This window comes from Tenrec ecaudatus, chromosome 7, assembly GCF_050624435.1.
Source record: "Tenrec ecaudatus isolate mTenEca1 chromosome 7, mTenEca1.hap1, whole genome shotgun sequence".
In the NCBI taxonomy this organism is placed as follows: Eukaryota; Metazoa; Chordata; class Mammalia; order Afrosoricida; family Tenrecidae; genus Tenrec; species Tenrec ecaudatus.
The window spans coordinates 114,145,366-114,722,081 of record NC_134536.1 but is presented as its reverse complement, the minus strand read 5'-3'; the positions used below and the strand labels follow the sequence as shown (position 1 = coordinate 114,722,081).

General features: G+C 42.7%; 2 protein-coding genes, 1 non-coding gene and 4 pseudogenes across 16 annotated transcripts; 5 read left to right on the top strand and 2 right to left on the bottom strand.

Annotated features, from left to right (window-relative positions):
- Positions 1-93,778: 93,778 nt before the first annotated feature.
- On the bottom strand, positions 93,779-544,589 carry DST (dystonin). Of its 14 annotated transcripts, none has more exons than XM_075554951.1 (100): positions 544,461-544,589; positions 491,381-491,588; positions 379,866-379,927; positions 345,564-345,653; positions 343,269-343,346; positions 341,087-341,179; positions 309,753-309,919; positions 284,842-284,954; positions 284,636-284,742; positions 280,909-281,028; positions 277,716-277,811; positions 277,497-277,624; positions 272,198-272,291; positions 271,773-271,927; positions 270,772-271,234; positions 270,555-270,683; positions 270,326-270,403; positions 270,079-270,240; positions 269,884-269,988; positions 266,639-266,734; positions 265,946-266,071; positions 265,209-265,361; positions 264,840-264,994; positions 264,386-264,512; positions 263,791-263,974; positions 262,853-263,010; positions 262,008-262,186; positions 260,447-260,585; positions 259,519-259,712; positions 258,404-258,566; positions 257,705-257,788; positions 256,923-257,030; positions 256,520-256,618; positions 245,664-245,792; positions 243,205-243,293; positions 241,916-242,051; positions 235,439-240,805; positions 235,158-235,307; positions 234,797-235,012; positions 234,476-234,622; positions 232,995-233,228; positions 231,700-231,852; positions 230,113-230,346; positions 229,368-229,634; positions 226,796-227,341; positions 222,570-222,746; positions 218,416-218,539; positions 213,953-214,161; positions 212,970-213,287; positions 210,555-210,721; positions 208,905-209,061; positions 207,727-207,853; positions 205,679-205,741; positions 204,665-204,906; positions 203,656-203,785; positions 200,555-200,754; positions 198,596-199,091; positions 195,303-196,774; positions 179,535-179,696; positions 177,784-177,954; positions 174,713-174,879; positions 172,449-172,608; positions 171,921-172,247; positions 171,269-171,353; positions 169,658-169,899; positions 168,382-168,588; positions 158,264-158,383; positions 158,010-158,117; positions 155,670-155,888; positions 151,296-151,499; positions 148,041-148,272; positions 146,900-147,126; positions 145,549-145,671; positions 145,287-145,388; positions 142,929-143,030; positions 140,779-140,952; positions 140,300-140,455; positions 137,744-137,941; positions 137,296-137,424; positions 134,149-134,319; positions 132,776-132,931; positions 132,360-132,566; positions 128,027-128,146; positions 122,639-122,808; positions 120,249-120,408; positions 117,810-118,004; positions 116,948-117,076; positions 114,173-114,316; positions 113,136-113,324; positions 111,541-111,670; positions 107,830-107,993; positions 106,873-107,035; positions 105,952-106,106; positions 105,732-105,806; positions 104,624-104,641; positions 101,782-101,899; positions 99,286-99,485; positions 98,067-98,177; positions 96,265-96,388; positions 93,779-95,053 (listed from the first exon to the last, which is right to left on the bottom strand). In XM_075554951.1, exons 2-100 carry the CDS (start codon positions 491,556-491,558, stop codon positions 94,791-94,793), a joined length of 22,710 nt encoding a protein of 7,569 aa, XP_075411066.1. In that variant the 5' UTR covers positions 491,559-491,588; positions 544,461-544,589; the 3' UTR covers positions 93,779-94,790. The 14 variants fall into 14 exon arrangements, with proteins under 14 accessions (XP_075411066.1, XP_075411065.1, XP_075411076.1 ...); XM_075554950.1 differs by lacking the exon at positions 544,461-544,589 and adding an exon at positions 491,750-492,729; XM_075554961.1 differs by lacking the exons at positions 491,381-491,588; positions 544,461-544,589 and adding exons at positions 100,412-100,483; positions 484,006-484,635.
- On the top strand, positions 299,058-299,995 carry LOC142452889 (uncharacterized; annotated as a pseudogene).
- Positions 334,785-334,847, top strand: LOC142453983 (U7 small nuclear RNA). Its single transcript, XR_012785526.1, has one exon. It is a non-coding gene; the product is annotated as a U7 small nuclear RNA (small nuclear RNA).
- Positions 421,552-424,621, top strand: LOC142453539 (acireductone dioxygenase-like). Its single transcript, XM_075554947.1, has one exon. The coding sequence runs from the start codon at positions 421,588-421,590 to the stop codon at positions 422,005-422,007; it is 420 nt and encodes a 139-aa protein (XP_075411062.1). The 5' UTR covers positions 421,552-421,587; the 3' UTR covers positions 422,008-424,621.
- LOC142452467 (small ribosomal subunit protein uS5 pseudogene) lies at positions 492,637-507,392 on the top strand (annotated as a pseudogene).
- LOC142452466 (cell division cycle protein 20 homolog pseudogene) lies at positions 542,160-543,331 on the bottom strand (annotated as a pseudogene).
- A 23,275-nt stretch (positions 544,590-567,864) lies between the features above and the next one.
- On the top strand, positions 567,865-568,723 carry LOC142452465 (KATNB1-like protein 1 pseudogene; annotated as a pseudogene).
- The last annotated feature ends 7,993 nt before the right edge of the window (positions 568,724-576,716 follow it).

Genomic DNA, 576,716 nt, shown 5'->3' with positions numbered 1-576,716 from the left:
CCCAGGACAAGCTGCTAAGTGTCTGCTTGGGCTCAGGACATGTCTCAGAAGCTGAGTATCAGCAGTGAGCATGGGTAACTCCCATTTAAAAAGAAGCATGTTTTTTAAAGCCACGTCCAAATGTACAACCGAGCAGGGCCCAGAAAGCAACAAGAAAGATGCCGTGTCAAGCCCTATTTCACCCTCTCGCTTGCAAGCAATTTATTTTGGGGAGCTCTGCCGCACTGTCAGGTTGCAAACAAAGAGGGGATTCTTCACTTGTAAGCATGTGGCAGCAGCAATTAGGTTGATGGGGTTTGGTTTGAACTCCAGGCCAGTACCTCTTCACAAGACAAATGCGTGTTTCTTTCCAAGGCGCATTTCCACCGCTCCATCCAGGAGTGGGAAATTGCTGCCTGGTCAGAGAAAAAGTACAACAGGTTTGCCACTGATGAGGCCATCGCTTGTAGGACGGCTCACTTCTCCCTGGGCCATCTGTACACTTGGAGGTGAACTGGTCAGCCATGGAAGAATACAGGCATTTTTAAGAATTTAGGATGTCTTTGTACATTAATACACACCCACACATACACCTGTACACACACTGGCTTCATTTACTTAACAAGAAATATATCTTCGCTGGTAAACAACAGGATAAAAAAAATATATATATCTTCAAAGGGAAGCCTGAATTATCACAAGAACATTTTTTAAAAATACCTAAGGTCTCGCTCATCTAACAAATAAAAATTTTAATGACACGTCAGAAAGGTGTGAAGTTCGTAGCTTTCTGTTTTGTTTTAAATCAACCTTACGATATTTAGAATGAGCTAAAAATGTCATTATCATGGACTGCCCAACATGTGTGACAGTGTCAAGTCCCTCTCCTGGGAGGGTTGCGGATCCCCTGTCCTCCGGCTGGTAAAACCTGCAGTGGCTTCTTCACATGTCCCCGATGTGACTCGGAACAATGAACCCTCATCAAGCTGGACCCACTCCGGTGGTGGTATTGATACATTTAGCAGTGGGTTCTTGACCCAGACCTGATCAATGATACATGAGGAGAAGGGAAGACTTCTGGGAACTTCCGGGGAAGAGGGAAGGAAAAGTATCTCCCGCTCAAAAAAAGAGGACAATGGGAAAATTGGGTCATTCTGTGCCCGGATTTTATATTCTGAGGAAACAAGAGTAGAGAGCCAATACTTCCCAATAGCCTGAGAAAAGCAGAGCAGAGGAAGAGGCTAGTCATGAAATCAACCTGCTAAGGAACCTCTCCCCCTACTTATTTTTCTCACTGCCATTGAGTCGATTCTGACTCAGTGACCTGTTTACGTGGGGTAGACTGCCCCTGTGAGTTTGCGAGGCTATAACTCTTACAGCAGTAGGAAGCCTCATCTTTCTCCAGTGCAGCAGACGGTGGGTTTGACCTGTTTGCCTTGTGGAATACAGCCCAACACATGATCATTATGCCACTTAATTGAGAGGAAAATAAATATCCTTATTGCTTAAGCCCATTCGTCCCAAATTGCTATTACTTGCATTCAAAATAATTTGTTAACAGTGCATCATATTCCACTGAAACAAATATTTGAGGTCAGTTCTTTATTTAAACAACTATGCAAGGGAACCAAGCCTTTTAATATATACCACTGAACTCTAACCAAGAATTGCTCAGTCATCTTTCCTTTGACTCGATAAGGAATGTGTATCTGTGGAGTATTAGTATTTTTAATGACTCATAATTTAAGGAATTATCGTTGAAGAATCTTGAATGTTTAAGTAATTCCTTCTGTTGTTGATGGATCTATGTGGACCTTAAAGGTAGATTCTTTATGTGTGTGGATGAATCAAAATGAGATAAAATGGCATTTTGGGAAGTAATTTTATATGGATAACAAAATGCAAAATGGCATGCCTTGCAGTGAATGGGGAAAATACTAATTGGTTTGATTTACATATCCCAGACCCATGGGTGTTGAGTTGACTCCAACCTAGCCAGCCTACAGGAAGGAAGAGAACTGCATCATGGGGATTCTGAAACTGCCCATCTTATGGGAGTGCATAGACTCCTCGTTCTGGACGGTCTTAACAGTCCATCGATTAGCCCTCTGTGCTACCAGGAATCCAATTGGTGTATGGAATGTTATCAGAGCTATAAGAGCCCCCAGTAAAATGATATTTTTAAAAAGAACTCTGATTTGTCTGAAAGGGAGAGGAAATCGTGGTTAAAAGCACAGAGATGGAAGCATAGGGCAGTAGTCGCTTTATGGATGCATTAAAATTTCAGTTGTTCACAACAGGGATCAGATCCTTGCTCTCCTCCCCACCTCCATTAAGATTCATTTGTACTTCCCTTAGTTTGGGAATTATCTGTCTTCGGCTGCCAGGGAAAGTTTGTTTATATTTCTTGAGAGTAAAGCTTCAAGGTCACTTCCTACCATTAATTCCCTGTCAGTGCATGTCACTTGGGGCACTTCCTGTTCCTGTTCGCAATAGTGCTGAGAAGAGAAATTCTCCAGAGTTCCTAACTTTTAATCCTCCAGAGAGATCTTCAAATTGTGCACATTTCATTTAATCATGAGTAATTTGGTAGAGAAATGTAGTTTCTCTCACGTAGGTCTAGTGAGTCCCCTTCTGATTCTACCTGTAGAATGGGCAGCACCAAATTTTTTTTCCATCTTTGGAAGTAAGCTGAGCACAGATTGTATGGAAATGAATGAAAATGGGCCCAATAATTAAATCCAGACTATCTGCTGCAAAAATGGAATGTCAACAAACAATTGCTTTGTCATCTTTATGAACTGAAGCCAATAGTCCATTTGATTCAATTGAAAGCATTCAAGTAAGTTTTAAAATCTTTTAAAAATTTTTTACACTCAATAACTGTGAAGAAAGAATTATTTGTGAGCTAAACTATTTCTTTCACTTTCGGACTGAAGTCACCAACAATATAAGTTTAGTGCAAATTTCCAGAAAACTGTCTAAGTTGTTATACCGAAAACCTACTGCCCTTGAGTTGATGTGGCTGTTGGATACTATAGGATAGAGTTGAAATGCTCCTTTGGGTTCCCAAGACTGCAGGTCTTGAGGAGATCTTCCAACTAGCCTCATCTTTCTCCTGAGGACCTGGTGGTAGACTTGAGCTGCTGATCTGTTTCAGACCTTGTGGTAAGCAGCCCAACATGTAACGCACTACACCACCAGGCCTCCTGTAAATTATTATAGAGATTTCTAAATATCTGAGTTTTGATACTTTTTAAATTATTGATTTGGTATTACCCAGATAGATATCTTTCTGCTATAGAGGTTCATAAATGGCCTGTTTGGGAATGAAAAATTATTAATGTACTGATTTTGGTCCAAAAGTTCATTTAAAAAAACAAAATACTAAATTCATCTATGTAATTAACAAACTACCATTAGGACTCGTGACAAAAACTGTAAGGCACCAAGAAATTAAAGATAACCTAAGTAAATAGAGGAAAATGTTGCTAGAGGGGAAACTTTTCTGGAACAACATTCACAAAATGATTCTAAAACTTATTAGAAAAACCATACTGTCCAAGAAAATTCTGAAATAACGAATTAAAGGAGGACTTGCCTTAATAGACAGAACAAACATGGGTGAGAAGTCTCTTATCTTGAGGCACAGAAATGTTTCCAATCAGCAAATGAAATAATATTGAAAAAGACTATGTAAGAATGTAAAACATCCTACGTTAAAAGAGGCAACCACCTGTGAAAACGCATTGCAGTGTGTGATTGGAAAGCACACACGCGCACAATGTGTTTAATCGAGAGGGATGGTTCAAAGCAATTCTTGTTGGTGTCAGGTTCTAACTCATAGGGACCCTGTGTGCAGCAGAACGAGAGCCGGCCCCACCCTGCACCGTCCTCACAATCGTTGCTATTCATTAGGTTTCCACCGACCCATTTATCTGCCAGAAGTACGTGGCCCTGTCCTTCTTGCTAGTCTGCCTTAGTCTGCAAGCTCTGCTGAAACCGCCCTGGGTGGTGTAGCTTCCAGCATCACAGTAACTCTCAAACCGCTACAGCACAGCAAACCGACAGGTGAGCGGTGGTGAAATCAATTAGGATGAATTAAATGGCCCGTGTTAGTCCGGGTAGACTAGAGAAACAAATTCATCAACACACCTATGTGTACAAGGAAGAGGTTCATATGCAAGAGCAGTTGGATATTGAGGAAACATCCCAGCCCAGTCCAGATCAAGTTCTTAAGTCTGAAAATTAGCCCATATGTCTGATCCCAATCTATAAAGTCCTCTTCTGACTCATGAAACACATGCAATGATGCTGAATGCAAGCAGAGCGCAGGCTAGAGGGTGGGAAGTCTTGTGGGTCCAGTGGCATTGTAAACATCTCAGCACTGGCAGGGGTGTCCATGTGGCTCCTCCAGTTCCCAGGGCACAGGGTCTATCAGCATAGTGCCATGTGTCCTGTCAGTTAGAGCATCATCTCAGGGAGGGATGGAGAGTCTCCTGCCTCCAAAGGAGGAAAAACTGGATTTCCCGGAATTCTGAGGAGAAGGCCATGCCCACATAGAGACCTCATTGGCTATGATCCTATTGACAGACTAGACTCCATCCCTTCATTCTTAATCCTCTCAAATCCCAATGTGAACAAAGAAAATAGGCAAAAACAAGAAGAAATAACCGTGAAGTCTGTCAGGCAAGAATTCATCAGGAGGCGTGTTTCCCAATGTGGGCTAGCCTGCTCCCTGAGGGGCATGGGAACCACCGTAGAGGCCGCAAGCAGACACCTACACTTTATTGCGATGATAGCCTATGGTGCAAACTTCTTAGTTACAAGGGGACTGCTGCGTCATTCCCCCCACCCCTACCCCACCCCCGAAAAGTAGGCAGTAGGCCAAGTCAGATTGGGAACCTGTGAGCAAAACTGCTTTATTTTTCCAGGTCTCATGAGCTTTCTGCCTTCCACAGGGCGCAGGCTCCTCGCTCTTCCATTGCCCTCATTTAGTGGAAATATTTGAGTTTTCCTCTGCCATCATACAAGTTCCAACTTCCACAAGGTTTACTTGTGGAATACTATGTATTCCCAAAACAAACCAACAACTCCCTGCTCGCTAGTTGATTCCAACTCAGACGGAACCTACAAAACATGGCGCGGCTGCTTCGGAGGGTTCCTGAGGCTGTCCGTGTTCACGGAAGCAGACTGCCTCTTCTCTCTCCAAACGGTGCCTGGCAGGCTTGATCCGCTGACCTTGAAGCTGGCAGCCAGGTACTTGAAGTGACAGTGCCATGATGGCTTGTTCCCACTGTGCATATGGAAATCAAACCAAGCCTGCTGTCATTGAGTAGATGCTGGCCCATAGTGACCCTACAGGGCAGGCTACAACTGCCCCTGTGAGTGTCCGAGACTCTAACTCTTAATGGGAGTGGAAAGTCACATTTTTCTCTCTTTGAAAAGCTGCTGTTTCGAACTGCTGACTTGCAGATCACAGCCTAGCATGTAACCACTTACCGCCTTCAGGACACAAGGCTGTAAATACATGTGTGTTGGGAGGGGAAGGGGTATGTGTGTGCGACCACAATATAAATTTAGACAAAACTACTATTCATAAGGGTCTTGCAGCTGTAAAATGGAATCCTACCCAGCCACAGCACTTGTTCCCTTCGAATTAAAAGCCAAGGAAATGCTCACGCTACATTTTTAATTGAAAAAGTATATTATACAACTGTGGTGAATTGTGGTGAGTGTTTGCAATTACTGTTAAGATACTTGTGTGTGACTATGTGCATAAGAAAAAAAAGACCTGCCTGTTATAGGATAGTTATCTTCGGAGGGTGGGGATATTATTCAGCTATTTTGCCTTTTTTTAAAGCTTCTTGTGTTTGTTTCATTTTATTAACCATAAAGCACAAACACTAAATGCCCCTTTTGGAGGCTCTGATTTCAGACGCTGCCTTGTGAACATTCTTCTCCCAGCAGCGGCCACTTGAGGAAAACAGCTTCTGCCCCTGAGTGGCTTGATCTTAATTTTTTTTTAAAAAGTGTCTGTTTTCAACCTTCCTCACCGAGTTCGACTTCTACTGGCTCCGTGTCCCTCCCGGAGTGCATACAGTGAGAACTAATCAGAGCCTTTCTATAAAATGTGAGATTTGTCAAATATACGAACACCAAGCAGTAAAATCTGACACACCAGTTAAATATAGGCAGTGTGAACAGCCCGTTTAAAATAACCCGGGTCTCTAGGACGGGGCCATGTGCACGATTCGCACAGAACCTAACCCAATGGCTGATGTTATTGCTGCATTTTTCAAATGCCTGTCGTTGGACCTTTTCAAAATAAACGGTAGGATTGGGCTTCATGCGCTTATATGGCAAGGTTGTGCTCTGCGATACAGTCCCAAGGCTAAAGCATAAAAATCAAGTTAAGAGCTCCTGCCAAAACATAAATCAGTCGCAGCATAATATTCTGAACCCTGTTCTTCTTTCCATTCTCTAATATTTCTTCACATCGCAGCCCAAATGATCGCTCATAATTACACTGATTGGGGGAGCAGGCCCTGGCAGGAAATGTGCTTGGCCAGGAGCCGATGGCTCTTCATTGTCTTTGATGCCGAAAAATGACATCAGTTCCTTCCATTCCCAAGAAAGAACGGATTCTGCAGAGCAACAGAGGAAAATAAGGGGAAGGAGGAGGCTTATTTACATACGCCTAATCAAGTGAATGTACAATCTTTTATGGGGAAAGGACGTGCCTTGAAGAATAACATGATTATTTTTAAAACCTGCTTTCGCTTCCGCTCTAGGACTTACACCACCTGCTGAGCGCCACTTCGCTCATGCCTGCTGAAAAAAAAAAAACAGTTCAAAGGAAATGTCCACCCACCCAGGTGATATATTCCAGAGTCTGGAAGCTTCAAGAAAAGCTAAATGTCATCCAGGTTGTTTGACACGTTAAAAAAATGTAGCATCACTCGGTTCTGTATCCCCTGCTATTTACTCTGTAGCTTGGCTGCAAATCTTAATGTAAAAGAGGATTTAGGGTCTAAAGTTACACTTTTTGAGAGCGAAGGTAAGAGAAGAAATGGCTTATGAATCGTTTGGCTTCAACACTGCTGAATGATAGAGCACTGTGAGGAAATATTCTATATTCTGAAGCCAAAACTTCATCCACATAAGGGCCTATCAGGAAGGTCAGTAGTCTTATCCCTCTCAGGGATGCTAAAGAGAAGGGATATCTATCTGCAACCTCGGTTTTCCCCCATCCACATTGGCCACCCCAAACCTTCTCTCTTCTACCCATTTTCCAGCTCATGGCAATCTGGAATTGGTATTAAAGTTTTCTGTGAAAGCACCATTTGGAAGGGGGAGGGACCAGGTCTCCCAACTGCAAGAACTGCTACGGACATGCAGAATCTGAAGGTAACTAACTTCCCCGGGGCAGCAGATGAGAGAATCATGCTGTTCACAGCATGGTCTCAACTGTTCAGAAGTCATGAAAACGTTAGACTTCACCTTCATCCCTTCCTCGAGCTCCTTGAAGGTTCACTTGCTTCTCCTGGGCCAGTCTCCTCCGCTCCCCCAGGGGCTATCAGAGGAGAGAGATGACCGGACCATCTGGAAGGATCCACGCACCAGCCCACTTGCCTAACTCCCAGGGGTCCTGCAGACAGAGAGACCTGTGAATTTAAAGGGCGGGTTGGGGGTGGGAAGGAGAGGAAATCCACCATGAGAAGAACTGCGTGAAACCAGAGGGACACCAAGGGTACCAAAACTATGAGACAAAGATCTTGCCTGGAGAAGACTAGAGAGAAAGCCTTCTCTTAGATTACATGACCTGGATTCAAACTTCTGGACTCCTGAGCCATGATCAAATACCTCTCTGTTATTGAAAACCATGCTGTTCGTGTTATCGTAGCCCTAGGAGACTAAGACAGGGAACAGACATGCCAGTTCTTAGAGTGGAAAGAATAAATTCCAACTTTTGTGCTTAAAAACAATTCCTGTAGAAATCCACGAGTGTTCAAATTCACAGCCATCGAGTTGATTCTGCCTCAGAGTGACCCTACAGTCAGGGTCGAGCTGCTCCTATGGCTTTCTGAGAGGAGAACGCCTGAGGGGAGTGAAAGCCCTGCTTCTCTCCCTCGGAGCAGCTGTTGGTTCCAGACTGCTGACCGTGCAGTTCTTAGCCCAGCATGTGACCTGCGATGCCACCAGGGATTCTCCACAAATGTGAAAGACAGTAAAAATGGACACCTTGACCCTGCATTAGACACAGAGCATGGCTCTCTCTCTCATGTGCTCGTCAAGTCAGAATCTTCTTTCAAGGAACAAAAGGAGAGAGGCTGGGAATTTGATGTGGGGGAAACTTTGCACAGGAATAGGCAGAGGCTAGCCAAGCTGTACAGACAAGGTCGGTTGGCAGACACTGCGGTGCCCCCTCTTTAACCAGACTTGCCCACGTATCAATCAGCATACTGAGAGTGTTCAGGAAGCACGGCAGCGAGCCGCAGTAGGAAATGCCCAAGTAAAGAACGCTGGAATAGGATTTCAACACTAATAACGAAAGCAGCGCCATATAAGGCAGGAGTGTCTTGTTTACAAGTGACAGAAGCTCAACTCCAAAAGAGGTTTGTAACATAAGCCAAAAATGGAATTTATCGGCTTACATAAATAGTCCGGTGTTGCATAAAATAAAATGAAAGACTTGAAGCCTTTACATGCAAAAGATTGAACAATATCCCTTGTGCTTCTCCACCTCCCCATTTTGAAGCCCCCCAGGCCCGCTTTTCTAGGCTGGCTTAATCCGACTCTTCCTGTGATAGGGAGGATGGTTGTGGTCAGGATATCGGTCACTCCTTGGGTGCGCAGCAACGGAACCTCTTCTCTCTGTTCAGGGAATTCCCCACCTAGTAAATCTTAGCGGGGCACATGCGTCCCCTTATAAAAGCTGGAACTGCCAGATGCTTTATTTCCCAAACGCCTTTGCAGCTGGAACCCAGGCATGTAACTCAAACCAAACCATACTGTCACCGAGTCGGTCCCGAATCATAGTGACCCTACAGGACACAGTAAAACTACTCTTTAGAGTTTCCTATGGTGCAAATCCTGACGGGTATAGATAGACAGCCTTGGCTTGCAAATTTAGAACAAGAGGCAAAAAGAAGCAGGACCTGGAGACCTTTCTTGCCCTTGACAGGATCGTGCTTCTGGGGTGGCGGCCGCAGCAGCAACACTGGTGTGATCACTAGTGTCCAGAGCTCATGGAATCATTCTGTGGGGTGGGAGGACTCTATGCTCAGCCATGCATGTCATAGTGTCCTCACTGTACCCCATCTTGAGACATACTTTGGGTCCATTCTACTTGTGCACAACATACTACTTATTCGGTAAACATTCCAGGAATTCACTCTACGAATCAGTAACATTTTAATCTTAATGTATTTTCTACTCAAATCATCCAAATTTCTATGACTTGCAAGTAGGACAACTGAAACGAGTTGCCCAGGTTCAAACCCTCTCAGCTCAGCAACCCAGCCTAAAAAGGAACTTCACCCTTCTAAGGGTGAATATCAACCCAGGCAAGTATTAATTACGGTTGTTGGGTGGGCATATGCCAAGGCCCTGTCTCAATCATGTTGTTAGAACAGGGTTTTGTGAATGGCCCAAGTTTGCGAAATGTTTGCGTCTATGGTCATCAGCCTTGGGACTTATAAACGACAATCTCCTTTTATGGGAAGAAGGAGATGGCATTCCTCAAAGGAAATAAGGCTGTCAGATGTCCATTGAGATAGTTTATTGTGTCAACCTGGCCGATAAACACATGTGGGGTTAATTGAAGGGCGAAGAGTTAAGTGGCTTAGTGAGTCTGGCCTTTCTAGTTCTCGGGTCTCTTGCTTTCTGATGGTCGGACCAGGGTACAGCTGCCTTAGCCCTGCCTAGACTGGCTAGGCTCACTTCCTGCAAGACATCCCCAAGGAGAAGCCACATGGACCTACCCTGATGCAGCCCTGGGTGCTGGAGCAGCCATGTGGAGACCCCTGCCAGAGCGGAGATGTTTACATGCTCACTGATTCGGCTTTCCTCCTGCAGTAGGCATCATTGTGTGTGTTTTGTGAGATGGAGGAGGACTTTGTGGATTGATGTCAGACATATGGGCTAATGTTGGACTTGTGGGCTTGGGCAGCACTAGGTTGGGGTGTTTTCTTGATGTGCACTTACCCTTTATATAATACTCTCTCTTACACATATGAGTTTCTGTGGATTTGTTTCCCTAATGTACCCAAACTAACACATTCATGATGACACACATCACATGAGCATGTTGACCTTAAGTTTTTCTTAAATATTCAACAGTATTTTGAAACTTTAAAAACCACACTTTAAAGAATTGAGAGAGGGAGTCCTGCTTTCTAGGCCCACCGTGAGAGGGATGGGGTGAAGGGCGCGGGTGGTGGTAGTGTTGTTGCAGGTGATGTTAGGTGCCATCAAGTGCATTTCAACTCATAGCTACCCTAGACCTAACAGAGTGAAACATGCCTGGTCCTGCGCCATCCTCACATCTGTTCTTAGGTTTGAGTCCATTGTTGCAGCCACAGTGTCCATCCATTTCACAAAGGCCCTTCCTCTTTATCATTGTCCCTGTATTTTCTAAGCATGATGTTCTTCATCATGGACTGGTCTCTCCGGATAAAATTCTTAACCTATAAGGAGCCTTCTAGCCATACTTCTTCAAAGACAGGTTTGTTTATTATTTTGGCAGTGCATACCTCTTTCAATATTATTTGCCAACACCACAATTCAAACACATCAATTCTTGTTTTGTCTTCTTTATTCGGTGTCCCACTTTCATATGATTATGAGCAACTGAAAATACATTGACATTAAGATCAATGGCTCGGGTCAGGGGCACTATAGTCCTAAAATTAACCTCCCTGCTTTTCAACACTCTAAAGAGGTCTGCCTTACATAGCAGATTCACCCAATGCAGTGTGTCCTTTAAATTCTTGACTACTGCTTCCATGAGTATTGATGGTGGATACAAGCAAAACAAAATTCTTGACAACTTTAATCTTTTCTCCATTCATTGTGAGGTTACCTAGTGGTCCAATTGTGGGCTTTGGGTCTTCTTTACTTTGAATTGTAATCCTTGATCTTCCTCAGCAAGTGCTTCCGGTCCTCCTCACTGTCAGCAAGCTAGGTTGTGTCATCTGAATATCCCAGGTGGTTAATAACCCTTCCTCTAATTCTAATGTTGTACTCTGAAATGTAAATAGTGGAAAGTCCTCTGATGTGAGATTTCTCAAAAATAAGATCTATTATGTTTTCTTGTCTCCAAACCTTGGAAAGTTTGTGGAACAGGTTTGCAGAACCTGGCAATGTTAGGAACATCCTTTCTTTCAAACCAAAGCCCCCCATCCCACGCCCTTCCAATTATTCACCGGTTTCTGGTCACCTAGAAGTTGGTGACATTCTTTAAAAGCTGAGGGGAAGGTGATTCTCCTGGCAGTTTTCCAGCAAACAAGCTTTGGCTGACAAAAATAGCTCATGCATCACACCATGCCCCTGTGCCCAGATGAGAGGAACCCATGCCATGCCATGCCACGGCAGTCTTGCCACTTGGTGCCTCAAATCCGTGGCCGGTGTAGAGGAAGGTGAGAGGAAGCCAGAGCCCAAAGAAAGAGGTAGAAAGAACATGAAACCGTGTGAAGGGAACATCTTCAAGACGGCGTCGAGGTCCATAAAACCTAGAGTCCATAATAACAACTGTGTGGTGCATTCCTGCTGATGGAGTCTGTGCTCCACATTTTGTTCTGGCCCTTGGAGCTCATCCCCACTCTTCTCCACGTGGCTCCAGACCGGGAGCCCTGACCATACGATCTGTGTCAACAGGCACCCTGCCGACTGGCTTTCAGTTCAGTTTAGACATTGGGAGGCCCCACACGGAGAGAAGAGGAGGAGGAGAGTTGTTATTGAAGGAGACCAGGAGGCTTTTAAGCTTACCAACCCCAAGTGAAAGGACAGCAGCTCCCCAAAAGGTTTCCTTGGGTTTACTTGTTTATTACTGTTTAACCTCATAGTTCTGCACTTAGCCATTCAGACACATGCTGACTCATCATGGCACGCCCCTCCATGTATACCTCCCGGATCCCACATCCTCCCTGTGCTTCCTGGTTCGGTTCCTCCTTGTTTCCTAAGCCCCCGCACTTGGCCCTTGAATAAATGCTGCCCTTTTCATCTGAAATGCTTGATCATTCTACGGAAGTGAGCTCAGTCCCACACCTGCCTCGTTAGGGCTGTAATCTTGGGGCGCTCACCAGTGTCTATCTGGCCAGCATGTTTGTTCTCTGATGACACTGAGTGACATGTCATCTTTTCCTCCACCCAATCCAGGACCTTCTAATGTGGTCCCTTTGACAGCAGGTGGTAGTGGTAGCCAAGCATCATTGCGTTATTCTGGGCTCAGGGTTGTAACCCACGAGTGCTTGTATGGCCCCTTTGTCTGTTGGACTAATTGTTTCTACATCTGTTGATTTTCTTCACTCGTCTTGGATAGAAAGAGCACAGTAGATGGCGGCTCACAAGTGTTGAAGACCAAAGTCACTGCTCACCAAATGAGGGTGTGGAGCACTGGAATGTTGACTTGGGGTCTCCCCAGACGATGGCTCTCTCCTGCAGGCCCAGCAACGGGTTCCCTCCACGAGCTTGTTTATATCTGAGCGTGTCTCATCCCTATCTGCTTTAACACATTCATGGCTGTAGTTGCAGCACAAGTAAACAAAGACCAAGAGCCTCCATCAACCATATCTGCACTCACTAGTATATTTCTACTCTTCCTCTCCCACTCGTCAGCGTGCGTGTCTATGCACATTTCCACAGGTAGATCCCGACTGCTGCAGTATTGTGTGAAGAACAGTGTTTGCCTCTGTGGCCTTGAACGCTTGCAAACCTCCCAGGATCTCCCCCTTCCTCCTTCACATTTCGTAATCCCCCTTTTATTGTGTATTGCCTTCTCTTCCAAGCTAATAACACTTGGCCAATTTCTAGGCCAGGACGTCCCCTCCCTCCCTGCCCTCTCACCCCTAATAACTGTCAAAGAATGGTTTGTTTGTTTTTTTATGGGAAAACTTATTTTCGACTTCTCTCATGCAATAGTCATCCTCTGTGCTGGACTAATCCAGTCAGCATCATGTCCTCCAGGTTCATCTTTAAGGAAGCAGATCACCTGGTTCAAACAAACAGCCAACCCTGTGGTTAACGTAGAGCACTGAGAGTCCCCTCCGGTGCCTTCCTTCCTACATCACGGTTCCATGAGGCAGCCCTTCCATAGAGTCCCCTCCGGTGCCTTCCTTCCTACCACATCATGGTTCCATGAGGCAGCCCTTCCATAGAGTCCCCTCCCCGGTTCTGGCACTGTCCCATCTTGTATCCTTAAGAACGGACCATTAAGTACTTTTTGCTATTCTAACCCCCGTGCATTGCACCATTTCTTGTTGTTCTCCCTAAATCCTGTTCCCTTTGTAAAAAAGTCCCTGATCCCCAAATTCCTTTTGCAGTTGGATCAGTGGCTTTTCCCACGCCTTACTTACAGCATTTGTGTCATGCCCTCTCTTGTTAGGACCATGATTTTGAAAACCTTAATGATTGGCCCGATGAGGCTTGAGGTGGGCACGCTGACCTCCAAGTGGATAAAATCCAATACAGATCCAGAGCAAGTCGAATGGAGTGAGGAAGGCAGAAAGGTGACAATTAAACTCAGAGGTGTCTGGTGGGCGTTTCCTATGTGGTACTCAAGTGAAGCTGTTGTGCATTGGAGTGGATAAGAGTCATGAACATAAATGCGGATGATAAAGCTTAAAAAGCAGATAAAGTTGCTTAGGAGCCACAATAAAGGAAGAAAATCCAAGGAAAGAACCTTAGTCTTAAATGGATGAAAGAGAAAATGGCAACAGAGAAGGCGCACTCCAGGGAGAACGACACCGAGAGGGATTACCTAAGCCATCAGAGGGGAGAGCCCCAAGAAGGAGGACTTGGCTGGTGAGCAGGGAAAATCCAAGTATTATTTCTTAAGGAGTGAAGTGTCCACCGGCTCAGCGAATGAGGAGACATTCATAAGCTTTGTCAGAGCAATCCCTGGGGAACAGGACTGCGGACACCGGTTTAGAATGACTCTCAAAGAAGAGGAGAGGGGGCAGATGGAAGTAAGATGTCGAGACATGCTTTCAGAAACCCTGGTTGGAAAAATTAAAAAGATAAGGTAGTAATTATAGGGTGGAAATGGTAGAAGAAAATGTTTTAAATAGTACTGCATATTTAGTGAAGATTAACCAAGCAGCTTAGATCACCATTCAAAAATTTCTACACAAGTTGTTCAATGACACTGGTTACATTCACATTCTCTTTTCTGGCTGTTCCATCTCCTATTCTTCAGTCCATTCTGATTTTATCCTAATCTAGTTCCCATTCTTACTTTCTGCTAAAGTGTTGGCTCTTTGGTCTCGTAATGGTGTTTTGGGGTTTTTTTTGTTTTGTTTTGGTTTTTTTTATTATCATTTGTTTTTTCTTGTAGGGAACACAATACTTACATGTGATTTTTTTAATTGTTGTTGTTTACCTTTTTTTTTTTTTTAAGCTACAAGGTAGCCTCAGGGAATAGAAGATTTGAATAGTGTATGTCAGAGAAGTAGTCTTAGTCAAAGCACTAGGTCTGGTGTGTTGTTCTTTTTTTAGGAATTTGAAGTTCTGTTCCATAAATTTTTCTCATTCAATCAGGATTAGGGATAAGAAAAACTGGTTGAACAGATTTTGAAGTCCTGTAAGGTCTCTCTCTCCGGGCTAGATTCCAACCTCGGTCCTTGGCTCCGCACGAGAAAGATTTCACGCTGAAGCCAGGCTCGTGATCCAAGTGAATTTAATGAAAGTTCAAAGAAGCATCAGGTTTTACGCGGCACCCATAGGATTTCTTTGACCATGCGGCCTGGCAGAGACTGTTCCAGGTCACGCAAGGATCTCTCTCCTCCCACGAAGAGGACCAGGACCACCCAAGCAAGGCAAGACAAGACAAGGTAAGACAAGACCCCCTCTCCCTCTAGGTCCCTGCCTTTTCAAGGGTTCCCAGGTCGATCCCATTGGCTGAATTGCAGTCACCTGGCCCAGGTGGACTGCTCCAGGTGTAATGCCCATCTGGGCCCACCCGCGGGAAAATCCAGCTTTTGTCCTTTGCTGGCTCTCCTGGGCATGTGTAAATGGACTTCCCAATTCCATAGGCTAAGCTACCTAACAGTCCTATTAAATGAACGACAACAGAAACACAGACCTAGTAAGATTGTTGAGGCTGGAGTGCTTCCTGGGACTATGTCTTAGACTCAGTAGCAGTGAGCTTGGTTTTTGGCATGATCAGGATTTAGCCCACAGTCTCCTGAGAGTTCTCAGTCAGTTGCCATAATATGGTTCAGACAGGTATATTCTCCATCCTCGTTTGATATTGGTGTCTGTAATCTTAAAAAGTTGCAAGTGGTCATCTAAGACACAATTCTAGATCTCTACTCGCCCAGAACGAAAAAGGAAGAAGAAAATGAAAGACAAATGTGAAACACCTTAGATGCAGAGGAAAATAAGTTAGCAGAGAAGGATAACTTCATCCCACAAGAGGCTGGTAGGCAGCCTCTCCTGCAGAGAAAGATGGGACTAGGAACCACATTCTTCAAGTATAAGGGGGGCATGCAAGAGTAGACAAATCTCTTGGATAGGAGATGAGCTAAGACCGTTTGTATCTGTAGCCTCATTAAGTTAAAAAACATGGAAATTTAATGGTAAGCATTGAAGAAGGATGATCTTAAGAAAATTTTAATTAGTAAGAGAAAGAAAAAACATGGGATGCTTGGAAATACTCTGAAGCTTTTCTACAATGTGGGACTATTCAGGAACTAGACTTGTTATCACTGAAGATCCAGAAAAAATAATTTTGAAGTTACCACGGACAGGAGAGAGAATATAGTCATTTCCCTTTCACCCAAGTTAATATCTATCTCAAGGATAAGTGAGTTTATATTTCCTATTGCATTATTTTGTACTCCCACAGGCAAAGTACAAGCATATCTATTTTCTCTTGCCCTCTTCAATATATTTTATCCAACTTATTATTTTCAGCAATTAAAAAATAGCATCATGATGCAACTTGAACTTGCATTCTTTGTATCAGTGTGATAAGAACTTTGAGAACGTTTTCATGTTTAAGAGCAGTATGTGTTCCCTGTTCTGAGAATGATCAATTCATCACCTTTACCCCTGTTTCTAAAGTGTGAATGGCCTTTTCTGTATGATCTTTATAAATTCTTCAGTTTGAATATTAGACCCTTGTGATATCAGTTACAACGATATCACCTAATTATTTTTACAAGAATATTTTTATGTAGTCACAGTTGTAATTTTATATTTTAAAATGACCTCTGGTCACTGTGGCTTAGTTAAAAGGGGGAAACTGAATGAGTTCAATATGCACCTGAGTTCATCTGGTGCGTGAGGTCTTCTGACAAAGGAACCGCCTCTCTCTCAATTCACTCTAATAAGATCCACTTAGCGGTTAGGGAAAAGGAGAGATTACATGTCAGTTACTTCAAAAGAAGAACACCTAGATTCCCAGGGTACTGTTTCATTTATGAGGAATTTATTTGGGATTGGGTGATCTTGTGTCCTTTGACTCAGTTACCAAAAATGCATGAAAAACATATCCTTCTATTTCTACAAAATCTGCAGTAGGAATATTGTTGTAATCTGGGTGCCGCATAAAACTCCACCCTCCAAAAGCCACACATGCCCATTTGGGTGATCGTCATGCCACTTGCCCTTTAATGTGATTTAACTGGGATCAACCCCAAAAGAATGAAGATGCATTTCCTAGTGAACTGAGGAGTCCTTTGTCAGTTATCAGTTCACACAGCCCACAGTGCGCTTCAATGAAGCTGAAAGTGCCAACTGACCCCAAACTGGAATCACACTTCCAGCACCTCAGCTTGTCCACCCTCAGGGAATGCCTGGTTTTCAGACTCTGAGAGGAGCACCTTTACACATTGGCACCGTGCAAAAACTTTCCCCTGCTCACAATTCTCTTCACCAGCAACTGGACTTCCATAGCAGATACAAATCTATGACCTACATGCAAATGACTCCTAAGGGCGTGAAACCTGGCCGGGGAAAGGAAAACAAAGAAAGGCATGGCATTTGTCAGGCATTCTGTTTTGTCACTTCTAGGGTACTAAGTGGGTCAGACCTGTCTGCGATGGTGAGCTCCAGTAAGTATAATCTGCACACCAGCACACTGAGCTTTGGGTACTTAATCATTAATCCCACATTTGTGAATTTTCCTGTGAAAGCATCACTGTTGAATTGATTTCAACTCATGGTGGCAGACTAGTACTCCCGGTGAAGGCGGGCTGCAGTCTTCACAGCCGATTGCCACATCTGAATCCTGCAGACACACCACCGACCTTGGCTTTAGCGGCTGAGTGTGTAACTCACTACATTGGCAGGCTTGAGTTTAGTGCCCTAGAAGTGTTAGGTAGCTAGATCCAGGGGCAGGGAGGTTGTCCCTCCCATACCTGCAAAGTCCCCCCATCAAGGAGGTTGGGAAGAACGCAGGTGACCATTAGATGCCTATGGAGATCCACAAACTGAGTCTGCTCAAATTCCAAGCCCCAGAGCCAGGTGGGAGGCACACCTGGGCAGTCCAAACTAGGCCCAGGCTCATGACATCATCCAGGTGGGCTCAACCCAGTCAATGGGGACAACCATTACCTTCAACCCTGCCTTCCCACAGCCAGGAGGTGGGTAGGATAAAGGCAGGAAGCATCCTTTGGCATTATCTCTTGTGGCCTGCTCTCTTGGCTCCTGTCCTCTAGCCCTGCACTGTGGCTTCTTTGGCGCCTTGCCCTTTCTCCTCAACCCCTTGATCCCTGGGATTCCCCCACACCCCCCCCCCAGTTCACCACACATAGGTGCTCTCTTCCATGTGGTTGTTCATGTCCAGTTGTGAACTCCATGTACACGCTTTCCTTAAATGGCGTGTACCCTTTCCAGACTGGAAAACCTTCCACTTGCCCTGTCCTTCATACAAATCCACTTGAACTACAACCCAAGAACCGAGGGATTGCCCACTTGAGAATCCTTACAAAAGCGTAGGTCTTCCTCTCTACTTCATCATTGGCTATTTCAAAATATTTGTCTTTCATATGACACAAAAGCAGTCCTTACATGCACATTATTCTCTTTTTCAGAAAATTGTCAGGGGATTGGATTTTGCTGCTGCTGTTGTTTTTCACAGGAACAACCTTCTGAGGAAGGGGGTTCTACCAGATGAGAAGTTTGGAAATATATTTTTGTTCTCTTTCTGCCTCTCCTTAGCTTCAGGGGCCGGCTGCTTCCCCCATCTTGGTTCTGAACAGCCTGTGTGCAATGTGTCTTAAAGAGCCAACAAACATACCCACCACAGTCTTAGTCTTCCCCGGAACCTCTCCCTCCCCTGACTCAGTCAATAGCTCTCCGCTCTGGCCACCAGTGCTCTTGGAGCACCGTTCTCTTCCATGACTGAGTGATCGGATCCACTACTTCCTGCTACAGGGTCCATGTCTGATTATTATTTCATGGTCACAGGCAGTTCTATTCCATTTCCTCAAATGACCAATAAACACGGGGAGCTGACAGCACAGCTGGTCTCCTAAAACAAGTCCAGGCTTCCCCGCTAGGTTTTAACAATGGCAGAATCGACCTGACAACCCTGGGCCTATCTCACAGGACCCGGGCCAAGAGGAACACCCACCAAAAGGTCAGCCCGAGGGAACACAATGTAGCTTCATCACAACTTTCTCCAATGCTACTGGGAAATGACCCAGATCTTGTCAGCTTCCTACTTAACCTTTCCATCATATTCCGTTGTGTCTGTCAGTGCCTTTATTATTTTATTTCTAATTTTAACTGAAAATTTGATAACATCAGACACTGAAGCAGGTTGGTAGAAAATATATCCAAGCCAAGGGGATCTTTTCCACCACCCATTTTACATTACATATTTACATATTGATGCTTTTACTTCATTCATTCATATTTGAATGAACATTGGTCTTCATATTTAAGTGAATTTGAGTCTTCACAAATTCTAAGGTATAAAAATTTATTCATTTGATTTTTGTTCAATTAAATACAACTCATAGTTCTTCCCCCCTAATGTATGGGGCAACTGCCCCTACAAAGCCCCTTCTCACCATATAGCCACACCAGAATTCAATATATTGGGCCATGTGTGCAAATTTGGGGAGAACTGAAATTATTGGTGTCTCCTGGCTCTCCTAAATTCTCCACCAGCCAAGCATAGGGTACTTCACTGAGTGAGCATCCTTCTGCTTCTGTGCCTATAGCCATGTACTGTATGTGCTCATGGTTCACCTCTCTCCGCCTGTTGACATCAACTTAACTGCAACACATGCCTGTCCCACATGTATCAGAGAAGTACTGTGCTCAGTTGGGTTTGGGTGACTATTTCCTTGGAGGTAGATCACCAAGCCTTTCTTGGGAGGCACCTCTGGGTGCGCTTGAACCTCCAGTCATTAGGGTAGAATCCACGTGTGTCAACCATTTACACAATTCCTTGGGTCTTGACCACAGAACCAGCACTGGATTCTCTTTCTCCTCCTACCAAGCCCAAATATGGATACATCTTGGATGTCTACTTTTAGACTAAGGAAAATTTTTCCCTTCTCTGTTTGTCCTGAAGAAGAGCTTAGGATAAATTTGTCAAAGCCATTGTTTTAGAAAAGCAAAGTTAGGAAGAGAAATGTATTATCAACAACTGCTCTAAGTCCAATAACGGAAACGCCCTCTAATTTGAATAAAACACCTAAGGACTTGGTTGTTTCTGTGGATAAAGGGAAAAGGGACATAAAGGAAGAATTTTTTTTCTTCAATTACCCTGGCCGACAAACAATAGGCCCTGACCAGACATACTTATTATATATAATTACAAGGAAATGTGTTCTTAGCTAAATACAACTAAGCAAGTAAGGGCATCAGCCTGAGAAGAAAACTCACTCCCAGCTCAGCTGCTAATTCCCTGTAAGTCACTAGATCCACTCTGGACATCAATTTTGTCTGTTTATTCAACATACTCTTAGAGAGCATTCCTCTTTGCAGGAACATGCTGGGTTCTTGTGTGCGAAAGACAGGCCTTGGCCCCTGGGAGCACATGTTAAGCACATCAACCAGAGGACGAAATCACAAGACTAGAGATACTGAAGATATGACAGCAATAGCATCAAGGAAGGAAACTTCATATCACCTGGAAAGGGGTCAGCCAGGGCTGTTTTATAGAAGCATACAGTAGCCAGGTCAACAGTGAGTGAAGGACAGGAGGTGTACTGGACAAAGAGGTGTACTGGACAAAGCTCCTACAGAAATCATCGGGTACCAAATTTTGCAAGGCTAATGGACTTGTATTGATTCCTAATGGCCACAGAGTGTCCTGAAATCTTGAAACAGCCTTGGTGGGGACAAAGGTAGAGGAAGGCCTATATGGTGAAATTTGTCTTTTAAATGACTGATATCCTATGAAGGGTGAAGTTGAAGAGAAAGCAAAAGAAAATTGGAAAACTGCTTTTTCCAGAGTAAGGCTAGTAAAGCTAATGCAGGGTCAGCAGGAAAAGGGAAGCTAAATGGAGAACTTAGAAAATAACATTGTTAGAATTGGAGGAACCATCTGAATGTGAACATGAGTGAAAGGGAGAAGTCGAAGCTTCCTCAATCCCATTTCTCATCTTTAACATGGAAGGGCTGGGCCAGGTGACCTAGAGTGGCTTCCCAGCACTAATACTCTCAGAGTAACATTGTCTGGTAAATATCAAAGGGGTTTAGCAGGTGGAATTTACTCAGAGATCAGTAAAACTTATGTTGCATACATATATTAGCTGCTTCTACAGATATACAAGGCATTACCAAAAGAATGAAGAAATCCGTCAGAAAAAATACAACCAGAATTGCTCCTTAGCAGCAAGACTCTCCATTGCTTACTCTGGACAAATAATCAAGAAAACCCAATGACCAGAAAAGGACAGCATGTGGGTCAAGGTAAGGGCAGTGAAAATGAGGGGACACGATAGCCACAGCAATGGGCTCAAATATCCCAGGGATTACAAAGATGGTACTGTGCTCTGTAAAGTGTCAGGATGCTATGAGGGAGCTGATTTGATGGCAATGGATACCCTCCTCATTAACGAGTCACTTGAGACCAGGCAAAATTTCAATTGAAACACAGCATAGGGTTGACTAATATAGCCCCTAAGTATATAAGGCCTGTTATTCTATCAAAATGACCATCTAGATTCAAATGGAAAATATGTCTCAAATACATCTGTGCAGTGGAAATATGTCAATGACTCAGTTTCCAATGGACTACATTGCTATACAACTAGAAATAAATAAAAGAGCGTGGACTAAAATGAAATGCATGGAAACAGAATAGCACTTTCTTCAAAGCTACTGGGTAATGTTGTTAGGTGTCATTCAGTTGGTTCCCACTCACAGAGACTGTATGCAAAACAGAACGACATGCTGCCCAGTCCTGCCCTGTCCTCACACCTCTTGGGGTGTGTGCGCTCATTGTGGCAGCCATTGTGTCGGTCCATCTGGCCGGGGTCTTCTCGTTTTCACTGACCTTCTACTTGATTAGTCAAGTAGCATGAGGTCATAATGCAAACCCAACCCAAATCCCAACAACATTCTTTTAAAAAATGGAAAAACAAACTTTATATGGAAAGGAAACCCCCCAAACCACAAATTGACAGCCATTGAGCTAATTCTAACTCAGAGCAATCCTATAGAACAGGGAACTGCCCCTGTGTGTTTGAGAATAACTCTTTAGAGCAGTGGTTCTCAACCTTTCTAATGCTGTGACCCTTTCATACAGTTCCTCATGTTGTAGTGACCCCCCCCCAAACATAAAATTATTTTAGCTACCACTTCATAACTGTAATTTTGCTACTGTTATGAATTGGGTGACCCCTGCGAAAGGGTCGTTTGACCCACAAAGGGGTTGCAACCCACAAGTTGAGAACCACTGGTTGAGAGAGTAGAGAGCCTCATCTTTCTCTAGTGGTTTCAAACTTCAGACCTTGTAGTTAGCAAGTGGTTACCAACTTGTAACCACTGTATCTGTGTACCACCATGGTTCCCCAATAACTAAACCATTACTTAGGAAGGACAAAGTAAGAGGTTTCACAATTTCTGATCTTAGAATTCACTGTGTAGTCATGGTAATCAAAACATGATACAGTAACAGGCATTTGGAATGATGGAGCAGAATTGAAATTCCAGAAGGAAATCCATACAGCTATGGACAGCTGATTTTCAACATAGCAACCATGAAGGGGAAGAGAAAAATTTTAATATTAAGGAGGCAGGAAAATGGAAGGATTTTGTCCTTCATAAGCTACTTTCATAAAACACCTTTCATTTTCTCAAGTCTTTTTCTTTCATTCATTCATAATTATTTATCATTTCTTCTTCCTACCTCAGTCATCTCAGATGCACACATTCCATTCAACCATTGAAATGAATTATCATTCTACCAAGTTATTTATATCCTCTCAGTCTTTCTCTTAGTAAGCTAGAAGACATTCTTTTTCCTTCCCATAGAACACAACCTGACCATGAACTTGTTGACTCCAGAGGGTTGATGGAGAGGTCACAAGAGAAATGGAAAGGCTGCGCTGTGGGGTCCACGAGGAGAGGAATTAGTGGAAGGTGTTCCCATGACCTGGTTTTCCTTAGCTGCAAGTTTTTGACCCTAATGGGCCTTCCTCATATGGAAGCCTTCCTCTATTTCTGAACCAATCCTATAAGGGAAAATTAACTTCAAGAACACTCGATTTCCCTTTCTTCCTACCGCATTAGTACTCTAGTTCTAAAAGGTCCTTCTTTGTCTCAAGCAAGACTATTTGGTTCTTAAGTCTATTCTGTCTGATGTTTTATAGATGTTCCAGTTGTTTTCCAGGTACAGTTTTCTGGTGTAGCTTCTTCCATCCTTTCATCTTCAACCTATTTTTACCTTTGGATTTAAAAGTAAACAGCAAGTAATTGGATCTGAGTTTCATTGAGACTAGCAATTTCTGCTGCTTGATTGGATTATTTTATTCCTTTGCATTTAATGTTATTATTGGTGCACTTGGATTTACATCCCTTTTCATATCTATTGTGTATGCTTTTCATCTCCTTTTTGTTCTTTTATTGTACTCTGTTGTAGTGAGTGGATATTTTCCAGTACACAGTTTTAAATCCTTAAAGAGTTTTAAAAATTATATTTTTGAGTTATTTTACTAGAATTTGCTCCAGAGGTTTCTGTCTATGCTTCAACTTATTAGAATCTACTTCAGATTTACACTAGCTCAATTCCAGTAAGATATAGACATTCTGCTCCAAAATAGTTCCATTCCCATTTTTGTGCTATTATCGTCATATATTAAAGCTATGTATTGTACAGACAACAATAAAGTGCTACAATTTTTGTTTTATGTAACCTTAAATCCATTACGGAAGCCAGAAAGCCCAAAAGATGTGTTCATAGAGTGTCTTATGTTAACTTTCTCATCTACCACTGCTGGCTCCCTTCTTTTCTTCTTCCAGATTAGCACTGACCTCTGATTCCATTTCCTTATTCCAGACTACTTTCACCCTCTGCTCCTCTGCACTACTATTGTCATGCACATTGCATTACTACATGTTCCAAGCAAATAAATGGACAATTTTTAGATATTGCTTTATGTGTTTTAAAAATAAATTATGAAAGGAGAGTGAATGTGTAAATAATACATCCATTTATAATTACCTATATCACTACCTTTGCTAACACTCTGCATGCTAACTTGAGTTAATATTACCTTCAGACACTGTGGATGGTGCAAACAATTATGCATTTGATCACTAGCTGAAAGTTTGTCACTTCAAATCCACTCCCAGATGCCTCAGAGGATAGGCCTAGTGAAAGATCTGCTTCTGAAAGATCACAGTTGACAACCCTGCTCTGCATATATATGTTCACCAATAAAAGAACAAAAAGGAGGTGAAATTCATACAAAATAGAAATGAAATGGGGCATACATTCTAGGGTGCCAACAATCACATTAAACGTGAATCCACTTGAAAGCAACTAACAACAACAACGTCATGCAATACAATTTTATTTGGTACAGAATATGTATCAAATGTATACTTCCCACCAATGCAAAACACAAAGGGCATGCAATAGAACAGCAAGGAGAACATAGCAACAAAGTCCCCAGGGAATACCAAAAATAGACTTTGGGGACAGGGCTTGGTACCCCATCAGAATCAACCGGGAAACATTTCTAAAGGCCAACTAACAGTCCTTCAGCTAACTAGAGGCTATTCTTTTTTTTGTTGTTGCTGTTAATTTTTTTTTCCGTTGCCTTTTTGTTGTTGTTTCGTTTTGTTGCTTTGTTTCTCTCTGTCTTGTTTTTGTGCATTTTATTTTATCTGCGGGTGTGTCTAAATAAGATAGGATGGATGAACAATCTGGAGGAGAAAACAATTGGACCAACAGTTCCAGGGGCACATGAGAGAGGTGGGGGGAAAGGAAGTGGTATTAACAAATCCAGTGATAAGGAATAACAAGTGATCCAAATCGGTGGTGAGGAGGGTGTAGGAGGCCTGGTAGGGCATGAGCAAGGGTAATGTAGCTAAAAAGAATTACTGAAACCTAAAGGAAGGTTTAACATGATAGTAGAACAAGAGGAAAGTAAAAGAAAACAGAGGAAAGAGCTAGGAGGCAAAGGGCATTTATAGAGGTCTAAATAAAGGCATGTACATATGTAAATATATTTATATATGAGGATATGGAAATATATTTATAGGTTTAGTATTAAGGTAGAAGATGGACATTGTTCCTCCATTCAAGTACTCCCTCAGTGCAAGAATACTTTGTTCTATTAAACTGGAATTTCATGTTGCTCACCTTCCCGACACAATCGCTGAAAAAAAGGGGGTGCATAAGCAAATGCTATCAAAAGATATAGCATCTGGGGTCTTAAAGGCTTGAAGATAAACAAGCAGCCATCTAGCTGAGAAGAAACAAAGCCCACATGGAAGAAGCACACCAGCCTGTATGATCAAGAGGTGTTGAACGGATCAGGTATCAGGCATCAAAGAACAAAAAAATCATAACATTGTGAATGAGGGGGAGTGTGGAGTAGGGACCCAAAGCTCATCTGCAGGCAACGGGATATCCCTTTACAGAAGGGTCACGGCGAGGAGAAGAGCCAGTCAGCATGCAGTGTAGCAACTTTGAAACATACAACTTTCCTCCACTTCCTAAATGCTTCCTCCCCACCACCCCACACTATTATGATCCCAATTCTACCTTACAAACCTGGCTAGACCAGAGGATGCACACTGGTACAGATAGGACCTGGAAACACAGGGACTCCAGGACAGATGATCCCTTCAGGACCAGTGGTGAGAGTGAACATACCGGGAAGGCGGAGGGAGTGTGGGGTAGAAAGAGGGAACTGATTACAAGGATCTACATATAACTTTCTCCCTGAGAGATGGACAACAGAAAAGTGGGTGGAGACAGTGTAAGATATGAGAAAATAATAATTTATAAATTATCAAGGGTTTATGAGGGAAGGGGAGTGGGGTCAGAGGGGCAAAAATGAGAAGCTGATGTCAAGGGCTTAAGTGGAGAGCAAATGTTTTGAGAATGATGAAGGCAACGAATGTACAAATATGATTTACACAATTGATGTACGTATGTATTGTGATAGGACTTGTATAAGCCCCAATACAATTATTTTTAATAAAAAAGAAAGAAAAAGATAATACTTTCACTGGCTCTCTTATGTAGAAAAATAAAACAGGGGCCCTGCCTTCAATTGTCCAGCCATCGATTAGTTAAGTACATTGATTCAAGGATGGAAAATTGAATTAAAGCATCCCTAGTTTTAGACCCTAGATTAATTATTTAATAATGTGAAAACTTCAACTGGTTATTTAATATCTTTAATCTTCCAATTCTTGGTAAATAATTTTCAAAGCCACAACCTCACTGGGTTTTGTGGAAATTAAGTAAAATAATTTTCAAAAAGGCAAAGATATCCAAACCTAGAATGACTATGAGACCCAGAGATTTTTAGCCCATTAAAGAGGAAGTCAGGGGACTTCCAGGAACATAGCGACTGAGTAACAAGTACCAGAGGGACTCCACAGAAATGAGCACAGGAGAGTTACTAAGAGGGAAAATGAGCACTGCCTGATTGCAGGAGGAACATCATAATGATAAATAGACACAGATCCACAAGGGTTTGAGGGGCTGTGGGCTTTTGGCTTACCACAATGGAGGCCAGCTAGGGCTTGACCTTAGCCCCGCCACTGTCTGGGCCGGAACTGGGACCATTTGGAGTCACTACAGGATCTTAATCTCAACACAGCCACAGCTTGCCACCACCTGCCTTGGGGCAGGGATTAAACCCAAGCAGCCCAAAGTTCAGGGATCAGGCCTAAATTATGTTGTTACTTTTATGTCCTTCTCTTCTTTCTATCCCCTCAGTCTCAGTGGGCTTAGTTTTGCTTTCTCTCCTCTTTGTCTCTTCCCTGCTCTCTCACACTCCACGGCCGAACTCCAGACCACTCCCATTAGCCTAAGGCATTTATGCATGCAACCCACCAAGTTCGGTGTGCTCCACTCTGTGCAGTGTAGCCCAAGACAGGGGAAAGCCTGGCCTACCTCCACCAGGGGATAGTCCACACAATTTCTTACTGGGGAATTCCTGCCTCTGTGGCTGGGGGAGCTCCTACTTTCCTCTGTTGTCCCATGTGACTGGGGGAACTTCCTCCTGCCTACCTTGGTGCCTCACACGGTCTAAGACAGCTCAGCTAACACTCGTCAATGTTCCAAGCAGCTGCAGGAACCTCCACCCAACTTCCACAGTGATCTACCTTGCCAAGGAAATTCCACCGATAATTTGTGGTGTTCTACACCAAAGCAGGCAAACCACCAGCCTTCTGGGGCACTCCCCGAGAAGAAGTCACAGGAGGATAAAGTGGTAGGCTGGTTCCATAGTGAAATGAGCTGTAGGCAGTTCAAAGAAGCATTCCTGCAAGTCTCAGAGAGAGAGCCAGTGCTCTTAGACTCCCTAGAAAATGGCAACTGTCTCCTCTAAAACAATGCAATACAAACAGCCATCAGCCCAAACAACCTCAATGAAAAAACAGGAGAAACAAAAGGCAATGGAAGATGTCACGAACATAACGACATGCAAAGAAGAAGCAGACATTGAGCTACCACAGAAAGAAAATTTCAGAATGCAGCTTGTAGTCATACAGGATGTGAAGGAAACAATACAGAAAAATAATGAAATGATAGAGGAGATAACAAAAACCAGTAGCAGACACATGGACCTTGAGAAGTGACTGGAGGGAGCAGAGAACCGCACCAGTGACTTGGAGGACAGACAAGCAAACTTTAACAAACGCAAACAAAAATCTAATAAGATCATCAGAGAAGTTGAAGAAAACCTTTGTTTGATGTTATGGAGAGGAACAACATTAGAATTACTGGATTACCGGAGGAAGACCAAGCAAAGAAGTCATCTGCAACAATAGTGAGAGAATTTGTGGAGGAAAGATTCCCCGGCTTAATGAATGAAAACCAGGCAACCATTCAGGAGGCTGAAAGAACACCAGCTAGACTGAATCCCAAGAAGTCACCAAGGCACATAATAGTTAAACTATCCAACTTTGATGAAAAGAAGAAAATCATGAGAGCAGCTAGGGAAAAACAAGCAATCACATATAAAGATTTCCAAATAAGAATATGCTCAGACCTATCAGCAGAAACTGTAAAGAAGAGGAGAGACTGGAATAACATATTCCAAAATTTGAAGAAAAAGGATGCAAATCCAAGAACGCTCTGCCCAGTCAAATTATCCATCTAGAAAGATGGAGATGAGTTTTCCCAGACAAGGAAAAACTCAATGAATATGTTAGAAGAAACCCAGCCCTACGAAAGATCCTTGCCAACCCAGTATGGGCAGAAGAACAACACTCACCAAGCATAAATAAGAGACCACCCCATAGAACAACCTCACCCAGAGGGCAACAAAGAGAAAACAGACCCCAAGAAAGCATTGGCTTAAGGATGGAAAGAAGTCAAGAATAATACACACACACACGCACAACACACTAATAGGAAAGGAAGGTAGGAAAACAATCAACAAAAAAGGAACTCTCATCCACTGCTGGTGGACCTGTAGGTATGTACAGCCACTATGGAAATCGATCTGGTGATATCTAAAACAGATGGAAATTGAGTTACCATACGACCAAGCAATCTCCCTACTGGGCATATACCCAGAAGAGGCAAGAAACAAACCACGGCCAGACATCTGTGTTCCAATAGTCATTGTGGCACAGTTCACAATTGCAAGGAGTTGGAAACAACCCAAATTTCCATTAACTGATGAGTGGATTAAAAAAAACTGTGGTACATACATACAATGGAGTACTATGCATCACTAAAAAACAGTGATAGAAGTATGAAGCACATCGCTGCATGGGAAGAACTGGAGGAAATCATGCTAAGCGAAGTAAGCCAAGCACAAAAAGACAAGCACAACATGAGTCCACTGAGGTAAGCTTTTTAAAAAAAAATTCAAAAGGGACAAAATCTACTATATACAAACATTCCGGGGGTGACGACCAGGTAGTATGGCAGGGGCTAGTCCAAATCTAGGGATACATGTGGCAGGCAACTAAAAAGGGGTGAGGAAAGGAAAAAAGAAATGGGTAGCAGGGGCACAGGGCACGAACCCACCCAAGGAGAGGGTACTGTTTATATCCCCACAGGGAAAGAGAGACCAGACTTCAACCGAATGCTCCAAGATGTGAATACAATATGCCGACATGGAGTAGGGAACCACTGGAGAGGTCTGAGGGGCCGACCCCAATCCCAACTACGTGGACGCCTGCCACAATAATGTATTTCAGAGGACAGCACTGAATCTGCTGCTCCGGGAGAGGGACATATCTAATCAGAGAACACAGGAGAAAATCAAGGAGGAGGAAGAGAGAGTAGAGCACATCCTGGCCCACAAAGCCTTAACAAAGAGATTTGAAATCAAAGCAGTCAATCCACAGAGAAGACCATATGGTCCGCCTCACTATAAGACGCGCCATCACTCACTGACCCATAGCTCTACAGGAGACAACACTGGAGACACTGGGAATTCTGCCTGATCTGATCCCACCTCACGGAGGCAAAACACTATGGGCATGGAGTAGAACAGCAAGGGGAACAGAGCAACAAAGTCCCCAGGGAATACCAAAATCAGACTTTGGGGTCAGGGCTTGCACCTCAACAGACTCTACTGGAAAACACTCCTAATGACCAACAAATAATCCTTGAACTAACTACAATCTTTTCTTTCTTGTTGTTTTGTTTTGTTGTCATTGGCTTCTTGTTGTTGCTGTTGTTTTGTTTTGCCCTGTTTTTGTGCATGTTATTATCTCTGCAGGTCTGTCTAAACAAGATAGTCTGGATGAACAATCTGGAGGAGAAAACAATGGGACCAACAGTTCCAGGGGCATATGGGAGAGGGGGCAGTGGGGGAAAAGGAAGTGGTGTTAACAAACCCAGAGACAAGGGAATAACAAGTGATCCAAATCAGTGGTGAGGAAGGTGTAGGAGGCCTGGTAGGGCATGACCAAGGGTAATATAACCGAGAGGAATTACTGAAACCCAAATGATGGCTGAACATGATAGTGGGACAATAGGAAGGTAAAAGGAAATAGAGCGAAGAGCTAGGAAGCAAAGGGCATTTATTAACGTCTAAATAAGGGAATGTACATATGTAAATATATTTATATATGAGGATATGGAAATAGATCTATGTGCATATATGTATAGGTTTAGTATTAAGGTAGCTGATAGACATTGGGCCTCCACTCAAGTACTCCCTCAATGTAAGAATATTTTGTTCTATTAAACTGGCATTCCATGATGCTCACCTTCCTGACACAACCACTGAAGACAAAGTGGGTGTATAAGCTAATGTGGTGAGGAAAGCTGATGGTGTCCGGCCATCAACAGATATCGCATCAGGGGTCTTAAAGGCTTGAAGGTAAACAAATGGCCATCTAGCTGAGAAGCAACAAAGCCCACATGGGATAAGCACACCAACCTGTGTGATCACGAGGTGTTGAAGGGATCAATTATCAGGCATCAGAACAAAAAAAATCATATCGTTTTGAAAGAGGGGGCGTGTGGAGTGGAGACCCAAAGCTCATATGTAGGCAATTGGACATTCCCTTACGGAAGGGTCGTGGGGAGGAGATGAGCTGGTCAGGGTGCAGTGTAGTAACGATGAAATATACAACTTTCCTCTAGTTCCTGAATGCTTCCTACCCCTCCCTCCCCCACACCACTATCATGATCCCAATTCTACCTTATAAATCTGGCTAGAACAAGGGATGTACACTGGTACAGATAGGAACTGGAAACACAGGGAATCCAGGGCAGATGATCCCTTCAAGACCAATCGTAAGTAATGTGAAGGAAGGGTGGGATGGAGAGGAGGAACCGATTATAAGGATCTACATATAGATTCCTCCCTGGGGGATGGACAACAAAAAGTGGGTGAATGGAGACAGTATATGATATTACAAAATAATAATTTATAAATTATCAAGGGTTCATGAGGGTAGGGGAACCGAGGAGGGAGGGGGGAAATGAGGAGCTGTTGCCAGGGACTTAAGTGGAGAGCAAATGTTTTGAGAATGATGAGGGCAATGAATGTACAAATGTGCTTTACACAACTGATGTATGTATGGTGTATGTATGTATGTATTGTGACAAGGGTTGTATGAGTCCCTAATAAAATGATTTAATAAAAAACAAACAAAAATGAATCAAGTATAAAACAAACTTCCATTCATTCAGAAAAAAAAGAGGAAATCAGGATGGAAAAGCTGATTAAAAGAATATGGTCTATCTAGTCAGTAAAAGAAAGAAGAAAGTGTTAGAACAAGACTGCTGAATTATTTACAAAACTGGTTAGAGCAATAAACTTAACATTTAGGGTTATCAGTTCTATAAAAATTACTTACCTCTTCATAATCCAAAAATGACTGAAGTATATCTAGGTGCTGTAAATTAGTACTTAATTTTATAGACTCTGGTACAAAAATAATTTCTATTAGAAGGAACAGACCAAGACTGGTTCTTATTAAGTTGGAGTTAATGGTGTCTGAAATCTCCAACATTTCCAAATTGCCGTACCACTCTTATCATCTCTGATATCGACTCCTAACTCCTCTCAGTATTCTTCATACTTGTGTTAGTCTGGGTAGACTTGAGAAATTCATAGATACTTATATTTGTGTAAGAGAGAACTTTGTATCAAAGAGCAATTGTATATTAAGAAACATCCCAGCCCAGTCCAGATCAAGTTCCTAAGTCCAATGTTAGCCCTTATGTCTGATACTGGTTCAACGATTCCTCTTTAAACTCACGCAGCCATGCAATGAGGCCAAATGCAGGGAGATCGCAGACAAGAGTTTAGAAAGCCTCATAGACCCGGTGGCAGTGGAAGCATCTCAGTGTGGCATGGGTCTCCACGTGGCTCATTTCAGGGCTCTGGCTCCGTAAGTGTGTCTCCCGTGGCTTGTCATCAGGAATGTACAGCAGAAAGAGTATCTGGCCTCCAGTGAGCTATTTATTTTCTTCATGCTTCTCAATGAGGTCATCAGCTACGACCTGATTGACAGGCTATCCTCCACCTTTTTGTAAGTTGAGAGGAGATTATGTAACTGCCACAATATTGTAGGTTTTAGTGATTCACTACAACATCTCACAAGGCTAACAAACAATCAAAGAAATGGCTCATGTGGTTACGAAGGCTGGTCAAGTTCTAAACCCATAATTCAAGCGTCAGTGAGGATTCTCCTCATTCCTGTGGTGACAGGGCTGCGTGACCCCAAATTGGCAGGTCAGACCATAGGCTCACAAGGCTGGTCAATCAGGTAGGCTTTGGCATTTGACTCAAGTTCCAAGAACTGGAGGTCACATAGGCACTAGCCAGATGCCGGATCTATAGCCAGAGAGTGAACTTTGCCAAAGTGATATCATGTCTTCCAGATCTTGCTTGGCCCAGATACAGAGATATTAAATGAGTGAAAGTGAAGAAGCTCCTGTGTGATTGACCCCATTCCTTAGGCTGAAGGTCTTTTCTTGGCGTTTCCTAGTGTGGTAACAGGTGTCTGACCGGTCTTGGTTAGGATGATTCAGCACAAGAACTAGTCTTCTGAACATCCTCAGTCAGGAAAAAGGGTCACAAAGACAGGACTTGGTCTACATCTGGAGCATTGATGGAGGTGTGTTTTCAGCTTCATGACATCAAAAAGTCATTGTGAAGGGCACGTTGGTGTGCACAGGTCAGGTGTGCCAGCTTTAGTCTCCGCAAGTTCTGCAACCCCAGGCTCTTGTTTTTCTTAATGAAGTATGAAGCTGATGACTTGTCTAATAACAAAACCGCTTAAAACAGGAAGTTAGTTCTTGTTTAAGATAGCTATCAAAGATGGTGGCTAATTTGTAGTTCTCAAAAATCATTCCTGGATATTGGATGCAGACCACATACCCAAAGAAACTAAGGGTGGTAACTTGAGTCACACTTTCTAGCAAGGTAGGGACTCAAGCTACATCCCCCAGTAGTCCATTAACATAGCAGACAACTCACTCCAAATGGAGGCCTGTGGCTAGAAGTAACTCACTGCACTATGAGCCACTCCTAGCTCTTCTAACCATTGGCCTCTTTGTACTTGGAGTTGTTAGGTGCCATCCAGTCCGTTCTGACCCACAGTGAAACCTTGAACAACACTGTTGGGCCTGCACCATCCTCACAATTGTTTCCATACTCCAGCCCATCATTGCTGTCACGTGTCCATCCATCTTGTTGGGTCTTCCTCTTTTTGAAATGCTCCACTGTTTTACCAAGTATGATGTATTTCCCAGGGACTAAGCGCTCCTGAAAACATGTTTAAAGTATATAAGATGAAGTCTCGTTACTTACACTTCTAAGAAACAGTCTGGCCATACTTTTTCCAAGACAGATTTGTCTATCCTTTTGGCAGTCCATGATATTTCGGTGTTCTTCTCCAGCACCACAGTGCAAATGTATCAATTCTTCTCCAGTTTTATCCAGTGTCCAACTTTCATATGCATATGAGGCAACTGAAAATACCATACGTTAGGTTGCGTGGTCCTCAAAATGACATTGTTGCTTTCAGAACTTTAAAGAGGTCTTGTGCAGCAGATTTAGCCAATGCAACCCATCGTCTGGTCCCTGGACTATTGCTTCCAGGAACATAGATTGTGGATCCAAGCAAGACAAAATCCTTGACAACTTCCTTCTTTTCTCTGTTTATCATGATGTTACCTATTGGTCCAGTTGTCAGCATATAGGTCTCCTTAAATTGAGTTGTAATCCATATTGAAGACCGCAATCCTTGAACTCCATCGGCAAGTGTTTCAAGTACTTCTCTCTGTCAGCAAGCAAGGTGGTGTCATCTGCATATCACAGGTTGTTAATAAGCCTTCATCCAATCTTGATGCCACATTTTTCTTTATGTAATCCAGCTTCTCTGATTATTTTCTCACATACAGAATGAATAAGTATGGTGAGAAGCTACTACCCTGCGATACACACATAGAAAGCTGTATGTGTGTATCTATAGATATATACACACAGAGAGCTATATCTGTAGATATGGGTACATATGTATGTAAGTGCTACATATATATTTATTTATGTAATAAAGGACATATGGGAAACAGTTACAAGTACATTCTTGACATAACCAAACATGGAATAAGATTATTCACTGGTTTGAAGGCTTGAGATCATAGACTCGTGGAACATCTCAGTCAATTAATATAACCTAGTCCACAAAGTTTATGTTCTACATCCTAGTCTGATGAGTCATGTTTGGAGCCTTAAAAGTGTGTAAGTCACTATCTGAAATACAGCTGTCGGTCTCTACTCAGCTGGGGAGGGGATTAGGGAAGGAAACTAAAGACTCAAGTGACAAATGAGTCTATAGGATCTCCTGAGGCCAGAACTAGACAGTGCCCTTGTATGAGAGGGATGGATGTGCTTCACATGCTTAACAAAACACATCTTACCAGAGACACACAATACATAGAGGCTTCAGAATGTTCACCAAATATTTCCATTATCTTGCAATTCCAGTTCTCCAAACACTTTTTTTGTCCTGCACAGAATGCAAGACAATGTAAGACAGAACATAAATTCTGAGAAAAAGTCAGATTTATCGGGCCAATAGGGAGTAGAGCAACCCCTGGAAATATTGTACCGAGATTCCCTTTAAACTTTACTAAAACCAGTTCCAGAGGTTCCTTTTCAACTAAATAAGTGATTGGTTCACAAAGTATACAATACCATCTGAGTTGTAATCAACTGATATGGCCCTTCTAGATATAATTCCTTATATGATGCAGTATAATTACAGACTCTGTGCCTGTGGCTATTATCCCATTTTGGAAGGAGTTCTAGACGATCCTGATGCATAACATTAGGCTGGTAGTAAGACCCGACTTCAGTAGAGGGTGTGAACCAAGTCACACCCCTAGTTTCCTCGGGAGACTCTTCAGAGCAATGGTTCTCAACCTTGCTAATACCATGATCTTTTAATACAGTTCCTCATGTTGCGGTGACCCCCAACCACAAAATTACTTTCGTTGCTACTTCATAAGTTTAATTTTGCTACTGTTAAGAATCATAATGTAAATATCTAATATGCAGGATGTATTTTCATTGTTACAAATTGAACATAATTAAAGCATAGTGATTAAAACATGAATTAAAGTATTTACCCAGTAATTATAATTCATGAAGTGTCGTTTTACCCCCAATACTGCTTTCAACATAGCAGCTGCTTTCTACACGGTAGCTGCTCTCTACACATGTGTGACTAGTCTGCATACGTAGATTATGGCACCAACCCTGTCACATACACCTGTATTTGTTGGCATGATGATGTCTTCACACTAGGTACTTGTACGTGAGCGTATCTGCATGTGGGAGGACCCACCTGGAGACGGATAAAGGAGCGGTGTCTCAGTTCCTAAGACCACTGGAAAAATGTGTTTTTGGATGGTCTTAGGTGACCCCTGTGAAAGGGTTGTTCGACACCCCCAACCCCCGCAAGGAGTCACGGCCCACAGGTTGAGAACCGCTGCTTCACAGTCTACCTTAGTAGAGGGTATGACAGAAGACACTACTCTTTGTTTTCCTTGGGAGTATGATTGGCTGAAAGATGAAAACAACACCTCCCTCAAAGCCGTACCTCTTTTCCTAACTGAATTTGGTAGAACCAAGAAGCCTTGCTTTAGCTTTCAGACGTTTTTTGGGTTCTGGCTCTGGACCCTCAATCTGGCGGACCTCTGCCTAGCTTTTGCACTGGGGAATGGATAGCACCCACAATTGCATAAGACATTGCCTACAACTTTCATGGGTTTCTGTGGGATGTTGCAGTGAATCATAAAGCCCAGTGATGGGAGGAGAGGGGATGGAGTGGGGAGGAATAGGGACATTTGGAACATCTTTAATCTTCAATTCCTTTGGATCAGGCTGGTATTAATTCTTCTAAAAGAATTTTTTACCATGCCACCCAGAAGAACAAAAAAAACATTTATACTAAAGGAATAATGAAAGGTAAAGAGAACAGGGAAGCTAGATTTAAAGGAATGCGAACCAAAAGAAGAGAAATAATGACAATGTTGACACCCTGTGTAAAAAGCTAACCAATGTGTTTGCACAACATGTGTAACAATTGTTAGGTGGAAATTTCAACAAAACACAATAAATATTTATGCATATATGTACATATATAAATACAAAGAAGTTTCCAAAGCTACATGGAAATATTTCATGTAACTGAACTTTAAAACACGCCGCATATAAAGCACAGTGTTTGGTACATACTATTGTTTGAGAGGCCATCGAAATGGCCACCTTCTGTATGACGGAAGGAAATACATCCAGTCCTGTTCCATCCTCACCTTTGGTCTTTTTGAGCCCGTTGTTGCAGCTATTTTGTTAAACTATCTCCTTGAGGGCCTTCCTCTTTTTCACTGACCAGCTCCTTTACCAAGCATGATGCTCTCTTCTAAGGACTAGTCTCTCCTGATAACATGTCCAAAGTACATGAAACAAAGTTTCCCTAGCTCACTTCTAACGAATATTCTGGCTGTACTTCTTTCGCAGCAGATTTACTCGTTCCTTGCCAATACCATCATTCAAATACATCAGTCGTCTCTGGTTTCATTTACTGCCCAGCTTTCACATGCTATGAAGTGACTGAAAATACCGTGGCTTGCATAAGGGCGTACCTTCATTTGCAAACGATATCCTTGTAATTCAACACACTCACAAGGTCTCCTGCAGCAGATTCGCCTAATGCAATATGTCATTTGATTACTTGATGCTGATTCCATAAGCATTGGGTGTAGATCCAAGCAACAAGAAATCTTTAATCTTTTCTCCATTTAACATGATGTTGCTTATTAGTTGAGTTGCCGAGACTTCGGTTCTCTCTACATTGAGTTGCCATCTGTACTGAAGAGAAATAAGGTCAGTCCTGGAGCTTTCTTCACGATCAAGTCTTCGAGTCTTCTTCACTTTCAGCCAGCAAGGTTGTGTCCTGTAGCAGGTGGGACTCTGCCTTCATCCAATCCTGAAGCTGCATTCTTCTTCACACAGCGCAGCGTCTCAGACTATGTGCTTAGCATCCAGGTTGAATACGTAGAGTGAGAGTGATTTTCTGATTTTTAAACCACTTGTTCTTTTAGAAAGCGTGCCTGCTGGTCCATGGCAGACTTCTGCACGCACGCAGTGCTGTGTTCTGGACCCCTCATTCTTTCCCATGTTACCCAGTTGTAATTCAGACAGAATGCCTCTGCGTGGTCAATGAAACACAGGTAAAGATTCTTCTGGTGTTCACTGCTTTCAGTCAAGATCTGTCTGACACTAACAATGCTATCCTTTCCTTCAGTCCCCGTCCTTTTCTGAATCTAGCCTGAATTTCTGAAAGCTCTTGATCAATGTGCGGCTGCAACTGTTGTTGAATTATCTTCAGCAAAATTTTAGTTACATGAGATTTTAATGACACTGCATAAAATTCTATTGTGCCACTTTTCTTTGAAAAGGGTACAAATTAGGATGGCTTCCAGTAAGCTGGCCAGGTGGCTTTCTTCCAAATTTCATAGGCAAGTTGGTGCTTCCAGTGCTTCATCAGTCTGTTGAACGATTTCAATTGGTGTTCTGTGAATTCCTGAAGTCTTGCTTTTTACTAATGCCTTCAATGAAACTTAAGCTACTTCCTGCAGTACCATTGGTACTTGATTACATGCTATCTTTTGAAATGGTTGAATACTGATCACTTATTTGGGGGCGAGCAACTCTACGTTTTCCTTCCATTGTCTTTGATGCTTCCTGGATCATTCACTATTTTGTTTAGAGAATCCTTCAGTATTTAAACTGAAGGCTTGATTTTTTGTTGTTGTTGTTATTTCTTTCATTTTGCAATATCCCGAGAGTATGCTTCTATTGGGCTTTCTATCTCCAAGCCTTTGCATATTTCATCATAATGCTTTGTCTTCTCAAACTGCCCTTTGAAGTTTTCTGCTGAACTCTGTCACATCATTTCTTCCATTTGCTTTAGCTGCTCTATATTCAGGAACGTATCTCAAAGTTTTTACTGACATCCAATTCAATGTGCTTGTTTTTTAACAATCTTTGGCTTTTTTTCTGTATGGTGTTCTTCGTGTTTTCCCACAGTCCGTCAGGTCTTCTGTCCTTAGTATTCAATGAGCTAAATCTGATGAGACGATCTCAAAATTCAGATTGAACACAGTCAAGGTTATAAGTTGGTTCTCATGGATTTGCTCTTATTTTCTTCAACTTCACTATGGATATACATAAGAGCAATTGATGGTCTGCCCCATCTTCGGGCCCTGGACTCTTTCACTACTGATCTTTAGCTTTTCCACCATCTCTTCTGAAAGATGTCAATTTGACTCCTGTGTACTCCAGCTGATGAAGTCCATGTGTACAGTCTGTTTATGATGTTGAAAATTGGTATTTGCAATGAAAAATTATTGGTCTTCCAAAATTCTATCATATTATCTCCAGCTTCATCTCTATCACCAAATCCATATTTCCCAACTCCTGTTCCTTCCTTTTTGCTTGCAACTTTTGCATACAATCACCAATAATTATCAATGTACATTGACTGTATGTTGGATCAACTTCAGATTGAAGAAGTTTGTAGAATTCTTTAATTTCTTCATCATTAACTTTAGTAGTTGTATGAATTTGGATAATATTTAGATGAACTGCAATTCCTTATAAGCATATAGATATTATCCTATCACACAGTACTTTCAGATCTTGGGGGAAAAAATTTTATGTGACTGCAACACCATTCCTTTTGATTTGTCATTCCCAGAAGAGTAAACTATATGCTTGTCTGAGTCAAAATAGTCAATACCAGTCCATTCCAGCTCATTAATGCATAGGATAAAACTCTTTACTGTGGAAAGGTTAAAAGGGCTACATCTGACCTCTATCTCCTAAGGCAGACTGCAACAAGGAAGAGGTAAGCTTTGTCTCCATCCTCCAACCTTCCTTATCAATCCTCACACAAGCTGTGCCCAAGCTGGCCCCCAAGCATGCTCTATTCTACTTAACTGAATTCCCTAAGAACTCACACAAATCTTACAGAGGATTTATTTTAAGGTTTATCATTCTCAAGATGTAGTTCAGTTTCTTCTCTCCCATGCCTGCAGGCAGGGTTCTCTGGCACTCGGTGACTTGTCCTGGCCTTTGTCCTGCTCAGGCAATATCACAAAGCTATTTTAAGGGCTTCCAATAAATGCCTAAAAAGGCATTCCACTCCCCTATAATAATCAACAGGAAGGCACTCATTTCCAGCTCCATGGGTGAGCAAACACAACTCCCAGAGGTACAACATTCCCCACTCAGTTCCTGGATCTGAAAGTACTTGGGTTTTACTGGCTCTGTATCCTGGGAAGTCCATTATGCTGTCCCATGCTCTGGTTCCTAGGTCTTCTGCTACTCATCTGGTGTCTGAGCTGTCTCATGAACTAAGGAGGTTCAAGGAGCAGGGATGCTGGGGTTCAAAGGATACACTCCACTCCTGGTTCTTCTCTTGTTAGTGAGATTGCCTGACCACCTTCCAACGTAGCTCATTTTATACCCAGCAGGCTGCCCATTGGAATTAATCCTGTTAACAATCATTGATAGCTAAATCGTATAATCCCATCAGTAATTTCCACCACCTTCTTACCCAGACCCATCAGGAAAACGAAGATCATTTGGTGGGAGTAACAAAGACTTTGGCTTTAAGAGCAATACTAATTCACTATCTGGCATTTATTCATTTCATTGTATTTTTGACAACTTCCAATTTCCCTAGAATTCATACTTTGTACATTCCACTTTCCAACTATTAATGGTTATTTCCAGCTGTCTCTTTCATTTTGAGTTGCGCCCCATCAGCATGTGAAGGCCCCATTGGCTTTACTCCTTACACATGATCGACTCTTCCTCAGTTGTATGTTGAGTGCCTTCCAGCCTGAGGGGCACATCTTCCAGCACAATACCTAACAACCTTCTACTGATATCCGAAGGTTTTTTTGTAACCAATCCCTCAGAAGTGGGCAGTTCCTTCCTTCTCCATAGTCTGATCGTAGCCTGGGGGCTCTGCTGAAAGTTTCCACCAGGGGTGATGCTGCTGGATTTTGAAATACTGGTGACACTGCTTCAGCAGCACAACAACCTCCAAGCCACCACGGTACAACCAACAGACAGACAGGTGGTAGGCACGGCACAGAGTAGTCACTGAATAACTGAAAGCTGACGTTACCCTGCTCGAGTCTGATGCCACACACTACTCAACGTTTTCAATCGATCAGTAAAAAGTAAGGGGTGAATAACCTTCGTACGGATGGTGGAAGGGTGGGCACAGCTGGCCTGAGGACGTCTGAAAGTTTTTACCAGCTTGAACTCAGGCTGAAGAACAAGTTATTTATAGCTCGTCTGGGAAACCAGCTCAGCGCTGCCTTGAACATTATTAAAATGGACATATTCCAGGGTTCTCAAAGCAAAGATAAATTTTATTCTCTTGTTTTTCTGCTTCTTTTCATTGTCCTGACAGAGTAGTAATACGCAAGGCAACACACTTTCACCGGTCGCTGCATGAACTAATGTTGCCAGGCCAGCTCGAGACCTATTCTGTCTATGACAAACCCCTGAGAGATAAAAATGTTAATTATCTTTTACTAAAAACAGATTCCCCCAACATGTTAGACTGCCTTATTGGATGTGGAAATAGAAAGCACATGTCACCACGAACTCAGAATTCCACATAATCATAACACAAATTGCCAAGGAGCGACAGAGATTTTCACAATCTCATTTCCCCCAATATGGAAGGAGCATGTGAATTGTATGCCCCAAACCCCAAACCCCAAACCCACTGTCATCAAGTGCCTTCTGACTCATCAGCCCTACAGGACTGAGTAGAAAAGCCCCACAGAGTGTCCAAGGCTGTACCTCTTTTTATGGAAGTGCCTGCCACATCTCTCTCCCTCCAAGATGCAAGAAGAAAAGGCACAGTCTTTTCTTCCCAGCTACCTAGGCACTGGTGCCTTTGAGGCCAGTGGGTGGGTCACACGGGCATAACAGCATGTCTCTCTGAACACTGGTCTCTTCTTTTTCTTTCTGTGAATCATTTTGTGAAAGACAAAGAATGGGAGTATAAACATCCAGAAAGAGAGAACGCTTGCTTATTTTTCCCAAGAATAACAAATAATGATGACATTAGGCTCCAGGGCAGTTCCCCTGAAGAGGAGCTAGTGAGCAGCCATCAGAAGTTGAGAGTCTCTGTCTCAGGTCCGTTTTCCAGTCTGACAGTGCAGCGTCCATGGACCCACACAGAGCTCAACACGCTCTACAAACGAGCTTCCAATCGTTCAAATCATTCGTGGGAAACGTCGGTATTTTTGAAAGCCATTTCCCCATGGGCTGGTGGGAGCGCCCTCACGTTTTCACAGGAACATGTTTTCTTTAATGGGATATTTCAAGAATGGAATGGGCTACAATGCATTCTATTGGAAACTGGGGGTTTAGGACTCACAGATTTTCACAACCTTTCTAAGACATGATTCATTCTTATTTGTTTATTAAACTATTCATATATACCTTTCCCATCCAATAATAAATGGGGGGTGCCTATCGCTAATGACCAATAGCCAGTATATCAAAAAGCCAAACCAAACCAAACTCACTGCCATCGAGGGGATTCTGATTCGTAGCAACCCTATAGGGCAGGCTACAACTGCCCCTATGGGTTTCTGAGATTATACATCTTTATGGGAGTAGAAAGCCTCATCTTTCTCCCGGGGAAGCAGCTGTGGTTTCAAAGGGCTGACGTTGAATTTAATATAACTATTACACCACCAGGGATGCCTAGTGTAGCAAAAGGAATAACTAAAACTATCCATAATTCTACCCCCAAATATAACCCTATCATCATGTTTTTATTATATGTCCTTCTGATGGTTTGTTTCCTTTTTTTTATGACAGAGAATAAAGATAAAATAATAAATTGAGAGAAAGATACAGATACTGATAACATACAGTTTGTACCCCCCAACAGGTAAGGTTTTATTCTAGCTCTCTAAGTCTGTATAACAAACCACCCCAAAACTTAGTGACTTTAAAAACAACACCAGCATCTGTTTTGCTCACAAATCTGCGATTCACAAAGAGTCTAGCCTTAGCTCCACTCAGCATCAGCCTTGAGAGCTCAAAAGGCCGAGTCTGGCACTGTGTGAAGTCTCCCAACCATGCCCACCTGATGTCTCAGGCAAGAAAGATTCAAACAGTTAGCGGCTGCAACGATAGCATTTTCTCAGTTATTTCTCTCTTGCTATGGGGCAGCAGTTCTTAACCTGTGGGTCACAACCCCTTTGGGGGTTGAACGACCCTTCCACAGGGGTTACGTGATTCATAACAGTAGCAAAATTAGAGTGATGAAGTAGCAACGAAAATAATTTTATGGTTGGGGGGGGGGTCACCAGAACATGAGTAGCTTTATTAAAGGGTCGTGGCATGAGGAAGGTTGAGAGCCACTGCTATAGGATCTCCTTGGGGTCTCACCAGTGTGTCAGCTTCAAGAGGACCAGGTTTCTTAAATATCAGTCTAAACCAACCAAGATGTATGAAGCAGGAGAGGCAGAAACCAGCAAAGGATGTGTCACCTTTTATGACCTGGTCTTGGAAGTTCTCAGCATCACTTCTACTAGTCTACTCATTAGAAGCCGGTCACTAGTCAGTTCATATTCCTAGAGGGAAACCCAGAATGCAACTGGGGGATCACTGTCGGTTGGGGCATCAAAGAACACGTGAGTGTTTCTTCAAAACGCCAGGCAACTTTGCAACAAAATGAATAATTGAATAAATAGATAAGGATATCTTTTGAGGATGGAGGAGAAAATCTTCTAACATGAACCATCACCTATTTCCACTGGGAGACATTCTTAAAACACATCTCTTAAAGAAAATGCACACAATCTGTAGGAATAAATATCCGTTGACTGAGTTTAGCAAGTCGTGGATATTGTTCTATGTCAATTAATATTTTTACTAAGATATTTTAAAGATTGCAATGTGGCAAATGAATAGTTTATTTAACCAATGTCTACTTTCTCATTATTAGATCTTGAGATTGCAAAGACCCAAAATAACCAGTTCACTCACATCCTGCTGATTCCAACTCTAGCAACCCTGTAGAGCTGAGAAGAACTGCCCCAGGGGGTGTCCAAGATTGTAAATCTTCCCCGAGCAGACTGATACATCTCTCTCCGGGGGTGCCCCTTCACTGCATTGCCATCAAGATTCCTAATTACCATCCTCAACTAGAAGTGTCTTTCAATAAATTCTTTCAATAAATTCCTGAGCATAGATTGTCTCATGAAAGCGGTGCATGTTTTTAAGATTTTGAACAACTACTGCCAACATGTCAAAGATTTTTGTGTATCTTGGTTGCCTCCTGCATTATCACTTTGCCTTGTGAGCCTAGATATAAATTTAGGAATGCCACTAAGTCTGAAACCAAAGGTGTGATACAGGGTTATTGCTAAAATATTACATTACATAATAAAAATAAGATGGTCTATGTTTTCAGAGTTTATAGCCATCTTGTTTTATTAAGGGAAGAAAAAATAGAACTAGGAATGAAGGTTATACAAAAACAGGAAAGTCCTATTTTTTTTCACATTAGGGACTCATGCAACTCTTATCACAATCCATACATATACATATATCAATTGTATAAAGCACATCTGTACATTCTTTGCCCTCATCATTTTCAAAGCATTTGCTCTCCACTTAAGCCCTTTGCATCAAGTCCTCTTTTTTCCCCTCCCTCCCCGCTCCCCACTCCCTCACGAGCCCTTGATAATTTATAAATATTATTTTGTCATATCTTGCCCTATCCGGCGTCTCCCTTCACCCCCTTTTCTGTTGTCCATCCTCTAGGGAGGAACTCACATGTAGATCCTTGCAATCTGTTCCCCCTTTCCAACCCACTCACCCTCTACCCTCCCAGTATCACTCCTCACACCCCTGGTCCTAAAGGTATCATCCACCCTGAATTCCCTGTGCCTCTAGTTCCTATCTGCACCAGTGTACAACCTCTGCTCTACACAGTCTTGAAAGGTAGAATTCGGATCATGGTAGTGGGGGGTGGGAGGGGAGGAAGCATTTAGGAACTGGAGGAAAGCTGTATTTTTCATCAGTGCTACGTTGCACCCTGACTGACTCATCTCCTCCTCTAGACCCCTCTGTGAGGGGATCTCCAGCGGCCAACAAATGGACTTTGGGTCTCCAATCTGCAATTCCTCCTTCATTCACTATGGTAAGATTTCTTTTTCTGATGATGCCTTATACCTGATCTCTTCGACACCTCGTGATCGCATAGGCTGCTGTGCTGCTTCCGGTGGGCTTTGTTGCCCACATGTGAGCTACATGGCCGCTTGTTCACCTTCAAGCCTTTAAGACCCCAGATGCTATCTCTTTTGATAGCCAGGCACCATCAGCTTTCTTCACATTTGCTTATGCACCCGGTTGTCCTCAGCGATTGTATCATGGAGGTGTGCACCCAATGATATGATTTTTTTGTTCTTTGATGCCTGATAACTGATCCCTTCGGGACCACGTGATCACAAAGACTGGTGTGTTCTTCCATGTGGGCTTTGTTGCTTCTGAGCTAGATGGCCGCTTGTTTATCTTCAAGCCTTTAAGACCCCCAGACGCTATCTCTTTTGATAGCCGGGCACCATCAGCTTTCTTCACCACATTTGCTTGTTCACCCACTTTGGCTTCAGCAGTTGTGTCGGGAGGGTGAGCATCATAGAATGCCAATTTAATAGAAGAAAGTATTCATGTATTGAGGGAGTACTTGAGTAGAGGCCCAAGGTCCTTCCGCCACCTTAATACTAAACCTATAAATATAGGCACATAGATCTATTTCCCCATCCTCATATATATATTTGCATATGTACATGTCTTTGTCTAGACCTCTATAAATACCCTTTGCCTCCTAGCTCTTTCCTCCATTTCCCTTGACTTTCCTCCTGCCCCACTATCATGCTCCTTCTCCACCTGGGTTACAGCAATACCTCTTTGTTACCTTACCCTTGATCACTCCCTACCAGGCCTGCCACTCCCACCTCACCACCAAACTGGATTCCTTGTTGTTCCCTTGTCCCTGGTTTGTTAACACCGCTTCCTTACCCCCTACTTCCCCTATCCCATGTCCATCTTGTTTTCAATGGCTACTGTTTCAGAAGTAGATCACTAGGCTCTCTGTGAACTCAAGCCTCCAAACTTGTGTCTAGCAGTCGAGTGCATTAATCATTTGCCTCACCAGGGACTCCATTAACTATATCAACCAAACTCGCTACCATCGAGTCAGTGCTGACCAACAGCAACCCCCTGTGGGCTTTGGAGATGGTGACTGACTGTTTATTGGAGTAGAAAGCCCAGTCTTCTCTCCTGAGGAGCCGCTGGTGTTTTGGAGCTGCTGACCATGGGGGGTCACAGGCCAACTTGTAAGCATTACACCGCCAAGGCCCCATGCAATATATAGAATATGCTAAAGCATAAAACCTATCATGAAACCCATGACTCCATACATATAACAGGAGTAATTTTAAATCTGTCTATATGATTTCAATTCCTCATCTAGGAAACCATTAATATTTTCATCATTCATTTATATTTGCTTGGACCATGATTTCAAACTGACATGACATGTAAAGACTGCTGAACATGTAGTTAAAAATAACCTAGAGACACAGAGCCATGTCAAAGTGGTGTTTGTTCTGACCGCATTTATTAGCAGGGTACTTCTCGATCTAGTATTATTTCATCCTTTTCATATTAATGGCTTTGCTCCTCCTAATTATAAAAAAGTCTCTTACATTTTCATGGTACCAAATATATAGGATTTTTAGCCCATAGTTCTTCATTTTGTGACCAGTCTTTGGAAGGAATGCCTTTCCATTGCTCTAGTCCTGATTTTGTTTAAAATTATGGCCCATTCTTAATATGCAGTGGAAATGGCTTTTTGCTGGAACTTTCCTCCAGCTCTGCTTTTAATTACAGCTCCATTTCACCCCACTGTTGGCCACATTATGAGATATGGAAAATCTAATTTGCATATACTGAAACATTAGAAGCACACCAGGGCCACTTTGTAGTTATTTCATTCTAAATGGATTCCCTTATCCCACATCTGGTGGAATCATGTAATGTTCACTCTTCCTTAACCTGTGAAATTCCTCTGTGAGCTATTAGCATCAGATGAACTCATCTTCAAAGGCTCTGAGAAGAACTTTATCAAACAATTGTACCTCAAACCTACTTCCGTGCTTTTTATGTGTATATGAAAAGTACAAATCCACATACACATTTTTGCTTTATTTATTACTAAAAGTACAACAGCATCATATGTGTATTTAAGAAAATAAGCAATACCAACGATTTCTCCAGAATTCATTCTCATTCTCTCTCTCTCTCTCTCTCTCTCTCTCTCTCTCTCTCTCTCTCTCTCTCTCTCTCACCGCCCCCCCTCTCACCCAATGTCTTTTGTATATACTGGGTCAAGAAGCCTTACTCTATTCCCAACCCATTTTCACCCAAGAAATCTGCAATACAGAAGCCCTGCTTGCGATTGATTATGCATTTGATTTTGAATTAATTTTTAGTGGTTGCAAGTTTGGCAACCTTTTACTGTTGCCAAATCTGTTGCCATCCCACGTCCAGTGGGGTCACAACTACAGTTGAAGAACCTTCGTGCTAGATACTGACTGTGATCCCTGTGGTTTGTGTAGCACAGGCTCAACTCAAAGTAGTTTAAACAAAAGAGCATGTCGTGAACCTTCACCTAACTAATATCACCAAGATTCCAGAGAGAATAGGTGTTGGGTTATATAACCAAAACCTCCAAGGGTGGATTTTCTGGCACAGTAACATCGTCTTGTTTGTTTCCTCTCTCTCTCTCTCTTCCTTCCTTCTTACACAAAAAATATTTACTACACTTTCTGAGGTAGATACCATCATATCCAACAATCAGTGGCCACCAAGACAATTCTGATTTGTGTATTCCCACTGGACATTCAATGACTGATATGGGGAAATGGATTATATCTTTCTTCAAGTCACTTCTAGGTAGACTTAAACCTCCAACCTGTTTGCACCCACCAGGATTCTAATAATCATGAGTTAACATGTAATGAGCAGAAACAATATGATCAGAGGTGGTTGTGGATCAGCATGGGGCAGGATAGCCCCAGCATGCTTAATCTTACAGTCTATCAGCTCAGTAACCATGGTGAAGAAAATCAGTCACAAACAAAACCCTGGACTAGGTCAACTGCTTGATCTAGACCAGATGCCCCATCCCTGATCCAAGCACTGTGGCCTGCCCATTGAACCTGTCTATTTAGAGGCCGGGGCTAAGGAACCCTGGTGGCATAGTGGTCACACATCGGACTGCTAATGGCAAGGTAAGCAGTTTGAAACAACCTGTCACTCCTCAGAAAAAAATGAAGTTTTCTTCTCCCATAAAGAGTTACAGTCTTAGTAACTGAATTGATGGTTTCTTAGGGATATATCAGGGAAGGCTTGGGGGACATGGGGAGATAATAACAAAAGGTATAAGGAAGAAAATGTTCTAAAAATGATTATGGTTATGATTGTACAACTCTTCTTGATATGATTGAACTAGTGAATTATATGACATGTGGATTATGTCTAAATAAAACTGTTTTTAAAAAGTTTCCCCTGCTGCTCCGGGAGGAGGGGCAGTTATAGTCTTGGATCGTCACAGGGACAGTTCTACCCTGTTCTATAGATTATCAGTTGAAATTGACTTGGTGGCAGTGAGCTTGGCTTTTATTCAAAGGCAAGGTCACATGCATCCCTAGATCCAAGAACAAGGTCAGGCACACTGTAAACATGTAGACAAAGAACCGGGGTATTGTTGGGGGAGTATTTCCCAATAGAAAAAATAATCCTATTGCCAAAAATGGTGAGGTATTCTGAACAGACAAATATAGTACATGTCCCCATACCTCTTTTCTGGATAGTTTAGGAAGTCCAGTCTTTCTCTTACTCAAATCTGACACTTTGCCTTCTCACTCACTCCCTTTACTCACTCTCTCACTCACTGTGCTTCATAAGCCAATTGACTCAGTCAGCAAGTATTTTCTGGGGAAAACAGTTGAGAACTGGTACTACAAGGAAATATATAGACTCAAGCCTTTCTCTCTTCAGACAGTCACACTGTAATCTCCCAAGGTCCTGCCGAGCACTGCTCCCCGGTGTTTAAAGCAGAGATGAGGTCAGTGCCGGTGAAAAAAGAAGGGCCCATCATTCCAGTTATAAGAAAACACACGTATTCACGTCCCAAGGGCCCACTAAAATAATAGTCAGCCGGGGGTGGGGTGGGGAAGGAACGTAAAAATAAGTCCAGTAGCACAGTGATCTTGGAAGCTGGGAAGACCTGGGGTGCTGGAGACCTGGGGGGACAGCACAACGCTGGCGTGGCAGTGGTTGGGAGGAGGAAGGAAACTCTCAGATGAAGCTCAGGGGAGGCTGAGAACTAGGGCTGCTTAAAAGTTAGGAGGAGGACCACCGTGGACTTCTGCTCCGCCTCCAAAGCCACAGCAGCCTGGGGACTGGCCTCCAACACTCTGGCAGAGGACCAGAGGACTGGTTTCAGGACAGGGGGCATTGTGGGCTTTCTGGGAGAATACCAGGCAGAGCGGAACGTAGAAATGCAGTTCTGGAAACACCTCGGCCCTAACGGGGGTGGAGGGTGGGGTTGTACTGAAAGAGGCCCAACATGCCCAAGAATTCAAGAATTCTGTAGTTGAATCTGGTTCTCAAGGAGCTCTGGGGACACTGCCTGGCAAGTATAAGGCTGCTAATGCTAAGGTCAACTGTGTATCTGTGCTTGTGAAGATTTATAGTTACAGAAACTCTATGTAGGTTCACTATGAGTCAGAATCAACTTAATGGCAGTGGATTTGATGGGTTTTTTTTGGGGGGTGCTCCTAAGTTATGATGAAGTTGTCATTGACAAGGTAGTAGGCTCAATAAGTTTTTTTCCTAAATTACCACTGGCAAGATGGATACTTTAGCAGTTTTGTTAGCTTCACAGATAACTTTTAAGGGTAGACATGTCTTGGGTAGGCTTTCATTTCTACTCTTGAACTCAGCAAGCAGAGTTCAAACAAACTGAGAAGAGAAGCAAGTGCTGAGGAATGTAGAAAACATGTTAAGTCTTTTGAGAAGTTGTAACTTTACTCTGGGGTTGGTGGGTGGAGGACAGGCAGGTAGGCTGATCAGTGACCTCTTTGAGAATCTGAGGCAAATTAAGGTCTCTCTCCTGAAAAATCTGAAGTCCAAAATAGTATTCCAGACTTCCTGAAGCCCATTCATCCATCCTCTACACATCCACCTATCACAGTGTTATATTCCTCGTTTTAGAGAATATTGTAAATATGCAGACAAAATGTCCGTCCCTTGAATGAGCCACATGAAAAGGTTACTTCGCCTGCCTGAGTGGCATTCATAAAATTGGCTCTGGTCACATGGCAAGAAGTGAGCCTTCGTTTAACCCAGGTCCACCAACCTAAATCAGAACCAAGTTCTCCGCCCTCCAGTCAATGCTGACTCACGACAACCCTCTAGGGCAGGAAGAACTGACCCTGTGGTTTTCTGAGACTGTACCTCAATGTGGGAGTAGAAAGTCCCATCTTTTTTTTCCCCAGGGACTGCCTGGTGCTTTTGATCTGCAGACATTGTGGGTCTCAGCCCAACACATAACCACTACACCACTATTCTAAATAGGTCACTAATGAAGCCAGACGATCAGCTTCTGAAATTATTTCCCAGTTTTGCTGCTTCAAGACTAGCGGACAGCGTTTCACTCGTTTTCAGTAGCTCTTTCTAAGCAAGAGTGAAGGCAAGGCCAGTGTGACCATCTGCCTGCAATGCATTGCCGCGCGGCTCCAGTCCCCGGGCAGGCGGTGCTCAGTGGGGAAAGCGTAGGTGATCGGTTTCATCTTCTGGACCCAATTTGGCCATAAAAGATTAAAGAAAGCAAAACCAGATTCTTTTCACATTAAAAAAATGATGAAGGCCCCATGGAATTTGGTATATGAGGGTTTGCAGCTAGCTTAAAAGCCATCAAAACATGACTGAGACAAACCAGAAGTGGCCAGGAAAGCATATTCTCCAGATTTTGAGTCATTTGTGGGGGTCCAGTTTGAGGTTTTAAGACATATTATACAAGAAATGCATGGGAGGGGGACATATTAAGAAACCTTGAATAAAGTACCAGTTTGGAGTGCCTCTGAAAAAGCGAGTTTTTACAGTTGTACAATGACTAGCTGTTGAGTAAAACTTCACACCAATCACTCTTCTTAGTCATCTGTAATTCCCATACAGCCTCTGCCAGAGGAAAAGGAGGCCACAGAATGAGTTACAAAATGCAGGAGAAAACTGAAGTCTCTTTTTTTCGTGTTGGCAGGCTTTCCTACCTGAAAGAAAGAAGTAAGGTTTTGCCAGACGCCAGACAACTACACGAAAGAAAAGAAACTCCATTTATTTTCCAGCCTTTTCAGCATTAGTCAAATGCAAAACTAACTCAAACCCCAATTTTTTTTAAATATAAAAAAACTACCGCAGAGTTTGAATTTTCCATATTTGGGCTTGTAATTAATTGAGTTTTCACCATGGCCTTCTCAATTCCACTGCCCTTTCCAAAAGAGGTCCTTGAGCACAGGAATACTATATGAAATTATATTTCATGATAAGTTGAGAGGCTTCCCTGCTCAGTTATCTCACCCTGAAGAAAATAAAACCAAGGATATCCAAAGAATTGAAAAATAAAAATTAAGAATAAAATCTGAAAAAGTGCTATGTCAATTTTGTTCAATAAGTGGTCGGGATATAAAAAGAAAAACTCACTGCCAGAGGCAACTGCAACTCATTGTGATCCTCCCGGCAACTCTGTGTATCATTGAGAGAGCAGACAGCCTCTCTTCTTCCTTCTCCCCAGAGCCACGGCGGGTTCCAAGTCCTGAGCTTGCCTTTAGCAACCTGCTCTGCCACCAGAACTCCTAGGGACATAGCAAAAGAAGTGCCAAATGGTTCTGCATGTGAAAGGTGCCTGGATACCTGGAGACCGAGGAAAGGACTTCTCCAATTCCAATCACCTGTACTCACCTTGAACTTCAGATGCAGCCCTTCCATCCACCTAGATAGCTTTTAAATTAGAGGTCAAACTGATAGAAGTCCAATTTTAAACTCTATCTTTTTAACTGACCTACCACATTCTGGACCATGGTTATTTACAAGTGGGTTTTTGATACTATTTTTTTAAAATAAGAACTGAAAAAAGGAGAAATAGAGGAATCTGTCTTTTAACTCATAATTCTATCTGCAGCAATGTCTTTAGAGTAGCTTCCCACCAAAACCTTTTCCCTAAGGGATATTTTGGTTTGTTAACTCTAAGATGGATTTTTAAAGAAAAATATTTTTTTTCCAAAGAGTAGAACTGGGCTCCGAGGGTTTCATTGTCTATTCTTTCGACTGCTTTTCGGAGGCACTGTGGGTGGACTGAACCCTCCATCCTACTGCTCAGCGCCTTAACCATTTGCACCCCCAAGGACTCCCCTACAATGGATGCTGCTAGGCGTCAAATTGGTTCCAATTCACAGCAATCACAGGACCACAGAATACTGCCCGGTCCCGAGTCAGGGTCACAATTGTCGTTAGTTTGAGCCCGTTGTTGCGGCTGCTGTGCCAACCCTCTGGTGAAGGGTCTTCCCTTTCCACTGACCCGCAACTTTACCCAGATGACGTCCTTTTCCAGGCTGCTCTCTCCTGAGAGGAGCCTTGGTGATATAGTTGGTTCCACTTTGGACTGACAACAACAAGGTTAGCAGTTTGCAAACACTACCTGCTCTGCAGAAGAAAGATGAGGCTTTCTACTCCGTGGATCCCCATTCTGCAGCAGATGGAACAGCTGCTATCATCTGGCTCCAGGAGTGTCACTGCGCAGGGATCTGGGGTCCAGGGGATGTGCTCCACGCCTGCCTCTTGCTAAGGTTCTTATTTTGTTCTCAGTGTATGTCTATGGGTTCACAAGGCACAAAGCAGATGTTCGAATAATTGACAGAAAGGGTGCAAGGGCAGCGAATTATTTAATGTGGCTCTTCTGGCTGAAGTCTTCCACTCCCACCGACCGTCCTTTCCCTGCACGGGTGTGGTGAGAAGTCAGGGAACGATACTGATGGGATTCACCTCTGAGGGCTTGCAAACCAGACTCCCTGGAGTACCATCCTGCTGTGTATCAGATGAGCCCTCTGAAAAGCAGAAGGAGGGATAGAGAGACCCTAGATATGGTTTCCAAGGCTGCAAATCTTTACAGGGGCAGATATCCTCTTTTTGCTTTGGAGGAGTAACCAGTGGATTTGAACCGGTAACCTTTAAGTAGCAGTCCAAAGCTGACCTGACAGTGTCACTAGGGAATGCTATACATCCCTGATAATGAGGTCAATGCACAGAGGTCAAGGGATTGCAGAGAAGCCAAGTGAGCTCCCAACAGACTATGCTTGGAACCTACCCGCTCAACCCTAAGACTCCTTGTCGTGTAGAATTATGAATCCTCTTAGTGGGTTTCGGCTTTCTGATGCTTTCAGTCTTCGAGCAGCCTGGTACTCATATATTCTGAGAGCAAACAATTCCTAGGAGCTTCAGTTAGAGGATGTTCCTCCTTGGTGTCTGCCCTGTTTTTTACTAGCATTTTATAATCACTAACCCAAGGATGTGGCAGAGATGGGGCTCTTTCCTCTTGTAAAGATGGAACATCCCCCTTGGACATCCACGGGGTAGTTCTTCTCTGTTCTACCAAGTTACGAAGCAGCGAGTTTGGTTTGCTTTAAACCAAGAGTGTTTACAAGTAGTCAAGTGAAACAAAGCAAAAAGGACCCATAGGCTAGAACACTCATAAAACTTCCCATATATAATCCATATTGGGGAAATTTCATGAAATTTGAAAAAGTTTACTAGTAGAATAGCACTCCCACCACATGAGCTTGTAGGCAATAAGAACTCGATCAATTCTAATTCTTTCCACCCACTTTGGGCATTTAAAGGAAAACAGAGAAAAGTCTGCAAAAGAGAAACAGCCACGATTCAGAAGTGAAGTAATAAGGATGGAACCAAACCAAAACCCGAACTCCACGTCATGCAGTTGATTCCAACTCCCGTCAGCCCCACGGGAGAGGAGAGAACTGCCTGTGTGGGTTTCTAAGGCTTAAGTCTTTGTAGAAGTAGAAAGGCTCATCTTTATCCTGTGGAGCAGCTGGTGGTTTGGAACTGCTCATCTTGTCCAGTGTGTGATCACTATGCTACCAAGATTCCTTTCAAGGATAGGTCAGAAGGTTATAAATTCCAAATTCTTAAAGCTGTATTTGAAGCAAAGGCAACTATAACACAAAGCTCTTCCCAACCAATGGACTTTAGTAGAGCTGGCCTGAGAAATTTCACTTGAAAATGAAACCTATTTTAAAAGCATCAATTTGTAAGAGTAATAAACATCTTGATCATTAACTATATACCATTATCACGGAAATCTCAAAGTGATACTCCATTAGGTGGCCTAGTGGACATGATAGAGTGTCTTCAAATTCACACTGAATTTGCTAGAGTGTTTCCAATTCACACTGAAAACATGTTTTTAAAAATAAACTAAACATGCAGGAGGGGCCCCATAGTCAGCGGCAGTACCTGGCCATCATGGACCATAGCTAGATGCTGAATAACCACCACCCCACCCCATAGCCCAAGTGCCAGTTCGGAACAGAGACCAATGATCTATGCAGCTCTCTTCACTTGCCTGAAACATCTGGTGGATGTCATTCTGCTTTCTTTCAAACACACAAAATTGACTCCTCAGATGGAACTGATGGAAAGTGAAAGACTAAAGTCTAATGTGGTAAAAAGCTATTAAAAGATCTGTATTGGGTTTTGGTGGAAAAACAATTACATGGAATTACAAACGCATCTGGTCCACACTCATCAAACGATCAGAGAAGCCAGATATTCCTCACATTGGACCTTTCTTGGACACTTTGCAGTTTCAAAGACACAGAGCTCAAGTTACTGCTTACATGCATGTTCTTTAAGTAAACTCAGAGACAACCTTAGAAGGCTCGTTATTGTTTCCTCCACAATATAACCTTTTAAAATTCTTACCACTTACCCAGCAGGAAATAAAAGCAAAACCCCCATTTCTGCAGTGCTGTACGTGATTTCATGATTTGTTCATGGCATTTCTATGCTAAATAATAGTCAATAATTCATTGAATAAATAACAACAGACTTAGCCAACTTCTTGTAGCTTTGCTTAGAACAAGTCTACAAAGCCCCCTACATTTATCCATTCAACACATATTTTTGTCCACTTTGTGCCTGGCACTATTCAACCTCTGGAAACAACAGTGAAAAAAACATAATGGGTAAAATCTCAGTCTTCGTGGTGTTTACATCTTAAGTATGGAGGGAGATTTAAAAACTCACTTAAAGGAGCAAGACCCAAAATATAACCAAATGGTATAGGTTAATCATCTGGGGGAAAAGTTACTTATTCATGATTTAAAATATCATGTTCCTTTAAATAGTTATCATGTAAGAGTAGTTTCCATTCACCCATAAATCTAGTAAAGAACCAACATCACTGGATTTCCTAGACATGTTTTTTCACATGCAGATTAATTACATACAGGGCACGTTGCATTTTGTTTTCACTTGAGCACTCCCCTCAATTTTCAGAGGTTAATAAAATCATGCAAAATGTGCAGATATTCTCTCTCTCTCTCTCTCTCTCACACACACACACACACACACACACACACACACAGTAATAAGCTTGATGTCTAGGCTTTGCCCTCTTTGGCCCCAGACCCAGGTTTTCAATTCCACATGTGATCTCTGAGGCCCATGACTCACATAGACTTACACTTCTCATTATGTAGAAACAGCCAAAAAACTACGTCCTTTCTCACTGAACTTCCCGTACCTTCCTACACGGTCTGGGCCATCGGTGTTCGTGTGATACCTCTTCTGACGGCAAGGACTCCCCCTCGTATTTCTCTCAGAACGGAGACCCAGCCTGTGGTGGCCCGGCCTTGTTTGCTGCTGATCACGTGACGTGCATGGTGATTAGAGCAGTGGACTCTGCTGTTCATCTTCCCTCATCAAAGGGGAGCTGAGGAAACAGAAATCATGTCGTCATTATTATCGTTAGTGAGCCCCTGCTGCCTCTCGGGACCGTTCCCGGTGTTTCCTATGTACGATGAAGATCAGGGTTGAGGCTGCATTATCAGTGACCCAGTGTGTCCGCTCCGGAACCGGTTGTCTTGGTTGGCTGACCAGTCCTGCCACCTGCTAGCTGAATGGCCGCGGGCAAGTATTTACCTTCCACCGTTTCTTCGTGTCAGAAACTTAGGGCGGTGCTTTATTAAGTTAATAAAGCAAGCACTAAACTATCGATGAGACGGCGAACTCGAGAAACAAGATTAGAGTGGGTGGCCCAGCACTCACTCATACAGAAAGTCCACTTGATACTTTAGAAATGAGAAGATCTGGTTCTGAAAATATTGGGTGCCGGATACCCCTCTATAGGGGACGGGACGAGGGTACAGTGGCAGAACGAAAGGAAGGGGCCCACGGACGGACGAGGAAACAAGCTAAAAATACATACCATCTAGGTCTGCTTTGTCGTTTGCCCAGGGTGGTGACTCTTTTAACTGGCCCGACATTTTCCCTGGGTGGCATGGAGGTGACACCTTGACCGAGCGCCTTGACCGAGGCAAGAACAGTCTCGCGTGAAAACCCCGCTGCTTCCTAAGGGCTACTGGGCTGTCCTCTCTGCGCATGCGCAGTTAAAACTGTGGACTCATGGAGTCTTCCCTGCGCATGTGCAGTTGACCCACGTGCCCAATGCTTTCTCTGCGCATGCGCAGTAGACCCCGGTGTAGCCCACTGGTCTCTCTGCGCATGCGCAGTTAACCCGGTGTAGCGTCATGGGTTGTCCTCTCTGCGCATGCACAGTTAACCCTGTGTGGCGCAGCTGTCTTTGAGAGGACCTTGGACGCAATAACAGCGGAGGGAGATGAGTCCTCGGTTCCAGAGGAAAAACTTGCTCCTATCTATGTCAATTTAATTAACAATTTTAGAAATCAAATCATTTGCTTTAGCACTCTACTCACCTCAACAACGCAAACACTTCTGTCAGCCTCACGGATCTTCTAAGGTCTCCTTCTTCCTAGCGCTGTAATTCGTAGAGCGTGTAACCCATGGTGGTAACATCGGGTCTGCTAGCAAATAAGGCCACTGCTTCTTTAGCCAGCGCTACTAGATAGAGCATGGGCGCAAACCGTCCGTGCTACGTTTTGGTTTGACTGCGGCATGGATCTCTCGGAGGCTCCCTGATAGGGTTTTCCTGGAAGGCCTTGAGAGCGAGCATGCTGGTTTGCATTTGCGGAAGTTCCGCAGGCTACAATCATTCCCTTCAAAAAGGCCTGCTGGGACAAGGCTTTCCGGTTCATGGCTAGCTCAGAGTGGTCGATCAAAATGATCAGTGAGTTAGTTAAAGTATATTGAGACAACCTGGCCAATAAACACATATGGGGTTAATTGAAGGGCGGAAGGATAAATGGTTCTGTGAGCCTCGCCTTTCTAGTTCTCAGGTCTCTTGCTTTGTGATGGTCAGACCAGGGTGCAGCTGCCTTAGCCAGTTCCCTGCTTCAACTGGCAAGGCGGACTTCCTGCAAGACATCCCCAAGGAGAAGCCACATGGACCTACCCCGATGCAGCCCTGGGTGCTGGAGCAGTCATGTGGAGACCCTGCCAGCACTGACATGTTTACACGCTCACTGATTCGGCTTTCCTCCTGCAGTCGGCATCATTGCATCTGTTTCGTGAGATGGAGGAGGACTTTGTGGACTGGTGTTGAACATATGGGCTAATGTTGAACTTGTGGACTTGGGCAGCACTGAGTTGGGATGTTTTCTTGATGTGCACTTAACCTTTATATAAAACTCTCTTATACATGAGTTTCTGTGGATTTGTTTCTCTAATGTACCCAGACTAACATAATCAGTAACCAGTCAGAGAACTCTGGTCCCTTCTCTGGGCCTTGGGCCTGTCAGAACTCCACCTTACCGGAGTTTTGGAGCATCCTCTTCAGCCTCCTAAAGGCTCACAGCTGGGTTATTCTTATAAAGGCCCAGGTGATTCTTATGCCTACCCATGCTGTTAACCCCAAACAAGGTCAGCAGTTCAAAACCACCAACCACTCCACAGGAAAAAAATGAGGCTCTCTACTCCTGTGAAGAATTACAGTCTTAGAAACCCACAGTTCTGAGGAATAGACCCCCCCCCCCCCTGGCAGTGTGAGAGAGAGAGAGAGAGAGAGAGAATGAATTCTTTCAGTCTATCTGGGTGACAATTCAAATCCCAGAATCAGGGTGACACCAGAATGAGCCAAGCCATCTCCCTGCCTTGTCCCACATCTCTGGCCTGTAGACTCTTTTCAACTGCACATGAAACCTGGAACACAAGATAAGCTGTGGCTTATTTACAAAACCCAAGGGATACTAGGAAGCCAAGTATGTGTGCTAAGCAGCTCTGACCTGCAGTATTCATCGAGGTTGCAATTGCTGTCCTTATAGTTTTAGAAAGGCGCCCCTCAACTCTTCCAAAAAGCATCATCTAGTGCCCGAGGAGCAGTCATTAACTTGGTCTAGCAGGTTAATGCTAAGAGAAGATTGACATGATATCTTAGTCTATCACTTTCCAAATGGACAATGCTGAGCATAGTTTAAATGATAAAAGTATGTGCACGAATGTAAGGGAATACCTTACCCTCTGTCTATAACTCCATCCACAAGGCCAAGATGGCCGTTGCTATAGTGAGATGATTGTGTCTGCCTACTGACTCTTTGCGGGCATGAGGTGACAGATGAGTCAAAGTTTCCTCAGGAACTATTTCCCCCAAGCAGCCTGGAGTCCGAGAATAACCGGGCTATGTGAGGTAATCTTGGCAAAGACAGAGAAGTCACGCTTAACGTGCAGTTCAAGAGGAGGCCAAGAGCTGTACAGCAGAGCACACACTACACATCACAACCTATGCTGAAAAGCATAGTGTCGGCACTGGATTACTCAATAAGCAAGGTAAGCACTAGTCGACTGGTGCTTACTGTGTAATCTGTAGTGAACAATTTCACCATTTTCAGCAATGTCAGCCCATGCTTACCTTGCTTATAGAATAATCTGGCCCTGCATATTTTTATTAAAGGATAGCTGTATGCTGAAGGGGACTGAGTTGGCAGTCTGGCATTTAAAGAATAAAGTACAAGGGGAAACCTTACAAATAACTGTCTGGAGGGGAGACATGCTGAAGTGACAGACAGAAAGCAACTCTGTGTAATGTTTACTTAGGTTAAAATGCCGAAGATGACAGAAAAGTCCCCAAACTTTCTTAGACAAGCCCTGAAAAAGGACCTCGTTCTAGCAAATCATTAATTTTGCAGCCGACCACAAAGTTACCCAGTAAGGTATGAAATGGTGTCCGGAGGCAAACTATGGCCAAGCCTGAGAAGACACTTCATCATTCTGTGGAATGGCTTCAAAAATTAAAAATAGGAAAGATGGTTCATTATAAACTAGAGACTCCGCTGCCAGACAAGCCTAAGTGAACAAAGAAAACAGCACTGCTTAAGTTCCTATTCTGTTAAAAACAAGAGTTGTTAACAACCGAAATACTAATTATCTTTTTTTCCTAATTATCTCTTGTGTGTGTGTGTGTGTGTGTGTGTGTGTGTGTGTGTGTGTGTGTGTGTGAACTGGGTGAAGGTTTACAGAGAAAAGCAATTTCCCTTCAACAATTGATTTACATTTTGTTTCCTGCCCTTGCACTGCCCATGATGTAATATCGCATGTCCCATCTCCACCCTGTCTTTCCCTTTGCTATTCTTCTTCCTTCCTCACCCTTCGGGCCTCTATCCTTGAGTAAAGGCTGAGTTCAGACTTCATTGGTGTGGCTGTTCTGAGAAGAATCTCCAAAGAGAAAGTAGTGATGGAGACCTTCTCCCTCATGTTTTGGACTGTGCTGTGGGGCAGCAGGGACTGGGTAAATGGCCCAAGCATCTCGAGGTTGTGTTTCTGCACCTCGCCGTCCAGATAAGAAGGATTAGCATCGGCAGTGAGAGCATTATCCCTGCTTCCTGACAGCGTCCAATCTGAAGACGCTGCTTCCTTGAGCCCTCTCCAAAGTCATCTAAGACGACTGTGATAAAGCCTGTCTAGCTCTCTCTTACTAAGACACCCACGGTTCACTGGAGGGTGGGGGATTGCAATGAATCAGTAAACTCAGATTTTTTTCAACTGCAGGTGTATTCCTGGTGGGCTCTGACTGTAATGGAGAACAAATGTGCACGCACTCCCTTAGCTTCAGCTCCCTGGTCTGTGTGCATACGTATTTCCCCCAGAGCTGGCTGATGTGGGATATTCAATCCAATTTCCCTCCTTGGTGACTCACCCCAAGACGGATGGACGCAGTGAGAGCAACAACGTGCTCAAACTCAAGTACCATTGTCCATTGTACCATTGTCCAGACAGCACAAATCCCTGGGCAGTGTTCTGTTCAATTTTACAGAGGCTGCTATGGCTCAGAACCAACTTATGGTCATCTAACAACCACAGAAAGACTCATTCCTATCCACTGGAGGGAAAATAGTCATTATTGTTGATGTTGGGGCCGCCGAGTCAGTGCCAACTAATAGTGACCCTGTGTACCAAACACAAAACATATCCGGCCCATTGCCATGGAAGGAGGATGTCAGGACAAGGTCAGTAATTCAAACCATCCCGGGCTTCCCTTCTCTGGGCCTTCTCCTCAGGAGGAAGAGGAGGCTTTCCTCGCCCGCCTGTAAGGATTCGACGGGATGGAAATCCAAAGGGCGCACTCGCTCGGCTCTCAAGGAGTCAGAATGGCGAGAGCAGCGAGGGGTATTCTCGGGGTTGATGCAGGGGTGCCAGCCGCAAGGTGAGCAGTGGAGGGCCACGGACCATTCTGCAGGAGCAAGATGAGGCTGGGTGCTCCCAGAGAGACTTGCAGCCTCAGAAAGCCGAACGGTCGGGTCCTTGTGAGTCAGAATCAATTCGATAGCAGTGAGTGATTTTTAGTTTAAGGAGAATTTCAAGGCCCCAAGGGGTACTGAAGGCTTGTTTCCGCTCCGAAGCTAAAGCTCGCTGTTTGAATGGCCCTGGGCTGCTGCAGAAGTAAGGCCCAGAGGTCTGCTCTGTGAAGGTTGTTATTGTCCCCACTACCTGCTGGCAAGTCCGTTCTGACGCAGAGCATCTCTACGTGCGGGTTCGGAGGCTGGGCATCTGCAGGGCAGGGGAAAGCCGCATGTTGCTTCGGTGAGCAGCTGCTGGGTTCACACTGTAACTGGCACCGGGATACCTGTGACGCCAGCAGGCCTCGTTTCAATTGCTTCCCAGGAGCAGAAAGCCTCCTCTTTCTCCAGTGGGTTAGCTCGTGGGTTCAAACCACTGACCTTGCAGCTAGTAGCCCACCGTGGAACCGACTACGCCACCGGGCTCCCTCGAAACAAAACCCCCAAACTCCTCACTGCCATCCAGTGGATTGATTCTGACTTCTAAGCACCCCTCCAGGACAGAATACCGCTGCTCTTGGGGTTTCTTAGGCGGGAACTCATTACAGGAGTAGAAAACCTTGTCTTTCTCTGGAGGAGCAGCGGGTGGTTTAGAACTGCTGACCTTGCAGTTAGCAGCCCAACACGTAACCACCACGGCTCTCCAGTGACATCGGGGCCCTGATTCGTTTCCTGACAAGCCCCGGCGTGAACGAGGACTGTCTGCAAGGATTTATCATTTCAGAAGCAGGACGTCGGGTACCCTCTCAGCTGGAGCTGCCTGGTGAGTTTGAACCGCCAACTCTGACCAACCCTGAACCAGCCTTGCTGCTGGACCCCGCGACACCAGCGCTTCTTCCAGAGGGAATGAAAACCCCAAAATCCACAAACACAGAGTAGATCTGGAGTCGCGGTGACTCTATAGGAAAGCACATGCTACCTCGCTGGGTTCGCAAGACTAAATCTTCCCTGAAGCAGACTGCCTGCCCTGTCTCTCTCCCACACAGGGTGCTTAACCGCTGTGCCACCAGGTCTCTTAACCTGGGTTTCCAAGGAGCCGATGTTGGAGATGATGATTTCAGAGCCAGGAAAGAGAGAGACTTTGGGGTGTGACAGTGTGTGGAGAAATTGGATATGAGCAAAAAAAAAGTTTTAACGTTTTTCGGTGTTTGATGACTGTCCTCACATGGCTCAGCCATCTCCCACTCCCTTTCTTAAGACAAAGACCAACCAGCTTGATCTTTGGGAGATGATGGGGAGACATTTCCATTGATTTTAATTCTTGTGTTCTCACTGCCGGTCCATTTTCCTTCAATGTCACACACACACACGCACACGCAGTAACTGTGTCATGTGACAGCTGAATGTTGTATGAGTGACATTTAGAAACTGGCTCAGGGGTCCTATTGCTTCCTGGGCCACTGCATTTCTGTTCAGGGTGGCGGACACATTGGGAAAGCGATGGGGGTGTTTCTCCAGCCTCCCTATCCGAGCCCAGCTGGCAGCTGGAGTGAATGCTATTAAACTGTATGCAGAAAAGTGGCTCAAACGGCAGATGTTTCATTAACAATATTTTACCACAATAAAATATTTCCTCTAAAGGAAAGAGTGCCTCGTTTTTGTCCATGTCCTAGCCCCTCTCCCACAAAATGTTCATGGCACCAAATGGCTGTGACATTCGCTCTCCCATGGGTTTTATCCCATGGACCCAGCACAGACCCACAACATGCCTGTTGTTGTTGTTTCCCTCTTCATTAAATTAGTGTCATCAGGTCGCTTGCTCCAGCCATCGCCATCTGGGTCTGCCTCTGACAAAGTCTCGTTGAGCTGCCCACATCCTGACAGCCAGAAAACACTGTTGGCCCGTCCCGGCTTCCGAGGGCTCTGGCCACACTCGATCGCTTCTTTTCCAATCCAAGTCCTCTTTTCCAATCAAGGCCATTTACAGAAACACTAAGGAGCCCTGAAAAGTTGGTTTCAATGCACCCGGTGGCCCTGCAGGAGAAATGACTCAGTGGCGTGCTTCCGTAAAGGTGACAGCCCAGAAAACCCTATGCAGTAATTCTTCTCTGTCCCAGGGGTCTCCGTGGGTCAGGATCACCCGACAGTTCCCAGCCACCACCCGGGCCTCACACTCAGCCCTTGTACATTCGTTATTTTGACCAATCCTCCAAACTATTCTGAGAGGTCAGCGTGACTGTGGCCACTTCAAGGTTAGGGAAAGGGAGACCCGGAGAGCATTTGTGACATATCTAAATCCACACCTCAAACCCTCACTCCCTGCCATCGAGTCACTTCTGACTCCTAGCGACCCTGTGAAGCAGGGTACGCCTGCCTCGGTGGGTTTCCTGAGATGAACTCTTCACAGGAGTAGGAAGCTTGGTCCCACACAGGGGTGGTGGTTTTAAACTGCCGACTTCAACGCATAATCACTTCGCCGTCCATCATGACCAAGGGTGAAGCTGGGGCCTACCGCCCAGGTATCACAGGCCTCGCAGGCCTCAGGCTTGTCAGTGTTTATTATGAGGAACAAAGAGACTCTCGGACAAAACCCTTTAGTGGGGTCCTAACCTGTGTCATCAGACTTCCTACCCATCATCCTCCAAGGCAAGCTAAAAGGGCTACTCAGTCTGCCCTCGCGTGGGCATTTCCGCTGCCTCCTCCCAGTGCTCGTCACCTCACCCAGCATCCTGTTCCGGCGAACGTCTCGGAAGGTCCAACTCAAATGTCTGTCTGTCCCAGGGTCACATGTGCTTTTCCCACCTTTTGCTGCCTGTGATCTTTTTTCTTTCGTACATCTCATTTGAACCTCTCTTATAAAGCCTATTACATTCTGCTTTCTCTTACTCTGACACACATCTTTACATTATCCTCATGTACCTTCCGATTGGACATAACAGCAAACACATTAGCACGTCCTACGTAGCTGAGATTGTCTAAGCACTGAGCATACATTCGATGCATTCGTGCAGCCATTGTTAGCTCTCGCCCATACTACCCATCATCTCTGTTTTGCAGATGAGGAAACTGAGGCCCAGCGAAGTTAGAACAGTTGCCTGGGATTATGAAACCAATGTGAATGCCTGAACTCAAATAGGGGTTTTCGATCTGATGGAATACTACACATCCCTGAAAAACAGCGATGAAACTAGGAAATCTCTCACGACATGGAGGGAGCTGGAAAACATTGTACTGAGTGACATTAGTCAATCACAAAAGGGCAAGTTCTTTATGAGTCCACTGCTCTAGGAACAAGTAGAAGAATGGGCTCAGGCTTGCAGGGCATCCAGTCTGCTGGCTGGGGGCAGGAGGTGCTGTCAGACAGCCTCGTAGAGAGCCTAAGCAGGGTCAATGAGCCATCTACCATTTACTGTAAATAATTAGTTTGAAGTTCACTTGGCTGGACAATATCTCTCTTTAGCTGGGATCAGATGGTCAAGGGAGGGGAAGGAACTGTTGTCTACTGATTGGCTGCCATGCAAAGGTATGATGAGGTCCCCTGGATAGGTCAACAGCCCTGCCAGAGGGATGAGGGATACCGATGGGAAAAACAATGCAGGTGCGGGGAGAGGAAGCACACACATCTGGGGGACACAAATGCGTGCCTGTTGGTAGGAAAAGAGGGGGAAAGAATGACTATAAGTGCTTTGGGGGACACTAGGTGGAGGAGTGTCTTTGGTGATATGCACTGAATGGGCCACATTGACTCGGACTTCTGAGTGCATCCTGGGGCCAGGCCAGGTGCCCTGGAACTGGGACATTGGATCCTGGATCTTTGAGGCACTTGGCATCCTCCAGAGGCTGCATCAGTGTAATTCCATGTGGACACTCCACTGGGCGAGCTGAGCTCTACATCTGACACACTTGTCACCGGAGGGCTTAAGTCGGAAAACACATGGTGTCTGAGGAAGCAGCAGATAGCTGAACCAAGATTGGTGAGCTGTCAGTAGGTGGACAAACGAAGGTCTTGCTCCATCAGAGCCCTATGTGCTGGATGAATATGTGTATGGTGCGGCAAACCTGTGACAGACCTTCTGTCTTATTTTGTTTTTGTTTGCTCAGGTCAGGGTGTGTCTCAGAGATGTTGTGTCATTGGGGGTCACTCTCTTGAAACCGTGTTATATGTTTCTCTGATTTTTGGTAAATGAAACCCAGAATTGATGACCTTATAGGGACAGCAAGTAGAATCAAGGTTTTGGGGGCCAATGGGGCAGTGTACAGGGATGTGGGATGCGGGAGACGTTGTCAAGGGGTCCAGGAAGAAAACATATGTTCGGAAACTGATTGTGGAAGCAATTTTACAATTCTACTTGCCACGATTGAACTATGGACCGATATTACATATGAGTTAACCCCCAAGTGATAACGCATTAAAAAAGAAGGAAACAACAAAACACCACAGATCCAGGAATGGGGTCTGGGCTTACTCTACATTCTAGCTCCAATTTAAGAATTCGTTCCTACATCACATCCCTGCTCGATACTCACCCTCAGAAAGGGAACACAGATGATATGGGTGCTCTAGCAAAATGCAACAAAGAAATTAGATGGTGCTCAGCTATCAGATAAAGTAGCGTCTGGGCTCTTAAAGGCTTGTCTCCAAACAAGCAGCTATCTAAGTGAGATGTCAACTAAGTTCACATGGAAGAAGCACAGTAGCATCAGATTGTAAATCATATAATCCCCAGTCAAAGGAGGGATCAGTACCAGATCCTAAATTGTGAGATCTGGTTTGCAGAAGGACAGGGACAATGGTGGGAGCCCAAGATTTATTTGTGGGAACTACATAGGAAACAAGCCTCCAGGGAACTGCCTCTGTCCACCGTTGAAGATGGGAGAAAGGGGGTTTTCAAACAGAGGGCATCGGAGAGTTGAGGAAAGAAGATCCAAAGGCAGAAATTTGACTTGAAGAGTGAAAATTTGTCAGTGATCCCCACTCTGGTGCGTACTGGACCTGATCTGGTTTCCACCATGTTCTGTACTTTTGCTTTATTTAGTTTTTGTTTGTACATATTAGGGTGCATCTCAGAGGTGCTGTGTCAATGGAGATCACCCTCTGGAAGTGGCATTATATGTTTTTCTGTGTTTTGGCTTAAGAAACTCAGGACTGAGGAACCGACAGGGACAGCAAGTCAAATAAGGGTTACTGGGCTACAGGGTGGTGGGAGGAAAAGGGAGTCGATGCCAAGGAGCTCAGGAAGAAAAACAATGTTTGGAAATTGATTGTGGCAGCAATTGTACAATTCTGCTCGACATGCTTGAACTCTGGAATGAAATATTTATTAACTCCCAGTTAATACTTTAAAATAATATTTGTTTTCTGAACAAGGAGCAAGAATGCACAACTGAGTGTATTATAGAATTAACCAAGCCATTTACAATATTTGGCTAACTTGACATCCAGAGGCAACAAATTTATGACATAAGAATTCTTATGAATCCATCGTTCATTTTTTCATACATTGAACAGTTCTTTCATAGAGATTATGTGACAGGCCCCGGACAAGAACCTACATGAATCTGTGGTTTCAAGAGTTCACAGCCATAAATAAATGGGCCCTCATAAACTTTTTAAATGTTTGTGCATCAAAAGACTGAACAAAGAAAGTGGGGAAAAAAACCACAAGAAACAGTTTCCAACTTGGAGAATATATACAAAAATCATATGCCTGATAACAATCTAATGACCAAAATATAGACAAACGTTGACAATGACAACAGAAAGCTATAGAACCTAATCATAAAACGAGCAAAGGAACTGAATAAATATTTCACAAAAGAGGGCATTCAAAGGGCCACCCAGCATACAAACATGCTCCCTGTCATTAGCCATCCGAGATGCAAATCGCAAGGACAATTAGCTATCACTTCACTCCCAACAGGCCGGTCAAAGGAGCACTGTTGGCACGGGACTAAGAACTGCTGTTGGCTCTTCAGACCCCACGGCTGCTCCTGGGGAGGAGGCACACTCAGTTTCCTTACTGCCGTGTCTTACAGACCCGATGGGGCCGTTCTACACTGACCTACGTATGACGTTGCTCGGAGGCAGAATCCACTTGATGGCAATTTTTTTTTAATGTAGGATGGCTAAGAGACCAGCAAAAACAAGCAAATAACAACAACAACAAAGAAAATACAAATAATGGTGAGGATGTGGGGAAATTGGAGGTCTTCTCCATTGCTGGTGGAAATGCAAAAGGTACAGCAACCACTTTGGAATTGAGGGTTTCATGAAAAACTTCGTGTAGTGTTTGGTTTAGATACTATTGAGTTCTTGTCTCACTCACAATGACCTCTTTCTGTGGAACAAAACACTGAGTTCTGAAGCAGCCTCACAATTGCTGTTATGTTTGAGCCCGTTGTTGCAACCAGCCTCCCAGTCCACCTTCTGGAGTCTTTGCTTTATAACCACCTTCTATTTTTGCCAAGCTTGATGCCCTTCTTTCAGCACTGATCCCTCCTAATAACATGTCAAAAGTAAGTAAGATGAAGTGTCCCCATCCTTACTTGGTTTTACAAGTATTTTTATTGGCATATACTTTCCATATCCTACAATTTAATCCTCAGTCATACGGAGAAGAGTTGTGCAATCACCACCACAATCGATTTCAGAACATTTGCTTCTTGTGATCCTTGTTAACTCCCCACTTCCACCTCTCCTCCCCTGCCGTGCCCCTAGGTAATTATTAATCCAGTTACTGTCTATAAGTTTACCTCTCCTGGATTCCTTCTACAGGAAATCACACAAACACAAACAGGAAGAAAAAGAATCCCCCCAGCAATGCCAAGACAAAACAGAAACACCCCACTCCACGAGCAAGCAGAAGACATGAGCAGCCAAAGTAACTTTAACACGGGCCCCAAGGGAGATCAAGTGATGCAGTATTAAATGTTAACCTTAACGTATCTGCCACAATTGAGGCTCTAGTGCTCCTTATCTGATAGTCAGGGTACTCGCACCTCCCTGGACTGTGTGTGGAGGGGAGTCATTGGAGGCTTAGCACATGCAGGGGCCTTGCAAATGGATGTGGGGCTGTCACTGTCACCCACGGCCTTCCACCAACTGCATGGCCACAATTTAAGCTCTGACACCATTCCCTCTTGTCTCATGCAGGCTGCTGTGCTTCTTCCCTGGGCAGTTAGTTGATGCCTCACTGAAACAGCTGCTTGTTTTAAGATACGCCTTTAAGACCCCACACACTCTTCTTTCTGATAGCCAGGCACTCTCTGGTTTCTTCACCCCACTTTGCTATAGCACCCACATCCTCAGTGACTGAGCACGATTTACAAACAAACAAAAAAAAAGAGGGTTGGTGATAGGGCAACATGTTAAAAACCATTCATTCACAAAGTCAGAGTCATGCCTACTTGACTAATACACGTCATAAGAAAACAAGGAGGACATTGAAACAATAAATATACGGTAATCCTGAGCCACCATTTGTTGAACACACCCCCCTTAAAGAAAGAGTCCTGAGCCACAGTCCAAGGACCACCAGTTCCATAAATGTTGGGATAGCAGCCTTCCAGTTATTCCCACACTATGACCGCAGAGCCACCAGCCTAAGGGAGGGTGTCAGTTCCTTAAATAGGTGAGTATGAGGGGAATCGTGTAGCGTACGAAGGATGTTGTAGCGTATGAAGGATGTCGTGTGCCTCACAAGGACAGTGTCTAAAGTTCAAGTAGTCTATAGCATACAACCTGGGTCACTAGGGCTGGATGGAGACTAGGTCAACAGGGTCCAATTGGAAACAATAGTACTGGGTGCATTCCTCCATTGGGTTCTAGATAAGCATCCTTAAACACCTTTTCCCTGCAGTAGGTTGCTCCACCCAGTTTACACACCAACCTAAGTATAAGCACCTTCTCCAAGATCTACATCCCTCCTTCTCCTTCTTGACTCGAATTTCCCATTACTTGTAGGAGTGTCCGTTGATTTGGGGTGAACTTAGCACAATGTTGTACGGCAGCAGCTGAATGGTCTCCCTTTCTCCACATATTGAGAAACTGACCCCACCTGAGGTTAAGTATCCTCTGTTAAAGTGGTTTTTAAGGTGCACATGAAAGAAGACGATAGGTGTATGGTCCATGGGCACTAGGCAGGCTCGGTGCCCCGTTGCTTGGGAAACCGGATTAGAAGATTACTTGACCTGAGAGCAGAAACCTGCCTTCATCTTGGTTTGTATCCTATAGTAGTGAACTCATAAAATACGTGTCCTTCTGTGATTGACTAACGTCGCTCAGCAAAATGGTTTCCAGGTCCCTCCATGTCATGAGTTGTTTCATCGCTATTTTTTAGGGATGCGTAATAATGCACTGTGTGCAAGTGACAGTTTCTCCATCTATTCTGCTGATGGGTGTTCAAAATGCTTCTCGTTTCGTGCTGTTGTGAACTGTGTTGCCATGAATATGGGGAACACGTGTCTGTTAATGTTCTGTCTCTATTTCTTTCGGGCTGTGTTAGAGCAGGTTCTCTAGAGAAACAAAACCAGAATGCTAATATATATATATATATATATATATATATATATATGACATAAGAAATAAACAGTTAATTAAATTATAAAGCAGTACAAATGGCTCAGTGAAACTCACTCCCGTGAAATAGCTGTGAGACACTGGAAATCCTTCAAGTCTTGAGGGCCGCAGGGTAGCCCTCTGTGGAGCAATTCAGGTTATCCAGCCACACGCAGCAAACAGCAAGGCAGGTCACCAACAGTCAGCCAGATGACAGGGTCCGAAAGTCCCCAGCTCAAGAGATGTACATTCCAATAGTGTGGCGAAGCAGGTCTTGAAAGAACGTCAAATTACAGCCACACAGTCGATGGGTTAGGTGTCCCATAGGTAGTGTAGCTTGCAAATTGAGGCACAGAACAAGCAAGGCAGCCGCACGCTGGTCCGATGATCAAAGAGCAAGAGACAAGAGAGGCGAGGCTCACAGAGCCATTTATCTCTCCGCCCTTCAATTAAGCCCACATGTGTTCATTGTCCATGTTGGCACAATAAATGTTAACTATCTCAGGGGCACATGCCCAGCAAAGGTATTACTGGGTGGTATAGTAGTTCTATTCCCAGTTGTTTTAGGTAGCACAATATAGCTTTCCACAAGGGTTGTATAGAACTACAAGTTTCTGTTCTACCTTCTAGCTCATTGTGTATGGGTGCAAGATGACGTTTTTCTGCCCCATGAAGATTCACAGGCTCGGAAACCCACAGGAACCATCCTACACTGTCCGATGGGAGCAGGCTGAGTCAGAATCACCTTAATGGCAGTGAGAGTTCACCGTGCTTTGGGTCTAAAGGAAAGCCTGCCAGCCGCTATCCAAAGCATAGCAATTGCCTTCTGTTCACCTAGAGGAAGAAGAGGCAAGAACAGAAGGGGAACTGAGAATGCCCGACTAGTCAATTAACACCCTGCACAACTGCCTCCTTTGTGGCCAGACCAGAAGAACTGGGGGGGGGGGGAGCCTCTGCTTCCATTAGTGAACATTTTGATCAAAGATATAGTAGAATCCTGCACAGGTGGGGAACAGTGCAGACAGAATTTCAAATTCTTATGGAATCCAAACTTTCTGTAACCCTGGAGGTGATCATGTTTCAAATTGTAACCAAAAATAGTTCCCATGGTTCAGATTAAGGAATTAAAATGTCTGCCTTGAGTATTATGCCCTTTGAAGAACTATCTATTTCAGATCAAATTGAAAACAGAAACTCAGAAGATTCCATAGGAGCATTAAAGGGCGGTGACTCTCTGCTAACAAGGAGGAACAAGCCGGAAAAGAGGGTGAAGAAGGTAGCTCAACGTGAAGAAGGTAGTCACGGTCTGAGATGGACATGCAGAAACCGCTGGACTGCTGCATAGTCTCAACATTAACAACAATTAAAAACGATTTTAAGGAGTTCGTGACTGCATGGTGTAAAATAAATGACAGGCATTTGTCATTTGCATTGAGATTAGTTGGTAGAAGCACGGTATCTGGCACTTGATAACTTCTCTTTCTTCCTGTTATGAATTATGTACGAATGCATCGGTTCTTATTAACCTGTGGTGACCCCTCCTTCTCTGGCGCCTCTGTACTGCTGCTGTCCGGAAACCTTTGCGGGAGTGTGGGTGTCCCTGCCCAGCACCCTACAGTGCGTCCATAGGCTGGCCCTCCCACACACCATTCTACGCCCCCAGTGTCACAAGTGCCAACACGGAGGCACCTCACCCTCATACGCCAGCTAGTCCTTGACCAGCGCAGACCACAAAGCCCCCAATGGGGGTATCTCTTAGGCTTCTTACATAAAAGGCCTATATCAAATTGTGAAAAATAAATTAAACCCCAGCAATAATAAGAAACACAGCCCACATTCCAAAATAAAATCAAGTTGAAACTACTCCTGGAATCTGCCGTCGCCTTTAGCGTGCTAACGTAATTACCGGGAGGTGGGCAAAGACTGTCAGCGGTGCTGCCGTACTGGAAGGAAGAAAATCCAATCTAGCCTCCTCCAGAAATTCACTTAGGGAAATACATTTCCTAATTAGCCATCTTTCAGTGGTACGTGGGTGAAGGTAGTGAGAACCCACGTCACAGAAGACGAACAGGACGTCTAGCCCTGAGGTGGAGGGGCCCTGGACTTGGAAGAGCCCTCTTTGTGTTAGCGGGTAATGGGAGCCCTCCAACCCCTTCATGGAGACCTGGGTCTGTTGACGATAGTGAACTGGCAGGCCAACCCTTTCTCTGGCTCAGTCCCCCAGCATTGGCTGCTCTTGCGTTTTTCAGGATTCCATGAGGGGTCCCTAACAGATTCTGGTGCAAGGGGGCAAGGCATCAAGGTAAGTCTCCACACTTCCTTCCCCCAAACCCCCAAATACACCTCAATCATAATTAGAAATCTAAGTTAAAAGCAACAGAGGTAAATACTGTTACGTACCCTATCTTGCAATAATCATGATCGACTGCCAAAAGAACAAACAAATCTCACTTGTTTGTTCTTTCAAGTATAACCGAATGCTCCTCAGAGGCAAGGATGGAGAGACTTGGTCTCACATACTTTGGACATGCTGTCAGGAGAGCCCAGTCCCGGGAGCAGTCTGCCATGCTTGGTTAGGTGGAGGGACAGCGAGAAAGAGGAAGGTCCGGGACAAGCTGCTGACACGAGCTGCAGCAATGGGCTCCACATACGAAGCATCGGGAGGATGGCGCAGGACTGGGCGGTGTCATCCTTCTGTTGCCAATAGGGCAGTTTGTGTCGGAACCGACCCAATGGCCTCGAACAACAATAACACAGGTAGCTGCATTAATAAACACATAGCCAGACAGGGTGGGGGAGGGAGAGTGGAGTAGATGCAAAAATATATGAAGGTTTATAGACAATATTTGTACCTTGTCTGCAAATGTAGCCATCAGAGTGGTGGAGCGTTTGGGGCAAAGGTTTCAAAATTACTGAGACATAACAAAATACCTTGTGGGAATGAGTCCTTGGACTTGAGGGCGTACGCCAAGGTCAGTTAACATACCATAGTCCATAAAGCCAATGCTGTCCATCTGACACTGGTGACCCTCAACTGTACCATGACCAGCTGCTGTGAAAGGGGTCACCTTGGACCAGTGGTGCTCAACCTGCCTCATGCTTCTACCCTTTAATATGACTCCTCATGGTGTGGTGACCGCCCCCCCCCAACCATACAATTATTTTCGTTGCTACTTCATCACTGTCATTTTGCTACTGTTATGAATCGAGCAACCCCTGTGAAAGGGTCATTCGACCCCCAAAGGGGTTGTGACCCACAGTTTGAGAACCATCGCATCAGAAGGTCCTACATGGAGGAGAAGAAACACGTGGAACAAATTCAAAGTCATAAGAAAGACCCAACTTACCTGGTCCTCACCCCCAAGATGATGGTGCGGACGAACCTTTCGGGTCTGGAAATAAACTTACAGTCATGGCTCAGTGCCAGTCAAAGAGCGCACCTTAGGAGAGTCAGCCATTTGAGACCCACAAGACACATGGGTCACTTATGGTTAGAAGGGCTCCCAGGGAGAAATGGAAACAGGAAACGCAGGGAGGAAGTGAACCGAGTCATGTGACACTGAGGGAAGTGAAATCAATGACACGGAACAAAATGTGTATCAATAGTTGAATGGGAAACGGATTGCCTCTGTAAAACATTCACCCAGTTAACAATAAAATGGGGGGGAAAAGACTACAGTTTAGGAAACACTATGAACAATTCTGTTCAGTCCTACAGGATCACTATGAGTCAGCAATCAATTTAACAGTATCTAATAACAACAGTAACATAATGGGAAGCTACCCCCTGCCTGTCAGTGGGGGCTTGTGTGTTCTGTACTGAACAGATTTCAGCAGCGCTTCCCAGCTCACAGGGACTCGGGAAAAGGCGGAGTGATCTGCTTCCAAATATCAGTCAAGGAAAAGCCTATGCCATCTGGGCATTTTGACAGAAGGAAATATAAACCTTGGTTTAAGCGTCTGCCTGTGTGTATGCCTGCGATTGTGTGTCCACACGTTACTGTGGGTGAACGTGTGTGTCTATGATTGTGTGTCCACACATGTGTCTCTGTGTGTATGCCTGTGATTGTGTGTCCACACACGTGACTGTGGGTGAACGTGTGTGTTTATGATTGTGTCCACACATATGTCTCTGCGTGTGTGGCTATGATTGTGTCTAGGCATGTGTGTCCAGGCATGTGTCCAGGCATGTGTCTATGGCACATAGTATACCTCTGACACGTTCTGTGGTTTAAGTATGTTCTCTAAACATTCTAAGCTTCAGTATCCACATCTAAAGAAATCAGGACAGTGAAGTCACAATACATGCTAATTATTATGAATTATAGGTATGTCAACACAAAATTAGAAGTGGCCCACCTTCAGAAATATACCCGCTTTAACTAAGTCATCATTTATATCTATCGCTATGGCCTGCGGATTAATCTCAAGTTAACTTAGTGGTAAAATCAAGAGAAATCATCATAGAAACTTAGACTCAAAAAAATAAAGAAAAAGAAACTTAGATCCAGTATTTAATTTTTATGAAAATATTTTTGTTAGTATGGAGGAAAGAAAATGTCTGGTGCCCCCATGGGGCTAGGGTGTAGGGGTGAGAGTGTGGGGTAGGAGAAAAATATCTAAATATTTTCTAACATTCAGTGAGATTTCTTTTTTGACCCAGGTGTTAAAGTGTAGTTTTACTTTGGAAACCCAAGTTGTTGTCAGACAGGTGGTGCCATGTTGATTCCCCAATCACCCCATGTAGCGAAGTAGAACTGCCCCTCAGGATGTGATGCCCCAGGACATGGCTGAGTGGGTGAGAACTGCCAACCTTTCCATTAGGAGGCAAGCGTTTAGCAACCAGGCCCCCTTTTTTATTGAGTAAAGTATCTAAATGTAGCTAGGACCCCTGCAGAGTCTCCATGCATCTCTTAGTTTACATGACAAGAAGTAAGCAGTCAATTAGTTTTGTGAGTGCTTGTTCTTGAACTTCACATAGAGATGTTTGTGTGTGTGTCTAAGCTTGCCTGGTTTGCCATTCATCCTCAAGTGTATCTATGCTTCCTTTCAAATTAATATGGGTGGATTAATATGGGTGAACTAATGCCATGGTCAATATTTCCATGCATGTATTAATGTGTAATTTACAAGACACATTAAAATAAAAAGGAGATTCCGGCTTAGGAAACCCCGTGGACAGTTATTGAAAACACTATCGCTTGCTTACTGAGCTGCATGGAGCTTTTGCCATAAGTCCTTGTCTGAGGGTCTGTTTCTGTATTCTCTATTGTGTCCCTTTGGTATCTTTGATTGTCCTATATCATTTACCTACTGATGCAATTAATGTCGTTTTATAGTTTGAAATTTGGTAGTCTATATGTCTCCTCGTGTATTCAATCTTCAAATCATCTTGGGATTCTAGATCTTTGGATTGTCATATAAGTTTATATTTAGATGGTACATTGTTACATACACAAATATTTATTTATTTATTTATATTTATACATAAGTCTGCTACTCAGTAGGTTGGGGGTTCAAACCCACCAGCCACTCCAGGGGAGAAAGAGGCTGACTGCTTCCCTAAGGATTCACTGCCTCAGGCACCCTTGGGAAGAGTTCTCATCGGTCCCATAGACTCACCATGAGTCAGATTAACCCCGTGACAGTGAGTTTGAGGGAATTTAATCAGAATTGCATTAACTCTGCAGATCAATTAAGGAGAATTGGTAGTTAACCCATACTGAATGAACTCCATGAATATGTTGTATGTCTTCATTTATATGCAACTTTCTTAAATTTTCCTCAAAGGTTGCTAAAATGACATTGGTAGCTTTTGGTATAGAAATCTTACATTTGTTTCATTAAGATTTAATCCTAAGTATTTGTTTTTATTTCTTCACTTTGGGATGCCATCATAAAAGGATCTTTGGATAATACATGACCTTGGATACTCCACCACACCATGGTGTACCTATAACATGGGAATAACTTAAACCTGCCTCTCTTTATGTTTTCAAATCTGAGACTAGTTTTCTGAAACTTAAAAATAACAGTATATGAATTATTTGTTTATTCAATAAATATTTGTTGAACACTTATTATGTGTCTAGCCTTATGCTTAGGGCCTTGGAATAGAGTGGTGAAAATGACAGTCATGCTCATGACATTGCAGGAGTCCGAGAAGAAACGTGACCAAGCCAGCACAATGGGAAAGTTCTCTGATCTGAGACAAAACTGGTATGAGCAGGATACACAAGAGATGGTAGATGAGGATAGTACGGTGATGAAGAGGATGTGGTGGAGATGGAGAGGGTGGGTTGGTGGGGATTAGGAACTTAGGAGCTCTCATCATGAGGCAAGTGATTTTCTAGGAACGAGGAACCTGGAGCTATCAGAACATTCTCACTATGAACACAGTTCCCAGTGGATTCCGTATGAGGCTGATGCTCAACCCCAAAGCAAACTGTTCAAACAAAGATTTTTACAGGGACTAATGAGAAAAGCCCCAGATAGTTCTTGCGATTGATAAGTATTGAGTATAGTCAGAATCTAGTGAATGGTAGTAGATTTAGGGATGTTTCTTTTTGATAAAAGAAACCCTAGGAGCAGAGTGGCTAAAATGCAGCATTGCTAGTAAAAGCACGCGTGCTTGTAACCCATCAGCCTTTCCACTGGAGGAAGATGGAGCAAGGTACTGCAGTAAAGAGGTACAGCCTGGGGGGTGTTGTGGCACAGATATGGTCTCTCCTACAGGATTGCCATGGGTCAAAATCAACTCAAAGCAACAAGTTTGCTTCTTTGGTTTATTAATAATCATCATATCTGCACCACTTGCCCCATGCTTGCTCTGTGCCAGACATGACATGAGGAGCATGCAGGCGACCCCACTCTGTCAACCTAAAGGGGTGGATACTTTTTATCCTTTCCATAGACAGGCCCACTGCGCTGTGGATATGTTAACTTGCTCAAGTCCATAGAACTGAACAGAAGTTTCACAGGGGCAGAAATCTGAATGTCAATACACCTATGAGAAAATGCTCATAATCATTAGCCATAAGAGAAATGCAAATTAAAGCAACTAGGAGATACCTCCTAACACCCTCAAAGATAGCACAATTAAAAAAACCAGAAAGTAACAAGTGTTGGAGGGGCTGTGGAGAGATAGGAACTCTCGTCCACTGCTGGTGGACCTGTAAGTATGTACAGCCACTACGGAAATTGATTTGGTGATATCTAAATGGATGGAAACTGAGTTACAATACAACCCAGCAATCCCTCTACTGGGCATATACACAGAAGAGGCAAGAAACAAACCACAGCCAGACATCTGTGCTCCAATGTTGATCGCGGCACAGTTCACAATTGCAAGGAGTTGAAAACAACCCAAATTTCCACTGACAAATGAATGCATTGAAAAACTGTGGTACATCCATACAATGGAGTACTATGCATCCCTAAAAAGCATTGGTGAACGCATGAAGCCCATCACCACATGGGAAGAACTGGAGGAAATTGTATGAATTGGAGGAATTACTAAGTGAAGTAAGCCAAGCACAAAAGGACAAGTACAACATGAGTCCACTGAGGTAAGCTCAAAAATGTAAAAGGGGCATGGGGGAAAGTTACTATATACATACATCCCTGGGTTGAGGTCCAGGTGTATGAAGGCAGGGGCCAGCCCCAATCTAGGGATACATATGGAAGCCAACTAAAAACCAGGGGGAAAGAAAGAAATAAACAAGACATGGGTCGCAGGGGAAGAGGGCAGGAGAGGGAGAGAAGGACCAGAATTTAACCCAGTGCACCCAGACATGAATGCGACAGACCAGCATGGAGCAGGGAACCAGCTATGTGGGACCCCTCCCCCCAGAAGAATGCACTTCAGAGGACGGCACTGAAGCTACAGCTCAGGGAGAGGGGTGCGTCTGATCAGAGCACACGGGAGCAAATGAAAAGGGAAAGACAGAGAATGGAGCACATCCTGGCCCAGCAAGCTCCAAGAACAACATTCCTGCTCAGAGCAGCCAACGCACAGTGGACCATTGGGCTGGCCCCACCATGAGACACAGCCATGACATCCCTGACTGACCCATAGTGCTACGAGAGACATTCTGGAGACACATCATGGGAATTGTGCCTGATCTGACCTCACCACGGGTGTAGGGGTGTGTGGGGTGGGCAATAAGGGCATACAACAGAGCAGCAAGGGGCGCAAAGCAATGAAGTGCCCGGGGGAAAAACAAAAATAGACTGTGAGACCAGGGTGTGGCACCCCATATGACTCCCCCAGAAAACACTCCTGAAGGTCAACAAACAAACTATTTATAGGCTTTTCTTCTTTGGTCATTGCTTGTTGTTGTTGCTATGTTTTCTTTTGTTGTTTAGTTTTGCTCTGTCTTGTTTTTGTGCTTATTATTGTCTCTGCATAGCTATCTAGGTAAGATAGGCAGGATAAACAACCCAGAAGAGAAAACAATGGGACCGATGGTTCCAGGGGTACACAGGAGATGGGGAGGTGGGGGTGGAGGAAGTGACGTGTCAGCAAACCCAGGGACAAGGGAACAACAAGTGCTCTATAATCGATGTTGAGGAGGGCATAGGATGCCTCGTAGAGCTGAAATCAATGGCAATGTAGCCAGGAGGAATTACTGAAACATGAATGAATGCCAAACATGATAGTGGGACAGGAGGAAAGTAAAAGGAAATAGAGGAAAGAACTAGAAGGGAAAGGACATTTATAGAGGTCTAAATACAGGTATGTACATACGTAAATAGATTTATATATAGTGGTAGGGAAATAGATCTATGTGCATATATTTATAGATTTAGTATTAAGGAAGCAGATGGACATTGGGTCTCTACTCAAGTACTCCCTCAATGCAAGAACACTTTGTTCTATTAAACTGGCATTCCATGATGTTCACCTTCCTGACATGATCTCTGAAGACAATGTGGGTGCATAAGCAAATGTGGTGAAGAAAGCTGATGGAGCCCCAGGCTATCAAAAGATATAGCATCTTATGTCTTAAAGGCCTGAAGGTAAACAATCGGCCATCTAGCTCAGAAGCAACAAAGGCCACATGGAAGAAGCACACCAGCCTGTGTGATCAGAAGTGTTGATAGGATCAGGTATCAGACATCAAAGACCCAGAACAAAAAAATGATACCAATTGTGACTGAGGGGTGGGGAAGGTGCAGAGTTGAAACCCAAAGCCCATTTGTAGACAGTTGGACAGCCCCTTACAGAAGGGTCACAAAGAAGAGACAAGTCAGTCAGGGTGCAGTAAAACACCGACAAAACATACAACTTTCCTCTAGTTCTTTCATGCTTCATCCCCCCCACCCCCCTGCCCCACTCTCATGAGCCCAATTCTACTTACAAATCCAGCTAGACCAGAGCATGAACACTGGTAGAGATAAGAGCTTGAAACACAGGGAATCCAGGACAGATAAACCCCTCAAAACCAATAATGAGAGTAGCGATACCAGGAGGATAAGAGGAAGGTGGGAGGAGAAAGGGGGAACCGATCACAATGACCTACATATAACCCCATCCCAGAGGGATGGACAACAGAAAAGTGGGTGAAGGGAGACAGCAGTCGGTGTAAGACATGAAAAAAAAGAGCTAAATTATTAAGCGTTCATGAGGGAGGAAGTGGGTGGGGGGGAATTGATCTGATACCAAGTAGAAAGCAAATGTTTTGAAAATGATGATGGCAACATATGTACAAATGTGCTTGACACAATGGATATATGGATGGATTGTGATAAGAGCTGTAGAAGACCTCAATAAAATGATTGAAACAAAAAAAGAAAAAGGGAAGCACCATGGTATATTTTTTCAACTATGAAGGTGAGAGAAATGGTGGGGAAGAATAGGGGAAAATATAGATCAATGATTTTTATTTGAAAAGTTAAACTATCAAGTTTCTGTGTAAATATCTATTTGAAGTTATTTATACTTTGTTCATTTTTCACTCCGAATGAATATGAAGTAAATGAAACTGTAAATGTACAGGGGGGATGACATTAATTTTTCCCCCTCCCAAGATGTTTTTAGAGCAAGAGTTGTGACTTCTATGACCTTGTGTCTTTATATTTTCACAGCCTACTATTTAGGTTCCCTTCCTGGAATTATCCTTTCATGTGTTCTGAACAACTTTCCATTGACTGGTAGGAGATCGGCTTAATTTGAAGTGGCCACTGGGAGAATTGGGTCCTCGCCAACAAAGGTCACCTGGCTTTTATCTGATGTCATGAAGACGTTAAATGATCCGCGTGCTAGCCCACCAAAAATGTGGGTGGAATTCACAAATGTGATGGGAATCGCATCAGATGCATCCATGGAATTAACATCTGGGTATAGTTATCAGTTGGTTTTCATCTGGAAGAGTCAGTTTTAAAGTTTGCCCGATGCCTCCATCTTATTTTGCAGAAAGTATATATGATCCCAGATATATAAGCAAGTTGCAGCAGGCATCAACTTGGCTGAATTCTTGGAAACGACCCATTACAGAGCAGTCTCTGTGAGCTAAGTCACACCCAAATAATTTGGGAAAATTGCAGGAGGGAGGGAGATCGGGTTGATACTAATTCCCTAGCAAAGGCTTTCTTTATGTAAACCACAAAGGTAAACATTAGATCAGTTCCAGGAATACGCACGGATTTCCATTGAATAGTCTGACTAACAAGCATGATTCATGTGAGGGTGACCAGGACGGTGCTTGTCTTTGGCCAGTAAGGAACCAATGATCCAGACCAGCCATCTCTAAAGTATGTTCTGCAGAGGCTGATGGGAAATGATTGGAGGAAAAAAACCGCAGAAAAGCCCTTCAGGCAATTAGGCTTGGCAAACACGAGGTGAAATCTGCCATAAATGAGATTTTCTACCGACAATGTTTTAGAGCGTTCAATGGTCTATTATGTATTGTGCCTCTCCAAATACATTTGAAGATGGAGCCTGTTTACAGTATCAAATCTTTATCTTTTCCTTGCTCTGTTCCCTAATGTCCTAGAACCTCTGACAGTACTAACCTCTCTGACATAAACACAGGCCTCTCTTTGCTACAAATTCAATAGCTGGTCTAATGATTACCTCTGCCCCTCCTGTTACTTACCCATGTGTGCCTTCAAAAGGTGCATGGGAACATGGAATTAAGAGCTGAAGGAATTCTCCCACGAACACTCTAAAGCCCCCTTATACAAACAGAAACATAGTATTTTCTAAAGTGTGAAATTTGGGGGAAACACAAGATTAAACAATGTTCAACAGATGGCAATGTGTTTAATTTTAGGAGCGCTCTTAGAGCTTTAGTTAGTCTAATGTCCATAACATTAGGAGTTTCTGCGAAGTAAATATAACTTGCAGCACATTTTCCAAATTTATTTTACAGTGGGATTTCTCTTTTTCTAGAGTCTCTATGGGAACCGATGATCTGCCAAGCATGCATTTGGAAAGGCTATTGCATACACCAAAAAAACCAAATCCACTGCCATGAAGTCATATAGGATTGCTATTATATATTGTTGGTAAAAATAAAACTAATACACTGCTAATGACATTGTACAGTTCAAAGAGTACATTCCCATTAATCTCACATTTGTCTTTTGCTATTCATCTATAGTTAAGCCAGGCCCTTGTGAAATGATGGCGACTAAGTATACCAATTGCAACCAGTACAATTATATTATTACAATGTTACAACTTCACAGAAAATAAACATCTTGGGGTTACTATTGCTGGGTATCATAGGGTTCATTCCAATCCATAGGTGTGATAGAATAAAACTGTCCGGAGAATTTTCTTGGCTGTAGTCTTCAGGTCTTTCTCAGGAAGATTCACCGGGTCAACCCACTGACCATTTGGTTTAGCGCTCAGTCACTTAACCACTGGACCACCAGGGCTTGGCAACCAGTCGATTCCACTCCCGGTGCCCCATATATGGCAGAGTAGAACTGTACCCCACAGATAGGGTTTTCAATGACTTATTTAACTAACGTAAACCAGTAGACCTTTCTTCCAGTTCCCATTTGAGACCCAAGAAAATGGAGGACAAAAGATGGCAGGGTCCCAGAAGGGGGCATGGATTGTGGCTAGGAGTTAAGGCAGGGGTGACAGAGTCAGGATGCTGAGCGGCCCTTTTCTCTGTTGTCCAGGCAAGCATGGGGTACCCTAGTGGAAATTGAGGGACTAGAGGTAGCATGATGGTCAGGGGTAGGAGCTGTTAGAGATCACCATCCTGAGGGGCTTGGCCTGGAAGTGGCTGCCAATGGAGGCCTCCACCTGCAGGGAGGATGGGGTAGAACTTCAACTACTGAGCGTCTACTCTCACCTGGCTTGCTGGTGCTGGAGTTCCCCTTAGCCACATGGTCCTTGTGGCCCAGGTGGGGCAATCTGTGTTGATCAAAGAAAAAAAGGGGGGGGGCTCTGAAGCAGAAAGAAAATCTAGAGTAAATTTTCCGAGATTTACTCAAAGTACTAAAAATGTATGAAGTACCTGAATATATTGAATTTTCTGGTTCATTCTCATAAAGTTTTAGTTTAAAATGTGCATAAAATCTATGTGCAAACCTTTCAGACTTTGTCAATTCCCCAAATAAGTATAATTGAAATACATTTTGATCATTTAGGACCCCATCAAATCTGTGATAGACATTCAGGCGGTCTGCTTCCGTAAAGAAACAGACTTGACCACCGTCTGGGGAAGCCATGTTCTCGTGATCGATAGCAGTGGGGATTCATGGGAGTCAGTGGAACAGATGTAGAGACTTCTGGGTTTTTTGCTGTGAATTTGTTGAGATCTCCAACGTATCCTACAAACTTAAAAAATGTTGAAGTTAACAAATGCTTGCTTTCTGCCCTTTTCTGTCATAGCTCAGGGGTTCCGAAATCATAATTATGATCACCACATGCATATATAACTACAAAAACCCTGCAACCTCAACAATCCTTGGAGAAAATAACCCTTTGCACACAGCATCCTGGGGCTTCCCATCCTTCTCCAAAGCTCCAGTCACAGGTGATGGGGCAGGAATGAGAGCTGCTAGAACTAACCGACCAGATTCCTTCTCTTTGGAATTTGGAAGTGGAATCTGAAAGACTGAGTCAATTGGAAAAATGAGTGATGGGTGCCTGAGATTAAAGGCAGTGTTGAGTTGAAGGCTGAAGCCACAAGCTAATGAAAGCAAATGATTCACCCATGAGGATACAGATTCAACTATTGGATTAAAGACAAAAAGTTTTTAATGGCTTAAACAAGATAGAAGCGATTCTCTGTTACAAATAATAATGGGAACATAACCCAGAGCACAAGCAGTCCAGATTTCATATGACAGCTCCACATTGTTACGGACCCAGGTCCCTGCCCCTTATGGCTTAATCATCCTTAGGGCCGCATATTCCCCACGGGGCTCCCCACTGCAGCAGTGCTCCAGGCCAGAGAACGGCGAGAGGAGCAGGAGGCTGCTCTCCTTCCCACAGTCTCTAAATCACAAGCAGCACTTCCACGTGTACCCGGACCTTGGACATGTGGCCACATCTTGCTGCAAGAGAATCCAGGAAACGCAATCTTTAGCTGGGAAGTCATGTGAAGCTAGACACCAAGCTTCTACAAGGGAACTTCTGAAAGCTAGTGGAGAAACAGAACTAAGAGCGACAGCAAGAAAGACAGACTGGGGACGGCGACTACATGGAGGAAGGGGCTGCTCAGAGAAAAGCAGTCGCAAGGAGTCCACATGTGGTAAGAAGTGGAAGGACTGCCATCTCGGTTCAGAGAGCGAGCGAGCCAGAGAATCAAGGAGTCATCGGTTGCCTGTGACTTTTCAGATCCTGCACATTCGCCTGTCTCTTCTTACTGTGACAGGAATTGGGTTCGGTCGAATTCTTCCGGCTCCTTTCAATGATCCCCAGCACTTCTTGAGCTAGATTAAGTCTGTTCACGTTTCATGCAACTGAGATGATGCGTATACTGAGCATGCACTATGTACCAACCATTGGGCCAAACGCTCTATGTTGATAATTTCGGCTAAACCTTATAGCAATTCTCAGACTTCCCGCAGCTGGCTCCATTCCTGTGGGATGGAGGAGAACTGCTCCATAGGGTGTCCCAAGTAGTACATCCGTACAGGAGAAGACAGCCTCATCTTCCTCTGTCAGAGCAGCTGGGGGATTCGCACCGGCGACCTGAGGGGAGCAGCACAGTGCAGTCGCTTTTTACAATCGAGGAACATGAATCTTGGAAATACCTCACAGTTAGCAGATAGGAGAGCACAGTTGGAACCCAAGCCCCAAGACTTGCACCCAAGTGATTTTTAGATGTCCTCGCTGGCCAAGGTCTTATCACTCCCATAAAGGGAGTGACTGTGCACAGCCTTGCAAGTGATTGGCCAGTTTAGTATGCAAATCATGGCGGATAATCCCACCCAAAAGGATTGAGCTCCTTGTGGTCCAGAATTCTAGAAATTAGACTCGAGAGATTTTCAACAAACCTTGAAACTGGTATTGGCTGACCCCGTGGAAGAAAAAGCAGTGCTCTGTTCTTGTAACGGTTTACAGTCTCGAAACCCTACATGGCATTGTTTTGCAGTGGCGGTGAGTTTGGGGTTTATTAAAGAGAAGGGGGGGGGTGGGTGCTAGGGAAAAAGCTGTTTTTCTAGCCTGTTCTTGATAAGCTAGCGAAACAGAGGCATGCTTCTGGTACCGTTGCAATTCGGAAAGCCGTTGCCGTTCGGTCAGAAATGGAGCCTGGGATGCCAACGATCATTAACAGAGGATGGAACCTCTGAGAGCTAACCCTGGTACCTCCCCCAGAGAGAGGGGCTTACCAGGGAAAGGAATGAGTACGATTACTGGATTGTTTCAAACATTTAGGTCGCTGCGCTCAAGCCTGGTTGTACATTAGAATCTCCCGGCTGAGGCAACAAGGTGGAGCAATACAATTTTAAAATCTGGGGGGAACATAGACCTTAGTCATTTTTAAAACTCCCCGGCTGAATCCAATATGCAGTGAAAGTTGAGAGAGATTTGAGAAAGATGAACAAGATCAGCATAGAATTCAGGGGTCCTCAAACTACGGCCCGGCCCGTCGAGAGCACTTATGCGGCCCGCTGGGTGTTTTTGCCGCTGCTGCCTGTCCTACTTCAAAATAAGTTATGTGCAGTGTGCGTAGGAATTTGTTCATAGTTTTTTAAAAAAACTATAGTCTGGCCCTCCAACAGTCTGAGGGACAGTGAACTGGCTCCCTGTTTAAAAAGTTTGAGGACCCCTGAATAATCCCGAGCATGAGTCAGTGAGGCTCAGAGGGTAAGAACTGGTAAGGGTGGAAGTACTGGTTATCTACAAGGGAATGCGTCCAGGATAGGTTGTCTGGGTGAAGGTGCAGGTGAGACACGCAGAGGAGAAACAGCAGGATAATACATGACCTAGGTCTGATCCTGGGTAACCCCTCTAGTCCACAGAGCTTGTGGATAGGTTCTTTGACTTCCACTCTTTCTCACAGGTTCCCAAACCTGTGTATGGCTTACTGGTTTGTTTGTTTTTTTCAGGGAAAAAAAAATTTGAGTGCCACTCTGGAAATTAATTTTTGTGTTGTTTCAGAGCCAGTAATCCAGTGAAGGTATCTGCTTTTGAAGCCCCTTCTCCCATCCCCACCCCACCCCCACCCCCACTGCCGGATAGTTCCACCAAGTGCTCTTGACTCTCAAGCCACAAATCTGGCCACGGGCTTGTTTGTTGAAGGGCAGGGACACTAGACTTGCCAGCCCAGGAACGGCCGCATTTGCCTAGCAGCCCAGGCTGACCAGCCCTACAATTTTAGATGGTACTGATTGTCTTTAAAGATTATATCCATTAGTCATTTAATTTGTAACCCGTTAGCTTCCCTCGCTAACCCTCTAATAATGAGTAATTTCGGTGGGTTTTGTACGATCATTGCAACAGAGTATGGAGCTCAGGAGAGAGGCAGAGGGCTATATGAGGGCCAGCTGGTGTCCCGAACAGGATGAAGAAGGGTGGGGGGGGTACAGGCATGCCTGACTTTTGCTTCCAAGAAAGCGTCCTTGGGCAGATGTGGAGCTGGCCTCCCCGGGCCGTGAGTGTAACCAGAAGTCAGGTGTGGCCTCTCACCATGTCTCCACAGGTCCCAGAAGGCACACCAGAATCAAGGGATGATTATTTTTCCTTAAAATATTTCCACACTGTCATGCAACTCTGATGGTCCTATCGCGGAAACAGTGAACTGCTAACTGTAAGTCTGCTAGTTCAAAACTACCAGCCACTGCTCAGAAGAGAGAGGAGGCTTTGCGCTCCCCTCAAGATATATAGCTTCAGAAATCTTTCGTGGGGTCACTCTGGGGGTTGTAACAATCTATGGGGCTGCCATGAATCAAGTTGATGGCCTTTTTCGTTTTAATTCATAGGAACATATCACATAATACAGGGTTGAGATTTATAATCATAAATACAGGTTTAGAATAGTGTTTCACCTGGCAGCGGGTGAAGGAAAGGGCACGTCACTCTGAAAGATACCGTTCATCGAAGAAAGACTAAAGCAACACCTGAGAAAGAATTAAGAGGCAATCATGACCCACAACCACTGATTCTCAGCACAGCGATGTCCTCCTCCACCCAAACGGAACCATAATTCAGTCTAATTCTAAAGTGTTACTACATTATCCTTTAAAGTCCAGGATTGAGGCAGGGGGGAGGGAGGGGGAAAAAAAAGAGGACCTGATGCAAAGATGCAAAGGGTTTAAGTGGAGAGCAAATGCTTTGAAAATGATTAGGGAAAAGAATGTATGGATGTGCTTTATACAATTGATGTATGTATATGTATGGATTGTGATAAGAGTTGTATGAGCCCCTAATAAAATGTAAAAAAAGAAAAAGAAAATGATTATGGAAATGTATATACAAATATGCTTGAAACAATTGTGATGTATGAAATGTTATGAGCTGCAAGAGCCCCCAATAAAATGATTAAAAAAAAATAAAGTCCAGGATTTCTGCAAAGAGGGGTATAAATCAATTGGGCCCTTTGAATGCTGCTTACCAACTGACTTTTTTTTTTTTAAAGCATAGAGTAGGGTTTTTTATTTATTTTTTTTCAATTTTTTTTATTTTAACAATTTATTGGGACTGATACAATTCTTTTCACAGTTCATACATATACATACATCAATTGTATAAAGCACATCTGTACAGTCTTTGCCCTAATCATTTTTTTCTCTTTTCTTCTTCTACATTTTATTAGGGACTCATACAACTCTTACCACAATCCATACATATACATACATCAATTGTATAAAGCACATCCATACATTCCCTGCCCCAATCATTCTCAAGGCATTTGCTCTCCACTTAAGCCCCTTGCATCAGGTCCTCTTTTTTTTCCCCCTCCCTCCCCATCCCCCCCTCCCTCATATGCCCTTGGTAATTTACACATCGTTATTTTGTCATATCTTGCCCTATCCGGAGTCTCCCTTCCCCCCTTCTCTGCTGTCCCTCTCCCAGGGAAGAGGTCACATGTGGATCCTTGTAATCACCAACTGACGTTTTAAATTCTGTGCCGTCCCACTTTTATTTGTCCTCACAGCTAGCTCTCAGGTAAATACTGCTTGCATAAATTAGGGAAACCCCACTTTTTAAAAATCCCTGCCTTTTTTGTTATCAGGGAAACAGAATATCTAATATCTATTTTTTTCTTTGGCGATAGCACTTTGGGGAACTAGATGGGGCTTTCTACTCCCATTAATAGTCTAGGAAACTCACAGGGCAGTTCTAAAGTCAGTATCGATGTGATGGCAGCGAGTTTGGAGGTTTTTTTTATAACATTCTTAAATTAGGAAAAAAAATAAACAAGAAAAATGGATCAATAAGATGTGAGCCAGATATCTCTCTCTCTCTCCCTCACACACACACACACACACACACACATACACACACACACACACACACACACTAAATTTCAAGCATAAATATCTGCAAAGTAATATAGAACCATAGACTATGAGTTTCAAGTTCAACGTGGACTCTTTTCCTCATTAACTGGTGACTCGAGCAAGTAGCTGTCAGAGCCTCAGTTTCATCAAAGCCCGTACACGCATCGTACTTACATCACAAGATGGATGAGGATGACAACGGAATTTATGACACAGGCAGACCTGCAAGAATCCAATGCCTTTAGCAATACGTGAACAGCCAAACACGTCCAAGTGGCCCGATTTTGTTTTTGTTTCTCTTGAACTAGTAAAAATTAAAAGACAGCTCTGTATAGACATGCTATGAAAAACATCATCTCGGTTGTTTATAGATTGTTAAAAGTCGCTCGCAGGCAGCTGGCTCCCGGCTGCTGCAGAAACGGAGGCCGCTTCATTTCACATCAAGTCTCTTGGCTACACTTCTGGGCAGAGGCCGCAGAACAGTACGCTGCTCTGTTTGGAGGCATTTTGTGTACTTTTATTTTCTAAAGAACACCGTGAAGTCGCTCCTCTGACTAGGAGGAAAGTGATCTCACTGGCACACACCAAATATCAAGCCATGCAGGAACATGTGTCCGACGAGGGAGAGGCCAGGGGGCCCTGTTTTATCTGTTGCCAAACCCTTTCACATGAGCGCACGGATCATTAAAAATGCATCTGCTGCAAACGTGAGAGTCCTTGGAAGAAGATGTGATGCTGACCAGCTAGCTAATGCCGGAGCTCCGGGCCTAGCAGATTTGCTTCCAGGGGCAACAGCAGTGACCGTGGTCGTGAAGTGTCCCTCCCTTGGTGGGCAGATGGAAAGTCTTGGTGAAACAACCTTGAGCCTCCAATGTTACAAACCTCAGCATTGAGGAATGGCAACGCGTAACCAAGCTGGTGCTAGTCGGTAACCAAGCAAACAATTTTCACCCTCTCAGTGTTTCTTATTTTGGAAGACTGCTCAACAAGGTCCTCTCGGTAAGTCCTACTAGGGAGTCGCCTCTGCTCATTTGCCTTCTAACCCTTTGTTGGTCATTTCGAAAGTCAGACCGTCTTTGATTGCCAGTTGGTGTCACTGGCTTGCAAACATAACGTCTTTAGTAAATCGCGGTTTGGAATAAACGTTCACGCTCCAGACTGTTGAAACCCAAATTGATTTTGATGTGCTAGGATTTAAGTCATCAGATGATGGCGTTAAGGAGGACCTCAGAGATTGTACATGCTTTTGATACGTAACAAGCTGAGGATGTAGACGCTGTCTTTCCTGGTGAAGTATAGCTTTAAACATCTTCAAAGAAGACCCTCACTGGTCCCCGTTTCCTGGTTGTCGGGCTTTGTCAGCCTCCACACATGAGTGTGAGCTCGACCCAGAGATGATGCTCATGCTGCTGCATTTCCCAGCTCTGGCTCGGTATCAAGAACTACCTCTCCAGACGTTCTTAAAATGTTAAATAAAATACAAATGATAGTGGTGGTGTGCGTTGTCAAGTTTTACTCCCAGTGCAACACGACAGAGTAGAACTGGCTCATGGGGTTTTCTAGGCTGTCATCTTGAAAGGAGCCACTGCTTTCTGCCAAGGAGATACTGGGTGGACTCAAGGCGAGAACCTTCGTTAGCAAGCTGGTGGGTACTTAAGGCGCACCTCAAAGACTGGCTGGGAACCTCGTGTGTGCTTGTGGTAAGAACTTCAGAAACCAAAACTGACACGAAAATGTATTTTAAAAAATTAATATGTTTTGTCACAAGCAGAAAGATTCCCAGAAAAACAACTCAAAATTCATCTATGATCAGACACGGTACTATTACATCTGAACAACGTTGCTTCAAACCAATTCTATTCTCATAAATATGCTGGCCAATTCAAAAGCAGAGACCTTATAACTAGACTATTGACCAGAACAAGACTCCTTACTGGTTATTTTAGAAACAACTTTTCTCCCCTGGATTATCAAAATCATAGCCGTATGTATTTTAGACCTGGTTGATTTTCTTTTCAGAAGTGCAATGCATAATCTATGGTAATCTATTAAGTCTGCCCACAGCAACATTTAATAAGATGTTGTCAACCTATTGAACTACTGAAGCCTATAACTTGCCCTTTTGAAAATGTAGAACTACACCTCTCTCTCTCTCCCTTAGTCTACTTGTATTGGAAACACGATCCATTGTACCTGAAAAGTAGGCTCCTTCCCTTCTCCTCCACACTAGGGCATGGCTAGCCCTTTCTTCCCGTTGCTTCCTCGACAAGCACAGTAAAAAGCAATGATGGCTTAGAACAGCTGATGCTAGTGTTTAAGCACTGCCGAGGTCACAAAACCACCATTCTTGTCCCCTCCTTAGGTAATGCCCCAAGTATGTCACTCTTTGTCATTCATCTCCTCCTGTGTGCTCATCCACTGTGCTCTGAGCTTCCACCACCTACCAAACTCTCACCCCTATGTGGGCCTTCCTTTGAGTTTCTGTTATGGACTAAATGATGTCCCTTCAAAAGATTTCTCAAAGTCTTTACCCCAATACCTGTGTACATGATTTTTGAAAATGGGTTCTTTGAAGACCGTATCCATTAATATGAGGTCTCACTATCCCTGTTTCTGAGGAGCATTCTGGCTGTACGTCTTGGTAGATAGATGTTTGTTCTTCTGGCAGTCCACAGCACTTTCAACATTCCTGGCTGGTACCGTGATCTTGTGTGTCTTCCTTGGTCAATGACCGAGTTTTACATGCATATGGTGGCAACAGGAGACACCCAGGCTTAGGCCAGGCACACCTTAGACATGCTTGCTTCGCCACGGTAAAAAGGTCTCGTGCAGCAGATCTGCCCAATGCCATTTGCCTCCTTGACTGCTCCCTTTTAATTGTGGATCTAAGCAAGTTGAAATTCTGCATAACTTCAATCTTCTCTCCATGTATTGTGGACTACCTACTTGTCCCGTTGTGAGGATTTTGATTTTCTTTACCGTGGGTTGGAATTCCTAGCAGTATGAATGTCCTTTATCTTCAAGTCTTGCTGGCTATCCACAAGCAGTGGTGTCATTTGGGTATCACAAGTCAATAAGCCTTCCTTCACTCCTGACGCCTCAGTCTTTTTCACAGTCGTTTCTCTGATGATCTGTGCACTGTACACATTGAGAAGCACCCTCGTGGCATAGTGGTTAAGCATTGGGCGGTTAGCCACAAGGTCAGCAGATGGAAACCACCAGTGTCTCCCTGGGAGAAAGATGGCTTTCTACTCCAGTAGAGAGTTCCCGCCTTGGAAACCCTGTCTACTCAGGTCTATCGAGGTGCTGTGGCATGGAACTGAGTCGAGAGCAGTGAAGGTTCTTTGTGGTAGGTACAGATTGGATAAGTATGGTGAAAGGATACGACCCTCATACTCACCTTTCCCGATTTTAAACCAAGCAGCAGTCCCTGGTTTTGTATGCACGACCGCCTCTTGGTCCCTTTACAGATCCCGCATGAGCACAGTGAAGTGTCCCAGAATCTGTTTCTTCAGTGCTCTCCATCATTTGGATCTTGGCTCAGAGCAAAGAATGACAGAACGGGAACATGCAAATACGGTGTAGCGGTCTCTAAGGACCATTAAGAAAGAGGAGCTACAAAGGAGCATGCGTGAGGTCTTAGTGTCCCTGTGCTGAGAGCAGAGGCACCAGCGATCACAGCACGGAGACCTGAGACGGAGGGAACAGCGCCTTTGGGCAGGAGGTTGTCTCGCAGAGAGGGGCGCCTTTGGGATATTTCAGGACTAAAGTCACTTTGTAACTGATACCCAAGCAGAGAAGAGGCCAAAGGGCCACACGGCTGAGTGGCTGAGCACCAGAAAAAGACATGCCTGTCCGCCTGGCTGAGATGCTTGACAGACTAAAAATGCCTTAAGGTTTTTTATTATCCAGACTTGTAACAGTTAAATTTCCCACTCTATTGTCAGTACTGTCTGTGAGCTCTGTGTGGCCATTGAAATGGATTATGGAACCCAACATAGAAAAAGAAGGATAGTTGGTGTCAGATTAAAGGATGCTGGAGAGGAGAGACGTGTCCAATCTCTGCCTCATGAGGCATCGTTCTGGGCAGATGTGGACTTGGAGTCTCCTTCCCCTGGAGGAAGTCAGATGTGGCACCCATGCCATTGCTTCAGAGGCCCTCACACCATGTGCACAGATGGGAGGAGCTAAGAGTTATTGTAGAAAGACAAGTGTGAAGTATCAAGAATCGAAACTAGACTACAACTGTGGTTTGAGGAACGTTGATCTGTCCCCCACCCCCTGCCCTTCCCTGGTCCCCTCCCGATTTTTTTGCGGGGTGTGAGTGTCAGAGATAAAATAAATGGTATTTGGCCATTATTAACTAACCAAGTAACAGTATCTCCACCTCCACCGGAGCTACATACACAGGAGTTTGCCCTGCACAATCAGTACCCCAAGAGACAGGGAGTAAAACTGGACTCAGAATGGACCACACAGGCCTAAAGGTGAAATTCAACCTTGAGGAGATTGAATCAGAGGAGACCGAGGTAACCTGATGTTTGGGGGATGGGTTTTTAGGTAGACCATCAAAGGCACAGTCTATAAAAATAATATAGCTCAATTAAACTTCAATATAATGAAGATGAAGTCAATGAGGACATGGCGGAGACAACAGTCAGAGAAAAGGGCGTTTCATCAGTCCCGTCAGGAGTGAAACCAGGGAGGGGCTCAACGGCCTTGACAGTAATTTGGCCACACAAATTACTGAGAATCTATAAAATGCGGATACACCCACACACATACACACCCTAACATGGTCAAAGGTCAGGCTCACTCTAAGTGAATAATGAGCTTTGGGAAATTAACAATAAAATGACCTAAAATCACATGTTAGCAAAAGCCAATGTGCATCCGCTAAGCATGTTTGCTTACAGAATAGTTAATGCTGGTAATACTCCATGGAAATTTGGGGGAACCACCAATATTGAAATTAAAGTCTAACATTATAGAAGTTAAATTTTGTCATCTTTGCTCTATGGCCATTGTAGCGGTACAGTTAAGATTAATCATGTCCTGAAAGAACACTTTGCTTTTGTTTGGGGATAACTTTCTAAACATCGTAATCTCATATTTTATTACCATTTTCCAGTTTATAATCACCCCTAATGGACTGCAATAAAAGTGTGGGCACACTAAGCTGGACCGTCTATGGACGCGTTTTACATCACATATATTCTTAATTGAGCACACTGGAAGCAGGAGGGAGGAGAAAGCTTCCCATTTTTGTTCGTCCCCCTAACTAGATAGCCCAGATCTCCGTAGAGAGGGGATGTGAATCAGGAAAGTTGCAGATGGCCAGGTTCGGCCCGACATTCTAGGCAGTCATGCACACAGCTGCTTTCGGGTACAGACCCCTGGGCCCTGCTTCTCTTCCCTCCCAGCAGACGGCCCGCCTCTCTAACGTGCCCGAGGCTGCTACAGAAGGCGCGCGTCCTCACCTCCTTGCACACGCCAAGCTTAGCCCACCGCCCGCTAGTCGCGTCATCAGACACCCAGGCACTTCCGAAAGTCCTGACTGGTGGCATTACAGCATTCACGTCGACAAGTGGATACAATTCATAGTACTTGGTTAAAAAGCGTTAGCTATCTGAAACCCGTTATCATTTCCAAGCAGTGAAAGTTTGTATCTGTCACAAAATTTACACCTGGCACAGCAAGGTTTAAGCCACCACAAATGGACCGTTCTCGGTCGCCTTTTTCCCTTCCCGGTTCCGGACAGATCCAGGAAAGGGGAGCACCATCACTCCCCGTGCTCAGGTCCAACATAGGCACTCCATCACCTCAGAAGAGGCGATCAGAACATGACAACGAACCGGTTGGATTTTTAAGATGAAAAAACGTAGTCTACTCCGTGATTAAACTCCTCAAATCCGTAGGAGCCGGTGTTTACATTAAGCTGTCTACAGCTGAGATTCACTCTACTGTGCTATTGTTTAAAGAAAAAAGAGAAAAGACCGTCAGCTGCCACGTAGAAGGCGCTTCGCAAGTGAGAGCGAGCTGCGAGGCTGGCTCCCGGGAAGAGCGAGCACGCGGCTCGGCGCTTTGCAAAGCGCTCCGGCCCCGCTCCTTACAGACCTCCCTGAAATGTGTGCAGCCTCTGTTTCCGAAACGCGAAGTTTAGTAAGAGGTAGTATTCAACGAGATAAACGTCATTCCCTTAATTGGCCTTGGAAGCAGAAACGTGATCATCTGCAAAATACCGTACTAAGCCTCCTCAGCGGACGCACGTCTAGTGAAGTGCGTGGACTGCGGCATTCGCTCTCATCGGTTAGGGTTACCCGTTCCATCAAGGGCTCTCTCACCTGAGGGCCATGCCTTGGAAAAGAGGGCATTTCTGTTGCTTAAAAACAGTATCTCATTTATGTCGGTGGAAACGACAGGCTCCCCAGTCATCGGCCTCGGTGGCAGTTACATAATCTGCTGTCAGCTTGTGAAGAGGTGGAGTCTAGCCTGTCAATCAGGTCGCAGCTTGACGACCTCATTTAGAGGTGTGATGGAGCTGAAGAGCTCACTGGAGGCCAGATACATACAGACTCTCTCTTACCTCCCTGTGAGACATTCCTGCTGACAAGCCACATGGAGCTACGCTGATGGAGCCAGAGCCCTGTCGCTGGAGGAGCCATGTGGAGACCCACGCCAGCGCTGAGATGCTTATTCCACCACTGGATCCACAAGACCTTGCACTCACTGGCCTGTGACCTTCCTGCATTCGGAGTCATTGCATGTTTTGTGTGAATCTGAAGAGGAATTTATAGACTGGTATCGGACACATGGGCTAATATCGGGGTTATGGACTTGATCTGGACTGGGATGTTTTCTTAATGTGCAATTACTCTTTATAGAAAGCTCTTTCTTACACACATATGGGTGTCTATGGATTTGCTTCTCTAGTCTCCCCAGACGAATGCAGCCTCTCCCAAAAAGGCCAACCAGGAAAACACCATTTTGTCCCCTGGCACTTGGAACATCACCACAGCCACCTGCTAAAATAGATCTGCAAAGTTATGCACAGTAGGTCCAGTCATGGCCGGAGTAACACTTTTCCATCTCTTCTAAGTATATTTGATGAATTATATGATGAATCCATTCCAGCTCCTAGCGAGCCTGTAGTAGAGGACATGTAACTCCCCAAAGGGGCTCTGAGGCCTTGATCTTGACAGGAGCAGACTCCCACACCCTCCAGTTAGCAGCCAAGCGCTCCAACACTATGGCACCAGAGCGCCAGCATTCTGATAGCTCCCGGGTCTGATGTGCTCCAAACTCGGCCTGTCGTACCATTAGTGAAAGTATACCATACATGTAACCTATCCTTAAAACAGATAGACAATCAACAAAGAAAAGTTAACTTTAAATAACCAGGTATCCATATGTTCATCAAGTGAATATGTTTTATTAAATGCATACTAATATCTTTCTATATTATGTGAGTATACATAATAAATTAAAATGTATATATATTTATTAAATATAGATATATTACCAGAACATGATTATTTCAGATGAGAAATCAAAATAAACCCATTTAAAGTATCTTTTGGTCTCTCCAAATTGATGTTGCTCATAAAAAAATACACTGATTTTTCCCTGGGGGGGAAAAAATTAATTCCATAGCAATGTAGTTAAGGACATGTTTTATTTCATAGCTTTCTGCAAGCAAAGTTGCTTTGATACAAAATGATTTCAATGATACAGGTGCTAGTCTCCACTCAAGCAAAAGAAAACCTCAACATTTATATGAATGCACTTTATCGTTATATTCTTACAGTAGAATAGGTCTAATCTCCAGGATGCCTCAGGTCTTAATGGAAAGCAATGGCACAGAAACGCTGTACGGTAACTGACTATGGCCAGTCTTAACTTAATGGTAACTTCCTGTGAGCTCTCAAGTCAGGTACTGGTTCCAGAACTTTGTGTGGACGTGTCTGTCTTTCTGCCCTCCCCATCTTTCAGTTTGCATTTAAATAGTCTCAAAATAGATCCCTGCTTGTATGTGTTTTGGCTTTTCAGAGTTTTCATAAAAATAAGAAAATGTCATGAGGTATCCTTCACACGCGAGCTACTCGGGTCGCGATGAGGCTGACAGGGAAGCAGACTTACCTGGACGAACAGTAACTGCTTTTAGTGTGTGCCCCACACGCTGCAGTGCAGAAATGTCAGTTCATGTTCAACTTTTTTCCTCCTCACGTGACTCTGACCCCAGAATAGTTTACAAAACAAACAGAAATTACAGAGAACATAACAGGACAAATACACAAATAAGGCCATCTGCAGTATTTTAAGCTCGCCTCTTACAGTATTTCACAATAATTTCTACATCATATTTTACATCTTTCAAACTTAAATAAATGCTCAAGGAGAAGGGCCTTCGTGGGACAAATTGCACTATCTTTTTGAGGACTTGTCCGATTTGCTGGCCGGCGATTTCCTCTGGGGGGTGGGGATTTTGGAAGGCTTGGCTGTAGATGGCCGAGAACCTGCTCGGGGCGTAGGCCTGTGTGTCTGCGGGACAGTCTCCACGTCTGAGCACACGGACTGGATCTCTGAAATGTCAAAGTCTGATGCATCACTGCCCCGGCGGCTGCTTGCCCTGCTGCCCGCTTTGCTGCCAGCTCGGCTCCCCGGTCTGCTGGGGGTCTTCTTGTAATCTGAAGAGAAAGGGCAAGGATGAGTCCACCCTCATTACTGGGTCTATGTGTAACTGATCCTTTAGACCGTAGGCCCCCCCCCCCCATCCACCTCACTGACTTTTCTGAATATCTAGGCAGCACTTAGAAAGTCCCTGTGGCTTCCGGGGAGGAGGACCCTACCTGGAGACCACACAGAACCCCTTCCTTCCCTGCTCTGGCTTGTCCCCGTTCCACGGATGGAGGTTGTCCCACTCTCAGTAAACACCGTATGTAAAAAGCTACATTTACAAAGAAATGGTAGATCTGGGCCTACCCCACTTACAGTAGGAATCCACTTACTGCAGACAGACACAAGGAATACATCCATCATTTAAGAGTAGGCTTATCAAAGGCTGACAAGTGTACCTTGGGATGCATGCAGTGTGAATGTGGATCTAAATTTTAGTGGCAGTTCAGCCAATGATATGTAACCCAACGCACATACAAATATCCAAGACCGGACGCTTTAGAGGCTCACTAGCCTGTGATGAAAGTCAAGACGTGCTGGTGTAGCTCCCACTAAGTACAAGTGTTTCCAAAGCAAATCCCGGTACAATTTCCATGCAGGTAGAAGAGCCAAGATTTCCCGGCATGTATGGCTAGAGCCCTGTAGGTTTGTTTGCAGTTTGTCTCTCCTTCATCTCTCTAGTTATTGATGTCCATGACCTGTATGTACTGGACTTGTAACTGCAGGTCAGAGGTTCAAATCTACTAGCCGCTGAGAGGAGAGAACAATGAGGCTGTGTGTTCCTGTAACATTTTACAGCCTCTGAAACCCTACGCAGGGTCAGTATGTGTCAGGAATGGCCCAACGGTCGTGAGTCTCTTTTCTATGTTTTAGAGGACGAGGGCTTCATAAGAGTTCTGGTGACAGAGTGTTTGTGCATGGGGCTGCTAACCTCAAGGTCTGAAGTTCAACACCAACAGCCATTCCACAGGAGTAAAACAGGGCTTCCTACTCCTGTGCCGATCTCGTGTCAGAAACTCATAGGGGCAGATCCACCCTGTCCTATACGGTCATTATGCGTCAGCACTGGACTCAAGGGGAGTGAGAGTATTTAGGGCTACCGTAGGCCCTTTTGAGAAAAAAACAAAAAACACACCACTGACCATTAGTAATGTTTCCCCTGGTTAGGCTGAATCGGGACTTTCATCTTTAGGCACTAGTGAAAGAAGTGCACCCCACTCACCGGCAAACTGCATCCGGACCCTGGAAGCTGCGCTTGTGATCAAGCCACTGTCGTCCCCGGAGTGGAAGCCTTTCCCCGACAAATAGCCTGGAAGGCGGAGCTTGCTTCCTTGTATTGGTGTTCCCTGCATTTAATCAGTGAGAAGAAATCTCAGGGGGCTGCTCCCATTGCATCGACATCGCTTGACAAATAGAGGGAACCTTCTACGAGCCCTCTCGGGGAGGGACGAGGGAAGACAAGAATAGTTTTCCATTAAATGAGGCATGGGCTGCTTCTTACTTGCTTTTCTTCCCTAATTTCCTACTCTGAATTCAATGAAAACTTTGGAGAGAAAAATGAGTTTACAGTTAAAGAGAAAACACACACACACACACACACACACAATCAGTATGAGACTGATAGCAAGGGAAAGGGAGGCACGTTCAACTGTGAGTACATTAGTAATTTTCAGACCGTCAGTGGATATTACAGAGATACAGGGTCCTGCATTCAATGTGATCAGCACTGGCACTTCCACAGGAGTAGGGGCCACTGAAAATCTGTCAGAGGATAACTATTCCACCCCTACCAAGGGACAGTAGGGACTACATGGTGCAGACAGCAAATGGGCTCTGGGAAAAAAAAAGAAAAAGATCCTTGAAAGCTAGCTCTGGTGATGCTGTCGGGTAACCATTAGGTTTCTAACTAGCTGTGAGGTCGGTGGTTCAAGCCTACCAGCTACTCCATGGGAGAAAGATGAGGCTGTCAGATCCTACAAAGATGTATAGCCTTGGAAACCTTATAAAAGTGTCACTATGAGACAGAATTGACTTTATGGTAGTGGGTTTTGCTAGGTATACGCTATAAACTATAGTGTTTTCCCTAAATATTGTGATTCTAATCAAATATGAGCTCATCTGAAACTTATGCTTACCAATGCTTCTTAAAACAAACAGAATTGTTTAAAATTCAAGGTAAATTATCTGATCTATTATAAGGCAATCTGCCATCTAAATATATAGAAGCCTAAATGTCCACATATATTAAGCAGTGAATGCTTGCTTGAGTAATGATAGGAACATCTAATAACATTACATCGATTATCTAAGTCCCGTCACCCCCAGAATCTACACTGATAAACCTGAAAGCTTACGTCATAGTCACCTACAGTGAACACTCAACAAGAAGCCTTTCAGTGTAGGCCAGTGGTTCTCAACCTTCCTATTGCTGGGACCCATTAATACAGTTCCTCGTGTTCTGGTGAACCCCCCCCCCCACCAACCATAATTATTTTCATTGCTACTTCATCATTGTAATTTTGCTACTGTTATGAATCGGGAGAACCCTGTGAAAGGGTGGTTTGACCCCCTGACAGGGTGCGACCCAAGGTTGAGAACCGCTGATTTTGGCAATTGTCTTGCAAATGACACTGCCCAAAGTCAAGGTGCTACATTTCTTGCCCAGATTGCTTCTCCTAGCAAAAACCATACCATCTGCCGTATAGGACACTTTACTTCTGTCTGGATACAATGTCTACTTCACTCTCCTGAGAGCAGAGCAGAGTGAAAGGTGAGTCAGAAACGAGCAGAGACAGCACAGAGTGTGCAGGTGTGAGTTTGTTAGGATTGTTAGGCCAACGCCGTGCCCTCCGCTAACGGCCTCCAAGGACCGCTGGGCCGGCCGGCCAGTCCTCAGTGCACAGAGGTCTACAAAAGGAAAGCGCATCGGGAAGGCACGTCTATTGTGGGGACGGTGGTGCAGTGTTAGTGGGGGACTGTTGCCGTGAAAGACACCGTTAGACTGGGATCGGGGCCTTACGGTACCTCTGGAGATGACACGGGAAAGTCGGGGCACTCTGCCGGCTTACAAGGAGTTGACATTTTGCTGTTTGTCAACCATGGTTTACCATAATTGCGTGTTAAAGGATGGAGAATCTGTATGGAACAACGGCAAATCAAGTATAAAGGAGAACTGGTGAAAAAAACGGGGCCACAAAAGATGTGTGCATAGCAAAGAGTCACATTTCACGGTAAGAATGGATATCATTACAAATATGTGGACAGGGTCAATGGCAAATCACACACTCCAAAAAAATAAATAAATAAAGTGAGTGAAGCTCTACAAATTAAATAAATAAATACATAACTATGCATGGCAACCAAAGTCCTTAAATAGGCAATCTTTATATGGCCCAAAAGACAAATGCATATAGTTGAAAAAACTCTCTCACACACACATACACACACACATATAATATGCTTTGTGTCTTGTGGTCCATATAGAGAAGGTGGACGTGGCTGTAGAATTAGCTTCCTCCTTTGTGGCCCTTGCCAGTGTGGGAAATGACAGATACAGCGTCATCACATCCCACGTTATGAGAAGGGATACTAATAATTGGGGAAAGGCAATTAATTCAAGAGGGTCTAAATGGCTCTAAGGTGTTTTAAAGACACTGTCGTAGTCACAGAATCTGGTGTCAATTTGGGACTTGAGAGGATTAGGAGTGAAGGGGTGGAGTCTAGTCTGGCACTCAGATCATAGCCAATGAGGCCTCTGTGTGGGCATGGCCTTCTCCTGAGAATGCTGGGAACTCCTAAATTTCCTCCCTGGAGGCGGGAGACAGACTTTCTCTCCGCTCACTTCCTGCAAGACATCCCTGAGGACAAGACACATGGCACTACGCTGACAGACCCCATCCCCTGGGAAGTGGATTAGCCACGTGGAGACCCCTGCCAGTGCTGAGATGCTTACAACACCACAGGATCCAAAGTCTTTCTACCCACTGGCTTGTGATTGTCCTGCATTCGGCATCATTGCATGTGTTTCATGAGTCTGAAGAGGACTTATAGTTGGTATCAGACATATGAGCTAATATCGGACTTATGGGCTTGGACTGGACTGTGTTGGGATGCTTTCTTAACGTACAATTAACCCTTATCTAAAACTCTCTGTTATACACATAAGAGTGTCTATGGATTTATTGTTCTAGTCTACCTGGACTAACAGACACTGATTGGCTAAAAGGACAGAGAGATCCCCTACCTTGGGTGTGCTGGTGGCAGGCACCTGCGGGGAGGCCGCCTGACCAGCGTGACTGGACATAGAAGTGGATCGGTTGGGCGAAGCTCCTCTCGACGAAGGCCGGGACCGGCGGCCCCTGGGTCGGAAAGCGGCCATGGCCTGGCTGGCCCCGTCTGCCAAGATGAACTTCTCACGTAGCTCCATGTTCGTCCTGCCTTTGGCTGACGGCGCAGACCGAACGCACACAGACAGGGAAGAAGGCACAAAAGAGGCACTGAGTCGCGTGTGTGAAGAATGGCCGCCTGGCGGCAGAGGTCACGTGGAGGACTTCAAGAGCAACTTTTTGCCATGCCAACTCCAACTCAGCATAACAAAAAGCTCAATGCATTCCTTTTCAATGCATTCCTTTGGGGCACAAGTGAGCCCAGAGAAAATAAATAAACAAACAAAAGTGTGCTTATTCTAACACTAGACACCAGCAAGAATAACCACCATTAAAGAAAGATTCAGCATGAAGATGGAAAGCCCATGCTAAAATATTGTTAACCTGCCAGGGGCTGATGCCCACACGGTGTCATTACCCTGTCACCACACTGAGAAGACAAGCCAGTACGGCAGGGACTGTGTCGGTTGCATGTACGAAGGAGAATGCCAGTATTTTAACATCGGGATTAATTAAGCGATAAAAATCACACAGAGTGAGGGATGGCTTGTTAATCTTGAGGACAACATGTAAGAAACTTCCAGATTGGTCACTTCAATGGAGCAGATAGTATTTGAGATTTCTGTCTTTGTCCGTTTGTTTTTTACCAACATGCAATGACAAACACCAGACACAGGGATCCGTGAGGTCAATCGGTGACGCAGCGCTCATACAAACACATATGCACACGGATACCACGCCACAGGACCCAGGTCAGCAACTGTGTTAGCATGTGTTTGATGGCTTCCGTGACACCTGCATTGCGCACACTGGAGGTGCGCCAGATTTTCAGAATTCAAATTTGGAAGCACCAGTCCAGTTGGATATGAGTTAAGCCATGTGCAATGGGTGAAGCGTGTTATTTTAAAACAAAACGAATAAAGCAAGACTGTAAAAGGAGAGAGAGAGGAAAAGTGGGGAGAGGCAAAGAGAGGGGTTGCCAACCTATAGTAGGCTGAGTAGTAGTAATTGAAGAGTTTGATTCCGAACGTAACATTTTACTCCCATGATGATGAACTAGGAAAAAATGACACAGGAGACCAATCACATTAAAGAATACTGGCAGCAGGAGAAGAAACAAAGTACCGGCTGGCGCTGACTGTGCCAAGGGTGTAGGGGCAGCGTCTTTAGCACACGTTTTAGAAGCGCATTGCGTCAGGAAAGAAAGCACTCAGAAGTTTGACTCGATAAAGGAGAGCTATTTGCAAGACTGCCCCAGCAGGTAACTTTCCTAAGCAACCCAAGAGAACACACGATACACACCCCAACAGCCTCTTTTCATCAAGGAGCGTCAACACCCCGGGCTGCAGCGTTTTCGAACCGTACGACAAAACGGGAAAATTTGTTCTTATTTTTCCTTCTCTCACAGGTCTACCTTGGACTCACAGAGAGCGGGGTTACTGCATACGGTCTTAGACAACCCACATCGTCTCGGCAGAAAGGCCTGTTGACTGTACAGATGCGTCTCTGTACTCAGGTGGCCGCACAAAAACCTGTGAGCCCCACCGGGGAAGGCTTTGCCTCTCGCTGTGCAGCCTGCTGGGTGCAAAGGTCTGTTGAGATCTCTGTTTCTACGGTTTAAAAGGAGCTCTATGGCTAAAGGAAAATCTTTATTCTGAATGTTGATTTACTCTTTAGATTAAGAAAAACGGGCCTACTTAGTAAATGGAGCCTAGGAGAAATTGTAAGGGGACGGCTACTCTCAGTCGATTAAGGACCCACAGTTCACGTCAGGATCTGGAAACTAAGGAAGATTCACGAGCCCACCTCGGGGCCTTGGGTTAGTCGATATGAAGCGTTCCCTAGCTGTGTCTAATTTTCTCCTCTGCAATTTCAAGTCCCAGCTCACACTGAATGTTCATTATTACTATTTGTTAATTTTTAAAGTACTGCTTGCCTCATCTCCTCCCCTATCATTAAGAAGCTTTCCGTTTTAAACTCTTGCTAAGCAGTATGTTCAGAATCCACACCTCAATTTTCCTCCTTCTTTTGCTATAAAATGAGAAAAATCAGCAAAGTGGGGCGGGGATTTCATAAAGAAATCCTATGCTACAATGTATCTGCTATGTGGCTCTTTATCTAGAGAAGGAAACAAACAAAACAATGACAAAGAGCATGGCTTTTGTGACTGCCCCAAGTTTGGGGGGAGAGATGAGGGGAACGGGACTTTAGGCTCACGGATCAGTGTGAAACCAACTATCTGGAGCAAATGACCCAAATTATACCAAGGATGTTTTTGATGTTGGAAAATAATTGGCCCAGTGCTGGACAGATTTATTACCAGTGTGATAATCTTGACATAAGCGTCGCCTTACCCCGGCAAGGGTCATTTTTCACTAAGAACTCGTCCAGTGCCATCCATCCGCCGCCAACACGGACCATCACCGTGCTCCGCAGGATCCGCACCAGTCGCAGTTGCTGGGAGTCCCCAAACTGCAGACAAAGCGAGAAAGAGCCTCCAACGGTCAGTAACAACTCTTATTTCGAAGGCGATGAGCAATCTGCAATCGCGTGAGCAATTGGCTTTAATCTCTTGCTTAGTTCACAGCAATTAGTAAAATCTAAGAAAATGGGGTTTGCAATGATTTGCGTTAGACTGCTGGCATGCTAATTTAGCCCAAAGGAAACCATGTAGCAAAAAGATAACGGTTATCAAGTACAGCACTGAAGCTCTGGACTAAAAACAAAAAAAAATCTCCCTGAGGATGCAAACATATTAGTAAGGCAGTAACTGAAAAATACTTCAGAAGTGAATGCAGCCATGAAAACAAGCGCTGGCCTCCTTGCTGAGGGAACCATACAAAATAAGATGATTCCGAAGGAAATATCATAAACTGATCCCTCTTTACTATCCCCTCGAAGTTGCTGCCCACTGACAGTTGTGGCAGACATCTTCACAAATTCATTTCGTTTCTTCTAAGGGCGTTTGGCTTAGGGAGAATACAAAGGGGTCAATGAATGTGACCAACAAACACTTCACCGTCCACTATAATTTCTGCATCGCTCATATTTGGTAAGCCAATTTGTTAAAGGCTGGGTTAAGACGTCACTCTAGCTTAGGTTCATGTTAGAACAGTGACTGACATGCTATCAGCACTGTGACTTTCAACCCAGCAAGGGCTTCTCTCGGGCTCACCGGACCGTCCCTGCTGGCTCTCACGAGCAACCAGCGGATTTCCTATCACCTGAATTTTCTACAGGCCCTGAGCATCCCGAAAACAATTTTGTAGACTACGGGTACTCTCCATAATGTTGATCTGTTTTGAAAGCCCATGAGAAACGATTTTATACTTTCAAATCATTTCTAATAGGTGAATGCCCAACTCCTGAAACCCACCATGCTGAATTTCATGGCTGCCAACCCGCAGCAAATGCCAAAGCAAAACGAACATTAAAAAATGAAACATAACAGCTTCTTGCTTAGGGTAATTGAGATATGATTGTGTCTTAGCTATCTGTCCGAGCTCAGAATGGGTACACAGACACCTTTAAAAAGGGAGCCCTGAAACAAAGTCCACCAAATCCCATCTGTGGCCCTACAACTCAGATGGGTGGGCCTGAAGCGCCCACAAGGCTCCGGCAGGAACTCAGGTGTTTTACTCCAAGCCATTCCTATTGCCGTTTCTAAGTCCAGCTTTAAACCTCGGGCTTAAACTTAAATTAAAATGTGTAACTCAAAATCTCTACTGATTTTGTTAGAAAAAATTTGGTGCTGCTAATAAGCAAAGGGAAAGGGGGGTTGTTAAAGAAAATTACCCTTAAGGAACCAGATAATTTGGGTCCTAGATTATATTCAAAACAAGAGTTTTGCAGATATAAATATTTGAATGGGATGAAATGTCAATTGTAAGAAAGAGGGATGTTTTAGATTATGCTTGGGGAAGGCATGCTCTAAAAGATCAATGTTTTTTCTGTGCTTTCACTGGACATCGCTATCTGAGGCGACTCTCCACCTCCAGAAATGAAGAGACGCCATTCTAATTGCTGACTCGGAAAGTCACAATAATGGAGATGTAATCGCTTGAAGCATTAAACTGAACTGGAGCCCTGGTGGCACAGTGGGCTAATAACCGCAAGGTTGATAGTTTGAAACCACCAACTTCTCCCTGGGAGAAAGAAGAGGCTTTCTATCCCCACTAAAAGTTACAGTCTTGGAAATCTACCTATGGGGACAGTTTTACAGGGTCCTATCGGGTCACCATGAGTCAGAATTGTATTGACCCAATGGCAGTGAATATACTAATGCAAGTTTTAAACTATCTATTCAAGGTAACTGAGTATTTGTTTTAAAAATTACTTCCTTGCAACAAAGAATGAGAATACTTTGAAGCTGGAGCTTTAAAATGGCTTTAAAACAGATAGGTAGAGCCATGTCCCAGATGACAGTGGTCAGCAACTGGGTCTTTCTTAAAGCAAACAAGAAACAGCCCTCCTTTTTCAAGGGCATGTTTGAGTCAAGGCATGGTTCTCTCTTCTTTCCTTCGACGATTCTGGCCGTGGTGTTTCCCCAAGGGACAGTTCACTCTGACCTCAACTGTGAGGTGTCCAGGTGGCATAAAATGTGACTTTCGGACTTCATGAGCTACTAGAGATCATTTCCCTCAAAAAGATGAGCATCCTTTCTATTGAAGGAAGCAAAGGGCTAGGGGAGCATAACCCCATGATTTAGAACCGGCAGACGGCGGCTGCTTCGCGGCCGAGTTCTCAGGAGGATCTTTCACTGCCCTGCTTTCCTGAGCCATCTGCCCCCAATCCTTCTCTACCAACCATTCCCTCAGTATAAGCACCAAGGCAGCTACTCAGAGATAGGTGAAGAGCCAAATTTGTATTCTGATGAACACCTGCATAAAGCATTCTTTGCTAACGGTGCTAATGAACGCTGGAACTGGACATTGCATTTGTAAGGCCATCGCCCAACAAGGCTACAGCTCATTATCTGGTTCGCTTAAAAGTAATCTCCCCATTTAAGACACAGGCGACAAAGGATCCTCCATCAAGGACCCTTCTAGCGCTTACAGAAACACCACGCCAACCAACAATAGGGTAGCTGGGGACAGCAAGGGGAAGACTGGCCATGAGAAGCTTTAATGATTATGAATTTAAAAGTTTAAAATAATAGTAATTGGGAACTTGAGAACACATTCAACTGGTTTATACCTGATTTCCCAGGAAGAACTGACGAAAAAAATGAAAATGGGAGAAAGATAATTAGTTCAGCAGGAAACTCTCCTCGTGACTCTAGAACACACACACTCTCACACACTCTTGCCTTCTGGATGTCTAACTTAGAGAGGTGCAGCCACAGGTCACACCAAATACGGAGAACATTTTCTGTGGCGATGAGCTCCCGTGACGATGGCAGTGAGTCGGGGTTTGTTTGTTTGTTTGGAGGTGGCGAGGGGGATCATGCACTGTGTTCACGTCAAGGGCAGAGAGAGGAAGCTGTCAGTTCTCATAAAGGAGGCGGGAGAGGTGGGGAGCCAAGGCCCATGAGTACAAGGAAGGAGTCAGTCTTCTAAAATGGATCATTGTGCAACTCTGAAATGTGATGGAAACTACTGAGGTCTATGATATGTGAAATGTCTACCAATAAAATGCTTTCAAAAACAGATCTCCACTCTCGGAAACCCGCAGGGGCAGGTATTTTCTGTTCTGTAAGAGCCTAATGAACTGGAATGGACGCCATCCTCCACTGACAGTGTGTTTGGTTTTCTATGTTAGCTTGGAAAAAGCAGGAACACCAAATCTCACCTCTACCCGTAACAAAAAATATATTATAAAGTACTATTAAGCAGCATATCATGCCAGGGGGCTTCCCAAAGTGCAGAGAACAATCAATCCCATCAGCTTGTAAGACCATTTTCCCACAGACTTTTGGAAACCACCTTGTACGAGGGGGGAGTGGTTTTTCCTGTGACTATTTTTCTCCTTACAGAAAATGAGCAAGATCTGTTCTAGTATTTAAAATGTTGGCTTTAGCTGGATATAACTTAAAATTATGAAAACTGGAATTTCACACACGAGGATGCTTTGAAAGGTTTGTAAAAAAAATGTAGAAGGATAAGATAAAGGAATTTTTTTCCAAGATCTTTTGGAAGCTCCCTTGTTCCACTAAACTGTGTTCTGATGTAAAGTAAACACATGGAATTCCTAGAACACAACTCAGGTAAAGTTACGTGCAAAAAATTTAGCTCATAATCTTTTTTCTTTCTTTTCTTTAACTCATATTCTTTTTAAGAACCACTGGGTTGCTTTGCAAACCTACCCTGTATTTGTTATCTCCAATCTGCTCCACTTGAAATCGTTTTGCACATTTACACTTAGCCACCTGCCGTGTCACCTGCCAAAGACAAGGATGAAATATTCACTTCCACGTAAAGGGTACAGAGCAGAATCCAAGTTTATGAAGGAATGACTCGTTCACGATCCTGTATCCTAGCAGGACACCCCATCAATCCCGCAGGTCGTGGAACGGTGAAGAGTACCTCATCTTCAATTTTGTCCGCATCCGTGACGGGTTTATATGCATCCTTGTTCGGGTGGAGGGCTGCTACAAATTCGTAGTAGTCGATGTAGCCGTCGCCGTCTCGGTCAAAGATGTCGGCAACTGCACTCATCTCTAGGCGGCTGGTTGGGAACTCTGAAATCATTTCACCATCGTAGTTAGGAGAGGATAGTAGAGATCGTTTGTTCTGGCTTGAGACACCCAACTGCACATGCTGATCCACGGAGCTCCGTGTGGGCAGAGTGTGTCAGCATGATGATCAAACATAAATGAATCTACAGCATTGTAAACACACGTGGCCCCAACTCATCTCTGACTACAATCTCGGTGAGCCAGAGGAAGTGACTCTTGTGACAGGCTGAGCACTGGTTAACAGCAGTGATCTCAGAGGGCACCACGGCTGTTTTACTGGAGGCCTAGCTTCTGTGAAGTTGCCTTGGTGGGAGCGTGACCTTCAGTAACACCGGCCAGGGAAAGCACACACACACACACTGAAAACAGGACGGTGGCCCATACCTTAGGAATTCTGAGTGTTCATACTGAATTAATGAGATGGTTCTATCAGAATGGTAACTCAAAACATAAAGAAAACAAAGACTCTGGACCAATCATCTATTGGCAAAACGAACTATTTAAGAATCAAACACGATTAACTTGCTTGTACGAAGGCAGGCACAGATGAGCAGGGGGGAGGGCACATGTGCACAGTTACACAATCACCACGTGCTCTTGCCGCCCAAGCCACCCATCTGACCAAGGGCTTCTTCCTTGTTTGTCAAAGGGCAGGGCGACTTACCAGCCAAGGAAAGGCAACGTTTTACTAGCAGCCCAGGCTGACCAGCATACAATTTTAAGCGGTGCTTATTGTCTTTAAAAATTAGTCATCTGTCTTGGAACTTACTTGAGGAAAGAATTCCGTCAATAAACTCTTGCCGGGTTATTTTCCCATCCTGATCTTTATCAATCCTCCTGAAGAAGTCCATCACTCGCGACTTCTTGTGATTCATCCACCGCATGTATTTTTTGCGCCAGATGTCAAAGTCAAAGTTAGCAAATTCCCTCAGCTAAAGGGAACGAGACCAAGAGATATTTTTTGGTTGAATTAATGCTGTGCTCAAATGATGTCTGGTTCTCGACTAGCCAAATAACTTTCAAGGATTCTTCAGGTAAAGCTCACCTATTCCCCACCTCCAAAAAAAAAGGCCTGCACTTGAACAGGGGACTCAGAAACCTTTTTCCATAAACGTTATTACAGAAAAACATGTTTTCCATAAAACATATTACACTACTATCACTCAATTGTCTTTATAAATAAAACAAACACAACAAAAAACAACCCAAAGGGAAGCTTTGGATAATGCTCACATCACCGGGGGTCCTAGCCACAAAGAGCAGCACTCGCGCTCTAGTCACGGGGGATGAGCACACCCTAAAGCCTGTCCCCCCACCCACCCCCGTTCCTGTGAGTCATCTCTTCACTCCTAGACTTCTGGAACTTTTCCACTGCAGGCATCTGAAACGCTCCATGTCCAATCGAGGAGGCGAGTGTGTCACAGCTGCCTCATGCAGGATGGTATTTTCTAGCAAGCACCTATCGAGTTTCACCTTTCCTATCAACTGCCTGGCCTCTGGGTGTGTACCTACCTATTCCCCTGCCCTTTATTGGTTATCTATCCTCAAAAGCTCACAAGTCAGTTCATCACCAAAGACATACAGACTTTCACTATTAGTAGAACATACACCACATAGCAGTGTTTACCTAAGAGGTGTCAGAGAATTCTAAAAAGACAACAATTTGGGCAGTGTGTTATGAGGCACGGGGGCAAGGAGCGCGTGGAGAATGCATGAGTTTTCTCACCTCTTCCAGTCTGTCCAGAGCATCGTTGAGCTTCCGTCTCCTTTCCAGCGCGAGCAGCCACACCTGCTGCCACTTGCTCACCAGGAGGTTCGCCCTGGGGTTCTTGGTCTCTATTGGAGTCTGGGCCCCAGAGGGATACAAGTTGGATGCTGGGAAGCGTTTTCCTGTGAAAACAGAACGTTGGCAGCATGTTCAGAGACCTAGATGACGGGCAGGCTTGGCGTCTGCTCTGCCTTGCTAGGACCGATTCAACTAAATCGTTTAAAACTGCAAGTGGCCAAACAGTCCTTCGACTAACTACAAGCTTTTCTTTCTTGTTGTGTTTTGCTTTGTTTGATTTTGTCATTGGTTTGCTGTTGTTGTTTGGTTGTATATTGTTGCTTGGTTTTGCTCTGTCTTGTTTTTGTGCATGTTATTATCTCCGCAGGTCTAAATAAGATAGGCTGGATGAGCAATCTGGATGACAAAACAATGGGACCGACAGTTCTGGGGGGACATGGGAGAGGGGGAGGTGGGGGGAAAGGAAGTGGTGTTAACAAACCCAGGGACAAAGGAACAAGTGATCCAATTTGGTGGTGAGGTCTGTATAGGAGGCCTGGTTGGACATGATCAAGAGTAATGTAACCAAGAATTGCTGAAACCCTGGTGGGGACTGAGCATGATAGTGGGACAGGAGGAAAGTCAAGGGAAATAGAGGAAAGAGCTGGGAGGCAAAGGCTATTTATAGAGGTCTAGATAAAGGCATGTACAAATGTAAATATATTTATATATGAGGATGGGGAAATAGATCTATGTGCATATATTTATAGGTTTAGCATTAAGGTACAGGACATTGGGCCCCCACTCAAGTACTCCCTCAATGCAAGAATATTTTCTCCTATTAAATTGGCATTCTATGATGCTCACCTTCCAGACACAACCACTGAAGACAAAGCGGGTGCATAAGCAAATGCAGTGAAGAAAGCTGATGGTGCCCAGCTATCAAAAGATATAGGGTCTGGGGTCTTAAAGGCTTGAAGGTAAACACGCGGCCATCTAGCTCATAAGCAACAAAGCCCACATGGAAGAAGCACACCAGCCTGTGTGATCACGAGGTGTCGAAAGGATCAGGTATCAGGCATCATCAGAACAAAAAAATCTTACCAGAGTAATGAGGGGGGGAGTGTGGAGTGGAGACCCAAAGCGCATTTGTAGGCCACTGGACATCCCCTTACAGAAGGGTCTCAGGGAGGAGATGAGCCAATCAGGGTACGATGTATAAAGAATGGAAAATACAACATACCTCTAGTTCCTAAATGCTTCCTCCCCATCCCTGCTCCTACTATCATGATCCCAATTCTACCTTGCAAGTCTGGCTAGACCAGAGGATGTACACTGGGGCAGATAGGAACTGGAAACACAGGGAATCCAGGACGGATGATACCTTCAGGACCAGTGGTGTGAGTGGCAATACTGGGAGAGTAGAGGGTGAGTGGGTTGGAAAGGGGGAACCGATTACACAGATCTTCATGTGACCTCCTCCCTGGGGGATGGACAACAGAAAAGTGGGTAAAGGGAGACATCGGACAGAGAAAGATATGACAAAATAATAATTTATAAATTATCAAGGCTTCATGAGGGAGGGGGGAGTGGGAGGGAGGGGAAAAATGAGGACCTGACTCCAGGGACTTAGGTAAGAGCAAATGTTTTGAGAATGATGAGGGCAATGAATGTACAAATGAGCTTTACACAATTGATGTATGTATGTATTGTGATAAGAGCTGTATGAGCCCCTAATAAAATGATTTTTAAAAATTATGTGGCAATACCCGAATTTTGATGACATGTAATGTCAAGGTCCAAATGTGCTTTTACTAATTAAGGATCACTGTCTGCTCCTAGATGCAGAAATATATCCTAAAAGGGGTATTTCAGTATTACGATGCTCTCTCCCAAAATTCCAGCTGTAAGCGTTTATTAGGTGAGCAGTCCCGCCATTTCAATTATATGGGACTCTGGTGTTGGACCTCTCCCACTAAGAGACGCTTAAAGAACTCCCCTGGGGAGGTGAGGCCTTTGAGATCAAATACAGCTGCCCCCACGTTTAGAGGACCGATTGGAAAGGAGAGGAGGTCATCAGAGTGTCAGCAGGATAGTGTACGAATTCCCAAATACACCCGCAGGACCCCCCAAACATCTCTGCCCTGAGAGCAACAAGCTTCCTGTGCAGCGTCTCATCCCCAAATGCACTACCTTGTAAAGATCTTCTTGCTATTTTTCACAAGTTTCTCTAACCTTGCACCATAACTACCTCAACATATTTCCCTCTTCTAAACGCATGGCTAAATAAGGTGTAGAAAAGTCACTGACCTAAGGCCTAAAGAGAGTGAAGTGTCTAAGATGGAATTTGCCTAGAACTCCCAACTCCCAGAGGAGCTATTTCTAAATAGTAATAGCTAAAATGTACTGACTCTGAGCAATGCCTGGGTAACAAATGAGATCTGCTCCTGGCTGTGCCTTTGAGAATGTGCACGTCAGCTGGAACAGGTGCACGCAGTTCTTATTTACCTGTCGTGCCCCCAAAAGAGAAAGGGAAAGCGTCTCGACGTCTTTTCAATGATTTGAAAGCTGCATGCGCAGCTGTGATGGTGACAGTGGTGAAGAATTTATCGCCGGTAGTGGGTGGTTCAGTTGCTTCAAAGTGAAGGAGAACTTAGGTAATGTTAAAGGGTCAGGACCTGGAAACCAGGACTGCCTCTAATCACTGTATGCCAGGAAGTTTGCTAAGCACTTCCCAGGCATTTCCCATCGAATCCTCACAGAGTCCAAGTAGATTACGGTTGTCCTCTTTCCTAGATTAGGACGCTGACGCTCGGGAGTTTAAGGAGCCCGCCAAGGGCTGTTCCCTTACTGGGACGGGGACAACAGGGATTCTGACTACTGAGTTATTGATCACTTTGTCACCCTGATTTTTGTGTATTGGGTCTGAAATCACTCACAATTTTTTTTAATTAAGCCACCATTCAGAAACATAAACTGTATGATACAAATTTTGCTTTTGCTAAATCTTCTACAAATGATTATTATCCTTAACGTTATTTCTCTGGGTCCAAGTGAAGCCGGGGTGGTGCACTGGTTACAGCACTCAGCTGCCAACTCAAAGCCTCTGGTGTGAACCTACCAGCCTCTCCTTCAGAGAAAGATGCTGGCAGTCTGCTTCCATGAAGATGACAGCCTTGGGGAAAATATATGTATTTGGCAGTTCTACTTTGTCCTATGAGGTTGCTGAGTCAGAATCTACTCAATAAATGGGAGTTGGCTTTTTGTTTGTTTTTCCCCTTTTGGTTTGGGTCAAGGTAGGCAGAAAAGTAGGTAGATGGAGCTTGTCACCCCACTGCTCAAACGTGAGCAAACTGTAAAATGAGATAGTTCAAAAGGGATGGTGATTTCTGCCGTTGCTGATCAAGTTTCCAGGTTCTCCTACCTAATTTAAATGAAACACTTTGAGTAAACAGAGTCACACACAGAGACCTGGGTGTGTTTCTCTTGACAGCCTTTAACCAAGCTGTTGCAATTCTTGGGCCCTGGCATTCCTTCCAGAATGCCTTCTGCGATGCACAGCTCATGTTGAAGCCCCAATTACACCAAGAGTTTAAGCGATCATTTTACATAAAAGAGAACCAGCCCCTTTGCCTAACCATCTTCGCTTTATAGAAATCGGTCGCTGCGTACTTCCTGCGCGCCCCTTGTCCAGGACGGGGATGTGGGACTGTAAGGAGGGAGGGTCTGCTGCTCTCCTCTTATAGGTCTTTGTCACTTTGTCGACATCAGGCTGCTTCCGGGTCATTTCCTCCATGAAGCTCTGAAATGGAAGAGATGCTTTCCGTTAAAAGAAAGTATGTGAGAGAAAACCACCCGGAGCAATGAACGAAGCATCAACGGCTACGGGAACTGAGCTCCTATTTCTGAGAATGGTGGGAAATCATCCAGCAAAATGTTGGAACTGGCAAAGAGAGTCAACTTAAATAAACTATAATAATTGGCTGCGCTCGGATAGACCCGGCATGGAGCAGCTGGGCCGACAACATCGATCATCGGAGTTCTTCTTACATGGGAGCCTTTGTACAGTTAACTAGAGAGAGAGGGGCATAAATGAGAGAGATGGGCATAAATCAACCACATTAGATGTGAGTAGATTCTAAATACATCTATTAACAGAGAAGCTATGCCACAAAGCGTAATGGCAAGGCTCAAGATGACTGGCTATCGAATGAAAGAGTTGAAAGCATCTCATCATTCCTTCCTTCATCTTCTCAGGCTGACCACCATTGGGAGGCTTCCTTAGATCCGGAGCGTGTGGGGAAAGCTGAGGGAAGGCAGAGACTGCAGTGGACGTGACTAAGGAGGCACACCCCTGAAAGGTGAGGTAACCTGCTCTTAGAATACCTGTCACTCAGAGAGCACCGGTCCCTTTAATGCTCCTGATCATAAGGGTCTCAGGGAGAAGACAAGCCAGACAGGGTACGATATAGCAACGATGAAAAATACAACTTTCCTCTAGTTCCTAAATGCTTCATTCCAACCCACCCCACCCCACCCTCCCTCTATCATGATCCCCATTCTACCTTACAAATCTGGCTAGACAAGAGGACGTACACTGGTACAGATAGGAACCAGAAACACAGGGAATCCAGGACGGATGATTCCTTCAGGACCAGGGATGTGAGGGGGTGATACTGGGAACATAGAGGGAGAGTGGGTTGGAAAAGGGGGAACCGATTACAAGGATCTACATGTGACAAGGCAAGATATGACAAAATAATAATTTATAAATTATCAAGGGTTCATGAGGGAAGAGGGAGAGGGGAGGGAGGGGAAAAATGAGGACCTGATGCCAGGGGCTTAAGGGGAGAGCAAATGTTTGGAGAAGGATGAGGACAATGAATGAATAAATGTGCTTTACACAAATGATGTATGTATGGATTGTGATAAGAGTTGTATGAGCCCCTAATAAAACGATTAAAAACAAAAGATGGAACAATAACACAGTGCCAGCTGAAGCCCTGGCCGTGGATGAGACCCCAAAGAGAGGAGGGAGGGAGGGAGGGAGGGAGGGAGAGAGAGAGAGAGAGAAGAGACCATCAAGATTAAGTAACCATAACGAGAGCCGCCCAGGGGAGCAGTAGAGTTAGAAACCCAATTGTAAGGAGTTCTATGTAGCAGGAAGGGAAGCCCAGAGCACCACATGATCTTTCGGGAACTGAGGCTGTCAAAGGAAGCAGAGTCTGAGCAGGCGGCTAACAGGGCTAAGGCTTGGCGCGTCTCACCTGGTGCTCTGCAATGAGGGCTTTCACCTCCTCAATCTCCTGGGGGATGACGTCTTTATCCTTCTCACTGAGTGTGGTTTCAGCCCACTGCAACCAAGCCAGCAGAGCTTCCAACAGCTCCTGCTGAGCTATCAGTCCTGCCAGTGCACTTGCCAATCTCTGCTGATGCTGCTTCGCCCAGGCCAGCACCTGTTGGAGAAACAGAAATGTCCCCGACATCCTTCCAACTTGATGAATCGTTTCAGTGCTTTACGGTGCGCACATTTTAAAATGTCTCTTAGGGTCCTCCTGGGTGTGATTTATGGTTCTCCCAGCCTCTGTAGGTCCTGTCGGAGGCACCGAGGCCCAGCTTGTGGAGGACAGGAGAGCCCTCCAGGACCTCTCAGCTTCAGAAGTCTCGACATGTACACCTCGTCCCCCCAGGCTTCCTTTGATGGTCTCCTCCAAGTTCAAACATGTGTTCTCTGAAGCACCAAGCGGGCAGCACGGAGTGGAAATGAGAACTGCTAAGATCTCAACTACAGAGTTCATTTACCTTTCTGAAACTCTAGTCGGTGCTAGATTATTCTACCACTGCAAAACAGACTGTACAAACATTACACAGCGAGCCAGTGCTGGGCCTTTCGTGTGCCGAGGACGCCGCGGCGGGATCCCTACTACTACTATTATTATTTTTAAGCCAATCACAAACCAAAAACTGAACCCATTATCACTGGGTCAATTCTGACCCATGGTGGGCCCACGGGACCGATGGAACAACCTCAGAGTTTCCCACACTGTCCATCCTCACGGAAGTAGACAATCATTTCCCAGGAGTGCCTGGTGGTGCGGTGAAGTCACCAGCCTTTTGGCTAGCAGCTGAGTGCTTTGTCACGGTGCCACCAGGGACCCGAATGGTCACAAGAAGGGTGTTTCAAAGAGTAGCTTTGTCTCTGGCGTGGCCTCATTTCCCCATTCCCTTGGTGAAGCTTCCCACCCACCCCCTGCCAACTCTCAAAAGAGATGACCCCACTAGAGATTAGCTGAGACATCCTGACCTCCTCAAACCTGGCCCGGATGATGGTTATCCAGTGCTTAATGGTGGTGATGGAGTCCGGGTGGCATATGGCCAAAACAGCATCTCCCATACTGGTGGCTTTATTTAGTTCAGCTCTTTTTGCTTCCAGTTTCTTCATGAATTCCTACAGCAGAAACAAAGACCCGAGTTAGCTGCCTTCCCGGGCTGAAACCAAAACTCCACTGACGCTCATCTGACTGTGAGAGCTAAACAAATCGACAAGAATCATGACTTGTTTCTTCACGGTGGGAAATAATCCAATGACCGGGGAACCGAAGAAGGGAAAGAAAGGAGTCGGAAATTAAATACCGTCTAAGCTCTTTTAAAATCCACGCACAAGATGCTATCTCATGCTTTACAAAACATACCACGCATTATTTTAAAGTAAAACCCACTCTGCTACATTGATATATTATATTTACATCATTAATGAGGATTAGGAATTCAAAAATGTGGGAGAGGCAGCAGATAGCAGTAGAAATGGCTGCCAAAAAGAAAAAACAACGGCTCTAACAAGTAAGAGAAGAAGGCTGTTATTTCAAACAACACAGACTTGGCCAGGAAAGATAGGCACATGTGCTAGAGAGAGAGCTGGGCAAGGAGGTAGAAGATGGTTGCTGGTGTGGGAGGGAGTAGTTCAGAGAGGCCCTGCAGAAAGAGGCCCCGGGGCAGGCCAGCCTGTGTCAGAAATGTCTCTTCAGAAGGCCATGATGCCCCCTCCTCTGCATCCATAAGCCCCTGCCAGTCTCCTGGAGAAGCAGGAGGCACAGCGCCTGCTTTGGATGCGTCACGGGCAGCCTTGCCCGTCGATCTTGTTCGAATGCCTCACCTCCTTCATGGCGCTCTCCACCAGCGCAACAGTTTCCATAGAGAGACATGCCACGGAACCCCCAAAATGCGGTTTCTCAAATGAAGACTTTTCCCCTGAAAAATGTGACAGGCCTCCCAAACCTCCTGGAAAATTTCCCAACGTCCCCGACACTTTAGCAGTCTTGCACTACGAGAACTACTCAACACGTTGACTGGCACAATGTGAGCGTCTCAGCCTGCTTGTTTGCACATGCGCACTGCAGCCATGGTGTGCTCAAAACAGAGGCCGCTGCCATCACTTGGCTTTTCAGAGTGATTTTGTCTTGTTTTTCCCCTTGACTCCTCCATCGACTCCCCACTTCTCGCTGTGTTGAGTGTTACCTCACTGCTTTGTGCTCACGTGGGAACACTTGCCATTTTCAATGATTGGATTAGACTGTGAAGTCCTGGCACTGCGAAATTAAATTAAGTGTTCTGTTTTTCTTCTTCTTAGTGGATGGGAAGTGCAGGAAATGACCAAGAATGACAATGCACAATATCACTACTAAGAAGCTCTTTATAAAATGACATGTAACTTTATGTTCCTTAGACATATTGTTAAGTTGCTTGTAAAGACCACTACCTCTGCGCTGAGTACCTGCTTCCTGGTTTTTCTTGGTTCTACAGGGACCGAGAGAGGGGTGGTGCGAGGTGCGGGATGTCGGTGGGGATGGGGGGGGTGTTGGCACAGCCTTGCCAGCCTTGCTCCTCTCTGCAAGATGGCAGATGCGGTCTCAGGGATGCCTAGCTCATACTTAGCCCTACTCTGAAACTCTAACCTATTAATGTGACTCCAAAATAATGTTGCAGAGGGTCAGTCCACAGCATGTAGTCTGAAGAGTATTCTAACACTGCTGGTGAACCTGGAGGTGATAATCATGTTGACGTCATTTCCCTCTCGGTACACTTGGAGCATCTCATTCCTGCAGTACACTGTACGCTGTTGCCTGTCCGTTATTAGTGAGGCCGTGCTGCCTGGGGACAGGTTCAGCAACCCATCGCCGAGGGACGACACTGATTCAAATCAGCCTCTGGAGATGACATAATCCAGGCTGCACTGGAAACATGCTCCATGTCCAACTTGACCCTGGGAAGAAGGGCTGTTGGGCCGGGCGACATACAAACCTTTGAATGTTAATAGGAATGCTGCCATCAGCAGAACCTTCAGTGTTAGTCTGGCAAATTCCTGACTTATGAGTCAAAGGTTAAAAAACATCTGTTGAGAGGCCTCTGGCCCGCTCTTCTTCAGGGTTTGGCTAAATTCTGTGTATTGTCACAGGAAAGCCCAGTGGCCAGATTTCTACTTGACTACTTATTCAACGGTCATCGATTTGTATTCGTCTGTTTTTTAAGTTGTGAGGTATACTACAGGTTTCTTCTAAAACAGACTTAAGAGGGCTCTTTAGTTAAAAACAGAAGCAGATGAATAAAATTTAAATTCAAAGACTGGTTAGTTATTTGCCTGTCTGGTTTACAAAGGTCAAAATGATTCACTTACAATTCTACTGGCATAATGTTATAAACGCCAAACTGCTCACTAAGGACATTATGTGTTTGAAATTCACATGGAAGTGCAACAATATGGACTAGTTTTGTTCAGATGCCAAACAACTCCTTGGAAAACTCCATCTGCTTCCTAGAGATAGGAAAGAGTGACTAATTTTAGGATAACCTTCCCTATAAAGCCAGCATAAAAAGAAAGCTTTTTATCCACACGGGCAGGTGTACGGGGACGCACGCACACACACAGGGAGAATACAGATGAACCCTCAAGTGTGCCAGGATCTTTTATTACATCTGGAAAGGAAGATGGTCATGCACCTGGTCTTTACAAGCAGGATTCTATCTTCCCTACTTTCTCTAAACTTCTCAAATAGTTTGACTAAGTATTGTTTGTGTGACTCACTCTATGCTGATCGATGAGCGTCCGAAGAGCATCTTCATCATCTGGGAGAACACCATGGAAACGGAGGGTTTGTTCCGCCTCAGCCAGCCACTCCAGGAGGGCATGCACCACCGAGTGGAATTCCTCTGCCTAACAGTATACACACACACACACACACACACACACCAAAAAAGAACCATAAATGCAACTGTTAGCAAAAACTACACAACTGCACAAATAAAAATGGACTAATTGTACATATTAAAACTGAAGCAAAAACTAACAGTTTGACTCCTGTGTTGTAAGGTACAAGTATGCTCATGAGAGTTTTCAGTGGCTATAAACTTTCAGATGTAGACAGGTAGGTATTTCTTCTGTGGATCATCTGGGTGGATTTGAACCACTACCCTCATAGCTTGTCACTGTGAGCTTAATCATTTGGATGGTGCTGGGATGCCATTATACGCATTAACACACACACCCATTAACCTCAGGACCGCACTTTATAACTCTAAGAGAATGTCCAAGGTAGCAAAAGGGCCAACGTGAAGACTGGCTCACCACTTGAATAAGCTGACGTTAGAGGGTGAGGGGTAGCCCGGCATCCTTTCAGGCTGAAAAATTACTCAAGCCGCACTTCTGATGCGACCATCAGAAATCTCCCAGTTTCGGGAGCTGACATTCTTAGGCAGGGAGGACCAAGGCAAGGATGCTAGACCTCAGGGGAATCCTGTTCTCCCCTCCTCCTCCCTCACTGCCCCAGATCAGGAACGAGAGGCTTTCCCATTCCTGACAGCATCAGAGTTCCTGAATACACTAGTCCTTGTTGGGGCCTTGCTACTTTAGGCGCCTGATGCACAGCGACGATTCACGTAATTCTTACCTGGCTCAGGGCTGCTTCCAGGCGGGTTTGCTTCGATATGGACAGTGCACACACAGTCTCCCATCGGGTGCTCAGCTCCTGCATCTGGACCTTGACCCACGAGGAGTCATCGTGACTCCCCTCGATGAGCTCTCGGGCAGAGCGCTTCAGGGCCTGCACGCTGCTGGTCCGCTTGCCCAGCTCCTTCTGGAAGACCTAAGGGGACCGTACTCTCCGGGTGAGTTTTCAACAACACCACCAAGACAGTAACAGGTGTAGCACTGTGCACAGACTTCGAGATGCACCGGGACTGTTTGTGTGCAAACTCTTCAGATGGTCTGAAGCAACGCTATGCTCCTCCTATTTGAGCATCGCCAAGAATATCATCTCGGACCGATTTATAAGGTTTTGTAATATTTTCACGAAGGGCCAAACAATGATAAATTTCCTATTTTAAATGGGAAGTTAGATTGAAATGCTGGTGTGGCCAGCATCCTTTATTTAAATCACACACAAATAAACACATTACACTCCTCTTTGTCTATGACTTTTAGCACGATGCTTGATTTTCTCTCAAATTATTGGTGTGTCTGGGCCATGCTAGCTGCATGGGACTTTTCATCTAAGGCACGGACAGGGGGTGGAGCACTCCTGGAGCATGGCGTGCTGGCTGTGTAAAGATAACAAAAGAGAAGCCCATGGGGCCATGATCCTTTCCCCCATAGCCTACCCTTTGTCTTCCGTAGGCCCCCTGGGTACTATCCCACAGTGTCACACTGAAGGCTCAGCTCCCTGTCTGGTACTTTGGGGGAGAAGCTTCTGCCCTAGGCCCCTTTTCTTCTGTGAGTAAACTTTGAAGTGCTAAGAGTTGAGCTGGTCTCTGTTGCCCACAGACTTAATCCAAAAGCGAGGCCAGGATATTTCATTTCTGATCTCTAAGTCCGTATGTGAAACCAGTTCTTTCAGACAATCCACTGTGAAGAATAAGATTAACTTATTTTTCTAAAAAGCAAAACAAAAAAAAAATCCCCACAAATGAATATTAACTAAGCACATCTACTTTGGGCTGTTTCTACACTGATACTTAAGGAATTTACAAAAGTCAGTCAAACAAAGACCTTCCGAACCTAGTGTGCATGAATTCCCTGACTGATATCATTCGGACAGTACTACATGTCTGCACATACACAAACACCCACACAAGAGACAGCATCGAGATAGTCGCTGTGACTAATCCAATAAGCGGGAGTAGACTTTCCAATGAACTCTGGATACTTAAGCGTCTGCTTGAGCCTTCCAATTGTATTAGTAATGCTGCATGATTAATTCCGTTTTGATGACCTTGAATATATTTTTAAAAATCTGGTGAGTGTCTAGAGTGGTAAATATTTAGACAGTGAACTTATAAAGATGGTATTTATGTAAAAAGAAACATTATACTCATTGAATAAATGCCAAGGAGTTGGAAATGTTTGTATTAATCATGCACAAAAAATTGCTTTCCTGTAAGCACAGTGATTTTTAATTTCAGTGGGCCTGATCAGTGCTCTTTATTGATGCTTTTATTTTGTTACTATCCACACGGTACATGGTCTTCTTTTTTGAAGAAATGAGAATCACAAGAGAATAGAGCTTTAAAATAGATGGGAGACGTGCAACAGGAGACTGAAAAATCAGTAGGATCAAAATAGCACATTCAGAAAAGCATTTTAAAATAAAACACGTTTTCTGAACTCAAAAATTAGAGCAGGGAAACACAGCAGGAATTCCAGGAGGGCACTGGAAAGTACCCCTACCTAAATAGAAACTAACTCTGATCAACTATTTTGCACCATGCTTCATGTTTTTCTCCAAGGTTGTCCTATTACATCATTTGATTGCCATTTAGGACCTTCCACTCAGTGCCAGCATGATGCCTTGAATATTGTTCTTATTTGCCCGACAGTTTAACGTGCATATTAACAGCGGGCCCAGAAACCGGTATTCTTAACAAAAGAAGCGAATGCTCAAAGTCCCCCGAACACCTGCTGCTTTCCCACGAACTGCTACGAACCAGGGACCAGATCCAGACCATTTCCAAAACAGACAAGCTGCGGATCATGGCCCCAGAGCCTGTGAGCACATCCCCCACTTATTTTCTAAGACACTTATTTTAAAATATATTAAGTATTTAAATAAATGGCATGGCATGGTAAAACTCTCTCGAAATAAGTTCCGGAGTAGTAGAGAATGGAATTGCTTTCCAAGTTCTAAAACAAGGCTTTAAGTCTAGTCACTGAAAGTTGAACTATTTCACAAAATGAATTTTCCCTATTATTTTAAAAAGGTTTCTGATTCTGCTCAACTTTACTGTTATGCATTGTTTTGGTTTTGATTTTAAAACTACGAGTTGGTTACGTTTACCTTTCCACTGAGGATAATCAAGTCATAGATAAAACAAAGTGTCCCAAATAACAATACCTTGTGGTTATCGATCAGATTCATCACTAAATCAATGTCTCCATGGACAGGCTGATCTTCGGCCAGCTGGGGTTCAACTCTGTAGAGCCAGTCAATGAGGGCCTGCAGGGCATCAGTGAATTGTCCAGAAAATAACAGGGCTTCTTCCAGCTTGTTTTGTCTGGGGGCCGGGGGGGGGGGGGGGAAGGAGGGGCGAAACGAATGTGAGCATCAAATAGTTGCTTGCACACCCCCCCTAGTATCTAAAATTCATCTGTGGAGGTGGAATAAGGTTCCCAAGGAAAAACAATGTATGGGCAATCACTGCCATGTCTTTGTTTTTCTTTGAAAATAGCAAAACTTAACTTTTCTTAAAATTTCTTCAGTTTTCTCTTCTATTGCTTCCGTATTTGGCATCCATTTAAAAAATACCTTTATAAACACTTCTGTGAATTACTGACTCTTCAGTATCTTTATTGAAGTATGCCTTTTAACTAATAAAAAGTTCTAAATTATTATTATTTTAAAAATTATTACACAGTAAAAGTGAGAGAGTGTTGGCCTCAGGTCTATGGATTTTAAAACATGTGTAGAATCATGTAACCATCATCACAATTGAAGGCCTTTATACCCCCAAATCTCTCTCATGTTATCTCTTTGTAGTCACACATACTAACCCTCTGTCTCCATAGTTCTAACTCCCAGCCATCCGCTAATCTGTTTCGATCATTGTAATTTTGCCTTTTTGAGAATGCCATATAAATGAAATTACTTAGCATGTATCTTTTTGAAATCAGAGAAGTCTTTTTATTTTCCTTAACTGAGTAGTTTCCTAGAACTGAACATAATAATCTACTTAATTTTGATTCTGACAACAGGGATGAGAGCCAGGATAAAGGAAAAATTTGAGAACATAAAGTTTATAAGATACAATCTTGAACTCTTTAAGCTATATATTTATTAATATACTAAAGAAATAAATCCCAGCCATAATTCCTTATGGCATACAATTCTGGGTTTCATACGCCTGTGACTGCAGCCCCATTGGGGAGGACAGTACCTGTTAACAAACCAGGAATGGCTGAGATTGAGACTGACCATAGTAGAGAGTGTGAATTTGACCACGCACTCTTTGTTTAATGGTTACCTTAGTGACTATGACTTCTACTAGATTTAAGGAATGAGATATTACAGCTGAGAGCAGGGAAAGGTGTTTCTGGAGTGGGCTTGGAAGGAAAACCTGGGCTAAGATTAGCAAGGCCAAGGCCTACTGAAAACCTCCGGCCCGAGGTCCCAGGTCTTATGTGCATGAATGAGATACAGTCCACGCGTGGAGAACAGATTACTGGGCTGAAATTTTATTACTCCATGGAACTCCCACCAAACCACCTTTCCTTTCATGGGTTAGCTAAGAAGGTGGGGGGGAGATACTGATAGGATTCACCTGGGAGTAATTGTGAACAGGATTCCCTGCAAGGCCATCCTGCAGCCTAGAAAACGAGCCCCCAGAGAAGCAGGGTGTGTGACCTCATCACCAGCAAGAGCCAGGAGTGGAGCACATCCTTGGGCCCCAGCATCTGGTTCCCCTTGCCTGGCCTTTGGATTTTGGACCGTACAGCACCCCACTGTGTGAGCCCTCTCCGTAGACTCTCCTGCGTTCCGTAGGGAACTGCAGTCACCTCTAGCAGCCAGAAGCAGAAGGGATGTCCTCAAGGACGAGCAGTGGAAAGGGAGCACACTGGCATCTTGCAAGAGTTGGGACCGCTGGGACTTCCTCAATCTCCAACTCCTTGGGAGTGGTTGGTCTTCATTCTTACCCAAGAAATGTTTACTAGCCTCTTCAACTAATACCGTAGTTCTTAAATACTTGAAGTAAATCTTGGGCCTTCCTGGTTGAAGTGTGATGAGAAAGGAGAGGACTAGAAAGGGGTAAACTGAGGCTACAGGGAATCAAGGGCCAGGACAGGAGCACCAGGAGCCAAGTCCAAGGGCTTGTACTTTGCTTCACATCCGCAGCCCAGGAAGTACGAAGCAGGGAAATGACAACATCTCGTTAAGTAGCAAGTGTGAAGGGGGAGAAACGTGGACTTGGGGAGGCCGGTCCCCATCCCCTGGCAGTTGCTGTAGTAAAGGTGAGAGATGACAGAAGTCTCGGGAATGATAATTCTGACTGTAAAGAGTAGTTAAAAATACATTACGGAAAGCTGAGCCTCTCGGAGTGGGGGTGGGGGTGTTGTGAGACTGAAGTCTTAAAGAGGAGCAGTTCTTCAGGCAACGCAGAAGCATTTAAGATGCCCAAAGCAAACCTGGATCCAATAGTACATCTACCGTACACCTGAATTGCCCACAAACAGCCTTGAATTATAACCAACCAAAATTGTAACCATTTGTAACCCTACAGAACACTTTACCTTTCCACAGATTTCCCACATATCGTATCCCATTTATCTCTGAGTTCACTCAGCATGTCATCTAGTTTCAGGTTGTCATCAGCCAGGGAGGTTTTCTCCTTCAAGGAGCGTCCAGTCCGGTGAGTGGTGTCATAGACAGAATGCTTGGCTCCAAGTGATTTCTGAAACTCCTGGGTCATTAACAAGAAAACAGTGTGTATTTCAATGAGGAACTAATGAAGGGTTAGGTAAGGCGCATTTGCGGGAGAAAAGGCATCTCCAACTTAATGCTAAGCGAACACAGTCAATCACCTAAGAACAACTACTTTGTGGTTTCACTTTTATAAGAAGAATAGATACATACAGAGAGAACCACGCTCATTGGTGGCTCACAGGGAGGGGAGGGGTTATCAAGCAGTAGATGGTAGCTCGTTATTGTGGGTGATGGGAAACGGAGTATCGAATGTAGGGGTAGTGAGCACACCGTGACTAAAGTAAACCAGGCCACTAAGAAGTTCTCATGATAAGAGGATGAGTGTATTAAAGAATTCAACATACAAAATTTAGCAGCAAGATCAACTATGGCCCCAAATTGAGTGAATGGTCACAGGTGTATATGTAAAGGTACATAGATACACAGGTAGCTACAAGTTTATGTACACATATGTGTGCACAGATACAAGTATCTACATGTACATACACATAAGAAATGTTTGTGCAGGCACATATGTGCATAGAAAATACATTTATAGATACTTCTTAGATACTAAACATCTGACAAGATTGGTTTTCTAGGGTTGAAGGCATAGGAACCTACTTTCCTGAACAACTTATCTTACTTTGCCGGTATGATGGGGTTCACAACGTTCGTGTTGTGCATCCTAGTGTGGGGAGCAGTGTCTGCGATCTCAAAGGCATGTGAGCAGTGAAAGGTAATAAAAGCCATCTGCTCCAGGGGTGGACTTACACCACTGTCCCTGTGATTAGCTGTCTAATGCCTAGCTGACAGCACCCACTAAGCCATAAATATTGGTCTCTACTCATCAGAAACAAAAGTATGAAGGGAAGCAAAGTCTCAGAGAAGAAATTAGCCTACCAGGCCAACAGTGTACACGAATGAGAGCCCCGTCCATCCGGAGACCAGAAGAACCAGACAGTGTCCAGCTACCACTACCAACCCTTCTGAGCCGGGCCACAGCAGCGGGCCTGAATACAAGGCCCAAATATACAGAACTGAGCTCGAGTTCTGTAGACCATGCCCAGACTTATTGGGTCAGTTAAGGTCAAAAGACCCCATGAGATACTCTTTAAACTTTAAGATCACTCCTTAAGTGAAATGAAAGAATGACACATTAAAACAAAGCATATTGAAATAAAAAGAAAGCTTATCATCTGTAAGTATGGTACTCTCTTGATAAAAACAAAAAACAAAAAAACTGCAGGAAACCACAAGGTCAACGTGAAAGTATAGGGGCAGTGAAATTAGAGTCCTGTAAACAGAACAATTAGAATGCAGTTAAAGGGGCCTATACATTGTGAAGTTTTAATTACTTCCACTGAAGAAGTTAAATAGAAATCATCAAATGGGAACTTAATTTATTATTGTGTAAATCTGCACCAAAAGTATCATTTTCCCCCAAAAAAAGCAACTCTAGCAAATGGAACACCAACAATGGAAGACAGCAGCAAATAATCAGAGTATTTTTTTTCTTTTTCTTAATTAATCATTTCATTGGGAGCTCTTCCATATAACAATCCATAACTCATTTAGATGAAGCTTAATTGTACAGTTTAGAACTGTAGTCTTCTCAGTAACAAGTTAAGACTCTTGAACTAGTGAAAATAAAATGGAATTGCTAATAAACTAGTAAAAACCCAAGGGGATTTTTTTCTTTCTTTCTTTTTTTTAATTTAAATCATTGTATTGGGGGCTCATACAACTCTTATTGGAATCCATCCATCCATCCATTATGCAAAGCACATCTGTACATTTATTGTCCTCCTCATTCTCAAAACATTTGCTTTCGACTTGAGCCCTTGGTATCAGCTCCTCATTTTCCCCTCTATCTCCATCGCCCCGTCCCCCTCATGAACCCTTGGTAATTTATAAATTATTATTATTCTGTTATGTCTTACGCTGACCAACATCTCCCTTCACCCACTTTACTGTTGTCCATTCCCCAGGGAGGAGGCTATATGTAAATCCTTGTAATCGGTTTCCCCCTCTCTACTCTACCTTCCCTCTACCCTCCCAGTATAGCCACTCTCACCACTGGTCCTGAGGGGTTTATCTGTCATGGATTCCCTGTGTTTCCAGTTCCTATCTGTACCAGTGTGCATCCTCTGGTCTAGCCAGGTTTGTAAGGTAGAATTGGGATTATGACAGTGGCGCATTTAAAAGGAAAACGTGATTTGATATTCTCTCAGTCACTATAGGTCCGATGTGACCGCAGGGTGAAGCAATAAAGATTTACTACAGGGCTTTATTCAATAGGTTGGTGGCCACATTTGTATAACCACAATAATGCCGCATGCTTCATAATCTCTAAACCACGATCAGGGCAGTAGAACACACAGAGTCCTCTGCTGGGACCCATTGCTTATGACAGCCACCCAATCTGGAGAACCTATACTTACTTACTTCCATCACTTATGTAAAACCCTACCAACGTCTTTACTGAACTAAAGATTATTTGTCCATTACCAAATAGCTATGCTATTCATGTAAAATCTATGTTTTGCTTTTTACATGGCTGTTGAACTTTTTGTGTGCCCATGTGTGAGTGTGGGGGGGGGGGCAGCGGGAGGATGAATCATATTTGTTCTTTACAACTCAGAGATAAGTTTTTATAAAATAAGTACACAGTCCTCATGGGTAAATTCATGATCATCTTTCACTTGGTAGGCTCTGTCAAGCCAGATCTGACACACAGCAAAACTTTTACTTAGTCTGTGTTTATAATTATTTAATCATCGAAGAATTAGAAGAATGAGGTGACTGCTATTAAATATGAGGGGCCCCAAAAAGTTTGTGGGAAAAGAGAATTAAAAGGGTAATGAAGTTTCTTCTAAATTTAAGAGTTAAAACTATGAAGTTCTTCGAAGAATATGTAGAGGTAAACGTGTATGACCTTGGGTCTGGCACAGCTTTTCCGCTACGGCATGAAAATCACACGCAACACCAGCAGGAGGGGCATGAGGGGCAGCCGCCGCCTCCGTGCCCCTCCAGGAGAGCCTGAGCCGACATTTCACAAAGCTGCCCTGAGGATGCAGGGAGGAAACCTCTCTGGGAGAGCCTGATGGGCTGTAAAACGCTACACAAATGTGTTATTTTCCAGAATAACCTTGAGGTTGCAATTACCTAATACGTTTTCATTGCCTTTAACAGCTGCACACTTCATGGGTTTTAGTGTGACTAAGCTATTCACTTTGTTCTGTGACAGGAGGCAACTACGTCTGGGAAACTTTTGGTAAAAGAATACTAACGTATTAAAAGATCACACTATTGCTGAAGTTTGTTAAATATAATTCTTTTTTTTCCTTTTCAAACAAACAACATTTTTTATTGCGAATTTGACTGGGGGGAGTTTACATTTCAGATAATCATGTTTCTATTCAATAACTTCAAATAATATCACTAGTTTGTTCTATGTCTCACCCCACCCTTTTCCCTTCTCTCTCTTGTAGGAGATGATCTTACCCTTCACCCAAGTTAGCACCCCCAGCTCCTCTTTAGCCTATTCTTTTAAAAATCACCTTATTGGGGGCTCGTACAACTCTTATCACAATCCACACAGACATCCATTGTGTCCAGCACATTTATATTTTCCCTTTTTTTAACCCTTCCTGTTATACCAAATAGAATGCTAGTGTTTACATCACAGTACTGATACTGACTTTGCCCACATAGCCGATCTATAATTATAGCGAATTACAGGGTAGAGGGAGGTTTTTAAAGGGCAGAAATGATGAAAATAAAAACAATTCACAGTAGGAAAAATAATAAAGACTCTTAACAGGTTTCTTCCCATATTTCAATTTCTAGGATTCTTCAGTTTAATGTTCACATTCCAAGCAGTTCTTTCCCCCCCAACCCAGTGGAAGGCTAGTGCGGTTCCCTGTCACTGCACTTCCAACATTGGATGTGACAACGTGCCGGCCACAGATGCCGGCAGAAGAAGGCATTCCTAAGGCCCTCTCTAGCCACGGAGGCAAACTTTCCTTCCCGTCAATCTCTACGGTTAGACGTATGGATGGAGGCCGCCAATCTGTGGAAAGGCCGTGGTTAGAATTTTCACATGATGAGACACCTCACCGTTCCCAATTTTACCCAGCCTTCTAAAGTACCACGTTTCAAGCGATGATTTATTGGATGGAAAACTGTGAAACTGTTTTTTATAGGGACCACTCTCCTTTAACTCACCTTCTCAACCTAGCAGCTGGCTACACAAGACAGACACAAAAGAAAACGAGGAGGGTCAGGGGAGAGAACACAGCGTCCTTTGAGCACCGTGTGCAATGAACATAGAAGGTAAGAGAGATTTTAGACGTGCTTCTCCATCCTTTGCACACACAAGAAACTCCCGGACTACGTGCCTTTGAGAGGCGGGGCGGGATTTCATGCACACACATACACACAAGGGTTACAATGCAGGTAAGGGGACCCATGTGTCCGCTCCACTGTTTAATAAGACATCGTAAACAACAAAAACATCACACTGTCAAAAAAGACATAAGTGACATTATAAAGTGCACAAAAAGTGTGTGCACTTTTTAGTTTTCAAAAGAAATTTCAAGAAATTTTGTCATGAAAATTTGAAATGCCAGTGTTCAAACCACTATTAATCCTTTAGGTCATTTAAGTTTGCAGGGAGCTTCCAGCTTTCATTGTGTGTTTTCTTGTAACCATTACTCTGTAATCATCGATGATACGGCCACTAGAGCTAGAGGCAAGGTTGACACTTGACCATTTGTGGAAAATGGCTAGGTTTTCAAATTAAAATAGGCAGGGCCTAAGTGGATAACCTTTTCCCCTCACTGCCAATGAATCAAATGCCGATTCATAGCAAGCCCCTGTGGGTTTCTGAGACTGTAAATCTCTATGAGAATAGAGATCCCAGTCTTTCTCCCAGAGAGCTGTCGGTGGGTTTGAACTGCCAAGCCCACGGATTGCAGCTCAACGTACAACCACTGCACCAGCAGGATGCCCTCCATGCCTATTCCACACCGCCCTGCCCCCCTTAATAAGGACTAAGTATAAGATCCGACTCTGAAAGTGATCTGGAGAGAAGAAGGGGCCTTAAGAGTTTTGTGGAAGTTCAGTGAAAAGATAAAGGAAATGTCCCACACATTTTTAAGCCCCCTTGCATATGGGGCGTGACAGGTTGCGTTTCACAATTACACACCCACCTTATGCTGTATAAGTTGGGTTTTTATTTTGTCGGGATCGTTGGCAATTTCCAGTTCAGAATCCAGAGACTTTTCTGACTCTTCTAGCCACTCCATAAGTTTACTCCATGCTTCGTGGAACTGTAAAAGAAATTCAGAACTGTATCCATAACGTTTTCAATCATTTTTCCCCTAATGGTTCTTTTGGGGTATAATTTACATATCATACACTTCCATAGTTCAGTCATAGTCTTAAAAGAGTTGCGTATACATCACCACAATCAGTTACAGAACATCCTCCCTCCCCCTGTATTCGTTTTTCTCCCCACTTCCCTCCAACCTCTCCATCCATCCCCCAAAGCCATTACAACAATTACTGTCTCTCTACCTCTGCCCCATCCTGTGCTTCAAATACTGAAAAAAACAACAACAAAAAAAAAAACCCAAAGCAAATAAAATAAAAATAGCGAAGACATTAAAAAACCAATGACAATGTTAAAATAAACCAGAGGAAGATAAATTTGAGGGAAAAAAGGAACAAATCTAAAGTGGGTAAGAGGGAGATCCATTGACCAGACAGATCCCACATTACAGCCTAGTTCCATCTGCCATATTCAAATTTCCAATAATCTTTGTCTGACACGGAGGCTATTCACCACCCTTGATGATGGTCAGAGGGGTCCCCCCAGGGGCTTAATCGATTGAGGGTCATGCAAGTGTAATTTGGGCTCCAATCGCCACCTGTAGCCTTCTGCAGATACTTTTTCCTCCTTTGAATTTGCATTTTGCTATTTGTCATCTTTGGATCACAGCGGCTAGTGTACTTATTCCATGTGGACTTAGTTGATGCCTCACTTAGATGACTGCTTGTTTAAGTATAAGCCTTTAGGACCCCAGACACTATTCTTCTTGATAGCTGGGCACCATCTGCTTTCTTCACGACATTTTGCTGTAGCACCCTTATGTTCACTACATCTGAAATACTAAGTTAATGCTTATGGAAATGTTAAAAATTACTAATGCAGAATTTCTCCTGAAGGTGAAAAACTGTGCTACTGTTTCATGGTCAGATTATGGACTGTCTTGGTAACACCTGGCATCGAGGTGGTGCGCCCTGGTCACTCTAGGGGAATGAGTCCTGCAGGACTTCAGGAGCACCAGGGAGCCCCTCTCCTGTCATTCCCTTGTCAATGATGGGAAATTCACAGGGAATCTTTCTCTTCTTCCTACTGCTATTTCTTTTTTTTTTAAACTTTGCTATTTCTTGATAGATCTGGGTGTAAGTAGGGTGCTTAATGCCTATGCTGAGAAAGAGGCACGATGAAGTCTGTTCATGGGTTTTTTGAAGTAGGAAGAACAAAAAGAGGGAATTGTACTTCTATTACAGATCTACGTAACGTTAGCCGGAATCCCTTTCCTCTTTAGCTTCAAGAACTCATGGTGCTATGTTGGAAACCAAATTGTGAAACTGGTTATAAATTATTCCTCACAATAAATTTAAGTGAATATGGACACACACACAAACTTAAGCAATCAAAACAAAATTTATTTTACAACCAAGCACATTAATAATGAATCACCAAAAGGCCATTGAACAATAAAAGTGTAATAAGGGCACAGAGCCATAGAGCTGCCAGGCCCAGTAGAGGTGATCGCAGGACAATGCTGTGCCCTGCACGTCCCCTCCCACAACTCTCATCAGTCCAAACCCGAGAGCAGAGACCAGGATGGACACATAGATGTCCAGAGTCAGAGGACTATAGTCAACATCTGAGCTAAAACCCCAGAGAGTGTGGTCCTAAGAAGGGCACTAAAGCTGGCTGTCCTATTAGGTGACTTGACTCTAAGTAAAACACAAAGTCCGCCATTAGAAACAAGAGATGCTAAGGCTAGTCTTGCTTCCAAAAATAGTTTCAAGTCATATAAAGATGAAAGGTTTTACATTTGCCCTGAAAACATTAGCAAATACTTGTAAACAGAGTTAAACCCAATGAGAAAATTAAATGGATTAAAATGGAGGAAGGAGGAAGAGGGTGGGTGAATGACTAATGACATCCAAGTGACTTTTGCCACGTATGTGAAGAGAAAAAAAATGTTAGGTTCAGGATTAATTCATTAGAGAGGCATTCAATTCTATTCGTATATCACCGAACCTATCACACTTCCCACTCAAAAAAGGATACCTGGCATGCGATTTTGTAACAATATGAAAGGGCTTCAAAAAGTTCATGGAAAAATTGAATGACAAGATAATGTGTGATCACCTTCCTCACATAAACGCAGAAGACGAAGGTGAGCATAAGCAAGTGTGGTGAAGAAGGCTGATGGTGCCCGACTACTGAGAGATATAGTGTCTGGGGACTTAAAGGCTTGAAAGCAAACAAGTGGCCATTTAGCCCAGAAGCAACCGAGCCCACACGGACGCAGCACACCAACATAGGTGATTGTGAAGGGCAGAGGGGACCAGGTCTCAAACAACAAAGGCGGGGGCTGGTGGGAATCGCATTACCGTAAATGACGGGGAGTGCATGATGGGGACCCAATGCCCATCTGTAGACAGCTGGACATCCCTTGCAGAGGGATAGTGGGGAGGAGATGAGTCACTTAGGGTAGTGTAGCAACAACGAAACTCAAAACCTTCCTCGAGTTCCTGAACGCTTCCTCCCCTCCCAATTATCATGACCCCAATTCTACCTTGCGGACCTGGTTAGATCAGAGGATGTACAGCGGTGCAGTAGGGATCTGGAAACACAGGGAATCTAGGACAGACGAACCCCTCAACACCAGCGGTGGGAGTGGCGACACCAGGAGGGAAGTGAGTGTAGAAAGGGAGAACCGATCTCGGAGATCTATGTGTAACCTCCTCTCTGGGAGATGGGCAGTGGGGAGGCGGGTGAGGGGAGACGCCGGGCAGTGTAAGATAAGATAAAATAATTATTTATAAACTATTAAGGGACCAGGGGGAAGGAGGGGAGTGGGGAGGGAGGGGGAGGGGGGAAAAACAGGGAAACTGAGCTGATTCCAGGAACCCAAGTGGAAGGTGAATTTTGAGAATGACGAGTGCAACGAATGTATAAGGGTGCTTTGCTCAATTGATGTATGTATGGATTGTGATAAGAGTTGTATGAGCCCCAATAAAAAGATTTATTAATTAAAAAAGATAATGGAACGTCTCCAGGATCACTATGAAGATCCCTCATACAATCTATAATTTCTAAACTCTTTAAAATTGATTTCTACAGAAGGGAACATGTGGCTACTCTCACATCTCTTGCATCTTCCAGCAGGGCCGGCCTCCCAGCAAGACCAAAGCTAGAAAATGCATCTGGTTAGGGCAGCAAATTCAGCAGCACTAAGCTAAGCTTAGCTTTCACTGGAAATCAAAGCTGGGTGCCAAGCAAAGTAGGTGCTTCCTCATCTCTGTCTGTTGCCCCGGGGACACAGAGACACAAAAGTGTGCCTCTTGTTTAGAAGAGGCATGTTAGCTAATAAGAGGCTGACTGGGGCGGGGAGAAAGTGAGATTCTCCAAATTTACCAAAAACAAAACTAAGCAAAACCCAACAAAACTCCAAAAAATCTCTTCCTGAAAATCACCAACACTAAAGAAAGAAGCAAAAAAGAAAAACAACAACAGCCACAAAAGATCCAAATAGTTGATTTTACAGTGGGCCGGAGCCCTATGAAAGCTTGGACAGAACAGACTAGCAGCCAGCACTGGCACAGACTAGTCCCGTTCAGAAAGCTTCCATCTGGCAGGACGGATGGCCAGCTCTGGGTTGACAGTTTCTGAAGAAAGTTTAGCTAAGGAATTAAGCAGAAGATAGCAATATTGTAAACCATGACGCCTCACTCTGAGCATGAGACCAGAGGTTGAAAAGATACAGTTTTCAAAATAAAATAAAAACAGCAATAATTATGTTGTTCCTACCCACCCCTTTCTTGGGGGGCCTTAACAGCCATCTGTGAAGTCTAACAAGAACCAGTCTTTTCAAAATTGGTCCCCAAAGCCTGAAACTCCAGGTCAAAAGTGAAGGGACCAGCCTGCAGATATAGACCACGGTCTTTTCAGGGAATAAATCTCCTAGCTGCATGCTGTGATTTCTTACACTTAATGTAGCCAGCGGGGAAGTATTCCAATAACACACACACACACATCACAACATTCTCAATATGTATACATATTTATATACATATAACATGCACAAAGGCTGACACATATTGCAAAAATTAACGTGTATAGAATATATGTAACAAAATCGATAGCAAATTATTATATATATTACATGATGTATATGTAAACAAAGTTCTTGTTCCTTCATTCAGCAGCTGGAATGGACTGACTGTCAGGTTTACCTGCTTAGCCCTCTTCCGTGCATCGTCCAAAGACCTTCCTCTTTCCACTAACCGCTGAACCACCTTTTCCCATCGACTCTGCACGCTGATGAGCAGGTTCTTTATTAGGACAACGTCTTGCTTCTGACTGAAGTATTTCAGGTGGGTTCCAGTTTTGTCCAGCTCTATTATCTGCTCACGGTGGGAATTGACTTCGTTGGCAAAGACCTTTCCCCGAAAAAGAAATCAAAGGGCGCAAACAGAAATAAGTGAAAAATCAACGTGTCGTGTGAATGTCTCCAAGTGTCATAAGCTGAACCCATTTTCAAGGACACAATGACCATTCTCCAACTAGCAAGTTCACGCTTTTTGACATTAAAACTGCCTGGTATCTACAGGCAGGGGAAAGAACTGCATCCATTCCCATCCCCACATACCTTGTGCTCATCGATCTGAAACAAGACTGTGTCTAAGATAAGACTTGGCCGAGAAGCCACATTCAGGGTCTGTTCAGCCTGAGTGAGCCAGTTGATGAAGTCTTGGAGCGAATTGTGAAACTCCATTGCCAAACTGAGGGCCTCTTCCAGTTTAGTCTGCAAACACACATTAGTTAGCAGTTGATGATATTTAAGAGGTTTGTTATTTATGTTCTTCAGTTGAAACACTCTCTGGCAGATTTCCTTCTCATCCCATTTTATTTATGGAGCATCTATATTAACTAAACAGTTTATCGATGTGCGGGCCTGCACTGGGCGCCGGCGAAACAAGGCCGCGTGAGGCTAGTGAAAAGCGGCTCCCTGCAGCATTCGCAGCTGCTAAAATCACGGCTGGGGCAGCGAGCCGCAGTTCCTAAGCAGACACTGTAAAACAGAAAAAGAAAACGCTCCTATCCGTACGATTAATTTTAGGCATCTAAGTGGTATGAAATTCTGTTGTCCTAAGATATCTGTTGAGCTTGGGATGGAAAGCCGCTCCTGGGCGACTCTTTTCAGGGTCGGCTTGGAAAGCAAACAGTTTCACTCATGAAGAATGAGCTCCCTTCAACCATCAAAATTAGACAAGACCAAATGGTCAACATTTGCCCAAAGCCAAGGAGGGACGGGGAAGCTAGAGAAATGGAAACAGAACGGAAGTAAGGAGAATGTTGGCAAACTGCAAAGACTGTGGCCAATGTCATTGAACAAAGTACACAAAAATTGTAGATTGGCAACCCAACGTGCTGCGTCATCTTTCACCTAAAACGCAATACAATACCTGTTGTTTTTAACAGGTTGACACAGTCCCTAAGCTTTACCAGGAAGATGGCAGGGCTGCAGTCGAGCTGCTAACCGACCCTGTTTCTTAGAAAGGAAAGATCACAGAGCCTGTGTTTCTGTGGTTCAGAGAAAGCGACAAGAAGAAAACCATTCACGATGTTCCGCAAATTTTAGTTCTACGTGGAGTTTTGTATAGTCCATGTTTATAAAATATGGAAAATCACTCTTCTTTCCCCCTCTACACAGCTCTTTTCTTAGCACGTCTGGTTAGATAGAATTATTTAATACCCCAGCATCTGATGGTCTATAACATTCAAAAACCTACTGGTCCTTCTACTTAGTCTATCGCTTTATCTGAAGTCTGAAGAGAGTCTTTTTTTTTCTCTTCTATATTGAGACAATATTATTTTTAACAGACTCCATGAAATCTGACTGTATACAAAGAATATTTAAACATGGATCATTAAAAGCCCTACTTCTGGTAGTGCTACTCAGAAATAAGCAAAAGCCATGAGATAACACATTAGTTCTATTCCATTCATCAAAGCACATACTTTCCGTTCACTGAGTTTGGCTTCCACCAGTTCCCATTTTTCTTTCAAGTGATGTACGTCTTGGTCAATATTTGTCTCTGCAGACTTGGGGCACCTTGCAAGCAGCTGCTGGCCCTTGTGCATCAGACTCCTGTACGTTTCTTCCTTAGCATCAAAGGCAGCACAGAGTTCCTAAATGGAGAGAGACCCCGAGTTACACCATTTGTAAAAGAATGAGATCTGAGAGTCATCAGTCGTAACCACATAACTTTCCCATCGCTAAAAGGGCATACAGAACATGCACACATGTCAAGGCTTCATGATATTGAAACAACACCCCAAATCACAGCCATAGCCTGCCTAGGGAGAACTCTTGGAAAGGGGACAACCACCATGAATCTGTTCAGGTAGGCCAGGGTGGTGAAGCTGTATTTTAAATGTTATCTAAGTGGTGGTAGCAGTAACCAATCAGGTGTGTGAGCCTAGACAAGTAATTTAACTTTCCTGAGCCTCAACTAAGGAGCTCAGGTAGGTGGCACAATGGGTGGGTGACGAGTCAGGCTGCACTCGACAAGGGCAGCAGTTCAGAAGCACCATGGGCTCTGTGGGAGAACAATGAGGCTTTCTGCTCCCATGAAGACGGACAGTCTCGGAAGCCCATAAGAGCAGGTCTATTCTTTCCGATGGGCTCATGAAGTGTCTGAATTCACGCGATGGAAGTTGAGGTTCATTGGGTTTGGAACCTCAACTTCCTTCTCCTTAACAAGGGGCTTTCTCCAGGTCTCTCCCAGGAATACAAATGATGGCTCTGTGGATTAAATGTACTTTGATGGTGTCATTTAATCCTGCACTGAGAAAACATTCAATGGACAGAAAATAAAGGCCCAGTAGAGTAGACATTCAAGTTAGTCAGACTTTAGAATTAGGAAAGTCAAATCCTAGTACTCCTGAATATTATTCTCATTTAAACATATGTAACGCTTCTAGCTGAAAAGGCGGTATAAAGAAGAGATGAAAACATTGCTTAAAAAATTCAGAATTTAAGACAAATAAAACAAAAATTAAATTTCAGTTTGAAAAGTTGAGGTCAGTTCTATTCCACTAATTTATTTATAATGTGGGTTTGCAATGAAATAGATATGTTTACATCTCACTAACATTTTATGTTTGCTAATTTATTTTTTTAAATAAAGATATAATTCACATGAGTCCCCATATTTAAAATGTCTAATCCAGTGGGGTTTGTTTTTTTGCATGCTCACAGAGTTGTGTACACACCACCGCTATCTAATTCCAGAATGTTTTCTCTAAGTAAGCCCTTTGTTTTCCAAATTTTCACTTACACAAAAGGCCTTCATGGAAGAATTCCAGTACCTTTTAGTTCCATCCTTTCACAAATTTGTTGAAGGTCGAATAGTCTCACAAATTAATATTTTTAATCCTTATTATGAGGGACTAGCCCCAAGCATCTGTTTTGTCTTGGGGGGTGAGGGGACCCTCACATTTATTATCTCAAAACCTACTATATAGCCACAGTAGTCAAGAGACTGGAGCAATGAAAGCACCTGAACCAATGGAACAAACTAGAGAACCCAAAAGTACCTACCATCCACCAATGGGCAGCCAAACTTTACTAAAAGGCACACGACACAGTCTCTTTAACAGACAGTGCTGGTCTAAAAGGGTCTCTTCAGAAAAACAAACAGAGACCCCATCTGGCATCACATACAAAAATGAACTCAAAATAGTGAAACTTGTAAGTAAGGACATTACGGGCGCCATGGAGGTGCCCCAGGAAGTCAGCAGCCACTGGAAGTCAGCCGGTCTTTGGGGAGAAGAAAGGGCGCCATGCCTAAATTATTCATTTTGTGAGCCACTTTTAGTGTGCCAAACAGATGGGCGTCCAGCGGGACCTTCCCCTCAAAAAGCAAAACAACAACAGCAAAACCTCACCCATATAATTCAATGGTTTTCAGAAGTAAAGAATACAGCTTAAAAGTGCCAAAATAATCTTTATTGGCTTAACAGGACTTATTTTTTAATAGCTCATTGTACTTTTGAAATAAATATATACCATGCTTTATTTCTATACAACACCTTCCATCCATAGCCAAATTCAAAATTATTCTCAAATAATCCAAGTTTCATTAAGCTCTTTTAACATATTAGACATCTATTATACAATGTGGTTTTATTAAGATCTTATAACATTAGGCATCTATTATTACACAATGGCTATTTTTGGAGGGGATCGAGGAACAAATCCTAAGTACTACTCCTACTTTCATTTCTAAATATACATGCAATTACAAATAAATATTTTAAAAGACAAAATATATCTGATGAAAATTACTTGAGTGTTAAAATTCTAGGAATAGTTTTCAAATTTTAAGACAGGCTGTTCTAGAACCATCAAAGCTGAGTGATAATGGGAAAAGAAAAGGAAATGTTAATAAGTCAAAGGGAGCCTAAATTTAATTTGTGAGCCCTCAGTTCTAGTGGAAGAAAGTCAGAATTTCAAAATCCACATACTGTCGTCTCTCATACTTAAGAGTTGATTATGTGGCACCAGCACTTGGATGGGGCTAGCCCATAGGCCCCAATGCTTCACATTGGGAAACCAAACAGAAGCTTCCCCTTGCCTTTCTTTAGTGTACGTATCAATCTGAACACAAAACCCTACCACCACTAAAACAAATGGCTTTCATTTAAAAGCACAAGAATTTGTTTCCTGTCATTCTATGCAATTAGGCGGAATAATCAAACGCTTACTACAATAATTTTAAAGCCAATTTTGATTATTTTAGAGCTATTTTGCCCATTGAAAGAAAAAGTTCATAATTTGCAGTGTTCTATTACTACCTATAAACGTGTATTATTTCTTATGGGGGAAGATCTGATTTTACAAAATATATAAACTTCTGAAGCCTTTCTTCCTATCTCAGCAAACTAATACTTGAAATAAAACACAGGTTCTGACTTGAACAATGTAATGTATGGATAATCTTTGTTTCTTTTTCTTTTTTCTATGGATAATCTTTTTAACTCTATGAAACTGCTCATCTTTCAACCCCCTTTCCTCTGATTTATGTACTACTCAGGATGCACACACAACAAATGGTCCATTTCTGAGTCTCAGGCTGGTGCTGTAGCAAACAATGCACTTACTAGATGAGCGTGTAGCTGCTCCTTGGCTGTTTCCGGTAACCCGCCCACAGGCTTGGATGCCAACTGATGACGCTCTGTATCAGTCAGCCACTGCTGCAGCTCCTCAATCTCACCATGGAACCCTTTGGCCTGGAATGGGAAGGGTTTGAAAGAAAAACTGGGCCATAAAGACAAACAATGCCAGCTTGCTGGGCCTCTGGATGCCTGCGTAGTAACCGACAGGGGTCCCTAGGTTTACCTTGCCTCTCTTGACCAGGGCCGTGTTAGTACGGTAAGCTCAGAGCTGCTGAGCTGCATTCTGTCCTGTTCTGTTTGTTACCATACTCATTTTTACTTCTCTCTTAAAATATTACCCCAAAGCGTACGCAGGGTCAAACTAATGAAAGAACGCGGGCCATACTGCGCTCTTCAACACTACACAGTGTCAGAATCTGTTCTCTTCTCTCACCTGGCGCAAGGCACTGTCCAGCTGCTGCTTCCTTTGTTCTGTTTTTTCCAAAACGTTTTGCCAGCGCTGATTTAAAACCTCCAGCTTGCTCTGAAGGTTGCTTGCTTCTTCTCCTGCACTTGATTCAATTAGATCATTTCCTGCTTTATTAACGGCCTCCACTGTGGACTGATGAGCTAATACGTCATTTTGGAGCACCTGAAAATATTAAGATAGCATCATACTTACCCGTTTGTAACACGTTAAATATTACTTTTAACGCAATTATTTTGTTTTCTAAGGCCTGAAACATACTGAAATGAAAACATCACATACACAGAAGTTTACTACTAGGAAAGGTTTAAATGATGGGATTTGCCCCCACCCCACCCCCCTTTATTGTACAGCTTCCCTGGATATAAAATTAGTCTGTCCGCATCCTCTAAAATTATTATGTGAGAACATTTTGCTTGTATTTCCCATTAGAACACAGGTTTCCATGTTTGTTTGCCCCACTGCTTCCATTTTAGGGGGGGAAATTACTAAGAGCTCCATTGGCAATCATAATTCATAATTCAGGATAAAGTGCTAGGACTCTGCTCTTGCAGCCCCCTGGCTATTCCAGTGCCCACTTCAGGAAACATTGCACTAGAAGACTCTGGTAATCCGTGACATAAAGTATACAGATATGGTAATTAAAAGCTTCTAATAGTTTTCATTTGACCAAAGTTCATTTTCACTGACTGAATTCTAAGGTCTTAAGATATGTTATTTTTACTCCAATATATTCATTTTTCAAATATGGAATTATTACATTTCTTAGCTGTATAGTGCCATATTCTGGAATTAGCATTCTGAAAGGGAGAAAACAGTATTCATAAAATATTCTTTCTTCTCTTATTCACAGGATATTAGAATTAACTTCTAAGCTGACAGAAATCCTAGGGGAACCCAACACTCAAGGAAAAGAATTTTCGTTGTATATCCAATAAACTGTCCCAGCAATGTAATGTTAGCTTTTAAAATAAGAAAACTAAAAACACACAAAAAAATAAAATAAAAAATCTAGAAAACACATTTATAAAATACTTACTACAGATCCCCAGTTAATAATGCCTGGCTTTTATGTACCAGAAACATAAAAATAGTTTAATATAATTTAAATATACTATACTGCGGTCAGAATTCTAAGTGCAAAAAGTAACCCCAGGGCTGAAATGTCAATTTCAGGCTGAAATGAATTACACTTAAGAGAATAAATATATGCTTAGTTAACAGGCTCTTTTCAGGAGGACTATGGTTCCAGTATTAAAAGCCAAAAGAAACTTCTTCTAATCCTGCTAAGAGTCGATCATCATCCTACCCTGACTCACACACTCAGGTTGGCGCTTAGTAGAAAAAGAAAGAAAAATCCATCTGTTGACCCTGTAGAAGGCATCACGCACAGAGAGACAAATCTAGACCAGAAGGACGTTCAGGGAAAAGCAGCCGCCCTCTGACATCACTGTTTCTCTAACATTTCCATTTGTGTTCAGAGACATCTGGTAAGGGAGTACTTATCAGACTATAAAATCAAGTATGAACTTTGATATGTTAATCATAGTAATCACTTTCAAAATGCAAGGGCCACTGAAAGATAATTCTATAAAATGTATTCTTCCAAATAATCCGAGTCCTGCTACCTAAATTAGAGTTCGGGCGCAGGAAGAGGAGGAAGAAGGGGAGGGGCAGAAGCATGCCCTCCCTCGCTCCCTGCCTGCAGAAGTGTGCCGGGAAGTCTATGTCCTCTGACTTCTGATCTCCAGGAGATAGAAGGAAAGGGAAAGGGAGTATTTCTAACAGGGGAAGTCTATGTCCTCTGACTTCTGATCTCCAGGAGATAGAAGGAAAGGGAAAGGGAGTATTTCTAACAGGTCCCCACCCATTCCCAGGCCAGATCAGAGGACAGGGACCAGGGTCAGCCTCCTTTCTCATTTCTACTACCCTAGATCAAGTTCCCTTCACTGGCGAGTGCTGGCTTTCAGGACAAATTGCTAAGGATGGACACCTGCATGTGGCTCCGAACGCAGACTCTGTGGACTCATTTCCCTTTGGTGTGGAGTCAGCCCTAGCAGTCTTGATTGCTTCCAGTGAAGCTATAGTGCAGCTATCAATGAAAGACTAACAGTCTTGGCTAATGGAAGCATTACATAATGGAGGCATGCTTCCAGCTAAACATTAACGATGCAAAATAAGTTCTAATGACTAAATTAAATATGGTTCAAAAGCGACTGTGCTAACAGAACCAGGGATGGTGGAAGAATAATTTTAACTAGGTAATAATTTCCAGGGAAGAGGATGTATAAAAAAAGACTCGTCAAAAACTACATAATAATATCTTAAAGTGCCCCAAACCCCAGTTTTACTGAAAACAATGGTAGCCACATACAATAATTAATCCCTTTCTAGTTGATAGTCAAGAATTTATTTAAGATTGGGATCTAGGACTTTGATGATCCTATTATTAATCTGAATGCCAAGTCTCTACAAACCTGCCGAATGGGCGACTTAACGGAATCAGCAGTAACAAATACATACATGATGTTTGGCAAGTTCAATTTCGATGGCCTTCGGGTCCCCTCCAACAGGTTTCTGTTCACCCAGCAGGCCCTCAGTGTGCGTCAGCCAGGCCAGTAGCTCATCCAGAGCATGTTGGAACTGCCCCAGCGCTAGGAGAGCCCCTTCCAGTTTATGCTGCGGACAAAGTGGGAGAGAAGGAACCCACGAATGAATTCGGCACTTTGAATGACGTAGACAAAAATCGCTGGTGGATCACTGTATATAACCGTAAGCATGTGCCATGAGGTCTAGTCATCACATTCATCCTACAATTTGTGTTTGACTCTTAAGGTGTATTTCAAAAGAAGGGCCAAGGGAGACTTGAAAAGCAAAGAGAGTCCTCTTGAAATCAGGGAATCCGGCGTTTTTAAAAGCTTTATGCACATACTTGTCTGATGTTTACGTGGACGTATAAAATTGGAAATGTGCAGCTTCTTAACAAGGGTATTGGTATTTACCTGTCTGTTGATAATTCTCTCATCCAAGCTGTCCCATATCAATTTCAGCTCCATTAATGGGTCCTGAACAGTATGTTTATCGATCTCTTCTGTCACTTTCTTCAGCAAAAGCTCGGCTTGATGGTTCAGCCGTTCCATCTCTATCTGTTGCTGATAGGCCTCCGACTTAAATTGCTGTATTTTTTTGTAAAGCGATAAAGATGAGAAAGTTGTCACAAATTAGTAACTAAAGACAAGAAGTTAAATGAGCTAGATCCTTATTCTAGTTCATACTTCTAATCCTGGGGAGGGAGATAAAGAGAAATAAAAATCTAAGGAAACTCTTCTAATGAAAGAATAAGAATATTAGAGGAATTTTTTTCTCTTAATGTAGTGTTTTTTGACAGAAGGAGGTTTCTCTTTGTAATTTTGATATTTTGTCTTCAGTCTCTCTTTTTTTTCCCAATTCCCAATGATGTACATTCAGCAAGTGAATTTTAGAATAGATCTAGAAAAAGCTGTGCCTAAAACACAAAACATAAAGTGATATTTCCTGCCCTAAAACATACACACATCTTGAGTCCATTAATTTTATATCTTGTGTTATTATGCTGTAGCTATTAACATTTAGTTATTCCAATGTCCTACTCGCTCTCTATACAAGGTAACAAGCAACATTATTCTCTCTCCGGGTGCTTTCTACATTTCTAAGGCAGCTTTACTGCCTTTACCAAGTAACAGGTTAGAAAATGGTTGCTTGTAATAGGAAACTACTCCTTCATAAAATATTCCATTGACTTGAAATTGCAATAATAAATAATCAATGCCTAAGGAGTCCCTTAAATTTCTCTCAAGCACGTGAAAGTGATCATTAAAACAGAAATGCGCTCAGCACTTGCTAAGCAGGGCACAAGGTACCCTCAGCAAAGTTATAGGGGCAGTATTTTATCCTCAAACTTAAATGAGGGCACCAAACTGAGATCAGTTAGAGAATTTTTCCCAGAGTCACCTGACTAGCAAATGGAAACTCCAGCAGAATCATTAATATCAGAGTGAGCAAGCCTAACCAGCCTAAATGAAAACCATTCATAGATATGCAAATATGCAAGAAATGCAAAATAAAATTTCCTCGATACCCATAACTCTCCATAAAGCATATCATGTGTTTACCCATGGACATATACAGTTAATCTACTGATGGTAGCAATAAAAAGCTCAAAAATGAGTATACAGCAGTACCGGTCTATGTTACATATTGCATATATGCACATATAATGAGTGGAATGTTCTATGTTACACATGTAAAAATAAAAACTTTAAATGCAGATGCTACTTTATATTGTAACAACCCCTGTGAATGCATTGACAAAGGTGTGCTGTGTCGCTTTGTGAATGAAGACTTAAAATAAAGCAGGAAATAGCTGCTGACACTCTGAGAAATGATCATCAGTACAGAGGAATTAAAAGAGGAAGCAGTCCAGCCATTTTCACAGCTGGAGAGCAAGTGCCCAAAAGTAAAAGTTATGGCGGAGGAAAGCAGATGGGAAAACACAGAACATTTGGAAAGCAATCACTCATTCTGGGAATCACCATTAGATCATGTATGTGTCTTTTGCTATTAAATTAAAGGAATTACTCAGAAATTACTGAAGAACATAAAAATTTTACCACGTGTGTACTGAGGAAAATAGTACACTATTGAATACAAAGAAGTCATAAAAATCCTTATAGTATGATCCTGTATTTATAAAGCATCTCATACAAATAGCTATCAAAAGTGTATGTGAGTACACACATGCATATTGCCTCAACATGAGAAGACTTGAAATTTTGAGTGTTGACCTCTAGAGGAATAGCATTTTAGGTGGCTTTAATATTTTTTATTTAATTAAGAGATAATAATTATATTTTTCTTATTTAGCTATCCATATTTTTCTTTAATGAACAGGCTCTTATTTAAGGGGGAAAAGCACTTTATTTCACTTATTTAATAAGCACTTACATACTGCTCATTATTTGTCAGGTTGTATTCTAAATGCTTTACAAATCTTAAACCAGTTTAACAATCAAATCGTAAGTCTTCAGTTCTATAAAAGAAATCCGTTCACGCAAAGACTCCCCAGTGTGAGGAAGCCTTCCTAGAAGAGGTGCCCCTGACCCCTGACTCTTACCTTTAGCTCTGCAATCTGCTGCTTGACAGCCTCAAGATCTGTTCCGATTGGGGACATGGAAGCTAACTTAGTGCCCGCAATATCGACCCAGTCAAACAGCGTCTGAAAAACAGATTCGCAGGGGTCACACACGTAGCACAAGGCACTTTTTCACATTTCAAATGCCATAGAGGAGTACAACCATAAACGGTCAAAAACTTCATGGAACGAGGGCATTTTATAGAAAAGTTGGCTGTTTTACTAAGAAGTGTAGCAACAGTGAAATTATTGTCCAAACGTGAAAAAGACATCTTGCACCCAAGTTTGCAAAGAAAATTCTTTCCTGATAAATATTAAGAACTTTCAAAGACAGATCCACTAAAAAAAAAAAAAAGAAAAAGATATTTGATTGGTCAAAATAAAATTCTCTTTACGCTCTCTTATAGCTGCAGAAAGGCCATGTGAATTTTGAGCTGTGACAGAAAAAGACACAAGCCCATCTGTTGTTATGGAGTTAGCAACCAAGAATTTAATGGTTTAGCACTTGAACAAGCCATTTGGCTCAACAAAACCCTTGCGTGTTAGGTTAGTATCAAAGTCTTGTACATACAAATGATGGATATTATGACCGTTATTCGGAATTCTAACACTGACCTCATAACTTCCTTCTTTTTTCCTTTGTATGTAGTATAAACATTTAAAACAAGAACAACAACTTGAAAGCTCAACTCACATCTTTTCAGGCAATGAATGCAAACCAAATGCAAACCAAATTATTTTACACTTTAAACAAGACTTAAAAGTTACCAGACCAGAGTGTAAGAAAAAACTACATCTTGGAAGGCTGGTGTGTTTAAGTTACCATCAATAACATCTAAGCACGTTAGTAAGTAATATAAGAAATATGATTTATTTCACTTTGCAATCAGACCTTGGAACCTCCCTTCATCTGGTCTTCTGACATCCGGCTACAATGACTCAGTGAACAGAGGATGCTAACAAACTTAACTACCCTAGGATGCTAACAAACTTAACTACCCTAGGATGCTAACAAACTTAACTACCCTAGGATGCTAACAAACTTAACTACCCTAGGATGCTAACAAACCTAACTACCCTAGGATGCTAACAAACTTAACTACCCTAGGATGCTAACAAACTTAACTACCCTATCTGGCTTTTCGGATGGAGGGAAAGAGATTCCACATGCCCAGTGTCTCGTGTGAGGAGCCTGGTGGTGGTACCATCTCTCAGAATTTCAGATGCGTGAAAATCATAATCCAGCCTCACAGACAGAAGCCAGCAAATCATCCTTTTACTTCCAAGAGCAGAGAGCCTCGTCTGCCTCCCTTGGAGTAAGTGGTGCTTTGAACTGCAGTCCTTATGGTTAGCAAGTCTAACACTCGTCCAATAGTGTCACTAGGAAGCCAGTAAATGATCCTTTTGATTAAAAAAGGGAGGGGGGACTGGTGGACGTACTAGAGTTATAGTCAGGTTTTTATTTGCAAGTGATTTTTTTTCATGTAATTCCATAGCTCAAAACACTGTTCAGTGGGCATAAGCCATGGTTTGTAGTATTTCGTTTCACAACTACAGAGAAGTGGGGGTACAGAATCAAAAGGGAAAAGTCGTTCTCATCTGAACTTTAAAAATAATACTCTCTTTGTGTTATGGAAATACTTAGGAAGGCTTTTTCCATACGGCAGGAGAGGTGGCAGAGTAAACTCCTGCCAGCCTCTTAGGAAATGGAACCAGGTTAAGAAAGGTAAGGAATGAAAAATCCCTCAGTGGACAAAATAATTGTTCATATTAGAAGCTAACAAAGCCTTAAAAGTGGTCAAAGAACCCGACGAGGACTCCTAGAGGCATGAAAACAATTATTAAAGAGAATTATATATGTGGAAAATAAAACATTTCTTACAAATCAAATCATGACCTAATAGACTAGAAATCTATTTTAGCACATGGAGAATGCTGGCTCCCAATCAAATTTCCTTACTTTTGACTTCAGTTTAGCTTGGTGATATTTTTAGATAGTGTTTACCCCTTTCATCTTATTCCACTCAATTTTAGAACAGAACTCAGATTCCGTTCTACTTCACTGTCTGGTGCTGGGCCATTTATATGAAAAATATTGTGTGGGAACATTTACTTTCACTTAAAAAAGCACGCATTAAAATATTTATTTTCAAAGTAAATGTCACTGAAAATATACAAATGTGTACATAAACCTATACATACCTAAGAGTCAGAAGTATATGCAAATAGGCAAAACAATTGCTCACAACTACAGTCTTGGGTTAGTGCCAATGTATAAGTTGATAGACATCAATTAGCGTGAGTTCACCTTGCAGCAAAGACACACCGTGGCCCCCTTACCTGTAGTCCATCCTGATAATGAACGGCAGCCTGCATGGCTTCGTCAAGTTTATCAACCCTGTCTCTCCAAGCTTTATTTAGAGAATCCCAGGCGGAATTTAACTACAATATAAATAATAGAACTCTGTTAGTCCTCCTGCATCTATTAAATTTTCAACTACTTCTATGAAATGGAGTTTAGTGGGGAAAATAATCTGATTTAGTTAACAACAGTAAAAAACAAAACCAACGACATTCTGATTGGAGAGTATGCCAGTTGTACCTCATCCATGCTCTTCTTGACAATGGGTTTGTCAGGTTCCCCACACGCGGCGATGAGCTCCGAGCCCAGGTTAATGACCATCTCCAGCTCTTCCTGCAGGCCTTCAACCTCCTCTCGCAGGGACTAGAAAACAGAAAAGAAGAGCCTGGCTGGGGACTGTAAGCAAAATCACCTGGACACTAGAAAAGTGTCCACAAAGACGTGAAGGGTCATTACTTCCCAGAGTAGAATCAGAGCGCATGTCTGTTCCTAAGTTCTTAGATGTTTTTCATCAAGAAAGTACAACAGAATATTAAAAAACAAATAAAACTGCCCTTGAATTGACTCATGAAGACCAGACTTTTACTCCAAAGCCAATAGTTAATGAATAATACCATGTGACAAATACCTGAACAGTTTAAAAACATATATATCAGTAATACTGAGAGGCATAGTACGATATTTTGTTCTTTGCACCAATTTAAGCTGCCAATATATATTTAAAAGACATATAAGTAAACTAGATCTGTTAATAGATTTAAGATAATCTAGTCTTAGATTTGGGTTATTAGGTCATTATCAAAAGGTGATTAAGCTCCTGAAATACTGTACTAGAAACAAAGTATCCTCTCTTTCTATTATCTTCATGTTAAAGCTAAATATATGTATTTATCTCACATGAATCAAGCCCGAAACTAGGCAGGGGACATACCAGGAAAACAGATGTGGTTATTCTTCCTCAAGGAGCTCGGAAGGCTTAAGAAAGATGGGGTTAAGTCATACTACGCGTAGAGTATAGGAACACCATGCGGTGTTTCCTTCTGTTGTGTCTGGGGTCAGGATGCACTGTAACTGTGAGTGGAATCTAGCAACAACAACGTGTAGAGTCCTTGCTAAGAGGAAAGTGTTCTGGAAACTTGGAAGGGGTAACTCTGGCAAGGGAGGTACCCATCCATCTGAACCTCAAAGCTTGAGTAGGAGTTCCCAGTAGCGTGGCCCGAAGAACGTCCTACCCTAACAAAATAAAACCTACGAAAGTACACAGAGCAAGGAGAGTGAAACAGTGTGGGGGAAGGAAGAGGAAAGTATAGGCAGGGATTTTATTTTGAATTACTTTAGAAGCCAAAGAAGAGATAACCAAGTCTTGAAATAAAGCAGAAGCAGTAGGGACGGAGTGAAATATTTAAATACACACTCTCCAAGTGAAATTTATGGGTGCATGCTATTTTAAGACCATGTCACTGTGCCGTCCATTTTTAGAAACAAACACGAATCTTAACAGACCAATTCCCCACGAGTGAAATGGACTCGATAACAGTGGGAACATGGCACTAAGCGCAGAAATCCACTTAGAATGGCGCTGTCCGCTCACCTCTGCTGCTTCCTGCTGTTGCTTGACCACAGAGGGGTCGATCCCAGGATCCTCCAGGTCACGGATGAAATCTTGAGTATCTTTAGTAGTAACCACCAGTGACATGTGATCACACCAAAACTTCTCTGCTAGTTCCATCACATCCAGTAGTTTAGCTTCCCTTTCTTCCACCAGAGTGTGTATGTTCTCCCATATGGAAACCATCCGGTCAAGCTTGTCCTGAACAGCTATGGAGCCAAACAACACCAACAGTTCTGTAAATGAGCGCTACTAGAGCAAGAGTACACGTGTTTACTTCAGACGGTTAATTTGCTGTGCATCTAACACTGGGCCAAATATGGGTTGCTTCCAGTCGAGGGCGTATCACTGCCACCAAACAGCCTATCCCAAACAACGCAACACCTAAGGTCTTCTTTGCCTACTGAACCAAGACGCTCCCTGACAAACGTGGTCGCTCGGTGAGTTCAGAATAGAATCACAAGGTTTTCCATTTGACTGAGACTGGTTTTAATCCCCACCCAAGAGGAAAACCTACCTGACAAAGTTTATTCTTTACTTAAGTTCTCCAAATCAAGACTAACGTTGTCTGTCTGGTCCCAGGAATATAACATTATAGGGTAGGTACAAGGAGATTTCAAAAGGTTGCCGAAGGATATGTTTTAATTTCATTTGTCCAGAAAGATTGTTGAAGCCTCTTCCTATTTTGGTCTTGTTTTATCATAAATCCCATTAATCTATGTACATGGCCCTTCTATGGGTCCCCGGCTCACTCTCTAAGAAGGCTCACTGTGATTCAGGTGGCCATTTCGGTGGTTATGGGATGGGAGATGACACCTGTTTTATGTAATGGGAACCAAAATTCCTAGGTGTGGCCTGATTAGTATGATGCTTGAACCAACTAGTTTAAGAGGCCCTGTTGCCAGTCGGAACACTTCACATTTAACTGATGGATTTCACAAGCACAGGAAGACTTTGACCTGGCATTTATGTACAGTCCTTCAGCCATAAACATCCTATTTGTTAAATTCCTTCTGTAAGAGTTATCACTTTGTTATGTAATTGGGAGTAACAGCATAAAAGTTAGGAATTATTTTTAAAGTAGAGTTCCATTTTCCCCCCTAGTTCCAAAAATACACACTACCTTTGGCAGATAGGTCTTTGTCGGTGCCTCCAGACCGAGCGATCATTTCCTCTCCTCTCTTTTTAAGGGTTTCATACAATGGCTGGAGCTTCTCCATGTCTACTGACACGTTCTTATTCTCACTGATCTGCTCTTTAATTTTCTCCACCTCGGCAGAGATAGACGGGGGTTGCTTCAAGCGCTCCACGATGCGCTCCAGGCTTTCAAGGATCTGGTCTATCTTGTCGTGGAACTGGGAATAAAACACAGGGACTGGTTAGAAGACGAACGACCCATAGGACCTAACGTGAAATGTACATGGGGGGTGGGTGGAACACCTACTAAATTATACAATTAAAATCTTAATCTTATCACTAAAATCTTAGATCCTGGGACAAATGTAACAAGGCATCCAGGTGATAGTATGACGACACAGGTAAAAACCAAGACTTGTATGTACCCCCCTCTCCTTCACCCTGATTTTGTAGCTCAGATTTAGTTTCTTACAAATAATTGATTGCACTCATTAAGAAATGGGATATGAGACCATTAGCACGTACCCACCCATTCACTATCTACCTGGCAAGTGGCAGCCACCAAACCCCTGCTGGCCCGCCCCACCCTCCCCAGTCAACAAGGGCAATCACCTACTCCTACACCACTGGATCAGTATGACAGCGGTGTATTCAGCTACTTCACACAAGCAGTAAACAGAGGGAGACCCACAGTCCACTCCCTGGGGACAGGTGGTGAGCCCCACAGTGTTGCCAAAGTTAGCAATCAGAGTAGTTACTGCATGAACCCTATGAAAACAAAACATCAGTGAGGCTAACAAACGTTCAATCAATATATACAACAATAAAACCTTAATGTCTTGGAGGCAACAGACAATATCAAAGCACACAAAGAAGCAAGGCAAGGCAGCTCAGACAAGTGACCCAAATAAAGGGCCAGAAATCTTCTGTGGAAGAATGGTTACTGAACTATCTGATAAATAGCAAAAAAGACTTTTATTCAGGATCCATCAAAAATATATCAAAGAGGTCAAGAAAAACATAGACAACCATACATACACCATCTAAAAGAATTCACAAAAATTAAGTAGGCAATTGGAAACTTCACAAAGCAGCAATTAGGTATCTGGAAGATTAACAATAAAATTTCAGAAATATATACTTCAATGGAAGTTCTACATAGGAGCAAAACTAGATCAAAGGAAGACAAAATCAACAAAATTGAGGACAACATCCTCTGATTCACAATTTGTTTGAGGAACAGTCAGGGAGAAAAACAAATAAAGATAAAACAAAAGCCTACGAATTATGTGTGACACTATCAAGAAGAACAACCTACGTGTGGTACGAATCCCAGAACAACAGGTGACAAAAGATAAAGCAAAAACTCATGGAGCAAATGTTTGAGATTCGTTAGCAGAAAACATCCCTAATATCGGCTGATGCTAAATGAACTGCCAGCTATAAAAGGGAACTGTGATCTGATTTCTGGGAGAAACTGTTGGCAAAAAGACAGTGGGATGGCATAAATAAGACCCTGAGAGAAATAAAAACTTATATGTTGGTAAAACCAGGCCATTTCTAAATAAACAGAAACTAAAGAGATTTGTAAAAATTAGACCAACCTGACAAAACTATAAAAGGAACTCTAGTACACAGAGAGAAGCAACAATAACCAGAACCTGAGATGAAGACACAAGACAACATCAGCCAGACATGAACCATGGTAAAGAGCCTTCAAAGATAGAACAAAGCTACAAGACTGGAAAGTCAGAGACATCAATCGGGAAATAATAACAACTGCAAAATAAAAAGGGGGACAAGCTGGTATAGCTAAAGAACTCCCACGTGGAGAGGAAGTCAAGGTGATAACAAGATACAGCAGACTGCTTTACACCTAGAAAAACAAAAAGAAAGAAAATCAGGGTAACCACTCAGAAAATAAACCTACCAAAATGAAAAAGAAGAAAATCATACTCAGTAAACACAAAATCAAAAACAACAAATAAAATCCATACACAAAATGAACACAGTACAGAATAAGGAAACCATCAAATATCACTGAAAAAGAAAATTATGGGCCAAGGTCCCTCATGGATGCATGTGCGGAAAAGCAAGCAATCAAAAGAACTAATGAGACTAAAAACTGGCTCCTTGGAAAGATCAATAAAATCGAAAAACCCCTGGCCAAACTGACAAAAGAAGAAGGAAGTACCCCAAGTTAAAAATGAGGTAGGCAGTACTGTAGCGGAACCAATAAGGACCATAACAGAGTATTATGAAAAATTATATTCTAACAAATTTGAAAACCTAGAATAAATGGTCAAATGTCTAGAAACATATCATTTACCCAAAGTAACACATACTGAGGCAGAAAATGTGGACCGATCCATAACAGAAAGAGAAAGTGAAGGGGTCAAAATGTTTTTTAAATCTCCCCTATCCCTCTGATCCCCCCAAAACCTCAGCCCAGATATCTTTACTGAGAATTCCTCCAAGCATTGAGTTGAAAACGAACACTACCCAAACTATTCCAGAACGCAAGGAATGCAGGAATATTCCCAAATCTATTCTGTGAAGCTATAATAAGTTTGATACCAAAGCCAGATGAAGATACCGCTAAATATGAAACCTAAAACCATAAAGATTATGGAAGAAAAACAAGGACAACATTGGGTGAGGCAAACGAAAGCTGAGTCCTCATGTGCCTGTGTATCTCTTGATAAAAAACAAACCTTATAAATGGAAAATCTGTCATTTCAATATTAAATTTCTTGACAATGTTTTCAGAAACTAATAATTTCCAATATTTCGTATATATGCACACACATATATTTTTACTCAGCTTATAATTTAATTTTTCTGCTGATTGCCCTCTTGGGTTTTACTATTATTGATAATTAATTACATGTTCTCTTATCTCTCCTGATGGCAAGTATTATCTTCTACTCAGGATTAACATTTAATTAGAAGTACGGATAATGGTCACAACGGCATGTTTCTCACGTCACCGAAAGTCATTTTTTATTGTATCTGCAAGCAGGCTGAGAGAAGTGAGGTCCGGGGGGGGGGAGGGGGCGGGGAAGCACTACCTTGGAACAAAAACAAACCAACACAACCACTCTGCCTTGAAAGACATATGCTCTCAGAGTTAATTGAATAGATAACCTTCGGTGACACGAAATACGGGAATCTAGGCAAACATCTTCCCATGCTACGCTGTCCGCAGGGCCTCCATCACCTTCCTGGTGTCAAGGATTACCTGAGTAGACTGAGAAATGGCTTCGTCCAAGGCCACAGCTCTCTTTCTGACGTCTTCTTTGATTTGACTGTAAAGGGTGTCCGCTGCCACGTACTTCTCTTGGATGGAAAAGCCTTGCTCTGGGCTCAGTTCCAGCAACTGCGGCCCCGTTTTGTTCATCTTATCTATATGAGGCTTGTGCTCGGCGATCAGCTCTCGCAGTTGCTATAGTAAACCAAGCGGCAGTTCAGTACCTCAGGGTCAGACTTCCATATTACAGTTGTCTACACCCCCAATGCAGCCAGCTGGCAAGAAACCCCAAACACCCTTCCCAACACAGGCATTTAACAAACGATGGCTCTCGCAATGCGGCGACAGGGAGATGGTCCTGACACACAGAGTCGGCAGCAGCCTGGAGGAGGGAAAGTCTCTCTAAGGGCACACACAGCAAGGCTGGCTGAGTGACACCGTGAAAAACCGTTCGTTAGGCGTTTCCTACCCACAGCAGTCTATTTTCTTGAGAGGATGAGCCAAAAGTCATAATCCACAAAAAGGTTTCGCAATCACCATGTCCCCAATCTGCAGTGGCAGAGTCAAACCACTTGGTGTTCCTTGTTCGCACACTCACCCTATTTCCGAAAATGTTCGATGAGAGAAGGAAGGAAAGGGGGCGAGGGAGGGAGCCCACTAAAAGGTACACACATTGTGGAGAGAAAAAAAACTATACATGGAAGTGAAAGCAATATATGCTCACAGGTAATGTATCTCTATCTATGAACTAATATAAAACATGAGCATGTATATGACATGAATTGAGTACTTCTTTATATAGTATGTATGCTGTGTTTGGTTACATGATATGTACTGTACACATACAGATATGTGAATGAATCTATTCTCAAATGTTACAAGGGCGCAAGGGTACTACACACGTGCAATACACAGATCCACCTCGAGTGCTGTTTAGAAGATGCAGGTGGAGCCATGTGACATATGAATCTTCCTTCTAATTCTGTCACCTAATCGAGAACAGCAGCGATATTTATACCAACAGGTCAGTGTGCAATCTAACTAGAGCCCTTCTCCTCCTAATCAATAAACAGAAGCCTGACGAAAGCTGGACTCTCTCTGGTCCATGTATTCTCAGGCCTCCAACGGAGCTGTTAGTGTTCAGTACCAAACCCAACAGCACTCCCAGGGGGAGATCTGCCTTCCCGGAGGGTCTCGGTGGGCTAGCCTCTGCGCAGCACGGAGCCGCCTTCTGTTCAACTGGACAGCCGACTCAGGCCCCTAATCAGCGGTCCCTGTCCTCATCAGAAGGTGAGTCTGCAAACTTGGATCGGTGGGCAGGTGCTGTCAAACTGACGTTGACTCACAGCAACTCCGCGTGACAGAGCAGAACTGCCCCCAGAGGGTTTTCTAGGCTTTTCCAGCAGGACCCCTAGTGGTGCGGCGGTTAAGTACTCAGTACCCCGCTGCTGAGCTGAGAGGTAGGAACCCACACATCGTTCCTCAGGAGGGAGAACGGCAGTCTGTTTCTGTAAAGACTTGGTCTTGGAAAGCCTGTAGGACATTCAGTTCTGCACTGTCCTTCAGGGTAGGCCTCCATGAGGTGGCATCCACCAGAATGGAACTAGGTTTGCTTTTTAAGCTGAATGTTTACGGAAGCAGTGCACCAGGTCTTTCGCCCAGGGTGTGGCTGAGGAGGTTCCAATCACCGAGCTGGAGGTTCACAAGCAAGCGTATAACTGGTGATCCCCAGGGCTCCTTGCTTGCTCTCTAGCTCCTAATAAAAATCACATTAAGAAAAGATATGCCAAGAGACAGGCTACCAATCTTTTCCTATAAATATTTAATTTCCAACATTCACCATTCATCAGTAAGGCTCACCAAGGAAAGCAATCCATGACAAGAAGCAAACTGTATGTGAAATGCTGAAAAGAAAATTAATTTGCTCTATAAAACTTTACCCAATTCACAAGTAAAAGTCAAAACACATCAATAAGAAAGCAGCCACTTTCTAGAGTTTTTGCTGTCAGTGACCAGTAAAATCAGTCATATAAATTCATTTGATAAATTGTGGAGGAAACTGGGTATATTAGAATATTAACGATCTCCCAGGTGATGTGCGAGGTGAACCATTGTGGTGTCGTTGGCTACTCGTTGGGCTGCTAACGGCAAGGTCAGCCATTCAAAGCCACCAGCCACTCAGAGGGAGAAAGACGAGGCTTTCTGCTACTGCTGGGAAGAACTAGTCTTAGAAACCCTCCAAAGCCATCTAGCCTGTCCACGTGGGTCGCTCTGTGGCAGAATCAGCTTGATGGCCATGAGTTGGAGGGTGGTTTTTCTGTTTGTTTTGTTTTTCTTCGTGTGACAGGTTATTTTTTGAAGAGTGAAGGTTGTCTCAAGTTACTTTTGAGAAGGGTAAGTAAAAGTAAATTTTGAAGGGCGTTCTCATGCAAGTCAGCAGAAGAAGGTGGTAAGGTCATGTCTACAACCCAGCCCCTACAGAGTGCTCTGAGTTCTGGTTTCGTAGCTGGGCTCTGCAAACGAAGGCGGTGGCAGTGGTGGTGGCGGCACACTGTCAGCTGCTACATGATTTCATAGAAAAAGAAAGCCGCAGAGGTTACGATGTTCTGGTTTACATATTCTGTAAGACACCCTTGGAAAACAAGTTTGGATTTAGAGCTGTCTAGAAACATTCGACTGAAATAGATCTCTACTGAGACAGATGTCTCGAGTTGCCTAGAATATAGGTCGATGACATCGTGCTGTGCTGTCCACCATGGCTTGAGGAACTGTTTGGTTATGGTCTTATTTTAGACTATTCCATGACAATCAAGAGAACACCTCTTTGGACATGTGTGTGCACAGGGAGGGGATGCCTTTGGCAAATTCTATGACAAAAGGATTCTTGGTGACATGGAGGTTAGGGGTGGGGACAGGTTGGAAATGCTTTAGTCTACAGTAAAAACTATCTGTCACTTGGGTAGCATGATTCTTGGAGCCATTGAACCTCTAGCTCTAGATATGGTGAGCTCTTTCTAAACAGGGTGGGAAAGGATGCTGCAAAGCCTTTAAGAAGAAATGGTATTCTAGAAGATTTCAAATAATCCAAACAGGAGTCTTTTAGTGTCAACAATCATAAATTTGTTTTGAGGACTTGAAGATTATTTAAATAAAAAGTAAACTCAATTTCGATATTAAGTTCAACAATAGATATTGTTTATATTATTTGGTGTTATGTAACATTAATGGAGAGTAGAAGAAATCCATGGAAGATTTTATATTAAAAATTATGTAGTGGGTCAGCATAAGATTTCAGCCAGATGTAAACAAATTTCTATACCAAAATAAACGACAGCTCAACATAGCTTGTAAGTCTTTTTTTTGATGAATGACTTAGCTAGAACTCTATGAAATTTCTATCTTGCATTAAATAGCGTGCTTTCTAATGCTCCCTTCTAAAGAAATTCATTTATAAATATTCTTCAGTGTCAATGGGCAGGACTTTTAAACAAAATAAACAAGGAAGATTACTAAATAATTCACATATTTCAAACAATGATGTAATCCTATAACCCAAGTTAAAACTTCACACACACACACACAAACACACACACACACACACACACACACACACACACACTGATGAGTATCAGGTTACATCTTGTACAAATCTGGAAAAGCAGCTAGGCTCACAAATCCATAGCTAGGAAGCACCCCAAACCTTGGTTCTGAGCTCTCTTTTACCCACAACCCTTGCCAAAGTTTAACCCATGTTAGCATCGAATTGGCTACTGAGACAAGTACTTCTTAAAGCCCTTTTATACATGTTATAAACATGATAGTTTGCAGATGTAAACCACACTAGTTTATGCATCTACTCTAATAGGAGCAAAGGAATTAAAAATGAATTCTATGTAAAGAATAGGGCAAAGGGGAAATAATTTATTTTTACACTTCGGTATTTTTCCTTCACATAGAACTCACTTTCATGAGATTACTATCTGACATAGCAACTACATCGTACATTTTCTCCAAGCTCAAGGGCCTAGCCTGGATGCTATCCTTTCCATATAGTCCTACATCTCAACTGACAGTTGAGATGGCTCTCCACTAAATGTAGGGTGTAAAACTCAGCCAACACCTATACTGAAAACACTTCAAAAGCTGATTCTCTAAAACTTTAAAGTAACATATTTGCTTGCAATTGCTGACGGGACAAAGGAAACCGAGATGTGATTAATAACAACAACGTGGTCTACCCAGTGAACAATTAGCAAGCAACTGTAAACAAAGCACGACAATGATGTAATGATGCAAGGTCCAACAGCACTGGAAACAACATAAAAAGCACAGGGACCAGGACATGATCTATCGCACTGAACTTACCCGATGATCTTCCTGCTGCTGTCTTAGAGTTTCGTATTCAAGAGCTGGCACAGGAAGCTGAGAGATAATTCTTTGTGTTTCTGTCAGCCATGGCCAAAGTTCTTCGTAGGTTTCCCAGAACTGGTTGACCAGGGACTGTGCCCGTTCTAGCTGTAGGTACCGCTCTGAGTTTATCTGACAGATGGTGTCATAGTTCCTCAATACCTTGTCTAGTTTTTTCTAGAAAAATTTGATGATGAGATGGGTGTAATTAGTTAGACCACATAGTACACATTTTCCAAAATGACTTGTCCAGTAGTGGGTGCCTGGCACAAAACAGGCATGCAACAACTGTATATGAAGTCAGTCAATCAATCATTCCTTTGTATGACCTAGACTTTAATTATTTCCACGTATAAAAGTTCATTTATAATTACAGATAGGCCTCAAAAAAAAGCTCTCCAGACACAAGAGGGAGACTTTTCTAGCCCTGCTACAATGCCTTCAATCTTGAAGCCAGAAAACAAAATCTCATGGGGGGTTCTGCCCACATTTACATCAAAATTAAGGACTACCTTTTATAAATAAACTTCTTAGAGGAAAGAAATTATTCACATATACTGGACTTAAAGCAGAACATTATGATATACAGATTTCATAGGGAGACACAATGACATAGACAAGAGTATAAATTTACATAGTAAATTAATAGGAGATATACACCACAGAATCTCAATAAACCAAAGAATGAATACAGTATTTCCCAGTACCTTTTAGGTTTCTCTGGGAGATATTCACTCTTTTTCTTTTTTTCATTAAAAAGTAGCGCTGACTTGCGTGAAAGCTGAAGGTACACTGAGATCAACCTGTAGAAAACCTGCTACCTTCTCTACAGTTTGTGAGGCACAAGCAAAACCAAATTTTCATGTGTTAAAAACCAATTTTAAACCCGTGTTCAATAATATGGGACATTATTATATTGAGGAGCCCTTTACACTCCTGTTCCTGCAAGCAAGGAAAAGTAATATGAAGAGATAGGAAAGCTTCTGATGAGGAGGATGTTGATTAACAGCTACTGAGAATATTATTATTAATATGACTGGGCATTTATAAACTATCAGTTTGCTGAACATTAACTATAATAATAGAATTTTACTAAGCATTAATAAATCATTATTATTAATTATGTCTACGCAGGAGAAAGATGGGGTCTCTACTCCTGGAAGGAGTTGCGGTCTTGGAAGCCCACAGGGACGCTTCTGCCCTGTCCTATGAGGCCCTACAGGGTCACTCTGAGTCAGCATTGACCTGATGACAGTGAGTGATTATGTCTAGATGTGTAATAACAGATTTAACTTTACAACAATCAATGAAGAAAGGGTTATTACTGTATTATTCTCATTTTTTAGAGGAAGAAAATGAGGTCCAAAGAGGTAACAAAAATTGCCCACAATGAGATGGCTAGTGTGGTCGGACCAGGTTTCAAACTCAGGGAATCTGGTTTCAGTCTCTTAGACATTTAATATATTTTTCTCATATCTGACTCCTTGCAAATATAGTAAAGATTCTATTAGAAATTAGTAAATGACCATTTCCTGATTGAGTGTAAATATAAGAAAATCACTAATATATGATGCGTGTGTGTTCTAAAATTCTACCTATGTATACTTCAAAACCAAATACAGAACGTTCTTAAATGTGACCTTAGGAATCCATGTTTGTAAAATTCTCTTGCCCCACAAAGGTTTTCCATTAAAAACATTAATACCGATTACTATCATCGGAGTTCTCAGATGTCTGAGTGTGAACTGACATCAAACCTTCTTACTTGTGGCTTGTTTTCCATCAACTCTTAAGAACTGTTGAAACGACACAAAACTGGGGGCTTCCTTAAGGATTCGGTTCATTGTTTTCCTAAATGCATCTACCATGGCTTTACACAGAATAACCGCAGCATTCGAGAGAACCACACACACCTCTGGCGGTCTGGCCGCAGAGGCCAAATGTTCCTGAAGCGCTGGAACACTTGGCACCAGTCCTAATGATGATTCATTCCGATACTAATGGTAAGAATACAGCTAACATTAATTGAATGCTTACTCTGTGCCAGTTATCCAGTGACTCCAATCTTAATAGCTTTTACACCGCTTCACCACGCTTGTCCTCATGGCGATTCCCTTAAGGAATGTTCCTTTCACAGCTATTCTGTATCCCTCTAAAATGTGACTTATCTAAATAGAATGACTCAGCGACTTAAATCGCAGCTGCCAAGCAAAGGAAAAGTGCTTCACGAGGGCTAAAAGCTCAGCACATGCTGTTTGTTCGGGGCTCTCACCACCAGACACACAGACGAGATGATACCTTCTTTGATTGCTTTTCCTCTTCACTGCACGTGGCTGTGATTTTATCGCCAGATTTAACAAGTTCATCAATAATATCCTTGTGTTTCAAAATTTCCATGGTGAATGCCTGTAATTTACCAAAAGTGTTTTCAAAATAGAGGCTTGTGACGACAACGAAAACAATGACAAGAGTCTTGAAAAGCAAATCAGGCAAGGGCATTTTCTACGTAGCGTGTTCTATCAAATCATTGCAAAGGAAATGGATGTCTTTACCTTTTGAACCTGCAGCTGAGCAGAGGTCTGGTCTTGCTCCAGCCTGATGTCACCCAAAGACATCAACTTCTTTTCTGTTGCAGAAATCCAGGACAACTCAGCATCCGCGGCTTGGTCAAACTAAACAAAAGATAAATACGTGGGTTGGCAAGTTCCCGTAAACGGCGCCAGGGAATTATCTATCGACATTTCTTTTCAGTACCTTCGTTCACAAGTGGAAAATCTGAGCCCGTCTATTCACAGCATACCCATAGAATCTGCAATGACGACTGAAGTTATGAAGAACGCTCCATAGACCCATTAAACATAAGGTTTTACCACGTGTTGCGTTCTTAGCACCACGTTAGTGATGCTGGGACAGCTAGCACGCTTGTTGGATTTCCCAGGGATCTTAAAGATTTTTATCTTAGGAACAGTATCCAATTCTGTCATGTATAAAAGCCGATAGCTGAAGTCCAGGCTTAGTCTTTCAATCATTTCATCCATCGTCTCAACCCACATGATATGCAGGTGTCATTCTGCTATGGAAGCATAAGCTTTCCAGCGAGACTAAGTATTTATCATATTAAACATGTATGTACAAATGTATGTGTGCATACTGGTCTCTAAATAATGCAGAATATACTAGTTCCAAATGACTTCTGTGTAATTTTTTAAACACCCAATTTCACAATGGTAGAAAATATTATTTTCAAGAGCACTCAAAAACTATTTTCAGAGATTGCATTTTCCTGATCACAGCAGCAATTCAAGGGCATGGTAAAATCTCAAAAAGGTAGATAAAAATCTCGAGGAGGAAATAAAGAGTCATCATCATTCTTCCCTCTGGAGCCAATGCTATCAATACTTCAGTGAGTTTCCCCCAGAAGTTGAAACGGTTTGTCAAGGTCTGAGAGAATGCTATTGTATTATCTATTGTATCTTGGGTTTTTTTTTTTTTTTGCATTTACTATGAGCATTCTCAAGTCATAGTCCTATAACAATGATTTTTACATGATTCTACTCTAACAGACCTGGGTATTTTCATTTAGGCACTCTGCATACTTTTGCTATTACAAAAACAGCCCTGTAATGAATATCCATACATCTATCTCTGTTGACATCTCTAATTAGTTCCTTAGTGCAGAATCCTAGAAGATGACTTAAAGTTCAAAGTCAAATGACATGAACATTTTCAAGATCTTGAATCAGATAAACCTAACATTTTCCAAGGCCAAGCACTAATGACAAATGGTCACTAAACAGTAGTCTCTGTTGGGAGAAGTCATGGGAATGCACATTGTGGATCTCTGAAGCAGAGACTGCTAGATCTGTTTTCCAAGAGACCCTGGGCATCTAAAAGCAGAGTCGGAGGTGAAGTTAGTGAAGAAGGGAAGAGAAGGGTAAAAACAACCAAAATCACTGCCATCAACTCGATTTCGACTCACAGCAACTCTACGACAGAGCCGATCTGCCCCCATGGATTCCTAAAGCTGTACATCTTTAAGGGAGCAGCAAGTCTAGTTTCAATCCCTCAGAGTGGCTCGTGGTTTAGAACTGCCAACTTTACAGTTACCAGCCCAATATGTGGAACCCTCAAAGCCACCAGAGCACCTTGAAGAGAAGGACGGAAATGAAAAGTTGGATGATTCGTATGGTGCTGGTGAAGAATGCTGGAAATGCCATGGACCGTCACAGGAACACAGAGATCTCTCTTGGGAGACAACATCAACAGACAGTCCCTTGTAAGTGTGGAGACAGAGGCTCGCATACTTTGGGCATGTTATCAGGAGAGACCAGAGCCTGGGGAAGGACATCCTGCTCCATAAAGCGCAGGGACAGTGGGAAAGAGGAAGGTCCTCGATGGACACAGAGACTGCAGCAATGGGCGTAAAGAGAGCAGCATCGCGAGGATGGGCGGGCCGGGCTGAGGGTTCGTTCTGCTGTCCACAGGGTCACTCTGAGCCTAGCAACGGCCTCTTGGAGACTTCCGGGAAGTGTATTAGATGGACCTGTCCTGGGTTTTGTTAGAATATACCTAAAAAGACTGTACACTCTAAATAAAACAAACATGTTTTAAACACCCAGGAGAGTGGAGAGTAGAAGGCAGAATGATTATGGACCTTGAGCCCAAAGGAACAAGGCAGTGAGCTCCCAGAGGGTTGGTTTTGCCTCAGATATGACAGCATGGACACTGTGAAAAAGAACAACCAGGAAACGCCATGGGTACAAGAAAACCAAATAAGCACAACAAACCACCCCCACTGAAGCCTGCTGTCTTTAATAAAAAAACACCAACAACAACTAACACACTGCCATCAAGTCGATGCTGCCTCATAGCCACCCTATAGGACAGAGTAGATCTGCTCCCATGAGTGTCTGAGGCTGTAACTCTTTACAGAACTAGAAAGCCTCATCTTTCTACCACTGAGCGGCTACCGGTTTTGAACTGCTGAGCTTGCAGTTAGGAGGCCAATTATAAGTGCATAACCACTACGCCACCACCAGGCCTCCTCTCTCTTTAGTCAAGGGACCAGGAAAAGCACAACCTCACAAGGCAGAGCATTTTTAGCTAATAAGACCCATACTCCACGGAACAGCGCAGAAAAATGTGTCTCTTTGCTTCACCTTGCCTATAAAGGCTTACTACGGAGCCTACCCATTACCTTCATTAAGCTGTCATGAGGCACCTCAATATTTCACCCACTGACTTGATGTCGCCAATTAGGAAACAATAACCTTTACCTCCAAGTTTCATAGCTTCATAACCCAAACAGTGAAACCACTAGATGCTGGCAAGTATATCAAGAAACTGTGCCAACTCTAGCCTTGCTGGTGGGAAAGAGAGTACACAATGGGAGGGCTAGTCTCAAAAGCAATTTTGCAGGTTCTTTATAAATGGCATAAACAACCATAGCCCGGCCAAGAGAAATGACTTACGTTCACACAAAAATCTGGAGACGTGAATGATTACTGCACCTTTATGTGAAGAGAAGCTATATGGTTTTCAATAACCTAATGGTTAAACCAGCTGGGTGGCGCCCAACTGTGGAGTACTATTGAGTGTACACAGGAATGAAACTGATACGTGTCCCAATGTGGACAGATCTCCAGAGAATGATGCTGATCAACAACCTCTAATCCCACCAGGCTGCATAAGGTATGTTTCCATTTAGACAAAGCTCTTGAAATGACAAGATTATAGACATAGAAAATGGATTAGTGGTTGCCAGGGAGGCTTTCCAGGTGAGGAGGAAAAGGGTGTGGCTAAGAAGGTTCCTTGAGGTGGTGGAAATGACCTGTCTCCTGATGAGAGTGACATCCTGCTTGAGAAACCGTGCTAAATCCTCACAAGATAGAACCATGGGTACAGGACACTGAGACCGCTCTCCTATCTGAATGGGGATTTATAATCGCCTTCAACAGTTCATTGAAGTAAAACAAAGCACTGTGCAGGTTACTGCTTGCCTCTAAGTCCCCACTTCTGTTTTCTTTTTGCAGAGATAGGAGTATATTGCTAAATTGCCCTTCAGATGGGCTGTGCTAATGTCCACTCCACGAGCAGAGATTTGCCATGCCCTCATCAACAGGGAGTAACATTTCTCTTTTTTGGGGTATAAATCATTTTATTGGGGCTCTTACAGCTGTTATAACAATCCATATATCAGTTGTATCAAGCACATTTCATTTTTAAATAGCACGTGTCAGTTTTGTGACATGGACTATATTTGGTTTAAGAGGAAATAGCCTGGCAGCAATAATCCGACACAAACATTAGCAACAACGATGGCTATTGCTATGGTTATAATCTGAAAAGGCAAGATAAATCAGAGAAAATACATACATTACGAATACTATTAAATTATCTGCATATCATGAATCCAGTTGCTTTCATCTTTACCATGTAATGAATAAACGAATGAGTAAACAAATGAATATCTCAGCTGCTTGTGGTTCAATTTTTTTAAACAATTCTGATAGGAATAAAAAGACAAAACCTTTCTAAATATTATCTAAGTACTAGGCCCAAGCCAGAAATGTAATAGGGAGTAAAAACAATAAGTTTCCATTTTTCTTACAAAGTTCAATTGTATAAGGGCAAGGAAAATAAGACTTAACAGAGCTTTACTGGACCATTCCTAGAAGGGCTTCTTGGCTAAAATCTGAATATAAACTACTATCTGACCATAAACCATGCAAAGCCGGCCGTGCGACGAGCAGGGCAGTGTCTGTAAGTAGAATGAGCGGCACCTGGCACGCGTGCTCCTTGGAGAGCAATGCTTCCAGTAGGGTCACTGACCCCCTACAGTTCCAGACAGAACACGGGGCATTGCCCATTCAGAATGGAATGGCTCCCTTTAGCGCTTCCAAAATGTCTGTGTATAACTTTATACAGTTAAGCAAAATTGCTTTCCTTTATATTTCTCATAACATTATATATAGTACTTTAGAGTGAAGCCATATTTTTTTTAAATTGCTTAGCCAAGAGCCAAATCATTTGCACACGCAGCTTCAATAAAAGTTTGTGTTGGCAGCGTAGACTTCAGAGGAAGCTTAATAAACAAATTGAAAAAGCCTATCTGAAGCTGAGAGTCAATCATTTTTATGACACTGTTTTGCTTCAAATGGAACTTCTCATTAGCAGCTATTGATCAGTGCAGAAGAGAAGAAAAAAAAATTCATAGATGGTTTCAGAAGCTTCCGGGTAGAAAAAGAAATTCTCATGGAAAAAAAAAAGAAAAAAGCAAGAAGAGCCTTCCTTGAAGGAATTGCTAGCCTCGAGCCAAATCACAATAAAGCTTGGGGCAGAACTCGATTCCCATGGATTCACTTAAAGAAGTCCAGACGAAAACTGGTCCTGCCTCGCTACAGGCATGCAAATACTGCATGGTATCTGAACAGAGTGTGACAGCCAGCAATTCTATCCTGCTAGTCTCTGAAATCATAAAGCCGTGGCATCCTCCTGTTTGTGTGCAGATGATTGTTAGTATTTATGTGACAATCTTAAAATAAGCAACTACATCGATAAAACGGGGCTGCTAGTGCTAATTTTAGTTTAACAAGGGGTCTCCTTTCACATAAAAAACTGTCCAGCCAAAAGCAGCCTGATGACACCATCAAAGCCATCCAAAGAGAAGGCTAAACCACAAACAACGCTTCTTTTACCAAGGCAAGGACCTTCTTTACAAAGAGAAAGCAAGACTTCAAGCAGAAAATCTCCTCGTGACTTTTGCGCAATTAAATTACCAGGTATCTATCTATCTGTCTGTCTGTCTATTCCAACAAATGGAACAGCCACTGGGTCGATATTAAGCAATGTAGAGTAAAGCAAGGCATTATAGGTCTATGGCTCACTCAACTGACATGTTAGCAAGTGTGATTTCTAATGAATACTGTGGGGATTTTTTAAAAGCCTCATTTACATTTGAGCAGCATAGCCAGCAATATCATAGCATTTTAATAATGTATTGTCCATAATAACAAAAATTACATGAATATAAATAGGTAATCAGAGCATGTATAACTTCATGACGGGAAATATTTCATAAGTGCTATCGGTGGACTCTGGGAGCTCTGCTGGCCATCATGGTTATGCGATGAGCTGCCAGCCTCAAGTTCATCAATTCGAAACCACCACAGGGGGGAAAATGAGGGCTTTCTGTTCCCATAAAACAGTTATGGTCTCGTAAACCCACAGAGGCAGCTCTACCCTGCCCCAAAGAGGTCGCTAAGAGGCAGAATTGACTCGATGGCAGTGTTGTTCATCAGTGGCCTCTAATGATCAACTTATATTATTATTACTTTTATTAGAGCTGATGGCAACTAACAACCACAAGCCTTTGGGAATTTCCTAAATGGTAGGAAATGATATTTTAAATGGTAATCGATATAGGTGTGAAGCAAAGACTACCTAAGACACAACTAGCCAATAGTCGACTGCACTCAGCATTCTAGACACTTAGCAGGCAGTAGCTCTTTCAAGCCCCAGGACTATACACCTATCACATTGGATATGATGCTTGACTCCACCTACAGTTGAGAAAAGTGAGGCAGAGAGAAAAGTCAACTAATTTATCAAAGATTGCCCAGCTGGTAAATGATGACACTGAGTTTTGACCCCAGGCAGTCTGACCCCAGAGAGGTGATTCCTGCCCACCATGTGACAATGTTTGTGCCTGAATATGGCTTGGCTTTCAGGAGTTCAAAACACTCATGTGGCTCAAATATCATACGAGCATCTTTTAGCTTAATATTTAAAACTTTCTGCAGCCACTTATCCGTTGCTTTCACACTTATCCAGAATGTTTCTCCAATAGAAATGTAAGCTTAAGACAGACAACAAACCCAAGTCAAAACCAACTGCTATCAAATTGGTTCCAACTCATAATGACCTGAGAGCCTCATCTTTTTTCTTGTGGAGATGCTGGAGGCTTGGAACCACTGACCTTGTGGTCAGGAGCCAAACATGTATCCCCCAGGGCCACTGGGGTTAAGTAAGCAGTAAACACACCTCGACCTCAAGGGCATCCTTTCACTCCCTTCCTGCCTTTGGGTTAGCATTTCCTTCTATTTCCCTTCTCGTGATTCATCATGGAACCCACAGTGCCCCCCTCCCTCCCCCCCCCCTCGCCAAACACCTGGAAGGGCTGAACAAACCTCACATCCTACTGGTTCTTTAACAGACGTATGCAGTTGCTATTGAGCTCTGAAGCGTCAATGACGCTTTATTCTAATCAGCCAAGTGCTATTTATTTTAATTGTACCCCAAATCATAAGTCCTGGGTCTTTCTAATATCAGGGTTACTACGGGGCCCACTTACATAAACCAAGCCGCTAAAGCTTGCTGAAGAGTGCCTGGCTTTTCCCAACCCAGTGAGTTACATGCCTTTGACATGGTATGTTTACAAGAGACAGGGGACAATTAACTGTCGAGGCGTAAACAAACAATCACGGTGGTCTGAAGCCCAACTACATGTCTGTACGTTTTTTTAAGCAAGAGTGTCCTTGTATTTATTTTTCACTTCCATGTGGCACATGCGGTTCAGTTTGCAACCAAAGAAAGAGAACGACAAAAGCATGCTGCTCCGGTGTGGGTTTAAAATGTAAGCCCATGTGCAGCTTCTAGGTCAGAGAATGGCATGCACTGTGGGGGCGAAGGCAGGTCTTTGCTGCTGCTTTTTCGAAAGGGCACCATCGCTGTTTATTTATTAAGCTGCCTTGCTCCATTCCCCTCCCGCACGCTGAAAGCAGTGAATGGGCTCAATTATTTTTGAGAAGAATGTCTTCTTTAGAATATCGACAGCTGCCACTCTGTACAGAGTCAGATTGGGGACATAAGGAGTAATTGCACACCATGCACAATGTCCACGACTGACACTTTTCAGCTATGTCCCAAGAGATAAAAATCATCATTCACACTTATAGAGGGCCGTTGTCTTTGTCCACACGCATTCAAAATCCAGTGTGACATCCTTTCAAAACTATTGCTGGGAATATAGTATGAACACGAAATTTAACCATATCAAATCAAAACCTAAAAACAAAATTATACAGGACAGCTGTAACGACTATGCTAATTGCCAGATATCTGTATGCTCCCTTCTTTTCTGCCTTCAAATCTTAATTATCCCCCTTATTTTTTGTGGACACCCACTTCCATTTTAATGGTTTGGAAGTCAATATACCTCTGAGACAGTAGCCTCGTTCACAAAACCGCATTTGTGTGCATTTCAAAAAACAGCTACGAATGAGCTTTGGACATTATAAAGGGAAAGACCTAGGTATAAACCACCATAAAAAAAAAAACAACACACAAATAAACCCAGGATCCAATGCCATCCAGCCAATCACAGCTCAGAATAATGCACCACAGCGTCTCTGAGACGGCACATCTCCACGTGGTTCGTAGCCCAATCCCTAACCCACAAGACTGCCGACGCTCTTTAAACCCTCTTAATACTGAGCAAAATGCCAAGTATCAAAGAACAATCTACATGAAAAACAGAACACTGAAAAGTTAGTCACTCGTGGATAAAAGAATTAACTATAGGAAAATGTCATTTATCAAGAAATGCTGACGGCTCACATCTCGTCACGTGCATGTGCAGCGGAAGGAGAAGGGAGTGGTCTCTGGGGAGGGACACTCACTGATTCACAGAGCGACCCTACAGGGCAGTGAAGAACTGAGCCTGTGGGTTTCCAAGGTGGTAACTGTTTATGGGAGTAGAAAGTCAGGCTGCCTTTCTCCTTCAGTGCAGCTGGTGGTTTCAAACTGCTGGACTTGCAGATCAAAAATGAATCTGTAACCACTATGCTACCCAGGCTCCTAGGGCTGGGAGCTAGGGGGTGGACCATGGAAGGTAAAATAAAAAGCATGTACATGAAGGTGTGTCTTGAAAGGTGGGATGAGGTCAGATCCCCTCCATATTTCAGAAAGAGTGGTAAATAATTGAATAACACAACAAAAAAAGTTTGAAATACAAAAAACCCCCTTCAGTCACATATGTAACCAACCCAAATAGCCATATTCCTGCTTCGAAGCAGTCATTGCTTCCCAGTCAGGTTATTGCACCTCTAGCTTCCTTCAGCTTGCAACTTCCCAATCAGTTGCAAGTACCTTCAGTCCTTGATTTCACTTCACAAATATGCCTCTGTCTCCAAAGAGGGCTTGATTTTACTGATAGCTCCAACTATTTTGGAGGTTGCTGTCCTGGTTCTGCGCTGGGCTGCTGAACCACAAGGCAGGCAGCTGGAAACTACCAGCTGCTCCGTGGGAGGGTGATAAGGATTTCTACCCTCATAGAGAGTCACAGTCAAAATCCAAAGTTTCACCCACCGCTACCGTCTCAGAAATCCACGGGGGCAAGTTCCACCTTGTCCCACAGACTCGCGAGGCGCCACAAATCTACTCAATGGCAGTGAGCTTCGCTTTATCGTCACAGAGTCTACATTCTTACTTGTGGTCAACTTCAACCTGTAACCTCGCCTTCTTATGATCTTTATTTCACTAAACCAGCTCCCTGTAGTCAACTTCACAAGATTTGTCTTGCTCTTTTAAGAAGTCTTTGATGCCAATTCTGAAACGTTCAAATAAATTTTCGGGAGGCGGGGGGGAATTCAGTATTTTTCAGTAGTCTAGTATACTTCACAAATGAACACACTTATTTCTAATAATGTGGTGCCCTGTAAACACTTAGGCAAATACATTCATCGGGCGTGAACGGACTCCTCTGAGAAGATGTGTTCAGGAGGCTGAAAGTTGGTGTCATTGTATTCCATCAGCTTTCTTGATTCCATGAGGAGTGAAACATTGTTTTAAAACTACATAAACTGCCCTTTCAGGGCAACCTTACAAGATTCATTCAGATGCTCCCACAGAATCCGTGAAGAGATATGGGTTCCTGGCTCCTGGCTTGTCTTGGTAAAACCTTGGTCATATACTCTCCAAGCTCCTCTCTGAAATACACTGTAATCACACTAATCCTCCTCACCAAAAAAAAAAAAAAAAAGTGCAATAACTACAAACATCCACAGAGATTGCACTGAAAGCTAATCAAAACACAAACTTCTAGTTCTCGGACCCTGCTCACTGTCCAGAATGTTCTGAGCAACAGTGGCTGAGGGTTGGGTCACTAAACTTTGTCACTGTTCTTGGCCACAAAACTTTGTATGACTCCCAGATAGACTACAGACGACCACGTTCCCCTTTAAGTTGGCTCTGGCAAAAACTCCGTGTTGCCCACGAAATCGTTTCCTTTTCAGAAAGGCACACAAGCCCTCATTGCCAGCGCTGCACAGTTAATACTGACCTACGTGACTTCCAGGTACTCACTCACACTGAGGTTATCAGAGCCGGAGGAAGCCAAGGCATCAAGTTAACGTTAGCCATCAGAATGAACACAGACAGAGAAAAACTGGCTGGCCTGCTCCGCGTCTGTCCTGGTAAGAAGCGAGCTGCAAAGCGGTGACACACACAGCTGCTGACAGGGTGCACTGGCACGCAGACACAGAAGGGACGCGGTCAAATTCCTTCCCAATTCACCCTTCCGTTGTGAAGCACAGCAATGATGGGAAGCACGGTTCAAAGCTCTGACAAGTGGGGCAAACGTTACCGCTGGACAATGGCTCACAGTCCTTACCTGCTGTAACCTCAGAATGGCAGCATCGATCTGCTCCACCTTCTGCGTGACGGCGTCACTGACTAAGCGGTAGCGGTCATTGTCCTCGGCCACCATTTTTTCCAGTCCCTCTCTGGCCCTCCACGGCACCAGCTCCAGTAAAGCCCCGCTGGCTTCATTAAGGGAGTCCAATAAGGTCTTGTTTTTCTTCACTTCCTTCTTCAGCTCCTGAAAGTGGGCAACAGAAAGCAGGCACGCGTTTGGTAAACGATCCAAGCAGCCTTTCCTTGTCATTGCTTCTGGGGGTGAGCACCTTCCGAGGCCAATTCTGTGATTCACAGGCCCCAGAGTGTAAGTTAGGTGAGAGAAACCTTGGCTTTGCAAAGATACTTTGCAAACGGAAAGTGTTTCCTGAGAAATTCCAAAGAATGATTTCAGTACAATTGTCTGTTCTCATGGCGAGCTTTTCTGTCTAAAGTAACATATAAATTACTTAGTAATTTATGAAACAAACCCAAGGAAGTTAGAAGGCACTTTGTTCGCTACCTGGTAATCAGGTAACAGGATATTTTAAAAAGAGAAAAGTCCTCGTCAGAATTAAGTGACCCTCAACACGAGGTCATATTGGCTTTAAGCCTTTCCAGCTGAATCATCATAAGCTCAGCAGGCCCGACCTCCCTTCCACCCACATGTGGCCATACTTCATGGATGACAAAACCAGAGGGCGATAGCTCTGAAAGAAGAATCAGCACAGCAGTGCACTGTCGTTGTGACATAATTACAAAGGCGACACTACGCGACCTTTCAGACAAACGTTATTCCAACCAAACGTATGTGCTAGCGCTGAAAAAAGAAACATTTCCCCTTTGATTTTCTCCTCGTCTCCATTTTGATATACTACCTTCATCTCAGGGGGCCTGAAAGTTCAAGCAGCTAACCAACCGCCTGCCAATTCTCTTTTGGGTCCCCCACCCTCCAAGGCATCCTTTGGGCTGTTAGTACTGACCCAAGATGCACCACTATATTCCTATGAGACTAAGACTCCCTAAGTCAGTGGTTCTCATTCTGTGGGTCGCGGCCCCTTTGGAGGCCAAATGACCCTTTCACAGGGCTCGCCCGATGCACAACAGTAGCAAAATGACAGTGAGGAAGTAGCAACAAAAATTTTATGGTTGGGGTGGGGGGGGGGTCACCACAATATGAGGCACTGTAGAAAAGGGTGGCGGCATTAGGAAGGTGGAAGACCAGTGCCCTGAGGGAAAACAAGCTGATCCCAGATGCATGAATCAGAACATACTTTTTGCCTGGCTTGTGCTTGGCTCATGGCTTCTCCCTTCAGAACCTGAGTCTCAAATGACAGTAATTCCACCTCCACGTTGTCCAGCCACGCAGAGAGCTCCTCATGGGCAGAGTGCAGCTGCGCGGCCAGCTGCAGCGCCTGCTCCAGCGTCTTGGCCACATCAGCGCTCAGTTTGACGATGTCTTTGTACCTGGCTTTAATGGCTTCCAACTTATGTTGAATTATTAACACTTCATCACCTACAAGGCAAAGGTGTGTTATTCCTCATCAAAAGGACGGGTGGGGGGAGGAGTCTCTTTAGACATTATTGCACACTCGGGAAACTTGCTGAAGTTCCCTTCACAGGATTTCATCTTCCCCAGGATTTCTCCAAAATACACACAGCTCGAAAGATACAAATGCCCAAACTGGAAAGGGCCACGGGACCTTTAATTATGTGGGGAAGCCGCACCTTCATAGCTGTCTTCTGGCTGATGCTTTCCGTTTTAAAGGTTTGGGGTTACAAACAGCCTGAGTTCAAATACTGACTTTGTGGCTTACAGGTTGATTTACCTGGGGCAAGACATTTAACCTCTGGATCTATTAATAGAGATTACTCAGAGATATATGTACATATATATTGCATACACACGTATTACATACGTATCATTCCATAGAGAAAACACGAGATCTATGACATACGATTATTATACTGACTCAGTGAATTTGTATTTCAGTGTTTACAACAGTGCCTGGCATGTGTGTCCATGTGTATGTGTATTCACATTTATCTCTGTGTGCATACACAGGTTACATAAGAGGGAGCTTCAAAAAGGAAAACATGGTATTGATGATCATGGAATTTTCCTACCAGCATGTTTGAAGCCCTTTCATACATGCACATGCACCCACAGAGACAGATGTTAAAATTCATAGACCCGCCTGCCTTATTCCAGTGTGTCCTCACTTACACTCTCCTCATTTTCAGATGGAAGCAGAGGCTGTGTCATGGGCTTCAGAATGCTAAATTAAAGCTCTAGGTGCTTTATTGAGTTCCTCCAACCTATGATCAGTGATATTCACCCACACCCCACCCCACATATATGCTGAACTGGAAATAGGTTTGGTGAGACTTTCCAATGAACTAAAGATTCACTCAACAGTTACTCTGAGATCTCCTCATAAAGATATTAGACCAAATATTTGTTTTCTTACTGGGTTCAACCCCAGAGAAATGAAGCACGTCTACAGCCACAGTGTGTCGACACAATGCAAGCTGCTCTAAAAGAAACAGAGCAACAGAGCACGTTGTCTCTAACCTATGTGCTCATCTTGAACAAGTGGAAAACTATCGTAACTCCCTCACGGGCTTCTCAGACCATTTTCTGTGCCAAGGCTCCTGATGTGATGAGGAACACATAAGTACTCCTCCACGAAGAATCCAAGTGAGATCATGAGAAAGAAGGGAGGCCACAGTCTGCGATTCCCCTGGGTTGGTCTTGAAGGCATTCGCCAGAATGAAGGCCTGGATTGGCCCTAACATTGTCGTTGTCTCCCCTAACTCCTGAACCATTTGAAAGCCGGGCAGAATGCTGAGTGCGTGACTATTTAACTTGAAAGGCAGCTCACCTGTGGTTTGTTTAAGTAGTTCTAAACCATTCAGTAATGCCTGGTCTACATTTTGTTTCCTGAGTACAATGTCCTCTTGCAGAACCTGAAAACAGAGGCACCATTTTTGTGTGGGAAGGGAAAAAAAATTAGGTTAGTATTAGCATCGGTTTATCGTAGAAAATTTTTATTAGGTTTCATCAAGGCCTATTTGAGCAAACACCTCACATTTTCAAATCGTTAGTACTGTTCCATGTCACTCACTCACACACACACACACCCCTCCCCTACCCCCGCCACTGTCCATCACCCAACCTCTCAGTCCATGTTTCACTACCATTAGCTCACGGTACCCTCCTCTTGAGAACATACTCGGGGCAAATGGCCTATGTGGAGATATTGAAGTACTAGTAAATTATGGGGATTTGTATACAAGATTAAAGGAGAAAAATGAAAAAACTAGCTAAGTGGAGATATTAAATCTCTTTTTAAAAGTTATTGTAATGACTAATGACCATTATCTATAAACACAGGAAAGTCTTTTTGGGGTCCACGTAGATTCTCTTAAATCGCAACAAACATAAAACAACACAGAAATGAGGTGAAAATAACTGCACCAGAAGTGAAACATAAAATAAAATCATGTAAAATAAAATAAAATAAATCAGAATACCCGCAGTTCAGACTGCTGCTTCCACAGCCCCTCAGTGCTGTAATCCTGGACTGACAGCTTGCTTAGTTTGTCGTGCACTTCATTCAGCCAGTTCATCAGCTCAACTTCATCTTCCCCAAAAATCTTAGCATTACATAAGGCCTGCTGGAGGAGCTCAGACCTGCTGTGACTTTTCTCTTGAATCTCAATGTACCACACTTGAGAAGAGTCTAATTTGCTCTGTACCATATCTTTATCCTCCCTGGAGCTCAAGGCCTTTAAAGACTGGCCAACGCTAACTGCCTGGTGTAAATGTTTACTGCGGTGGGTGATGTCATCTTCTAAGGCCTAAATAAAGTCAAGAGAGAAACAAAAAAAAGAATGGACAAATAAAAAAAAGATGAAAACGCAAATGGAAGGCAGGAATGACACATGAAATGAATTTAGTTTGCAATGAAGTGTCACAATGGTACGTAACTCAAATTTATATCACAAAACCACAAATTAAATGGAGAGCTGAATCTTACTAACGTGTGATTTGTAACTTACTTTGTGCTGTGCAATTTGTTCCTCAAGTTTAAAAGTTTGGGTTCCTATGGGTTCACAGTTCGCAAGTCTCTTCTCTATGGTGGTGAGCCATTCATTCAGTGGTTCTAAGGTTTCGTGAAATTGCTGGGCTACCACCGAGATACCTTCCAGCTGCCGAGTCCTACAAGTGTGCCAAGACAAAGATCATTCAGGGAGGAAGACCACGGGAGAGAGTCAAGGAAAACCACTCAGCTTCCTGCACTTTCTAAACACCTTTTGTAGAGATCACCAAAGGTAGCAGTTTAAATCTGTAACATAGGAAGGACACCGTATATTACTTTTTCTATTAATGAAAATTCGACGGGGCCAAAACAGCTTCAGTGGCCTAGCTCTCAAGCATCTAAAGCAACCTTTGGTAACAATACTTGTGAGTATGTCAGTGGTACTAAAAGCCACAACAACAACACTGTTCTAATAACAATGAAAATGGTAATAGGAGGGGACATTTACTGAGCCCTTGCTGGGTGCTTGCCTCTGTTTTTAAATGTTTACATCTGATCTAAATTCAATCAGAGCACCAGACACTGACAGCTTTGACCAAATGGTCAAAATGGGATTCGCATTTTTAATAAAGATGTACAGCTTTTCCCTCCGGCAGAATTGCAATGTCTACTGTATACTAGTGTATGTGAATTTATAAATGTGTTTTCCAAAAGTAATCATACTTCACAATCTTTTCTGGATTATAGCATCAGGAATAAAGGAAAATATTTCTTTTGACTTCTACCTTCTAATGTGGTTTGAAGTAGTTTCAGAAAACACCCAGTTTCCTTGTTTTTCTTTCTGGGTCAAGTGATTTTGCTGCTCTGTATATGCAGTACCTGAGTCTTTCCTAAATCCTGTACATCATCCCTACTGGGACCAAGAGTTGTTTTTGACATTGACAAATTCATCTCCAGAGAGGAAAAGGGAATGATTGAAAATCGGCACATGTTGCTGAAAATAATTTCTGTACAATTATATGCTATAAATACATATATGTGCAAATTTTTAAGACAAATAACTCTTGGGTTAAATACTTTACAAAAAGATTATATTGTTTTTAACTTCTGGACCATCACTATGGCTCTTTTTCTTTGAAATTAAAATATTCAATCATCTAGAGTCAATAGAAATAATGATTTTGTGAATACATATGGTCTATTAGTATTTAGTTGTGAGTAATAAATTTGCATGTAAAACCATGTGTCCTATAACCATCCCTTAATAAATACACAGTGAGAACACGCTAGGAAAAGAAGCCCCGTGGCATTAGTATAGCAAAGACATGTGGACGTGCCTTGGTCCATTTACATGCCTGGATACCGAGAGCATCTTCCACAGGGACTAGAGCACAATGGCACGGAAGAGTTATGGATCTGCTAACATGTACTGTAGGACTGTATGAGACTTTCAGCTTTCTACCAGCACCTGCTTCTATGGCGCTAAAGTTAGAGCTCACTTTACTCCATGATCCAAGATTTCACAGATCCTCTCCTTACCACTCCTGCTCCCAAAAAAGTTGGGATTTATGGAACTCGCTTCATTCTGCTCAGAGGCTCATCTGTTTTCAACCCAAGCAGTCGGGGTGACTATACTTCCCAGCGACTACTGAAGACTGGTCACTATGGTGACCGTGCGATCATGTTGGTTGAAAGACTGCAATAGAGATAATGTTGTGAGCAAAATCCCACTGGAGTCATCCACTCGGCTTCCTAAATGTGAGGGCCTTCCACCTGCCGCATTTCCCAGCTAACTCCTGATTAGCTGTAATTTCCCTGAACCAAGAAGTGGTCCTTCCTATTACACGCACCCCCGACACCTTATTCGTTTGCCATGAAGCATCGTCCCATGCCCCTCTGCTTTCAATGACTATGAGCCCCACTGCTCTGTACCAAACTCAGGGCGGGGATAAACTGGTCAGGGCAGCTTCCCGTCGCCCAGCATGACCCAATGCCTGGTTCTGTGCCTGGGGCTCAGTGGGCCAGGCATCATTATGTACTAAGCCAATGCCTGTATTGTCTCCAAGGCGAATAGGTTTCTCAAGACACAGATGTGGGACACATCTGGGGACTAAACGCCATGACCACCAGAGTGATGGGAGAGAACCACCCCAGCCCTGGCCACCTCTGTTCATAGACATGACAAACACAGGAAAATCATTTGATGTAACATGTTTACAAAATACAAAATCAGCTGCAAGGTCACTGCTACGCTTTAAAAAGAACAGGGAGCATTTCAGTCACCTTGTTTCTGCTTTATTAAGCAATGCCTCCCATCTACTGTCCAAGAGACTCAGCTGTTTCAAAATCTTCACTTTGTCAGTGGGTTCTGCTGTTGTGGCGATTTTCTCTCCTTCTCGTTTGATTACCTCCACGGTAGATTTGCGGTCATCCAAGAGTCTTTGGAGAAGCTGGGGACACAACATTAAATACCAATCAAGGCAAGGATATGATTGCATCACAGTTAACAGATGTTGGATTCTAAGTACTTCTGATGTCTGACTCCTCTCTCACACACACCCCTGCCCACCCCCCAAAACAAATGTGTCTTGTGCATAGATATATGTATGAAAGTCTATCTGAGCCTTGGAATTTTAAAAATATATATCTCATTTATTTAATGAATTCCAGTTCATTGACACTGTGTCACGGTGGTAGGGACTTTCCATGGTAAGCAAAACAAAGATTCATAAGATCATTAATCTCTTTGTTATTAATTTCTGAAGGTGAAACAACAGGACAGAAGGTTCTTTTTAGACCCACTCCACTGGCTTCAGGTACCAAATCTCCACTACCACAGTGCGATAGAAATGCCTTACCTACTCAAAATCCATAGAGCCTACGGAGAGAAAAATGACTATGATGAGCCCTTTGGGCACAGAGGGTCACGCACTGGTCTGCTTACCACAAGTGCGGCAGTTCAAGACCACCAGCCTCTTCAAGGAAGAACAATGAGGCTTTCTGCTCCTGTAAAGATTTATATCGCACAGGGGCAGTATGGCTCTCTCCTACAGGGCTGCTATTGAGTGGAAATGAACGCAATGGCAGTGCGTACTGTCATCAAAGCCTGTTCTCCCTGTAAATAATCTGCTTTTACACATAAAGAAGTTGATACTTTGAGAGGGTATGCAATCTGCCCAGTTTTGTGAAGCTGGTGAGGCTAAAATGAGTGGCCAGCGCTTCTGTCTCTTGGCTCCTAAAACCCTTTACGAGTTTATGAGGATGAAAACAAACAAACAAAAACGAGTCTTTGAATATCATTTCCGAAAGGAACAGAGGGTGTGTCACTCAGAATTAGCCAATACTGGCTAAATAAGACTAACATTTCAAGACTTAGCAGCAGGAACAAAATTCAATTTAATTTTAATTAATCATTTCAAGAAGCCTAGAGTGGACTAGTTTATAGGCCCAGACAGAACTCAGGATTAACATGCCTAAACCTAATTAAAACAAGTATTTCAAGAGCAAGTGCTTCTAATGGGCAATACAGTGCTCCAGTTATTTCTCCTGGGTGAGGACTTTAAAAAGAAGACTTGTGGGTATAAGACACTAAATACTTAGTTACTTCCTCAGTCTGGTTCTGACTGACAGCTAAAAGACAATTGCCTGATGTAACAAACTATAAGAGCATACTCTCACTTATATAGTGAGACTAAAAACGCCCAAAGCAAAGGCAAGTGGAACTAACTGCTCTTGACAAAGGTAGGGGTCATGACGTAATTGGAGCAGAACAGGTGGTTTATGCAGCAGAGAAGTGCTTAAGTGGATCACTGTCTGATTAACTGACAGCAAAGCCTCAAGAAATAAAGAGAGCAAAATCAACAAACAGGTTCTGTTGGCTAATCAGAGTCCACCAACTCTGAAAGAATGCCTTCTTTTTAAAAGTTCTCACACAACAGAAACAACTTTACCACTCCTCTCTGAGGTCAGCAAGGATCCTTCCCTATGTCATTTCAAGACAGGTATGACAGACAGGATGGGTAGGGCAGGGAGCCCTGGTGGGGTAGTGGTAATTGGTTGGGCTGCTAACCACAAGGTCGGCAGTTTGAAACCACCAGCCAGCTGCTCTTTGGAAGAAAGCGGAGGATCTCTACTCCCATAGAGAGTAGGTCTCAACACCCACAGAAGGGGCCATTCTACTCTCTCCTATAGGGTCACTGTCAATCGGGGGTCACCTCGATGGCAGTGAGGTTGGATCTGGGGTTTTGTAATCGCTAATGTCAGTTGAAAACTTCATAACTGACCACCATCGGGACAGCAGCCAAAGAAATCATACATGACCATCCCTTCAAAGCAGCTGTTCCCAACCTGTGGGCCGCGACCCTTTTGGGGAGGGGAAGGGGTCAAACGACCCTTTCACAGGGGTCGCCCGATTCATAACAGTAGTGAAATGACAGTGATGAAGTAGCAATGAAAATAATTTTATGGCTGGGGGGCTGGGGAGTCACCACAACATGAGGAACGGTGTTAAAGGGCCGTGGCATTAGGAAGGTGGAGAACCAGTGCTTTCAAGAGTGTATCTTCCCAACGTGTGACCCTTTTTACCAGTGTCAAAAACACAGCAGTATATCCCTTCGTATAGCTGGAGCGAACCTGTCACTTCAGTTTAGTTTGCAACAGAAGAAACAACCATATTTCACCTAAATCTCTTAGAGATCCACCCAACACGCTTGTAATAAGACAACATCCAAATATACCCTCAGAAAGGCTTTCTTTGATTATCTTGTTTAAGACACCTCACCACCCTTCCCTCCACTTTAGCACGCCCTGTCTCCCAGTCCCTGCTTCCGTCACTTCCTAATTCTATCCCCACCCCTGCTTTGCTGATCATTTCCTTCATTACTTTATGGTCTCTCTCTCTCTCTCTCTCTCTCTCTCTCTCTCTCTCTCTCTCTCTCTCTCTCTCTCTCTCTCTCTCTCTCTCTCTCTCTCTCTCTCTCTCTCTCTCTCTCTCTCTCTCTCTCTCTCTCTCTCTCTCTCTCTCTCTCTCTCTCTCTCTCTCTCTCTCTCTCTCTCTCACACACACACACACACACACACACACACACACACACACACACACACAACCGGTCCCTCCCTTTTCACTATCACTGGGCTTTAAACTTTTATCTTTTTAAATTCTAGCACCTGGAACAGAGTATGACTCATGGTGTCAGCCCAGTAAATATTTGTTGAATGATTAACAGAACACTGCCTAGGGTGAGGACAGCCAGTTAGCCAGGCTATCCCACTCATGTAAACAGCATCACCAGGTGAAAGTATTTACTCCTCCCAGTATGAAAACTCAGTATGACACACGGCACAAGCCTCATTACCTTTTGCTCTTGTATCTGGGCCTTCACCACTTTGAACTCGGCTGATGGGGGTTTCTGATTGGCCACCAGCTCCTCCGTGTCTGCCATCCAGCTGAGCAGGGACTCCAGAGCATCCTGGAACCTCCCACAGTGCAGCAGGGCCTCCTGCAGCTGGGCTGCCCGCTGGGCCACCTGCAAGGTTCCCCTTGTTACACCGGACTGCGTTGTTTCACAAAATAGGTAAATCTGCCCACTGGCTGCCTTTTGTCACTTGGTTACAATTTTCTTCTTCTTTTTTATTTAAAATTTACCCCAAGAATTGCAATCAGGGAAGCAAAGTTAAAAGGGAATCAGACTATAATCTACGCCATTATTTACCAGCCAAGACTCTAAGGGAGCCTCAACTAGTTTGGTGAGGGGGGGGAAGAGGATGGAATTAGGGAATAATGAAGTTTTTGAAGCTCCCTCATATGTACATGATGGAATCCTTGAGAGTTGAGAAATGCTTGGTAAATTCACGATTAGCTAGGAAAGATGACATTTTTCAGATTGCTGAAAAACACAATACGTTAGTCAGTTTATCGTTATCCCTGGTATTCCAGCATATCAGAAATAACTTTCTGACCCCTCTCTCAGACCACCTGTGTCTCCCTTTTCACGAGGCTTTAAGAAATTACTGGAAGCCTACGGTTTGCTTGTTTTTGTGTGGTTTTTTAATCGACTACAGTAGAGTGAATCAGTATTCTTTTAGTAGGGCAAAATAACCACAAAGTCGCCAATTAAATTGTGTTAGCTCCAAGCTCGAGTCCTTTTTCAACAAAGAGGGAGCTTTGTCTTCTAATAAATGGAGTCCCCGTGTCCCACACAGAGATCTCCTATTGCCCTTCTCGCAGAACTTTCCCTTGCAGACGAAAAAAACAAACTAGTTGGCAAGATATTTTAAGCACTATGGAATATATTTACACCTGGCACTGCATTCTAATTGTGTGTAAAGAGCACAATAATATGAAACAGATTTTAAAGAACAATGATGGTAGTTTTAAGGCTTGGAAACCTCTTAGGACTCTGAAATTGATGGGCAAAAATCACCAGATCAACGCTGCCATCTCCTAACAATATTCTGGTAATTTACACGTCATGTGAACGCCTGCCATTGTGTCTCAGCATTATTTCCTTAAGCTAGCAAAGGGTTTATCCCAGCATGTTCTCTCCCCGAAATTCGGGGATAGGTCGAATCTGCTTCCTAAAAGGAAAAGTAGCATTTGGAGTTAAGAGGCTATACGAGAGACTTACTCCGGGCAGGCAGTGTCTGACTTGGACTGTTCTGACCTATTACACAGCAAGAAATTAGTTGTGAGCACTTACAAATGTAACGTTTTCACAAAGAAGGTGAGATTTCCAGGTACTTTTAAAAGGAAGTAGACTATGTGGCCTGCATTCCTCCACAGCAATGGCTTTGCTAGAACAAAGCAGCTACTGAATGCCTGGAGGCATGTGTGCTGTCTCCGCACAGGCCCTGGCTACTGGGCCACCCGCCACCGCACCTGCCATGAAACAACCTGTCCCTCCCAGTTCACTTCCTGCATTAGCGCTCTCTGTCAAGCTCCTGTTGGCATCTGAGTTTGGGACCTCCAGTGTATAAACCCCCTCAAAATAAAAAAAAGAGTACACCTGCTTAGAGAAGTTCATCTAGCATAAATACACTCCATGATCGCAAAAATGCCCGTGAAGAACACTGGTAAATCATGGCAAGGAGCGTATGAAGACCTTACCTTCTTGTTCAGAGTCTTCCACCGGGCGCCGGCCTCATCGAGGTCGCGCTCCAAACCCTGAGTGCTGGCGCTTTTTGCAGCGCTCTGAATAAGGCCCTGGCCGACCCAGGTTACGTCTTGCTGCTTAGCCTGCAAGGGTTCAATCTCTTCTTTCTGGAAGACCTGCAGAGAGAACAACAATCATTATGTGAATTACAGTTTCGAACCTCCTCCAGATATGAAATAAATATGTTCAGTCATCAGGTATTGAAAACCATCAATTATGAGAGAAGACACTTTTGTTCCCGACTCATGAGAAGCAGCCTCCACCTGAGTAGATGAAATCCGATTTCACAGTACGATCACAACAGGTCACAGAGGACCAAGAGAGACATTCTCAAAACACTTCATTCTAAATGCGTTGGGTCATTGTCACAACACTGGACACTCCCCCTCCGTTGTCCCAATTTAATTCTTCCAGAAGATATGTGAGAACTATTAAGCCAACAAACAAAAAATAGAAGGATGGGCCCAAGATGTATCTTACTGGGCAAAAATCCTTACAGCGTCTAGCAAGGACAACTGTGGCTTGTTGGCTATGGAAGCTTCAGGTTCCCATTGGAAATGTAGAATCACTGAGGAGTTGAGCCAAGAGGCCAAATATGTGGTGTAGGTCAGAGAACGGAGCTGCTGAGAAGAAATAAGATATGGACGCGCACTTTTAGAGTAGAGTGCCTGCACCTTTAGACCTGCCCATGCCAGCCAAGATGCCAATGGGTTGTGCTGTGTGTCATACTGAGTAGACCTAGTAGATCTTGTTCCATTGACCAGATCACAGCCACTGCCAGCTGTCACCCCTTCAGTTATTTTTTGGTCATTGTGGCCTATGTCTATGTTGCCAGGGAAATTTTCAAACCCATTTCTTCCCCCACTCTCCACCTATTACTATCTGTTATGCAAAGGATACCGTCTGTTCGATTAAAATGTATGCTTTTAAACACAGGGATTTCTAACTGATTTTCCTAGAGTAGTCCTATGCTGTAAAACCATACCTGGCTTGTAACATGGGTATCCAATAAGTACGTGTTGAATGAATATCAGCATAGAACAGTGTGTTTATATCTTGGGATATATGACATCAACCTCTCAGATAATACTGGGGGTAGATGCTATCGACTCCTAAAGAGATAAGCCAAATGGTTTTCATATAGGACTGAAAGATTCCACGAGGAAAATCAATTAGTTTGGCCAAGGAAGCAGAGCTTCAATCGGTAATAAGATAAGCATGTGGTTCTGAGTCATTCTCCCCAGGCCCTCTACAAATATACCCACAGTCCAGGTGGATGGTTCAATGGTCGATGTGAGAACATAATGAGTGGAGACATGCAAAGAGCACCGAGGCAAAAGTCGCAGGCACTCGATGGGAAACTCATTCGGAAGGGTGTCGAGGCTGCAGGAGACAAACTATACAGCCTCTGTCTGGCTCAAAGTCTAACATGCAGGAAGCTCCTGTTATCAAATGAATGAATGAACAAAGCCATGGCAAACAAATGAACGATCATTTCCTCTGAAAGTCCCTTCCACAGATAATCCACCCGGACAACATCCATTCTGGCTGTTTGTGCGAAACAAAACTAAATGCATGAGCATCAGTTACACATAATCACATATGTCACAAGGATTCCCTAAATCAATAAAAGAGTCATCAGAAAGGACTTCAAACATGTATCATTAGTTTTTTTTAATTTACTTTTTAAAAAATCAGCAGGCAGGGGCTGCAAGGTGGTGAAGATGGAATTTGATCTCGTTTCTTTTCTATCCTACCTTCTAAGTTACTACTTCTGTTTGTGGTTATGTTTACTACTTACCACAAAAAATGTTCAAAAGGGTGTCTGTATGTGCATGTCTGTCTGAAAGTGGTAAACTCTCAATTCCAGGATAATTGTGTGATATAAAAGGATTCAGGGAAAGTAAATTTTTAATCTCCTCACATAGTTTTCATATTTAAAAAAACCCAAAAAATGAATCCAATATCCTCATAGATTGCCTGGTTTGGGTTTCCAAGACATCAGCTTTCAGGTTGCAAATTGGAGCAGGTGAAACTTGTAATTTTCTGAAGTGCTACCACAAAATATACTGAGGATTAAGAATGATGATTATTAAGGAGTCCATATTCTCCTAAGGGTTACGTTGCTTTCTAAAAATAGATGGCAAGATCCTTTAGAGAAAATGTACTTTGTTAATGAGGCTTGTTAATGCACACTCGAGGAAAGGCCGCCTTGACTAGACCAATTATTTCACACACTAAGAAGAAAAACGCCTCTAATATTGTTCAAATTCCTTCTCTCTCAGCTGTAGCAAAATGCCTCCGAAGAGTGATTTCTTGCCCCGAATCTAACCCACAGGCACATAAAGAGAACCTTAAAATAAAGTGAAATTACCTCTGAGGCAAAGTTTACCAGAAGAGTTTAGTATAAGCACCAAAATAGCTGAACTTCAATCTGAGTGGGCAGAAAAAAATTACAGGCTTCACCACCACCCACTACTTATTACAAGGTTGCCCCCTTTCGCCTCTTACCTCATTCAGCACTCACAAAAAGTTAGCAGCTACAATGGCTGCACCACTCTGCCCGGCAACTTCCCGACCTCCACAGGAAGAAAGAGCAGGAGACGCTGTCAGCAGTTAGACAGTCCTTAATTTGGGCTGCAAAGTCTTGCCGACCACAACAATATAGCACTGTGCTTGTACCTTCATGAATCAGTCTCCGTCAAGCCTATTAAATCCAATATAACTGCTCTCCAATGGCAGTGTCTTAATCCACCCGTTGTATAGAAGCCATGTGTACACATAACTTCATAGTGGGGGCATTTTAAATAAGGGGGAACAGCCACCTCTGCACAAGCAACAGGAAGCCCCCTCAACAAGTAGGAATAATCAATCTTCTTAAAAAATGAACCCTAATCAGTTTGCTATAATGACCAACTTATCAATATCTGGCATCTCACAGAGTACCCGTCACGCCTACCTACCACCCCCCCCACCCGAAATGTGCGAGTGAATTCGATCATTGGAAGATACTGGAGGCCACTTTGCTCACAGAACCACAAACGTCTGGCATGTCAGACTTGCCCAATTCCATTAATTACCTGAACTGCCTGAAAGCCATTGCAGACCGTGTCCAGTATTTCTGCCTGGGCCCTGGTTTTTCTGGGAGATGCTTTCTTTCTCACGGGAATGAATTTCGGGGAGCACTTCAGATGGATCACCTCCACATCCTGGGCAGAAAGTGGAGCCTCCACCTCCTCTTTAGGCACTGTTTTAGACTCTCCAGCATCACACGGTGACAACACTGTACTTTCTATTAAATGGGTGCTACGGCCACCTGTGTCTCGCTCTCTCAGGCCTGTGTGAGAGAGCTCTGTGTCCACAGGTTCCCTGTTTTGTGCTGTAATGTGGGGTTCTCCTGGCCCATGCGACTTCTCTTCTCCAAGCCCCCAAATGTGCTCATTTCCCCCATCTCTTGGCACCCCTAATGGATCCCATTCTGCAGGCCTCTCTTTCCAATCACCCTGCAGGCAACCACTTCCGCCAGGAGGTTCACTTTGACCATGTGCACGTTTTGCTTCCCCCAATGCAGCAACACTGGGTAAAATCATTTTGACGTTTCCATCAGGATGGGCACCCTGACATGAAAGCAATGGGATTTTCTGTTCGCTAACGGAATTAACCGGGGAAAAGGGTCTACATTGTTCTGCTACATGAAGATCTTCAGCAGAAGACAAGCTTCTAATCCGTGACCGGTCTCCAGCTAACATGTCCTCTTTGTCTTCCCTCTCTGCTGGGGGGCTGCACAAACCAGAGTCGGCCTCCTCCGAAGTCAGGGAGTTGGTCCCCCATCTGTACTTGGTGGCCGTGGTAACAGCGTCTGCCCCATCAGGAGGCTCAGCAAATGAGCTTTCACTTTTGTTCGCATAATCCATCAAATTGGCTGGCACGAACATTCGCCACGACCGTCTATGCTCTTTCTTTTCGGCGTGAGATTTGGCTCTGGGTAATCCTGCGGTTCGAATGATGTCACTGTTTAGTTTGAGGGCATCGAAGATCATCTTCTCGTCTAGTTTGTTAGCTTCACGGCCTCTCAGCTCAAAGGCACTGGAAGACGTCAGGGCGCCGTTGGAGCAGAGAGAACTAACATCCAGTGTTCGGTGACTATGGGGCAGAGTCCGGTCTGTGAAATGCCTGGAAGCCAGGCTCCCTTTGGAACCCGAGTCGATCTGTTCATTGAGCCGGACAGTATCATAGATCGACCTCTGGGGCACATAACAGTCCTCAATATTCAGGTCCTCCTCCTCTTCACCCTTCCCTACACAGGGCGGGTTCTGACGTAAACAGTCTGGTCTGCTGAGTGGCTTCCCCATTTTCAAGAGAGTTCAAAGAAAAGTTGATGCTCTGGACACCAGACATAAGAAATAAGGTGAAGCATTTGAAAAGAAAGTACTTGTGAACTGAGCTACAAAGTGTCCTTAGCATAAAGACACGTGATCATATAACATCCGTCATAATCTATGAGGGGTTGAGGTCATCATCGGTGCTGTCAGTATAAAAGCAACTACGGATTCTTTTACCTGGTTGTTACTTTAGAATGATTCTAAAACAAATAAAGTGCAACAAGAACAGAAATCTCCTGCCTCGCCTCCCTCAAGGCCCCCAAAGTTCCCTTTCACAAACTCCCCAAACACGAAAAAAACAAGACACACACACACAGAGAACAGTGGCTCCAGCACTCAGAACATTCCCGTCAGCCCATTTCCCTTTTAAATCCAGCTTGGAGTACAGATGTCCAGATTAAAACCTCCAAAGCGACAGGCATGCTAGCAGATGGAAGGTGAATTTCGGCAGCGCTCTGGTGAACTGTAATCCACGGAAGGGGGGCTCTCGACACTCCATCCCCTTTATAAATAATCCATGCTCCCGAAAACTGAAAGCACACAGGCTCTGTGGTCAAGGCACGGCACAAATCTTCGGAGTGGGGGGGAGTAAGTTAAGTCTTAGAACTTGTAAGAAAGTTAAAATTTTCGTTTACTTTTTGTGGGAGTAGCTATAAATAATCTTGATCCAAAAGGCAGCTTTTCTTCCCATATTAAGCTTCTTCCAGGCTATTCAAAACCACCCAAGGGTGGGGTGGGGTGGGGTGTGGAATCAATCTCGTAGACAACCAGGTCAGTGAAACATCCACAGTCATTTTCAGTAGACAGTTAGAAAGCCTGGTGTGTTACACACTCCCCTTTTAAAAACCACCACCCAAAAAAGAGAGAGAGGAGAGAGCGAGAAGCCGTTTCCAGAGAGTCTTCTGGGAGCCCCTTGCAGAAGGCTTACTCCACCTGAGGCTGGGCGGCGGAGCCCCCTAAGGCACCGGCAGCGACCTCCCCGCTCAGCGGCGGGACAGGAGGCCGGCTGCGTGATCCTCGGACGCGGCCCCGCGGCGGCCGGCCGCAGGTGTGCCCTTCCCGGTAGCTGCAGCTGCACGGGGACCCAGGTGGCGGCGGCGGCAGAAGAGGAGCTGCAGCTGGGACCTCCTGCGCCGTCCCAGGCCCCTCTCGGCAGCGCGGCCCCGGGCAGGCATCCTCCCGAGCCCGGGAGCTTCCAGAGACGCCCTCTGTCCTCGGGCAACACGGGCTGCGTCCTCGGCGCGCTGCGCTGCGCTGCGCTCCCGGGGCGGGCAGCCCTGGTCCGCGGAGCTCCGCCCTCGCGCAGCCAGCCGGCCTTTTATCCCCCGGCCGGTCGCCCAGCAGGCGGGGGCGGGCCCTCCTGGCCGCCAGGCTCCGACGAATCAGCGCGCCGGTGACATCAGCGCAGCTCCGCGGCCCCGGAGCGGCCGAGCGGGGCAGCCCAGGGTCAGCGCCGCGGAGACCCTGCAGTTGGTTCAAAATGGACCGAGATAAGGATGCGCTGGCAGGGGCGTGGCCTGGCACCAGGAGCCCCGCGATCTGCGTCTGCGGACCACGGTCGTTTGATTAAGAGGGGGCACCCCGAGGAAGCCTAGCCAAGCCGCGGTCCTTCACTGGAAACCAAACTCTCATCCCACTCGGCAGAATCTCCGTTAGTTAAGTAGACTGGTGTCCCCAACCAGTCTGTCCCCGTGAGTCTGTTAGGGCCTGGGCAGGGCGCCTTGCCCTCTGCAGACATGAATCCTGGTATGGCTGATGACCAGAGTTCTCATTTAACACCACACCCAGGCAATGATCCAGAGCGGTAAGGAGATGCATATATTTCAAAAAGGTTGTGGGGAACGTGGAATTGAAAGATCATGAAATTCTTCCCCCAAAAACAACCCTTTTTGAACCCCCTTTACATGTATGTATGGAGTCCACTCAGTGACCTTACAGAACCGCCCGACCTGCCTTTGTGGGTTTCCAATTCTGTGCCTCTCCAGGAGGCCAAGCGTCATCTTTCTCTTGCAGAGCAACTAGGTGCTTTCAACTGCACACCTTTCTGTTAGCAGCCACCCCACATATCCACTACCACACACCCACAAAAATCCACAGCTACCGACTTTTATTTATACAACAAACGCCTTTTAAAATATAACTGGAAAATAAATTCAGCACGCTAACCCTAAGGCTTCCTGGGAGTACTTAACCAACCAGGGCACTTGAAGTCCTCCATTCTCTGTTTTACAAACTAACAACGCTGCCAACAGAGCAGATAAAGTTACCCAGTGAGGCAGCTTGCCATTTTTTTTAAAGTCTCGCAACAGAATTGCCATGTTTGAACAGTGGTTTAGACACTAGTGGCGACCAAGGGTTTTATTTCTGTCCACCGTGATCTTGATAGGTAAGCCGGAAAGGCAATACTAAGTACCAGGTTCCCAGGAGAGCTGAATGCACGCTTTTCTCACTTTAAGTGCCTTACAGAACTTTTTGTGAGAAAGAAATGTCCCCAGTTCAGTCCACTTTTAATTCGCACATTATGAGTACTATCCTACCTTAAATGATGTTGACTTACATGTAACCTGACATTTGGTGTGTACAATACATTTTTTAAACTGCACGGACAAGTCATTCATAGATTCAGCCATTCAACAAACAGTGCTGCGTTCTCTACCTGTCAAACCTCACGGGAGCGCCTGACACATGATTAAGCACCCAGAAAACACAGCAGCTGCTGCGCACACCCAACTGAGGACTCCGTGGGAATATGGACGGGTAAATGGGCAGTGGGCAGTAAGGAGCTGTGGAAAAATGTCCTCTAGTTGATTATGTTTAAACCTCAGCCACCTGTATTTAATCACTGAATTCCTATTTTGTTAAACCTATTTCAACTTATGTATCACATGCTGGCTCAAATTAAACTGTGTGTTCTTAATTAATACGACAGTGATATATATAGCAGTGACTTACATATATTGTGTTACCGAAAGCTGCATTCTAAAGACATATCTGGATAACGTGATGGATTCTTGTATTTTAAGCAGAATAGGACTAGTTTATCTTTTCCTCCCACTCTGGTTTACACAGTGACTGTAAATGTGATAGTCCAAAATAGTAATAAAGCCAAGCTAACTCAATCTGAATTAAATGTTAATCATGGGATCTACTTAGAGCTTTCGCATTTTCTCATGCATAACATGAGCAATGTTTTGCTGAAATCGTGGCACCACTATTATTTCATGCATACAGAAATCACAATGTTAAAGTTCTCAAAAACTTGATTTTCCTTAGAGCCTATTAAATGTAATCTTCTAAAGGCAGGTGATGTTGGGAAAGTGCACAAATATAAGTAAAATAGTAACATTTTCTCATTTCATATTTCTAAAGTTAAATGAAATCTTTAGAAGGTAAAGTTGTGAAAAATCTTACTACCAAGTACACATATCCGCTTCACAAAAAAGTTGGAAGGCTAATTTTATTAACAGAAACAAGGGAGTTTTAGAGTTGAAAGATAACGTGGAGATGCTAAGAAATCCAATGCACATTTCTCACTGTACCTAAATGTCGTACTACTCATGAAAACTGACCAGTATCCGCCTGGCCCAATAGGTCCTGAAATCTAGACAAGAAACCAAACAGGTGATGTGTGTGTCTTGTGCTGTGAAAGCAGAAAGGGACCACAGGGGGCAGAAATTTCTACCGCTTCTTCTCAAACCAGCTAAGTTATTAGCTTACTATATTTTGTTTTCAAAATGATAAATTTCTTCACATAAATGGCTAAAGGGTTTTCTGGATTTGCATCAGAGTGAATATGTAACTGCTACTTATTTCAATGGAAAATAGTTTATATTTTAAAAATACTGAAATGTTAACCCAGATCCCGCCCCCCCAAGAAAGTAATAAACAAGTTTTAAAAACACTTAAGAGGTTTGTTCCCTTTAGTCCAAAATTCTAAGGTTAGGTTGATGGGAATTTGGGGTAGTACTGAAACCCTCAGCTTTTTTGGGGGGTGGGGGAGAGTTCCTTTCTCTAGTCTTTCCTGCTTGGTATGCTTCTCTGCACTGCCTACCCTTCTGTTATCTCAATCTTTCATCTTGTGCATCCTGGTTATCGATTCCATCACAAAATCTGACCCACCACCCTCCCTGTACCATTCTAGAATAGATCCAGAAAGCATCCAGGAAAACCATGACTGCACGGCTGGACCTCTGTGGAGAGGGCAAGACAAGTGGGAAGAAGTCAGAACCCTGGAAGTCTCCAGGGATGGAAGACCCAGGTGGCCTCAATTCAAGGATCCCGACTTAATTCTGCTCCCCAGACCCAACGAGGTTTCTTTCTGTTTCTCTTGCACCCAGTGCTCACAAAGCAGAATAAGAACCAAGGACCCGATGGTTTGGGGAGACAATCCTATCATGGATAAGCACTTGCTTGCACATTCTTCCTTAAATAGCTACAGTACTAAATTGATGCTTTTTGTATATATTTTAGAAGTTTTCAAGTTACAATAGATATATGTAACAAAAGATGATATCTAGATTACCATTGTTAATTTAAAAGTCTATACATACACCTATAACTTTTAAAAGGTCATCTACAAATAAAACAAAGATGTGTTAAGGACCTAACTCAACTTCAGAGAAACAAAAAATTATAAAAACCAAACAAGCCCTGTGAAACACTTATTATTTTAATATTTTATGGTAAGTTACTGATAAAGTAAACAAAATAGTTTTGAAATAAAGAATACCAAATCTATACAAGGATCCCTGGTGGCCAGTTAGGTCACAAATTGGGCTGCTAATCACAACGTCAGCAGTTTGAAACCACAGAAGAAAGTGTGGACAGTCTCAGAAACCCACAGAGGGGCCTTTTCTCTCTGTCCTTTAGGGGGCGCTATGAAGTGGAATCCACCCGATGGCTGAGTTTGCGGGTTTTTTTTAATAAAGATACATGAAACCACAATCTCCTTACAGAATCAGGATCACCTTATTCTTGAATAGCTCCAGAGCTTTTCCTTCAATTAAAATTATAGCATATACCTAATCTAGGTTTAGATACATTTAAAAACAATTTAATAGTTAGGCATTCTTCTCAAGAAAACAATGTGTAATTCCATTCTCTCTGCTCCCTGTCTTCTACACACACACACACACACACACACACACACACACACACACACACACACACACACACACACACACCGTTCAGCAGCTTTCTACACAAGTTAATTACATGTTGTTGTTACGCACTATCATGTCAGTCCTGACTCAAAGCAACCCTGTCTACAAAAACCCCAACACAGCCAGGCCCGGCATGGCCCTCACAATTGTGTTTGAGCCTCCTTGTTGCAGCCACAGTGTCAAGTGACTGTGTCAAGGGTCTTCCTCTTCTCACTGCCCCTCTAGGAAGCATGGTGTCCATTTCGGTGGCTGCTCTCCCTTGATACCATGTCCAAAGCACCAGAGATGAACTCTTGACATACCTGCTTCTCAGAAGCATTTGGGCTGTACTTCTTGCAGGACAGATTTGGTTTTTGTTTTTCCTTTTAGCAATCTCTGGCACTTTCACTATTCTTTTCTAGCATTGTAATTCAAATGATCGGTTCTTCTTTGGTCTTTCTTATTCAATGTCCAACTTAACATGCAGAAGAGGTTACTGAAAATACCCTGGGGTTTGTGTCAGGCGTGAACCTTAGTCCGCAAAACACCACCCTTGCTTTTCAACACTTTAAAGAAGTAAATCTCATCGATTTCCTTTGATCTAAGGGAGGCGCTGGATAATCATAATCATTATGGGGGAGGCAACGGCTTCTCTGCTACAGTGGTCATCCAGATGGTGTTTACTGGGGGACTGATTTAACCTGAATAACCACAACCGAAATAAAATGACCCCAGAACAAGTTACTTTAATTCCTCAGTGTGGCACGAAGAGAGGTTGGGTCAGAGCATTAATTAGCAGAATTAGTTTGACAGCCCTGGCTTTCAGGGCCCATCATCGCACTGAGTCCACCCTGACTCATGGAGCTCCTACAGGGCAGAGAACAAAGATGGCATCTCCCTCCTTCCCTGCTGCCAGGCGCCTGGTGACTCTAACTGCTGCCCATGTTTAACCCGCTGTGCCACCGGGCTCCTCTGGAGCAGTGGGGTGTAAACTTGGTGTAATGGAGGTAGGGCACATCCATCTGTTACGCCTAGTCTGAAACGTGTGTGGGTGAGACGAGCAGGCGGGCACAGTACTGTAGTCAGATCAGCTCCAGGTCTTAACAGATTTGGCATGCTCTCTGCCAAAATGTAGGGTTTCTCCCGTGCCCGCATGTGGGCACTGTTTCCTCCCCAAATCACAAATGCTCCTTTGATGTGATTAGTCCAATCATATGACTGTTGTAAAAGCCCATGCATCAAGCTGTGACTTCGAACATGAAAATGTGTTTCCTCTTTAATAATACCAAGGGAAGGTGTCACACACCCCTCTTGCTAATATAGTCTTGGTAACAAAAATCCGGACAATTAAAAAAAATTCATCCGCAACAGAATTATCTTCTGTTATTGCTTTATCTAGCATCCCTGTTCTTGATGAAACTTTGGTATATCAAAATGTTCACACTTAAAACCGCTATAAAGCATGGGTTTGATGGTTTATCTTTAAATGTAGTTTTTATGTTAATTAAAATATCTTCATAGAGAAATTTGGAAAACTATTTCAGCAATAATAATTACAAATAGTGTTCAAACTGCCTGCCTTCCCTAGCCCTATATATGCTTCTTGGCCTTTTTTTATTCCAGTATTCAAATGGTAACTCAGGAGTTAAGCAAAGCAGAAGAAGGAGACGGCTGTCCTGTTGGCTCCCATGAAGATTTAAAAGCCTTGGAAACCCAAAGGGGAGGTTACACTCTGTCCTTTAGAGTTGTTATGAGTCAGGATGAACTAGATGGCAATAAGTTGGTTATAGAGGTTAAACAGTGTCTTCACTTGGACCACAGAAAATTTATTGCAGTCCAATTAGGCATGTGTTCTGTTCTTTGTCTCTGGTTTCAACATGGCTTGACAATTTTCTGTTCAATGTAATGCTTTTTCTATTTTGAAAGAAAAAAAATTCTCAGGTTGGAAAGATTCTTACCTAGAAAGTTATTTATTTGTGGGGGTTAAATTAAGTACAATGACTAGAAATAATCAGAATGTAGCTTCAGACGCAAGCCTTTTTGGTAAGGGGGGGGAGGTACCCTGCTAGAATAGGAGTTATGGGTTTTTTTCCTGCCATCTACAAGGTCAGCCGTTCAAAACCACCAGCTGCTCCTTGAGAGCGAGAGCGAGAGTGAGAAGAGAATTTTCTACTTCCCCAAACAGTTGCAGTCTCTAAAACTCACAGGTGCAGTTCTACACTGTCCTGGGGGGGGGGGGGGGGGTGTCGCTGTGCCATAGACCCCATGGCCATGAGGGAGGGGTAGAAAAGGGTATAGATTTACCGAGAATGTGACTCTCACTGCTATCAAGTATTGACTCCCCGTGGGTTTCTGAGACCGTAACTGTTTATTCACAGGAGTAGAAAGTCCCGTTTTTTTTCTCCCAAGGAGCTGACAGTGGTTTTGAACTACCAACCATGCCTCTCTTGCAGGTCTACTCTTAACCACTACACGACCAGGGCTCCACAGGTGTGGAACTGCCTGTGGGGGGAGGTCAGATGCTCACCGGCATCTTCCCAGGAAGCAGTCCCTGCCAGACTGCTGTATCCCCACACCACAGGAGTGGGTTTGCTCCCTGCTGCTAGAGACAATGGTCTCTATCAGTTGAGCCAGGGAACAGGACAAACTGATCTGTGGCATCCTGTACCTAGGATCCGCCCATCTTCTCATATGTATACCCCCAATCCCTCCTCTTCCTATTGTGTGTATTTCCCTAGACCACCCCCTCCCATTACTGTATTACCTATAGCATAGCCTCTTCCTGTGACGTATGTCCTCACCTGTAATTAGGGGGCTTGCATGTCCCCAGAGAAGATAAAAAGCCTGGACTAGCATTAAACGCTCTCCCTCCACGTGGACCACCAAGCGGAGCTGAGGGTGAGCATGCTACCACGAGTTGTGTCTGACTCCATTTATTTCAATACTTCTTTTCTATCTCTCATGCTCTCTATCACTTTACTATGATCTTTACTGATTATCGCTGTACAATTGCGCCTACCAGGCCCAAAATGATGTGTTAGGGCTGGCTTCCCCTGACAACTGCCCATCTGAGTTTCTGAGACTGTAACTTTCTATGGGAGTAGAAAGTATCATCTTTCTCTCTCAGAGCAGTTGGTGGTTTCAAACCAGTTATTTAGGGGTCTCAAATTAGGCTTCATAATGATGACTTAAAATTTTCCCAGAGAAAATATTAGATGTGAACCATGATGCATAGGGTTGACACAAAACAGTGCACTGTTTTCATCAAAACATATAAGCTCTGACACTAATTACCTGTGTGACCTTGGACAAGTCACTTACCCTTCTTAGGTATATTTCTTCCTCAAAACAGAGTTAATAACAGCATCAATCTCTCATACACAATTAAGAGGATTAAAAGTAGAGAGCTTTACATGTAGTACGCTCAAAACAAAGGTAAACTGCTAAATCTACTATTACTTTACCCTCCCTGCCCCATCCCCATACAAATAAATGGAATTAGTAATGGTGTAAGCTATCACCTCCATTTACAATAATCAATAATTTACAATAATCTTTTTTACCTATGGCACTGAGATATGGCTATCAAATACAGGTGACCTGTCCCCTTAAAAACTCGGTTTTAGTCACAGGCTGTCTACATTGCCCAGTGCTACCCAATAAAAGAACCACAAACAGGCATCTTTAAAATACAGACTTATTTTCTCACAGTTTACAGGCTAAAAGTGCAAATCAGGAGTTTGGTCACATTAATTCCATCTGTGGTCCTCTCTCCTAGTTTCTGGTGTCTGTGCTGGAAATCCTTGGAATTTCTTTGCTGGTAGATGGTTCCTCATACAGCATCTCTTCCCTCGTGTGCACTTGAATCTATTCTGCTTTTTTTAGAACTCAGAGATGACTAGGTTTAGGACCCACACTATCCCTGCATGACCCACTAGCACAACAGAAGAACATTATTTCCAAACAGGATTTTATCTACCAGTTCAGAGGGCACTTCCTTACGAATTTTTTGGAGGGAGGGGGTGTGACAGGAACAAAATTGAATGCATAAAACTGGGTTTTGAGACAATGAAAGTATGCAATGAAGTTCTTTATAAGGTAGTGGATTTCATTAAAATCATTCAACTTCTTTCAAAGCAATCAGAAAACAGGCAAATAGTAGGCTAAGTGGCCTATTTTTAGGAGGAATGACCACTTTACTTTTCTGCACAATCAAATAATACAATCCCTGTTAGCTCTTAATGGTAGGAAATGTTTGTGGAGTGCTTTGCATGCAGTTTGGAAAACACTTGCAAAGCAATGGTGCTTCAGCAGCTCCTCCCTCTTGCTTTTCCTTTTTTCCAAAAGAATTCTCCACATTGGGGTCCACATTCTTCACTGAATGCTGGCTGGAACCACAGGGGTGGGGGCTCAGCATCAAGAGAAAGGAAGACTTACTCTATACAAGTGCACAGAAAACCCAGAGAAATGGTAATGTCTCGCAAAGGCACTGAACAGAATTGGATTTTATCCGTGAAGGGCCCCATAGAGTGACTGGTTCAAAGTTGTGTGAGGGTGCTTGCTATACAAAATTCCGAAACGTTCTGTCTGAGCAAGCTCAGCTTCTGCACTAGCTTTGGAGACCTTGGCTTTTTCTACTAGAAAACTTGCTCATGTGAAATCTTTTTTCAAATCAGAAAGATGAAAATCAGACTGAGTAATGGAAAGACTGGAGTGAGCCATATGGTAATTCATTTCTTTTACCTTCAAGAAACAAGATCTAAAAGCAGAATCATGGATTCTTACAAGCTCTATCCAGACTCCAAAGGAACTTGACAAGCAATGGCCACAGTAGCCAAGGCAAGGAGGAGGAGGAGGAGGAGGAAGAGGAGGAAGAGTTGCTCTTTCTCAACATTCAGTTGCCTAAATAGTCACACTTAACGAAAAAGCCAGCAAACACCATGTCAAGTATAACAGCACAGAATTTGGAAGCCATATGATGTATATTTAATCGCATCAGAAATAAGTGGTCATCTTATAAATCATTTTACTTGATCGTATTGTATCCTCCACCTGCCATTGGTGCAACTGCAGACTTCACCAGTCTTGACCCCAAAGTTAAAAAAAAAAAACCACATAGAAAAGGATCCATGACAACCACAATGCTTCCTACCAGTTCCGTGTGGCAAATGTTCGTACTTTGGGACACTCCCTGTCCACTGAGAGGACCATGCAGTCGGAGACAGGACTGCTAGTCTCCCTCTCTCCAATGAAGCCAGATCCAATGACACTGCCGCTGGCCCACCATTTCTAATCTAATGCTCTATTCATTAAGCATGTGCTGAGCATGATCAAGTGGCAGATAATTCCTTGCAGTGAGGAGCACACAGCCTGACTAGAAATAATGTATTCCTATTCCTCCGGGGCATGAGTCCAAGGTTGTTGCTTTATAAAGCCAGGAATATAGCATGGAGCTCCATTATCCCTTTAAAAATAGGAGCTTTGGGGGGAAAGAAGCTGCCAGAAGAAATTAAACTAAGGAGGGTGAGAAGACTACGAAGTGGGTAGCAGTAGGAAAGGGCTGAATGCCACCGTTAAAGGCATTGCTGAGAGACAAGCACCGAGAGCGACCTCCTTCGGTGATGGCCTGGCCTCTGCGGCGAGTTCAAACCATGGCTCCAGTTGCTCCAGACATTAGTTCTGGATGACATCAGAGCAAGAGTCTTTGCTGTCAGTTTTAGGCCTGCCTGGACCTTTTAAAAGCATCCCATTTGACCTCTTATTGTGATCTCAGGCCTATTCCACGAGGGCTCAAGTCCCCAGAGAGCTTAAGACTGCCCCCGTCACCTGGCATGGCCCTCATGCCTGCTTTCCCACCGTGCTCCATTGTTGTGAGTCCATTCCGATTCACAGTGAGCCTGCAGGGCACAGCAGAACCGCCCTGGAAGTTTTCAAGGCTGTTAAATCCTCACAAAAGTTGACTGGCACAACTTTAGCCCCTGGAGAGACAGGTGGGTCTGAGCCACCTGCCTTCTGGCTTAGCAGCCTAGTGCTGACCACAGTGCCACCCCAAGGTCCTCTAAGAATGCGTACTCAGGGCGGAATACAGTATAGCAGCCATAGGGGAAGGTTCTACACCAGGAGGCGATCTCCCTTCTAGACCCAAGTAGAAATGCATTCTAGTAATAACAACAATCAGAAAATGTGAAGAATTCCCTACCTTGAAGACATTAAGCTGTTGGTTAATTGTCTCCGTTTCCATACCAACAGGGCCTTGTGATTCTTCATGCTCTTCAGCTTTCTGTAGCAGAGTAGAAAATTCTTTCAATTTGCTGTAGAATTCCTCAAGACGCTCGATGGTCCCTCCAACTTGCTCCTCTCTGGCTTGGGCGCGGTCTAGTAACTTGTTGCATTGCTTGCTCAGAGCCTCCAAGTCCCTTTTGATGCCAACAAGGTCGGGAGAGGCTTCCTCTGTGGCCAGCATCATCTTGCAGGTTTTATTGGCGTTGGCATTGCTTGCTATGAGGGCTTCCAGTTTCTTCAAAAAGGCCTGGATGGTCTCTTGTTGCTTTTGCAGGGTTTCTGCATCTCTCCCCACGGGAGCCATACTATCTAGTTCGTCATCAAACTCTGCAAACTGGGAGAACATTTCTCGGATGGTATTCTGGAAATGCCCAATGCCCTGCAGCTTGGTTTCTAAGAAGGAGCTCTTTTCAGCCACTAGCTGGCTCAGCGCGCTATGTTCTTGATCTAAAGATTCTGCTTGTAATAGGATATCCGAGGTACCTTTTGAGTCTGGGACTTCAGCTACAAGGTCCTGGGCAAGCCTTTTGGCCACATCTACCTGTTGCTTCACGGTCTGCAGTGATTTCTGCTGAGTCTGTAGCAGAGTTAAGTATTTGTTGCTGCAAGCCTGGGGCCCCAGGGAGTCATGGGCGTCCAGCTGTTCCCTGGCACACTGAAGCTGCCTCTTGGCTTCTCTGGAGAGGTCTTGAAAGTCTTTGAACTTCTGGGCCATGTTCTCCAGAGATAACTTCTTGCTGTGAAGTTGCTCAGTCACATTGGCGACCTTCTGCATCAGTGATTTATTGTCATCTGCAATAGCCTCCTGATCGACCTCGCAGGCACTGAGCAAGCTGTTGGCTGCATGGTTTAATAATTCCACCATCCCAAAGTGTTGGTCCATTTCTTTCTGTAGAGACTGCAGTTTGGCAATAGACTTCTCTGTTTCGGCGGGATCCCAGCAGCACTTGATTTCCGCCAGGTTCTCTTGGCAGGTTTCTACCCATGGACTGAGAGTCTCCACATACTCTTTGTACTTGCGGGCCTTTTCCAACGAATCTTTGAGTTTGTCCTCTCTGTCTTTCACCTGCTTGTTAAACCCGTCCCACTCAGCTTTGATAGTGTTCAGCTGCAGCTGTAAGGCTGCCTTCTCAGACCCTTGGGTTTTCAAGAGCAGACTGTCACCTTCGGCGATGGTTTTTTGGTAGGCCTCAGCCTGCAGTGTCAAAGTGTTACTAAAGTCTTTCTGAGCCGTCAGCAGTGACTCCAGGGTCTCGAGTTTGGCTGATATCGGGTGAGACTTCGTGTGCTCCTCCTTCTTTGTGTGCAGCCACGCCTGGAAATCTGTAGACATTTGCCGAAACTGATGCGAGCTGGCACAGGCTGACTGAAGGTGCTGGACGTGGTTCTCTAAAAAGGAAAACACGGAGATGTTTACGTATTTCATGGCGCCATGATGTTGCTGCAGTTGACAAAAATCTCTCCGTGGACAGAACTGGAAAACCAGGGGCTTCTACTAGTGCTTAGAACTACAAGTCCACTTAAGTTACTCATAAAAGAGTAAAAGGATGCATGACGCCCCAACAGTAAGAACTGGAATAAGAAACTCCAGGCAAGAAGCAGGAGAAAGGAGAGAGGGCAAAAAGTGATCGTAGGAGTAAGTAACAAAACACAAAGGCGCCAGTAGAAGAAGACTGTCAAGCCACACACATCTACCACGTTGGGGTCACCTCCGGTCAAGTATGGGAAGTGACCACTGTCCAGGGTTCTGGGCTGTGTTGATGAAGAATCCATTTCTTATCAAAGATCGCATTCTCACCTCTCTTTCAAATTTCATGGAGACAAAATAACGTAACACTTAGAAAATGCACAGATTGGGATGTGGGCCCAACCTCTTAAGAGCTCTGAGTCCCGGAGCAAATGATTAAGCTACCAAATGCCACACTGCCCCACATGGAAATACGAACAGGAGCGTTGTGGTGGAGATTAAATGACAGCACAGGCAAAGTCCTCTAGCCTCACGCTGGGCTCCTACACGGTTGAAAGCAACAATCATGTTGCTGTGGTTAGGTACCACTGAGTCCATTTTGGACTCCTGGTGACCCCACGTGACAGCAGAGCCGTCCTCTTTATGGCAGCCGATCACCAGGTCTTCCATCTGCCCAACGGCCGGAGGAAGTCAAACTGCCAACCTGCAGTTAGCGGCTGACGACTTTGCCCCCGCCCCACCAGGGCTCCTAACGCCATCAAAGGGGTATGGCTGAAATGGGTAGTACCATCAATACTGAGTTCCACACAATTAAGAGACCCGAATCTAAGATTTACTATATATGAGGCAGGCACCGTGTTGCTCTTCAAGTCAAACAGACGCGGCAGCGAAACGTGCTCTGTGTTTGCATGCCTTTGAAGGAAGTCCAGTACGTCACCGCCTGGCAGTGCTGCTGGGGAGGCCTTAGAGTGCTAACTGCCAGGTCTGTGGTTCGAACCCACCATGGCTCCGAGGGAAAAGGCCAGGTCTTCCGCTCCCGTGAAAATCGGCACCCTCAGAAGCTCTCATAGGGGTCACCAGAACCACCGCGTTGGCAGCGGGTTGGGTTGGGTTTGGTACTGCCTCGGACAAATGTCATTATGTGTGGGTAAGAAAAAACAACAGTACCACATGCTGCCTTTTGATGCATTTCTCTACCAAAGTCTTTTATGGTAGAAAATCATCCAGTGTAACAGCACTGAGAAAATAATCACGAAGCCTTTTTAAATAACGGTTTTCTCTAGTGAAATAAGATTGTGTTCACACAGTGAAAATGTTTTACAACCATATTTTTCAAAGCCCAGTTTTGAAGTTTTAATAGGCTCCCATAAGTGGAGTTTTGCAAATTGGCTGTCTTCTCCATAATCAGTATAAAATTTGCCTAATACCGTGTGCCCATAAGCACACGGAACTGCTCCACACTTGCGTGTGGTCAAGTCTCCCCTGCGATTGTGCTTTCAGTGGGGCAGAGTCTCCTTAACCAGTTGCCATCCTAGACTCAGAGAAAGCCCGTGTGTGCTGGGCAGAATTGTGCTCTGTGGGGTTTGCAATGGCTGCCTTTTCAGGAGCAGGAAGCCAGTCCAACTGCAGCCCTTCTGCTGGCAGCTGAGGGCACCATCGATTGAACAACACAGGCAATATCCAGTATCTGCACATTGTGTGTTTCCAACCAGGCAATATACAACTTGAAAAGAGAAACAAACCTGCTTTTTGTTCAATATCCTTAAATGGTTTTAAGACACCTTCGAGTTGCCTCCTAAGTTCTGCCTTCAAGTATTCTTCTTTAACCAGGGCTGACAAATCCTCACAGAGGGCCTGGGCCACCTTGAGCTGCTTCCCCTCCTGCTCTACGTCCTGCTTCATTTTCTGGGCTGCTTCCAGCTGCTGGTTCATGGCATCGGGGTGTGTGCTCACAGCCAGGCTAGTGCTGAGTTTTCTGTCCAAGTCGCTCAGTTTATTGGAAAGGCTTCTCAGCAGGCTCTGGTACTGTGTGCTTTTCACAATGGCTTGGTCGATCCAGTCACATCTGTCACTCAATTGTCTGGTTAGGCACTCCCATTTTTGGGTCACAGTGGCTAGTTGCTCTTTCACAACCCCATGCAAAGAGGCATGTTCACCGGGTCTGCTCAGAATGCCCTGGCCAGCTGCTGTGAGCTGTTCGTATTGAGGCTTCCGAGTATCAAACTCTTGTAGTAGAATCTGAGGGAACAGCACAAACAAACACACAAGCAAAGCACTCGTTAATGAATTGTAAATATAACCATGGCAATAGGACCAGTGTTAGGTTTCTAAGCAGAAAGAAATGGTATGTATCTTGTTCAGGTGGTTTTTATTGTTTTCTAGTTACTGCTTTCCTTGTTTTTATTTCATGAACAATGGGGCGTTGTAAAGATAACATTTTGTCTCAAGCAACCCCTTTAATGGGGAAAAGGAATTTGATAAGTTTTTTTTTTTGCAGTCTGAGCAAAAAAAAAAATCATTTACCCAGGGAACCAGCACCACTGGGCAAGTTCAAGTCACACTAACATCAAATTTATTTGCTTTGTTTTTTTCTTCCTCTGACTAGTTTTCCCTTTGTAAGGTTTCTGAAAAACCCCACAGCTGTATTTCAAAGGGAATGCACAGTGATAATAGTGTTAGAATACATTAACTCATGGCACATTGATTTACAAAGGTTTTTGGGTTTTTTAATGTAAGATTTATTGATATTTATAGTCTTTATTAGAAAGATTTTAGCCAATAAATCACATTGCTCAGAACAAACAGGCTCCACATGACTCTGTCTCATTATTAAACAAACAGCCCGCAAATTTCCTTCTCGCAATCAGATCAGGTTTATGTCTGGAGTCCACCAGGAGGAACGGCAACTGCCCCCACCCCACCCCTGACATTTATCTTGATCTTGTGTCTCCATTCTCTTCAGACGAAGGAGTCAAAGGAACGGGGGCATGCGACTCAAACTATCAAGAGCGAGGTCTGTTTTCCAACGTCCAGAATCAGCCTCACCACTCCAGAAAGCCACTCCCCAGCCATAAGGAAACCCAACCGAAACCGCAGCAGAGCTTCTGGAATTACGTCTGATTTCAGTTTTATGGACTATTTTCTCCTTGGTGTGGGTTTATCTGCTTTATCACTAGGCAGGCTCAACTAATCCACGGAGGTCCCAGGTACTCTCCCTGCTTCCTCCTTTCTCCCCTTCTCCTCCTGTGTCCTCTCCCCCTCAAAGCTGTCCCACAGGACTTTAAAACGTTTCATTATCTACTACCGCAATCAAGACAAATAAAACCTCAAAGGAGTAATTTCTAAACAACAAAAGAAGCATGCACTAAGCTTCCCATAAAAATGTTATTGCTACTTATACAATCCCATTAATACTTCAAAGGCGGCCGGGTCTGTACAGACTGTAACATGACTGAAATTATGAGGAATGTGACCCGCTCCTGGGGTCAAACACAGTACTTCAGAACGTGTGCCTCCTCGGCTTGGTCCTCTGGGGGCTTCCCACTAAGCCTTCCCTGTCTTGGGAGCTGCACAAACATTTTGGATGCATCCTGCCGGAGGCCCTTGAAATCTAGACTTCACAAAGCGGATGCTGCTGCGGAGGTGCTTGTCCGACCGAGAACGGTGATTTCACATGCGATGAGCAATGAGGTAACACTCACCTCCACTTGTTGCCGTTGTGTGCTCAGCATGTTTGGGTCGATCGACAAGGGCCCGAGAACACTAACCATCAGCTCTTTTTCCAACAGCCACTGCTTTAACTGGGCCTCTACAGTCTGGAATTGTGTCAACTTATTGGAGGATTCTTCCAGCTTTTGTTGCCTATCAACTGTCAATTGATTGAGTTCTTGCCATTTAGAATCTAAAAAAAAAAAAAAGGAAAAGGTAAAAGAGGAAACCGGTGGTTGGTTTTTATGCATGTGATGAGATGGCATGGGATGTTAAATGTGGTACGTGACGACCATCCCGTCATCTTTCTAGCTCTTCTAATGGCGGACTAGAGGCCTCTAATGTAAGTGCATTTACAGGTTTTGTGGCCCGAGTGGTTATGACGAAAGTATAAGAAGAGAAAACTAAACTGGGGCGTGATTTCAAAGATCTTAGAGAAAATGGAATATTCCTCAAAGCAAACAGGATCTTCAGAACACCGTTCCTTCTTCCTTTCTAGACGTCCTTTGGTTTTGCTCAGCAATAACTGACCTGTGTGGACAACGACCACGAATCCTTTCCTGTCAAATCGCTAACCATCAGTTCTAGGTACATGACTCCCAAATTTAACTTTATTCCTCCTCTATCACTCTCTCCGCTTGGAATCACACAGCAACAAGCAACTGCTGCAAAGATGGGCATCGCACCCGTTTTACACTCCACATTATAAAACAACACCCATGATATTCCTCTTTAAACTAGAGTCTCTTTCTGACTTTCAAAGTCTGCTCTTAATCAGTTCCCATCTCCTCCATGTCCCCGAGATGCAACGGTTCTGAGTGTTCTTTTCTAACGGTCTCGGTGCTCTTACATCCTTGTCATAGATCCGTAAGCCAATCCCATGACTCCGCTCAGGCCTTCATCAGCGTTTGCATATGCCAGCAGATCTCAAACTCAAACTGCATTAGAATCAACTGTAGAGCTTATTTAAAAATAATAATACGGTACATTTCTGAGCTCTGGCCCCGGCATTTTACATCTCGCACAAGTCCCCGGGTGAGGTGATGCTGATGTTGCTGTTCCCAAGAGTGCATTTTGAGGATCACTGTCTTTCTGATTGGTCTCCCAGCCAACACTCTTTCTCAGCTATAATCTGTTGTGCTCGAAAATCATTTTAATAGGCCATTTTCCCTGATCAAATCTTTCAATAACTAACCCCTCACCACTCTAATAATAAAATGTAAGACATTTGCTTGACACGCAAAAGTCCTCTTCTATTGACCTGAGATGGTTTGCTCTTCAAGATCAATGCTCCAAGCCAGCCTTGCTGATTTTACCATCGCCATCCAAGCAAGTGTTTACTCACACAGGGCTCAAGTTTGCCTCTTCATATGTTTCAATCTTACTCTGCTTCCTTCACAATCCCAATGGGTCTTTCCATCTCTTGGAAGTCTTCCCTAATTTCTCTGCCCTCAAAATAGGATGCTTCCTAAAGCCAGAGGCGACTAACCCAAGCTCTTCTGCCAGGGCTTTGAACACACCGTTTGCTCAATAAACTTTCAGTAGTGGTCCTAAAGAGTTATCATGCTTACTATTTTCACCAAGACTAATGTACCGAAGGGCTGATTTAATAGACCTCAAATAAATAAATAGACCTCAATCCCTAAAATCTTATCTCATGAGATCAATCTGTATTGCATGTTCTACTCAAATATGATCTGAAAACAAGATGATGCAATTAAGGCAGCACCTTGGGAGAAAGAAATATCAAAATAATCATGGAGGTTTTTCAAAACACACATTCTTTACCCCATCCACTCCATTCTAATGTGTCCTGATTATATCCCACCCCACGCCCGAGTAATTCTGCTATTCCAAATGCTTGTAGGTGAGGGCACTGAATTAGAGCAAATTGATTTCAGTGTAACAAGAGTCTGGAGAGTGTGATTAAACCTGCCTTTGAGAACATTATGAAACCTTAAAGTAACCCTTATCAAATTCATAGTTTGGAATATATTTATAAGTCGACCATTAAAAACTCAACAACTCACTACCATTGCATTGATTTTCCAATCCTGGTGGCTCTGCATGGCAGAGTAGAGCTGCCCCCGTGCTTTGTGAGGTAGTGAATTTCTACAAGAGCAGGAAGCCTCATCCTTCTTCGGTGGAGCGGCTGGTGGGGTGGAACTGCAGACCAATGTGCAACCCACTACCTCATAACATTTGATACATGAGGGATTTCAAAAAGTTCATGGAAAAATAAAATAATTTTCCCAGGAGCTTCCTTAAGTCCCCTCATATACGATGGAACCATTGTATTGTTGCATTGGACAGTCAAATATTGAAAGGCTAAAAAATAAAAAATTCTGCTCCTTAAAAGCAGAAAAACACTATAGAGTCCTTATTTTGTGCCTGTTTGTGAGACACTGTGAAGGGGGACTGATGACTATGGTTTACAATTGCGTTCCGTATTATCAGAATAAAGAAAGGGGCGGTGGAGAACATAAGGCTGTGGAGGACACTGTATCTACGAGGGACAGATTATTTAGGGACAGGCCTGGGTGGGAGGAAAACTTCGGCTAAAGAATCAAAACACTCAGAGTGTTGTGGAGAGCTTTTTAAAAAAATCTTTGTTAGCGGAGGGACTAAGAGCATAATGTAGGAGGATGCAGGAGTCTCAGAAGTTAATTCCATGAAGGTTTAAAAAAAGAGGATTCAATTTCAGACAAACAAAAGAAACATTTAAATTAAAATGTAGTAACATGTAAATGATTTAGAAGCACCAAAAAGCTAGTAACAAGTAAATGAACAATCGGAAAATAAAACTGAATGCACATTTTATTATAGTATCAGCCATCTTCATAAATATGAACTTAGCTCATTTTAGCTAGGAAAAAAAACCAGATATGTATATTCTCAGCATAATATAATCTGAGGCAACACTGTTGGATGTCCAAAAACAGATTCTGAAACATTAACATAAATCCAAAATTATGTGAGGATTTCTTAACATAAATCCAAAATATTGAAAACTATTTTTGGATACACATCATGATAAAAATGGGAAAGGATCGTACTTGTGTGCATGGTCTTTGATGCAAGCAACACAACATACCTATTTCTGCCAACATCTGTTTCCATTTGGGGGCCTCAGGAGTATTTGGGTTCTCCTCCAACAGCGCCGTCAATTTGTCTTTCAACTCTTGCACTTTATTTACATTTTGCTTCAGTTCGGCCCCAAATGACTAACAAGGGGAAAATAAATACTACAGTAACTATGTTAAAGTATGTAGACATCAGAAGACAAAAACACAATTATGACGGAGCCTGTTTCTCTCCAGTGTGACCTGCGCAGGGAAAAAACCCACGGTAAAATGCCGCAGTGGATGAGGACCCAAGTTTAAGAGTGAATTATTTAACGTTCCTTTTAGCTTGTCTTCAACCATCTGATGAAGGAATCCCACAAAGAAGGAACACTGTAGCCACAGAGAGGATGAGTTTAGCCGTTATTACTGAGCAATAATTTCATACTATCTTCAAACCCCTCTGGAAAAAGAGATGACGTTCTTTAAGATTGTGATTAGTAAGAAAATCAGCCTTGCTGAAGGCTGCCAGAATTGTGAGCGTCTGCAGTGAACACGCACTTTATTTTTTGGGCAATGTGGTATAGAGTGCAAAATACACAAGTTCTCTGTAAAAAGGCTCCACCCTCATTGTTACCTTTAGAACTATTTTCTCCATCTTCCTGGCTATAATGGAAAACATTACAAAGAGGGGAGGCATTAGCTACCTTATTTTATACTAGATAGAACAGATTCATCATAAACGTATCCTTAAAATCAATGGTCAACTAAGTCATAGTCTCTTAGACTTCAGTGGATTTAAAGGTGACAAATTTGCTCACATCCAAACTTCACTCATCTTCATAAGGTTTGTGTACACATAGGCGACACCTACTGTCATCACATGCTCCCGAAACACACATTAAAAGAAAACTGGCCAACTTATTTGGTGAAAGTTATACAGGACTGGAAGTCAGATAGAGGTCTCCGGACTAGCGCCCAGGGCTCTCCATTCTGAATGTTCTCTCCTCGTAGCCTAAGTAAGTGACCCACAAAATATACCTTATTTTGTTCAACTTGCGACTTCACAGCCTCGCTATCCGTGGGTGCAGGTGTCTGATGCCATGCTTTTGCGGTCTTGTTCATTTTCTGTAGCCACTGCATCATTGTAGTCGACTCCTCCTGAGCCTTTTGTAGTTTGGAAAGCTTAGTGTTCAATTCCGCTATTTTGTCCTTGAGCAACAGGCCAAGATCTTCATAGCCATGGCTTATGTCACTCATATCCTTTTTGACAGATGTTACTCCTATGAACACACACACACACACACACACACACATTTCATCTTGAAGGCTCTTAAAAAGCAAGCTCTAAAAAATGGAAGTTTACATTTTCCATGATACCCATTTCTATTTTGTCAGTATTAAACCTACTATCATAAAGTCATAGTATTTTTCAAAGGCTAGACCGTTTTCTAAGGCTACAAAATGAAGTGATAGTTTAGGAACATTTCATTTTACAAATGAAATTTAAAGGTTGTTAAAATGGAACAAAAAGCTTGAAGTATGGAATGCTACTTAGTAACTTCTGTGGAAACAAGCACAGCAAATCGGCTCAGGTAATGCCACCCCAAGTAACAAGCATTTCAAATTAATAAAAATAAAAATTAATCTAAGAGCTCAATTGAATCACACTAATTTCATATGAATGAAATCACTGACTTACATATAAAATATAGCATTTCTAGAGACTATGAATGCTACATTACATAGTTCCACTCTAGTCCAACTTTGAAATTTCTACCTAACTCTTGTCAGGCCCGGTGGCACTGCCTAGCAAGCGCCAGACTCCCAACTGCAAGGTTGGCGGTTTGCACTTGGCAGCTGCTCAGTAAGGAATAGTTGAGGCTCTCTGTCCCCCGGGAGGGTTTGAGCCTTGCACTCCCTACACAGGTTCGCTTTGAGTTAGAATTGACTCGATAACATCGTGATTGGTTTAGTTTTGATATTGTAGGCCACTGAAAGAAAACAAAACTAAACGAACTACTTTAATCTATAACCTTTAAAATTATTACTCACCTTTATTTGCCAGAAATTCCTGTGTATCTGCAGCTGTTCCTTCACCATTTAATATTGCACTACCTGCAAAAATATTAGCACGGAAGTAATCACCAAGCTCTATGGCATTTTTATGTATTTCAGTAGGAAGGCTTAAATTACCGTAATTGTCATACATGGTGGGGGGGAGTGTTTCTACTGGAAAGTGCACTGATTCAATTTCAAAGTCAAATGCAGATCCCAATGTAAAGACTGACGCATGTTCCCTCTTCTATATGAAGTGTGTTCCTAAAGTAGGAGCACAATAGTCTGAAGAGTTTCAGCAAGTTTACATTATCTAATTGCCAAAGGAAGTTTGTGAGAACGTGGTTTTGTCACTAAAGTTACTTTAGCGGGGAAGTGCCTTAAGTCCAGAAGGTTGGTATAAGTGTACGCAATGAAGTCTGAGTAACTGTCCAAACAAAGACTGTCTTCCTTAAGCTGAGAGCTGTCTGGTGCCACGTAACAGTGTCACTGAGTGCTTAATAAACATGAAAACAAGCTGCAAGGGAAGGAAAATTAATTATATTGCTAACTCAGAATTATGCCAGCATAGAGACAGGAGAGCACCGTGGTTAGGTGTCCTTCCCTGTGATGCATGGCTCACCTGAATTTAATTTCCCGTCTCACTAATTACTAGCTCGGTGACTGGACTAATTAATTCCCAAACTGATGAGTAAAATAATAACTAACACCTAAGACCACATAGGAATTAAAAGCAGTTAATCCATGACCTAGAAATAGAAACTACTTAAATACTTCTCTTTTCTTATGCAAATATCCAGCATTAGCACTCTTTGGTATTCATTATCTGAATATTAAAAAATCAGTTAGCTTGTCCTAAATTCGTATCCACTGGTTATCTATGCAAAGCACAGAAGACATATCCCCCAAATTTGCCACTTAAGAAAAAAAATCCAAACAAAAATATTTGAAAACGTAAATTTTATCCAAAGTTTTCCTTCTTTAAAAAGAACAAAAGATCACACATAATGACATTTCAGATGTTTAAGTGAAAATATCCTGCAGATACTAAATATTCATTCCTACCATGATTGGTAGTGACCAGGAAAAGAAAAGTAATTCTTACTTATTTGTAAATATAAAGTAGGCATAGAGAATTAAATAATGTGCAATGTGTTGGGGGAGGGGTGGGGGCGTGGGGGTGGGGAGACTTATTTCAGAAAATCTGATTAGGAGAGATAATCACACCACACACAACATGAATTATTCCCTGAAATGAGATTAATCGAGGGGAATAAAAGGCTGGTTGAGCAAGGCCCAGCGGGAACATCAGGCTCACAATGGAGGCCGCTGGGGGCTGGACAGACCAGATAAACCATGGAGGCCAGTGTGAGACCAGTGTGAGAGCTGCCGGCTCTTTATTGCTGGATTGAAACAACCAAAACCCTCCAAAACTTACAACATTACAAATATAATTCACACTTAAAGCGACATCTATAAGTTATTTAAATTGATTTTAGAAGCACTATATGGTCACAACTCTTTCCTTTTGCTATGAAGAGTGGCTCTAAGATTCAGCTTCAGCTCCGCTGGCTAATACATTACATACTGGTTTTCTTTGGGGCTCCCAGACAGAGTCAAGCAAACTATACTGAGAGAGGTCCACCCTCCGGGAAGAGCTTGCTTTTTCCTCTCACGCCTTTCTCCAAAAGACCAGATTCATTTCTTAATCAGACCTTGGAAGGTGAATAGAAATGTTTCCAGTAGAATTTGAATTGAATTGAGTAGCTCCCTCTAAGAACAATAAAATGTTTTCATTTTAAAAAATAAACAAGTAAATTGAAATCTAACGTGCCCCCTCTCCAAAAAGAATGCTACATTTTAAATGTAGTCTTCAATTAGATGAAGCCTGGAAATAGTAGTAGACATTTGATCAGCACAGATACTTCCTCAGCCACCTGTCTTATCACATCGCCGTCGCAGGTTCCTGACATGAGTTCATGCACGGCCTTTCTGGCAGTGGCGTACCCAAAACCCTGCTTTCTGCCCGAAAGGGCAGCACGTACCTGATTTAACTGCTGTCATCGCTTTCGCAGGGGCAGTCACGGCACTTAATAGGTTACATAGTGCGGTCCCGCTATTGCTTACTTTCTGAATCTCTGGTGTCTTCAAATTCCACTGTTCTTGTAATTTCTTGAAATATAAAAACACATTATTTTTCGATCTTGAGCGTCTTTTCAAAGTTGTGCATCGTAACTCAATTCCTCCAGCACAGATAGTAGCGATGATGTGAGAGCGCTGCCTTGGGAAGGGTGGAGGGGGGAACAGGCACCATCCCTCTTGGCTCCAACAGCCGGGGTGACTGTTAGCACTGTTAGCAGAGTGGAGCGGGCCTTGTCCCAGGCGGAGTGGAAGTCAGGCCATTCCTAGCTGTCCTGGGTTCTAAAGCAACTGTCAACTGTAGGTCTGGAGAGCTGCCCAGGGGACAGCCAGGTGACTGGAGAAAATGGACTCGAGACAATTAAAAATCTTTTTAAATGAGAATTTAGAATTCCACTTCCCAGTGAGCTTTCCTCATTAAATTTTTCAATCTTATTTTTCTCCCTAAACATCCACATCTAGAGTGAAAAATACATGGTTCTAACTAGCCAGACATCTTCTGGTTTGAGTGTAATGACAAAAGGCGTGTGTTATGTTTATGCTGCAGAATCAATAACTTTTCAAGTACTGATCGTAGGGGTGTCTCTATGTTAGAGTAAGATGCTGACGGAAGAAGAGAAACTTAACACCATGAAAAAAACATGGCACAAAGAGAAGCTATGTAGAGATGGAGTGGGGAAAGAAACACCAATATAGTTAAAGTCAGCAACTCACTAATTCTCAAAAAACAAACACCTCAAACTCACTGCCAGCGTCAATTCCGGCTCAGAGGGACCCTACAGGGCAGGGCAGAGCTGTCCTGGTGGGTTTCTGAGCCTTTCTTCACTGGAGTAGAAAGCCTCATCTTGCTCAGAGTTAACACAAGCACTGCGCCACCTAAGTGCTCACTGCCACCGAGCCAATTCTGACCGGGCGCCGCCCTCTGAGAAAGAGCAGGCGAGGACATACGTTTGTAGTAACAGTTACTCCCAAGTCATCGTTTCCAGTATCACCAAAGTTTAGAGTAGGTCTATGATGCAGAGATGAAAAATCTAATCCTCTGACACCAGCTAGTGAGAAGTTTATATTACACACAATAATTCACCTCGGTTTCTTCCAATGATTTTCTTAAATCGTCTGCGCCGAAAGAAGGCTGCACAATAGGAACTCTCTCTGTTGTTTCTTGAATCCATGACGTTAAGGATTTGACGAGGACTTGGAAAGCATCCATCTGTTCTTGACAAGAAGATACAGCTTCTTTTCTAGATAACAAACCCCATAAAATATTAAGTTTGAAAAGGAAATGCACCAAACGGCTGACTAGCAAATAAATCAGTATTCCTAAATTCACAATTTGTATTAAGGGAAAAAAATGCCCACATTCACACCGTACCCCCTTGTACATGCAGGAGGCAAGAGTTCAGGTGAAATCAAGGTAAATAACTATTTGTCTGTTGCTCAGGCACGGGCCATCAGTAAAGAGGAATCGTTAAGAAATCTGTAACTCACATGTCATGGTGCTCCAGAACACTACATAAACTCTAAGGCGAGATAAACGGTTTTCATGTTATTTAGATCCAGCGAGCTTTGATCTGTCCACTTTTATGTAACTCTGAATGCCAAAAGGCACAGAACCCAAGGAAAGGTTGTATAAATCACTGAAATGAGGGAGACGCAATGCCACCTAGTGGTCCATAGACTAAGACGATAGTCACCTTAATGGATAAGCTGGGTGCTTTCAGGAGTACATATGCAAATTTATAACACTGGGGTGCAAGTGTCTGCAGAGTTGTAATGAGTGTTATTTCAGGTCACTCCACAGGGAACGTCTCCAGATCTGTCTGTGTGCTCCACACCATGGCGGGGCACACATGTCTAGCACATGAACAGCTGCGGCGACAGTCATACATGAGAGACGTGTACACACGTGGGAGTGTGTAGAACACTGGCACATAAGGACCTGTTGCAGTAGATTAATGTCTGATGGACTGGGAAGCTTTGAACTTGGGCCCATTTGAAAGAAGAAGAAGAGTTCATCTGAGAAATCCAAGGACATCTCTCCTGTGTGAAATGAGCTAAGCATGCTATGGCCTAGACCCTATCCCAAAGATTTAGAAAATTATAAAACAACAAAGAATGGAATAGAAAAGCATCTTCTCTCTTTCTGAGCTCGTTTGTATACACTTAGCAAAGCCAGATGTGCATCCCAAACGAGCACGAGATCAGATATGCAAAGTTCCCTCCTGCACGGCTTTTAGCTCAACATCAGTCCATTCTGATTTCTTACCGTGCTTGTGCATGGAGTCATTTCTTATCTACAACTCTTTAAAAAGCAAACTCTCCTATGAAAGGGACCATGAAGGAGAATACTGAAATTTCACAAAGCTTCTGAATGGAGCCCAGAAAGCAATGAACCACAATGATTTCTTTCATGAGTATTTCTGTGTGATATTTGGCAACGATTTTGGAGACCACATTAAGTATGGGTCACTCTGAATTAATACGCAACCACTACCATTTTTCCTTACATAATACTTTCCGCTTTAACGTAAAGAGCATTGATTTCCACCTACTTACTTCAACAAGCAATGCACTTAGTTTTCAGATAACAAGTTACCAAAATATAAAAGCGTTAACAAGCCCTGTGATTATTAGGTTTCCAAATTTGCTTCATCTATTTATGAAGGTCTATAAAAGCAACCAATCTAATGAGCATTGAGAGGAATAAAATCCACTTTTTCCAAGTGATCCTTACTTGTCTCTGATGGCGTCTTCCATTTCCTTGAATTGCTTTGACAGATTCTTTGTTTTTTCAAAAAGCAGAGCTTTGTCTCCTGGTAAGCCATGGCTGGGAGTCTCTTTCAGGAGATTTTGCAAAACTTCAAGATCTTTCTTGTGTTGGAAGAATTCAGAAGTTGATTCCTAGAGAGTATTTAGATATCTAGTCAATACAGACATTGCTAGACCTTCAAATTAAATTGCATTCAGAAATGTGAAAAATTCAGAAGGTGATCATAATGGTGCTATTTAGATTATCCTTTGGAAAGATTCTGCCCCTCATCAGGACTCTAAATACAAATGAGCATGAAGCAAGCAGGCAATTTGAAGTGAAGTATAGTAGATATTATTTAATTTGAAAATGCATACTTTATACTTTGCCTATACCAGTACAATATCTGTAAATGTATCTATGTATGTTATATAGGAAATTTCTAGATGGTATAAACTATAAACATACTTATGCTGCTAATCTAAAGGTTGGAAGTTCAAGTCCACTGAAAATAGCATCTCACCCCATCAGACTGGATTAGAAAACACTCCTAAAAGTCAACAAATAGACCTTGAACTATTTATAGGCTTTTCTTTTTTTTGTCATTGGTTTGTTGTTTTCTTTTGTTGCTTTGTTTTGCTCTGTCTTGTGTTTGTGCTTACTATTATCTCTGCATGTCTATCTAGATAAGATAGGCGGGATAAAGAATCTGGAGGAAAAAAACAATGGGAGGGATGGTTGAGCGGGGCATGGTAAAGGGGGAGGAAGTGGGTGTTAACAAACCTAGGGACAAGGGAGCAACAAGTAATCCAAAAATCGATGGTGAGGAGGATGTAGGAGGCCTGGTAGGAATTGATCAAAGGCAATGTACTGAAACCCAAAAGGCTGAAAATGATAGTGGGACAAGAGGAAAGTAAAAGGAAATAGGGGAAAGAACTAAGAGGCAAAGGGCATTTATAGAGGTCTAAATACAGGCATGTACATATGTAAATATATTTATGATGATAGAGAAATAGATCTATGTACATACATGTATAGGTTCAGTATTAAGTTAGCAGATGGACATTGGGCCTCCACTCAAGTACTCCCTCAATGCAAGAACACTTTGTTCTATTAACCTGGCATTCCATGATGCTTACCTTCCCAACATGATTGCTTAAGACAAAATGGGTGCATAAGCAAATGTGGTGAAGAAAGAGGATGGTGCCTGGCTATCAAAAGATATAGCGTCTCGGATCTTAAAGACTTGAAGATAAAGAAGTAGCCATCTAGCTCAGAAGCAACAAAACCCACATGGAAGAAGCACAGCCGCCTGTGTGATCACAGGCTGTGATCACAAGGTGTTGGTAGGATCAGGTATCAGGCATCAAAGACCCAGAACAAAAAATCCTATCATTGTGAATGAGGTGGAGAGCGCAGTCGAGACCCAAAGCCCATCTTCAGGCAACTGGACACCCCCTTACAGAAGGGTTGTGGGGAGGAGATAAGCCAGTCAGGGTGCAGTATAGCACCAATGAAATAGACAACTTTCCCCTACTTTTTTAATGCTTCCTTCCTCCCAACTATCATGACCCCAATTCTACCTTACAAATCTTGCTAAACAAGAACATGTACATGGGTACAGATAATATCTGGAAACACAGGGAATCCAGGACAGATAAACCCTTCAGGACCAATATTAAGAGTAGCCACACCAGGAGGGTAAGGGGAAGGTGGGGGACGACAGGGGGAACAGAAAACAATGATCTAGCTATAACCCCTTTCCATGGGGATGGACAACAGAAAAGTGGGTGAAGGGAGATGTTGGTCAGTGTAAGAAATGAAAAAACAATAATTTATAAATTATCAAGGGTTCATGAGGGAGCAAGGGTGGGGGAGGGAGGGGAAAAATGAAGAGCTGATACCAAGGGCTCAAGTAGAAAGAAAACATTTTGAAAATGATGATGGTAACATATGTACAAATGTGCTTGATGCAATGGATTGTGTTAAGAGTTGTAAGAGCCCCCAATAAAATTTTTAAAAACAAGAAAAATAAAATGGCATCTCGAAAAGAAAGGTGTTGCAATCTACCTCAAAAAAAAAAAATCCATCACTGAAAACCCCATGAACAGCGCTACTAAGAACACAGGAGGCTGGGTCAGAATCCACTGGACAACAGAGGTGCTGCCTGCGATACATCACATTGATTTCTAATCAGTGAGCAAAGACTGCTTAAGGTTTTTAGTGGAATAAAGCGCAGATCTTCACTAGTGCACAAGTTAGCATATCATATTAACAGTGAATTATATATTATATTATATAATCAGTGAATTATAATTTGGCTTAACTATTAATAGTCTTCATTTTATTTTTAACTATTCATATTCTTAATCAGCATCATCTGCATTCAGGAACATATACCTGCATATGCTGAGACAATTCAGTAACATCTTTTCCTGGTGTGTCTGTCTCAGTAAGAGCCTGAGATTTCATTTCTAAAAATGTTTGGAGCTTTTCTGAGAGGTTCTCAAACAGTTCAACTTTGGTTTTTAGCTCTTCCAGTTTGGCAAGTTTCTCCTTGTGTTTGTGACTCGCTTCTGAAAACCTAGCGGACAAGTCCTTCATTTTGGCCTGCAGTGAGGATGCAGTGGATGGGTCTGTCGTTTCCATAAATGTCTTCACTTTTTCATTCACAGCATTGACGCTGCTCTGGCGGCCAGCAATATCCTGCTCCAACATCTGAAACGAATCAAAGAGTGCGTGCATGTTCATAACGAGGCTTATCGGTAATATCAGAGAGTGTTTTTTTGTTGTTGTTCTGTTTCTCCTCTTACTATTCATGGCAACAGAAACCTGAGCAACCTGTGACTGACAATTGGGCTGAATGACAAGAATGCTGTCTGATCTATCGTGGGAGGAATCTCAGCCCAAATCTCTCCAAGGGAAAGTGAAGAACAGCTGGCTAGTGGCTTGAAAGAGGCAGGAGGCGGCTGCTACTCAGTAACCCTGGGATCCATCCAATGGCGTGCTTGAATTATCCATGGTCCTGATTCTTAAAAGGCCAGACAACAAGATGGAGCGGATTAACCTCATGTGCAGCTGGCTGAAGCCTTGGTAGATGAGATAGGATTTGATGCATGCATAGGCCTCTTTAACACAAATGATAGTATCATGAAGACAACAAAGCTCTTTCTAGATGCCTCACAGACAAATCGGTGTGCAGAGCCATCTTTGTGCAAACACCGTGTTCCATGCTGTTACACTCAGGACACATGTCATTTCTTCTGGATCTTTAAGTGGATCAGCAGTGCACCCCACTCCCCCCACCCCCCGCCCAGAGCTTATTGAACTGTGCCTTTCATCTATTAGTGGGGATTTTTATTCTCTTTAAAATTGTCACTTACAATATTCTTACTGATGAGATCCTGAAGAGCAGCGGAGTTTAAGGGCACTTGACCTTGTTCTTTCAGAGAACTCTCCACGGCTCCCATCCAGTCCAACATTTCATCCAAGCCATCCTGCACACTCAGTGAGCGGGTCAGGGTTATCTGGAGTTTTTCATTCCGCTCATTAATAGACTTGGAGAGATCGTCATATCTCCCAACAATGTCATCTAGTCCAAACAGATCAGGAAATGTTAACCACAGAGGCCTCTTTGCTCTGATCAAGCTTAAAATGATTGAATCACAATGTTGCTCCCATACTACCATTTAAAAAAGAAAATATACTCTAACAATACACTTCCTATTGCCTAGCAGGGCACCACCTTACATCATCTGAACAAAGAAGAAAAATATCCCAGTGAGAGGGAAAATCAATTACTGAAATTTTTTTGGCAGTTAATACATATATCTGTATTATAGAGATATTTTTAGATGTATAGTCACAGGGACAAACTTTTGTAATAAATGTTGGTTTATTGGGTCTCATTTCAAACCTGTCATTTCCAATTGGCCATGCTTGTTGGCCAATTTGGGGTGGGGGGCGGTGACAGCAAGGGAGCTATTCTGAAGAAACAATATGCATCTATAAAGACTTCTCAAGAATTAACCTTTATATATAAAAATACTCTCACTCATTCATACATAAAACAAGTTTCTGTCACCCTTCACTGTGGATAGAAATTGGCAGAACCAAATGTAAGACAGGAAGTTGAAACGCATTGCCACAAAATCATAGAAACTTTTATTAAATAAAAATGCCAAAATGTGAAGCTTTTTCTCAGCATAGTTTACACCAAGCTCAGCGTATATGCTTCTGAAGGCCATGTCTCCATCGCTCCAGTTCTTCCCTGGAGAGTTCTGAACTTGTCTACTTTCACCACATTGAAAACGGAAGTTCTGGTAACCTCAAGGAACTCAAATTGCATGCATCTTAAATGTCATTTGAGAAGCCAGAACAAAGTAAATCTGAAGGGGCAAGAATCGAACTATAGGGCAGATGGGAGCTTCCCCAAAGAAATTCTCACGAGACAGCCATGGCCACCCTGATTGGAAAAATCCTTGGGCATGACTTGTCTGGCGTTTTACTCACCAGTGCACCGTTCGAGTTCCTTAACACTCCTTCATAACAAGCTCCCAAGATCATCTCATATCTTTCGAGAACAAAAATCTATCAGGCTTCGCTCTCCAGAGTTCCAGGGAAAAATCACCAGCGCCTGCGGAGCCAGCCTCTTTTCCTGGAATGGGACTGGTCCAGCGGTGCCCTCAGAAGCCGCTGTGTGATTGGACTTGCTTCTCTGGGGCACATTGGTAAATTAATCACTTGACTCTGGTAATGAGTCACTCCATAAAAGTGTATTCGTTAGCTTCAATCTTGTCTAAAACACTGACGGAAAGATCAGCTCTTTGAGCTTGCTGATCTTTGTTAAGTATCCTTTGTTTTGTTAAGGTGCCCGAGTAAGGCTTATAAAAGTAAATTACTGAGAGAACTTGTCTGCAGCTAGCCACTGATCACAGAGACATGTTTAAATAATTTTCGTTGGGAATAAATTTGTGCATATATGAACTGCCTTAATAGCAACACTTTTTGACTTACCCTTCTATTCAAAAAAGACAGCAAAAATCTACTTATCACAGAGATGAGTGAGATTATGTGTCATAGATATATATGAAATAAATATCTATATATAGAAGTTACTTTTAAAAAGAAGTTGCTTTAGAAGTGTAGTGGAAGATAAAAAATATATTTTTTAAGATTATCAGATTAGTTCATGTCGCATGAGACAAAGTTTACCATCAATGTTAGAGATTTAAGATGATTGAATTTAAAAACCCCAAACTTTTCTACTCTAATTTTCACTTGGATGTAAAGTTCTATGTTTTAACATTCTTGCAGTTTCTACTTCAGATCAGTGTAAAGTTTAGAGGACAATCGTCTTTTTAAATGTCTGCATCATTGTGGAAAACAATTTGTTTTTAATTTTGAATTAAATTCCGCAGAGTTCCAATTTTAATTATTGCTGAATGCTTTCGTCAACTACATTGTAAATGTCTCAGGCAAAGTAAGCGTTAATCTGAAGCAGCTCTATAAGAAAGAAATAGACTGCCTACACTTGACCCATGGAACATTTTCCATATGAGTAAGACAGGATTTCTCTTTAATTGTTCTGATACGACATCATGAGCAAGCAGGTTGGCAAATGTTCCTTAAGTGAGAGAGGAAGCTTAGATGAGCTGCTGAGACAATCTTGCCCCTGTCACTGAGGCACACTGAGAATGTGGACAGGGAAGGAGGGCAGGGTTGAACAGGCACCAAGAGGCCGTAAGCAAAAAAAAAAAAAAAGCAGCAAGTTCAAGTACGTGCTCTGAATTTAAATCTATCTTTCTCTCTCTCTCTCTCTCTCTGAGAAATACTGGCTTTCCCCTCTCATAAAGAGTTACAATCTTAGGAACTCATAGGGGCAGTTGTGCCTTGTGTTCTAGTGTCACTATGAGATTGATTTGGGTCTCTCTCTCTCTCTCTTGCCACCTATCCATCTAAATATATAGGTATATAAACATATAGATAGATCAAGATATGGAACTATAGAAGCTCTGCAGTTGAGCTACTTCTCAAGTGGACAACTCTGGGCATCAGCAGAGTAAGTAACTGTAGCCGTCTGTTTGGGGAGTGATTTCCCAAGCCAGGACAGCTATAATTCAACTAATTAATGTATTATAATGTTACCATTTATTTTTGTACTTCATGGTGAAAAATGCTGTCATTGAAGTGCATTCTTGAATTCAATAACCTGCAAACTATTGTAATAAAAGATAGGAAAGAAAAATCCACTATAAGAAGTTTTTTAAGTGGGTGGCATTTTCTCAGAAGTCAAAGAGATCTTAGAGATCTACTTTCTCTATTCTTTAAATAGATTTTTACATATTCCTAGAAAATTAAGACAGAAGTCATTTTCAAAATCTTAAAATAACGTGATACATATGTTTTAACTAAAGAAAAATGAACTGTATACATTTAGACAACAGTCAGGGAAATGTCAAATTGCCTCTTCCTACGTCAAAGATAGTTTTTCTTGCTTTTGTAACTCTGTGTCCAGAATTTGAAAGCAATCGTCTTCAAGGCGGGATGTGCAAGGTTTGTTGGGATAAAAGAACAAAATGTTGACACCTCTATTCATATTCTTCTCATCAAGGTTAAGAATTTTTATGTTCCTATTTTATTATTTTAATATGGTAATAGAGTAATAAACCATAAGCCTAGTGCTTTCAGGTCAACCCTGACTAACTGCTCCAGAAGGTTCCCAAAGCTGTAAGTCAGTGCAGAAACAGACTGCTATGCCTCTCCCTGCACGGGTTGGAGAGCTCATACTGTAGACCTTTGAGTGCTTTAAGCACTGCAACACCAGGGCTCCCATACAAGACTACATATATATGATTTATAACCACAGGTGCTTACATGGGGGTGCATGCTAAAGAAGCATTTACTGTTCAGGCTGCATGATTTGAAAAGTTCAAATGTCTCTGAAGTATAATCAAGGGTTTTCCTTCTACATAGTCATTTTAAAAGAGCAAAGATTTATCCTTCCCTTCAACTAACATTGCTACTCAGAGTATAATCCATACTCTAAAATGCATCATTTCATGCACAGAAATATAAAGTAACTCAAACCATATAAAGAATACATATAAGAGAGTAAATAACATGTAGTGATAATCTACTATACATTCAGTATAATTAAACCCTATCGGAAGCTACAGGGACTAAGATAAACTCTCCCAAAATCAAACTCACTGCATTGAGTCAACCCAATAGGCCAGTGGATTTCCAAGACTAACTCTGTATGGGAGTAGAAAGCCCCATCTTTCTCCCTAGGTGTAAGACGGTGGTTTCGAGCTGAGAACCTCTTGGTAAGCGGTCTAACTCATAACCACTACACCACCAGGGCTCCTTACTTCTCTGAAAAATGCTTCAAAATTCGAGAGGACACAAAAGTAGCACTATCACTGTATGTAAGTGTCTAGTATACAACTGAACAGTTTGTGTCACAGAAACCCCATGAGGCCACTTCACATCAGCTTCAAGAGAATGAAGTGAGGATGCTGTCTTAAGACAGGGTCTCCCAATCACTCCCGTAAGTCAGGAGAATCCTGGAACGTTCTAATTCTGTGCTACACAAATAATGTTACATTTTCTGAATATGAAATTACAATGTGAATGTGCTCCTTTATGCTACACAGCTCCCAGACCCAGGATTCTAACATACCTAGAAAAGTATACCTTTTTCTCCAGAATGAGAATTGAAAGTTCAGAGTGAAAGAACAAATCACACAAATATATACACTAGTATGTATTTCCCCTTGTGTATTAGAATATTTTTGCTTAGAATTCCTCTGTGAGGCAGCAAACAAGCAAATGCACATCTTACCCAGTGTCTTCTGGATGTCATTCTGAGCAGGCAGCAATGATCCCCTGGCATCTAAAAGCACTTCAGCAGTTTTTTTCAAGTTCTCAACAGTAACTTGCTGACTTGATATCTGACCTTGCAGAGCCTGTAGGATTAATGCTTTTCAGTTATGCTCATAGAACTAAAAGGTAGATTCCCATATGGAAAAAAAGAATTACAACAAGATAAATTAAAACAGAGTAAACCTTTCATTTTTATAAAGTGGCTCTAGAATTCTCACAATAAGAAGCATTATATGTAAAAAAAAAAACCATTAGCAAAAGCATCAGACAGGATAGCACAAATTTGGTCTTGAAATAAACCTTCAAGCAGACATTCCTAGCAATTAGCCTAGTTCCTGACCATGTAAGCCTCTCAGCTCAACGTGTGTTCCCCCTTTAACCCTTTAAACAAAGCCACCACAACTGCCACCAAGCATCAACAACAACGGGCAAACATCAGCAAAAGCCATCGTCTTTGGGACCAATTCTCACTTCAGATAAGGAGAAAATTAGGGACTTCTATTTCATTACACCCGGACTCAAAACTGAGTCATATGCTTGTAAAACTAACCAAAATTACTGACCATCTTATAAATGTAAAAGAAAAGGTTTGCTACATTTTGTGAAAACACACAAGCACACACAAGGGACGCCTAGTGTAAGACAGGACATGATAAAAGTGGGATGTGCCCATGAGGAGGCAGAAAAACGGCTCCTGGAAACAGAAAAGGGAGTGAGTGGAGAGCGCCTCCCCCTGCCCCCCCCCCAATGACGGTGGCTTGAGGTGGGTCCTGGAGAAAGGGCGGGCTTGGAGAAGTGTGCAGGAAGCGAGGCATGCCCTGCAGGAATGAATGAATGAATGACAGGAGGACTAAAGGACAAGGCAGAAGTCGCAAGAAAAGGGGGGCAGTTCTATCCAGCTGGGGGATATGTGTGGTGGATCAACAGAGATATGTGGGAAGGTGGGTGAACAACAGACTTTAGAAAGTCAGGCTGAAGAGGTCACATGTTCGCCTGCAGCAGAGGCGAGGACGAGCTGATGGCTAAGTGAGGGTAACAGGTGGTGCTGTGTGGGCTGAATCAATGGGGAAGAAGGGAAGCAGCCATGCGGATCAAGGGATAACGTGAACAGTAACAAGTCTGGACAGGGGCCTCTGCAGGAAATAGAATAGGTTAGATAACCAAGCCAAGCCCGCTGCCATCAAGTTGATTCCTATCTATACCAACACCATAGGATGGAAAAAATATTTATGGGATCTGTAAATATTTATAGGAGAAGAAAGCCTCAGCTTTCTCTCACAGAAGCCAATGGTGGTTTCAAACTGCGGCCTTTGGGAGTAGCAGGCCAACTCATGACCCACTACGCAACCAGGGTGTCTCCAAACAGGCAATCTCTGGGGGAAGAAATCCGGTGCGGCAACAGAGTTTGCTACCTGTTTGGCTAAAGCTTTGCTGCCCCATACGCTAACTGCTAGCCAAAGGCAGCTTTTGCAAAGATAAATAAATGTATCAAATGCTCAGTTCCTCATTTGCCCTAGCCGCATTTCAAGTTCTAAATAGCTACATGTAGCGTAATGGCTAGCACATTGGCCAGGAAGATTAGAGGTCATCTTCATTGAGAGAGTGCTGCTCACGAGAGAGGAGCTGAGAGAAGTCTGTACGATGCTCGCGGCGAGGCCAAGATCAGAATGCACAAGTAAACCATGGGGCGAATTTAGGAGTATGTGGAATTTATAAGCTCCAAGTGCTTTTTGATCCTTCAGATAGCAAGAAGCAACAAAGCTCCAAAGAGGAGCTGCTTCGTGGTTCACAAGTTGGAGCTAATGTGTCCTGGAAGCCAACACACACAGGACACTGCTGAAATCAAAAGGACAGAAGTATCAGAGAAGGAACCAATGTCTTCACTCACTTCTACATACCAACGTTCTCAGACAACTACGCCACCAAACTGCCACCATCGTCCCGAACCTGGCTCCGCTTCACCCTTGGAGAGATTCGTCTCACTCTTCTCAGGGTTTCTCAGGGTTCCCCAGGAAGAGTATTGACTAGAGTATTGACTATCTGCCTGGCACCCAGAAGCTCCAATAACGGTTCCTGAAATAAATCAGTGGGTGGCTAAGCAAACCACTGAAGGCTTAAAATGTAAAGATCCTCTGCTATTTTGGACTTTGTTTTCAATAAAAATATCTAAAGCTAATGGTAAAACTCAGCCCATCCTACTTTCATAATTTAATAAATTGTGATGACACACATGCAGCCCATGAATATATCAAAAGGTCTATCAAACTATAAGTAGGGGTGTGTGAGCCGGGTACCAGGTCCTGCACTTGTTCTAAGGTCACATCAGAGTGGACCTGCCCAGGACATCCCCCAAGACCCTCCTGCAGGGCTGTGTGCATGCTCCTACTCTGAAAAGCAGCAGTACTTTCCGCCCTCTCTACCTCCCGGCCTCCTGCTCATTCCCCTCGGCTGATGCTTCCATCCCATTTCAAGGCCTTCTCTCTGTCTTGGCCATCGCCTGCCATGTTTTATTACAGCCCATGACTTGGTTTCCTTCCACCTGAAACTTTAAACTCACCAGTAAGATACCCGTTTTCCTGTTCACCTCACAAAACTGATTTACTACAATTCCCTAACAGGAGCCCTCGCGGCTCAGTGGTTCCGTGTTGGGCTGCAAACTGCAAGGCCAGCTGTTTGAAACCACAAGCATCTCAGTGGCAGAAAGATGTGGCTTTCTAGTCCCGTAAAGATTTACGGTTTCGGAAGCGGCGGCTCTTTTCTGTTGCTATGAGTCAGAATTGGCTTGATGGCAGTAAGTCTGGTGTTTTTAACCAAGAGATGCAACAAAATTCTACCAGGAGCTGCTTACCTGCCAAGACTGTGCTGGCTCGCTAGCTCTGGCAGTGATAAGTCACTATGCACCAAACCAAACTAAACTCATTGCTGGTGAGCTGGTTCCCACTCATATCAACCTTGTAGGATAGAGGAGGGCAGTGCCACGGTGCTTTCAAAGATGTAATTCCTTACAGAATCAAACGATCACATTTATCTCCCATGAAGCAGCTGGTAGGTTTGAACCACCAACCTTTCAGTTAGCAGCCAAGTACTTATCCACTGACTCCCCAGAGCTCCTCAAACTCCTGTTACCCTTCTGCTAACAAGAAGAGAATTACTAAATGGCCCAATCTAAAAAGTTATTGGTAATAGTGAACGAGTATGTTGAAAGTTGTAATACAGGATAATAATATTGAAATGGGTTATAAGAAGTGTCTTTCTTTACATTAGACTTTAGAAATATGCTTTAAATTGAAGAAAACAGAACGGAGACATCCTCTGCCATTGTAATGCCAAGAGCCCCACAATTCTGCAATTTCTACATCAAGCCTATATTTCTGACACGGCAGGTAAACTTTTTCAGACGAGTTCTTGGCAGTAGCTAGTGAACTCCCAAATACGGCAGTGATATCTCTTCTTGTTTTCATCTATATATATTTTTTCAGATAGTTCTTACCTATTTTGGGTCAGATACTCTTCTAGGTGCTGGGGACATAAAAGTGACCAAACCAGACAAGTACCTGTCCTCATGGAGTTTAATTGCAATGGGAGAGAAAGACAATGGGCAAGATGAGGAAGTATATGTTGTATGGCATCAAAAGTTGAAAAGAACGGACGGAGCAGAGACAAGGGACAGGAAAGGTCGAGATAAAGGTTCACCGAGATGATCAAGGCTTCACAAATGTGCGCTCCAGCCCGCCACCTGGAAGCTCAACTTTCAGTAACTCTCCCGGAACACGATGTCATGAAACTCTCTACTGTCTGATGAGTAAGCAGATGTTTTTAAGATCAACAGTCTATCCCAATTACCAAATTCTTTTCAAGAATGGGACCCAGAGTATGCTATTGGGTTTTCTTTGGACATTGGCAGGTACAGTAAAACCAACTCTACACCTGTGTATAAAACTATCTCACTAGAACGAGAGATAAATGGACTGGGGAGAAATAGTCACGACTTGCTCTGGGACGAAACGTGCCTTCCTCATTGACCTCTACCCTAGGTGACACTAGCGAAGGAAGACCTTGGGCAAGACTCTTGAAGGGTCTATATACCTTTCCCTTTCTCATTTGTTTACTCACCTTGGTCTCCTCTAATTGCCTTTGCAGATTTTTGGGGTCCACAGCAATGGGTTCCGACAAGTGTTTGCTCGCTGCAGCTTCACAGGCCTGGAGCCCAGGCAGAAGTCCACAGGATGCATCTTCGTAGTGCTGATATTTGTCCACCAGGTCCTTAAGGTTATTGCCCAGAATGTTGCACTAAGCAATCAAAAGATAAGCAGGGTGGGGATTACAACTCACTCTTTTCCTATCTGTCAACATAACCTCAAGACCTACTAGTTAATATAGCCTGGAAGAGATCAGACTTCAATTACAGTCAGTCAAAACTGTAGGAATAAGATTTCCCTCTTTATGTGAACATTTAACCTCCATGACAGCAAAAAGAACACGAGATAGTTCTAGATGTATGTCAATTCAAACACACATTCACAATGACCGAAACTTAACACAACAGAGGAGGGTTATGATGGCATGTGTCAGAGGAGGCAGATCTGCTCAGGCCGCCTCCTTGGTTTGTACCCACCTTGTATATTGAGAGTTATTAGGGGGCTTCAACATGTTCGTGGAATAATGAGATTAAAAGATAATGGTTCTTCCACAAAACTGGAAAGCCCTCTCATTTTTAATATGAAGGATTTCAATGTAATTCATAAGTCAGGCCTGTATGCTTCATAGCGTTAAAACAGAAGGACAAATAGTCCAGATTACAGTAAAACCAAGGGCAAGAGCCAATGAGTTCCCTCAACCCTGCTCTAAAACTTTATTCTTCCCTGATGGAAAAGTCCTCTTTATTTTGACTAAGCTATCATCAGCACATCATACAATTCAATCATTCGACCATACCAAGAAGGGTTGTGCATTCATTGTCACAATCCACATGGTGACCTTTCCTTCTTTCCTGTGCCCACTGCTGTGGATCCCCCCTTTCTCCCACCCTCCCCTCCACGGCCCCTGGGCCATCACCAGACCAGTTCCCGTCTCCATAACCCACGCATCCTGGTTTCCTAAACAGATACACACACACCCGGGAGCAAAGCGTCAATAAGAACCCTGCAAAAATGGCCACAAACACAGGTAAAGACCTCCATACAAGAAAAAGCAGAGAATATTAAACATTTAGAAAGCATGGTGAAGAAGTCAGAGGGCCCAGGTGTGGGGAACAGAGAACGGGAAGAGAGTGAATACAGATGAATCCTTTATTCTCATGTATTAAGCAGCCTGGCAGGCTGGGTTTCTGGAGTGGAGGCAGGCCCTCACGCTTATGAGTTGGAGGTGAGACCCATTCACATTCTCATACTTAATATTGTTCCCCACTATATCCTCCCATCATAGAGCTACCTTAAAGGCACCTCTTACAAGCACATGACTGATTGCTATTTAGCTGGTATCTTAAATCTAGGTATAAACATGTGGTATTGCTCTCTAGGCTCTGTAGACAGCCACTCCCCTCTACCTGCCCCGGGAACTGGTGTTAGGTTATATTCAGAGACCTTTAGGGTTAGGGTACAGCCCACTTTGTTACTTATGTGATTACCTGTATTGAGGGGGCTTGCATGCCCCCCTTCCCACCCACCAAGTCTACATAAACCTTGGTTGGTAATATATTCTCTTCCTCTGCACGGATCTAGCTCCTGAAGTCATGACAGTCCCAGAGGTCTGATGTCTCTTTAATTTTACCCCTCAATTACACAACTGCTCCCTGGACCCATTCCAGTGGGGGGGCTGGTACCCCACACCCAGGGCTACCATGAAAAATAACATCTGCGGTCTTAAAGACTTGTCTCAAAACATGCAGCTATCTAAATGAGGAGTCCGCTATGTCTGTTAGACAGCTTAGCTTAGGGAATTGGGAAGTCCATTGACGCATGCCCAGGAGAGCCAGCAAAGGACAAAGCTGGATTTTCCCGCCAGTAGGTGCAGATGGGCGTTGCACCTGGAGCAGCCCACCTGGGCCAGGTGACTGCAATTCAGCCAATGGGATCGACCTGGGGTCGTTCACCATGCCTCCCCCGGGAACCCTAAAGAAGGCAGGAACCGAGAGGGAGAGGGTCTTGCTTGGTGGTCTGGTCGTCTTCTTGGGAGGAGAGAGATCCTTGCGTGACCTGGGGCAGTCTCTGCCAGGCTGCATGGTCGAAAGGAATCCTATGGGCGCCGTGTAAAACCTGAAGCTTCTTTTAACTCTCATTCAATTCACTTGGATCATGAGCCAGGCTTCAGCGTGAAATCTTTCTCGCGCAGCGCCAAGGACCAAGGCTGAAATCTAGTTCCGGAGAGAGAGACCTTACATGTCCACAAGAAGAAACACACTAGCCTGCATGATCCAAGGATTGCAAATACTAAGTTCCAAACCTGGAAGAGGAAAAGGGACAAGTGCCTAAATTCTACACACCTGTTTTTTAGAAAGCTGTTGATGATACTAGTGGGATGCAGAAAGATTTTTCCTCAGGTTGACTCCCCCAGATATATGCCAAAGCTAAGATACTGCTTTCTTGTGCATGGTAGGAGGTCAGCTGCTTGCAGGTGTTCTCCCTGAGGGCTTTCAGCCATCTAGAGCAATCAGACTCTATTGTCTGTCCCACCCCAGGTGGGACTCACTCCCTGCTGATAAGGAGAGTGGATTGCTTTCCTGACAGAGCTTGGAATGAGTCAAGCCAGCTCAAGGAGGACCAAGGATAGGCTGCCATCTTGAATCTAGGATCCGCCCATCTTGTCACATATGTACCTCTAGTCCCTTCCCTTCCTATTGCGTGCACACCCTTAAATTGCCCCCCTCCCATTGCTTGTATTGCCTGTGGTACAACCCCTTCAGGGGGGCTTGCACACCCCTAAGTATATATAAGCCTTGGTTAGAAATATCGAGGCCCTTCCCCACCCCACCCCTGCCTCCTCTCATCCCCCACCTCCACGTGGACCACCAAGAGGGGATGAGGCGAGCATGCTACCATAAAATGTGTCTGATGCCTTTCTTTTATCTTCTCTCCTACCTCTCCTATCTTCTATGACTTTGCTCTAATCTTCATGTATTTTTGCCGTACAGTTGCGCCTACAAACCCCATGATGTTAGAGGCCGGTTTACTAGTCTAACAATACTATTCGCCCCAAATCTATTCGCAGAGTCCCAATGTGGATTGAGTACCTGGTGAACTCCGAGTACACACAGGGTAGGAGCCACAATATTAAGGTGACCAGACATCCCACTTTTGGTGGGATAGTCCTGATTTTTAACAATTTTTCCCACATCCCATGGCGTTTTTTAAAAGTCTGGATTTTTGGAAAGACAAGCTAGGGTATATGGTTTTCGGCTGCCATGTGGCTATTTCACCAGGATATGAGTTTTATCAATGGTGTCGTGCTGGTGTCCCGCTTTTCCAATGGTAAAATCTGGTCACCTTACCCAATAAAGGCAAAAAGCAGTCTGAAGTGGGTTTTAGCAGCTGTCCTGCTGGATTGTAACACCTTGGAATTTGCTCTTCCTCAGGACCCAATGTAACTTTAAAGTCTGCCCTTGTTCTGCTTATACAGTGAGTCCTGTGAAAGCTGGAGACTGCACGGCAGAAACCCATCAGAGGTGGAAAACTAAAATTGTTACTAAATTGAGCAACAGAAAGGTGGTGAGATCCACTTGTCAAAAGCATAACACTTGTAAGAACTAGAGAAACGAGGCAGGCCCTGTTTCTGACTCTAACATATTTCGCTGTATAATCACCAAGAGAGAATTGCTTTTCTTGGGGTGTGGTTTTGCAAATAAGCCAAACTCAGCTAGGTGTCCACAGGCATAAATTAAGAGGCTGAAACAACTCGTTACTAAATATTAAAATAAGCCACTGGTGAAATGTATCTGGAAAAGAAGGATCAGCAGTTTTGTGAAGAGAATCACCTGGGACCAAATGCCAAGTCCCAAACTTGAGACTAAATTCACACATGATTTTGCTCAGAGCTAATACATATCCGCCATCTGGTGGTCACACTGCACAGTGACCGCTATTAGAGATACAGCCCTGAGGAACTAAAAAGTGATTCCAGCAAAACAATCAATAAATAACTTCAGGTTGCTAAATTTTAAACACGTTTTTCAGAAGTAAAGCAGAGGAATAAAACAAACAGATGTAGGTGAAGAAGGTTATTTTAAAATTTCAGCTTCAGTCTTTAGGTTTCTTGCTTCTAATTGCAAAACAAACGTGACGAGGACAGAGTGAAAACGATCAGCACAGATTGACGATCGTCCTCAAAAATAAATACGAAATTACCTTGGAGTAGAGCGATCGGAACCGATCGGTGGCACGGTCCAGCTTGCTCTGCACCTCTTTGTGGGTGGCAGAAGTGTCGATGTGATCGCCGTCAACCTTGCCATCCTTTCGCTGGCTGCACGATTTGGCAGCCTCTAGCACTCTGTTCCCAGAGATGGTGATGTACCGCAAGTCGCCTTTGTGCGAGATGACGTCTTCGGAGAAACTCTTCTGCCGCTTCAGTTTGGTCAGGAGGCCGCTGAAGTCATCTGCCCCTGCCTCCAAGTTCTCCAGTTCCTGCTCGGACTGCTGCAGCCAGAGCTCAAACTCACTGTGATCAGTATCAAACTTCTCCAGTTCTTCCTGCAGAGAGTGCGTCAGCTTCACGGTCTTCTCCGTCTCGGCCAGCGCGGCTTCGTACTGCACTTTCAGTTCCTTCAAGTTCCTTTGCAGTTTCTCTCTCTCCTCGGGACAGAGATAGTGCCCCTGCTTCTCCAGCAAGGCTTGTGCCGACTGAGTGGCTAAGAGGACTGCTTGGTGCTGAGAGATGAGCTCCTCGTGTTGGGCCTACGGGGACACAGAGCAGGGACAGGGTTACGCTGAGGTTGGAGGGGAGCCCCTTCACCACCGCTTCGCCTTACTCTGTTCAAGCTGCAGCATAGCTCTATGCCCCTGGTGAATCTCACAATAAGAAACGCGGCATTTTGAGCACATGGGTTTATTTTATCAGGAAATTTCCAACCTTCTCTATAAAGTTCCAACACACTCACAGGACAAGTGCTGTTACTGAGCAGTTTGGAAAACAAGTCGACAAATGTGCGTTCCAACTCTACAACGACATCTATTTAATCCAGTTTCATTTCGTTCACTGCGTCCCTGATGTCGTTACTGAATTACTGAGCAAATAACTAGAATATTTTATTTCTTAGTGATCCCGAGAATACTTTTAAATGGGAAAAGCGAGTGTGTTAAGTTTAAACCTGTTGAAAATACTCTCCCTGCCATGGAGTCGATGCCTACCCAGTCCTAGCGATCCTGTGGGAGAGGGCTCCTGAGTTTCTGAGAGTGCAACTCATAATGGGAGCAGAAAGTCCATCTTTCTTCTTGGCAAAGCTGGTGGTTTTGAACTGCTGACCTCACAGTTAGCAGCCCAACATGTAATAGGATGACAATAATTACGGTAAGTACAATATGAGGGGCTTCCAAAAGTTTATGGGGAAACTCCATTGTCTTTCAATTCGTATCTTGTGAGGAACCCAAAGGGGGCTCTGAGGGGTCTTGGAGCAACTCAGCCTCACTGGGCCCCAGTTTCCTGCACCTGGAAAAGTGCAGGTGACAACCCTAATACCTCAAAGGCTGCGGAGAAGGAGCACATGACATGAGATACTCAGAGCCCAGCCCGGAGCCAGCAGAGCCTCCCTCTGAAGGCGGATGGAAAGCTTCCAAGCAGGCAGGTTACCGATCAGCTTGGCCTCCAGGGCAATCAGGTGAGCCTGAACAGGTGCACTGGCTCTCCCTGCGGTCAGGGCAGCCTTGCCCATTTCCTCCAAGATGCCACACACGTTCATTCTCCGCTGTTGCTGCTTTCCACACTGGTTTACAGCGGAATGACCTCCCTGTAGAGCTTATCTACCGGCACCGGGTCCCCTGCCGACGCAGGCACGGCTGCCGACTGGCCTTTCCCATGCTCACCCTGAGCCTGCTCATCTTCTCCAGTTGTTCTCTTTGACTGCAGAGCCCTTCCCTGAAATATCCGCCTGGCCAATCACCCGTCTCCTTAAAGTTTTGCACACACCTCATCTTTTCAATACTGCCGACTCCAACTAGCCCACCTAGTCATCTCTCTGCCAGCACCTGGCACTCAGCAGTGTTAATGACTAAGAAAAGGCATGTGACTAGATGAATCATACAATCTATAGATTAATATGGCAAAGAATGGAACTTCAAAACACTTGTGTTGCTTTTTTACATGCTTCCACCCACCCCACCCCTCAAGAAACCCAAATCAAGCTCACAACCATTGAGTTGAAGCCAATTCATAGTGATTCTACAGAGCATGATAAACCTGCCCTTGTGAGTTTTCCGAGACTGTAACTCTTTACAGGAGTAGAAATCCCAGTCTTTCTCCCTAGGAGGGGGCTGGTGTTTTCAAACTGCTGACCTTGCAGTTAGCAGCCCAAATCGTGTAACCACTACATCACCAAGGCTCCTTTCACATGCTTAGAAATCTCATAATAATAATTTATATTCAAAATACCCATGGATGCATGGGAGGGTCAGGACTTTGCTGGATCCTAAGGTCATTATTAAACTTGGAAAAATATAATGTATCTGTTATGGGCACTTCTTTGGAAAAATAATTTTTTAAATCATTTTATCGGGAGCTCTTACAGCTCTTACAACATTCCATACATCAATTGTTATCAAGTATATCTGTACACATGTTGCCATCATCATTTCCAAAACATTTTCTACTTGAACCCTTGGTATAAGCTCCTCTTTTTCCAATCCCTCCCCCACCTTCCCACCCTGGTGAATCCTGGATCAATCATATATTGCTATTATAAAGAGAATTTGACAGCATCCGGCACACCTTAAGTTTCTGGTACTGTTGGTTCAAGTTCTCCCCCGTGGTTCCCAAGCGCCCATCAGCATCTGTTTCCACCAGGTTCCCATTGACTTCATCCTCCTCTCCAATCACGGACTTGCCATCACCTTCTTCAAAGTGGGTCCCATTCTGTTCAATGACCTGTCTCTGTCCGGGCCCTGCCCTCTCTGGGTCTTTATCAACATGTGACAGCCAGTCCAAAAGGTCTTCGATTTTGCTCTTGCTCTCTTCCAGCTGTTTCACCGCTGCAACCTGGACAGAGAGAATTCACATTTGGAACACGTACACGGTCGTTACCGTTAGGTCGTGTAGATGTTTAGATCGTTTTAAATAAGTTTAGGATACTGGTATGCTAAAACCTGCCTGAGGAGCTTAATGAAATTACACTTCAGAGCACCATGCAGTTACTTGGAAGTTTTCACTCTTCTGAAGCATACGTTGTCTATATAACTCCGTGTAATTATAACTCTCTCTATACACACAACAGTAGGCGAGGAGTCATACACATTGCGGGTGTAAGGGCTCACCACCCCACTTTAAATAATTTTAACAAAAAAGCTAAAGTCAACCCTCCAAACTTTTTGTATTAGTTGATCAGTTATATACCTGGAAATTCAGAATGCTAGTCTTCGGTGCTATCCATTGCTTACCACCACCTGACACCACATAGTAGCGATCACACCCACCAGGCTCAACCAAGAAATTGTGTAACACAAAAGTAAACATGAACCTTTTCGGTTTCTTCCTTGATCACGGTCTTCACAACTTTATCCAGCTCCTTTTTCGACTCTTCTGCCTGGACATTAAGCTGCTCACGCTTCATTTTTGCTTCATTAAGTTTCTGTTCAATTAAAGCTTTCTCCTTGGGCGTCAGCTTATCCCCATTCTCTTTCAAGAAGTTCTCGGTGTTTCTCACTATTTCTCCCAGGGCCTGTGCACTTCCTTGAATATCTTTCTGTAATTCCTTAGAACACAAGAGAAAAACATGTTTGATTCATTACTACATACTTATTTCTTACGGAGTTGTCGTTCTAAAAGGGGATGAACAGAAAGGCAAGTTTCGCATATTCAGCTTAAAAGCCGCATTTTCAGTCTGTTAAGGCCATCTGAGTTGGTATATTTAGTGTCCTCTGAGCTCTCCAACGACACTAAAGAGAGGCACAGATTTTCAGGTTGAGTTCCATGTTCATGTTGCAAATGGATGTGGTTTTTAAAACATGGAAAACACCGACGTATTCAGTAGATAACCGAAGCAAATTTGTATACACCAGATTTTAGAAAAATACGAGCACATTTACCAAAGCCGTTATAAGGGAATCTTTTTCTCACTTCTTCTTATGAATTAGATTAGGATTATATATCAGATCATGATTTATGCATTCAAAAATGTAGACAACTTATCCAAGCTCCTAAAACATGGTAAGCATATCTACTCTGCTTCTAAGCATGTGGGTTTTTTTTAATACATACTACTTCAGTGGAGTTTTTTACAGCTCAATTTCATGATAGGACGTTCCTCTTCCTTTGCTGTGTGTTTTCGGTCTTTACTGTGTACAGAGTTGGAGCTGTAATACTCTCTTTCTCCATGATTTTAAGGCCTCTAAAATTTTTCTGAAAAGTATTTGACTTGAAAGAGATAACTCCTTATTGAGCCATTCCTGAGTGATATGAACTCTGCTGGCCACTTCTCTGACACACACACACCACCACCACCACCACCCCCACTCCCCCACCCCCCGTTAAGACAATGTAACAATAGAAGGATGATTCATGGAAACACTGAGGGGCGGAGAGAGTACGGTATATAAAGCCAACAATGTGGAGCGGCAGGGATTTTAACTAAGAACTAGCTAATTCCACTGAGCATATTCTTTCTCCTGCCAGCAAGTGAAAGATAGGCTTTTCTGTCATTTCTTTTTCAGTTTCCTTTAATAAATAGAGATAAAATGCTGATATAGAAGGAGGAAAAAAGAAGCTAAGAAAGATCAGAGACTCATTGTTATGTCCTCTAATTGGCCAGTTAGTAGGTTAGCCTTAATTGGATACACATTTTAATTCATCAAACAAAACAGTTCCATTAGCATATCCTCTCCTTACCCGTCCCTCTTAATATGGTATCAAAAAGTAGGCAAGTAAGTGACCTGGTCTGCTAGACGCTGAAAATCTGATTTTGAGTGTCAGGCCCAACGGGTGTAATGGTGCCTTGCCTCTGAAGAAGTAAAATGACTGACATGTTTCAAGAATCCTGACTGCTTTCCAAACAGCACTAATAAAACCTCACAGAAACAGAGCTGCCCATGTGAAACCCCACGTCTACCTCTTGCTTGGACTGGTACTTCTTTAACTCAACCGTGCCATCTCCAATGACGAAGGATTCTTGGTGGCCAATCAGGCGGTTTTCCGTTTGGGTGAGGAGATCACTGAGTCCTTGCAGTTTTTCTTTGTACTCTTGCTGGCATTCCGCTACAATCTAAAGTGGAGCAAACACCAAGGCAGCTTTAAAAGAGTAGCAAGAACATCGCTATTCTGACAGCTCCTGATTAGAACACATTTTGCAAGTTTCCTCTCAATACGCTTTTAAAAGTATGCTGTAAACATGATAGCACTGCGGTATGCACCGAGCAAGGGGAGACAGAAAGGGGGAGCGTGTGTTCCATATCAGAAGGAAAGAGACCGTGTTTGGATGTTTGGACGCAACTGCTCAGCAGAATACTGGCCATGCATATGTGAGAGATGGAACTTCTGACGGACAGGAAGAAAACATCCCATTGTTCTTAAGCTCTTGAAGCCCGCGACACAAACAATTAATTCTGCAAAAGGATACCAAAACAGAAGTTAGTTGGCTTTGCCTCTCAACATACTTGGACAGGTGGATCGAGGTTATCGTGCTAGAGACAATGGCTGCGTGCTTCCAGAGATGAAAGAGTATCATGCGGTTTCCCCTTAATCCCGGTGCCCAGTCCCACAGACAGTCATTCCCGCCCGTTGGCTCGTCACTCTGATTAGATGCAGCTCTCTTTTAAAGTGTCATTTTCTAATACAGTATTTTTAAGTCAATACCATATGCATGCACCTTTTCTCTTCCTATTATAGATCGGTTATGTTTTGTAGCCATAGATAACGTTTACCAAGAGCTTCACACAAGCTGGACAAGACGCCGAGCGTTCCGCATGCATCCTTTAACCAAATGCTCATAATTGTTCCAGGGAAGCACTATCGTTTCCAGTTGACCAATGAGGAAAACTGAGGTCACGTGACTTGCCTGAGGTCACACAGCTCTTGAGCTGTGCAGTGGGAATCTAAAGGCAGCAGTCTGGTCCAGAGCCCTGGATCCACCCTGGTATTGCAATATTATCTCCCAGAGGGGACGAGATACCCTGAATCTCTGCAGCCCTACCTTCATCCGCATATCCCTTCAAATTCCTGCAACATTCCCTGGAAAAGGCTTGTTTTAGGAAGCCAGAGGAATGAATGGAATTATAGCAACAATATGAAAAACAGTATTTTTCTATATTTTAGTCTCTACCTTGTACCCATCCATGAATTGTCTTTCTAGAAAGCCATTCCTATCTTCCCGTACCCTGGAATTCCAACCCCAAAAGAAAGGCAAACCTTCTGATCACCAAGCTCTTGCTCTAGCTGTAACTGAGCCTCTAAACGTTGCACCTGGGCAGTAACTGACTCCTGGGCATCAAGAAAACACTTCTGAGTTGTGTTTAAGAGTCTGAGCAGTTGTCTGCTTTGGTTGGGAGACAGATCTTGTGCATATTCGGAAATGAAGAACTGCACATCAAAGGCAGTTGTCTCCAGCTGCATTTTGGTACGTCCAAGGTCTTTGAACACATTCTGTGAACAAAGCATTACAAGTTACCGAGAGAGATGATAAAGGTAAACATTCAAATTACATTTTAAAGCAGGCCTCTTTCATCAGGGAATCAAAATTTTATTGATCTATTTCTTTCAGCATTTACTAGGCCAAAATTTTACATATAACCTGGTGATGCAAGTTAAAAAAAAACCCCAAACTCGCTGTCATCAAGTAGATGCCATCTCATAGCCACCCCATGGGACAGGGCAGAACTGCCCCGTGAGTTTCCGAAACGGCAACTTTTCACGGGAGTAGAAAGCTTCCTCTTTCTCCCAAGTAGCAGCTGATAGGCTCAAACTGCTGGCCTTGCCGTCAGCAGCCCAATGTGTAACCACCGAGCCACCAGGGCTCCTACGCAGGGCAAAGAAGCTATAAAAAAGCCGGTGGGAAAACAGAATGAAAGGACAGTGGGCTTTTCCTACAAAATGTTGAAGCCCTTTCAACGAGAGGGATGAAACTATGAAATACTACGGCAACTAGTGTTACATAAAAAGATAAAGCGCCCTTCTAACGACATTGGAACCTTGCCGGCTATGTCACAAAGTAAAATGTTAACTCTGACCGAAGGTAAAGCTTCTTCTCAGGTGCACTCAGCACACCGGAGACCATCAGCGGCATTAAATGGGACTTGCCAGTATTTCTGGTAGTCCTGCAATTCTCAGAGACCAGAAATGAGACTGTGGGGCATTTGAAATAGGAACGAACCGAGGGATTCAGAATTTTGATTTTCTGACCCGTAGATTTCTAACCATGATTCAAGAGGCATGTTGTTCAAAGTCAGAACATAGAAGAAACATAGCCTGATCCAAATGAGTAAGGCAACCAAGGAAACCACGATTGCTGAGTCAACCCCGCTCCTAACAAGCCTACAGGGCCAGGTCGCACGGCTCCCAGGGCTCCCACGGGAGATGCAGAAGCCGGGGACCACAGTTTCCCCTGGAGTAGCTGGCGGGGCCCACCAACTCTGTGGATAGCAGCCGAGCACTTTAACCACTGTACCACTAGGGCTCCCGGACTAACTAACATTAACATGAATGCAAATATCAACATGTCTAGGGTAGTAAAAGTTTGATGATGAGGTGGAGATAACCTCAGATTGGCATCCACAAACTGATGATCTTAAAAGCAGACACCTCTCAGAGACAAAGATGGTATTTTTTCTAAGCATTTCTATGAAATCCATTGGCTTTCAAAGACACTTGGTCATATTTATTTTGATGCTTGCCTTGAGAAACTCCAAGCTTGTCTTTAGTTCAATAGCTCCAACATCCATGGCCTCAATATCCTTCACAGATTTGCTCTTCTCTGAGAGCCAATCGGAAAACGACGTCAGCTTATGCAGAAATTCTTCATGGGAAACGGCCAGTTTCGCCTAGAAAATAAAACTGTGTGTTGATTTCTGTTGGGCCCCAAATGTCATGTGCTTACAAACAATGATTCTGCTTTAAAGCCTTAACGGTCTGAAAAGAAAATGCTTCATCTTGGGACGAAATGATGAATTCTTCAAAACTCAGCTTTGGGTCGGTGGAAACATCTTTGTGCTTACCATTTCAGAGCCCATCGCAAGCACAAGTTGCCTCCTTCTTTCGGAAGACCCGTCACTGAGGGAGAAGAAGGCGGCCTGTAGACGCCTGTGGCTGTCGCTCAGTTCCGCAAGCTGCCCGCTGGGAAAGCCGCTCGGGAGAGACTTCAGGAACTCTTCTGCCAGCTTCATGTCTCTTCTTAAGATGACAGCAATCGGAGCCAATCCCAATTCAAATGTCTGCAAAGAAATATTTCCCAGGCCCGCTTACTATTTTGTGAGAAACGCAAACACAACTCATACTCCAGAGATTAAAAAAAAAACAAAACCCTATCAATATGACATCAGCTGACCACCAGCCAGAGACAGGTAGCAGCAAACTCACCTCTAACTGTTTGATTTGGTTTTTCAAAGCTTCTAGATTGTTATCCAGAGGCTCCTGGTTGAAGAGAGGAGGCTTCATATCTTGCAGCAAAGCCAAATACTCGAGCATTTTTTCAGTGTGCTGTGCGCACTGCTGTGACTCACTGGAAAACTAAAGATGAAATTGGACATTTTATTTCAGTAGTCCTCATGCAGATTTACTTAAAGGAAATAAAAGACAGGGGATTATTCCCAAGTGATTTCATGCAACCACTTCCACGTAAAACGTAGAGGTCAACTTACGAGTTCCGCTGCGTTTTCGCCAAGGGCCGTTTCTGTTGAGCCTGAAACACATTCCAAGTTGTCCAGGGAATCGTCGTAACACTCTCGTTGTGCATCTCTCGGCAATACTGATGCACAAGGCGGAGACTGTTGTCGGCCCGTTTCTTTAGGGTTCTCTGAGGTAGGACAGTGGCTTCCCTCTTGGCTTTTAAGGTCTCCAAGTACTTGTAACTTCGCATCCACCAACTCAGACGCAGCAGATGGTTGTTTATTGCAGTCTCCGGCCTCTTCTGATTTCTGTGAATATCCATCTCTGAGCAGTCTGCAGAAAACACTTTCAAGTTGCAATGGGAGTATTTTGGACGCGATGCCTCTTTTCTCTAGATCATATTCCAACTGAGTTAATTCTTTCATCAATTCAAATGCTCCTGTGATTTCTTGGCTGTACTGGTTTTGCCTTAATATATCAAAGAGCAGTTCGGCCTTTAGATGTGTGATACAGAAAGGCTCTTCCCTGCTTTCTGCATTGAGTTCTGGCACACTGCTCAGGAGAAGAGCTCCAGGAGAGTCCCTGTTTCCAGAACCACTGCATCTATTTGATCCCTCGTTTCCCAATTTTGATGCGTCCAACTTCCCAATTATGTTCTGAATTAACACTTTAGCATCTAAACAGGCGGAAGGTCCCCCGACCTCCTGAGGATTAACGTGACCTTCTTTCACTATGCTCTTAAAGATTTCCTTTAGGTCCTCAACCAACACCCGGGATAATTCAGGTCTCTGGACATCCCTATCTTGGCCTCCTGGAGACACGGCTTGTTCTGTTGGTGGCTCTTGCTCAGTTGTTGCTTTCAGGCTTTCCATTCCATCAGTGCCTGAAGTGTCACTGGAGGTATTTCGCACTCCATTTACACAGCGTTCTACTTGCACCAGGGCAGTATTTCCCCCGGGGTCCTCCACCCGGCTAAGGGGTAGGACTGAACGTGAGGCTTCATTAATTTCAGGTGTGAGCTGAGGCCTTTCTGCTTCTCCCCCTGAGGCAGTTCCTTCTGAGCAAAGGTCATGCTTTTGGACCATCTCATTCACAGGAGAGCCTTCTTGGATAAGAGTTGCCCTTTCTTTTACACTCGTGGTTCCTAGCTCTAAGTGTTCTTTCATGGGAGGGACATCGATTGAGTCACAGCTCGGAATCTCTGAATTCAATCCAGGATGTGAAGAGACATTTAGCCCGCCTGCTATGTCTGTGTTTGGTTTCAGTGCATCCTTCCCTTTTACACTCAGAGTACAATGTTTTAAAGATGTAAATGGAACAGGCTCTCTATCAGGTTGCGCCGAAAAGGATTCTTTCTTAGTGTTTGTATTCCCTTTGGACAAAATAGTAGAGCCACTGATCCCTTTGGAAGCTGATGTGTTCAATATTTCTCCAAGATTCTCAAACTGAACCGGACTTTTACTGACCACTGTCTGCAGGGTCCCTTCCTTACGATGGTCTTCATGCCCGGTGATCGGCAGGGATGGGCACTGACTACCAACTAACTCAGTATCTTCCCTCGCACCTTTATTAGATACAAGTTCGAGATCTTTATCCTCTTCTATTGTACTTCCCATAAGCTCTTCTCCCTTATCTGAGCACATGTTCCGAATTGATGCTCCATTTCCATCTCTTCCATTTCTTTGGTGACCTCTGCCCCTTAGAGATGCTTCAGAAGACAAACAGCTTTCCTCAGCACGTCTTTCCATTAAATCTGGGTCAGAATAAAGAGCTTTCTTAAAAGATGAGTCAACTTCAGGTGTCACATCCTCAAGATTCCCACCTTTGCCGCTGACAGATTCCACGGATGCTGATTCTTGAATCAATGTCAACGTTGTGCTCCTTGGATTATTATCTAAATCAGAAGCTGAAAGGACAATAGCATTCTGTAATGCGTCCTCAGGGCCAGAGATCTGTCTTGATCCAGGGTCTTTAATGGTAGGCAACAATGCATCTTTCAGTATCATCTCATGATGTAACACCCAGTCCTTGTGTTTTCCAACAACAGCTGTATCTTCTGGATGGGTATTTCTTTCAGTAACTACCCTACTTTTACTAGTTGATGCTGCCTGTAAGACACTTACACTGTGCTGTCTCTCCAAGGAATGGTAATTGTGCATTTTATGCAGGAAGATCGCTTTACTGATACTTTGAGTCTCATCACTGTTTTCCTTCTCATTCCTAGCGGCACACGACCAGATGCTTCCAACTGCATCTTGGCCTGGGGCAGTTTTGTGTTCATCTCCATCTCCTCCTTCTTTTACATCATCTTCAGCATCATTGTCCCGATCGTCCTCCTGATCACGATGCCCGTAACTTTCTTCACTTTCCGTTGAATCGAAATGATCAACATACAATTTATATTCTTTTCCAGGGTCACACTCCTTTCTTCCTCTCCAACTGCCAGCGTCATCCAGTTTGAATGAAGCACCGAAGCTCTCTCTTCCTTCTGCACTTTCATTACTGATCCACGAGTCCGACTTCGCACCTTCCAGATTATCTGTGCTTTTTGATAGACTTCTCAGCAACAGTCCATGTACCTGGTCTGAGCCAGCTGAAGGCAAATGTACTTGTTCACCCGGATAGAACACAGCTTGAAGAGGCTGGGGTTCTTCCCTCACACTCAAGTTACCAACCCACCCCACCTGGGGAAACCCAGAATTTCCCTCCTCGCTTGTGAACTCATAGAAAACATCTCCAAGAGGTTCAGTCACATCAGTCCCCTCTTGCAGTGTGTCGTAGTCCTCGGGTCGCAGCCCATCACGGTCATCACCTTCAAGAAGCAGAGAATCGTGGTCATCGTCTTCAAACATGGGAGTGTCATAAAAGTCATCATCACTCTCAGTGTCGGTTTCTGTGTCGCTCTCCTGCTCATCCAGCAGTGACGTTTCATAGTCACCGGCCCCGGCGGCTTCTTCCAGCAATGGTCTGCCACAAGCATGGGCGGCACTGGCCTCACCCCGGGGCTGCCCAGCCTCCCTTGGAGTCATGGCACAAGGATGCTCTCCCATTTCAGACTCATTTTGTCTGTCTTCCCGTTTCCACGGCAAAGCAGCACCCATGTTGTCACCCTCACCAGAAGTATCTGCAGTGCACTTACCACTCAGAAGTTGGACCTGAGGCCTGTCACAGGCCTCATTCACTGATGCCCGTCCAGGGGGTTCTCCTTGTAAACTGATGTTAATACCTGCAATTCCCAGATACTGATCTTGGCATCCTTCTCCCAGTTTTTGACCCACTAACACGGTTTGGTCACTGCAGGGCAATGTCCAGTGTTCGGTTCCGTTGCTCTTTGGAGCGCAAACGTTCTTAAAACTTCCCTGATTACTTCTTGATTTATCATGACTTAAGAGGGCACTTAGTCTGGGTGAATAGTCAAAGAAAGTTGAATCCTTGTTTCTGTTACCTTCAGTCTCTGTTTCATTGTGATCACGGGACCAACTGCTGTTGGATTTCCCACTAGCATTAGTTTGCAAACCACTTGCAAAGTTTGTGCTGTTTTTATGTGGCCTACATCCATCTATGTGTTCACTTGTTTCAACTTGACACGGAGTTTCACAGTTTTTACGTATGTCTCCAGAATTACGCCTATGCAAGCTAACGTCCACAAATTCCGGCTGTGTTAAATATGATGTGGCATTGGGGACACACACACTAGATGAGCTGTTAATGTTACGATCGATTGCTTGTACATTTGCCAGGCTTCCTGACTGATAAAATATAAGTGCTTCATCAATGCCATGCTTTTTACTTCCATTTGTCTCTGCGTGTTCAGATGTTTTGTGGGGACATTTATCAAAACTACTTGGTAAGACTGTACTTTCATCCTTTTCTTTATTTTCCTGACTGGGAGCATTGTTAAGAAATATACTAGAGGTATTTAAATCAAGATATTCTTTTGTGAGTGTGTCCTTATCAAATTCTGCACCACACCCTTCCAGTAACATCCCAATAGCCTCATCCAAGTCCCCATCATACATCAAAAGCCTCTGCCCTGTGTTTGCATCCATGTAGCTATTTATCATCAAGTAATACAGGAAGAGTTGTTTAGTTTGTTCTGAGTTCTGAGTTGCCACTGGCTCTTCTCCATCACAAACCTCCTCTTCCTGGCTATAATCCTGGATACTAGACGGCTGGAATTTACAAAAGGTGAGCCATCTTTTGGCATTTTTACAAGAAGCTCCTAAATCTTGCAGGTCTGGCATTTTATCAGGCAGAGTTATATTTTTCAAAATCGAGGCGGTGTTATTATCTATAACCCCTAGGTCTTCAGCAACATCCAGACCGATGACTTGCGAGGTTTCTGGAATATAAAGGGCAGCGATCTTCTGCCTGCCATTCAGGATTTTGTACGCCAATTCGTTTGTGATCAAGTCCTGCTGTAAGGAGGAAGAAGTGGGAAAGATTTCACCAGAGTGGGGCCAAATGAGTCCCACGTAGCCCCGCTGAGCCTCTATGATCAAAAGGGCACTGCTGGAAGTGATTAAGTCGCACTGGACAGCTTCATCCACAGTCAGGCGTTTTGCGGGCTTTGAGTGTATGATCCCACCTGTTTGAGCCTGGTACGTGAGGATGCTGTTGGCCGTGTCTCTGTCGATCACTCCTTCTAACCTAGCTTCTTCAACACTCAATCTCTGACCAGAGTCACAATCAATCAGCCCTCCAGAGAGCAGCTGTGCGCCTAATAACCGAAACATGGTTTCCCGGTCCAGGAGGCCTTCATGAGATGCCCTTAAAATGCTTATATTTCTTCCGCATTTTAACGTTATCCGGCCGCCTTCTTGTGGTCGCACAGGCAGAAGCCGCATCCCTGTGTTTTCCTGGAGAACGCTTCTTTGAAGCATCTCCCGTAGAGACACCTTCTCAGAAGTGCAGGGGTCAATCAGAGCTATGCACATGGCTTGCCTCTCTAGGACCCTAGAATACAATGCTGAGGAAATCAAGTTCTGGCGGAAAGCCTTCTGGAGGGTCCACTGTTCTCCCGTGGCCGGAATCGCCAGGAAGCCCGTGGAAAGCAGGATCTCAAGCACGCGGACAGCCATGGTCTCAGACAGCACACCCTGAGCCAGAGCGTCCAGCACTGGAACTGCGGCAGAGGGCACAGCAGCAATGAGCTCCTTAGCTTGATTTAGCTCTTGGAGGTGGCACAGAATTTGCTCATCAATCAGGCCGTGATTTTGGGCATCTTTGAGGTCAAAGCACCTCCTTAATTCTGGCGATATTAGACCAGAAATCATCAGCTGCATCTCAAGCAACCTGACTCCTGTTTCGTAGTCCACGAGGCCTCTTAAAACGGCCTGAAAGACCGAAAGGACTTCGCCGGTTGTCTGATCAATGGTACCTGCAATCACTTTATCCAGCTGAAAGGAGAACGCAAGAATCCCAGGTCAGCGTGTTGCATAAAGGTGGGTGAGTTTCATGAAAATGATGTAGAGATTTTGTAAATGATACTTTTTTTTTAACATAAAAGCATCTACTTACCAGAGCGCGGTAAGGCTGTGAATGTTAGGCAGCTCACATGCGCAAGTGCTCTATGTCAGTGATCTATTCACCAGCGCAGGATGTGATAAAGCTTTGAACACAACATGCATCTGTGAATTGAAAACTTATTACTGTGCACATTAACCAGGTTAGTGGGGACACACTAGAGTCGATGACGTGAGAAAACAGAGCACGTATCTAGAAGGCAAATCATGCTTTCCGCAGTTGGGTGAGATTAGAGTCTACTGACATGGAAAGAGAGTCAAACCCCATGCTATGGATGTTTACAGCATACAGACTTTTAAAAAAGAAATAAAACTAAACAGTCAAAAACTAAGAATCTGAAAAAAATCATTACATACCTCCAAACTACCACATAATTATAGCTACGTATTCCTGGGAGTAAAGGCATCACATATAAACATAACGTTCTGGACACAGAGTATTGAATGCCGGGACACATTCGCTGACATGTAGTATCAGATCTGAAACATTTACATTCAGGCCAACTGATAAGTGACTCCTGATGCCTCTTAAGAAGTTGCTATGGCCTGTCGCCCATACATTCACTGTAACATATGATCGAGGGCAACTCAAGCAAGTGTTCCGGGCATCTCTGTAAGTCAGACAAATGCTACAACAGTCCAAGGCCACCTTCAGAGATGAGTCCACCTTAGAAGATCGCATTTACATGATAACACACCTCAGACAGCAGCGGAAGAGTGGCTTAGAAAGAGAAGCGTTAGACAAATGAATGATTCTTTCTTTCACCATGCAAAGGGTAGTAAGCTGTCACAGAAACTGGTGACCAGCATGTGTAAGATCCATTTAATACACAACACTGGAATCTTTCAAGCACTTACATGAACCCCGTTTGTGATTTGTTTGCTTGTTTTGTCCACGTACAAGACCCATTTCTGGTAGAGCTCCACAACCATGCAACAAAACCAAGGTGTCTGAAAGTTCCTCAAGTTGTCAATAAAGTTTACCTGCTCATCTCCCTTTTCCTCGCCTGAGGTTTGTGCTTCTTGTAGTTGTTTCAGAGATCCACTAAATAACAAATTATAGCCTTCTTGAAGAGCTGCCATTTGGTTTTCCAGTTCATTTCTTTCTTCGTCTGTCATTCTAAAAGAAGCAGAAAGTGTAAAAAGGGCAATTCGAATCTTCCAGTGCTAAAGATGATACATTAAGCTCTGATTAAAAAAAAGAGGACTTGATGCAAAGGGCTTAAGTGGAGAGCAAATGCTTTGAGAATGATGAAGGCAAAGAATGTACGGATGTGCTTTACACAATTGATGTATGTATGGATTGTGATAAGAGTTGTAGGAGTCCCTAATAAAATGTTTAAAAAAAATAAAAGTTCTTTTAAAAAAAAGTTCTGATTTTGCAAAGTGCACAGCCATAACCCAAGAAGCCCGCTGTGATCTTAGAACGATATAATCCAGTAAATCCGCTGTGATCTTAGAACAATATAATCCAGTAAATCCACTGTGATCTTAGAACGATATAATCCAGGAGGCCCTCTGTGATCTTAGAACAATCATACTGCCAGAGAAATGGACTCTGAGAAACTGACTCTCCGACAGAAGGGTGGAAATGGATACACTTGGTAACTCTTTAACACATACAAATGTTCAATATAAAAAATTATTGTTATCTGAGAGAGAAGGGAAAGATCCCCGTTGTTATCTCTAACGTGGAAGGAAAATCCAACAGGAAGGCACTATTCCTCGAACTAATAAGGAGGCCCTCCCCAAGAATCAATCTGACTCCTTAAGGGATAATACAGTCATTCTGGAATATTCACAAAAAGTATGTCCAAATGAGTTTAGAAATGCTTTTCACCTTTCCCTGCGTCACCAGTTAAAATATTCATAGTACTTCGCTGCAAAATGTAAGAGCAAGGTAGAAGAAATCGTGTCACCACGAGTCTCAGCTAAGAAACAAGAACATATTTATGCATTCTGTACCAGAGGTCAGTCTCTGAGAGCACTGCTGAAAACTCAGACTTGGCTTGGAGTCTTGACTCCACCCAGACTAGTTAGTGATCGTTCGCCTGTCTGGCTCTGTCTCAGCAAAATATAGATGGTGTTCACATTGCAGGGCTGTGGGAAAGCCTAACAGAGGGTACGTATTTACGAGATTACATTAATAACTAAAGTGTAATTACACTCAAGTTTAACTAAAAGGCTCCATTAAAGTTGGCGATCTTCTGCTTTGCTCAGTGTTTTGAACACTGCTCCCGTGCTGCGAATGGGACTCACACCACCATACACACCTGTCACCATGTTTAGCCAGAAACACCTGCAAGGCTTGAAGGGCTTCTGATATTTGTTCCTTCTTTATTGTGATCTCTTCGCTGGTAATCTAGAAGGTAGAGAAATTACATCAAACTTTTCCCCCACAAGACTGAACGGCAATATTTAAAAATGAATCAAGTGGAAAGTCTACTTTCTAGGTGACTGAAGTCAATAGACACTACATTATCCGTGTACAGGGCTGGGTAAATTTTCCTACGATGCATGATCTTGGAAAGCCCACTCTACCCATCTGAACTGCCATTATTTTCACGAGGAAATATTACAATGTGCTTGCACTTGTCCCAGTCCAACAGTGGAGCACAGGTTGCCTCAATTCATCAGCTGGTTGTAGTTTCAATACTAGTCCAAGGTCATCCTTGTACATTTTCGTACTAAACAATGAGACATGAAGTGCAGCACTCCACCTTCCATCCCCGTAAGGCCTGCGTGCAATGCTCCTTTGAACCAGTCTCAGCAAAGTGGAAGTATTTAACTCTCAGTCTAAACCATTCCTCCTGCAGCGGCCAAAGGAAGCATGAGGTTGCGGCACTTTCTCCTAGTCTCTCGTTGTATTACTTGAGAATAATTGGAAACTAATGCCCACTCTTTGAGAACAGGAATGACAATGATGGACCAATGACATGGTGCATGCACTTTCCCATGTATTTTACCTAAAGTTTGTTTTTCATAGGTATAGGTAATCAGGAAGCCTTACTGATTCCTGATTTATTATTCACATCAAATTCTCCTAATTTTCCTTTAAGAGAGAGATCCACCCACTGACTTCAAATCTATTCAAAGTCACAAAGACCAATATAGGGTTCCCCAAGCTGTAAACCTTTATGAGGGTGGAGCACCTCGTTGTTCTCCAAAAAACTATAAAGTATATGTACTAGACCTCAAACTGGGAGAAAGACAAGGCTTTCTACTCCTATACTGTAGAGATTTACAATTCTACTCTGCCCTATAGGGTTCCTATGGTCAGAAATGATAAATGGCAGTTGCACGAGGTACAAAACTAATCTTCTAATGCAGCGGTTCTCAGCCCGTGGGTCGCGACCCCTTTGGGGGTTCAAACGACCCTTCACAAGGGTCAGCTGATTCATAACAGGAGACAAATTAGTTATGTAGTAGCAACGAAAATATTTTTCTGGTTGGGGTCACAACATGAGGAACTGTATTGATGGGATGCAGCATTAGGAAGGTTGAGGACCACTGTGAATGGATTTTAGAATTTCATACAACTAGAAAATGAGAAAATATCAAAAGGTTCCTAGTCCATGTTTCCCAGAAAAAAAAGTTGTTCTTTTAAAAGGGGCATAGAATTTTAAGCTATATATCTACAATTACTTTGAAGATCAATTAGTTTTCATTAAAATGCAATTGATGCCCAACATAATTACATTAGTTTCTAAAATTTAATGTAAAACTGTGAGCTAAGTTTTATTTCCACTGAATAACTTTCAAATATATGCCATGGTATATAACTCTCTCAGAGGCATATTTTTCTCATAGAGGCAAAATTATGTAAGACACTGAAAATTTTCCCTACTTAATAAATTCAAGAATTTAACTGATTATAAGTGAATCATTCACAATCAAATGCTTAGCTAAGAATGGGAATTAAATATTGAGAGGGGAGTGTCTAACATTTCCAAATGTAACAACGAGCAAGAGAGGATTATGTAGGGGCAGTTTGGTCTTGGTTTTTTTAATGGTACCTGTCTTAGTGTACAATCATTTTAAAACCATACAATAGAACTCCTGATGCTATCACTAAGGGCAGCAATCCCAGAATTCATATTTTATCTACCAATGTACCAAGAACTTCAAGTGGTCCAGCCCAAGAGTCCATGGAGCACTAGAACATCCCACAAATTGCAGCAATTTACCTCTAGCTAGGTAACTGCAGTGTATGAGACGAAACCGTTTACTGAGGAAAGAGACTCCACCTAGCAATGCCAGTGCTTCACTGTAGAAAGTCTCTTTATGAAGCAGAGAAGAGCCCGGAAAGCACAGTGAAGCTCATGCTAAAAACCACAAACACCCTAATTTTAATCTGCATTTTTCTTAAAACACTATGTTACAATTGTGAGAACGAGACAGCATAGCTTCATCTTTATGTGAGGACCCGGATGTACTCTGGGCACAGAACAGGAAGACTCAGTTCTTTCTCATTTCTCATCATTCCAGTCAGGAAGCCAATGGAACTATTTGAAGTGATACACTTGTCTGTCCACCTTAGAGCTCAGGCTGTGGAGTCACGTGCCCCTCTAGACTGATACTAGCTTTGCTTCCTTGGGCAAGTTACTTATGCGCACGGACCCCCATTACCTACAAGGATGAGGGAAATGAATAACTAACTCATATCGTAATAGTTAGATTCTATCAATTCAGTAAATTCCAGCTATTGTTAAGGCAGGACCTCAGTGAATACCTTTTGCTTAGAGAAGAGAGATTTCTCAGCCTTCTCTCCATCTCTCAAAGGCTTGCTGATATTTGATACCCATTTCTGTAGTTCTCTGGCTTTTCCAACATGCTCTTTCTTTTCCTCGTCCAGTGACTTCTGACAGGTGTGCGTGACAAAAAAAGATATGCCGTGGTAAATGACCGCTCCCAGAAAACAAGAACGGGAAGATATTCTTTTCATCACACAGATGACAAAACATTTTATTCGTTTTACTTAGCCGTGCTTATCATGTTGCATAGCAGACATACTTCCAGGATGCGCATAGTGAAAAAGAAAACTGAGACCTTCTTTACTGATGGGTCTACACCTCCCAGCTGTTCCATCAACTTGACAAGTAAACAGACTCAACTTTATTCATGAGGCATCAGAAGATCTCTGGATTGCTGCCTTTGCATTAGCATTACAATCGTGATTGTCCTGAGGAAGTCCTAGACAATGGCAAGCTGAATGCACACGGAATGTCTACACACAGAAAAATTATACAGAGTGATCAAAAAAACCCACCGTTCCCCCTCCTCCAGCATACAATACACTTATGTTGATTATTCATGCCAACGTCTTAACTAGAAATGAGAGCTTCAGGTAAACATTTTCATATGCAAAGGGGTTTACTTTATACAGAAAGACTTCAAAACTTTTCCATTTTCGAGGCAATCTGAAACACTGAAAGCCTTACAAAGAAAGGAACAAATTAGCATTTTCCTCTTCAATTCTATGGTGTTTGGGGAAGTCCTCTTTCGGTGAGAGCAATGAACAGATACCATCTGATAAGTGAGGCGGCTGGACCTACTCAGAAGTGGTGAGAGCTCTGAAGAAATGATGCTACAGATTTGGTGGAGTTCTTCAGCCTTATCTCGTAATCCAAGTAAGACTTCTCAGTGTAGTGTGGGTTAAGATTTTTTAAAAAAAAGAATCTCAAAGCTAAATGGGACCATTTAGAGCAGTTAATCTTCTGCTACATTTTATGTTTTAATAATTTAAAAAATAATTAAAAATTATTTTTATATAATTTTTCAAATAATTAAAAATTATTTTCTTTTTGTAGCACTTAGATATTTCCTGTCCTCAAGAAACAGTATTTGGAGGATGTTACACAAATCACATACCCCACGATCAGCAGCTGAAACCATGAGCTGCTCCACAGGAGAAAGATGGGACTTCCTATTCCCGCAGAGTTATGGTCTCAGAAACTAACAGGGGCCGTTCTCCCCTCTCCTACAGGGTCACTACGAGTCACAACTGACTCCATGGCAGTGGGTCTTGAGTTTGGCCACAACTCACTGTATCAAATGAGTTGATCAATGCAATGACGGTTTTGATAGAGTCCATAACTACACAGTATCATTGTTGTGTGTGTAAAGTTACTTGCGTAACAGGATTGTTACCTTATCGTGAAGAATATTACCTGCCCACCCACAGCCAAGAGGTCGATTATAAGTCATAATGACCATACAGGACAATGTAGAACTGCTCTTTAGGCTTTCCTAGGCTGTAAATCTTTATAGGGATAGAAATTCTCGTCTTTCTCCCTCTGAGTAGCTGTTGGGATTGAACTGCTGACTTTGTGGTTAAACAGGCCCAGCGTGTAACCCATAACACTACAAAAGCTTCTTCATGAAGAATAGTAGAGGCTAGAAATTCCTGTCATCAAAGGTTCAGACACTTCTAAGAGTTTCAGCCCCGTGTGGAAGTCAAAATCAGCCTTTTCTAAGGCTTCTTTGTATGTCAATTTTCTTTTCGTTTGGGGACATATTATATTTCTGGTGTAAGACTTTTGATCTTTGAGTTTCATCGCAATGGAGGCATCTATAACACCTACTTGGAGAGCCTCTTCAATCGACAACCGGGAGTGAACCTGTGGTTGGATCAGCCCCCCCGTCAAGAACTGAAATTCCAAGCATCGGATGCCCATATCCTTACTTATGATGTTTGCATTCACAGCTTCCACCACGGACATCATTTTGCTAGTGACTGGATGGCTAATGCCTGTGATTACTAATTCACACTGTCGCAGCTGCTGAGCAAACCCCTCATCGACTAGGCCTCTGTGCAGAGCTTCGGCCACCCGGTGCTTTTGGCCAGTAAGCGGGTCAATTATGCCCCCTGTACTGACTTGTGCTTCAAGACATCTGAGAGCTGTCATGCGGTCAACCAGATTTCGACGGGAGGCCTTCAGTACAGAGATCCTTTCCCCACTTGCCGTCAGCCAATACCCTGCAATAGGACTGTGCACATCCTTCTTGGGAACTACGCGGCTCATCAAAGAATCAGCAAGTTCTGTCAGTGTGATGAGGCCATCCTGATACTTTTTCACGGCGGCTTTGTCAAGTACTCCCTGATCTATAGCGTCGTTAATATTGAACTGTAATCCTGTTTTAGTGTCAGTCAGCATATGAGAGGGATGTCCGTAGGACTCAAAGAATGTGGCTTCCTTCCACTGATATTGCTGCCCTGAAAGTTCAAGATACGTCATTTTGTCTATTAGGTCTCTCTGGAATGCCTCATACGCAGTCAGTTCTGCTCCTGTCTTAATATCTACGACAGAAATTTTATGAGTTTTCTCTACACTGAGATTGGAAATGTTCCTCTCTCCAAAGGGAAACAGAAAGCACTGGCATTCGACATCAAATACGCACATCCGCAGTAGCTCCGAGTAATACAGAGCTTGCTTGCTATTAGGGTTAGGAAAAACTCTTGTGTTGCTTGACGGCTCGTGTAAAAATTGTAAAATGGCATTATTCAACAGGCCCAGCTGCAGAGCACCTTCCGCGGGAACTCGGATGCCTCTCACGGGGTCAATGATGCCCCCACTGGCAATCTGGGCCTCCAGGATATGCTTGCCCTTCTGTCTGTCAAGCATCCGGTTTTCCATAGCTTGAAACACTGACAAGACCTTAGAGGAATATGCATAACCCAGGGCTGCTTTCTCTGCCTCAAGGAGCCTAATTTTGAATTCAGGATCAACCACCCCTATAAGGACCGCATCGTCCACAGAGTATGTCTGACCTGAAATGGGATCAATTATAAACCCTGTTGCAGCCTGAGCTTCTAAAAATGCCAGGGCCATCATTTTGTCAATGATTAATTTCTTGGCTGCCGAGGTGAATGACATCTTCTCTTTGGTGGACTCTAGGTAAAGCCCTGCGATTGAGGTGGCTTTTGTCAGAAACCTGCTAAGAGTTTTCTGAACATCTTCAACAGTCTTAAGACCAAGTCGCAACTGTTCGATCGTTCTCATGTCCAGAAGCTTGGCTTCAAGCAACTGCCTAGCAGTCACAGTGTGCTGGAGCCCCTGAAATTGAAATTCGTCATCCCTCACTGAGCACGCATGATCTCCATCAAAGTTCTGAAAAGTCTCTGGTTCTAAGCCTTTCTTAAGGAAATCTCTCTTGGCTCCACCAGACGATCTGGACCCATCAAACATCCAGTCTTCAGTACTGACACCTGGGTTCTTTTCTTGGTTTAGAGCTGTGGCCTCCGCATGCATATCATACTGCTTGCTCTTAGCTATCTGCAAGGGGAATTTATAAGACGTTAAAAGTCACCGCAATGACAGGATGCCAACTTACACCTGCTCACTTCACACATAGTTCCTCTAATAACAAAGGTGATAAAGGATAAGAAAAAAGCCAAACCTAGGAGAGTTCAGAAGTAAATAATCTTATTCTGAGAAGCTAAAGCTTACTTTAGATAACAAAAATATTCAAGTGGTGTGTGTTAAAAAGATAAAATTCAGCCACAGAACAGATTAGAAATTAACTAATTGGTTCAGCCACTTTTTTGTGGCCATGTTTTTCTGACTATAAATTTCGACAGATGTAACAGAGCATCTGTGACATCTATGCATTTACTCTCAAACATTTAAAATTTAAATGAGAATAATGTATCGTCGTCAAATAAGGTAATAAAAAGCATACGGTATTTTTTCCCTGTCAGAATTATAGCCAGATACACTCAAGACAGATTTCTAAAAGTTAGTCTAGGAGTACTAAGTACAAAAAGATGAAAGAAAACGGAGGTAGGTGGTAAGCACTGAAAACACATAATATACCTCTAACGGTGTCAAAAGCTTCACCAATTCCATTTCGCACTTGTCATCTTGATACCTAACAGGTGGTCTGGAATTGTGCGGGGCTTGCCCTCTTATCTTCTCTATTTCTGATAATCCTGTCATGGTATTTTTTTCATCAAAAGTTATCTGTAATTCGGTGCTTGTTTGAGAAAAATACTCAGAGTAACACTGCTGGCCTTTCTGGACCTCGGCTGGCATTGGATCAAGAACCTGATGTTGCCATTTTCCTTCCACCTGCTGGGGTTCTTGGGTCCATCTCAGCAGAGAGGACCTGGTGCCCGGGTGAAGCTGCCCTGTGGGCCTGGAGCAGAGCTCTCCAGGGTGCTGACACTCCTTCACCACGGTCAGCTCAAACTCGGGTTTGAAGGTACAGTTGGGGGTGGTGTTATTTTTCTGGATGTCACACTGCAGCAACATTAATTGATGCTCATGCTCCTTGATCTGTTGGTCCATTTTCTGCTTCAGGCTTTCCACCTCACGTTTCCGGGCTATCAGCTCATCCTCTAGTTTCCGGCATTTTTGGTAATGATTGGCTTCCACGTTCTGCCCTTTGTGCATCTGCTCACGGTATTGTTGAAGCTGCCTTTCGAGCTCTTTAATACTGCTTTCACAAACCTTCGCATTCTCCTGAGCTCTGCAGTTCTCTTGCTGGAGAGACGCAAAGTCGAGTTTAATGCAGGAAATGTCATTTTCAGTGACGACTTTGGAACCCATTAATTTTTCCATCTTTTTCCGAAACTCCTCGGCTGAGCGCTTGAATTTGTCGGATTCTTCCTGAAAGAGGACCATCCTTCTGTGCGTCGTCTGCTCTTCGATGGTCTTCAAGTGCAGCTCGTTTTGTACCTGTTTCAACCTGTTACTTAACTCTTGCACTTGGGCTTCCTGTAGCTGCGTTTTCTGCTCGCCCAGCCGCTTTTCCTCCTTGGACGCACGCAGCTCCGCATTCAGATTCCTAACCTCTTTCGTGGTGTTCTGTATGATGATGTTCTGCTGCTCGCACTTGTTCTTAAATTCACTTACTAAACTCTGACTTTTGGCCAGGTCGTCTTCCAGGCACTTGATTTTCCTGTGGAAATCCTGTTCTGTTTTTGTCTGGTTGTGCAAGTGTTCATTTGTGTTGCGTAGCTGCTCTTTAAACCCATCGGCCTGGGCTTTCAGCGTTTCACACCGTTGCTGGATAGCTTGCTTCTCTAAAACTACATTTCTTGATTCAGCCTGAATTCTCTGCATCATTAATTTGGTGTCCTGGTTCTTCCTAGTAAGCTCGTCCACTTTCTGCTTGAGCAGGTCGGCGCACTCACTGCTCTTCTCCAAGTCTTCATTAAGCTTTCGGATTCTGTCTCTGTTCTCTTTCTCAGCTTTAATATTTTGAAGCAGCTGCTCGTGGCTTTTCTCAAACTGTTCTTTCAGAAGGTCTGATTTTCTCTGGCACCGTCGTGCTCGCTCATTGGAAGAGTCCTTCTCATCCTGAAAAGAACCGATTTGTGAATTTAGCTGCTGCATGTTCCTCTCGGTGATGGCGTGCGACCTCGTGATCCTGTCTACTTCTCTTTGCAGTTTATCCTTTTCCTGATGGAGAGATTCTAATTCTACCTGATAACTGTGCTTTATTTTCTTAAGATCATTAGCTTCTTGCATGACCTCTTCAGCTTTGTCGGTGGTTTGACTCAACTGCCTCGTGAGCTCTCGGAGGCGCTGAGAATACTCCTGCTCTGCCTGACCCTTCCTTTCCAACTCCAGTTTCAGGCACGTTAGGGAATTGTTGGTTTCATCCAGTTTCTCTTTCAGCAGACGAGCCTTTTCCTCAGATGACGTCTTCTCCAGCTGGAGGGCGTCCAGTTCGTACTTCAGCTCTCTCATGTCCTTCTCAGCCTTTCTGTTGGCCACCATTAGTTCATCCACCTGCTGCCGGAGTTCTTCTGCTTTCTGTCTGCCATGCTCTGTCTGGAGGCCTGCACAGGTGGGCGGTGTACTTTCTCTACATGAATACTGGATTTCTGTGATTTTTCTTCTGGCTTCCAATTCAATTTTCTGCTTTTCCCTCAATTGTTTTTCTGCTATCTGCTTTTGAAAGGTCAGGTCTTTTTCCATCTGCTTCACCAGCTTCAAGAGCTCTTCCTCTTTGTCTTTCTTCCTTTTTAATTCATCTATTAACTTGGTTTTCTGTTGCTCCAAGTCATTGAGACTTGAATCTTTCCTCTTAAGATGGTCTTCCAGGGTTCTCCTGGTAAAAGTGTTTTCCTGTAACTGATTCCGGAAGTTGAGGAGGTTTTCTTCCACAGCCGCTCTTTTGGCCTCTGCCTCCATCGTGAGCTGCCTCACCCGCTCCAGCTCCCGCTCCGCAGCTTCCTTCTCTCTCACGCTGGTCTCCAGCTCCCTGCGGTACTTCTGGGCTTCGCTCTCAGCTCTTCTCTTCTGCAGAGCAATGTCTTCTACGTTTCTCTGCTGCTTTCTCAGTTCATTCTCTGCAGCCTCCTTGACCTTGGGAAGTTCCTCCTCCACTCGGGACTTTTGTTTCTTTAGCTCAGCTATCATTTTTTCCAATTCACTTATCTTTCCTGTAAGTTTGCTATTCTCAATCACTGTTGCCTTCTGACGCTGAAGCAGATCTGAGTATGCCCCATGTTCAGAAGTCTCCTTACACCTTTTAATCTATAAGAGATGTCATGAAAATGTCAAACCCGTTCTATTCAATTTCATCTTACAAAATCTGAAGCAGTTTATGAAATTACTTACAAAGCCGTGTGAAACCCAAAGCAGAGCAAGCACTAGCATGACCATGACCATGACCATCACCACCACCACCACCACGAGCAAGATTCAGAAAGTCAGCAGAATACAAAAACAAAAAACATTCATGGCAGGTTTTTTGAAACGTAGAATCTTTTTTGGTCTCTTGGGAATAATTTTATTAAACATGTGTTTAATAAACAAGATCAAGATGTGACAGCAAAAAGAGACCTTTCAACGCACACAGCACGAACCAAACCTTTCCTGAAGGAAGGAACTGTGGGACACACTCACAGAATGGGTTCGTAACAAAGCAGAAACAAAACCTCTCACCGTGGTGCTTTGTATTTGTTCTCGTGCATCACTTAATTCTATAAGAAGAGTATCCCATTTGCAGGACTGCACGACACTGAAGAATTTAGTTTTCAGTGTCTGGACCAGCAAAATGAAAGATAATATTTATGCTCCACTGCTTTATGGCTAAAGAAACAAAATACATAACTTTGGAAAAGAGAGCCAAATCATAAAAGAGAAAGGGGAAATATTCGTGAACACTTATAATTTTTAAGTCAACTCTTTACTTGCTTATAGTTGCCATATCATGACCACCTTAGTAACGAGAATTGCTAGTGCAAAGGCAGCGACAGTCCCTATCGTTTTGAAAAGATGAGTTTCTTGTACATACTCACAGACTGTGTTGTTAATGACATGTCTCATGAATCCACCTGGACAAGTACCTTACGACACTCAGTAAGTAAAAATTCTCATTAAATGCTTTATCAAATAAACTTAGGATCTGAGACCTAATATAGAGACATATTATAAGATTTTTTTTTTCTCCAACGATGACAGAATAGAACTCAGCTGGGAGGAATACTCATTAGTCTGTCTACAGAACTATAGGATCATGGTTAGGTTTTTTTTAATTTGTTGAAAATTAATTCTTCTTTATTAATACCAAAATGCTTTATTTGCACACGATCAACTCATCACATTAGAAACAATTTAAAAAGAAGAGACATTCTTCTGGGCAGCAGTATTTTTTCCTCCTCTAAGAAGCTTCGTAGCATTTTCAAATTGTAATGCCTATTATGCTTCATAAATCTTATTTGGCTCCCTCTAATTGAGACCTGATAAGCTGGAGAAGAATTTCAGCTGTTCTCTTTGCTGGCCTAAATATGGTTTTACCAAGAATTCATCTAGAAACAAATTTCATCACGCACCGAATCACTCACCATCATAAAGTCAGTTCTGACTTAAAGCAAAATCTTATCACAGTCTACTTATTTTATTATCAGGGCCACCTCTTAGTGACGCTGAAGCACTTTACCCATTTAATTACCAAAATTTCAATATTTTAAAACTAGGTGATTTCTATGAGGGCCTTATGGCTAAGATTTTTAAAGCATTTTTAAAATTTAACATTTTCTAATAGGCTGTGTGTGTGCCTGTATTTTTTATTGTTCATAGTCCTAGGTTAAAAATTGCACACACACGTATGATTATGGGAGCAGTTAGCCTCATCTTTCTCCCAAGGAGCAGTTGGTAGGTTTGAATCACCAACCTTGCAGTTAGCCATCCACTGTTTACCCAACAGTGTCACCAGATTGACAGCACTGGACACCTTGCAGAGGGTAAGTATGAGTCAGGATCAACTCGATGGCAGTGTGCATGTGAGTGTGTGTGTGTATGTGTGTGTGTGCGTGCGTGCGTGTGTGTGTGTGTCTGTGTTTGTGTTCAGTTAAGACAATATAGAACTGCACCTTTAGGTTTCTGAGGCCGTAAATTTTTCTGGAAGCAAAAAGCCTCAACTTATTTTGCGGTTCGCAGTCTAATGCTAATACGTATACATATATATAGAGAGATGCAAATATATATGCATACATATATATGTGGGAGAGGAAGCTTCAAAAAGTTCACATAAAATGAAATTAAGAGATAAGGGAATACTTTCATGAACCTTTTGAAACCCCCTCATATATATTACATAGAAAAAAATTCTCTTGTTGAACCCTCATTCAAGAGTGACTTCAGTGATTTATTACACAGAATAACCTGGGTGATTTTAGAAAATACTAAGAGAAACACTGGACATAAGTCAGTCCTGCTGCTTGACTTGCTTCCCTGTAGATGTCAAGCTTCTTTCCCATAGGGATAACTTCTCCAGGTTTTCTCTACGTGTCCCCCACAGAAACGGACTCTCCTTTTAAATCTCTACAATTAATCTTTAATGTAGTATGTTCTCAATAGACACTACAGAATCTCATTATCATTTCTTCTATCAATTAACATACTCTACTCATGGGTCTCTAATTTTAGATTACCTTTTGAGTTCAATTTGCATCCTTTATGATTTCACATGGTTATTCTGAACATTCTAATCTCCACCAAGTTTCCTCATAGGGCATCTTCCAAAACTCAATTCAAGAAAAACTAGTCTTGAATCAGAAAGCTGAGCTAAATATCTTTCACAAGACATTCCATTTATCGTTTCCTTAGGTGGTACATTTTACATCTGGATTGTTTTATTTTTTTTAAATATACTTTTCATCTAATTTCAAAAGTCTACTTCTTTACATGTTCTTTCATAAACTATCCTGTCATGATTTTTAATTCACTATAAATCTTTGGCATTTAAAAGAAGAGAAGCATGATTTACACATATTTCAGGTCTTTTGAGATAATTTTGTTTCTACCAGCTTCTAGCATTTAACCTCATTAAATAAAATAAGCAATGTGGCTTATTTTAAAATACAATCAGATATACACTATGACAAAGGAAAGAGATTTACATGAATTCATTTTACATTTAATCACTAAACATATAATTAAGATATTTTTCTAAAATAGCATGTTCCTTCATAAATGAGACAGATATCCTTGATTAGGGTGGTCACCAATATTCTTGTTTCCTTCCTTTGTGAGCCCAAAGGAAGCTGATTAAAAGGACTTGCAAAGAGCTATTATTAGTGTTTGGTTGCTGAAAAATGTTAACTCTGAACAGACTAAAATAGTTTACAAAAGCAATCACAGTTTTAGAACCCAAGAAAGTAAGACTTAATAAAAATTTGCTACTGTTTTGATTCTTCCACTATAAGAACAGAATTATACTAAATTTAATTATCTTTACAATTCCAACAATATTCCAATTTAAAATGGTTAATGCCCCATGGTTTACTTAATTTAGAATCTTACTATTTTTGTCTGTTCTGAAGTAAAAAATAAGCATTCAAAGGATCAAGCACAGCATACTCCCTTAAAGACAGAATATAGTAGGATTTTACAGCATTATATAAGTACTTTCTAATTATCTCTACTTCAATATAAAAATAAAATTTGAAATGTGCTAAGGTTGTCCTCCAAATTAAAATAATCACTCAAAGGAATTTCAATTTACATATCATATATTTTGGGCAAAAATGTAAACTAGTCCTAAATAAAAAACAAACATAAAAATCCCAGATTCTCAAAAAATAGCATTGTCCTATACAAACACCTACTACTTCTAAATCAATTATTTTCAAGATTTAACTCTTAAAGCTGTGAATGAATATAAATATGTATAAACCAAACAATTTTCCAGTGTCTCTAGAGGCATCATAATAGCATTAAGTATAAATTATACTTCAAAGAATAGATGCTGAAAAAATCTGATTAAGTTCTGCCAACATTTTATATAATTTAAATATAACCATCCAATTCAGACATGAACCTAATCGTACTAGAGTGCTAAAATTAAAATTAGTCTTTTAGAGGACCTTTAAGAACAAAAGCGAAAAAAGCGGGCTTCTACTCTTTTCACTCTAATTTTATAACTTAAGAATTACTTGTATATCAGCAATGTAAATTTAACATGAAACATTTTTTTCCTTAATTTCTCAAACCATCCTGTAGGGGACTTCAAAAAGTTCATGAAAAACTTCCATTATCTTTTAATGGCAGTTTCCACAATTTTTTCCATAGTTTCTGCACATGAGTATTTAGCTCAATTGTTAACTAGCTGTTCCTAGTTAATGGTTACCTCTTCTTCCTCCAACCTCTTTAACGAATCACCAGCAAATTTAATGTATTGTGTCATGAGGGTGACCAGAGCAGTATACCGGGTCCTAAGGTCCATGAACTGCAAGTTAAACAGACAAACAAAAGGACATCATTTCCAGCTGGCCTGAGGAGTTCAATGAACTTTGAGCAATCATTACAGCAACCGCTAGGCTGCATGCCAGGGCTCAGTTACACATGCTGACCGAGCTGAGTTTATCACTGCTCTGCAAGCCTTAAAGTGACAATATCTTTTCAATGTAATCAAGAAGTACCTAGACTTCCTTTGCTGTCCTTAATAAAGGTTGTAAAGGGGCTCTCCCCCTCCAGATCCCCATTCCTTCCCATTCGTCTCTCCACCTGCCAACCCCTCGGACTTTTATTACCTCTTGAGTAATAAGATCTGCTGAGCTCGGCATTCTTCGGCGCTTCACTGGGGATTTCTGTTGTGAATCGACCATGGCTCGGTAAGTCATTGTGTGCAATTCATAGTCCTGTGTAAAGGCGTTAATAAGATTCATTTAATGCAAGAAAAGCACAAAAACTTAGTTCTATGGTGATTCAGCACAGAGAAGTGACACTAGTCTGGTTTCACTGGAGTGCATCATTTTTTGTTTTTTAATAAATATTGCATAACTGCTTCTTGAGGAATCTACCCAGTGCTGGAAATGTTTCCAAGGTGGTGATAAAAAAAGAAATATACAGAGTCGAAAAAGTTTCCGAATTTATTTGGAAGCTCATGAAAACACTTCTCGTAACTTTCTAATTATACTCTCGCCTGACTTTCCTCTAGGCTGGCCAACAGAGCTAGGGATCGGGATAGCCAAAGCTGAGACGGTAATAACAATGAGCCCAAAATACATGATAAATATCCTGCCTGTGTTAAAAATCAGAAGTCCTTCTTTGGAATATTCTGCCAATGTCACGAGAAAAACAGCATGAAAACCAACTCCAGGACGATGCGCTTGCTCGGGATACGTGCGTGTAAGGGGTGAAGGAGAAAGAAGGAAGGAAGGAATACGGGGCTGGTGTGACTCAGACCCCAAGGAGAAACTCTCTCCTTTCACTATTTTAACACGAGCTACAAGACCTGTCAAAGTTCTAGAAGTACCCTGTAGAATCGCAAACCTGAGTATTAAGTGTAATGCACGTGCTCTAATCCTCTCACCTTTACTGTAGCTGAGTATTGTTCTGCATATTTTTGACATTCGTCCATTTTGTTCTGTTTCATTTCTATTTCAGATACCAGCATCTGCAAATACACATTGTTTCAAGAAAAAAGACAGTGAGTTCTATGCTATTCCATTGCCTGCTTGTGATGCTCAGGAACTAAGAAATATCCATACCCATTTAGTGGGATACTTTCTTAGTCCTTCAAATGTCCATTACATGATGAGTAAATGACAGACTTCCAGGTCAGGCCACTGTCCTGGGACTTCCAAATCAGAAACTATTAAATTCCATAGATACCACTCAAAAGCAGACTTGAAATCTTGGTCCCCAACAACTCCTGCTCACAGGGCAGCTCCCCAGGCATTCAGCTCTCTGATGTGGTTGTTAACCATTTCTATGTATTTAAGACTACACAAAAATAGACAGCAAAATACCAAACACTTTCCATATCTATGATTAAATAATGATCAGGAATTTGAAAAATCTTCCTTATTCCCTATGCTTTCAATAATTTCGAAGAGATAAATGATTATGTGGGTTTGAGTTACAGGGTTTTAATGATGATTCACTTCTCATCCGCATTCACTAGTTGCTGACTTTTTGTTTCGACACGGGAAAGAAATTGTTAACAAAGACAGGGCTCACGATGGACCGAATAGACACCACGTTAGTACAGAAAAGTACTGTTACATACCTTTTGCTGATTCAGCTGTGTGGCAAGGGTTTTACTGTTTTCAGGTTGATTCTCCTGAATCTTTCTCTGAGTAGTTTCAACTTGCTGGATCCAATCATCTAATGGGTGATAGGTATCTCTGTAGTACTTCAAAGATTTGCCAATGCCTTCTAAATCTCTTAACCTGAGAGAACAATAAAAACAACCATCAGCTCCAACAGTATCCAATGGGAGGATAGAGGGTGCAGATAAGGAAGAGACAAAATAACTATACCACAATGCAGTAAGCGAGCAATGATTATTTATAAGGAATTCAAGGTTGCTCCAAATTGAGATTGGATTGAATAAAACACTTTGCCCTTGGATCCAATTTTTGTAACTTAGTGATAATGATAATTTTAGAGACAAATTCTAGAACCTGAAGCTAAAAGACAAACTAAAAAAAAGGAAACTGAATTACGACTAGTCATTATCTCTTGAATAATCAAAGTCTGCTTAATGGAAGTTCAAATTGAAACAATGACAGGCGATTAAGTGAAACCACGTGTCATGATTAAATCCCTCCGTTTCTATAAATTTAGAACTTCTACAGTAAACCTATTTATCACTTATTTTACAAAGATGAGAAAATATGGATTTAAACCTAATTTTACTTTTTAAAGATGGTACTATCTCATAAGGAACATTTATGTATTTTTTATTAATAAAAGCATGAAAATAAGGAAGGACATCATCCCATATATTTTCAGATGAGCCTTAAAAGCAGCTCAGTTTTGTAAACTTTATTTGAATATCTGGATGTATGGTTACATACTCTCTTTTCTCTTCATTTACAACGCCATAGCGAGTCCCTTAAAATACACTGGCCCACACTCTCACTGCACAGTTAGTTGAATTTGAAGTTAGTAATAAGATAATTACATTGTTTTTACTTCTGAAAAAAATCAAATGGACTAACTATACATATGCCAGAATAGATCCAACATTTTAATAATATAGAATTGAAAACAAGCATATTTTGAAGTTGACTTAGTCAGCCTGCCCTACAGGGTCACTCTGAGTCACAATTGACTCGATAGCAGTGAGAATGTGTTTATACATAAATCTGTGCTAAAACTGAACACAAGTATACTAACCTGTTGTCAATTTGAACATGAACATTTTGCCATCTTTCCACTAATTGATCTGCTTTTTCTTTATGCCAGTCAAAATCAAGGTCTCGTTCTTTGTACGTTTTAAACATTTCATCACTGATGGCTTTAGCCTTCTGCAACTCATCCTCTAAGGCATGGAACACCTCCCTTTTTTCATCTACTTCAGACCTCCATTGCTAGAATGCATTAGGGAAAGTTACAAAAACGTGACAATCAGTCACTTGGTAAATGCGTTATTTACCTCCAAACACCGGGCATCACATCATCATTCTTATAAATATTACACTGAGTTAAATGTTAAGCAAAAGTCATTTTATTATTTTTAAAAATACACACTACATTCCAATGTTAAAAAAATGAACACATACATTAAAACCACTGACACGTCTCAGTTGGTTTTCAATAAATAGTCTTAGTGCCATATATATACAATCGTACCATGTATAGTATATATAGTTTTACTCGGTGCCATATATAACTACAAATATAGATAAATATATCTATCTACAGAATATAGAAATCCTTTGTGTAGAACATATAGAGAGTATATATATACATATACACACAAATACAGATTGATGTAATTTCCAAAAGATTAACTCCACTACTTCCCTCCTTAATTTTTTAACAGAACTGCCTCTCTCAGCAAGAACATCGCTCATAGACTTTCAAGTTAGCTCCAGCTCCTGCAGCTGACCACACATAGACTACAATTACAGTCAAACAGCACAAAACTCAATAGAGAACTCTCCTTAGGTGTAGTAAGAGGAAACTGTGATAACATAGAGCTATAAATGGAATAAACAAGTATTCAATTAAAATTGTATATGTAATGCTTGACTTTGGAAGACCTGAGCCGCATGCTAGAGAAAAACAGTATAATCTAGAAAAATAAAAGTTAGACTCACACCTTTAAAGTACTTATGAGATTTTCAATATTATTCTTGTCAGCTATAACTGCTTCTTCTTCACATAGCTTAGCTTCATAGAGCTTTACAAGGGCTTCTGCAGCTTGAGTGTTTTTTAACACCAAATTAACAGTTTTCAACCTAAAAGGGGGGAAAATTTAAAAAGCCTCTTATTAGGTAAGTGAATTTAATCCCCTATCATTCATTTATACTTAAGCTACCTTCATGACGGGTGATAATGGTATAGTCTTCATTTCAGAACACCTGGATACTCTCCTTAGTAAACACGTCTTTCAACCCGTGCCCTTTCCACAAGCAGAATTTAGTAAGAGATTTCAACATAAGGCTAGCTTCTCGAGATCATGTTTGGTCCATCCTTGAGTGGAATAATTTTTATGTTACAACAGCTACCAAATTTATAGGCAAGGTCTAGGAAGATGAGATATATTGTCCATTAATCCCTGTGACTTTTAGCACTAAGAAGTATCATAAATCCAAAGAAATACTAAGAAATGAGAGGGTTTCCTAAAGTTCATAGAAAAAGTCTAATCTTCTAATGCCATTTTTCACGAACTTTTTGAAGCTCCTTCCTATGAGGGGGTAAAAAAAAAAAAAAGGAATCGCACTGGGTGGAGCGGAGCTTTCATAGGACACATTTTCCCCACTAGGCAGGTACCCAGCAATGTGCTCTGGGTTAGTGCACCCAGTGATGTTGCCTGGGAAGTTCCTTCTGGTCACACTGGATTTTTTCGTAAAAGAAGTTTCATTCAAAACGTGTTTCTTGTCACGGCCTATTTAAAAGAACCGTGTATACCTGTAAACTTTTGTTTCCTGCTCAGGAAAACTGCCGCAGAAACTGCTGTGATGTTGAACACAGCTCACAAGGACAGCGCTATGGAAAGACCTCAAGTGTACAAGTGGTTTTCCCATTTCAAAAAAGGTGAAATGTTGACTGATGACAAACCTCATCCTGGATGTCCATCAACTTCCCAAAGGGATGAAAATGTTGACTCATTTGGAACTCATTTCTCCAGGTCAGACTGTTACTCAAGCTTCTATTTAGAGATTCTGAAAAGATTGTCTAACAGTGTGTGACAAAAAAGGCCTACTTTGTGGCAGACCAGGCACTGGTTTTGCCACCACAACAGTGCACCTGCTCATGCAGCCATCTCAGTGCACCAGTTTTTGGCAAAATACAGCATGCCCTCTTGCCCCATGCACCTGACCTCTCTCTGTGAGACTTCTTTTTGTTTCTGCGAATGAAGAGGGACATGAAAGGACAGCAATTTGAAGTAGCAGAGGTGAAGAAAAAGCCGAGGGAGGTGCTGTCAGCCATCCAAACAGATGAGTTTGAAAAATGTTTCCAAGAATAGAATCGCAGATTTGAAAAATGTAATGGAGAGTACTTTGATGGTGATAAGGTTGTTTTGTAAAAAAATTTAAATGTGTAGTTTTGAAAAATAAATTCCAGTTTTTACTGGGTACCCCCTCACATTTCTTCAAGCAAAATAACTTGTCAAGCTTGCATCCCTGAGAATTTAAAAATTAACAGTGGTTACGTACTTTTCTATGTAAGTGGAAGACATGGAATAGACTTGGTTCATGTTCTGAACAACCACACTGAGCTCAGATCGCAAGGTGGGAACTGATGGAGAGGTTGATGCTTGACTGAAAAACTCTTCACATTTATTTGTGATTGTTCCCAAATCATCTTTAAGTCGCTCCAGCTCTTTCTTTAGTTTCTATAAAATGAACACACACATATTAGTCTAACACATCAGATGGAACATGCTTCTTAAAAGGGTTTTAAAAGATTTTAGTCTATGGCTATTGACATAAACATCTTACATACTCTTTCCTCTATCAAAGAAAACTAACCTTGGAGTCGAGATTTAAGCAATACCTCGCTCACTGCTCATTCATCTCCTTAAGCCCAAATATCTGATACTGCAGAGGATGAGCAAATGCCTTCCACTGTGAGAAACCAATATATCCTCCATCCCAAGAAGGGGGCAGATAGAAGTCCCTTTGTTTACCTGAGTTAGAGGCTGAGCATCTGAATTACAGAATCATTGCTCATAATCGGCAATTAATCAGACCTCCCAAAGTGACCCCTGGGAGAAGCTGAACGTGAAGCTGACACAGTGATAAGCCACAAACTAGGTCAGTTGCCACTGAGCCAAATCCAACCCCTGGCGACCTCCTGGCTTTTAGTTTAGCGCTGTGCTCCACAGTGTTTTCAATCTTTTGGAAAAGATCGCCAGGATTTGCTTCTGAGGCACCTCAGGACAGCCGCAAACCACAACCCTCTGGGTAGTGGTGCCCGAGCGCCCCGCCTCCCCTGAACATCCTTCAGGTGGTTAAAAGTAAATGACCTAGTCCCATCGCCATGCAGATGTCGAGCTCACCCCCTGCTCTGTGATTCTGAACACACTTTCATGCAGATCATCCCTTTCCAATGGCGTTCGGATCTGCCGGATTAAACGATCTTCACAGGTCTCTAATCGAAGTCTGATGTTTCGAACTTCAGAGATGTAGAGATTGTAGACGGATTCCTCTTGCTCCTCTGTGGAAGGAAGCGCAATGATTAGAAGATATTTTCTACCTTTCGAATGCTTTTGTTCATGCTGGAATACGGAGTTTTACAACAATGGCAACTTAGTTAGCCAAACTTACATTAGCTATTGTCATCAAACACTGACCCTAATGGCGGAAACCTTACCATTGCTGGACTACAATTTGAAGTGTTCCTAAAATTTCCCCAGTATTATTTCTACATTTCTAAAAAATGGAAGGAAAGTTGTGTACTATTCTATTTCATTGATTTGAACTCCCTTAATTTCATCTTAATGATAAAAATCAAATATAAATTCCTTAGAAATGAGAGGGGGGCATATCAAGAATGAGCTCATGATTAAGGTTTTAAAAGCTAAAATATGATTAAAATGTTTGTCTCTACATAATATCAGTAGGCTTCAAAACAAAATTAACTAAGCACATCTTTTCCTTTGACTCCTGTAAGAAATTTAATTTGATGTATTAGAAAATAGCTAAATCTTTTTTGAAATCTAAAGAATCCTCGTCCTGAACATTACACTGCAAAATGTTAAATGTGGAAAATGTAGATGCAGTGAGAGCGCATTATTTGTCATATGATGTGATGACACACGGCCTCCATTAATTCATCATTGGCAAGTTTCCAATGTTCCAGCAGCGGTGTCTGTGTATCAAAGACTGTGTGATCTAACACACCAATGGCTGAAAATTCCCACTAAGAGCAGAACATTGCCTCCACTGAACACCTAAGGGAGGAAAGAAAGGGACTCCCACTCCCCCCGATCATTACCTCTTTCTGCAGATTTCAGAAGGTCTTGATAGTACTGCTTACAGACATTAACTTCCTTCTCCAACTGAGTTATATCTGAGCCTGAAAACACTTGCGATTCCTGGCTATCTTCCAAGAAATCTTCAAACCGAGATTGTAGATTGCTCAGAACTTGCTGATGTTCACCGGGTAACATTGTCTTTATCTAAAGACCAAAGATCCATGTAACTACATGATGATAGTTCAAAAGGTTAAGTTTCGTGGCATAGGTCCCTTTATACTAAAATTTATGAAGAGAAGAACCATTGGGAATGAATTTTCTTTTTCACTAGTAGTTTTTTGGGTCTTGGAAGACAAGGAAAATCAAGCTTTGTATGTCAAATACTTTGTCTTGTCTCCCTACCAGAATGTAAGCACCGAGTGAAACCCATGGCTTATGGATTTCCAGAGTTCTCGCAAAATCCCTTCTATGTGGCAGCAAGTTAGGCAGCATTTACTGAATGCAGAAATATTAGCCTAAATCTACCGAGCACCTTCCTCTTCTAGCACAGGCACAATGTCTACCAGCCTGCTGACAAGGGACCCCCAGGAAGTTGATGCGTAACCACATACTTACTGAGGCCACATTGCTAGCTCGGATTCTGTCAATTTCACTGACAAGATAGTGCCAGGAGACTATACTCTTCATGTTTATGTGAGACTCATGCCAGAGAGCCAGGACATTTTGATACTGCTGCTCAATCCTGAAATACGTGAGAAAAGAACACAAAACAAAACACAGAGTAAGCCTTTTCGCTTCTAAAAACATCCTTCAATATTCCATATTGACTACTTCCTTCTGATCAGTCCTGTGGGTCTTTGACCAAGTATTGTGTCTGTCATCTGAAGAGTGAGCTGCAGACAAGATGGCTCTGACTTATGTCCACCCTACATGCATCGGCGTTGACTTATGTCCCACGTTTTCACTAGCTAGGACCTTTAAACAATAGACTGCCAAGCCTTTCCTGTCACGAATCTCTGAGCGTAGCCGAACCACCTTGTTAGCCAGACCACCCAAACCACGGACAAACCTGTTTGCAAAGTCAACTGCTTCTTTGTTGGGTGGAGGGACTGTGAAGCACACGGAGGGCACCATCGCTTCATTCCCCGTCGGACTAATGACCTTCCATTTTGCACGGTGAGAGTTGTTTGCCAATACGCATTCGTCATCTTTGAAAATAGTTATCTGGTTTAAATGAAGAACAGATTATACAAATGTTAACTACGCTTTCCCATACCTAATCTTCAGAATTTTTTTTGATGTGCTTGTTTTTAGTTTTTGAGGTGGAAAACTATTTCTACCACCAATAAGCAATATGAGTCCACTGTACATACATAAACATGTAAACATCTATATGGATAATGACCAAAAAAGGTTTGTTTCTGGGAATTACCAGTACCTCGATTTGCCTGTAGTCGCAGATGGCTTTAATGGGAATAGAAGTCTTGAGAGCACACTCAGGGTTCCTTGGCCTCAGTTGGACTATTGATCTTGCTCGCCCCATCAGGCTGGCTACTGTGCTTTTATACTGCAAGAGCTCTTCTTTCTCTTCCTGAGCAAGAAGGAAGACGGACGGCTATTAAAATCCACAAGACCTGTCCCCTGCTTGCCCTCAAGGTTTAATTGTATTTGTCATCTTTACTGTCTAGCTCCCCTCCAGCACATAAACACCATAAGGGTAGAAAGTCATGTCTGTTTTGTCCCAGATCTCCAACATTAAAATAGTGTCTGGCACATAGAAAAACCTTAGCAGTGTACAATGGATACTTGAACGCACGCAAAAAGAAGCACAAAACCAAATCAAGCCCACTGCCATCGAGCTGATTTGACTGATAGCAAGCCTACAGAAGAGACTAGAACTGCTCCGTAGGGAAGCAGGCTGCCACATCGAACTCCCACGCAACTGCTGCTCACTTCCAACCTCTGATCGTCCAGTTGGCAGCCCCGTGCTGAACCCAGTGCCCCACCAGAACTCCTTACACTCTCATGGCAGAAACATACCAAGGAGCGTTTTACTGCTTGATTCAATAAAGCAGATAGATCCAAAAGACCAAGAAAGTTCAGTATATATAAAATACAGCGAAGCACTAGTCACTGATGAGGTGCATCATTGATGAGCTGCATTTTGACTCATACCATTGATTCCTGAACAAGGTCTTCGAGTTTGTGAATGCTGCTTGATCGATCACAACTGTACTTGCGCTGAATGGCATCTTTTAGATTTCGTAAGTAATCAGCAGCTTCTTTGGCATCACTGAAAAACTAGGGGAAGACAAAACCCGACAGTTGGAGGACTTCAGATGTCAGTAAAGCACAGAGTTGCCAATAATACTCACAGAGTCAAGCAACCACTCTTGACCTCTGGATAACTATGAATTAATGCTGAGCAACCGAAATGTATGCCTATACTATATTTTGATTAAAGGTCTGTTTTCATTTAGTATTTATAATTTACAAATGTGTTTTATAAAAGAAATGAACTTCCAAGACTATTTCTGAAGAAAGCTAAAGAATTGGGGAGGGGGATGAGAGATCACTGGCTGACTGCCTTATTTATAATCAAAACATGTCCTTAATAATGGACATGTTTACAAAGATTTTCTGATATTCTAGAAGTTTGTAGAGAATTTCTTCCTTAAGAGAATATTTCAGGGTGTCCTATGGGACATGAAATTCACCATTAGATCCCACCAAGGAATTTTCATTTCATCCTCTATAGCCACACCCCCTTCATGTGTATGCACCGTAGCATCACATCATGAAGACATTTTCTGCAAGGCAATCCAAATCCCAACATCATCATCTGACGCTGCCGTCCTAAGGACGTACCTCAAAATACGCAGCGTTGTCCTTGGTGTGCCGCTCCACGCACTGGCACAGCTGCAAGATCCAGCTCCACTGCGTCTGCATGGCTGCTCGGTAGGCCTGACGGACAAAGCAGAGCCAGTGTCACTAGCTGGAGAGAAACGGTGGGCCTGCAGGCATGCTTCCAAGACCCGTGAAGAGTAGATGGGGACCTTCTTTTAAAGGAGTAAGACTTGAAAACCTGAGCAGAAAGCTTAAGAGTTCGAACTTATGCACAGCCAATCTTCACGTTTACATGGCAATTAAAAAAAATGAGTTTGGTGTAGCTCTTGCACATTTAAAAACGTTTTCAATTTTCTTCTTAAAATAAATGAACTCTGGGGAGTTGTACATGAGGAACATAATTAAAACGTGAACTGGATGGAAGCAATCCCTCCCATTTAGAAAAAACACAACTCTTTACCCAATGCTATCCCATTCCTGAGACACCAGCCTTGTGGCTTCTTCAAACACCTTCCCTTCACCCTTCTTTCTCTGAACTTTGTGTTACTAGATCATACAGTACACGTTCTGACACAGAAATGCAGTTATACAGTTTTGCCCTTTGTTTTTGCTTCTAAAATTAAACCCAGAATCTGTTCAAGGAGGATAAAACACATATTTCTTTGTTTTCGCCAAGAAAGGATTTGGGAGACTAGCAGAGGAGAGCAAGAGAAGGGTCCTCTGCTTCCGTACCCGCCTAATTCTCAATATGGACCCTGTGTTTCTGGGACAAACGTATTTGGTTAGCGGAATTTTTATTTTCTACTTCATTTAAGTCTATCATTCAAGAGTCAAAAACATACAGAAACATTAAAAAACATATTTTTAAAAGTTTTCATTGTAAAATTTAGAGAAACATGTAAAACACTTTGATATATTTAATGTGAAATTCTCATACTTCCTGCAGGGGGTGCTACAGATATTTCAACAACGATCTTAAGCAGCGGTTCTCAACCTTCCTGTTGCCATGACCCTTTACTAAAGTTCCTCATATTGTGGGGACCCCCAACCATAAAATTATTTTCATTGCTACTTCATAACTGCAATTTTGCTGTTAAGAATACCAATGTAAGTATCTGCTATGCAGGATGTATTAGGTGACCCATGTGAAAGGGTCGTTCTACCCCCCAAAGAAGTCGCGACCCACAGGTTGAGAAGCGCTGAAAGGAAACCCTGTTCCTCTACTCCCCAGGGGGAAGTCCCTGGTGATATGCTCCGGCAGACCTTCTGGGTGTACTGTTATGGTACAGCATCGAAAATCGGTCAACATATCACAATCACATGACCTGCTGTCTCAAGTTAAGCTACTTTGAGAAAACTGGCAATAAAAACCACTATTGTGCATTGTGGGATTAGTTTCTGTTTTCATTATAAAATATGAAATGGAGAGTTAACCAAATAGTATTCCTGTAACAGGAGCCGTGGTGGCGGAGAGCTGCGATCCACATGGCATGTAGTTGGAAAGAACTAGGTTCTCTTCGGGAGGAAGACGGGGCTTTCTCCGTAACCCATGACCATTGACAGTCTTGGACACGAACACGGGCACTTCCACCCTGTCCTGGAGGGTTGTATGAGTCTGCATGGACTCCACAGCAGTGGTTTTCAAGTTTGTCCTGTCACCACACAAAATATTGGATAGGTGCAAAGGGATCATAAAGGTAGAGAAGGTTTAATTTTGTCCCTCAAATACTATTAGTTGACTTGATTAATATTTCTGCATAAACATAATTAAGCCACATTCAAAATTTCTAATTTCATCAAAGTTCTTGTCCTATCATATTTCTTAAAAGCTTCCCTCCCTCTTCCCTGAGGAATATTCAATGTTTAGTCTACTCAGATCTGTAATTATTCTATTGTAATTTTCTTCCCTGACTCTAGTTTGGCTTTAATATTTGTAAGAGGCATCTCAGAAGGATGTACAGTCCTATGGTGTATATATAGCACCCCTAAAATTCTTCCTTAGGAGGCCGAGAACTTTATTCATCAATTGTATCATGATCATTTCCCAAGAGCAAAGACTGTCGGATAGATGCCTTTCCTGGCTCTTGTCATCTTTCAAACAGAGCTCAATTTTCCCTCCTGCAAGATGCCACACCTGTCCATGCTTTCTGGCAATGTGCCATCTTGGTCCCATTTTCTCATGTAAACCCTGTCTCCGTCTTGTAGCAGGTCTGAAAATGAAACTCTCCACTGCCTGATAAAGACCAAGGAAGTTCCTGGCTAGCATTTGACTTCTGCGTTTGAAATAGCTGTGAGACAGAGGTCCCCGGGGAGGGGACATGGTTTGCTCTCATCTACTAAGGAAAAGGTAGGCAATGACCTGACAATCTGCCTGCATAAAGATTATACACAAGAAAACCCTACGGCTCAGTTATACTTCGTAACACATGGGAATGCCATGAGTTGAAATTAATTGAACCAACAGCCCTAGGTTTGGGTTTGGGTTTGGGCTAGGGGCAGGGGGAGGACTTATTTGAAATATTTGTACTCTGTACTATAAGGTCATGCCAGGATGCTGTCCCAACATACCTACAAAATAAGTCATAAATAAATAAATTATTAAATAAAATAATTTTTAAAATACCATTCAACTCATATCAACTTTATACAAAGTTTCTGAGACAGAAAATCTTTATGGAGCAGATAACCTCGCTTTTCTCCCATAGAGCGGCTTGTGGGTTTGAACTGCTGATCTTGTGGTTGGCAATCCAACGCTTCCGCAGAAGCATTACCAGAGCTCCTTAAATAAAGTTCTATAATAGATGCTTACTATTTAATCCAATCTTTAGTTCGTAGTATGCTCTCGAGAATTATTAGCTATTAGATAAAAGAAAAACAGCTAATAAATAAAGAGTAAATTGTAAGCATACATTGTTGACATTCTCATTTTCAATGACAACCTTATAAGTTAGAAGCCATTTTCCTCACCTTGGAAAGAAAAATGAAGTTTCGTAAGATAATCTCCCAAAAGGCCCTTTGTCTTTACAATAACGCATTGACCCCAGGGGATGACAAAGCTAGCGTCATTCTGAGTGATGCTGACACACTTCCGAGCAACGAAGCTAAAGCAAGAATCAGTACGGTTTGCCAAAAACATTCGTTTTGGAATTAGCCATATATTTGATATATACCTCTCATAATCTGCATTTCTCTATCTGTTGGCAATAAGTGTCTATAAAGGTCAGTAATCAAATGCCAATATTCAATCACAACTAGCTTGGACTTACCTCAATAGTTAATCGTGCCGGGTGGTTTTCCAGAAGTAACTGCTCTGCTATGTCCTGAACTGATTTAATATTTTCTTCCTTTTGATCAAGTTCTCTCATTAATTCCTAATTTAAGAAAGGAAAAAGAGAGGGGTGTGAGAAAAAGTTCAAAACCTGAAGCACGGCCTAGTGCTCACCTGGTAAAGCTGTACTTACAGCATGATACTCTTTTTTCCGAAGCACGTTGGTGTGTCTTTCACTCCAATCATAGGCAACTTCTTCCTCTTCCTTTTCATTCAACCAAATAAGTTCATTAGTTGCTCGAGTTACAAAATTATGGAGTGTATCAAGGTGTCGTTCCTGATTTCTGGATGTATTCTTTATAAGGAAAATCGTCATGAGAACATGCCTTTACCAAATATAGATGTATTTCTCTTCTGAACGCAAAGGTTCAAGCACTTACCAAGAGTTTAGCATACTGACTCTCTAGTCTGTGCAGCTTCTCTGCGTAAGTCAATTTAAGAGGTGCCGTCATTTGGATCTATAAAAACATGGTAAAAAGACACCAAGGTTAGAAATCTTAAGGAATTCTAATTCACAGCGAATGTACCTAATATTGCGCTATAAGATCTGTATAGTGCTAGGCAATAGTAGGCTAAAGTAACATGTATTCAGACTTTGAATTCACATACCTCACTGAGTTTAGCTTCCTTAAGGCTAGATTCGAATTCTTCAATGGCTCTGTGAACATTTTTATGGTTTTCTACATGGCTCTCCACACTTGGCAAATCCGATCCCCATTCAGTACGGTCCAGCTGCACCTTTAAACAGTGAAGTGATAGGTTCAAAGAGACAGTTTCAGCAATAGATGCTAGCTACCTCGATCAGGTGACATTTAAGCCTCCTTACCTGCATCTCATCCACCCAATTCAAAAGATCCTGAACAAATTTCATGTTTACTTCCTCTTCTGTTAAATTCTGACCCAGCAAAGAAGACTTTAGAAGGGGTTTTCGGATCTGCATCAACTTGAGAGTTTGCAATGAATTTGTTTCTATGCCTGAGTTGAAATTTGGGCCTAACCCTGATGGGAAACCAGGTGTGTAAGCTGGAGTGAGCGACGGAGTCAGGCGGGAAGTCAGGCCTGAGGACAGGCCTGAGGTCATGCTGGACGAAGTCAGGGAAGGCGTTAAATTCTGGGTCAGCCCCGAGTTCAGACTGGGGTTGACGGTCTGTGCAAACCCTGAGTGTAAACTTTGAGTGATTCCTGATATCATGAGCTTGCTCTGTTCCGTCGTCAGCAAGCGCCCTTTACTGTACACCGCAGCACACTCATTCCTTAAGGCCATAATTTCATCCCGGAGTTTTGCCACCCTAAAAATAAAATTAAGAGGGATAAGCTATAATGCAAAAGGCACATTTCTGAGACTTTCTCATTTTCAAATGTCACACATAAACTTTTAAGTACATGTGCATTGATTACTATCGCATGTTACAGCCTAGGCTATTCTAGCAGTATATCATAAAAATATTTTTTGCTATTACTGATCTCTCAAAAAGAAAGGTCAACTTTACACACCAAGGTATACCACAATGGTTATGGCATACACGTCACTGAAGAGAGTCAAAAATGTATTTCATGAACGTTCACATCTATTCTTCTCATTACTAGTATTGCTGTCAGTTGCCATCAAGTTGTGTCCAACTGATGGTGACCCCATGGGCGCTGTGACCTTTCAGAAGATGGGCAGGCCTGTCTTCTGAGAAACGTCTGGGGGAGACTTGAAGGGCGGTGCCCTCAGCAAGTAGTGGGCCGCTTACTCATGAATGCCCCCGGGGCCTCCTCCTGTTCATTAGTTCTCATGAGATGATCACACTATAAGGCACCGGTACAAACAAGTAGCATTCTTACCTCTGTACGAACTGATCTGCCTGGTAATATTTTCCATCTATAAGAATCTGCACATCAATCACATGCTGGCGTAAAAGATTCTCACATTCAAGTATATATCCAGCGATTTCCGCTTCATTCTGGAACTGCAGCCCGGATTCCAATCTTTTAGAATCCTGCATTTTTTCAAAGATGTGAGTGTTAAAGGCAGTGAAGCAGGTTGCAAAATTAGCGTCCAATATAAAACCCCAAATACTGGAGCAGAAGCCCACCCAAGGTTCCTTTGTTCTCCCTTTGCTCGCTCACCGTCCCTCACAATCTTTAACACAATTTACATTTCCGAAAAGAAGACCTGCTTTTAGCCAATTCCCCCAAGTGCTCCACAAATGTTTCCACGCACTGAGCCCTCACCACCACAATCGCGATGATGCCTAACGTGAACTCACCGACTGGAGGGCGTTCCGGGCAAGTATCAGTTTGTCCTCACAGATGACACTGTCCCTCTGAACTCGGTGGGCAATCTGCTGCAACATGTCCAACCTAAAAGAAGGGACACGTTAAAATCAAACCTCTCCCTTCGAACTTGGCCAGTTCGCCACGGCCATCAAATGCTGCCCAGCAAAGGAAAACCCACAAGGCCCCACTCTCCACCCCAATACCTGTGTCCGTCAAGGGAGTCATTGCCGAAGCTAATGCAGGAGTTGATGAGCGTTGGGCCACAATTAACAGAGAGGAAATTTTCACTGGAATCCAGGCTGGTTCGCGTGCTAGTGGTGTTACTGAACACAGAATCACTGCTGTGGTAACTGTAGCTACTGCCATGCATGCTTGTTCCTGAAGTGATGCTCTGCCTTCCACCGCTGAGCAAAGAACCTCTGCACAACGCACCACTCTGGCCCCTGAGGTGGCGGCTGAGGGCCGGGCGGGGCTTTAATGGCTCCTTAAATATGCTTCTACATGCATATTCAACACGCAGCAAATAATATGCTGATAACTCTTCAAAAGAATCTCGCCTAAAGCCACAGGTTTGCTAGCTGAGGTCTGCCTTTTGTAGCTTGCCTGCAAGCCCTACAAGTACAGACAAAGCGCCCCAATGGGCGTCACGGCAGAAAGATATGCCAAATATTTTCACCAAGAGTCATCTAATTACAACCACCTAAAAACAACTCAGATGCCGCTCAGGCTCAGGTACTACTAGAAAAGACAATTCTGGTAACAAAGACCATGAGCTTAAAAAACAAACCGACAAAACCCAAGCCAACCAATATTCAAACACATCCTGGCAATTGTAAAGGGACAGATCGAATGACAGGAAGCTGTGCTTACACAACCAATGACTCTGATAAGAAACAAAGTGTGTCTGTTATTTGTTGTGTAGGGTAAAGTTAACTGGAAAGGTATCCATTTTCTTCACTTTATATGGCCTGCTCTTACTAATCTTATTTCTAACCATATTCAGAGTTTCTTCAATTGTTTTTTTAAAGCTAAAGCGTTAAGTAGAAATATCGCTGAAATGCTTGTCTGTTTAATTTGTCTGTGCTTGTTTTTCCTTTTTGATTTGCCTGGTAATTTTTTCCATCAATGAGAATTACATACTAGCATAAAAGGTTTTCACATTCAAGTTCATGTCTGGCAATCTCTGCTTCATTCTGGAATTGCAAACCTGATTCTACCCTTTTGGAATCCTGTATCTTAAAAGAACTGAATGCTAACTCTGTGAAATAAGGTGTAACAAGCCTGGGTCTTTGTCATTTGTCTTTCAAATTCCCATGCCACATAAGTAATACTTGAAATGCACAGTTAATACCAAAAAATCTTGTTGCATCAAGAAAAAGGAAGACATTTACTCAGCCAATCTCCTAAAGATTTTCCTATGCCCAGTAGCACAAAGCCAAATTGCTACTTCTCTACTGTAAAGGTAGATATATATTTTTTTCTTTTCTAAAGGCAAGATGGGGAAAATTTGAGAATTTTTGTGAAATACAGCTATCAGCACCTAAGGGTTATCAAACAATTATTATCTTCCAGAAATATATCAAATCACTTTCTATACATTATCTCATCTTATACCCATAACCACTGAATTCAGCAGGCACGATACTATTGCATCTTGTTTAGAAATGAGGAAACTGAGGCTTAAAGAGATTAGAGAACTTGCTAAAATTACACAGCTAGCAAGCCAAGGAGCTGGTAACCTTAATGCCAGATTGACTGGCTCCTGGGCCCTGCCATCTTAACCACCACGCGCTTGTATTGTCCTCATTTTGTTAAGCGCCATGAAGTCAACTCCAGTCCCACCGGCGCGATGCACACAGACAAAACCCTGTCCAGTCTTGCACCGTCCTCACCGCTGCTCCTGAGACCACTGTGGCGGCCACTGTGCCCCCCCATCTCCCCGAGGGGCTCCCTCTTTTTCCATGGCTTTACCAAGCGTAAGGTCCTTTTTCCAAGGACTGATCGCTCCTAATTCCATGCCCAAGGTGAGAGAGATGCAATGCTACCATCTTACTGCCAAGCAGCATTCTGGCTGTTCAACTCCCCATCCCCCCCATCTCCCCCCCCCCCCAACCTGTCCGGAAAACCAAGATGTGCTTTTTCTTCCAGCTGTACTTTCCACTCTCTTCACCTGACCATTTCTTTTATTCGATTTGACTGCTCAATGTTGAAACAAGATTCAGAGTTCTCTTCCGTCATCCACGTCGGTCTTTTATTTCCTAACTTTTTTAAAAGCAGTTTCATTGGTACTTCATCCATGCATCATACAATTCCTTAGTTCAATGATATCAACAAGAGCTGGTATTTCCTAACTTTTGATGCCCTTTTGCTCTGTCCTTGTATGATGTCTTGGTGTAATCGCACAACTTGTCTGGTCTTCAGTCCCTAGGGTTCGAATCTGTTCTTGACAGGGTCTCTATATTTGGGTGGAATATGATGAAGGACTTATTGGAGCTCCTGTAGATTTGTTTTAATTTTCTTCAGTTTCAACTCGAACTTGCATATGAGCAGTTGATGATCTGTTACAAAGTCAGCCCCGGCCTTGTTTCGGTGGATATTGAATTTCTCCATCATCTCTTCCCATATGTGTTGAAGGCGTGAAGAGTACCAATAAAAGGCTCTGGCAGCAATGAAAAAATTGTCCTTATTTATAAAAAAAGGTTTCTGAAAGGAAGAATTTGTTGGTATTCCAAATTCTCTCATGTGATCTCCAGCTTTGTTCCTATTAATTCCCACCTTATTTTCTAACTACTGTTTTTTCCAAATATTCCTTTTTTGCCCCCAACTTTTGCATTCCAATTGTCAGTAATTATCAATACATCTTCATTGCATATTTGATCAATTTCAGACTAAAGAAATTGGTAGAATTCTTCAATTTCTTCGTTATCACCTTTAGTGGCTGGTATTCACTGATTTGAATAATAGTTGTAACTGGTCTTCCTTGCTAGGCATATAGATATTATTCCATCTCAGACAGCATGGCACTTCAAGACAGATTCTGAAATATTCCTTTGGGTGATGAATGTGACGCCATTCCTCTTGAGTTTGTCGTTCTCATCTGATAAACCATATCATTCTCTAATTCAAAATGGCCAATCAGTCTATTTCAACTCACTGTTCCTAGGACATCGAATTTATGAACTGCAATTTACTGTTGGTGACTTCTCATTGTATTAGATTCATACATTCTGCAGTCTGCGTATTAATGGGTGCCTGGAGCTGTTCTCTCAATTTTGAGTCTTACTCCACCACTCAATGAGAGCCTGAAAACGTTGCTCCGTTGTGGTGGGCTTCACTAGGAGGATGCTGCTCCCCCCTCGCCAGATTTCAAGTGCCCTCCAACCTGAGGGGACCCTCTCCAGGCCTCTACCAGACAGTGCTCCTACGCTCGCCATATGGTGCTCAGTGGCGAGTTCCTCCCGAGTGGACAGCCTGTTCTGTTCCCAGTCTCGACGTACCACTAAACCTACTGCCCGTGGCTGAACTCACTGGGATTTGAAGTACCAGTGGCAAGCTTCCAGCAACACAGAAAACTAGAATCCACCCCAGGATGACAAACTAACACACAGGAAAGGTATGCTTTTAATATTTTAAAATCTGGCCACTATTCAGATGACTAAAAATCCCTTCTTTTGGCTTAGCATCTCATTTTGATCACCCAGAATGACGTTCCATCCTGAGTATTTCAAGCTGGTTTCCGTTCTAATGATCCAGAGACACCAAACCCAGTTGCAGTTGAGCCAATTCTGACTCATGGCACCCCCACCTGTGTCAGAGTAGAGCTGCAAGCCATTAGGTTCCCAAAGGCGAAGGGGGCGAAGGAGGGGGGGGGGCTGTCATTGAAAATATATTGTTGGGCCTTTCTTCAAAGACACCTCTGGGTGGACTCAAACCTCCAAATTTTCATTTAACTGATGAGCACCTTAACCATTTGCACAAGCCTGAAACTTCCACGGCCCAGCTGCGTTGATATAACATTATGCTTATATAACCAAAGTGGAATCAGCGATTTAATTGTTAAAGAACCGGCAAGCTAGGCTTGCTGTCTTATAAATCCATTATTTCATGTTCTAACAACACATAAGGCACTTGCAGAACACGGAAAACATGCATATCTATACCGTGTCCACTGTATGAAGCACGGGAAAGCAATGAATAACAAAAAAGAAAACAATAGTCTGGAACTGACGCTGCAGAGCAGGCCGCAATAAATCAAATGATCACACAAATCGAGATGCAATGGCGACTGAGAGTAAGTGCAGCGATGTAAATGTGGGCATGTGTAACCCAGGCAGTTGATGTAGTGCGGGAGATCAGGACAGTGTTCCCCAGAAAGCACCCTGGAGCTGTGATTGGAGAGTGAAGTCAACTCGCCTGCCAAAAGAACAAGCTGTTCAGCATCCTGTGCTCGGGAGAGGGAGGGCAGAGCCCCTGAGAGAGACGCTGTGGCTGCCATGCAGACAGTCAGGAGGGGGTGGGAGAGACGAGGCCAGGGAGTTGTCAGTTTTTCCTCATCACATCGATCACAGGCTAGGTTAGATGTTAAGACATGGTCCCTGTGGAGCTGACAGATCACCACTCCCACACACTACAGGTCAGGCTGTGGGGAAAGGGGTAAACCACACACAAACTGATCCAAAAAGATCTTTCCGACGGATTACGCGATCCCATCTGGGGTGAGAGGAATGGCCAAGAGCCAGTGACGGCACTGTAGGAAACACTAACTTGTAGCAGTGTGGCAGAAAGGAAGCTCAAATGGACGTTTACTGAGTGTCATCTAGACACTGCCCCACTACTTTCAAACACTGGACTTTGGTTTCCATGGCCCCACGGAAAGAAAGCCAGAGTGAAAAATGTACTAAGAACCAAAATAAGTTAATTCTTAACTCAAGAACTTCCAGATATAGACTCTGTTGACTAACGACCAGTCTTCAAAATTCTCAAGGGCAATTTTTATTGGCTCTGAAATTATGAGTGCCTATAAGATTAGACTTCACACAACAACCCGGCCTAAGGGACACTTAGGTGTATTCTCTCATGGTCTTAGTCCTCTTTCCCTTTGGAAGAATTTATAGATAAGGAAATAGAAAACCAGAGAAGCTAAGTGACTTCTCTAAACTCACAAAGCCAGTAAGTGGAAAAGATGTTTTGAGCCTAAGTCTGTCTGGTTCTAAAAACTGCAGTATTTTCCATACAGGGGGGTGGGGGGGACGACACATTCTCCATCTCCAGCCTTCCATCCCTGCCTACCTTTCTACTTCTGGGCGCAGGGCTTTCTCCCTCTCAAGCATGGCGATGATGAGTTTCCCCCACTCTTTTTCTATGTCATTTGGATGATAACCTTGAAGGAGTTTGATGCGTCCAAATTCTATCCAAATCTTGAAAAAGCAAGAAAATTTCACGTGAAGCAAAAAATTCAATAACCAAGTTTTACAATACAAAAGAATAGAGCAAGTAAATTTTGTTTACCTCTAACAGTTTATATAAGCGTTTAATTTTTGATTTTTCCATTTCCTTTGGTGGAATTTCTGTTTCTTTAAACTGTAAATACTGATTATAAAGTGCCTGAAATGAAAAGAAAAGTAAGTTAAGGACCCCAAGTCAAAGCCCTGTTTTCATTATCTCATAATGTCACCACTTCAAATGCCAGGTCCGTGTGTCATGTGTCGTGTGTATTCAGTGGTCTTCCTCTGAAAAATTCAACACCTGAGGACAGTAGCAAGCCCCAGACAGTCAGTGGCATGAATTATGTAAGAATTGAGGCAGGTGTAATTCAATAATGTAATTACTCTGATCTAATGTGTGCCACACACCTGGGTAATAATAAGCGGCAACAGCGATTACTACGCCTCTGCTAAAAATCTCTCATCATCCAAAACAGAACACACGATCTTTAAAATAAGCATTATATAAAATGTTGTGTGTCAGCTTTTCCTTTTTGAAAAAAAAAAATTCTGATGCAGTGTCCCATAAAGGTAGGGAATCAGAGGGGCTGTTTTAGTCTACCCGCAAACTGGCTAGATCATTGAAAACTGAACTCTTATCATAGGGACAGGGTTAAGATTTGGTTTCAATGACCCGGTGGCCAAATTATACAGACTTATAGATAAGCACCATGATGTGAATGCCTCAATCCTATAAGGAAATTCCTATCTACTTTGTACATGTGAAATTTGGAAACTTCTTAAAAGTTAATTATTTACTGTATTTACTATAAAGGGTCTTCAGAAAAATAATGTGAATAAAATGTCTCCACATTTAATAAGCATACCCTAATCTTGTCATACTAATTCGTGTTATAAAACCAGACACTATAAATTTTCAGGCAGGTATTCAATGTTTTGCTGGTTAACCAAATTATTAGACACTGCCCCAGAATGCATTTCTTTTACTAGGCTTATCTCAGGCACGAGAGAGTGACCTGTGTGGTTGCTTACACTTCTTCCATCATTTTAAGGAACATCATTAATCAGAGGATAGCCCAGGCCTCTGAACAACAGGAATTTCCATTTGGAAATAGCACAGTTGAATGCAAAGAGGAACATTTCATGACTCTGGGAGCCAATAAGCACCCAAAGCCGCCAAATGCTGACCCTCAGTAGCCGGCAGTGCTGGGAGGTTAAAAGGCTGCCTTGCCCTGGAAAGGTTTGCATCCACCTAGGGAGACATCACCAAAACAATTTTAGAACAATGTGAACATACCTTACCAACACATGCCAAGTAACTTTATGCCAAGGAAGACTCCTTGTGGCAACTTGAGAGTTGGGCTGTTGTTTTTTTAAACAATTGATTGAGAGCTCTTATAGAGCTCCATAATTCAATTAAATCAAGCAGACTTGTACAAATGTTGTTTCAAACATTCTCTATCTTCTTGAACTCTTTGATATCAGTTTCCCTTTTTCTCCTCCTTTTCCCACCCTTGTTATTATATAATATATTGTTGTTATTATTATTTGTCATATCTTAAACCATCCAATGTATCCATTCACCTATAATTCTGTTGTTCATTCCCCTGGAGTGGGGTTATACAGTCATCATTGCTATCAGTTCCCTACCACCTCCATCTCTTCCCATACCCTTGGGAAATTATTACTCCAATTACTATTTCTGAAGGTTTTATCTTTTCTTTGATTTCACGTATTGAATGACCTTAATTATACAAATGAACATATGCAGGTCTAAGATTAATGAGGTAAAATAAGACCATAATAATAAGGGGAAGAAATATTAAAGAACAATGGGATAGTTAGTTATGGTTCATCAGTGCTGGACCGCACCCCGGTTATATCATCCCTTCCAGGTGGCCCTTCTCTGAAGGACTGTTCAATTATCTTACAGGCGGGTTTTCGGTCTCCACTTTGTCTGAGCTCCTGCATGTCTATTTGATTGCTTGTTTTTGAACTTCTGATACCTATTCCTATCGACACCTCATGTTCACACAGGTTAGTGTGCTTCTTCCATGTGGACTTTGTTTCTTCCTTGCTAGATGGCCACTTGTTTAACTTCAAGCCTTTAAGACCCCCAGATACTATATCTTTTAATAGCCGGGCACCATCAGCTTTCTTCACCACATTTTGTCTTCAGCAATCGTGTCAGGAAGGTGAGTATCACACATTGCCACATTATTACAACAAGCCATTCTAGTACTGAGGTAAGATTTAAGTAGAGGCCCAAAGTCCAACTGCTTCCTTGTTGTATTTATATACATACATACACTCACAAATATACCTATCCTTATATATTTATGTATTTACACATATATCTATATTTAAACTATATGTATAGTTTTTACTTTCTTGTTCGTTCCTATTTTTCTTTCCTCCTGTCCCACTATCATGTTTACCCATCGTTCATCACCCAGTAATTTCTCTGTAAAAGAGTTTTCCACAGATGTTTTGTTCTGATGCTTGAGCCAAATGAATAATTGTGACAAGGCTCATTCTGGGTTATTACAGTTTTTTTAATTCCAGTTTAAACATGAAAACAAAGTCTACAAATCAAGGAATTAGATCTTGCAGCTAATATCCACAGGGTCATTTTTGTTGTTTTTTTTTAAATAGGCTACTCTACTGTGTAATCCAAGTGTTCAAAGTCAAACAATTTGTTCTTCAACCAGAGTCCTCATTTCTACTTCTATACCATCTTTACCTCAAAGGATTTGACCTACATTTTCAGGTAGTGGCAAAGGCTTTGCTAGACCATGAACTCACTTGCTCTGGGAGTTAGACCCTTATTCTCAACTCTGTGGTCAAATACATCGCATATACCCCCTATTGCTATTCAAAAAATACCCTACCTGAGGCAGGGTTTAGGGACAGGCAAGCTCACTCCCACCCCTGTGTGTGAGCTTCCCAGAGCCTCGCCTTTCCCAGTGGTCCGGGGGCTCCTAGAGGACTTTTCACACACCCAACAAGGTCTGGCCAGATCTGTTCCAGAGACTCTCGCAAATTCTACCTTTGACGCTAAGAGGTCGCAGATTACTTCAAGCTATTGCAGCTATTATAACAAGTATTTCTAGTGTTTACCTCTTTTCCTCTGCATAGTTAGAACAGTAAACAAAACTGTTGCTTTTCAGAGACTTGCCAATTTTTCTTGAACTAAATGGAAGCAGTAAAGCATTTTTTCAAAAGTTTAATACTCCAGCTCCTGTAGGGACACTGACCTTTAGTTCCACGGGGTTATTTGGAAATGTTCTGTCTGACATAGTGGCCACATGGTGCCTAATCCACTGGATGAGGTAGTTCACCATATTCTGGTACTCGATCCATTTGACTTCAACATCCTAGAGCAATACGAGATAGAGAAAGTTCGAGAGGTCCAAGGCTGTAGAGACTCGCATTCCTATCTCCACGCAATCTAGTCTGATATCATCCTGTGAATGTGCCTATCTTTAAGTGTGACAGAGCCAATATTTCCTAACTTTTTACATAGTTCCAAGAGTGTCACAATAAACCACTGGAAAAGCATTCTCTCAACATTGAACTACTAGGTTTGGCATCCTGAGTCCCAACGCTGATCCAAAGATTGTGGCCACCAGGAGGGATATGTTATGAAGGCTTCTGAGGTTACCTACAAGCACAGTAGAAAAAAAAATGCTGTGGTCTATTTTAGATGTCTGCCCGGAGCTCAAGAAGGATGCAGAAACTAGATTAGTCACAGTGTGTGTCAATCATTTTAGATCTAAGTCCACTGGATACCTGACACTCACAATAGCCGCACAATACATAGGACACTAGGAATTAATTTTGAAACGCACAGTAAGTAAATTCGAGTGAAAAAAGAAGCAGAGGTAAGAGCCAGACACAGATATGTGTCCTAAACAGCCACAGAGTGGTGGCTCGATGTTGGGCTTCCACCTGCAACGTCAGCAGTTTGGCCAGCTGCTCATCGGAGCAGGACAAGGCCTCCGTCTACCCTAGCAGGGCTTTGCTCTCGGGAGTGCACAGGGGCAGTTCAACCCTTTCCTACTGGGTCACTGTGAGCCAGCACTGACGCAATGGCAGTGGATGCGGTTTGGGGTTGGAAATAGTCCCTAAAGGCTTATGAAACAGGGAATTCCTAAACATTCTTGAAATATGCATAAGTAACTGGTGTGGGGTGTGGTGAGGGGTGTTAATAACATGACAGGTAGTCCAAGAGTCAGGGCACTGCACAGGAAATGCCCTGGCCACCAATAATTAACTCCTATTGGAATGTGGTAGACAAATGGTAGGTCCAGAGGATATAGCTATGAAAACTTTCAAACATCAGAATGCGTAGATTGGATTTAATCTCTCATACAACAGGACGTTTGTAAGTCAAACACACATCAGTTGACAGGGACAGGAAAGAAGAGGTTGGAAAACACAAAGTTTACCAACATCGTTCTAGTGTGGAAGGATAAGGGACAGGAAGAGGTAATGGACCACAGAACAAGGGCTGATGAAAAGAAACATTCTGAAATGGAGGATAATTGGGAAGGGAATGTCTGTGAAAGGTAATGGAAAAGAAGAATCAGTGATGATTCACAGAGTTTGAACCCAAGTATATGGTCAAGGAGTGAGTGCACCATCAGAAATCCGGCAGAGAGAAAGCAGCCCGTGCAGTAGAAATAATTTAAAGTGCTTCTTAGGAAATCTGAGAATTTTCAAATGGTGGTGGAACAGCCTAACGTTACAAACCAGCAGGTAACTGCACATTTAGGGTGAGAATTTACCCAAGGCACCTGGGATAAAACGCTTTGGAGTTGTTGGTTTTTGTTTTCCGATTAATCAACGTTTCAGGAAGAAACTAACAATAATAAGTAATACTAACTCGGAGAATCAGGGCAAAAAGAATGTCAAAGATAGTTTAGAAAGCAAGAAAAATAAATCAATAAAAGAAAAATTTTAAAAGAAATAAGAGAAGGGGGAACCAGGAGGGGGTTAAACAAAGAAAAAAAGAAATAAAGCAACAAACAAACAGAACAAAAATGGGAAAAGCCAGGTAGAAGAGCCTCAAAATGCCCCCTGAAAGGATTCAAACCTGCTCTCTACATGTGGACCACTTACTCACCCAGTAAGTACGCTGCGTGTGTACATGAATCCATGAAATACGATCTCTTTTAATTATGCAGTTAGGCTTTGTATAATTTTTAAAATGAAGCTATCCTAGAGGACAAATAAAATCTGTTTTGAGGTGGACCATGGGCCAAACCTTGTCAATCTGTATTCTATCCTTAATGGTTATTTTTAAGTATAAGAAAGAATAACCACAGACATTTTTGAATTGTTGACTTATAGAGAACGATTTAAGGAGGATAATGGGAAAGAAGCTATAAAGCAAAGGAGTAAAAACAAGAGAAACTGGTAGCACAAGACATCTCCTTAAGGATGGAGTTGGGGGAGGGACAAAGAGTGAGAACTCATGCAGGTGCTCAAGAGGCAGCACGTGCAAAGTGCAAAGTCCAACCTGTGACCCCCTCTGTCCCCCCACACCCCTCCCCCCAAGACAAAGACCTGAGCCTCGCTGGACAGAGGGGAGAGCTGGTCAACGGTTGCAGGCATGAGCGAGGAGGGTGAGCGTGGGAGCAAGTGACGCAGGGCTTCAAGAGGATGCGACTATTGGAGGAGAAAGCAGGAAGTCTGGGAGCGAATGAAAACTGGTGCAGAAACAACATCGCACCGAGGCAGCCTCAGCGAGTGGGAAAGGGAGCCCAGCAAGACGAGCTCCGAAATCTTACAAAAGAAATGGTCGTGGCCGGGGGCAGTGATCTGTGCAGGAGGGGGGGCCTGGGTGAGAAGTACACAAACCGAGCATGCTCAGATTTTCTGTTAGTATGACCACTGTGACATGCATAATGGAGCTGTATTACAAACAAGGAGCTCAAGCTGTGGGTCAGCGAGCTTGCCCACGCTGCTGACTAAAGAACTCTGCGAATTGGGCCAAATCACATATCCTTTCTCTGAGACTAGTACACAAGAAAAACAGTACATAGTCAACTTACCTCAAGGGATCATAGGCGCTAATAAAAAAATTAGTTCCTCTCTCTCTCTCTGCCTATTCACACACACACACACACACACACACACACACACACACATTATGTACATGCATAGCATGGAGCCCTGGTGGTATAGTGGTTACCCAATGGTGGACAGTTCAAAATCATTAGAAGCTCTGTGAGAGAAAGACTGGCCTTTCTACTCCCAGAAAGCAGGTAAAGTCTCAGAAGCCCATAGCAGGTTACTCTGAGTCAGCATTGACTCAGTGGCAAAGAATTTGGTTTGGTTTAGAGACATACACATACATAGCTGTGTGTACACAGATACATATCTATATATAAATGCACATATATAGATACATATACACACAAACACACATACATATACATAAACTGAACTCACTACCACAACTCATAGCAACCTTATGGGGCAAGGAAGGGTTTCTGAGCAGAAAACCTCTCCTTTCTTCCGTGGATGTCTAGTGGGTTCTCCCTGCTGACACTGCAGCTAGCACCCAACATGTAACCCGCTAATGCCTCCCGGGCTCGTTTATATGTGTGTGCGTGTGCATTCACACACACATGCGTATGTACATATACACACGCACATGTAGCAAAAACATAAATCGGTAAACAGTAGCAAGATCAAAACTGAAATCTGTACATTTCATTTATAAAATGACATGTCATTCTGAATGGTCCGTTGAAGGCAGAGAGCAAATTTAATTGTGAGATGAACTTTAATTTTTAATGATGAATGGTGCCACAAAATGCAGAGCATACCAGCTTGGTATGGCACATAGAATATTAGCTCAAGTTCTTTTAAAGCGATCTGAAATTCTCTCCTTGCACACAGCACTGTCAAAGAACGCACCCATCTGCTCATTGGTGCATCCATAGCACCTAGTATAGAAACGCCAATACTCACATTAGCACTGATGCCGTCGCCACCTTCAGGGACTTTGGGAAATGCATCATAGAGAGATGACACATAAGTTATTACTGATTTTTCATCAGGTGAGGAGACGTCGACATCTAAAAGCAGCAACATAAATTGGTTATTTAACAATGTTGATAGACTGCTTTTGATCAGACTTCATATTGGTCTATAAAGAATGAAAGATAACAACTCACCCTCAGGATCCAGAAGTCTTATAACCCCAATTTTTTCTGCTACATAAAAAGCATGCTCTAAGTTTGCAAGGTTGCTTTGAACAGCGACCGTGCTCATGTCGATCAGGTCCGGCCTAGGGGGAAATTCAGGGTGTTAGTTAAAAGCTTCTAACATGCCAATGCAAAACCATGTTTACATGTGCACCACTCACACAGTGCCTTCAACCAAGAGGAATATGAAGCCGGTGTGAAAGACAGAGCATAACAATGCTTACTTCTCTCAGAAATGTGTGTCCCCAATAGAACCACAGAACAAAGAAAATATAAAAATTTCGATTTATACAACTTGCAACAAAAATTACAAACTCTCCATAGCTTAAAATACACATCACATCTGTCTCATTCAACCTATGGTAGTTCCACTTCCCCAACAGGCACCTCCCTCCATGCCATCTCACATACACACACGCACACACATGCACACACGCACAAAACGCTCATGCTTAGCTCGGGGCCACAGCCTGTCACCCATCATGGGGTCAAGGGGGGTGCTTTTTCTTTTCCGCTGTTTTCTTTAATTCTACTCATCCTTCAAGGCAGAGACCACGTCTCACTTCCTTGCGGACTCGAATCTCCCAGCCCTCCTTTCTCTGTCTCTTCTCTGGCCTTCATCTGGTAGCCTATGCCACTCCGTTTGGCACTTAGGATAATTAGCTACTTTCCTGGCATATTTTTACAGTTTCATGTACATGCAGATCCTGTTTCTTCTAACTAGTCACTTCTAATGCAACAGGAACCATGTATTAATAATTTTTAAATTTTATTATTCTGCTGAGGTACAGTGAATGGTAGAAAACACACATTACTGATTAACTTGGTAAACCCAGAAACCCACTACCATTGAGTGGGACTGCTGACCCGTAGCAATCCGATATAAGGTTTCCAAGACTGGACATCTTGATGGGAGCACACAGTCTCGTCTTTCTCCCGAGGTACAGCTGGTGGGTTTGAACTTCCAAGCTTGTGGTTAATAGTCTACCACGTACTTGACAGTGCCCCTAGGGCTCCTCTGACAAGTTGACAGGAGTGATCATCATTTAGTAATGTGAATTATACATGATGACTGCAAAAACTTCTTGTTTTCATACCTACACACCGAGGGTAACTTCAACTCTTTCTCCTTGGTGAGACTCACCTGTCAGTGACACCACGGATATATTTGGATGCTGGCGGGGTTGACTTTATGACAATGAGTTTGTGTGAGACAAAATAAATTGTTTTGTATGTTCCTTGGCTAGGAAGGGGCAGAGTGCGTTACCTGGAAGCCTAATGCAAGACCGGAAATCTCAAAATCAAAGCACTGAAAGAATACAGAAAGAAATAGGGAAACAGTGAAAGCATCAAAGTCACTGAGTCAGAACTGAACAACGAAGGCCGTCTGTAACCTCCACAGTGGTTTGCTCAAATGAATCATTTGGGAGACCACAGAGAGAGAAGGAGGGCTCGGCGAGAGTGAAGGAAGAATAAACTGCCAATTATTTTAATACCATTTGGAAGGTTGTTTACACGAGAAACTCTGAAAATATGAGGATGTCATTAATCTGAGATGATTTTTACCTGATGAAAAAAGTAGGCTGCCAAAATTATTTACAGTTTTCTGGTACTCTGCTGCAGCCACACCTTTGAACGCAGCCACCACCCACCTGAATCTCTCGACAAGAGTACGATATTCGTTAAGGTTCCCATACGCCTTCGACCCTACATAATATTACTGGAACGGCTGATGTAAAAAAGGCCGACGGGAAGCAACACAGCTCTGGAAAGAATGCTGCTTAATTCACACAGCAGTATGTGACAGGAGGTGCCAACCTTAAGGGTAACAAACAGGTGTGGATAACAGTCCAGACTAAAAACAACTATCTACAACTCTTTCAGTAAAATTCTAGTTTCCATACAGCTCGCACAGTTTGAAGAAACAAAAGACGGTCGTTCTGAGTTTGCCAAGCTGGGAACAAGAGAGAGCACGTTGATGTATGCACCCAGCCATTAGCGGAAAGAGCAAACACTGAGTCATCCCAGACAGAATGAGTAAAGTCATTGAAGAGGCAGCTTTTCGAGCTGCGAGAACAAAACTTAGAATTTCCTTCAGAATGATGTCACAGAAAAGCAGCTGTACAGGGCAGTGAGTTTAGACAAATCCCCTCTTTTATCATGGTCGTTATGTCTTAATGGAACCAAAGCTGAAATGCTTTTGCTCCATAAAAGACTGCCACCAACAAAGAAAACTTTCAAAGAAAGAGAGAAAGAAGAGAAACTTAGAAAATGACCAGAAAAGGGGGCAGAGCCGAAAGTCGCCAGGACTCTGCCCCTCCACTGGCTCAGTGAACAGGCTGATTTTCACAGAAATGTGTACAATCGTTCGGTCTGCTCCTCCTCTCCTGGAAGTGGGGGCAGAGGCCGCAGAGGTGCGTGCTGCAGCCTGTCTCCCCTCGCTCCCCGGGACGCAGCAGGCTACTTGCAGCACTCAGGAGACTGTCCTCTCACTCTAAAGGTTCCTTTTGGCAGAGCACTTACGGGACGTTTCAGTTCACGTCGGACTCCCCGAAGGTCACGGTCCCATTCCTGGATTGTATTTGAAAGACAATGGACATACTGCTTCAGCGTCCCTCCCTTATGGACACCTTCCACAATCTGAATGCCACCTCTGTCCCTGAAATACTGCCTACCAGCTTTTTTAACAGGCAAGGGACAATCTAACTCTCATTTTATTGTTCTATGAAAAGGTCATTTTTCTAAATGACCCATCACCAGGGATAAGCAGGTTTTAAAAACATGTATTTCGATTCCATGTGTTCCATGAAATGTTTACAAACAGCATACAAAGAAACAAAAATGCAAGAAATTAACAGTATTTTTAAAAGAAAAAGAAATTTTAAACAAAGAGGAGGTGTTAGGTAGCTTAGCCTAGGGACTGGGATGTCCATTCACACATGCCCAGGAGAGCCAGCAGAGGACAAAGCTGGATTTTCCCGCCGGTGGGCACGGATGGGCATTCAACCTGGATCAGCTCACCTGGGCCAGGTGATTGCAATTCAGCCAATGGGATCGACCTGGGGTCGTTCACCACGCCTCCCCCGGGAATCCTTGAAAAGGCAGGGACTGGGAGGGAGAGATGGTCGTCTTTGTGGAAGGAAAACTTGGGAGAGAGATCTTTGTGTGACCCTGAGCAGTCTCTGCCAGGCCGCATGGTCAGAGGAATCCTATGGGTGCCGCGTAAAACCTGAAGCTTATTTTAACTCTCATTAAATTCACTTGGATCACGAGCCCGGCTTCGGTGTGAATTCTTTCTCGTGCGGAGCCAAGGACTGAGGTTTAAATCTAGCCCGGAGAGAGAGACCTTACATAAGTGGTACCGTGACTCGGATCAACACAGGTAAAGAGCGAACCAAGGCCTCCCCTCCCTCCCATCCTGGTCTCACTGGTTTGGGGCACTTTCGGGACTCTTTTCACCACACCCACCCCAGGGACACGGCGCATAACTGAGGAGTTCAGACTGAAGTGCTCCGGCAACATCTGGGAGATGGATGGCTCCCCGAGGCGCCCCATGAAGACATCAGTAACATATTCCCGTACCCCTCTCCTCCTCTTGGTGTTCGGGATTTTACGTCTGTCGCTCTGTGCTCGCCTTCTTGGGAGTTTGCATGTCTTCCCCAGGCTGGATTGCTGGGAGGGCCTGGGACACTGTGGGCTGAAGGCCGTTCCCCAAGCCTCTTTGCATCTCAATCGTCCCATGCTGGTCTCCCTCTAGGTCGCAAGTGGCTGCCGCCATTTTCCAGACCACATGACTCGCCACGCCATGGCAACATGGCGCCGCCTGGTGTCCGCCATTTTTGCTATGTGTCAGCGGAGCACGTGACCCTGCCAAGATGCGCCCACCGTGTCAACCGCATGGTGGGGCGGTGCCTGGTTAGCTAGCCACTCCTCCGGTTCCGGGAGCTAGCCCCTGCTCTAGTCCCGGATCCAAATGTCCCCCTTCCCCTTCTAGCTTCCCCTGGTCTTCCAAACAAGCTGCGTTGGTGTCTACCTGTGCGGGTTTGTTCCTTGATACCGGCTGGTCTTCCGTGGCCCAGGCCTAGGCCCAAGGCGTTCGGAAGCCGAACCAGAGTAACTGTTAACTTTCACCTTCCAGTGATGCTGCCTCTGGCACTTTATGGGACAGCTCTTAATACGGCTCCACCGCCAGGATGCTCCAGCCAGAAATTCCGATTCTTTAGAGGTTCCCAAGCGGCCAGATAGACATCCCCTTCCCTTCAGAGATTTGGAAGTCTGCTCCTGCCAGCAGGCGTCTCTGAAGGCCGGGGTGCCACGCCGTGCAGTGGCCCTCATAGCTTGTAATCTGGAAAGCGGTCGGACCCAAATGTTGTGACTGGTCTCCGACTCCTCCCTTGGGCAGGGGGCACCTGCCTGAGGCCTCAGATTCACGACACTCCAGACGTGGGTGCTGAATCTGCGATTACCCAACCTCGAGGCATCGAGCTCTTGGTAATCTTCGTGTATTTGCTTTCCAGATGGGACAGACCAGCTCAATACCAATACCCAGGGATTGCCCCCTTGGATGCATCCTGTGCAACTGGGAAAGATTTTATCTGGAAAAGCTGGACAAACAAAAGCTGATTACGCTCTGCGATTCCATTTGGCCGCAGTATGTTTTAGAGGAGGGAGAATTGTGGCCAATCAATGGTACACTTTCCCTCTCAACTTTGCAGCAGCTAGAACTGTTCTGTGGAAGGATGGAAAAGTGGTGGGAGATGCTGTTTATTAGACCATTCTTCCTTTTTTAAGGAAAAATAGGGATCTCTGTGCCCAGTGCACCCAGGACCCCCTGAGGGACCCTGGACAAGAGGGAGACTGTGGCCTCAACCCTGAAGCAGCCCAGAGTATTCTCCCTGTAGTGGAGGCAGCAGGGGAGCTTGGTCCCCAAGCAATTTACAAACCTTTCACCATAATTGAACTCAAGCAAATTAAAAGTGACTTGGGCAGTTACCCTAACAAACCCGAACAGCACACAGAACACTTCCAGCACTTCACTCCAGCCTGTGATTTAACCTGGAAAGATGTCATGATCATACTGGGACAGACCATGACGGAGTTTGAGAAAGAGCATGTGCTCAAAGGTGCTAGGAAGTTTGCAGAGGAGTTACATGTGATGAATGAAAGGTACCCTGTAGGGAAAACTGCTGTACCCTTCACAGACCCTGCGTGGAGTCACAGTGAGCCTCAGCACAAGTGGGCACGGAAACATTTCCTGATGTGCATCACGGGTGGACTAAAGTCAGGTAGGCAAAAGGCCATTAATTATGCCAAGGTGACAGCGATTCACCAGGGACCTACCGAGTCTCCTGTAAGCTTCTTAGAGAGGCTAAAGGAAGCCCTAAAGACTCATAGTGCTGTAGACATTGAATCCTATGAGGGGCAAGTCTTGTTCAAGGACAAATTCCTCACACAGGCTGCACAGGACATTCGCCAGAAAGTCTAAAAACTAGTGCAAAGGCCAGTGAAGGAGCAACTCTGGAGTAGATGGTGGCTTGTACCAATACAGCTTTTTACAATAGCGAGCAGGAAAGTGAGGCTTGAGCCTGGAGAAGGAGGAAAGAAAGGACATTAGGCATGCCCAGGTATTAGCTGCACTCAACAGCAGACACCCGTCGAATGCATCCCAGGTTACCCTGACTTTTAAACCAGATACCAAGTGCTACATTTGCCGGTGACCGGGTCATTGGGCTAGGAACTGCCCTGACCGGAACGAGCCTCCTCAGACGCCATGCGTCCATTGCGAGCAGACTGGCCACTGGGCTGGCCTCTGTCCTAAGGCCCAAAACCTGGAGGGGGGGCACCCACAGGCCAGCTGGCAGCTGGTAATGGAGGAGGAGGATTGAAGGTGCCCGGTCTGGACGGCCCAGCAGCAAGAGGTAACTGTTACTGGTCTGAAACCTAAGGGGAGCATCGACATGGCAGGAAGGTCAGTAAACTTCCTTTTAATACTGGAGCCACTTCTGTCCTTATTTCCTTCCTTGGACCCCTGGCACCCCGCACCTGCTCCATCCTGAAAGTGTCAGGAAAACCTGCAGTTAAACATTTTACTGAACCTCTCAGATGTCTTTGGGATAACTTCTATTTTTCTCATAGCTTCCTAGTGATACCTGAATATCCAACTCCTCTCCTAGGTTGAGACCTGCTGTCCAAGCTGCACACCTGCATAGTCATCGGGCCTCATCCTGGTCCCTCTACAGCTTCCAGTGTTCCTCACAGTGGAGGAGCCTCAGATTCCCCCAAAGGAACTGTGGGAGCAGATGGATACTCCTGTGAGCCACTGGACAGTCTGAGGATGATATTTCATCGCCACCCCAGGACAGAGGAGTCTACCTCAAACCCCTAACAGCCTTTAGGCCAGTAAATACCTTTCCTTTGTTCCTGTGTTTACAATGACCAAACTCTGTGACACTAACCTAACTTCAAGGGCACTGCCACCTTACAATCTTACCCATGTCTCACTTAAGCTGTTCACCTGTTTGTTTGTTTTCCAGTTCTCAGGTTACAAAGGCCTCTAAACCAAGTGTGCCAGCTCCAGGACCACCGCCTCCTAGACCCACCTCGACCTTATCCATCCTGGGCTCTAAATGGACAACCCCTTCTAACAGAATAGGAAGGGCATGGACCCAAAACCCCACTCCGCCCCTTTGCCAGCAGGAAGTAGCTAGAGATGTCGTCGTCCAGTACCCCAAAGATTTGGGTCCGTATCTCTTCAGGGGGAAATGATAGGTAGTTTAGCCTAGGGACTGGGATGTCCATTCACGCATGCCCAGGAGAGCCAGCATAGGACAAAGCTGGATTTTCCCGCCGGTGGGCTCGGATGGGCGTTACACCTGGAGCAGCCCACCTGGGCCAGGTGATTGCAATTCAGCCAATGGGATCGACCTGGGGTCGTTTACCACGCCTCCCCCGGGAATCCTTGAAAAGGCAGGAACCAAGAAGGAGAGAGGTCATCTTTGTGGGAGGAAAACTTAGGAGAGAGATCTTTGCATGACCCTGAGCAGCCTCTGCCAGGCCGCATGATCAAAAGGAATCCTATGGGTGCCGCGTAAAACCTGAAGCTTCTTTTAACTCTCATTCAATTCACTTGGATCATGAGCCAGGCATCAGCATGAATTCTTTCTCGTGCGGAGCCAAGGACTGAGGTTTAAATCTAGCCCGGAGAGAGACCTTACATAGGGAGTACACTAATGTTGAAAATAAGGCACCAAAAGAATAAGCCATTTACATGCTTGGTGGCTTTAATCTGTTTTAAAAATAATAGGGCAAAGGGTATCGAATAAAATCACTATTGTCATATCAAGAAGTAAGCGATGTGTACTTCTTGGATAACACCCATCTTAAAAGTGCAATACTTAAACAAGTACATGTAAGTGGGTATACATAACGGAATATGGACTCCCTGGAACGGCAGAACGATTACGTGGCTGTTACTAACTGAAATGCTGGCATTTGAACCAGCCCAAAAGGGCCTCAGAAGAAAGGCCTCAGAATCGGTGTCCCAAAGGTGACAGCCATTAAAAACACAACCCTACAGAGCCTCCATGCTGTTCTAAAATCCTGGGCTTGCCAAAAGTCACAATCAAGACCACTGCAACTTGTTTTGTGTTTGTTTGTTTTCTAATAGGGGTATAGTTGTAGGTAGTATCAAAGTATTGCCCCACGAACTAACAGCGAAATAAAGCTGAATTTTCAAATTGTATGAGATATTTTTGTGAATCAGAAAACCTCAGAAGTAAATTTCTGGTCCTCAAACAATTTACTAATAAATTAGTACATTCAAGAATGAGATAGGATTCTACAGAAAGACATGACTTATTTAGAATGTCTGAAGATTAGCACAAGAGATTAATACTGTCATGACAAATGATTATACTCAACTACAGAAAGATGAAACAAAGTCGAAACAGCTAAGGGGGAAAATATGATCCTTTCCACCTGAGCACACATTGAAAACTGTTAGCTAAGAGGCAGTACATTCGTGCAGATACCAAATCCTGAACCAAAAAGTTCACAGTAGCAGAAGAGGTAAACTTAAGAAATAGCAATAAAAGCCCAGATTTGATTTTTTGTTTAGTTTGGTTTTAAAAACTAAAACTTTTAAGTGATTCAACCTCATGAACTTTAAGATTTTCTTGGCACTCCAAAAACATTTATTGAAATGGAGGTGAACAGCTAGGTTTTAGATGCCCAGTATCTGAACCTCTTTCCATGGACAAGAAAGTTCCCTTTTATAAATCTTTGTTGCTAGAGAAGGACAGAACCCATTTCCTGTTACAGAAACAAAAACACATCCAATTTTCTGCGTCTCTCCTTTGCTCAAGCAATCTCCATAGCCCGCCCACCCACTTCTACAGCCACCTCCTTACTGTCATTCGGGTTCTACCATCATCCTCCCCCCCCCCACCCCAACCCCACCAAGAAACAGCCCCCTGCCCTCCATTCCTCTGCTCTCAAATGCCCTGTGTTATCTCTGCTGCTGTGTTTACCACGTTTTTAAATAACTACATGTGACATGTTTGTCTCATATCACATTGTGGGCTTCCTGAAGCAGGGACTGCCTTTTATCCATGTTCTTATCCCTAACTGTTTGCATAATGCCTATTAACATTTGAATAAAACAGTGGCTGTAGGGGGCTGGAAATTCAAAAGCCTAGAGACATATCCCATCCTAAGTGTGTTCTCTCTCGCTCTCCTTTCACTTACTTCCACTGTCACAGGTTGGGATAGGGGGGAAAGATGTGGCTATCTACTCCCGGAGATCGACAGCCTCAGAAAACCGTGAAAAGGTCGCTAAGAGTGAAAATAAATTCAACGGCAGTGGGCAGATTAGAATGTGATCAGAGAATGTAAACAGAGAAGACATAACTTAGAGCTGTAGTGTAATAATCACAAAATAATTTTAGCACTCAGATGATCACTTTTGTTCCTTTAATATTTAAAGCATCTACCATGTACCAGACAGTATGTTAAATATGCACTGAGAATAAATCTCACCCTAAAAAACCTTGCAAATGAATAAGGAAAACATCTAAATAATCACAGACATAAACACCACAACTGCATTAAAGGCTAAAGAGGCCAAATATACCGGCCATGGGCTGCAGCTGAACCAGAAAAGGTCTCCCCAGTGAAGTGTCATCACCACCGCCTGCCTTACCCACATACAACTGCAACTGCATTAAATGCTACAAAGGCAAAGGGTGTGGGCCCGAACTCGGTGCTTCACAGGAAGCTTGGGAGTAACCCAAGAGAAAAAGTGGCATCGAAGAAGGTGGGTAGAGGGAAAAGCATGCGTGTGTTCTGTGGGTTGTTTTTTTACTGTGATTTGTGAGTTTAAGCACATGACCGATGTGTTGGGAAGGACCCAGTAGCCAACAGGAACATGGTGACAGACGAGGCTGCCCTGGATGGTAATGACCAAGATGATGAAGACTCCGAAGAGTTTTGGACTTTTTCTAAGAACTATGAACCATCATTCAAATACATTAAAGAGGACGGGAAGAGAGTCAAAAATGTGATCCAGGATCATATAGAGGAATAAACTTAAAAGGAGAAAGTACTCCAAAAGAATATTTGCCAAAGAATGTGGACAAGTTCGGGATCTATTTAGATTCTAAATTTTAGAAGGTCAAATCCACAGAACATAATTTATAACAATGGTTACAGTCATTAGAAGAATACACATGGGTGAGGGAAAAAACAGGGGGGCAAACAAAATTGAGCATGTGTGCTAGTTACATAATCTGGTGTCGATTTGAGGCTTAAGAGTGAAGGGGTGGAGCCTAGCCTGTCAATCAGGATACAGCCAATGGCCTTCTCCTAGGATTCTGGGAACTCCTGGATTACCTCCTTGGAGGCAGGAGACACTCTCGCTCCCTTAAAGATGCTCTACTGACAAGACACATGGAACTACCCTGGAACCTTGCAGCCGGAGAAGCCACGTGGGGTGCCCTGCCAGCGCTGACATGTTTGGGATGCCACTAGATTGACAAGACATCCCACCCACTGACCTATGATCTTCCTGCATTTGGCGTCATTGCATGTGTTACTTGAGTCTGAAGAAGGCTGTATAGATTGGTATCAGATATATGGGCTAATATCGGTCTTATGAATTGATCTGGACTGGGCTGGGATGTTTTCTCAATATTCAACTACTCTTGTATCTAAAGCTCTTTCTTATACACATATGAGTCTCCCTGGATTTGTTGTTCTATCTACCCAGACTAACACAGCATGTAACTTTGAAAACCTCCCAAATTCACGTGCATTGTGAGGAGGTTAACTCAGCAGGCACAGTCCATGAAATTGGAGAAAAACAGGGGAGTACAAAGCATTAACACCATAGAGGCTAAGAGGTAGGGATGTTTTAAGAATTAAAGGTACATAGAGTCAAATGCTGAGACTGAAATAAGAGGAGGCCTGACAAACACCCCCTGGATTTAGCCACGTGGAAGTCCTCATGACTCCAGAAGTGTCTGGCTCTTTGTGAATAGTCTAGAAGCCACAACCACATTGGATCAGGTTAGGAAGTAAATGCAAAGTGAAGAAATGAAGCGTAACCTTGAAGGAGAGAAATTCAATAAGGCAGCAACTGGGGAAAACACAGGAAGTTAAAGAGGGGGCAGGTTACAGTTGTCTGTTTAATTACTAGAAAATCAGTATACAAACAATGTGGAGAGAAGGAAATCCAGTTCAGGCAGGAACACTGCATACAAACAAGAAAGGAGGACGGGGCGATGGCTAAGGACAGGAAGGCGGGGGCGGTCTTGGATTATTGGAGGGAGGGCAAAGCCAGCTAGAACGGATAGAGACGATGGAAGGCAGTCCAAAGAAAGATCTCGCCGGTCTGGCTACAGAGACTGCGAGAAGAAGGCTCAAGCGCAGTGAGGAAAAGGTAGAACAGCTGGGTCTGAGCAGCAGGAGTAACAGATAGGCCAGGACTGCGAGCCCACTTGAGGCTGGCGGTCGTGAGGGTCGAGTGGAACCAGGCACTGCAAAGTGTGAGGTGCCCTGGTGTGCACGCACAAGCAAGGCGGGGTTCAGACAGATCCTGACACAGCTGGAAATAGTATACGCTCCGGAGCTCGAAGAGAGGAGCCCAGGGAAGTGAAAAGCAAAGCTCAACGCTGCACTTAGAGATCTTAGAACCACCTCCACACCCCAGCACATAACCCACGCACAGATGCATGAAGCCACGTGTGTCACTTAACATGTGTTCGCCAGAAGATCACACGACAAGAGGTCACATTTGGTATGCCTCACGTACGCCGTGACTCGTACCGCAGTTACCATAACAGAAACAAATTGTTCAAGATGACTGTTCGAACGGTGTATGGATTAATTCATGTTCAGACTTAGCATCTGCTTAATGCTCTTATTGGTGCAAAGAGCATCTCCTCCTCAAATGCGCACACGCACACGCACACACACGCACACACACACTCCTCCATGTGCTTCTCTTCCCCACCCCCGCCCCGAGCAATAATTATGAAGCTGTAGAAGATCCACCCACAGTTACGTAACTGGGTGTAGACATTCCTTTCTGTTCATATTTGGGCACATATTGTGGGATGTAACAAAGCCAAGAACTCCCAGGTGGCAACAAGCAACGAAGATGATTTTTCCCTTGTTCTCAAAACTAGATCCCTTAGTTTATTTCAAATATTTGCCTTTTCAAGAGTTTCTCTCAATGAACAAGGCTAAGAGCAAAGAAAAAAAAATTCTAGTTTATGCCATTTTTTTCAGTATTTCAAAACTTCATAATTAAAAAAAAAACACCAATACCTACTGAATTACAGCTCTCGTTTCACACAGGGGACCGTCAAACTCCTAAGAGTCTCACAGACTCCAATAAACACAGAGAATAGTATTGATTCTTGATTAGGAAGTTAAGGTCTAAGTTGCTTTTCAGTGAACTGATAGAAGAAGTTTTAAGCAAATCTAAATGATTAACGGAGCAGTAACCAGTTAACCAGTGGTCGTCATGTTGACTTCTTCATGGCAACCCCAAGTATGTGAAAAGTCGCCGTGGGCTCCCAACAGAGCACCAGGCCTTTGCTCCGAGGTGACTTTGGGTGGACCACACTGTCCATCTCTTAGCATCCTCGGACTTTTCACCTCTGCCCAGCAGAGATTCCATGTGATAAATACCCGTTCCAACGTGTGGTGCTTATGGGTGTGGGACGCAAGGCGGGCAGTGTCTTTGATGAAAGAAAATAAGAATATATGAATAGTTTAATGTTTTCCATTTTTTAATTAAATGCTGTTATTGGAGGCTCTTACATCTCTTATCACAATCCATACAACCATCTAGTGTGTCAAGCACATTTGCACATATGCTGCCATCATCATTTTCAAAGCATTCTCTTCCCACTTGACCCCCTCATATTAGCTCCCCATGACTTCCCCCTTCCTCCCCCGCCCGTCCTCCCTCATGAACCCTGGATAAATTATAGATTAATATTTTCCTATCCTGCATCATCCTCCCTTACCCCTTACCCACTTTTCCATTGTTCGCCCCCCTGAGAGGGGCTAGAGGGTGATCTTTGTGATCAATTCCCCCTTTCTCCCTGCACCCTCCCCTAATCCTCCTGGTATCTCTACTCTCATTGTTGGCCAATGTTTTCTGTTTATAAACAGAGTAAAAAAGGAGTCCTGGTAGCTTAGTGGTTAAAATGTTCAGTTACTAACCAAAACATCAGCAGTTCAAACCCAACAGAGCTATGACAGTCTGCCTCCATAAAGAAGACAGCTTTGGAACCCTATGGCACAGTTCTACTCTGTCCTACAGGGTCTTTCTCAACAAGTCAGACTAACCGGTCGAGGCAAGAGATGAGCATATCAAAGAATAATAAATAGAAAGAATCAATGACAGATCCTCTTATGAAAGATATCTTAATGTTGACGGGAAACATAATGTTCATTTTTAAATAAGGAGTCTCTTACTTCATCAAAACACCATCATTCCAACCAGTCAGAGTGCAGTGAAACATACAATTTTCCTCTAGTTCTTGAATGTTTCCTCCCCCCCCCCCCACTATCATGATCCCAATTCTACCTTACATAACCGCTGGACCTGGAGACGTACACTGGCACAGATAGGAACTGGAAATATGGGGAATCCAGGAAAGATGAGTCCCTCAGGAACAGTGGTGAGAGTGGTGATATCAGGAAGGCAGAGGGAGGGTGAGGGAGAAAGGGGGAACAGATGACAAGGTCTACATGTAACCTCCTCCCGGCAGACAGCGGAGAACTGGGTGAGGAAGATGTTGGATGGTGTAAGATATAAAATAATAATTATTTATACATTATCAGCGGTTCAGGGAGAGGGGGGAGCATTGAAGGAGGGGAAAATGAGGAGCTGATACCAAGGGCTCAAGTAGAAGGCAGGTGTTTTGAGGATGATGATGGCAACATATGTACGAATGTGCTGGATACAAATGATGTATGTACGAATTGTAAAAGAGTTGTATGCGTCCCTAACAAAATGATTAAAGAAAAAAAAAGCACCGTCCTTCTCTTCAGATTTAGCCACATGATGGATCGTTAGGAAACGTCCTGGACGGTGGGGGAGGGAAAGCAGAGTGCACTCTTAGGAATATATGTAGGCCTGCAGAGGATATGTGAACCTTTGCTGCAAACAGAGCCACGAGTGTGGGAGAGCATTTGAAGGGTGAAGTTATAAAAAAACTTCTTGGATACTGCCAAATGCCTGGAATCACTGGGGAGTAGAGCTCAGGTCTATCGTCTCAGGGGCCACCAAAGTCACACGGCCTCACAGTCCACAAAGGTAATGTTCCACATCACAGGGACCGGGGTCATAAAAGCTCATAAGCAGTCGTCTAAGATGAAACTATCAATCTCTTCCTATCTGAGAGGAACAAGAAGGATGAAAACCAAAGATGCAAGGAAACGATTCATTCAAAGGACTAATGGATCATACAAACATCAGTCTATGCCCCTGAGACCAGATGAACTAGATGGTGCCCAGCTACCACTACCCACTGCTCAGAAAGAGGTCACATTTGAAAGTCCTGGGGATAGGAGGAGAAAGATGTGGAACAAAACTTAAGACCATAAAAAAAATATCAAGCCGTCCCCGCGCCTGCCGGTCCTTCCAGCGGTGCGGCCCGGAGCCTTCTGTTCAGGCCCCTGGCCTCTTTCCTGTCACCCCAGGTTCCTTCAGGTCTGTGCGTCTGCTACCCCAAGCACCCCGAGACTAGAGACAGAGGAGAAGCCTGTCCAGAAGCCCTGCAGGACAGGAAAAGGAGAATCTCAACATGGAAAAACTGAACACTGAAAATGAAGGAAAGCTTGAAAACCAAGAAAAGGTGGAAAACGAAGAACTGCCACCACCGACTAAGGAAAAGCCAGAAGCCCCTGGCTCTCCAGAAAACAAGGAAAAATTAGGAACAGAAGACAAAGAAACATTAGGAACAGAGGACAAAGAAAAGTTAGGAATAGAAGACAAGGAAAAGTTAGGAACAGAGGACAAGGAAAAGTTAGGAAGAGATGACAAAGGAAAGTTAGGAATGCAAGGCAAGGAGAAAATAGAAAGAGCAGACAAAGGAAAGTTAGGAATGTAATGCAAGGAAAAGTTAGGAACAGGAGATAAAGGAAAATTAGGAATGGAAGGCAAGGAAAAACTAGGAACAGAAGGCAAGGAAAAGTTAGGAAATGAGGGAAAGGCAGATGAGGAAATGCCAAAGGATAAGGGAAAGGCTGAGGGTGAGGGGAAGCCCGAAGAAAAGCCCGCAGATGAAACCAAGGCTACAGCCAAGCACCCAGCTCAGGATGATGTCCCCAGAAAAGCAAAAAGAAAAACCAGTAAAGGGCTGGCTGAGTACCTCAAGGAGTATAAGGAAGCCACTCATGATATGCATTTGAGCAATGAGGAGATGATAAGAGAGTTCGATGAGATGGCAAGGGTGGAGGATGAGGTGAAAAAATCCAAACAGAAATTGGGGGCTTTATGTGGATGCAAAGAAGCTTGCAGAATCCCTTCCACCCTAGAGGTCCAAGGGAACTTCGGGGTGGTTGTAGGGCCCAACAGAGAGGCTTTGAAGACATTCCCTATGTGTAGTGCCTTTGAACTTCACTTCATGCTGTGACTGATTAGAACACGATCAACCCTGCTCTCCTTTCTTGCATTTCCCTGGCAGACATTTGCCAGGCTCTGCTTTAACCTTATGCTGACACTTGGCTTTCGGCATCCCTCTAGGTACCAATAGCCTTTTGACCCAACTACAGCACTCTGTGTTTCAGTAGGGGATTTTCACCCATTGCATGAAATTAAAAAAATGTTTATGGTGCATTCTACAATTAAAAGAGTTTGCAGAACCATAAAAAAAAATATCAAGCCTACTGGTTGGATGGAGAATGGTAGCATTGAAGTGCTTTTTCAGGACACTGATGAGAGTAAATTCTACCTAAGCCTTAATAACTAAATGGTAACTAACCAGTTACGCAGTGGTCATCAAGTTGACTCTGCCTCATGGCATCCAATGCACGTTGAAAGTAAAACTGTGCTCCAGAAGTTTTCTAAGATTCCGAAGGTGACTATGCCTTTAGCCCTTCAGATTTACCTCTGTGGCTCAATTTTCAGCCAAATAATCAACAGGGCCAGAGGGGGAGCAATAACACGAGGGAGGTGCACCCACCTTAGAATCATCACCATGTGAGATCAGAGGGGCAGCCTTTAGCCCAGGACAACGTTCAGAAGGGTTAGGAAAGCAGGAAGAGCGGACACCGGGACTCAGGGAGGAAGAGAGATGTGTGATGCTGCACTACCGGGACTGCAGTCAATGACGGGAAGCCAAATGCACGTGAATTACTGAATGGATTGATCAGCAAGGCAAACCTTCCCCTGCGCACAATAAGAAAGTTTAAAAAAAGTGAAAAAAGAAATGAGCTATAGCTATCTGTGCCGATATGGACTTTCGGAATAAAGTAAGGAGGCGGGGGGTTGGGGTGGGGATAAAGACTAACACACTATGTGAGGGCAGTAAGTAATGTAATGTGTTCTTCTACACAGTCTCTAACTCCCACCAAATGGCCTTTCCCTGCCTGGTCTGATAAGAAGGTGGGGTAAGATACTGATGGGATTCACCTGTGACCCAAGCCATGATCTTTTCAATTGCCTCATATGCACGTGCACGTTGGACAATGAATAAGGAAGGCTATGGCAAAATCGACGCATTTGAACTGTAGTGCTGGCGAAGAATACTGAAGCCCGATGGACTGCCAAAAGGACAAACACTTTGGTCTTGGGAAAATCATGGTCACAGTAGTGCTCCTTAGAGGCAAGGTGCGTGCGATTTTGTCTTATATCCTTGGGACATGTAAGAGAGACTGGTCCCTGGAGAAGGACGTCATGCTTGGTGAAGTAGAGAGGCCATGAAGGCCCTCAAGGACTGAGTGATTGTAACAATGGGCTCAAGCACATAAGCAATTATGAGAATGGTGCAGGACGGGAAATTCATTCATTCGGTGGTACATGCGGACAGGGTGGCTATGGGTTGTAACCCACTCAATGGAATCTAACGACAATTGTGAACAGGAATCCCTGAGATGCCATTCTGCTGTGTATAAAATGAGCCATCTGGGAAGGAGGAGAGGGCATCTCATTTCCGGCCAGAGCTGGCAGTCGTGCGCATCCTTTGGACCCCAGATGCCTGCACAGTGAACTTCCTGGATCCAGAGACGGCTATACCATCAGTGGAGCAGCCGCAGAACCAGGAGGCAGAGTGTGGAACAGTGTGATGGACCTCCCAACTTCAGGAGCAAGAAAGGCTGAGCGCCGTTGTGCAGGAGGCTGGGTGAGGAGCGAGATGCCTGTGTCACTAAATTGGGGGATTTGGGCGATAGAACCTATAGAAGTGGAGCTGAGGGCTTTGGGGTTGATGCTTACAGGACTAGGGTGCCTCTGGGACTTTAATTCGGGGAGCTGGGTTAGCTGACCCACAGAGCTCGAGCTGAAAGCCTTCGGGTTAGTAACAGAATGGCATGCGGACTCGACAGAACTTTGTAACATGTCCTGATGAGCCACGTAGCCCGGAGAATTTCTCACTGGCAGTACAGCTTGGTACCTTCTTTAATAAACCCTTTAATTGTGAATTCTGTCTGTGAGCTCTGCGTTGCCATTGCCAGGGATACCAGAACCCAGAGAGGGAAAACCGCTTTAAGGCATTACACACTACTCTCCTGTTTGTGTCTTAAGAAAGATCAGCTACTTGTTCAACATTAGGTGTTCATGTAAATCCGGTCTCAATAAAGCTGCCCCCTCCAAAAGAACCTGCGTGTGCACATACAGAGAAAATTTCTGTAGAGCATGAAGGACATGTTAACAGCGAATGCTTCTGTGGCAAGGCACTAGGAATCATGGGAAGAACACCATATAAAGCCTTTTGTTTTATGTGAATGCTCCATTGTATCAATGTATCGCTTGTTATCAAACACACACACAAAAGAAAACCTAGAGCTGCAGCACAGAGGGCTTGCTCCTGGGCTCTCAGTGAGGACAGTCCAGCAAGACTTCCTGTTAGGTCTGTGCCACCTTGCCAGTCCCACAATACAGCACTGGGAGAAACTGGTTAATTCCTTGTAAGGATGTATTTTACATTATAACAGGAGGCTTACCAGTTCAGGGAAATTCTCCAAGTGAATCGGGGCAAGAAACATTAGAAAGAAGATAATATAGGTATTTCCTCTAAATATGTCCCTGATCATTTCAATTCACTAAATCCAGTCACAGGGCTGGACCCTTGCTCCCACGCGTCACTTGGCGCAGTAGCTCCCCGAGGATTCAAAAGCGTGTTCGTGGTTCGGCGTCACTCCCCTCTGCTCCGGGGCCTTCCCAATTGAAGTGCATTGGGCAAAACAAAGACGCATGCCGATGTTGCCTCATGACCTGAAGTACTTGTGATACGACTCTTTAAGTCACCACCTGTGTCTGACTAGTGGCCACAATCAGAGCCCATGTGTATGTACCCGCAGACACACACACACACACACACCCACAGACCTCCGGGTTCTACAGCTTGAAGGCCGAACAAAGTCTGAGGGAGAAGAACCCCAGTCAATACTAATCCGGCTCCCTGTGGGATCCTTTCTAGCCCCGAGGGCTTGCCTGCTCCCAGTGAAGCCAGTGCAATCCGTAGGGTTCTCGAGGTGTGTGACTGAATCACAGGGCTCCAGGTAATCCTAGGCAACAAGGTGCCTCAAACGCAGCCTGACGGCTCACTTCCCTCTTACACGTGGCATACAGCGACTGTGCTGGCTGCAGGAAATTCTCGTTCAAAATGCGCACTAGGAACAAAACAGCGGCTACTCAACTGCATATCTAGACAGGTGAGAGATGCCTGACTGCTGAAGGAGAGAATGTTTACATGATCACACCCTGAATACAACCCATGCTCAAAGTTCGGAGGCTTCGGAGGGGGTATCTTCAACCATGCTTCTAGAAAACAATACCTGGGGCCTTCACGGAGAGTCAACACACCGAATGCGCTAGATTAAACACAGAACAGAACAAGAAGGAACTAGTAAGCGTAAATAAACCCTCTTCAACCCCCACCCGCACCGCCGGGAGCACGTTAGTCTTGACATACTTAGTATCTGTCCATAGCACCGCCTCAGGTTGGCAGGGCCCACTGCACACTTTGCACGGTTCTTTCCAGCTTGCAGGCACACATGCAAGTCCGTGCCTGCTCAGGCAGGCATGTTTTCAGGTTCAGCAATGTGGGAACTGCTCTTTTAGAATTTGGCTTTCATCGTATGTACTAGGGCAGATACTCACTCGGAAAGATTGATGAAGCCAAACAAGTCAGAGACTGAACTTCACGCTAGAAGTCAAAGCTTTATCTTTCAGAAAGAAAGAAATCAAGTTTACAGTGAGACCTGAACACACCTTAAGGGAGAGCAAAGAACTCAAAGTTGAACCCTCTGCGTGTAACACCTATCTCTTTCGCCAAAGAATGGGTCCTCGTGTCAGGACCTCTTTTCCTCTGTAACCCACTGCTGTTTCACTTCAACTTGTAATGACTCTATAGGACGAAAAAGAACTGCCCCTTTGGGTTTCTCAAGAGAACACTCAGCCTCATCTTCTCCCTCGGTGACGGATGGGGTAGAACTGCTGTCCTTGAGGTTAGTAGCCAATAAAACCCTTGTTAAAAACAAAAACAACCACCACCACTCCCCAAATCCAGAAATTGTCTGTTGATTCCACTTCATCCTCTCTTGCTTTAACTTGTCAAATGCTTTTGTGACATAGGTAAATCCATCAAAACTTGTTATTCTCTTGAATGAAAATCAAGGTTAAGGGAAATAGTGAAGTTCATTTTGCTAAGAGTTTTTACCAGTGTGGTTTTCAGTGACAAGATTTTTTACAATCCTTCATGAAGAAAAACTATATAAACAGAGCAAGCAGAAATAATGATAGGTATATGGTATTTTAATATTTTGAACCCTTTTCATTGAAAAGTGAACATGACAAATGAAAGTTCCTACAAAGAATTAAGAACAGAATTTCCCAACTTGGATTTTATGCAAAAGCAAAATGCATTTTTCTTGTTTAAATAGAATCTAATCTACAATTGATGTGTGTATATGTATGGATTGAGATAAGAGTTGTATGAGCCCCTAATAAAATGTTAAAAATAAACAGAATCTAATCATTTCTCCCGCCAAATCATATTACTTTTCTCATTCTCATTACCCATGCACACCCTCAGTGCCTCAGTCTCTTTATGATAATGTGGCAGACGAAAACCAGAGAACTTGTTCTACATAGGCTAAGGGTTTTAATGTTTTTTTTCATTATCATCCTCCTTCTCACCATGCTCTGAACTTTTTAAAAAATCATCTTATTGGGGGTTCATACAACTCTTATTACAATCCATCCGTCCATCCATCCATCTATCCATCCATCCATGTGTCAAGCACATTTGTACATTTGTTGCCATCATCATTCTCAAAACATTACTTGAGCCTTGGTATCAGCTCCTCATTTCCCCCTCCCTCCCCACCACCTTCACAAACTCTTGATAATTTATAAATTATCATTATTTTGTCATGTCTTACACTGTCCGATGTCTCCCTTCACCCATTTTTCTGTTGTCCATCCCCCAAGCACGGAAGTTATGTGTAGATCCTTGTGATCGGCTCCCCCTTTCTATCGCACCTTCCCTCCACCCTCCCGGTATCGCCACTCACACCACTGAGCCTGAAGGGATCATCTGTCTTGGATTCCCTGTGTTCCCAGTTCCCATCTGTACCAGTGTACACATCCTAAGGTCTAGCCAGATTTGTAGGGTAGAATTGAGATTATGAATGTGAGGGGGGAGAAGCTTTAAAGGACTAGAGGAAAGTTGTATGTTTCATCGTTGCCACATTCTGAATTCTTGCTGTGATATTTCCTTAGATAGCGAACTCTAAAGTGAATAAATGTACTTTTCCATCAATAATTTGTTACAAAGGAATTGTACATATTTGGTAGTTATATAGAATATTATTAATTTGTTCATTTCTTAAGTTACATGTTTCATATCTATTTTCCATGTTATTAGTTTGATATCTATTTTCTGTCGATTGTTATTATCAATATTCACATATATATTTTCTGTGTATTACTGTGCTACCACAATCATTCAAGATGATTCCAATTCTTAATATTTAGTTTGTCTACAATAAATTATATGAGGGAACTTCAAAAAGTTCATGAAAAGGAAGTTAAAAGGTAATACAATTTTCCATGAATTTTTTAAAATGCTTTTATTGGGGGCTCTTACGTCTCTTATCACAATCTATACATTCATCCAGTGTGTCAAGCGCATTTGCACATATGCCACCATCATCATTTTCAGAGCATTCTCTTCCCACTTGAGCCCCTGATAAAGTTCCCCATTTCTTCCCCTTCCCTCCCCCATCCACCTTCCCTCATGAACACTTGATAAATTATAGATTATTATTTCTATATCTTACATCGTCCTCCATTGTCCCTCACCCACTTTTCTATTATTCGTCCCCCTGGGTGGAGGTTCTAGATTGATCTTTGTGATCGATTATTCCTTTCTCACCTCTACCTCCCCTAATCCTACTTCCATGAACTTTTGAAGCCCCAGTAGTTACAAAGCAATATAAAGGCTTAATAATCCAAAGAAATCATTTCCATTACTTAAAAGGCTTGTGCATCAAGCTTACTAGTCTTTGGCTCTCCGTTTCTTTATTAATAAAGACCTGGAAACATTTATTTAATAGTATTGAGATATGCTTTAGAACTTTCAGATATAAAAATATTCATATTGTATTGTATCTGTTGTAGGTACTTTTTCACTTAATAGGTCATTTTTTATTGCACAACATTTGTAAATGATCCTAATAAAAATGCTTTCTATTTTACACCATTACATAGATCTTACAAAAATAAAAAAAGAAAATTCTTGTTTTATAAGAAAAGTTTTTGCACACTTAATTATTTGTCAAATGTTTCTAACTGGGTTAAACATATTCCTTGTTTTCAAAATTCATATTTTTTTGTGGAAACACTAACAAAAATATGCTGGCAAAGGTATACATTAATGTACTTGTTAATATTTCTTCACATTATGATTTTCCTAATTCTAAAATCAAAATGATGCTGCTACTCTGTTCCTACTTCAGATCGCTATTTCCCAGTCTTTAGAAGATAAATATTTTCAAAATTCTAATCCTATTATAAACAATCCTGGTTTGAACTTAAATTATAAATGTTATGTAATTGACTCAGAATCTATTTCAAATTCAACCTAGGTTTGCAGACCTGCTGCCTAAGCGTGAATCTCCACCTTTCCTTCACCCTCTGCCAGACTCACAGACTCTGCCTGCTAAGCCCTCACTTCCTGCAACTAAGCATGCCACAGGATTAGAGTGGCCATGTGAGTCAGAAACACATTCAGGTGACATCTCAGAATATTTTTCCCACAGATGCCAAAAAGAATCCATCATTAATTTGTTATCTAAGTAAATATAAAAACAAAGCCCAGTCAGAAGGATTGCTCTGGCAGCAAGTCCAAATACACAACAAAGTCTCGCAAGTTCTTATCAAGAAAATCAACAATTGTTAAGTAAAATCCAACAAAAAAGCCCGGTAGCTGGTGAGTCAATTCCAACACGGGGCATGTGTTAGGAGTTTTCAATGGTTGATTTCTCGCTGCAGTAGATCCCCAAGCCTTTCTTCTGAGGCGTATCTGGGGACTCAAACCCCCAACCTTTTGGTTAGCGCCAAGTGTGTCACCCTCTGAGACTACCCGCGGACTGCCTTTCAGAAAGATACCACTTCTAATTGTGATTATTACTCACCAGAACCCAACTGTGTGCTTTAGTTGATTTTTCCATTGTTTCTAACTTTGCCTCTTTAATCTTGAGAACAAGTGAAGGCTTTTTAACAATGTTAAGCACACTGTTTAAATCAATACCTTTAATTCTCACACAGAAGAAAAGCCCTCAATTGCTTTTTAAAAAGGAAGGCCTGGGCTTTCACTTCAAGTACCATTGAAAGCTTTCTTACAATGAAAGAACCCACGGGGAGATTTTACGAGGCAGGGAATAGGTTAGCAAAAACTTCAGCACCAAAAACATCTTGTCAGCATTTAAACCTGATACACAATAATTTTTACCACAAATGCCAGCACAAGAAACAATGCTAACTAGGGAAGCTGACGATCAAAGCTAGAGCCAGACAATATTCTAACAAGTCCTCCACCAGAGTCTAAAACAGACAGCTTTCACAAGTTCCAAAACCTCTCCCAGCACACAAGTGCTACCTTAAATTTTACTAGATGTTTCACAATGTCTGACGTCTATGGTGACTTACTATGGTTTTATGAGAAAAACATTCAACATGCATTTTGTACTTATGATCCCTCATGGGTGCTGACGAAAGAATGCCCAGAGACATCATTTTTTGGGGGGAGCTATTTTTAAAGCAGATTATTCTGGAAGAAAGGCTGTCTTCTAAAGGGTTTGCTTCTAGCTAACAAACTTCAAAGAACAGAGCACGCACCAAGAGGTATGTCATCATATAAATCCTTTAGGTGGAAAAATCCCAAGAGTTCAACTCCAAGGCCCTGAAGATTTTATCAGCGCACGTAAACAAGGTGCCAGCAGCACAGCCTTCAGATGGCTCCTGGGCACTGAGGGCAGGGCACTACGCTGGGCTGGCATTCTGTTATTCAAGAGGCTCTGATACTTCACTCTGGACAAGTTTAAAGGCAAGTTCATCCTGGTTTCCTTTTATAATGTGGTAACAATTTTAGTTTAAAAATCGGGACTATGGGTGATCGATCCTAGTTTTACGTGTGCTGAAATTGCCAGATGAAAAGAAGAGGAGAGGACAAGAAGGAGGCGAGAAAGGGGCGGAGGAAAGACAAGGGCTGCAGGAAGGAGACAGAGTCTGAGGCGCACCAAGCCTTTGGCATGCATTCCAGCACTGCCACTGACTTTCAGGGTTCCTGTGGGCGACCCCTGAGTTCCTCATCTACCTAGATGAGTTATTCACAGTCCTTGCTCTATGAGGCCGCTGACAGATTTGAGGGAGATAATACATGTACAGCACTTAGCACAGCAACTTATCAAAATATCAACTATTCTTAGTTAATTATTTTTGTTGTGATCAAATCAGTCGGTCCGTTTTGCGAGTTTATAGTTTAGGCTTAGTTTGTTTAGGAATGTACTCAGTTCTTTAACAACCGACAAGGTAATTTTTGCGAAACCAAGACAAATGACTGAGCTCAAAGCATATATAGTTTTCAGTAAATATTTACTGGTCCTGGGGAATTAGCGTTGTTTAATGCATGCAGTAAGACAGAGAGCGAGATGGCCGGCTATGAATTTCAACTGGGTATGAACGCACTCCCTCCTTGGCTGGTTGTGTGATTTTAAGTAAGGACTTCCCCCACCCTCGTTTGCGTTGGTAACAGCACCCTTAGGTTGCTGTGAGGATTCAATGAACTCATATACATAAACTGCTTAGAACAGTGACAGGCACTTATTAAGCGCTCGGTAAGGTGGAGCCCTGGGCTGTATGGAGTTGGTTAGGCATGGACTGCTGACTTCAAGGTCAGCAGTTAGAAAGCCGCTCCCAGGGAGAGAGGAGGCTTTCAACAGCTGTAAAGTTTTACAGTCTCAGAAACCCTCAAGGGAAGTTCTGTTCTGTCCTATGGGGTCACTATGAGTCAGAACCGAGTTAAGATCCATGCGTCTGGTTTAAGTGCTAGAAGCTGTCGGGGTAAGCACTGGATTGCTAACTACAAGGTGGACAGCTGACCCACCAGCTTCTCAGAAGCCGAACCACGAGGCTGTCTGCTCTTGTAAAGTCTACAGGCTTGGAAACTCTCGACAGGGCTGCTTTGAGTTGGCATCAAGTTTATGTATATATGTATTTTTTCAGTGTGTGTACATGTGCTTAAGTATTAAGGTATTGACATTATTAATAGTTCTTACCAAGAAACTGTTTCCCTTCCCAAAGTGGGCATCGTTACTGTCATTTTGTAAGTTATTGAGGAAACTATCACGTTCTAGTTGTTGAGCTAAAATCTGAACTAATTCCTTACCTTACTACTCATCAATTCCTTACCTAACTCTTTAGCTTATCATCAATGGCCAAAGTCTTGGCCATTTAGTCAAAGAGGCTACATATATGCCACGTTGTTGGTGTGATGCTTTTATTTTTACTTCTCTGCATTTGTATGTTTTTTTGCCATGCACATGACATTGCTTCTATGGAAATAAAACATTATTTAAAAAATTTTAAAGAAACGCACTTCTTCGGTTCCTTAAAGAAAAAAGGCGTGCAAAGTCCATACCTGTATTTATGAATGATGGCGTTAAAGAGTTTTCCATCTCTCCAGCAGGTCGTGAAGTTTTCACACCGGATCCCAGCATAGCCCTCTGTTGCCTGCTGCGTCCACAGGAGCAATCTCTCTTTCGCAGACATGTCCTCGGACTCTCCAGTAACATGGATATCAGATATCTAAACATAACAGAAAGCACTTAAACATTAAGAAGGAAGGACTCAAATTATGAACCTGCTGTGTGCCAAGCTGCAAGTACCAGTTCACTTAATCTTCATAAACTTACACTCTACTTATATCATTTCCACCTTACATAGAGGAAAGCTAGCTCTTAATTAACAGGTTGGAAAGGCTTGATTTAACCCATCTTTGTCCAACTGAAAAGTATCTACTTTTTTCCACTCTATCAAGATTTCCTAGCATTGAAAGTTCTACATTCCGTTTTGCTAGTCAGCACTTATAACACACTTTGTGTAGATGCTTTCTCCAAGCTCAAATAGATCAAAGATAAAAACCTATAAATTAAGCCACACTACCACCTGCAGTGCAGAACTGACCCAACAGGAAATCCGTGTCAAGAACAAAGTGAGAAGTGCCCGCTCCTATGAGTGATGTTACATAACAATCTGGCTGGAAGTCTCTCACTTTCTGGAGTCTTTGCTCAGTTGCTCAACATAAAACCTTTGTGAATTGATTTCATCCTCCCTCCCCCTCCCTGTACTACACTTTTTGTGTGTTCATTAGGTTTCTAAACTTTTCCCGTTCGGTCATGGTCAAACAGTAAAGGAGTGAAACTGGCGACCAGCCCAACGATGTGCATGTTCCGAGAGAGCCGCTTGGAGTAAAGGTCCTACAGAATCTGCTGCTAGTGATACTAGAGTGCACACGGGCCTTTACCAAGGTCACACAGTCATTCCAACGCGGGGACTAACACCAACACACACATGTTCCCTCAATTAGTGCAGGGCGCAGAGCCAAGAGTTCAAGAAGGTAGGCAGCAAGCCAGGATCAGGACGAACAGGTAAGAAATCAAAAGCAAGGTAAAAAGCATTTCATAATAGAGAGGAAAAAAATCACTAGACTAGAGGCGATTTTAAGTGATGGCAACTCTTAGGGCAGAGTGGAACTTCCCTAAAGTTGTACCTTTCCAGAAGCAGACTGCCCTGTCGGTCTCCAGCAGGATGGCTGCGGGGCTCGAACTGCTGATCTTTGGGTTAGCAGCTGTGCCACTGGGGCTTCCTGCTGGCTCCATGAACCCAAACCCAAAGCTACTGCCATTGTGGCTGTTTCCTCTGTCTGTAAATCAATACCCTCACCTATAAAAGAGCCCAAAGGTACCCAGCAACAAACACGGCAGTGGATGACCTGGAAGGGCCTTTTCAGTCTAAAGGTTTTCTTAAAGCCAGGGCTCTGGTTAAGAGACCCTAAAGGAAAGAGATGAATAATAATTGAAGTGGACAGCCACGCCACTCTCCTGTGGAACCACTTGTGAGTTCACACTGCTAGCCTTTTTGCTACCTTGTTTCCCCGAAAGTAAGACCCCCTAAAAATAAGACCTATTTACAGTTTTGTCTCTCGCTGAAATATAAGCCCCCCCGAAGCTACCATAACTCTGGACTCTGGACCATGGCGGCGGGCGCCACTGCACAGCTCACTGTTGGCCGCAGCGCAGCCAGAGCAGACTGGAAGTGTCGGGTCTCTTCTAATAAAACAATAAATGTGTACCGTTTTCTTCTTCATGGAAAAATAAGACATCCCTGAAAATAAGACCTAGCGCATCTTTGGGAGGAAAAATTAATATAAGACACTGTCTTATTTTCGGGGAAATAAGGAAATAAGGGTAGCAGTCAAGCTTTTAGTAAGAAACCGTAAGTCCTATGCAAAAGTCAAGAGGTCCAAATGGGTAGCAAAAGTGACTGAAAGGGAGAAATAAAAATGAGGAGTCAACAAACAAACGAACGAGACAGACTAGAGGAAACCTTTCATGGGGGCCGTGCCCAGCTCACACTTCCAGCTCCCCCAGCACCAGCAGGACGGCTGCAGGAGTAAACACCGACACAACGCCTGGCACCTGCTAATCACACCAGGTGCTGGAGAACATGGCGGGTCCTCACACATCCTTTCTCTCGTACCAGGCAGAGCTACCCAGCCATGTTCTATGGGCTCCAATCTTAGCCGCAGTCTACCACGCCCCTTAAAAGAGGTCAGGATTTAAACAAAGCAACATATCTCTACTTTAATTCTCTTTCCTAGGAACATATGATAACAGCTGTGGCTGGAAAAGAAGCCTCAATCCCACTGCCATTGAGCAGCTTCTGACTCATAGTGACCCTTAAAGGGCTTCCGGCCTGTACATCTCTAGGGGAGCAGGCAGCCTCATCTTTCACCCGAAGAAGAGTTCAAAAACACAAAAACCAAATTCACTGCCACCAAGTCAGTTAGGACAGAGTAGAACTGTCCCTGCTTGTTTCCAAGACTGTAAATCCTGACAGGAGTAGAAAGCCTCGTCTTTCTCCAGAGGAGGAGCTGATGGTTGTGTGCTGCTGACCTTGTGGTTAGGAAGACAACTCGTTACCCATTAGGTCACCAGGGCTCCTTGAAGAGTTTAGAAATGTGAAAATGAATTAAATGTCAACTAACATAACACATTCCTATTAAACCCTCTTCAAGTAGATAATATCGAAGTATGTTAAGAAACAAACCTAACCAAGAATGTTTTATTTTTTTAAATCATTTTATTAGGGGCTCATAAAACTCTTATCATAATCCATACATACATCAATTGTGTAAAGCACATTTGTACATTCATTGCCCTCATCATTCTCAAAACATTTGCTCTCCCCTTAAGCCCCTGTTTCATCTCTCCGGACTCAGCTTGCCACCCTCTCCCAACTTCTCAGAAATAACTCTTGCTACCTTGCTGTTAGGTGACGTCAAGCTGGTTCCCAGTCCCAACTCCCCAGTGAACAACAGAGTAAGACGCTGCCTGGTGCTGTGCCACACTCACAATTGTTGCTCTGTGGATCCCTTTGTTGCAGCCACTGGTCACTCCATCTCCTTGAGGGCCTGCCTTCTCCTTTTTGCTGCCCCTCTACTTCACCAAACACGAAGTCCTTGCCCTGGGACCGGTCACTCCTGACAACAACATGTCCTTGCCTCTAAGGACTACTCTGGCTGTACTTTCTCCAAGACGGACTGGTTTGTCCTTTCAGCACCTCACAATACTTTAAATATTCTTTGTCAGTATCACAATTCAACACATCCATTCTTCAGTGTTCCTTGTCCCCTGTTGAACTTTCTCGTGCATATAAGGCGATTGAAAACCCATGGCTAGGGTCAGGCAAGCCTTACTCCTCAAAGTAATATCATTGCTTTTGAATTCTCCAAAGAGGGTTTGTGTAGCAGATTTGCCTAATGCAATGTGCCTTTTGATCTCCTCACTGCTGCTTCCAGGAACACTGATTGCAGGTCCAAGGAAGATTAAATCCTTGACAACTTCAATCTTTTCTCCATTTATCATAATGGACCTATTGGTAGTTGTGAGGACTTTGGTTTTCTTTACATCGAGTTGTCATCCATACTGAAGCCTGCAATCCTTGATCTTCATCAGCACGTGCTTCAATTTCTCCGCACTTCCAACAAGCTATATTGTGTCATCTGCATATCCCAGGCTGTTAATAAGCCTTCCTCCAGTCTGCACGTAATCGAGATTCTCTGATGATTTGCTCAGCATACGATTGAACAAGTACGGTGAGAGGATACGACCCTTACACGCACCTTTTCTGATTTCAAACTACACAGTATTCGCTTTTTCTGTTAGTATAATTGCTTCTTGATCCATGTACAAGTTTCACATGAGCACAATTAATGTCTTGGAATTCCCATTCTTCTCAAGGTTATCCATAGTCTGTTATGATCCATGGAGTCAAACACCTTTGCACAGTCAATGAAAAACAAGCAACCACTTTTCTGGTGTTCTCTGCTTTCAGCCAAGATACATCTGACATCAGCAATGAAAGCCCTTGTTCCATGTCCTCTTCTGAGTCTGGCTTGAACCTCTGACACCCTGTCAATGTACTGCTGCAACTGAGGCTTGCTGATCTGCCGTAACATTCTACTAGCAGATGACAGCAATGATATTGTTCTGTAAGTCATGCAGTCTTTGGGGTCATCTTTCTTTGGGTAGAAATATCGGTATCTTCCAGTCAGTTGTTGGCATTTCATCAATTCCTGGAGCCTTGTTTGTGGCTAGTGCTTTCAGCACAGCTTTGTTTCTTTCAGGGCAGCATCACTGGTTCTTGCTCATAGGCTACCTTCTGGATGGTGACTACTGGTGGTTCTTTTGGGTACCAATGACTCTGTATTCTTTCCATCTTTTTTCAATGATTCCTGCACATGGATCAATATTTTTCCCACAGAGTCTTTCAAATTGCAACTTAAAGCTTCATTTTTTTCTTTAGTACTTTCAGGTTAAGATGTAGTGAACACAGTCTTCCTTTCGAGTTTTCTAACTCTAGGTCTTTGCGCATTTCATTATAATATTTTAGTTTGTCTTCTCCATCGGCCCTTTGAAATTTTCTATTTAGCTCTTTGACTTAATCATTTCTTTCATTTGCTTTAGCTACTCTATGATCAAGAGCAAACTTCGAGTCTCTTCTGACATGCACTTTCATATTTTCTTTCTTTCTTATCTTTTTGATGACCTTTCTGCTGTTTCCTGTATGATGTTGCTGACATCCTCTTACAGCTTCTCGGGTCTTCCATAATTAGTGCTCAATTCAGCAAATCTGTTCAGGAGATGGTCTCTAAATCCAGGAGAGATATCTCAAGGTCATATTTTGGCTTGCATGGATTTGTTTCCTTCTGCTTTGACCTGAACTTATATGTGAACACTTGAAATCAGTCCTGGCCTGGTTTTACCTGCTGACACAGAGCTTCTCCATCATGTCTTTTTGATTTCTGAGTATTCCATATGAAGATGTCCACATGTACTGTGTTGTTGAAAAGACTATTTACTTTGATCAAGTCGTTGGTATTCCAAAATTCTATGATGCTATCTCTAGCTTCATTTCTATCACCAAAACCATATTTTTCTGACTATCATTCCTTTCTATTTGTTTCCAACTTTTGCATTCCAATCACCAATATTTACCAATGAATTTAGACTGCATGTTTGATCAGTTTCTAACAGGAAGCATAGGTAGAATTTTTTCAGTCTCTTCATCGCTAGCTTTTGTAGTTTGGGCATAAATTTGGACAATGGCTGTACTGAGCGCATTTCCTTGGAGACTGACAGATATAACCCTATCACAGACAGCACTGAACTACACGATTGTTTTTGAAACGTCCTTTCTTGACAATTAATGCCATGCCTTCCTTTTGATTGTGCTATTCCCAGCATAGCAAATCCTATGGTGTTCTGATTCAGAATGCCCGATACCAGCCAATTCAGCTCACTGATGCCTAGGGTATCGAACTTTGTGCCTTCCATTTCATTTGTGACAATTTCCAATTTCCCCAGTCATAATTCATACATTCCAAGTTTCAGTTATTAGTAGGTTTTTGTAGCTGTTTCATCTTGCTTTGAGTCGTGTCCCATCAGTAAATAAAGATCCCGAAGGCTCCTCTCCCACAAGCGTTACTCCATCCATGCCACTAAGATTGGCTCTGCGTTGAGAAAGCAGTTTCTCCTCAGTCACATGTCATCGCGTGCCCTCCCACACAAGAGCCCTATCTCCGACAATGTTACCAGGCTTTCATTCATTATGGCTTTACTATCTGACAAAGTCTATGTCACGTATAAGGTTTACGGTGGAAACTTCCTAAGAAGAGAGCAGCCATTTCCTTCTTCATTGCCTGTTCTTAGTCTAGAACAGTGGTTCTCAACCTGGGGGTTGAACAACCCTTTCACAGGGGTCGCCTAAGACCATATTTCCGACGGTCTTAGGAACCGAGACACCACTCCTCTCTCCATCTCCAGGCGGGTCCACCCACATGCAGATACGCCGATATACGGAGTCACCCCAACATGAGGGACTGTATTAAAGGGTTGCAGCATTAGGAAGGTTGAGAACCACTGGTCTATAAGCTCCACTGAAACCTGTTTATTTTGGATGACTCTGATGGCATTTGAAATACCAGTGGCATTGCTTCCAGCATCTGAAGCCACCACAACATCAAAACTAATAGAAAAGGGGTAGAAATAACTATTGCAAGGTAAATAAAATCTCCTGTAGCTTTCGTGCTATGCCCTACTTTCCCCTTCTTACTAATAAACTTTAGGCATCTCTCGTTGTGCTTAATGAGCTAAGCTTAGAGAAAGCCCAGATACTCTTACACCCCAAGGCACGGCAGTTGTCTGACTCCCCTAATGGTGCTTTCAGACTGTCGCCTTCAGTAGAAATACCTCATTGTTCCACTGAGAGATATTGCTGCTCATCAGCCTCTTGCTCATTTCCTCCCAAATGCACTAGGGTCCATCTCCCAAGTTTGGGCACCTGGCTAAGTATTTGCTCACGAGTTCTGTCGCCATCCAGTCCTCCATCTCCACTGTCCTGTGTCTCCGCTCCACTTAAGGCATTCACACACCTGTGCTGGGTGTCCTCTTCTTGAATTGGAATCAATCCACCTGAGATATCTAAGTTCTGGCGGCAATTTACTGTTCTTCCAACACTTTCATTTTCTAACGTGAACTACACCAATTCTTTGGCCTCGTCAACGTTTCGCATTCTTTGAGAATAATCTCACCCAGTTTTACCCCATTCTATGAACTCTCTCCAACACTTTAACTCCTCCATGTGGCCTGCACTATATAATACTGAATGATTCAGGAAGCACCAAGAGAAGATGGGGAGAATACACACAGTCCCTGTACCCAAAAGAACTAGTCCACACTCTACCATTTCAGGAGGCAGCATCTGAGCAAGAACCAATGGTGCTGAAGGAAGAAGTTCAAGCTGCACTGAATGCATTAGCCAAAAACAGGGCGCCAGGAGTTGATGGAACACCCATTGCAATGTTTCAGAAAGCTGAAGAAGTGCTCACCCAGCTATGCCTGAAAATTTGGAAACAACAATGTGACTAACTGAAGGGAAGAGATCCATATTAGTGCCCATTCCAAAGAAAGGTGACCAATAGGATGCCTAAATTATAGAATGAGAACACTGACACCATACACAAGTACACGATTGCTGGAGAACACCCAACAACGATTGCAGGCGTATGACAGGGCACTACCATAAGTGCAGGCCAGATTCAGAAGAGGAGATGGAACCTGGTTATCACTGCTCATACCAGAAGCATCTTGATACAGAACACCATAAACACGTTTGTGTTTCATTGACTATGCGATGGCATTCAATTGTGTGGACCATGATAAACTATGGATAATGAGGGGAATGGGAATTCCAGAACATCTCATTGTGCTCCTGTGGAATTTGTACATGGATCAAGAGGCAGTTGTACGAACAGAACAAGGGAATACTGCATGGTTTAAAAATCAGGAAAGGTGTGGTCAGGGCTGTATCCCCTCACCATACTTGTTCAATCTGTATACTGAGCAAATCATTGGAGAAGCTGGATTATATGAAGACAATACAGCCTCAGGATTAGAGGAAAGGTTATTAACCATCTGTGGTAACAGATAATATAGCCTTCCGTGATGAAAGTGAGGACGAACTGAAACACTTGCTGATGAAGATCAAGGCTTGCAGCCTTCAGTGTGGGTTACAACTCAATGTACAGATGACCAGAAGCCTTACAAGTGGACCAGAATGCTCAGAGTTGGACCAGTAGGTAACTTCATGATAATTGGAGAAAAGACTGAAGTTGTCAAGGATTTTGTCTTGTTTGGATCCACAATCAATGCTCATGGTACCAAAAGATCAAAAGACGTATTGTACTAGATGAATCTGCGTAAGACCTCCTTAGAGTACTGAAGAACAAGGATGTCGCTTTGAGGACTAAGGTACACATGACCCAAGCTATGATGTTCTCCATGACATCGTATGCATGTGAAAGTTGGACGCTGCATAAAGACCACACAAAAATCAACGCATTGAATTGTGCTGGAGAAGAATGTTAAAAGCATCATTGACTGCTACAAGGACAAATCGATCTGTATTGCAGAAGTATAGCCAGAGTGCTCCTTAGAGACAATGATGACAAGACTATGTCATACACACTTTAGACATATTGTCAGGAGAGACCTGTCCCTGGAGAAGGACATCATGTTTGGTAAAGTGGAAGGGCAGTGGAAAAGAGGAAGGTCCAGAAGGAGATGATTGACCTCCTGGTTGCCACAAGGGACTCCATTGTGAGGATGGTGCAGGACTGGGCAGGCTTTCATACTCTTGTGCATAGGGTCACTGTGGGTCTCAGCCGACTCTATGACACCTAACAACATGATCTGTCAGTTCCACCAGCCAGTATCCTCACCTCCTTCACACCCCTAATCCTGATCAACTCAGTGTGTATCTGTTCAACTTCTGTCTTATACTAGAGGCTATTGTAGGGAAAAATACACACTTCATACATGAAGGTAGATATCATCATAACACATTATTTGTGTGAACTCCTGCCACCACATGGCACCTGCAGCTTTCTTTTACTTGGAATCAAAATAGTTCACTCTTTTGGCTTATTCTCTAACTTTTCAACTATCTGAGCAACATCTCTGACCTTTTTCTTTCATTTATCTGTTTCAAATGTGCTATGGCAGTAAATAATTTATCACTCTAAAACCAAACTCACCACCATCAAGTCAGTGCTGACTGACAGCAAACTGTCCCTGTGGGCTTCTGAGATGGTAACTCTTCACGGGAGCAGTCCCGACCAAGAAATAGTACTGTACCGATTAAAGAAAATTCACCCCAAAATGCCCCAATCATGTATTTTTTCTCTGTTTAGACAAAAATATAAGAAACCCTCATTTCATTGAATTGCTGTTACTGTTGTGTACTGCTGAGTTGACTCCAACGCACACTGACCCCATAGGGCAAAGCGGAACAGCCCTGTAGGCTTAACTGTCAGTCAGCAGCTGGATGCTTAGCTTTGTGCCACCGGAGTTCCTTGTACTTCAAATAAAGGGCCTTTCTTTCCCCCCCTGGACTCCACCCGAGGAATGAGTAGTGCCACGGTACAGCTGGAGTAAGGGAGGGCAACCCACCTGTGCCCACGACTGTATTTGTAGGAATTCCTTTTCCAAGGTATTTCAAACCTCAATTAGAAAAAAATCTTCTACTGCAATATTTATGTCAAGTGCAAGTAGTTTCCAGAGCCCTGACAAAAGCTAGCTTCCAGAGGACAGTTCCGGTCTACAAAAATACTACTAGGTACACTCACCATAACACAGTCTCAGAAACTGCACGGCCATGTGAGAAAGTGTGGTCTCTAAATATAAATGGTAAAGATACTGTTCCTACTGGAAGTGAAACACATTCTCAGAAGAACCCACAGCCCCATGGAATTAGAAAGGTGTCTGGGGCCTCTACTCTAAGAAAATAGATCTTGAGCTCTTTAGGGGATACCAAAAAAACGCAGAAACACAATATATATAAAGTCATTTTCATAATCCAGGGTTCTGTACCTTGAGAATAAAGAGGTTGCCATATTTGCTTCACCTTTTCATTCCATATAAGCAAGCTCAAAAATAAAAATGTTGAAAACCTCTGTCTTAAATGAACAAACACACCAGTACATACATGCATACATATAACATCACCACCCATCACAAAACCCCTCATACTCTCCACTCAAGTCACCTGTCTTTTTCCTGTATCGCTCCTACACTTACATGCAACACTGATGGTTTGCTCCATACTTTCCTCCGCCCTGTTGGCAGAGCTGAACAACATACAATCACTAACACCCCAATACTTGGGAGGCTCATGATGAGTTGCAGTAAGAAAGGAGCGGGGACTCTTGGAGTGTCTCTGTGGAAGAGACAGACAGGCGCAGTTCAAAGACAAAGAAGAAAGCTTAATCCCCATTCCTGGAGGGTCACTTGTGGAAAAGGCTGCCACAGGTGCTCTGGTATAGTAATGCGTGTAAAATCAGAGGAGTCTTGTTTCTTTGTACAGGTCTGTCATGTGCCTCATCAAGCAGGCTCAACAGCAAGAGGCCACAATAAACGCCAAAACCAGGTCCGGGGTTTGCTTCTGCCATCGAAGGGTCCAGGAAACCAGTGTAAGTTCTGCTCCAAACCAAAAGAATGAGTCACTGCAGCGTGTCTGAATCTTCCCTGTGTCTGTCCATTCATCCTGAGAAATACCCATCTGCCGGTTTCCCACTTCCAGAGAGAAGAAACATGTGCCTCTAACATGTATGATATCTTAGCTGTTCTGAGATTTGCGAGGGGCTGAGGGTGGCCTTATATGCGCCTTCCCACTGCCAGTGCTAGAGCTGAGGCGACTGTTGAACTATTTCCTCTAGTTTTCCATGCCAATCCCAAGGATACCTTCAATTTACATCGCAATCTTGAGAGGCCTACAACAATACCGAGCCCTGCAGAGAGACTTCTAGAACGAAGCACCACTGTTAGGATTAGTAATCGTTTATACCTAATCTCCCTGCCAAACCTTGCCCTACTCTCACTTCCTAGTTTGCTCATTACTCTGTATCCACCGTGATCCGGGCTAGTCTTGGCTGGCCTCTCCATTCTTCCTCTTGTATCCCAAGAGCGAATCTCTGAAGGTCCAGCCTCTCCTGATAGCGCTCTCTCCATACACGGCCCAGTGTGGTACATAGTAGGTGCTCAATAACTATTTGCTAGGAGAGAGGGAGGAGAAGGTGGGGAGGAAAAAAGCAAATAATAGAAACAGGAACGGTAACAAAGTTCAGCAACCAGTTTTCAACTGGTATGAAATTTTAACCTCTCATAAAGACCTCGCCATGTTAGAAAATTAAATGAGTTCCCGTCGACTTTCATTACAACCAAAATTAAACACCTTGACTACTGCACAAAAGTGTCTGGCACTGAACACAAATCCATCAAAGAGAACGCAACGTCAAGTAGAGAGTATAAACTTCCTTTCGATCACTTTTCCAAAAGAATTATCACACTTGGCACAGGTATATAGATAGCCTCCAAACGTCTTTTCAACAGAAGAAAACAAATCAATATAGCTCATCCCACACATGCACACACACTGATTTCTCTCACGGCTTATTGCTAACTGGCCTACTTACTACCAAATGAACTGCAACAGCCTCCTCAAGTTGGTCACCAGCGGCTGTACACGGGAAAGTCCTCTGAGCAAAGTCAAGGACACATGACAACCGGGCACCAGCAACACCCTATTTTTACAGACGTTGTCACGGTGCTGGCATTTGCTGAGTATACGAGAACAGCCAACACAGAGTTGAGGAAGATTCTCTGTAAAAGTGAGTTCACAGCATACACAACGTAGCTCTCTCACCATTCTACCAAGACAAATGAAGCAGCTTTTGAAAAAAAAAATTCATTACACAACTTATTGTAAAACATTGGCTAAATTAATGACACTATCAATACCTTATTCCAAGAGAGATGATTAATAAAGTTTTCTAAGATAAAATGACAATGATGTCAGGTGAACCAGAAACATACATAAGTCATAGATATATGAATGAATTTTAGACTCACATGTAATTCTTGCCCTAATTTAAATACAATTAGTTCTTATGACATGATCCTGCTTGAGGCTCACCCTCCTGAAGAAATCACAGAAGATACGGGTGTGAAAGCAATGTGTGGTGAAGAAGCTAAATGGTGCCCAGCTATCAGAAAGAATAGCACCCGGGCTCTCAAAGACTTCAAACAGGACTTTACGTCTTCAAACAAGCAACCATCTAAGTGAGGTGTCAACTAAGTCCTCATGGAAGAAGCACAGAGCCTGCTTCATCCAAGGTCTATCAATAATATAATCTGAATCCCAAGGAGAGAATCATATCGGAGCTTAAATTATGAACACCTGATTTAAAGAAAGCTGTGGACCAGGGCAAGTCCCAATCTACTTGCAGGTCTACACACAGATTACCATAAGTCTCCCGCGAATCCCTTCTCACCACAGTTGAAGGGTGCGGACAGGCGTATCAGACAGAGAGCATTGTAAAATCAATTGAGCAGACAGGTTAATGTAGTATTTTGTCATTTGATCTCCATTTTGATCCATTTAAGAGTTGTTTCAGTTTTTTAAAAAATGAAGGGGAAATACACGTGGATTAACTGTCTGGTGATGCCCCCTCTCTGGTCATAGACCAAGGATTTGAATAGTTTTGCTATCATGCAGTGTGTTATAAAGTAGATTATTGCAGAGGTAGTTAGGTTAAAATTTAACACCTTATCATTTTCTCTCCTTTTGACCCATTTAATAAATTTGTCCTAATTATTCATGTGTTTTACATTCTTTCAATTAAAATTTATCTGATTTCCTTTGATATTGTTAGTTTTTGTTGGTTTTGGGGGGTGGAGTATGGTTTTCTGAATGTGAAATACAGGATAGGTACATCTATAGAGACAGAAATTGGATTAATGGCTTCTTGGGGGTATAATAGGAGAGGTTGGGGAAATGGGGAGCTAATAATATTTAGTATAAGAAAGAAGAAAATGTTCTAAACTTGATTGTGGTAATGATTGTACAACTCTTATAATCTGGCATTCTGTGATGCTCACCGTTCCAGTATGATCGCTGAAGACAAAATGGGTGCATAAGTAAATGTGGTGAAGAAAGATGATGGTGCCTGGCTATTAAAATATATACCATCTGGGGTCTTAAAGGCTTGAAGCTAAACAAGTGGCCATCTAGCAGGGAAGCAACACAGCCCACATAGAAGAAACACACCAACCTACGTGATCATGAAGTGTTCATGCAATCAAGTATCAGGCATCAGAGAACCAAAACAAACAACAATTTCAATGCAAATTGGGGGTGGTGGTGCGCAGAATAGTTTCCCAAAGCCCATTTGTAGACAATTGGACATTCCCTCACAGAAGGGTCACAGAAAGAGCAAGGCAGTCAGGGTGCAGTATAGTACCAACAAAACACTCAACATTCCTCTAGTTCTTTAATGTTTCCTCCGCCCCACCCCACACACTATCATGACCCCAGTTCTATTTTACAAATCTGACTAGACCAGAACATATACACTGGATCTCAAGATACATAGAATCCAGGACAGCTAAACCCCTCAAGACTAGTAACGAGTGTAGGGCACCATGAGGGTATGGGGAAGGTGGGGGAAGAGGGGGAGAAAGGGGGAACGATCGCAATGATCGCCCTATAATGCCTTCCCCTGCCCCAGGGGGACAAACAATGGAAACATGGGTGAAGGGAGAGAGAAGATGGTGTATAACATGGAAATAAAAATAATTTATAAATTATCAAGTGTTCATGAGGGTAGGAGAGTGGGAAAGGGGTGGGGGGAAGAAGAGCTCACACCAAGGGCTCAAATAGAAAGAAAATGTTTTGATACAAATGTGCTTGATACAATTATGTATAGATTGTTATAAGAGCCCCCAATAAAATGATTTATTTTTAAAAAACTGAACTGTTGAATTGTGTCATATGTGGATTATATGCCAATAAAACTGCTAAAAACATTTTAAATGTTTATCAAATCGACTATTTAGTAAAGAATTTATCTATAACACTGGAAATGGCAACGTCTCTTAAGTTACGAGGAAGAAACGATTTAGCTTGGAGGAGTAAAGAGAAGCGTTAAGGCAGGACCTCAGAGCTGAGAGAAAACAGAACACTTGTGACACTCCCTCATTTCACTGGGGACAATGGTGAGGCTAGAAGAGGCCACGTGACCTACGCAGGCTGTAACAGTATACTAGTGGAGGCCTGGGCATGTAACTGATCCCCTAAATCCCACTGGGGCACTGTGAGAGTAAAATTTCTCCTTCGCATTTGTAAAGGCAATATTCCTACAGTGTGGACTAGTTGCTCCTTTGTGTCAGCAGCAGAGTTGGTATCAGGAGCATGGCTTCCTCTGCGGGCACCCACTGCTGGAAAAGAGGCTGCAACGTTGAAGACCATGAGAGGCGAGCCCCTGGTCTCACCTCAACCTCCAATGCCAAGATTCTCTTCCCTGGAGCATCTGCCTCTCTACTGGCAGAGCAGCCGAGACGCAGGAAACCACGTGCACCCAGGGAAAGATAGGTACACATTAATTAAGCTCATGAAAGTTTCCCTCGCTGGACCAAAACCCCAACCCCAAGAGCTGGTGCCGAGTCTCAAGCGTCCCAGGAGAAGGGCCTTCGAGGCTGGTGCCCTTGGAAATCAGATGGACAGGCCTTTCTTCCAAGGTGCCTGTGGGTAGGTTTCAACTGCCAACCTCTCTATTTGTTTTCTTGTTAGATGCCGTCAAGTCCGCTCCAATTCCTAGTGGCCCTGTGTACAACCAACGAAACCCTGGCCGGTCCTACTTCATCCTCACATTCCTGCTGCGTTTGGGCCATTGTGGCAGCCTGTGTTTCAGTTATCACTGGCGTGCTCAGCCAACGTGCCACCCGGGGACGCGGCTCACTGGACCAGACACACCTTGCTTTACTGGCACCCTTGGCCTTCCCCGACACCCCAATATCAGATTTGCCTCTGGCATGTCCTTGTTCTCTCTCTAATTCCTTTGAAATGTATCTATGCCAGGGTATAAATAACCAAGTTCAAGCACAAGTTCACTGTCTTTTAGTCCATTCTGATTCCAGCTCACAGCAATCCAAAAAGACAGGGCAGAACTGCACCTCTGGGTTTCTGAGACTGTTTACAGAAGTAGAAAACCTCATCTTTCTCCCACAGAGCAGCTGGTGGTTTCAAACTGCTGACCCTGCGGTTAGCAGCCCCACAGGAATTGGTTCTTCTCCAGGGTATCTATATTGCAATAAGTTGGCAAAATAGTAAACTATCTATCAAACTCACTGCCATTGAGTCATTCCAACTCACCGGACACACAATAGGTGTTCAACAACATTTCCTGAATAAAGGACTAAAGGGTGAGGGTGTGGAAGAGGTAGGATTTCTGATGAAAGGAGGATGCCTACATCATTTATGCAGAATGCCTGATAGTCAAAGTAGAAAGGTGTTGTCCGATGAAAAGTATTCATCGCCTAATTCACCAGAAAACAATCCATTCAAAAGTAAATAGACCTCGAAGTAAGACCCCAGACTATTAGGGTCCTCAACGAAGGGATCCAGCAAACCTGAGAACCTGCACAGGGAACACATGGGCTCCTGAAATAGGGACGGACACCCAGAGAAGCAGCTGAAATGGGCTCGACTAAGGGCGAAACACCTATGTGCATCGAAAGACTTTAGCAATGACACATCAGAGAAAGGGCTTGTTACTAAAACATTCAATACCCTACAGGAAAAAAACAGAGCCCTCTGAGTAGGTGGGCAAAGGACCTGAACAGAAGGTTCACCAGGGAGGAAGCCCAAATCACCAATAAACCTATGAGAAAATGTTCACGATCATTAGCCATCAGAGAAAAGCAAATTAAAACAACCAGGAGCTACCACCTAACACCCCTGAGGATAGCCCAGTTCTAAAAATCAGAGAGCAACAAATGTTGGAGGGGATGTGATGAGATCTGAACTCTCATCCTCTGCTGGTGGTCATGTAGATACGAATGAACAGCCATTGTGGAAAGTGATCTGGCAATATTGAACGCAAATGGAAATTGAGCTACCTTATGACCCAGCAATCCCCCTATTGGGCATATACCCAGAAGAAGCAAGAAATAGACCACGACGAGTCATTTGCGCTCCAATGTTTACCGTGACACAATTCATAATGGCAAAGATCTGGGAACAACCTACATTTCATCGATAGACGAGTAGATTAGAAAACTCTGGCACATACACACATTGGAATATTATGCATCCCTAAAAAACAATGATGAACACATGAAGCACATTGTCTCATGGGATGAGTTGGAGGGAATTATGCTAAGCGAAGTTATCCAAGCACAAAAGGTCAAGTACAAGGTAAGTCCACTGAGGTAGGTCAAATCAACACAGTGGGAACAAAAGAGAAACTATTTAATACCTAATTTATGGGTTGGAGGGACAGGCACAAAGGCAGGGGACAGACCAACCACAATGATGCATACAGCACACTAACATAAAGAAGGGGAAAAGAGGGGCAGAGGGGTGGGGCACAGAAAAAAAGGGCAGGGGGGGGAGACAAAGGCACTGGGGGTAACAGGGCACTTAACCACCACAGGGAGGGTACTGTTTATGTCTCCACAGGAAAGGGAGAGAGGGGCCAGACCTCAACCAAGTCTGAAGGACAACATACTGGCAGGAAGCAATGAACTAACAGCGAGGTCTATGGGACCAGCCCCCATCCCAGCTACGGAGACACCCATTCCCAGAAGAATGCACTATGGAGGACAGCACTGAATATACATCCCGGGAACGTGGCAGGTCTGCCCAGACCACAGGGAGCAAACTAAGAGGGAGGGAGGGAGGGAGAGAGAGAGAGAGGGAGGGAGAGAGAGAGAGAGAGAGAGAACAGCATCCGGGCCCGCCAAGCATCCAGGACACATTCCTGCTAAGAAAAGCCAATGCACAGAGCAGACTGTTGTGTCGACCTCACCAGGAGACACGACGTACCCTTACTGATCCATAGCACTATGGGGGTCACCACCGGAGACACAGTGCAGGAATTGTGCCCAGTGTGACCCCTCCACACCAGACCATAAAACAAAGGGAGCTCAAAGTCCCTGAGGAATTCTGAAAGTAAACTTGAGACTCAGGGGGCAGGGCTTAGCGCTGCATCAGACCCACATAAGGGTCAAAAGACAGACTTGGAATTATTCATAGGTTTTGGAGTTGTTGTTGTTGTTGTTGTTTTTCCTGTCTAGCTATATAAGATAGGCAGGATAAACAATCCTGAGGGGAAAACAATTGGACTGATGGTTCTAGGGGGACATGGGAGAGGGAGAAGTGGGGAAAGGGAAGGGAACTCCAAAAAAAAACCAGGGACACGGGAACAACAAGAGATCTAAAATCAATAGCGAAGAGAGTACAGAGTGCCTGGTGGGGCTCAATCAAGTGAAATGTAGCTGAGAGGAAGTACAGAGAACCAAATGAAGGTCAGACATGATCGTGACACAGGAAAAAAATAAAACTAAATAGAGGAAAGAACTAAGAAGCAACAGACATTTATAGAGGTCTATATAGAGGCATGTACATATGTAAATATATTAATATACAACAAGGGGGATATAGGTCTATGTACATATATTTATAGGTTAAGTATTAAGCAAGCAGCTGGACACTGGGCCTCTACTCAAGCCCTCTCTCAATGCTAGAACACTGTTCTAATAAGCTGGCATTCTGTGATGCTCACCTTCCTGACAGGATCACTGAAGTCAAAATGGGTGCATAAGCTAATGTGGTGCCTGGCTATTACAAGATAAAACATTTTGGGGTTTAAAGGCTTGAAATTAAACAAGCGGTTTTCTAGCAGGGAAGCAACAAAGCCCACATAGAAGAAGCACACCAACCCATGTGATCCCAAGGTGTTGACGGGCTCACGTATCAGGCATGAGAAGACCCAAAACAAACAACCATTTCCATGTGAATGAAGGGAGTCGGAATGGAGACCCAAAGCCCATCTGTAGACAATTGGATATCCCTCACAGAAGGGTCACAAAGAAGGTACGAGCCAGCAAGGGTCGTCAAATTCACACAATATTCCTCTAGTTCTTTAAGGCTTCCTTTCCCCCACTATCATGACCCCAGTTCTGTCTTTTAAATCTGGCTAGACCAGAGCATGTACACTGGCTCTCTCGATACACAGAATCCAGGATAGATAAATCCTCAGGACCAATAATGAGTGTAGCAATACCATGAGGGTAGGGGTAAGGTGGGGGCAGAGGGGAAGAAAGGGGAAACTGATTGCAATGATTGCCATATAACCTCCCCCCTCCCAGTGTGGGGGGGGCAAGGGACAAACAACAGAAATGTGGGTGAAGGGAGATAGTGGACTGTATTTAATAGAAAATAAAAATAATTTATAAATTATTAAGGGTTCATGGGAGAGGGGGTCAGAAGAGCAGCTGATACCAAAAATATGTTTTGGAAATGATGATGGCAATATATGTACAAATGTGCTTGATGCAACTGATGTGTGCATTGTCGTAAGAGCTTAAGAGCCCCCTGCCAATAAAATGATTTATTAAAATTTAAAAAATAAATAAATAAAACTATTGAAGACACATAAAGAGCTTCTACTCCAGAACATAAGTATATGCTATCTCTCATGTCTTACACAAGTTACAGATAGAGAAGTAGATCTAAGTTTAATCTCAAATTTAGGTCTTTTGACTCAAGATATTTTGATTTCCCTCTCTTCTACTACAACGTAAAAGGGTTCTCTGTAATACAGTCCAGAAGAAACTTTAACCTGGCAACAAACCATCTAACCTTACAGACACAAAACTGAGCCTGAGCCACATACATGGATGGAGAAATAGTAGTTATTTCAGTGTTCTTCTAAACAGAACACAAAAAATCCTTCAGAGTCCGATATAAAAATGTTATCAAAGCTAATTTGATTCCTTCACGTGATCTTATTAAAATAAAAAATAGTTTATAATCTATTGGAGAAAGTATAATTATACATAAGAATGCAGCAGAGTAGAAGAGATGGATTCCAAGATTCCTCTCCTTAACATAGCCTCTAAAGCAAGAGTACACGTTTAGCAATGGGAGAAAGGCTGGTGCAGAACTGTGCTGGCTGACAGCCTCCACTCAAGTGACCACATCGCATGAGTCCTGTGGCCAGTTTCCACTCATGTAAAATGAGGGTTGCAAGAGTGCCTCCCAGACTACGAGTACAGGACTCAGAAGCGTGTCAGAGAAAAGCGGAGAAGGAACATGGTAGATGGTGGGGGTTGTTACTGCTTAAAGCCTTTGATTGCCTGTAATCAGGCAAAAGTCAACTCCATATTGAATTTGTCAACACAGGCAAATATTTCCAAACCAACAGTCTTGCTTCCAAAAGCAATTTCCTTAAAAAAAATTTTTTTTAAGTTTTAACTAGTTTGGCAGAAGCAAATGTAATCAACACATTTTTAGTGTCTGCTTCCAAGTTTCAAAATGTGTGAAAAATGCTCCATGAACTATTTTTAATTGTAAAGGTGGTACAAACATTTTGAAAATTATATCTGGTAATAAACAGCCTAGGAGTTAAATATACAAAATACATACACACTCAAAAGCAATGAAAATTTAGCAAAGTTCTAATGCTAATGTTTTAAATCAATGGCTGTTGTTAGCAAACAAGAAACCCTTCTGGCACTGTGGGTTAGGTAGTGGGCTGCTAACCACAAGGTCTGTGGTTCAAACCCACCAGCAGCTCAAAGGGAAAAAGATGAAACCAGGCTGTCTTGTCTACTCCTGTAACAATTTACAGTCTCAGGAGCCCTAAAAAGACGTTCAATTCTGTTTTATAGGGTTCACTATGAATAGTAATCAACCTGAGGGCAGTGAGTTGGTTTTTTTTCCCCCATTTTGAGCAAATACTCATTTATTCCCAATTGAAAAGACTTAAAACTTTTGTATACCTTTCATTTAACTGAAAATAGACAATCATCAACATACTGGTAGTACATAAATTCTATACAGCTATTTTATAACAGAAATTTTAAAACCTAGTTGAAATCCAAATAACAAGAAGTTAAAAATAATCGGTCAATGCATTTTACTCTTAAAAAACAAACGCGTTCTGCGGAAAGTGAGTTAATTAGTCAACTATAAATGGAATGCCCTCTGTGTGAGGACCAAAGGGAAAACACATGTCAAGTTTACCCCGCTACTTGAACTTGAGCCTACATGCTTTCACCAAGCTCGGTTAGAGGGGAAATTACATATTGCAGGAGACTGAACACTAATGTATTCCTCACAGATTGTGAGATGGTTCTTAACTTTTCAAAATATATAAAAGTCAATGAAATAAAAGTCTCAACTCTTTCTTATTCAGAGACTGATCTTATAATCCACACTCCTTTCTCATCCATCTCTCCCTGCATTCTCTCCAATAGATCACCAAATTAGCAAATCATCGAAAGAAGAAAAAGGAATAAAGTACCAAGCTCTATTTTGATTAGTTAATACAGTCACATGGTTGGACGGAAAGAGTAAACTAAAATCACTCACGGATATCATCCCAGAAACTTTCATGTGTGACTCAGCTTATTTTTTGACTGACTCTGTTTATAGCCATGGTCACTTTTTATGAAGAAACAACGGAATGGAATCGATGCATGAAAAGGCCATGCTTCACCCCTCGCCATCATGTCAGCTCTGACTCATAGCAACCCAACAGGACAGGGTCGAACTGCTCTTTTGGGTTTCCAAGAGAGTAAATCTTTACAGAAACACAGAAGTTTCACCTTTCTCCTGAAGAGTGGCCGATAGGTCTGAACTGCTGCCGTAGTGGTTAGGAGCCACACACATACACCATTATGCCACCAGGAAGCCTTCTATTCATAATGGCAAAGAGCATTTATACAGAAAGAATGAACGGAAAGGAAGGAAAAATGGGTGCAGACATTTGTTGCTAGGTGCCAAGTTGGGTCCGACCCATTGCCACCCTGCGCCATCCGCACAGTTGTTCCTAGGCCTGAGCCCATTGACGCAGCCACTGTGTCCGTCCATCTTGGTGAGGGTCTTGCTTTTTTTCACTGCTCCTCTACTTTACCAAACATAGTGTCCTTCTCCAGGGACTGGTCTCTCCTGATAACAGGTCCACAGTATGTAAGATAAAGTCTTGCCATTCGTACTCTAAGGAGCACTATGAGCTTACTTCTTCCAATACAGATGTGTTCGGCCTTTCAGCCGTCCATGTGTGCTCAATGTCCTCCTCCAGCGCCACAATTCAAATGCATCTACTCTTCTACTGGCTTCGTATTCAATGTCCAACTGTCACATGCATACGACGCATATGCGAATACTATGACTTGGGTCAGGCACACCTTAGTGCTCGAAGAAACAACCTTAATCTTCAATACTCTAAAGAGGTCTTGTGCAGCAGACTCACTGCATGCAAATATGGCTTTAGATTCTCCACTGCTGCTTCCATGAGCACTGGTTGTGGATCCAAGCACGATAAAGTCCTTGACAACTTCAACCTAGTCTCCATTTATCATGATGCTGCATATTGGTCCAGTTGTGAGAATTTTGGTCTTCTCTACGTTGACTTGTAATCCATGCTGAAGGCTACAATCCTTGATCTTCATTCATCAGCAAGTGCTTCAAGTCCTCCTCACTTTCGGCAAGCAGGGTTGTGTCATCTGCATATGTAGGTTGTTAGTAAGCCTTCCGCTAATGCTGATGCTGCATTCTTCTGCATATAATCCATCTTCTCGATGATTCACTCAGCAATAGATTGAACAAGTAAGATGAGAGGATACAACCCAGACACACACCTTTCCTGGTTTTAAACCACGCAGTATTCCATTGTTCTGTTTGAACAATTGTCCCTTGAGCTATAAGTCCCACATGAACACAATGAGCAAAAGTCCCATTCTTCTCAAGGTTATCCACAGTTTATTATGATACACACACTTAGCAAACAAAAAACATGTATAAACATGGACTCATGGAATTTTAAACCTGGAAAATAACTATGTGAGGAAAGGAGATGAACAAGAGAAAGTGTGACTTTTTAGGAAAATTTGGGTTAAATCCAAGCTCTACCACTTACTGCCACAATTACATGGGCAAGTTACTTAACTTGAGTCTGTTTCCTCATCTGTAAAATGGGTCATACGTTTGCTCTAAGGATTAAGTAGTATAATGATGGAGTACCTCATATGCGGTGAGTCATCAACAAATACCAGATTTACAAAGGGGTTCAAAAACATCATGGTAAAAATACATATTTATAATTTTGTTTTTCTATGAACTTTTTGAAGCCCCCTACATACCAATATTATTAATGCCATAATCTAGTCCAATGATCATATTTTACAGAAAATGAAACTAAGACCTAGAGAAATATCAAGACTTCCCAAATTACAAGGAGCCCTGGTGGTATAGTGGTTAGGCATAGACCTGCTAACTTCAAGGTCAGCAGTTCAAAGTCACCAGCCAATCCTCTGGAGGAGATGGGGCTTTCTCCTCCCATAAAGAGTTAAAGTCTCAGAAACTCTCCAGGGCAGTTTTGCCCTGTCCCATAGGGTTGCTAGGACTTGGTATCAACTTGATGTCAGCGAGTTAGGTTTTCTTGGGGGTCATCCAAGTCCCAAAGCTATCTAATGGCTTCCAGGCCACTTTCTTTCCCAAAGTCACAATGCTCCTCAGAGAGTAGATGCGATGGCACACGCCAGCTACAATGATGCAGGTATTCAAAATTCCATGTGTCTTTAAGAAACATGGGAGAAGGTACTTAAAAAATACATGATACTTACTCATCCCCACCAGAAGATATTCTGATTAAACTAAATATTGAATTGGGCATTTTCAACAAGCAACTCAGTAGATTCTGAGGCCAAGCGCTGGGAAGCACTGCTGTAGAAAAAGAAGAAGGAGCTCTTTGTTCATTGTCCTGACCCTTGGGGCCAACAAGGGAGCCCTGTCCTGATCAATGGCATTAAAATCACTCAAGAGTAGCGTCCAGGCTTCTGCATTTTTTCCAAAACTCCTCCGGTGATTTTAGTGCAGTCAAGTTAAAGAGGAAAAAAAAATGAAACCCAAAATAAACATCATTGCTGGTATCAACAGAGCAAGCCAGCAAAGAGGTGGGATTTATGAAACTACAGAAACAAGTCTGCTTTGTGGAAAAGCTGAAAGACAAAGACAGGAGACTCGTCAAAAGGTAAGTATGGGGAGCACGTGAGTCTAAGAAAAACAGGTCTGCTGTTGCAGACACCGTTGAACTTTCTGTCACTAAACACACCCTGTGTTTAGCCCTCACCATGATGCTGTGTTTACCACTTACTACGGACACGGAACAAAGAAGATTGAAAAAGAATCAATACATTTGAACTACGGTGCTGGCAAAGAATATTTGGCAGTATCATGGACTGCCCAAACAACAAACAAACCTGTCTTGAAAGAAGTATGGCGAGAATGCTCCTTAGAGGCAAGGAAGGAGAGACTTCATCGCTTTTACTTTGGCCATGCTGTCAGGAGAGACCGGTCCCTGGAGCAGGACATCACGCCGGGTACACTAGAGGGGCGGGGAAAAGGTATGCCCTCGACAAGATGGACTGTCACCGGGGCTGCACTGGTGGGAATGGTCCCTTCTGTTGTACACCTGGGGCCGGAGATGAGACTGACTGATGACACCTAACAAGGACAAGCACATGCTGCTGAGAACAGCAACCTGAATCAAACTCCCAGCCATCCTCCAGTCAGCATTTTTTTTCGCAGTCAAGTAGGCTATTATGCTACATCTCACACAAATCCAAACCCGTCCTTGATGAACCTACTCAGACCCATAACTCCCTATAAAACCGAGTAGTACTGATCAAGAAGTAGTTCTCCAAAATCGAATTCTTTACAGAAGCAGACTGCCAGCCATAGCTTTCTCCTCTGTAGCAGCTGGTGGGTTCGAACTGGCAGCTTCTAATTAGCAGCTGACTTTTACCACCGTGCCAGCAAGCTCCTTATGGCTAACATACTCGCAGAGTAACACTGCGTTTAGGTTCACGTAGCTACTACCGTTTACAGTGGTGAGGATGTTAAACGAGTCTCCCTGTCTACTTTGGTCAAAGAGGAACTGCCCACGCCTATTTTCTATATAACTGTGGAGATGACCGAAAGGCATGGCAGCATTTTTCCAATCTCAAAGCAATGTACAATTCCAAGATAATACATATTTTTAAAGACTTCTGATTCTAATAAAAGTCTGTGATGGCACTGTGGACTAGGTGTTCAACTGCTAATCGCAGAGTTCACAGTTCAAGCCCACCAGCCAGTCCTTGTGAGAAAGAGAGTTTTCGGCTCCTGTCAAGATTGCCTGACTCAAAAACCTTATAAAGGAGGACTGCAAGTCACGGTCAACTTCATGGCTGTAGGTCTGTTTGAGTATCGTAATAGAGATGTAACATGCTGATCATACCTATATTCAGTGGGGCGTTTGAGTTTGGAAGGCTACTCTAGGGCCGGGCCGGAGGATTTTAAGAGGAGGTAGGTGCGTCACCTGCACTAGAGTAAAAAAATTTTCACAAGGTCAGGGAAGTTCAAGTCAGAGGCAGAAGTTAAATCTAAGGTTAGGCAAGCACAAAGAATTACAGAGTATTCTGCTTGGAGGTTAACTAAAATGTCATCCAGTCCGAACCTGCACCCAACTATCTCAGAGTAAAACTGGGTCAAATAAGGGAGATGTGAAAACAGCTCTGGAAGGAACAAGCAAACGAACTGTTGTCTGACAGACCATTTTGGGGATGAAATGGCCACAAAGGAGCTGGAAGCTACTGTTAGCAGGAATTTTCCAAAGAAAAGGGTAGAGTTTAATGCAAGATAAGGAGTCTAGTGGGCAGTTCTAAGGAAAGATAATTAAGCAAACTGAATCAAACATCTCCAAGGTAACAGGAAGAATGTCTTCAGTGGAATGGCCTAGCTGTTTGCTCTGTGAAAGAAAAAAACAGCCTTTATCTAAACTATAGTAAGTGAGGCATTCAGCTGCTCACATAAAACGATGACCGTCCCATTGAGCTTTGGCTGAGAAGTGATCAGACTTTATCATGAACAAATATACTTGGTGGGTTTATGACTTAATTTCACGTGTATTTTAAAATCTGCATTTCAAAAGATGGTCAAATACACAAATTAGGAAGACTGGTAACACTTTGACATGGGGGTGGGGAGCTTATACACTACCCAGGAAAGAGATTTTTAGGTATTTCCTTCAGTGAAAAAGCCTTAGGCTTACTAGAAGCCTTACTAAGAAGCACAAAGGCCCGCTGGAGAACATATGTGCGCGCATGCTTTTCATTCATAAACAAAGCGCAGCCAGCTAGTTTCCTTCTGCTTTGACCTTTATGCTGGACCTAGATAGGAAACAGCACAGCCTGGATGCTTTCTTTTTAAAAGTGCCACTACTGAGTGTCACAGCTGTTTTAGAATTTGTCTAGCAGGTTTTCTGGTTTTCCTGGAAATCTCCCCTCTCCCCTTCCCCCCCCCCCAAAAAAAGTGCCACTACTGTAAAATGTAAACAGAACAGATGGCATGACACTGGCAAGGCGTGGTGGTGTATACAAACAGGACACCTTCAGGAGAACCCAGCTGCCAAGGGCCATGATGACTTTGCCCACTAACCCCAACAAATCATAGCCTATCACTGTGCAAATAATCCCTGGCCAATGACACAATACCCTTGCCCAGAATGTTTAACATCATAAACGCCATGTGTCAAAAGACAAAGCTGTGGGCAGCTTAAAGACAATGACATCAACTCCCATCCAGTAGGTAACACAGAGGAGCTGATTAGGTAGTGGACTTCTCAGATAAAGAAAGAAATCAAAATTCACTAACATTTTGCAGACTAGTAAAAAAAACATAAAGAAACAATTTAAGTAACTTGCCTGAAGCTAAATATTACTGTTAGGAACAAAGATCTCAATTTCCTGGCAATCTGTGTCATATTAACATTCCTAGGACATGTCCAAATAATTTCTTATTTTATTCTCGGGGCAGGGACTAACTCACCAAACAAAGAGACAGATTTGGACATTTTCATCTGCCCCGATAGCCTACTTCCCACCAACCAACACCCATAAAATCGGAAGCAAGTATGTGTTTCTGTGCGTTAAAACTGAGAAGAGAATTGAAGGCTGGCTTTTCAAAGGTAAGGATCAGCAAGTCCACACCAACAAATAGTTGTGTCGTATCCTGTCCTCCCTACATTATATTATCATCTCAGGTCTCCTTTCTAATTTAGCTCTTATACCTAAGTGTCCACAGTCTGCTCTGTGAGAAGAGTCAAGAAATTTGAACTAAGAAAAAAAATCAGAATGTATGCATTTAAAAAACAATGCTTTTCTAATTGTTCTAGCATATCAAAATGTGTGGGGTTTTAAAATGTAGCGAGTACAAAACATAAAATCATAATTAATCAAGGCTAAGACTAACAACAGTGCATACCAAGAACAGTTTTCACATAAACTGTTTTTTTACAAAAGACAAATGATAGAAACTCCATCCGATGTGAGTACTTGGGAGGTTCCTTCACTTGCTTCCTCCTGTTTAACCTTAAATTCTCAAGTGTTCACATTTCACTTACCTCATTCCCATTTGAGCCCTTGGAAGCAAAGGACACATTTGTACAGAGGGAATGACGTCTCTTTTTCTCAAATGGAGATGGATGGATTGCGCGAGGGCAAAATTCTTCAGAGTTCTGCCTCTCTGGAACAGCGCTACCACTTTCTGATGGGTTTTCAATGAGCCCCCTGTCTTTGCACGGCCTTTCTGGGCCATCATCGGGCAGGGAGCTTAAGCTGGCTGCCCTTCGAAAAGAAAATGCATCAGTTTGCCTCTGGACTGTGGTTTCCCTTTTGCTCCCAGCATCTAAAAGTTTCCTCCTTTTTGCGCAATCTGGAGTGCTGTGCTTTTCTGAAATCCAGCCACCCAGCTCACTGACTTTAGCAGGAGAAAGGGTCGCCTGCTCAGAGCGGCTGCTTGCAGGACTCCGCAGAAGTGTCTGTTTGACACGGTCAACTACAACGTCTGTCTTCTCTGGCTGAATGCCATCTTCTTCCAGGGCAGGAGGAGGGGGACCAGGTGCCTCCTGTACCAGTCTCCCAAATGAAAAAGCTGGCTGTTCCTTTGAAAGCTGAATGCTGCCTCTCTGCTTGGCGTCCTCTTCATTGTTTGGCTCTGGCTCTGTGTCCCCTGCGATTTTCCCGATCGGGTTTCGTCTGAAATATTTTCTCCTGGGAGAGTATTTCTCAGGGCTCCATGGAGTTTTGGCAGGATCTAAATATGTTTCTTCTTTCTTAGCTCTCACACATCCACAGACATTCCCCATTTGTTTTGCAGGAAATCACAGTTGGACAGGCTCCCTCATTCCAAACTCCAGGGCTGGCTTAAATCTTCTCCATGAAGTTCCGAAGTTCCGCTCTGCATTCTAAGTCCTCACAGCTGATTCCATGACCATCCTCTTCGGTAGGAGGCCATTTTGCTTATGAAACACACGCAGGCAAGCAATGCCGTGGCACCCGGCCCAGCCGGGGCCCTGAGTCTCATTAGACACTGGGACTTATTTCTGGCCACAGAACCTCCCTCTTAGACTAACATTACTGCTCACTGTCAAATTACAACACTGACGAGCTTTCAAGGCAAACCCTGGGCTTTGCTGCAGGATGAGACTCTGGCCCTCGCTCCAGCTTTCTGAAATGCAGACACGCAACAAAAAGTTTGCACTAACCTTTGAAACTATTGGTGATTCAACATATCTGAGCGCAAACAGAAAGCAGATACAAGTCAGGAGAGACTCAGCAAAGTGCCCTTCAAATTCAGTTTCAGAATTCCTATCGTGTATTATAAAACACACACACACACACACACTAATTTTGGCAGCTGTGCAAAAGAAGGAAAAATACCTGGTATGTAAAATAGCAGCCATAAAAAGATGATTTAATAATTATAGAAGAGATAATAAATGGTAAATGCCAAAAATATTCTAAGATATTACTCATATAAATCTATTAGATAATATAGAATACTAGTATTATAAGTATATATTTAATACTGTATCAAATAAGATAAATTTCCAAGCCAGATAAGTAGCTAATATATTTTACAGATATACAGAATTTCCATATGATCAAATAGGTTAATTTCATGAGTTAAAGCCTGGAAAGTTTGGCCACAGGAAACACCTGTGCATTATTATACATGAATTAAGGCAGTTAAACTTTATATGTAACTTTTAAAATTATACTCTAGTTAAATATTATGCAATTTTACTAGAGCCTTGTAAAACTAATAAATCAGTAGGGAACCTGATTAGCTAAGGTGTGCATATTTCTTATATTATGTCATAGATACAGTACAAAGGAAATTAGCAGGGCATGAAATGGACTTACACGTAAGTAGAAAGCATATGATTAGTAATAAAACATGATGACTGCCCTCCTGTAAGTATCCTTCAAATGAACAAAAGACAGAACTCATTTCGTATCACTAAATAGAAATATTCGGTGAAATCATTAAGTTTGCAATGATGCTGGTTAGAAATGCATTTTACACTGTAAGATTTCCCTTAATTGTTTAAAATGCAATAAAACATTCCCCAGTTTCATCTAAATGTTCTAGAAGGCAACTAAAAGCACAACTTGGGATTGGTTGCTTTTTAATACGACTGGCAATGTCTTAAAGGGCAATGAAACAGTATTCCAGGTGATTTTAAAATATCATAGCTGGTGTCTGTACTGACGACACAGAGAGGGCAACGTGTGATTTTCATTCCTCTAACCCTTCATTCTACTGCTCTCTCTCCCAGGGATGGTCCTTCTATAGTCTCCTAACTGGAAGCTAGCATCCATCTTGCAAATAATCCACCTAGCTCAATTATTTGTGAGAAATTCCCCTATTTCTCAAATAGCTTTTCATTCTTAGCATGTCGAGTTCTCTTCTTTATACAACCCTATTTGTATTCATGTTGCTAATAGATCCATCACCCTCAGCTATCATTAGTTTTATGAACAGCTTCCCCCAAAAGCCAACATAACTTCTCTGGATCCACATACGGGGTCTAGTGGTATGAGATAACTGCGATGATAATGCTTACCTGGATCCAGCCTGACTTGGAAACAGACTTAGCTTGCAGTACTCACAACAAATATTAAAAAGAAATCAATTGGTCTCTGTACTCGCATGATTATCAGTGTTTAACAGCCTCTTACCTTGGTATAACTACTAAAATATTCATCTTTACCTATCACAGTACTTGAGGAAAACTATTTCACTTAAAGAAGAAAAAATTTTAGGTTAACCAAAAATGGATGTGTTGTATTTTAAATAGCTGTAATTTTAAAATATGGAGATAATTTAACAGTCATAATACTTTATAATCTGGGTCCTAAAATACGCAGGATTTCAATAAAGTATGCCACGAGATATTAGAAAATCAAGTTCTTTTGGCAATTCTATAACTGGTAGCTTTAGTTATTTCCAAAAATAATTAAACTCCAGGTTCAGATTTCTTATTATATGAGATTTCTTAATATCTAATTATATTAAGAGTCCTTAGCATCGCATTTCTTACTGCAATGACAAAGTTAGAGGAAGGCATAGCACAGCAAGGTTACCGAAGAATTCATAGCTAGGCCGGGTGTAACCAAATTAGTAAAGGAGCCCTGGTGGTGCAGTGTGTTAAGTGTTGAGCTGCTACCCAAAATGTCAGCGGTTCAAAGCCACAAGCGGCCCCAACGGAGAACAGTGAGTCTGTCTGATCTCAGTTATTTATGAAGCACTTAGACTCTGTCCTATATGCGTTTGAATGGGCTGCATAACAGTGGTTTAAGCTAGCAAGCCACATCACTGGCTCAGTGTTCAACCACTAACCAAAAGGTCAGTGGTTCTAATGCACCAGCAGCTCTGCCAGAGAAGAGACCTGGCAATCAGCTCCATAAAGCTTATGTCCTAGGAAACCCTATGGGGCAGTGCTGATTCTGTCATACAAGATCGTGTGAGCTGGAACTGACTCAGGAGCACACAGTAACAATAAGCAGAGTATCAGGAAGACAAGGCTCACTCATTCCTCAGGGTAAAATCCAGAAAGAAAATCTGAACAGCCATTACCCTCTCCTGTTCAACGGCAGCCTCTCCAATGTCCACTTTTCCTTCCTTTGTCTGACATCTGTAGTAACTGCTGTATCCAACATCTTTAATCTCTCCTTTGTGAGAGCACTCTTTAGCACGCAAGCACATATAAGAAAAATTAGCTCTATCCATTACTGACTTTTTGCTTTAAATTTCTTCAAACATAGAATCTAAACATGCTGCTTCTACTTCCCAGCCTTTTATTAACTTCTGGTCCAATTATTATCTCCTTTCTGGTTCCAATACATAGACTTGACCGTTCTGCTTCCTGAAATAGCTTTTCAAGTTCAAAGAAGTTCAGTGATTTACACAATGCCATCACCACCATAAAAGTTGAAGAGCCAAGAACGAAACAGCGCTGCTCCCGGCAAGCCTTCCTGCTTTCCACCACCCCAAGGTGCGCCTAATTCTAATCATCAAAATCCAGCCAGTCTGCCCACCAGGTCAGTCAGTGAGGGTCCTGTTTCTCCTGCTCTGCTGATCTTCCCATCTGGGCTCTCCCTACTGTAATGCTGGTGCCTGGTCCACGTAAAGGACTTCTAAGGACTCTGCTGAGGACCTCCATCTCGAATCCGCATCTTGGCCCTTTAGACTTTACCCAATGGTGGCAACAAAGTGACTGCGTACTCAACACAGGTCCTGCTGACCCGTTCACATGCTAGTCCCTTAACTCTCCACTGCCTGTCAGCTCTAGCTTGTCCTAAAGGACATCCAGGTCACCGTTTGCAACCAGGCCTCTGCGAACTCTCTGAACCAATCAAATGAAACAAGTGAAATCCTCTCAAGGTCTGCTTCAAAACTGCAGCCGCTTGCTACAGCTGGCAAGCCAACTGTCTCCTCCTTCGTCAAGGCCCTCAGCTTACGAGAGCCAAGCAGATGTGCTGCACACCTACTGTGATCCAGGCCCCGTGTCCCACACGCCCTGTCACGTGATCTGGTGAATGGTTATAACCCTGAAAACAGTTTCTTCCCAAAGTTGGAACTTGGCATAAATGAAATGAAGACGATTGCTTTAAATGTACCAATTGGCAGAAATAAAAATCAACCCACAATCTGTACAGGTTTATTGGATAAAAACCCATAGCCAAAATTAATGTGCACATGATCTCCTCAAGTCAAAATTAAGAAAGCACATCTGTACAGGAAACGAAGCCACTACTTTTCTTCCAATTCAGATTCTTTCTGATAGGTGCACTGCCATCTAGTGTCTACCACAGTTACTGCACCAAAAAATCAATAGAAAGCCTTTTCAAATAAGGATTGAATCATAAAACCATATGCATCTAAAACATGCAACCTTGCCAGCATTCACAAAAGACAGCAGTTTCATTTTACAGCTATGAGATGACAAGCACTGTCCTTAAAACGACCTTGGAGTTGGTAGTTAACAAATGAGATGCTAAATTCGCAAGCAGTACGTTTATTTCAAAGAACAATTTAAATACATTGTTTAAGAAAAAGTCTGGAATTTCTTTTTCTTCCACAGGATATGAAAGTACAATTCACCCTGTCCATGAACTGCACAGCAACTACAGAGAGAGATTAAAAAAAATAATAACGATAAAGGAAATTTGCACTTACCTGAAAGTGCAAAATTATTGTCCATATTAGTCCCAATGTCAACTTCGGGTTTCCATCTGTTATGTCATCATTTCTAATATTCACTAATTTCACCTGTTTTAGATACGAAGAAGAGATAAAGCAAAGTGTTTTTAAAACCAGCACATTATCCTCACATAAATGCAGTGATAAATTATACAAAGAAAAAAAGACAAGCTAAATAACAGCAGTCCCCACAATACTGTCTTATCTCCCATCTTCAATCATTTCACATAGAAAATTATAGGAGAATCACAAAGGTGACAGGGTATTACATTGCTTTTGACTTGTAGGGAAAATAGTAAAAGCATTCATATGTAAGCAAGTAACTCAAGTGGAAAGTCCTAAATATTTAGAAATAATTTTGTCTCTTGAAAATATGCTTTAGTTTTCTTTTAGTTAAGGGTAAGACTGTTCTAAATTATAAAATAATTTTAACAACTTTCTTACACCTCTGAAACCAAGTTTTTAAAAGTGGCAATATGTTTCGATTTATCTATCATAAATTCTTCCCATAGAGAAACATGTATATAAGTTGCTGTACATCTTCAAGTATGTTCAAATACAAAAAATTAGATAATAGTTAGACTTGAAGTTCATCAACTACTTAACTGTGCATTCTTCAAAATAAGTATAATAGTAATATCTAATATTTTATTTCCTGGACAAACCATTCCCAGAAACATTTTAGAAAAAAAGATGTAGTCATAGAAACTTTCACTAAAATGAGAAATAACAAGTCACTAATACATTTGAGATACTTAAAGATTAAGCATTTACTACATTGAATGATAAGCACCTTAACACTTATTGTAAATTAGATGAAAGAATAAAGCTGGTGACTCCCTCCCTCTTTTTCTTTCCTCTTTCACCTTTGTTACCTACTCCCTTAAAAATAAATTTAATCATAAAATTGTCCACACCTCTGAGTTATCATTGTTTTCAGGTCTTTTCAATTCCCCTGCATATCTTCTCTTAGTTTCATACTATTTAAAAAATTAGTAACACTTTGGCTTATAATGTAATTCACACTGTCATAAATCAAGATCATATCCATAATGTTGCTCATTCTTCCCAATGGTTTCTCCCGACACTTCACGTTAGTGCTGATTGCTGTCTAAAATGGGTTATTGTTAGCCACTCTCTTAACTTGCCTAATATTATCTACTTTCAATAGTATTACCTCATCAATATTAAATATGAAAAAATGCTTATACTAAGTTTTTTAAAAAGTATTCTATGATATTTTCCAGATTATAAAAAGGAGGCCTGGTAGTTCAGGTTCAGTATCAGGCTTTACCTAACAGTGGTTCAAACTAACCAGCCAGTCCACAGGAGGAAGAGGCTGCTTCCCTATAGATCCGCCACCTCTGGAAACCCACAACACAGTTCTGCACTGTTCTATAAGGTGTCTATGAATCTGAATCTACCCCATAGTGGCAAGTATAGGGAAAATTTTTTTAAATAAAGGACTGCACCCCCTGGACTGAGAACTGTTGTTTAAAGGCATTCTTAACACTAAAAACAAAGCAAACAAAAAATACCCCTAGCTGCATGGAGTCCCTGCTGACTCACAACTCCCTGTGGGTTCCTGAGACTGAGCCGCGCATTAGAGTAGAAAGCCATCTTTCTCCCACAGAAATGCGATGGGTTTCTGCTGTTGTTTTTAACATTGCATGGTGACCCCCCCCCAAAAAAAAAAAACCCACTACCAGTGGGTTGATTCTGATTGCTGTTGACCCCATGGGGCAGAGAACTCCTCCCTCAGGTTTTCAGATGGGAAATCTTCGCAGAAGCAGAACGCCTCCTCTTTCTCTCTTGCAGAAAGGTTGGCTTCCACTGCTGAACTGCAGTCAGCAGCCCAGTTTGTAACCAGTACGGCCAGCAGGGCTCCATTCTAAGGCGACTGAGCTGTTACTACCTTGACTCATTAAAACAGAGGAAAAGCCAGGAGCGGTACTCGGATGAAAAGGTAGCCCCTTACCACTCAGCTGAGTTTACACCTGCTCTCAGCTGTCTTAGCTTTGCAGCAAATGTTTTACACTATATTTAATGACTGCAATTCACAGGCAAATTTCACCCTTTTTTATTTCCAACATATCTCTGTATAGATAGATTTAATCACATATATTTAACTGACTTTAGTCTTTGGAAAGCATCATACCTGGCGTCTTTTCAGATAATCAAGTGCAATCTGTACATTCTGCAGCCTGTGAAACCGCATCCGACCCTTCTCTCTGGGCTAAGAATAAAAAATGCAGAGTATGAAAAATACACACTATTGTTTATGATGCCATCGCCCATGCTAAATTGAACGTATTTTCTGCCCAACTTAATATGTCGATACAATTCCCCTGTCAGAAAACCCATGAATTTTTAAAACCAATTTATCTGTAGTATGTGGCCTTGAATTTAAACATTAGCAATTATTACAAATATGTTTTATTTGCACATCTGCTTTATTCCAACTGTTTTATTTAAATGAAAGGTAAAGAAAATACCAAAGAACATACAAACTTGTTATAGTCCCTGATAGTACAATTCCAGTCTATGTTTGTTTAGCTATAAATGCAAAAATGAATTAAATACCATTCCCTAATTGACCTCCATAATGATCACTAATTACTAAGAGTTCCTATAATTATTTATTTATTTATGACGTGTTAGGGAAAATGAAGTAGCATGCAGTTAATATTAAAAAAATGAAAATAAACACCAAGGGGGAAGGAGAAAGACGGAGGAGGCGTACTTAGCCCTGATAAAGGAAGAGAGGAGCAATTAAAGTCATGTATTTCCCCTCTCCTTTATTTCAGCTTTCTCGGCATATTACTGGACTCTACAATCATCAGAAAGGACTCGGAGTGGACATAATTATTTTCTCAGTCTTAGGACAACTGACAAACCTTGGTTCTTTTCCTTGATGCCGTTTCCCTTTTAAAATGTTACAAATTAGCAGAAGGAAAAGAGAAGGAAACAGAGCTGAGAAAATGCTTAACAAAAATAAACAATGGAGCTGAAATTTATCACAAAATCTTCCATAGGGGGGAAAAAAAGAAAAGCTGAGAGCTTAGCTGCTCAAATATGAATATGTGGCTGAAGCTAAAGGCACCAGAGAAAAGACAGAAGACCGCAGAAGGGAAAAAAAATCAGCTTTATATACAAGGTGGAGATGAGGTTGGTAATTCACTCACTGGATTCAAGAACTCACTGTGGGAGACAGATAAGCCCTGAGTGAGTTCACGTTGACTAAGTGTACAGAGATCAAGAAGCCCCGGGAAGCACAATGGGGGCTCAAGATTTCTTTAAATTTGCTCCCTTATAAATTGCGTGAGTTACGCGAGTCCAAGATTTATGAAGCTTGTCCAGCAAACATCAATGGTCAAACAGGTGTGCCTTAAAGCAGAAACTTTAATATACAGAATTTTCACAAATTCCTTCCAAAAAGCCAACTCACAGTTGCCAAGCTTAAAATATCCATTTTGGGAGTGGAGTGAATTTGCATGTTATCATCAAGGTAGGGGTAAGTTTTGTGTATTTATGTAAAATTGCCCAAAGTGCCACCTTGTGATCAATGCAAATAAGTTCCTTTACTATGCAATGCACAGTAACATACAAGTAACCTACTCATTTTAGCTCCCTAAAGAGTCATTTACAGAGAAAACAGTTCCTTTGTCCAACTGGGCAGCACACACGCATCCACCTCACTGTGGAGTTCGGTCCTTTCTGTACTTTTCTAAAAGGGAACCCGAACGCGTGGGTTACTGCACTCCCACGTTAGTGCTCACCGCACTGGAAGGGCTAGGTTAGTTGAGTTATGGGGGCCGACACCTACCCCCTTATCCTCATCCTCCACATCCTCATGCTGTTCACAGTCACATGCTTCTGTGGCACTCACCAATCGTAAGGTCTTCAAAATATCTCGCTCCCTTGGCTAATGAACACAACAGACAGAAGATACAACAGCAGAGACACAAGACAGAGCAGAAATGAAAAGAAAAGCGTGAACAGAACATAATGAGGGGGACAGACAACAAAGTAGGGATGTGTGTTCACAAAACAAGGAAATGACACCGGCGGAACGGGTTAGACCATTGTTCAGAAAGCGATGTTTATGTCCTTGCCCGTTGTGAGTCTTTTAATATGTGGTTATATTATGCATCCAGTTTCTGCTTAGCAAAACCCCAAGGTAACAAAAGAAGCAATAACAAAAAATAGGATTTGCATGATAGAGTTGATTATATATCTGAAGTAATCAAACGGCTTCACTCTCACATGTTCACACCACTTGAAGTTAAAAAAAAATGCTTACAAATCTATCCAGAACTTTTCTTTTTTTTTTTTTTCCAAGCCAAAATCATGGATCAAGGGATGGATGTTGCAAAACTCTGAACAATCTGGGCCAAAAACACATATGCAGAGTGTCCAACATGAACTTTACAACAAACGAAGGAAAACTTACCAGGGTATCTCCTGAAAGAACCTCTAAAAGAGAGATCAAATTGTGTCCATCCCGTAAGTCTTCGTACAGGTCGTTCACATGTTTTCGAACCTGCACAGAAAAAAGAGCAACTTAGAACACGTGACTCGAGGAGCTGAGACCATCTCTAACGCCCTTAGACAAGAAAGGGAAGACGTAGAAAGCATTCTGCACACATCAAGAGCTGGGCTGCTAACTGGAAACTCCGCCGCCCCAAACCACCTGCCACGCCGGGAGAAGGACGGGGCAGTCGGCTTCTGCAAATGCCTCGTGTCTCAGAGTAGTCAGTTGTTCTCGGTCCAGTAAGGTCGCTATGAGTCAGTGAGAATTGACTCAATGGAAGTGGAACCACAGAGTGAAAAAATACTTCATGTCTCTAACAAAGCCATGCTGCACACATTGGAGGGAGCCCTTGCTTGGAAATCTATAAATATCCAAGTAAATTAGAAGGGGATTTATCCAGTCCTTAGAATATGTTCCTCGGGGTGCTATTAAATTACAAGCCCCTCAAATACTAAATTACTTTCAGACATGATGCAATTCTTGAGGATGTTCCCAGAAACACATCTTCTGCACACATGACACACACGCATGCAGACAAGCAGTATAAAGTAAGAGGGTTGACGTTTTCTATGTACGGATTAAATCGCTACAAGAATTTACTTGGTATCATTTCAAACCACGAGTTCGAACTAATATGGCTGAGACCTACTTAAAAACAAGGCAGAGAAGCTAAATATATGACTTTTAGGCACACTCGGGTATCTAAACCTATGTACTTCCCCAGTGCGTCTCCTAACTCTTACAAACCATGAGCAGGGACAATAAGAAATCATATTTCTATAAACAACATTAGGAAGTGAATGATCCTCAGCCAGCTGCTTATGTCTGAAAATAAGTAACTTTACTGCACGTCTGACATATTCCGCACATGGAAAGAACAGTAAAATGCAAGCACATGATCAAGATGGGGTCCCCATGAAAGTAACCAGCACAGACGTGGAAATGCCATGCTCTTCCAGGTCCACTGCACCCACGCCCTGCCCGTCAAGTGTCACTCCACATTCCACACATCCTATGCCTTCCTCACTCCAGGAGAGTGTGTGATTCTGAACGCTTACTTCATAGCAAGGCAATTTCACCATTTGCCTTGCCAGATAAATCGGGTCTTCTACCATAGCAAAACTCTCCAAATAAGGTATCATTGGTTATCATATTTATGTAACAGGCAGAAAATTAAATTAGGCTTATTCAGGGGAGAATAATAATATATAATATTCTGTCATGCAAAAACAAATTATGGACAGGAAAAATACATTGTCATTAGAGAAAAAGAATTTTCTCTTAAAATGTCCATCCTGCTTCTAAACTGGCCTTGTGAACTTGTGCAAGATGTTTAAACTGCAGGCCTCCGCAAAATTAAAGTTTGGGAGCAGGTAGTCCCTAATACAAACAAGAAAACAAGTGTTTACAGTTGGTTAAAAAAAAGAGAGAGATTTTTAAAATCAATGATCAATCAACTTGGACATGCATATGACCAAGTGAGGGCCTCTTCTGCAGCTGGCCCTTGGCTTGTTCTGATTTCAGCTCTTCCATCATTCGTTCAGCTGAAAGAACAGACTGCAGAAATTAACAAGCAATATCATTCACATCATCCTCAAGTAACACCTTGCTGAAATTAATTTCAAAAGTTCTGCGGTGGTACATAGACAGGAAACTGCCAGAAATTCAAACCAGATGAGGAAGTGAATGTGGAAGGAAAGACGTCATTGCTGATGTTGTGGGGAGGAAGAAGGATACAAGGTGTTTCGTATATATTATCGCCCGTGGAAAGGCAGTAAAAGGACAGCCAGAATGTTCCTATAAAGAAAGGAGAGCAAAATTTGGCTTCACTACTTTGGACCAGTCCCTGGTAGGGAGTCGCGAAAAGAGGAAGACACTCTAGAAGACGTACTGCATCGGTGACTACAACAATGGACTCAAGCACTGCAGTTGTGAGGCAGCTGCAGGACCAGCAGTGCCTCGTTCTCTGGTACACAGGGCTGCCATGAGTCCGAACTAAGCAAGGGCTCCTAACAGTAACACTGTCATGCTGGCTTCCACCTTAAGATAACATCATGACTGTGGCCTTCATCATTCGAGGAAAAGCCAATTTTACCATTCTCAACAAAAACAATAATATATACCTGTGATTACTAGACACTAGACCCTGTTCTAAGTGCTTTGTAAATACTTTCCTAAGTACAGATAGCTGACATTTTAGTTATTGATTAAACAATGTAACACGGTTACATTTTCTATCCGTGTTTGTTTTATGTCGACTTGTCTTCTCTTAGGACTTGAACCATAGGAAGGAGCCCCGGGAAGACTGCGGGCTAGGTGCTGGGCTGCAGATTACAAAGTCAGACGCCTTCTGAAAAAACATTTTGGGAAAGGGTGGTTGGTAATGAATTAAGGGGGAAGGGATGAGGTTTTAGACAAATTCTCAAAGAAGGAACAAAATGAGTGGCAGAAACATTCAAATTAACCTAACACAGGCAATATTTTATGCTGTCCTAAACGTCTGAGTCATACACATTTTGTCTGGTAACATTCCCTCACAGATGACTACACTACTGCCAACTGCCTTCATCTCCCATCTTCAATGCTTAATAAAACCCGCTTTCTTCTTTCTTGTTTTGGCTATATTCTTCCTTTGGGACAAGTCTGGGTAAACAGCGCTGAAAGAAGTGATGCGCACAGTAAAAGCACTGTCACACACTCGGAGATTGTGTAACTGCAGTTACATAATAGGGGTGTGGCCCCGCTTTCTTTATTTCACGCAGCTCCTCCGTCATTTTGCCCTGCTTTTTAAAACGGAACCTAATACTGTGCCCATGGAGGGCACTGATCTTTTGCTTTAGGGGATATCTAAGGGAGGAAAGTAAACAGACTAGGAAATATTCTAAGGGGGAGGGGGTGTGTGGGGGAACCTAACCAAATTAACTGCAGAGAAAGAACAGAGCAGGTTATGCCATGTCTGTCTCATCAACACAGTTCAGTTAATCAAAAATATGACTCCAAAAACAAGACACCAAAAATTTGTATTGCTGACCTCTAATTGTTTGGTGCCGCGTTCGCTTAACAAATTCTAACTACGGGAAAGAGGCTCATCACACAGATGTGTATCCAGCGTTTCGCATGCTCGCTTCACCAAAATTCCAACCTGGCGATTGGCGGCAGGTGTTCCTAGGAGTGATCAATCATGTGGAAATTTTGCCCCTATGCATGGTTTGAGCATCCCTTCTATGTCAGGGAGTTATTTAATAAGTAGGGATACAGTGATAAATTATAGAACGCCACTTCCTGAAGACTGCAGTCGACCTTGGATGAAAGAAACACAGGAAACTGCAGCATAAAGCCCAAGAGTCACAGCAGGCACAGGAGACCATGGAGGACCGTTAGCTCAGCCCCGGGTCTTCTAGAAGACGGGGACACTGGCTCCAGATGTGAAGAGCAAGGAGGACGGAAAAACGCAAGGAAACAGAACGACACAGTGAGTTTCAAGGAAGCATTCGGGGTATGAAGTCTGAATCGTGTGGTAGAATATGAGGCAGGAAGGCAGCCCAGGAGACCTCAGAGGTTGTACAGGCCCCACAAAGAAGCTTGATTTTCCTAAATATGGAGGACCCCTGAAAGTTTTGAAGCAGGACAAGGACGCAGTGTCCCTGACCAATATAAAAGGTGTATAGCATTATGTTTGTGGTATTGTAAAATTTTATTGTATGGGGCAAACCCAGATTACAAGTAAAATGAAGGGCCTAGTAGGTACAGTATGATGGAATAAAGGCTCCTCAGGAAAAAGCAAACTGCACTAGAAAATCAATTTAAGAAGCCTGAGTAAAAACCATGCATCTAGCACAGCAGCAGAGAGCAAAGTGTCAGCCACATAAAGAATTCCATCCTCTCTTAGAGCGATCCCACCTCTAAAAGATACAGTATTCTGGGAAACAATCAGCTCTCTCTAGACAGGTACATGAATAATAGAAGAAGGTTTATCTTAAGTGAGATCACCTCATGGCCTTGTATGAAATAGCAAAGTAGGATTTCGTTCAAACAAATACATGGCTGTCAAATAAGCTCTTAGAGGTTCCTCAAGAGAGCATCATAGGAGGCATAATTCAGTTTCTTCATAAAATTGTATATTAATATTTCCACATCAATTATTAATAAATAAACCAATGATTCCAAAATATACAAGGACACTTTAAAACAATATGCTCATAGGTAGTTGCCTTATCTGAATAGTTTTGTTTATTTTTCAATCTACTTCAGTTCTATTTCTTAAAGAGTTATGAATTAATTGAACTATAAGTCTCCCAAAATTATTAAAAATTACAAATTGGTACAGTTCAATAAAATGAACAATATACATGGCTGATGTAATAAAAAGATCGATAAGCTTTTATACATGCAATATGAAGTTACCACTGAAGTCATACATAATTAGTCTCCACTTTTTTATCACTATAAAATATACTTGTCATACTTCTTAAGGTATCAAAGCAGCATATAGTAAAAAATTTCCAGTAAGTCAATGTTGGCACCAGGAAGTAGGAGTAACCTATCTTTTACATTGGGCCTAATTATGTCATTGACCAAGAAGGAGTTCTTTTAATCTTTCAGGTACACAACCTACAATTGATTAAGAGAACAAGAAAACAAAAACAGTCTTGTTCAGTCTTTCACCACAAGATGGAACTAGAGAGAGTCAGATAAACCAAGCACATTCCATAGCCAAGAAAACCCCACATTTTTTTCTTTCCTACAGTTTCATAAGCCTTGTATGAACCTTTTAAGATTGCTTTCTTAAATTGATTGTGGTCAGTGATTGTACAACTCTTTTTAATATGACTGAACTACTGGATTGGATGATATGTGAATTATCGACAAAGAAAAGTATTAAAAAAGACCCCACAAACATTGCTATCTTTTCTTCCTCTCCACAGTCAGTGTCATTTATTCTCCACATCCATTACTCTGAGCTCTCACTGCTTCATATTTACCACTCAATCAATTCCTACCATTCTTGTCTGCTCACCTACCCGCCTTCACATTCCTTCCTATCTGCTCTGACGTATTGCTCCTAAGCCCGACTCTCTTTAATAAGGCCAAACACAGCTGGTCCAACCCATGTATTTCTCCTTGGTAGGTATCCTGTCATCTAAACTATCTAGACAATCTCTATTCCTGGTACAGCAAAACTATTATTTCACTGAAGCATTGTCTTCTGAGTTAACCAAAGTTATATGAATTCTATACATTGCTCACTACTCTCTGCTTTCCTCACACAGGTCTCAGAAGGGAAAACAAAGTTCAAGTATGGACTCAACATTAGTTGTCTGACCTTATTTCTGACAATAAATATATTTGAAAGTCTTGCTACATCCCCCATCCCCATCAATTGTTTTATTTGGGTTATTAGAAGTTTGAATGTGAAAAAATTATGTCAAAGTGCTTTAGAACACTGTAGATTGAAGTTATAATCATATATCATCCTATCTAGTCTAGTGGTTCTGTGTCGTAGCAAACTCATTTCCTTTAATAATAACTATAACATTCTAATGTGGAATTCAGAAAAAAATCACATCACCTCTATATGTAGCTCAGCACTTATATATGTCTGAAACACAGCAATAAAAATCAGAAGTAATAGAAATACAAGTCATAGAACAGTTCCGTATGCAGGCATATTCACAAGATGACGCAGGAGTCATCTCGCATGTACTGGACTCACTGGGGTTGCAAGTCCCTAAATGCACACAGATATAAGTGTCTGACTAATACACTGACCCCAGAATTAGTTAACTCCGTGGCATCATTTTCCAAAGGTCCTGAACAAAAACCTCATTCACCTCTCAATTTATAGAGTGGTTTCATCAGTCAAAATTGAGTATACTTTAAAATCAGGTTTAAAAATACTTTGGGATGTATGGATTGTTATAAGAGCTGTAAGAGCCCCCAATACAATGATCTATTTTAAAATACATAAATTTAATTGGAAACAAATGCTTTGGGACTAAATAACAAAGGAATTAGGTTCCAGACAGAAGCGTGTAAACAAACGTTCCTCTTTGATGACTGACAAGCAGGCATCTGAAAGTCCTCTCGGAAGGTGCCGTCGGAATCCTCTTTTCATACTACACATGGAATCTTGTGATGAAACGGGGGTTCTGGGCTGTGTTAATGAGTCCTTATCCGTGTAAGATATGTGTTAAAGGAAATCAGTTAAGGGTGACCAAAAAGGGCAGATTAGACACAGATGAATGCACCAACAGATGAAGGCAGGCGCTTCCTGAGTTTCACCAAATTACCAAGACTAGCCTACGAGAATCTATCCGGCTCAGATCCCGATATAGACTTGCACCCTACAGAACTATGAGAAATAACTCTTCAAAGCCACCCACTTGTATTTCTGTTGGAGCAATACAAGATAAATAATTCCTTCATAGTACAAGGCTGTCCATCACACTGGACCTCTCCCAAAAAGGCCATACAGGACCCATCAAGCAAACAATGATTCCACACTTCCAAATATCCTGGGACATAAGACATCATTCATTAAGGAGGGAGTGGTGTCAGAGCTTAAATTGTGAACCCCCAGCTTGCAGAGTGCTGTGAATGACAACGGAAGCCTCAAATCCATTTGCAGGTCCCCCCATGGATCCCTCTGACCAGAGTCAAGGCATGCGAATAGCCCGTCTATCAGATAGAGAGTACTGTGAAGTCCATTATGGCGGATGTACTCATGTTAAAATGTAGTATCTTATCATTTGAGCTCCCTTGTGAGCCATTTTTAAGTTGATTCCTTTTTAATATTTTCTGCTTCTTTTGTGATTGAGGTTTTTCAATGTTTTGTCTAGTCATTGTTGTTGGGTTTTTAGATTTCTGTTTGCCTCCTATTGTGTTTTGCATAATTCTCTGTATATGAACTCCAGAACAAGAAGATCTATAGAGACAGAAGCTGGATTGACATTGTCTAGGGAATGGTAGGAGAGGATGGGGGAAATGGGGAAATAACAAAAATAAGTACAGTCTGGGGTCTTAAAGGCTTGAAGGTAAACAAATGGCCATCTAGCCCAGAATCAACAAAGCCCACATGGAAGAAGCACACCAGCCTGTGCGATCACTAGGTGCTGAAGGGATCAGTTATCAGGCATCAAAGACCAATAAATCATATCATGTGTGCTCACCTCCCTGACACGATCACTGAGGACAAATGGCTGCATAAGCAAATGTGGCGAAGAAAGCTGATGGAACCCAGCTATCAAAAGATATAGTGTCTGGGGTCTTAAAGGCTTGAAGGTAAACAAGTGGACATCTAGCTGAGAAGCAACAAAGCCCACATGGAAGAAGCACACCAGCCTGTGCGATCATGAGGTGTCAAAGGAATCAAGTATTAGGCATCATCAGAATAAAAAATCTCACCATAGTGAATGGGGGGGGGGTGCACAATGGAGACCCAAAGCCCATTTTTAGGCCACTGGACATCCCCTTACAGAAGGGTCTTGGGGAAGAGACCAGCGAGTCAGGTTGCAATGTAGCAATGATGAAACATACAACTTTCCTCTAGTTCCTAAATGCTTCCCCCTCCCCCCACTATCATAATCCCAATTCCACCTTACAAATATGGCTAGACCAGAGGATGTACACTGGTACATATAGGAACTGGAAACACAGGGACTCCAGGACGGATGATCCCTTCAGGACCAGTGGTGTGAGTGACAATAGTGGGAGGGGGGATGGAGGGGGGTTGGAAAGGGGGAACTGATCACAAGGATCTACATGTGACCTCCTCCCTGAGGAATGGACAACAGGGAAGTGGGTGAAAGGAGACGTCAGACAGGGCAAGATATGACAAAATAATAATTTATAAATTATCAAGGGTTCATGAGGGAGGGGGCAGGGAAGGGAAAATGAGGAACTGATGCCAGGGGCTTAGGTGGAGAGCAAATGTTTTGAGAATGATGAGGGCAATGAATGTACAAATGTGCTTTACACAATTTGATGTATGTATGGATTGTGATAAGAATTGTATGATCCCCTAATAAAATGATTTAAAAAAAAACAAGTACAAAAAGGTATTCTGAAATTGATTGTGGTGGTGACTGCAGAGATCTTAATATCACCGAGTTATTAAATTTTTGACATGTGAAATATAAGCCAATAAAACTATTTTAAAACAAAGAAAAAAGCATCACTGATCTTACCTATCACTCACCTCCATCAATCAACCACCAGGAGGATCAACATAAGAGGCATCAAAGATCTATTTTCCAAGGCAGATTCTAAAATTTTTAATCATGTGACCTCTGTGCACTTTTTAAAAACTGCGGAGACTCTGCCTAAGTCTAGCGACACCGAAGCTAGACAGACGGGTTCTCCTCTTTGACTCTGCACTGAGTCTGTCTCTATCACACACTTTCTCGTATGCTCCCAGAGAAGGTTACTGTGCATGAGAAAGGATGAGAGTGGAACGGCAAATAATGACGTGGTAGGATTATGAAAACAGTTCTGACCTAGCAAATTAGGGAAGGAAAGACCCGTTGAGCTGCTGAGTTCACTAGAGCTGCCAGACTGGCAACAGTTAGTGGGCACCCAGTGATACATACGCGGGAGAAATCAGGGCTCTCGAGGAAAAACAATAAAACAAAAAACATAGATACCTGTGAAAGGCCGATCTTGGGAGACACAGATTATCAGAACTTACACTTACACAGAACTCATACTCCTATCTTATTTTCATTACTTGCTAAGTCATAGTTGGCAAGTCATTTAATCGAGCTGAACCTCAGGTTTTTTCTATCAAACAGGAGCTCCATAAAACGATGCACTTGGCAAAGCGACTGACACTGCACGAGACATGCATGAGAAAAGGCCTTCACGAGAATGCTACACAAATTTTCTGTATTTTGTGTGTTTGTAAGACTGAAAAATGAAACAAATCCCTTATTCCAAAATATCCCCCATCCATTTCACTAATTGGAGTTGCCTTCAGCTAAGAGACTTAATTTCTCTTTGAAAATGATGTTGGCAATCAGAGTAGGATAATCTAGATGCTATTTACCCTTTAAGGCCAATTCCCTTTTGCAGACTTATTTTCTTAATACCTACTAATTAATAGCAACAAACACTAACATTGTCCAGTGCCACAGGGAAATACTCCTTGCTTGGCGGAAAGGGAAAGATGGTGGAATATTAGGGCGTACGTTATGGGATTCCACTTGGGAAAATGTTTAGCATCAGAGTAGACAGCGTGAGGGTCGTGGAGCAGCTGTTGAGGAGGGAGCGGAGGATGTACACAAGGAAATAACAATTGAAAATAAACGTCAACTATTTTGAAATGTCAGTTACAGCACTGGTTGTGGTAACTGCTCCAAATGCCTCCAAACTTCCTCCTCGACGTGGGTCTTCTGTCAAATGTGCTGCTATAAAGCGCTCACACCTGCTGTATCGTCATGGAGGAGCCCTGATAGCACAGTGGTTAAGAGTAGGGCTGAAATCCCCAAAGTCAGCAGTTCAAAACCACCAGGTAGAAGACAGGGCTTTCTACTGCTATAAACAGTTACAGTCTCCGAAATTCAAAGAAGCAGTTGTACACATAGAGGGTCGCTATGAATCGACATCGACTCAATGGCAGTGGGTGAAAGTGAGGGAGTGTACACTGTGAATCAACAATTAAACAGACACTTGCCACAAATCACATGGTCTGGCACCACTGAAGGAGCCCAAGCAGCCCTCTGGGGAAGGGCCTGGCTGCTATAAAGGGTCGGCAGTTTTTAACCCACTCCACAGGAGAAAGAGGAGGCAGTCTGCTCCCATAAAAACTTGGTCTCCAAAACTGAAAGGGGTGGTCCTACTCTGTCTTTCTGGGTCTCGGTGAGTGAGAATTGACTGAATGGAAGTGGGTCTGGTTTCAGTTTATGGGTGCCACTGAAAACCCTGGTCTTTTCCAGCCTGGGTGTTCACAGAACAAAAGCAACATCTTCAAATCATCAAAAAAGCTACGTACAACTCTGGGGCATGTACGTAAAATAACTAAGTATATGTCAAACCCACCTGGTTCCTTCAAAAGGAACTTGGCCCACTTCTTGGGTGATGTCTAACATATCTGTCAGTCTTGCAGGTGTGAGTCAGGCACTAGACTCAGAAGAAAGTAACATCCTCACACAAAGGCCAGAGCCAGGTGAGTAAGACCACTCACCCCTGGTTTAGGGCCCAGAAGAGGTGGGGCTGGCGAGTGAGGGTACCCCTGGCCACGCCGTCCTGGGTGCTTTCTAGTGTCGCTTTCCGGGCATTATTTGCCAGGGTGAGTGACTACCATGGACGATACAAGCAGTTGTCTCATCAACTTTTTATGACACAAGGGTTGAATATTCCACAGATTCTTTCTTTTTAAAAAAATTTTTGTAAACATTTTATTAGGGACTCATACAACTCTTATCACAATCCATACATATACATACATCAATTGTATAAAGCACATCTGTACATTCTTTGCCCTAATCATTTTCAAAGCATTTGTTCTCCACTTAAGCCCTTTGCATCAAGTCCTCTTTTTCCCCTCCCTCCCCGCTCCCCTCTCCCGCATTAAGCCCTTGATAATTTATAAATTATTATTTTGTCATATCTTGCCCTATCCGGCATCTCCCTTCACCCCCTTTTCTGTTGTCTGTCCCCCAGGGAGGAGGTCACATTTAGATCCTTGTAATCGGTTCCCCCTTTCCAAACCACTCACCCTTTACCCTCCCAGTATCGCCCCTCACACCCCTGGTCCTGAAAGTATCATCCACCCTGGATTCCCTGTGCCTCCAGCTCCTATATGCACCAGTGTACAACCTCTGCTCTATCCAGATTTGCAAGGTAGAATTCGGATCATGGTAGTGGGGGCTGTGGGGGGAGGAAGCCTTTAGGAACTGGAGGAAAGCTGTATTCTTCATCGGTGCTACATTGCACCCTGACTGATTCATCTCCTCCCCTAGACCCCTCTGTGAGGGGATCTCCAGTGGCCAGCAAATGGGCTTTGGGTCTCCACTCTGCACTTCCCCCTTCATTCACTATGGTAAGATTTTATTTTTCTGATGATGTCTTATACCTGATCCCTTCAACACCTCGTGATCGCACAGGCTGGTGTGCTTCTTCCATGTGGGCTTTGTTGCTTCTGAGCTAGATGGCCGCTTGTTCACCTTCAAGCCTTTAAGACCTTTCCACAGACTCTTTCAATAGCATATTTTATGGTTTTAAGGCCTTGATATTGTATATGCAAACAAAGGCATCCCTCCAAATATAAACCCATCCCCCTTAAGTGCTCACAAGTAAACAACCCAGAACAACTGGCTGCATGCTCTTCATCAAAGCTCTGAAATAATCCAGGGACATGCACAAGCCAACTGCCCCAGGAGTCAGCACTTAAACCATTTTTCCAGACGCCCCTGCCGGTGAGATTCCACGGCAATAGCTACCATCCACTCTGATGCCCAACACGTCAATCCAGGTCCCTCAGCAGCACCGTTTCCATTTCCCAAAAGAAAACCACCGAGAGACATGTCTGAGAAACTGATGGTTGACATAAAATGATAAATAGAGGGACACTGTGCTAATTTCTTAATGGAAAAAAACTGAATTATATCAATTTTAATCTCCATTTATCTCTACATGACAGATAAATTTTCCATGAGAGAATTAAATTTTCCAGATGCAATCAATTTCTTCAAAGGGATTACTCCCACCAGAAATTACAGGTCCCCCCCCCACTACCCCAGATTCGAATACAATCCGCAGAGCTATGTGACCACAAATGCTTAGCAGCCAGGCCCCAATGGCACGCCACCAGAGTCACAGGAGATGTCAAACTTACGCCTCCTCCAAAGGCCTGAACTCCAGGTGGGAGTTCCTTTCTCTCCAGCCCCCGTTCTGCCCACCTCTCCTTTAAACTGAGTAGTTTCATGAAGGTTAAGCGTAAACCAGCTGTTGATGCTGCTGTTGCTAGGTGCTGTCTCGTTCGTTCCTGCTCCTAGTGGGCCTATGTTCAACAGAACAAAATGCCACCAAATCTCGTGCCACCCTCCCAGTTGTGGTTAATCTGAGCCCGTGGCTGCAGCCGCTGGGTCAATCCAGCTCAGCAGGGCCTTCTTAGTTGCTGCCCCTCCATGTAACAAGCACGGTGTGCTTCTCCGGGTCCTGGTCCCTCCTGATAACATGGACACAGTACATGAGACAAAAGCTCACCATCCTTGCTTCCAAGGAGTACTCTGACTAGACTTCTTCCAGAAGAAGTTGGCTTGGTTTTGTTTTGGGGTTTGGGGTTGTTTTTGTGTTTGTTTGTTTGTTTGTTTGCAGCCTATAGTACTTTCAATATTCCTTGTCAACACCACGATTCAAAAGCATTGATTCTACTTCAGTCCTCCTAATTCAATGTCCAACTTTCACATAAATATGAGGCAGTTGAAAATACAAAGGCTTTCACTCACAGTATCCTCTCTTTCTAAAATGCTACTCAGTCCTTCCCACGTCTGGCTATTAAACTCTTACTTTTCCTTCAAGGTCAAGCTCTAATGTCATCCACGCTGTGAAAGCTTCCCTCTTATACATTTCCATATCCCCTGATTTCTACCAGGACACTAGTCATCGTACATATAGACTTATGTGCACAGTACACACTGAAAACAAGCAAAAATCCTACTATCATCCAAATATCTTTGACTCACAGGCATAGCCTTGTAAAAGAATGGGGCTTGTCTCGGGTTCTCTTTTATTCTAATTGCTCCAGGCTTTGACCAGTACCTTTCATATAGCAGGTATTCAAAGAATGTTTGTTCTATGAATAAAAGATTAGTCACCTGTACTTCACCTATGACTTTGCCATGCTCAAAGCTTGAAGTTAGTGCCTGCCAAGTCACGGGGAAGGAAAAGAAACTCGGGAAATGAATTCATGAACTCCCACAGACCAGGGCTAATAGAAGACTTCTCAGACTCAGGATGTGGTTGCTGTCAGAGGCCATGGACCTGGTTCTGACCCATAGCGAACCTACCGCCGCCCAGCCCGACCCCATCCTTACAACTGTTGTTGTATTTGTGCCGCTGTGTCAATCCATCCCATCAAGGATCTTCCTTTGTTTCTGCTGCCCCTCCACTTCACCTAGCCTGCTGTCCTTCTCAAGGGTCCGGTCTCCCCTGACAACATGTCCACACCCTTACCTTCTAGCAGCACTCTGGCCCCATGTATTCCAAAACAGATTGGTTTGTCCTTTTAGCACTCCATGGCACTTTCAATATTCTTCTCCGGGATCACAGTTCAGTCCTTATTCAATGCCAAGTTCCACATGCACGAGGCAATCGAAAGCACCACGGCTTGTATTAGGTGCACCTTAGGCCTCAAAGTAACATCCTTGCTTTTCAAGCCTCTAAAGAAGTCGTGCAGCTTGACCTAATGCAGTTCTTCTTTGGATCTCTTAACTTCTGCTTCCATGAGAATAGATTGTGTATTCAATTCAAACAAGTGAGAATCCTTGCCAACTGCTCCCCGTTCTGTACTTCTCACCATGTCCCAGGACACATCATCGTATCTAGCAGCCTTGCTACGGTGGGTGGTTGCCAGTGGGCTGATTCTAACCCAGGGTGACCCGCGGTATGCAAACTAGATCTTCTCAAGTGTTTTCAAGGCTGCAACCTTCAGAAGCAGCTAGCCAGACTGTCTCCCTAGACATCTCTGAATGGATGCCAAACTGCCAACCTTCTGGCTACGAGTCTAAGGTTTAAGCTTGTACCACCTATGAACACCCTCTCAGCACGAGTACCTGGTATGATGTTCTACCTTGTAGCTGAAATTAAATAAATGCCGCTGAATAAGTAACACACAATGGGGGAAAACTACAAAGTATTTAGTTATATAAATGACTGGAAAAGAGATATTCAAATAAATCAAATTTCAAAATCTAACAACTCTTTAAAATACTTTAAATAAAAAGTTATATAGATCAACAGAGCACAGCATTAGTCCAGGACTATATCTACACATTTATGGACAATTATTCTTTTTATTTAAAAAGAAAAGGCAGCCCTTATTTTTCTCCAAAAGGTAAGTCTTGTCAACAAACAGTGCTGGGGAAGCTGAATGTTCACATGCAAAAGGATCTATTAGACCCTTTTCCCCCAAATGGGTCTAGCCATAAATGTAAGAAATAAAATTATTTGTTCTTAAAAACAACCAAATTTACTGTCGTCCAATCAATTCTGACACGTGCCCTGCTGGACCAAGAAGAACCATCCCTGGGGGTTTCTGCGACTGTCAATGTTTAAGGGAGAAGAGAATCTCCTCTTTCTCCCCGGGAGCGGCTGTGGTCTCCAACCACTGATCTTGGGCTAGCATCCCAAAGTCGTACCCCACCATGACACGAGGACCCACAGAAGGAAATCTTACTGACTTTGGGTTAGGCAGCTATTTTTTATGATATGAAAATCCCAAGCTATAAAGGAAAAATTTAATAAACTGGACATTTAAAACATTTGCATTTCAAAAGACGCCTCTAGAAAGTGAAAAGAAAATCCACAAAATTAAAAAAAGAGTTAAATAAAGGACTTTAATGAGAGCAGGCTTCAAACATTTCCATAGAAAGACGGAATTCAAAAATAATGGATTTTTTTCTTCAAACAGTTGGGAAAGAGAAAGCTTTTTACTTCCACAAAGATTAACAGTCTCGGAAACCCACAAGGACAGTTCTACTCTGTCTTACAGGGTCTCTAGGTGTCAGAATCAACTTGACCACATTGAGTGTGAATTTTGTATATAAGAGACACACAAGGGCTCTCATAACTCAATAATAGGACATATAATGCACTTTTAAAATGGACAAAAGATGTAAACTGATACTTCACCAAAAAAGACTTATACAGAGGCAATAAACCCTTGAAAGTATGCCCAGCATCCTTATGACAGACAAATACTTAGTCCTCATGGACTGCTCAGGCTCTACAGACCAGGTCGTTAGGAGAAAACTAGCATTATGCAAAAGCTAAAGGTTGACCAAGTAGAATGACCGCCATCATTACCCAACTTCCAGATCACAACATCACATAACATTATGGCACAGCGTAGTTGACATATAACCCTAACCAAACAGTCTCGCCTCACATTGCAGTCAGCATCCATTACTACCAGATGTATATTGCTAATGCACTATATAGTTGGAGGGTTGACTTGCTACTATTGGGTGAATGCTACGTGTCAGCTAATGAAATTGTACATAAATGAGGAGTTGGTGTGCAAATCAAAGCCAACAGGAGATACCATTTCAGAGCCGCTAAAAAACAACCACCATCATGAAAAAGAAACAATCTTCCACTGAGTCCATTCTGATTCACAGAGACCCTTAGAGGGCAGACCAGAACTACTCCCTAGGGTTTCAGAGACGAAATCTGTACAGGAGGAGACAGCCTAGTCTTGGAGGTTGGAAGTTTTGAACTGCTTGCCTTTGGTTTGCAGCCAATGAGTAACCCACCCACCCCCACCCCCCAAATCAGGGAACAGAATCCACTTTACAATGGATGCCTCAAGCAGATGATAGCAAGTCTATTTACAAAAATGCAGACAATTGGAACTCCTACATTGTGAGAGGATGTGCACAATGGTGTGACCACGTTTCTAAGTGGTTTGCCAGTTTCTTAAAGTATTAAACTAGATTTATCACATTAAAATAAGTTTAGGCTGCCATCAAGTCAACTCCAATTGACAGTGGTGGCCCTATGAGTGTTTTCTGAGAGGAGGAGACCGCCTCCTCTTTTCCTGTGGAGCAGCTGGTGGGTTGAAACTACTAATGTCTACCTGACAACCTGCCAGGGCTGATGATTCCACTCCTAGGACACGCTCAAGAGTAATGAAAACATATATCCAAACAGTGACTTGTATGTTTATGTTTGTGTTTGCTGCAGTATTTTCCATAATAATGTAGCAGTTGAAATAACCCAAAGACCCATCAACAGTTGAGCAGGTAAACCAAAGGTCGGCTATCCATACACGGACTAGCTGGCAATCAAAGGAATGAAGCACTGATCTATGCTGTAGTATGGACTTGTAAAATGGCATAAGTGCAAAAAGTGAGACACCGAAGAACACCCAGGATATGGTTCTATTGCGATGAAATGTCTGGACCAGGCAAAGGTACTGAGATAGAAGATAGAACATGTAGAGATAGCGGGGAGGACAGACAGGAAGGCTTCCCAGACCCAAGAACAGGCAAAAGGAATTATCTTCAGAAATCATGCAAGCAAGAAAACAGTAGGGTGAGATGTTTAAAGTGTTGAAAATTCACAGCAATCAAAACCCAACATCCAAGAATTACACTCCCAACAAAACTGTACTTCAAAAGTGAAGGAAAATTAATGTTAGGAAAATTAATATAGAAATCTCACATGAAAAGACAATGAAGAAAAAGAAACTATTTGAACTGGACAAGAAAAGTTAAAAGGGGAGACGAAATAATTTCTTTGGATATTTAAAGAGCTATCTTATGTGTTTGAAGTCATTCTAAGACCTTGGAAGTTGTACAAATGACTGGGAGTTATAGTAAACAGATTTGATAAAAGAAATAACTCAGTTATAATCCAAATGACCCAAAGTGTAAATTTCCCACAAATCAGAAAAATCAATCGCCCATAAGAAAGGCTATGAAAAAAACATTCCTGAAATAACTACTTAATTAACTAGATCCCCTCCAACTCTGTAATTCTAATTAACACAAAGATAATTAACTTTACTTAAAATCACTCATCTTTAAAGCCTTCTGACTTAAAATTTTCCCATATGGATGTTAGCAGATACTATTTGATACAGACCAATTGAATTTGGGAAACTGGATTAAACTGGGCTCCTTTAAACTCTGGATTTCTCGGAGTAGCTAATATGTTAATGTATACTGTAAATCTCTTTGATCAGGGATGAACGTTTTCCAAATTCCTTGACAATGGAAATGCCTGCCATCCTCCAATGCTTTTCTTTCTTTCTTTTTCAATGGCATCTCACAGGACTGTTGCTTCTGGGAACCTGACTTGCGAAATACTGCTTCTTGGCAACACACACACACACACACACACACACACAATCTTGTCAAAAACAACTGTTCCTCCCTGCACAGGAGGAAGTGAGACAGTCTGCTTTTGGAGGGATTACAGTCTTGGAAACTCTGTGGAGTCATTTCGACCCTGTCCTATGGGGTCACTATAATAAAAATGGACTGAGAGCAACAAGACTCGGGGGTTACCTTTTAACCCCAGAAGCAGACTGACACATCTTTCTCCCGTGGAACTGCTACTGGGTTTCCCACCACTCGACCATGGCGCCCGCCGGCCTCCTTCACGCAACACACTCCTGCTCAGTACAATCCGCGTTTGCAGATATAGTCTCTTGTGCTTGTAGCGTTTATGCAAAATGAAAGGTAACACAAAAGACAACACTAAGAGTAGAGTTAAAACAACAGATCTACAGGACCCGCTTCTATTTGGGAGAACTTGTAAGGAGACCTTGTAAGGATACCTTCTGGCACGACCATGACGGTCTACATGTCCATTTCACGTGGCTCTTCAAGGACTCAACACAACCCTTTGTGGAGTTTCACAGTATCTGGTTGTGGTTGTTTGGTTGTTGTTGGTGGTGATGACTTTCATTTTCTAAAAGCAGGAAGAGCAGTAATACTGGCTCTTAAAGCCACCCAAGTGCATGCAGGAGAGTGAGAGGCTGTTGTGTGGGGTCTCTGTGCTGGGCTATTGCTCTGTGGATTCAGAGTGACGAGGGCTCGCAACACAACCCAAACACTGGGCGGCTCTGTGCTGATGGCACCCCGCATCCACGGTCTTTGTCTTACCTGCCCCAGGGGGGGAGGGGATAGCTGTCAGGGTGGGCCTTGGCCAGGCCATGAGTAACACATTCCTTATTTATAACTCACCATTTAATTAGCATCCATTACCATAATATTATAAAACCACCATAAATGCATATTCTGGGCAGTATTACTACTTAGTGCCGTAAAACGATAGTGTGGCACAGGAGACAAAAGACAAATGTGAAGCTAAATATAAAAATCTATAGCTCATAAGGCTGGAGATGTGGCCAATTTGGATATTTACATATAAGATCAGAGGTAATACCATTCATATATTCATTCATCTATTCATCTAATATTTATTCAGAAAATATTAACTAGGGCAACACTGACCCCTTCTTCATGCTCTTCATTGAAAATTAATGTCGGGGTGCAGCGTAGCACCGATGAAACATACAACTTTCCTCTACTTCTTCAATGCTTCCTCCCCCCACTATCATGATCCCAATCTACCTTACAAATTCGGCTAGACCAGAGCATGTACATGGGTACAGATAAGAGCTGGAAACACTGGGAATCCAGGACAGATAAACCCCTCAGGATCAACAATGAGAGTAGTGGTAACAAGAGGGTAAGGGGATACCAGGTGGGGGTAGAAAGGGGGAATCGATCACAATGATCAACATATAACCCCCTCCGTGGGGGGATGGACAACAAAAAAGTGGGTAAAAGGAGACATCGGACAGTGTAAGACATGAAAAATAACCATTTATAAATTATCAAGGTTTCATGGGGGAAGAAGGCGGAAAAATGAGGAGGTGATACCAAGTGCTGAAGTAGAAAGAAAATGTTTTGAAAACGATGATGGAAACATGTACCAATGTGCTTGACACAATGGATGCATGTTAAGTATTGTGATAAAAGCTGTATGAGCCCCCAATAAAATGATTTAAAAGAAAAAAAGCAGATAGGTATAAGGAGAGATAACAGCGTGTTTTATACATACACACACATACACTATGGAACAGGTAATATTTTCAAAGTATTGTTTGTAGTAGTTCATGGACCATTTACCAGAGACCCTTACTAAGAGGCACAGTGCCTAAGGACTCAGCTGCGACCCAGAAGTTTAGTGTTTGCCCACCAGCTGCTCTGTGGGAGGAGACGTGGCAGTCGGCTTCCGCACAGATTTACAGTCTTAGGGACCCTATGAGGCCGTGAATTTTTTGTTTAGTCAATCTCAGTTTTATAGATGAGAAACTTCAGGCTTAGAAAAGTTCATGGACACTTATTAAAAATCAAGGGGAAGGTGAGTCCAAGCAGCTCAAATGACTGAGCTCCTAACTTCCACCGTATACCCTCGTACCTAGGCTCAGAGAAAAGGGAAACGCTACACAATACGAACAGCTTAGAAAAAACATCCCCAGAGAACATTCTAAGCGTGTCTGGCTAATTTCCATGCTGGTCTTCTACCCACAGTGGAATGTTCACCTTGACTCCCATCCGAAATTCAACCAGAAATTCGTTTTCCAGCCACCTGGCTGGGGTGCTCGACCGCTGGAGAGGAGGTTTTCCTCCTTACTGATTAGAGGGTTTTCCTCCAGACACCCACCTGAGGCCAGCTGCCCTGGGGTACCAGATGGAACAGGTACACTCTGGAAAGAGTGTGCCAGGGATGCACCTCTCTCTCTCTCTCTCTCTCCCTCTCTCTCTCTCTCTCTCTCTCTCTCTCTCTCTCTCTCTCTCTCTCTCTCTCTCTCTCTCTCTCTCCTAAGGAACACATATGCAGAAACAGGAGTCTGAGGAAAAGGTGCCACACTTAAACCTGCCTCTCTCTTACTGGTACTCTCGTCGTCTGACATTTCGCATTCGTGACACCAGCAAAAAATTTACTTAAATCTCTTAAAAGCCAGGTAAAAATCCATGCGTTTTGTGGAAGAGCTGATCCTCTGACCCCTTCTCTCTCCTCAATTATGGTTGCTAATACAGTTAAAATGAAACAAAAAAAGTCAGAACACTGGAGCTTTGGGGCATGAACTAGCACAGGTGCCCCATGGCCTCAGGAGACCCTGGCGGGGCCTTCAGGCTGGTGGTGCGGCCATGGCTTCTGGCTGGAATCTGCTACAAAGCAGCAGAGGGGCATGGCGGCAGACATGCCCGGCATCTCTTCACTCTGGCAGGAGTACATTTCCACAGAGAGAACGAACTCTGTGTGGTCCCATCCTGGCTGCAAATCCCCACCCAATCAGCTCTGCCTCTCCTTAGAAATGGCACAGAGCGCCTACCCACCTTAAGCAGGGACGTCCTGGCGGGGAGAAGAGCGAGCTGGGGGCAGTGGCTGCACGGGAGGAAGCAGACCCCCCAGACCACCTCCTAAAGGACTTCTCCAGCCCGAGGAGTAAGTGCCTGCTTCACATAAGCTAATTTCACACAATGACAGGACTTTTGAAGCCAAATCATGTTGATAAGTGAGGAGTGTGCGTGTGTGTAAGCTTCTAACAATTGGTTAACACGGTATGCATTAATAAGATCTAATGGGCTAGCCTGAGAACAAGACTAAACACTGTTTCGTGCACACTGAGAAATTCACTAGGAAGTCTCTAAAAATTGCATACAAATGTCTCTATTCATGTTATGAACTCTTTGTACATAGGTGGCGGCAACACCTGATCTTTCAATAAATGCTATGGTATGCTTCAATTTTATTTCTATGTAAACGGGAAAAAAATTAAATTCTCTGTAAGCAAACTTCAATGCCAGGATATGCTGGCCCGTAGGGCAACAGCACGGGACTGCTGGCATTTTAGCAATTTCTGAAGTCTGTGATTCTTTCCCTAGTTCAACAGCTTCCCTTTGAAGTCAGCTCCTTTTCCCTCCCGACCTCCCCCCCCCCCTCAAGCCCCCACACAGAACTGTAGCCTCACTGGAGACTACATCAAAGTACTCTACGGTGGGTGGTCACCAAGCCCCTGGGCAAGTCCACCTTGACCCACTGCCACCTTTCTTTGACGCCCCAGACACTTTCAACAGCAAATCCTCCCTCTCCCTGGCGAATGTGGCCCTGGCTACTTCTCTGATTATTATTATTGGTTTCGTTCGCTTTTTAATCATCTTCTTCTGCAGCTTTTCTTATACCTCGCTTCTGAATATTCACTCAGGTTTAATCATGCTCTGGAGACAGTAGCTTCTATTATTTCTATGGGAAAAGATGTCTGAAGATCATAGAAACCTAAGTGCATCTGCAATGAGACTGTAAAGAATCTATCAATCTATTGTTAGGGAACTTCCAAGTGTGAAGAATCAGCTCTAACTATATTCTTCCAGACTGAACTGATGAAAGTAACATGGATTTGTATGCAAAACTAGTCACTTCAGTCAAATAAATCTCACCTGTAAATACGGTTCAATTTCCTATTACCAAATTACAATTAGAAAAACTGGATTACGTAAGAGAACATGGAAACGGGGTCAAAAACTTTTCGTCTGATCCTTCCGACCATCGCCCCTGTGTGCTGCAGCCTCAGTTTCTAGACCTAGAATGAAAAGGGGGTTTTCACCTTTAAGAGAAATTACCATAAGGTGGCTTTTTTCCCTCCAAACTTTATTTCTTTCTTAACCAACTCGATCCCTTTACTTCAGCATGGTAGTTGTACTTCCATATTACAGTGATGAAAGCCGTGTTTTGTTTGGTTTCGCATTCATTGATTTAACAAGAATGTCCTGTGTGATACTCGGGATGCCTCATACACACACAGCCTCTGCCCTCACACAATCCAGAGTCTAATGTTAAACAACATGCTCTGAACCTGCCGCTCACACTCTGCAGACACTTTTACCTCTGTGGAGGCCTACACAACATGATTTAGGACACTTAACACCACTGGTCAAAGAGTAATTAATGTTTTATTCTTTTAAAGTACTTTACTTATTGTCTTCCTCCAGTTAAACAATCGCCTCAGGAATGCTGCTTTGCTTTTCACATACTTCTATGTCTGTAAAATGCCGATTTTCACTATTTGTTTCTTGAGTCTATACATTGGGCCTCCAACCAGGCAATCCCCACCCCCACCTCACCCCCCCAAAAAGCCTTCAAACCCTTCCCTCACTATATACAGTTATATTTATATCACAACGGAAATACACATCATGCCATATTGGAAAAGAAATCAAATGGGTGCCTGAATGCCCAGCCCAGTTTCCTGTGTTTGGCCTTGGGAGCTCAACATGAAATTAATACTCAAGAAGTTAGCACAGTTGTTCATAAAGACAATGCTCTACACCCTAGTTTGTTCTCTGTTTTAATAAGAAGCTCAATTTTAAGGGCTAGCACAATAACAACCTATTTGTGGGTTTTGAGAGACACAAGCATTGCACTAAACTTTTACAATAGGCATTTAACATTAGCCCATTATAAAGACACTGTTTCTATCTCATCGATGTGCCTAGGAAGTAAAATCACTCAATAGCTCTCCAATGGCCATGAACACGGAGCAAGCAGAGCTTCTCTGTTCCCTGAGTTCTCACACTCGCAGCTTGGGGGCTTAAAGTTCTTCCAGTACCGAAGCCAAGAAAAAAGCATAGTGTGACTGATTCAGTGGTGTCTTGTTTTTTTTTACTCATTTTATTGGGGGCTCATACAACCGTTCTCACAATACATACATACATACATACATACATACATACATACACGCATACACTGTGTCAAGCACATTGACTTTACAGCGTAGGCAAAGGCTAACTGTGCCCTCTGTAAACGAAGCTTCCCAACCACATGATGAAACAAAGATAAAAGTGCGACAGCTTGGGTGTCTCCCATGTGATAACCAGGCAAATTACTGACAAACAAGCTGTGCCGAAGGTGGGACTGAAGGGCCTTTTCTGCTCCACGTCCATTTATGAATTGATGACTTGGAAAATTCATACTCAATTATCCCTTTATACAATGTTAAGACTAAATTTACAGGACAACTAGCCAATGCAGGAGAATATATTCCCACTATAATTTCCAGTTAGACTGAACCTCGATGGGGAAGGTACACTGTAAGGACTTCTCCGGGCTCCCAGCTTCCTAATTGTTGTTCCTTCCTTAAATTTTCCCCCTTTGACCTACAGACCTTCTGTAGACAATGGACACCCCCTCACAGAAGGATCTCAAGGCAGGGATGCGTCAATCAGGGTGCAGTGTAGCACAGATGAAACGCACAATATTCCTCTGGTTCCTTGAGGCTTCACCCCCCGCCCTTTCCACCATCATGACCCCAGTCCTGCCTTTCACTGCGGGAAAGACCAGAGCATGTACACAGGTACAGATAAGAGATAAGAGCTCACTACATACAGAATCCAGGAACAGGAATGGGAGTAGCGATACTAAGCGGGAGGGGGAAGGGGGGAGGAGAGTGGGGGAAGGGGGAGCAGTTAGAAATGAAGGACACAAAAACATACACACACACAAACACACACATGAGGGGTGGGGTGGTGGTGGTGAACAACAGAAACCATGGAGGAAGATGTCACGAGGGTGGGGGAGGTCTCAAATAGAAAGTAAGTATTTAGAAAATAATGATGGCAACATATGTACAAATACACTTAATACAATTAATGTATGGATTATTATAAGAGCTGTAAGAGTCCCCAATAAAATGATCTTTTTGATTTAAAAAAAAATTTTTTTCTTTTGGAAGCTTCTTGGTGATGGATGAAGTTCTAATTCTGAGCCTTTACACAGACATGTAAAAAAGAATCTCTACACTTTGATAACTATTATCCTGCTTAGAAACAAAAACACTTCCTTCTTTCTTGCTGCTTCTCCGAACAAGGCAAAAATTAATTCACAGATTCCAAAATCTTAGGTGCCATTTCTCATACTGTTCTTCCACAAACGTATAAAAAACAAAACAGAGTTGCACATGATCAAAATAACAATAACTAGTTACACTCGACCTTCCAATTGGCAAAGAGGTGTCATAGTGGCAACACGTTAAACTCCAACGGTTGGAGATCACCAGCCTCTCCATTGGAGAAAGACCAGCTTTCTGCTCCCGTGAAGAAGTGCAATGTGGGAAGCCCATGGGGACAGCCCTGCCCTGTCGCTGAGGGTCGCTGAGTCAGCATCGAATCGATGGAAGTCAGGACTAGTTGGTGCCACAGAAGCCCTGGCAGAAGGAAGTACTGCAAATAATAACGTGGTTTGTATTTCAGATCAATTTTCTGGGTGAAGATTTAACTAAGTGAAGTCAGCAGTGCTTTTAATAACAGCCCATAGTTTAGCTCCATATTTCAACTTATGCTAAAGGCGAATACATAAACGATTCTGCCTTGTTTACTAGAATCCTTAATTTGCAAAGTAAACAAATGGGTAAAGAGACGTGCAGAGGCAGCAGATAATGAGTGTATTAGTTAAACTTATTCATTAAAGTATTATGAAGAATGAGGAATCAAAAGGGAAATAATCTGGCTGGAACAATTAGTTTAAAGGCAGGATTAGTCAGACTAGTAAAATAAAGCAAACGGAAACAAATATATTTGAAATAAAGCCAGAAACTTCTGCTCGCCAACTGACATAGGTTTAAATTAATCTTTCTATTTTAAAACTAATTAAAGTACTCTGATAAATATAACATACCAAAACAAATCTCACTACAATCAAATCTATTCTGACCGATAGTGGCCCTACAGAGACAGGTGGAAATGCCCTGGGCACTCTGGTTTTTGAGGCTGTAAACCCTTAGAGTGTGAACTTAACAGTAAATTGAGCATTAATTCAAAAGCCCCACAAATGTATCAGTTACTTGGTTGCATGTAAACTTTTAATACAGACCATAACCAGAATCCTTTCATGGGTAACCACTACAGGCTTCTTTATAGTTGCATAATCACTTGACCTTCCTAAATCATGGGGACTGTGGTAAGTAATCTGAGCGATAAGATAAAGAAAAGTGAACAGTCTGATAAGCAAGGAGATTCTCCTGCCAGGTCTCATCATGTCACATTGCGTAGAGCCGCAGCCCCTCCTTCTAACTCATACTCTCATTTTATTACTCCGGTGGAGCCCTGGTGGCAGAGTGGGTTATGCACTGGGCTGCTAACCACAAGGTCAGCAGACTGAAATGCCACCCACTCTGTGGAGAAAGGTGAGGCTTTCTACTCCTGTTAGCCATTACAGTCCCAGAACCCTGTCCCACAGGGTCACTGTGAGTCAGAATCAACTCAATGACAGTGAGCTGAGCGCAACACTACCAGTCAGTCTCCAGGACAAGTCTCCCCTCTGTCCAAGGGAGCCAAACTGGGTGGCTTCTAAGACACTCTCCAAGTGTGATTCTATATGAGAACATGACCAAAAGCCGCCAACCTTTCCAATATAGAATGTGTCTTCATGGATTCCTTTTCGGTGAGAGGATACAGGATGAAAGGAAAGGGGCTTATCTTCAGCGATGGTGCCAGGAGGGTGAGCATGACAAAATGGCAGCTTCTTAGAACAACACACTCTTGCACTGAGGGAGGACATGAGCAGAGGCCCGAAGTCCAGCCACGACCTCAGTGTACAGCCATACAAACATATGCACAGAGGCCAACACCTCTATCTTGGCTTAACTCATAGTTGAGAACAGCCTGGACAATGAATAAGGAAGTACAATGCTAGTTTGTGTTGGCAACACAATCTGTTTAATATATGGTTGTATATTTAGAAGGATTAGTCTTTTCTTATTTTGAATGACTAGTTTTTAAATAATTGCAGAACTTTAATAACTGTAGACTTTTAATGATTGCAGACTTTTAATAATATTTATTTCATAAAAAGTATGGCAACACTGAGGTTTTTAAATGCATGTTATCACGACCATAAGGTTGTGATAAGTTGGTGAGAAATCTAAGGTTGGTGTAATCTAGTAAACTGAACGCTATCGCCTAAGCTAGTTGAAATGACTGGGAGCGACCAAGCTAATTAAAAAAAAATTCCATGGGGCAGAGGAGGGAATATCTAATACTGCCAGTCGGTAATTCTCCAGTTTCAGGAAAGTGCTAAGGCAAGGAGACAATGGGTCAGTCTAACTCCTTTAAAAAGCCTAGCACTTTCTAAAATAAATAAACTAAAAGACAAAATAGTTGAAGCACAAAAAAGGATATGGATAAAGGAAGTCAGAGTACTCATCTATAGCACAATTTCTCACTCACAGATTGATTACAGCCTGCCAGGTGCTATATTTCAGACTTACCTGAATTCTATCACCCGAATGCTCACACTAACCCACCACTGCCGCCATTTTAAAGACGAGAGCTTAAGAAGTTAAGGCCCCCCACAAGAGAGTATACACTGGGCACAGAGTTCAGGGCTCTGAAGGAGAATCCAGTTGTGCTTCACCCTAAAGCGGCGGTTCTCAACCTGTGGGTCATGAACGACCCTGTCACAGGGGTTGCCCGATTCATAACAATAGAAAAGTCACATGTATGAAGTGGCAAGGAAAATAATTTTATGGCTGCAGGTCCCCACCACATGAGGAGCTCTGAGAAAGGGTCGCAGCATGAGGAAGGCGGAGAACCACTGCAAGGCATGGCCGTTACCTGTTCCTCTTGCGAGCTCCCCCTTTTGGGCTTACAGATAAAACTCATTGGAGGCAGTTTGGGAATTATTTGTCCCTCAAAAATAATTGTCTTGAACTTAGCAGAATATACGGTTAAAATGGGGAAACCTCGTGGGGGCGCGGGGGTGGGCAGGGCACATCCAGTAGGCAAAGGCTTACCCTCTCAACTACTGCAATGCCCACATGAACAAGACTGCCCGGATCGGTTCCTCCCAGAACCCTAATTAGAGTAAGAAGAGCTGGTCATTAAATTGAAAGAAGTAAACTGAATAGAATAACTGAGAAAGGAAGTGTTTTAAGAATTCTTTTAAAAGAAGGCATATTTCACCTATCCCAAGCCTAAGTCAGAACCACAGAGAAGCTCATAGCAATAAGTCGAGTCACGGACAAGGGGTCTCCAAATCACTGGCCCTTGGAGCTCTCCCAAAGCACAACTCCTAAGGGGGATCAGCCCAGCTCTCCGTGTACAAGGCAGTCATCCATTCCTTCCGCCTCCGTCTCGGGAATCGTCAGAACGGACTCCAGGGCAGTGAGTTTCCAATCTCCTTCCATGTCACTTCTCATTTCTCCTCTAACTCCCCTTCACGTCCCTCCCTTTACAAGGGCTGACAGTCTGCTTCTTTAAGGTTTTTCATGTACAGAAAGGTACACTACTTTCAGTGAATGGAAAAGGAATGCAGTAAAGCGAGAAATACACAAAACCAACTGCTTTCCTATCTGTTTCTCCCTAACAATGTTCACCACTTCACATCAACGACAAGATTTAACAAAAAGATCTATAATACAAGGCTGTCTCCGGATTACAAATTTTAGCTTTAAATGGGCTTTGTAAAAATTAAAACAGGAACGGCTCATATCTATATGTCTTCCTTAGTATGTAATATCTTTCTATGCGTAAGAACCATTAGAAAAATGCTTCCAGATACACTAAAGCATCTTTGACATAATAATACATTAATAATATTATTATTATTTTGATGCACATCACAAAACATTTTGATTACTACAAGCCACGATTTAGTACACGATTCATATAATTATGAACCTCAACTTCCTAAAGAATAGATTTCATAGGACTGGGAAGGGGTGGTTCATAACCATAGAATGTACATAAGTCAGATATTTGTAACTTCCGGATCACACTTATTTCATCTAAATTTCATATACTTATTTTATAGTCTGCATGGTTGACCCCCTGAAAAACTGTCCCACAATGCTTTCATTGAGACAGAGTAAGGTCCATGGTACAACATTCCTTTTATCGTGACTGGGTTCAAATGTGGGAAAGACCACATGAAGGCTGAACTTTCTAATTAAATAACACAACCTTGGTATGAGAGTCTAAAATATTTGGGGATATGTAACTGTTCTTCACTTGAAACCACAATCACTACAGTTTGCTGTAATTTCTAGACATAGAAGAAGGACAGGCATAAAAGTTAAGTTCGGACACATCTGAGCTTTGTTTTCCAGATTTTAGTACACAATGCATGTGATTATCAGAAAGGGCTACTTTTAGTTGATATAAAAAGAAAGACGGAGAACTACGTACTGGCTGACAACGAGTTAACTCTGACATGGTCCAGCTTTCCATCTGGCTAAAGTGGTTCTTCACTGAATGAGTTCATTTTAAATTCTGACCTACATCAGACTTTAGAAACAAATAAGCTAATTTGATTACAATCCCAGCCAGACTAGCAATTACCTATTGGCTGCTCTAAAAAGTTTATTTTCTCAATTTTTTAACTCTGTTGCAATAGAATTACATCATTTAAGATTTGTCTTTTTTTTTTAAGGAGGCTGTATATTAGAGGTAAATTAGGAATTGAATACTTGCCGCCTGAGTCTAGACTAAGTATGCTTAGCCATGGAGAGCCGCTGGGAGGGTGAAATGATTTGACCTATGCAAGTACACTGGCGACACACAGTAAGGAGAGTCTCGTTCCTATGATGCGCCCTAGGAATGAATGGTATAGTCTCTGCTATCAAACAGCTCAACTAGTGTTTCCACATTTTTAGTAGAAGCAATTTCCTTATGCTAGATCACGGAGCTTTTGAATTCCTTAAAACCTGACTAATCCCACGCAGCAGAGTAACAACAACAAACACCACCACCCCACCCCCCATCCAGCCATCAAGTCAATGCCGACTCACACTGACCCTACGGGCCTGGGTCGAGCTGCCCCGGGGGTTCCAAGGCTGCTGCTCTTTAGCGGAGTAAGAGCCTCATGTTCCTCCCAAGGGGTGTTGGGTAATTTAGCGATACAGGTGTTGCGCGGTAGCAAGTCAAGGCTCTGGTGGGGTAGTCTGGATACGCACTGGGCTGCGAAGCACAAGGTCAACAGTGTGAAACCAGCTGCTCCGTGGGAAGAAGATACGGCTTTCTGTTTCTGCGAAGAATTAAAGCCTCAGAAACCCAAAAGGGTAGTGCTACCCTATCCTATGGAGCAGCGGTTCTCAAGCTGGGGGTCGCCACCCCATTGGGGGGCGAACGACCCTTTCACAGGGATCGCCCAATTCATAACAGTAGCAAAATGACAGTTATGAAGTAGCAACAAAATTAATTCTATGGTTGGAGGGTCACCACAACATGAAAAACTGAATTAAAGGGTCGCGGAATTGGGATGGTTGAGAACCACTGCTATGGGGCCACTAGGAGTCAGAGTCAACTGGACGGCAGTGAGTTTTTTTGTGTTCCCCATAGTAGGTTCCCCAAAGTCCACTGTCAGCGAGACAACTGCCCTCCCTTGTTCTTCTACTGTTCGCATTCCTGCTTCCAACCTGGAACGATAGCAGAGAGGCTCCAGAAAACATGGGAGAACTCTCTGGGCGACCCACAGCCAACTTCCCAGGAGCCAGGCTCCCCCAGCTGCAATGCCAGCGGCGACCACTGGGAATCAATTCAGCACACATCTTGCTTCCCCTGCAGCCACCTCATCAGAGAGGAGAAAACCAGTGTAGAGTCTTCGACACCCAAGTTCCACACCCCGGATTTCTCCTGCCCTCGTCTGTGGGAGAGTTCTTTTCACACATGTGTGTGCATGGCAACTCCACAACGAGGAAGAAACGAGGAAAAGGGCAGGCGACCTGTTGGCATTCTTCACTGGGATTCAGAATATACTTTCTCATGAAAAATCAAAGTCCCAAGGCTGGGAGGTAGAGGATTGTCTATTACACTGAGGGAACTGCAACTATTATAAATCATACATTATTAAACGGAAATTTGATATGCTCTGTAAATTTTCACCCATACCTGAATAATAATTCATAAATAAGCCTTTCATAAAAAAAGAAAAAACATCATAAACAGAGGGTCTCAACTTTTTATCTATTTGTCCACACATGGGAAAGTAGGGTTCAGTTCCTAGCAGAAGGTTCCTACAAAAGTGATTCTCAGCTGGTGAGTGGATGACATGCCAGCATGTACTAGAATTTGGGGGGAAGGGTTTCCTCAATAAAGAGTGAATCGTCTCAGGTAATTCTGACATGTCCTTGGGAAAAAGAATCATTTTCATACGGGGTGAATAGATATGCTACCTTATCGCAGCACGTCTCTGCTACATTATGTTTTAGATGGAGTTTGCTTAATAATGACTATATTTAAAAGTTATTAAGCGATGATATTTTTCCAAGTTCAGAAAACAGATGTAAAAAAACAGATGTAAAACATTACCTGTCTCAAACTCTAGGATTCTCAATAAAAGAAACAAAAATGTGACTAATATTCACTTGTTAAGTCCTACGGGTTTCTCTGATATTTGTAGAAGAGTTATCCCAGTGGGTCCAACGCTGTTGTTCTGAGCAGTCCTGACTCTCAGTGACCTGTGTTCAGCAGAACAAACGCTGCCTCACCTGATGCCACTCTCAGGTTGATGCTTCGCCCATTGTGCAGACATGCATCCGTCAGCCCATCAAACAACTTTTCTTTCCTCTGTCTCTCTACCAAGCATGTGGTACTTTTCCAGAGACTGGCCTCTCCTGATAGTGAGTCCACAGCACAAGAGGCAAAGTCCCTTCCTTCTCATTTCTAAGGAGCATTCTTGCTGAAGTTCTTCTAAGACAGATTTGTTATTCTGGCAGACCAGGGGATTTTAAATATTCTTCACCTACACCCTAAGTTAAATGCACCGATGATTCTTTGGTACTCCTTATTCATTGTCCAACTTTCACATAAATGTGAGGTGACTAAAAATACCCTGGCTTGGGTCAGGTGCACCTTAGTGCTCAAAAGGACAACCTTGCTCCTACACTTTAAAGAGATCTCATGCAGCAGATTTGCCCAGTGTGATATGCTATTTGATTTCTTGAATGCCATTTTTATGAGCTTTGGTTAAGAATACAGGTAAAATGAAATATTTGACAATTTCAATCTGTTCTCTGCTTATCATGATTGTGTTAATCTGGGTACATTAGAGAAACAAATCCACAGAAACTCATATATAAGAGAGAGTTTTATATAAAGGTTAAGTGCACATCAAGAAAACATCCCAACCCAGTGCTGCCCAAGCCCACAAGTCCTACATTAACTCATATGTCCAACACCAATCCACAAAGTCCTCCTCCATCTCACAAAACACACGCAATGATGCCAACTGCAAGAGGAAAGCCAAGTCAGTGAGTGTGTACGCATCTCAATGCTGGCAGGGGTCTCCACACGGCTGCTCCAGCACCCAGGGCTGCATCGGGGTAGGTCCATGTGGCTTCTCCTCAGGGGTGTCTTGCAGGAAATCAGCCTTGCAAGCTGAAGCAGGGAACTGGCTAAGGCAGCTGCACCCTTGTCTGACCATCACAAAGCAAGAGACCCGAAAACTAGAAAGGCAAGGCTCACCGAGCCATTTATCCCTCCATCCTTCAATAAACCCCACATGTGTTTATCGGCCAGGTTGGCACAATAAACTACCTCAATGATGTTATCAAGTGACCCAGTTGTAAGGAATTTTCTTTACATTCAGTTGTAATCCAATACTGAAGGCTGCAGTCTTTGACCTTCATCCATAAATGCTTCAAGTCCTCCTCACTTTCAGCATACATACGGCAAGTTGTTATTGAATCTTCTTACAATCCTCATGCTGCAGATTTGCTCAGCACAGAGTGAATTAGGATGGTCCAAGGATATAAACCTGACCCACACCACAAGTATCCCTTGTTGTAGCCTAATGACTGATTCCTAGCCTATGCACAGGTTCTGCATGTACACAATTAAGTGTTTCTTGAATTTCCATTCTTGATAATTGGTTATGATCCATACAGTCAAAAGCCTTTGCATAGTCAGTAAGACACCAGGAAACATTTTTCTGGCATTCCCTGTTTTCAGCCCAAATCAATCTGACATCAGCAATGATACCCTTAATTCCACATTCTCTTCTGAATACCATGTTATTTCCTGTCCTGACTTTGTGACAGCTCTCTGTCTATGCACTGCTGCATTCTGAAGTTATTTTCAGCTTACCTGTGATATTAATTACATCATTTGTGGTAGTTACGTAATCTGGTGTCAATTTGAGGATTAAGAGTGAAGAGGTGGCGTCTAGCCTATCAATCAGGTCATAGGCAATGAGGCCCCTGTGTGGGCATGGCCTTCTCCTGAGGATTCTGGGAACTCCGGTATTCCTCCTTGGAAGCAGGAGACTCTCTGCTCACTCCTGGGAGACATTCCAGCTGACAAGACACATGGAATTATACTAGTTCCCCAAACTGGAGGAGCCACATGGAGACCCCTGCCAGTGCTGAGATGTTTACAATGCCACTGAATTCAGAAGACTTCCCAACCACCAACCTGTGATCTTCCTGTATTCGGCATCATTTGTATGTATTTCGTGAGTCTGAAGAGGAGTTTCTAGACTGGTATTGGACAGATGGGCTAATATTGGACTTATAGACTTAATCTGGTCTTGGCTGGGATGTTTTCTCAATATTCAATTTCTCTTGTATATAAAGCTCTTTCCTATAGACACATAAGCAATTTGTTTCACTAGTCCACCCAGACTAAAACACCATTAGATAATTTCTACATTATATTTGAACTCCTTTATTTGCAAGTGGCCCAATATGTATCTCAATGGTCAGCTAGCCATCATCCATATTTCTTGGAATAGACAAAATAGTGCTTTTGGTATTGCAGCTGTTTGTTGAAACATCTCAATGGGTAGTCTGTCTTTGTTTTTGGCGATGCCTCCAGTGTATCTAGAGCTTCTTCCTTCATTACTATTGGCTCTTGATCATATGCCACCTCCTGAAATGCTTGAGCACTCACCAATTCTTTATAGCTCCATGACTGTGCATCCATTCCATCCTCTCTCCATGCTCCCTGCATCGTAGAAGATTTTCCCATAGAATCTTTCAGTACTGCAACTCCAGCTTGGATTTTTCTTCAGGTCTTTCAGCTTGAGAAATACCAAGCATGTTTTTTCTTTTTGGTTTTCTAAAGGTGGAGCATTGCACACGTCTTTATAATACTTTACTTTGTCTTCTTGAACTGTCCTTTGAAATCTTCTGTTCAGCTCTTCTACACCATTCTTTCTATTTGTGTTAGCTGCTACACATCTAAGAACCTGCTTCAGAGTCCCTTTTCACGTCTGTTGTGGTCTTTTCTTTCTTCTCTATCTTTTACATATTTTGCTTTCTTTGCGTATGAAATCCTTGATGTTATCCCATAATTCATTCTGGTCTAAAGTAATTAGCATTCAATGAGTAGTAGCTATTCTGGAGACTGTCTCTAAATTCTGGGAGAATATATACTCGAGGTATACTTTGACTCTTGCAGACTTCTTTTAATTTATCTTCAACTTGAACTGACACAGGAGCAATTGCGAATGTGTTATATAATCAACCCTTGTTCATGTTCTGACTAATGATATTGAGCTTCTTCATCAACTTTTACACCAATTAGTCAATTTGGTTCTTGCTTATTCCATCAAGTGAGATCCACTTGTATGTACAGTTGCCAGGCTGAAATAAATGTCATTATTATGAGGACACTGGTCTTGCAAAATTTTGTCTAAAACGGTATTCCCAATGAGTAGGTAATTGGTCTTGTAAAATTCCATCATGTAATGTACAGCTTTGTTTCTATCACCAAGGACACATTTTGCATGTACTAATGTGTCTATGTTTCCAACTTTAGTATTCCAATTATCAGTAGTTATCAGTGCATCTTAATTGCATGTTTGTCCAATTTCAGACTGCAAATGTTGGTAAAAATTTTCAATTTCTTCATCTTTGGCATAAGTGGTTATGGTGAAAATTTGAATAGTAAGCATTAACGTATCTTCCTTGTAGATATATGAATTTCAATAACTATATTATATGTAAAGGTTGCAAATATTTCTAGAGTGCTTGTGTTATATTTTCAAAGGGATCCATGGAACACAAATGATTGTTAATTTAAGAATTATATTTATTCATTGTTTCACAGAGAAATGTATACATAAGTTCCAATCCTTGCATCTTATCAAGTATACTAGGAAAAGTGACATAAAATATCTATTTTTATTCTCGTTTAAAACAGACACATTTTTAATTTTGAAGCAAGTAATCTTACCGAGCATTGCCTCTTAACCATGCCCTATCATGTAAATATTTACATTTTTCTTAAATGGCTGAGATTTTTAAGAGCCCAATAATGATCGGTTTTGCTAATGTCACAGAACACACTGTAATCACTACGTACTCATCTCCCCACTACGTACTCATTACCCACTAAATAAGTACAGAGACCTGAAATGCAAGTGAAATGCTCTGATATTTAAAATTTCAAGTGATGTTTAAAAGCTGTACTTAGAGCTAAATGGGCAACAACTGTTCAAAAATTTAATGATGCAAAATAATTCCCTGTGAAAGAAATGTACACTGACCTTCATGAGATGCTGATTTATCCATTTTGTAAACGTTTTCTTTTGAACTTTGTCCCGTTCATCTGAAAAAAAGGAGAAAACAATATATGGTTAGTGAAGAATTTGTTAGTGATTACGCACATCCACAGGAACAGAGTATTTAAAGAAATCGTTGAGTATATCTGAATTTTCTTCTTAACTGTGGGCAGGTTAAAGTTATCTGTAAGAAAGTGTTACAGATCTCTCTGTCAGACCGCTTCAACTTCCAGTGGCATTCCATTAAATAAACGAACTCTGCTGTCTGTCTGCACCTCCTCAGCTCTGTCTGCTCTCATCCCGTAGCTGCAGGGCCGCCCTTGCAGGTGAACCACCCAAGCACCCTCTGCGTGTGCGCTTCACAGGACAGGTAGTGCTATTTCCATTTCACAAAAGAGGAAACTGGCCGCTCTTACCCAAGCGGGCTCCAGAGTTTTGATAACAGGCAAGATTTCAAAGTAGACCTATTGGCTTGCAGTCAAGCCCTGATTTAATTACTACCGTGCTGCGTCTTTCTAGTTTGTCTGTAAGAAACACCCCAATTAGATCCTCACTGTGGAGAGTAACACTCTCCGGATCACTGTGGTTCTGGTGCAGAGACTGCATGAGAACCAGTCTTCCCCAACCAAGAACTAACATGCACCACGACATCACTTCTTTCTTTCCACTTCCAGGCAGAATTCCCTGCTTTCTTGTTTCCTCCCGCCCTCCTTTCTACACCTGGGCATACACCTTGCTCCTTCCTCTCTCACCACAATCAGACTCTGTGTAACCTTTCCCTGGGGGTAAAGCACACCTTGCTTTTTCCCTTCAATTTTTTCGCATTTCACCCCTGCACCCTTCTTAAACTATCAAATCGGAACTAGATTTCTTGAAAATGCTTATTTTGTTTTTTAGACATATCGGTACCTTCTACAAACAGTATTTATTATTTCCAAAATAAACATAGTAGCAAATGTAAGAACAAATCAAATGGAAGAAAAGTATGCAACATGTGACCAAGGGTGAAACTCAAACAAACTCACTGCCATTGAGTCAATTCTGACACCTGGCACCCCGATAGGACAGAGCATACCTGCCCCTGAAGCTCTCCAGACTATAACTCTATATGGGAGCAGAGAGTCCCATCGGCTCCCAAGGAGCAGATGATGGTTTCGAACTGCTGACTTTGAGATTAGCAACTGAACACAGAACCACTAAGCCACCAGAGCTCTTTAATGAAAAGTATTAGGGAAAATCAAGTGGGGAAAAGTATACAACATGAGACAGAGGATTATTAATATTTTTAAAGCACTTAGAAATTTAAAAAGGTGGGCACCTGAATATGTAAGTGTGAAAAAAAATTTTAAATAAAGCAAAGCCTGTCTTTCACTCAGAGTTGCTAGTGGTTTCAAAGAGTGGACCCTGCAAATCCCAGCCCAACACATAACCACCACCCCACGAGAGCGCCTTTCAATCTCACTAGAAATCATAATGCAAATAACACAGAGAACGCATCTTATCAAACTGCCAAGAGTTTGTGGGAAATAACGTACGAAGGTTGACAATACCACAAACAACATTGCATAGTGTCACTGGAAGTTTAAATTTAGTTTAAATCCTTAGAAGTATGTGCAATACCGTAGCAAATAGTCCCATCTAACTAACTTAAATTTAAACCAACTTAATTAAAATTACATAGTTAATAATAATTAAATAAAGTTAACAACATAAAGATATAATAATGATTATATCAGCCATATTTCAAGTGCTCAACAGTTACTTTCTGGACAGCAATGACAGACCACACACGCCACCACAAAAATTTTCATTGGCCGGTACTTCTCTAGAACAATTTTCCATTGGTTATCAAACAGTGTGTTGGACAGGTGACTATAGATCAAAATAATACCTTATTGGAACAGCTAAAAACTTGTCACTTGATGGCACATCTACTGTGCATTGGGCCTGGTTTTCAACAGTGTGTGTGTGTGTGTGTGTGTGTGTGTTTTATACTGGGATTTATCTCTTAATGTATTTTGTCATTGTGGGTAGTTCTCTTGAAATGTTGTTACATGTTTTTCGATATATGAAACCCAGGAATGAAGAACCTATAGAGACAACAAACAGAATAAGGGTCCCTGCAGGGAGTGGGGGAGGGTTATACAATGAGGGGGAGACTAAAATTTTCTGAGAGACTAATAAAAATATGAGTTGGTTCTGCCAAAGCCTCAGCTGTCTAATTTCCTTTTGGACTCAGCATTAGATATTAATAAGTGGGAAAGGGGATGGTAGGAAGCAGATATGAAATGAAGAAGCTTTCTAGATCTGAGTACAAGTACTCAGGTCAGCACAAATTATTTATGCAATATTTTGTCCAACTCCAGTTCCCAAATACTTTGCTCATAACTACTTTGCCAAAACAATGATACTAACAATTATTAAACAATATGATCACATTTATTAATTCCTCATATTAGTGTGTGGTTTGCTCAGGGTCATCATCTACACCTCATTCATCTTCATCCACCCCATGTTAGATGCCACAAGGCTTCCAGGCACTCAATAAGTCAATGTCCATGATGTGGGTTAAGTTTGTATCAAAAAGGACTGAACCCAGTAAGCTAAAGTATATTTCCTTAAATACGGTAGTACGCACTACTGTCTCTATCTCTTGAAGCACTAATGGCACCTAAGGAAGTGTCTTCAGAATTGTTATTCTGAAGAGTTCAGAAGGAACTTAAACTCTTAATTACAAATAAAAAGAAGCAAAATACTAGACCACCTTACTAATGAAATGCAGAGGCATGTAGTCACTCGAACATCTATCAGGCTCCTATGATGAGCCGTGGGAGGGCTGGGACTCAAGCTAACAGAAAGAGTACTGGTTCTTGCTCATCATCCAGCAAGAGCACCCTGCTCTGGAGTAAGCATGCCAACTAAGTGAAGCTGGTGGCATTCATCCTGTGAAGACTCATGAGGAGAGAGGTTGGCCCTGAGGAAATAGAGCAGAAGGCATTTGCTAGACATAGAAATGTCTTCATCAAAAAGAAACCTTAGTATAATAACTTAACACTGAAAGATCCATGGCTGGATCTCATCCTGTGACTACCTCCAGAGTTGCCTCCACTTCCCCAAGAGACTTTCATCGTCCTTCAAAAGGAAGCACAGAAACAAAAGAAACCATTTCCATCACACACAAGGTGCTGGGAAATGGGGCCTTCCAGAATAGGTGACCTTTGAATGAGTCAATGGAAACATTGGAAATTCTCCACTACCCGGGAGCAGCCACAGCACATTCCTAGGAACGCTTTATGCGTCCCCAGCAGAGAAAGAGCACTGTACAAATGAAAATTGTTTCCTAGCTAGCTGGTTTAGATAGTATCCTGTCCAATTAATAGCCTACGCTTCTGATGCTCAAACCTCAAGAAATAAGATGTACCATTAACTAAGACATTGTAGTTCAAGAATGGACAGCTTTCGCATTAACTTTCAAAATGAGGATGGTGTATGCCTGTAACCATCCTCCAAAATTTAATTCATGTAATCATCACATAATATAAACTTTTATTAAATTCCATTACATTCACCACATTGAATGCCTTACATAATTTTTCTCCTGATATAGAAAGATTGACAAGATAGATCTGATAATTTTCTAAGTTAGTAAAACTAGTTCTATACTGAAAACAAAGAAAGGAAACAGCATTTATAAAGACCAATCAACTTACTAGTAAAATTTTTACCCAACTAGTACATCAATAAACCTGACTGGGAAACAAATGTACAAGAGTCCTTGACACAATGGATGTATGCATGGATTGTGATAAGAGTTGTACGAGCCCCCAATAAAATGATTTTTTTTAATCAAGCACATAGGAGAGATTCACTAAAATAATACAACTATTAGAAGGTTATTTTGATTGCTGAGACTTTGTTATGGTTGTTGCTAGAGTCTCCAAAGCACTGCTGAAAACTTAAGACAGGTGCGCTAAGTATTTGGCACATAATACTGAGGTAATTATCTGGGAATTAGTATCCACAGTTAAAGTACATGAGTAAGGTACAAAAACTAAAGCCAACTAACACCCACTAATTCGTTAATTCCGTTATTGTTTCTAACAGTAGAACCTAAACCCTTTCTTTTAACGCATGGTGAAACTAGTTGAGTCTCATTCAACCAACAAGGGACCTTCTTTCACGCTACAATGTTCCCACCACAAGGCTACAGTAATAAACTCGGCAGTAATGTGGATTTCAGTGTTCCAACCATGTTCAAGAGAACAACTGAAAATCAGAAAGTAATTTAAGGCTGGGGAGACGGTGTGGTTTACAACTTTCCAGATGCACGATTTCAAAATGAAATTATTTCAAATGGTAGTATGCCATATTACACCACCAAGTTTTCCACTACCAGACTGTAAATGCTTCTTTGTGGCATTTCAGTCAGGGGTGTGTTACAGTGAAATTTATAGTTAGTCACTGTTGCCAGGACAACAATACGGAAAATCTTATTCCTGTGATTTTAACTGAGTCCATTGGTTTTACAGACCATCTGGGTAATTCTCTGAATGAAATGTTAGAACATTCCTCTATTTAAAAACTATTTCATTTATGGAGTAAGATTTAAATATAAACATGTTATTTATGTTCCTCTGATAAAATACAACATGGCTCAAATTACTCAATAACACTATATTTAAAGAAAAGAAGAAAGTAATTTTGAAGGAAAAACGGCAAAGAGAGCACCAAGTATAACAACCTACACAAACTTCTTTTCAGTACATCCGTATCTGAGCAAACACAGTACTGCACACAATAAATACCGACTGCATACATGCCTAGTCTTTGCATGACAATTCAGGGGAAAGTTTTCTTCAAGCAGCCTCAGAGATTGTGGCTGAAGCCCATCCAGACTGCTGAGAGGTGCCCACTGCAATCTGCCACCCCCACAGGGCGAACCAATGCAGGTAATGCCACCTTCCTTTCCGGACCTGAAACAGGAGGGGGAACCACAGGTCGTTCTACTAACCCAGACAGCACATCAATCCCACCAGCTTTGCGTTCCAGTCTTGACCATCCTTCACGAGCTGCCCCATCATTCTCCGGGGAAAGTGCCCAACAGATCCCTACGCTCTTTCCGTACACACGCATGTGTCGCAGTTCTTGTTCACGTTCTAAGTGGAAAGGCAACACTGACTAGACACTCCTACTTACAAGCTGAAACGACGTGGTTCGCTCCCCCTCTTAAGCAAACAATGGCAAAGCCAGCCTCCTGGACGACTTTGCAGGGAACACAGAATAAGCTCAAAAATAAATTCTCTGATTATCCTTTCGGTCTTAAATGTCTTTATATGAAGTACATGAAGAGAAAGTTTTTAATTCCCTAGCCATTTGTGTGTGTGTGTGTGTGTGTGTGTGTGTGTGTGTGCGGTGCGCGCGCGCGCTCATGGAGCAGATTTCATTGCAGAGCCAACCAATCACATTCTCTCTCTTCTAACTCCCCCTACCCCCACCCCCGCTAGAATTCCTGTGGAATAAAAAAAAATCCAGTCTAACTTGTTTAACTCATCCCAGATATGCCCGATAGTAACAATTAAGGGACCTTGACCTAATAGGTTAGACATACATCCTTCAAGGTAATACCGCTACCAAATATATTTATGTTCAACTTCACAGTTATTTTTTATGTAAATCTCACAGTTCTTTGAGTTGATTGGAGCTGTCTCTGTTCTAATGATGTCCACAATTGGGACAGATTAATAAACTAGCATAGAATTCTACTGCCTAAGTGACCAACCTAGAATTCAGTCCAACTGATTCCATTTTTTTCTATGTCTTAGATCAATAGCATCCTTAATGTAACAATACAGGAATAATAAATAATCTCTGACAATTTCACTTTTGAGTATAAATTGATGAATAAAAGTCTGGAAATGTGAATCGTTATTCTAAACAAGCAACAATGGACCAAACATTTTCACCACTCCTACGTCTATCTGAAACTAGGCAAATACACTGAATTGCAATGATACAAATAAACAAACAAAACTTCATACTATTTTCAGCAATAGGAAGTCAGCAAATTTGCTCATACCAAGGAAAAACATACAACTCTGCTAGAATAATAGTTGCTAGCATGCTTTAAAACATCCTGATATAATTTAACACCAATAGAAATACATGAGGGGCTTCTAAAACTTCGTGTAAAAATGGAATTGAAAGACGGGAAATTTTCCTCAAGCTCTTTGAAGGCCCCTCAAGCTGGTTCCACGCTGTCTGCTTAATAAGTAACCTCCTCCACTTCTCTCTCTAATTGCCTATGTTTCTCCCAAGTCCCCACGTCTACTAGAGAGAGAAAAAAACATCTGAACCTGCCTAATACATTGAAAACAGGATGACAATACCAAGTATTTAGAGTGCAGTTAGTATGCGCCAAGGAGCCCTGGTGGTTTATTGGTTTACTAATCACAAAGTTGGCAGTTCAAGCCCATCAGCCACTCTGCAGAAGAAAGCTGAGGCTCTTGGTTCCCATAGAAATGTACAGTCTTGGAAAACCTATAAAAACGTCTCTATGAACCAGAATCAGCTCAATGACAGTGGGTTTGGGTTTTGAAGAGTTCTGCTAGACAAAACACACACTCTATTAACCTCCTAACCTAATTTTTTACTCAGAAAGCAAAATGCTAACCTTTAAAAATAAACAACAAAAAGTAAAAAGTGAAGAAGCTTTGCAAAATCTCCAGCAGTGGGACTGCACAGAAGGTAGACTCTCCCCTCATGCAGGTCCGTGATTCTAAACACACAGGCAAGAGAACCACAATGGTGTACAAATATGAAGGGGCTCCAAGAAGTCATTGGGAAAAAATCCATTATACAGTCATACCTTGGTTGTCCAAGAGCTCCAAGCTCAAACTTTCCATGACTCAAACAGTGAAGTTGAAAAAAGATTTGTTCAGTTTCCATAACTTGGCTCTATAGTTCACTGAAAATCTGGCTTGGAAAAAGCTATACAGGACAGGAGTGAGTCACACCTCATGTCTGGCTCCGGACACAAAGGGTGACTCCAGTCTAAGCCTGCTCTTGCTCAGGCAACATGCGGTGCTTGGGTGAGCAGCACTTCAGCCACCATGAGCTGCCAACACTCCACACTCCTCACCCAGCAACCTTCCCGCTTCCCACTTAACCCTCCTCCCACCCAGGAGCTCAGGCCTCCTCGTTCACGCCGGACAGTGTAGCTGCTAGGAAGATAGAAAAGGTCAACAGAAGGGAGGTCCTCAACCCATGGCAGGTTTTTAAAAACCTATTTAACAGTCCCGCCATGATCCCATGCTTTCCTTCCTTCTGGCAACGGCGGATTCACATGCTGATACATGCTGCAAAGAAATCTTTTAAGGCTTTAGTTCAGAAAGGTGTTTTTTTTCATTCACAGCTTGAGATTCAAATCTTCATGCCTTGAACCTATTTTTTCCTCTTCCAAAAGAACTGACAACACAAAAAAGTTCTACAGGGTACCAGTACCTTTAGCTATTTAAATTTCCAATGCTGATGATTTTCTTACCCTTTTAAATATATATGTAATCATTACATGCTTATATTCAAATTTATATAAAATTGACATTGGTTTTTGTGGCAATCACCACTTAGCCACAATTTCTGTGCTAAATGTTTAGTACTGGTTATGTTTAAGGGGAAATCATCGGCATATTCAAATAGTAGCCTTCACAAAGATGCTCTTTACAGTTCAAAAACCCTTAACCCTTACGCCAAGAAACGAGAGAACTAAAAAAAAAAGGATATTTCAAGGTAAGCATGAAACTGAAAAAAAAAAACAACCTATAAGACATAACAACCACCACAAAACACCTCAATTCTGACTCACAGTGACCCTAAAGAGCAGGGTACAACTACCCTGGTCGACTTCTAAGACTGTAGCTCTTCGGGAGAGTAGAAAGCCTCATCTTTCTCCAGAAGAGCTGCTTGAGATTTCAAACTGCTGACCCTGAAGTTAGCAGCCAAATGAATCATCACTCCGCCTCCAGGGCTCCCATAAAAAGATAAAGTAAAATTATCAGACCTATATTATCTGGAAGTACATGAAAAGATCATTCTACACTATTAAAATTAGAATGAGTAAATAACCACAGATACAGAAAAGATAATTTATTATAATATAGCTTTATGTCAATAGGTAAAATAGATGGTGTTCTAACAAAATCGTCTTAAGAATGGTCGATTTTAAAATTACAGAACAGGCTAGACTAAGTTAGACAAATATTTACCTCCTTAAAACTCATTAGGATCATGTGGTTCCAAAGACAAATTCAACCAAATTGTTCAAAGACTATTTAACTCCATGTTAAAAACAATCCATAGCCTAGAAAAAGAAGGAAGGCACCCCACCCCCCTCAGAGCATAAACAGAGAACATACCATTAACACAAACCAAGCATCTACAGGCTAATTTCACTTCAGAGAACACACAAAATTCCTACTCAAAAAGTTCAAGTCCAAATGTAAAAGAATAGCAGAGTTTCATCAAGCACGGTCACTCCAGAAATGTAATAATTGGTCATTAAAATCCATTCTTATACTTATTTTAAATAAAAATTTTAAGAAATATATTACCATTTCAGCAAATGCCCAAAATTCGAAATTTATTTCCAACCAGGAAACCCAATCAATTATTGACAAGTTGGAGCATTTCCAGTGAGGTCAGAAACAAGACAAAAATAGTGACCATTCCAAAGTAGATTAACAACCTTATTAATCAGCAGGAAGGGGTAACACTTCTCCCTCCCCGCAAAATACAAATTATGAGAGCATCCAATTTACATAAAGAATGCAAATGACCAGTATAAAGCTATGAGAAAATGCTCAGCCTCCTTCTAATCAGGAAATGAAAATTAATCAGATATGATTTCACATTGGTACAAATGTATAAGGGTACTACCTACTGCAGAATAACAAGGGGTCCTATTTAATATTGGTGGGCGCATATTAGTTGTATACATTATTAAAGTCTATGTGCTTTCTGAACCAACCATTTTACTTCTTGGAAATACTCACGAAACAGTTGGTTATATCTGATTATCATACAAGGATGTTTACCTTAGCAAAATATTTGAAATAGTTTCAATGTTAGTTAATATAGACTAAATAATAGTCTGCCAATACAAAAGAATTAAGACTTTATATATGGTGATATGAAAAAGAGTTTTAAGATATAGATCTAAGTGAAGGAATCCAAACTAGTAAATACATAAAAAGGTTGTATATCTCATTGTGAAACAACAATTTCATCAGGGAAATTGAGAAGAAGCTGAGAGAAAAGAGAGTTGCTAAAGCATCTTTCATATTTCATTCTACATATTTTACAACAATATTGTAAAGGAAGAATGCATTTATATGTTACTTATTAAAAAGTAACACTATTCAGGGAGACTCAATAGCTCTAAACTAAACTCAGTGCCATCAAGTCAATTCCGACTCATAAAAACCCTACAGGACAGAGCCGCACAGCCCCTTTGGGTGTCCAAGGATGTAAATTTTATGGCCATAAAAAGCCTCGTCTTTCTCCCAGGGTTTGACTGTTGTGTTCAAACTGCTGACCTTGTGGTTAGTGCCCGACACTTAGCCGACTAGGCAATCAGGGCTCCAGGGAAATAGCAGATACATAAAAGGGACCAGTCAGAGCACCCAGTTCCGGTCTAATGACAAAGCTAAGCACTACAGGTGTGGTTGGATTTGCTCTTCAGGAGCGGAATAGGGGAGGAGCGAGCAGAGGTGGAGGCAGCAGTTGGTGACATCTCTTTCAGAGGATGGTTGTCAGGCTGGGATTCTAAGCGAATAGTCTTTAAAAGCTTCTGAAAAGAGAATCAGTAACTGAGAATATATTCAGAAATCACCCTACTTGGAAAGTATCTTTGTTCTAAGTTTTATTGCCATAGAACAAAAATGCCATCTAGTTTTGCCCTCATTTGTCACGAATCCAGAAACAAGACAAGAGTAGAATGTGCTAAGTAAGCTGAGGCTAAATGGCAGTGAACAATGGAAGCCATAAATCTCTGAGCACAAACGCTCTTTTTGTATGCTCCCTACCTTCCCTCCTTCTCTATCAATACCAGGGCCCATGCTTTCCCATCACTGCATACGCTTTGGGTTTCTGCTCTCAAGAGGAATTTACTGATATCTGTTCTCGCAGGTTACCAAGAATATAAAACTCCTAAAATCTGCCTTTAATCTTCTTTTTCCTACCTAAAACATGAGCGAAAAAACCACCTAATAAACCAAATGCACTGACATGGAGTCCATTCCATCTCCTCGTGATCCAATCTCGGGTTTCTGCACATCTTTACAAGAACAGACAGACTCATTTCTCTCCCTCAGAGTGTCTATTGCGTGTACACCCCCACCCTTGTGGTTAATAGCCCACTGACTATCCCAGAGCAACCCAGAGTGCCTCCTGAGCATAAAGAGTTTTATAGTTACATCTACATTGCTAGATCAAGGAAAGTCACGGTCAAGCTTCTGCCGTCTGACTCCCTGCTAAGAGCAGAAGTGTTTCTGCAATCTTTATCTATATTATACTAACTGAAGAAATCTGACTTAGAAAATACGACTTCTTTTTATGTTTTCAATCTGTGTCTTTCTTTATAGAATTCAGAGACCCAATCAATGACATGAAACAAGATGCGTAAGAATCGGTGAATGTGAACCTAATGATGTTCTTTGTCCGAATTTACAATAAAATGTTTAACTCAACAAATTAAAAAGAAGAAGTAGAATTCAGAGGCCCAATTTAGATGAAAACAGCCTAAAGGACAAAGACATTATATAAGTGGATAAAAGCAAATGAAATCATTATTTCTATGTTATGTACATAAAAGAAAAACCCATTACGTTTACAAGTATCTTAGATAATTGGAAGCTAAAGTTTTGAGTTTTGAAAAAAATACACTTGAACTATTATATATAGTTATCATTATCTACAGAACAGTTCACTTTAAGAGATAAATTAACACATGATACCCTTGAAAATTACTGAATTATGACCTCTAATAACTCAGATAAAATTCCAAGCACAGTGAATATATATGATTTCTCAGATTTCTTATAACTGTCAGTTTCTGGTAAATAACCCTATTTCCTCTTACCTTCAATTACTTCTCATTTCAGTCAATCTAGCAATGAATGCCTGTTTACATTAATTCAACTATTAAGGCTTTTAGACCGGTATACAAAAGGGAGCTGTGGTGGAGCTAAAGAACATGACTTAGGAACATATGCAAACTTGGATCCAAAGCCAGTGTAGAAACTGCCATCTACACTGGCCAGTCATCTGAGCTGGAGAAAAACATGTACTTCGGTTTAGAGCTGTCACGAGTAGGAATCGACTTGATGGCAGTAAGTTTGAAATTAAGTTTCCTTATCTGCAAAACTGAGCCTTCCTCTTCAGATACCTACTACATACCTGCCACAGAGAATTGCCGTAAAGCTTAAATAAGATGATGCACTAAAAACTCAACAAATACTAAAACCAACTTCCACTGAGGCAATTCCGCACGTCATTCGCGCCAGAGTAGAAGTGTGTTCCGCAGGGCTTCACTGGAAGGTTCTCGGAGTGGACTCGAACCTTTAACTTTCTAACTTTTCATTTGCAGCCAATGTGTTGATAATCATTCTCCGCGCCCAGGAACTCTCAACAAACACTAATATGCGCTTCCTTGAATTCAATGAGCAGATTTGCACCGAGCAACAGCAAGATTAAAGTTGCACTGCTCTGCACTACAGCATCTCATAGAATCTAGCAAAAACCCCACTACTGAGCACATCTATCAGCCACCGCCTTGGACTACTACCGAAAAACTAAGATTGACATTGTAGGTAAGTGAAGTAATCTAGCTCAAGTTTTCCCTAAGGAAAGCAGAAGCAGAGGTCTGATCTGACCCCAGGTTTCTAATACCCAGGGGAACCAGGCCCATGCAATTTCTAATATCAACGAACCTATAAAGGGATATGAGATAAGACATGATTTTAATTTTGGGCCATACCATTTCTAAAATAAATAAGTTATTAATAAAAACTAAACCAAGTGTTCTCAACTACTGAGGAACATAGCCCTTCCACAAAAACAAACTGCACAGCATTCCTCTAAATTGAAGAAACAGGCACAGAGAAATTCATTATTCTGCTCAAAGGGATCATGTAAAAAGAGAACAGGACAAAGAAGTTGAGCGTTCTGGTCATGCGGTGCAGGCTACTGTACAAGGACAAACTGCAATTCTCTTGGCCCTGAGCGTCACCATAGTCTTTCTGGCCTAGGCTAAAGTCAAACATACCGTAATATCCAGTCTAATAGTCACCTAACAAATTTCATTTTTCATGACACAGCAGTGATCTAGCCTCTTAGTGATCCCTTGAATACAACTCTGGTCTATTTCATTCTGGCCAAGGGTGTAAGGTTCTTTTTCAGGAGCCCACACCTTATTAAATCAGTGGAAATTATAAGTGTGATTCACTGCACACTTCCATTCCTACATTACAGCAAGACCAGCCCCGGAGTGAGTCAGCAGCAGGCATAACAGGGTGGGGAACACCAGTCGGCTAGCTACTCTGAAGCACTGGGAGATATTTCAGCTTGGGTTGGTTTCAGAACGACACTGCCTCCCATGCAGTCTTTCTGTTAGCTTGTTTTATTTAAATGTAGTTTACAGCTGGTGTGGGGACCTGCTTTAGTTATAGGCTCACCATGGCCCAGTGGGCTTCAGAAGCCGCAGAGCCCAGGTGGCAACCCCATCGCACAAGGAGCCAGGCCCATGCACACCCGCCTGCCACCACAACCACACCCAGGAGCTCCCAGGAGCAAAAGAAAAGGCATGCATCTGACTCCTCAATGTCTGGCCTGCCAGGACACTTCTCCCTGAGGCTCAATGCTTCTTGGGGAAAAGATCTTCAGACTTGTTGTAGCAAAGGACTCAATCTCCAAACCAAAGTTTATATCAAACTGTCAATATGCAAAGCAGAGAGTATTAATAGCTCTGATGGAAGTCAGAGGCAAGCAAAGCTTCTACCTCAGTGTACTCGCTAAAGGACATTATCTTGGTTGATCTGTTTCATGCTGACACCTTCTTTAGAACAAAGGCTTTGTCTCCTTGTTTTTCTTGAAAGGGAAGAGCAGAGAATTGTAGGCCGAGTGAGTTGACATCACAACACTGCTCCTTAATACAGTGCATGAATTTCAAAGGAAAGAAAACGACAGGCAATTTTTAAAGGAGATGCTCTTCTCAGACAGGTTTCCAGAAGTTTCAAAACCCCTCTGTGCATGCTTACTGTCTCCATGGAGTTGTGATCTCAAGCTTTCACATTCTGTGACTCGTGGTACCGATCTCCTGGAGAAAGCAGTATGGGTGGTTCAAGTGCTAAGCACTGGACAAGCAGCCGAGTCTGGCGGTTGGAGTCCACCTCCAGGCACTTTGCAAGGCAGGTTTGGTGTTGTGCTTCTGAAAGGTCCCAGCACGGAAAACCAACCGTAGAGAGCACACAGGGGATCACCGTGAGTCAGAGCTCACCTGATGAAAATTAACAACTACAACCGTCCCTAAGAGGGAACAGTTAAGCAGAAGAAAATACATATTGTATAAGAAAGAAGCAATATCTTTTTTGTTCTCACATTTTTATTAAGGAACAGGTAAGTTATCTCATGAGAAATAACAATATCATTTCAGGAATTTGACTATTTTGAGCTAAAGGTTTTCAAATGTTCACCATGGTCTGTGTTCTCATACAGGAATGTGTTTGGCATGTAGAGAACACTTACTTTGTGTCAGGCCCTGTACATCTTCGTATTTTCATCTTCACAATGGAAGACTATTGTTCTTGCTTTCTAGATGACAACACTGGGTAGTATGATGCTTAGCAACTTGTCAAAGATCTGACTATTGGTAAGTGAAGCGCGCGGGATCAAGCCTAGCCATTCCAATCTCCGAATCCATGTTGCTAACCCCTAATGCTACCCTGCCTCTAGGATAGAGTCCACGATCCGGGAAATGTTCAACACGAAAGACAGTTTTTACAAGATAATACTCAGTAGTTTCCAAATCCAAACTCACGAGATAATTCTCAGTATTATCCAAATCCACTTGGAGCGAACCAAGAGGAGAGTAAGTAAAAGGTGCACCTGACCCAGGCTAAGGAACTTTCACTCACATCCTACACACATTCAAGCTGCTTAGCGAACCCAGCAGAGCTGAGGAGAGGTGATGCATCTGCGTTCGGGCGCTGGTGAAGAATGCAGAAAGTGCCACGCGCTGCACTGAATCTATCTTCGAGGACATACAGCCAGACTGCTCTTAGAAGCAAGGCAGAGGGACCCCCAAAAGAGGGAGGCCCCTCCAGGAAAGGAACCGATGCAGTGGCTGCAACAATGAGTGCAAATACGACAAATGTGACAATGGCGCAGACCAGGCGGCTTTCCGTTCTGTGTACACCAGGTCACTATCAGCCAAGGCTACTTTGATGGTGTCTTAACAACAGCAGCATTCATGTCAGCTGTTAGGAAAAAGTGAAATCACTCAAGCATCAAAAGTAGGTAAAATTAGTTATGATAGAACCACTAAAATAGAGTAGGCATTCATTAAATATTGATAGTTTATTTACATGATCAATGCCTATGACAATTCAATTTCCAAATATTTAGAAAAAATTAGGGAAATATATGCCAATATGAGATCAGCAATTAAATTTGGGTGGTAAGATTATCAATGATTTTTTTTAATGCAGACTAATTTTTTTACAATTTTAGAAAAGTACAAAGCAATCATTCTTATGAGCGCTTCCCAATTTGTATTGGAGGCACACACACACACACACACACACACCATATCTCACTAAGTACTACTGTTTTCATCTGAACTATGTGGGTTAACACTGAAGTCCCTGTGTCAGGTGGTCATTCAAAATGTTAAGGATTTTTTTTTCCAACAGACAAGCTCCTGGGTTCCTTCAGAGACTAGCACACCACCATGTGGTCCACTAGATATAGAACAACTGAGAATTTAGCAACTGTTGTCTAGCTTCAGAAATGAAGTTTGTAAATAAACTAAAATGTATTTAAATAATGGAGTGTTCTCCCAGTACCTAAATCAGGACACAGCCCAAACCTATTCCAAAATAAAAGTGTGAAGGAAGAAGGTAGAAAATAATGGAATTTTAAATGGCAGGTATCATCTGACACCTAGTGACTACAGAGTTTAATGCAAACCACGAAAATATTCCAGCCCAATCTGTATTTTTGCATACATATCTCTATGATTAAATTAATGATTGGCTTGAACTGAAAACCCTGTGAAGCCTAGATTTACAAGTTATTAAAGATCATATTAAATATCCTAGTCCCCACCTCCACTCTTTTCAAATCCATTATTTTCTTTTTTCATGAGTAAGTCAGACTTTTTTTTTTCAGAATCTACCATTCCATTCATTCAACATGATCTCTTGAGAAAAGCTGCTAGATAGCAGGTGAGTGTGAAGCACTAGCAATACAGAAAGGAAGGAGGGCATCCTACCTCCTTCCAAAGGGAAAGAGCCTGGATACTGCTCACTCCTGGCCACCTAGTCCATCTTGACTCAGACATAGCCCTCCTATCTGTAGAACTGCCGCTGTGGGTTTCCAAGACTGTAACTCTTTCTGGAACCAGAAAGCCTCACCTGCAATCAGGGTTTCAAACTGCTGATCTTGTGCTTACCAGCCCACGAGCAACCCACTGCGCCCCTTGGGCTTCCTTGGATATTGTTAGGTGTCCCCAATTCCAAAAACTGCCCCGTGGGGTTTTCTAGGTGGTGAACTTTACAGAAGCCGATCACGTGGTCTTTGTCCCCCACAGAGCCTCTGATGGATTCCTGGAGAAAGACACTGAAACTGCTATGAAAAACAGAACACCTGCAGGATAGAGAGGCTTTCAGGAAAAGCTTCGGTGCAAGGAAGATATTTAAACTTAGTCTGATTTTGTTTTTCTTTAAACAAGGCACAATTAACCTACAGCAAAATAAATAGTGTGTATCAAAATCTTGGCAATTGTGTACATCCTTATAAGGGGGAGGGCATTTCTGTGCCACTCCCCGGAAAAATTCTCTGATGCTTCTTTGCAGTATATGATTCCCACTCACCCCTAAAGATGCCTGGCATGCCCAGTGGCCATCTTCAGCCCAATAATAAATGAGAGTATAAAACAAGCTATAACATCCTTGAAAAATGTGTTCCTTGGACCAATCAACTTTATGAGACAATAAGGACCGCATTAGACTAAAACCAAAGATGAGACGACAGAGAGCATGGAGGAACACAAGGAGGAAACAGAAACAAGTGCTGACACACTGGAAATTACAACCAATGTCACAGAACAATTTGTGTATAAACTATTGCTTGGAAAACTAATTCGCTATGTTAAGATGTCAGCTGAAGCACCATAAAATTATTTTTTTAATTAAATTAAGCTACAGATCAAGTATTTAAATGCTGAACTGCTGATTTGTTCAATTAAAGCATGTTCCTTATATCATAAATCCTGGATAATTTAGCTAGTTGTAAATTATTCAGAGTTTAAGTATTTTGTAAAATCAGACAAGAAAAATAAATTATCCTTTCCATTTCACTGACTGATGGGAATAGGAAGCAATGTCTATTGTTAAGTTGTAACATAGAAACCACAAAAAGTGTATAAAATATAGCTTTTTGCCATGAAGGCACTTCCGATCTAATTTAGGAAATAAAAATAATAAAGTACCAGATACAACATGGATCATCTACTGTCTATATATCAAATGAGATCATATGTATAAGTTTGGGAAGGTAGCCAACTTTGGTCCCTACTTGGTAAAAACTAGGGGCAGAGGTAGCTGTGAGTTTGGCTGCATCCTGGCCCAGGGGTTGCCCAAGAGAGGGCGCTGTTAACTCTTACAACAGGTGAAGAAAGCCTTTCTCCCTCCCTTGGAGTGGCTGGTAGTTTTGAACTAATGGCCTTGAGTTTAGCAGCCCAAGGTGTAACCGCTACACCACCATCTCTCCAGCTAGGCACTCAAGTCTCTGGAAATTGGTGTATACCTCCCAAAAGGCAGAGGTGCTAAGGGGCAGAGTAAAAAACAACTGTTAATGTTCAAGCCCACAAGGCACTCTGCAGAAGAAAGATAGGCTGCCTGCTCCTGTGAAGATGCACAGCCTCCCAAGTCCTACTCTGTCACTATGTGTTGAAATCAACTCCAGGGCGAGTTTTGGTTTTGGGGGGGTTTTGTGTGTGTGTGTGTGTGTGTGTGTGTGTGTGTGTGTTTTATGTGGGGTTTTTTATGAGTAGTTGCAAGCACTGCTGTTCCCAGGAAGGTGAGGTCACAGAAGCCACAATTCCAACCAAAGATGCAGAGATAGAGACTCTTTGCATAAAAGATGGAGAGAGGGATAAAAAAGATGGAGAGAGGGATAACGCTAAGAAACACGCACTTTGATCCAAGAAAGACAAGAACAGCCAGAGACTGTTCTACTACAATAGGAGACTATGCATGTTGGGGCTCATATTTCTTTAGAATATACACCGACCGCATAAAGGGATTGCTAGGGGGTATGTTATTTCTATTCCCAACTTCTTGAGAAAGCACCACATTGCTTTCCACAGTTGTTCTTCAGTGCCATCCAGTCTAGTCCAACCCACAGTGAGCCTAGGCACCACAGAACAAAACACTGCGTGGTCCTGTGCCATCCTCACAACTGTTCCTATGGTGAGCCCATTGATGCAGCTACTGGGCCAATCCATCTCGTGTAGGGTCGTCTTCTTCATCATGTCCTACTCCGGGGTCTGGTCTCTCCTGAGTCTGTGCAAAGTGCGTAAGACTCAGTCTTGCCATCCTCGCCTCTGAGGAGCTCGCTGGCCTTATTTCTTCAATACAGATTGGTTTGTCCTTTTAGCAGTCCATACCTTCAAAAGCCTTCTTCAGCACCATAAATGAAATGCACACATTCTTCTATGGTCTTATTTGATGTCCAACTTTCAGCGGCATATGGACAATGCCATGGTTGGGTCAGGCTTGGGTCAGACACACCTTGGTTCTCAAAGTTGCATCCTTCCTCGCCAATATTCTAAAGGAGTCTCATGCAGCAGATTTACCTAGCGCCATACAGCTTTTGATCTCTTGATTGCTTCTTCCACGAGTACTGACTGTGGATCCAAGCAAGACAAAATCCTTGACAACTTCAACCTTATCTCCATCTATCAAGATGTTACCTATTGGTCCAGTTATGAGGATTTTGGCCTTCCGTACTGAGGAAGACCTTCCTTATTGAGGCGTAATCCATACTGAAGGTGACAGCTCTTGATCTTCATCAGCAAGTGCTTCACGTCCTCCCCACTTTCAGCAAGCAAGGTTGTGCCATTTGCATACTGCAGGTTGTTACTAAGCCTTTCTCCAATCCTGATTCCTCATTCCTATTCATATAATCCAGCTTCTCTGATGATTTGCTCAGCACATAGATTGAAAAAGCATCCTGAGAGGACATCACTCTGGTGCACACCATTCCTGATTTAAAGCCATTCTTCTGTTCACACAACTACCTCTTGATCCATGTACAAGTTCTGCATGAGCACAACGAAGTGTTCTGGAATTCCCATTCTTCTCAAGGTCATCCACAGTTCATTATGGTCTACACAGATGAATGCCTTTGAATAATCGATGAAACACGAGTAAACAGCTTTCTGGTGTTCTCTGCTTTGAGCCAAGATCCATCTGACATCAATAGTGATATCCCTTGTTCCACGCCCTCTTCTGCATCTGGCCTGAATTTCTGGCAGCTCCCCATCAAAGTACTGTGGCAATCATTGTTGGATAATCTTAAGAAAAATTTCACTTGTGGGCAATTATAAATTATATTGTTTTATAGTTACAGCAGTCTGTTGGGTAACTTTTTTGGAATGGTCATTAATATGGATCTCTTCCCGTCAATTGGCCAGGTGGCTGTCTTCCAAATTTCCTGGCATAAATGAGTGCTTCCAGTGCTTCTTCAGTTTTCTGAAACATTTCAGAAGGCATTCCGTCAATTCCCTGAGCCTTGTTTTTGGCTAGTGCATTCGGTGCAGTTTGAACTTCTTCCTTCTGCACCACTGGTTGTTGTTCATATGGTACCACCCAAAATGTGATAATGTGGATGAGTTATTTTTGGTACAGTGTGTGTGTTCTTTCCATCTTCTCTTGACGCCTCCTGCATCATTCAGTATTTTGACTATAGAATCTTTCAAAATTGCAATTGGCTTGAGTTCTTTCCGTTTCACATATGCTGAGCATGTTCTTCCCTTTGGCTGTTCTAATTCCAGGCCCTTGCACATTGCATTGTGAGATTTAGCTTTGTCTCCTCAAATTTCCCTTTGAAATTTTATTCAGCTTCTCGACTTCCTCCTTTCTTCCATTTACTCTGATCTTTCTTTCCTGTCTTTCAATGACCTTTTGTTTTCTTCATGAATCATGGTCTTGATGTCCTTCAGGTCTTCTGTCATTAGTGTTCAATGCACAAAATCCATTCTTGAGATGTTCTTGAAATTCAGGTAAGATAACCCTCAAGGTTGTCTTTTGCCTCCTGTGGGTTCATTTTCATTTTCTTGAGCTTTATCCTGACCTTACATAGGAGCAGTTGATGGTCTATCCCACAGTTTGCCCTGATCTGATTTTAGCTGCTGATATTAAGCTTCTCCATCGTGTCTGCCCACGGATGTAGTCAACTGGACCTTTGTGTATCCATCTGGGGAATTCCATGTGTACAGTCCCTTTTGTGTTGTAGAGAAAAGGTATTTGCTATGAACAAGTTGTTGCTTTTGCGAAACTGTTTCATGTGATCTCCAGTTTCATTTCTATCACCCTGTCCTTATTTCTCAACAATCGTCCCTCCCTCTGTTTCCAACGTGTGCATTCCAGTCGCCAATAATGATCTATGCATTTTGATTGCATCCTTGATCAATTTCAAACTGAAGTCATTGGTAGAATTCTTCAATTTCTTCACCACCACCTTTTAGGCTGGTGCAAAAGTTGGAGAATGGTTGTACTGATTGGATTTCCTTGAAGGCAGACAGATAAAACCGAATCAGAAATAACATTGTACCTCATGATAGATTAAGCAAGACCCTTTCTGCAATGAATGCCACATTCCTCTTGATTGTATGATTCCCGGCATAGTAAATTACAGGATTTCCTGGTTCAAAATAGCCAATACCAGCCCATTTCAGCTCACTAATACCGACGCTATCAATCTTCATGTGTTCTATTTCAGTTCTTGACCACTCTCCATTTTCCTAAATTCATATTTGGCACACTCCAAGTTCTGATCATTAGATTTTTGCAACTGTGTCTCTTTACCTGGGTCGTGCCCCACCAGCAAATGAAGATCCTGAAGCCCTCACCCCACCCCAGGCTTTACAGAACTCACATCGCCCTGGTTGACTTCCTCCAAGAAATTGGCTCCTCGTCAGTCACTTTCCGAGTGCCCTCAGACCGGAGTGGCCCATCTGCGGCAGTATATCGGGAAATGGTCTGCATCTTTTTTCCAGGCTTTCAGTATCTGAAAATGCTTCGAAGCTCTGCATAATGTTTTCAGCAGCTTTTCCTCAGAAGTGAGAGCCAAGTACTTGGTTGTCGGTGCTTCGTCTAGAAGCTCTGCTGAGACCTGTTCACTTCGGGTGACCCTGCTGACATTTGAAATATGAGTGACACACCTCCTGCTTCACAGCAACGCATGGGCTAGCACATACGACAAGCTGACAGAGAAGTGGTGGCTTCCCACAGTAGCCGTGCCATTTTAGAGTCCTACCAGCAAGCAGTAGAAAAAGGTTCTAGGTTCCCCACACCTTCACTAGCATTTGTTGTCTTCTGGTGTTCTGAACTTTGCTGTTAAGGTTGGAGGAAGGTGGTATCTCACAGTTGTTTTTACTTGCATCTCTTAAATGACAGAGAACATTTCTTCATGTTGGTCGGCTGCCTGAATGTCTTCTTTGGAAAACTTCCTGTTCATGTTTTTTTTTTAATGAGTTAGTGAGTGAGGAGAGAGTGAGTTAGTGAGTGAGGAGAGGGTGAGTGAGTTAGTGAGTGAGTTAGTGAGGAGAGAGTGAGTGAGTGAGTTAGTGAGGAGAGAGTGAGTGAGTTAGTGAGGAGAGAGTGAATGAGTTAGTGAGTGAGGAGAGAGTGAGTGAGTTAGTGAGTGAGGAGAGAGTGAGTGAGTTAGTGAGGAGAGAGTGAGTGAGTTCCTGTTCCTGTTCATGTTTTTTGTCCGTTTTTCAATTATATTATTTCCTTGTATTATTTCTTTTTTCCTTATTGAGGTGTTGAATTTTCCAACAAATTTTTGAGATTAGTCTTTTGTCTGACATGTCATTTCCAAAAAAATGTTTGCCCATCTGTGGATCTCTTTGTATTACTTTAATGAAGTCTCTTCATGCACCTAGTGTCTAATTTTTAGGAGATCCTAGTAATATGTATTGTCTTGTGCTGTTTGTTGGTGTGTGGTTTTCATTGTTCGATAATGCATTAATGGTGCGTGCTGTTGTTGATGTTGTTCTTAGGTGCCATTGAGTCAATTATGACTCCTAGCAACCCTGTGTGCAACAGAATAACCTCCCCCTCCACCGGCCTGAGCCATCTTCAGAACTGTTCTCATGGTTGAGTCCTTCATGGCGGTCACTGTGTCCATCCAGGTTGTCGAGGGCTTTCCTCGTTTTTCTCCAGCCCTGCACTTTTCCAGGGACTGGTCTCTGCGGATACCATGTCCAAAGTGCATGAAAGGAAGGCTCACCATCCTGGCCTCTAAGAAGCGATCCGGCCTCCCTTCTTCCACGACAGGTCTTTGTTCTGTTGGCAGTACACAGTATTCTCCATACTATGCCACAGCCGTCCCTGTTTTTTGATCAGATCAAGATGAAAATGAATTTGGTTCTAGCACACTTCATCTACTGATCAGAAAGTGGAGTTTTTAAAGGCAACCAAGTGAGCAACAGAAGAAAAGATTTCCCTTATAGCTTAGCTTAATTGTTCAAGTGTTCAAGGTTTCACAGGCAAGGAGAATTGATTGTATATGAAGAAGGACAAAAAGAACGATTTCTCAAGCAGCATCAGAAAGACTGACGCCCTATGGTACGCGGGACAAGGAGATGAAACAACGCCCTGAAATGAGCTCGGGCAGCACCCAAACAGGCTAAACCAGGGAGCCTGGCTCAATTCGAAAACACAAGGTCGGGGGCATCCTTCCAAAAAAGGTGGAGAGGGGACTATACTTTCAGAAAAGCAGAGCCTCAAACAATGCCGCTGGGACTACCAAGAGACTGTGACAGACGGTCCCGTTAGTTACACACTAGACAGAGCTGTTCTTTTCCTGGAAGGTTTGACGCTTGAGACTACAATAGTGACAGTCTGTACCCAGACGCTGGTAGTCTACCAGTAAACATCAGCTGTCCCGATAAACCAAGTGCTTACAAAAAAGGAACAGCTGAGAGTTGTGTTCGGATATGAAAACAAAGATAAACCGCAACATTCTTCAACGTACTGAGCAGTTTCTAGCCATTTTCTGTCTACACTGACATACAGAATATGGCCTGGTGTGAGACCCTTTTCCCTTATAATGTTTTGTCACAGTTTGAGAGATCCAGGTACCCAAATAGAGATAGCTCCTATGAGGCCACAGAATTACTCAAAATGTCCATTTATCTAAAAACCCAAGAAACAACCTGAAAGTTACCTGCAGCCCTTGGACGTTGGACTGAAACTCCCTGATGAGAGAGAACGCAAAGGATGGGCACCCAAAGACTGGAAATGGCGTTTGTTGGACTGCAGCTGGGACCCTCACTTAGAGGGAGTCCAATGAGAGGAACCCAGGACCACCATATAGTACGTATCTCAAGGCTACCTTTGTATTGATATGACAGGTATCAAGGATCTGCCTTTGTAAGACCATTATAGTAAATTTTCCCCTCTCATGCTCAATGTAAACAATGCTCAATAAATTAAGAAACCAATTTATACAAAGCAACAACTCATGGATTGTAGGAGCTCACAGTTGGCCTATATAAGCATAAACTCCTCTTATCAACAGTACCTTCAATTCTATGTCATTGGATAAATTACTGATGTTATCAATACAAGTACTTTATACCCCAGGGAGATGATTGACAATGTTTTTCCTTTTCATTTGATTTAGTTTAGGTTGTATTTTTGGTGTTTTGGTTTTATCTGTTTGTTTATTGTTGTTGTTTTTTGTTTTTGTCAAAATATGACCACCAAAGTAAACCAGAGTTGTTCATAACCAGTGGACAAGCAGATGGATTCTGGGCCCCCACTTAATTCTAGCCCAACTCAAGAACAGTCATTGTTTCCCATGGCCCTGCTACCCGCCTTCGTGAAGAGATCCCTGAAGATAAGGATGCTACAGCAATGTGGCAGGACATGCCTATCGCCTGGAATAGTGTCTGGGATCTTACAGGTAGTCAAGCAAGCAGCCAACTAAGGGGGCATCAGATAAGTCAACACGGAAGTAACTAGCTGGTGTGATCCCAAGACGGTGAAAGGAAAAGCATCAGAGCTTAAACTGTGAACACTCCATTTGTAAAAGGCTATGGAGGCCGAGGGAGCCCAAAACCCATCTGCAGCGTGTCCAGGCAGATGAGGCCTCTGGCTGAGTCCTTCTGGCCACAGGCAAGGGATTCGAGCAGTTTTACAATCAGACAGAGAGTATGGTAAACTTGATAATAGGAGATGGAACCATGATAGCGCGTGGTACTTGGTCAGCTGACCCAACCTGAGTTTGCTCTAGACTTAAATATTTATTTCTCATCTATTCCACAACGGAAGTTACTTTTCAGGCTTCTTAAATACTGTTGATGGTCTTGCTTGCTTTTTATTTTATCTTTATATGATTTTTTTCTTCTTTCTGTTTCATAGTTTTCTGCTTTTTATTGTTCCTTTTCAGTTTCCCAGTTCACAAAGCACAGACGGGATGGATGCACAGAGACAATAACTGATGCAATGGTTTGGGATGGGAGTGAAGGGAATTGGGGAGCAAACAATGAATGTGGGAAGGGGTAGGAAGCACTGGAACTGATTGTTATGATGTATACACAATTCTTTTTAAAAGTGACTTAATTATGGAAGTGTATGATACGTGAATTTTATGCCAAGAAATCTACTGAAAAAGAGAGGCTGGGGGAGAAACCAAAGTAGACCACTGGTTACCATGTGGAGGAAGACTTTTTGCAAAGGGCACTGAATTTCTGTTAATTGTGGTGGAATAATTTGTAAAAGGTTGTCAATAATGGTTGTAAAACACAGAATATAATCAATAGCACTGACACATAAAGAAGTTGTAGAATTGGAGAATTCAATTTTTTGTTGTGTATATTTTTGCCACAGTTAAATAATAATTACATGGGTAACAATGAGTACAAGGAAGAAGAAAAAGTCTAAAACTGCCTGGTAATGACTGGACCACTCCTCTAGATGCGACTTAACTCCTGAATTGTGTGACATGTGGTGCAGTGGCAGGAAACACAGCTAACGGTACCGACTCATGCCAAGTTTTCTTCTCACCTAGCTCCGGCTGTAAAATTTTCCCAACTTTTTATATTGATCAGAGACAAACATGTTTGCTATAGAGGGCCATATAACTGAGAATCATTAAGACATCAGAGAAGATTGCTTCGACAAAATAAATGCCCCTTTTATTGGCCTCCTCAACTGATTTTGAATAGCCAAAAAAAAGGTCATTCTTGCTATCTGGTTAGCCAATAGACACATCTTAGGTTGCGCTCAAAGTGTCTTCAAAAATCTTATTTTTCTGTCTACTTGCTAATGATAAACAATACCTGTCCTCTTATTACTCTGAAAACTTGGCTAATGTTAAAGCTCCCTAATTGGGTCCTCAAGGTGTGAATTCTGAAGTAAAAAGTATGTAATATCTAAATGTTCTGAATTCAAGACAGCCTGCATTGCTATCAAACTCCTCACTAGCGCCACCCTCTAATAAACTTCCCGTTTCCTCTCTCACTGGAAGTTAGTGGATTTGTGCTGCTACAGGGTGAAAAAAAAAAAAAAAGTCCAGCTTATTGTTACCCAGTCCCCAGGTACAACCCCCTGTGGCCTAGTGCCAGCCCCGTGGTGTCTCCCTGTCCCTGGGAACGGCGAGTAGAATAAATCCTACCATTTTCTATGGCCTTCTTTATTCCCACACAGCACCTGCCTTATCATCCCACTAAATTTTTACAACATACAAGTTGTAGCTGAATAGCTCTTTTCATATAAGTAATGTGTGACAGGGACTTCTGGTACCTTGTGCCAGTCTTCGGCACTGATGCAGGGGCAGTGAATTCCTTAATATGGCTCTTCAGCCAAGTCTCCACCTAATGTCCTAATGATAAAGATTGTATTCGCCTGCTGGAATTGTGAATCTGATTCATTGGAATGCCACCGTGCTGGGTACAAAATGAGCTCTCTAGAGAAGCAGGAGAGGGTATCTCACTATCAGCAAGTGTGAGAAATGGGGTGTGTTCTCCGGCCCTGACATCCCTGCACAGTGAACCTTCTGGATACAGGAGAGGGCTGTGAAATCAGAGGAGAGCAGCAGCAGAATTAGTAGCCAAAACATGAAACAGAGTGACAGTCTGGGCTGACTGCTTTGGGGTAGGGAGCTGGCTTGCAGAGTAGGGTGCCTCTGCGCATTTAATTGGAGGGTCTTTATCTGCTGATTCTTGGAGATGGAGCTGAGTGTCTACGGGATGAGGCTTACTGGAGGAAGCTGGTTTGCTGACCCATGGAGCTCGAGCTGAATGCCTTGAGGCTGAGGCTGCAAGTCAAGGACATGCTTTTTGGTCATTTATTAGCAGCCATGAAGGAACTTTGTAGCACATCCTGATGAACACCGGTTTCCTGGGTATTTCTCACCTGTATTACAACCTGTTAATTTCCTATAATCATTAATATTGTCTGTGAGTCTGGTGTGGCCACTGCAACGAACATCAGAATCTACATTAAAAGGTAGGTAGTGTTGTCTGCGCCGACACACGTAGAAATCCCGATTTAGGTCATGATGGTACATGGTTGCAAAAAATAAAAAACTAAACTTGCCAGGTATGGCCAATAAAATGAAGTAGCAATGTCAACTTCTAGGAATTTGCTTTAAAAGACACCAGGAGTGCATCCTTCCCTCTATTTCCCTCGTTCCTTCTTCCTAACCAGGCCCCGTGGATAAAAGCCAAGCAGGCATGTGTACTGCAAGGCAGCAAGCACAGTAAGGCTGCTGGAGCAGGACAAAGGAGCCTGGGCCATCAGATGGGCTGTGGCGTTAACCATGCCAGCCCTGAGGTGCCTCCTGCTGGCTCTCTTTACAAAGGAGAGACTTGAAGCCACTGCTGTTTTCAGTGAAATTTGCACAACAGGATGAGAAGTAGGGAGTCTAATTCTAATCAAGGAACAGCACTAATGCTGATAAAAGAATATAGCTTTCAGCAGGGTTGCAACTCAGTGTAAAGAAATGAAAAATCCTCACAATTGATGAATAGACAACAGCATGATAAAAAGAGAAATGGCTGAAAGTGGCCAAAGATGTCATTGTGCTTGGCTCCACAATCAATACTGCTCACGGAAACTGCATTTTGCAGAGCAGAGCTGCTGCCCAAGACCTCTTGAACGTGCTGGAGAACAAAAACAGGCCTGTCTTTCCTTGGAAAAAGTGCGCTCAGAATGTTCCTTAGAGGCAGGGACGCCGAGACGGTCACATACTTTGGACATTTGATCAGGAGAGACCAGTCCATGGAAACGGGCATCATGCTTGGTCAAATAGAAGACCGGCCGAAGAGAGGAAGATCCTCAGCAAGATGGACTGACACAGTGGGTTCAATACAGCAACGATTATGGGCTGGCACAGGACGAGCCAGAGCTTTCTCCCTTGTGCACAGGATCCCTGTGAGTCGGCACCCACTGGACGGCACCTAACACCAAGTCCTCCTCAAGGAGCCATGGGAGGATGAACACGGCAGCATACGGTCGTAGAGCTGGAATACAGGCACTGGGTTTGGGAAGGTTGCAGTATACAGGGGAACCCTACATCCATGTTGAGTCTCCACATAGAGGCAGCCTCCCTCGGTCTTCTGCCACTGAGTCAACGTAAACAGTTTAAGACATGGTGTATTTGGAAGTCGATCGCTATGACTCCCCGGGCCAGCCCAGGGAGGCGCAATTTTGCCCTCAGGAACTTGCCTGGGTGGAAACTGGAGCGCGGGGTTGCAGTGCTCTGGGCTACACCCAACCAAGGCGGTTGGAGGGCCCTGAACGGATCCTGTAAGCGCTCTACTCTGTCCTAGTGTACCCATCCCAACCATGGTCCCTCTCCTGATTCCACAGTCCCTCCTGCAACCAGGACGAAATGATTTCAGGACACTTTTCTTTGTGTTCCTTCGTCCCATGTCTTCTCTAAAGTAGGCACGTGGCGGAGTCCTTGGACACCAGTATGGAGCTCATCCAGGTGACTGCTGTTGTCTTGTGTTGGCCCTAAGACTGAATACTCAATGGGTGTCTCTGAAATACACACCACCGAAAGGAACAGCCTGTCTCTAGTCCCTGTGTCCAGAACCTCAGCTGGCATACTCAGAATAGTCCATCCTCAGGTGCTGAGGTGGTTAAAGGCTGGAATTTTCTGGGGGAAGGTGGGGGGAGGGCTTTACTCTCTCCAGGGGTTGAAGCAGGCGATCAGTGGAACCTCAGCATCCTCGTGTGGTCTGTACTTGGGTCTGACTTCCTCACAGGTTGACAGCCTCAGGTAATGGAACTTCCTACACAGCCTTGAGTTGGCGCTCTGGAGGTGAGTGTCCCAGAGAACAAGACAGCACTGCATCATTCTCACTCATCAAACTTCAGACGTCAGGTAGCATTACTAACCCACCCTCGACCCAGGTGCCACACCAAATACCAGGGGGGTGGAGAAAAGACCAAGACCCACTTCTTGATGAGAAAAGTAGCAGACATTCCACACACATTTTAAAAGCATCAGAGTCCTTGACCCTAAGCATTCTACCACTTCTGCCAACCTCCTGAAACTGAGCTGCATGACACCCTGGAGGCCCACCTCTAGGCCACCATACAAGTCAGGAATAATAGCTATGCCGTTACACATTTTATGCACCCCAGTCTCTGTTACAAATTTTATGTATCCCAATTTAAACACAGTAATATGGCCTAAAACTCACAATTACTAAAATTATCTTACAGATGCAGTTTACTTTGTGTTATGCACTTACTGATTTTCTCCCGCTTCAAACTGATTAATGAGCATCAGAAACCTCTAATGCAACATCCGATCCCTGTATCAATCACTTGCGCATTGCCAGTTTCCCATCCTGGCTTAGTGAGCTAAGGGGTTTCGGAGTCCAGACAATGAAAATGCTGACACAGGCAAGGAAGAGCAACGTGGAAAACAAAGTCTTCCGAATGTGCCGTGTGAATCTGATCCAATGTGCTCTATGGGCCTCTCTTATCAAAGATATTCCACACAAAAAGACTCGTCTGGGGAAAGTACAGGGTCCATGGCACCTGCCTGTCTTCTGTTTAAAAGCAAACCATATCCCTAAAAAAATAATAGTATCATAGTTTATCTTATCTACTAATCATTTAGCACTTTTATTGAATAGCATGTATAAATATCAGTATCCTCTTATGTTTCAATTAGTGGGCAATATTCTACATTACACCCACGTTGTTAAGTATATAAAGGGGTGCTCAGTTCCTTCATGTCCCCTCCCAAGCAGAAAAGTAAACAAACTTGGAAACCATACAAATTTAATAAAGATTTGTTTTTATATTTTTTATTATCTATTCCATATATATTCAAAAGTGCTTATACTAACAAACTTCAAAATATGCACTCAGAGGATATAAGTCTAATAGAAAATTTTATGAACATAGAATTCTAAAAATAAGAGCTTCTGAGATAGAATCAGTATAAATCTAAGTCCCACAGCGAACCAGCTGGATAATCTTCATGAAGTTGCTGACCCTCCCTGACTCTGAGTTCACAAAGATCTATAAAGTGGAACCAACTATGGAGAAATGCCAGGTGGATTTAAATAAGATCAGGTATGCACAGTGCCTGGCACAGAGCAGATAGTCCATGATCATTAGCACATTCTGCATTCAAGGACTAACTCACAGAATGCTTGCTGCAGTCTACCTAACATCTGCACAGATCTCTGTACAGATGACAAAATATCCCGTCTCACTTCCAAAAGGTGGTGGAAACGTGTGAGTAATCAGTTTTCACAGAGAACATAATGCATTATTTACTGAGAGAGAAGAAACACAGATTCTCTTGGAGGAAATGGCATTGTAATTAGACCATTTCCTGAGTCGCCACTGCTGCTGCTGGGGTGACAGAATATATCCCCAAGAGAAGGTTCATAGACGGGCTTTCTCTCTGCTGTCTCCGCGTGTAAATCGCAGCCGGGACCCAAATCACAGAAGGCTGTCATTGTCCTCAGTACAGCAGCACTTGGCCTTCACAGATGGGTCTGGGCTGATGCTTTCTCTTTGTAGCAAGAGGCCACTGACAGTAGAGCCCCTTACAATCCATTGTCCTCCAGCCAATTCCGACTCATCGTGGTCCTGTCTACAGAGGTTCTCTGAGGTTGTAAATCTTTATAGGAACAGGCCCTTTCAGCTTTCTCCTCAGAGTGGCTAGTGGGCTGGAATTATTGACCTTGAGGTTAATAGCCCAAAGCTTAGTTCACTGCGCCACTACGGCTCCTACTGACAGGATGGAGGCCATGTACTACTGGTGGCTGGTTTTTATTTGGCTTGCCAATCCACCTGGATTAAAGGTTGTCTTTATGGTTTAGGATTAAAGGTTGTCTTTATGGTTTGAGAAATAAGTTTACTCCTAATTTAAAGGAGACCTCATCTGCAAGATGCTTAGGAAGTGTCTGAGCATTACATAAAAAAATAACATCTTTTCATTATGGAAAAAGTCAAATGGAAATACTGGCAACCGTATAATGAACTACGGCTGCTGTGTGTCCACCATCCAACTTCAATAATCCTCAGCAGACAGAAAATACCACCCATCCACATCCGCATCTTTGCCAGTATGGATCCTGGAAGTAAATCAGAGCCCACCGTTTCATCTATAAATATTTCCATAGGTGGCTCTAAGGGGAAACCCCTTCCTAATATCATGATAAAGCGTCCACCTTTCCCAAATCACCTGAGTTGGTTTTTTCTATCAGTTTCCTTGTGTAATGCAGGACTCCACGAGGTCAATACACTGCAGGGATTGACGTGTCTCCCTCGCCTCCTCTCTGCTGCCACCTGTTTCCTTGCCATTTATGTGTGTACTGAAGTAACGGGCCCTGTGCCCTACGGTTTCCCACAGTCTAAATGCTGGGGGTCAAATCCCCATGGTGACCTTGCCATGTTTCTGTATTTCCTACAAAGGGAAGCTAGATCTAGTTGGTTGCAAATGATCATAACTCAGAATGCGTTAACGCCACAAAAATATGGAATGAATTTAGGCTTTAAAGGAAATTTGATCGTAGAAAGATGACCCTTCCAAATAAGACTAGAGAAAAGAGACTTCATTGATAAGATGAGGTCTTAGAGAAAATCTAGCTCAGTCCTAATTTATTATGCAGAAACACTGACAGCCTCTCATATCTAAAACATAGAGACCGTTGCTTTCCCCAAATTCAAGTGAATCCCATGAAGAAACACAATCATTTTTATATAACGGACTTTTCAAAAAGCCCATTACTTTTCATCCCATCTTTCCACAAAGTTTTGGAGCCTCTGTATCACAAATCTCTTTATAAATACTTGAGGTACTTCATTCTGGAATAATTTTGGATATTCAAAAGAAGTTGCAAAAACAGTACAAAGAATTTCCTACATAATCTTGACTTATGTTATTCAAATGGTAATTAAGATCCTTCTCAAATATAATATTATATATGTATATATATATAAAATCAACCACTCTTCCTTCCTAAAAAGATACAACAGAAACAGTCAAACAAACACTAAAATTCTATATCCATAAATTGCTCTTCTTGGGGTGGTTACAGGAGAGAGGCTAGAGAGTTCACAAGGTCCTTAATGGCAATATACTACGTTAATGACTTTTCCTAACTAATTACTAAATGGAAAATCTAATGGCACATTTAGCTCTGAGACAGCTGCCAGATATTGATCAGAAGATGCACTGGGGTAGGTATTCCAGTCACGAGAAAGAAATCTATGCGGCCTTAGAGAAAAGACCAGGCTCAAATCTTAAATCTCAGACTGAAACACTGTAATAACTTATCTGTATTCATATTATTCTGGCATCAAATGCCTTTAAACCTGACATGTCCATTTTGATGTTCACTTAACCAAATACTTGCCAAAAATCAGAATTTAGAACTCTCTAAAAGGTGGCTTATACACTAGAGTTTCAAAGGGCAGATTGAGCATGATTATACCCTGGGCCTTATGTATGGGGGTGAGGATGAGAGGCCAGGCAGAGAATAAATAGAAGCTAAAATCTAACATAAAAGCAAACACACTGTACCTATAATACATTAAATGGGGGGCGCAATCATTCATTCTCAAAGATGTATAATATCCATGTTATACTTAAATTTTCCTTATTCTACTACTATAGAAATGATTGCCATGAATATTATTTATTATGTTTTTAAGTAATAAAAGTCGCATTAACTGAGCACTTAACTACAGGAAGTGCTACATCACTTACATACATAGGCAATCTGTGAACACTTTCCGTGTATTATGTCATTAAAACCTTCAATAACAACATGAAGTAAGTATTCTCTTTTTTACCGATTAAGAAACTAAAGCAGAAAAAGGTTTAGTAAACTGCAAACATGGTGGTTTTACAGTATGTCCTCAAATTGGAACGTCTCCCTTCAAAGTCACTGCCAAAGCCCATTGACTCATACGACCCTCCGACTACAGCTGCTCCACAGGGCTTCCTAGATGCTCGGTGCTCACGGAGGCGGACAGCCTTGCCTCTTCCCTCAGAGGAGCTGGTGGGTCGGAACTAGCAGCCCACTGTGGCTTACACAGGGTGAGAGTGCTAAAAAGCAGAACGTCACTGAAGTGGTCATGTCCAACTCTTAAGAAGAGGTCAGTCAGGATCTACATGTGACCTCCTCCCAGGGGGACGGACAACAGAAAAGGGGGTGAAGGGAGACGCCGGATAGGGCAAGATATGACAAAATAATAATTTATAAATTATCAAGGGCTCATGAGGGAGGGGAGAAAAGAGGACTTGATGCAAAGGGCTTAAGTGGAGAGCAAATGCTTTGAAAATGATGAGGGCAAAGAACGTACGGATGTGCTTTATACAATTGATGTATGTATATGTATGGATTGTGATAAGAGCTGTATGAGTCCATAATAAAAGGTTTTAAAAAAAGAGGTCAGATACAGGGGTTTGACCTCCTAATTGCGTTGTCTCTTTGATCACTGAAGAGATACTTGACCAGCAAACACTATGGGGAAGCCTCCTGCCAATAGCCCGTTGCTCAGTGGGGGCATCTTGGAAACCAGCATGAGCCAGAATGAGATAGATCCTCAAGCCCCAGTCAGGTCCTCGGATGATCACAGCCTTGGCCAGCCTCAGGACTTCAACCCCGTTCACTTTATCTGTACCAGAAATACTGGCCCAAATAAAACGTTAATATGTGCTCTTTGTTTTAAGGTATTAACTTAGAAGGTAATCAGTCCAGCAGAAATAGGTAATTAGCCTAGCTAAGAAGTAGCTGACTGTGGCAGTTACACAATCTACTCTCAACTTGAGGAAGGGGTAAAGTCTAGCCTATCAGTCAGGTTGCAGCTTAATGACCTCATTTGGAGGTGCAACAGAGATAAATAGCTCACTAGAAGCCAGATACGCTCTCTCCCTGTGAGACATTCCTGTCGACAAAGCCACATGGAGCTACGCTCATAGAGCCAGAGCCCTGGAGCTGGAGGAGCCATGCCAGCAATGAGATGCTTCCACTACCACTGGATCCACAAGACTTTCAGCCCACTGGCCTGTGATCTCCCTGCATTCAGCATCATTGTATGTGTTGTGTGAGTCAGAAGAGGAATTTTTAGACTGGTGTTGGACTTATGGGCTAATATAGGACTTATGGACTTGATCTGGACTGGGCTGGGATATTTTCTTAATATGCAATTACTCTTTATATCAAGCTCTGTCTTATGCACATGCAAGCTTCTCTGGGTTTGTTTCTCTATTCAACCCAGAGTATCACACTGACTCAAGGTCAAGCCCAGACAGTCTAGAACCTAAGGCTGCAAGCTTAATTTCTGTAACACCTTGAGCAGATGCATGAACCATGTACATAAAACATTCACTATTTAACCAAGGTAGAATCAAATGCCACACATGTTGCCAAATCCAAAATACGCAAATAACGCAGACACGGCAGGCGGTTCTCAATCCTGAGCAGAACAGTGAAGCCACACATGCACTTTCCCGCAAATACTTGAACACAGACACTTGATGTAAGAACTGAACATAGTTCTTGCACCTGGCCATGTTAGTATTTTAAAGTAGCAGACTGACAGAAAGACAGAACAAGTTTGAGCAAACTAACCCAAAACTACTTTGCAAATGCACAGATCGACATCAAACCATTGTCTAGAACAATTAAACAGATGTATAATTTGAGAGTTAGGGGCTTTAGACAGCATTTTGTTAAAAAAAAAAAAAAACACTTTTTATTGTGAATTAGGTGTGGGCGGGGTTACATTTCAGATCTTCAATTTTGTATTCAACAACTTAAACCACGTATCCAAATCCATTGGGAGGTTTGCTTGCCCCACCCGCCCTTTGATCTCTTCTCCCTCCTGTAGACGACTGGCTGTGCCTTCACCCAAGTCTATCTGGAGCCTACTGCTGCCTCTTCCCTCCCCCCAATGACAGCCATCAACATCTGTTTCTTGAAGTAAAAAAATAGTTTCTGGATTTTTTTTTCTTTTATAACAGTGGTCTCATACAAAATTTGTCTTTCTGTGACTGATGATTTCACCCAGCATAAGGTTCTCCAAATCCATCCAGGCAATGAGGTTCCTTTATGGTTTCATCATTATTCTTTAGCAGTGCATGATATTCAAATGTGTGTGTGTGTGTGTGTGTGTGTGTGTACCCAAGTTTATTCTTCCACCGGCGGGCCTGTAGGTCGTCTCCATCCTCTTGCTATTGTGCAGAGTGCTGTATGAGCATGGTGTGCATATGCCTGTTTGTGCCTCGACTCTAAGGTCTTCAGAATCTACACCGAGTAATGGCATTACTAAGCTATATGGTACTCCTATTCCTACTTGGAGAAGGCAGCCAAGCCATTTCCACAGTGGTTGCACAGTTTTTCACACCCACCAAGAGCGTATAACATTCCAATCACTCCACATGCTCTCCGACATTTGCTACCTTCTGTGGTTTCTTTTTAAAACGTTGCTATCTATGCCAGTGTGAGACAGTTTCTTAAGGCACCACCTTATGTAGTCTATTTGCCTTCCCACGATCCAACAAAGATTAACACAGCAAAGATGGACCTGAAAAGAAGTTCTCCATCCAGGCGTCAGCCCCAGTGCTGTCACCTGCAAGCCTTAACTATGTCTATCGCTGCCAACAAACGTAGAGGCGCCCTGTTGGGATAGTAGGGAAAACCGTGGTCTGCAAACCACAAGGTCAGCAGTTCAAAGCTACCATCTGCTCAAAGGGAACAAAATGAGGCTTTCTACTCCTCTTCACAGCCTCGAAAACCCACAGGAGTAGTTCTACCATGTCCTATAGGGTCTATGTGAGTGGGGGTGGGTTTTTGTGGTTGTTTTGTTTTTTCATCACAAATATAGTGCATCCCTCAGGATGACTTGTACATTTCTATCTGCACACGAATATAAACGTGTTTAAAGACAGGAGTCTTGCCTCACCTTTAAGAGTCACCGAATAAATATTTATTTGATAAAACATTGTAAAATACTTGATAAAATTACTTTTCCCTTACCTCTTTCACTCTTTGTTTTCCTGAAAACATATTTTTTATTGATTTGTTTATTGGCATTATTTAACAAAGACGGCGGACACCCTCAGTGCACTACACCGAGGAGCCTCGGTGGCGTAGTGCGTTAGTCAGTGGGCTACTAACTCTCAGGTCAGCAGTTCCCGCCCGCCAGTGGCTGCACAGGAGAAAGATGAAACTGCTCCCATGAAGACTTACATTCTCGAAACCTCCGGGGCAGTTCTACCTTGTCGTAGAGGGCAGCTGGGAGTCAGGAATCGGCTTGATATAGATTTATTTTTGTTTGCTTGTTTGTTTTGGAGCACTAGACCAGGGGCAAACAGATCTTTAAGTTTTTTCAAAAGTAATTCTACCCTTAGAGATCGAGCATCCACAACCATTTGTTCTCCTTTTTTCCTAACTAACCCACGCACGTTCGCATAAGCATGAACACATGCACCAGCTTCTTGATCCTGGACTTAATACAGTAAAGTGCTTCTTACTCTGCCTGGATCATGTCCAACATATCGTGACTTTTCTGCGTGATCAATTAATGAGAATCTGATGCAAAAAACTAAATAGCTCTCTCAATTTTATAGCTACCATTTACTTTTAAAATATTGGTCTAATCCTACCAGGAACTCCAGAACACATCATGTACGTTTTTTAATGTCACAGATTGCCAATAGATAAAGCATATGTAAAGTAAGTACACAACTTCTAAAAGTTTGGGATTACTTTTTATATCATGCTGTTCCCTCTAATGAAATGTGAACACTATATATAAAATGCAAGTATATAGGTGAACATATAATTCAACCTACATTAAGAAAAGTACCCAGAGGTTTCCAGGCAAATGCTAGCTCTCTGTCCTAAGTACCGTTCCTCAGACCCATAACCTTTTTCTAGTATGGCACATGCATGCTCACACATGCATACACACACACATTCCCAGACGTCTTGGGAAAGGAATGGGCCCTGGTCTGGCTACTTCTAGGTAGACAGTGAGAACCTCACAGCCCAGTTTTCCTGCGCTCCCCAGTGGTGAACCTGGAAAGTGCGAGTCACTAAGAAGTGAACAATATACATTTTTCCAGACTGTTTCTGTTCAAACAACTTTGTAGCAAAATTAGGATTCTACTTAGCCAGTGGCCTGTTCTCCCCCTCCTCCAGTCACCTCCCCTGGTCTGTCACTGTCAGGCAGCCTGGCTTGCCACGCTCCCACCGTGCTGAGGGGCTTGGTTAGGTCTGTTGACCAAGCCACTCCCTCACTAGGCACCAACTTACAGGAGAGCAGTGACCTAGTGACCCATCTCGTTATCTTTGGATCCCAACAGCAAGCCTGTCACCACGGGGAAGAGATACTCAAATATTTAAGGGAAGAAGGAAAATTTGGGGGAAAGGGAGCTAGGAAAGACCTTGGGAAGGAAGGATGTGAGGGAGGAGGAAGTTCGAAAGCCACAGCAGGTCCTTGGGAGAAAGACTGGGCTTTCTACTCCCATAAGGAGTCGCAGTCTCTGGAACCCACAGGGGGTCACTATGAGTCAGCGCTCACTCGATGGCAGTGAGTGAGTGACACCCTAGCTGGAGCCCTGGTGACAGTGGTTACTCATTTGGCTGCGAACCCCAAAGTCAGCAGTTCAAAATTACCAGCTGCTGCTCTGCGGGCTAAAGTTGTCTCAGAAACCCACAGGGGCAGTCCGCCACGGCCTTACAGGATCACTGAGTCCGATCCAGCGCGACAGCCCTGAGCTGAGCTACACCCGAGTCTTATCCTCCAGCCGAGGTCCCGCCTTTCCCTTGCTTGCTCTCCACCGCTGTTCATGATCGAATTGTTTCTACTGGTAGGACACATTTTCTTGGTTGCTGTTTTTTTTTATAGCAAAAATCTCATCCAATATTTATCCTTTGCGATTGATTAATTTCATGAGCATAATTCCATCTATGTCACATCTATGTCACCAGAGGAAATGCCAATTTCCACTGAGCTTTTCAAAAGCACAGCCTCTATCTCCTTCACTACTCTGCAGATTTCACCTTCCTCTAATTTTCATTTCCAAATATCCATCGAGCTTTACACTGATACAGGCACTTAAAGCGCTTTCAAACATACCTTCACTTCACATTAACAGTCTAGAATCACCCTAAGACATCACTAAAGAAAGAAGACAGGACTTAGAACTACTGACCAAGAGAATCAAGTCCAATCAGCCATTTGGTGGAATAATATAGGAAACATGGAAATATATGCCAGAACATCATATAAGCCAGATTACAGTACAGAAGTCAGAGATGCAAAAGAGATTTTGGGTCTGAGTGGTGAAGCAGAGGGGATGAGGGGTAACAGAAACCAACCTGTTCTTAGAGAGGAGAGACATGCGGAAGGATGGAGAAAATGAAATACGGCAGGGCAGACTCCAGGTAAAGTACCAGTGCTTGAAAAAAGCCTTGAAGAATTCCAAGAGACTTTACATCAGCGGTTCTCAACCTGTGGGTCATGACACCTTTGGAGGGCGAAAGACCTTTTCACAGGAGTCGTCCGATTCATAACAGTAGCACAATTACAGTGATGAAGTGGCAACTAAAATAATTTCACAGTTGGGGGGGGTCACCACAACATAAACTGTATTAAAGGGTAAAGCTATGACAGCCTTCTAGCCAACCTTCCTACAGGGAAGAAAGGGTAAAAAAAAAAAAGAAATGTACATTCTAAAATCACCTAGGTAGCATTTCCTCTGAGAATTCAGTTAGCAAAACCTGGTTTGGGGTTCACTGAGTTTACTTCAGTGGAATATGGGTAGAAAGAATATATGAGCAATGCTACTTTTGTCCCTCGCAACGAGAAACAGCCACAACATGCTTACCACTTTGTGTGACCCAAAATCCAATCCATCTGCTCTGTGACACGAGTCGCTACCTAAAATTTTACTAGTTGATGTATGGCTTTACATCTTATTGAAAACTTTCGTGCCTGAGACTCCAAGTGAAAGATTACTTTTATTTAATGTAAGTTCAATAATAAAGAAATTAAAGTCATTTCTAAAATAGGTGTACTGTCTAGATCATGCATGTGCTTGCTCTTTATTGACAATGTGTTGTCTCATAAAATTCATTCTTTAGATATTGGGAATTTTACCATGGGCCAAATAGGTACTGAAGATAAAGGTAGGTAAGCAAAGGTGGCTTTGAACACCTGGCTGTGAAATTATGCAGACAGAAAGCCGTGCTGCTGGTGTCCCTAAAGCTTTTAGTCTTTCACATCCATCTGAGACCTCGGTCTGCAATCATCTCAATGCCTCTAACAGTCTGGTTAGAGAGGGAAGCCTTATCTCTCATAACTGAGAAACAGAAGTGGGCAATTTCCTACCTAACTCAAACGTGCTCATAAAAATATGAGTCACTATCTTTTTTACCCTCCATTTTGACTCGGCTTATGCTTGTAAGCTACTCATAAAAAACACAAGAAAAGCTATGATTATTATAATTTTACGGTTGGCAGCTTGTCAAAAATCAATGGGTTTTCTAAAACAGTCTTGGTTAGGTTCAGGGTCCTTGGCTTGGTGATCAGATATGAACAAATGAATCAATATCCAACATCCACAACTAATGCCTTATCAATTTATTCATTCATTTTATAAAACTGACATTGATTGAAAAAAGTTTACTATTTTTATGAGCTGAGAATAAGCTGATGCCTAGAAAAAAGAACGCTGCCATGTTAAACTTAAATCATAGCAGAAAGCAGCAAAAACTAAGCCCTGCATTAAACATAATAAACAAGCATATACGACAATGAAAGTGATCATGACTATGGAAAAATCAGGGAAAGTAGGGAATGAAGAAGAAAAGGGAAATAAACTGGAATTTCAAAAAAAGGGGGGCTCAAAGAGTCATTGCTGAGAAAGCTTTTGAAAAAAGAAAGGAAGGAAGGAAGGAAAAAAGAAAGCTTTTGGCAAAATTTGAAAGAGGATCTGGCCATGCAGGTGTGGGAAAGATGTGTTATAGTCCGGGTACTTTAGAGAAACAAATCCACAAAAATTCTTATGTATAAGAGAGAGTTTTATATAAAGGGTAAGTGCACATCAAGAAAACATCCCAACCCAGTGCTGCCCAAGCCCACAAGTCCAATATTAACCCATATGTCCAATGCCAATCCACAAAGTCCTCCTCTATCTCACAAAACATACACAATGATGCTGACTGCAGGAGGAAAGCCGAGTCAGTGAATGTGTAAGCATCTCAGTGCTGGCAGGGGTCTCCCCAGGGCTGCTCCAGCACCCAGGGCTGCATCGGGGTAGGTCCATGTGGCTTCTCCTCAGGGATGTCTTGCAGAGGTAAGCCTTGCCAGCTGAAGCAGGAAACTAGCTAAGGCAGCTGCACCCTAGTCTGACCATCACAAAGCAAGAGACCGGAGAACTAGAAAGGTGAGGTTCACTGAGCCATTTATCCCTCTGCCCTTCAATTAACCCCACATGTGTTTATCGACCAGGTTGGCACAATAAACTAACTACCTCATATGTTCTAAGAAGAGACAATAGGACATGCCTGTTATGCTCAACTGCTCAAACAAGAGCAAGGAAGACATCACATCTGGAGGGACGAAGGAAGGACTACTAAGAGATGAGATCAAGGAGGCAACAGAGAAGCTGGGCTATGGAGGACCGTGTAAGCCATTGCAAGGACCCTGAATTTGACGATCCATAAAATGGAAAGCGAATGGAAAAATTCAGGCAGAAATTTAGCCATTGTAATAAAAGAAGAAAAAGATTCCCATCAAAGAAGTCCTTATTTCCAAGACAAAGGAAATTATTCCTATCCTCAAAATATATACTCATTACTTTACTGTTCATACTGTGCTAAACTAAGAAATGGAGTTGACACATATAAAAAGGATACATATGTATAAAATATAAAAACCATAAATAAAGAATACAACTATACTGAAAGCTTACACTAAAGAATTACTTCTTTACATTCCTTAACTGCCTGCCCAAAGTCAAACCCCACTACAGAAATGCTCACTTATTCTAGCTGAAAATGCAAAGGTAATGATTTGACCAATGTCTGCCTCTACCTCCCCACGCCCACCTCACTTAAGACTCCTTGAAAGCGGGTAAAAGAGTTCAATAATATAAGAATAACCAGGTGACAATCTATTTATTAAATACAGAGAAGTTAAGTTAAGTCACACAAGGTCCCTTCTTAAAACTGATATAGGCAGGACTTCCCCACGTTGGTCAGTTTGTGTCCAAAGCGCCATAATCTGTGCATTATATAACAAAGGATGAAATCCTTTGTACTGTGTGTTATCTTCAAGTTGTCATAAGTAAACAAAACTTAGTGGCTAAAGTCAGAAACATATTGGCTTCGTGGTTACCTATGGGGCTGCTAACCCCAGGTCATCAGGTTGAAACCACCAAAGCAAGCCTTTCTACACTCCAAAAAAGTTAGTCTTAGAAATTCACAGGGACAGTTCTACCCTGTCCTATCAGGTCTGAGTCCAAATCAACTTGATGGCAGTGTGGAAGTAAATGGTGAAGGTTAAAATCAGCAGAGTCTAATAAAAAATATATATATAATTGTTCCTACTTTTAACACAGTGGTTCTCAACCTTCCTAATGCTGCGACCCTTTAATACAGTTCCTCATATTGACCCCCAACCATAAAATTATTTTTGTTGCTACTTCATAACTGTAATTTTGCTGTTATGAATTGTACTATAAATATCTGATACGCAGTATGTATTTTCATTGTTACAAATTGAACATAATTAAAGCATAGTGATTAATCACAATACGTAATTATATATTGTGAAATATTTATTTCTAATTACAAATAAATGAAATTTTGTCTTGAAGCATGGGGTAGCATGGGTAACGGTCTTCAAGCCAGTACTTGTATGTAGGCGTATCTGCATGTGGGCGGACCCACCTGGAGACATCTAAAGGTGTGGTGTCTCGGTGTCTAAGGCTATCAGAAACATGTGTTTTCCCAATTGATGTATGTATTGATTGTGATAAGAGTTGAATGAGCCCCTAATAAAATTTTTTTTAATAAATATGTGTTTTCCAATGGTCTTAGGCAACCCCTGCGAAAGGGCTGTTCGACCCCCAAAAGGGTCTCGGCCCACAGGTTGAGAACCGCTGCTTTAACAGAGACCTGTAGTGCTATTGAAAAAGTGATGGCCTGCTAAAACAAGGTAGGCAGTTCAAATTCACCAGTTGCTCCAAAGGAGAAAGTGAGATATTATAACCGTTCCCATAAAGATTCACAGCCTTGGAAATTCTAATGTAAGGTCACCATGAGTCGGTATTGATGTGATGAGAGTGGATTTGGTTTGGTTTTCAACAGCAGTTGAAAATTAAAATCAAAGAGCATTGGGGATGCTTAATTATATTCCATGCATCCACCTCTGGAAGCTCTGGTCCACCACTGGGTAGAGCATACCTCGACCAGTTTCAGCCAATTCACTGGAGTTCTGTAAAGTAATCTGGGTTTGCAGAGATGACCCAACATTCTCTCAGCCTGGTTTTTGCTATCCTCTTGAAATAAATATTTTATAGCAACACATGTTGCCTTTGAAAACATAAAGAAATAACTAGCTGAGAACGAGGCGCTCGCGCATCTGCGGGCGGTCAGTCCATTGTGGGGCTTGCGCTGCAGCCTGCCGGGGAGATGGTGGAAGCGTGGTACATGGACGAGTCCCCGGACGACCCGAGGAGGCCCCACCGGCTGGAGCCCGGCCGCCCGGTCGGCCTGGAGCAACTGCGTGGGCTCGGCGTGTTTTACTGGAAAATTAAAATATTTTATGAGGAACATTTACATTTGGATGATGAGATTCGATATGTCTTGGATGGGAGTGGTTATTTTGATGTAAGAGACAAGGAGGACAAGTGGATCCGGATTTCCATGGAGAAAGGCGACATGATAACTCTCCCTGCGGGAATATATCACCGTTTCACACTCGACGAAAAGAACTATGTAAAAGCAATGCGGCTATTTGTTGGAGAGCCAGTGTGGACCGCCTACAACCGGCCTGCTGACCATTTTGATGCTAGAGAACAATACATGAAGTTCTTGGCACAGATGGCCTAAGGGTGCTCGCTGATAATCCAGCAGAAAAACACCGATTTTCCCTTTGCCTTTATTTTCGATTTAGGGCGAGGTTATCTTTCTTTTGCAAGATTATTTGATCACAATTTTTTTATTATTAATCATTTTGTTGGGGGCTCTTACAGCTCTTATAACAATCCACACATCGATTGAATCAAACACATTGTACGTATATTACAATCATTTCCAAGCATTTTCTTTGTGCTTGAGTATCAGCTCCTCTTTTTTCCCTCCGTGCCCCACCCTCTGAGCCCCTGATAAATTATAAATTATTCTTTTTTTGTTTGTTTGTTTTTTTGGGGATCGTTTGTTGGCCTTTGGGAGCGTTTTCCAGTCCAGTCTGTTGATGCACCGCGCCCTGGCCCCGAAGTCCGCTTTCGGCGTTCCCTGGGGACCTTGCCGCTCCATTCCCTTGCTGTTCCGCTGCACTCCCCCAGTGCTTTGCCTCGGTGTGGTGGGATCGGGTCAGGTGCGGTTCCCGCGCTGTGTCTCCGGTGCAGTCCCCTGTAGTGCCATGGGACAGTGAGGGGCACCATGTCTCATGGTGGGGCCAGCCATTAAATTATTCTTTTTCATATCTTACACATATCTCCTGTCTGTCTCCACCCATGTTGAAGAATATCTTTAAATGACTAGTAAGCTGATTTTGACATGGACAGGACTATGAAAATCTAGTCAAACCCCACTCGTTTTCTCTCATTAAAACAAGAATCATGGTTCTGTAGCCCTGTGTGAGTACATTCATTCAACTTTAACCTGAATGAATCCTTAGATCCAGAAAATCCAGAATTGCTACTTAGCAATTTGGGGTACACGTCTCCCTAATTTGGTACACAAAATGTCAAATGAACCCACTCTTTCAGAAGGGCAGCTAGTCACAGTATGCTCTTAACTACGTATCTGCATTCTCTGAATAGTCTTCTTAGACTTTAATCCAGGTATCAAACAATGCCTCTTCTCTCTTAATAAAAACATTCACTATGTGGCCTAACTAAAGAAATATGCTTTTTCTCCCCAAGTTATGCCTGAGATGGAGAGTGGACAGGGAAGCACCTCTCATTATGGGGCACACTTTCAATTGCTGTGCCACTTCCTAGTTCAGAATAAAGTAGCTGCCTTACTTTTAGGATCATGGTTGTGAAGGAGACAGCTCATGTCACCCCACTTTTTCATTGACCTGAAGGCTAAGGTAAAACCACCACAAAAATTCCTCTGCTCCCAAGCAACCCTCCCCCCACCCCACCCCATCTTTTGGACAGTCCTCACCATTGAACTTGGCCTTTGTTCTCTCTAATGCCACCTGTGCTTTGTCATCACTTGAATGGAATGCCCAGCCAGTAAATGTCCTTAGGGTAAACTAGTTTACACTTTTCCTTACCTGAGAGGACCAGTAAGTTGTTCTCTCCAGAGCAGGTGTTTATCTTTTCTTTCCCAGGGAGGCTTAACTAAAGACAAGATCCAGGGGAGAGTCATAAAACGGGCTGCCTAAGAACTGTGCTTAAATCCATTTTATTTTTGCTCTGTCACTATTGCTTACTTAATGATATGTGCATTTTTAACATGCTTTTTCTGCTCTCTGTACCCTGCTTGCTTCCTGAATGCTGTAAAAGGCTCGGCCAGAGAAACACTGGCCCTGCAGCATGACAGACTACACCTTCTGATGGCCCCTCTGCAGTCCGGGCTTCCCTGCTATAATAAAGGCTTCACATAATCAGATTTGGACACTGCTGTGCTCTTAATTGACTCAAACCCATAATGGTTGTCGTTACCTTATATTCAGATGTATACCAGAGGGCTTCATAAAATTCATGGAAAAATTTTATTTTAATTCCATATTTGTATGAATGTTTTTAGGTCTCACGTAGTATTTTTACCTCGTACCCTACACCCCCCTTTATATCTTTTTTGCAATGGTATATGTATATAATTTAAATGATATCTATGTTATTCCATACACCACAGGCTTCACAGTCTTGAGAGCAGAACTAGATGATGCCCAACTACCACTATTGATCTTAATGAAAGAGATTATTACATTAAAAGATCGTGAATACAGTGTGAAAAAATGCGAAACTAAAAATTACTGGTGGAACCCCAAGACTGTGCTCTTAGTTATCCTTCAGACCCAGAAGTGAGCTTACCCTTGTGACTTCATTCTTCAGCCAAATAATCATTGTATAAGGAGACAAGAAGCGCAAACCTGATAGAGACTCTGTAGAATGATGAACAGTGTGAGATCAAATGGGCAGCATTTCATCAAGGACAAAGTTCAGAAGGCGGAAAGGTGAAGAAAACCAAAGAAACCAACCCACTGCCATTGAGTCAGTTCTGCCTCCTAAGAGGGATGGAAACAGGGAGGAGCTGGAATGAGAATCAGGGATGTGCATTGGGATTATGAACAAAGGCAGGAAACAAAATGTGTGTAAAGGAATGGAAAATTGATTTGCTATAAACCTTCACGCAATACAAAAGATATGTATTTTTTGTTGTTGAAAGAGATTTCTAGAGAGGGTGGATTGGAAAGGGGGAACCAATTACAAGGAACTACATATAACCTCTTCCCTGGGGGAAGGACAACAGAAAAGTGGGTGAAGGGGGACAGTGCAAGATATGACAAAATAACATTAAATTATCAAGGGTTCAGGAGGGAGCAGGGAGGGAGGTGGGGAAATGAAGAGGTGATGCCAGGGACTTGGGTAGAGAGCGGATGTTTTGAGAATGATTAGGGCAATGAATGTACAAATCTGCTTACACAGTTGATGTATGTATAGATTGTGATAAGAGTTGTATGAGACCCTATTAAAATGATTTAAAAAAAAAAAAAAAGAAATAACTAGCTAAGAACCAGCTACTAGCAAAACGCATCTAAACTACCAAAAGCTAAGGTAAGAATAGAGAAAAGGAAAGCTCTATTTATAAAGTATCTTTTCTGGACAATATACACAAAGGCTTGGAGCTACCACAGCCTGTAATAACTTATAAAATAACTCTGATCACACAATTACTAGGAAGTGTCTTAACTACATTCCTTTGAGATAATAGTGTCTCTTAAAAGGGAATGGAATCATAAACATTACCTTGGAAAACTGGGTAACACCTTAGAAGTTTATAAATTCTTTTACTGCGGGCCCCCGATTTAAGCTAATGCTAATCCTCACAGGGGTCTGTGACTAAAATTGTCTGCAACGAGCAGTTGTCCAGCTGACAGGCTGGATCTGTCTGTAATGTACTAGTTAAGGAACGTGGTGTCATTCGAGGAGACTCTATAACTGAATGCATTAAGCATTAAAACTTTACTACTAAATGATGATTTCTAATCACTCAACGTGTATAAATAATCACCAAATAAGTAAGGGTCATGGGTCAAAATAATCAAGTACCTATTCTGTTAATGACTATTTATGGATAAAATTAAGCCTTCTATTTTCTTATTAAATATTTAGAAATCTCTATAAACTATTTACCATGAATATAATCACAAACACACCGGAGCAAAACAAAACATATATACAGAACAAAACTGCAACAAACAGCAAGAATCATTCATGTTTTCTGTATTCCTTGAGAAGTCTGATGAAACCTGTGAGCTGTATACCCAAATTGTACCAAGACACACAAAGTTTACCTTTGAATCCTGGCAACGCCCACACCCTTTAACCTCACCTTACAAACACCAAACCTAGGGGCAATTTTAAAAATGCTTTTCATTCTACTGCCAGACTGCATTAAAAAGTCGCTAAATATGCGTTCTGCCCATAAGACATTAGAACAGTGACTTATACATAAAAGGTTAATAATCGCAGCCAGTGAGAAATAAATGAATATCAGCATTACTAATAAGACGCACTCCACAAGAGGACTTGCAACGGCAGTGGGGAAGAGTCATACCCCACAATGCGGGGCAGACTGTTTTTCAGATTAGAATTGACCAAGACCAAGAGAACTGACACATCAAAATGTCAACTTTTTCAGTCTATCTTTCAGTCTACCTTTTCCCTCACAAGTTTCTAAGCACTTCAGCACTCAGTGAAAGCTAATGTCAAATGCATGTCTCAATTTGATCATAGAGTATTTTAATCCACTGTCCATTGCCAGTTTGTTGGGGTGCCTTCCATGTGCTGTGATGCTGAAAACCGTTCCACCTTCTTTTCCAAAAACACTGGGGATGCCCATGGCGAGTGGGTTTCGTTGGTGTTTGGAGATGGAGGAAGAGTAGTCAGAAGGACCTGGGGAGCCATTTCTTAAAAATAAGATTTTAAAAGACACTGAAAACCTTGCAAATAGCCGCAAAATGCCATCTGATACAGCGCTAGAAAAGGTGTGCCCCATTTATGGAGGTCTAGACAAAGACATGTACATGCAAATATATATAGTAGGATGGGGAAGTAGATCTATGTGTCTATATTTATAGGTTAAGTATTAAGGTGGCGGAAGGACCTTGGGCCTCTACTCAAACACTCCCTCAATGCATGAATACTTTCTTTTATTAAATTGGAACTCTATGATGCTCACTCTCCCGACACAACGGCTGGAGCCAAAGTGGGTGAACAAGTAAATGTGGTGAAGAAAGCTGATGGTGCCCGGCTATCAAAAGAGTTAGTGACTGGGGTCTTAAAAGGTTTGAAGATAAACAAGCGGCCATCTAGCTCAGAAGCAACAAAGTCCATATGGGAGAACAAACCAGCCTGTGTGATCGAGTGGTCCCGAAGGGATCAGTTACCAGGCATCAAAGAACAAAAAAATCATATCATTGACTGCACACCTCCATGATAGGATCTCTGAAGACAAATGGGTGCATAAGCAAATGTGGTGAAGAAAGCTGATGGTGCCCGGCTATCAAAAGAGATAGTGTCTAGGGTCTTAAAGGCTTGAAGGTGAACAAGCGGCCATCTAGCTCAGAAGCAAAAAAGCCCACATGGAAGAAGCACACCAGCCAGTGCGATCACGAGGTGCCAAAGGGACCAGGTATAAAGGCATCATGCAAAAAAAAAAAGATATATGTGTGTATATGTATATATGTGTGTGTGTCTATATATATGTGTGTATATATATACATGTGTGTATATATGTATATATATATATATATACATACACCATATTGAATGAAGGGGGAAGTGCAGAGTGGAGACCCAAGGCCCAAGTGTCGGCCAATGGAGATCCCCTCATAGAGGGGTTTAGGAGAGGAGATGGGTCAATCAGGGTGCGAGGTAGTACCGATGAAGAACACAGCTTTCCCCCGGGTCCTGGATGCTTCCTCCCCCCAACTACCATGATCCGAATTCTACCTTGCAGGGCTGGACAGGGCAGAGGTTGTACACTGGTGCATATGAGGGCTGGAGGCACAGGGAATCCAGGGTGGATGATACCTTCAGGACCAGGGGTGTGAGGGGCGATGCTGGGAGAGTGAAGGGGGAGTGGGTTGAAAAGGGGGAACTGATTACAGGGATCCACATGTGACCTCCTCCCTGGGAGAGGGACGGCAGAGAAGGGGGGGAGGGAGACTCCGGATAGGGCAAGATATGACAAAATAACGATGTATAAATTACCAAGGGCACATTGGGAGGGGGGAGCAGGGAGGGAGGGGAAAAAAAAAAGAGGACCTGATGCAAAAGGCTTAAGTGGAGAGCGAATGCTTTGAGAATGATTGGGGCGGGGAATGTATGGAGGTGCTTTATAAAATTGATGTATGTATATGTATGGACTGTGATAAAAGTTGTGTGAGTCCCTAATAAGATGTAAAAAAAAAAAAGAATGTACACATGTGCTTTACACAATTGACGTATGTATGGATTGTGATAGGAGTTGTATGAACCCCTAATAAAATGATTTTAAAAAACCAAAAAAAAAAAAAAGGTGTGCCCCTGCAGTTGGAAGGCATTTAGAGCAAAACTGCGGGCGAGCTGCCTCATCACAGTAGAACTGATCTTATGGCGTGGATCAAGTATGTCCTGGAGGTGTGCATTTGCTGATGGGGATCAACATAGAATGAGAGGAGACCGCTGTAGACATTCATTAATAGCCAGACACAGAATGTACAGAGAACAAGTCTAGGAAACCTGGAAGTCATCAAAACACAATGGAATGCTATTCTGGGCATTAGTGAGCTGAAATGTGCTAGCACTGGCCATGATAATAAAGTGGACAAAGACCTGGAGCTAGAAAATCTAAAATGGAGTGAACATGTGCACCATTTCTCAAGCTGAAAGTACTGCATAACATATCCAAGCCTTGAGTTCTAATATTGAAGGATTCTGAGATAAGGTAAGGGAGCATAGGTAGAGATTTGGACAGAGCCTAGACAGAATACACAGCAACATCCGGGGACTACATTTCCCAGAACCCCTTGTGACCCCCCATAGAAGTTCCCTTGTCAGTGAGGATTCCTGAAAGTCCCAGACACAGAAATTCTTAAAAACACTGAGCATGCATGCGGGAGACAAGAGACACCACGGCTGGTCATGCAAGCTAGTGAGGATTTCTTCCTCCTGGGTTCTTGACGCCCTATGTCTACCAAAGTCTCCTCAAGTCCTTTCCTTGGTAAGGCAAGAACGTGAATTCCAGTAACACGTGCTTTGCATGAAATAGGGCACTTACTGACGGAAACCAAAGACTGCAAATTTCAGTATGGATTCGATGTCAACCTCAAGGAAACAAAAATCCACATAACTGGACCAAGATGAGATACATGGTGAAAAGATTCAAGCTGTCACTGACTTAGCTCCATACTCAACCTCTGAGGAAGTAGCAGTCAAGAAATTAGACAGCATACTGCATTCAGTAAACCTCCTGAAAAGACACCTTTATTTATTCAATTAGTTTTAATATCTAAAGGTGAACAGAAGTGGCTCCAGCACCTTTATTTATTCACTTAGTACTAACATCTAAAGATGACATATTATTTCCACATGAAGGGCTATAGTGTACGTTCTTGGGAAATGAAGAACTTCTCCCCGTTCAAGTTATAAATTAATTTACACTTATAGCATTGTTAGAAATATTTATAAACGTTTATACAGCATATAATACAAAAATATTTGTAGAAATCTTTTTTTCTGTGTACAATGTAAGGACAGACAGTTTCTTGGTTTTCTTGCCTTTTAAAAAGTGTTGCTGATGCAATATATACTTCCAACAAAGCTATGTTATGTTTTGTTCGTTTTTAAAAAACAACTTTTATTATGTATATTCCAATTTTATTTTTTATAAATAATTTTAGTGGGGGCTCTTATAGCTATTTTAACAATGCACACATCAATTGTATCAAGGACATTTGTACATATGTTGCCATCATCATTTTCAAAACATTTCTTTCTACTTGAGCCCTTGGTATCAGTAACTATTTTTCCCTTCCTCCCCCTTCTCACCCTAATGAATCAGATAAATTATAAATTATTGTTTTCATATCTTACACTGTACCTGTCTCCCTTCACCCACATCACTGTTGTTCATTCCCCTGGGGGAGAAAGGGTACAGGGGGGACATTATACATCAATCTTTGTGTAGAACCCCTTTCTCCCCCTGATCCCCCACCTTCCCCCTACCCTCATGGTATGGCTACTCCCTTAACTGTTCCTGAAGGGTTTACCTGTCCTAGATTCTTTATGTAAGGAGCTCTTATATGCTCTGTTCTAGCTGGATTTGTAAAGTAGAACTGGGGTCATGATAGTGGGGGTGAGGGAACGATAAAGAACTAGAGAAATGTGTATTTTGTTGGTGTCTCACTGCACCCTGGTTGACTAATCCCTTCCTTGTGACTCTTCTGTGAGGGGATTTCCTATTATATACAGATGAGCTTTGGGTCTCCACTCCAAACCCCCCTTGTTCACATCAATATGATTGTTAGTTTGGGTTCTTCTGAAGCCTGATACCTGATTCTGTCAACACTTCATGATCACACTGGTTGGTGTGCTTCTTCCATGTGGGCTTTGTTGCTTCCCTGCTAGATGGTTGCTTGTTTAACTTCAAGCCTTTAAGACCCCAGATGCTATATCTTGTAATAGCCAGACACCATCAGCTTTCTTCACCACATTTGCTTATGCACCCATTTTGTCTTCAGTAATCATGTCAGAAAGGTGAGCATCACAAAATGCCAGCTTATTAGAACAAAGTGTTCTTGCATTGAGGGAGGACATGAGTAGAGGCCCAATGTCTATCTGCTGCCTTAGTAATATTTACCTTATAAATATATGTACATAGGCCTATATCCCTATCATTATATATTAATATATTTACATATGTGCATGGCTATATTTACACCTCTATAAATGTCTTTTGCCTCTGAGTTCTTTCTTCTATTTCCTTTTACTTTCCTCCTGTCCCACTATCATGTTCAACTTTCATTCAGCTCTCAATAATTCTTCTCAGCTACATTCCCTTTGAATGAGTCCCACCAGCCATTATACGCCCTCCTTACAATTGATTTTAGATCTCTTGTTGTTCCCTTGTCCCTGAGTTTCTTGGCTCCCCACTCCCTTTACTCTACCTCCCTGTCTCCCACTGGAACTGCCCGCCCCGCCCCGTTGTTTTCTCCTTGGGATTGTTTATCTTGCCTATCTTATGACAGACATAAAAAGAAGGGGGGAAAGAGGCCTATAAAGAGTTCCAGGCCTCCAACTTCATTTTTAAGTAATGTTGAAAGTCTTTTAAAAGAACACAGGGAGAAGCTGAAATCTTTTATAATGTGACTGTGTCCCTTTTTCTTTTCTAAAAAATTAATTAAACCCAAACCTCACATCCAATCTCAAAAATAGGGAACAAAGGTAACCCCTAGGACATGATCTATGCCTTAACAGAGCATTGGGTCAGTAATTCCAACAAGTATTCTTTCATTCAACAAATAGTGGCTGAGAGTCATGCACCGAGGGTAACCATCAAGATTTATCCAACATTTATCTCCAAAAATCTCTTTAAAGTGTTAAAGAGCCTGACCCAAGCTATGAAGATGAGCCTGACCCAATTGTCTCATACACCTGTGAAAGTTGGGCACTGAATACTGACAGTATTATATAAATTACACTACTGGTAAAGAATGTGCCTCAGATGGGAAGACAGCAAGACCGCTCACATGCACTTGGACATTTTATCACCATAGAAGAGTCTCCGGAGAAGGCAGAGGGTCAGCGACAGAGAGGAAGACATTCGCAAGATGGATTATAGCCGTGTCTGCAACAACAGACCGAAGCATGCCAACAACTGTGGGATGGCCAGGCTGGGCTTTGTTTCCCATGGCACCTAGGATCACTGCGCCACAATCAACTGGACAGCACCTATCAAGTCTTTTAATGAAAATGTCATTGAGAAACCCTTCCCACCTAAGCTGTGAGTCTCATCCTGCCCCTCCCAACTTAATTTTCTTGTCCAAACTCTGTACAAAGGAAGAAACATGATTTGAGTCCTTCGAGGATGCTGTTTTGATGTGGTTTCCATCAAACAGCAAAAAATTCTTCGGAAAAGGTTAGAGGGATGGAAATAACCAGCTTCAGTGTACATACTTAGACCCAAAAGGACAATACGTTAAGGAACCACAGCTTCACGTTTGATATGTTTATTAAAGGGTTCTCTGATTTTGCAGCAATAGTTGTTTACTTGCTCATGTACAGTGTTCATTTTACTATTCTTTAAAACTTTTATTTTTTTAATAATTCTATTCCAGAAGTGTGAACAAAAGCATATCTGAGACAGACAAGAACACTATGCTTTTCAAGGTGGTTTCTGAACAGTACAGTCATTAAAAATCTAATTCTTTCTTAGCTCAGAAAATAAACTCTAACTTCAGACTAGCTTTCTAAATTCAAATAAATAATTAATAGAGTCTCTATACATAAATATTCCACAATCTATAACTAATGACAATTCCAATTTTTTTATTGCTTAAGATGCTATGTCATCAAGTCTCTGGAGGAAGAAAACAGATCTTAAAATGAAACATTACATTGTAGCATTGTTGCTTTAAAGCTACCATGAAGGAATAGAAATGAACTGCAATTTGTAAATTTTCATCAGAGAAAACACTGTTTAAAATGCTAACATTGCCAATGACTGAGTTTAAGGTGAAATTCCTAGCTTTGGGGGCTGAAACCAACATAGCTGCTTTAAGGTTTCTAAACGGAACATTTTATTTTGATCCAGGCCGTCAGCCTACATTGCAGCATAAGAATTTAAATAACTCTTCCAGATTTAACTTAGTCAAGCTAAGTGGGGCCTGATCCAGCACACCAAAAACACCACAGTAGCTGCTGCTGAAATAGCAATGGTGGATGGAAATGCAGCACGACCTTCAAGACACCACCATCAGGACAATCCGAGGCCTTTCCCCTCTCTACAGTCCCATTTTGCACAATCACATTATTTAGCTCTGAATGAATTGACCGTTTCCTTCTACCCTCTCAAGAAAACATATTACTACATTGAGTAATGGAATTTTTTTTAAATTAAAAGGTCATTTTACTGGGAGCTCTTACAACTCTTATTACAATCCATATATCAATTGTATCAGGCACATTTGTACATATGTTGCCATCATTCTTCTCTAGACATTTACTCTTTAATGAGTTCTTGGTTATCAGCTCTTTTTGCCCCTCCCACCCCCCAACCCTCGTGACCCTTGATAGACTATTATTTTCATATCTCACACTGACTGCTGTCTCCCTTCCCCATGGTTTCTGTTGTGCTTCCCCTTGGAGGGGGTGGTGATTATGGGTCGATCATGATGATTTTTCCCCTTCCTTTCCTCCTCTCACCCCTCCCCCCTATCCTTTTGGTATTGCTATTCTAAGAGTAATGGAATTTTTTAAAGAGAGCTTTAAAAAAAGGAAAAAGAAAAGAAGCAGATCAACTGTGGAAACCAAAAAGCCAAAGATAAGTGACTTAAATAGAACGGGCTAAACCCTTAGCCAAACATGATTCACACCTTGGAGTCCCAAGAAGTTCAGTAACCGGTAGCACCAGGTAACTCTGGAAGCTGGGATCGGGACAGGAGTGGGCCTGAGCCAGAAGGGAGAAATCTAGGATTCCTCTCTCCAACTCTACCGAGCCAAAGGCCTGCCCAACCCTCCAAAAGCTGGGAGGCTATTATATGTGGGGAGAGTGAAATACAGAAAGGCTCTCCCATCTATGCAAGATGAGGCATGGGTAAGAGAAGTGATTAAAAAAACTCAATATCCTCCAACCATCTTGCACCAACCAACCCAATAACCAGAACACTAGCGGAAAGGCATGTTACCTCCAGGATGGAGTGAGGAAGATTGATCTATCAGGAATTAGACTAGCCCAAAAGAAAAGACCTTAAAATACTGATACCAGGGGTTCCCCGATGCAATGACTCCACCAGATCATCTTACAGAAAAGCTAACTTTGACAAGTAGACCATAGAGAGAGCTCTCACACGCGGCATTTAAACACGAGCTGGCAAAGACCACAAGATAGGTGAGGAGAGCCTCTTGTGTAGAAGTAGAAAACAAGGCAAAGCAAGGTTGTCAATTTCTTCTTAAAGTAATTCAGAGGAAATGTAGTCAAGAGATGAAAAACTAACAAAAACCTAATATCCTCAGTGAGGGACAATAATGCACCCACAAAGTAGGAATTGACTTTGTTGTTCGATGGTCCCAACTCACAGGGACCCGATGTACAACAGGAAGCAGCCCAGACCCGTCCTGCAGCCTCCTCACAGTGGCTGCGATGTTTAAGCCCGCTGTGGGGGACCCTGTGTCACTCCATCTCATTGAGGGTCATCTGCTTCACTGACCCTTTTTCAAGCTTGCTGCAGAAAGTCATGCGACCAGAATGATCAGAGAAAAATACGAGGGTCTTCAAAAGCTTCATCATGAAATGGAACTAAAATGCAATGAAATTTCTACATGAATTTTTAAAATATATATTTAAAAGTTGTTGGCTGCCATCAAGTCAGTTCCAGCTCATAGCAACCCTATGTTTAAAGGTATCTCTTTTAAAACATCCAATATTTTATTTATAAAATAGAAAAAACATTTTTTAAAGGAATATACGAGTCCAGATGCTTTTCAAGACAGTGCGAGAAAAGGGGAGAAGACAGTAGACTGTCCATTTTTATTATAAATCCTTCTGTACGGCTTCATGGTTTAAAACTGTGTGCATACTTCACTGAGAAACTAAAGGCTACTCATATAGGACTCAGTGTTTGATACGTCATGGGAATAAAATTGTGATACAATTTTTGTAAAAGTACCAAATGTACTAAAGATTCCTAATCCTGTCATTATATAACAGATATTAATAAAAACTAAAGTTGACTCTTAGTTTCTTAATATCTTTCCCCACTTCTATTTCTTGAGCATTTTCTCTTTTGTTTATATTTTACATTTAAGAGAGAATTAGAAAATAGGTTTGGAAACAAAGTATTATAACACCTACAAAAAAAGAATGACATGCTGAGTGATATATTTAAATTTTAGAAAAACAATTCTATAAATAAAATCGTATTTTCTGATTTCCATGGGTAACGAGCAAATTTTTTAGCTTTATAAATTTGTGTCATGCATCCTAAATTTCTTGGAGAAGAAGGGTAGGATTAAATCAATCTGTTAAATTTTGTAATAAGGCAAAACTCCTTAGCAAACATCACTTCAGTAAAATGCAGCATGTAAGATTACAAATAAATATTTTTGTTTGGGTTTCAATGTCACCAGTTTTTAAACACAAACAGAACATAGTAGAATTCAATAAGTAGGCATTATACCAAATACTGGCTCACACTGCTAGCTGGACTCTCAGCAGAATCTCAAAACAAAGACTTCTTTTAGGACAAAGCATGAGCTCATGGGAACGTGCTAATTTATCTCGAATAGCACATTGTCCAACTTTTTAGTAGCAAGACCTTTCCCCTCGCTCTATGCACCCAACACCCAGTGATATGCATGGAGCCTGATGTAGGGAAAGGGCACCATGTGGCCCCTAGTCAAAGGAAAAATGCATGTCTGCCTTTTAATGTTTGCCACCTGGCTCCCAGCCAATCCAGCATCAACACCGCCATTCACGAAGTACTGGACGACTCCTTGCCTTTAGTGAATTCCACGCTTCTGAAAAGGTCAAAAATCCACTTGAGAAGAGGGGAATCATTATAGGCAGTCCCTGGATGACAGAGGATACCTGTTTCTGAGTGTGTGTTCATGTCAAACGTGTAGGCAAGTCCGAACAGGCTCTTCTTTAGCTTTCCTTTAGTGCTCTAAGAAGGGGGGCTCTGGTAGCACAGCGGTGAAGCGCTCAACTGCTAAGCAAAAAGCTGATGGTGTGAACCCAGCAGCCACTGCACAGGGGAAGATGGGCAGTCTGCTTCCGGCACGGTTTACAGCCGTGCCAACCCTGTGGGGGCAGTTCTGCCCTCTATGCCATGGGGGGGTTGTTAGAATTCGACGTGAGGGCACTGGATCCTCATGCAAAATAAGCAGGTGTTCACTCTGGTTTGACATCCTGTTGAAAAATATCCTTTCCACCACATATATACTGAATCATAAACTGTTTGCATAAGGCACAAAAGAATCGCCTGGCAAGCTTCTTAGAGGTGGGTTATAACCCGGTACACAAGGAAGTTTCAAATCATTCCTGGAAAAATTCCATTATCTTTTAATTCCACCTTTCCATGAACTTTCTGAAGCGCTCTGGTGTTTGGGACAAAAATAAAATTCTCAGCAGGGGGTAGAACAAAACCAGAAACCCATTCCCAGGCCTAAAGAAAGGGCCTTTTAAGCTGCATATACAACAAGAGAATGTTGTTGCGATTAATCATTTGTTTCAGGTTAAGGGTTGGTTCACTCATTTCAAGTTGAGAGCAAATTTACATAACGTTAGAGGCAAGTATGTACGTAACGTGGGAACTGCCAGTGTTCTTAAAAACTGTGCAGGATACAGAACTATGATCGTACAGTGAAAGAGTAAACTACTGACCAATGACCCAAATCACTCTACTATCACTTAAATGAAAACCTTACAATATGGCTGCTATTGGGGATGGGGGTGGGGGGAGTCCTTAATATGTACTAGTCACTGAACTAAATGGTATATATATGTCACCCCATGTGATCCTACTAAAACCCTCTAACTGCATTATTATTACCTTTATCTTTCAAGTGACAAAAGTGCAGTGTCAGAGAGCCAGGATTATAAAACCCCTGTGCTCTAAAAACACCTAAACTCTAGATCTTGGGCAAAGACACTAACTGGTGATCTGGAAACAGCTGACCCCTTTAGAAATCAAGTTCAAAGCTTGGGCTACTACTGTATTTGAAGCTTTGCTTTGACTTCAGAAGAACTGTGCCCCCCTTCCCCCTTAATCTATAAAAGGAGTCACTCTCGCTTAGACACACCTTCTGTGTTTAAGCAACTACAAAACACAATAAAGAATGACTTTCAGGAGAGTCTTACACTGCACGTCCTGACTATAAGTATCTTCTGTTCAAGCTTCTCGCTGCCATTTTATTTTGATAGAACCCTTAAAATGTCCACACAACCATTTCCAATGCCGACAGGGTCAAAGGTCCATTTCAAATAGAAGCCTGAGAGGGGATGTTATTCCATCACATCACTACGCCTCTTAGATGAATTTATGGGCAGGCCAAGCTGGCCAGAGAGTCAACACTGTTCCTAGCAGAGCACGAGCTCAATGGAATCACCCGGACTGTCAGGCTATGTCCAAGCTGTCACCTGCTCTTGAATGAAAGCTCACGACGCAGTGCCACAGGAACACATGGTTCGTGGGGGAACCTGCCAGGGCAGACTCACTTTCCTTTGACCCAATCTCCCAAAGCAAGTGTGACTGGTGCTGAAAACAAAAGCAACTTCCCCATCAGAAATGATGGCAAAGGAAGGAAGGGCAAGGACCACAACTCCATTTCACTGACCCTTCCAAAGTCCTAAATACAAAACACATGATCAGTAACAGCTAGACCAATAATATACCTGTTTTGTTATAAATACAAAAAAACCCACATGACCATATTCTGCCTTTCAGTCTATTACAATTCAGCTGTTTGCTTTGCTGCATGAATTTGAGGAGCTCATTCAACTCAACTGCCTTCATTAATGTCATGAAGCTCTCAAGATATACCATCCTACTGTGCGCACATAAAAAAAAACTATCAAAGACTCTACCTGATTTTTACCCGAAGGATTGAGTACTGGGTAATTAGACTGAACACCTGTCAACGCTGCACTCAGACGGACTTGAACAACAGCTAAATTCTGAAAACCATGCTACTTCCACAACTCTCAAGTACTGCTCTGGGAAAAAGATGGTATAAAATTGAAAAAATACAAACACATTATAAGAAGCAGCTTTAAGGTAGTTGTGGAACTAGTTACACAGAGATAAATGCTTTGGTGCCACTGGCATGTCTCTTGAAATATTAATTTTGAAAAAGCAATGTCAAAACAAATTGCTTGCTCCAAAAACATTCTCAATTTTCCAGGACTTTTAAAGATATCTTAATGTCATTTGAATATTAAAATGTCTTTACTTTTGTGGTAGTTACATAATCATTTGTAAATTTGAGGATCAAGAGTGAAGGGGTGGGGTCTAGTCTGTCAATGGGATCACAGCCAATGAGGCCTCTGGGTGGGCACAGTCTTCTGAGGATTCTGGGAACTCCTGTATTTCCTCCTTGGAGACCAGAGACACTTCACTCTCTCTCAGCTCACTCCCTGTGAGACACTGCAGCTGACAAGACACATGGAACTACCTTAGTGCCCTGAGCTGGAGAAGCCACATGGACCGACCCTGATGCAACCAGACCCCTGAAGCTGGAGAAGCCATGTAGAGACACCTGTCAGTGCTGAGATGCTTACACCGCCACTGGATCCATAGACGTCAACCACTGGCTTGTGAACCTCCTGCATTCGGCTTCATTGCATGTGTTCCATGAGTCTGAAGAGGGCTTTATAGATTGGTATCAGACATATGGGCTAATACCAAACTTACAGGCTTGGAGTGGACTGGGTTGAGATGCTTTCTTAATGTAAAATTACCCTTTACAGAAAACTATCTCTTATACACATATAAGTGTCCGGAATTTGTTTCTCTAGTCTATCCGGACTAACACACTGCTGTAATCATTAAAATCTGAGGACATAAAATATCGCTTATTTTAAGTGCCACAGCAATAGTTCATTTCTTGAGAGTCATATATGGGCGTTCTAACAAAACATGGATGTACATTTTCCCACAGGAGATAACAAAAGGATTAAAGCAATCAGACTCTCGGCATCTATTGTTCAAATAAGCCTTTTACTATGGTAATAATTACCAGAACCCCTTGTTGTTGGGTGCTGTCTTGTCAGTTCCAGCTCCCAGCAATCTGTGTTCACCAGAATGAAACCAAGTCCACTCCCGCCAGACTCTCCCCAACCTTGTTACGTGTGGGCCCACTGCTGCAGCTGCTGTCGATTCATCCAATTGAGGGTCTTTATCTTTTCCACTTACCATCTACGAAGAGTCCCTTACTAATAAGAATACTTTTTAAGACGCTGTATAATGGCATAGTGGGTTACACAATGGGCTGCTAACTTCCAGGTTATCAGTTGAAAACGACCAGCCACTCCACAAGAGAAGATGAGGCGTTCTTCTCCCATAAAGGGTTCAACTAGCTGAATTCCAAAGGGGCAGTTCTACTTTGTCCTATGTGGTCGCTATGACTCAGAATCAACTCAATGGGTGAGTCTGGTTTTCTGGTTAGTGGTGGAGGGGATTACTGCAGGGCTCCCAACGGCAAGGTGAGCAGTAGGAGCCCACCAGCCACCCCACGAGAAAAAGACTAGGCTTTCTGCTCCCGGAAGATTGACAGCCTGTCCCCCAAGGGACAGTGAACTCTGTCCTACAGGGTCACAGTAAACTGGACCGGATTTGATGACAGTGAGTTCATAAAAATGTTGAATCATCAAGAGGGAGGTGGGGCGGGGAGGGAGGGGGGGAAATGAGGAGCTGATACCAAGAGCTCAAGTAGAAAGAACATGTTTTGAGAATGATGATGGCAACCTATGTACAAATGTGCTTGACACAATGGACATAAGTATGGATTGTGATAAGACCTGTAAGAGCCCCCAATAAAATTTTTTTAAATACCACAAGAGCAAAAAAAAAATGTTGTATCAGCAGAAGTTGACTTTTTTTTAACAGGTGGAAATTGAATTTTACTTTCTATTTAATTGGTCTCATTTTTTTCCTCCTCTTTTGGTATTATTTTTCCAATATTTATGTTCTTAACTCCTTTCTCAATTGCAACCATCCCTCATGCGTGCATCTGTGTCGACATGCATGCTTCAGTGGTACTGCTCCGGGGGTAGTATAAGATTCTAAATAATCCTGATGTATCATTTCAAGCTGAATCTGCTTCGCGGATTTTGAATTTAGCTTTCAACAACTAGATTACAGTGATCTTTTTGAAATCTGGACTCATTCACCGAATTTCTTTTGGAGTATAAACTATGGAATTTATGGCTAAACCTTTCCCATATGTTTAATAATAAGTACACATGCACAGTTAGACATTTGTTAATGAAAAATAACTGCATTTTTAAAAAGCTTGTTGTCTGGGTGAAATTTTTAAAAACATTTTATTAGGGGCTCATACAACTCTTATCACAATCCATACATATATCAATTATGTAAAGCATATCTGTACATTCTTTGCCCTCATCATTTTCAAAGCATTTGCTCTCCACGTAAGCCCTTTACATCAGGTCCTCTTTTCCCCGCCTCCCTCCCCTCTCCCCCGTCCCTCATGAGCCTTTGATAATTTCTAAATTATTATTTTGTCATATCTTGCCCTGTCCAACGTCTCCTTTCACCCATTTTTCTGTTGTCCGTCCCCCAGGGAGGAGGTCCCATGTAGATCTTGTAATTGGTTCCCTCTTTCTAACCCCCCTCTCACTCTACCCTCCCAGTATTGCTACTCACACCCTGGTCCTGAAGGTATCATCTGCCCTGGATTCCCTGTGCCTCCAGCTCCCATATGCACCAGTGTACATCCTCTGCTCTATCCAGACTTTCAAGGTAGAATTCGGATCATGATAGTTGGGGGTGGGGGAGGGAGGAAGCATTTAGGAACTGGAGGAAAACTGTATTCTTCATCGGTGCTAGACGGCACCCTGACTGACTCATCTCCCCTACACTCCTCTGCAAGGGGATTTCCAGTGGCCGACAAATGGGCTTTGGGTCTCCACCCTGCACTTCCCCCTTCATTCACTCTGGTAATATTTTTTTTGTTCTGATGATGCCTTATACCTGATCCCTTTGACACCTCGTGATTGCACAGGCTGCTGTGCTTCTTCCATGTGGGCTTTGTTGCTTCTGAGTTACAAGGCCGCTTGTTTACCTGTCTGGATGAAATTTTACACAGCCAGCTAGTTTTCCATTCCACAGTGAACACCGACTTAAGTTTCATGGCATTGATCACAATCCCCACAACTTAACTCTTCCCTGGGTCCTCCTACTTCCATTCCTCTTGCTCTCCTCCCCTTCCAGCTTGCTGAGCCTTGCTTTGGGCACATGCTGTCCTTCAAGTCCCTCGGGGTTGGCTGCTGTGAGGCGCATCCTCCTCCCTGGTGGCAGTGGCCACTTTAGAGGCCTGTCTAAAGCTGGGCTGAGAGTTGATGCTCCTGGGTGGGCTTAGTTCCAGGCTTGAAGAGTGTCTCAGGGCCACAGTTTGAGATTCGTAAGTCTTTAAGCCAAATTCCAAACATTTGGATCAGTTCTTACATTAAATTACTGTATGAATCATGCTCTTCATGTAGTTTCAAAGGAAACGGGCTCATCTGGGACTGGGAAACAAATGAGAGCCGAGTTTTGATTTCCTGTTAGCAAATCAAATGCCTTCCTTCTGACTCAGTTTGTTTATATAAAAGCAAGATAAAACGTAGGATCGTTGGAAAATCAAACTCATTATGTGAAGTTAAAAATCCCCATGCTATTTTGTAAAAATTGACCTAAATGTTACCTGTAATTAGAAAATAGTATCGCCATGAAATCCAAATACTATCTATCCTCTGAGCTGGAAGAGTACAAAAACAAGCTGATCTGAAGCTAATATCTAGTTAAACATGCAAAAGCCATAACCTGTTAGGCAAAAGCGGTCTGATAAGGAAAACTCAATATCTTCATGAAGTGGAGAGAGCGATACAAAAGAGGTCAGACTGCAGCGGTGAGACAGTTGCAAAAACAAGGCAGTCGTGATGAGTTCCGGTTCTCAAATGGATTTACTACTATGTAGCTCACATGCACAATTTTTAGAAACATGGAATAAATAAAATTGTATCTTTTATTCCAGGGTCCCTTAGGTAGGTAGTTTATTGTGCCAACCTAGCCGATAAACACATATGGGGTTAAATGAAGGGCAGAGGGATAAATGGCTCAGTGAACCTCACCTTTCTAGTTCTCAGGTCTCTTGCTTTGTGATGGTCAGACCAGGGTGCAGCTGCCTTAGCCAGTTCCCTCCTTCAGCTGGCAAAGCTCACTCACTTCCTGCAAGACATCCCTGAGGAGAAGCCACATGGACCTCCCCAGATGCAGCCCTGGGTGCTGGAACAGCCGTGTGGAGATCACTGCCAGCACTGAGATGTTTACACGTTCAATGATTCGGCTTTCCTTCTGCAGTCAGCATCGTTGCGTGTGCTTTGTGATATGGAAGAGGACTTTGTGGATTAGTGTTGGACATATGGGTTAATGTTGGACTTGTAGGCTTGAGCAGCACTGGGTTGGGATATTTTCTTGATGTGCACTTACCATTTATATAAAACTCTCTCTTATACATGAGTTTTTGTGGATTTGTTTCTCTACAGTAACCAGACTAACACAGTCCCCTACCATGCCAAAAAAGAAACAAAATTTACAAATACATAATATCTTGTATAAATGTACAGTCTACAAATTCTCAAGTGAAAACCATGGTGATTGTAAGGCGACCCTATTACCGTCTAAAGCAAGCAGATAAGAAGTGTTCAGACAGTGAAAGATATCCACTTAGGATGAACTTTTCCAACAAAAGAAGGAATGGGATTAGAAAATATAAAAATCCCAGATTCAACTGCCAAGGAATGTTGTGGTCTTATCAATGGCATGAGCATAAACTGCAGGAAGAATTCATAAACTGGGGACCCGTGGTCAGTGTGGTGCAGAGGAAAGAGAAACTTAAAAGAGCAACAGTTTGGCAGCATTCATCAGCCATGTAGGTGCACAAGAGAGTGCTGAGCAGCTGCTACAGACCACCACCTGGTTGCTGGGCAGGGATCACTATTTGGGAGAGATGACTGTACAAGGCTGTTATTACTAGATGGTGATGATGATGGTGTTCATCATCATCATAAAGATATTCCCAAACCAAACCAACTGCTATTGAGTCAATTCTGACTCACCGCAAACTACAGGATAGAGTAGAATGACCCCATAGTGTTTCTGAGGTCGCACAGTTTTACAGAAGCAGACAGCCTCTTTTCTATGTGAAGTAGTTGGTGGATTCAGACCACCAATGCTTAACCCACTGTGCCACCAGCGATCCTTGATAAGGGTAATAACTTTCATTTTGTACCTAACTCTTTACTAGGTACAGTATTCACCCTCACAAGCCCATGTTAGAAATGTGAAACTGAGAGTGACAGAAGCTGAGCGATTTTGCCAGGTCATTTAGGTAGCAAATGACAAGAGTAATAAGTTGAATCCACCTCTAAGTCCAAGCCTATGTTCCACAAACCACTCAAATAATACTCTAATCACTATGATAATATTCTAGTCATTTACATAAGCTAGTAAAGTAAAAACAAGCATATTTCTGAGCTACGTTACAGGATGCTTAACTAAACATTGTGTTCATGGATCATAAGACTCAGCATGAAGGGGCTGTGGTAGCGCAGTGGGTTCTATCTACATCCACTGCTAACAGCAAGGTCAGTAGTTGAAAACTACCATCCGCCCTGATGAAGACTCACTGTGAGGGAAAGTCAAAAAGGTCTGCAATGAGAGTCCCAGTCCATATGTGCCCTAGTTTACTCCAAATGAAATGTGCTTCAACGGGTCTTTTCAATGCACAATGGCTGCACACAAGGTCTCTCCGCAATGTACTTCTTTTAATCTCATTAAGGTACCTTCAAAAGAAAATTCTTTTTTGTGTCCTGGGGTACAGGGTGGGGGTGATTATTAGGGTGGATGCCAAATAGTCATCAACACTCAAGCGGACATGTTAACTCACTGAAGCGTTGCGACAAGTTTACGTGAAAGACGCCCCACATAAGACAACAGGCCAGTGGACGCAGAGATGCATCAGGGTGAGATCCCAGAGCAGCGATCTTAAAAGATTTCCTCAAATCACAGAGGCTTATGATAAATCACAGAGGCTTATGATAAAGAAGGTTGAGGAAAATTGGAAACCACATAGGTAAGAAAAAGGCCAGGAAAGTTCCACTGAAGAAAAAATATATTTTTTTATCACATCTCCTCAATACACCTGCTCATTCTTCCAGGGTAGCAAGGGCTGTCCTATAAGGATTTCCTTGGGAAACCTTACCCCACCAACCCTATAACCCGTGAACCTATCCCTTCAGAGATATTTTTGTACCCCAAACTCAGAGAACACTGAAAAGAAACATGATTTGAGTCCTGTGAGGAATCCAGAATTGTGTTTTGGCATTGTACTGATCAAAGCACCACCTTGCAAATGGAATAGACCTAGATGGAAGGTATGTTAAGAAGCAATCACTTCACAGTTTGTATTTTCCATTATTATAAAGAAAAAATTACTTATAGGAAAGTATGGGAGTGAGAGTCTGTCATTTACCTAATACTTTTGGATCATTTCCTAAGTTACATACAATGGTGTATTAACCAGCACTTAAATATATATATATATATATATATATATATATATATATATATATATATATATATATATATATATATATACACACTATTGGAATTAAACTTGATTTTCCATAATGAGTAAGAAATATCCTATAACATGTTTTTCCTTAGTAAACCTTAGGGAAGGTTTTTAAATAAATGAGCACAGAAACTGGGCATTTTCTTCCAACTGCTGGCATTCTGTGTTTCTTGATAAGGAGTTCAGTGTTTTTGAGTAACAGCCGGTTGGCAAATCTGTTGCATGAGGCACACCATGACCGCCCAATGCAAAATTCATGGTGGCCGGCCTCCTGCACCACGGCTCCCGTGGCTGCTTGCAATGTCCAATCACTCAGCATTTGAAAGCAAAGGGAACAGCTGGGAGGCAGAAGTGTGTGAAGACTACCTATACTTATGGGCTCACGCCCCCAAATGTTCCCACTTTGTCTTGAAAGACACTAATCCCAGGGGTTCTTCTCTGGGCCCACCCTGAATTCCTTCCCCTCTCTCCCACTCCAATTCAGTCTTCTCAGCCACAAGTGTTCCAGGAATGGGGTTGGTATCAGGGCACAGATCTCAGCGGTCCCTCCCTGAGTGATGCATAACTTCAGCATAGTTCCTAACATCTCTTTCTACCTGCATGGCAGGGTGCTGTCTACAGCTTGAACCAAGGGGTATTCAAACCTTTCAATACTTTATTAAGCAACTGCTACATCTGACCAATTTTTTAAAATTTGTATAAACTTGTTTCACAATCTAGCCATTAGGTTGGTAGCAGACATTCAATTTTAAAATGAATCTGCACCTCCATCATAAATGTCTTATACTAATTAGAAACTCAACAAATTAGAGCCTTGGGTACAAGAGGGCTGCAAAAAGTTCACAGAAAAATGAAATTAAAAGATAATGGAATCTTCTGCTAATTTTTGAAGCCCCCTCATAGTTCTATTTGAAAGGGGGGGAAATACAAGTTGACTGCCAGCACACATTCCACTTAATCTCCCACCGTCCACATGGACAGCTGGGAAAATCACAGTCAATGTCCCCATTGATGACTCACTTTGTGGCAAGAGACTTAAGAAGCTGAAGTTAAATCTGGCACCACAGACTAAGACAGGAAGAGACCAGTCTAAATAGGTTGTCAACTATGAGTGTATTTTTTAACAATGTTTGTCCTACTTCATTTTTACTTGAGAAATTGCATGAACTGTTTAAAATTTTATGCAACTTTTGAATTTTAAATACACAGTTTTGTTTAGCAATATTATTTTACTTCCTTATACATGTTAGGCTATAGTACTTAATATATTAGGCTAAAAAAATAGGATGGCAATCTGTATTTGCCGTAAAAGAGCACATTTTAGGGAAAATGTTAAGGTTGTATTTACCTACAACATATCACCTGCCCACTGGACATAAAGACATTTCAGTAATGTACTGAGATCAAATGCTAATTTTCATAATAAGCCCAAATACAAACGGATTATTTCTAATGCTCCTTGGAGGTGAAGAGACTTTATCTCATGTACTTCGGGTTTATTATCAGGGAAAGCAGTACCAGAAAAGAACATCATGCTTGCTACAGTAGAGGATCGGTGAAAAAGCAGAGGATCCTCAAGGCAAAGCAGAGACCTGGACAGTGGCTGCAACAATGGGCTCAAACATCGCAACCATGGTGGGGGCAGTGTGCCACTCTTTAGTAGCTGAAGTCACGAAGTGGGGGTCAAATCAGCATCCCCTAAGAACAGCAACTTCAAGAAAGTTTCTCGTTCAGTCACAGGCACATATAAAAAACTGGTTATTATATGTAGCAAGTCCTATGTTTATCTCATTTCATCACCTAATCATTTTAAAATCCCCTTCTACAAAAAATTGTGATCATTGCATATTATGTTAAAGCAGGAAGGGACATCAGAAATAACCTAATGCAAACTACTAACTAGATACACTAAACGTCCATCACCACTATTAAGGAAAAAAATAAATAAATAAAAGTAGAGGCTCTGCCCCAGGTCTCAGTGAGGAACGACTAGCACCAGGCCTACTTGGGATGTCTGATCCCTGTGCTTCATCCCTCCCCACCAGCACAGGGTCTTCATTCGTTTGGTGGTGGTGGTGGTAGATGGCGCCAAGTGGCTTCCAACACATCCTAGCCACCTCCTGCATCAGCCTCCCAATCACTGTTATGCTGCAGCCACGCTGGACCAATCTATCTTACCCAGGGCCTTCCTTGTTCTCACTGACCCTCCACTCTGCCAAACACGATGTTCTTTTCCACAGACTGTTCTCTCCGGACAACTTGTCCAAAGTGAGACGAAACCTTGCCCTCCTCGCTTCTAAGAAGCATTCTGGTTCTTTCAGTAGAACGTTAACTAGAACGGTTTTAGATGGGATTCCTCGGGTTGATGAGGAATCCTTTCCAGAAAAAAAGCTTTATCTCCTGAACCTGCCAGAGACAAGGAAAATTGGAGCAGGACAGGGAGCAACTTTCCAATGCGGCATAAGCAGGAAGAGACTCAGCTAGGGATCCAAAGTCAGCCCATCTCCACATGCTACCAGCTTAGGCTGAGGTGGAAAAAGTTTCATTTCCCAAATAGAACTAAAAATTCACTGTCATAGAGTTGGTTCTAACTCTCAGCAAAATCCAGAGGACAGTAGAACTGCCCTTTTGGATTTCTGAGACTTTTAAATGTCTGTACAGGAGGAGACACCCTCATCTTTCTCTCGTGGAGAGACTGATGGGTTTGAACCAATGACCAATGACTTAGCATCTCAGTGCTTACATAGCCCACTAAGCCCTCAGGGCCCCTGGAGTGGAACTAGAGATACCCTTTCCCATATAGGAGCTGCAGGATGCTGCAGGCTCATCAGTATGACAATGTGGCTTCCTAGGAAAAGGGGTGTCTCAGTGGTTCTGAGAGAAAGTATTCTGTGACCCCAAGACAGTTCGCTGAAAAAGAAAGCTTGAACTAAATCGATGAAATAAGTTCATGGATATTGACTTTACTCACTTAAAATGAAGGGGCTGGGATGGGATTAAAAATAAAGACCTAAGCTATAACAACTGCTTTAATACTAAAATTATGTCTGCAGCATTTTCCCATTTTCCACATAATCTATCAAAAGTCTTCCTCCTTTTCAGCAACTCAGAATCTGACACATCGATTTCCAGCCTTTGTGACAACATTCTTTACTAATAGACAGTGATAAGAAATATGAATTCCTTGGTAAGAAAACAGCAAACATTCCAGACTTTTTAATGATGCTGATAACTTACATAAGTCTGACTGAGCCAAAGGGAGCCCTGGTGGGGCTGTAAGCATTGGATGTTTAACCGCAAAGTCTGGAGTTCAAACCCTCCAGCTTGCTTCAAGGAGGAAAAAATTCTGTGTCTGTGAAAGTTTACAGCCTTGGGTATCCTGTGTAGAGCTGCTGTGCATTGTAATCAACTTGATGGCAGCTGGACTGTTGTTGTTAAATAAGCCCTAGTGGCACAGTGTTTAGGCACCTGACTGCTAATGAAAGGTCATTGGTTCAAATCCACCAGTGGCTTTGAGGGAAGGAGAGACCATGGCTACAGGCCGCTTCCGTAAGACTGACTCACTGGAAACCCTATGAGGCAATTCTGTTAGGTCATCACTGCGGAGCTAAGAGCTGGAATCAAGCCCAAGGCAAACAGGGATTTGTGTTGCTTTAAAAAAAAAAGCTCTTGGCAGTTCTATAAAGTTCTACTTAAAGCTAAACATGGCTTTTCTTGATACCTGCTTGTCTGGAACTAAAATTACTCTGCTAAAAATAAAATCAAACAAGATTTTAGCTGCTTAAAAATTGAAGAAAAAATCACATGCAATTGGATTATAGTCAATTCTAGTTAAAACAAGAATGCACCCATAAATCTAAAGTAAAATATTTCAGGGAAAAAATGAATGGGGGAGGGAGGGAACATGAACTGAGTTATCTCATAGAAGAAAAAAATTGAGGCAAATCCTATAGTAAATGGCAAATTTTCCCCCAAGAGCAAATCTAAACAGTCATGCACTTACCAAGAAAATAATTTTTAATATTCTAAAATATTTATGATAATGAGGAAAATGTCTTCAATGTAGGAATATTATCAAGTATTTTCCAAAATCCTCATGCTATGCTAGACTGAAATAGTCAGTCATGAAATTACTTAAATCTCTTCAAGCGTCATTTATCTATTTAGATAACCCTCGATGCAATGATTATCATGCAAAAGCTTTACTTTGGAAAATTTCATTTTATATACTTAGTGGTTATACTATTTAAGAAATCCATGTTTGGCTAAAAGAACTACAAATAAAAACTTAAAGCATTCCAGCATATGCCCCCCTGCCCCATGGCCATTCTTTTACCTTACCAAACAAATAAATAAATAAATCCCATTACTCGTGCTAAAACATGACTGCTAGCCCTAAACATTCCTTTTGAACTGGTTATATTGTCTAACACTGTATCACTAATATAAAAATAAATTAATTACTGAGTAATTAGGAATATGAAAGCAGTAACTCTGATGACTCCAATTTAGATTAAATCGGATTAAACCTTAATTTCCTTTTACATAGATATATACAAAAATGCTTTGTTCTATGTTATTCATTTATTAAAGTACAAAATACATGTTAAAAGTACATGTGGGGAAATGAGCAAAGAAAAACTAGTGTACTTTGGTAAAATTTTCTTTGTTATTCCTACACGTTATTTTTATATTACATAGGATGCTGTCTCTCAATAATTAGGAAGCAAAAAATAAATAAACCTGATCAAAATGCTTCCACAAATGGAAGGACTGAGTGACAGAATGAATGCTTCCACAAATGGAAGGACTGAGTGACAGAATGCTTCTATTTAGGGATGTTACCGCACTAAAAATCAGCAGAGACTTTCCTGGTGACAGAAATAGCACCTGCCACTCACCGCCCCTCATAGCAGGGTTTGACCCCCTGTCACATTTATGACAGGCCAATTAAGAAAACTCTTCATTGAGGCCTATCTCCCCAGTCCTGCTCACAATGCCACGCTTCCTCCCACAGCATTTATCACAGCAACCGCTGCAGCTACGCTGTCAGGGAAGAAACCCCTAGCAAGCACAAGCCCAAGAAAATGAAAAGTGGATTTTCTTAAGACATATGCAAGAATATGAGAAGACACCAACGCAGATTCGAGGAGTGTAGTTTGGTCATGATATCTTTTATGTTAGCTGTCTAGTTAATCCATTCAGACATTATTATACAAAAACAGAAGTCAAAAATACATGCTGGAGCATTTAATCTCTTATTGGTACCGTACCGTACGCATGTCCAAACCACTTACAAAAATCTAGCAATATAATATACAGCAGAAGTAGGAAGCTGGTGAGCCGGTATGGTGTAGGTGAGAGATCAAGTTGAGCAGACTGCAGAGCCAAACAACCTGAGTGGCATTCCAGAATTCCATCTCTGGCAGGCACTAAAGCCCCGTGACTTGGGCAAGTCTCTTATACCTCTGGGCACTTATTTGTTCATCAGTAAAATAAGAATAATGATACCTATCTCATGGAGTCGGTATACGGATTAACTTAACATATGTAAAGAACTTACATCAGCATCTGGCAAGTCGTACATCGTGTTAAACCCTCAGCCTAAAAGGGAAGCGGGTGACACGATGCTAAGACAAAGAATGACAAATAGGCTGGGGGAATGGATCCTTAAATAAGGCTCGTATATGTGTGTACATATATGCAAAGACTCTGGTTGTTTATCATGTCCACAGTTTCCCATCACACTAAATCGGGGTTGGTTTCTACTACTGCCGCTGCCGAGCCGATTCTAATGCACGGCGACCCCATGTGTGCAAAGCAGGATAGTCCACAAGGTTTTCAAGGCTACCGTCTTTTTCACAAACAGATTATCTAAGTCTATAATCCCAAAGTGCCTCAGAGAGGGTTTGAACCACCAATCTTTAGGTTCTAGCAGAGTGCTCACAGTTTATGCCACCTAGAGAGTCTATGCCAACAAGGCATACAAATCAAAACTTTCAACCCATAAGTAGACCCAGGGTGGTTTTACAGGACAGGATGGCTTTGATGTATCAGGCTTCCAGGAACCAAATTAATCAAGAACGAATTTGGTACATCTTCCCAAAAAGGAAGTATGACCAATTTAAGCCATTTTTAAAGCCCAGTAGAAGTGATCCACTTTTAGAACTGGGTGAAAGGGTTGTGCAGACGCCCTTTAAAGATGATCCCTACGAAGGGGGATGGAGGATACCTCCAAGGCCCAAATCCCCAGCAACTCTGCCTCTCCTGAGCTTAGGACTTGAGTGCACCAGGAGTGCACATGAGGTTAAACTGGAACAGCTAACCCTAGAAGTAGATTATGAAATACTGTAGCCATCTGATGTCCCCATTCTCTCTAACTTAAACACTGCAGCCAATAATAACACAGAGTATCATTAATGATATTTAAATGAAAGGCTTTGCAAGATTGCTATGTAAAATTAATTTCAACCCAGTAATAAATGCTTGCAAGCATCCACAAACATTCATGCAAGACACAGTGATATTTTCATGCTAGCTAGGTATTTAATAATAAAATGATGAATGCTTCCTGTCTAAACTCCGCAGGGGAAAACATAGAATTAAGTAACTTGTTTTGTTTTTCTTTCTTCTTACACATTCCATTAGAATTTGATGTTCTGATATCAAAATGTCTGTACAGGCAAGTCCTGAGTTTTGATCAAAGGACCAACTTTGATGTACAGAAATACCCCAAAAGGAGTACGCCCCTAATCTCATTTCTGCCACAGTTCCACTCCTTCCTCCCTAACCCCGCCTGCTGATTTAGCGCCATCTGAACGGCTCTCCTGAATAAACTCAGCTCAATAACACGAGGTGAATCCAAAGTCACACGAATGAGCTAAGCGTTAATGAACTGATGAAATTTTAAGAACCCTGGGAAACTGTCTGTCACACTATTTTTTAGCTTCCTGTAAAGACAAACTAAGACAAAAGGCCATTGGATTCTCCTTCAGGAGGACAGTGAGACCACCTCCTACCACCTCTCTGGCCTCTCCCACTTTGTGAGCAGGAAAGGCTGTACCACTTCACATACTTGCTCAGTCGGGTAGAGAGCTGTGGCATGGGTAAGGACACTCAGTCTTGTCCCGAATGTGTTATTATGGGCAGAGGGTTCAGTTGCTTAGCAACAGTGCTCTATTGTAATCTCCCTGGGCACTTATTATAAGCATCCTGGCAATTTACTAATAGGCCTTATCTATGAAATTTGCCATAGAAATAGGACTGAGGTACTGGTGTTTAGGAAATACCCAACAAGGCCCAATATTCCTAGTATGTCTGACCTGTTTACGTCTTCCTTAACTTCAAATTTCATATATTGGTATTCAGAAATATATTTCAATGGTTTTTACAACATCAGGAAGCCCTGTTATTAAAGCTGCCACTAAATAGAAGAGTTAAATAGGCTTTAAAAAACTTTTTATATATTTTTCAGGATCTGTCTGCACTATGTTAATATTTAATTTTAATGCTTTCCTGCCAAAGACTGTTGTAGCCTCAGCTGAATTCTAATTTCCATACTGTTATATAAACCAAATATAAGCAATGCAATAGTCATTGAAAAATTGGGGAGCTAAAAATACTGTAGAAAACTATCAATTCTTATTCTAGATTCATCCTGTTTCTAAAGACCGCTTCTCTTTAAGTAACTGTACTTATCAAATCATTTGATTGGCAGAATAAGAAAATTTAGATCGTTCGGGAGACAAACATCTTAACCAGCTGGGGAAATCTTTTGTATAGCCTTTTCCAGAAGATCTGTATTATTTGATTTGCTTTCCTGCCCAGGTGAAGACACGAGCTGCTCTCCATATATGTGAACTGGATACAAGCAAAGTTAGCTGTGGACAATTTTTTAATCATTTTATTGGGGGCTCATACAACTCTTATCACAATCCATACACACATCAATTGTGTCAAGCACTTTTGTATATTTGTTGCCCTCATCATTCTCAAAATATTTGCTCTCCACTTAAGCCCTTGGTATCAGCTACTCATTTTTCCCCTCTCCATGCCCGTTCCCCTTCCCTCATGAACCCGTGATAAATTATAAATTACCATTATTTTGCCGTGTCTTACACTGTCCAACGTCTCCCTTCACCCACTTTTCTGTTGTCTGTCCCCCAGGGAGGAGGTTATATGTGGATCCTTATAATCGATTCCCCCTTTCTACCCCACCTTCCTTCCACCCTCCAATATCACCACTCTCACCACTGGTCCTGAAGGGATCATCCACCCTGGATTCCGTGTTTCTGGTTCCTATATGTACCAGTGTACATCCTCTTGTCTAGCTAGATTTTTAAGGTAGAATTGGGATCATGATAGTGTGAGGAGGAAGCATTTAAGAACTAGAGGAAAGTTGTATGTTTCATTGTTGGTACACTGTACATCGACTGGCTCTTCTCCTCCCCGCCACTCTTCTGTAAGGGGATGTCCCGTTACCTACAGATGGGCTTTGGATCTCCATCCTGCACTCCCCCTCATTTACAATGATATGATTTTTGTTCTTTGATGGACTGCTTCTTAACATACCTTCCACCTAGGTCTATTCCATTTTCAAGGTGGTGTTTTGATTAGTACAATGCCAAAACACAATTCTGGATTCTTCACAGGGCTCAAATCATGTTTCTTTTCAGTGTTCTCTGAGTTTTGGGGTACAAAAATAATTCTGAAGGGGTAAGCTCAAGGGTTATAGGGTTGGTGGGGTAAGGTTTCCCAAGGAAATCCTTATAGGACAGTCCTTGCTTGTTCTTTGATGCCTGATACCTGATCTGTGAATAATTTTGATGGAGCACTATGAGGTAAATGATTTGTATTAAGTCACGGAAGTCAAGATGATTTTTCTCAAGGTTGACCTCTGGTCTCCCATATCACCGTCTGCCATAGGAACGAGTGTGACAGCACCTGTTTTACTGTGATAGTCCTGAAGCAGCGGTTCTCCACTGGTGGGTCGCGACCCCTTTGGGGGGGTCAAACGACCTTTCACAGGGGTCGCCCGATTCGTAACAGTAGCAAAATGACAGTTATGAAGTAGCAACGAAAATAAGGCTATGGTTGGGGGTCACAACATGAGGAACTGTGTCACAGGGTTGTGGCATTAGGAAGGTGGAGCTCCACTGTCCTAAAGGCTTCTGTGGCAGGGGAAAACAACGAGCCTTTTCCAGGATGTCTCTGTCCTAATCCTGAGCACTGGTGAAAACATTACCTGACGTGGAAAAACGAACTTTGGGAATGGGGTTACACTGTGGATTCGGAGATGGGAAGGTGATCTGGATTAGCCAGGTAGACCCAATGTAAACCTAGGGGCCGTCTAAGAGAAGCAGCAGGTTAACATGAGACAGAGGGAGGGACCTCGGGAGCAGAGGTTTGAAGTGATGGGGCTGTGAGGGAAGAAGGATGCGCCCAGAAACTCCAGGAGGGACACAATATTGCCAACGCCTTCATTTCAGCCCCTTCAAGTCCACTTCAAACGTTTGACCTCCAGAACAAACCACCATAAACTTGTTTTGCTTGTCACCAAGCCTGTGGCCATTTGTTAGGGCAACGGTGGAAAAATAATACAGTTTTCTTCTGGGGCCAATTACCGGCTTTTAAAAACAAGAACCACTGGGTTTTCTGGAGACATGTTTCCGCCTCCTGGTAAGATTTGCATGGGAAAGCCGCAGTCTTTCTTAACTTTGAATGGGTGGCTCTGTGGCAGCCAGACATTATAACACAGACCAAATGGAGCAACGGCATTAATCTTTTCAACAGTACGCATCCCTTGTTATTCCACCTCTTGCCCATACCCATGGAGCTCATGATTTGAATTGTGTGATCTCGCAAACAAATGGCATGTAATAACTGTTTCCTTTAGAATTAGTAAAAGGCGCACTGCATTGTTAATCCATGTTGATAAGCATAAAACTCAAACTAGGTTAATATAGTTTTAAGCATAAAGAGAAGCGCTTAATTGCAATTAGTCTGGTCAACTTTATTTAGAATACTTTGAAGAGGCCCTCACCCCCAAAACTTCAAGAACTCTGGTATGTAACCCTTATTGAGATAATCTGATTTTGACTCTGAGTGAAATGAATTCTGTTCCTAAAGGAAATGATTCGCTACCTTTTCCCTCCCCAAATTCTTTTCCTCAATTGCTGAGTGAGATAAGTTTTTCTTTCATGATAATGGAAGTGCATGCTTAGCAAGGGATCTAGTCCTCCAGACAGTATTCAATCAATGTTAATGCATGTTCATGCTTCTCCTTCATTGCCTTTTTGCTGTCTTCAGAGATACTCTGCAGCCATCTCTTAAAGAACCATCCCAAGAGAAAAGAGCTTCTGTGACATAATTAGAACATTTATTTTGAACCAGTTCAGAAACATCAAATTCCTTATCACCAATTTTCAGCTGTCTGCATCAAGAACCTTGTTCTGATCTTTCTCTGTGTCTCAAACTAAGTCACAACATCCACCAGACACACCTGTGAGCTCTGATGGGGTGAAAAGGACATCTTCCAGAAAGAAAGGAGAGATGGATAACCAGGAGAAAACAACAGAGAAACATCATCAGCCTTTCACTCTTCCAGGGGACACTGCACAGGCTTCAAAAAAAACTGTCAGGGAAATAGCTCTATGCACCAAACTGGAAGGTTTTGAACATAACAGATGGGATGCACACACATTTACACATAAAGACACATATGTAATAGGTATGTAGATGTAGACATTTCCCATAATTCTATTGGGCCTCTTAAAGGTTGAAATACCCATTTTGATTACTGGACTTATAAAGATCAGCACATATTGATTCATAAGTATAATTAAGAAAAAAAGTAATATATGAGACCTCTCAATTGTTGTTTGGATTTAGGCTTTTTGATAATAAAAATCATTTAACAATATAATCTGAGATGCTTTGTTTTAAAGTTCAGTACTATAACAACTAAAAGTAACATCGAACATTATGTGGCTTTGCATAAGTAAATGGACCAGAAACTTCTATTTATGCTTTATCAAGACTTGTGAAAAATTAAGGCTAAGTGTCAGGCCTTCTGCAAGGAGTGAGTTAATAGTACACAGAACAAAATAAACATTTTTTATGTAAACATTTTTGGTGTTTACAGGCCACTGTTAGTTCTTCTCTTATGACCTGCCTGCTCCAGTCTCCAATCTGTTTTTATATGAGAGTATTTTCTTGCCTGCTTATTTAAATTTTTTTTCACATATTAAGGGTATTAACACTGTCATAAGTAAAAATTCAAATAAAAATCTAAGTAGAATCTTATTTTTCTTTACTGAATAATTCTAAAATAATCATGGTGCATAAGAAATTTACTTGAAATTTATTACAGCTATGATTGCCTCTCATTCAAGAAGTTCAAGGAGGAAGAGAATGCTTTGAAACTGATTGTACATATTGCGGGATGTGACTGAACTATGCAATGGTATGACATCAGTATTATTTCCCAATAAAAATGGCTTAGGAAAAAATAAGTATATATAGCTAGATAGATATAGATAGATAGATCTATATAGATCTATCTATCTATATCTATCTATATATCTATCTATCTATATAGATCTATCTATCTATATCTATCTATCTATATCTATCTATCTATCTATCTATATATATATATATATATATATATGTTGTTGTTAGCCTCAGAGGCAATAAAGTACAGAAGAGCACAGATTCTCGAGACAGATGGCCTGGTTTTCAACCCCACCTCAGCTACTTCCAAATGATGGCCTTGAGCAAGTAATTTAACCTCCATGCACCTCAATTTAATCAACTACAAAATAGGGATGCCTGTGCTGGCATGTAGTACATGCTGAATAAATGTTACCTATTTTCAGTCATGTACATAGGGCCAGCTCATACCAGCATGACAGAGCTGACTGGATTTTCTTACCTCTCAACACAGCCTTGATTAAAATCAAAGTATATAATAAACATAAGTACTACAACCCAATAATGATGATTAAAACTCATCACTTCCTAATTGTTGTACTGCCTTTCACTGTTATCTGTGGCCTTGAGTTTACTTCTACCTGTTGCATTTGTATGGTGGAAATACCATGTAACAGTGTGCTACTGGGCATCTCTTCTCAACTCTGCCTTCAGAGACACCAAGTCAGTAGATTGAAACTGGTTTTGGTGAAAGTATTTACTTACTCATTTGAAAGTCAAGTCTATTTCCTTAGAGAACTAGTTGCCAAATTATTACCAGTGTATATTAAGATCATCTTTTCCTTCTTTCGCCTAATAATTTATTGAAATTCATAGAAACATGCGAAAAAGAGTGACCAATGAAAACGTTACTTCTCGTCTCCCTTTTTGTCCTTACACGGTACTGTGTACACAAGCTTGGCTGCAAAGCTCAGGATCCTGCTCACACCTGGGTTCCTCAAGTACCAAGTACCCAGTCTCCACCTGAACCAGAGACTTGCCTTTCCTGTACTACCTAACCAAGACAGACTCAGTATTATTTTAAAATAGTGTGAATATCTGAACAACTGAATACGAAGGTTACCTTGAAGAGATGAAATCTTAGGGCCAAACTCTCATCAGATATCATCTCTTCAAATTGTTTTGACTTTCTGCTAGTACTTAGCAACTCAAGTCAACATCAAACAGAGCTGCAGTTTCTCTAGCTGAATCTCAAATATTAACTTTCAAAATACTGGTCAAGTACTCCAATTGCCTTTAAATTGCCTGTGGCGATCTGGGTTAGGACCTAATGTGATAGATACATAAATATGTGTTCAACCACTCCAGATAAATACTTCAATTCATGCCCACAGTGTGCCAGTGTTTGCCTAGCACAGAATGAAGACTTCAAGGAGGGTGTTTGGCTGGGCTCTCAAAACTTCTCCTATTTGGTCAGAACTAGGCAGAAGAGGAAGTATGCTTATATGTCTCTGGGTGCTCATGGAATGCAAAGAATTTTTAACAGCAGCATGATTTAGTGTTATAAAGTATTACATTAGTAATTAGAATACCTAGGCCCCAGTACCAACTCTAACTCGTTTTAGTATTCCTCTAAAGGTGATTACACGTTGCTAACTGCGAGGCCAGCAGTTAAAAATCACCAGCCACTCTTGAGGAGAAAGACAGGGCTTTCTAATCTTGTAGAGTTACAGCACAAGAAATTCACAGGGGCAGTTCAACCCCGTCTTAGAGGGTTACTATGAGTATGCGTCAACTCAATGGCAATGAGTGTTTGTTAATATGTAAGTTGGTGGCATTATTGCCTAAGCACTGGGCAGCTAACCACAAGGTGGGCAGTTTAAGCCCACCAGTCGCTCCCCAGGAGAAATATAAGGCTATCAGGTCCTTTAAATACGTACAGCCTCAGAATCCCACACGGGTACAGGGTCGTTATGAGTCAGAATGGGCTCAATGGCAGTAGGTTTGGTCTGGGATTAAATTCTTCCCGTACATAAAAATACAAGGAGTAAACTACACCCAGTTTCACTCAGATCTATGGTTCTGCTCTTTTCTTCAAAATAATAGTAGTCACTACAAAAAACTAACTTCCTGTCTGTGTGTCTTGTTAGAACACAGTTTAACTCACCTGACTCAAATATAAATATAATGTAAATTAAAATTATTAGCACTGAAAATACAGAACACGTGTATTGTGTTGAAATTCTCCCATTATGCGTAATTTATATCATTGAGTTGGCATCAACTAATGCCAACTGTGCATGAATACGAGCCTTATTTACAGAAAAGAAGGAGTTGCAGCTCTGGGCAGAAAGTAATGAGTGTCACACAGACTGGACTCACGCTCATGCCGCACGCAACTAAAACCAGAGACGAGACCTATGAACAACAGTTTCTACACATTAGACCACAGCAAAGCAGATGACAGTGATCAACGAGAAAAGAGAAACAAGTGGAGTCCTACTACGACTCCAGCTACTGCCTGGAGATGTTACCAAGCCACGACGTGGGGAGGGTGAGGAGACAGTTTAGAATCCGAGGAAACCAAGGAACTAGAATGTACAGGAAAGAAGTGCACACGGAGAGGAATCCCGAGATTTTTAGGAGCGTCCCTTGAGTTTTTATCTGAGCACTGTGTACATCTGCATAAATAACCTACTCAAAGCTAAATAAAGGACCACCAGAAATGAAGACGAGCAACTCAAAGGTCTTTCCTCAGGAGTACAGAAAAATTAGCCCTTGTTTGAAGGCTATTCTGATACTCTAACAAAGCTTAAATCAAATATTTTATAAATATGTTAACTTCCCCAAAAAAACTATTAAGAAAACTTAAAGAAACACACACATTTTCAGCATCCAACAAAATAAAATTAACAATGCCTGGCATTTAATCAAAAATGGAAAATTATTAAGGATGCAATGAAGCCAAGATGACGTTCATATTAAGAAAAACAGTCAATAGAAACAGACCTAGAAATGACATAGGCATAGAAGTAAACACATGTTAAAAGAGCCATATTAATGTATCCCAGGAATTCAATAGTGAGAAGAAAATGTGTATTATGTACAGACACTGAAGAATTAAAAAGACCAATGAGAAAAGAGGGACAACAACAATAAAAACTACTGGATAGGATCAACAGCAGATTAATCACTGCAGCAGAAAAGATATGTGAACTTGAAGACACAATAATAGGAATTATCCAAAATGAAACACAGAAAAAAAATCTGGAAAACAGGATCTGGATCATCAGTAGTTGTAGACAATTTCAGTCAGCTTAATAGACATGTAATTGGAGTCCCGAAAGGGGAAGGAAGACAAGAGGACATATATTTTGAGGGAATCATAGCCAAAACATTTTCAAATTTAATAAAATGATAAGCATGATGAATCCAAGAAGCTCAAGAAACCCTAAGCACAAGAAATTTAAAAATAATTACTCTAAAAAACATCATGAGCAAATTACTAAAATCAGTACAAACAATATAAGGATGACAGTCAGCTGCCTGTTGGAAACAAGGCAAGCCCAAAGACAGAAGAGCAACACCCTAAATGTACTGGATTGGGGGTGATGGAGAGCGAAACCGTGACAGCAGAACTCTAGATTAGAAGAAAATGTTTTCCAAAAATTAAAAAAGAAAAGTTCAAATGATCCAAAAGAAGTCATACCCAGCAGACCAGAGCGTCAGAAATGTTCAAGGAAGCTCTACAGGCAGAAAAAAAAAATTCTACCACGTAAAATACGGATGAACACAGAGCATATTGTTGTGAGCGGCTATCAATTTGGCCCCTGACTTAGGGTGACCCCATGCGCAACATGCTCAGACCATTGTCTTTCTAATGACTGATGTACAGCAGCAGATCACTAAGCATTTATTCTTAATCTGTTCCAGTCTGTGAACACCGCTGACCGTTCAGCTTCGAAGCAGCACACAGGTCTCCACTACCAGACAAGCGGTGCAGTGCTTGGGTGCTCTGGCTGGGACTCACTCAGACGTGAGTGAGGGTCCTGTTTCTGCCCACCACTGCTCCAGACAAGAGAGGATAGCACTGGAATGAGAACTAAGAAGGGTGAAAGACGGAAGACTCTCCCCTAATTTAAAAACCGATTTGAAAGATAATTGTTAGAATTTTTAAAAAGAATGTATTACAGGAGTTATAATTTTTATAGGATAAGTCATTTATATAAGAGCAAAATATATAATAATGGTATAATCATAACTAGAAACATATACACACATGCTGTTTTCAGCTTAGACTATACATGAAGGGAATACAGAAAGTGTGTATTATTAATTAAAGGTAGACTCTAAAACTTTTAAGACATAGATCAAACACTAAGGAGAAAGGAAACATTCTTTACCCCCAAATTGTTCCAGAGAGCTGCCATAATTGCAGAGACTCTAATAAAGTATCTCTAGATTTTCTCTATTTAAAAAGTCTCGAACTGTACACAGTGACTTTGAAACAGTACTTTCCTCTCATTATCAACAAGTGACACTGAGGGCAACACTACCCTCTGAGTTCCCAATAAATGTGTAAACCACTCCTCTCACTTTGCCATTGTTGTCTATTGGCAATTCCTGAGTTCCCCTTCCTCATTCTTCCTCCCCAAGTGCCAGCATTAGGTTAAGTTTATCTACATTGAACCTCATCTTCTCCCTGTCATTTCTCCTTGCCTATCTTCCTACAAAGGGAAATTATGTGCCAGGAAATCTGATCATCTGTACACTCACTGAAAGAAAGTTATAAGAGCTACTACAAACTTCACCTGCTGGGTGGTTTTTGGTTGTTTGGAGAAAAGCAGTTCAATAATGCATTCACTGGAACTATTACTAGAGTTAGTATGGGTAAGGCACTGATTTCAGAAAAGCTTAAAGCCTCAAACCCTCTGTAGAAATGTGTTCATTCAATCATTTAAAATATATATATATTAAGCAGATATGTCACACCAGTCAGCAAGGTAAGCACTGTTTTTGTTGTGTGCTGCCATTTTGATTCAGTTCAGCAGTCCGACAGGACCGAGTGGGATGTCCTACATTGTGGTCTGTACAGGAGCAGATCAGCAGGTCGTTTATCCCAGGCAGCGATGGGGTGGGGTTTAATTGGCACATGCACAACACAATACACCACCTGGGTTCCTCTTCATGAGCACTAGAAGTGCTAAAAGTAGAAATAAAAATACTATCCCTATCTCTCCAGCTTAGTTTTGCAGACTTCTAGGAACAAATGCACTGTTAGGAGTTCCTTAGTCTCCCTAATATAGTCCCATCATCTCTCAGTCTTTAGGCACTCCCATATAGCCCTGAGGGGCGCAGCTCCTTAACACATTTTTGGGCACAACGTATTAGGTATAAGATACACTGTCCTTCGTGAGGAAAAGGGAATACGGCCACCGGTCTTAAGGTACTTGGTCTACACATCATGTTAATTGTTTTTAATGCATCTTATAGGTTTAATGGTTCCATAATTCATCTATAAATGACTGAGACCTCTCCTAAATGAATAGATCTTATCAAGTTTCATCTTTGTGTGAGTTTGAATGTATGTGTGTAAGTCTTTAAGTAAATGAAGAGAACAAATAAAACTCACATGAGTAACAAAACAAATACGCACGCACCCTGGCGATGATTGCCCCTTCATCTCCTAACATTATTACAGCATTTTCTTACTTTGACGAGACGGCTGCAAAGAGTTCAAGAGAAATGGAACTGAAAGATAATAGAATCTTTCCACAAACTTTTGGAAGCTCTATCATTTGCGTCAGTGCCTTCTGATCCCCCTGGACCCTGGCTAATGAGCCAGCATGTCAGTATATGATCAAATCAGATGCTGAAAATAATAGCCGAGGTCGGAATGGACTTCCTCAGTCATAAATGACCTCACAAACCGTAAGTCTGTAAATTGTTTAGGAAAGGGCCAGATGGTCCACTAAGTCAATATCACTTGATACCCACAATGATACTTATAAATTATACCCTAGTCAGACTCATCTGATGGGAGGTTTTATTTTAAAAGGAAAAAAAACAGTAAGCATGATGATATTTAATATTTTTATTAGTTTAAACATTTCTGCTTTATTTGTGATGAAATTTTATTTATTTATATTTGGTTTTTAAAGGCAGAGAGTGAGAAGGTGGGAAGTGGGGGCTAAAACTTCCTCCCTGAGTTAACCACTGTCCAGTTTGATCTCTCTTTTGTTATACCTCTATGTATGCATGTAAGATTTCTTTTTTCCTTTCTTCTTTTAAAATAAACAATGCCAAACACATTATTCCTCTGCCTTTCCATTTTTCCTTAATAATATATGTAGAAATGTGACATCAGTACTTAAAGTATTCTTTGTGCTTTCTTTTCAGCTGCTATTGCTCCAAGGCACCGAAGTGTACTCAGCCATCTCCTACCAATCATTCAAGCGACTTTGGGTATTTTGCTATTATGAACAATGTAATAATAAATATCCTAGCACTTACACTATACCTGTAGAAAATGCTCTGAAGTATTGATGGGTTGAACAGTAAATAAAGGGGTTTCAAATTCCATGGGGAAAATGGAATTAAACGATGAGGCAATTCTTCCACACACTTTGTGAAGCCTTTCTTTGTGCCTCCAGCACCAACCTCCTTTCCTCGAAAGTGGGACGGAGTCACATTCTCACAAACCAGGTACAAGTATGAGCGACGGTGTTCCTATATCCTTGTCCATATTAGATGTTGTAACAGTAAATTACTTTGGAAAATGTTAAGAATAAGGAAGTTACTAACTTTTAAAAAATGACTATTCTAATATTTTTCTAAAGTTCTTAAAATTTCCCCATACACATATTCACTATCAAAAGTATGTCAGTGGTTTCTAAGAGACCCTATTGCAGAAATGCCTTTCTAAGACCCAAAAGACAGATGACAGTACATATTATCTTGGAAATGTTGGTGAAATCCAAACTAGTGCAAAGATATAGTTTTATTTTTATTTGTTTTTAAATTACCAATTATTACCACTAAGATGGTTGTGATCAATCTAGAATATTAAAATATGTAGCATCAGATCCATAAAAATGTTTTAAAACATAAACAGCAAGAATGTTGTTAAAACTCATTTTCCAAATCACTTCCTACTCAAGCATTAACCTGCTTGCCACTATTGCAGAGGAAGGTAAGAAGGCAGGGCTGGGAGAGAGAGCAGACAGAAGTGAGGGGACCCAGAAAAAGAAGGAGACAGCTCATTTCTCTAAATACCTGATCACCTAGCTCCACGAAGAGAGGTAGGCTTCCTCTGCTTTTGCCTCTGCCCTCTCCTTCTCCATCGCCTCCTAAGACACCACACGGCTATGTGAAAAGCCAAAAAAACCAAACTCACTGTCACTGAGTTCATTTTGACGCATAGTGTCTCTAGAGGCAGAGTAGAACTGCCCCTGCGGGTTTCTCAGAATGTAAATCTTTCCTGAAACAGAAAGTCTCATCTCTCTCTCTCAAGGAATGGTTGGTGGGTTCGAACTGCTGACTCTGGTTAACAGCCCAACACATAATCCATGTATCACTAGAGTTCCTGTGCTCACATGAATATAAAGAAATCGCACCTTCCATGCCTTCCCTGATTTATATTAGAATTGAGGCTACACCCAAAGCCCATCTGTAGGCAATTGGACATCCCCTTACAGAAGGGCCACAAGGAAGAGACGAGCCAGTCAGGGTGCAGCATAGCACCGACAAAACATACAACTTTCCTCTAGTCCTTTAATGCTACACACACACACACACACACACACAACTATCATGACTCCAATCTACCTTACAAATCTGGCTAGACCAGAGCATGTACACTGGTACAGATTAAGAGCTGGAAATACAGGAAATCCAGGACAGATAAACCCCTCAGGATCAATATTGAGAATAGTGAAACCATGAGGGGAAGGGGAAGGTGGGAGGAGAAAGGGGAAACCGATCACAATGACCTACATATAACCCCTCCAGGGGGACAGACAACAGAAAAGTGGGTGAAAGGAGACATTGGCCAGTGTAAGACATGAAAAAAATAATAAACATTTATAAATTATCAAGGGTGCGGGAGGGAGGGAGGGTGCAGGAGGGAGGGAGGGAGGGAGGAGGAAGAATGAAGAGCTGATACTAAGGGCTCACGGAGAAAAAGTTTTGAAAATGATGATCACAACAAATGTACATTGCTCGACACAATGGATGATGGATGGATTGTATTAGGGCTGTACAAGTCCCCAATAAAATAATTTTTTAAATAATTGAGGCTGCATAGCACTCTCATGTTCCTCTCCATTCCCTCTGATCCAGAGCAGAAGGGAAGACTCTGGAAAGTCCCAGCAGATCCTCAGCATGCAGGCTATGGGGAAACATGGGGTAACCAGTAGCCTGGGTCACAGTTAACTAGGCAACAGAGAACACAAGATGTTGGAAGAGTGAAAGATAAATTGCCATTCAGCTTTTCATGGTGGAAGATATTTTAATTGCATGTTAAAAATCTAATTTACACAAAACCTAATCTGTGTCTTAAGGAGTCCCAATGGCACAAATGATGACTCCTAATTAAAAGTTTAAACCCGTTCAGTGGCTCTGTAGAGAAGAAAAAAAAACACGGCGATATAATTCCACATAGATCCCAGCCAAAAAACCCTCCTGGGGCAGTTGTATGCCATCACAGAGGGTCAGTTGAGTTGGAATGAACGCAACATACCCAATAGCGGCAGCAGCAATCTACTACAATTTTTCTTCACTGACATGAATGCTGGTCCCTAAAATACATAAGCATCCAGCACACTTAAAATAACATTCCTCTCAGTGCATGTATTAATACTGCCATCTCTATTTGTGTCTATTGCTTCACCTCTTCCATTCATTTCTTCCATCTTCTTTTCCTCAAATTCTCTAGTAATCCCTGGCCTTGTTGGTACGTGATGAAGGTAAAGCCAATGCAAGAAACCTAGAAATCTATCAAGAAGCAGGAGAAGTTGAGCAAAGTGGAGAACTAGAAAAGGGGACTCCGGTTTACAGCTTGCTTTTTCCTCTGCTGATGCTACTGCTCTAGAGTTCAAGTTTCCCAACAACAAAAAGGAGGGGCTGAAAGCAGAAACACTCCATTTTTCTTTTTCCTACGCCAACTCCAGTCAGCCAGACTTCTCTAACAATGGGCAAGTCAGTCGACAAGGAAAAATCAAGGTCAAATGCAGAACCATCCTTTAGTTCCATGAAGGGCAGTGGAGGTGGGGACAAATCTGAAGGGTGCTACCCATCCCCCAGAATGAATCCGCCTCATAACGGAAGGCCTTCAGTGCTGATGTGTATTGCTCTTCCCCGAACTCGAAGCATGGGTTTGAAGATATTGGTGAAAAAACGGTTGGTCAAGGATTGCTTTCACAGGCTCAGTGCTCAATTGAGGTCTTGAAAGTCCCAAGAAAGGCATCATTCATTTCAACTCTAAGTCCCAAACTTATTTGGTCTACCACCCCCTCTTCAGGAAAAAAAAATCACTCAGAACCCACTGGCTGTTAGAAATGTGTGTCCTATAGTCCACAATCGGGGAAAGTGTAGGTACCTGCTTCTGCAGGCCCCTTGGGTGTTCCAGCGCCACTTGGGTACTGCCCACCCGCTTTGGGAGACACTCGATTTTAAATAGAAATGAATGGGGTTTGGGAGAAGACAGCATTCAGTCTCCTTCAACATTATATATTATGCCCATTTAATTAACACACATAAAACTCAAAGCCAGATTTAAAAGAAGAGCACGTAAACATGAGACATACCGATGAAACGCTTCAGAAAAGATCATCTGCACACACCTGAAGGTACCCATTTTGCCACCACCAATACATTCAATAAAAGTGGGGAAACTTCGTATAGAAATTCCTCCCAAACGTCTACATCAATCAACGTTCAGATAAATTTAATCAGCAAAAAAACACACGTTGTTGTCAAGTCATTCTGATCCAAAAAATTCTCCAGGGCAGAAAACGGACCCATAGGCTTTCCAAGCCTGCAATTCATCGAATCGACTACCACGTGGTTCTCCCACAGAGCAGCTAGTGAGTTTGAACCACCGACCTTCAAAGAGCGCTGTGAGTGTTGGGTTTTATGTCAACTTGACTAGGCTCGGACACTCCCATGACATGAGCTACAGCTCCACGATGGGATCCCCTGGGAAGCGGCCAAGAAGCTGCAGGAAGAATAGAATACCACCTCCTGAATCTGACTACAACATCGGTACAATTGAGGGAGGTTTCCTTCAGGGAGAGGAGCCCTAGAGCTACACCAGTTATGTGTTGGGCTACTAACCTCAAGGTCAGCAGTTCGAAACCATAAGGCTTTCCACTCTCTTTAAAAAGGAGTTTTGTCCTCAGAAATTCTTAAGGGCAATTCTACCCTGTCCTGTAGAATAACCACGAGTCAGAATCAACTCAATGGCAGGGAGTTTGTTTGTTTTTCATTTACTCAGGTTATGGCCTTCTCTTAGTATACACTGGCACTATGAGGAAGCTAGCTACTTCTGTTGAATCTACATCCTGCATCTGGTTCGGTTGTCGCTTGGTATATCGCCTGCCAATCCCAGAAGCCATCATGAGGCTGCTGACCTTGAATTCATTCAGCTCTGCATCCACTAGGCTGTGGTCTTTCTGCTACATCTTCCTATATGTGAGCCCCTGCAAATACAGGAGTCAGGAGAACCCTCAAACTTACCTCTTACCCACGGATTTGAAACAGACTGGCTTACCCACTTCTACAACTGTGGAAGATAGTTCTTTTTTTTGTATCTTTATTTTTAATCATTTTATTGGGAGCTCCTACAGCTCTTACCACAATCCATGCATACATCCATTGTGTCAAGCACATTTGTATATTTGTTGCCTTCATCATTTTCAAAACTTTTTTTTCTCCTTGAGCCTTTGGTATCACCTCCTCATTATTTTCCCTCCCTTCCCCCTCCCTCCATCATGAGCCCTTGATAATTTATGACTTATTACTTTTTCATGTTTTACACTAACCGATGTCTCCCTTCATCCACTTTTTTGTTGTCTCTCCCCCTGGGTGGGGGTTATATGTAGATCTTTGTGATTGGCTCCCCCTTTCTCCTCCCACCTTTCCCCTTCCCCTCCTGGTATCACTACTCTCATTATTGGTCCTGAGGGGTTTATCTCTCCTGGATTCCCTGTGTTTCCCCAGATTTGTAAAGTAGAGTTAGGTTCATGATAGTGGGGTGAAGGAAGCACCAAAGAACTAAAGGAAAGTTGTATGTTTCCTTGGTGCTATACTGCACCCTGACAGGCTTGTCTCCTTCCCATGACCCTTTTGGAAGGGGATGTCCAATTGTCTACAGATGGGCTTTGAGTCTCCTTACTCCTTACTCCCCCTCATTCACATTGATATGATTTTTTTCTGGATCTTTGATGCCATAATGATCACACAGGCTGGTGTGCTTCTTCCAAGTGGACTTTGTTGCTTCTCAGCTCGATGGCCACTTGTCTATCTTCCAGCCTTTAAGACCCCAAATGCTATATCTTTTGATAGCTGGGCACCATAAGTTTCCTTCACCACATTTGCTTATGCACCCATTTGTCTTCAGTGATTGTGTGGGGAATGTAAGACAGTTCCTGATGTAAATCAATCTCTCTCTCTCCCTCTCTCTCACTACACACACACACACCACAATCATCACTGGTTTTGCTTCTTTAGAGACCCCAGCCTAGCAACCAACGGTTATAACCAATGTGCCACCAGCACTTCTTTTAATCCCTACTAACTACTGCCATCAGGTCGATTCTGAGTCACAGCAACCCTTTAGGACAGAGTACAACTGCCCCGTGTGGTTTCAGAGCCAGTAGATCTTTATAAAAGTACACTGCCTCATCTTTCTCCTATAGAGAAGCTGGCAGGTTCAAACTCTTAACCATCTGTTAGCAGCCTAAAGTTTGCCTCACTATATCACCAAGGGAGTTTCAGTCCCCAGATTACCCTGAATTTAGTCATTATTGTTAGGTGGATTCTGACTCAGAGAAATCCTATATAAAACAGATCCACACACGGCCTTGTCCTACACCATCTTTACAATCATCACCATTGTTGCAACTTCATTAACATCAATTTTAAAAATACACTTTTAAGAGTAGCAAAACGAAGTTAAAATGTCATAATTATAAACTATATTAAAAGCCCCAAAATCATTATGACAAGGTTTCAAAATAAACAATAATTGTTTCTGAAAACTAAATTATAAACATGAATATAGGCTCACTATCAAAACTTAAAATGAGATGGATGTCATAAATAATAAAGCAAAAATGTCAGGAAGTAATTTCAAAGATAATCAAACAGATCATATCAATATAAAGTTATATGCTTACACTCAACTAAAAGAACAAAACCAAAAAAGACAATTTTCTTATGTCTATCACACTGACGGCGCAGAAGAAGCATTCAATACTACTTCTAAACAAAGATATGAAGGCTAATAATCAACATTGGCAATATTTATTTTCATGTATAAGCTCAACCAATACTAGCTAATTAACAGAAATGCCAAGACTGGAAACCAGAACTTTTGACTATTGGACATTGCTTCCTTTATGATTAAATTTCTAGAATTCTAAAATTGAACATCAAACTCTGGAATCTACTCAAATCATGAAAGGAAGCAGTGATCTATGAATAATGAGATAGTTAAGGTGTATTGTGCCAGCGTGGCAGATAAACACATGTGGGGTCAATGGAAGGGTGGAGAGATAAATGGCTAGGTGAGCACCTTTCTAGTTCTCCGGTCTCTTGCTTTGTGATGGTCAGACCAGGGTGCAGCTGCCTTAGCCAGTTACCTGCTTCAGCTGGCAAAGCTCACTTCCTGCAAGACATCCCTGAGGAGAAGTCACATAGACCTACCCCAATGCAGCCTTGGGTGCTGGAGCAGCCGTGTGGAGACCCCTGTCAGCGCTAAGATGCTTACACGCTCACTGATTCGGCTTTCCTCCTGCAGTCAGTGTCATTGCGTGTGTTTTGTGAGATGGAGGAGGGCTTTGTAAATTGGTGTCGGACATATGGGCTAATGTTGGACTTATAGGCTTGGGCAGCACTGGGTTGGGAGGCTTTCTTTTTTTTTTTTTTTTTTTTCACAAGAGAAAAGCTTGTAGTTAGTTCAGGGATTGTTTGCTGGCCCTTAGGAGCATTTTTCAGTCCAGTCTGTTGGGGCACCACGCCCTGGCCCCAAAGTCCACTTTCAGCATTCCCTGGGGACCTTGCCACTCCATTCCCTTGCTGTTCCGCTGCACTCCCCCAGTGATTTGGGGAGGCTTTCTTAATGGGAGAGTTTATATAAAACTCTCTCTTATACATATGAGTTTTTGTGGATTTCTTTCTCTAATCTACCCAGACAAACACAAGTAGTTAATAAGTGATTTATATAATCTATTCAAATCTTATCTTGAAACTTATGCTTTTGAAGTTTTTAATTAGAAGAAAAGATACAATGTTATAATAATATTAACCAAAATAATAATCAGGACAAAAATTGCTTAACTAGACTTTCATGACATTACTACCACAGCTTAACACAATGCAGGCATTGGTCATTAAAGTTATTTGGAAATACTCCTTCGTGGCATTAGTAAATGCCATGATAGAGTAAGTAAAAGAAAAGGATACATAGCTTTAGACTTAATGATCCCATTTTTGTATATGTTAGAAACAAAATAGAAGTGAGAAGAAGGAAACGTGGGAATACACATTACTGTAACTTGATAATCTACAGATTTTTCTAATTAATTTTTGTATGTCTCTATTTTCCTACAATGTTAGTATGTACCCTAAGTTTTCTTCCCTTGTCACCCCCAGCAATTACAGTGGTGTGTGTGCCTCCACCTTATGGTGACCTCATACACAGCCAGAGCAAATCACTGCAGTGACCGCTTTTAAGGCAGTTCACAGGGATTTTCTGCCTGTCCTAGTCAGAAAGCCCCACTGAAACCTTTTCAGTATCGAAGCAACAAGCAAGCCTCCAGTGGCCGAGGTGGAGGAACTCTGGGCCAGTAATGGAACCCAGAACTCCAGCCAAGAATTCTACCAAGAATTCCACCACGGAACCTCGGTGCTCTATATTCTTATGTAGTTTGTTTTTCTACTGAGTGCTAGAAAATTTACTTCTTTAGTGAAAGGAATAGCTTTGCTGCCTTAATTACATAATAATTTAAATGTGCAACCCTATAATTTTAAGAGTTGCTTCAATTAACAAATAGAAATAGGGACAATGGAATATTTCCTCCAGTTATCTATAGTCTCCAAACACAGCAACCAGATTATCACTGAAATCTAGGGATTCTGGATAGCCCAAAACAAAAGATAAACCTTACTTCTCTCAACAAATTAATTTCAGAACTTAGCTAAAGGCTGTTTAAACTGACAATATTTACCACACAACAGGAAAAGATATTGCAAAGGACTTCCTTTTGCTTGGATCCACTATCAATGCTCACGGAGTCAGCAGTCAAAATTAGACATTACCATCGGGCAGATCTGCTGATGAGCAAGTCCGTCACTTCGAGGACTATCGTTAAGTACCGCAGGACTGCCAAATCTGTCTTGGAAACGTACAGCCAGTCCATGGGAAAGGGCATCGTGTTTGGTAAAGGAGAGGGTCAGCAAATAAGACATCCCCAGAAAGATAGACTGGCACGTGGTTGTAACAATGAACCCAAACATAACAACTGTCTTAATCCCACAGAAGCGGGCAATGTTTTGTTGTGTTGTGCAAAGGATGGATATGAGTGGTCACAAACCAAATGGACAGAACCTAACGACAACAAGGTCCTACTGTCATCTGTATAATAATGTATAACCTTGCGCACATATAAGGACGGGCCAAAATGACCTAGTAGAAAGCTCTCTGGATTTGTCGAAGAGAGACAGTGGATGATGTAAAATATGAAAATAATAATTTCTAAATTATCAAGGGTTCATGAGGGAGGGAGGAACAATGAGGAACGGATACCAAGGACTCAAGTAGAAAGAAAATGTTTTGAAAATAATGATGGCAACATATGTACAAAAGTGCTGACACAATGGATGGATGGATTGTGATAAGAGCTGTAAAAGCCACAATAAAATGATTTTTTTAATAAATAAAATTTAAAAATAAAAATCCACTCAGAAGAGAGTAAAATTAGGACCCGTACAACTCTGGTATGCCCTTATCATACTTAAAAGAGGATAAAAGAAAAACTCCATTTCCAAACAAGATCACATCCACAGGAATAGGGATTATGATTTCAACGTAGCTCTAAGCGGGACAAAATTCAATCAATCCATAATAGCCAAGATTCTAGTCCCATCTTGTCACACATTCAATGCAACTGTGATCAAGTCTCATAACCCTTGGGAACCTGGTTTCTAGCTATAAATTATAAGGGTATTGGCTCCTACTTATCTCAGAATTATATATTAAATATGAAAATGCATGATAAATATGTAAGGTGCTATTAATTACTGTGATCAATCAAATTCAAAGTTTTCTATACCATGTTCAGAATATCTCCATCGATCAGTACATTAGCTGACCCACTCCAAAAAAGTTTTTCTCAGTTGCTAAATTCTGGCCTTTGACAATATATTTATGGTAGGTAGAGTATTTGAAAATAGAAGATAACATTTTCAACTCAACATTGACTACCTATACATGAAATTTGTCTAGCTTTTATTAATTGTAAGAATGCACTACATGTGCATTATAATAATAATAATAATAATATTCCTTATAATGCAGAATGAAATGCAAGGTGAGATTGTCCAAATGGAAAAGGCTGGGAAAATTCTCTGCCTACATCAGAGGTCCTCAGACTTTTTAAACAAGGGGCCAGTTCACTGTCCCTCAGACCCGTTGGAGGGCCGGACTATAGTTTTTTTAAAAAAAAAGCTATGAACAAATTCCTATGCACACTGCACATATCTTATTTTGAAGTAAAAAAACAAACAGGGCAAAAACACCCGGTGGGCCAGATAAATGTCCTCGGAGGGCCGTATGTGGCCCGCGGGCCGTAGTTTGAGGACGCCTGGCCTACATCATACACTGCCCTGCTCCCTCCATTGAAATGCCCCTTTCTTTCAAATGCCAACCCTGCCTATGAAGCCCCTGGATGCTCAAATTATAGTAGGTAAGGCTGGGTCACCTTCCTCACTAAACTAGAACACTCTAAGAGGCTCTTTGAGAGGCTGTTTTCTGTAGGCTGTGGTTCCTTCTCATAGTTGAAGTGGGGATTTAAGTTATTTAAGGATTTAGAATTAAACCACATATTTCAACTTAGCAAAGAACCACAGTCTCCCGGCCCCCAGCGCTTCATCTCTTCTCAGTTTTTCTACGGAAATGCTGAGTAGACAGTGTGGTTGGTGCTGGGACAGAGTGTATTGCAAGGCAATGCGTTCATGTGAAACATTCAGTCAGTTTCTTTCTGACTAGAAACATGGAAGGTTGGAGCATGATGCTGTTGAAGCATGCTTAAAGGAATACTAATTACAAACGTTTCGTTCAATTTAGCATTTTAGTTTGACAAACATACAAATTTTAATGTCTTATGTTTTAAATGAAAAAGGGTACAAACTGGGCATATGTATGTTTTTCAGCATGAAAACAGAAATACTGTTGATATTTTGCTTTCTCTAACTTTGAATTCTTCTGTAACAGCACCAACAATAACCCCACCAAACTCACTGTATCGAGACGACAAACTCCTTGTGACCCTCTAGGGCAGGGTAGAACTGCCCCTGTGGGTTTCCAGGACTGTAAATCTGTGTGGGAGCAGAAAGCCTCATTTTTCTCCCATGTTTTCAATATGCTGATCTTGCTGTTAGCGGCCCAATTCCCAACCCACTAGGCCACCAGGGCTCCTTAGAATTCTTCAGTCTCTGAATTTTTCATATAAAGATACATATGAAGATTCTAAAGTATCTAATAGCTAAATTAATTGCCAGAAATAATAATGCATTATAAATCATATTATTCATATTATTGCTTAAACCTTTAGCAAGATTGCTTGAACCTTCCAATGATGGAAATTTACACGTTTTTGATAGCCATAAGCTCTTGCATAAAGAGGTGACAAAATCCATATTACATCAAAATCACACTGATTTCAATCAACTTTTAAGCTGCTCAGTTTTTGCACTGTGCTCTAGTGTCAGCATTGCAATAAAGGTATCATAAAGGTCACAAAGCGAACAACCAAATATTCCCTGTGCCTACTTTTTTTTGGGGGGGTGCCACTCACTTTTTACTGACTCCCCACTACTTACTGTCACAGAGTGCATTCCAACTCACAGTGACCCTACAGGACAGAATAGGACTGCCCCATAACGTTTCCAAGGCTATAAATCTTTATGGAAGCAGACTGCTACATCATGTGTCCACCTCAATACCCTTACTGTACCATTGGCTTATCCCACTTCCTCTCCGAGTTTCCAATTTCCAATCCGTGCTAGTCTGGGTTGACTAGCGAAACAAATTCATAGATACCCATATGTGTATAAGATAGAGCTTTATATAAAGAGTAATTGTATATTAAGAAAACATCCCAGCCCAGTCCAGAACAAGTCCAAAAGTCTGATATTAGCCATATGTCTGATATCTGCTTATAAATTCCACTTCAGACTCACACAACACATCCAATGATGCCGAATGCAGTAAGATCACAGGCCAGTGGGTGGAAAATCTTGTGGATCCAGTGGCGGTGTGAGCATCTCAGCGCTGGTGTGGGTCTCCACATGGCTCCTCCAGTTCCAGGGCTTTGGCTCCAATAGTGAGGCTCCAAGTGGCTTGTCAACAGGAATGTCTCACAGAGAGACAAGCAGAGAGAGTAGGTGTGGCCTCCAGTGAGCTATTTATCTCCATTGTACCTCCAAATGAGGTTATTAAGCTGTGACCTGATTGTCACACTAGACTCCACCCCTTCACTCTTAATAGTCTCAAATTGACACCGGATTATGTAACTGCCACACAGTCCTTCTTCTTTCTTAACCTTGTCCTTGGGTAACTGCTGCCCACTGTCTTCAAGGGCTGATTATTCTAACAAGGGGATGAGTTCAGTTCCAGACCTGAAGGGTGACTTAAGGCCATAGTCTTGAGGGTCCCGCTAGTCTCTATCCACCCAAAGGGCTGGTCTTTTTCTTGATTTTGAGTTCTGTTCCACATTTTTCGCCCACTCTCTCCAGGACCTTACAATGTAAGCCTTTTCAGAGCAATTGGTATTGGCAGCCAGGTGCCATTCGATTCCTCTGTTCTCTGGGTCTGGAGATGGATGTTTGTGTGGTCTATTAGTCCTTTGGATGAACTGTTTTGATTTTCATCATCATTCTTACTCCTAGAAGGGAGATACCAATATATGCTCCTTAGATGGCCACTCACAAGCTTTTAAGGCCCCAGCCAATATGCAACAAAGTCGGGTATAGAACATTGTCTTTGTAAGCTATGTTACGCCAACTGAAGTTGGTGTTCTCGAGGACTATGATCTTGATACCCTAGGCCCAGTGACTCATTTCCTCAAGGTAATTGATTACGTCTAACTAATTTTCGAGGCTCTGTCCCCTGTGTTCCACCACATTCGTGGACATATTTGCAGCAAATATAAAAACCCATATACCAATATCTTCTGTCAAATCTCTCCATATACATATCCATGAGTATACCCGCCCCCCAACTCTCCTACCCAAAAAGGTGGGGTCTTAGGTATTACGTACAAATAATATAATGCCTATCCTATCATCAAGTCACCAAAATAAAACTTTCTAAAATGTTAAAACAAATCATTTTTAACCCAACCATATTTCTGACTACATTTTAAAAACAGCAATTCAATACCCTGAGTTTTAACTTTCACATGTTTTGCAGGACTGGACTACTAATTTCAGTCTATCCTTAAAATAGAACAAACAGTTCAACTAATTTTAGACTCAAATGTTATCAAGCATCATAGCTGCCAAGCGACTGGATACCTGATCTGCAAGCAGCAGCATATGTAGACCTCAGAAAGCAAAACTGTCAGATTGCTAAACTCTGAGCCACCACCCGCAATTCTATGAAGTAAGCACAATACACAATGCACACACCGCAAATAAAATAGTGCCTTAAGAACAACATGGCTATGTGAAAGAAAATAATCAGCACCCTCTATATTCCAATAGCAGCTCTAGCATGTAAGAGTTCAACAGTATCAAAAGGAGGCAGCCAGGCAAAAAGGCCCTAAGGGTCAAAAGGACTTGAATTCTTAGGCTTCTCACTGACTATTATTTGATCTCTACCACTCAGAATATTTCATATGCCCTATTTCAGGCCAGAGTCTGTGAGTGGTGGAAATAATTGATGCATTTAAGTGTTATGTGAAAAGGCTGGAGGTTAAAACCCACCCAGAGGCACTCACAATAAAGGCCTGGCAACCTGTATATGAAAGAAAAGTCAGCCACTGAAAGCCCCAGAACGCACAGCTCTACCCTGACCTATGTGGAGCTACGGCAACTCATCATCAACTGGACTGCTTAACAGTTGTTCGTTTATCCCACTTCATTAATCCAAACGGCCTTGCCTGCGTTAATTAAGGTAGGATCAAATAAGTTGCCAAATAGCATTATTTCATGCTAAAAAATCGAGAACATAAACTGACACACTGACATACTCAATCTGGCAAACTGTGACACTGAACACAGGGGCACGTTTTTTAGTTCCCTGGGACAATACTAGCTTTGTATTATGTCTTTAATACCAGGATTCATTGGCAAATATTTTCACCCACTGGAGAAAAATCAAGACTTTGTCCACTCCCTGTGATGATTCTTTCCAGGAAGCATTTCAGGCATTCACTGGTGACATTTACAAAACTCCATTCTTTCCAAAGTCTCCTCAATCCTAAACCACACTTATGACTTGGTTTACAGTTTTATTTTCCTCTCATGGCTATCTAACCATTAGAAGTTACCATCCAGCAAAGACACAACAGCACAAGCTCCAAAGTTTATTTAACACTTGAATCGAAAAAATAACTCTAGGGAATTTTCGAGATAATTAATTTTTATTTCATGAATCCATTCACATGCCTCAGAAAGTTCCTAGTCTTAATCAAAATCCGAATCCAGTGAGACTATTAGAATATTAAAACTATGTCTGCGACATTTCCCATCATTGTAATAAAATTCAAAATACCTGATTTATGTCTTTTGGCCTTTAAATCCCATGTCTACCACTTCTAGCATCTGTAACTTCTAGAAAGTCAACTGTTCGATGCTTCCGTGTCCTTCCGGTGTAAAGGCAGGAGTTGTACTTAACATAAAGAACTGTGAGAACTGGAGGGAGGAGGAGGGGATCCCTTGAAATATTTTGGAAATACAATCTACATATCTTTTAAAAATATGAATCCAGTTATGTTATTTGCTTACAGAAAAAAAAATCCTTACTCTACGCTGCTACTAAACAAGCTCTCAAGATTCCCAACAGCAAATGGCACACTGCAGTTGTTGCCTGCTCACCTCGGTTTTTCCAAGGTCAAGCAAATTAGCATCCACAAGATTTCACTCTCAAGGAAGATCTATTAGTGATGGCTACAAAAGATTTATTTTTTAAAGCATCTTTTTAAATTATACACGTAAAAATTAAACACCCTGAGCTTCCTCAAATTTAACCTGGACAAAGGAAGTTAGGTAATCTGTCCCTTTTGGGCCACACCCAGACCAACCAGCCAACAATGTGGCTAGTTTCTGAGATTTCTCTTCAATTGGCTTTCTGTTGGAATTGTCCTAATTCCACCGTGGCCTCCTATCTTGTCTCGCTTCCGCTTGAGCCTTCTCCTCGGACCAATCCATTATACTGTTACCAGAGTTATCTCACTAACACCTAGCTCCTGGGTAACTCTCTGATGAAGACCATCAGTGGATTCCCTCCATACTTGCAGAATCAACGCCAAACTTGGTCTCAGCTGTGGTATCCATGGCCCTTACAAAGCAACCCTGTAAAACAGAGCAGAACTGCCCCACAGGGTTTCCAAGCTATAATCTTCACAGAACCATAATCCTATTGGCCCGAAAAATGAAGTTTCCCCAAACTCACTCCGAGCAGAATTATTTTCTTCCCCTTTGAAGAAAAACGAAAGGAGAGTGTAAAGTATTAGCACATAAAATTGCACCAAGTAATAAAACAAAAATGGCATACTTGATCACTTATATACAATGGCAGCTGCCTGGAATGCCTCTTCAGAACGGGTAGGCACTGATCCATAAATTACTAAGAGCAGGACACAAAAGTCTTTCCTGATTTTTTTCCCCAAAAGCCATTATGAATACAGAAAAGTTTCATAGATCAGGAGTTTGGGGGTTGCTTTTGAATTAATATGCAATAATAACATCCTAGACCACAAAGCACCTCCTCCCTCAATTTCTTCATCAGGCTCATAGGGTGAAGGGATTTGGGTGCACTTTCTGCATCTGTATACCCAACTGTGAAACTGAAAGAGAAATGAACACATGAGAGCTAGATACTCCATCTTTCTGCAACCTCCTTGGCTTCAGGTGTCTTTACAATCTCTAATTTCTATCATGCTCAAATAAAAAAAGTAAAACTTTAAAAAAAAACAAATAAAGTTTCCTTTGAAAGTCTTGACAACTTTACCTCAAACATACCTGTTAGAGATAGAAGGAACACTGAAATTTTCCTTTGAACTTCAAGCTAAAACACCCTACGGTGAGAAGCAGGTGACTGCTCTCCCAATGGTGTGATCTCAGAAATTATTGGACTTTGGTTTAAGTCTCTTGTTTTCAAGGTTGCTCACTAATGAACAAACCAAGACAAATACATATTTGCTATTTTCATACTTTCTTGCCCTTTATTGAACAAGGCTTAGTTCTGCAGGCATGCTGTTGCCTTGGTGAATGAGTAGCGTAAGAATTCTTGCCTTGTGTCTAAAAAAAAAAAAAGTCCCTGACAAGTTCAATACCAGGCTAAGCCCAACAAAGGAAGATGAGCACAGCAATGGGGGTCAAATGAAATCACTAACAACATCAACAGTCCTAAACCAATATGGACCCTACAGTGTGAAGCAATGTTCAGATCACCTGTTCAAGTTATTTAGTCAATCTAAACTCTAATTATTTGGTGGAAAACACTTTCAAATCCATATAGTAACATTACATAACATTCAGTTGTGTCTTTTTTTAAATCCTCAGAGACTTCCCGTGGAACGCTCAGATAGTCTATCCAACCTTCACTAAATTCGTATATAAGATTACGGCTGTCAATCGCTGTCAATAGCTGCTGTACCTAAACTTTAAGGTTCTAATTTCAGCACAGATACGTTAATTCTTTTTACAAACAGAGCTGCAACTTTTTTCAGGGCACTCAATGGGGCAAGCTTAAAAATCTGCCTTGCTCACTCTCTCTTGGAGTCAGAGGTGCTCCTCGCATCGCAGTGAGCAAGGACGTAAGCAGGAATTGCTAGGCGAGTCTTTTCGTTATCCACGGCCGCCGTAACAGAAACGCCACGGGTGGACGGCTTCACCAAGCAGAAACTTATGCTCGCAAAGATTCCTAAAAATGGAAGTCTAAATTCAGGCTGTCTAAATTCTGGGGGGGCAAGGGGTGTCTCTATCCGCTGGGCTCCAAGGGCAGTTCCTTACCTCCTTTCTCTATCTGCGGGCTCTACACTTCTTGGAGACCGACATTTATCTTGGTATCAATTGATCTGATCTAGGAGGTTCTCAATACGGAGACACTAGGTCAAAAGACATGCTCTGCTCTCAACTCCTCTGTCTTGATGGTACTGACAGTCCTCTCTCATTTCATCTATGATTAAAAATGACGCCCACTACAGCCCAGGGAAACTTCTCTTACATCAAATCCAACCGTGACCGAGTCAGGGGCTGCATCACACCCTCACCCCCTTGACTCACGGGCAGATCACATCACGAGGGATAACACATGGCATCCCTGCCAAGTCACTTCCGACCGTGGCTCAGCCAATTGATACGATTCAGCCCCTAGCAGTAAGCTTCTAAACAGGTTCTGTAAAAGGCGAAGGACCCAATTGGTTCCCAACAGTTGTCCTTTGCCGTCCCACCCAAAGCGAGACAGCGGCCTAGAAGAAGAAGGGGCATTTTTGATGACATGATTCGCTAAAATGTGATAAACAAATTCGGAAGTCGGGGTCCCTTTGGGGAGGTAGAGATAGGTTGCAAACGCTGGCCTGCCTGCCTTGGGCCTCTCCGAACCTGAGAAAAAGCCAACCCCTGAGTAGCTGGGCACTCCTTGTTTTCGGTTCTAAGCAACCAAGCATGCTCCTACGTGACACGCATCACCAGATGAAAGCTGGTGCGCTTTTTTAAAGAATAAGAGAACACTCAGACTAACTAACACAGTAAAACCTGTGAAAGCTAGAACACGTGTAAGGCAGAAACCTGTCAGAGAAGGAAACTTCACATTTTCCACTAAAGCATGCGCCATAGAAAATTGATGACTGCTTCCAAAGGCAGAACTTTTGTGAGACCTGTAAAACAGACAGCTACCCAGTTCCGGGTTCACTGCACTAACTGCTGAATAGCTACAACATAACACATCACGAGGCAGTATACTTACATTTCACTTATTACATAACAGGCTGCTAAATCATGAGCAGAACATATGCTGAGCAGATGAAATTTGGAATAGAATTTCTGCAGAATCCTGGAAGCTAACTGAAAACCACGGAGAAAGATCACTGTCATTGAGGCGATTTAGACACATAAGGACTCTCTTAGGGTCTCCTATGTAAGCTTTCCTACCTTCCATTTCCTATAAAGGATTTCCTACATTAAAGAAATCTTTACAGAACCAGACAGCCTCATCTATTTTCCACAGAACGGCTAGTCGGTTTGAACCTCCAACCTTGCAGTGAGCAGCCCAATGCCTACCTGCCATAGCACCACCAGGACTCCTTGAACTTTGTGAAGGAAAGAAATAATTCTCTCAAAGCTTGGAACTCCAACTCGATTCAGCTGGGCAACAGAGATGGATTCAACAGTAAAAACATGAGATTTTTACAGGCCATCGCTCTAAGTGTCAGTGACTGAAAAAGAAAACACTAATTGGAATTGTTTTCTATTCCTTTCGTCACCATGCAGACACAAAATTATATCGCCTTAGTACAACCAATGTGCTGTTAAAGATCTCCCTTTAAAGTTAAAAGGGAAAGATGTCACCTTGAGAACAAATACACACGTGACCCAAATTAAGGATGGTATTTTCAGATGCCTTCGCTTAAATGCATCAATTCTCTGGTCTTCAGTGCAGAATGAAGACCAGAGAATTGATGCATTTAAATTACGATGTTGACAAAGAAAGTTGACAATATCGTGGACCACTAGAATGAGTCTTAGAAGAACAGGCTCCTTAGAAGGGGGAGGCAAGACTCTATCACATACTTAGAAATGTTATCAGGGAGCGCCAGTCCCTGGAGAAGCACATCATGCCTGGTAAAAGCGAGGATCGGCCAAGTGGAGGAATACCCTTGATAGGATAGACTGAGACAGCGGGCAGAGCCTGGGAGCAAACACGGGTAACTGTGAAGACGGCCCAGAACTGAGCAGGGCACTTAGTGAGTCAGAACCTGGTGGCACCTACCAATTATAAGACAAATAACCACGTCTTTCATGTGATTTACATGTGGAATGATGTGTACTTACATGTGCAAGCCCTTCATTAAAAGATCAGTGGAGAATAGAGATGTGTTCGACTGAAGGAACGTAACTAAGCTCACATTAATATCTCAATTCCACATGTAACACCATGAAAAAATAATAAGGTATAAGGAAAACAAAATCTTCCAAAGACAGATTTAAAGGACAGAATTTCTTAAAACTCAAAAACCAAACTCACTGCCATAGAGCTGATGCCAACCCATAAAGTCCCAATAAGAACAAAGTAGGCTTCTTAGACGGTGGCTTTTCACAGGAGTAGAAAGCCTTGTCTTCCTCCAAAGGAATGTCTGCTGGTTTTGAACTGTGATGCCCACGCACAGTTAACCGTGACTAGCAGCTAGCAATTCACAATGACATCATCAGTGCTCCTGGAATTTATTAAAAGACCACCTAATTTGTACATTTTTTAAGGGTAGGTTCATTTTCTTATACTGCCAAGACAATCAACAGAGACTCCCGAATCTTTTATTCCAACTTATTTAAAACAATGTTTTATACTGCAAAGCAACAATTACACTGGATGATTTATCACCGATATAAAAAGAAAGCCACTCAAGTGTTTTTTGCTTGACCCGTGACAAAAATTTCTTCCCTGGCCATTCTTAATCAGTATTGTTTTTTCTTTATATAATTATGATTCTTTTATCCTTACCATTTTATTTGGTTTTTGTTTCTTATTGCTTCTGTTGGTTTCCCAGTTTGTGAAGCATGGAAGGAGATGCACAGAGATAAGAACTGATGCAATGGTTTACAGGGGGATGTGGCGGTCAAGGTAGGAGACAAGAGGGTGAGGGGGTTGGAGGGCAAACCATGAATGCAGGAGGAGGGAGGGAGAAGTAGGGTGGACAGATTGTGATTATGTATATACAACTCATTTTAAAAGCGATTTGACCATGGAAGTGTATGACATGTGAATACCGTATCAAGAAAACCACATACACACACAAAAAAGAAACCCAGGTTGACCACTGGTTGCCATAGGTGAGGGGGAAAGAGTTGGTGCATAGTGGGCACTGAATTTAAGCCAAAAGTGGTAGAATAATTTGGAAAAAGATATCCATAATGGTTGTGCAACATGAAGAGTATGATCAATGACACTGAATTATACAAGCAGAGGTTATGGAACTGGAGAATGTGTTCTGTTGCCACAATTTAAAAAAATAATAATTACATGAATAACAATGACAATGGGAATAAAGTGTTTTAGAACTGAATATGGTGATAGCTGTACAAGACTTGATTACCTCAATTACTGAATTGTATGACATGACATGATATGTGGATGAAGTGCTAATAAAACTGTTTTGGGGTTTTTTGTTGTTGTTGTTTTCAAAAAAAAGGAACCCATTGACCCTGGATACTTTCCAAAAATAAACAGTAACAAAGAAATATGTCTGATTCGTAAATAAATGTATTTACCAAATAAAAATGGATAGCGCATATTGCTAAATCAGATGACTCTAGGTGTTCTGATTATGAACATATTTTATGAATCAGAACACTGAACCCTTCTAGGTAGCCAATAGCTCTGCCTGTGTTGTTCTAATTGGGCAAACAGTTGCTCATTTTCAATCAGGAGTGAAAACCAACAGACCAACAAGCAAGACTAGGCCGCGCCATAAATAACGAGGCTTCCACTATTCTTGTTTCTCTACCACAAAGGGCCTGCCTTGAAGCCTTTCCAAGGCCATTTGAGGACTGGGCCACTCTCAACTTCTAAATCCAACACTCGTAATTCCTAGCATGAATATCATTATAATTCTCTATTTCCAATAACTGATTTTGAGTTTGTTCCAGCTGCCTTGACCACTTACAGTACTCAACAGCTGGGGCATATGATAACTTAGCAACCTGCTAACACTCCAGTTGAATGCAAATTCATTCTGTAACTCCGGAACTTTTAGTTAGAAATGAAAATCAAAATACGCTCTCTTAAGTTCAAAGGGGAACAAAAAGTGTTGTGAACAATGCAGAAAATGAGCAACTATACTTTGAATGCTTAGTGAACTGACACTCCCTATTCACAGCCTCCAATTCTTTTCCGATTAGGTCAGCCCCCATAGCAAGTCAATCAGAATAATAAGCACTGTAGTGAGGTCATCGTATTGGATGCTGGTGGGAAGTCATAACTGGCTTAAAAACATATCTGGGAAACAATGAGTTTTCCAGATCTCTAGCTCTTCATGGAGTACACTCACCTTCCTTTCCAGCATCAAATGAAACATCCATAAAGCCAAATGCAAACTGACGACCTAAGCTTTTTAAACCACAAAGAGGAGGGAAATACCCTCGCATAGTTTAGTAACATTTTGGACTTTAACCCAGATGACTCTGGGTTGTTCAGTGAAATAGGCTATGATTAAACTGAGGTGCAGTAAGAAGAACTGTGCTCTTCAGATGTTTAGTTTCCTTTTATTTTCAAAGATAAATAAAAACCAGCTTTGGAAAACAACTCCATCTCCTTAAAACAAGTCAAATTAGCACGTTAGTTATTTCTGTTTCAATGTCACCTGAAAACACTTATCACTGAGGAAAGCTTGACAGGGCAAAAATTCATGAGGCTATAGCTCTTTATAAAGCATAAAATGCATATACTTTCAGGGCTTTTTATTACTGACTTCAGGGTGCACAGATGTATTTCTTCAAGTATGATTTACTAGTCTACACTGTAATATTTGTCATTTTTAAAGTTTTGGAAACTACTAAAAACCGTATGTTTAAATGAAAAGATAAAGGTGAGTAATTACACACACACACACAGCTAAACAGGTTTATTAGCTTAAATTATCATTGCACTTGCTCAGTGGTAGTATTACACACAATAGAGTCTTGGCACAAAGAAATTCCTAGTGTCCGTGCTGTTTACAAAATCCCACATGGATTTCAGAATGCCAGCATTGAAACATATTCTAGAAAAAGATGGAACATAAATGTATATGCGTTTTAAGATTTGGGGTGATTTGGAATTTTATTTTTCGGTTCGGGATCTCATGTTCCCACTTTGCACTAATGGAAAAACCATTAAGGCATGCATTTTTAACAAGATCCCATTCAATTTACAAAAATAAAGTGGCTAAACTAAAATCAGAAAGATGCACTGTAAAGCCACCAATCTCTATCAACCTCTTTTATACAGCTTCGTGAACGTTTCTTGGGCATGGAGCTTTAGGACCCTTATGGAGAATTAGAAATAGATTCCGGAAACAAACTGTTAAGGTAAGAAGCTTATCTAAGATTGTGTTTTATTTATAATATCTGCAAGATCTTTCCCAACATAAAGGTTAGGCAGAAAAACATCTCTAAATATACTTAATTTACAAAATATACTTAAATTTACATTGACCGGCGATCTAGTCTTCCATTCATCACGCTATAAAATTATTTTTATGACACATCAGCATCGGTATATATGCATAGTCGCAAACCATAAACTTTCTCCGAATTAAGCAAGATCATTTTAAGGAAAATGATTTGGTGATATCCTCATGGGAAATAGTCCATGTATTTAAGAACTCAATAACCTCTTTTATGAGGTTAACCAATACCCCAAAGCAAGACTTTAGCAATCCCTTGGAGACTTAACTGGTATCCGCCCTCCTAGAAAGAATGTATGCTTGTGCATAGTATGTAAAAGCTTTTGCAAAGGAGAAACAAACAAACAATGTGCTTCTTGGAAACCTAACCCCTCACCCCCACTCCACCGCCCATTCAAGGGCGTCTCCGGACCATCGCCTACCCCACCCACCTCCCTCTGCTAGGGGTACTGAATCCCATCCCCAAAGCCCTGATCCATCCCTAAGATTGGTCCAGACACCTGTTTCCAGGTAACCAAGCAGCGGCTCGGGCAAAGAAAGAAAGGTAACGGTCTGCAGGATGGCACGCGCTGAGCCCCGCACCCCGCGCTGCGCGGAGCACCACGTACCTTTGTACCTCTCCAGGACATCCTCGTAGGCCTGGAGGTACTCCTGCTCCTCCACGTACAGGTAAGCAGCCGGGGAGAGGTAGCCCGCCATGCCGGAGGTAATGTAAGCGATGACTGGCCAGTTCCCTCTCCCCCTCGTAACCCCGGTGCAGTCTCGTAGTCAGCAAGACGCAGGCTTGGGAACTGGAAAGGGGAAGCAGCAGCCGGCGCCGGGGGAAGCGCCCTGAAGCCAGAGACGCAGGGCTGGGGGCACGAGGGGGCAGGGGTGATGGGCGCCCCGCGGGCAGAGGCGACGCCCAGGCCCCCTGGCCGGCCGCGGGAGCTAGACCGCGCGGCTCCCGGGCGGCCAGAGTCCCTCTCGGGTTTCAGCAGCAGCAGATCGCCCCGAGCCGGGGGCGGCGACGAGCGGAGGAGGAGCGGGGAGCGCGAGCACGGCGGGGGTGGGCGCCCGGCAGCGGGCGCTGGGACCCCGGGTGGGCAGTGCGCCGGCCGCGCAGGCCCCCTGCTCCGGGCCGGGTCAAGGCTGCGGCGTCGGCGCGGGCGCACGGGTGGCTCGCCTCCGCTCGGGATGCTGCGCGGCGCATCTGCGGCATTTCCTGGCCGCCGCGCCGCAGACACTCGCCCGCGCCCCGGGAGAGCGGGAGGAGAGAGGGGGGAGGACGGAAGGGAGGGGGCGCGCGGTCGGCGCCCCGGCGGGCTGGGCTCCGGCCTGGGCGTCGCTCGGCCCCTCCCTTCCGATCGGAGCGGCAGCGCCCCGAGCCCCCTCCCCCGGCCCGCCCACCCTGGGTGATCGGCGGCCAAGCACGCCCACCCCCGGACACTGGCAGCCTGTCCCCGGATCCCCAAGGACGAGGTTTCTATTTGGGACCCACAACAGGTGCCCAGGAAACAAAGCCGCAAATCGCGGCCACTGATGCGCGCAGCCCCTGGCCGAGAGGCTGGTGTGGCCCTCCCCAGGGACCAAGTGACAGGGAGGGGAGTGGGAGACAGTAGTTTCTACGCAGCTTGGGAGCAGAAGAGGACTTGGGTCACTCTGTGACCGCGGGGGACTGGAGGGCACCGGGGTCCGCACAATGGGCACAGCCAGGCCCCCACCCCACCCGCGGGGGCCTCTGCAGGTGGCCCGATGCATCAGCGCCTGACAGCCAGGCCACGCCTGCGCCTGCGCACTTGCTAGCCTGGCGGCGGCCCGGGAACCGATTCGCGGTCCCTCCCTTCTGCCCTCCAGAGTCAGCCTGGGCTTCTACGGTGGAGCGCACTGGCGCCGACCACTGGCCCTGTCAACTGACAACAGGTCCATACTAGCCTGTCACCTCCTTTCCACCAAATCGTTTTCACTATGGTCCAAATGAGCAACATGGATACGATTCTGGAAGTGATGCGGTGAGCGTTCACTGGAAGGCTGCTGGAGGAATCTGCTAGTACCTACGTTTGTATATAATCGTGTACTTCAAGAGTACTTACTAACCGTGAAGTCAAACTGCCTAGGATGGGATCCTGGCTGCTCACTACCTCTGTGTTATGGGCATGTTACCCTCTCTGGTGCTCCTTCCTCAAAAAGTGGTTGTGATCTAAAAGAGCGTTTACTTACACACTAAGCACTATGCCATGGGGCTTCATTCGTTAAAAATTGTATTCTTTAATTCCATTTTTGTTCACATTTTTGAAGCCCCCTCATGTGTGTTAAAAACCAAAACGATTGTCATCTAGTAGATGTTCGAACATGTTCACTCTTGTCATTACTACATTAAAACCAATCGTTCTGGACCACCTGATAAGCCTACCTCTTGCTCACCCCCTTAGATGATGTTTGTTTGGGGGTTGTTTGGGTTTTTCTTCCTTGCTTTCTTTTTCTTTCAGGGTTGTGAAATCTGGATCTTTTCCACTAACTCTCAGAAAGGGCGGGCTCTGCCGGGCAGAAGGGAAGAACTGCTTGTGTTTCAGAATCTGAACTCATCTTCTCCTTAGCACTTGATCTAAACGAAACAAAGCCCCATCTCTTTTTTATTCTGAGTTTGGGGCTACAAACTTGAGTCTAATCCCCTGGCCCCCTATGCTTTTAAAATCATTACAGTTTGCGTGCAATTTGGTATTCATCTGTGCACATTAGTACATTAAAGGGATCCCTGGTGGCAAAGTGGTTATGCATCGGCCTGCTATATGAAAGGCCAGCAGTTTGAAACCACCAGCCGTTCTGCCGGAAAAAAAAAGGGGCTTTCTACAGTTTAGGTCTTGAAAATTCTTAGGGGCAGTTCTACCCTGTCCTATAGGGCGGCTGTGTGTCGGCATCTAGTCAATGGCAGTGAGCTTTGTGTTTAGGTCATAAATTAACAAACACATGTATTTCAGGAAGGCTTCTTGAACTGAAGAGGGAGCCCTGTTGGCCAGTGGGTTACACATAGACTATTACCAACACTAACACCTCAGCAGAAGAAAGAGGTGGCTTTCTACTCCAACGATTTAGTCTCTAACAGAGAGGCAGGTCTATTCTGCCCTACAGGGTCACTTTGGGTGAGAATCAACTTGACGTCTGTAGTTTGGCTTTTTCCTTCTCTTAGATTGAAAGAGTTAGCAATTAGATCCTTAAGAGTCATTCCATGTGTAGACCACACAGGTACCCACATGGATCTCTGCACACAGCCTTGTCATCTTTACAATGAGTAAGGTCATTGGAGTCATGTTCTGAGTCTCTACCTGAGATGGACACACAGTATTATAATCAGTGCGCACTCAAAGATTTTTGCCTTTTCATTACCCAACGGGCATTCATGTCCCACTTACCTTTTTTTGCCTCTGGTTTATTGGGAAACTCCACACACACACACACACACACACACACACACAATAATGCATGTGTCTGTCAGCAGGGGACATATTTAACTGTCTAATATGAAACAGACACGTGCCATCAAATACTGTTTTTCAAGGGCGTTAACTGAGATGGTATTTCCTGATACATCTTGTAATGTAGGGTCCTAGATATCCCCATAACCTTGATAAGAATCCATAAAACATGTGTCCAAGTAGTCAATGGGATGTATCCCACTAATCCTACCCAAAGGACATATGCATTCTCCTATTCCTATCCCAAGTTCAGAGGGGCATATGCATCCCACCAACCCTACCCCCGAGTCCAGAGGGGCACACACAATTCAAGCACACTTAATGATTTGGTATGTATTCCATTACTTTTTTTTAATGTTTTACGGTTTTAGAAGTTTTATAAGTTTTTACTTGGTTGTGAAAAATGAACTGTCCGTTTTAAGGACTCAGTCAAAATGAGCAAAAGCAGCATCTGGAGAAAAGACGGGCTTTGCCTTATGTATTCTTGCCATGATGGTATCTGTTCAATCTGCTTATAATAACTGTATTCCTTAACAAAGTAGCAGTTAAAAGGATCTTCTCTGGAATCAAGAATGCCTGTATTCAGATCCTAATTCTACTCCTTATTAGCTGTATGGCCCTTTGGAGAGTTTCTCTCCACCTCAGGAGATTTCTGGACCAGGAAATGAAGGAAATGACACTTCACAGGGCTGCTGGGAGTCCTGACTGAGAGAACATATTAACTGTACAGCAGCGCACTTGGCCATTGATAAGCAATCATGTATTCTGTGTTCATCATTTGATTTAATCACTGCAACCCTGAACCTTTGGTGAAGACACTGAAGCTAAGAGAGGTAAACTGTCCAAGAACACACAAGTGGTTAATGTCAAAGGAGACATTACGATCGAAGTTCACCCGAGTCCAAAGTCTAATTCTGCTGAGATTCCTCAATTACAACTTCGGATAATTCACATGGGACAAAAATCCTTATCTTGAATTAATAACACCAGTGAATAACCGTTTGCCTTCACAGGCGCAGCACATCTGGAAAAGCCCAATTTACATTAGCCAGGAAATACAGCAGCTGGTCCATGTCATTCTTATGTAGCAGGCATTTATACAAAGCCCTGTCCTGACATTGTGTCATTTTGTTCACAGTGACTAGAAGAGATGGGCAGGGTATATTTCCTGGGCCTCGGTTTAAAATGAAGAAACTGTAAACAACAAAAAGCCATTGTTGTCAGATCCACTTGACACAGGGCAACCTTAAATGTTGTAAAATAGAACTGCTTCCCAGTTTCTGTTTGTTTTTCCTGTAATCTTTCCGAAAGCAGATAGCCAGGCCTTTCTTCCACAGTGCCAATGCATAAATCCAGGAACCCCAAGTTTGTTGTTAGTAACAAGACACCCTCCAATTATTTTCAGAAAGCAACCTGATCATGTTACTGAACAGCTAAAAACTCTCACAGCATACATTGCCCAACTGTCTCCGTATTGCAGGGAGCACTTCCACCATGTCTGCCGTGTCCTTCCAAGCCCCACGCTTTATTTATATAGTTTTCTTTTTCCTTTCCCCACCCACAGTTCTCATTTTAACACGACTTTGTGTTGTGTCCTAGCCTTCGAAAAGGCCTTCGCTTTCATTCCAATTCCAGCAAGCTCTTCAAGTTTCAGCTCCAGTGGCACTTCCCCTCAGAAGCCTGTCAGGAACACCTGTCACTGCTCTCTCCCCAGTTAATTAGACTCTCCTACTTACTGCAAGGTGGGTGGTTGGGACCCACCCAGAGGTGGCTCAGGGGGAAAAGTCCTGCAGCCTGCTTCCGGAAAGCCGCGGCCATGGGAACCCTGTGGAACACAACCCCGTTGCAACACGTGGGGACGCCGAGAGGCAGAAGTTACAGGACAGCGTTGACTGGATGAGTTGGGTTTTGTGGATTCTTTTTCACGAACCTCCCACACCGTGTTGTAATTGTCTAGCAACACTTCCGTTTGTCACATCAGAAGATGACTTCTTTACGGTCAGAACTGTGCTAGTCTTCATTTTTTCTAGTGGGGGGAGGAGCGATAAATATTTGCCACATGTGACTGAATTAAGATAGCGCACTGTCCCCGTGATCTCTTTGATTCCAGAGATATCAATATTCACTTCTACTTGTATGACAAATAAAAAGATTAAATTCCCAACTTTCTTATTCTAAGTAATGAGCACATTCTCATTTCATTTTCACAGCTCATCCCATCTCTGACAAGGGATGAATTTGAGAAACCAGATAAGTTTCCTGGGTAGTGGAGAAAATGTCTAATTAAAGTGTAAGCCCACAGTTTAATGACATGTTTTCCTCTATTGCCTTCGCTACCCTTTCCCCCTGTTGTACTAGTGAGAGGCCAGTTGTCAGGAGGGACCACTCCCTGGAGTAGGGGCATCATGCCTGGTAAGGCAGCAGGCAGAGGCAAAGAGAAAGACCCTTAACTAGATGGACTGGCACAGTGGCCGTAACCATGGCTCCCACACGAGAACCACTGTGAGGTTGGTGCGGGACCAGGCGGTGTTTTATTCGGTGGCACTCAGGGTCGCTGTGAGTCAGAACAGACGTGATGGTTCCTAACAACAATCGTGAGCAATCAGCAAGCCACTTAATTAAACAGGGAGGTGGGCACGGGCCCCACACCTCGTTAACACACAGTGTACCTCCACACTGGAGCTTCGTGGCCTGTTCTTTTTGTTGATTATGTTCTGTTTTGAAGAAATTAGTGTAATCTTAAAAGCACCTAACTCTGAGGTCCCAAGGCCAATTCACTGTCATCAATTTCACAGTTATCCCCCCAAATCAATTGGTGACTGTTTCGTAATGAATAAGACGTGGTGCGTGCCTGAAACAGTTTATGGTCTACTAATACTATTAGCATCTGCCAGGTGCATTGCATCCTCCATTCTTCAGTTTCCTCCCCAATGACACCAGACACTGGTTGAAGTTAGTACCATCAAGTTCTCCTGCGTTCTGACCTCATGTTCCTTCCCATTTTATATGATTCCATGTCCCCTGACAAGCATCTGCCCCGTCCCTTCTCATAACCGTCTTTCAGCACCACAAGCAAAGCGCCTGTCACTGCCACGACTATCACGCGCTCAGCCAGAAGACACTTCCCACCTTCCATAAGAACACAGGACCCAAGAACTCACACAACCCTCCTTTCCCGCTAAAACTCCCTCTCCAGGTAAACCACACATCTGGATTCTGCAGTCTCCTCCCCTGCCACTGGGCCACAGACCTGTGGGAGGTTCCTGACAGGAAAAGAAATCAGGCCTCAGTGACTAAACATTTTTCAGTACTTGTGGAAGGCAGGTCTGCCCTCCCCCCCTCCATTCTCTCTCACTTGGCTCCTGACAGTCTCCATCCTCCCCCCTCCTTTTCAAAGGCCTGATGAGACCAGCCAGCATCTCACAACAGAAGCCAGAAGAAGCTCAAGGCTGTTGCCCCAGAAACCCTGACGACAGAATGGCTGGCTAGGCGCTGTTTGTTTTTCCCATAATCGCAGGAATCCTACCAGGAGGAGGGCAGCTCTTGGCCTCATTCTGCCATGCTACTGCCTTGGTGGCTGGGATGGGGCTGGTCCCCCTGTAGCATGCTTGGAAGTACAGAAAAAGTACCAACCCTGCATGATAGTGGAAGGCAAAGGGGGCAGTGAGAGGAAGCCAGGAGCTGAAGAGTAGGGGAAAGGAGAAAAACACCTGTCCTTTGGCCTTTGCAAGGAAGTCCCCAGCCATGGACTCTTTCCTGCCCCATTAGCAGTTGGTAGAGGGGAGATTTTTGTTTCTAAGGGAATGGAGGAACAACTCTCTCACCTGCACAAGCAGAGCAGTAGTGGAGGATGGATTTCCACAGTGCTCTCAACTTTCTGCTGGGTAAGACAAGCCATCGCTTCTGGTTCGGCTTTTATGGCCAGTGCAAGGAACACCGGGTAACAGAACAGAAACATTGGCACCTACTGGGCATTAATTAATCAGGAGTGCACGGTCACTACAGTCCCTCAAAAGCAGGAGGGACAAAAAGCTGCTGTGGCACATGATGCGGGCAGAGACGCTATATTTTAAAAAAAAGACATCCAAGTTGCTGGAATAGGTTTCAAGATCCTGGGTACCAAAAGCTGAATCCATCAGTGTTTAATCTGTGTAGCTCAGTGCCGCTGGGCAAAAATGAAAATGAAGGCAGGCTGCTCTCTCCTAGCTTCTCCCAGCTAATACACTGGGAATCGCTGTGACCCCGGAAATCACTGGAGTTGGTACTTTTTGATGGTCATAGGGGCGACTGCACTTTAAAGATGAAAGTGTAATGCAGATGCCCGTAAATACTTCCTTGCAATTCAAATGCATTGATTCATCCAACCAGAAGACACAGCCAAACAGCTTAGTCACCAGCAAGCAAGGCAAATCACCCCATCAATAAAGCCGGCAGAAAGTAAACACTCCCAGGGCCCCTGGGAAACAGATAGATAAAATGCGGCCACTTTCATAGCTAGGGCACCCCCATCCCCTTCCTGGGATGCTCTTACCTGCTATCCTGAGCACTGCCCTCTCGGCGGGGTCCAGCACTGAGCCCCCTTGAATCTTTCTCTTTGACCTCTCATGTTTAGGCAAATTCCAGGGTAAAGTGTCTCCCGGCGCTGGAGATGCCGAGCCAGATTTCTGGCTGAAATCCTCCTCATCGGAAAAATCCGCAGAGGAAGACATCGAGCAGCGATAGGATGCGTTCCCGGAACTCTACAGAGGATGACACAGGAAAATGCATTAACACCGAAATACTCCCACAGGCTCCTCCATCAAACCTCCTCCCCCACCCCCTCCACCCGCGGGGGCTGGCAGCCCCAGCCATCCTCTGAGCGGAGGGATTCCATAAAATCAAAATGAAACCCAGGGCTCACCATCTTCCCGGCCAAGGCTCCAACCGTAAAAGCGGCATTCACGGGGTCCCAAAGCCTGGGGTGTGCACAGGAAAGTGTATGGCCCGCGACCTGGCCACCGGCGCACAAACGAGCTGCCCAACAATGAAGGCGGAATCCACAGCCTTCCTGTTACAAATCTATAGTATCTGGCTCCCCCACCAGGGCAGGAGAAACATTTTCCATGGCTAGCCTGCTGCTTAATTCATTAATGCAACGCGAACTTTCAAAAACAAAGCACAAATGCAGGATGTGGATGGAGCCCAATTCCTTTCCGCTTCCAGTCGCCTCGCCACTGGAGTCTCCTTTCTGGCTCGCCTCGGTCCCCTGGTCCCCTTTATTTCATTCTCCTCGCGAGACTGATGCAGGAGCCCAGAAGACAGCAAGGAGGGAGGGAGGGGGGGCGCATTCTGAGAATAGCCCTTTCTTAAGAACCGGAGAACACAAAAGTCTGTTTCCAGAAGCTGAAGAAGGTAAGGCCAAGAAACAAACGTCTGAACTCAAGTTTAGAGTTCTTGAGAGAGTTTAAACTTCGAACAAAGTAGCAGCTGCCAATGATGTAAATGAGACCGATGCGGAGCGTGGTGACAGGAAGCAGCGCCCTTCTCAGCTCCTGGTCAGTCCCCAGGGAATGGGACACACGATGCTTTCAGAAGCACTTGCCTGAAGGTTGGTCCTCCTCCCGTCCACGGAAGGGCTTTCTCCGGCACAAAGCGTCGGGAGACCTTCCGGACAGGAACAAGACACCAGCGAGCGTCCTTCCCGGCTACTGCACGGGCTTGTGTTGGTGACTGCTGAAGAAAGGCGCCTGGCTCACTAAGGAAACGGCCCTGCCTGCGGCGGTGCCGTCGGACAGGGTTGCAAATACCATGAAGCTTGAGAGGGAAATCTCCACTTTCCCACCGAGACTACCGCGTTGCTGGGGCTCACGGGAAGATGCGAAACGGGTAGAACTTGAATGGCTGCAAGGCAGCTTGCAGCCATGGGTTCCTAAGCCGCCAGCGGCCAGCCGCGGTCAGTGAGGCGTGATCCAATGGGAGCGGAACACTGCGCGGTTCACAAAAGCAGAAGCGGGCCGTGTGAGCAACTCCCCAAGCACTCGCCCGCGTCCACGCAGCATGCTAGTCCACCAGGGCCAGGGACCTGAAGGCAGGCACGCCGCCCCACAGGGTGGACACCATCGTTTTACAAGGACACAGGGTATTCATTTTTCTAAGTACACAATGTTTACTCATATATCTATTTAATCATTGCAGAGTAAGACGTGTCAGATTTCTCTTTGGTTCTATTCTTCCCAGAGCGTCCCCCTCCTCCCAAAAATCGGTCTCCCGTTTTGTTTCACTTGGCTTTCCTCTCCTTAATCTTTTAATTCATGTATTTAGATGTTATATGTTCTCCTACTGACCATAATAAAGAGACCTGGTTTTCTGAATTATAGCTAGAGTCCGCAGAGAGGTGCATACGGCATTCAGCCCCTCCCTGTATACTAGTCTCAGCCTCGTTGATTTTCCTTGCTCCTCTGAAAATTCATCTTGAGCTCTGGGAGGGTCTGGTGTTGGCTGGATCTATGGAAAAGATGACATTCTTAAAGACTTTTAAAAGAGCCCCGGGTTTCTTTGGTTGCCGGCTGTCTTCCTTAAGATGACTTCTTACCTGTCCTTACTTAAGGTCACCCTTTATCTGTGCGATTAAATTTCTGGCTGTTTGCCCGCACTATTCCAGTGAGCACAGTAATGTGATTGTTTATCTTTACAGAGAGTCCTAGACAGCGAGTAACTTGAAAAAGAACTGTTCCTTGCAAAAAAAAAAAAAAAAAACCACCCACTGACTATTGATTTCTGTGGAGTAAATTTTTTTAATAGCCAGAGTCTCAGCTGATGGAAAAACAAAATGTGATTTATGCTATGACATAAACACCATTAATCACAAGTAGCCAGATGGGGACAGTGACTACCCCTGGGCCCAAGGGTGTCGACAAGTGCAGCCTCTAATGTGGCGGTGTCATTCGTAAACAGATGAGGGAGAGAAGGGTGAAGGGGCAATCAGCAGCACCTCTTTCAGCAATATAGAGTATGAAAATAAACACACACACACACACGGAAATCACAGGTGCTTCTCTACAGTAACATCTCTCCCAGCATATATGACTCAAGGGTTTCTAAAAGTAAAATAATAGCTTTATTTCATATCATTCTCATGAACAATTTTTTAAAGCATAGGGTAAACCTTTTATGGTTGAACCCTGAGGTTTTAGAATCAATTTAAATGAAGCTGCTTTGAGGTACACAGAGCCTCTAAGATGGATCTTTAGTCATTGGAAACAACTTGCCAACCTGTGTCACCACCTTGAGAGGAAAGGGGGTGTGAGTAGATTTCACGCCTTTCTTTTGGAAAAAGCAAACATGTTCTCTGACTCAAAACCCAGAGCCTAACCTGTAACATGGGACTTGGAAAGAGCAGAACAAAGCAGAAGAGGTGCTGCGATCAGCAAAGCCCACTGGTTCCTAATATTCTACTAAGTAGCCTCTGGTTTGATTCCTGTTTGCATGCAAATAGCTCTCTCCATAAATAGGGGATTGATTGAATAAATTACAGTATATCCATACAGTAAGCCTCTGTGCTCACTGAACCAAACCATTGTAGGTCAACATGTAGCAACATGGAAAGAGATCATATAGAATTGCTCTTGTAAATTAAAAGGTTTTGTGTGTCATTAAATGTACGTAAATATACATATCAAATAGTTTTACAAGTTCATGTGTATGTAAATATAGAAAGGTTACTATGAGTCGGCACCGACTCCATGGCAGTGAGCTGACTGACACTGCTGCTAGAAAGCAAGACAATTACCAGTTACTTTCTCGATATTCTACCAGTATGTAAAACACAAAGAGTGGTGGTATCCGGGTGATAACTAAAATTATGAATGGGTTTAATTTTGTTCCTTATAATCTTATTATCCAAAACAAGGACAGAAACATACATACATTTTTGGGGTTTTTTTAAGAAGTAATTTTAAAAAAACAGGATCTCTGATCCTGTTAAGGATCAGAGAAAATGCCAAAAGACCCAATTTAGAATTAAGTATTTAAGTCAGTACTTCTTACAATTTGGGTGTACGGACATCCTGAGATGCTGATGAAAGAGAAAGCACATAAGCAAATACGCACACATACACACTGTTTGTGTGTAATTTTGAGGCTCAATGACCCACTGACCCCAGGTTAAGAATCTAATTGACAGCATCATCTGTCATCACCACTTGACATGCATGTTGAGAACAAGACTGTGGCGCACGCGCACACGACAAAGAGGGGACAGGGTAATTACGACAGTAAAGACAAAGCAGGCCTAGATCATATATTTGTAACATTTGGACTCTTAAAAAAAAGACCATAGACTGATATTGGATCATTACAACCCCCTGAAAATAATATTAATAAGTTGTGATATAAACCAAAAAACTCAAGATAATGTCTAAGGCAAGCTGGTTATTAAAGCAGGTTTAACCATCGTGTTAGGCTAACAAAGCTTTTAACTGACTTGGCTAATTCCTTTGTATTCAATTAAATAAGCCAAAATTTTCCTAAAGCCAGGATAATTACATAATGCAACATTTGTGGACAGGGATGAAAACAATAGCTTTTCTAATTGAAACCCCGGTGGAGGATCTGAGATAAGTACAATGGAACTACCTAACTTGGAACCAGACCAGCCTTAGCACCCCAATCTGTAGGAAAGTGCCAGGAAATTGTCACTGCACAAGGCATTCTATGAATGCGATGAGGAAACGGGAGCAGAGAGAAGGGTGTGCAAAAAGCTATACTTCTAGAAATCCACATTCTGGATAATAACTTTCACCAACCATAGACTTACAATCTACGCACTGGTCCATATGTATTTGCACTTCAAAATGATAGATATCGTCAATGTCAAGGTCACGAATCATATACATACAAAAGGCAGGGACTGTTCTAAATTGTAAGAGACAAACGAATCTTTTTTTCAATTCATGAATATTTTGAATTATGATTATTTGTAAGTCAAAGGACAATATTGTTTTTCATTTGTGGGTTTATTTTAACAGTGTTAAAATTGTTTTTGGTTTTTTCCTTTTTAATATCATTTTATTGGGGCTCATACAACTCATAACAATCCATTCATACATCCATGTGTCAAGCACATTTGTTGCCATCATCATTCTCAAAACATTTTCTTTCTACTTGAGCCCTTGGTATCAGCTCCTCATTTTCCCCTCCCTCCCCACCCCCATTCCCTCGCTAGCCCTTGATAATTATAAATTATTATTATTTTATCATTTCTTGTACTTGTACCTGACGTCTCCCTTCACCCACTCTTCTATTGTCCGTCCCCCAGGGAGGGGTTATATGTAGATCCTTGTGATCAGTTCCCCCTTTCCACCCACCTTACCCTTACCCTCCTGGTATTGCTACTTTCATTATTGGTCCTAAAGGGATCATCTGTCCTGGATTCCCTGTGTTTCCAGTTGCTATCTGTACCAGTGTACATCCTCTGGTCTAGCCAGATTTTTAAGGTAGAATTGGGATCATGATAGTGGGGGAAAAGAAATACTAAAGAACTAGAGGAAAGTTGTATGTTTCATCGGTGCTATGCTGCATCCTGACTGACTCATCTCCTCCCCACGATCCTTTTGTAAGGGGATGTCCAGTTGCATACAATGGGCTTTGGGTCTCCACTCCGCACTCCCCCTCATTCACAATGATAAGATTTTTTGTTGTTTGATTCCTGATACCTGATCCCATCAACACCTCATAATCACACAGGTTGGTGTGCTTCTTCCATGTGGGCTTTGTTGCTTCTCAGTTAGATGGTCGCTTATTTATCTTCAAGCCTTTAGGACCACAAATGCTATATCTTTTGGTAGCCAGGCACCTTTCTTCACCACATTTGCTTATACACCCACTTTGTCTTCAACGATCGTGTCAGGAAGATGAGCATCATGGAATGCCAGTTTAATAGAACAAAGTGTTCTTGCATTGAGGGAGTACTTGAGTAGAGGCCCAATGTCCATCTGCTACCTTAATACTAAATCTATACATATATGCACATAGAGCTATTTCCCCATCATCATATATAAATATATTTACATATGTACATGCCTGTATTTAGACCACTATAAATGCTCTTTGCCTCCTAGTCCTTTCCTCTATTTCCTTTTACTTTCCTCTTGCCCCACTATCCTGTTTAGCCTTCATTTGGGTTTCAGTAATTCCTCTTACTTACATTGCCCTTGATCAAGCCCTACCAGGCCTTCTACACCCTCCTCGCCATCAGTTTTGGATCACTTGTTGTTCCCTTGTCCCTGGGGTTGTTAACACCACTTCCTCCCCGCCCCACCTCCCACTTGCTGCCCATTACCGCCCCCCACAACCATCAAGCTATGGTTTTCTCCTCCAGATTGTTTATCCCACCTATCTTATCTAGATAGACCTGCAGATATAATAATATGCACAAAAAACAAGACAGAGCAAAACAAATCAACAACAACAACAAATGACAAAAACGAAAAGCCTGTACATGGTTCAAGGTCTGTTTGTTGACCTTTAGGATGGCGTGCCATGCCCTGCCCCCAAAGTCTATATTTAGTATTCCTTCAGGACTTCCTTGCTCTGCTCCCATTGCTGTTCTGTTATACATCCATAGCGTTTTGCCTCGATGTGGTGGGGTCAGATTGGGTGCAATTCCTGCATTATGTCTACAGAGTTGTCCCCTGTAGAGCCATGGGTCAGTGATAGATGTCATGTCTCATAATGGGGTCAGCCCTATGGTCCTCTCTGTACATTGGCTGCTCTGAACAAGGATATTGTCCTCAAGGCTTGGTGGACCAGAATGTGCTCCCTCTCTCTTCCTCTCCCTTCATTTGCTCCCATGTGCTCTGATCAGACATGTCCCTCTCCCTGAGCTGTAGCTTCAGTGCTGTCCTCTCAAGTAAATTCTTCTGGGGACATAGGGGGCTATCTACGTAGTTGGGATTGGGGCCGGCCCCTCAGACCTCTCTATTGGTTCCCTGCTTCATGCCGGTATGTTGCATTCACATCTTGGAGCACCAAGTTGAAGTCTGGTCCATACCCCTTGGGTATGTAGAGCCCCCACTACCCATGTCTTTTTTCAAAGGACATTTTAAGAGCAGGAGACATCTGAACATGGCTCATGGGTTGTTTAGTCGATGCTGTTAAGAAATTATTCTTAATTTGCTCAAGTGCTATAATGGCAATGTTGCTATGAAGGAAAGCGTTCTTATCCGTGGGAAGTTAGGAGGCACAGGACAGTGCAATCGTGCTGTCTGCACTAATTCCACTTGTTTCAGAAAGAGACTGAGTGAACTATTCAATGAGACAACAGGCTAACAACTAGTGTCCACTGTACTGCTTTGTCAACTCCTCTATAAATCTGAATGTTTCCAAAATGAAGAGTTAAGAGGTAAACCGTAGAAGACTTTCTTCGGTGCTGTTTAGTGTTGCTTAGTTTAGACTTGTGCTTCCAAGGGCCCCGCGTGAGGAGGACGGACACTGTTAAAGCATCCATCCACGCAATTCCTGACAGGCTTCCTTGAGCAGTATCAAAGCAGTCACCAGGAGCGAACCCACCACAGGAGACTGCTCTGCTCACCTCAGTCCTAAGCATACATTTAGAAAGAGGACAGCCCTGAAGCTCCCGTGTTGTGCATTGAATATGCAGTGAATATAAAATAGACAGTCCGTTTTTTGGGGTTTTTTTGCTTTATTTTTGTTTAAGGAACATTCTTCTGCTGTTTGGGTGAAAGTTTTCAGAGCAATTTGTTCCCCATTGAGCCATTTACACACCTTTTGTGAAGCCCTCAAGTTGAAAGCATGTTTCCCACTTCCTCCCTGAGTTCTCTTGTTTCCAGCAGCCTTTCTGAACTTTGTTTTTGGTCAAATGCCGCCCTTTTCATCTCCTCTAGTTGATTGTTCTGAGGAGCACATTCTTCAGGGGGCTATTGTTCACCTTATAAGCCTGCCTCTCGTTGGGTTGAAAAGCGATCTCAGGGAGTGAGTTTATTTCCAGGTTTGAGGGCCCTAAGCCTCAGGCTTTCACTGGTATCTATCAGAGCAGTAAGCCTGGTCCTTTCTTGTTATTTTGAATGGAGTTCTACACTTCTCCCCGCCCCCCCCTGCAATCTACCTCATAGGTTTTCCTCTTTTACATAAACAGACAAAAAGGGAAAAATTGAAGATCCAATTGAAATCCCCATAATGAGTTAAGTACAAAATACTGTCTACATAGCATATAAAAATACATGGTAAGGTCATCCATACTCCTATATTAGGTTTGGTTTGGTTTGCAGTGTTTCAGCAGAAACTTATATTTTGTAATTGTATGATTTATGTTTTAAAACAATTTTATTGATTTATAACCCAACTATCATCTTATTCAGGAGTTCAGTCATATTAAAAAAAGAGTTCAGAAGCATCTCCACAATCTCCACAACATGTTTTAGAACATTTATCCTTCTTTCTTCTTAGTCCGCATTTCCCTCCAATCCCCCCTGCCACACTCCCCAAGAAACTATCAATTTAGTCACTGTCACTATACTATATATTAGGTTTTAATTAAGTGATAAATCAGAAAGAAGAGGCACATTATCTGATTTTAGAGATCTCTGGAAAAATGGCCTCCACCACAAATCAAGAGATGTAGAAGTAAACAATTAAGGGGAAAAATTTAAGTATATTTAATCAAGAAGACAAAATAGGTTATGGTAAACTTGGTACAGAATGTGTTGTCTATAGTTTAATTTTGTCAAAGCCAGTTAACAATCCAAGTACTTTCTCGTGAAATAAACAGGTCTTAAGTAACCACCCAGCTGGAAACTCCCTTTCAGTAAAGGGACCTCTGGCTTGGTGAGTGAAGTGTCTGAGTAGAGTTGGGGAGAAAGGGAAGGTCCCAGGGAGGCATAGCTGAAAGGTTATTGCTTGGATCTACTTACGGGAAGAGAGGAGGGACCAGTTCATTGGTCTGTGAAACAACACTGGAATTCAAGGTACAAACCATCTTAGAGTAAAAAGGTTGTGCCTCAGTTGAAGTGGTCCTCAACACTGCATTTCTGGGAAGCTGAGTTACCTGTGAGCCACAGGGGGAGGAAAGAGCCCATACTATTTTGTTCTACCTGTGTGTATACGAGGTGATCCCCAATAGCAGCACGGCTTCAGGTTATAGTGATAAGGGAAGAAGGCCAAGCTGCCCTGAAGGCATCAGCCAAAAATAAGGCTCCAGGGATTCATGAGATACCCATTTACATGTTCCAACAAACAGATATAACTGTGGCAGCACTCACATGCCAATGGCAAGAAATTTGGAAGACATGGCAAACTGGCTGGAAGAAAGGTGAACCAACAGATTGCAGAAACATTGACCCATATCACACAGAAGTTCCTGAAACTTTTTAAATGGTTGCAGAAGCCCATCGACAGGATACTGTCTGAAATTTAAGCTGGAATCAGAAGAGGACATGGTATAAGGGACATCGCTGTGGGTGCCAGATGGCTCTTGTTCGGTCTGTGCTTTCTTCAGTGGCGAAGACCATAAGAAACGGTGGCAAGTACTGTGAAGAATGACAACATATGTGTTCCAGAAACACATGGCTGTGCTCATGCTGAACCTGTACCTAAACCAAGAAGCGATTGTGCATATAGAACAACAACAAAAATCAGGATAGGTATGCATCAGGGTTGTAGCCTCTTACAATACTTACTTAATCTGTATAGTAAGCAAATAATCTAAGAAACTGGACCATAAGAAGAAAAAGCAGTATCAAGGCTTAGAGGAAGACTCATTAAAACCTGTAATTTCCAAATGATACAACCTGACTTGCTGAAAACAAAGAAGGCTTTAAGCACTCATTTATGAAAAGTAAAGACTTGAGCTTTCAGTAGAGATTACTTCTTATCATAAAGAAAACACAAATCTCATAGCTGGGCCAATAAACCACATCAAGATAAATGGAGAAAAGACTGAAGCTGTCAAGGACTTCAATCAACCTCCATGAAAGCAGTAGTCAAAATAATCAAACAACATATTGTATTGAACAAGTCTGCTGCAATAAACCTCTTTAAATTGTTTTTTTTTTAATTTGGGGAGAACGGGGGAATCGACCCCAATGATCTATATATAACCCTCTCCCAGGGGGACAGACAACAGAAAAGTGGGTGAAGGAAGACATCAATCAGTTTAAGCCATGAAAAAAAGAAATTTTACAAATTATCAAGGATTCATGATGGGGGGGGGCAGGGAGAATGATCTGATACCAAGGGCTTAAGTAGAAAGAAAATATTTTGAAAATGATGATGGCAACATATGTACAAATGTGCTTGACACAATGGATGGATGGATGGATGGATGGATGGATGGATGGATGGATGGATGGATGGATGGATGGATGGATGGTGATAAGAGCTGTATGAGCCCACAATAAAATGATTTTTTTAAGTCACATTGAAGACTAAAGTGCACCTGACCGATGCCATATTTTCAATCACTTCAGATCCATGTAAAAGCAGGACAGTGAATAAGAAGATAAAATAAAAAAATGAAGCCTTTGGATTGGCAAAAACTGTTGAATATACCATGACAGCTAGAAAAAATAAATAAATCTGTCTTGGAAGAAGTACAACCAGAAACGCCACAATGCTCCTTCAATGCAAGGATGGTATGAATTCGTCTCATATACTCTAGACCAGCAGTTCTCAACCTGGGGTCACGACCCCTTTGGGGGGTCGAACAACCCTTTCACAGGGATCGCCTAAGACCAATTTCCGATGGTCTTAGGAACCGAGACACCACTCCTCTGTCTCCAGGCAAGTCTGCCCACATGCGGATACGCCCACATGCGGGGTCTCCACAACATGAAGAACTGTATTAAAGGGTCGCGGCATTAGGAAGGTTGAGAACCACTGCTCTAGGCATATTACCAAGGGGACCAGTCCCTGGAAAAGGACATCATGTTCAGCAAAGTAGAGAGAGGGTGGTCCAAAATAAAAAGATCGCCAAGGAGATGGATTTGCACGTGCCTGCAACAATGGGCCCCAGCAGAGCCAGGGAGCAGGAAAGGTGCCTGTTTCATTCTGTCTCACAGTGTGCCTGTGAGTTGGAACTCACTCGGTGGAATCTAACAACAGAGATTCAAAGATCCTGTGACCCTAGGTATTCCCACACTCTAGGTATTCATCCATCCTCTCTGAAAATAGACCTTTGAAAAATAAAACTAAATTAAATAACAAATTTTTATTCAAATTGTACATTTTGTCAACAATTTCACAAAAGTCATCTCTTTTTTTTTTTTTTTGCAAATCCATCTTAATCCAATCATTGGAATTGTAGAAACAGAGGCATCAAGGACTAGTTTCCATTGAAACATCTGCAAATAGTATTTCCAAACAGAGGAAGGATATGTTGATATTTTGCTTGACACAAAGCAAACATATGTCTGAAAATAGCCTCACAAAACAGAAACACATTAGGAAGATAAACTCAAATACTGAAAGCATCCCTTTAACTAGCAAACACTTAATCTATTTTAAAAGGTATATCTACTTATGTCAGTCAGTGGAAAAGGTGCCTTAAGCAGCCATTAGTGTCCACCTTGGAGAAGTTGACAATCGAGCTAGGAGAGTAGAAAGGACAAAACGTTGTAATGAAACATGGTCATCTTTATGTATTGGGCTCAAAAACATATCTTCCAGCGAGAGGGCATAATTACATACTCAGATATATGCTTCACAGTGCAACCTCGTTTAGAAGAGAGAGGCTGAGTCATGAAATAAACTGGAGCGGCTGGAAGTCAAAAAGAGACACAGGTATCCCACCTGCCATGATCGTCCAATGGCTGTCGTTATCAGCTGCTGCTGAGTCATCTTCTGACTTCTGGCGACTTCTTGAAGAACAGAGTTAAATTGTTGTTTTCGCTGGGTGTTTTTAGATGTAGATCAGTAAGTCTCTCTTCCTAGTCTCAGTCTGGAAGCTCCACTGAAATCTGTTCAGCACCACAGCCACATGCAAACCCCCAATGACCGATGGGTGGATGCTTTGCATAAGATGCCTTTATCAGGAACCCAACCTTGATCTCCAATGTAAAAGATAAGAATTCTACCACTTAAACCATCGGCACCGGCCCCCCCACCCCCTCCCCCCCACCCCACCCACCGTCGAATCCAAATTTGTCAAAAGCTGTTGGAGTCATTCTATACAATCTATCTACAGTATAGAAGGACTGTGATTGGCCTATTTATTTTTTAAGAGTCAAAATGTCAAATATTTTACAAATTTAAAAATTCATATGAAAATTCAGATGTCCCAGTAGCAATTTCCCTTTTTAAGAAAGGACATGTGCTTTCCAGTCGGACAAAACTTTTGCCTGACCCACTTTACTAATTATGCTCCTTTATGTCTATGAAGAGAGGGGGCTTGGCTCCACGCTGAGGACACAACCTTACTTGCTCAAAGAGAGGAGGACTCAAAGCACTTGCTGACGAAGATGTAGGATAGCAGCCTTGAGTATGGATTACAACTCTTTGTGCAGAAACCAAAATCCTCACAACAGGACCAGTAGGTCCTTGGTAAACTGAGAAGAAAAACATTTAAGCTGTAAAGAATTTTGTCTTGCTTGTGTCCATAATCAATGCTCATGAACACAGAAGTCAAGATAGCAAAAGACGCATTGCACTGGGTAAATCTGCTGCTTAGAGTGCTGAAAAGCAATGGAGTTACTTCGAGGACTAAGGGGCACCTGACTCAAGCCATGCTATTTTCAATTGCCTCAAATGTATGGGAAAGTTGGAAATTGATTGAATCAAGAAGACTGAACTAGAATTATAGTGCTGGCGAGGAATATTGAAGGCATCACGGACTGCCAAAAGAACGAGTAAATCTGTTTTGAAAGAAGCACATCCAGAATGCTTCTTAGAAGCAAGGATAGTAAGACTCTGTGTCATGTACTTTGGACGTTTTGTCAGGAGAGGCGAGTCCCTGGAGAAGGACATCATGCTTTGTAAAGTAGAAGGCAGGGAAGAAGAGGAAGACATTCAACAAGATGGATTGACATGGGAGCTATGTACTTTGGACGTTCTGTCAGGAGAGGCGAGTCCCTGGAGAAGGACATCATGCTTCGTAAAGTAGAAGGGCAGGGAAGAAGAGGAAGACATTCAACAAGATGGACTGACATGGGAGCTATGTACTTTGGATGTTTTGTCAGGAGAGGCGAGTCCCAGGAGAAGGACATCATGCTTCATAAAGTAGAAGGGCAGAGAAGAAGAGGAAGACATTCAACAAGATGGATTGACATGGGAGCTGTATCAATGGACTCAAATGTAACAATAATTGTAATGATGGTACAGTGTTTTGTTTTGTTCTGTTTTGTTTTGTTGAACATAGGGGTGGTGTGGGTCGGAGGCAACTCAATGGCACCTAACTGTGGGGTATCAGCCTCAACAATCGAATGGGTCCAAGGGGCAGTTGTATAATTGAAAGGTACAATTAAAGAGACATCAGACAAAATTAAGCAAGCAAGTGTTCACCTCCGGGGCTGTCATGACTTCAGGAGCCAGATCGGCACAGAGAGAGTGAATTTATTTCCAACCAAGGCTTATATACACTGTAGGGGCATGCCAGTCCCCCTAATTATGGTAACCACATACATAACAAGAAGGGGTTGTACAAGAGACATGTGCGTGACAGGAAGGCATACATGTAACAAGATAGGCGGACTCTAGAGTCAAGATGGCAGCCTAATTTTGGTCATCCCTGAGTTGGCTAGACTGTACTTGGGTGTCTTTGGGTTCTCCTTCAGGGGAACAACCCATTATCCTTATCAGAAGGTGGGACAGACAATAGGGTCTGATTGCCTTAGACGGCAGACAACCTTTAAGCAGTTGACCTCCAAGTGTCTAGCCAGTGATCATGTGTTTGCAAACAGCACCTTAGGTTTGGCACATATTATTGGGGGACAGCCTAGGGAATAACTTTTCTGCTTCCCACACCTAACAACAATGCTGTTGAGTTTGAGAATAAAGGAAAGGTGAGGGAAGGGAAAATAAGCATACCAGTAATCAATGAAAAGGGGATGGAATTTTTAAAAGAAGTGGTCAAAACTAATAGACTACCAAAATATTTCAGTTAAATGTGTGCCAAATAGAAATGTGTCATGTGCTGACTGATGTCCAGGTACTAATCTCATTGTCCTACATCACCAAGAACCCTGCATAACACTTCAAAAGACCAAGAAAATGAAGAGGGTTGCTTCTGGCCCACTGTATTTGAGCTGGCCTAATGAAAAACTTAGGCTAAATGGGGTACTTCTTACTAGAAGGTGGAAAATCAATCTGATTGCAGCCTACCTGTTAGGCAGCTTAGCCTAGGGAATTGGAAAGTCCATATACGCATGCCCAGGAGAGCCAGCATAGGACAAAGCTGGATTTTCCCGCCGTTGGGCTCGGATGGGTGTTACAACTGGAGCAGCCCACCTGGGCCAGGTGATTGCAATTCAGCCAATGGGAGCAACCTGGGATTGTTTACCACACCTCCCCCGGGAACCCTTGAAAAGGCAGGGACCGGAAAGGAGAGGGTCTTGCTTGGGTGGTCTGGTCATCTTCGTGAGAGGAAACTTGGGAGAGAGATCCTTGCGTGACCCTGAGCCAGGCTGCATGGTCAAAGGAATCCTATGGGTGCCGCGTAAAACCTGAAGCTTCTTTGAACTTTCATTAAATTCACTTGGATCACGAGCCCGGCTTCGGCATGAAATCTATCTCGTGTGGAGCCAAGGACCGAGGCTGAAATCTAGTCCCGGAGAGAAAGACCTGACATACCCTCTGATGAAGAATACATGCTAAGTGTAATCATGATACTATTTATGATTTCTACATTCTGTAAGACCTGTCCGTCTATCACAGACTTCCTCTCCAGAACAAGTCCACGGTGAAAGCACTTACACTCACACAAAGAGCTACCCCAGGTTTCTCTGTCTTTGCATAGGTTTCTTTTTTCAGAGGGTAATCTGGATCTGTCCCTGGCTCTAGCACCTAGAAGATTATTTGGCAGCACAAAACAAAGAAGCAACCTGCAAGCCTACCTAGCTTTTATTTTCCACAGGTCTAAGGCAATTAAAGTGGGCTAGCCCCTGTGGTACAACAAGCTAAGCACGGAGCATTAACTAAAAGGCCAGTGGGTCAAACAGACTAGCCACTCCACGTGGACTACGTGAGGTAATCGGCTTCCTTTAAGATGCAGTCTCAGAAACCCTCTGCTTCCACCCTATTCTGTCCTGCGCGTAACAATCAACCCACTGGCAGTGGGAAGTCTACTAAGAAGGCAAGGGTTATATAGAAAGACACATTCTCCAGGCTAAAAATAGGTCCTCCTCAACCTGAATGGTCAACAAATACGGGGAAAATGTTCCCAATCATTAACTATCCAGGAAATGCAAATCAAAACAACCAAGAGATAACACCCACAAGGATAGCCCAATCCAAAAATAGAGAAAGCAATAAATGTTAGAGGGGGTGTGGTGAGACAGGAACTCTCATTCCCTGCTGGTGGTCTTGTAGATAAGTACAGTCTCCCTGGATGAAATCGAATTACCTTCCGACCCAGCATTCCTACTACTGGGCGTATACCCAGAAGAAATAAGAAACAGGCTTTAATGTTCCTCGCTGCACAGTTCACAATCGCAAAGAATTGGAAACTGCTTAAAGTTCCATCAATAGACCAGTGGATTAAAAAACTCAGATTTAGCTTCTTCTCTGAGAAGACACCGAATGGCAGAAGACACCAGTGCAGCCGGAGGGCCTGGAGACCCCGGGGCCCAGGAGGCTTCTATGGAGGCTTGGGCAGCGGCTTGTGAGGACTTGGTCCAGGAGCCAAAGTCAAGCTGGGTCGTCTGGTGAAGGACATGAAGATCAAGTCCCTGGAGGAGCTCTATCTGTTCTCCCTGCCCATCAAGGAGTCTGGGGTCATGGACTTCTTGCCAGGGCTGGCCCTCAAGGACGAGGTCCTAAAGATCATGCCTGTGCAGAAGCAGACGCGAGCCAGTCAGCAGACCAGGTTCAAGGCCTTTGTTGCCATAGGGGACTCAGAGGTCACGCTGGCCTGGGTGTCAGGTGCTCTAAGGAAGTTGCCACCGCCATCCGAGGCCAAGCTGTCCATCCTGGCCAAGCTGTCCATTGTCGCCGTGCGGCGAGGCTATTGGGGCAACAAGATCGGAAAGCCCCACATGGTCCCCTGCAAGGTGACCGGCTGCTGTGGGTCTGTGCTGGTGCATCTCATCCCTGCCCCCAGGGGCACGGGCATGTCTCAGCCCCTGTCCCCAAGAAACTGCTGCTGATGGCAGGGATTGATGACAGCTACAGGTCAGCTAGGAGCTGCACAGCCACCCTGGACAACTTCACCCAGGGCCACCTTTGATGCCCTCTCCAGGACCTACAGCTATCTGATCCCTGACCTCTGGAAAGCGTCAGTGTTCACCAAGCCTCCCTACCAGGAATTCACTACCCATCTTGTGAAGAGCCACACCAGAGTCTCCGTGCAGAGGACCCAGCTGTGGCTACCACATAGTCGATTTTATATATATAAATAATAAAGTGAATTGGGCCTTCCAAAAAAACCAACTCTGATGTATACACAAAATGGAGTACCATGTATCCCTAAAAAACAGTGATGTAGCAATGCAGCACCTCATCCATGAAAAGAGTTGGAGGCTATTATGCTGAGTGAAGTTGGCCAAGCACAACATGAGCACACTGAGGTAAGTTCAAACAACAGAACAGGCAGAGGGAAAATGTGCAGATCGCACAGTTCCTGGGCTGAACACCAGATACTCTGGCAAGAGCCAGGCCAAACACCATGATACATACGTCATTAAAAAAATTAAAAAATTAAGTTGTAGCTAGCACCTGTGCAGAAAGACATCCTCCAGATGCCTGTATGCCCTACAGAAGAGTGGGGGAAGAAAAAGATGGCAAGGGAGGAAGAGGGCACTAAACCACCCAAGGGGAGGATCTTGTATCTGTCTCCACAAGAAAGGAGAGAGAGTAGACTCCATGCCGGTGTGCCAGGTCTTGAAGGTGATGTTCCTGCCTGGAGCGGCTCATTCACAGACACAGTTCCGCAGTGTGACTGGTCTTACCCGCCCACATGGGGCAAACCAAGAGGGGAGAGCGACAAACCAACAATGGGAGCAAAGTCACAAAGTCCCTGAGGAATCTCGATTGTAGACTTCTGACTGCGGCTTGGCAACTCATCTGAACTGGTTGTGGGATATTTGCAAACACCCCCCCCTCCCCCCCGAACGTCTAAAGGTGCAACCAGGTGGGGGTAGGGCACTGGACATTTCCAGTCTTGACTACAAGAAGAGTAATGGGGTCTTGTAGAAGGCATGCCCCTTGGCCACGAACATAAGGACTGAACGGGTATAAGGTAAGCAGGTCCTGGGTTATGGGTCCCTGATGGATTAGGGGTTTGGACTGATGGATATAATAGGGCCTGCTTGCTCTTTAACAGAAGAATATCATCTACTCCGGGTCAGGACAACAGTTAGACTTGGAACTATTTGTATGGTCTCTCTCTCTTTCTCTTGCTGTCTATATAAGTAAGAAGGATAAGCACTCCCAAGGAGACAGCAATGGGACTGACGGGGGTGGTGGTGGGGCGCATGGGAAAGGAGGAGTTGAGGAGAAGGAAGTGATGAGCAAAGAACAATAGGGACAGGGGAATAGCAAGGGGTCTAAAACTAATGGTGGGGAGGGTGTAGGTTCCTGGTTTTGTTTGATCAATTGAAATGTATCCAAGAAGAATTACTGAAAGGTGACAATGAGTAAAACATGATAGGGGCAGGAGGAAAGAAAAAAGAAAATGAGGAAAGAATAAGAAAGTAACAATTATATATAGGTATAAATATAGATATGTATAGATATAAATATAGATATGTAAATATATAAAGTTTGGTGTATTTGTCTATGTATATGAAGCAGATGGACTTTGGGCCTCTACTTAAATCTTGCTTCAGTACAAGAATGTTTGTTCAAATAATGTGGCACTGTATGATACTCACCTTTCCAACAAAATCGCTGAAGACAAAATGGGTGCATAAGCAAATGTGGTGAAGAATGCTGATGGTGCCCAGCTACTAAAAGATATAGCATCTGGAGTCTTAAAGGCTTGAAGTTAAACATGTAGACATCCAAGAGGGAAGCAACAAAGCCCACATGGAAGAAGCACACTAGCCTGTGTGATCATGAGGTGTCAAGAATATGTATCATAAATTCAAAAACAAGCAATCAAATTGATGTGAAGGAGAGTAGACAATGTGGAGATCCAAAACCCACCTGTAAGATAATTGGAGAGTCCCTTGCAGAAGGGCCACATGGAAGGGATGACATATCCACAGTACAGTATAGCACATAAATATCCTTTGGTTCTTTAATATTTCCTCCGCTTTGTATTATAGTCTTAGTTTCACCTCATTAATCTGGTGAGACCTGTGTATGTTCATGCATGAAATCCAAGATAGATAGTAATGGGAGTAATGATTCCCTGAGGGTATGGGAAGAGGAGGTAGGGAAGAAGGAAGGAGGAACTGATAACAATGGTGACTGTATAACCCCTCAAGTGGAACAAATAAAAGAATTGTAGGTGTTAAGGATGCATTGGAGGGTGTAAGATGCAGCAAAAATAATAATATATAGATGGTGCCCGGCTATCAAAAGAGATAGTGTCTGGGGTCTTAAAGGCCTGAAGGTAAACAAGCGGCCGTCTAGCTCAGAAGTAACAAAGCCCACATGGAAGAAGCACACCAGCCTGTGCGATCACGAGGTGTCAAAGGGATAAGGTATAAGGCATCATCAGAAAAAAAAAATCTTACCAGAGTGAATGAAGGGGAAGTGCAGAGTGGAAACCCAAAACCCAATTGTTGGCCACTGTAGATCCCCTTGCAGAGGGGTCTAGGGGAGGAGATGAGTCAGTCAGGGTGCCTTGTAGCACCGATGAAGAATACAGCTTTCCTCCAGTTCCTAAATGCTTTCTCCCCGCCAACCATCATGATCTGAATTCTACCTTGCAAGTCTAGATAGAGCAGAGGTTGTACACTGGTGCAGATAGGAGCTGGAGGCACAGGGACTCCAGGGTGGATGATACCCTTCAGGACCAGGGGTGTGAGTGGCGATACTGGGAGGGTAGAGGGTGAGTGGGTTGGAAAGAGGAAACCGATTACAAGGATCTACATGTGACCTCCTCCTTGGGGGACAGACAACAGAAAAGTGGGTGAAGGGAGACGTCAGACAGGGAAAGATATGACAAAATAATAACTGATATTTATCAAGGGCTCATGGGGGGGGAGCGGGGAGGGAGGGGAAACAAAGGGGGACCTGATGCAAAGGGCTTAAGTAGAGAGCAAATGCTTTGAAAATGATGAGGGCAAAGAATGTACAGATATGCTTTACACAATTGATGTATGTATGGATTGTGATAAGAGTTGTATGAGCCCCTAATAAAATGTTTAATAATAATATATAATATATTGAGGGCTCCTGGGGGATAGGGTGGGGGAGGGAGGGGATAAAGGGGAGCTTCTATCAAAGAGTTCAAGAGAATGTTTTGAAAATGATGATGGCAGGGGGGAGCGGGGAGGGAGGGTAAAAATGAGGAGCTGATTCTAAGAGCCCAAGTGGAAATCAAATGTTTTGAGAATGATGGGGGCAACAAATGTACAAATGTGCTTTATGCAATGGATGTACATATGGATTGCAATGAGAATTGAATGAGCCACAATAAAATTATTAAATTATTTAAATTTTAAAAAGAAAGAAAATGGTGGCAGAAATTATACAATTATGCTTGACCTAATTGAATTATGGATTGTTACAATAGCTGTAAAAGCTCTCAAAAATGATTAAATAAATAAAAACAGTTCCTCACCTAGAGAGATCATCTATGGATCTTAAAACTTTTTTGACTTCTTGAAAGAGAACCCTTAGAGAGATGACTGTATGGTATATGCAGAGGGAAAGATGGACCATAGATTTAACCTTCCAAAAATTTCCAGGTCCCAAAACTTACCCAGAAGCTACTGAAGGGTCCAATGGGACACTAACAACGCACAACCTGGAGGCACAAATGATGGTGCATTTCCCTGACATTTAGTCCCTTCTACCTTCGAAGACCCCAGAACCTTAACCACAACTCCAACGTGGATGGAATGGGAGAGCAGCAGCCTGTATCTAATAGGTGACTGGGAGTCATAACCTTAACTGAGTTTTCTTTTTCTTTTTAAAAATTATGTGCCTTTACAATAGAGTTTACAGACTGAAATTCAAACCTTTCATAAATGGTGGTGAGTTTTTCTTCCCAAGTATTGGCACGAATTCCTGGTGAATTAATTAATTAATTACCCGACGACTGAATTAGCTGGCTTTGGCTCCTGGGCACCATCAGAGTGGAGATTCAGAGAAAGAGCTCTGCCAATGTGGGCAAAACAGCCCCGAGTATCTGCCTGTCTTAGTCTGTCTCACGCACCCAGCTACACCACAATATCACACAGAAACTACCTCTCCCTTCCCATTTCAAATCTGCTTGGAAGGAGTGCAGAGCCAGAGAAGAAGGGAGTGTGTTTATTTGCTTGCTTGCTATGGTCACTGAATTCCAGAAAGGACTAAGTCAGATAACTAAGGAGAAGATAGTAGGGTCAGAGAAGAAGACAGTTGAGACCTCTGAGTTATACACTGGTACCCCAGAACAGCCACAGAAGCACAAGGAACTTAGAAACCGAAAGAGAGTGGCAGCAGATGAGACTGGGGATGGGGATGGGGATGGAGATCATGGGGGCCTTGACATGAAATGTTACAGTTTGGACCTTTTTATGTTTCTGGGTTGCTGCTGAAAGGCTTTTAATGCTTTGCCCTTAATATGGATAGTGTCTTTATATGAATGATTCTGACAGCTGTGAAAAGAATGTACTGGAGGGGGGTGAAAGCAGATAAGCTTAGTTGACAGCTATTCTAACTATCTAGGCATTAGATGGTAATAGCCTGAACTAAATCATCAATTTTGGAAATGGACAGGGGAGAGTGGGCTTAAGAAACATTGAGACTAGAAAGAGAGAGAGAGAGAAGGGGAGAGAATGGTTGGTTGAGATATGGCTGATAGGATAAGAAACTACATAGTTTACCTGAAAGGTATGAGACTAACAAAAGAGTCAACAAGACATTAGAAGTGGGGGTCAGAGGAGGGTAGCTGAAAAACAAGTAGGCCCCAGGAAAGCGACACAGAAAGGTTCACTATGTTGAGCCTCTTTTTGATAAGTCAATGCTTGGTGACTCAGGTTAGTTTAAGGTGCAAGGATTGGAAGACACCAAACACAGAGACCTACATTTTCCTCCCAGAAAGCCCCCAGCCTGGGTGCCTGGCATGGGTCACTTGCAGGAATCTGCCCTTCAGGGAAGCTGTAGCTGACCAGTCTTATGCAAGGGTCGCTGACCTGGCAGGGTGGCAGTAAGACTCCTCTCCTTCATTAGACCTTTCCTCGTAGACACAGAGTACAAGAGTGTCTCTCTCCCACAGGGACTGTACTGAAGACGACAATAGGCAAACCATTTGCACAGACTTCTTGAAACATTCTAAGAGCTAGAATATTATTATCCTTAAAAGCATAAAAAACAACATCCCATTTCTTGCAAATTCTAATCGTCTCTAACAAGCAAATAAACAAACTGCTCCCACTGTGCTTACAGAGCAAATGAAATCTTCTTTCTGGGGCCCACCGCGAGGCTCTTTCATCAGATCACACCCTGTGCTCAGGCTGTGCCGGCTCCCTCCTCAGTTGGAACATACACTGTACATTCCAGCCCCTGGCTTTCCTCCCCTTCCCAGCGGCATGTCTGACCCGGAATAGTGTTGTTGGTGCATTTTGTTCCCTCCCTGTCTCAACAGGGATTTTCCTAGACACTGATCGGTTCCTCTAACAATAACAAACCCAAGAACAATTTTCTTCACCATATCTTTATTACCCACAGCTCTACTTGTATGCCCATTCAAAACTGAAGTGCTCGACCGGTATCACAATGATGATGCCCTAGACAGGAGCGCCGACTCCATCTTAACTTTTGCTTACTTTTCTTGCAAATGTCAAACCAATAGGCATGCTTGAGTATCTAACGAAGGAACAGTTCTCCTCTGTGGTTAAGCCAAAGCTATGGGGGAAAAATGTTCATAGGGAGGGTTTCCGTGTCAGGAATTATCTCAGCATACCTCAGGAAAGGTTTTAGGATAATCACATTTTATGGCCACCCTATTAAACACCTTCTGAGCCACTTATTTAAATCAACCAATTCAGATAGCCCACATTGTGTTTCAACCAATCACTCTAAAGCCCTCCCTGACCCCTTCAAGATGCCTCGTTTCCAGTTTCCCTGATCTTGTGACTTCGGGTGAAAATGTTGTGCCTTTAGTTCTCAATTTTACTTCATAAGCATGTCTCTGAAGCTCCATCATTTTAGAGCACTTAATTTCACGCTGTGAGACATGGCCCAGGTTTGAATGGTTTGGGGCCTTCAGTAAATCTCTTTTGTTTTATTTTAACCGAGTATGAGTCCTCACTCATAGCCATATTAGGAAAAAACACATACAAGTGTGAAAAAAATATTCAAACAGCTACCTCCCTGTGCCCCGCCTCCTTCCCCATCTGAACTCGCCCTGTGTCTGCATCCAGTGGAGGAGTTAACAGGTAAGGAGTCCAGGTACTTAAAAAATATTATCCTATAAAAACTATTGTTGGTTGGTGTGTTGGACAGGGTTCTCTAGAGAGACAAGACCAGATTGCTAGTAATTATATATAAATATATTTATAAAGATAGATATATAATACAAGAAATGAACCGTTAAATTATGTACAGATAGAAAATACAAGAAATTGATAGTTAAATTATAAAGCAGTGAGACACTAGCAGTCCCTTAAGGCTTGAGAGCCGCCAGTTGCCAGTCCCCTTCTGTTGAGAGAACTGGGCTATATACACCCAGGCAGCAAACACCAAGGCAGGTCACCAACTGTCAGTCCCCAGCTCCAGAGACGAACATTCCAATCCTGTGGGATTGGAGGGACCTCAACTTACAGCGACACAGTCCACAGGCTAGGCATCCCACAGGTAGTGTACCCCTTTAAATTGAGGCACAGAACAAGCAAGGCGAGGCTCACCGAGCCATTTATACCTCCGCCCTTCAATTAATCCTACTTGTGTTTATCGGCCAGGCTGGCACAATAAACTATCGCAATCTACCCCTTGCCAACCTGGCACCTGTACACAATTCTTTACCCATACATACTTACATAATTTCCAGGTATTAATGAAATCACACTTATACTTATCATCAATCATCTATCATACATATAAATGAAAACATACTGAGTCAAATTATATCTGATATAACATACTTGAACAAAGGAAATATACGCAATAATCACATACAAAGAAAATCCATTGACAAGCCTCGCTTTTGCAATTGATCACGTGGTTGTAATTGATAGGTAGAACTGTCTTCTACTGCTACCCATTCTGTATTACCTTTGCCCTCAGCAAGCACCTCAGCTGGCTGTGGTTTTTGGCCTGGCGGGTGACCCAGACCTTCATTCCTGAGGGGTCTGGGTCATTATAAATCCTGTCAGGATTGGGTTGCTGTAACTTACCATTTACTTTAATCACAGGGCATGGTAACACTAAGAGTCGGCCTACGGGATCTCCTGGATTCCAGACATATTCTTCTTTACCTCCATTATGTAACACCAGTCCAATTTCTCCTTGGTAATCAGGATCAATCATACCACTTAGTACGGTGACACCCTTCCTGACCTGTTGATCCAAAGGCATGAGAAGTCCAAAGTGGCCAGGGGGCATTCTCAGCTGCCAGTGCAGTGGAATCCGTGCTGTGTTTCCAGATGGGAGAGTTCCTTTCTTCGGGACCAGGACCTCCAGGCCTGAGGAACACAGGGTTGCTGGGACAGGAAGCAAAAATGCTGCAAGGGGATCACTAGGAGTAACAGTGAGTGGTGCCACTCCAGCTTCCACCCCTTGGTTCCTGGACCCATGAATTCTGGCTATTGGAGACACAGCACCATATATTGGCCGCTAGTTTAGAGCGTATACAGCTTCCTGGAGAACATTACTCCAGCCCCGCAAGTTGTTGCCACCTAGTTGGCGCCGTAATTGTGTCTTTAGGAGCCCATTCCATCGTTATTATGTAATTGGTTATTATATAATTTTATAACCGCTTTATGATACACCTTTACTCTCAGGAGAGTAGATGCACCTGCTATATCAGTTCACGTGTTTATAGTTGTATGGACAGAAAGAGGATGCAGGACTTTCCCCAGGTGTTAGAAGGCCACAGAGCTTCCCCCAGTTCCATTATTTACTACCCGTACTACCGTAATAAAGTGATCTGATCCCTATGACTTGCCTACATTCCAAAGGCACAAAACCACACCTACCTCATTTGGTGTTAGACAGTATTAAAGTGAGATCATGCATATGAAGTACCCGAGGCCCACCCTGCACATAATGCATTTTCATGGCATTTCATTCTAAGCTTAAAAAAATAAAACTTAAAAAAACATAAAGTACTTCAAGAAGTCATAACTATAGTTATGACATCAGAAGCATGTCATTTTGAGGGTTGGGAAAAAATTTCCTTTCATAGCCTCTACATACTGATGCCTAAAATCCCAATAATACTCATTCCTTTGGTTTAAAGCTTTTGAGTCCTAACCAAGCATCCCAAAGTGGAAAACATTAAGTGCTGCAAATCATTTACACTGTAGTGTGAAGAAGGCCATCAGATTATGACCTAAAGGAGTGTCTTTGATAAAAAGAAGTTGAGGCTCCTAAAGGCAAAAAAGATAAACTTCACCCCCCAAAAAATTCTGCACTTCACAAAAAAATTGTGAAATACGAAATTTTTCCTAGAGCCAGTTCAAACTATCACAAAGACATACAAGAAACTGAATGACACTCTATGGTAACAGAAACACAGCCTGACCCCAATCAAATATTACTCAAGAGAAATACTGTGTGGAACTTAGACCTTAAATCTGAATGTGACAACCCACCTCTCTGCCTCCCTAACACACAGTGAACGCTCATCATTACCGCTCTATTGCATGGAGAGACAGATGGCTCTGTCTTCTCACCTGCCTTCCTGCTCCCCAGGGAGACTATAGTCTGCAATGTGATCTGATGGGAGCCAAAAGATCTGCTAGCCAAAAACCGGTGCCACCATGTCTGAAGTTCTACCACTAGGGACTCACTCAACTTTTTTTATCCCATGACGGATTTGCAAAATGCAAATAATTATAAGAGGCATAATAAAATATGTAAAGGTATATATTATGCTAGTAACTAGTAAGTTCTCAGGCAATGGCCTTCTAAAAGCATCCGAAAGTAATCAAAGACCAGGAGGAAAAAGACAGGAAACATGAAAAACAAAAATTTTCCCTTTCTGTAAATTCTTTGCCTTATCTTAATTAAGTAGGAAACCTACAGAAAAAAAATTATTTTTTGCAAGCGGGAACCGGGATTATAGGAAGACTTTTGGAAACATCAAGGATTGTGGGGCGGGGGGGGGGGGGAGCACAGACTTTCAATCAGATGCCTCTCAGGTGCTCCCTGCCCAGCTCTGCCACTAACTAGCAAGGTGACTTTGTTGCAAGCTCTTTGTCATGTTTTTCTGAAGTTGAATTCCTCATCTACAAATGGGAATAATGCCTACTTATCACAGCTGTGTATATAAATAAGAGTTTGTAAAAGATATATTCAAGGCACTTAAGGCCAGATCTATCATGGGGGAGGGGGATGGAGTCAATGCCAATCCATAGCAACCCACAGAGTAAAACTGCCCCTGTGGGATTTTGAGGCTGTAAGTCTTTATAGGAGTAGAAAGCCCTATCTTTTTCCAGTGGAGCAGCTTTAAAGAGGGCTCGAGGATTAGACATTTGCATAAGACTACACAACCAGGAATCTCGGAGCTCTCTACTGAATCTACAGTTTTGACAATACTCTTTAAAAAGACAGATATCATTTTAAGGTGTCATCCTACATGCTTGCACAGTGATTACTCGTTGGGCTGCAAGGTCAGCAGTTCAAAACCACCAGCTGCATCCTGTTGAGGGGCTTACCCTTCTGGCCACCTCTCTTCCGGATTTGCTGAGTTACTATCGACTTGATGGCGCTCAACAATACAATAACAACAAGAGATTTTTGTAGGGCAATAATAGAATTCTCTATTTCTATATGTAAATGAGAGAACCAGGTTCCAGTTCCAGCCTCTGCGCCTCATGTGCAGCCCACACCAAGATCTCAGTGGAAGTTTGCATGCTTTTATTATGCTGACTAGGTCTCACCAGGGCTTCCTGATAAGAAAGCCTAGGAAGAAGTCCTGGTGATCTCTTTCCAAGAATCAGCCAATGAAAATTCTGTAGATTACAATGACCTGACAACTCAATGTCAGCTAATAAGAAGAACATGTTTTCAGTTCTAGCATCTGCTCACAGGACACATTAACTCATTTGGAAATGATCAGAGATGATATACATAAAGTAAATAATGAGCAGTCAATTAAAAATAGGCTGTTCTTAGTCCGTCACACTCATCTGTTGTCTGGGCCCTGATGGGAAAATACCTTCCAACTGGCCCTTGTTTCTCTCCTTGCCCCACCACGGTCTATTCTCCACATGAAAGCTAAGCATAGACAATACATACATTAGAATACGACATGCTGAAACGCAAAGCCTCGAGCGACTTCTTATCTCACTCAGGGTAAAATCCAAAACGTGTACCATGACCTACAAGGCTTTGGGATCTATCTCCAACCTCTGCTCAGGTGTCGCTGCTTTGGAGGCAACTTTTCCAGAGCACCCCTAGATAACACCCCACCCTCTCTCCTTCCTGGTCAACTGCTTCATTAGCCCCCACGAGCACTTATTACTACCTGGCAGACTACATACATTAACTTGTTCTCCTGCTTGGTACCTAATTCCCCAAGGTTCCAAGAGTACGGGGAATTTGGTTTCATTTACTGCCGTAGCTCAGTGACAAACCCACCGCATGTTATCAGTAAATGTGTGTGGAATAAAAAGAAGAATGAATTTTGAAACACCATCTGCATTACCTAGCACATAGTCAGTACTCTGACTTCCTTCAATAAATATTAGTTTCTGCATATTTTTATCCTCCTTCCCACCACAATCATTGCCTATTCTACATACCCTGAATTTTTTGACCTGGAACAAGGAGTTTAAAGCAAAATATTTGGTCAGAACATTGTCTCCCAACTCAAAGTTAGAACACTCTTGATCATGCAGCAGAAATGAAAGCACTCCTAGCAAGCTGACTGGGTGATAACAGAACTGAGCTTCCACATGACCCTGACCGAGCAGAGCAACATGCCTCCTGATTCCGCTCCACCATGCAAGAGCAAAGGAACTTTGAACAAACTACTTGACCTTCCTGGGCTTTAGTTTACTGAAGCTATAAACAGAACCACCTCCTGGAGTAACGATTGCGATTGCACGAGCTAGCCTAAAATGCTTCTGAAATGCCAGGAACTTGTTGTGTCATCAAGTAGCTGCTAATGTGAAATGTCTGTGTGTCTTTGTAACTCCTTTTCTTGTACAGTCACACTTACTTACAGTTACCCCTGGGGCTGCAGAAATCTGATGAAGTGCCAAATCAGATTTTATTAGGATTTAAATACAGGAAATGATGGCAGTCATTTGTTTATAAAAAGTTCTGTTCTCAGTTCAGGAGAAGCTATTTTTCACTTCCTTAGTAACCCTGTCATGTCTGCATCTCAGACTTCCCGATTCTTTTGCTTAATAAACAGATGAGTTTGCCTGGAGTCATGGTGATTACACGTGTTATTTAGATAAACTTGAGAAATCTGTGTTGCCTGCTAACTACTCCCATAAATTCCAAAGATGATTATGTAGTTTTAAAAAGGCAGTAAAATGACCTGGTTTTCCAAAAGAATTTTAAACACAGGATGGGGCGTCAGCTCATTTTATAAAACACGAAGTCAGACCATCTTTAATTTATAAATATAAAAATGTTTATTAAATAATAAATATTTATAAATGAAAAGTCTTACTGATATTTGATAAATATATTAAATGCTTCGTTAAGCATGGCACATAAACAGAGAAATAGCACAGCACAGACGTGAATGTATTCAACTAGTGGGCTGGGTTTCCAGTTGTGATATGAGGACTTCAAAAAAGTTCGTGGAATAATTCCATATCTTTTCATGTCATTTTTCCACAGACTTTCTGAAGCTTCCTCATGTCAACACCTTATGTCACCTTTCTGGGCGTGGTTCATTCTCTCAAGCCAGCCAGATTCTGTCTTTAAGATTCCTAAATTGGCACCGAGTCTGTCTCTAAGGCATGTTTGATACCCAAATTCTAATGTCCTCCATGTTTTGCCTACAGATTTATAAAGTACCTTTGTATATCAGCGGTTCTCCACCTGTGGTACACGACCCTTTTGGGGGTCAAACGACCCTTTCACAGGGGTTGCCTGATTCATAACAGTAGCAAAATTACAGTGATGAAGTAGCAACGAAAATGATGTGATGGTTGGGGGTCACCACCACATGTGGAGATGTATTAAAAGGTCGCAGCATGAGGACGGTTGAGCACCACTGCTCTATATCATCCATTTATGGGAACCAAGCTGAAAAGCCAGAGTTAGAAATATTTATTTATATGCTGAGTTGAAGCCCTGGTGGCGCAGTGGTTAAGCACTCAGCTGGTGAGCCAAACCTCAGTGGTTTGAGCCCATCATCCAACCACAGCACAAAGACGTGGCCATGTGCTTCTGTAAGATGACCGCCTTGGGCACCCTGCAGAGCTGCTCCCTCCTGGGCTCTAGGGCCAATGCAAGCCGGAGTTGACTCCACAGCCCTGGAGTTCTACAGCCTCAGCAAAGAAAATAGATGTTGGACGAGGTCATTGTCTTAGGAAGTTATCAGTTACCAACATATAGAATAACAGGTTAGCTACAGTTGGTATTCAATAATTTATCTGGATCTTTGTCATAAAAGTATTTTTTAATCATTTTATTGGGGGCTCATACAACTCATCACAATCCATCCATCCATCCACTGTGTCAAGCACATTTGTACCTTTGTTGCCATCATCATTCTCAAAACATTTTCTTTCCACTTGAGACCTTGGGATCAGCTAATTTTTCCCCTCCCTCATGAACCCATGATAATTTACAATTATTATTTTGTCATGTCTTACACCCTCCAATGTCTCCCTTTATCCACTTTTCCGTTGTCCGTCCCCCAGGGAGGAGGTTATATGTAGATTATTGTAATCTAGTCCCCCTTTCTCCTCCACCTTCCCCTTACCCTCCTGGTATCTCTACTCTCATTATTGGTCCCGAGGGGTTTATCTGTCCTGTATTCCCTGTGTTTCCAGCTCTTATCTGTACCATTGTACATCCTCTGGTCTAGCCATATTTGTAAGGTAAAATTGGGATCAAGACAATGAGGGTGATGAAGCATTAAAGAACTAGAGGAAAGTTGTGTTTCATTGTTGCTACACTGCACCCTGACTGGCCCGTCTCCTCCCTGAGACCCTTCTATAAGGGGATGTCCTTTGCCTACAGATGGGCATTGGATCTCCACTCTACACTCCCTCGTTCACAATGATAGGCTTTTTTGCTCTTTGATGCCAGATACCTGATCCTATTGACACCTCATGATCACACAGGCTGCTGTGCTTCTTCCATGTGGGCTTTGTTGCTTCTCACCTAGATGGCCGTTGTTTATCTTCAAACCTTTAAGACTACCAGACACTTTATCTTTTGATAGCTGGGCACCATCAGCTTTCTTTACATTTGTTTATACACCCGCTTTGTCTTCAACGATCATGCTGGGAAGGTGAGTATCACTGAATGCCAGGTTAATGGAATAAAGTGTTCTTGCATCGAGGGAGTACTTGACCCTGATGTCCATCTGCTACCTTTATACTAAACCTATAAATATGTGCACATAGATATATTTCCTCATCATCATATATAAATATATTTACATATGCACATGCCTGTGCTTAGACTTCTAATAAATACCCTTTGCCTCCTAGTTCTTTCCTCTATTTCTTTTACTTTACTCTTGTCCCAATATTCTGCTCAGCCTTCATTTGGGTTTCAGTAATTCCTCTCAGTTACATTGCCTTTGATCAAGCCCTACCAGGCCTCCTACACCCTCCTCGCCATTGATTTTGGATCACTTGTTGTTCCCGTATCCCTGAGTTTGTTAACACCTACTTCTTTTCCCTGCCTCCCCCTATAAAAGTATTTTATCAAGAATTTTGGTGCGTGAAGTTTTACAACAAACATTGTGCACTAGAACATTGACCTGAACACAGGCGAATCACTACAAGACTTCTCAATACCTTATGTGAACTACCGTATATACTTGAATATAAGCCGACCCGAGTATAAGCCAAGGTACCTAATTATTACCTAGGAAACCAGAAAAACTGATTGACTCGAATATAAGCCTAGGGTGGAAACTGCAGAAGCTATTGGTGAGTTTCAATAATCAAAACAATTGAAAATAAAATTACTAAAAATTGAGACATCAGTGGGGTAATGTATTTAAATATTTATTTTAAATAAAAAAACATAAATAAAAGGACAACAAGTCATTTGACATTAGTAAACCAGCACAGTAAGTGGAAAATAGGTTCAACAAAAACAATAAGGTATCAACAATGATACCTTAAGAATACTATTCCCTGAGCTCAATCAGCAACCAAGCTAAAATGTAAAGAGTTGAAATCCTTCAAAACTGGATTCCTCATCATCATCCGTATCCCAATGCAGAGCTTCAGCTGATGTGAGGTCATCATAGACGGTGTCCTCATCGAGATCACCGTCATCACCATCACTGCTGTCATTTTCATACAAAGCGCAGTCTTCACTGCCATCCATAGCATTGCTAATACTACATTTCTGAAGGCACTTCTGGAATGTCTTCCCATGCATCTCAAACCCACTTTGCTATTAACTCTATGTCAGGCTTCATGAGATTTCCTCCTTTTGTTAGTCGGGCTTGACCAAATGACATCCATTCATGCCACATCCTTTGCACACGGTCTTTAAAAGGTTTATTCAAAGGTCCATCCAGAGGCTGCAGTACAGATGGAAGCCCACCTGGAATAACAGCTAAAGTAACTTGACTAGATTTTGCCAATTTTTTTATGTCATCCGATAGTGGGCTCTGAACATATCCCAAACAAGTAACGATGGCTTTTTCTTTAAGGCTGCTCCTGGTCATTGGTTCCAAATTTCTTCCAGCCATTTTTTTTGTTCCACCTTCATCCATCCAGCCTTTAACATGTGCACGCACAGTAATTCTTGGTGGGAAACTGATCTTTTTAGGCAAGATCTTTCTTTTAAAAATAATGACAGGACGCAGCTTAGTTCATTAGCCAAACATGATAGAACAACTGAAAAGTGTTTTGGTTTTTTTTTCATTTCCTGTGGTTTTGAGAAAACTGTTTTTATTTTTTTCTCCTAAACTTGCCACAGTTCTGTTGCTTGGAAGATCAAAAGTCATGGCAGTTTCATCCATATTCTCAATATCTGCCGGGTCATAATTATAAATTCTTCTTTGTTTTATAATAAATGACTAGAATGACACAGGTAATTTTTTCTTCAAGGTCTTGTGGCAATTTCTGGGAAATCTTTGTTCTTGGTCTCAAACATAGGCCAAACCTATTCATGAAGTGGGTACACCATCCTGCTGATGCAGCAAACTTTTCAATGCCTGGTGCTTTATATTTGTCATCCTTAGCCATTTGTAGAGCACGTATGCGAATTCCCATGTGTGTTACGCAGTAACTATTTTGACAACACTCCATAACCCATTTATGCAAGTCACTCTCTAGAGCCCCATAAAAAGACGTTAAACCATGATGAGCTTTTTTAGCTTTTGGAATCTGTTCCAAGTCAACCTTTATTTTCCGCCACTCCCTCACTTGCTTTTCGTCAACACAGAATTCCCTATTTGCAATACAGTTATTGCTCTCTTCTGCTCTTGACACAACCTTCATTTTGAAACCAGCCTCATATGACTGCCGTTTTTGTTTTGGTTCAAGAGTATCCATTTCTAATAGGATAAAAAACCAAGACTTTGAAAAAGAACTTTCATGGTAATCCCCCCCATCCCCCACGACATGTTAGCCGGGAGGAGGGAGGGAGTCCATGAAGGTGGGGGATGTGAATTAACACAGACCAGAGGGGAGAGATGGAATGCAGCCACAGACATATCCTTACCAGTTCAGCTGCCAGTGTAAGTGAATCACTACGGGTGCTTCTGCGAATTGGAGCCGTCCAATTCTGATTGGTTAGATGTGAGTAAACAAACACTCAAAGCCCTGCAGTGTCAACGGGGCTTTGAATGAACATCGGAGAAACAGCAATCACGTGCGAGATAACAGGCACTCATCCCTTTACTTCGGGTAGCCCAGTGAGATGTTACACCTCGCTGGGGTATCACTGACCTGTGTATAAAGCCGAACCCCAGTTTTTCACGAGTATATACGGTATATGCTCCCCTCTGCCGGAAATACAAGCACTGTGTGATGTTTCAAGACTACAAAACCAGGAACCATCAGTTAAGAGATTCTGTAGAGCCCAAAGGAGATATATAATTATACTCGAAATGAGAATTAAAAGCTTTCTTATTCCCAAAGCTGGAGGCAGGGTAAACTTAAGACAATGATTCCAGGTTTTTAATTTTCAACGGTTCTGATGATTAAAGCTAGAATGTTGGCATAGACGTGGCTCTGATCACAAGGCAAGGGTTTCTCAGATATACTTCAGATTTCTCCTCCTGCTATACAATTCATCCATGAGGGGCAGAAGAGTAAACAAAGCCCCAGAGGCCAGGGAAGACAAACTAGCAAATGCACTAATACAGAGACATGATGCTGGTCCCCTGTGGCCCAAGGAATCATTGTAATGGCCAAGTGTCTGCTCAGGGGACAGAAAATAAATACAAGAAAGTCGAATTAAAAACCTTCCCCAAAAGCCACAACATTGCAAATGCGGTCACCACATGGCTTTCACGTTGCTATGATGTTGAACGGGTTTCAGTGGAGCCTGAAGACTAAGGCAGCCTAGGAAGAAATGACTGGTGGTCTGAAAGCCAGCCAGTGAAAATGCTATGGATCACAAAGTTCAGATCCCCAGCCCATCACGGGGTGGTATAGGGCTGGGCAGCGTTTGGTCCCGTTGTCCATAGGGTCATTATGAATCAGGGCCTGCTGGGTGGCAGCTAACAGTAACAGGAAATGAAAGATTTTTTAAAACTTAATGAACAGTTGCATTGACAAATAATTGATGCATCATACAATTCAATCATTGATGCATATTTGAACCAGCAAGCAGTCATTACCACAATCAATCCTCGGGCATTTTCTTCTTTCAGGCACTCTTGATTGCTAGCTCCTGTTTCCCCCTAGGAAACTATTAATCCTCTTCCTGTCTCTATAAATTTACCTATCCTGGATTTTATATACAAAACAACACTTTAAAGTTCCATTTTTTAATCAATCATAGGGTTGTTGTTTTTAATAATAGAGTTTTTGTTGTTTTAGGTCAGCTATTCTAATAGAACTTTGGGGGGGAAATAAGTTCGTAGACCTTTAAGCTCAGGCTGCAGTGTCCACGGTCAGGAGGAAAACCAATTGGAAATGATTGGTATGGGGCGCAGACCTTGTGCTCCTCCCGAGGTCCTGATTAGAGCAGAGATCCCGGCACAGAGAGCTCACCCACCACACTGATCATCCCTGCCATCTCTGACTACTGCCCCTCTCTCTCAGACTATCATCCCAATCCTCTGCACCTCCTCCCCTGTTGGTAAATCTTTCTAGGTGCCCTTTGGAGCCTTCATTTCACCATTATGAAGCTCTGCTTCTTCAGAATAAAAGCCCTCTCCATTGCCGTCTTACCTTGATCATTCCATATGTATCTTTTAAGTGTCTGCTCTCCGGTCTACGTGCATCCTCCTGCTCCTTCTCCTAAGGTTCCCATAAAAAGCCCACCCCTTTCTAAGGTCCAAGCCATCATCCAATGCCACCCGCTCAACTCAATGATTCGTCATTATCTGACTTCTAGCCACACCCCCTCATTCCCTGAGGACTTTGACACCTGACTCACTGCTTCTTCTCTATTGAGCACCATCAGCATCCAGTAAGAGTTCCACTTTCCTGTACATAAGCCATCCAGAGCACAAGGCACAAAGGTTCTTAACCTCATGAACTCAATAGTCATCTCTTTCTCTCCATTCCAGTCACTCCCACAGTCCCATTCTGGGTGACAACATCGCTTGGAACTGAACCAACTCTGAAATTTCTCATTCAAGTCCAACATGGAGCCCTGGTGGCTAGTGGATTCCACAAGGTCAGCAGTTCGAATCCACTAGCTGTTTCTCAGGAGAAAGATGAGGCTTTCTACTCCCGTAAACTGAGCAATAAGAGTCAGATTCAACTTGTTGGCAGTGAATTTATTTAGTTCAAGAAAGTGACCTCAAAGCTAACTCTCTGGTCTTCTCACTCCTCTCCAAACTCAGCCAGATCTCCAAACCTCTTTGCTCGGGTTGGATCTGTACTGTTCTTCTTCATCCACCCTTAGGATGCGCCACCATACTAAGCACACTCTGAGCGTCAACATCCCAGCCCGTTTTTCTATAGCTACCAATTTAGCCCCCAACCCTAGATCAATCAAACCGTTCCTCTTAACTCCTATTTCCAAAGAGCTAAAGCTTGTTTTGATAACACCACTCAACCAGCCGGATACCTCATCAAGGAGGAGTATATCCAACATCAGCTGGTCCCTCGGCATTGACCCTAATTAACAATCTCTACTAATCCCCAAATGTATATTTTATATATATATATTTGCTCTTATACTCATAGGCATTTTCCCTAAGCCCAAAGGTGGCCTTTTTTTCTCACGAAGACATCTCAGAGAGGTCTCCATTTCAGAGGACACCTTCAGGAAACCTGAATTCTTCCTAGCCACTGCCTAGCTCATTCTCTTCTCAGACAAACGTTGTAAAGAATTGTCTATGACGGACTTTCCACATTCTCACCTCACATTCATTCTTCCCATTCATTTTTAAATTGATTAGGACATCTCAGCTGGTCAGCTTCATCAAAGCATGAGTGCTCAATGGGTGGGATTCACTACAGGGTGATCAGGTGGTCAGTTGTTTTTTTCACAGGGATCCACTAATATCTGTGGGCCTTTGTTCTAGAAGGAGTTAGTTTCCTTAGAGAAGTCTTCAAGTCTGCCACCAGGGAAGTATAAGCCTGGAGACTAGCATCCTAGAGTTGGGTGCATGAAATTGGGAATGGAAGTCCAGAGATAAAAAGTCTTATCAAATTAGCCCATTATCACACTCAACTCCACCTTCCTCAATATGTGTTGGTCCCGAGTCCACAGACCCTTTGAATAAATTTCTTCAGAAATTATATTTCCCCATTTCTTCAATTAGTTCTGCAAGACTCGGGTCAGCAACCACTTCTTCCAGGAAGCCTCTATGATCTCTCCATTTTGCATTGCTGATATTCTAATAACTTTTGGACTACCCTACATCACACCACTAGAAGCATGGTTACTCCTTGATCTGTACTCTGAAAGGTCAAAACCACCAGCCCCTCCATGGGAGAAAGACGGGGTTTTCTACTCCCATTAACAGAGTCTCAGAAACTCACAGGGACAGTTCTAACCTGTCCTATAGAGTTGCTTTGAGTTGGCATTGACTCAATGGCAGTGGGTGAGTGTATCACACCACACTGGTCTGTGATACAGTGTGATAATGGTAGCTCTCTAGGTCACAAGACTCTATGATCCTTAAGGTTTGAGGCCTTTAATTATTCATCACCAGATGTCCAAGCATCTTCTATATCTAGAATTCCACCCCACACCTACGAGGTGAATAAATAATAATAATAATCCAATATTGCTTTCTACATGCCAAGAACTATTTGGAGCACTGTTCAAAGATTAATCCTGACATCAGAGTATGAAGTTATCTCCATTTTATACTCAAGTAATTTGATGCACAGACAAGCTAAGCCAATTCACTTGCCCAAAAGCGCAGAGCTAGTAAGTGCTGGAGCCAAAAGTTAAATGTACAGAGCCTTAAGTAGCCCCAGAACGCTTACCCTTAGTCAATCCACTGGACTGCCCCAGTGTGCTGAACAGTTTGTCTTGTAGTTGTGTGTCAAGTCAGTTCCAGCTCAGAGTGACTCCATGTGACAGAGCAAAAGTGGCCCTTGTGGTTTTCTTGAGTGCACTCTGTATGGAAGCAGACCACCAGGGCTTTCCTCCGCTGAGACACCGGGGAGCTTCAAACAAACAACCTTTTGGGTTAGCATCTGAGTGTTTAACCTTTGAGTTACAAAGGCTCCTTGTTTAACTCTTGGCTCAAGGGAAATTCAATAGGGCTCAAATCATTAATAAGGTAACTGCTGTCATGTATAAAAATTTTAAAATTCCTGTTCCTAGCAGATACCTTCCGAAAGGTATCAAGCAGATACCTTACGAAATAAAACTAAAAAAAAAGTTATATGCATATAAAAAATACAACCTCATTGGCAATTTGCCAGGATAGTGGAGTCTATGATTTTCCTTTACTCCATTTCTGCTCACTGTGATTTTCCACCTTTTCTTGCTCTGTTTTGACTGTGCATTCACGATACACGGAAAAAGCAAACCAGAAATTCAGTGCTATTAAAAATGTACTGAAACTCCACAATGCCATGGGGCTGAAGTTTAGGGGGAAAAAGCAGTTTCTCAAGGCAGTGGTTCTCAACCTGTGGGTCACGACCCCTTTGGGGGTCGAACGACCCTTTCACAGGGGTTGCCTAATTCATAATAGCAAAATTACAGTTATGAAGTAGCAACAAAAATAATTTTATGGTTGGGGGCACTATAACATGAGGAACTGTATTAAAGGGTCATGGCATTAGGAAGGTTAAGGTAACATAATCCTCCTTGTGCTGCCTCATTATAAAAGTTAAGAGGAAAAAAGAGAAAAAACTAATAAGAAGTCACTTAGGAAAAGCTATTTTACTCTGTTTTTAAGAAAGGATCATTGTTCTGATTTTTCAGTGTGTCTGGCTGGCTCCGGAATTAGTGAAAAGGTGTTAATTACTGAGATATTTATATAAAATGCCTAGTAATAGGAAATATTATCAAAACTGACATAGACCCAGGGAAATAAAATGAACTGGAGAAAATATTAAACAAACGATATATAATTGCCAGAAAAAGTCAGATGTTGCCTGACATTCTACTGACCCATCTACCCACTGCACCTCCCACCCCAAGACCAACACATTTATTTTTATACTCAAAAAGGATTCATCCCAGTTTTTAAAAGCAGGCTTCGGGCCACAGAATTTCAAAACTTTCCACCTAGACGCAGTCTTTTCCTTTTGACAACTAGCAATAATAACACAATTCATACCCACCTTAGCAATCAGCTATTTTATTATCCAGTTGGTTTCTTTTAACGCGACATCAGTAGAAGAAACAGACTGAGAGCACCAACACGAACTCAAGCCCAAACAAAAGGACACAGAGGTACCAAGAATCTTGACCGATGACGTTGTAACTCCTATTTGTTTACAAACCCATCGAGGAGTCAGATGAGTAGAAAATTCTATTTTAAAACCGATGTTGGGACTATGAGTAGATCCATACAGCCATTCTGAACTTCTGAGACAAAAGTTTGTGCTCACTGATGTGTAACCTTCAAGAGTCCTCCTGCAAGCCTGGAACAGAACTCACATCCCCTTCACCTACGTATGAGAATAATCAGCCATTTAAGACCAAAATGGGGGGGGGGGGAACAACAGAAAAATAGGCGAAGGGAGACTTCAGACAGTGTAAGATATGACAAAATAATAATTTATAAATTATCAAGGGTTCATGAGGGAGGGGGAATCAGGGAGGAAGGGGGAAATATGAGAAGCTCAAGGGCTCAAGTAGAAAGCAAATAGCAAATGTTTTGAGAATGATGAGGGCAACAAATGTACAAATGTGCATGACATATAATGGATGGATGGATTGTGATGGGTTGTATGAGCCCCCCAATAAAATGATTATTTTTTTAAAAAAACACCAAAATGGTAGCATTTTCCCAAGGACAGAGTGTTAAGAAATGAGGAAAAGAAGCAGGAAACACTGGGAGGAAGTGGGATGTGCAATACATTGAGGGGGCAGGAACAGGTACATTGAAAAAAATATAAATTGTTGAATGTGAAATCCATAATTTTCTCTAAACCTTCACCTAAATAAAAATAAAACCCTTAAGAAAATAAGTAAATAATAATATATAAGCTTCTTGGTATGCAGAAGGAGAAGGAAAGACTGGCTGCTATCACAGATCAAGGGAAATGGTTATTCTGATAGCTGAGAAAAAGAGCGAACTTTCAACCCTTATGATGCCTATTTAAAAATAATTATGTTCCTGGGGTTTCACGTTATAAAAGCTATCTCCCTAACAAGCAGCCATCGAAGATGTCAATTAAATTCACATGGAAGAAGCACACCATCAGTAACCCCTAACAGATTGTAAATCACATAATCCAAAGCCAAAGGAGGGACTAGTATCAGAGCCTACATTGTGAAATTCGGGTTTGCAGAAGGCTCTGGATGACAGTGGAAGCCCAAGATACATGTGCGAGGTCCTCACAGGAAACAGCCTCCAGGGGCTTCCTTCCATCCATAACAGAGGGCTGCTCCAATGCAAACAGTGCACTAGAGAAAGATGGTTCTAGAAGACCAAAGTGATAAACTGACGTGAATGGTCAAAACCGTGTCAGTTGCTCCCCCCTCTGATGCATGCTGGACATGATCAGGTTTTCAACATTTTCAGTATCTTTTTGTTTGTTCCTGTTGGGTTTTATCTCAAGAGGTGTTCTGCCATTGGAGAGGCTCTCTTGAATTTTTGTTACATGTTTTTCAATATATGAAACTCAAGATTGATGGACTTCCAGAATCAACAAATAGAGTAAGTGTTTTCAAAGGGAACAGTTGGGGGCGGGGGGAAAAAGGAACGCTGATGCCCAGGAGCTCAAGGAAGAGATGTTAGGACTGATTGTGGTAGCAAATGTGGAACACTGCTTGATGTGACCGAACTATGGAACGATGTGATATCTGTATTAGCTCCCAATAAAGTGGTTGTGGGAGGAAAAAAGAATACAACATTAAATAAATAAAAATCAATACCATGAAAGCACATGTTCTGTAAGGACCTATTAGTTTTCTCTGCCCCACCTCACCTTCTTTGAGTTGATTTATTTGATAACCTTAATCTAAGACAAAATTAAACTATTATTTCCAATAAGATAGTAATCATTTTAACTTAAATTTAACAAACTCACTAAGTGTGAGTCATTTCTTCACTGTCTGTATTATTTGATAGCTAGATATAATTTACAATGAGTGAGATGATAACTATTTTGCATGCTGAATTTTTTATTGTGGTAGATAGGTACCAAAACTTTTGCCATGTCAATGTATTTTGATTGGTGATATTAATTATATTTGTAATGCTGTGAAACCATTATCTAGTCCTTTTATTTTTTACCCTTATCTATTTCTAACTTCTTCCATCATCTTTTAAAAGAAACCAATGTTATCCAGTTTTAGAAAATTTAAATGAGGTATTTTGTTATATTTGATAAACAGCTACAAAGGATCTACGTCCATTATTAATAGGGCTGAGAGATAAATTAGTAAACATTTCCAAAGCATCCTAATCAATAATCATTTTACACTTTCTTCATTAAGTTTGCAAGAGCTAGAAATACGTAAATCACCATCCTGCCCCCCCTGATTAGTCACAGAAAAATAAAAGTATGAGCAGCAAAGTGCAAGCAAGTAATAAACCCATGGAAAACGATCTGCTGAATTGGGAGTCACATAATGGAACTTGATACCGATATTAAAGATTAACTCAAATCGATTGAGCAACTCTATCTTGCATTTAAACCGTCATCAAAATTTCATGAGTTCTGTGAGAGAAGATTGAGATGGAAGAGTTTTACTTAAGATGAAAAACATCCAACGCTGCGGTCACTTGGGTTTCAGCAAGGCCATGTCAAGCGATGTGATGGCACTTCCTTCTTCAGGTCCAATGGTTTTATTTCATTAATGATTCTTTCCTGACATCAATAACTCCATAAAGAACAGAGACAGTAATATGAAGGGGTCAACTTTTAAATATTAAAATGATATACCAGTGTACTCCCTTATCTATTTAACATTGTTTAAGTTCTAAATAATGGGCAAATTTTATACACCAGTGATCAACATGGTATTACAAAAATGTTCTAAGTAAAAAGTCGCCAAATAAGCAAACATTTCTTTGTTTTTAAAAATTTAAATAAATAATAGATAGCCATGGGAATATTAGCCCCTATGAGTTAGAATTGACTCAGCGGCAGTGGATAGTGGTGGTTTTTCTAAGCATGCTCTATTAATACAATATCCCGGAGATTTAGTAGTCTCAATAAAAATGAAATCTACTCTAACAGAAAGTAAAGCTAGAAAGGGACTTAATAAAAGTAACTGTTGACTCCGCTGTAAAATGATTAAATGAGAAAAGTAACTGGTGGCTATGTGAACTTTAAAGTATAACGAAACTCCATTTGCACATTATCCAGCTTTACAGTTTCAACCTCGTCAGTGCTGTTTCCCTTAGAGTTTTCTTACTAATATTTTCTCCCACATTCTACAGAAATCGTACTACCTCATCATTAAATATTTTAGCGTGTATCTCTAAAAGATAAAAACTATTTTCAATGAAATCACAATGCCATTATCGATATAAAATTTTCATATTTATTTCTTTAAAGTATCAATTATCCAGTCAGTATTTCAATTTCCCCAAAGTTTTCTCGTGAATTTTTGTCTTGTTTTGTCATATTTTGGTTTGTAAACAAGGTCTAAAACCCATCACCTTTAGTGGATCAGTCTCTTAAGCCTAATATTTTAATCTAGAGTTCACTACTCTCAGGCTTTCATATTCCTTCCAGTTTACTAGTGAAGAAACTAAGGTGTGTGCCTTGAGTTTTCTTACAATGGTCCTCAAACTGCGGCCCACAGGCCACATGCGGCCCGCCGAGGACATTTATGCGGCCCGCCGGGTGTTTTTGCCCCGTTTTGTTTTTTACAGCAAAATAAGATATGTGCAGTGTGCATAGGAATTTGTTCATAGTTGGTTTTCTTTACCTATAGTCCGGCCCTCCAATGGTCTGAGGGACAGTGAACTGGCCTCCTGTTTAAAAAGTTTGAGGCTTTGCTGACTGCATTTTCACTGTATCATTTAGGATACGCCTGTACTCCTTAGACTCTTGGTCAATCTGTAATTAGAAGTAACAATTTGATCGGATTTCACTCTCTTTTAAAAGAGTAAGTCACGGTAAGTGCTACTGTCATCAGGCACCATCTACAGAGTCTTGTCATCTCTCTTTTGGAGTTGTTTGTAGGCCCCGATGATCACTGGCTAAGTTTACATTCCTTCCCTCACCAGTTACTTAATTTCTGTGTGAATTAAATTCTTAGAGCACAGACAGAATAGGGCCTGATTCTTTCCCTTGATCGTTTTTCAAAAGAGTGAGTTGGTTCTCTAGCATCCCCCAAAGGTCACCAACGAAGCGTTTATTTTTCAAAAATAATAAATGTATTCATGTTAAATGTATTGGTGCGTTTAAATGCACTGAAGCTATCTCCTCGACGTGGCTTCCAGTACTTTCCACGTGACATCAGTACTCTTTCATACATCCTTGCTGTCTGGCCTGACAAGATGTGCCACGTTCATTACACATTGCCTGTGCTAGATCTGGGATCAGCCTGCTCTGCAAAGCGTCTCTGACAGCTGCTGTGTGTGCCCCACCTAGGCTCTCTTCTCTGTGCCACTGCACCCGCCTCCCAGCTGCTGTCTGTCCATGTCTCACGTCTGCTCCCGCCTTCAGCGAACTCCCCTGGGACACCCCAACACCCAGGAGACCAGGGCCTATTGCTAACTGGAGGGTGGATGGGGGTAGGGGGCACGTAAGACTTGCTTCCAGGTAAGACTGATTCTGTGGTGTAATCTGTCCTCCAAACTTCAGCACAGGACAGTCTAAGGCCTGACTGAGACTGACCCTTAGTCCTCATTTCTCTCCAGCACTCTCCTGCTTCCCTTAATCTTTCCTGATTAAGTGTTCCTAAAACTAAACCACTTTTACAAGAATCCCCAACAAAAGGCTCAGCCTGAGTTTGTTTCCATGAAAAAGGATCTTAGGATACCACTCCTGGATTAGTCATTGTGTAGAGACCTTTTAGTGGAGAGCTAAAAATTTTCCTTTTCTTTCTGTACATGAGAAAACTCATTATGTTCAGACGCCTCTATCCAATCCAAGTTTAGGGTATTAGGATTTATGATTCTAATTTTGTATTCCTATCTCTTCTCTCGCATTGACAATCCGGGTTCCTACCATCATTTACATATCTTATTTGTTAAATAAAGTTTCTGAACAGCTTTTTAACACCGAATACAATCTGATACTAAAATACTATATTTTAAATTAGCATGTAAGATTCCATTGCTTGGCCGTCTTTGTTGGGTGCCGCTGGCTCTGTTCAACACAGAGTGACTGCACAACAGAACAGAACACCATCCTTGCAGGAGTCCTTAGGTTTGAGCCCATTGCTGTAGCCGGTGTGCTCACCCATCTTGCTATGTGTCGTCCTCTTTTTTCTTCTCCTCTACTTTGCCAAGCATGGTGTCCTTTTCCAGGGACTGCTCTCTCCTGATAATATGTTTAAAGTTTGTGAGATGAAGTCATGCCATCCTCGCTTCCAAGGAGCATTCGGCCTGTCCTTCTTCCAAGACGGATTTGTTTGTCCTTTTGTTAGTCCATCTGTGGTCTTCCTCATTCAACGTCCAACTTGCCCACGCATATGAGAATACTGAGAATACCACGGCTCGGGTCAGGCACACCTTAGTCTTCAAAGTAACATCCTTGCTTTTCGACACCTTTAAAAGGTCTTAAGTATCACCATTGCGTTAAATCAATATGTTTTCTTGACTATGCTTTAAGTATACACATATGTACTATAAAATTTCCCTTTAAAAGTAAACTGAGTTTGAATTCCAAAAATATTCTCTTTTGTAAGAGTAACAATACTAATTGCCCATTTCATTCATATGAACCAATATATTATACTTATCATAAAATCATATTTCCGTTTGATATACAATCCAGTCACCCTCTGTGGTAGTCATCTAATCTGGTGTCAATTTAAGGATTAAGAGTGTAGGGGTGGAGTCTAGGCTGTCAATCTGAAGAAAGCCAACGAGACTTCTGTGGGCATGGTCTTCTCCTGAGAATTCTGGGAAATCTGGTACTTCCTCCTTGGAGGCAGAAGACACCTCTCTCTCTCTCTGCTGCTCCCTGGGAGACATTGCAGAAGACAAACTACATGGACGCAACTAGATCTCAGAAGCTTACAACACCACTGGACCCAAAGACTTTCTACCCGCTGGCTGGTGACCGTCCTGCATTGGGCTTCCTTGCATGTGTTTCGTGAGTCTGAAGAGGACTTGAAAGGTTGGTATCAGACACATTGGGCTAATATCAGACTTACAGCCTTGGGCTGGACTGGGCTGGGATGCTTTCTCAATATTCAATTGCTCTTGTACATAAATCTCTTTCTTATACACATATGTGTCCATGGACTTGTTTCTCTAGTCTACCCAGACCCACACATTCTCACACTAGATACATAGGGCATTTCTTCCTATTAAAAATTAAATATTTTTCTTGCCATTTCCTACTGATCCTAACCTCTTGTTTATCTTCAGCCTGTTTTTGGTATTTTTCCACCTCCTCACTTGCAATCAGCTGCTTCACCTTAGATTTAACACCAAATTAATTTAGGTATTTGATGCTTATCCTTCACAGTGATGCTAGATTGCACAGTGACACCTTGGTTATAGAACTGAAATTGCTCCAAATTCGTGTTCAAAAACCAGAAAGTTAGAGAACCGAACATTTTTCCCATAAGAAATCATGGAAAACCAAATACTTTGTTTTTGTAGGTAATGATTTTACATCGTTCACTACGTTATTAGCTTCTTTAACCACTTTTCCCCCACAAAAAATGTTGATGTTGACTTAACCATATTGTATTCAGTCACCAAATCAGACAATCAGCGACCAATTCGCATTTTGCAGTGATTTCTTTATTTAACTAACAGTTTCCCTTAGTTTTATTGCTGGTATCACTAACATTCTTAGGTGCCATGGTCATGATATTTTATACAATATAGCATAAAAATGAAGTACAGGTACTGCAGGCTCTGAGCAGGTTGTCTAGGAGATATAGATACTTCTTGGCAGTTATCCTACCAGTCCACCGAAATCTGTATGTGTCGCCTGTAAATGTCTTAGTCAGTTCCCCATGAGCTGTCCAAAATAAAGCTGTCCTAAGTTGGCTGCAGTGATAAGGGATGTCTGACTCTATTTAGTCTAATAATCTTGTGCCAGACACTTACTCTCTGAGACTCAATTTTATTATTGGTCAAATACAGTTAATAATAGATGCTCTATCCACCACACAGAACGGACTGTTCAGAATAACTGAAATCATGATCTGAACATGCTTTGAAAACGATGAAGTGCCACATACCTATAAAGCAATCACTCCTCTGAAACTGAACTGTCGTGTTCAAACTTGGCCTCTCCTCTCCCAAGGTATAAACTAAATTCTACTTCAATCTGAGCAATTTCCATAATCTGGTTTTCTTGGAAGAAATTCACCATCTGGCACAATATTGAGAGGAAGCAGACTGACGCTGATGACTCACTCAGATCTTTCAGAACAGTGCAACCAAAGTGAGGCCTTCAAACGTTAGGAGTGAGACAGAGCAGAAGAGGCCCGCGACATGGGACCAAGAGCCTAGAAAAGAAGCCGTTTATTGGTTGCCAGGTCTAATGAACTTTCTACTAATCAGAGCTATCTCACAATGGAAGATCATATTTTCTAAAGTCCTGAAGCAGCGGAGAAACCAAGCAATAGGAAAACGGAATAATCAGATAAATTCTAAAACCATCTCTGACGTTAATATTCCTTGACTTCTAAGGCTTGGTAGCAACACAACAGCCAGTAGCCAGCAATGCGTCAGCCTCTTCGCAGACACGCCAGCGACAGGAGATGGTCTCACACTACAACCTAGTTGGGGCAAAGATCAAGTAGGAGTCTCCGGCAGTTGTTGGTTTTTTAATCATTTTATTGGGAGCTCCTACCATGCTAATCACAATATATACATGCAGACATGGTGTCAGTGTTTACATCGTAAAGGACATGTTACATGGGGAGAGGCTGCAGTCTCTTCTCCATTACTCTTTTATGCACACCCCTCTCTTTTTGTTCTTTTTTTTAAATACTTTTACTGGGGACTCTTACATCTCTTATCATAATCCATATATTCACCCAGTGTGTCAGGCACAGTTTGCACATATGCCTCCATCATCGTTTTCAAAGAATTCTCTTCCCACTTGACCCCAATATCAGCTCCCCATTTCTTCCCACTCCCTCTCCCTCCCACCCTCCCTCATGAACCCTTGAAAGTTATAGATTATTATATTCATATCTTACATTGTCCTCCATCGCCCCTCACCCATTTTTCCATTGTTCATCCCCCTGGGAGGGGGTTCTAGGTTGATCCTTGCGATAGATTCCCCCTTTCTCCCCCCACCCTTCCCTAATCCTCCTGGTATCTGTACTCTCCTTGTTCACCCTGAGGGGTTTATCTATCCTGGATTCCCTGTGTTGCTGGCTCTTATCTGTAGCAGTGTGCATGCTCTGGTCTAATCCAATTTGTAAGGTAGAATTGAGGTCATGATAGTTGGGGGAAGAAAGCACCAAAGAACTAGAGGAAAGCTATGTGTTTCATCGGTGCTAGATTGCACCCTGGCTGACTCATCCCTTCCTTGTGACCCTTCTGTGAGGGGATGTACAATTGTCTACAGATGGACATTGGGTCTCCACTCCATGCCCCACCCCCCATTCACATTGCGTATGATTTTGTTCTGGGTCCTTGATGCTCAGGCAGTTATTAAATGCCAAATAAAATTCCAAGAAAAGCTATGAATGCATCCTTTAAAATGAAGGACTTTATACCCATCTCTCTGGCACAACCTAAGGATTATTCTAATTCCACCAATAATAATAATCCATTGGATATAAATCTTTAAAGGAGCAGATACCTCCTCCTACAGAGGGGCCGATGGAGTTGAACCACTGGCCTTATAGTTAGCAGCCTAATGCTTAACCCCCTGCACCACCATGTTTCCTTGTTCTGGTTAGAGGTAAAGTAATAAATTAGCCCATTTTTAAGGAGCTCTGTCCTTTGAGCCACATGTATCCAAATATAATAAAGTAGCTATCTAAATGGTTTCTTAAAGTTTCTCTATTCATATAATTTAAGGTAATAGGTGAACCCCCAAACAAGAAAAACTAAAAACAGTAACAAGACTTGCTGCAGTCAAAATGCTGACCTTGCAGAGGATCGTGAACTTGACAGACATGCTTATTTTACCCAAGCAGAGCACACGACTAGCCACTGGTTCATCCTGATTCCACACAGTGTTTGAAAGACTAAACTCGATCTATATTAGCACTGCCTCTTCCTCTCATCCTCCAGTGTGCCAATTATTCTTGTACTCTTGATAGAAATGTATACTAAATAACATCTTTGATAAGATTCCATTAATTATAAGAGCCTTTAAGGGAAAGTGTATTCTGTGTAGCCAACACTCAGTAAACTAAATTAACATAATCCAAGATGAACTTCCTGAAGAACTTGAGAAAAATAAATTTGACTTTGGATGTACTCTCTTAAATTCAAGGAAAGAAAAGGAAACAATCAATCATTTCCTTTAAGACCTATGTACTTACAGATTAATTAAGCCAAAGCAAAGTAATGAGTTATATAGTCAAGCCTTCCACGGAGGGGGAAGTGTTCTGGGGTTATGCAAATAAAGCAGCCTGGCCCCACATATTTTAAAAGGAAAGGGAAAGGGAAGACTGTTTAATAATCCAAGCCAGAAAGGGTCAGAGAAACACCCTATCATAGTTTCAGAGATCAGAGTTGTTGCAGAAACTCCAAATTGTTATGACTTAAAGTCTTGTTAATATTATTTTATTTTAATAATAAACACTCTGCAATGTTCTGAAAGAGCCTCAGTGCCATAGTGGATTACACATTAGGCTACCAACACAAGGTCAGTAGTTTGAAACCACCAGTCACTCTTTGAGAGCACAATGAGGCTCTCTATTTTTTTGGTGACGCTTTCTACTCCTGTAAAGACAGTCTGGAAAACCGTGCTCTGTGAGGTCACTGTGAATTGGAATCGACTCTACGGCAGTGGGAGTGAGTGAGTGAGTGAGTGAGCGAGCGAGCGAGCGATGCAGTGTTCCAGTAAGTCTTCCAGCCTTACATTAACCTAAACTGAAATGAGGACAGCAGCAATTTCCCCCAGGAACTTTTTAGTCAGGTATTCTCAATGGGCAAGTCTCAGTGTCTAAGCCAACAAACAAATGCAGGTGATGTTGTTGTCATGTGCAAAAGACTGGAATCAGTCAAATGGCACAGGCAGAGAGCCAGTCTGCCTGATAATTTTCAAGTGCTCTAAGACTTTCATTTCCCTCTAACCTACCTCCAAATGCAAGCACAGTGACACTTCTTGGGCCTGGGATTGTTGTCATTAACAGATTAACCTGACTTGGGAGTAAGCCAAAAAAAAAATCTGTTATTTCCAAGGAACTCTGCCACAGATAGGGAGAGTCCCCAAAATGCATGGCAAAAATGAGTTTGGTTTTTAATACTTAACTTTTGATTGATGTAATGCTTGAAAATCACTAAGATCTCAAGTATATCTACTATCTAAATAGCTGGGGAAATGTGAGATGAGAAGTGATTAAAATATTTTAGGAGGGTTAGGTAGGATAAATATACAACATATTGGCATTCCCCACTCTTTACTCAGACTGCCTGGCTTTATAGCTTAGCGCCGTTGCCCAGTTTTACCCTGGCAAGTATCGGTAGTTTTCCTCTTTCGGAAAGAGAGTGCCTGCCTCAGGAAATGTCAGAGAAAGGTAAATTAGGAAACTTAGGGAAGAGTACACATTGCCCAGAACAGATATCGTAGATGTGCAATAAATATCAGGGTTCTTGCTATGATGGCTTTTAAAACTCCAGAATCAAGACACACACAAGAAAACTCTGGATTGTCAAAATATTGAAAAACAAAAATGAAATAAGGATCTAATCATCTTTTCACCTAAGTAGTAGGAAAGTCCTAAATGCCTTGTGTGCCTTGTCTTAATATACAGTATAAGTCCCGAGAGAGATTCACAAAGCGAGAATCAAAATAAAATTTTACCCACTCACCCTAAATAATATACAATTTTCCAAAGGAGTGAAATAAAAAAACAACACAATTATTATGTTTACATAAGTGATCGCCATTACAAATTCTTACAGGTACAAACCAACCAAAAACCTGTAGCCATTGAGTCATTTCAACTCCTAGCAACCTTGTAGGACTGGGCAGAACTGCCCCTGAGGATTACCAAGGCTGTAAATCTTTACAGAAACCGACTGCCCTGTCTGTCTCCTGCAGAGTATCTGGTGAGTCCAAGCTATAGCTCTGTCAGCGCACTTAACCGCTGCACCACCAGGGCTCTTTTCATTTAGGTACATTACAGTATAAATTATGAACACACAATGATAAGAAAATAGGTCAGAGATGCTAAAGCAGAAGGCCCTTAATAAAACACTACCTCCCCATCAGAAGAATATCTAAAGCCATGTGGCCCACTTCCTCAAGAGAATGACCCTAATTAATATAGGCTGACTGAAGCTGCACGGTCATGTGTTCTGAGTCATCTCCCTTGGCAGCTACACTCATTCAAGTCTTTCTCACTCGTGGGCCTGTTTCTTACTCAGGGTGCAGCTAGCAATGTCTGGAGTGCTTCATATAAAGACATTCAAATCATTCTGGATCACCACATCCATGCCCAATCAGATTTGCTTTCATGGAAGCACGGAGTAACATTGACATTCTCCAAATGCGTAAGAAAGAGACAGGCTTCAGACACATGTGGGACTGCACCTAACCCGATCCAATGGCGGTCTTGGCTCAAGCCCACATATGGCATGAAAGCATGGAGATTTCAGCAAAGGCCATAATGTTTAAGAAGGCTGCACAGGAATAATATGAGTCAAAGAGCCTTGCTACCGTCTAACACTGCCAAGTCCTAGTCTCTAGAGGAGAGGAAGTAAGTTTTACTTGTCCCTGAGAATACACCCCAGAACGCTGCTTTTGGGCCGAGCAGTAGCCTTCACTTCCATTTATTACCTTCTAACCTCAGCACGCCTCTCTCTCTCTCTTTCTCTCTCTCTCTCTCTGTATGTGAAAGTTGGACATTCAATAAAGAAGACTAAAGAAGAATCAATGCATTTATACTACGATGCTGGATGGCCAAAAGAACAACCAGGGGAAAAAATCTGTTTTGGAAGAAGTACAACCAAAATGCGCAGAATGTTCCTTCAAAGTCAGGATGGTGAGATTCCATCGCATGTACTTTGGACATGTTATCAGGAGACATCAGCCCTTGGAGAACGGCATCATGCTTGGTAAAGGAGATAGGACAGCCAAAAAACGAGGAAGACCTTCAACAAAGTGATTGACATCAGCACCATGACTGCAACAAGCTTACCAACAATTCTGAGGATGGGGCAGGCAAGACCCGCTAGTGTTTCATTGTTATTCAGAGGGTCACTAGGATTTGAAACTTACTCCCAGCTCCCCATCAACAAGTCTCCCTCCAGCAATAGAGACGGTAAAGCCATCCTCGGAGTGGGATGCTACTCAGCTCGTATCAGCAGTGACGATCAAAGGGAGCAGAGTGCTGTAGGCCAGGCCCAAGTTAAGTCCTTATCGCTTCATTCCTCGACTTACCTAGCTGGCTCCTGACCTGCTCTACTGCGATTCATTCTGCCAGTGGCCGCCACATTACCTAAAATAGTGCTTTGAGCACACTGCGCACTTGTTCCAGTGTCTCCATGAAGCATGTAGAATAAAGCTTACATTCGGTGATCATCTGAAATGGATTCTGGCCTCAGTCTCTTTTTCCAGTTTTACTTGGCACTTTTTCTCTTCTAGTCCCTACATCCAGCCAAATAGTGCTGATTACCATTGCTCAGTCCACCTGCCAGCGCTGGCCTCTGTTGACAATTCAAACCAAAATAGAACCCACTGCCATCAAGGGAATTCAAACTGATGTTGACCTGATATGTTACAGAGCAGTACTGCATCATAGGGTTTTCTAAGGTACAGCCCTTACAGAAGCATATCACCAAGTCTTTCTTCCTCAGCACTGCTTCATGGGATGGGTTCAAACGACCAACTTTTAGTGAGTACTTGCATTCCTACCCATATGTTCAAGCCCAGCTCAATCCCATCTCTTCCATAAAGTAGTATACCTTGACCAGGCTGCTAAAAAACAAACAAAATAAGACATTACCTCCCCATCAGCAGAATATCTACAGTGCTTACTACTTGTACCACTTGTTTCCTGTGTGACAGTTTCATGTATAAATACCCATCATTCATTTGATAAAATATAGTAACCAAATGGCATGGTCCTCAAAGAGCTCACAGTTTAGGGAAAGGAGAGGAGAGGAAGAAGTTACTATTTATTAAATGTTCTATTCAGGTCACTGTGCCTTGCTAAAAAAATCCATGTGTCAGAGCTTCAATCAGGAAAAATAAATCAGAGGACATAGAACAATATGCTCAGGAAAGAGGTGGAGACCCCACATTTCTCAGGAAAGGCAGTACTACAGCCAACAGAGACAGGGGGCACTGGGTGAGAAAAGGAAACACTACTATCTAAATAAAGACTCCAGCTAATGAGACTGAGACTTCTAAAAAGTCATCAAAATATGTACACATATGCTTGATACAACTGATGTATGGAATATTATAGGAGCTGTAAGAGCCCCCAATAAAATATATTTTTTTAAGTCATATGAGCTGGCTCCAAAGAGACTCACTCACGATCATCAAGTTGATTCAGACTCATAGCAACCCTAAGTAGGGGTTCTGAGATTATAAATCTTTACCAGAATAGAAAGTCTTTCTTACTGTTCTTCTTCGGAATGGTTGGGGTTTTGAACCACTGAACTTGCAGGTAACAGCCCAACACTCAACCTACCTCACTACCCATCCAAGAGGCACCTGAGAACGGGCATCCATAAAACTCAGACAAGCCCCAAAGCAGATGTTCTAGGTACAAATATGTCGATCCCGGGTGCCACTCTTGTTGCCAGGGCATTGCACGGATCAGGAACACCATGTACAGCTTGGCGCTTCCTTGTTGTTGCTGTGAATGGCTGCAGGGGAACCCAGCCACCCTCTCCACGCATGGTAAGCCACAACCAAGTTATCATTGGCATCAGTGGTCAAATGTCATCCCCTGGCTTCCAGTGCAGCCCCACACTTCCTAGTTACGACCACTCCGTGTAGCCACAGCGTGTTCTGCTCCCCAGGCATCTTGGTGGTGGATGTGACCAGCACATGAACCACTAGGCAGGATGATGTAGCTACGCCAACAGAGCGAGGCCATTCTGGCAGAGTGACGGCTCATATTTTGAAGCCATTTCTTCTGCTGCACCTCCCATAGCTGCACGTCAGCACTGCTGGTACCCACAGCCAAGGAGGTGCCCTCTTTGAACTGGGTCACAGAGGATACACATTGCCCAGTCTGCTCCATTTGTAGTAGCTGCAAGATAGCACCATTGGGAGCACTGGTGTCCAGTGCCACCACCACCCAAGCTCCAGCCTATGACACTCAGGCCATAGTCATTCCATACTCCAGGGGGATACAGAATACGGCTGGCTGGGAGAGAACATAATAGCAGGTATTCCGGCTGGAGCCAGGTGTAGCCTTTTGGCTCTAAGGTACCTTCAGTCAATTCTAGTAACCTTCTAGGGCATTCTGGGGTTTTCCACTGAGCCAAAGGATCTTGGCTTCCTCCACATCAAAACCATTCAGGTTCAAGGGCAAGGCTTTCTGATGTCCCTTCTTAGTGTCTGGCGGTTTTCAGACTGGTTCTCCTTTCTCAAGAGGGAGGATGCCACCTCCATCGAGCAAGCACTGAAATGGGGGATATAATGATCACCCCTAGCTTTTCTAGGAGCTTTGAAGCTGGATTTGCCAGGAGTGTGGCCTGGGGTCCTGCCAGTGCTGTGAGATCTGTCATCCGCCTACATGGGTAAGTATCTGGGCTTCACGCTGCCCTCCTGCATGGGCTACAAAGGGCACGGGGGCGGTCAAGCTGAAGTAGTGAGAGCAGGTCCTGCTCAGATACAAAATGTACCATGAGTGTGTCTGCAAGCGGAGCAAGGTTCCAGGAGTTAATACCTGCCCAGTCCGCCTGCTGCCAGTCAATAATGGAACTTCTCCATTAACTTTTCAAAGACCCCTATCTATAGTTATGTATAATACTTATATATTCATCTATACGAGGGGCCTTCAACAAGTTTGTGGGGAAACTCCATTATTTTTTAATTCCATGTTTTCCCACAAACTTCCTGAAGCCCCTTCACATAATAAAGCACATTAGGGCTTCAGTGAAACACCCCCTAGTTTCTGCAATCAATCATGTGGAAGGACTAAGTGACTTGCCTTAAAGGCTCAGGACAACAATCTTGGGGTAACAATCTAGGTGTAACCTAGCTTATACAAATAATGTTCTACAGATTGGCAAGTAGCTTCTGAGCTCCTCAGAGCTTCTGAGTCTCTTCGCATCTGAAGCACAGGGGAGGGAGGAAACCAGTCAAGGAAGAAATCCGTCCACAGAAAGAATGGCCCACAAGAATCTAGCCCATGAGACCAGAAGCGGGTGCTCCGCTATCAAGACCAGCCCTTCAACCCAGAAAGAAACACAATTGAAGGTGCTAGTAACAATGGAAGAAAACTGTAGGGCAAAACTCAAGTTCCTAAAAAGGCCCAACTCACTAGACTAAGCCAACCCCTTTGAGGTGGAAATGAAGCCACCCCAAGTGGTCACCTTTCATCAAAATCAGGGGCTGTCTTATCAAAGGGACAGTCCCAGCCGTGAATGCACTATGCCCTTACTGAGCTCTGCGAGACTAAATGGGCAGCATTTACCAGCGAGCCTCTATGGAGAGGCCAGGGAACTGGATTAATGGAATCTGACCCCACCCCACCACCACCACCCCAAGTTGGCAATCACAAGAATGCTGACACATGGGACAAATGGAGTGTTTCATTAGGAACCCAGTCTGCTATGTACACTTTCACTCACCACACACGCACACACACACGCGCACACACACACACACACACACCTTTTTAAATGACAATGACAACCTCATTGTTTTCAAACGGTTCTTCTGATTATTTTTTTTTTTTTTAACTAGGCACACGGCCATACTAATGTAACCATACAAGATGCTTTAAATCTCTATGAGACCATCTCTACTTACAGGCCTTCTGGTGGAAGCACTTTGAACAGAGTGATAAAACTCCGGCTGGACGCGGCTGTTTTTCTTGATTCTTCGCTTCCTCGTTGCGGCTTCTTGCTCGCTCTGTGCGTGAACTTCCACCGCGGGCTTGATCTCCTCCAGGCGGGCGGCCGCAGCCGCTGCGGCTCTTCTTCTAAGATGTCGAGGGCTGGCTCGGAATCCCTGTGGTGGATGACACAACCAAAGACATGGAGGTTTGTGATCCGTTTGGAAATTCTCTGGGGCTAGCTAATGCAAAGACCTCCAAAGGTGACCTGGCTCCGTGAGATCATTCACATTCCCAAAGGGCGCCCAGGGAACCAGTGGAAGGAGGTGAGTCGGGCACCCCAGACGCGTCTGTCCGCTAGTGTCCCGTAACACAGCTCAGTGCTCCAGGGTGCAGAACTACACCACATTAAGGAATGCTTCACTCCATTCAAACCCAACCTGGAGAAGGGCAGGGGGCATCTGGCTGCAGGTAAACAGAAAGCCGGCGTGCGCGTAGAGAAGGGTATTTCCTTCCATTTGGGGCACGAAGCAGAGCGGACTGTCATTCCAGACAAGCCCACTCTACATTCCTGAGAGCAGACTCTTTCCGAAGGCAAGAGAACAGCAATGCCAGCCTCAAGATCAAGCACCACAGAGGAAGAGCTACACCGAAAACGGCTGAGAGCCAGCCCTTGCCCTGTGTGCGTGGGCCTGTTGTCAGGAGAGTGCACTCCCTGGAAAAAGACATCCCGCTTATGGGTAAAGCACAAGGTCAGCCAAAAAGGGGAAGACCCTCCGCGAGATAGGCTGGCACAGGGCTGCAACTAGGCGCTCAAACGTCACAAGGTGGTGCGCAGGGTCCAGGGCTGGCCCTGTTTCATTCTGATGTGCAGAGGGGCGCTAGGAGTTGGGGCTTGGCGGCACCAAACAGCAGCAGCAGCAAAACAAAACTGGAAGCCACGTGGAAGTTGTGGTTAGGGCCCACTGAGTCCGTTCTGAGGCCTAGCGGCTCTGTCCAACAGAACGGAGCCCTGCTTGGTTCTGGACCATGCCCAGCAGTGTTCCTGTGTTTCAGCCCATCAGTGCAGCCACAGTGCCAACGCAGCTCGTCGAAGCTCTTTCTCTCTTTCTGCTGCCCCGCTACTTTACCAAACCTGATGTCCATCTGCAGTGGGTCAAGGGTACACTGGGGTCAGAAGGGCCCGAGCGCAGACTGTGAACAGCTGGTCGTAGCGAGGAAATTCATGAGCATATGAGTCCAACTATTCTACTCTGTACAATGTTTACCCTTCCACTCATTCAAATGTTAGGTTTTAAATAAAGTAACAGATGCAAAGTGTCAAGCCAAGCATCTGACCAAAAACACAGTTGAACGTGTGTCAAGTGTGACTCCTGGTCACCCTGTGTGTGTCAGGATAGAACTGCACTGCAGGCGTTCCCATGACCGATGTTTGGGAAATGGGCTGCCAGAACTTTCTGTGGGGAATTCAAACCACTGACCTCTTGCTCCGCAGTGAGCACATTACTCATCTGTAGCACCCACGGGTTCTCACTGTCAAACAGCAAATGCTTACTCAACGTGAGTCACTGTTCATGCTTTCTTACCAGCAAAGCAAAATAAGGACAATCCATTAGACAAGAGACACAACTTCATCTAAGTCATATGATATGTGGGAGAATATGCAAATGACCTTGGACAATATAGAAGAATGATGATAAATTGTCTCTCTCCTCATGTAGCTTACAGTTTACTTAAGAGCAGAAGTCTAAGCAACAGGCCGTGGATGCATGGGAATGTGTACCGAAGGTTTAAAGTGGACAGTATTTAAGATTCTAAGTGTAAGCAGATCCCAGGGGAGGAACCAATGAATGAAGCCAGGAATCATCTAAAGTTGGCTTAGCTGAGTGAGTGGTACTTGAAGATTCAGTAGACTTTACATTCTAGGCAAGGGGAACAACATAAGGAATGAAGGATGAAATAAAATGAGAGAATAAAACCTCACAGTCATCGAGTTGATTCAACTCATAGCAACACTCTATGACAAGGTAGAACTGCCCCTCCGGGTTTCCAGAGCGTGCCTCTTTCTGGGAATGGAAAGCCTGGTCGCTCTCCCAAGGAGCGGCGGGGAGTGTCCAGCTACAGCCCCTGTGAGCAGCAGCACGCCACTGATGTCACCCCTCCTTCCCCAGGGCTCCAAAAGAGAATGACCGATGGACGCAATACTGAGTTAGCAAAAAGAAGTTTCAGTTGAAGGTGCCAGGGGTAAGAGGGCAGGCTGAGGGTTCAAGCTCAAATGTACAGTGGGAAATTAGGGGGGAATCTAATCTCCTGTGGGGGTGGGGGCACGATAATGGTTTGGGTTTGGGGATTTTAAGAGACGTATGCAACACTTGAAGAGCCGGGTAAAGAGTTCGGAGTAAGAGTTTACAGGGGCAGCCACAGTGTGAGAAAAGAGGAATCCTTGGGATACATGGAGATGGCCTGGGTGATGGGCTGGAACCTGATTCTGGAGGAGACACTGTCCACTGAGCTGAGGAATACGAAGGGAGAGAAAAACCAGCAGAGGGTGTCTCACAGAGTCAAAGGAGCTCCAAGGTCAACCGAAAGCACTAAGGAGGAAATGCCAATGAGTTTATAGCAAAGCGAACAGGGCTGGCCCCACTCTCACATGCCACTGCCTGTCCCCTCCCTCTCGGTGAGGAAACTCAGCTGGCTCCTTATCAGAAGATCCCAGCAGCTTCCATGTAATCCACAGCTGCTGGAGAAGAGGATGAAGCACAAGGAGATGAGCCTGTTGCTAAACCACGTACTAGATTCAGAGTTTTGATCAAACGCGCCAGAAACATCAGCCACGCACGCTGCTCTTTATAGATGCAGTTTTCTGGACACGCACACAAATAGTTCGTCCTTCTGCAGGCAATGTCAGAGTCTCAGCAAATTCCTCTGGTCATTGTTCCCCACTTTCAAGATGAAAAACTGTATGTAAAAGGACCTTTATTCTTACCACTAGGTGGCATAGCCCCCCCAATTCCTTCTAGTTCAGAACTGTGTGTACAGCAGAATTAACCAATTATTTGATAATATACTAGCTACTGTAACAGTGGGGTGAGTCAGGTATTTCTTTGGTAAGAGTATAAATTCCTCATCTAATTATTCATAGTCCTTTATAAGCAATTAGTAACTGAAGTTTGCTTAACTGATATTATTGCAATTCTTCTTCAGTGCTCTATAAATCCCAGAAACATGTAGAAAAATACATAAAACACCCTTACATGATTTTGTATACACATATAGTGAGAGACAGAGACAGAGACAGACAGGGAGAGAGAGCCATTCTATAGCAATAACCTAGTAAATGCACATCCTTGTTTCTACTCTAGAGAATTTCTATCATGTGCTCAAGAAACCATAACTAAAGCTATTAGTGAAGTACTATTTACAGAAGTAAAAATTTAAGACAACTTAATCAACCTTTCACAGACTATTTGCATTTCACCTTAAAATTTTTTTTAACCAGATCCAAGCTCCATCACATGATTCCTGTTATATCCAAATAGCACAGGTAGCATTTTCTTAAAAACCTTTATTAAGAACTCTAGTGTCGGCACAGACCCTGCAGCCAGACTCTCTGGGCTCACCCCTTGCCGCTATCACTGTCACATTTTCATTGTGTCAACACTGGATACTTAAACATTTCCTCATCTGAAAAATAGGGGTTAAAAACCAAGGTGTGACCAGCCTGGGTGATCATGAGGTGTCAAAGGGATCAGGTACCAGGTATCAAAAGATCCGAAACAAACAACTACATCAATGCGATCAAGGAGGTTTGGAATGGAGACCCAAAGCCCACCTGTAGACAATGGCATGCCCCTCCACAGAAGGGTTATAAGAAGGAATGATTCAACCAAGGTGCAGAATAGCACCGATAAAGTACACATCACTCCTCTCCTTCTGAATGCTTCCTCTCCCACCCCCTGACTACCATAACCCAGTTTACCTTACAAATCTGACTAGACTAAAGGACACACATTGGTACAAGAGCTCTCGACACATGGAATTCAGAACATAAACCCGTCAGGAACAGTAGCGGGAGTAGCGATATTGAGGGTAGGGAGATGGCTGGGAGGTGGAAGAAGAAGAAGCGGGAACCCATCACAAGGTTGGATATATAGCTACCCCCTTTGCTCCCAAAGGAGACCCATAACAGAAATGTGAGTGAAGGCAGACAATGGACGGTGTAAGATATGAAATAATAACAACAAAATATAATTGATCAAGGATTCATGAGGGTGGAAGGGTAGGGAATGGAGGTGGGGAAAGAGCAGCTTCTACCAAGGACTCAAGTAAAAGATGCTTCGGAAATGATGATGGCAACATATGTACAAATATTCCTGACACAAGTGATGTATGGAATGTTATAAGAGCTGTAAGAGCCCCCAATAAAATTATTTTAAAAAGGAAAATAAAAAATAAAGATGTTTTGGTTGAAATAAACTCATACCTGTATGAACTATAAAGCAAAATAAAAAAACAGAGGCGCTGTAGCCGATGGATTAATGTGCATAAGAGTACCCGAAACACAATTATAAGGCAGTGTTGGCTACAATGTGTACCTCCTTGTATGATTACAAACTACTCTTAAAAACCAGGAGGTGCTGTGAATCAGATGCCGAAAGTAAAATGAATCCCTTTGCAGCTGTGCCGCTGGCAGACGGGACTGGAAGCCGTGTAAGAGACAGCGACCACCTTGAGCATCAGAACAGAGCTCTTTGCTCCAGGGTCCCTCCCAGGCATTCAGCCTCTGAAGAGTCAGGCTCGCTGGGATCAAACACCAGCTCTATCCCTTACTAGCGAGGTAACTGTGGGCAACACACTTCTCTATGCCTCTGTTACTTCTTTTGTCAATTTGCATAAACTAATACCGCTCTTAAGAAGTCATGGTGGCATTTAAGTGACACTCTGCATAACTACTCAGATGACTATATATCACACAGAAAGCCGTCAATGAATTATCAGAATCATTATTATTACTACACCTGCTTCCTGGATGTTACAGCAGCAGTTCACATACAACAGGTGAAAACTATGATTACAGATACTGAAAATACCAGAGTCATCCTAAGCCCAAATCCCACGGTCATCAAATTGATTCTGACGCATAGTAACCCTACAGGATAAAATAAAACTGCCCCTGTGGGTATCTGAGCCAGGAAATCTTTAGGAAGCACAAAGTCTCCACCTTCCTCCCTCAGCCCAACACGAAAACCCATGGCCACCTTTTATTTCCTTAAGTTACAATGTGCAAAAAGCACACGTACGACATGAGCCCGCTGAGTGAAGCTTTAAAAAACATGCAAAAGAGGCACAGGGGGGAAAGTTACTATATACAAACACTCCTGGGGTGAGGACCAGGCACTATGGCAGGGGCCAGACCAAATACAGGGATGCACATGGTAGACAGCTAAACAGGAGGCGGGGAAAGGAAAAAAAATAACAATAAACAGAAATGGGGAGTGGGGGTACTGACCCACCCAAGGGGAGGGTATTGTTTATATCTCACAGGGAAAGAGGGACCAGACTTCAACCCAGTGCTCCAAGATGTGAATGCAACATGCTGGCATGGAGTAGGAAACCGGTGGAGAGGTCTGGGGGCTGCCCCAATCCCAACTACTATGTAGATACCTGCTCCTCCCCCCAGAAGAATTTATTTCAGAGGACAGCGTTGAATCTACAGCTCCAGGAGAGGGACATATCAGAGCACACAGTGTGATCGGAGCACACAGGAGCACATCCTGGCTCACCATGTCTTGAGGACGATGAACCCAATTAGAGCAGCCAGTCCACAGAGAGGACCACATGGCCAGTCCCACTATGAGACATGACGCCCCTCACTGACCCATAACCCTACAGGGGACAACACCGGAGACACAGTGTGGAAATAGCACCTAATCTGATCCCATCACTCCGAAGCAAAACACTAAGGGGGTGCAACAGAAAAGCAAGGGAACAGAGTGGCGAGGTCCCCAGGGAATGCCAAAGGTGGACTTTGGGGCCAGGGCAAGGCACCCCAACAGATTGGACTGGAAAACACTCCTAAAGGCCAACAAACAGTCCTTGAACTAACTACAGGCTTTTCTTTCTTGTTGTTTTATTTTTTATCATTGTTTGTTGTTGTTGTTTTGTTGTACATTGTTGCTTGCTTTTGCTCTGTCTTGTTTCAGTGCATGTTATTATCTCTGCAGGTCTGTCTAAATAAGATAGGCTGGATGAACAATCGGGAGGAGAAAACAATGAGACCGACAGTTCTGGGGAGGACATGGGAGAGGGGGCAGTGGGGGAAAGGTAGTGGTGTTAACAAACCCAGGGACAAGGGAACAACAAGTGATCCAAATTGCTGGTGAAGAGGGTATAGGAGGCCTGGTAGGGCGTGATCAAGGGTAATGTAACCAAGAGGAATTACTGAAACCCAAATGAAGACTGAGCATAATAGTGGGACAAGAGGAAAGTCAAAGGAAAAAGAGGAAAGAGCTAAGAGGCAAAGGGAATTTATACAGGTCTAAATAAAGGCATGTACATATGCAAACATATTTATATATGATGGGGAAATAGATCTATGTGCATATACTTATAGGTTTAGTAGTAAGGTAGCAGAAGGACATTGGTCCTCCATTCAAGTACTCCCTCAATGCAAGAATACTTTCTTCTATTAAATTGGCATTCTATGATGCTCACCTTCCTGACACAACCTCTGAAGGCAAAGCAGGTAAATAAGCAAATATGGTGAAGAAAGCTGATGATGTCCAGTTATAGCATCTGGGGTTTTAAAGACTTGAAGGTAAACAAGCAGCCATCTAGCTCAGAAGCAACAAAACCCACATGGAAGAAGCATACCAGCCTGTGTGATCATGAGGTGCCAAAGGGATCAGTTATCAGGCATCAAAGAACAAAAAATCCTATCAATGTGTGCTCACCTCTATGGTACGATTGCTGAAGACAAATGGGTGCATAAGCAAATGTGGCAAAGAAAGCTGATGGTGCCCGGCTATCAAAAGAGATAGCATCTGGGGTCTTAAAGGTTTGAAGGTAAACAAGCAGCCATCTACCTCAGAAGCAACAACACACACATGGAAGAAGCACACCAGCCTGTGTGATCACGAGGTGTCAAAGGGATCAGATAGTAGGCATCATCAGAACAAAAAACATATCATAGTGAATGGGGGGGGGAGTGGGGAGTGGAGACCCAAAGCCCATTTGTAGGCTACTGGACATCCCCTTACAGAAGGGTCTCAGGGAGGAGACGAGCCAGTCAGGGTGCGATATAGAAATGATGAAATATACAACTTTCCTCTAGTTCCTAAATGCTTCCTCCCCCCTCCACTATCCCAATTCTACCTTGCAAATCTGGCTAGACCAGAGGATGTACACTGGTACAGACAGGAACTGGAAATGCAGGGAACCCAGAGCGGATGATCCCTTCAGGACCAGTGGTGTGAGTGGCGATACTGGGAGGGTAGAGGGAAGGTGGGGTAGAAAGGGGGAACCTATTTCAAGGATCTACATATAACCTCCTCCCTAGGGGACGGACAACAGAAAATTGGGTGAAGTGAGATGTCGTACAGGGCAAGATATGACAAAATAATAATTTATATATTATCAAGGGTTTACTCTGAGGGAGGGGAGAGCGGGGAGGGAGGGGAAAAATGAGGAGCTGATGCCAGGGGCTTTGATGGAAAGCAAATGTTTTGAGAATGATGAGGGAAATGAATGTATAAATATACTTTACACAATTAATCTACGTATGGATTATGATAAGAGTTGTATGAGCCCCTTATAAAATGATTAAAAAATAAATCACCAACAACAAAAATAAAATTTAAAATTACAGTGTGCAACAGCAGGTCCTTGGTTTATCACAAAGGAGCCCTGGTGTCATAGTGGGCTACGAGTTAGGTTGCTAACCACAAAGTCAGCAGTTTGAAACCACCAGCCCCTCTACTGGAGAAAGATGAGGCTTTCCACCCCTGAGGACCCATAATGAGAATAGAGATACCAGCAGGATAAGGGGAAGGTGGGAGAGAAAGGGGAACTGATCACAAGGATCTATGGGTAAAGGGAGACATCGGACAGTGTAAGACATGACAAAATAATAATTTATAAATTATCAAGCGTTCATGAAGAAGGAAGGGTGGGGGAGGGAAGGGAAAAATGAGGAGCTGATACCAAGGGCTCAAGTAGAAAGCAAATGTTTTGAGAATGATGAGGGCAACAAATGTACAAATGTGCTTAACACAATAGATATATGTATGAATTGTGATGAGTTGTACAAGCCCCCAATAAAATGATTTTTTAAAAATATTTACAGCCTCAGAAACCCTGGGGAGACAGTTTTACTCTATCCTATATGGTTGCTTTGAGTCTGAGTTGACTCAATGGCAGTGTTGGTTATTACACTGGTTTGCCCTAAAATAAACCATTTTTCTAACTGGGTGCAATTTTATTTTAAAACAGTAGGTGGTGCTCGAAGCTCTTAAATCTAACCAACCCCTTGCCTTGGGGGCTTTTCAGACCCATAGCGATCACATAAATACAGGGTTGGGAAGCTTTGTAAATCTTTACAGAAGCAGATCGCCTCCTCTTTCTCTCACCGAGTGGCGGGTGGGTTTGAACCTCCAGCCTTTCAGTTAGCAATCCAATGTTTACCTAACAGGGCCACGAAGGCTCTTTTACTGTCCAGACTGGGCACCGACTGGAATACTTTATGGAACCAGACTGCCACGTTTCTGCTGTGGGTTTGAACCTGTAAACTTGCTGTTCGCAGCTGAACACTTAATCATAGCTCCCTCCACGAAAGCTCCTAAAGCCACACTACTGTAATTTTAAATTTTAAATTAATTTAAAATGTGTAATCTTTTTTGGTGGCAAAATTCGCAAGTACTGCTAATAATATCTGTTTTACAATCTACATTCTTTTTTAAATCATTTTATTAGGGGCTACCACAACTCTATCACAATCCATACATAGACCAACTGTGTAAAGCACATTTGTTAATGGAAGACTAAGCTAAATTTCAACTGGAGACTAAAAATAAAGACAAATTGTTTCCCCCGTCCAAGTTCATTAACTGCCTTTTCACTGTCTTTACATTTTATCCATGGATCCAAACGCTCTGCCAGATACTTTGTTTCTTAGAATGAGTGGGGTTATTTCTCACTGCCATCGAGGTGATTCCGATTCACAGCGACCTTACAGCACAGGTGAAACGTTGCCGGTGGTTTTCTGAGAGTGTAACTCTTCGTATTACAGAAATAGAAAGCCTGGTCCCTTTCCTGCAGAGCAGCTGGTGGTTTCGAACAGTTCGCAGCCCAAAGCTTAACCACTGTGTTACCAGGGCCTCTGGAGAGTGGAATTACGGAGTTCCTAAATCAAAACACATTGCCAGAGTCAATTCTGACTCATTCCTACAGAGTATTCATTATATGTGTTAAAAACACATATAACAGTTGGATGAGCTTCATGATATTTGTATAAGGTTAGTTTCTATCTTGAAGACCTACATGAGTATATATGTTAGTTTTCCAAGTCTATCAATAAAAAATAAAACCATACCAAACTCGCTGCCATAGAGTCAATGCTGGTTCATAGTGACCCCCCGTGGGTTTCCAAGACTGTAGCTGTTTACCAGAGTAGAAAGCCCAGTGTTTCTCTGAAAGAGCTGCTGGTGGTTTCGAACTGCCAACCAGGAGGATCGCAGCCTAATGCATAACCACTACACCACCAGGGCTCCTTTAATAACAAAAACATTCAATATAATGGATCAATTATCCAATGTGTTTAGATGCTTCATTGGTAAAACTGGTCGTAGTTTGACATACTCTACATTGATCATTCTTACCTGGAAATGTTATTTTTTTCAATTTCTGCCTCATTGATTTGAATTGTTTATAAATATTCTTTATTTTAATGAACCCTCACAAATCCCTAGGTTTTAATGTCCATCCTTGTGCTAGGTACTAGGGGTGGAAGAAAACACCTATGTAGAAAGTTAACTCTAGTGCGCCCATTACTGTCTTATGATCTCGTTGCTGAAGAGTAGAATGGAGAAGGGCGTGGGCGTGGCATTTGACAGACCCGGGTTTTAATACGGGCTTTTCTAATGGCAAGGTTCTGCCCTTAGGCAAGTTACTTCACCCTGACGAGCCCCAATTTGCTTGTCTATGAAGTGAGTATAACAGTTTAGCACCTAACATGCTCAATCAATCATGGTCATTAATATTACTTCCCTTTTTATGCTCACCTAGACAGCCAAACCGCCCAATTATGTCTGTGTATTAAAGTCTCAAGGAAAACAGCCACACATAAAAAGTATGCCGTGAAGTTTGAGCCAACACCCAGGGCTCAAGTAGAAAGAAAATGTTTTGAAAATGATGTGGGAACAAATGTAAAAATGTACTTGACACAATGGATGGATGGGTGGATTGTGATGTGCTATACCAGGCCCCAGTAAAATGATGTTTTTTAAAGAAAAGCAAAAGAATCACATCAGGCTCAAACTCACTGCCATCAGTTGGATCTAAGTAGTGGTGACCCCGTCCAGTGCAGTGGAACTGTCCCTTTGACTTTTCAAGACTGGGAATCATTGCTGACATCCGGGCCCATCTTTGTCCAGCAGAGTGGCTGGTGGGTTTGGGCTGCTGACCTTTTGGTCAGGGATCTCACTGCAGAGATGCTACTGTTGTTGGGTTCCATCAAGTTGGTTCTGACCCATAGTGACCCTATGCAAAATAGAACTGCACAGTCCTGAACCTTGCTCACAACCATTGCCACGCCTGAGCCCATTGTTGCAGCCAGTGCATCAGTCCAGCTCGTTGAGGACCTTCCTCTTTGTCGCTACCCCTCCACTTGACCAAGCATGATGGCCTTCTCCAGGGACTGGTCTCTCCTGATAGCATGTCCAAAGTCTGTGAGAGCAAGTCTCTCCATCCTAGCCTCTAAGGGGCACCATGACTACCCTTCCAGGGCATATTTGCTTGCCCTTTTATCAGCCCATGGTACTCTCAATACTCTTTGCCAACACCACAATTCAATGCATTGATTCTTCTATGGTCTTCCATATTCAATGTCCAAATTTCACATGCCTAGGAGCCAATTGAAAATACCCTGGCGTTGGTCAGGCAAGCCTGAGACCTCTTTAACATCCCTGTTTTTCAGTTCTCTAAAGGGGTCGTGTGCGGTGGCTTTGCCTAATGCAAAGTCTTTGGGTTTCTTGACTGCTGCTTCAATGAGCACAGAATGTGGATCCAAGGAAGACAAGATCCTGGACAACTTCAACCTTTCTCCATTTATCATGATGCCATGTATTCGTCTACTTGACAGGATTGTGGTCTTCTATGCATTGAATCCTAATCCACACTGAAGACTGCGATCCTTGGTCTCCATCAGCAAGCGCTTTAAGTCTCCTCACTTACAGCAAGCAAGGCTGTGTCTGTCCTCTGCCGAGCTCAGGTGGTGAGTGAGCCTTCTCCAATCCTGATGCCACATTCTTCATATTAGCTAGCTTCTCTGGTGTTTTGCTCAGCAAACAGATGGAATAAGTATGATAGAGAATACAACCTTGATGCACGCCTTTCCTGACTTTAAATCAGGCAGTCTTTCCTTGTTCTGTTCACACAACTGCCTCTTGATCCATGTAAAAGTTCCACACAAACACAATCAAGCGTTCTGGAATTCCCATTCTTCTCAAAGTCAACTACAGTGCATTATGGGCCACACAGGCAAACACCTTTGCACAGTCAATGAAACACAAGTACACATCTTCCTGGTGGTCTCTGCTTGCAGCCCAGATCCATCTGACATTGGCAATGATATTCCTTGCTCCACATTCTCTTCTGAATCCACCCTGAACCTCTGGAAGTTCCCTGTCAATGTACTGCAGCAGCTATTGCATGGCCTTCAGCAAAATTCTGCCCACATGCAATATAAATGATATTGTTCTATAGTTTAAGTATTCTGTTGGGTCACCCTCCTTTGGAATAGACACAAATATGGATCTCTTCCAGTCAGTTGGCCAGGCAGCTGTCTTCCAAATGTCTTGGCATCGATAAATAAGTGCTTCCAGTGCTGTATCAGCTTGCTGGAATATTTCAGTTGGTGTTCCATCATTCCTAGAGCTTTGTTTTTGGTTAATGCTTTCAGTGCAGCTTAAACTTCTTCCTACGCACCATGGGAGTTTGCTCATATGCGGCCTCCAGAAATGGTGGAATGTTGTCTAGTTCTTTTTGGTACAGTGACTGTGTATTCTTGCCATCTTCTCTTTATGCGGCCTGCATCATTCAGTATTTTGTCCACAGAAACTTTCAAGATCGCAACTTGAGGCTTGAATTGTTTCTTGAGTTCTTTCCGTTTAAGAAAGGCTGAGCATCTTCTTCCCTTTCAGTTTTCTGTTGGGATAGCTCATTATAGTATTTGGCTTTGTCTTCTCGAGTTACCCTACGAAATTTCCTGTTCAACTCTTTGAATTCATGCTTTCTTCCATTTGCTTTACCTGCTTCACAATTAAGAGCAAGTTTGTGAGTCTCTTCAAAGTTTCTTTGACCCTTTCTTTCTAAGACCTTTTGCTTTCTTCATGAATGATGGTCTTGAGGTCCTCCCACAGCTCATCTGGTCCTCTGCCGTCAGTGTTCACGGATCCAGTCTGCTCTTGACATTCAAGCGGGATAGACTCTAAGTCCTATTTTGGCTCTCATGGACTTGTTTTCATTTTCCTCAGCTTTATCTGAACTTACGTAGGAGCATAGGCTTGTCTGTTCCAAAGTCGATCCCTGGTTTGGTTTCAGCTGCAGATACTGAGCTTCTCCACATCTCTGCCCACGGATGTCGTCCATTTGATTTCTGGAGATGTCCACGTGCCTTCTGTATTGTTGGAAAAAGGTATTTGTATGAACAAGTTGTTGCTCTTGCAAAATTCTATCACGTGATCTCCAGCTTTCTATCATCAAGCCAGTGTTCCTTTCTCTATGTTTCTAACTTTGGCATTCCAAATGACAATCATTATTAATGCATCTTGATTCCACATTTGATCAATTTCTGACTGAAAATGTTGGTAGAATTCTTCATTACTAAGTTTTGTGGTTGGTGCATAAATTTGATTCATAGTTATATTGACTGGGTTTTCTTGAAGCCTGATAGATATATTCCTATCACAGACAGCATTTTTACTACTTCATGCTTGATTTTGCAACTTCCGTTTTCACAATAAATGCCACACCATCCTTCTTGATTGTGTCAGTCCCGGCATAATAAATCATAGAATTTTCTGATTCAAAGTGAGTGATCCCAGTCCATCTAGCTCACTAATGCCTAGGATATTAATCTTTATGGGTTCCATTTCATTTTGACCAATTCCCATTTTCTTGAATTCATACTTCACACATTCCAAGTTCAAATCACTACAGGTTTTTTTCATTAGCAGATTTCTGCAACTGTTTCTCTTTCCTGAGTTGGGCTCCATCATCCAATGAAGACCCCAAGGTTCCACTCTCACTATTTGCACCCACCACACATCACCATGGTCGACTCCACTCCCAGAAATCAGCTTCTCAATCGAGTTCCCTCGGGTCTGAGGTGTCCTCCTGCTAGCAGCGGCCCCGATGGTGCTCTGCCTCCTTGGTTGGGCTCTCAGAATGGGAAATGTATCAGAGCAATGCAGGAGGCTTTCCCCAACCACTTCTGCCAAAGTGGGGAGCCAATTCCCTCTTCGTTATCTCCTCTTATTCTTAGTTCTAATTCTTAGATAGTGTTAGGTTAACATTTAGCATCTTATCATTTGTTTTCTCTTTGGACCCATTTTCAATTGGTTCTAGTTTTTATTCTTTTCTGCTGTTTTTGAAGTTTTTTTCTGTTTTATTTTGTTGTTGGAGTGTTTTGGTTTTTTCATTGCATGATTTTCTTTTTTTTGGAGTTTTATTGGCACATAATTTACATTATTATACAATTTGATTGTTCAATCATTCAATTATATCAAGGAGAATTGTACAATCATCACCGCATCATTGCTTAAATTGCCTCTGAAATGAGTTGTGAAATCACAAGCCATTCTAGTGCTCCCCGCTCCCACCTTCAGTATTGACTCTGGACATTCCCTTCCCGCCCTGGCACCCACCCCACACCAGTTCACCCTCTGTCCCCTTGTATCAGATGTTATCGCACGTATCCACTCTTGGAAGACCCAGCAGAAAACAGTAACAAACAAAATCACACTAAGGTGATAAGGTTAAAAACATAATAGTATACTGACAAAAATACAAGTAACGCATACCAAGGAAAAGGCCCCCAATAACATTAAAAAGAGCTAGGGGAAAAATGTCTGTCATGGAACCAGTAAGAAATATTTTCACCCAGAACAGATTCAGGCCCACATGATTTTCTTTACATAAAATTCAGAACAGGTAAATCTATAGAGACAGTAACTAGATTGATAGTTTCTAAGGGTTATGGCAGCGGAGTTAGGGAAATGGAAAAGAAGAATGAAGAAAAAGTTTCTAAATTTATTGTGGTGATAAATGCACAACTCACAACTCTTGCAGAATTGAATCATATGGGAGGTAAGTTATATGCCAAAAATTGTTTAAAAAATAAAACAACGGCTATCCAATCTTTTAAAATAAACAAAGCAACAGAGTCTGACTCTGATTTGAATCAAAAGATAACTTATTACAAATCTACTGAAAAACTTGAAATCGGTGCAAAGACTTGAGCGTCTGGTTAGGCATCTTCAGGGGTGTTTGATGAAGCCACCATAACATTCCCCCCCCCCCCCTTTTAGCCTTTATATCCTTCTGCGTAAAGTCCAAGGACAGAGAGCTTAATTGGTTGTGTTTGACCACGCACCTGCTCCTGAGGAGGCTGTGTTGCTTCTTGGCTTACAGACACTAAGTTCAAGGCTGCTAATTTGAGAAGTTATTATCCAAAAGATGCTGCTAGAATGAGTTGGAATGGCAACATTCCACTATAAAGAAATTTCCACGTATTCACCACCTACTGGTTACAGCATGGATCAAGAGGCAGTCTTTCGTGTGTATTTTAAATGACAAAATCCAAAGAAGAACATAGTAAAAAAAAGGAGAAGATCACAGTATCAGAGCTTAAGTTGTGAATGCCTGGTTTGCAGAAGGCTCTGGACAACAGTGGGATCTCCAAGGTCATTTCCATGGTCCGCACATGGATTAAACATCCAGAGCATCACCTCTGATCACAGTTGAGGAATGTGAATGGCCTTGTGACCAAACAGAGAGCAGTATACAGTCAACGTTGGCAGATGTAGGTAGATTAAAATGTAATATCATTTGATCTCTCTTTTGACCCTTTTAAAAGTGTTTCAATAAACAGAATGAAGGGGAATACAAGTGGATTAAGCCTCTTGTGGATTCCCTTTCACCATAGATCAGAGATGTGAATAGACTTGCTATCATGCAGAATGTATTGGAAATGGCAGGTACAATTAAGTTGAAATGTAACACTTTATCATTTAATCTTCTTTTTGATCAATTTTAAGTTTGTTCTACTTTTTTAATATTTCCTGCTCTTTTTTGATTGAGGTTTTTAATCTGTTTTACTTTGTTATTCTTGTAAAGCTCTCTTTAAAAATGCTTTTCTGTATCTAAGATTCAGGACAGGTAAATCTATAGAGACGGTACCTGGTTAATAGTTCCTTGAGGGTATGACAGGAGTGACTGGGGGGAAATGGGAGCGAATACAAAAACTATGAATACAAAAACTAAAAGTATATTCTAAAACGGATTGTGGTGATGACTGTAGAGTTCTTGTTGTGACTGAAGTATTGAATTGTAACATATGTGAACCACATGCCAACAAACCTCTTTGAAAAAAGAGAGACGGTCTTTTGAACAGAACAAAAAAAGACTGCACTGTTACACATCGAGAAGGGTGTTCATTGAGGCCGCATCCTCTCACCACACTTGTTTAACCCGTCTGCTGACTAAGTAAGCAGGACTGGAGGAGGAATTATCGATAACTTTCAATACGCAGATGACACAACTTGGCTTGCTGAAAGCAAAGAGGACTTGTTGCACTTGCTGAAGAAGATCAAGGATTGCAGCCCTCAACATGGATTACAACTTACGGTAAAGAAAACGAATCCTCACAACTGAACCAATAAACAACATCACGATAAACGGAGAAAAAGATCAAAACTGTCCAGGATTTCACACTGTCCAGGATCTCATCTTGCTTTCATCCACTATCAACGCTCATGGACGCAGCAGCCAAGAGGTCCAACAACACGCTGCACTGGGTAAATCTGCTGCACGAGACCTCTTTGAAAAGCATTTAAGAGCAAGGCTGTTATTCTGAGGACAAAGGTGCATCTGACCCCAGCCCTGGTGTTTTAAATGGCCTCATATGCATGTGAAAGTTGGACACTACATAAGGAACACTGAAGAAGAATCGATGCATTTGATTTGTGTTGGAGAAGAATATTGAAAGTACCATGGACTCTAAACTGACACACAAATGGGTCGTGGAAGAAGTACAGTCAGAATGCTCCTTAGGAGTGAGCACGACTAGATTTAGTCTCATGTCCTTCGGACCTGTAACCAGGAGAGACCCGTCACTGAGGAAGGATACCTTGCTTGGTAACGTGGAAGGGCAGCTGGAATAGTCAGACCCTGGGCGAGATGTGCTGATACAACTCCTGCGACAATGGGCTCAAACACAGGAACAATTGTGAGGATGGTGCCGGGCCAGGTGGTGTCATCGTCCTTCTGTTGTACACAGGGTCTCGACGAGTCAGGACCAACCCTGTGGCACCTAATAGTAACCGTGACGACAGCTGGTCACAGGATGCCAGGCCAGAGCACATGAGTGCAGAGAGAAATGGGCGTTACAGTGACACCATCAAGTTTTGTTACTTTAGCAGCTGTAAGAGCCCTGATGGTGCTATAAGCATCGGGCTGCTAACGGTAAGGTTGGTGGTTCAAACCTACCTACCGCTCCACAGGAGAAAGCTGATCGAGACCTGTGGTGTAATGGTTATGTGTTGTGCTGCAATTCGCAGGGTCAGCTGTTCAAAACCACAAGCAGCTCCTCGAGAGAAAGACTGGGCTTCAGGGCTGGCCCACGGGAGCAGGTGTCTCAATGAGTCAGCAATGGCTCCTTGCAGTGAATCTGATTTGTTTGTTTATATGCTTGCCATGTGAAGTGCAAACATCTTGATATACCATTTATACACACCATTACTTGGAAATCACCAAACTAAAGCCCACTTCTCTGGTCCAGGATACAGAAAATCTCCGGAGTTTGTGGGACATTTAAGTTGCTCATTAAACTCCATGTTTGCCTCTTCTTGCACATAACCTGGACGACATTATCCAGCGTACCTTTTAGTGAGGCGCGTGTGTCTGTGCAGAAACCCTAGAGAGCCGTTCTCCTGTGTCCTAGAGCATCACACTATGTGTTGGAATGACTCTAACGCAGAGGTTTGGCTTAGTTGTGCTGCAGTCAGGCAAGCCACGTGACTGAGATCTGACCGATAAATGGGGTGGATGTGATCTCTGTCACCTTTGGACCTAGCCCATGAAGTTTCCCACAACCACTTTCTCCTTTGGGCTGGCACGAGCCTCAGAGAAACCTGACAGCTACAGATTGAAGATGGCAGTGCCTCCATTGAGCTGGGCTCCCGAATGACTGCAAGGAGGAGGCCACTCTGCCAACCTGCACTTTTAAACGAGCAACAGATGCATTTGTAGTCTGTCGGTGAATCATTACATGCTAAGATGTTTATTTGCTATGGCACCTTGTATTATCATAATTCAGTAGTTATCAAATGCTATCAAGCACCAGCATCACCTGAAGGGCTGAGAAAAATGGCTTACTGCTGGCCTCATCCTCTTGGTTTCTAATTGAGAGTCTGGAGTGGGGACTTCCATTTTCTTCAAGTCTTCAGGTAATGCCGATGACTAACACTTTGACAACACCTGGGTCAGGCAACTATTGTGTGCTTTGTGAGTAATTTGGGTCTTAATAATACTATATGCCATCGTGTTATAAAGGGGAAGATACTCAGGATTAGATCAATTTAGCTCTTAGTCACTTTAATCTGCACTAAAGACTGGTTTTGAGCTCCACTCTGTCACCTGGATGAAGAAAATAATGTATGCAGGGTTACCTTTCTTTTGTCAAAATGTACTACCTGACAAATAGAGGATAATGAGACCAATTGATATATTAAAAGGTCTATTTTCTAACAGAGTCACTATGAGTTGGAACCAATACAACAGCAAACAAAATGGAATTTAATTTCTAATAAGCTAGCAGATATAAGCATTTTGTGCAGGCAGGTTAGTTTGCTAATCTAAAGGTTGATGGCTTGAACAAACAAACATTCAACAGAAAGATCTGGTAAACTCCTAGTGTAAAGATGAAACCAAATCAAAGCTCAAACCCACTGTCACCGAGTCCAATCTGACTCGGGGTGACCCCTACCACACAGCCCTGTTCATAGGGCTGCTTAGTTGTCATATGCATGAAACAAGTCACCAGGCCTTCTGTCAATTGCAGTTAGGAACAGCTAACTTTAGGTTAGTAACTGAACACTAACCCCTTGCCCCACTCAGAGGGAAATCCCATAGAGCAGTTTAGATACAGGGTCCCCAAAAGATGGAATCAGCGTGACAGCTGTGAGTTTGGTTGAATGGTGGCTTATTTTCTAATTACTAACCATTATTTGATATAGATGACTAGATCCTGGAGACAAGATGACAACAAAAAGTCTATTGTTACTCTTTGAAAAGTCTACCTTTATTTTAGATAACCCCTCACAGAGATTAATAGCACGAGGAAGTTTAAACAATTTTATGGGGAAATGCCCTGATCTTTTAGTTAAAATTTTCCATGGACTTTTTGAAATCCCCTCGGGTAGTTTCTCTCGCAATCACTAATACCATGCCAAATGGTTATTAGTTCCTGTTGATTAGACGCTCTGATGGTTAATCAGAGAGACGGGGTGGTTTTCTACATTTAACATAAGTGACAAGGTGAATGTGGTTGTGTAAATGGAGATCTTCAACGATTAGTGATGTCAGTCACGACCTCCTTGGTTAAAATGTCTCGCCACAGCCTGGGCCATCTGTGCAAGTGTGTCACAGGGTCCCAGCTCTCGGGTGGCGGTCACAGGGACTGACACACGGGCCCCACCTAGCAGGTTCCCCTTCTTGAGAGTCTGATGGATCGATGCGGAGACGCTGAGCCACTTACAGAAGCTGGAACTAAAAACAACGGAGAAACATTCTGCTGACAAGCGTTTTTCCACATTTTAATGTGTGGACCTGAGAAAGCATAAGTGAGGAGAGCAAACGGAAAGGCAGCGGCCAGTGGAGAAGAAGTGAGTCTCAGAGGTGGTATCGGCCATACCAAGGAGAGTCCCTGAATCTACGGCCAACTTCCTACTGTGCTCTCTGTGCAGCCAGACTCTAAACCGGATCTTTTTCTCAGAGCTCCTTTAAGCTGCATGTCTATCCCAAACAATATTCCTAAAACACTTTAAGGCCTCTGTTTCTGTACCCAAATGTGTACTCAAATATGGCCTCTGGGGAAAGGGTGGGGAAAAGAACAAAGGAAGACGATGAGGTGGAAACTACTTGAGACAGATCATCTTCTCTGTTCTGGCCTTACAGTGCTTTTTAATTCTGTATGCAAGGGACACAAGCAGGGATCATAGAGTAGACTCACTCAGGAAACAGCTATCTCCTTTCTCCCGGCTGCCCTGGCAAATCCAAAAGGAAGGGCTTATTATCTCCCAGCTCTCCGTAACATTTAGGTAGATTCTGTCCCTTTCCCGGCCACTCTCAGAAATTAAAGAGTTCTTTGGTTGTATCTAGTCACAAAGACATTGGCATTTCAATTGGGTCAGACCACTTCTCCCGGTTTCCCTTTGGATAGGGTTTTAATGCAGCCATCAGAAATACATACCCTCTACCCAAAGAGATTATGGAAGAGCAAACTGTCCTTCATGCAGCCACCCTGCTCACCCTCCGGTAGAGCAGCGAGACAGCCACCGTCGCTGGCCCTGCGGAACTGTCGCACGACGGTCTGGCAGTTGTGCTTGGCATCAACTTTGAGACACACTTCAAGCTTTCACGGTGGTCTCCTGAACGTCACTCTCGCCAGACTTAACAGGGCTGGGAATGAGACTCAGTGCACCACTAAGAAATTTTCCAATCTCTAACCCCAAATTGTCCAACAGGGCAGCTGCTAGTCAAAGGTAGCTATTTACATTTACATTGTAATGAATTACACTTTTCATTCCGCAGTCTTACTAGCCAGATTGCAATTGCTCAATATGATGATTACTGTACATGGGGAAGTCCAAAAGCTTTTCTACAAAATCAAAACCTTTTTTTTTCTTTTATTCATTTTATTGGGGGCTCGTACAACTCTTATCACAATACATACATATATCAATTGTGTAAACCACATTTGTACATTCATTGCCCTCATCATTCTCCAAACATTTGCTCTCCACTTAAGCCTCTGGCATCAGCTCATTTTCCCCCTTCCTTCCCTGCTCCCACCTCCCTCATGAAACCTTGATAATTTATAAATATTTATTTTGTCATATCTTACACTGTCCGACGTCTCCCTTCACCCACTTTTCTGTTGCCTGTCCCCCAGGGAGGAGGTTATATGTAGATGCCTGAAATCGGTTCCCCCTTTCCAACCCACCCTCCCTCCACCCTTCTGGTATCACCACTCTCAGCACTGGTCCTGAAGAGATCATCCAGCCTGGATTCCCTGTGTTTCCAGTTCCTATCTGTACCAGTGTACATCCTCCGGCCTAGCCAGATCTGTAAGGTAGAACTTAGATCATTATAGTGGGGGGAGGGGAAACATTTAGGAACTAGAGGAAAGTTGTATGTTTCATCGTTGCTTCACTTCACCCTGACTGGTTAAATAAAAATCTCAAAAATGTACAGTTATGGCTTCTCAAAATATGATCCCCTTAATCTGGGTCTATACATTTTTGTCTCTAATGCTTCCATGAGGAACTGTGCTGTCTTTGATTTACAGATATCAAAATGGAAGTCTGCGCCTTTAAAATGTTGAGTTTCAGAAACAAAAAGAAGTCTGAAGGGTAATACCAGGCCTGTCGGTAGATGGAGTAAATTTTCCCAACAAAATCCTCCTAAGACACCCCTTGTCACCCTCAAAGAATGCCCAAGTGCCTAGTCAGGATGCTGAAAAGCCCTGAGTGAAAATGCCCTGTCCTTTTTCTTACCGGAGCAGTTTCCCATTTCCCTAAAATACATTCTCAGGGAGCCCCATCACCATCCTGTATGCTTAGAGAAACTCTATCAAGAGTACCCCCCTGCCCCTTGGATTGTTGCAGATGCAGTTAGGTTAAAACGCAGCATCCTATCATTTGATTTCCTGCTTTCTTTTCGATTAAGGTGTTTATCTGTTTTACTTGGTTATTCTTGTTAGTGTGTTGTTGTTGGTCTGGGTTTTTTTAATGTTTCCCTATATATTTTCATGCAGGATAGGTAAATCTAGAGAGACGGTAACTGAATTCATGGTCCCTTGGGGGCAAGGCAGAGGAGCAGGGGAGGAGGAACTATTCACAATGAGTAAAAGATTAAAGAAAATGTTCTAGAACTGATTCTGGTGATGGTTGCACAATGCCTCATGATGTGATCCAACTACTGAATTGTATGTGAATGATATGCCAACCAAACTGGTGGGGAGATGGATTGATAGATAGTAAGTATCCTTTCAGGCTCCCCAAATCAATCATCACCACCTTCTGAGCCGACCCTCTCTGCCTTGACTTGAACTGAGCCAGCAGCTCCCCTTGGCAGTCATGGGTTTGCTGGACTTCCTTTGACGTAACAAGTACCCTCCCAAGAGCACCTGTGTGCAGACACAAGTGGCCTTGGGCACTGTGTTTCTCTCACAGACTAAAAAATCACTTATGCTTGGTGTTTTGGTCTTTTAATCTGTGCTCTCAGTCAATACCCTGGTCTAGGAAATAGAAGGATGCTCTATTTCCCCTCTAGCAGCCTTGTCTACACCATCTGTTTGTAACTGCATACGAAGATTAAACAACATCTGTCCGGTTGTTTTGTCAGACACATAGAAGGACACATCATTTTCCAATAATGTCTATGTCAATTCTCTGATTAGTTTCTCTATTGGTCTGTATCTACCAAATCGGTATCAATTTATGAAGGCCAATGCTTTTGGTACCACAGGTTGCACTGCCTCATCCTTCCCGTCCTCTGCTTTGGTTCAGCGCAGCAGACTATGATTGTATGGGGAGTGGGAGTCCAGTAACGTGGACCTTATTCTGCTGACCCATCATCCCCATGTTTTAGCCAGAAAACGAACCAAAGACAAGAAAATAAGCAGTTTTCAAAGCCTCAGAACCTATGGATCAAAATAAAAAATGAAAGAAACAGGGCTGGCTTTTAGAAGACTTTAAGAATACCGTACTCACAATGCATTAGTTTTTAAATCCAGTTAAAAGTAGGAGGTGGAAATTGCACCCAGTAGGTGCAAACTTTGGGATGAACATGTTAGTGTGTGCTGCAGGACACCGCCTATGTCCCCCACCCTTTGTTACACAAGCACACATTCCCCCAGGCTTTCTGCCTAAATCCTCTCCTGGAATTTTCCTCAGCCGAAAATTCATACCCCTTGCCACACAGTCAGGGGCTCATCAATAGACTAATCAATATTGGAAAGACATGATTGCTTTAGTGAGGGGCAAAGCTGAAGGGGCTCCCGGGGCCAGAACTTCCAGTGGGATCCCCTGCAGCATCGGTTGCAAATGCCCTGCACTGGAATTTCCCCCTGCCCAATGGGTTCCCCTCGCTCCCTTTCCAGCACAAAGTCTACTTTCCTGGAAAGCTGACCTGCAATGAAATCTGGTTTCCTGAGCAGTGCCAGACATTGCACGTGCCTTATTCCACATGCGACCAGGAGAAAGACTTAGCAATAAGGAGCTTCTGGCAGAAAGCCAACCCGTCAGCACCACAGCCAAACGCCTGGCAGTACGTCCACCAAAACCAGGGTGCAGCACCAGGCTGCAGAGGCAGCGGGAAGGGAAGAGTCGAAAGCGCCATGGAGAGCCAGGGGGGCAGGGAGAGGGGCTGCCTGAGAAGCAGGAGCAGGGTAATCTGCACGAGCAGCAATGGCAAGCAAGGAGGCCCGCAGCCTGGGGCACAGACAGGCATGCGCAATGGCAGGCTCTATAAATAGCCAGCAAATCATAAGCCAGCCTTCCTAATTACAGACCAAGGGGTCTTGCAGACGATTCTTCCCATGTGAACACATCTGCTCTCCGTTTCCTGACTACTTCCTTGCAGACAGTGCCTCTAGCGACCATGTCTGCAAATATACGTGAATGTCAGAGACAATGCCCGTCTCCAGACAAGAAACTAGGAAATCAAGAAGAGGAGGAGCTGATTTATGAGATTTTCTTCCTAATAACAATTGCCCAGAAGCCTGAGAACACCCAACCAGCAAGATTTCTGAACTGGCAAATAGACATATCATGCAAGTCCACCTAATCCCTGGTCATATAATCAGTTAATGGGCTCAGCTGCCAATTGGAAATGTTGGGAGATTTGAGTCTACTCAAAGCACCTCTTTAAGAAAAGCCTGAAATTACGCCATGATGGTCGAACATACTTGATTAACTCCAGTGATTCTGGTTCTTCACAGACAGAAGGCCCATCATCAAAATATAGTGGTTTTTTTCCTGAGGTTTCCCAGGGCCATGAAACGATGGCGCAAGTGTGGTTCAGCAGAAATTTGAGGTTAAAAGTAGCTTTAACCTTCTGGAGGAAGAGACGTGTAAGTGAACTTGTAGGCTATTTGGTGAGGATAGAAGATCTTGGGGTTGCGGTGGACTGCCTTCCTGTGCTCACCAACAGTTTGCAGGAAGAAAAACTATACATCTCACTTGGCTGCTGTGTAGACTTGTTACATCTAGTAAAGTCACTACTTAGGAGCAAATTTGAAGAGTATGTAATAGTTGGTTTAAACTGGCTTCAAGCAGTTATAAAAAGATGGTTGTCTGAACTATCATCCAAAACAGAAATTTTAAATGTTGGAAATATTCATATTTTAAAACAACAGTTAAGTGGGTTACAGAAACAGGAAAACCATCTGACTTTGGTTCCAGGATGCACTGGTGGTATAGCTAAGGATGCAGATGCTTCTTTATTACAATTGCATTGAGAAGTTTCCTCTACTGAAGAATGTGTGGTTGTTCAGAACATCCCAGGCCTACATGATTTCCAGGGAAAAAAACATGTCTCTTCTGAAAACTCTGAACTATGGAAGAAATAAAAAACATTTTTTTCTTTTAAAAAGTCACACAATGAAACCACTAATGAAATCCTAACAATCTGCTTCACATTGAAGTGGGGAAATATCCCAAAGGAGCAGCTTCAACTTCAGTGAGGTGAAAGTGCACCATGAAGATTGTTGGCCATTGCTGCGTTTGGAATGTATATGTTTAAGAACAACTGGATCTTAATGCACTCCTGCATATTACATAAGATAACTTGTACTATGTGCAAAAGTAACAAAGGACTTAATACTAGGAACCACAAAGACCAATCATCATGAATTTTCTTAAAATTGTGTTTTATAAGAATACACTTAAATGTGTGCAGCTATTTTCTTATGTTGAAAAGACTGAAAGTTTTAAACATCATAGCAAATAATCAATATTAAATTGTTTTTGTTCACACTGAAATACTACGGTGTATGCAAAATGCCTTAATTATTAATAAACCAATGTGCTAAAATACCAAGATCTGTTTTTTAAAAAGAAAACCAACCATGCTTCTGACATATTAAAATCATGGAATTAAATTACAGGTTTACATTCATGTAGAATGTTGTGGAAACCTACTTCACATCATTTTTAAAACTTGAGAATATTTTTAGTATCTCTAATTTTCTTTTTGTCAGAATCATCATGGCATGTATGCATGTGTTATACCTATATTAAAAACAAAAAATGGGAATGTATTTGTATGAATGCTTGACTGGAAATGTTGGCGTTAGCTAATTTATGTTCACTTTTTATTGTATATGGATTTCTAATATTTTCAGTTCTGTATCATTTAAGTGTCTTTCATTGAAGTAAATTCACTAAATATTTCCAAAAAAATAAAAACGAAAGGCCTGGTCACCAGAAGACACCCCCCCCAAAAAAAGCATTATTGAGAACGAGGGGGGTCATAGTTACCCAAAACCCATCTGCAGAAACAGGACATCCCTTCATAGAAGGGTCACAAGGAAGGGAAGCCTCAACCAGGGCGCAGTAAAGGACTGATGAAGCACACAATATTCCTCTGGTTCTTTGAGCATCCTCAGCCCCCTCCGCCCCCCGCCCACTATCATGACCCCCGTACTGACTTTCACTGCGGCCTAGACTGGAGCATGTACACTGGTACAGCTAAGAGCTCATGACACATGGAATCCAGGTCAGATAAACCTCTCAGGTACAGATATGGGAGTAGCCATACCAGGTGGGGGGAAGAGGGGAGGAAAAGGGAACCAATCCCAATGATTGATGCATAATCCGCAGGCCCCTCCCCCCACCTTCCCCCTACAACAGAAACATGGGTGAAGAGAGACAGTAATTGACATAAGATATGAAAGCAATAATTTATAATTTATCAAGGGGTCATGAGGGTGGGGGGAGAGGAAAAAAGAGGAGCTGATACCATGGGCTCAAATAGAAAGTAAAATGTTTACAAAATGATGATGGCAACGTATGTATAAATATGCTTGATGCAATTGATGTATGGAATGTTGTAAGAGCCCCCAATAAAATTATATAAATAAATGATTGAACGATTAAAAATACTAATGATTAAAGATAAAGTTGATGGTGGTGATGACTGTACAACTCTTCTTGAAATGATTGAACTACTGAGTTATGTGCTGTGTGAAATGTATGCCAATAAGAGAATCACAAAGAAACACTTCCAGAACAGCTATACTCCGATGCACACGGGGTCTCTCTGTGTCCAAGTCGACTGGATGTCTGCTGGTTTCCTTCAAGTGGCTCCCTACCCAGAGCCACCGCATGTGTGTCAGAGGACAACCTCGCTCTCTAGGATTTCCAGTCTGCGATATTGCAGAAGTCGGTCGTCAAACCTTTCTTGCAAGACCCCTCTGGGTGACTCAAACGTCCAACCTTTCTGTTAGTAGTGGAACATATTAACCACAGCACCACTCCGAAATTCCTTCCCATTTTCTACTGGCTGTGAAATACTTTGAACAGCACCCCTGCCAATTTGTGAAGTTAACAAAAGCTATTCATTCAGACTCCGAGGCTGGAGTTTGGAGCAGAGTTTCAAGTCCCAAGGTGAACTGCAGTACTATGCAGTGAATTGAGCTAGTTATTTACTGAGTCCCACCCCCTCACCCCAGGAGGGAGGGGATGGATACTTGCCAGGCAGGGCTCATCATTTAGCCACAAGCCTACTGCCTGTGAAGCATGCCTAGAGAAAAGGCACAGCAGAGGTTTCTAGCACATCCCGCTCTGATCTGAAACATCTCCAGAGCATCAGTACTCCCTCACTAGGCCCTGAGGGTGCACATACTCCCCAGTCTGGAAGCTGAAACTGCTCTTGCCCACCCACCCCTGCCCTGCCCCAGGAGAATGAGTGAGTATGTACTTGGTCTGCGTTCACGTCTTACATGCGTTTCGGCAGCACGTTCACTCTAAAACCTATTTGCTTTGAATCTAGTTGTACACTTAGTAGCAAGCAGAGGAGAAACGGTTTTCACAACCTAAAATCGCATACCAATTTATACTACGGATTGAAAGAGAAGGGAGAAAAGACAGGGTCCAAACCAAGATGGCTAACCAGGGGCATCTGAGGGGTGTCTGTGGCTGGTCCACTTAGGAGCGCGGCGGTAGGGTTTTCCACGGTCCAGGGGCTCTGGCCTCTGTCGCATGGGCATCAGCAAAAATGTCTGCACGAGAAGTCACCTTGTACTGACTCCTTTGCCGGAGGTGATGTCATTAAGTCAAGAAGAGCAGCTGAAAGCTGTGAGATTTTATTACCGTTCCTTGTCTCTCTTGCAGATATTCGGGCATGAGCTAAGAAGTAGTTTAATCTGGATCACACATAGGGTTCCTGTCGACTTTTCCCAGGAGATTGGCTTAAGGACTGTTGATTTCAATGCTTTGTTTGGTTGGCTTGCTTTTGTACAGAATGTACCTCGGGTTGAATGTAAAATGTACTGACGGGTGTGAGGGCGGCGGCTTGCTGCTTACTCATCTTTGTATCATTCCGACTGACGCTTCAAACAAGCAAGCAAGTAAAAACGCTTCAAACAAGCAAGCAAGTAAAGTATCTCTCTGCGTTGTTTTCTTGGTGAAAGATCCAAAAATGTCAGAAACACAACTCAGACACATAAGCACCTGCAATCAAAGCATTTTTAGTAAGTACACATCCCTATAATGTTCCATAAATTAATAAAGGTTTCTGTTTGGCACCTTTAAATACAGTAATCACGGTGAGGTTAGTGCAGAGCTTCCTGATTTTTTTTTTTTTTGTCCTCTTAAGGGCCTTCAACGGCTGAATTTGCTAGGCCCTTTTGCTGAGGTTCTCCTGGGAGGATTTGAACCTCCAACTTTCCACTTAGCAGCCAATAATGTTGACTATTCTCAGACCTAAGGTTTCCAGTTTACTCTTGAGTTCATATAAGTAGATGCTTTCTACTAAATTTGTAGAATTAATGATTGAATATAAAACTCAAACAAACTGACAAATCTTATCCCTTCCCCTCCGCTTCCTGATTTTTTAATGCTCATGTAGATATTAAGGTTGAGGTAAATGAGGCATCAAAAGATCCATGGAATAAGGGAATTAAAAGATAATACAATTTCTCCATGACATCCTGAAGCTCCTTCATACACAGTTTTAATAAAAATGAGGTTTTGCTATATTTTTTGTTTTGTAGTTTGATTTTTTCATTTAACAATCATATTGACAGAATTTCAGTTACACGTTCTTGTTAATAGCTGCAGAGTCCACTAGTAGATGGATGTATCAGAGTTTAACCATTATCTTACTAGTTTTGATTTAGCTATTTCAATTCATTACTCTTATGCAATCTGATAAACAGAACTTTTCATTTGCAGGCATTTATTCTTATGATTGAAAATCGTTTTACATTTTTACAATCATTTCTTTTCATTTTCTGTTCCCATCCTTTGCTTATTTTCCTACAATTCATTTATATTATTGTGAAATGATATTCTATAGCCATGATACGCCATCGACGCAGGGAGTATTCCTTTTCTTTAAACTTCTTCCCGATGCCACGATTATACAAACGTACCCTACATCTGCTTCTACTCTTTCCACTAATCCTCTATCTTTACATTTTAATCCATCTGAAATTAAGTACATACAAGGTCAGAACTAATTTTATTTCCTTCTAACTGGGAAACATCTATTATTAGGCTACCTATTCTTTCTCTAATGAGTTTATATTTTTAAAATTATTTTTAAAGATTTGTTCACTTTTTAGTACAGAAAATTTCTAAATAAAAAAAATTTTAAATGCAAAGAACTTTAAGTGTTCTATCACCCAAGTTCAATAATTACCATTTCATTCCTATTAGTTTAAAGTACAGTATCATTTACTAAGTTTCTACATATACTTAGATGCAGCTCAACAGTCTACTAAGTTCTACTTTAAGTGATGTAGTTATTTTAATAAAAACTGTTTAAAATATAATTTTATTAAATTTATATGCGCTCTTTATATTATAATGAGATTTAAAAGTACAATAACGTATAAGCCAAACTCCTGTAACAAAGATCCAACAATACAGTGGGTCAAACAAAATAGTACTTTTCTTGTACAGAGTCCACAGGTGGTAGGTGGCTCTGATCCATGAAGTCATCTAAAGGGTCCAGGTTCCTACACTATCCATCTCTGCTCTCTCTCATCCCTTCAGTGCTTGGTCCAAGTGGTTGAAGCTGGCACTCCGCTGCCATGAGGCCTTTCCAGGCACGAGAAGAGAGACATTGCGAAGTCAAGCAGAACTCTTTCAAGGACTTGGTCTAGAAAATATGTTTCGCTTCCTCCTATATCCCACTAACCAGAACTAATGATAGAGAAATAGCTCTGAGTGTCAGTGTACCCATTTAAAAGCAGAGTCTTTGTATTATTGAGAAGAAGGAAAGAGTGGAATTTCAGGGAAAATACATCCCCTTTACTACAGAAAGGGTACCATAGAATTGTGTTGGTTATCTTTGTTGTTAGCTGCCCTGAGTGCGCCCCAACTTAAACAAAATCCACTGTCACTGAGTCCGTTCTGACTCTAACTGATCCTATAGACAAAGTATAACTGCCCCTGTGGATTCCCAAAACTGTAAATGTTTATAGGAGTAGAAAGCCTCATCTTTAAAGCAGCTGAAGGTTTTGAACCACTGACCTTTGAACACATAACCCACCACACAACCAACTCACAGCAATATATACAAAAGGTATTTAAAAGAGTTGTCACATTTAACAGATATTTAGGTGGCTGTATTTTGCAGAAAGGTAAGCATCCCAAAATTTCTAATTCGTATGGATTTCACGAAACTATCAGTAGCAGAAACAAATCAAACAGAAAAAAAGGGATACCTGAACACACGAGAAAGTACTAGCTGTACTGAATTAGGAGGATAGAGTGAGGACATTTTAAAAATATGTTTCACATATTTCTACTACTTTGAGATATTATTCTTCCCCTCCCAAAGATCAGCTCATTATCTAGAAAAGCTCTAATCTTGTAAATTTAAGATATGGAAATAGAATTCTCAAATGTTTTAAATTAAAGAAGAATAGAAGCCTTTAAATTATGGTGTTGGCAAAGCACACTGAATATATCATGTACTGTAGGACAAAGAAACGATTCCGTCTCGGAATAAGTACAGCCAAAAGTGCTCCTAAGGAGCGAGGATGGCCAGACTTCACTTCATATACTATGAGCATGTCGTCAGGAGAGACCAGTCACTGGAGAGGGCAGCATGCTTGGTAAAGTGAAGGCCCGTGAACAAGAAGACCCTTGATGAGATGCACTGACCCAGTGGCTCCAACAACAAGCTCAAACACAGCAATAATTGTGAGGATGCACAGGACCAGACAAAGTCAACTCCACGGCACCTAACAAAAACAGCCTGTTTTAAAAACATCAAATGAAAAATTCCAGTTAATTTTGGAGTGACTTGTTAAAAATATATCATTCATCTCCTTCAAATTAATTTGTAAGAAAAATATAGAAATTGACATTGAGAAAGATGAAAATGGAGTAGCAAACACTTTTTTTATTCTAAAATGCCTTAGTATAACCAATAGTTGACACTGGAAAATGAAAACGGTTAGTAGGAACAGTTATCAGTGTACTTCCATTTAAATCCTTTTCCTTTTTTTGGATTCCTGCAAAACCATGACACCTAAAACCAAGTGTCAAAATAGACTGAGCTCAAAAAAAAGACATAAATTACTAAAATCACAGTGTTTTAACAAACAATAAAGCAGGTTTAACTACATTCTTTTAAAATAAAATTTGCAATAGTATGTACAATACATTAAATGGGGCATATATAATTTGGAAATAAATATATGCACAACACATATAATATATGCATAAATATATTACCAAGTTTCTTTTATTGATAGGAAATGTACTATAAGATGTCAGAATTATTTATAGAAAAGAAGTAATTGATTATTTGGTAAATTCATCTCAAACAGATAACGGAAAGGAAAAAAATTAAGTGGGCCAATAACCTGAGCGTTGTGGCAGTACACTGACAGGGAGCTACCAGAGATTCATGCTGGATTCAGAAGAGGACGTAGAACTATATCATTGCTGATGTCAGATGGATCTTGGCTGAAAGCAGTGAATACCAGAAAATTGTTTACTTGTGTTTTATTGACTATTCCAAAGGCTTTGCCTGGACTATAACAAACTGTGGATAACCTTGAGAAGAAGGGGATTTCCAGAACCCTGGATTGTGTTCATGTGAAACATGCACGGGGATCAGGAGGCAGTTGTGAGCGTGGAACAAGGGGACGCTGCACAGTCTATGTCACAGGTGTCCTCAAACTATGGCCCACGGGCCACATGTGGCCCGCCGAGGACATTTATCCAGCCCGCAAGGTGTTTTTGCCCCGTTTTTTTTACTTCAAAATAAGATATGTGCAGTATGCATAGGAATTTCTTCGTAGTTTTTTTTTAAACTATAATCCGCCCTCCAATGGGTCTGAGGGACAGTGAACTGTCCCCCTGTTTAAAAAGTTTGAGGACCCCTGGTCTATGATCAAGAGAGGTGTGCATCAGGGCTGTCTCCTCTCACCACACTTATTCTATTTGAATGCTCAGCAAATCGTTAGAGAAGCTGGATTATTTTAAAAAGAATGCAGCCTCAGAATAGGGGGGAGGGTTACTCACACACTGTGATATGCTGGCCAGACCTTGTTTGTTGAAAAAAGAGGACGTGAAGCACTTGCTGATGAAGATGAAGGACTGCAGCCTTCAGTGTGGATGACGATTCAGTGTATAGAAAACCAAACTCCTCACAACTGGACCAATAGGTAACAGCATGATACAGGGATAAAAAGATGAATGTTGCCAAGGATTTCGTCTTGATTGGATCCACCATCAGGGCTCATGAAGAAGCAGTCAAGAGATCCAAACAGAGAGGAGCTGATACCCAGGGCTCAAGTAGAAAGAAAATGTTTTGAGAATGATGAGGGCAACAAATGTAAAAATGTGCTTGACACAATGGGTGGATGGATGGCTTATGATAAGAGCTGTACGAGCCCCCAATAAAATGAGTAAAAATTAAAATAAAATAAAGAAGATTAAGCAAAACTGACAAAGCCATTTTTTGCAACAACAAAAACAAAACAAAAGCAATCCAAATAAGAGTTGCATTATGCAAATCTGCTGCACTGCACAGTACTTCTTAAAGCCTTGAAAAGCAAGCATGTTCCTTTGAGGACTCAGATGAGCCTGATTCAGGCCATGCTATTTTCAATTTCCTCAGATGCGTGTGAAAGCTGTACGTTGAATTAAAAAGACCGAAGAAGAATTGTTGCGTTTGAATGGTGGTACTGGCAAAGAATATTGAAAGTACCATGGACGACTGAAAGAGCAGGTCCTTTAGAAGCAAGAACGCCAAGACTTGCTCTT

Coding starts and splice junctions, on each gene's coding strand:
- DST (XM_075554948.1), bottom strand. CDS start 336,707: ATGGGGAATGTCTGTGGATGTGTGAGAGCTAAGAAAGAAGAAACATAT. Junction 209,062..210,554: donor GAAGACGCCATCAGAGACAA/GTAAGGATCACT, acceptor TTTGTTATCTAG/AAAAGAAGCTGTATCTTCTT. Junction 132,932..134,148: donor CCAAACTCAGTGAACGGAAA/GTATGTGCTTTG, acceptor GTGTGTTTGCAG/ACTAAACTGGAAGAGGCCCT.
- LOC142453539 (XM_075554947.1), top strand. CDS start 421,588: ATGGTGGAAGCGTGGTACATGGACGAGTCCCCGGACGACCCGAGGAGG.